General features: G+C 41.0%; 1 protein-coding gene and 1 long non-coding RNA gene across 10 annotated transcripts; one reads left to right on the forward strand and one right to left on the reverse strand.

The window, feature by feature from the left end:
• Positions 1-82,022: 82,022 nt before the first annotated feature.
• LOC127685833 (uncharacterized) lies at positions 82,023-340,485 on the reverse strand. Its single transcript, XR_007977931.1, has 3 exons — positions 340,053-340,485; positions 100,685-100,775; positions 82,023-82,719 (listed from the first exon to the last, which is right to left on the reverse strand). It is a non-coding gene; the product is annotated as an uncharacterized LOC127685833 (long non-coding RNA).
• Positions 340,486-424,361: 83,876 nt separating this feature from the next.
• Positions 424,362-480,899, forward strand: Sema6d (semaphorin 6D). Of its 9 annotated transcripts, none has more exons than XM_052183451.1 (19): positions 424,362-424,397; positions 468,646-468,808; positions 469,212-469,323; positions 469,859-469,919; positions 470,074-470,136; positions 470,261-470,362; positions 470,595-470,685; positions 471,123-471,242; positions 471,925-472,013; positions 472,737-472,954; positions 473,069-473,200; positions 473,514-473,669; positions 473,750-473,923; positions 474,661-474,801; positions 474,903-474,980; positions 475,373-475,434; positions 475,794-475,850; positions 477,299-477,466; positions 479,094-480,899. In XM_052183451.1, the coding sequence occupies exons 2-19, from the start codon at positions 468,700-468,702 to the stop codon at positions 480,380-480,382; spliced, it is 3,222 nt and encodes a 1,073-aa protein (XP_052039411.1). In that variant the 5' UTR covers positions 424,362-424,397; positions 468,646-468,699; the 3' UTR covers positions 480,383-480,899. The 9 variants fall into 9 exon arrangements, with proteins under 9 accessions (XP_052039411.1, XP_052039413.1, XP_052039410.1 ...); XM_052183453.1 differs by lacking the exon at positions 424,362-424,397 and adding an exon at positions 424,451-424,497; XM_052183450.1 differs by lacking the exon at positions 424,362-424,397 and adding an exon at positions 424,672-424,786.
• Positions 480,900-576,716: the final 95,817 nt, after the last annotated feature.

Here is a 576,716-nt window from a genome sequence, read left to right on the forward strand (position 1 = left end):
CTCAGTTGGAGAGTACTTCCGGATTAGGGAGGGGCATGTGTGCACTTCTTTCCCCTGTAGGATTCCATCTGGTACAGACATCTATAAGCTCTGTGTATGCTGCCTCAGTCGCTACAGTTCATGTTTGCATCAGTCCTGTTGACTTAGAGGACCTTGTTTTCTTGAAGTCCATGCTGAACTCTGGCTCTTAGCCTCTCTCTGCCTCATCTTCTGCAGGATTACTGAGAAGATGGATTTAATGAAGACATCCCATTTAGGGCCGAGTGTCCCAAGGTCCCTAGATATCTGCACATTGTCTGGCTTTGAGTCTTTGTATTTTATTTGTTCCCACCTGCCTCAGGAGGAAACTTTTCTGAGGATAGCTGAGCGAGGCACTGATCGATGGGAATAGCAGAATGTCATTAGGAGTTATTTTGATGCTACTTTTAAAAAATACTATTTGGTTTTGTCTTAGATTTCTAGGCTATGCGGTTGCACATTCTTTGCTACCCAAGCACTGTGGGTTGGGCCTCTGTATGGTGAAGTAGGCCTTAAGTCAAAGAAGATATTGGCTGGCTTCTCCCACACTCTTTGTGCCACCACCGCACTAGCATATCTTGTAGGCAGGGCATCATTGTAGATACAATGTTTTGTGGCTAGGTTGGTGTTTGTGTTTTGCCTCTGGCAGTAGAGTGGCTTTTTGTACCAAAGAAACTAGAACATAGGAGTAAAGGCTCTGTGAAGGCACCAGTTCAATGTCTCCAAGTTCAATGACTTTTTTATGTGTTGTCTTCAGCAATAGGGTCTTGCAAGCGACCTGTAGCCTTGGCAACAGACTTGATTTTGTTGTTGTTTTTGTTGTTGGAGGTTTTCTATGAGAACCCTTTTGCCAACAAAATTAAATTAAAGACCAGTGATAAGTAAGTGTCTCTGATGTAGGACGAAGCATCCTTTGGGTAAATGCCAAAGAGGGGTGGAGCTGGATCTTAAGCTAGAGGATTCCCATCTTCCTGAACATCCACAACACTGATGTCCATAAAGCTGCATGAATTTGCCCTCCCACCAGCAATGGATGAGTGTTCCTCTTATTTCACATCCTCACCAGCATGAGCTGTCACTTGTTTCATTGATCTTAGTCATTCTGACGGGTGTAAGATGAAATCTCAATGTAGTTGTGATTAGCATTTCCCTGATGGCTAAGGTTGTTGAACATTTCTTTAAAGGTTTCTCAGCCATTTGAGTTTCCTCTTGAGAACTCTCTATTTAGATTTGTACACCATTTTTAAACTTGCATATTTGTTTTCTTGGTATTTAATTCTTTATATGATTGGAATATTAGTCTCTATCATATGTCAAGTTGATAAAGTTCTTTTTATTCAATAGTCTACATTTTTGTCATTCAGAAGCTTCTCAGCTTCATGAGATCACATTTATTAATTGTTGATCTTAGTGCCTGTGATAACAGCATTCTGTTTAGAAAGTCTTCCTGTGCCAGTGGGTTCAAGGCTATCTTCCAATTTCTCTTCTATCAGCTTTAGTGTACCTAAAACTGGCTTCATGTTGAGGTCTTTGATCCATTTGGAACTGAGTTTTCTGCAGGTGCTAAAGATGGATCTTTTTGGATTTTTCTATTTGTAGACATAAAGTTTGACCAGCATCATTTGTTGAAGATGCTATAATTTTTTTCATTAAAAACAGGTGCATGGATTTATGTCTGGTTCTTTAATTTCATTCAATTGATTAATGTGTCCGTTTCTATGCCAATACAATGTCGGCTTCATTACTATAGCTCTTTAGTACAACTTGAAATCAGGGATGGTGGTATAGGAGTTCTTAATTTTTCTTCATATTTACGTTTTAGTGTGCATTTTAACTTATGTATGCAGATACTTAGCCATATTTGTACCTGCCAGAAGAAGCTTTCAAGTACTCTTAACTCCTGAAATATCTCTTCAGCCCAATCCAACATTTTATTATTCTTCAGGATTATTTTAGCTATTATGTGTGGTATGTGTGTCTGTGTGTCTCTGTGTGTACTGTGTATGTTTATTTGCTTGTTTTTTTTGTTTGTTTGTTTTGTCTCCTGAATGTAGCTAAGGCATTTCTCTCAGGCTTTTTGGCACTCACCTATCTGTTTCATTGTTAGCTGAAAGATTCACCAATCAAAGTGCCTAATACTCTTCCCACAGGGAAGCCAGTTCCCTCCTACTGGTTCAAATGAGTCAGAATTTAGTCATGCTTTCTCTAGGGCAAATCTCTTGAATCATCCAGATGTCAATTTTCTGATTTAATCAACTGTTTGTGCTAATCTGTTAGAGGTGAAAGTCACACATCTGCTTTTCAGTTTAATTAAGAACTCAGGTTTCAGATCCAACATCTATCCTGCATCTCCCCACCCACCCTTCCTTCCTTGCTGGATTGTTTCCCTGAAGTGTGCTGAGGATGCCACACCAGCTACAGGCAATGCAGAGCTGCACACATGGTCACAAGCTCATATAGCAGGAGCGTCGAACTTGGTAAGGCACGGCAACTTTTAGAAATAGCATTGTTGTGCTATCACCTGCTTTTAATCCATGTTTGCTTTATGCCAGCCTAGCACACTGAAAATTAAAATCACAAAAACCTGTGGCTATGAATACAACAGTCCCTGTCCAGAGGACCACCTTGTCTTTATGCATTTTATTATTCCTTGGAACCTGTGTGGGCAAGTCAAAAAAATAAAACAAAAGGGATAACACCTGGAAAACAATTTATGTGCCCGAACATATTTTAAACCAGTGTGAAAATGAAAAAAGCGAGTCTATTGTTTTAACAGGGATTTCTTCGGAGATGTAGACTGTAACATAGGGAGTGTTATCAGGTAAGAGACATGCACTGGAAACACACTTTCCTCTGAGGATATGCTTGCTCTGCCATAAATACCCACACAATTCAGGGCTTCAGTACAGGAGCGTTTTCCATATGAATATGTTTTAACACCTGCATCCCTTTAAGGCTCCCTGTTCAGAAAGGAGAATTGGCAGGCACATAGCCGGGTGGGAAAGGAGAGAGGCAAGTGGAATTCTGAAAGTCATCTTTACATTTTTGTCTATGAAAAGAAAATGGCTGCAATTATAACGCAGCTCTTCCATCCTTCCCCCAAACAGTTCTCAAGCCCATTTTGAGAGTTCCTTTCCACTTTTAAAATGAATCATCAGAAAGGAGGTATTTTGTGTTTTTGGATTTTTTGTTTTTGTTTTTTTGCTTTTTTTCAAGGACACACACCAATCAGGGACTTCCTGTTGCCAGCCAGTTTGCTGAATAGATAGATCACCACTGCTGATAGACAGGAGAATGCCCAGTCAGCTGCTCCAAAAAGAATGAATAATATACTTAAAATTATATGTTTATGTTGGAAATATTTAGACTCTAAAGGTACAAGATGTGCTTGTCACTTCTCAATTGTTTTATAGAGCAGACACTTCAACTATAACTACCTCCTATTCTTCATATGTATATGAATCTGGAAACTCTCTTTCATTCCACTGTCCTCCCGTGAATGATAAGGATATAATCAATGCTTTTTTTGTATATGATATATTACTTTGCCCCCTTCAGAGTGGTTTGTGACATCCAATTCATGTCCCCCAAACTTATTTCTAAAGGGATCAAAGTGTAGTTATAAAATGTCACGCTGTTTTGGATAAAATGGCAAAGTCTCAAAGATTTAATCTATTTAGACATTAAATACTGAATCCACATCTACTTTATTTGAGGCATTGGCCTGAGTGCTGAGGATTTAATGGTGATTTGTAGGTCACCTCCTCACAGGCAACTGTGGGCATTTCTGACAAGTGAAGGTGTATGAGCATCCATTGTGAACAGTGTGTGAGAGGTTTAAATATTGGTGAGACACGGTGCTAAGGCTGTTTGCAAAGTCTCCGTAGGAGTGTGGGTCGGGTGATGTTTGCAATAAATGCAAGATTTCTCGAGATGAAGTGAAGACAGTTCCATGCTCAGAGGAAACCTGGCAGGAATGTGAAGTGCAAGAGGCTCCGAGCTTCTAGAAAAGAAGGTAAGGGGGCTTGAGGGGCTGAAGCCAAAGTTAGTGAATGTGCCTAGGATGAATTCACTGAGTTTCAAGGTACAAAGAAGTGTCAAGGTGTGTTGGCTGTGATGGTGAGAACTTAGAGTTTTGTATGGGTGAAGCAACATGATCTGATTTACAGTCGAACGGAATCACTTTTTAAGACAGAACAGTTAACAAGTACAGCAGTGTTGGAAGGAATGAGAAGTGAGAAATGAGCCAAGCCTTCTGGGGGGGTGGGAACATGGGGAGGAGCCTTCAGATCCTAGCCAGGCTCCTAGCCTCCTGAGTCCTCTGGTGTGTCTTCCTCTAAGCTATTTATGACTTTTAAAGCTTAGTTTAATGTACGAAGGAGGAGAAAGGATTTTTTTTTGTTGTTTTGCTTGTTTGGTCGGTTGGTTTTTCTTCTCCCTGGGAATGTATACCTTTATTCTAAACATCAATAAAGAGGAAGTTAAAAATACCAGAAGCATTTAGGACAGCATGCAGTGTGAGTTCTACCTGCAGGAAAGAACTGTTTGATACAGAATTAGAAGAGGTTCTGAAGTTCCCACTGGTGCCACTAAAGAACTGGATTGGAGCCACTGGGTGTAACATCCAGCCTGAGCCCCTCCCAGGGTTTGTGTTGCTCTGGGCACAATGGCTGGGGATGGTGGAGGACTGCTCTTTCTGCTTTGCTTTCACAATGCTCCCCAGCAGACTGAAGATCTGCCTAGAGTTAGGGGGTGTCTGCAGTATTCAGTCTGGGTTTCTTCCCCAGCACAGGGTTTTCTTGTGCTTTCTTCCCTTGCCGAGTCTCAGGGCTCTACTCTGCCTTTACGGCTCTCTGCCGTCTTCTATCATACTGTCTTTTCTTCTCCTCCTCCTTGTGAAGAGACTAAAGTGGACAACATGAACATCAGTTAGTACTGTTTTCTGTGCTGCAGACACTGCGCTGGCTGCATTCCTGTATTATCTCAGTTGCATCTCAGAATGGCAGCAGAGGTGTCCTGCATTATCATTTCTAGCTTTAGCTTTAAAATGACCAACCAGACCATGACATGCTTAAAGCTGTGTTGGAGCAGTAGAAAAGGTAACGGAAACGAAGAGGGACCAAAAGTGTTGGCGAAGATGGTAGAGGTGGAGGCTGGGGTGTCAGGTAAGCTAGGGCATCGGGCTAGCTGCAGTGACAGTAAAGTGTCTTCTGGTCCTTATAGAACACACAGGCCAGACACATTATGATGTTCTACCTGGTTGTTCCATTTCCTCATGCAGGTCCGCTTCAAATAACCAGGTTGGAATATAACTCTAGTAGCTTGGAAGAACTTCAATTATTTGCCAGCTTTCAGCCTACTTAATAAGCCAAATCTCCCTCACAGCATATAACCTTTGAAGACTGTTTTTACTCAAATTAAAGCACTAATGTTTTCATCCAACATATTTTTGGATCCCTTTGGGGTATTTACCTTTTTCAAGGGGAGGAAGCCTATCTATGCTGGCCAGTAAACAACAGTTGGTTCAATCAGGATTCCAGGAGGGCTTTCAGTTGCGCGAAAAAGGAAAATTAAAAATAAACAAACAAACAAACAAATGTAGCACACATGGAGTTTCTCCAGATTAGGCGCTGGTGAGGAAATAATTAATGCATTCAACATAAATCAAAATATTTGTATTGTTGTTGGGGATGATAAACTACCCAGGATGTGATATGTTAAATACACTAGAGTAAACTGCCTCCATCAACCCTGTCCCCTTGAAGTGACTGTCTATTAGAAGATAGCTAGCAATAATAAAGCTGTAGACTTTTCATAGAAAATTACAGGCACATATGTGTCAGTGTTACAAACAACTCGGACTGAGTATGGAGAATTATTAATGCCAATTCCATCATTTTTCTTTGAAGAAGCCCTTAGCAGTCCTGCAGAGGAGCCAATCTCCTCAACTAATGGCTGCAGATGTGACATGAACAGATTAGCAAGTGTTTATTCTTGATGTAGCTATTAAATGGGCGTTAGGGAGCCTCAGAAGGTTTGGAAATTCTGATTAATCTGAGCAAACTTGGGGATTAATTGGATCAGCCGATCACACAGCTTGGCTCTCTCCCATCCATGCCCCACCCTCTTGGTGGCTCAGAAGCAATGCTATCCTGCTGCTAACTCAGAGGTCGCCCCCTCAGCAAGCGATTCTGATGCCTGCTTTCCAGTCTTTAGGGCATTTCATTCCGGCTGATCGCCCTTGCAAAGTCTGTACTGCTAAGTGAACCGGGTGCACTTGAAAGTAAGGAGAAAGGGAAGCTGGGAGATTTTTACTTTTTATTATTTTCGGTGAGTACAGAAGAGTGTAGTCAATTTAAAATGCTCATAGAGTGCTGTGTGCAATGCAGGGGAGAGTCCTGGGGGCTGTGCAGAAGGGGGTGGTGACATCTAGAAACAACAACAAAAACAGAAACAAAACCAGATAACCCAGGTCACTGATGTGTACATGGATTTATATCCTGCAACTGTTCTTCCTTTCCTTCCACAGTACAGGTAGATCTTGCATGGTAGATCTTTTCCTTTTCAGCCCCCATTCTAGCACCAGTAAATTTGGTTTGGGGTGAGAGACATTCTTGAGCCATGTTTAGGCAGGCTCAAAGTGTAGGCTTACTTATGCCCCAACTGTAATCACTGCCTTCTGCAAGGTCCTCAAAGTCTAGGCTTAGCCTAACATAGCTTTTTAGATAATGTTGGGGCAAGCTCAATGCATGGATATGGAGAAACTAAGGCTCAGAGTGAATAATTAATTTGTTCCAATTTATACATTATTAAAACACACTAAGGAGACGGTGGTTGACTTCTTTATTCTTTGTGTTGCTTTTATTATCCTGTAATCCTGTGTTGCACTTTTAGGGTAATACTGGTTGAGAAAATAGCTTCTGTTGCAATATCCCCCCTATGTACAGAGCCTTTGTCTTCCTTACTGGATTTATGTGACTAAAGCAGACTTTTCTTATCAAGTTTTGATCATATCCTAAAAAATGGAAAACTGGGAAAAAGAAGGCCATGCCCATTGTAGTAATGGCCCCACTCTGCCCCAACCATATCCATATCAATCTATGGAAACTGTAAGCCCATTGTCTTCATGTCAAAAATGACGAGGCAAATGTGATTAAATTAGGACTTAAGGGATTAGTGGTTATATCCAATGTAATCAGAAAGGTCCTTAAAAGACAAATTGAAGACAGAGGGGAGGGTCAAGGGCCATCAAAGATGTGACTACAGAGCAAGGGGGTGGGGGGGGGAGGACTATAGTGAGAAAGACTTGGCTCCGCCTCCCTTAGCTGTGGAGATGGAAGGCAAGGACCATTAATGAAGGACTACTGTCTGACCTCCAGACTGCAACATCCAGAGGCATTGTGTCCAGAGCACGCAGGAAGAAAAGTGGCCATTCTAATATGGTAGGGTGTTTAGAAAGGGGACGTGCCAGACTTCTGACCAAAGAAGTATTTGAGATACTTGTGCTATTTAAAGTCACCAAATACCTGGTTGCTTGTATCCTAGCCATAGAGAATTATAGCATAATGAGTTATCGTTGACCAGAAGCATTCATGGTGAGGACACAGCACCAACTCCAAAAATTAAGTTGGTCCTAAGTCTAAACTATTTTATAAGTACAGGTCTCAAACTGTCTTTCAGCGTATTTATTCAGGTACACAGTTATTTATTTGATGTCATTGTTAGAAAGCCACAGCTCTTCTTTAGAGGCAAGTTTACCCATTGTCTAAACCATAGTCCACGGTGTGGCATTTTATGGACATAAGTTTCTGTTAGAATTGGCTGACTGATGTTTATATTCATCTTTTATTTGAATATCGCATATCTAGCTTATTCTACTCAGTCAAAAAGCACATAGTCCTTCATAAGAATAACATACACACAGAGACACAGAGAGAGACAGACAGACAGAGAGAGAAACAGACAGACAGACAAACAGACACACACACACACACACACACACACACACACACACAGTTACAAGCAAAAAGGTCACTAGAATGCTGGTTTAGGCACAAATACCCCAAGGTTTATATAGATTATTCACTCTCCTACTACATTTTAGATTTCCCATTCAACTATTTCTACACAATTCAATATTTCCTACTCACCCATTTTGTATGAACCTTAAATTGTTGTGCATTTTCTTGATCTGGGGGTGAGTGTATATTTCCTTTCCTTAGTTGTATTTAGTTGACAATTGTGAACAGGATCCTTAGCTGAACAAACACCCCACACTCATCACCCTTGGGCACATGAGCAGTATTTACAGTGCCAATGGCTCAGGTTGGCCTAATAATGTAAAATGTGGCAGAAAAATTATCTGTAAGTCCTGCCAAATTATCAATCACCCAAATATATTTAACATTGATATTCAGTCCTGATGAATTATTAATGAGTCAGGGTGAAAAGATCCTGGCAGTATCTATTCACACTTAGATGATAATTTGTAGCAAAATGAAAACATACTGAGTCTGTTTACTATAGTACCAGTTTTTCATTTATGTCTGTGACTAACGCTAAAATGAATCACCTGGAATTTTTATCCCAAATATTAATCCAAAGACCACCCTCTTTCAAGATCAGTGGTTCCCAGCCTGTGGGTCATGGCCCCTTTGGGAATTATACATCGATATCCTGCATATCAGACATTTTACACTACAATTTACCAACATAATCACAGTTATGAAGTAGCAACAGAAGAATTGTGTGATTGTGGATCAATACAACATGAGGAGCTGTATTAAAGAAAGGTTCAGGTCCACTGCTCTAGACAAACAGAACCTAATTCTCTCACAGTGGAACCTAGAGACAATTTCTAGTACTATAAAACATGGCCACATAGCTTAGACTGTCAGCTAAGCCTCCTCAGTGCTCACCCTCTTTGAGCTGGTAACCAGCCAGGAGAAGGATTTTTGTGGCGTTGCTAGGTAATTGCCATTTGTGTGGCCCATCACACAACCTGGTGGACACAAGACCATGTGTCTTAGTTACTTTTCTGTCACTGTTACAAAATATCACGACCAAGGCAACTTATAAAAGGAAAGTGTTTAATTTGGCTTATAGTTTCAGAGGTTAGAATCCATGATGGCAAAGAAAAAAAGACATGGCAGCAGGATCTTCTGATGGCTCACAGTTCACAAGCAGGAGGCAGAGAACCCTCCCCAGTGGCATAGCTCCTAAGCTGCCACAGCTCTCAATCCTTCCCAAACAGGTCTGACTGGGGACCAAGTACTCAACCATCACCCAGTCAGCTCCACTCTCATTCAAACTGCCACAGCAAGAAAAATCTGGGGAATAATGTGACATCAGCTGGTTAGTGGCCAGTCCTTAGTGTGATCCGGTGCTGCCTTCAGAGGAGCCCTGATATTGCTGTATGGTCATTGCCCAGTAGAACAACATCTGATAGAAGAAAGGCCATTCCTCTCTTGACTATGAGCTTCTGCTGTGAGTGAAGCTTCCTTGCTTTTGAGAATAGTTTAGTCCAGCTACTTGCTTTGCCTTTCTCAGCTGCTTTTTCTGTTTTCTATTTAAATTTTTCTTTAAAATATTTTTATCAATTTTGAAAATGCCATTCATTGTATTTAATCATATTTGCATTCTTTCCCCATAAAATCAAAGGTAAATTACATACTTGCAGACAACACAGTGGCACAGATTATGCATTACCATTCATCTCTAAGAGGAGGAATTGGAGCATAGAGAAGAAACACTGAAATCAATGAAAGACACCAGCAGTTTGGCATACATAGGAGAGATTCTGTGATTAAATCACTTGAAGTGAGAGCACTCACCCTAAATCTCTTCTTCCTTCTTCCACGTTCTTTTATGTGATCTGGTACCATAAAGTATGACCCATAATTAAGATGGGTCTTCCCATTCCAAATTATTTATTCAACTAGATCTCTCATAGGAATGCCCAACTGTTTGGGCTTTAGTTGATTATAGATGTAGTCTAGTTGACATAAATACTAGCCATCACAATAACCAAGAACAATGGCAGTATCCTGTAATATTTTGGGTCTATTGGACCTCACTGGCGAACAACTCCAAAAGAACTAACCCACTTCCAACACTGGTGGTATTTGTTATTTGGCTTGTGGTGTCCAGTTGGAAAATTGTTTCCCTGCTGTAGGATAACTTCTTTTAAACTCTTGTTATACATGCATATGTTTATTTAAAAAAAAATCTGAGTTCCTTTCTTTAAATCTCATACTAGAGTCAGCTAAATAGAATTCAATTAAGGCCTTTAAAATCTCTATAAAGAGCATGCTAGTGAAGAATGTTCCAGGCTTTCTAATTCTGCTGTCATCAGCATAGGAATTACCCTTCAGCTCTGAGGAAGCACTCCATCTTCTCTGTATTTCCCAGACACATGGAATCTCTAAAGTGTAAGCAGCGGGAGGCTGTCATGAAGGCTGTGAGACCAGTGACACTGACATCAGGACTTGTCCCCATACAGACCACAGATTCTATCCAGGATTTTCATCTGTGCCTAATGTCCATGTTGTGAGCATTTACTATCAGTTTCCTCTTTTGCTAGTGTTACATTGCATAATAATTTAACTGTGTGCTGATAGAAAAATGCAAGGTGCTTCAGTCTACAAGGTGCTATGCAAATGAAATAAGTGTGTGCTATTTCATTTAGAAGAGTCCAGGTTTCACAGTAGTTCATCTCCTAGCTGGCTCTGCTATTAGAGGTTTCTGCCACCAATTCTTTTCTATTTCCTGCTTTAATTATACTAGTGACATATTTACTGTGAAGAAACAGAAAATATAGCTAAAATAACATATGTAATGGGAACACACAGAAATAGAAATTAATTATAATTCCACTGTTAAGAGGTATCACTGACATTTCCTTTTCTAACATCAATTTCAGTAACTCTTCAACTAAATATAAGGACATAGAGCATCTCTTTCACCAGCAGATATAGGCTTTTTTTTGATAAAACTATTTATACATGAGCAAAATCCACTTGTTAGTAGCAAGGTATTATTGTCTTTAGAACATGGGTCTTTGCACTTAACTGCTTCAGTAGGCTTTTCACCCACACACGAACATGCATTCACTGTACTTACATTCTATCCACTCTATAATGGGGCATCACTGCATGCCTTATTGATCTGTTGTGACAAACCATGAGATGATCATATGTTAAATCTGAGATAGTGGTATACACATAGAGAACATTCAACAATGCTAACTTGCTATGAACTAAGTCTTTTTGCACACTAAAAATTAAATTCGCTTAGCCACAAATATATAATATCATTTTTGGCAAAAATTAGTTAGTTAGTTAGTTAGTTAGTTAGTTAGTTAGTTAGTTTGTATATTTCTAGAAGCTAATGCCCATCATATAAACAGGACTTGAAAACAAAGAGGTGGGCCTCAGTGGAACTATCAATGTTTTCTTTGGGACTTTTTCTGGAAAGGCCTTCTTAAGCCAAGGACTAAGAAAATTGCTATACAGTTCCTCAGTCCAATCAGGAGAAGACAGTTTCGTAGGTTGTGTAGAAAACTGGCAGGTATACCAACTGAAAAAGGAATGTAAATGGTGATAATTCAGAGTATAATACATAAATTTAGTGACCATGAACACCATTCCCTTGAGACCATCTGTTCCCCTTACAATGAAAAGAAGCAAAGAGAATGGGTGAGAAGCAGGGAACTATGTTAATTGTGTCAGAACCTTGCTTTTATCTCCAAAATATCGTTTTGTTCCCTCCTGAGGAAGATTACTATAACTTCTGTTACTTGCAAAATAACAGTTGTAGAAATTACATGTCCCCATTTAAAGCTGCCTTCTCCAAAATGGTTTACAACTATGCATGAGGCATTCTGCTTGTGTGGACATACTGGTGTAGTGGAAGCTCATTTTGTTTACCAGATTAATCAAGAACCTTATGGTATAGAGAATGTTTCCTCTGTCTTTTTGCATGTTTATTCTCTATAAAGACATGTCTGAGTCTGATCGGGTTATTTTTAAAAGAACATGAAGTTTACATATTACCACAATATGCATATTTCAAGGACCCTTTGTGATAACCTAAGAATCCAGAAGATTCACCTTTGAGTCTTTAAGAATTGGTCTTTCTCTACTCTTCTCTCCCTGCTCTATGCTTACTATAAAAGTCCTGTGCTCAAAGCCCAGCTCTGCCGCATAGTTCCAAAAGACTATTGAATAAATTACCATTCTTTCTAGGCACCAGCTACCTCACATATCAAACTGGAATAATGTTGACATGGTTGGCATAATTTCTGGCATATGGCAGATAAGCCCCGTTAAGATATTGTTCTTCCTCCTTGCATAAAGAGTATTAAATTAATATCCTTTACCTATATAATTTTTAAAATAAGGAAAGATTTTGACATACTCATTTTCATAAGCAACTCTAAACAAAGCTTTTGAAAAAAAGAGAGAAACTAAACAACTCTAAAACACTGAGGTAGGTCCTGATGTTCCTTGCTGTGAGTTTCTCAATCATTTTTAGAGTAGTTTCAGGCCAGATGACTCAGGACTTCAACAGAGAAGTTTGACCATAGCCCGGGAACATGGTTTGGGCTTCTTACAAATTGCTACAGAAGACAGCAGTGTTTTCCTACTGAAAGTGAATGTTGCTAGTCCTTATTTCCTCTGGGAAGAAGACTTATAGAGAAGTTCTCATACGCAAAACTATGCTGGATAGGAACTGGAATCATGCAATTACATTTTTTCTCATCACTTAAAAGTTTTCTAACAAACATATCAAAATACCTCTGTGTTCTTTGCTGTCATTTGTTGGCTTGGCATGGTATGGAGTGGCTGTAGATAAAACACATTGCTGTCATATCCTCCAGCACCTTTCAAACATATGACCTAGGCATCCCAGCATGGCTTTACCATGGATCTGCTTTTAGAGATGCACTTAAAAAAAATGACAAAGCTACTCAATACATCCATGCATTGTTAAATGACTCAGAGATAGAAGGATTGCAAGATTGACTTACTTTTCAAAACAGACATCATGTAGATTACGAACTACATAGATAGGAGAGATGGCATCCATTGCAATGAGAAGTGGGAAAGGACAAAGCTGTGATGAGATGTGGGGAGAAATGGAGGTGTATAGAGGAATGAGGTATGGGGGTGAGCTGTGGCTCTGGGAGTGAGCAGTAATGGGGTTTGGGGAAGGAAAGGGTCATAGGGAGAGATAGGGAGAGATGGGTCTATGGTCAGGAATATGGAAGGATAGAGGTATGTGGACAGATGGGGTGGAGATTTGGTATGGGAGTGTGTGCTGAGATGGGACTGAAGAAGGGGGTTGACTGTAGATACTTACGATAAGAGAGGTCTTAAATTTCTGGTGTAGACTTTTATTAGGTCTGTGCTTGGTTAAACAGATTTGACTTATTTTAATTTAATGATTATTTATTTCAAATGGTTCAATTGTTCCTTCAAACGTTTCTCCATGTTCACTCATAAATTATTTCACAGGAGGTTCCAGGAAGGAAGCCCAAAAAGAATTCCATTGGAGGCAAAATAATCTTTTAAACTCATGTAAGTGTTGCTCGTGATCTGTAACATAATGTATGTACTCTCTAGATAGTGATAGTGAGTACATGTGTGTGCACTTGGGAGCTCAAAGGGACCAACACTTGCTATCAGACTCTCTTCTTTAGTATCTCCCCATCTGTCTTAGTCAAGGTTTCTATTCCTGCACAAACATCATGATCAAGGAGCATGTTGAGGAGGAAAGGGTTTATTCACCTTACATTTCTACACTGCTGTTAATCACCAAAGGAAGTCAGGACTGGAGCTCAAGCTGGTCTGGAAGCAGGAGCTGATGCAGAGATCATGGAGGGATGTTGCTTATTGGCTTGCTTCCCCTGGCTTGCTCAACGTGCTTTCTTATAGAACCCAAGACTACCAGCCCAGGGATGGCACCACCCACAAGGGGCCCTCCCTTCTTTGAACACTAATTGAGAAATTGCCTTACAGCTAGATCTTATGGAGGGATTTCCTCAACTGAAGCTCTTTTCTCTGTGATAACTTGAGAAAAGTTATCTTGTGTCAAGTTGACACGTAAAACCAGCCAGTACACCATCTTATTTTCTGAGATAGGTCTTTTCCTAACCTTGGCTCTGGTTTAGCTAGACTAGCTGGAGAGCAAACCCCAGAGATCCTCTGCTCTCTGTATCTCCCATGCTGAGGCTATGGTTACATAAAGTCCACCTTGCTTTTCACTGGTGCTGGAGCTTAAACTGCAGTCCTCATACTTGTGTAAGGGAGACACCAGTGAGTCTACTCCCCAGTCCCAGTCATGAAAGTAATTCTTATGAAGATCTACTGTCTACTAAAATGCTTTGTCTCACTTATCCTTCAGCCTAGTCTTTTGGGGTGTAAAATTGTCTGAATATGAAGATCCAAAAGCCCACACACATCATAATAAATCATGTCACTTGTCTGTAGAGCTCAAAATAAGGATGTAGGTATTTAATCTGCAGAACTTGAAAACAGACTAGTAATTGCTAGTTCCTCTGTTGGCACCTTTTATTTCAGAACATCACAGAAGTGTCTCTCCTGGTTGTCATGGGCACCGTTAAACACATGACTTCTTACTTGATCAGTGTTGGTTGTTTCACTTGCTCCTTAATTCCTTGGCTCAGACTCTGAGAAAAGTAATAACAGTTCAGTTCAAGCTTGGAAAGCTGCAAAGTGGCCCCATTCCTTGATTGGAGTTTCAGGGGTGTTTGCCAAATCATTAGGAAGACCCTGTCCTGCTACATCCTATTCAAGGTTCCTACCAGCAAAGTACTGGAAGAAGTGACTCCTAGAACTTGACTTTGTATATTCTAAATTATTTCCTGGTCATGTTGTGATATGCCCTCTTGTTTAGGAAGTGACAAGGATGTCCATTGTGTTCTCTTCTATTCTGACAGTTTATGTAGGAAGTAAGAATTATTTTTACCTGCACTCAATCTGATAGCCTATGTGAAGGCTAACATGTTTTTAAGGATTTGGGAGAAATTACTCAATTACTGCCCAAGACACAGAGCAATCATTTTAATACCCTTATCCTGTCAGTGTCCACCTCCTTATTCTCCAATTTAATCCACTTGGATCCAACAGGGTCCAAGTCTCCATGGGAGAGCTTTGAATGCAAATCTGACAAGAGGAACTTGTGAAATTTTTGCATATATTTTGATTTGTTCTGCTCCAGAATCATGTCATTTTGTAAATCAGCATGACAATATTTACACTAAAGTGAAAAAAATAAATTTCCATGACTTTACAAATAAACATTATTTTTTTGATTTGAACATTTAAATCTTTATACTTTGAATTTGGGTATCATTAAACTTACCAAGATAGGAGTGAAAGACTCTATATATAGCCTTTTCTTTCACACAGCAGTCAACAAAAACCAAGAAGTACCCCAGGCTGTTCACATTTCTCCCTTGCCTATAGGAGAGCTCTTCCATAAGTTTTATCCTCCGCATGAAGCAAACCAAATGCTTCTAGCTGCTGAAGCCACAGGAGATGGCTCCTGCCAATGGCCCTTAATTATGGAGCTACTGTCAACAATTCTGCCATTTCCCAGAGCTCTCTGCGAGGAGATAGTCCATTTTGCCACAGTACAGAAGGCTTTTATCCAAAAAGGCACCTTACTGGGTGCTGCTAATCAAGAGGCTAGTACCACCTCTCTTCTGTACTCTCACAGTTCTAAGTACAATGCTAACCTAACCATCCAGTGTTGGGATAAAAGTACAATTGTAAATGCAGCTGACAACATTTATTATTACTGAGGCATCTCTACTAGGTTTCAATCCCCAAACACTCTGACAAATTGTATCATTTTACAGGTAAACAACAGCTTTTGTCGCTGTGACTTTTTGTCTTTAGTTCTAGGTATGTATGTATGTGGAGGCCAGAGATCAACTTTGTATGTTGCTGCACTGATACTGATACTATGTTTTTGAGAGAGGGCATCTCACTTGGCCTAGACCTTGCCAACTAGTATATGCTGCTCTAAATACCTGTGTTGAGTGGTTGCATGTAAAAGTGCTTACCTGTAAACCTGATGTCCTGAATTGTCCCCAGGATTTATACAGTAGAGGGAAAGAAAGAACTGACTCCCAAATGATATCTTCTGAATTCTCTACCCACATATCATGGTACACATACAAACACACACACACACACACACACACACACACACACACACACATATATATATATATATATATATATATACATGTAAAATAAATTCTTTGTTCTTTATCTAGTCATCTTTCTCAACACCCAGAAATATTTTTTTCTGTCTGCATAATTTTGTTTTTGCAATAATGTCGCCCATTATTGATTGACATATGAGTTATGCAATAGGAAGCTTTTTGGATTGTCTATTCTAACCTAGTAATATGCACTTAAATTTCTCTTGCATTTTTTCATATCTTCATTGTTTTCTAGGAGTTTCATATTTTTGTCGTCTACATCTGGTGCTATGATCCATTTTTAGTTAATTTTATGGAAAGCATAAGACATCTAACTAGATTCATTTATTTTGTGTGTGAGTCTCTAATTATTCCAGGGCCATTTATTGAAAAGGCATTGCTCCTTGACAGCACCAAGTTGACTGACTAGCATTACATGGGTTTGGCTCCGAGTTTTCTATTCTGATCCACTGACTGAATTGTCTGTTCTTTCACTATGACCACATTGGTGTTCATTACTGAACACATCTATTGTTTTGACCTTGATTAGTGTAAGTACTCCAAGTTCCACACATTGTCTATAGTATGCTGCTTGTGCTGAGCCTTTTCACTCTCCATAGACACTATACAATCAGCTCCTCAGTGTTCACAGAATGTCTTGATGAACTTTCAATAGGTATAATATATTAAATGCACAGACAAAGTATATTAGAAATCATATTTTGACTATACTGGTTTCCTATCTGTGTTTATGAATTCTCTTTCTTCATTGATGTTCATCAGAGTTTTGTAGGATATCTAATAAAGCATCTTATTATTATTTTATTAGACTTTTATTTTAATTCAATTCTTGGAGTATTAGAAAATAAAAGATATTTTCTCATTGCTAATATGTAGGAGAGTTTGATTTTATTACCTCTTGAATCCTATAACCTAACTATAATCACTTATTTGATTCAAGTGGTTTTGTTTACTATCAGTTCCTTTAAATTTTTTTACATAATGAAACCCATCATCTGTAAATAGTGGTGGCTTTACTCTGTCCTTAGGAAGCACTATATTAATGGTTTCCTTTTTGATTATTGTATATGTTAGTACAAGCTACAGTGGTAAGAAGATCCCTTGACTTATTCCTAGTCTTGATAGAGAAGCCTATATAGTTGTTTATTACCATAAATCATGTTTTTGTAAGGATTCGATAGATAATTATTAAGCTACAGGAGGTGTCTTCCTTTCCAAATTTACTCAGAACTTTTTATTCTTGAATGGTTATTAGATGTCTATCAAGTATTTTTTTCTGCATTTACTGATATGGTCATAAACTTTTTTCCTTTTAACCTGTTGATATATAGAATTAGTATAATAGAGATAGAATATAATATTCTATACTACATACTATACTATAATAGAATAGAAAATTGATGAATTTTCAAATGTTGAAGCAGCCTTACATGCTTACAATACATTCCCCCTTGTTAGTTGTGTACAACTCTTTTTGTAACAATGCTGGACTTGACTTGCTAATTTATCACTGAAAACCTTTTATATTTATGTCTATGCATGGTACCGGTCTCTGTTTTCCTCATGACATCTCTATTTGTTATGGCGTTCAAATATGCTGGTATTTCAGTGTGGCAGGAAGAGGTTTCTATCCTTTGTTTACTGATACAGGAGAATAAGTAGTATATTTTCTTTCCTTAACTACGTGGTATAATCGTTCATCAACAAACTCATTTGGTTCTGGTGCTTTCCACAGTTTATTATTGTTGATCTGATTTTTTAAATAGCTACCAGGCTCCTAAAATCTGCTTCTTCATAACAGTTTTAGCAGGTCATGTTTGGGAGGATTTGTTCTATTTCATTTAGGTTATCAAATCTGTGAGTGCACACTTGTGCACAACATTCAGTTACTGCATTTGGTATATTCATGGATTTTGAAGTTTATTCTGGGTTTTATTTAAAAAAAAAAGTTGTAACAGGTCTTTTCCTTTCTCTTAATTCAACTGGCTAGAACTTTATCAATATTATTGATCTTTTCAAAGATCTAACTTCTGCTTTTATTCTCAGACCTGTTAGATCAATTAAGAACAAGAAAAATGAAAGATTATATTTCACCTTTAGTTATACCTTTGCTGATGCCTTCCCTTCCTTCAGTGAATTCTGGTTTGGGCCTACATAATTTTCTCCCTCCAAAGAACTTACTATAAGGCATGGCCCTTTTTAATAAAGTCAGTATCTGCGTGGGAAAGATTTAATTTAGAATAATGCATACCGTAGAATTTTAAGCTGGCCAAGTGTTTACTGTTTGGGGAAGGTTTTAAATACATTCATTATTCCATCCTTGCTTTCATGATTTCAGAAGCAAAGGTGATGTAATAGTTTATCCTATAGGCAGGATCATACTGTGGGGAAATATGACTAATAAACATAGTCTCTGAATAAAAATTAAAGGTATGTGTGTTTTTGGACTGTTTTACTTTGGATAAAAGTTGTGTGTGCCATTTTCCAACCATTATATTGATGATCTAAGAATAGGGATATTCTGCACAGGAAAGGCTTCACGATATAATAAAACCACACTAGAAGAAATGTAAATTCTATATGAAGAAAGCATTTTTACCTGTGAGTATAAGGAGCTAAAAGAAAAGAATTGTTTCATGTTCTTTATATATCAGTCAACTCACTAGTGTGTTGAGCATGTGATTAAGTAAGGGCCATTTTGGTTGTCCTTGACTGTTATGAAGGATAACTAGAATGCCTAAACTTATTCTGGGTGACTATTTCTTTAATGCTTAATTAAAGAACCTCTGTCCTGTTCTGATCAGAAAAGCTGCTTCTTGACTGAAGGTATCTGTAAAAGAGCAGGACGTACTAGTTTATCAATATAACCTTACTGATTAAGAAGCCTGTGACTGTGTACAACAGAAACTCCATGGAGAGACTTCAGAATGCCTTTGACATCTACAGAGTAAGATCAAAACCAGAAGGTAGGCAGGAGACAATTTCCTGCTAATTAGAAAAAAAAAGGACTTTATTTTATAATTACTGGAAAGTTGCAAAACTACTACAGAGCTACTACTCCTAACTATACCCTTCATTTGTCTCTCCCTACTTCTAGGAAATTAGCATTTTCAAAATACAATAGTATTTGAAAATACCTTATTACCAAGAGGGTAAATTTCAGGTCATACTAAAATACAACAGTGTTTGCCTCTTCTACTATGTAATTTTTTTTCTGTTCTAGGATTCCATACAACACCTCAGATTGGGTTTAGTTTTCATGTCCCATTAGTTTGTTCCAATTTAAGACAGTCCCTGATTTTTTTCCCCTTATCTTTTGTAATTTGGGCAATTTTTAATAGCAAATATACATTTGTTATACAAAATATCATTCAGGTTAAGTTTTTTAGATGTATCCTGGTAAGAGGACTGAAGACATACATTTGTGAAGAATAGCAGAGAAATACTTCTGCTGTTCCCTGGGAATCATATGAAGAGTGCATGAGTACCTCACTGCTGGGGCTATTAGCTTCCAACACCCCTTTAAGAGGATGGCTAAAGGGCCTATTCTTCTTGTTCAAAGGGTGTGTCTGGAGACACCTATTTGGAGTTAATCTTATACCACATTTCATATCTAACATTTGCACAGTGGCTTTAGAGCACAGTGGTGGATATCTCCTGCATTGGTGGCATTTATCTAATGGTAGGTTTGTATTGTCCTAAGGTGACAATTATTCTCCCCTTATGGAAAATACCATTTAACTATTAGATGAGAAGGAGTAAAATTGTATTTAATAGCATTTAATGACTTAGTCAAAGGCAAGAAATTTCATTAGCATATGGCATATGCATATGTATTTAGAGGGTGTGTTTATATGTAAATTTTATACTATATACAGATTATGATATTAATACTTATGTCATATGTTTAGTATACATCTATAAAATAAATAAAAAGCATCTGAGCATATATGTTCATGGATATAAGATACAGACATACTGTGTGTATGATATACCATTGTGGAATCTGTTTGTTTAGAAAGATATTATCCTTCAACACAGGTGAATGTGCTTCCTCTCATCCTAAAGGCTGGCATCGCTCCTTTGTAATGAGAGTCATTAATTTCATTGACTCTCTTCATTGGCATTTTACTTTAGCTTTTGTATTTGTGATTGCAGACATTCTTTATGCATCTTTATGTAGCTCTCCGGCTAAAGATACGTTCATTTTTATGCAGATTTCCTGTCCTATAAGGTTGGTACCAATTTATTCTCTTGCCAGCTGCATATGTGCATGCAAGATGCAGTATGTCTTTCCCTAATACTGGCTACCATCACTCTTATGAATCCCTTTTTATCATCTTTTTTCTGGTATATTAGAGTATTTTCCTGTATCCCTGTCATCTTTCTATATACATCGCTCACTTCCTTTGCCCGACTTATTGGCATGATGGCATTGTTTATTTTTTATATCCATCTGTATCATAACTCCTTCTCACCCAGAGGAGACTGTGATACTTAATACTGCAGCAGTCCCCGCCCCCAACACCATCAACTGTTTTACTTGGAACAGGTGACACTCAATTAAGTATCTTCCTTAACTCTTAGGTGTTGAGTCTTAGGATAAAGGACTTTAGATTCAGGATCTGTCAGGGTCACCTCCGCTTACATATTCTAATTACCTGTGACAGTTGTCTACCTTTTAAAACCAGTTACCAAGCTGTGTCTTGATGCCAAAGGTGAAAACATCCTTACATCCCTCCTTGCCATTTAAATCACCTCCAGCTTCTCCCTGCTCTGTTCCTGGGGCTTCTACCAACTGGAATCTGTATTCCATGCCAGTTTATTTTCCTGTGTCTCCATCGTGCCTAGGGTTGCCAAGTCATTAGTAAAAATGCTGATTTACATATCAATGTTTCATCTGCATTTATGATCGTTTCTTTGGGGTTTCTTCAAAATAAAACCCCAAATTTGTTCATTAAAAAACATGAATTTTCTGCCTCCGTCAGTTGCTCAGATACCAGGGGGGGGGGGGAGAATAAAACGAAAAAAGAAAAAAAAATAGTCTTTGTCAGTTATTAGAGACTCCACAGGTAATTGGGTTTAGTTTGTAGGGAATTCAGAAGGCTGCCCAGAAAAGTAGCTGTGATTAAATTACCCTGAACACTAGGGGTCCAAACCAAGGCATCTGTCCACTCTTGCTGGTGAAAATCTGCCCCAGCGCTACTGCACTGGAGAATAACCACATGAAGACCATTATGGAATCAGACTCTCTAATGCAGTTTCCTCTAATTCCTTTGCTGCTGGGCATGAAATAACAGGAAGTGGGTTCTTTCACAATCATGCCTAAAATCTCAAATCAGAGCAATTGTAAGGGACTTACAAATGTGATAATAAACGTTACTTCATTTGACTTTATAGCAGGCGTGGCTGAGCTTTTACCCAGTGCAACACTCATACTAATCTCTATGAGAAAGAAATGGGACCCTTTCATTCCACATGGCCTGCCCTGCTAAAAGCATTTGCTATGCACATTCTCCTTCAAAGGTGTAGCTTCTCTAATGTATTCGCTCACTGGGTGTGAAGAGCAGAATTGCAAACAGGCCAAATAGAAAGTCTATCTTTCTCTGCCCTCCTTCTCAGAACTAGCTTCCTAGCTTCAATCAAGCTGCAGCCTGGTTTGCATTTTGGTTAGTAAGAGCCACGCTGTTTACAATCACTGTTACTATATAAACCTTAAAACCAAATCTGACAGGACATTTTGAAAGGGCGGAGCAGAAAGTCAGGTGTGGGAGTGAGGTTTGAAACATAGTCTTAAGTACAATTAGTGAAGGAACATAGCTGCCTTCCTCTGTCTGTGCTTAGGTAAGGGAAACGTTTTATTTGTCAAAGGACAAAGAGATCTTCTTTGATGCCATGTTATTTGTGGGTTGTTGTTGTTGTCAGTTGTTGTTGTTGTCATTGTTGTTGTTTCATTCTCTTTGCTCCTCTCCTGTCAAAGTAATCCAAGATTGGTTACTTACATGCGGCAGTGCATAGGCCATGGATGTTTAAACACCTATCCCAGTTTCCAGACCTATACACCAGATGCTCAGAAGGGCCATTCCTAGGAGACAGGCTTACCAGTCTGAATTCTGTGCATACTCATTTTCTGACAGATAGCAGCTTTCGGTCTTTTGGACAAACAATTGGTATAGTTAGCAGTGCTTGTAGGAGGCAGAAGCTGTGTGCCTACTGAGTGCATGTTTTGGTTTGCATTGGAACAACATCATTGAGAAGGCTTAAAAGGAGGAGGATGGGGGCGGTTAAGGGAGTGTGGCACAGCATGGGGAAGGGGATGCCCAGGCAGGCACCTCTGCCCCCTGAGGGACCACACACACACAGGCATGGTATAGAATAGAGTTTATTCAGAGTAGGGGATAGGAGTTAGTGGTAGAGAAAGGCAGAGAGAGAGAGAGAGAGAGAGAGAGAGAGAGAGAGAGAGAGAGAGAGAGAGAGAGAGAGAGAGAATAGAGAAGTGGACTGGAGGCCGGCCATGACCACGTGGAGTGGGGGAGAGCCCAAGGGGCAGAGAGGTAAGAGTATGTGGGAAAGCAGAGAGCAAAGAGAGAGAGGAGGGGCAAGTAGCCCCTCTTATAGTGGGCCAGATCTCTGGGGCTGGGCAGACCTGGCTATTGCCAGGTAGGTGTGGGGTGGAGCTTAGACAGAACACCAACAAGTATGGCTTTCTACTTACTGGTCAGGTGGCCTCACATACAGTGTGATCCTCTTTGAAGTTTTCTATTTGGTTAAATACTAATAACTGTGTCTAATGAAAGGGTTGTGATTAAATCAGATACTACATATAAACCTCTCTCCATGTTTTCAACATTAGATATACATGATAATGTATAGTTAGTTACTCTCATTTTATTTATTTCATTTTTTGGTTAAAATTTATAAATGACTGCTGCACTAGCCATATTTGTGAGTAAACACAAATTGTTTGAACTGATGATTGTGGTAAAATACTTTATATTTTTATATTTAATAATTTTCTAAAAGATATATTACTAGAAAATTTCTCTTTGTATTTACATACATGCCTTTAAAATACTACTTTTAATTCCTCAGCTTTTTTGTTTGTTTGTTTGTTTTTTGTTTTTCAAGATAGGGTTTCTCTGTGTAGCCCTGTCTGTCCTGGAACTCACTCTGTAGACCAGGCTGGCCTCGAACTCAGAAATCCACCTGCCTCTGCCTCCCAATGCTGGGATTAAAGGCGTTAATCCACTGCCCAGCAATTCCTCAGCTTTTAATGGAGAAATAGAAAATATCTATTCCAAATAAATATTAGATAGTATATAAACAACAACAACCTGCCCCGCCCTGACCACTTATGTAGGAACATTTTCTTTTCTAGAGGGGAAAGAGGCCATGAGGTGACACCGCTGCCTGTGAGAGGGTGGCCAAATGGTTGGTTGAGAGACTAAGACATTTGCTATGAAACAAATGGGAGGAAGAAAACAATATTTATTAAATATATGCTAAATACCAGGCTCAAGATATATTTCAACTTGAATTAATTGTCTCTGCATCATATCTGTTATACTTGAAGCCTTTTCTTCTGTTTTACAGATGCCGAAAATGGGCTCATTCATTCATTCATATAAATAGACATTACTACTAAGATTTGAATCCAGTTATGTTAGCTTTTGGTCTATGAGCATTTGAGAGTCAAACTCTTGGCTCATGGATATGAAAAAAGCTACAGAATATTCAGCCAAAAAGACAAAAACTAATTTTGAATCTTGATCCAAATACACTTACTGGGATTTTGGGGGTCCTTGCTAATCACCAGATCGAGTTGGGACTCCTTCTTGGGGTTCTTAATCTTATTAATAATATGATTAAAGAACAGACTGAAGTGGAAGTTCAACAACCATTTTATTGGTGTTTAAAAGAAAACCCTTAAGGCAAACTGTACATTTTAGCAGATATCCAAAGCAGAACAGTGAAGACGGGAAAGAAAAAACGCCACGTCATTTAAGCCACAGTGGAGGCAGACACCAGGCCAAACACAGGCAGGAAGACATCAAGATAAAACAAGAGGATAGAACTATGTGGTGTGTCAGAGTGGGAGGACTCTTCTTGGATCCCAATCTGAAACCAAGTCCAAACACGTAGCCAAGAATGTAAAGCACATGGGGAAAATTTCCAGAATACTAAAGTTTGAACTCTGATCCTGAAAACATATATTTTTACCAATCAGAAGACAATGCCTTTAGCAGTGAACAGATTACCTGGAACAGTGGTTCTCAACCCTCCTCATGCGGCAACCCTCTAATACAGTTCTTCATATTGTGATGATTCACAGCCATAACATTATTTTGTTGCTAATTCATAACTGCACTTTTGCTACTTTATGAATTACAATGTAAATATTTGATACCCAAGATATCTAATATATGACTCCAAGGGGGTCATGACACACAGGTTGAAAACCATTGACTTAGGTGTAAGTGGATACTGAGGGAGGACTTGATGGAGTTTGTGGTAAATGCTATGGATACAGGCAACATGTGTCCATCCTCACAGTGTCGCCTTCATGATCACACTATGCCCTACACATTGTGGCATGACTTCTGGCTCAGTTCTGCTGTGGGAGGGCTAACCTTGGCTCTGTTGGCTAGCCTCTGCTCCCGCCATCATGTACTCTGCTCCAACACCTGGAAAGCTTTTGACCCTCTTGCCAGCACACTGCTGGGAAAGTATTTCAAAAGTAGATAATGGTGGATTCTAGATTAGGAAAATCGGTGTTATATATGTTATATCATCTCCATCTTTTTCAACTTATCATTTAATTATTCTCTCTTCAGTACGATCATTGAAGCAGATGAAATCAGTAAAGCTCAAACTATTCTTACAATAAATCTTACATTTACCTCCTCCCTATTATCCTTTTTGCTAATCACTTAAAGCATACTTTCAGTAATAAAGAGAAAGGTGGACCATTCTTTTAACACAAATGTTTGAAAACCTAAATTCTGCCAAGCATAATTTTTTGTTGTTAGGTCTACTACTGTTGAACAAGGCAAGACCCTTTCCTATGGACCTCGGACAATAGTGACCAAACAATGGGAACTTATTTCACACTGCAAAATGGGAAGGAAAACTATGGGTACTTCATGGGCATGACATAATGAGGGGAGGGTGGGTAAGCTCAGTGGGAGATGTGTTGGAAATTAGTGGAAAACCTATCTCCTCATAGTCTTAACTTCTTTACAAATGTGTCATCCATCTCATACTCTGAATTTGTAAGAAAGGCATCATGGTTCTTGTGGTGGTGATCCACCCCGACTGTAATTGGTCAATAGATGAAGATGGAATGCATGTACAAATTGACAGATTTATCAATTTCTGGCCTCATTATCTCAAACCAACTAAGGAATACTAATGACTTTAGCTAAATAAGAAAATCACTGTGATTTACTTTGATATTTGTAGCTTGCCAAATGTATATTATTTGAGCAACTTTATATAATTCAGTTCATTGCTTCTTCCCTGCCTTGGTATTTCTTCATTTCCTTTGGAATTGATGTTTCTTTGAAAAAAGAACCACAGAATCTATTTGTGTCTGTCTCTCTCTCTGTGTGTGTGTGTGTGTGTGTGTCTTAAAAATGTATAATCTTGGCCTCTATATCACACTTACCAATGGCAACATAGATTTAGGATCTCAGTATCTTCATTTTGATGGTATGCCAAGGCACATCTCCTGGTCAGTATAATTTGGACAGCAATGCTTTGTGCTCATGTCCTTATACTGCTGTATCAACATTATCGTCCTCACCTGAAGTAGCCCACAGGGATGCTAGCTCCACACACACTGCCTTTGTGATTGGACTCCTGACTCTATGCATTTTGTAAGGTGACATCAGCGTAGTACCAAGCTGCTCATTCCTGCTACCTTTCTTTACAGTTTCCTTCTGGTGGCTCACTTCTGATCATAGATTGGCTCCCCTCTCAGTTACCCTGGAATCATCTCTTACACACAGTACATGAATGTTAGTTTTGCTCTTATCATCTTAGTCCTTTTCCTTTTCTCAATTTCAGTCTTGCCTACTATTTTATGTGTATGTTTGAATGAGAATGCTGAATACAGTGGCATGCCTGTATGTGTGTTAGTGTGTGTGTGTGTGTGTGTGTGTGTGTGTACAGAATAGGTGAATCAGAGGATAACAGAACCCTTCTCTTTTTTTCACCTAGAGTATTCTTGGGAGATGTTGTCTAATGAAAGAGAAGTAGGTCATAACTTCTATTAGGTTGGTCAGAGTTCCTGATAGATGAGTGGCCTGTTATGAACCAGAAGTCAGGCAGTAAACTGACAACTCAGTTCTAAAATGATGGAGTATCCTATCATGGTGTATGGGTGAGTGAACCAAACTCTTGATATTGGTCCCAGTGACTATTTATTGACCCAGCCAACATTTCCTGATTCCCTATGAACTATGGACATCCCTACATAAAGACACAATCTCCATTCTCCATTTGTACTTTTTGCAGGTAACTTGCACACACTGATAATGATTTCTTAGACCAAAGGTTTTGGGACTTTGGAAGAAATATCAGTAAAAGCTTCTGAAAGGAAATGACTTCCATGCTTAGTTTCAGCGGATATATTATAAAACCCCAGGCAGATAAGAGAGTCAGAGATTCAAATGATCAGACTTGGGATGTGGGCATGATTCAGAATCAGAGCATCCCTTAAAGGTACCATCATTTACAGATGCAAGAGCTGTATGCCATACCATGTGACCACATCATCTTGCACAATGCTGGCTCTGAACATTGTTTCATTTCTCAGCTGTGGCAACAGTTCCAGTTACAATGGCCCAAGCCATGGATTTAATTGCTAATCCTATCCCAAACTCCCTGTAAAAATCTACTTCCCTTTATTCTACCACATGCCAGGTCACAGTGAAAAAGATTCAATACAGCAAAATCTGGATAGATGTTTCTGATAGCAGTTCAACACTTAGAGATTCCATTTTAAACATAATTTTCTTGACCTGATATATGTATGTATGTATATACATCTTTATACATAAAGATGTTAAGTATGCTATTATTTATAAGTCTGAAAACCATGTGTGTGTGTATATATATATATGTGTATATATATATATATATATATATATATATATATATATATCCCAAACAGTTTAGTAGGGTGAATAATATGCAATATGATAAAGTATGTTTCAACAGTTAATGATGTTCTAATTTACATTATATGGAAATTTTTACCTGTATACCTTGAAAAAAGAAAGCTAGAAAACTAAATAATCTTCATCATTTTTTGGAACAGCATAAAGTGATTGGGCACACTTATAAGCATGAGTTTGACAGCCAAAAGAACATAAGGTAGTGCAACAAAACAAAAAAATGGCACTCCAATCTCTATTATTTTCATTATATTATCTGTATTTTTTTACTATGTCAAAGATTATCTAATAGAAATACTATATAGAAATGAAATGAAGCCAGAGCAGGAAATGAAAACAGAAACCAAAAATAGATGTGTGGTAAATGTCCCTGTCCTCAGCCATTATGAGTGGAGACAGGGAAGGAAGACAAGCAGACGTAATAGCCCTTGCTTTCAGTCACTTAGTGCAATTACAGTGCTCCCACTGCACTGCAGCAGCCTGGGGTAGTGAGGACCAAGTCAGCTACATGTTTCCAAATGAAGAGTTCAAAACAACGTTGCTCAACTCTGGCAGAAAAGTCACTTTCTTTACCCCTTACCATTCTTCCAGTAGCTTGAATAAGTGCTAAGTCTGTCTCCAATTAGCTTACTCTCTGAAGAATGAGTGTTAATGGCATTACTGCACATTAAAATACATCCTTGAAATCACACCCCCATCCCTATTATTCCCCAGCAACACTACAAGCTGTAATAACAGTAACAACAAACAAGGCCCCCTGGTTTGCATAATATCTGAGCTTTAATTGGTTTGTACATATTTATGGGACCAGAGTGGAGATTAAAAAAAAAATGCTTGCAAGTTTGAAGACTTGAGTATCCCCATCCTTGGACGTGCCTGTGAAAGACTGCTGCTGAAATAAACGAGTTTGAATAGAAAGTCCATGAAGGAAATTGGTCTTGTCCCTGACAGCTTATCTTTAAGCCCACGGCTTTCCTCTAATTGTCTGTTGTTGATGCTGCTGTTGTGGTTAAATATAACCCGAAGGAACTTGTGAGGACATGCCCTTGGGTGGTATGGCAAGAGGCTGGTGGCAGCTTTCCACTTACCATCCAGCCTGTTTGCCTTCCCTGGAAAGCAGCTATAAATGATTTTCTAAGTCCACTTAAGCTTTAAATCAAGAACTACACTCTCCCTCTAGAGCCTAGCTGAGCCTGTGAGGTCCTTCATTCTTAAGGAATAATATAGGTGAAAGAGATGCCTGGTCACAATTTGAAAAGCGTTGGTCTGTCAAGTTAGGCCCCAACGGAGTCAACAAAATCATCATATGAATAAAGTACTGTGAAATTAGATTAGGAGAAATGGTCCCCACACCACAGAAGTGATCTGCTCATGTGCACAGCACTCAGTACCATTCTCTGAGCATATAGGTGCTATTCAGCCTATACACAGCTCTGTCTACGTTGGCACAGCTCCAGCACTCAATGTCCATCTACTTAGCTGTGTCACCAGGACGGCTATAATCAGAGCTACACACCGGCAATCAAATATTAATTGCAAACTAAGATAATTAGTAGTAAGATAAGAGCTCAGTACATGGATGTTGCCATATTGTAACTACTGACTATTATTTGGTGGTGGGAGGGCGGGGGGAGCTCTGGGTTAGATAACCTTTCATTACTCCTCCACTTCTAAGAGGTCTTTCAGCATAAATGCTATCCAAGCCTACTAATAGGTCATAATCAATTAAATAGGATTTAATTAATACATATTTATGAAATGCATATTATAATGGGAAGTAAAATCAAGCTTACAGACAGACTGACAAGAATTGTTGGGGGAGAGGGAGGTTTGAAAGCCACGGGAGGACATCAAGTGCCCTGCTTTATCACACTTTACCCTACTGCCTTGAGAGAGGACTTCTAGTGAGACTGGAGAAGGGTTTGCTGCTAGCAAGCCTCAGCAATCTTTCTGTGGTCCACAGTGATCCACAGTACTGGGGCGTCAGATGATGTGCAGCCACCCCCCAAGTTCTTACTTACATGATGGCAAACATTATTTCCCACTGTTGCATCTCTCCAGACTTCCAGACTTCCAGTGAGAACATTTAAGAAACACACACACACACACACACACACACACACACACACACACACATATACATATGCAAGCTGGACTTGGTAGCACAGGCCTATAATCCCAGCTACCATGAGGGCCAGAGGTAGGAGAGTCAGAAGTTCAAGGGCTGTCTAGGCAATTTAGTGAAAGTTTGTATTAAAACAATAAATTACAAAATATGCAGGAACACTTGCCTGTCATGGATGGGGCTTTAGATAGAATTTAAAAGTCAAAGAGTAATGGCCATGGGGCCGGGCACTGCTGGGAGATGGTTGTGGTATACTCACTCATCTTAAGAAGCATGTCATATTTTGTTGTGAAAGCTACTTTTTTTCTAGAAAATACCCCTTTTCGTAGGTCATCTATGGGAGCTATCAGCTGAGTCCTGCTGTTATTTGTACCTGATAGGGAAACGGATACCTGAATCCTATTGGTAGGACCACGGTCCTGGGCAAAAATGACTGATGTTAGCAAAAGAGAAATGAAGCAATTGGAAAACACTGGTTTGAGTGGGACTGGAAATAGTAGCCTGGCTTCTCATAGGCGCCTGATGTCTGCTAAGAGAATCACCAACATCCAAGCCAAGTCATCAGAATGAGAGGAACTGTTGACTTGGCAGCATCAGTTCAGCCATGTATACTCCAGCCTAAGTCACCACCTCAAAACTCTCCAGAGTAAAAATTCTCCCCACACAAAAGAATTGTAGGAGACTCCAACAGTGCCCAGGCTCACAGTGGAGTTAAATATATTCTTAACCTTACCAGTAGATCAAACAATGGAGGAAGGAGGTAGGGGTGTGTGAAGGCCCAGAAGTTAAAAGCACATGTTGCTCTTGCAGAGGACCCAGATTCAGTTCCCATCACCTACATGGTGGTTTACAACCCTCCATAGCTCCAGTGCAAGGGAATCTGATGCTCTCATCTGACATCCATGGGTAACAGGCACACATCACACAAGGTGCACAGATGTAGGCAAAACACATATGCATAAAATAAATGAAAACCTAATTTTATCATAGAAAAATGAGACCCAGCTTCTTTCTGAGTGTGGGAAATATTACCTATGAGAGCTAGGTCGGGTTTTGTTTCTAAATTTTACTGCTTAACAAATGATACGGGGCAAAACAATCTCCTCAAACCATATATAATATAGCTACGGCTTTCTTTAATTTTTATTATGAAAGTCACTTGCCTATAATGACCTCACAAATAAAAGCATCAAGAAGCTACATTAAGATTGGTTAGTCAAATGCTCACCTACTTTCAATGTACTAAAGTTGAGTTAAGATGCAATCAAGTGCTTTAAAACCTGTAAAAGTTATAAACAAATAACTTGCATAATTAACCAGCTCTGCAGGACTGAAAATCTCTCTCTAGAGACAGTCTCAGACACAGTCGATGGTGGCATTTCTTATTTCCGAAAATGTGACACAAATGCAGTCTTTAACAGGAGGTCTGAGGCTGTTTAGGCAGTAGGCTCATGCTATTCTCTGTGGAAGGGAGGAGCTCAGCATCTGCCTTGGGGAACCCCTGTTTGCTTCCCTTCTCCATCCCTTCCACATGCAGATCTGTTAGATAACATGCTGTGAACTACTCCAGCCATGAGCCTTGAGGTGCAATGAGTTTGCTTTGTATCATCTCTAACAACATCAGACGTTTCCATGGCCTTAGGTTCCTATGTAAGTGTATTGAAGCCCAGCAGGAGCAGAATAGGAAACTAGAGACTTCACCAACGAGAACCCACCAGCTGACCCCAGACTTTTTCTTACCTCTCCACACAGATGCATTTTCTTTATGTACATTTTCACACACTCTTGTGATTATAGGAACAACTAGGGTTAGAAATTATTTGCTCAAATACGTTATTAAATTCATTTTCAAACTTGTTCTTTTAACTCCCTTAATCATCCCAAAAGTAATAAACACAACTTCCTCTTCTTTCTTTTTCAGGAACACTATTAAGTTGTTGACAGTGAACACATTCTGTGAATCTCTAAGTATTTTTCTCCCTAAGCATGACAGTTGAACAAATGTTTATTGTTAATAAAATGGCTTATGATCATTCACTACAGCATAGGGCTCTGAACATGGTTTAATAAAATAATTAATGTTCAAAATTTAGTGGAACTATGAAAGTATAAGTCCAGCTTACCAAAACCCTCAAAGCAACACTAAAGGAAAATTCAAAGGACCAACAGAATCCAACATTTATGTCAAAAATACACATCATAGAGCATGAAGATGACCCTGAAGAAATCAGTGTATAGGACTAATGTTACCAGGCTAGGAAACTTTCCTGGTATGTGATGAAGACAGTGCGGCACTGCAGTGAAGATGTGTAAGAGCATCAGCACCATAGCATGAGGGCTCGGGAATGGAGCCCTGAGAGCGACCACCTCGTTCCCATCCCGATACACATACTCTTTGAAGGAAAGGTGGACCTTTGCAAGGGTGCTCAGACTCATGTCTCATGTCATATGAGATCGTTAACTCAAAACTTTACTTCAATAGACGATATGACGAGAAAATGAGGTCAAGACATAGATGAAGTTCCTATTTGTCAACAACACATATCCAGGACTGAGGAAATAACCAATGAAAACCATAGCAAATAATTTAAATAGACAATTCATCAAGCTAGATATGTAAGGTGACAAATAGACACACAAAAATGCTTGATAGCGTTAATCACTAGAGGGACATCAGTGAAAATTACAAGAAGCCATGACACCTGGGAAGATGTCTAAAGTTCAAAGAATAGCAATGCCAAATACGGACAAGTACTGGAGAACTGAAATCTCCACACTCTCCTGTGATGGGGTCTGTTGGGTTGGGGAATGTGAAACACCATCACCACTTGAGAAACAATTCATCATTTTAAGAAAAATTAATTGAACAGCCATTACATTAATAGATACTCACACAAGATAAAGATAGCAGGTATTGCTATGAAATAATTCCTCTAAGAGTATTCTTGGTTATAATTTCAAACAGAAGTGACTCAAGTGCTCATCTACAAAGGAGTGTCTAAGTAAACTGTTATCTGTCCACACAGCAGATTACTACTTGGCAACTTAAAAGCAAGCAGTTAGCCTGTGGTTATAGCGCTTGGCTATGCTCCTACTCACAGGAGAATAAGGTAAAGGGTTGTGGGTTCAAGGCCAGCTTGACCTATATTGACTCCTAAAATAAAGTTTTAAATTAATTTAAAAGCACCAACTTCATAGAAGTATCACAAAACTGAAAGAAATATGTCAAATTGAACACAAACCATACTCTTTGATATGTATTTGTTAAAAATTCTAAGGTGCTATATAGTCTTTACCTGTGGTAGGCAGAAAGCAAATCAGTCATGCCTAACAATGGATAGGCTGAAGAACAATACGGATGTACAAGGGACACTTTGGGAATGGTATCTGAGGGCTTTCTTATCCAAACCATGGTCTTTTAAAACTATATATACCCATGACTGGACTCAATTGGCTGCATATTTTAACTCTCATGTAATAATGTCAGTTATATTACAGGACAATGATTGAAGCATTCATAAATAGATATTAAAAAACACTGTTGAACCATCACCTGTATAATATCATAAAAAACCCTGTTGCTACTAGTTGCAGAATACAAGGCTCCCAGAGCATAAGTCCAATTCTTGGTTTAATGATTCTCATCCTGCCAAGTACATGACATCACTGTGTTTGGGCTGCAGGCCTACCTGTCCTAAGGATTCTCCAGTACTGGATTTTTATTTTGCTCAAGGATCTTCCCCAAAAATAAGAGATTTAGAAGGCAGGGAACAGAATCATGAGATTCTGTTTTTTACCGTAACTGGACATGGTTTTTGCCTCCATTTCTTCAGTGTCTGAAGGTCACTTAGCATTATCTCTGGGCAAAATGAAAAATAAGGAATTTTTCTTAATTTCTAAAGTTCTTCCTGACTCCTTTTTGAGGTATAGTGTGATCTAAGAGAGTAGATGGAGCTAGGAATCAGCTTGCAGACACTAGCACAGTAATGGGAGAAGAACCACATAGGTTTAAATAAAAGTCAAATAAAGCCAATTCAAATTTAGAAACAGAATAATTACCATGATATTCTATGGTGGCACAGGGAGAGCTGAACACAGATTTGCTAAGCTTGTCTTCAGTTTTAAATTGTAGTTTAAAAAAGCACAGCTTCAGCCTCAGCTTCTCATGTAGGTATAGGGCTAGGTTTCTGCCTTAAGTGAATTTTCATTTTTCCCCCTTAAAACACTTTTCAAAAGTCGACGCTTTCAGACCCTCCTCCCTGCAAGTCTGGCAGAAGTGACGCATGGAGAACTGATGACAACCCGTAATCGCTCCTCAGCCTTTGTGATTCCACTGAAATCTATTTCTTAGCACAGAGCCAATTTGCCTTACAATATCAAGAACAGCTTCAGAGCAATTGGTAAAAATTAAAGCTTAAATTAAAGCCCAAATCCAACAGATCTGATAACATTTCTCCCAGTAAAGGAGACCTCTTTGCAGCCAGTCGGGGAAATTAAATGAAGTTGTCTCTTGTAATACAGCATTGTCTTACCAGTCCAAACAATGGTTGAAATTATTGATCAGTCTTTCTGGTCTTTCAAACTATGTCACTCGACTTCGTAAGCATCTGGGCATTTGTAATCACTGGGCCTGCTCCTGATAGCATGAACTGGCTTGGCCATAGTTACAAATTCATGGGTTAGAATAGTGTCCAATTAACAGTGCTCTCCTTTCTGCTTTTATTCCCTGTAAATCTAATGAGCCTGTCTCTCTTTTTCCTCCTGGAAAGCTGAATGCAAGCCAACTCTTAGGAGCCCCATAGGAGATGAGGATTCTCCTGCCATGCCCATCACAGTATTCTCTGCCCTTTACTAAATTTGTCCTTGGAAAAAGATGGGTCACACACACACACACACACACACACACACACTTCCTTGGACTAGGAAGCTAAAGGTATCTGCCCTACCTAGTAAAACTTTAATATCACTAATGTGGACAAACCTGGTGTGGTATCTCCAGGCACCAGCTCTGCTTCTTTGCTGGGACAATGTGATCTCAGCATTTCACAAAACGACTATAAAATATCAAAAAGAGACCAGAATTTTTGACTTTGAATTGGCCTTTGAAAAATATTCAAAGCATGGCCTGCTTGACCCAACTCATACGCACACGTACACCACACACACACACACACACACACACACACACACACACACACACACAGGACGATATAGGGCAAAAGAGATGATGTCCAGACTTTGTCTTAAAGAAAGAGAGCAAAAAGAGAGGTAGTAAAGGAGGTGGAGGAACTGGAAAAAAACAAGATTTCCTAAAGCAGATACTGGATGCCAGCCTTGATTTTGGGTAATGAGGCACAGCAATTTTTGCCTTCTATAACTAACTGGTCCTTACGGGAGGGCTATGACAAAGGGCCAGGCTTTGTAATGGCCACACTGAGCTCCTTTTGCCCTACATCTGCCAGAGCAAATGTCCATGAAGCTCTGTCTGTTTTCTCTCCATGGTATCAACAGTGAGGCTCATCCACTGCCCTCCATCTGAGCCTGCTTCTCCCACACAGATGGGAATCATGTTCATTAGGAGCAGACCGGCTAGGCATATTGAGAGCAATGTTCTTCTAAATGCAGGAAGCACTTCTGTGGGTTTGATTTTACTTCACCAGCAGTGTTGTTTGCGCTTCTGCAGGTGCAGCCTCATGTCTCTGTGAGGCACAGTGCTTTTGTTTGGTTTGTTCACCCTTCATGACTCTACGGGGTCTGTTAGTGCATCTGGTGAAGCCCAGAGAAGAGGCATTCTCTGAATCAGACCTACCACCATGTCAGTGTGCAAAGATGTTTTGAATATAAAGATAGTGAAACATTATCTAGGGGTTCCACTCTTTGAAAGGGCTTTGTCTGAGTGTCTTTTAATGTGAATGCTATTTTTACAGACAATATTGTGTGAGGATGTAGTATGAAAAAAATTGCTACAATGAATTCTAGCTGCATTTAAGCAGGCATCGCTGCTACCAAAAGATGAAGGAAAGAAAGTGGAATTGAAATCATTATAAAAAAATATGAATCTGGAGATAAGGCCTAATATAAAAACAGAGTTTGGTAACTGCCTGGAGTAAATTGAATTTTGGTTTCAGTGATAATGTTGCTGACTATATTTAAGAGAAAAAAAATACTGGTTTAATCTTAGTTATTGCTACATGCCATCTCTTCATCTGCGGAAGATGAAATAGCCTTTGAAGTGCCCCAGAGTTCCTGAATAATACCCAACAGTAGCAGAAACAGCACAACAAATTAAAACATGCCATTGACGGATAAAACTCAGAGACATTTGTCAATTCAGTGTAATCCAAGCCTATTTTCCAGTATCCCAAGGAAAATTACTCTGTGTCTATGTCTGTGTACTCATATGCATACACATGTGTGTGTTCTCATTATAACCCAGTCATATCCTTGAATCACAGGCACATATGTATGATTTCATTGTAGCACAAATATGTCTCTTTAACCTAAATCATGTTTCTAATTAAAAAGCTAAATCATGCAGTCTTATTGGCCAAGTGTTAAAGATAATATCTGGAGATTAGTAGACTCTTGATTTTAGAAATCTTCTTCTACAAAATCTACTCCGTCTGAATTGCAGGGACACTGGGGTAGGACTGAGCAGATAACATGGCCTTGTTCCATCTCCTCATCCCCACTCCTCCAGGACTCCACATTTGCAGCAGCTCTGGAGCTGTACATTTTTGTCTGCTATGTGTCACTAATGGTCTGTGTCCTCTTCTCATGCCCTTACCAACAAACAGACTTAGCAGCCTCATATGCACATCAAATTTGATGACATATGCTCCTGTCTCTTCATGTGCATCTCTTCCTTCTGATGAAAGCATTCTCTCTTACATATGCACTTACTGGGGTTTATATCCTATCTGTCATTAAAGGTATGATCTGAATATCTAGTTTCTTTGCTGAACTGCCTGCCTCTTAGATATGGCTTGAATATTTTGCCATTTCTATAGACAGATGTTACTATGTCTAGAAATTATATCCACTGTGCTCTAAAGACCATTTGATCATGGGGAAAACTCCAGAGCACAACCTATTTTTTGAGTCTTTTTGATTTTTGATTTTGATTCTTTTCTTTACTGACACAGTTATGTCGCTGTTCTATGAAATGATCTTCATGTGCATGATCCCATTTAATCTTCTAAACAACTTGTACGTCAGGTGATGTGGCTCTTCCTAACTCACCTATGACTATATCCTTTCAGAGGCCATGATACTCATCCAAGGCCAGGCTGCTACTTTTAGACTTTTTCCTTAGCCAGCAAAAGAGAGAGTCCCTCAGAGTCACAACTGCCTTTCTGTGTCACTTACCACTTTGTACTTTTTTTGTGGAATTACCAATGACCAAATTACTGTACTTGATGCTTCTTAAAGCTGAATTTTATGCTTATTTCTTTTTGGTATTCTAGCCCAACACCTCTCATAAGTAAAGGTTAAAAATCTGAAACAATTAGAATCTTTTACACTTTCCTCTTTAATTTTTTCATTTAATTACTTTCATATAATATATTTTGATCATCCTTTCCTTCCCTCAACTACTCTAAGATCTGCCTCCTTCACCCCATAGTTTCCAAACTATCAAGAAAAACAGCAACAAACATTAAAACAGACAAACTTAAGAAAAGAAAAAGAAAGGAGAGAGAGAGAGAGAGAGAGAGAGAGAGATTTTTAAAAAATGTTTGACTATCATGTCATCTGCAAATAGTGATAATTTGACTTCTTCCTTTCCAATTTGTATCCCCTTGACCTCCTTATGTTGTCTAATTGCTCTAGCGAGAACTTCAAGTACTATATTGAAAAGATATGGAGAGAGAGGACAGCCTTGTCTAGTCCCTGATTTTAGTGGGATTGCTTCAAGTTTCTCTTCGTTTAGTTTGATGTTGGCAACCGGTTTGCTGTATATTGCTTTAACAATGTTTACGTATGGGCCTTGAATTCCTGTTTTTTCCAAGACTTTTAGCATGAAAGGATGCTGGATTTTGTCAAATGCTTTTTCTGCATCTAATGAGATGATCATATGGTTTTTTTTTCTTTGAGTTTGTTTATGTAGTGGATAGCATTGATGGATTTCCTTATATTGAACCATCCCTGCATCCCTGGGATGAAGCCTACTTGATCATGGTGGATGATTGTTTTGATGTGTTCTTGGATTCGGTTGGTAAGAATTTTATTAAGTATTTTTGCATCAATATTCATAAGGGAAATTGGCCTGAAGTTCTCTTTCTTTGTTGGATCTTTGTATGGTTTTGGTATCAGCATAATTGTGGCTTCATAGCCAAAAACCTTCACCAGAGAACTCCTAAAGCTGATAAACAACTTCAGCAAAGTGACTGGTTATAAAATCAACTCAAGCAAATAAGTTGCCTTCCTATACTCAAAGGATAAGCAGGCTGAGAAAGAAGTTAGGGAAATGACACCCTTCACAATAGCCACAAACAATATAAAGTATCTTGGTGTGACTCTAACCAAATGAGTGAAAGATATATATGACAAGAACTTCAGGTCTCTGAAGAAGGAAATAGAAGACCTCAGAAAATAGAAAAATCTGCCATGCTCGTGGATCGGTAGGATTAATATAGTTAAAATGGCCATCTTGCCAAAAGTGATCTACAGATTCAATGCAATCCCCATCAAAATCCCAACTCAGTTCTTCACAGAGTTAGAATTCTCAAATTCATCTGGAATAACAAAAAACCCAGGATAGCTAAAACTATTCTCAACAACAAAAGAAATTCTGGGGGAATCAGTATCCCTGGCTTCAAGCAATACTACAGAGCAATAGTGTTAAAAACTGCATGGTATTGGCACAGTGACAGACAAGTGGACCAATGGAATAGAATTGAAAATCCAGAAATGAATCCATACACCTATGGTCACTTCTTTGACAAAGGAGCTGAAAACATCCAGTGGAAAAAAGATAGCCTTTTCAACAAATGGTGCTGGTTCAATTGGAGGTCAGCATGCAGATGAATGCGAATTGATCCACTCTTATCTCCATGTACTAAACTTCACTCCAAGTGGATCAAGGACCTCCATGTAAAACCAGACACACTGAAACTAATAGAAAAGAAACGGGGGAAGACCCTTGATGACATGGGCACAGGGGAAAAGTTCCTGAACAGATCACCAATAGCTTATGCTCTAAGATCAAGAATTGACAAATGGGACCTCATAAAATTACAAAGTTTCTGTAAGGCAAAGGACACTGTTAAAAGGACAAAACGGCAACCATCAAATTGGGAAAGGATATTCACCAACCCTACATCTGATAGAGAGCTAATATCCAATATATACAAAGAACTGAAGAAGTTAGACCTCAGGGAACCAAATAACCCTATTTAAAAATGGGGTACAGATCTAAACAAAGAATTTTCACCTGAAGAAATTCGGACGGCTGAGAGGCACCTTAAGAAGTGCTCAACATCATTAGTCATTAGGGAAACGCAGATCAAAACAACCCTGAGATTTCACTTTACACCAGTCAGAATGGCTAAGGTCAAAAACTCAGGAGACAGCAGGTGTTGGCGAGGATGTGGAGAAAGAGGAACACTCCTCCACTATTGGTGGGGCTGTAAGATGGTACAACCACTTTGGAAATCAGTCTGGCGGTTCCTCAGAAAACTGGACATGAGACTTCCAGAGGACCCTGCTATACTTCTCCTGGGCATATACCCAAAGAATTCCCCAGCATGCAATAAAGACACATGCTCCATTATGTTCATAGCAGCCTTATTTATAATAGCCAGAAGCTGGAAAGAACCCAGATGCCCCTCAAAGGAGGAATGGATACAGAAATTGTGGTATATTTATACAATGGAATAGTACTTAGCAATTAGAAACAATGAATTCACAATATTTTTAGGCAAATGGTTTGATCTGGAAAATATCATCCTAAGTGAGGTAACCCAATCACAAAAGAATACACTTGGAATGCAATCTCTGATAAGTGGATATTAATTAGCCCAGAAGCCCTGAATACACAAGGCACAAATCGTATAACAAATGACTCCCATGAAGAAGTATGGAGAGGGTCCTGATCCTGGAAAGGATTGATCTAGCAATGGAGGGGAATATAAGGACAGAGAAAAAGGAGGGAGGTGATTGGAGAATGGATGGAGAGAAGAAGGTTTATGGGACATATGGGGAGGGGGGATCCGGGAAAGGGGAAATCATTTGGAATGTAAACAAAGAATATAGGAAAAAAGAAAGAGAAAAAATTAAAAAAAATGTTGGGACATAGAAAAACATGGAGTCTACTTTGTTGGTCAACTGCTCCTTAGCATGAAGTCTTCCCTGGAGTGTGACATTCTACTTGAGAAAGCTAATTTTGCCTTTCCCAGCATACATCAATTTCAGACTGCTTCTTGGTTAGAGCTGGAACTTTGCGTCTACTCCCCATTCTCAATGCTGGGCTTTTATCTGCTTGGACTTAAAGATGTCTTGTGAGTGCTGCCACAGACTCTGGGAGTTCATAGGTGCACCAGTTCTGTTGTGCCCAGTTGATGTGATTTCCTTGATGTTATCCATCACTTCTTGCTCTTAGAATATTTCTGCCTCTTCATTCTCATAGATCACTGAGACTTGAGGGTAAGGTTTTGATAAAGATAACCCATTTATAGCCCTGACTGAAGTCAGGAAAGGACTATGTTTAACTGGTGTCCAAGTAAAATGGAAAATGCATCATTGACCAAAAGAAGTGATTTACTTAAAGAATAAATTAAAACAACATCTTAGACTCTCTTATCCAGTGCACCTGAAAATAAGTATCGACCGTCTTATGACTGAAAGAGCAAAAGCCTTTGAGTTTCCAAGTTTTTTTTTTTTTTTTTTTTAGTATATAGAAAGCTAGAGTCAGGAAGTCCATTCTTAATGAAATAGATTGTCTATGACTTAAAAATAGTATGGATGATGCAGTGGTCTGTGCTAACAGTATTTTAATATTTACACAAAGAAAATAATTGGACTTTCTTTTCATTTATATTCCCTTTGTTTCTCTCTATAAAGCAGCAGGCAGATTTGTAACTGACTAATTTCCACCAACATGCTAATCTTTGGATTGAAGGGCATCATTATTGAAGAGAAGGTACTGAAGATAAGATGCCTTATCAGGAGACTAATAAGTTTTTTATCTTTAACAAGCCACCTTATCTTTACCACTCTGCCTTAGAAACCATGAAAGGGACTGTTTTGAGTTCACACACTGAACTCTCCACAGCTCATGTCTTGAGGTGGAACTGAGAGGCCTATGGCCTTTCAGAAGAACACACAGTGGTTCATATATGAGGTAGATGGACCTGGAAGAAGCTCACTATAAAATGGAGAGATCTTCTGTCCTGGGTAATTCATCTCACTCACCCTAGTTCTATCCCAACATGTATGTTAGATGCTGAAAAGAGTTAAAAATTATTCCAACATGGGATACAAACAATGGGAAGAAAACTTTAGTAGACTAACAGTTTTTGATTATATTCTCTCAAACCTGTTTGAATATTTTTCCCTTCATAGCCTCGTGATCACTAAGTAAATTCTCACTATCTCAAAGACTGTCCAAAACTCAGTCGCTCATGAAGGTTCATTGAGACTATTTTAAACACACATGTAGTTAGTGTCAAATGACTACAACCAGCCTGAGAGAATTCCATACTGGTTATTGGTTATGTTTTAATTAGTGATATGCTGCATAAATATTTACTTAATTCAATACAAATGTCATGATAAGTATTGTTACAATCTTCATTTGTTGCTTGTATGACTGCTGTTGGGGGGTGCGCACACACGCACGTGCGTGCCCACACGCGCGCACACACACACACACATGCAAACTATGTTTGCTACAACAAACTACTTCTGTAAAGCAACTTAAGTGATAGAAGGTTTGTACTGAATGCTGCTTCACAAGTTCAAGCCCATGCATGGATGATTCCATGTTCTTGGGTCTGTTATGTGGTTCAAGAGCACAGCGAGAAGCATATGTCTGTCAGTTCACCTGGAGAAGCAGTTCACGTGGAGGTGACCAAGAGAAAGCGAGGGAAGACAATAAATAGACACAGCCAAAATGTGACTTTCAATTATGCACCCTTAATAACTTATTCTTCTGAAAATGGTTCCATCTAGTAATAGCTCATTGTATATGATCACCTTGGTGGATTAACTTACTGATTAGATTTGCCCCTTCATAATTCAGTCATCTTACTGATTGGATGCACCAACTGGGGAACAAGGCTTCAACACCTGAGCTTTTGGGGGGATACTTCATATTTATAACATAACAGTACCATTTCCATTCAAGTTATACTCATAATGAGATCTTCGTGATTAACCTTTATAAGCTACCCCAAGGGCCCCACAAAAGACACCAAGTTTTATACTGGTGAATTACTCTGACATTTCCTAAGAGTTATGTGTCCTATCTTGTAATGGGTGCCTTAGATTTCTATAGACCTCATTTAAGAGTCTCCTAACTGTAATTAGAGAGTTCAAGTGTTTCCTAGAGCCAACAAAATGAACATCAAATTCCTTTTCCCTACATTAATAGTAGATCCTGAATTTTCTTTCCACGTCTCCCAGCATTAAGAAGGTACATATCAGGTTATTCTACCTTCAAACCTTCATACAACTGTTCTCAATGGGAATGTGTCATACCAGAGTCACAACTTACCTTCTCTATGATATTCCCCTGATATGGCTTGGCAGAATTGATTTATGTGCTTCAAATGCCAATACTATGCATTCATAAAACCTTTATCAATTTATTTTTAATTTTGCTACACAACTGATCTTGAGGGTGAAGTAGTTAAGGCTGGACCATACCTTATCCTTGAGTTTAGTGGGTATCCTAGGGAAAAGTCTAACTATAGCTAAGAATAAAGAGTCATTGAATTGCCCATTTCTTAAATTCAGCAAATCTGTGCATACCATTCGTTTTGTGTAAATATTGGGTAAGATTATCAGGATTTTTCCTCTATTTTGTTGAGGGCATTAAGTTAGAGGTGTGATTCACATCCAATGATGAATCATATGTGCTAGGATAAATGGTTAAAAGAATGCTCAAAGAATGTACTTGAAAACTATATTTCATCAGAACTCAGAATTCAAAATGTTTCGTTCTATTTCTACAGAATTAACATGCTGCCTGTCTCAACTCCACTATACTCACTCTCCAATGTGACACTTACTAACTGGCATCATTGGTGTGCTAGCACTTTTTCAGCAGCTATTTGAAGAATGCACCTTTTGATGAGCTAAGATTGGAAGACGATCTAAACAAGTTTGCCATCTCACTGAATGCCACAGTGTCTTTCAGTAAGCAGGCTGCATGATCACAACTCCTGTGACTGCAATCCTCTTTTCCCCCATAAATTATAGGATCACATACTTTTCTGTAAATTTAACCATACCAGCTTATCAGTCTTTCTACTCTTGCCATAATGGCATCTAATGAAATCTTTTCTAAATGATCAGATACAGGTGTGAGGTAGGAAAGGAATTTGTTGAGAGTTCAGGAAGGAGTGTAGAACAACAATTGAGATTCTTACTGTGGCGGCAGGGCACTTGGCCGTACTCAATGTTATGCTTTCTTGCAACTGAGGGAAAATATACTACTACGCTTCACTGAATACTTGACTTACATCCCACAAAAGCCTAGAATACCCTGAATCTTTTTTATAGGTCTCTATTTTATTTTGAATAACATAGAATACACCATCAGTAAAACTAGTTGACTTTGGTCTTAGTTGTCTCTAAAACACCGTTTCTTTTCTTCCTGCACAGATTCAGCTGTACCACATTCAGGAAACAGGATGGGAAAGGGGGAACATGATCAGGTACTGGGGGGTGGGAGAATCAGGAGTGAAGCCCTGAGGGCCAGCAGAAAGAATGGAAACAGGCAACCTCGGGAGGTAGGACATGAGGGGACCCTCTAGAATGTACCAGAGACTTGGGAGGTAAGAGACTCTTGGGACTCAAAGGGAGGGACCTTAAATGAAATTAAGAATTCAGGGGAGAGGGAACTTGTATAATCCACCTCCAGTAGAAAGACAAGGCATTAAGTGGAGGGATGGAGTTGTCATCCCACAGTCAAAAACTCTGACCCAGAATTGTCCCTGTCTAAAAGAACTTCAGGTACAAAACTGGAGAAGAGACTTGGGAAAGAAGGTCCAGTGACTGGCCCAAATTAGGATCCAGTTCAAGGGGAGTTTCCAAGGCCTGGCACTATTATTGATGCTGTGGTGTGCTTATAGACAGAAGCCTAGCATGGTGACCTCTGAGAGATCCAACAAGCAACTGGAAGAGCCAGATGCAGATACTTATAACCAACCAATGGATAGAATCCTAGGACTCTGGTGGTTGAATTAGGGAAAGGCTATAAGAAGCTGAGGTGGAAGGCAACCCATAGGAAGACCAGCAGTCTCAACTAGCCTGGTCCTCTGAGATCTCTCAGACACTGAGCCACCAACCAGGCAGCATACACTAGTTGATATGAGACCCCCAACACATATACAACAGAGGGCCTCAGTGAGAGAAGCACCTAAGCCTCGAAGGACCTGAGGCCCCAGGGAGGGGGAAGGTTTGGTGGGGCGGGAGGGTAAGGACATCCTTTTGGTGACAGGGGAGGAGAAATGGGATGAGGAACTGTTGGTGTGTGGACATAGAGGGGCATAATGACTGGGCTGTGAAAAAGATTAATGATGATGATGATGATGATGATGATGATGATGATGATAAATCCCTCACATGTGGATAGAAGTGGCATTTTCACTACAAGGTATGTTGCTGTTCTATGGCACTTTAATCAATGAATTAAAATTTGAAAAATGTTTATGAAAATGCTATGTCTGAATTGTCTCTATAGGATACCTTACTATCTCATCCATTCAAGAACAACTAATAGAAAAAACAAAGAAATAATAGTGTATGAGAATGAGAGGGACTACAGGGGATAAGCTTACCCACATCTCTCTATTTCAAAATTAGAAAACTGAAGTTCAAATAGGCTAATTTATTTTCTTAATGCCATATAGTCACTGGATTGCAAAACAGGACTCCGAATTTCTAAGCCATGTTCCTCTAGTTACGTTTAGGTCTGTATAAGGAAATAGAAGAAGCTTCGATAAAGAGCTCCCTGGCTCTCGTTCAGTGCATGCTGAATAAGCATACAGGTTTCAACTACATCAAAATAGTTTCTCCTCCTCCTGCTCCTCCTCCTCCTACCTATTTTCTTCCTCCTCTTCCTTTTCATCTTCACCTTCCTTCTCTTCTTCTTCCTCCTCTTCCTCCCCCTCCTCCTCCTCCTCTTCCTCCTCCCCCGGTGGAGCAGGAGCTGTGGCTGCTGCTTCTTTTCCTCTTCCTTTTTTCTACTTTCTTGTACTTCATCTCTCCTCTTGATTTTTCTTTTCCCCCGAATAATCATTTTCCATTTCCTTGGTTCTTTGTGTAATTGTGAAGAAAAGTGCAAAATTTAGTGCCATTACTTTTTTTAGTTTTTTTCTATGTTAAATTTTACAAGTCCTGACTAATAATTTTAATGTATGAAATACATCTCCCCTTTATTCCCTCTGATTATTTCGAAGTTGAAATAGAAGATTAAAGGACTTGTCTGTTGTTTTAGAGAAGAAAGGTTGCATAGGATTTGACATTGAAACAGAATTCACCCTTCCCTTGAGTGTTCCCATCAGCACATTTCCCTTTTCAGTGGGTGAGGGAGCGTACCCCAGTGGAAGCCTGCTCCACTGACACAAGCATGCAGTGCTTCTGGTTAAAAGTGGTTGCTTGCTATTCTGCATAAAGGACACTTGCTGAGGGCCTTGCGGTGAGTATTATGTTTTGGTTGTTCTAGCATAAGTACAAGAATAAAAGAATGTGATACACTAAGTTTGCTTAACAGCATTAAGTTCCCTAGATGTGACTCTCGAATCTTAAGGGACAAACCATCCCAAAGGCTTGAGAACTGTACCAGTGGATTTATGAAATATTTGGCTGATTGTTTGAAGGGAGCTTCAGAGGAGATCAGAGAGTCAGAAAAGAGTATTTTCATGTGCAGGTCAAGTTGACAAAACTTTGGTATTTAAGTCGGGACCACTAGGCTTCATTTTGTGTACCCAAGTTTTATATTCTTAGACTTTATCCTCTTCAGGGGTCAAGGTACAAGAAGGGAGAATGGGAGCTGAGGCACTAAAAGGAAAGAGGGAGCAAAACAAACAGACCAAGTCTCCAGAAGATGCCTGCCTACCAGTGAAACGGAGCACTAAGATCTGATTTTGGAGCAAAAGGTAAAGGGACAAAGCGGAAGTTGAGGCCATCCCTTCCTCCTCTCACACCTCCGAGGATGGCTACTAGTTCCCCCTGGTTTATACAGATAAAGACCAAGCTTTGCTTTATTTGCAAATGGTGTTGCCCAAGAAAGCTTTTCTGGAACCAGGGAGAGAAGGTGGGAAGAGCAAGTCAGATGAATTAACTGGAGGAATAAAAACTGACTATGTGCTCAGCAGCTCTTAGAAAGTTCTTTGCTGCCACAGGTTCTGGAGAGACTACCTTCTGCTCCAACACCATCCTCCCTCTCCATTCAGTGAGCCTCCTTCCCATTTGCTGTTCCTCTCAGAACAATGCAGGTGCATCAACAGCTTCCTCTGAGGAAGATAGAAAGAACCAGATGCACTAGACTGTCATCAGGATCTGACTTCTCTGACTAGCTAGGATACTTTCCTGTGATTTACATCACAGATTGGAGTGATCAGACCTTCACACTAGGAGGGCATGTAAATTAGAAGGCCATGTTTTCTTCATGCAGAGACTGTAATTACCAAAACAGTTTCAGAGGCATTTAGCTGTTTAAAATTGCTCTTCCAAGTCTGTTTACAGTGTTTCTGAGTATCGCCTTTAACACCAGCTACATGGAAAGCTAAGCAACATATAATGCAGGCTCCCCAAGCAGGCTGGTCAGCCAGAGATTCTGAGCAGCCTGGTCCCGTGTTTCCCATTTCCTCATACTTAGTCCTGTCCACACTCAAGTCTTTCTGTCTCACTATATTTTCCCTTTTCTCCTCTCTCTCTTTGTTTCTGTCTCTCTCCTTGTAAAGGTGTGCATTTGGGAAAGATGAGCAAATAACAAGGTAGTGGTAAGAAGGAGAATCATCTGAAAATCAGAGGACATTTCAAAAGTCAGTAAGCATCTACTTGGTCTCCACCGCAATTCAAAATAAGTAGACAAGGGACTGACCGGTGTTGAAGACCATGACCATCTGGAAGTGTCTCACAAAATTACTGGAGCACAAAGGAAGCAGAGGATCATGCTGTACAAATTAGAAGGGCTCTGAGCCTGAGTCTGAAGGACTCTATGCTGTGGGAAGATGTAGGAGGAAACAGAAAGAGGAAAACAAAACTCAGCAATGTAGACTGAGAAGGGGAGAGGAAGTGTTGTTGTTATTGTTTTAATTGAAAAATGTATATGATAGGCTATAAAAACTGAATCTTCATGTCATTTCACTCCAAGCCAGAACTGCCTATCAAAATTCAGGCAGAAGTCTGGTATGGTGGCACAGACCTATAAATATAGTAGCCAGAAGGCTGAGGCAGGAAGCTCTTACACTCAAGGGCATGTTAGTCTGATATCCTATACATATTAATAACAATAATAATAAACTCAATTTACAGATATGTTGGTTAGGTGTCTGTTTTTCAGGGCATTCTTTTGTCTGGTATATCTGTCTGTTACAATCGGATAGTAGAGTTTGGTGAGTGGTGTCCACCAGAATTTTCAAGTCCTTGTATTGGCACAAAACTTTAGACAGACAAATAGCAGAAACAGGCAGTTTGTTAAGAAACAGACTTCCAGAGGAGGAAGCAGACAGATGTGGGAGGAAGTTCAGGAGCTCACTGGTGCCTCTGCTCGGCAACCTTCAGAGGTGCTTCATGAGGAGGAGCTGTTGGTGTGCATGCACCCGCCATTGCATGCACCTCTTAGGGGGAGGAGTTTCAGCTATTTTCTCTGTTGCTCTCTTTCCTTTCTTTCATTTTGAGCTCCCTCTCACTTTGCTGCCCCACCTCATATCCCATATCCATATTTCACCCACTCTCTCTGCATCAACCCTCTTATTCAATGCTCTAATGCTCTCAGGGTGGTGTGTTAACGGGGAACATTCTTAGGCCAAGACTCATTTTTAAATCACCCCAAGACAATTTATTGTTAGGTATTAATGAGAATAAGATCAGAATTTTAATTGTTTATGGTCTTAAGGGAAGTAAAAATATTAACTATCACAAGTGAACAAACATATTACCTTTCAGTCAGTTCATGAACAGTCATTATTAAAGAGTCATTGCCTAATATGGGAATGTGCATATTTTGGTAGAAAATCCAAAATAAACCAAAACGTGCCCCAAGAGATCTGTCCAGTAAACATTGTTTCTACAGAAGACATGCTTGACTATGAATATGAATATGACAATCTAGTGTTTTCTACAGAACTAGCAACAACTGAATGTTCCTACCAAGAGGGACACTATGAGCTCACCCTGCAGCAGGCTAGGTGGTTTTGATGGGGAGACTACTTCACGGCCTTAAAAGAAAGGCATTGTATGTCAAAGGTTATTGTCATATTACAAATGCCCATTGAATTTGTAATGTATTCATTGAATATATTCAAAACCGGGTTAGGACATTGTACATATTTCCATTGATCAGAAAGTCCAGAGGGCATTTTCCCAGGACCACACAGTTAGTTCCAGGTTAGGGCTCCGAGTTTTCCCTGAAGTAGTAGATGATACTCTTTAACACTCCTGTTGTCCACTCAGAGAGTGTGTGGCTGCTACCTATGAATGGGAGATATCAAGGAGATTGGGTAAAATGTTGTTGGGACTGAGATGACGAAGTGGTCACTATCCCATGGCCAAGTGAGCACCATGGCCCAGAGAAGGTCAGCGATGGACACCACCACAGACACAAATCAAGAAAGTGCTTGATTATTTGTGTTTCTGAGTTGCCCTCTTCACAGTTCCTTTGGTAGCTGCTCCCCAAGTTTATTTACAGAGAATATTTTTAGAAATCATAACACAACTAACAGGTATAAACTAAGCTTCTGTGATAATTGCTCCTTTCCAGTGATGATCGGTTCTAAGCATGAAGTTTCTCATGAACTATAAAAGACATGGTAACAGAAAATCAGACCCCTGCCCCTTTATTATTCAAAACTGATTGGGTCATCTGTTGAGGGGATCATCTCTATGTGTTCTGTTTGTATTTTCCTGGCTTCTGGACAGAGAAACCACCTGCCTACAATTTGCTTCCTGGGCTAAAGTGGCAATGGGTTACTGGAGCTCTCTCAGCCCCCACACACCAGAATCTGGATCTCATCACTCTCAGAAGGAAGCTCTCTCCTTCACTCCGTGAAGCAAATCTCTGAGTTAGGCATTATAGCCACAGACTAGGCCATTCAGATATTTTCACTTACTAACCATAAGTTTTAGGTATCCTTATCTGGGGACAAAGTTTATAACTTTTGGTGTCTACTAGTAATGAGCTGAGTAGTATCAGAGAGTCTTAAGTTCAGGAGGAAAGGGGGAGATAGCATTTCTCCTGCGTTTTGACTGCACAGGGTCTGTGTGGGCTTTTTTCCAGCATCTACCATGCCACCACTTTGTGTCTGTTAGGTCCATATGTAGGTCTGCTTCTCTTCCTGGGATGGGAATATCTTGAATTACACACACATGCCAGCAACATCTGATGGGGATTCATTGAGTAACCCAGTTCCTCTGTCAGTTTCTAAATCTGTGATGCTTTATAACTTGAAAGTTAAGAAAATTTTGCACACTGAAAACTCTTAGAGGAACACCTGATACATGGTAGGTACTTGTTGGCCACCTAGAGTTTGAAGGCTTGGACATTCAGTAAAGAAAAGCCCATTTCCTCTGCTTCCAGAAGTCAAACATTTATTGTATTTAAGTCACTGACAGATACATAAAAATATTGACTTCATATCAACTGGAATAATCTCATCAAGGACTAGTATCTATTAATCTTATTGATAGTTTTTCAAAAGAGAAAGAGAGAAATGGTATTGACATTTCATCTGTGTTCTGTTCCCTCTTCTCAGAGACTCCATCAGGGTTGTTAGTCTTATGACAGAGTTGCCCAAAAGCCTATGAAGCAGATGGTTTTGAGGGGTTACATACTTCTAGGGGGAAGATTGAAATGTATTTTAATAAAAAGCTCCAGAGCAATGCTGATCTGCATTGCCACTAGCAGCTTGCTGCATGTCTGGCCACAGTGATTGCGAAGAACCCTGTTTCTCATACGGTCCTCCATGTTGAAAGGCTTCTTTTCCCTCTTTTTCTAGCCATCTAAACAAGGACATCAGTTTTCCAGAGTGTTCATCTTGCCTGTGAAATAATGCGACACAGACATACCAGACAAACATATACTAACTGTTAGCAAAGAGAGTCTAACACTTCAGTCCACTAATGGTGTCTGGATGCTACTAGCACTATTACTCCAGATTGATTCTAACATTTGGGTCTTCATATCACACTTTTGGCATTCTTGGCTACCCTTTCTTTGCTCATGTGGTGGATGTTTCGCAGATATGTGGAGGCTACTCAGAGGAACTTTTGGGCGCAGGTCCTTTCAGACATGAGGTATCTAATAATCTAGTGATTAGACAGAGTAAGAATTTTAACTGAAGTTAAAAAAAATTACTTCTTGGTTGCTTTAGCCATAGTTAATGTGTTCTGATGCCATGAGTGATCAGAGAACACTCAATTGGATGTGACAGGTTTGAAACCACCTGTATTAGTAAGAGTTCTCTAAAGGAACAGAATAAATATACATATATATATATATGTACATATATATGTATATTCATTCATGCATATACATTCATTCTAAGTGCATGCATATGTATTCATTCATATATGTTCATATGTGAACATTCATATATATTCATAGATTCATAGGGAATATTGGATAGATGAATACACACACACACACACACACACACACACACATATATATATATATATATATATATATGATTTATTAATGACTTGTAGGCTGTGGTCCAGCTAGTCCAACAATGACAATGATGGTCTACTAAGAGCAAGTCCAAGATTCTAGTAGTTGTTCAATCCATGAGGCTAGATATCTCAGTATACACTGGAATCTCAAAGAATTATGATCTAATGCCACTAAAGGAGTGAACTTGCCATCCAGGAGGAGGGCAAGCAGCCAAAGAGCAAAAGTATATTTCCTTTATATCCTTATGTAGGCTTCCAGCAGAAGCTGTGCCCAAATTAAAGGTATATATTTGTCATCTCAAAAGATCTAGATTAATGGTGGTCCTTCTCACTTCAAATGATTTAATTAAGAGAACATTCTTACTGGTGTACCCGTCTGCTTCAGCTTTAGCTAATTTCAGATATAGTTGAGGTGACAACCAAGAATAGCAGCACAGCACTGCTGTCAAAAATACAGTGGTGTGTCCATGGGATTGAAGTGAGAAAAATGATCCATCAGAGCAGTGGATTCTGCTTTTGAGGATCTTAACTTGTGAAAACACACGTCTACAGAATGGAAAATGTACGAGAGCTTTGTTCTCTTCATGTGACAGCCCAAAAGATTTCGATTTACTATTTTCTGCATCTAAAAAATATTTAAAGCATTTATGGAAACAATAATATTTAAGTAGCAATTACAAATAAATATATGAATAAAATGCATGGTTAAAATCAAATATAAAGTCATGGAAAACATACTACTTGAGAATTTTAGTAGCAGCACAGTGGCTATTTGAAATGCTTACTTTCTTTCTATGTCCATGTATAGTCTATCTGTCTATCTATCTATCTATCTATCTATCTATCTATCTATCTATCTATCTATTTTTATCTATGTATCATTAATTTATCTTCATCTCTGTATCTGTCATCTATCTAGCATCTATTTGTCATCTATTATCTATGTATCATTAATTTATCTATCTCTATCATCTATGTATTATCTAGACAATATATATATATATATATATATATATATTGTCTAGATACCTATGTATCCACCCATCTATCTAACAGAACCCATACTGGACTTGGAACAACTTTTATTGTCTGTTATCTAACAGTAGCTCTGTAAACAAAAGTGGCTAAAATACCCCATGGCAGGATTGCCGTGAGGACCCAGTGTGAAAACGTAAGGCAAATTAGCCTCCCTGCCAGCCAGTCAGGTCTAACAACGTCCCGAGACACTTATCACTGTATTATCTCCCAGTGCTCCAGCTTAGTGTTAGACATTTGGTCCATGCCCAGGGTGCTAGTAGAGACCAGCCCCCTTGCCTATGTTTGGATGCTGGTCCTGTCCCTCCACTGCTGCTCTCACTTTGTGCCCCACTGTGTAACTCACTATTTGCTATATCGGTGTTCTGGCTCCTTTTTTCTTTAGAGTCTGGGCAGTTTCACAGCTTGTTCTACCATTCCAGATTTCTCTGTGAAGCTGGGACTGGAAAACAAACTGCCCCATGTAATTATCCTTGCAACACTCTCCTCTAAGAATTCCAATTTAATAGAATTGCCAAGATTTAAAAACATTAAAACAAAAATGAGCTTGTTAGAGTAGATTAGGCTTCATAAATGTGTTCCCATTTTATTATAAAACATTGATTTCTGTGGTCACCTCCTCTAAATTATTGAAAGCTGGGTGGACTGCCTTAATCAGCATGAAGAAATGTCATCAGCAAGCAGCTATAGAAGTTGGTGTGGAAGGGTGCATGGAGAGCAAGAGAGGGTAGACCCCAGCTGAGTAGTCAGTGGAGAGTATCAGCAGAGATTCATGTTCCTGCCCTGGTGCAGTTCTGACAATAGCCAGCCCAGTCTATCATAGCAGGGGAAGTCTCCAGTGCTACATGGTATGAACAAACACTGAACTACAAGATTACAAAGCTGGCATAGTAATACTTATTTCCAGGCAAGGAGATCCATAGTACCTTCATCCTCAAGTCTCTTAGAATCCCCAACAGATAGTGAAGCATGCATGCTGACCTCTTTCCTAGATTCTTACATGGATTACCCATCCCAAAGGAATCTGCACTTGTCTTTGGGCTCTTTAGAAATCACAGTAGTCAGTGGTGAGAAAGAAGAGTGTTCTTGAAGCTTCTTAACCATGTCTTTTGAGAGTTGATCTGTGGTTGGAGCCAGCCACAGTGATACCTACAGCTATTTGTCAGAGGAAGACCAAAGAATAGGAAGTTGCACATCTCATCTCCATGTTGGTCACTCCTTGGTCGTGGTGTTCGTGTTCCTAGAGCACTAGTAGACTGTGACGCTAAGTTCCTTGAGGTAGGTCCAGTGAGCCAATGAACTTCTACAGGCAACAGCTTCATACTTTTCATTTACTTGAAGAAAATGGTGACTGCCCAACCTCAAACCAGATTCCAGCATCTACTGAAGCAGCCTGGCTCCGTTGACACACACACAGCTCCTGAACTTCTGGCTTCCTCAGTATACTTTCTGATTGTTATGGCTCTCTCTGCCCAAATTGTGTTCATTAGAAAAGACCTCCCAGTGATCACAAGAAACAACAAGAGCAGCCAGCCACAAAAATGGCTGTAGGAAGAAATTAATTATAAAAATGAAAATGTTTATGATAAAACTTGTAAGACATCAAAGAAGTAAATTGAAGAAGACATAAAATGTGGGAAGTCACCAAGCATTCAAAGATCACAAGAGTCAGTGCTGTCAAAGTAGATACATTCTTCTCCAGATTCAACACAATCATCTCAAAATGCCTATGAAATTCTTCACAAAACTACTAAAAGCAAGCATAGAATTTTTATGGGACCATACAAGTACCAATAAAAAATAATTAATTAATTAGCTAATTAATTAATAGCTAATTAATTCTCAGTGGCCAAGCTAACTTCAACAACAAACTATGAGACATTATAACTTCCTGATTTCAGGAGTATACTATGAGGTAAGCATAAAATCAGACAACACAGGCAAATTGAACAGAATAGAATCAAGAAGAAACCCACACACTTATGGCCAACTCTATTTTGAGAAAGGTGTTCAGAGCATTCATTGGGAATAAACCAGTCTTTTTAGTAACTAAAAGCTACCTGTCAATAACTAAAGCAAGAGTACTCTCTGTAACACACTGCTAAGTGATGTAGACTAGATTAAATATTCAAATGTGATAATTGAAAGTATAAACTTTTTAAAAGGAAACATACAAGAGATATTTTAGAACCTGAGAATAGGCAAATTCTTTGGACAAGACTCCCTAATCATTGAAAACAAGACACAAACAGGTTAACTGGGAAGTGGGACTCCATGGAAATAAAAAAGCTTCAGAACTGAAATGCAAACAGTAGAAGGAATAGACTGCATGCAAAATGGGGGAAATATTTACAAAGAACAAATGTGTCAAAGGGTTGAAATCTGGAGCACAACAAAGACCTGAAAAATACTCATCAGCACAAAAACAAACAGCCAGTTATAAAATAGAAAAGAGACCTAAACAGACTTCTCAAAGGAAAATATGCAAATTGCTAGTAAGTGTATGAAAATAGAGAAAGCCCAATGTCACTCATTATCAGGGAAACATGAGTCAAAAAGAACAATGACTCTCCATCAAAAAAAAAAAAAAAAAAAAAAACCAAAACACTGAAGATAGCAAGTGCCAGTAAGGATGCAGGAAGATCAAGTAGTACAGCCATTATATAAAATGCTAGAAAATGCTTCAAAACTAAAATAAAAAAATAGAAACAATATATGTTCCAGCATTTCCACTAGTAGAGATATAACCAAAGGAAATAAAATCAGTACGTCCAAAAGACAACTACACTCCTATTCTCCTTACAGCTCAGTTTGCAGTATCCTGGATGGGAGCATCCTAGATGCCCATCGTCTGAGGAAAGGATAAAGAAGAGGTGATAGAAGATGTACAGGACAGAAAAAACTAAGTCCTGCCATTTACTGACGCAGAGACTGCCATATTACATGAAAATAAACAAGCATAGAATGGCACAAAACACCCATTTCCTCTTGTGTGGAATATTATTAAATACAATTTGATGTTGAGAGGGAACTGGTAATTATCAAAGATCTGAAGGAGTTTAGGGAAAGGGTAGGGAGTAGCCAATCAAAAGTAACTAAGCTATACTTACATAGCAAGTCTGTTTGGAGTGCTGTTGCATAGTAAAGTGTCTAGGCAGAATAAAGAACTATAACTCACAATATGACAAGAAAGGATTTTGAAAGCTTTAATATAAAGAAGCAATACATGTTTGAAGTGGTAGCTGTCCTTAAATTGATATGTAATATACACATATGATTATACATTATATAGTTCCTCTTTAATAGAAATATTACATTATATTTACTATATTATAAATATTATATTATAAAATATTATATTTTATGCATCCATCAAAATTAATTTAATACTCAAAGCAGATAAAGCACCAAAATGGACCCTGAACTTTATATGTGGTAACTTAGTTTTATCCTCATAAAAACTTTAGGAGATACAGGTTAATATTCTGCTTTACAGAAAAACATTAGGCACAGAAGTAACTGATGCAAAGTTACAGAACTAGGGAGTGCTAGATGTTTAACTTTGAAGCCATGTGATTTGATTTCAGAATCTGGTCTCCAAACAAATTGAACTGTTTAGTTTCGTCAACTTGACAAAGACTAGAGTAACCTGGAAGAGAGAACCTCAGTTGAGGAGCTGCCTCTGTCAGACTAGTTATGCTTGCTGAATAATTGATGTGGAGGGCCCAATCTCCTGAGGTGATGTTACCCTGCACAGGTGGTTCTGGAATGTGTAACAAAGCAGGTGGACAAGGTGTAGAAAGGAAGCCCATAAAGCCCAGAAGGAATGTTCCTTATGTTTCAAGCTGTTGCCTTGAGTTCCTGTATTTGCTTTTCAGATAGACTCTAACCATTAAGCTAAAACAACTCTTTCCTCCCCATATTGGTTTTGCCAGTGTTTTATAACAGCAACAAAAAGCAGATTGGGATACCACTGTATGAAGTTACTCTTCTACAGTGGAGAACTCATTATAATCCTAAAAGCCCAGCAAAAAGTACTCTGTGAGGGGGAGGTGTTGTTGGGGGAATGTTCTAGTTTCATCCTGTGGCTGTTTCAAAATTTCTTAATCACAGGTGAGGCAAAAGTGTAGTCTAATAGTTGTAGATCATAGTGTATTGTTGAGGGAAATCCAGGCAGGAACTTAGAGGCATGCCTGTACACCATTACATTTGACCAAAGAATTCACTTCATAGTCAAATAACTACAGCAGGAACCATTAAGAACAATATATATAGCTGGATCATGGCTATATTTCTTATATAGTGGAGGACCACCTGCCTAGGGATGGTGCTGCCCACAGTAGGCTGTGTCTTCCAGGATCAGTTAGCAGTCAAAAAATATCTCCCACAGACATGTTCACAGGCCAGTTTCTTCTAGGTAATTCTTCAACTGAGGCTCTCTTCTAAGATGACTTTAAACTTTGTTGAGAGTTATAGCTAACCAGGACAAGGGGTCTCTGAATGTGAGATTACCTTCCATATTACCCACACCAAGGACTAGGTAAATAATTACATGTAGGATGCTTTTATTTATTTATTTATTTATTTATTTATTTATTTATTTATTTATTTATTTTTAAATTACAAAGATAGTGATCTCCAGATCATGATGTTAAACCACAGGGCATAAAAGAAGCTATGGTCCCTTTTGAGCACTGGTATGAAGCCCACAAGTGAGGCCATGTCTCCACTTCTCAGAAATAAAAGCCTGGCATCCATAGTAGTAGTGGAACATTTATAAAAAGGAAGTTGAAAAGATATCACACAGACATATGTCAAGTGCACACCCACCACAGAAAGGAATCAGACAACATTAAGACATGTCCTTTTGGGTCTAGGTCATATCCAACTGGATAAGCTCCTTGGAGGTCATGTCTTAAGACTGGGCTTATTGTATTACTCTACATCGCTCTTGATTACACTTGGTCTAAAACCAAACATTTCCTAAGGAATCTTGGTCACTGGTCATGGAACTGTTTTCAGCTCAGAACGAGGCCAGCTATGGCCAGTTCTGTGAGTAGTGTAAGCCTCACTGTACTGTGTGGTCACAGTTTCAAAATGAGCACAGCATACAGAACGGTTTGACTCATCCAATACTGGAGAGATGGCTGAGAAGGAAGAGCTGATGTGCTTCCTCCCAGGGGCTGCTCAGGATCGACACTTAGGATACCACAAATGGCGCAGTGCTGTCTCCATTCTTTATCATGTGGCTCTGAAAATGTGCGATTTTTTTTTATGGACTCTGGATTTGTTTTCCCTGTGACCAACACAAGATGTATGCCAGTTCTCTAAAATGTTCCAAACAGGGCAGGCATGCTGTCATGTCTCCTTGCCAGGAGCTGACTCCATGAGTATCCCAATCCAAATGCTTTCTATGCCTTAAGCCTCACAGCTACTTCCTGTATCCACCCCCTCCCCAGGTCTCCACTCCTCTCATTTGCTCTTTTCCCTGGATCTAGGGTACAAAAGATCTCAGCCATCTCAGAACATTGTAGCTGAGGTCTGTGTGCTTTGGGCTGCATCTCAATAGGATTCAGACACATCTGTCTGCACAGTAGGAGGACCGCACTCCAAAGTGCAAAAATAAAACCACAAAAGATCAAAAGAAAAGCATCGTAGGCAAGAAATTACCCTTATCTTTATCTCCACAGAATCCATCAAGCACAAGCATCTGAGAGATGGCAGGCAGCAAGATAACAAAAGAAGAGGCCAGGAGAAAATTAAAAGCAACCTCCCATCATTTGCCCTTCAGCAGGCAAGGTAGGGCCTGAAAGGCTCTAAGAGGGTACCCCACGGTCAGAGCCTTCACTGGGAATGGACCGGAGGAAAATAGATGACCCGCTGGTCATCAAGCCTTAGGATGACAGCCTTGCAGGCAAGGCTAAAACAGGGAAGCAGTTTCACTTCTGTTTAGCAGGCAGGTTGGTTGTTTCTTCCCTTGCTTAGCATATGCACACTCGCCTGTTCCTGGGGTTTAAAGTTCTGCCCGGTAAAGTGTAAATAATCTTCATCTCCTTGTCTTGTAACTGTGCCTTCAGACTCCTGCAGTGGGCAAGGCTTAGACCTTCATGCTGACTTAAAAGCAATGCATCTCTCTCTCTCTCTCTCTCTCTCTCTCTCTCTCTCTTCTCTCTCTCTCTCTCTCTCTCTCTCTCTCTGTCTCTCTCTCTCTGACAGCAATTTGTTCCTAAATCATCATCCAGACACTTGACTGAGTCAAATATTTATTCCTATTTGTAATGGCATTGCTTTGTCAATACCTGAGTAATATTAAATGTAGGATTAGAAAGAGAATCTACCAACCTTTTTTAGAATGTTTTAGATGATAGATCATGATCTGGGTCACTTCGGACCTGAAGTCTCTATAGCATCCAAGTTTTGTTTGAATTGAGATAAAAAGGATCACAGATGATAAAGAAGTTTTAGGTTGAAGGTCAAAACCATGTCTTGATGATTCTTAAAATACTTTATAAATATTAAAATGCCCAGGGTCCTGAATCTTCTCGTCAGCTGTATGCTGGCTAGACTGTCTGCTGCACTCACACACTCCACATTTCTAGGGATCGCTTTGGCATCAGCAGAGCCCAAAAGCATCTGTCTTCTCGCATCAATCACTTTTAAAGCATTCTATTTCCTGGAATACTCACTCAACTTTGCAGCATATGAACTGATTACTGGGTACTGTTTTATCATGATTTGATTTTTTTCTAAACTATAACAAAAAGGGAGCATAAACTTTTTTTAATAACAATTGCTTGAAAGGAAGAGTGTTTTTGTCATTGTGACAATTCACTAATCCTTTCTTTAACATGTGGAATCAGAGAGAGATGGGAAGAAGGAAATGGAGGATATCAGCTTCTCCATTAAATGATCCAGCAATCCCTGAGTTTAAGCTGGCATGAGCATCTCTTTAACGTTCTAATTAAAGAATGTTGGAGCAGGCCTTTTGCCTTTCTGATGGCGAGCCTTGGCTCATCGTCAAAAGTCTGAAAAGAAGAGGGCACTTCAAGACTCCAAGACCCCCATAGAGCGGTCCTTCCTTTTTAAGCCTCAGACTGCATTTGGTCTGTGACTTGAACATAATGTTTTAGGCTCATTATAAACAGTAGAAGGATGAGCATTTTAACAACCTTTCTAATCTATTTCCAAAGATTCACTCTGCATTTTATCTTTTTGCTTAGATACTAGTGTTTATAACCCCAAAGCCACAGCAGGAGTCAACTAGAGGACGAGATGTCAGTAGCACCATGCCAAGCTCCCCGCTTCAAGCCCCAAGCAGCTGCCCTTGAGTAGCCCTTGTGCAGTGATCCTGGTACACAGCCACAAAGGGAGGCAGGCAGCTCTATCATCTGGTGACTCTTCCATCCACAAAGGCATGCTGTAAGCCTCACTCTCTAAAAGCACAAATGACAACGGTAGACCAGCCGGATCACCTTTATTGTACCCTTGCCTTGCTATTCTTCATTCCTGAACATTCATTTGGTATCATCTATAGTTTAACAGAGCACAGAAAAGCCAGCAACAGCAGGAGCTGGAGACAAGATTCATCTAGTTAATTGAAAGGGTTTTACCCTCTTTCACATCTCTGCATTTAGCATTTTCGTATTAACCCAGGGAGAGATCCAAAGAAAAATCCTTACAGATGCCTCTTTTGACCTGGAGGGTCCCAGTAAACATCCCGTTTAACCTGTGAGCAGTTAGCTAGAAAACATAGTGTGGCTTTAATCTGTGAGTGCCTTGGAGGAAAACAGTCATAAACACTATGGAATAAAATAATTTAGGTGATTAATGTCAATAATGGACAGAGACACCTGTAATGTCAGAAATGAACTTGGTTCTTTCCAGAGAATAGAAAATGAAAAGACATCCAAGGAAACCCTGCTATGTTCCTCTTGATTTGGACCTGACACCAGGGGAGTGTCCCACTGGCGTGTCTGTGAGCTATGTACTCCATATGTCATACCATACATTTAGAGAAAACACTCAAAGTCGAAACTCTTCAAATTACACTAACACCTTTACAATGCATTGAGATTACCAGGGAGAAAAGAAATAACAGGGCTTTTGTTCATTTCATTTTGTGATTTTTGTCTTAAAACAACTTAGAAAATTTCCCCATATCTCTTCACTTTTGCTGATATTTCTTTACTAAGCTTAGTGTGAACATTGAATCTTAGTCTGCCATCCAGGATTCCAGTCCTCCCAATTGAATTCTAAAGTAGTAATTCTCCTTTTGCCCTCAACTTTAAGATACTGATTTTAGGAAATACAGGTTGTTTGTTTTAATTTACTGGTCACTGCAATCATTGTGGGTGCATTTTACTGTCCGCATGACAACCAGCATATTGGAGTTCTGTTGAATTACTGCTCCTCTACTAAGGTACATGGCATTGCCACAAGAATAAAGGAAATTTTTTTCTATGAAGAAGGTGTTCTAGTACTGAAATCCACTGATTCTCACTTGTTTACATAAAAGCATCCAGCAGTCATCTCTTTCAATTGACGTGTTTGCTACAAAGTAGGTATAAAAACACCCGAACAAACTGAGCACTTTCTACAGCAGACACAATGGTAAGCAGGAAGTATTGACTCAGCCCTGTGAGAGATGCTTTTTCCCTGATTTACAGATGAAGTTAAGACATGTGCCTGTTGTAGAAATGCCCTTGATTATGCAACCAGTAAGATGTCTTGTTGGGGCAGGAGCCTGCTCGGCATGGATCTGCTTTTTTGGCAGGGGTGATCTGTCCACTACTTAAAAGTGTTTTCATGCAGAATATCAGTGGAGAAATGACAATGGCAGGTGAGATAGGTAACATGGGTGATAGTGGGGAACCTTGGTGCAGTGTAGTCATTAGTATAGGGTGATGGAACTGTATCCATTTGATGTAAAGGAAAGAGTTGGGGCAGTGAGTGTGAGTGGTTGAAGGTGTGATGTGGCTTGCAGTTGCTTTGTAAAGGACTTGGCCTTGGAAGCTGAGGCTTTGTCGTGGTTTGCTCTAAGGCAAAGCTAGACACTGTGCAGGATTTGTTCAATAAGTCTGGTGCCCACAAAACCAACTCATATATCATGAGGGTCCAGAGTTCCTTAATCAATGTGGGCTTTCATTTACTTCTCCTCTAGGGTCATAGGTCATGAAAAGCCTAGATCCAACTGTTTCATTACAAAGAGTTGTGAACATCAGGGATAAAATTCTGGAGGTACTTTTCAGTCTACCCAATCTTGTTTCAATTATAACTGTGTCCTTGAAGTCCAGCTTTCTGTGAGGCAGTGAAACACACTCAACTCCCACCTATATCTTAATAAACTATTATGTAGTAGACCAATTAAGAATATGAATCAAGCCAATGTTCCTCCTAGCCATCACTCATGAAAACTCTTACATGGGTAGACACATTTTCCCCACTACTAGAATACTATTCCCAGCCAAATAGACTCACATAGCTTATTGATAACATCCCTCTACAGTGACACAAACACAAGAATCTCCAGGATAGCAGAAAGAACATGAGCCTTGTGCAGGAGGGCTCTCTGAGTTACTCTTGATCTCTCTACTGTGTGCTAAAAAAAACAACTTGCTGGATCCCATGTTTCATTGCTTTTGCAATGAGCACATCACCATGTAACTTATGAAAACCCTTAGATTATCTGGTATACTTATAAAGCCCTGTTTGGAGAATCTTGCACCAAGCTTGCTTTTATGATTTCTGATCTTATTTTGTATTTGACAATGAGTGCAGATGAGGTTTATCAAGTACCTGATTGTCAGGTGTTGTGTGGAAGCCTCCCAAACTCTCTCCAATGGAGACAGCCTGGCTGTGGACTCATTAGTAGATGTGCTTTCTTTCACTTATAAGCAGGGAAATCAAAGATTGCTGAGGGTTCAGCAATGTACTCAAGGGCACAGCTTATTAAGTGTTAAAAAGCCACATTCAAGCCCAGGGTGTCCCAGTTCCCACCATTGCTCTGATGACCTCTGGTGTAGCGACTCTGCCTGTGGCACCCCTGCCTTTGTTTGTTTCATCTCTAAGCACTCTCCCCATTCCTTAGGCCCTACATAAGCTTCAGTGGTTTTTGACCATAAAACCATTGCTCAGTTGGCATTCAGCCCCTGGTATCCATTGTGTTCATGGTTGTCTCTGGTAACCATACTCCCTGCCCAAAATCAAGCCTGGGACAAATCCCAAGACTCCCCAGATCCTCCAGCAAGGATAGCATCAAAATTTACAGAGGTAGAGCTAGGCCTGACAAAATAAATGCAAAGTAGAAGTTATCTCCATATTTATTTAGCCTCAAAATACACATGACCTGAGAGCTCCCTATTTTATTCAACTTTCTGCTTCTGTAGGAAATGTTTGCTGAAGTTATAGCTTACACAGCACAAATCCACAGGGACCCTTGGAGGCCCTTTGGTACACTCTTTTCCAGGATTAGGTAAATGTCATTGGAAAATCATCATGTATTTAGTGTTTTAATAAAACCACAATATTGTTTGTTTGGGGGCCTCTGGTTCCAAAAAGCAAAGAAACAGCCACATTAAACTTTGCACCTAAAACTCCAGAAACTCTCTCCAGGATATTTATAAATGTTATCCGCCTACCGCCCAGGATCCACTTCCACTAGACCGTCCTCTATTGCTAATTCCAGTCGATAATCATAGTTCCAGCCAGGGTCATTTTCTGGCTTCAGGAGCGAAATAGAATCCAGATTGTGTGTCACTAGAAACATAACTTTAATTCCTAACTTCCAGTTCCTTGATGACAAGGTCGCCAAATGCCAAATTTAGATCACAGTAATTCTACCAGGAACATACAGGCATAAAATCTACCTCAGCTTTCATTTCTCAGCCGAGCTCTCAAAGGACTGCTTGATACTCCTAACCTCGTTGTTAAGCACTTGTTTGTGAAAGAAAGACACAGCAGGAAGGAGTGACTTCACAGTGTCTACAGGGTGGCCCTAAGACACCATCTCAAGTGCCATTGATATGACACTCATATCTACAGCAGTTACCATATAGATAGCGGGACACCAATGGACAAGTAGGCTCTTCTTGACATATATGCTCAATGTGCTTTTTAATATATGAATAAAAATTACAGATAGCTGAAAATTATGGCATACCTCTTATCTGATACAACATAGTGACAGACATGAACATCATGTGTAAGAATGAGCAGCATCTTTACACTGAGTGGTTTTTCTTTTTTGCTTTGAGACAGGGTCTTGACAAAATAGGCCAGAGTGGCCACCAGTTCATGCAGGTAGTAGTGAACTTGCACTGGTTACCCTAATAGTAGAATTACACACTTGTGCCTCCATGCCTGGGTCTGAGTTCCCATTTTGAGAAGGAAGAAGGAAAGTAATGTTGTTAGGTGATGGGTACCTGCGATAGAGGATGGGCTCATCGGGTAGGCTGGGAAGGCTAGAAGTGGATAAAACACTATCATCTTACTGCGGTGGCTTGAATAAGTACAGCCCCACAAACTCATGGGTTTGAATGCCTGACCATGTGCAGTGACACTATTAATTGTGCCCTTGTTGGAGGAAGGGTGTCACTGTAGGGCAGACTTTGAAGTCTCCTATGCTCAAGCTATGTCTAGTGTGGCACAGTCTCCTTCTACTGCCTTCAGATTAAGATAAAAAACTCTGTGCTCCTCCTCCAGTACAAGTCTGCATGGATGCTGCCATGCTTCCTGCCATGATGATAATGAACTAAACCTTTGAAACTGTAAGCCAGCTGCAATTAGATGTTTTCCTTTATAAGAGTTGGTATGGTCATGTGGTCTCTTCATGACAGTGAAACACAAACTAAGCCATCACATTAACTGAAAAGTTCATCCACATACAAATTGAATTTAACTTTATGAAACATGAAGAGTTAGGTGGGTTCATCTCTGCCTCATAGGTAAATATTAGTAATTATCATATAATCATTGAACTATTGAATTATTATCTTGAGGCTTCTTATTAAATCTCAAACCCTATTTCATACAATGTAACATTGTTTGTTTGGTTGGTTGGTTGGTTTTTCAAGGCATGTCTGACTGTTTAGCCTTGACTGTCATGAAACTCACTCTATAAATCAGACTGGCCTTGAACTCAGAGATCTGATTGTCTCTGCCTCCCAAAGGCTGGAACTAAAGGCACATACCACTACTCAGCACGATGTGGCGTTTTTGTCTTCTCAAACCTGTGTTTCATCTGTTATAAATGTTCTCTTAGCTAATTGTGAACAAAACTTTTCACGGAAGAACTCACCTTTCAGTTATGTAAATCCAACACAACCAAACAAAATAACCCCAAACAGAAACAACATAAATGTCCCATTGCACAGAAGTTTTTATGCGTGGAACAGAGAGAGGTCAAAGCATGACTCACGTGTGTGTATATTCTATTAATGAATACTGATGACTGACTCACAACAGATATCTACAGTAGCCTGAAAACATTTCTATTTGGGTTACCCTGCCACAAAGACTGCTAAATTCTGTGAAAATAAACAAACACAAAATCCTTTATAGTGGTTCTGAATGTACTCATTGTTGACAGTAAGAACATGTAGCTGGTGCCCTGGTACCAGGAGATACAAATGGAGTTAATCTAAGGGAGTAAAACATCAGCTGAGAAATGAAGATTGTAATCAGGAGACTTGGAGAAGAGAAGAAATTTTGTCAAAGTGGTATGGACAAAAAGAGGGTCCCTTCCTTGAGACTTGAAGAGGGAAGGGTTGGGGTGAGGGTTGGGAGGAAACCAAGTTAGGGTGAGGCCTGGATCTTTGTCCTTCTTTTGGAGGAGCCTCTCAGGAAGAATGGCTATGGTGTTGGTTGAATCCTTCACCCTATAAACTTACTCCATCTCTTCCTCCATCTTAGTCTCCATGTCTTCTCAGTCTTAGAGTATCTCCACAGACAAGCCACCATGGGTGTTAAAGATTGCTTTCATCTGCTTAGGACTTTGACACTCAGCTGCCATCCTGAGACCTTGGATCATTGCACAAAGAGGAAAGAACAAACAAGGTCTCCATTTTTTTTTAGTTAAACACCTTAGTCACCTTACCATCAGAACCCTCCAGGCACCTACATGCGAGCATATTTTGTGAACCCGGTACTTGAAGTTGAGTGAGGCAAGTCAAACAGTATCATCTGATCACAGCCCAGACTGGCTTCTGCTTTCTTCTTTGCCATAGAGAAGTGCGTATCTTTTCACCTCTGCACTCACAGCTTGTATTCTGTGCCATCCTTCTTATTTTTAAGCTATGTTTCATTGGTCTTGCCCTGTGAGATGAAAAGCAGATGGACCACAGTAAGAGTCCAACGTTTAAAGACCTCAAGTCGCCAAGTGGTTCAAATACTCAGAGAGCCCAAACTGCCTGGACCCCTCAAAGTGCTTCAAAGCAGAATCTGGGAAGAGGCATGAATGTCAATGAAAGTTCAGGAAACTGGGTAAAGAAGTCCCTGCTGACTTGTTCTCGGGTAGAAGGCTCTTGAGTGCACACCAGTTGTCTGTGGATCCTCAAGCTCATGCCCTGGACCTGCTCCTCTCCCCTTCCTTCACTTTCTTCCTCTCCATCCTTCTGTTTCCTTCCAAAGTCTTTCAGCTTCTATTGCACTGACTCCTCTCTTATTATCTCCAAGGATAGCCACTTGATCTATTTCTTCTCTTCAGTGTGTCTGCTAGACTGTGATGTTGGTGGATATTTTGTATATTTTAGTCACTTTATCTTGGGTGTGAGCCAAGAGGATGACCTCATTTCAGACCATGGAAGACTGAAAGAGGAGTCAAATTCAGTTTCTCCACATTTCAGAAAAGAACTGGTCTATTGACCTAGTTACAGACCTAATTCTTAGAAGACAAAGAGAGGGATGTGGATTTACTTGCATATGTCTGTTGAAAATTAAATGACCATGGACGCATGGCAAATATAATTTTATTCTACTAATAAGTTGTGTGGATGAGAATTTATAATGCATTAGAAATCATTTAAAAGACAATAGTCATTATATATTTATGCCCTATTGCATTAATAGGTGTAAAAATGGAGAAGGGGAATGCTGATTTGCTGTCAGTGGTGTGTGTGTGTGTGTGTGTGTGTGTGTGTGTGTGTATGTGTGTGTGTGTGTGTGTGTGTGTGTGTGTGTATGTGTGTGTCAGCCCAAGCTCATACCACATTGAGTCTGAATCATTTAGATTACCTGTTCTAGCCATGCAGTTCTCCATGGTTTACATGAACAAATACAGATGTAGCCCAATTAAAGAAGGCATCTTCATTAAAATAGGCTTAGCACTGTGTCTTCAAGCAGAACACACCATTAACAAGCACTTGCAAAATGTACCAGTATTTTAGAAGCACCTGAACAGTTTTGTTGTTTTGTGTTGTTTTCAGAGACACAGGCTTAGTAGACAATGGAATGCATATTACATTCCTAGATTTGTACACTCTACTCAGTTCCCTCGTTCAGATCTCTTCTGCCCTTCCTTTGATGCCACCTATTAATAACTTCCCCTAACTTCCTTTTATTATCCTAACCTGCATCTGAATATAGCTAAGTCATCTGGCTACCTGGTGCTAGTCTACTGAGCCCAGCCAGAAGTCCACATCAGCACCCCCACTGCCCACCCGACACTGAGTCTGCCTTCTCCTTTTACAAACCAAATGCCAAACTGGTTTCACAATGGAGATGTTGCACATAATTTGGCTCCATCACAATGTCCACCCAGTGGTTATATGAATGGTTGTTTATAACTTGTGTTCGGCTTTCTGGCCAAGCACTGGTGTCGCCTAAAATTGCTACTGTGAGAAAACCAAAATGCTACTTCGTAAGCCCAAATTGTTCATCTGAGTTTTGGAAAACTGCTCTTCTTTCTGCAGAGCTTGCTAAAGAAAGATAAACAACTCTCCACAGACAATGGAATCTGGGGACAGTGGCTCTTTATTAGGTTACTTGTTGCTGTGGAGATGGACAGAAATGTGTACTTAAAAGGTGCCTGCCTTGCTGTGAGGTAAAATATGTTAACTAACAGCAGTCCCCACAGATCCCTCTGTTGACCCCTTGTGGATATGTTACTCAGAAATTACACAGCCTCTGGTTTCTCCCATGATGGAATCAGAAACATGATTAGATATGAAGTCATCTATTGTTTCTCGATTACAATGATAATTTAAACAAACACCCGGTCTTCAAATAGTAATTGGTTCCTGATTCCTGATGACTGGTGACCTTAGTATCTACTATATTTCTTTTGCCTTCTGAATTTCAACTTCTAAAGTATCAATATATGAAGAGAAATTGAAAGCCTAGGGATATGCAGGATTTGTATCTTGGGGTAAAATACAATCGTAAATAATTTATTCGACTTGCCTGGAATTATTAAATTTCAAAAGAACAAATTAATAATAAAATCTTTGCAGGAAGATAGTAATAATCTAATTTTCCATTTAGCCTGAACTTTGAATCAAATATATAACTTATTCAGTGATAATAAATTTATTTCTTAATAACATGAAATGATTTCAGGGGCTGGCTGTCAGATTGAAGCCATCAGGAAATGGGCCCAAGTGGCCTCATGGGGGAAATTCAGTAATTCCCAGTAATGCAACTGGATGGAAATAATAAGCGATGGTTGTCATACTGCTGAGTGTTCCTGGTACAAGGAAGGAAGCAGAGTTTGGGGTGGGGAGCTGCACTGGGACTTCAGAATCAGAGCTCAGGAGTCCTGGGTAGGCAGGAATGATGAGGCCATGTGGTAGGATAAGCAATCTCCCCAAATGGGGAAGCCTTGCTCAATCTTTTGAGGGAAAGACAGACACACAGACACCCCTGTATAGAATCAGTGTCTCCAACAAAGAATGGCCATCCAAGGAACTGCTTAAAACAAAAGCTGTTTTTCTTTCACCTGCTTTATAAACATCAGACCTCAGACCATCTCCATCAGTGTCAGAGATAAGTGGGATTTTCTGAACATGTCCATTATCTGCCTGTCTGCCTGCCTGTCTGTCTGTCTGTCAGGCTATTTGGTGAATTGTCCCAAGAACTGTGCTCTTTAGCAGCATTCAAAACTGTGGCAATGCAGTTTTTCTTCTCAATCTCAGAACTTTCATGATAATCTGAAAATCTTCTGAGGAATCCCAGCATATCGGCTTGAAAGCTGCTCCCAGTACTCTGGTTACCGTTTGCTCATTTCAGGTGGGACTGTGCACTCCATAGGATTAAATATAGATCCATGATCCTATCACCTGCTATGATGTACTCTTCAATAGGGTATGATTTGGAAAGATACATCTGTTCAATACTTCCAGACCTGATTAAATGTTATATTTTATATCACACAACTATATGAATAACAGAAGACCCTGTCAGCAGGAAACTCTGCTCTGACACCATAGAATTTAATGAGCTATTCATATCCCCGTCAGCAGGTCTGGCCTACCTCCTGGTGTGCTGGCCATTAATACCAAGCCATAATACCAAGTGACTATCAAGGTAAGTTGTTTAGTACAGATGCTACAAGAAAACATGCTGCTCATTTATATATATACATATAGATATAGATATAGATAATAAATATAAATAGATAGATGTTATATATAAGAATATACTATATTTGATATATACATATATAATATATAAATATATAGTGATAAAATACATGTGAAATTAATCAAATAAACCCTCCTATAAGACACAGATTTTGACTATGATTTTTGAAAACAAAATGTTAGTGTGCAGAGAAATTTTAAATATCAGTAGCACTCACAACCAGAGACATGAAATGAAAAGATTTCCACTTAGTGGATAAAGGCACATAGAGATAGATACGTCAAATGAATGTTGAGTTGGTTGGTCAACCAGAAGTGAATATTAGAGAAGAGACTCAAAACACATGACTCATGTGAAGCATTTTGTCCTAAGTCAAAAATCTTACAAGTGTGTATTAATTACAACTTTTGGATGGCATTGCAGAGCGCTGGTCTCAGATGGAGGCTCCCTCCTTCTAATGACTGTTGGGCCATTCTTAACATTCAGGTTCACCTGCCTGGAAATAAAACCAAAAATCCAAGATGCTTGCAGAACCATATGATTTGTGTCCTACTCTGATCCTGGACTTTTTGTAGCTATTTACCTACACAAAATTTGACACTGTAATCCTTCAGAAGAAAGTTTTCCCATCACTAAACTTTTCCTAGTGTGTATGAATTACTTTTATTACCGCTGAGAGAAAATGTCCAACGAAAGTAATTTAGAGTAGGTAAGGTTTCTTTAGGCTGACAGAGTTCATGATTGCAGACCATAATGGTGGGGAAATCAAGGCAGCAGGATCTTGAGATGGCTTGTCACACTGCTTCAGTCAGATAACAGAGAGCATTGAATGCTTTTTCTCAGCTGGCTTCCCTTTGTTAACTCATCTGTGACTAAAGCCTGAGGAACATAACTAAGCACATTTAGGGTGGAGCTTCCCACTTCAACTAAGCTAATCTAGATAATCCCTTACAAGAATGGCCAGAGGTTTGTTTCCAATGCTATTTAAACCCCATCAAGTTGACAGGTGAGATTAACCATCATGCCTATAACACCAAATTTCTTCATGCTTTCAATTAATATTGTTGATTATTTCATTTGAAATAAATTTTATAAATTCCATAACAAGAACTTCATAAATAGATTAAGAAATGTACACAAGTTAGAAAGCAGATACCTTGTGTTTTGAGAGCAGAAGTCTGTGGTTACAAATGAAAATCAGCACTGTCAGACAGTTCTTTGTGTAGAAGGCCTGACTTTGTGTCATTTAGAGATGAGTGATGCGTTAAGGTAGTAAGTAAGGCTCAGTAAACATTCTACATCTCGTCACAATAGCTATTGTAATATTAAGAATACAGCTCAAGGGTGCTGTCAGATGGAGGAGTCAATCGAAAGCCATTCCCAGTCAGGAGAGCTGGAGGTCATAGTAAACTACTCACAGCGTCAGACAATGACAACTCAAATTCCACAAACAGAATGAAACAAGCTATAATTAAAGGAAACATTATTGTGGCCAATACACATATTAGAAGTTTATAATTATGAATTAAACAAGGCTGAAGTTACTAGACTAGAATCCTCAGGGTCAGGGGGTACTGCTTGTTTGCTTGCTTGCTTTTGGTAGATGTTGCAGTTGAACAGTTGGTTCAACATTGATGCAGCAGAGTGACTACATCTACAAGGTCAAGATTGTAGATTGCTATAGACCATTTCTGGGGAGACCCATTGTAGATCATTTGTGGGTCTACTAGAGACTTGAATAATTCACTTAGTTGTATCATATGTACAAATATGCAGCTAGAAATAGCCACTAGGTGTTATTTTTATTTAGGATGATAGAAAAGGCAGAGATCTTTTTCTATAGGAAACTTCTCACCTTCTTCAGTCCCTACAGAGATGCTGTGAGATCAACTCTTAAACCAACGTAATTCATAGCTTGGTCTTGGGAACTAACTATAGGAATCTCTCTGGGATACCCCAAAGAAGGTGGGCTTTCTATAAGGAGTGGTTTTCAAAGGAGCATCCTTGAGTTTAGGTGGGAAAAAATAGCAGAAGAAACAAAGTTACATGTAACCACAATCTAAAAGAAAGAGCAAATAACTGTATGTGAATGCAAAGGAATAGCATATTGATGTAAAGTTTGAGGAAAATTAGTTATAAATTTAGCATTTTTCCGTGGAGTTGCATGTAACTGCAGTGAACAAGTCTTCAGAGAAGCGACTGGTAAGACAGCTAGGTGAAGACCACTAACTCTTCAACGGGACCACAAAATTGTGCCTTTCCCTTCTTGCCATCTGTTCACTCCTCAAAGATGAACTCGTTGTTGACTCTGGACCACAATCTGCATTGTGTTAGGAGAGCCTCAAAGCCTTGTAAATGATGTGGAGGTGTTCCATGTGATCCTCCTTGTTGGTAATATAAATAAAAGAGAAAGCCTTGAGTCATGCCTGCCTCTTGTCATCAGTAGACTCTAGTAGCACTAGATCAGCATAGCAGAGACACAGGAACAGAGGCAGATGAACTATTTTGCAAATACACACATGGTGAAAGAAGCTTTCTAAGGAGCAGGGATATTTGGGGCATCTTAAGCTGAGACAGATTTCTGTGAAAGTGTTACAGAACATGTCAACAAGCATTCTCAGAACTATATGCGAAAAGTGTGTTGCATGAAGGGACAGACAGATTTGTGGCATGGCTAAGGCATGACTTCTGTCCTCCAGCATCTCACAGAAGTGGGGTGAGTGATAAAATAAATCAAAGGAAAATGTGACCATGTTAACTATTGCTCCAAGTACCAGCCAGTGAAGACAAGTGACTTAGACTGGTCCTAATATTTACCCGAGGTTCATCTCTCTTCGGTGGCTGTCCTGAAGGAAGAAATGGATTTCCTCAGTGTTCTCTGATGTTTACAGTTCCAGTGCAATAGAGTGGTCCTGCTTAGATATGCTGTTTAGGGAAAACATGGTTCCTGATTCTTTAGAATCAAAGGCACAGATCTTATAGATCCCACCTTGCTCTTCTACTATGCTCATTTTGGGAAGAGTTGGTAGTCAAAGCTTGCCTGAAAGTCTCATATACATCTTGGTGATTCATTAGCACAGATCAGACACTTGGAAACCATGGCAGGAATTTAGAGACTAGTACCACCTGGGCAAAGAGAAAACAGATGCACTCACCAGTCTCCAGCTCCTCTTGTCCTCTGGCTATCAGCTGATGTCTAGGTTGTGGGCCATGGTGGACCTCAAGGAGCATATATATACTTCAGTTTTTTGCCAGTGGTGCTGTCAAAGGGCTGGTATTCACAGAATAGTAATAAATAATAATGATGCCTGTGCCTATTTGCCTAGTGCTTGTTAAGGGCCAATGAGATAAATCCCTTTTCCAGAATTATGTACCAAAGACATGATGAGTTAAGTAGCATAGTCATTCCCATATGGCAAAGTAACAAAAACTGAAACCCAGGAAGGTTACCTAATGGCACAGGCTTACATATGTAGAGATATGTCTTGTGGCCAAACTCTGACTCCGAGAGCGATGAGTGGTCTTCACAATGTTACCTCTGTTCTCAGGATCACTTCGAGGCCTCTCAAGAGCCAGCTTCAAGCTTCTGTTCCCCCAGAGCACACTCCCACTCCCACACCTAACAGCTGGTCTCATAAAGTCTATTTCTACTTTCTCATTTGCAATAGATGCAAATCTTGGCCAAGTCCCTTTAAACACCTAGAATGTCAGAGACCCTTTACAAAGACTAGCAAGATTTATGGTTTTGTTTCTCACAAATTTGAATAGACAATAGCCAGCTTTCAAATGAGGAGGTCCCGAGTGAGAATAAGAGAAATCATATTAAAGAAACAGGAGCCCTTAATCTCTGCATACACATTTAGCAAAGCATTTTCATTCTCTTACTCAGATTAGAAAGGGAAGAAATCCACGCTTTCTGCTATGCTTCTGGGTCAAAGTCATCAAATGTCTACTTGTCCTGAGCCCAGAGGCTTGGCTCTTTTCTCCATCACCCTCCTCAGTTCCCCCTGAAACATCTTTATCGACTTGGGGCTCTTTCTGTCTGTCAGAAGTTCCTGTGTTCCTTTGAATAGCTTTCTCAGCAAGCTGACCTCAGTGGGTTCCATCAAGCCCACTTGCTTGCACACGCTGTGACTCATTTTCACTAATTTGTGCAATGAGCAGTGAGCAGGGGCCAGTGGGGAATCCTGCTGCCTGCAAAGGACTAATCAGCTACCAGCTGTGGCATGTGAGGACTTCTGCCTGGACAGCTCCAGATGTTTCAGTGCTTCAAGCCAGGAAGTTCCTCCTCTGATTCCCACCTGAGGTTTTGCTTTTGAGTAAGCACTGTGAAAGCTGACCTCTCCCGCCCTGAGTCAGGCTTTTATTGCCCAAGACACACACAGGAGTGTGTAACTTTACCATTTGATTAGCTCCAAATTAACTATAAATTACCAGCCTTTGGGAAGTGAAGAAAAAGAACTATGATTCCTCTCGTCTTGGCAGGTCATTTGTTGTTTGTTTGGTTGTTTGTTTGTTTTCTCTGTTTCATCCCTTCTGCTTCTCTCGGGTGTATTTGCAAAACACGTGAAGGCTGATTCCTAGCAGGAGACATTTCATGGCTCAGTGTCTCATGAGGATGATAAATCAGACTGGGTGCCTGAATAATTACATTCGTGGAGCTGGACTGTAATTTTTTACTGCAGAATTCACGAGGCAGTGTTCCGACTCATTATATACAGCAGTTTTCATAACTCATGCAAATGCTACATCCAACTTTTGGATAGATAGAGGGGTATTTTTAGGGATTTTCATCAATACTTAATAAAGCAATTTGTACTACAAACAGAACATTGTGATAAAGAATTCAAGAGCAAGGAAGTGCCATTAAGTCAGCCTGGGGCTCCACAGACCTGGCTTTTGATTACAACACCTCAAGACCCAGGGATGCACATTTTGGCATCTCTTAATAGGTGTTATGCTGAGCCGTTCTGCTGTGAAGGCAATGGTGGTCTTTACTCTGGGAATTGGGAATAAAGAGTTCCATTCTAATTCCAATAACCAAATTGCTATGTGAATTTGTAGAAATTCATATCCTTTTGTTTCAGTCGAGAAAAGGAAGTAGTACCTGACCTCCACTTTCCTGAGATAATTTCTTACCGTATCTGTTGGCTTTGACAGAGAAATGCATCTTACATTTATTCGCATCTGACACCAAGCTTGCAAACCCAGAGGTCATTGCTATTGATGTCTGTTTGCACCTCTGCAGTAGAAAAAGACTTACATCTGTTAGAACCTCATCAACAAGAACCAAAAAGGAATAAAACAGTGACCTAGACAATGAAAATAGGATGGGAAATAATACTATAAATGAACCCAAAGCAATGGTTGTTTGCTTCTACCAGGCACAGAATTAGCCCCTTGACTTATAGTAATTAAGATATAAAATGGGTAAACCATATAGCACTCCCTATATGAGCAAACTCTTACTTAGGTCAGTGTAGGAAATATTTCAGCAAAAAGGCTTATATTTACATTAAGGTAAACTACAAACCAGTCATGTGGCACCAGGCCAGTCATTTAATTTCTCAGAGCTTCAGGTTTTCGTCCCTGAAAAAAAAATGGATATGATAGTGTATATCTCAGTGACTGTTTATGAGGGTTAAATGAATGCACAGCATATGTGAAGCCTGTAGTACAAGGCCTGACATATGGTGATATAATGTGTCAGTAAGTTTTGATGCCATTGACTTCAAGGGGCTCGACATCTGGTAGAGGAGTTCAGACATATACATAGATCACCATAATTTAAGATTAAATAGCTTCTATAGCATAAAAAGAAAGATTAGACAATAGGAAAGCCTTCTGATTAAGAACAGGGACTGGGAGAGTCAATCATCACTCCACGGGAAAGGTCTAAAGGGTAACATTAAGAGGAACTAGGCAGAGAGAAACATCACAAGTGTCTTACTTCAGAACTGTCTAGGAGCAAACACCAGTTTGGGATTAAATGAGGATTCTTAATTAGGGGGCCTCCCTGCCAACAATAATGAGCAGGAGAGAGAGAGAGCGAGAGAGAGAGGGGGGGGGAGGGAGAGGGAGACAAAATATCACAACTCAAACCAGGCTATCCTCAGTGATAGAGAACAGGACAGATGGTCTATCCTAGACCAATAACAGTTTAGAAACTCTGGGCAGAATCTTTTGTACTGCATTGGCATTAGGGGAGTCCACATCTCTCAGTCATGCATCTCCTAGTATCCCTGCCTGTCCAGACATCAGCTGGCTGTTGCTTGAGGAAAGCAGACATCTGGGAAGACCTAATTGTGAAATGCAACAGCTGGGATCCTTTGATCACTATCATTTCTAGGTCAGCCAGTCACCGTAGTTTCACATTATCAGGAGACCCACGGATCCTCAAAATTATGTGGTGATTTAGTCACAAGGAATGGTTTGTACAATGGCCAATTGGACTTGTGTTCACGAGTAAAAACTTTGGTTTCCTTACAATTTTCACTAGCAACAAGGTCACAGTGGTGGCCACTAGGGGAACAGTGGAGATAGAATCACCCTGGGACATGTCATTATGAGTATGATTCACTTCCAGGCTGGTCACTAGAGAAGCAGGGGTCATGAACTTTCTGGACATCTGCTCCTGTGTTACCTATGGCCCTGTCCTCTGTATAGCTTCATTAATTTTCCTCGATTGATGATTGCTATGGGAGGGCCTTGTCCTTCAAAATGGGCGGTGCTGCAGCTGGGCAGGTGATTCTAGGAGGTAGAAGAAAGGTAACTAAACAAGAGACTGGAGAGAAATCCAGTAAACAGCATTGCCCCCTGGTTTCTCCCTCAGTTCCAGATTCCAGGTTCTTGTCTTGAGTTCCAAAGCTGACTTCCCTCAGTCATGGGCAGTCACCTGGCGCATGTAATAAGCCCTTTCCTCCTCAAGTATCTTTTGGACATGTTGTTTGTCACAACACAGCAGTAGAGCACAAACTTGGACACACAACAGGTAGTCTTTCTTAATACTAAGCCAGGAAGAAAAAATGGGACTTAATAACCAAAATACCATTTCTGGATTTATTTTTCATTTATTTATGTGTATGTGCCTGAGTGTATATCTCTATACCATATATGTACAGGAGCCTGTGAAAGACAGAAAAAGTATTGGGTCTCCTGGAACTGGAGTTACAGATGGTTGTTAGCTGCTTGTGGTTTCTTGGTGGTCTCTCCACTGAGCCATCTTTTCAGCTCTCGATTTCTGCTTGTTATATGTGATGAAGTTCAGCACATAACTTACCACTGAGTAAAAGACACTTAATGCAAACTCTGCTTCTTTACACCAGGGCTAATTTTGAAGGCTATTAGGGCTGCAATTGTCTTTTGTGTGTGTGTGTGTGTGTTTGTGTGTGTGTGTTCATGTGTACACACACACACATACACACACACACACACACACACACACACACACACATGCCATGGGGTAGAAATGAGGTCAAAGGCCAACTTTCAGGAGTTGGTTTTTCCTTCTGCCATGTGCATCTGGATCAGACTCAGATGAGCAGGTGCCTTTACTCCCAAATCAATCTTACTAGCCCTAGAATGGCAATTAGCTTAAAGTTAGATGTATATTCTACTAGGGGAAAATCATAGCAAAACAGTTATATTCAATCTTCATTTTGCCTCAAATTAGTTTTGTAATTTTGAATTATCAAGATGTACCTTTTGAGACCCAATTATGTTCAAGTTAAAAATAGCAGCAGTAAAGGCTGAGGAGATGGCTCCATATATAAAGTGCCTGCAGCACATACATGAGGACCCAAGTTCAAATCCCCAGGACCCATTGGAAAGTCTGATATAATGCCATACATTGGTCACTTCAGCTATAACCAAGCCATGGGAAGATTCCTGGAGCTCCAAGTTCTGCGAACAGCCCTGTCTCAAAACCAATGTGACAGGGAACTTCATCATCTGACATTAACATCTTGTCTCCACACACACATAAACATGAATACACATATGTCCACACACATGCAAGTAAACCGAAGCCAAAAGTTAAAAACAAAATGATGAATATGTATTAAAGGGCTTTAGGGTATGGGAGATTCAGATATGCATTTAGTTGTTTTTACATTCATGTTCTTTCTTCTAAGGCTTGCCTGAGACTGCTTACTGACTTATTTATAACTCTCTGTGTTTTAGAAAAGATTTAGGAAAGCTTTAAAGGATACATAAAATCCTTCACTGTATAAATTAAAACTAAACACAGAGGAGAAAAGAAGATATGGAAGAGGATATTGGGGATTTGGGAGTGAGTACAAACATGCACAGTAGAAAGAGCTAGACACTCGCTGCCGTGGGCTAGACACTTGGCTACAGATTTTCTAGTGGTGTGAATTAATCATACATAATATCTGTCTAACAGAAATCTGTCATTTGCATGGAAGAAGCTTTCTTTTCTCCGGCTTGAGAGAAGGAAGTAACACATTACTTACTTTGAAGAAGCATAGAATTATTTGGTGCTAAGGAAAAGAATCTATATTGTCTAGATCCAAATGTGGTTCAGGAGGCCAACTAATTTGAGCATCATCTTTCCACAGACTACAGAAATCTATGCAACTCTTCCCTGTGTGTTTGAAGGCACGTAAGCTACCACCTCTCCCTAAGCTGTAAGATGGAATAATATCAGTCATTGTCTGCTCCAGGGAGCTGCTGTGAGGTGAGGGTGTGCACCTAACATGCTCAAGTCGTGTCTGACAGTGGTCCACAGGCTGGCCGCCGGGGTTATCGGGAGCCTTGTGTAGGCTAGGAATCTGTGCTAGAGTCTCATGCATTGTTCTTTATGAATGTGTTTCTGCTTCCTGCCTTTGGAGGAATGGGAAATCAGCACAGAAGGGACATATGACTGAAAAAATCGATCCAAGCATCCTTGATCTAGGGACACTACATCCTCCCAAATTTAAATTGTTCAAAAAATTAAATGTACGTAGAGGTTAACTGTTGAATTTCCAACAAAAGAATACAGCAGAAACCAAAACCAACAGACAGCATGAAGTAATGAATAAGTAAATCTCTCTGCATCTAAATTTTTGTTACTGTGGGAAAAAGTAATAATGTGGAAAAGCCACAGTGTTTTAGTTCTCACCTAGATGTTCACCTGAAACGTTGCCCTTTGATTCTTTGCTTTCCTCTCTCCCTCTCTATATGTAATTCCATGGCAAGTATGATTTCTGCCTCTAGTATATATATCAAACATATATATCTCTTTATCACTCTGTACTGCCAGCCTTTCCAGAAGTGTTCTCCTGAACTTGCTGACCTCCAACAGCAGTGTGCTCCTACAAACCTAATTCATGCATTATTTGTTCTTTATAACTCTTTACTTGTTTTTCAGATAACTTATTTGATGACAAACAGTACATTCCATGATAAGGCAGAAAATAAATCACCCAAGAATCTGTGGCTTAACACAGTCACTCTTTCAATTTAGAGCCTGCTGATTAATTGGAGTTGGGCTGATAGAGGTGAGTCTTAGCTGAGCTTGGGTTCTAGGCTCTACGGTGAGCCCATGTGTATCCATGTCTGATACATACCCCATCCTCCTCTTGACAATGAACTATCCAGAGTCAGAAAACCAACATGGGAAATCCAAGTGTGTCCTCTTCTAAACCTCTTCTTACTAAACCCCTGGCTGCTAGAGTCACCTTGACTGAAGCAACAATGCTAGGCAGAAGGTTGTTTGAAAGCCACCCAACAACCATGTAGCCAAAACAAGTCACGTGACAAATAGAACAGCATTGAATGGCCATAACCATTTGCTGAATTGGGTGAGGGAGAGGGAAGTGAAAGAGTTTATCTCAATGAAATCCACCTTGTATACAGATTTGACTTAATCTCTTTGCTCATCTTTTTAGGTTTTCAGTTCTTCAAATAAGACAAACTCTTTCCTGCCTCAAGACATTTGCAAATGTAATCTTTAACTGCTCCTTTCTTTGCAAGACTCTATATCCTAATTTTAGCTTAAATAGCAATTCCTCAAGAAAGCCTTTCCCGAGGATATTGGTAGAAAATAACCTGACTCACATCACATTGTAGTTTACCTTCCCTATGTTCATACTAGCTTGGGAATCCTCCCCATCTAGGCTGAAGCTTGTCTTTCCATTTTCGGTACAGTCTGAATTTCTCTCTTTCACTCATAATTGATATTCAAGATGTGAAAGGATATAGTTCAGAAAGAGGATGCAGGACTTCAGACATCCACCTTCAGGTCAGCTTCTTCTGTAGTCTGATTCTTTCTCTTCTCAAGAGGGTTCTTGTTGGCCAGAGGAGCCTTTTCTTCCTGAGCTGAACCCTTGCACCCTGAGTGAACCACACTCTCAGCAGTTAGCCCTTGTTACTCTGCTTTCTCTCTGGATAATATTCTCTTTTAAATTGTGTGAGTCTGTTCTCCAAGTTTTTACTTAGAAAAGCTTCCCCCAAATGAGCTCTGGTAACCCCACCCAGCCTGCCTGCTCTCTTCTCTTCCGAACTGTTCTTTGGTTACAGGCACACCAGACACCTGAAGAACAAAGAACAAAGCCAGGCCTCCAATGTGCCACTACAGAAGTCAAGGCAGAGTGTGTTCCATGTATTATACTGGCCTCCTAAAGTTCCTAGTAGAGCTTCACTCAGCTTGAGATAAGTGATGACTGCCAGGCATCCCCCCTCCTCCTACCAAAGGATATAGTGGTCCTCAGGGTCACTCCATCAGACAGTGGCCCTCATTACTACTTAAAAGGCTAGGTCAAGCAGGCTGGTGAGAGGTGACTCTGTCTGATTGTACTTTGAACTTCCAGTTGGCTGGAAATTAATACTGAATTGTGGTAAGCTGGCCCTGACTGTAATGATCTATCAACTCTAAATAAAACTGCACATTTTCAAAAGAGGCTCAAGATGAGATCTGGGGACAGTAACAACTATTGATTTTTTTTTCTTTTTGGAAGGAGAGTGAAATAGCTACTGTGTGGTTTTTAGACAAATACTATTATTTCTCCCCTGAATATTTCTTGTGGGAGTGCCCAGTGAAATATACCAGCATCATTAGAATAAAGCCTAGATTCTTAAGAAGAAAGACAGACAACTTTGCTGGCTGGTATACTTCTGGATAAAAAAAAAAGAGTGGAATTTGAGAGCACCAATTCTTTACATTCTCTCACTACTATTAGCCTCTCTTCCTCTTCTCTTATATATGTTTAATCCCCAAATTGAGCCCATAATCCCTTGAGTTTACAATTAATTTTCAGTCCTACCTCCCATGTCATCTTCTCTATGGATTTCTTTTATAATTGCAAGACTCTCGTTGCCCATTGTCACTGTTCTTTCACATGAATCTCCTTGTGTGAGACACAGGGCACAGAAATGATTTGAATGTCACCTTTCTCAATGCTTCTGAAGATTTTATATAACTAGTACCATCCCAGTTGTACAAGACAGGTTGTCTGAATAACACTTACCTCCCCTCCATGGCAAACTCCTGATCGGTGTGCTGTGGTGGCATAACTGAACATGAGAGCGCTAAGAAATTTGACAACAAAGATTTCTGATAAACAATCAAAGCATAATTCAGAATGAAGAGAATAATGCATCTACAGTCCTGGTAACCCTAACCCATGTTGTGCCACACAATTCCACTGCAGCCTTCAGTCTGCTGTGATCACCCAATATGTACACTTTCCATTTACCATGCTATCATACCACAGACTAGCAACGGCTGCTGTCATATCTCTCTTCTTGGATTAGAGAACATTGTATGCTATGTGTATGCTATGAACAGGGTGTTAATTATACATACGACATTTTCTTTTTTTATAGAAGCATGGTGCTTTAACTATGGAAAAGCAAATCTTTTTATTAAATTAATTAGACTATTATATATACAAATATATTATATATGCATGTATGCATACAAGTATGTATGTGCCTATGTATGTATGTATGTATGTATGTATGTATGCATGTATTATGGAATTCTAGTTACTTTTTGCCCTCTTTATTTTTATCTCCTTCCTCTCCCTACCCTCTTTCTCTCTACATATCCCTTTCCCAGATTCATGACATTTATCTTGGTTTTGTGCCTCATTTAGGTTAACCAGGGCCATCTGTGTGACCATTTCATTGGAAGTATCCATTGTAGTCTGGTGGGGTCACCAGCGGATACACCACTAAAGGCAATAACTCCCTTTTGTCCTGGATTTATCAGTAGGGATTCAGCAGTAAGAGGGATAGAACCATCTGATTCTTCCATCCATGCACAGCTGTTGATGGGCCTATTCTTGTGCATACGCAAAGCAGCTATCAACAAATGGTGACAGAGAGTATAGTAACTCTGTAGCGCCTAAAAATGCATTTCCTATGCTTCTCCATATCTTCCAGCACTTCCATTCTTTCTGCTCCTTCAGCAATGTTCCTTGAGCCTTGGAGGGAATAGTATAAATTATTTGTTGGGGCTGATATAACTGTCACTTATTCTCAACAGCTTGTATAGCCAGGCATAAGTCTCTATATTCACTTCAATTCACTAGAAAAAGAAGCTACTGTGATAAAGGCTGAGAGCAGTAATTGTCTGGGTAAAACTACACATAGAAGGTAGCTCAACACTATATCAACATGACTAAACAGCAAAATTAAGTTCTCCTCTAGGTCCTATTGGCCTCCCCTCCCATGAGTGTTTAAGCAGGTTTTTGACTGGGCTTATACTGAATCTTTAAATTGATTTTTGGAAGGATGGCCATTCTTACAATATTAATTCTGTCAAGCAACTTCTAGGGGATAAAAAGCATACTTGGTCTTGCTCCTTTGTGAAACCCACAAATTATGATACTAACCTGCTAGGTAAGATGTGTAATAGTGGCAGAACTGTTATAGAGTAAGCAGATGCTTTCTGATTGGAGTTAAGACATATTCCAAAGGAAAGAGCCCATGCCTGGCACTATAAGCCTACAATGGACTTGGTGTTTTGAATGAGTCTCAGCATCTCGTACCAGAGCTCTGTACACATAGAGTCCCAAGTAAGGATAGAGGAATAGAAGGTTTAAGCAAATTTCCCAAGTAGCAGAGCTGAGAGGTAATGGTTGATTCAGAGGATACTCATGATAAGGGAATCGTGGAGTGGGCCTGTGACTGAACACCTAGAACACAGTTTCTTTCTTAGACTGCATAGGCCAAGTAGGGTAGGCTGGGTATCCCACTGTGTACTTGAAGAAATGTGGACCAGGCACCTGAGGGGAGACTCTTGAGTCAGAGTAGACAGAGAATGAAAAAATTTAATGTCTTTCTACCATTATTCAGCATGTAAATATCTAATTAAAATATCATTAGATTGTACTCCATCAGAATATTTGAGGTTTAAAAATTGAGCTGCTAATTTCAACTTTATTTTTTAAAATGTTAAATGTATTTTGGTTTGACATTAAGACATTAATTGCTGCTTTTCTACAATTTCTAAAGTGATCCTAAACATAATCCTGTGATTTGGACTATAAATTTAAACAAAGCATCATCAATTATGAAATCAACATATTAATTGGTGTGAAAAATTGAAGATACTCTGTCCTTCATTATCAAATATTAACCAAACACTTCTATTCCATTAGTACACAAATTTACTTTCATTTTATAAATGTAAAAATGTATATTAAAATTGCTTAAAATAAATATAATTCTTTTATATTTTTTTATTTTAAATAAAATAAATTTAAGATTTTTTTATCTGTAAATGTGTTGGTTTACATATCTGTTTTATATCCGTGTATTACTGGGTTCACATAAAAATTTCTTAGGCCTTTAAAAAGGATCCCTGTTATAAATTACCTAGGCAGGTTCAGCCTGAATATGAAGATCCTGAATGCAAAGAATGAAGTGAGAGGTCAAGGTTAGACATGGAAATGAGTATTGCTTTCCTCAGATCTCAAAGATGGAGAAAGGTGAAAGATGACCATGATCCTTGGGAGGATGGAAGTGTCTAGAAGCATGACAAGAAGGAAGTGAGTTTTCCTCATAGATAATACAATCCCACTGACACTTTGAATTTTACTGGTGGAAATTTGAGGACAAATCATCTTCTTTGGTCTTTTGGTTTCCATGGATTTACTTATACCAAAATAAAGCTACATCCTTTTCAGCCACACCTCTTTGGTGGGTTACAGCAGCAACAGAACATTAATGCAGATGGTATATAGCAGAAGCCCCAGCTTAGAAAGGTTGTGGACAGGAAACCAAAGGCATTCTGAAACGTGAGGGCCAGTCTTGAGGACATCAGTCATTCTGACAGCCATAGAATGTATCTCTGCAGAGACTTCCCTCCTGAGGAGCTGTGATGTACTTCTATTTGGTCACCAGCATATGGTGCATTGAGAAAACTGCATTTATAAATAGAAGCTAGTCCAGAAGTCCTTGGCTCCTACAAGTGGCTTCAGAAGTCCCTAGAGTCAATAGCAGAAAATATCCTCCTGAAAGTAGAAAAATATCGAAAGTCACTGGAAAATTCTAACATTTTATGTAATGAGATCCAAAACACACATTGTTCTAATAACAGCAGATTCTTAAGCTTGTATATTTATGATTGGGAAGATAAGTTGAAATACATATATATTTATGTATATACATGTAAATACATACAATATGTATATAAATACATATATATATATCTGTGTATAAACATATGTGCATGTACATATTTACACACAGAGAGAGAAACAGAGACAGACAGACTGAAAGACAGAGATCGCTAGAGCAACATGTCCCGACCTAACTGGGTCAATGGTGAAAGAAGAAATGATAGAAACACATACAGAAAATCTAGGATTGAGTGGGTGGTGAGCTTTGATGGAGTTGCAAGAACCTCCTAGAAATAGCGTGTTTGTTATATTTGGCACAGAGGCAGGTGTAGGCTAGGAAACCTCTTAGGGGATCACTGTAGGGGAGCTGTCTGAAGTCGTGGGGGTGGGAGGGCTGCAGTTAATAGTTTCTGCACACACTGGTCTTAGGTAAAGGTTAACCTTTCCTCAACAACCATACTTAGACCATTGCAAGCCTTTGCTTTTCTTCTGAGCCTGACCTGAGAAAGCTTTGAGGCCTTATAAGGCACATTCATTCAGGACATCAGAGCCCAAAAGTTTTCTTGGGTTCAGCCCAATATTCAGACCCTGAAGATTGCAATAGAAGATGTTCAATCTAATATTCATTTAGAATCACTTATTTCAGAAACCTAACGTGCCATCTTTATAGACTTAAGTGTTTCTTTTTCTGTGGAAGACTTACCGAGTTCTGAGCAGTGCAAGCCTGCTACAAGAGAAGATCAAAAGGACAGGGATTTAAGAGGCTGGTGTCTGTAAGTGTCAATACTTTCTATGGTAAAAGCAGCATAGCATGATTTCCAGGGTGTCCATGAAGGTCATGCCAGCCATAAAGTCAACAACACAGGCAGAAAAGCCCAAGGTAACTAACCAGGTCTTTGTGGTCCAGCTCTGTGCCTCCCAATTCAGATGTAGTTTATGTTTTCTTATTTGTTATTATTTGAGACAGAGTCTTGCTGGGTAGCCTCTCATCCTGCCTCAACACTCTGACTTCTGGGATATCAGGTATGCACCACTATGCACTCTCTGCTCACATCTTACCATAAACAGAATCTATAAGCAGCATAGCAAATCTTATTACCTTTAACACATTAACCTTTTGGAGGAGCCAAATGAAGGTCCTGTGCCCACAGAAGGGGAAAGGTTATATCTTAAGTTTAGACCTTGGATATATTGGAAATTATCTATTCTTGTGCAAAACATTGAATTAACCCATCCTGTTGTCATCCATGATTGCTATGTTTGGAAGTGGACACTTATGTAGAGCTTTGTGCTTTGAAAATGCTGACTTGTTCCCTTACAATCTGAGCCTTGTGGGGAAGGGACCACTGATGATATCTTTGTAAGGACCCAGAGATTTTTCCTTTTTTATTTTTTTGTCTTACACCAAGAAAGAGGCAAGCAGATATTTGGCTTCGCCTCTGTCTATTTTTTCTCATTAATTAATTTATTTATTCACTTTACATCTCCCTAGCCTCCAACCCCCTCTCACACACAGCTCCTTTCCCAACTGTCTCCTTCTCTTCTCCTCTGAGAAATCCCCCACCCCCGTATCACTACATCCTGGTACATCAAGTCACTGTAGAACTGGTTCCCTCTTCTCCCACCGAGGCCAGAGAAGGTGGCCCAGTTTGGGCACTGGGTTGACAGATAGGCAACAGATTCAGAGACAGCCCTCACTCCAGTTGTTAGGGGACCCACATGAAGAACAAGCTGCACATCTGCTACATATGTGTGGAGGGTGGGGCCTAAGTCTAGTTCATGCCTGGTCTTAGATGTTTCAGTTTCTGGGATCCCACAAGGGTCTGGATTAGTTGAATCTTGGTTTTCTTGTGGAGTGCCTATCTTCTTTAGATCCTTCAATCCTTCCCCCACACTCTTCAATAAGATTCTATGAGCTCCATCTAATGATTGGTTGTGGGTCTTTGTTTCCATTGGCTCCTAGGTTGAGCCTCTGAGAGGACAGACATGCTACGATCCTGTCTGCAAGCAAAACAGAGTATTATTAACAGTGTCAGGGATTGGTTCTTGCCCATGGGATGGTCTCAATTTGGGCCAGTCATTGCTTGGCCATTTCTTCTGTCTCTGGTCCATCTTTGTCCCTGCACTTCTTGTAGTCAGGACATATTTTAGGTCTAAGGTTTTGTGAGTGGATTGTTGTCCTTATCCCTACACTGGTGTCCCGCTTGCCTGCAGGAGATACCACTTCAGGCTCTATATCCCCCACTGCTAAGAGTCTTAGCTAGAGTCACCCCCATAGACTCCCTTGGGCTCCCCCTGTCCCAGGTCTCTGGCATGTCACCTACTCTGCCCACCACATATTTTCATTCTCTCTCCTCTGCTCTTCTTACACCTGATCCTCTTGTCCCACTATTTGCTCCAACCCTTTCCCACCCAGTTCCCTGCCTCCTCCTCTGATATCTATTCTACTTCCCCTGCTAGGAAAGAGTCAAGTATCTTCCCTTGGGGTATCCTTATTATTTGCCTTCTTTTGGTCTGTGGATTGTAGTGTGGTTTTATTGTTTTTTTTTTATGGCTAATATCCACTTATCAGTGAATACATACCATGCATGTCCTTTTAGATCTGGGTTACCTCACTGAGGATGATATGTTCTAGTACCATCCATTTACCTGCAAAATTTATAGTGTCATTTTTAATAGCTGAATAGTATTCATTGTGCAAATGAACCACATTTTCTTTATGCATTATTCAGGTGAGGGACATCTGGGTTGGTTCCAGTTTCTGGCTTTTATGAATAAAGTTCTATGGACATATTTGAGCAAGTGCCCTTATGCATCCTTCGGTCAAGCATCTTTCGGGTATATGCCCAGGAATGGTATAGCTGGGTCCCAGTTTTTCTGAGAAACTGCCAGACTGATTTACAGAGTGGTTGTACAAGATTGCATTTCCACCAGCAATGGAGGAGTGTCCTTCTTGTGCCACATCCTTTCCACCATGTGTTGTCCATTGAATTTTTTATCTTAGCCATACTGATGGGTATAGTAGAAATCAAAACAAGAATGTTTTGATTTGCATTTCCTTGATGACTGAGAACTTTAGACATTTCTTTAAGTGCTTCTCATCTATCCAAGGTTTTTCTGTGGGGAATTCTCTGTTTAGATATGTATTTTTAATTGGGTCACTTGGGTTGTTGGTGTCTAACTTCTTGAGTTCTTTATACATTTTGGATATTAGCCCTCTGTCAGATGTAGAGTTGGGAAAGATCTTTTTCAAGTCTGTAGGGTGTCATTTTGTACTATTGATGGTGTCCTTTGCGTTGCAGAAGATTTTCAGTTTCATGAGGTTTCATTTATTAATTGTTAATCTTAGTGCCTGAGCTGTTGATGTTCTGTTCAGGAAGTTGTCTCCTGTACCAGTAAGTTCAAGACTATTACCTACTGTCTTTCCTAGTAGATTTAGTGTATCGGGTTCTACACTGAAGTATTTGATCCACCACGACTTGAGTTTTGTGCAGTGTGATAGATATGGATCTCTTTGTATTCTTCATGAAACATGAAAACATCATGTTAGACCAACACCATTTGTTGAAGATGCTCTCCCATTTCCATTGCATTGTTTGGCTTCTTTGTTGAAAATCAAGTGTCTGGAAGTGTGTGGATTTATTTCATGGATCAACTTGACCATTTTTATATCAATACAATGCAGTTTTTTTCTTTTTTTTTCTTTTTTCTTTTCTACATTCCTTGTTTACATTCCAAATGATTTCCCCTTTTCTGGTTCCCTCCTCCCCATAAGTCCCATAAGACCTCTTCCCTCCACCCATTCCCAGATCAACCCCCTCCCACTTCTCTGTCCTGGTACTCCCCTGCATTGCTGCATCAAGCTTTTCCTGGACCAGGGCCCTCTCCTTCCTTCTTCTTGGGAATCATTTGATATATGAATTGTGCCTTAACCATTTGTGTCTAAGAATTTCATGAATTCATTGTTTTTAATTGCTGAGTAGTATTCCATTGTGTAAATATACCACATTTTCTGTATCCATTCCTACATTGAGGGACGTCTGGGTTCTTTCCAACTTCTGGCTATTATAAATAAGACTGCTATGAACATAGTGGAGCATGTGTCCTTATTGCATTCCGGGGAATCCTCTGGGTATATGCCCAGGAGTGGTATAACAGGGTCCTCCGGAAGTGTCATGCACAGTTTTCTGAGGAACTGCCAGACAGATTTCCAGAGTGGTTGTACCAGCTTGCAATCCCACCAGCAGTGGAGGAGTGTTCCTCTTTCTCCACATCCTTGCCAACACTTGCTGTCTCCTGAGTTTTTAGTCTTAGCCATTCTGACTGGTGTGAGGTGAAATCTCAGGGTTGTTCTGATTTGCATTTCCCTAATAACTAATGATGTTGAACATTTCTTAAGGTGCTTCTCAGCCATTCAAAATTCTTCATGTGAAAATTCTTTGTTTAGCTCTGTACCCCATTTTTAATAGGATTATTTGGCTCTCTGGAGTCTAACTTCTTGAGTTCTTTGTATATATTGAATATTAGCCCTCTGTCAGATGTAGGGTTGGTGAAGATCTTTTCCCAATCTTTTAGTTGCCGTTTTGTCCAATTGACAGTGTCCTTTGCCTTACAGAAACTTTGTAAACTACCATGCAGTTTTTATTACTACCGCCCTATAGTACAGCTTGAAGTCGGGGATGGTGATCCTTCTAAAAGTTCTTTTATTGTTCAGGATTATTTTAGCTATCCTGTTTTTTGTTTTTGTTTTTAATACGACATTGAGAATGAATAATCCTTTCAAGGTCTATAAAGAATTGTGTTGGAATTTTTATGAGATTTGCATTGAATCTGTTAGATTGCTTTTGGTAAGGTGGCCATTTCAATATATTAATCTTATCAATCCATAAACATGGGAGTTCTTTACATCTTCTGATATCTTCTTCAGTTTCTGTTTACAGAGACTTGAAGGTCTGGTCATACAGGTCTTGTACTTGCTTTGTAGAGTTATACCAAGATATTTTATACTGATGTGGCTTTTAAGAAGGGAGTTGTCTCCCTAACTTCTTCCTCATCTGGTTTATTGTTTGTATAAAGGAAGACTACTGATTTTTTTTTTTGAGTTAATGTTCTATCCAGCCACTTTGCTGAAGGTGTTTATCAACTATAAGAGGACTCTGATAGAATTTTTGGAGTCACATATGTATACTATCAGATCATCTGCAAATAGCAATAATTTGACTTCTTCCTCTCCAATTTGTTTCCCCTTGATCTCCTTTAGTTTTCTTAATGCTCAAGCTAGAATTTCAAGTACTATATTGAGAAGATAAGGAGAGAGTTGTCAGCTTTGACTTGTCCCTGATTTTAGTAGAATAACTTCAAGTTTCTTTCCATATAATTTGATGCTGACTGTTTGTTTGCTGTATGTTGCCTTTATTACATTTAGGTATGTATCTTGATGCCTGAGCTCTCTAAGACTTTTAACATGATGAGTTGTTAAGAGTTTGTCAAAGGTTTTTTTCAGCATTTAATGAGATGATCATGTGGATTTTATATTTCAGTTTGTTTGTATGGTAGATTATGTTGATAGATTTCATATATTGAACCACCCCTGCATCCTTGGAATGAAGCCTACTTGATCATAGTGGATGATATCACTGATATGTTCTTGGAATCATTTTTAATTAGAATTTATTAGTATTTTGTTGAGTATTTTTTGCATCAATGTTCATAAAGGAAATTGATTTGAAATTCTCTCTTATTTGTTGTTGAGTCTTCTTGTGGTCTAGCTACCCTAGTGACTGTGGCCTCATAGAATATTTTTGACAATGTCCTTTTTGTTTCTATTTTGAGGATTCGTTTGACAAGTATTGATATTAGCTTTTCTCTGATAGTCTGGTAAAATTCTGTTGTAAAACCATCTGGCCCTTGGCTACTTTTTCAGTTGAGAGACTTTTAATGACTACTTCTATTTCCTTAGGAGTTAGAGGACTATTTACATAGTTTATTGATCTTAATTAAATTTGGTAAATTATATCTGTCTACAAAGTATTCATTTTATTTAGATTTTCCAGTTTTGTGGAGTATAGGCTTTTGATGTAAGATTCTTTGAGTTTCAACAGCATCTGTTGTTTTATTTCTGATTTTAATTATTTGCATCTCTCTCTCTCTCTCTCTCTCTCTCTCTCTCTCTCTCTCTCTCTCTCTCTCTCTCTCTCTTGATGATATTGGCTAAGGGTCTGTCTATATTCTTGATTTTCTCAAAGAAACAGCTTTTTGTATTTATTGATTTTTGTTATTTTCTCTTAGTTTCTAATTTATTGATTTCAGCACTGAGTTTGATTACTTCCCACTGTATACTCCTCTTGGGTGTGTTTGTTGCTGCTGCTGCTGCTGTTCCTCCTCCTGTTCCTCCTCTTCCTCTTCCTCCTTCTTTATCTCCTCCTCCTCCTTCTTCCTTCTTTCTTCTTCTTCCTTCTTTCTTCTTTCTTCTTTGTCCTCTTCTTTCTAAGCCTTCAGGAATACTTTTAAATTGTTAGTATGAAAACTTTCCAATTTATTAATGAAGATACTTAGTGCTATGAACTTTCCTTTTAGCACTGCTTTCATTGTGTCCAAAAGTTTAGGTGTGTTGTGTCTTCATTTTAATTAAATTCTAGAAAGTATTTGATTTTCTTTTTATTCCTTCCCTAATCCAGTTATCACTGAGTGGAAAGTTGATCAGTCTCCATGAATGTATAGGTTTTCTGTTTCTGTTGTTTTTGTTATGGTTGTTGAAGTCCAGCTTTAATACATGATGGTCTGTTAGTATACAATAAGTTATTTTAATTTTCTTGTATGTTCAATTTTGGAGAAGGTTCCTTGAGCTACTAAGAAGAAGGTATAATCTCTTGTGTTTTGGTGAAATGTTCTGTAGATATCCCTTAGATGCAATGATTCATAACCTCTGTTAGTTTCAATATTTCTGTTTGGTTTCTATCTCAATGATCTGGAAATTGGGGAAAGTAGGGTTTTGAAGTCTCACTATTAATGTAGGGAGTTAGATGTGATTTAAATTTTAGTAATTTTTTTATGAATGATGTGCTTCTCCCTTTGTGGCATAAATATTTAGAATTGAGATGTCATTTTGGTGATTTTTGCTTTGATAAATATGAAGTATCCTTCTACATCTCTTTTGATTTACTTTTGGTTGAAAGTCACTTTACCAGGAAAACAGACAGCATTTGAAATGTAAATGAAGAATATATCTAATAAAAAAGAAAATCTATTTTATATATTAGAATGGCTACTCCAGCTTGTTTCTTGGGTCCATTTGCTTAGAAAACATTTACTCTGAGTTAATGTCAACCTTTGTTCCTAAAGTGTGTTTTTTGTATGCAGTAGAATGATGGATTATGTTTAAGCATTCACTCTGTTTATTTTTAAAGGTGAATTGAGACCATTGATGTTGAGAGATATTAATGACCAATAATTGTTATTTCCTGTTATTTTGATGTTAGTGGTGGTAGTGTGTGTGTGTGTGTGTGTGTGTGTGTGTGTGTATGTGTTTGCATGCAATTCTCTTCTTTTGGTTTTGCTGGTGTGGGATTATCTATTTCTTGTGTTTTCTTGAGAGTAGTTACCCTTCTTGTGTTGGAGTTTTCCTTCTAGTATCCTCTGTAGGGTTGGATTAGTGAAAAGATATTTTTTAAATTTAATTTTGTCATTGAATATTTTGTTTTCTTTGTCTATGATAATTGAAAATTTTTGCTGGATATAGTAGTTTGCACTGGTATCTCTGTTTTCTTAGAGATTGTAAGATATTTACCTAGGCCCTTCTAGGTTTTAAATTCTGTATTGAGAAGGCTGGTATAATTCTAATAGGTCTGCCTTTATATGTTACTTAGCCTTTATCCCTTATGGCTTTTAATAGTCTTTCTTTGTTCTGTACATTTAGTGCTTTGATTATTATGTGGTAGGAGGATTCCCATTTTTGCTCTACCCTATTAGGTGTTCTATATCCTTCTTGTAAGTTTATAGACATTTCTTTATTTAGGTTAGGGAAATTTTCTTTTATGTCTGTGAACTTAGGTATAATCTCTGCCTTAGTTTGCTATGCTCACATTCTCTGTATTGGCAAAGCTAAGCTGTGGTCCGTGTTGTGCCTGAAACAAAGTGGACCTGGTGCCCTCAATCCTAGTATGCTTCTCATGGTCTATTTAAGTCCACAGGGTCAGTATCATTAACTAAAGAGGGAATTCATTGTGTGACAAATGTGCCCATAAAACAAAGAATAGATTTGGTTATGCTTAGTTTCTCAAACTGAAATAGACCATCATTAATGCTTTCCCTACATTTAATTGAAAGAAAAAAAAAAAAGAAGAGACTTGGGACACATGAACTCTTCAGTGCTTTACAATAGTTATTTCTCAGTTACATTCAGCATTTGGTATGGCTGTGAAACAAAAATGTGGGCAGATCCTGAATGCGGCTGAATGTTCATCAAAAAGGGCGTGAATGCTGCGTTGGGGAGAGTGGCTGCCACTCTATTTGAAAGGGCTGAATGTGGAGGTAGAAAGGGTCAAGGGTATTCACTAATCACTTTGCCCATAAAGGCAGCTGCTTCAGCTCCTGCTGACATCAATAGAAATCCCAAATCCCACCATAGCATCTCAGCTGATGCCTTTCACAGTGGGATCACTACAGCCTTACCTCACATTTGAAATCCTGCAGTCTTTGCTAGCCTATTGGTGGAGTTATAAATGATTGTCTGTCTGAATCAACAAGTGGTAAATCTCCCTTAGTTATAATTTGATTTAAATTAGCCTACCTTGGGAAGCAGACCTCCACAAGTGAAAATTACCATAAACAGCAGTCTTCTTTGACAATTTACATAATTAAATGAGGGAATATTAAGACATCACTGTGAAGTGGCAACCCAGGAATTCTGTTTTTTTTTTTTTTTAAGTGAAGAAAAGGATAATCCTTCATGTCTTCTTCATCATGTTTTATACCAGACTTCATTAACCATCACTGTTGTTTTTAAGAATGTTGTTCTGTGATGCCATACCACAAATCTGCATTGTATTTCTTGGCATTAAAAAATAAAGTTGAGAAATAATGACAGACCCAAGTACAGAAAGGTTTGATATTGCAGTGTATCTCATTTGTAAAATTACATATCTAATAGGTACTTTGAAATGCAGGAAACGAGAAAGATGAAATGCTTCAATTAGTTGTACCTTAGGAAATATACATCATTGTTTCTCTAAGCACTGTGAGGGGGAAGAGCTGACTCCTGGGATTTCTAAAATATTTCTGCTCCTGGGGAGTGAGCTTAAAAATGTCATTGGGAAGTTGTCATCAGTGGAGAAGCTAAATGAAGCAGTCACATCCTTCAATGCAGAACTTTGCCATGCACCATCTCTTAAACTGGCTCTATACAGAAGACAAAACCTGTTTCGTTCTGCCAAGCCTGAGAAGGCCCTGGACATAATCTCCAGTACCACAAAGGCTGGAAGGAGGCCTGGAGATGTGGCTCAGTGTTTGGCAGTGCTTGCTGCTTTTGCAGAGTACCTCTGCTTGGTTCTAAGCATCCATGTTTTGTGGCTGACCTCTGTTGAGTATCCACAGACACATATGAATACACAGCTTCACATATAAAGAAAGGCAAATACAGTTCTTTTAAAAGAAAATGATGCTCCATTAATTATGCATTCATTATTGTACAGCTTAAAGAAAATTGAATATTTTGAAAGCATACATTCTAGAGAATATAGACAAGTCTGCAAAGGCCTGTGCAGTTCTTAAAGGCCAACTTGTCAAAGATTCATGGATGGAACGGTTACTACCAAGTTTAGGCAGCTAGACAAGAGGACTTGATCAGGATGATTAAATGTATGGTTTTATCTATTAGAAATGCGGAAGAAAGTTTGGAAAAGAAATGGGGTTCATTGTCGAATACTGTGGGGTACAGAGCAAGCATGGGTTATGCTCCACACTGCCTAAATCTTATTTGCAAAATGCTTGTATATAAGATGAGCTACTCTGTGAGGCTGTGGAGAATTGAATGTTGGCATCACCACAGGAACCACACACCATCAAGCCTAGGTGGAAACTTGAGACACTAAGGAGGTTGACATAAAATGATTAGGATAAAAGTCCCATCTGGGGACTAGTTCCTTTATGAGGGGGTATCTGTGACCTCCTGACTGGAAAGAAGGCAGTTGGGCTCAACACAGTTCAGTAGCCACTGTTATTTCAAATGCTGGAGTTTGACTCCAAGTGATTTATTTTAAGCATATTTAAGCATAGCAAAAACTCTTCTAGTGGCAGTTAACTTAATTCTGTATTTACAAAGCACAAATGAATCTCCTTGGGGGAAAAAAAGTAAGCTAAAATCAGGTCAGACATTTCTACATTAAAATTCTTTGTAAAGTCCATAAAGATGGATTCTATAGATTGATTGAAAAAACAAACAAGACAAACAAACAAACACCAACCAAACAATAAAACAAATTCATGATAAGAATCTGGGGGACGATCCAGTTCATGAAATGTGTCTGCTACACAATAGTGCAAAGGTCACCCGGCTACTAAGCTTGTCTGCTCCCAACCTCTGGGTGGAGAACAGGCATTGGGTTCCTTCCTTTGAAGGAGTGACCCTTGTGCTGCACATTCCAGGAGTCCCTGGTGCTTATCTATGAACACAAAGGCATCTGCGCCTCCTACATCTTTATGCGAAACATAGGTAAAAATAATCCAGACACTAGAGCTTTCTGTACACCTGGAGGAAGACCCTTGCCAAACATCAATGTAGTTGCCACTTGGCTACACCTCAACTTACACAACTATGGGAAGGGCATTTCTGTTGTTTCTATCGCCTGATTTGTATGATTTTGCTACACCAACATGATGCTCAGTTTATTTTTTATTATTTCTTTTATTTTTGAGATTATACTATAATTACATTACTCCCCTTCCCTTTCATCCCTCCAACCCCCCCACCTTTCTTGCTTACTCTTTCAAATTCACGATTTTTCCATTGATTTCTATCACATGCATATCTGTCTGTGTATATACATACATATTCCTAAATATAACTTTCTTGCCCTATAAAATATTATTTGTAAGTATTTTTCAGGGCTGACTGTTGATATTAGATAACCAATTGGTGTTCTCTTTCCAGGAAAGACTATTTCCCCAATTCTCAGCATTCCTTACTTGCCGTAGTTCTTTGTACGGCATCAGGGCCTCATAGTCTTCCCCCAGCTACTTTTCGCTTGCTCTCCTTTTGAAGAAGAGGAGGTGAAAACATTGTAAGAGCCAGAGAATCAGGGAGTTTACTGCGAGATGGTGTCTCCTAGTAACATCAGAATCTATACTCGTGAAGTCTCACCAACCTGGCTGCCTAAACATAAGCTATCAAGCTAACAAGGGATTCTCAATGAGGAATTGTTTAGATCACATCGGCCTGCAGGCATGACTGGTGGATGGGTACCTTGATTATGTTAAGTGATAAGGAGAGAGCCAGCCTGCTTGGTGGCACCAGCCTTTGAGATGGACTCCAAGACTAAGCAAGGAGTAAGTGAGCTGAGCGTAAGCATGTCTGAATTCATTCTCATTGTGCTGTTGACCATGGATGTCCTTGCCACATGGACTCCTTCACAGAGAGGAACTAAGACAGGGGCCGAATGCAAAGGGAAACTCTGGAGTCTATCATAGTCTGAGTGTTTGCACCAAGACTTTAAATTGTCCCTGTGACCACATCAGAAGTGGGACCATCTTAATTTTTCATTACAGTGTGTGTGTGTGTGTGTGTGTGTGTGTGTGTGTGCACTTGTGCCGTCAAGTATGTGAAACTCAGAGGACAAGTTTTGGCAGTCGGTTCTCAGTTTCCACCATGTGGGGGTCAAAGGATTAAGTTCAGATTCTCTAAATGTCAGCAATCATCCTTATCTGCTGAGCCATCTCTCTGGCTAAGGAGTCGGACTTTTAAGAGGTTTAGGTCAAAGATCTCCTGACTTTGTGAATGGATTGATCTTGTTATCTTGAGTTTGTTAGACCTTGCAGGGCAGGCTGGAGGGGACGATGACACAGTAGGCCCCCAGCAGATGGTGGTGTGGTATTCTTACACTTCCTCCCCACGACGATTTCTTCTCTTCTATAAATCATTCCATCTACAATGTTCTGTTATAGAATCAAGACAGAGCCTCTTGTTCAAAAGAAAAAAATGCTGCTAACAGTACTAAATATCCATGATTTTAGTCGTGGCACTTTTCTTTTGCACTTTCCTGAAACTCCACCCAGTTAGAAAAGGATTTGCTGTGTTCCTTTCTTAGTACTTTTTTGTACATGAGCACACCATGCGTGGAGGCGTCTCTAGAGGTGATTTTATTTATGTTTACTTTGTATTAGTAATTTGCCTCTCTTTATGCCTTCTATGACACTGATTAAGAATACTTAGTGGAACAACTTACTACAGAAACTTTCATATGTCCTCATGCTCTGCTGTTTGTCATTGAAATGTTACCCTGTCACTTTGAGACCATGTATTCATTATCTTTAGCAGCTTCAAAAGCAATTCTCGCTGTCTGTTTGTTGAGATTTTGTTCCCCTGAAAATGTTTCCCTTGCTATTTTTTAGGGGAGAAAAATGCAAAAAATAGATGCAAGAGAAAAAAAACACTATCTTTCAAACTGTGCTTTATGAATGCATACAGTCATGGATCTGTGTCCTTTAGACATTTCACAAATTAAAAGGATGACAGCACCAGGCCCATCTCCCCAAACACCAGCATTTCCCCTCTTAGAACTCTGTAAAAGATCCTGCCTTATGAAAGATCTTTTAATCCCAGCTGTGACATTTGTGGCTTGGCTAATTATGAAGTACAATTAAAGAATGATTAGGAAATCTTCCCTTCTTTGCCGGAACTTCGGAAGTGTCCTTTGTGCACTCTGTAATCACCTTTGCAGTCAGTTCCAATCTAGTTTTCCTCCTTTTGACATATCCCAAAATAGCCCTTTTAATTCTGTCCAGAGATGTTCTTTCTCTTTATCTGATCGGGTGCTGGCTCCCGATCTACTGGCTGCTGTTGAGTAAGCTGCCCTTTCAGACCATCTAAAGTTGGAAGGCCACTAGATGCTGCCAATCCCCAACTTCTGTTCATCTTCTATGAATCTTTAGAGCAGGACCTAGAGTTCGATAAAATGAATAAATGGATTTTGGTTTTACTTCTTTATTCCTTTTCTCTTAATATCCTTGAAATGTTCTCTGTGATAGTTAATCTTGACTGTCTCTCTCTCTCTCTCTCTCTCTCTCTCTCTCTCTCTCTCTCTCTCTCTCACACACACACACACACACACACACACACAAACACACACACACACACACACACACAGAGAGAGAGAGAGAGAGAGAGAGAGAGAGAATTCCATTTGCTCTTCCCTGAACCCCTAAGATTCAGCCAAGAATTGTAATGGAATTGGGTTGTGTGAGTTAGTAGAAAAAAGATCAGATACTAGGAGTCTCGTGTAGGCAGTCATGTGTGAGGATTCCACTTGGAAGGAAGGAGGGTACTGGAAGGTACCCTGGTAGCATGGGCTAGTTCTGAGTAGCTGTTAGTAACCTTAATGACCAACCCCACTCCCATACCATTTCTTTTTCTTTTTCTTTTTCTTTTCTTTTCTTTTTTTTTTTTTGATGAATTGCATGGCTCTTTTATTAGAAAAAAGAATTCTTTTTATTCGATATATTCTTTATTTACATTTCAAATGATTTCCCCTTTCCTGGCTCCCCACTCCCTGAAAGTCCCATTAACCCTCTTCCCTCCCCCTGTTACCCCATCCACTCCTTCCCACTTCCCTGTTTTGGTATTGCCCTATACTGCTGCACTGAGCCTTTCCAGAACCAGGGGCCACTCCTTCCTTCTTCTTGGTCATCATTTGCTATGTGGATTATGTCTTGGATATTCCAAGTTTCTAGGCTAATATCTGATTATCACTGAGTGCATACCATCATTGGTCTTTTGAGACTGAGTTACCTCACTTAGGATGATGTTCTCCAGCTCCATACATTTGCCTAAGAATTTCATGAATTCATTGTTTCTAATGGCTGAATAGTACTCCGCTGTGTAGATATACCACATTTTTTGCATCCATTCTTCTGTTGAAGGATACCTGGGTTCTTTCCAGCTTCAGGCTATTATAAATAGGGCTGCTGTGAACATAGTGGAGCTTGTGTCCTTATTAAATGCTGGAGAATCCTCTGGGTATATGCCCAGGAGTGGTATAGCAGGGTCCTCCAGAAGTGTTGTGCAGTTTTCTGAGGAACCGCCAGACTGATTTTCAGAGTGGTTGTACCAGTTTACAACTCCACCAGTAGTGGAGGAGTGTTCCTCTTTCTCCACATCCTTGCCAACACCTGCTGTCTCCTGAGTTTTTAATCTTAGACATTTTGACTGGTGTGAGGTGAAATCTCAGGGTTATTTTAATTTACATTTTCCTAATGACTAATGATGTTGAAGATTTTTTAAGGTGCTTCTCAGCCATCTGAAGTTCTTCAGGTGAAAATTGTTTAGCTCTGTACCCCATTTTCAATAGGGTTATTTGGTGTTCTGGGGTCTAACTTCTTGAGTTCTTTGTATATATTGGATATTAGCCCTCTGTTAAATGTAGGGTTGGTGAAGATCTTTTCCCAGTTTGTTGGCTGCCAATTTGTCCTTTTGATGGTATCCTTTGCCTTACAGAAACTTTGTAATTTTATGAGGTACCATTTGTCAATTCTTGATCTTAGAGCATAAGCTATTGGTATTCTGTTTAGGAACTTTCCCCCTATACCGATGTCCTCAAGGGTCTTCCCCAGTTTCTTTCCTTTAGGCTGAGATAAGCTGCTATAGTTTGAGGAAAGGTGCACTGCGGTAGTGTGGGGGAGCCAATGGCTCTGAAACCGGAGTGTCCAGAGAAACTTCTTAGCAGAAACACCTTGTCCAGTGTCATTGGGCCCTGCGATCTAAAGTCACTGCCAGAACACTAGAGCCATTTCCTTTCAGAAATTTGTCATAAAGAATAATTTGTAAATTCAAGGGCACTTTATATTTTAATATTTTATTTTTATTTTATAAACACTGACTGGTATTTTGCTCATATATATGTGAGAGTGTCAGATCCCCTGGAACTGTAGTTACAGACAGATGTGAGCTGCCATGTGAGTGCTAAGAATTGAACTCTGGTCCTCTGAAAGTACAGCCAGTGTTCTTAACCACAAAGCCATCTCTCCAGCCCCATCAAAGGGACTTTAAAAATAAAGCTGCAATATATTTTGTTACCTAAAAAAGCCTTTTTGTAGTTTCTATTTTTTATTGATTATCTACATTTTCATGGTGAAAATACAGCAGGGAATAAAGGTAGTTAAATGAGATACTGAAGGTCACCGAGGTGGCCATTCTGGGCCTCAGCCTCCCAGTGACCTTTCTAGCTCATAAACATTCCCATGACAACTCCACTCAAATGATCTGCTTTTAATCAGAAACCAAGGCACCTGCCTCCCTGCAAAATCTCAAGGCTTGGGAGCTTTAAAGAAGCCAACTGAACCTTTGCTTTCCTTAATCTGGACCCCTAGACCTTTTTGTTGTCTGGCTGATGCCACTGATATGACTTTGAGCCTGTTAAATTGGTGAGACCAGCAAGAAATACTTGCCCTTGGTGGTTTGGGTGTGTATTCTCCTGCAATTATTCCATCCCATTGTTAGTAGGGAAAAAATAAAAAAGGCTTCTGTCACAAGTGCTGAACCAGGCTAGGGTGCTACCTTGGGAATGCAGGACCTATAAGGAGAGGCTGGACTCTGAAGGACTGAAATGAACGTTTAGGATAATTGAATTAATTTCTCACCGAAGGGGAAGATTGAAGAGGAATGACAATAAAAGACAAACATCAGGAGCAGAGAAGTTTAGAAGAGCACAGAAGGAGACTGCCTGTGAGTCAGACAATGAAAGCACCATGTAACACAGCAGCATTAAAGCATGTGTGACAGAAATGGATCAGAGGTCTTTGAAAAGGGCATGGGGGGTTGCAAAAGTCATCAACTGGGTTTTGTTGATTTGGAAGCATATGATCCCCCTCTCTCTTCCTACACCATCTAAGAGAGGTCCAGTAAGTCTTATGGAATGTTTCATGACTTGAGAGATCTTGTTCTAGACCAGTGACTTTTAACCTTTTTAATGCGGTGACCACCCCCTTAATGTAGTTCCTCTTGTTCTAGGGACCCCTAGCCGTAAGATTATTTTTATCGCTACTTCATAATTGTAATTTTGCTGCTTTCGTTAATGGAAATGTAAACATCTGTGTTTTCCAGTGGTCTTAGGTGACCCCTGTGAAAAGATCATTCAACAGCTTCTACTTGTATGTAGTTCATGGTGACAGCCTTTCTGATTCTCCCCTGACATTTCATGCAAAGCTAAAGAAGGGCACTGGGAGTTTTCCCTTGGTAAGCTACTTCGACAGAGTCATTATAATTCAAAAGGGTAATATAGGCTTGCCATTGTTAACAGCATTGTGGAAATATACGCATGTCTTCAGTATTTAAGAATTCTGAGCCTGACTTTCTATTGATATAATCTATCCCCATCTTGGGCATTTCCATCTAGATAGCCTCCTACAGACTATTTCATGCACAAACATGTGGCATGGTAGTGTTGATTTGGAGAGATGTAATTAAAATTATCCTGAAGGCATGCTTCTTTCAGGGACACACAATATCTGGAGCTGTGGGTACATACAGATTTGGAAGCCAAGCACCTGGGCTCAGACCCTCCTTCTGTCACATATGACATGTATGTTAGATTATTGAATTTACTATGTCTTTCTCACATCAATGGCAGCCTACCTTGTAGGACTGGTGAACGAATTAAATTAAAAAGCTTAAAGCTCTTGGCATCATGTCTAATATACACTAAGTTGTCAGCATTAGTGGTCCTTGTTATGGTTAATTGTTAATTATCTCCTGTCTTCTGTCTCTATACCATATGGTGACTTTATTTTGATGTCCAAGTCTTTTATTACCCTACATTTCTTATAGTATAAATGATTGTACATGCTTCTTTTGAGTGTTTGACACTTGCCATGCATTGCATCAAGTCTGGATTCATTTAATTCACACCAAAATTATCAAAATTTGCCCATGTTGCTAGTATTTACATTGTGGGGACTTAAAGATAGCAAAGCTGTCAGGGAAATTTTTGAGCATAAACCCAGTTTCTGTGTTCTTGATCCTAAACTTTATTTCTCCCTACATCTTCTTACCCAATTCCCATAGCATATTGTGTCTCTGTTGAAGCGGGAATCTCTGATAAGCATCACCTGTCAATAAAAAGCCTATGGCCAATGACCTGAGGCAGGAAATAGGAGGTAAGACACTGGCAGGAAGAGAGAGGATTCTGGGAAACAGTCAGAGGCAAGAGATTCACACAGGGATGCTGAGGACACAGATGTAAACCAGCAGATAGCTGAACTCAGGACAAAATAAAGGAGAGATCTGAGCGGGACATTGAGAGAAGCTCAGGAAAATGCTGGGCAAGAAGCAGGTTCTGACTGAATAGGTAGCTACAGGTAACTAACACTGTGGAAGGGAATGGTTTGAATGGGTTAAATAAGTTATGAGCTAGTCAGCAAATGGACCACAGCTTATGGCCAAGGCATATACTAATAATAATTACTCTCAGAGTCATTATTGTTGGGAACTAAGTAGGATACTTAGTACTGGATTGATTGATTGATTGATTGATTGATTGATTGATTGATTTTACACTCTGTAACCTGTCTTCACACTGTTTATTAGCTGCTTTTTTCACTGCATCTAAACACCTAACAAAAGCATCTTAAAGAAGAGTTTATTGTAGCTTACCATTCTAGAAGACGCTGTCCAGAATGACTGGGAGAGATTGAAGGAAAAGCAAGAGGCCGCTGGTCATAGCGCATCCACAGTAGTTAAGAACCTGAGAGAAATAAATGCTGGTATTCAGTTGCATTCTCCTTTTTATTCTCTTCAGAACCCCAGACCACATGAATGGTGCTGAATTTGGGGTGGGTTTTTCCATCTCTACCTCAATTATTCTAATCTATATGGTCCCTCACAGACATGCCAACATAGTAGTTCTGAATCACATCAACTTTATAATGAATATGAACCATCATACCCAAATTCTAAAAGTTTGTATTTCATTCCAATAACACTAAATCCCTTTGGTTCTCTATGTATACTAAGATTTTCCTTGCCCTGTACGACTTCACATACAATACTTCTCCTATCCAATGTCCTTTCCACTTTTGATGTCAAGAATATTGCTACTGCTCTGGGCCTGAAGTCATTGCTCAGGGGTTAAGAGTACTTTCTCTTCTTACAAAAGACCTAGGTTCAGTTCTGAGAACCTACATGGGGACTTAGAACTGTCTGTAACTCCAATTCCAGGAAATATAATACCTTGTTCTTAACTCCAAGGGCACTGCACACATACACTTGCAAGCAAATACACATAAATTATAATAAATAAATCTTTATCACAATAAAAGGAAAGAAAGACAGAGAGACTGACAGAAAGGAAGGAAGAAGAAACAAAGAAAGAGAGAGAAAGAAAGAAAGAAAGAAAGAAAGAAAGAAAGAAAGAAAGAAAGAAAGAAAGAAAGAAAGAAAAGAAAAGAAAGAAAGAAAAGAAGGAAGGAAGGAAGGAAGGAAGGAAGGAAGGAAGGAAGGAAGGAAGGAAGGAAGGAAGGAAGAAAGAAAGAAACAAAAAGAAAGAAACAAAGAAAAAGAAAAGAAGCTAACAACTACTCATCCTATAGGAATCACATCAAATTATTTCTTCTTTCAGGTTATTTCTTATCTTTTAGGCAAAATTAGATGTTTGTGTATCTGTGTACTGAAAACCCACAGTTTAGTGGTCCTTCATTTCTATTGCTAATAGTCTATCTTTCCCACTAGAGTACAGGCCCTTCAGCATAAATAACTTCTATTTCTTGTCCTTGTTTCTCTGATCCCAGAATATAAACAACCCATAAATTAATAATGATAAATGAATTGATGAGTAAAAGTTCTGATCATTCTCTAGAGCAATGTCCTTTGGTTCTTATCACATTAATGCACGGTAGCTACAGACTCATTTGCTAACAGCTATGGATGTGACTTTTGTGATCAAGAATGGGATGTCCTCTATATGTAGCCTGGAGTAATTTGGATCTAAACAGCCACATGAGCATGTCATTAATGTACAGCACAAAGTGGCACCATTCTTTCTGAGGTTCTTCTAGGATGTGTGTTACCCTGTTCCCTTTCCAGTTACACACTATATCATAAGGTCTATGTCAGAGAGTTGGTCATGTTGGGTGCAACTGGGAAACCACAGTGTATTCTCATGATGAGAGTGGTCCCTGCTCACATAACTGCAATAGTGAATTCTTAGAGGCTGTTAGATACCTGACTAAGATGGATATGGTGAGGTACTTTTTAGTTCTCCACACACCATGGAAGTATAAAATAGTATAGGTCACCCCTTATCTGCACTCACCCACATACTCTAGCATTCTACATCCATATGCATATAAAATTTCAATTTGTTATTTCATGTTTTATTCATGTTCATGTTCATGTTCCATCTTTTCCCTTTCCGATGAGATTTCCTTAAGCTTCAAAGTTTTTTTTTTTCTTCCTATACATGAGGTTGTATTGTTTAACATAAGGCAAAGGGCCAATAAATGTCCAATAATTGCACAAATAATCAAATCAAGGCATAAACCTCAATTCCTGTTACTGCAACAGCCTGCTCTTCCTCGGCAGGAATGACTGTGTGATAGTAATGCCAGCCTGCATCAGTGTGCCCCAGCAAGGAGGCAGGCATGCAGGAACAAGGGCATGTGATTATTATGATATCTCGAGAAACACAGTTATGCATTGTAGACTAGTCCAGGCTAGTCTTCGACCAAGTAGTTTTAGTGAACTGGACACTACCTTCTTGTAGATCACTTAAAGAAGTTTAGATATCATGAATAGAAATAAACAAAACATTTTAACAAAAGGCTTGTTTTCATATCTCAGTGGTAGCTGGAGAATTTGCTCAGCCTTTCTAGCTTTTGTACTAACTTGACCTCTAACTGTGAAAAATCTGTCATTGTATAATCTCTGATTTAAAAGAAGGAGTCCAGAGGAGAAGTATAAAAAGCACAATTACTGCATAAACCCAGCCTACACACATCCTAGATTGGCAACAACAAGGTAATAACATGGAATGTGAATGGGAGTTCATGTCTAGTCAATCTAATTTAACTCAGTTTAAACAAAAAAGAATTGTCAATATCTACTTCGTGGGGAGGAACACAATTCATTGGGAAATGTTATCTTTAGAGAATTCACACCCTGATACATCAGAAAGATGCATAAAATAACAACTTGTGATAAAATATGATGAACTTGATTTTGGAGCTAAGCATGGCCCACTGGTGGTGCAGGTGAGGACAAGGGGTTCTGAATGTTTTGGAGAGTGTATCCAAATTCATCTGCATGGGTTGGGAGGGTGGGAGTGGAGAGAGAAGACACCTCCCTGTCCTCCCATGGTTAAAAGCATAGAGAAAGGGACATGGTATCATGATGCTCCTGGGAAGTGGAGACATATGTGGTTGGCAGGCTCTCTGAGGATAGTTGGCTACTGGTTTTATCACACGGTCACCTTGCATTTCTGAAGTCTGTGAGATGATTGTTGACTTTGCAAACAGAATATAGTGATATGAAGAATCCACTAAATAGGAAGGCCATCTATGAAGGCTGAACCAACCTCACTTAGGCTTGGAAATTTAAGGCCCGAGTTAGAATCATGGCTGTGAGAATAAGAGCAATGTTTTCAGCATGGATCCAAGAAGTGGCTCTAAGTTCCAGTCTTAGTTACTCTTGTGCTGCTGTGAAGAGAAACCATAACCAAGGCAGCTTATACAAGAATGCATTTAACTTGGCAGCAGGCAGGAAGGCATGGTGATGGAGTTGGTGCTGAGAGCCAATAAGGAAGTAGAAAGGACAGCGAAGCTGGGCCTAGGGTGGGCTGCGTGGTGTGACCACCCCCAGTGTCACACCTCCTCCAACAAGGCCACACGTTCTAATCCTTCCTATAGAGTGCCACCAACTAGGAAACAGCCACTCAAGTATATGAGCCTATAGGGTCCATTCTCATTCAAACCACCATAACTTCTTTGTGCCACACAACTCTGGAGAAAGAAAACACACTTCTAATAATAACAGCAATGCTTCACAAAAGAAACACTTCTTTAGGAGAATGTGGAGAATCTCCCCCAAATGATGCTGGCAGGAAAACCCTATCCATTGTGAGGGATCTCTAATCTGAAGGCCTAGAATTGGGAGGAAATGAGGGTTAAGTACAAAATTTAGTATTGCACTTCCAGGAGAACCTTGAGTGATCCTCACAGCCACAATCAGCTTGTTCTTCAGGACAGGTGTGTTGGACATGTGTGTTTGTTCTGTTCCTTTTACCCAGGAAGGACTTAAATTTCAGCTTGATTCTCAACTTTTACCAACTAAGGTTATAACAGGAGACTACTCAAAATTTCAGTCCAGGGCAGTGGGATCAGAAATCAGAGACCCTTAACACAGTGACCTAGGGAAACTCGAGCAATCCAGAGCAGTGCCATTAATAATTAAAAAAGAAAGAAAGCAATTGCCAAAGATGAATGGTTGTTGGTTAAAGATGGCAAATCAGTGCTCTTGAGTTGCTACCTTCTAGGGAGGCTTCCCCAGTATCATCAAGGAGGAAGGCCCTCAGCTGCTTTGCTAAAATGCTGTGAAATGGAAATTAACCATCTGCTCTTTGTTCCGAGGCCTATGTATTTATAAAGCCAGTATAAGCCAGGCACTTTGCTCGGTGTTCTGGATTAAAAGGTGCTTTTATAGGCATTGCTCTTACTGTCTAGACATTTGTATTTTGTATGAGTCGAAATGAGTAGAACAGAGTTCCAGAGCAGGGTGTTGTGGGTCAGGTCGAGGCAAGTGTAAGGTATCATGAGAATGACTTCACCCTGTTGGTGAAACAGCAGCTGTTTCTGCAAAGGTCATGTCGAAAACCTGCCACAGGGAAGAGAGAAGCTTTTCTAGAAGAAGGGAAGACAGGGTCAAAACATGGGAAAAGGAAAGTACTGTGGGGTGAAAGAGTTCCTGTGGCCAGGGCTAACAGGGACAGAATAATTGTGAAAAGCTGGGCCTTCTTCTAAGAAGCATGCATGGCACCACACACTATTAGGAGCCTCAGGGGAGGAGGAGAAACTGCTGTGATCTTGGTATTATGAAACCAAAAATTTGAGAATTGATTGTAAAGGATTTGATTAGAGAATCAAGTACAGACTGCCTTAGGAGAGCCAGGCTCACATCTTCAGTTACCTTGCCCTTGTTTGTACATATACTGTCCATATTCTACCACCTTGAATGGTTAAGTAAATATGTAGAGGTCAAGTATGCAAAATAGCTGCATTGTGGCCCAGCTCTCCCTAGCGTGGAGAGTCCAGGATAGGGTTATATATCCACCTACCCGTAAAGCAAGTAAATGCCTAGGGTCTTCTTGATAGTAACAGAATTAATCCTTGAGACCAGGACAGTTCTTGCCTCTTTGGTCTTTGCCTGCCCCTGCTCTTCCTTTGCCTAGAGCCATCCCCTCATCTAGCTGGAGGCCTCCTCTCAGCTGCTCTCCTTCTGGCAGCGCATTGTCATTTTTTGGTCCCAATCCATGGTTCTCTCAATCATTCTTTAGAGCAAGCAATGTCATCTAGAGGGGTGTGACGCTTGCATAAATGAGTTATGAATCCTCACGAATTTGAGTGGATTACCAAACACCTTCCAAGCAGAAGCAGCATCTGCTGGCTCCAAAGTGTGAAAAGGATATTATGCATATGTATGCAGAGACGCATGCCCTGCAGCAACCGATTCAGAAGTGCGGGCTCAGTCAGCCTGTGCAAGGAGCCTTGAGAGAAGACGCTCTTTGAAAAGAAAGTGCTTTGACATTCCTTTCCGCCCTCTGCTAGCTGCAACCCTTAATTCACTGTTTTATGACCCCATGGATAGAATTAGAAAAAGGTTTGAATTAGTATCCATGTTATTGATATGTAACATACAACATTTCACATCTATAGGCAAGTAGCCCTCATCAACCATTAGAGAAACTGAGGAAAGAAAACAGTTTATACAGAAACAAAGATGGTGACAAATTGAGGCAGCCAGATTATTGACACAGCCATTTCCATCTGAGCTATCCTGATGATAAGTATATTAAGAGTGCATATATGCTATTTTTATTTTCACACATTACATATAAATATTATTTAGCCCTAAAACTAAGGAAATTTGCTCATTTGTAACTTCATGGATGAACCTTTACATATATCAAGTGGAAAGTGTCATAAAGTGTAAAATATGGCACGTGTGCAATTACATGAACTATCTAAACATTTCAAACAGCTACAGAGAGCAGAGTGCTAGGGAGTGAGGTCAGGAAGGTCAGGGGAGGGCAATGTTAATCAGAGGAAGAAATGCTGGACACCTTATATACAACATGGCCAAAGTGGTTAATTTTCATATATTGCATGTTTGGCACTTGCTGAAAGGGCAGCTCAAATGTTCTTAGTCACAAAAGCATATAAAAGGTGACTCTCAGTGAGGAGATAGATGCGCTGATTGTCTTCTTTCTGCTAACTGTTAACCGTATACAGTCGTCTCTCCATATCCATGGGTTCTAACAAAGAACATGGGTTCTTGGCTCATTCCAACCACCTGAAAATATGGGGGAAAACACGCCTCTCTACTGTACATGTAGACTATGGTATTTACTCTCCAAACAATGCAATTAAATAAGTTATGCACAGAATGCACTGTTTTATGCACAGTTTTAAACCTATACATGGTTTACAGTACACTGAAGGTTATTATATATTAGTTCTAATCAAAGCTGAGAGACCTGAGATGCACAGAGTTGGATATCCTGTAGGTGCTGCTGGAATCAATCCACAGTGGATACTGAGGAAAAATTTCCTATCTGTATTAGGTTATGCTGTCTACTCTGAATATAACCATACTTCTGTTGGCCATTCCTTTAAAAAGACTACCAAAAAATAAAGTAAACTTCAACATACCTACCATTTTCCAAAGTATAGTCGCATCCTATTTAGTGGTACTTGAAAATAATACAGGTAAAGATACCCGCTAAGGTTAAAAAAAGTTACCACAGACTATGAGGATTATTGTTATTTCAGATAGACTTAGGTCAGTGGTTCTGACCTTCCCAATGCTGTGACCCTTTAATATCATTTCTCATATTACAGTGACCTTACTAGTTACTTATCCTTTCCGAGAATTAATTAATATGTCAATAATTTAGGGACATTAATTTATCTACTAAGTAAGATTTTCTGAGAACTAGAGGTAATAATATAGTATATTATTGTATATGTATATATACATTGTATATATTATATACACATATATTGTGTATGCATATAAATTTTTTAACAGTGGCTTGAAAAGAGCAGCAGACTCAACAATCTAATATTTCTGTCCACCATGGCTTCCCTTTGATTTGCAACTTTTTTTTTTAACCAAACACTCATTGGTTTCTTTTTGGATAAATTTCTTCTTGCCTATAAAATGAAGCTGAGCTAATTGATTTGTACCATCCAGCATCAATAGATATGTAAATGTATTCTACTTTCAGCACTATGAGATGAACAAAAGGTTTGTTTTGTACATCCTTAGGGTCTGTAGGAGAGCAGGTGTGGGGAGCATGATGCAGTTGTTAGCGGGCAGTAACTGTTTGAAAAGAAAGAAAGGTATGGGAGAAAAAAGGAAAGACGGCAAACGTGATTGGGATAAACTGATTAATGCCAAGAGAAGAGGTAGACTTCTAACCTGTTTGAAAACTCCAAGGAGGACAACTCAGGAAGCATGGGCCTGTCTCTCAGGCTGCCTTTCACTCCCAGTATACACGCCTGGGTTCCCATAAGGCTGTACTCTGCAGGAAAGCAAGGGGAGTCTGTTGTTCTTGCAAGGTGTACTCGCCAAGTGTTGAACTTTGGACAAGTAAATGAGGATCTGTGATGAACTTAAAACATTAATATCTGAGTCCAAGGTAGGAGCCAGAAAAAAAAAAACTAGTAATATTTTGGTGATAGAAATGTCCCCGGAACACATCCGAAGGTAGCCAAGAGTAGTTTCATAATCACTGAGTATGTTTTAAGCTTGTCTATAGCTTTTCCTTGTGTGCTGTACAGCTGTGCGTGTGGGAGTACAAACCTCTAGGGACCTGTGCATATGTTCTAACCCTGAGAAAATCTGTGAGAGAACCCCAAAGGACACACTGTATTCCTCTGTCAGCCAAAAAAAGAAAATCCTGCCAGGAACACTTCTTGGTCAGTGAGCAAGTCTATGCTGGGAATAGAGCTGTTAAACCTTGTTGGTTAGATGGAAGTGCGCATTGATATATGAGTTGAAATTCTGAGTTCAACCTTTGATCTTGCAGTAACTACACCATCATGACTCTCTGGACTTCACTTCCTGTCACATAACATTAGCCAAGAGCACATGCCAAGATACAGTTACTGGCCAGCTCCATATATCCCCACTGTGTCAGCATTTCCTAGGATGCTGGAGCTGAATGTATGCTCAGAATTTTCTAGATCTGTGTGCTTATCTCATAGAAGGGAAGGACGGGTGTGGACATAGATTGACGGCATGTGTCTAAGGCTGCTGTGTAGTGCAAGCAGAAACAAGGTTGCAGCTAGTGCACCAAGGTCGGCCACAGATTGATAACACTTGTGAAGGAGAATCCACTTAAAAGTCTGGTGAGAAGTTGCATGTTCTGGTGTGGGGATGAGATAGAATGGCACATTCATCAAAGGAATAAACACATAGGCTTTACCTCCTCTTTGAGGAAGAGAAGATTAAAGACCCTTGTGCAAAACACTGTTACTCAAGGTTTTGGCTAAATAATGACAGTATGTGTATGTGCTGGAGTCTGCTTCCTGGATTTTATAATATCATTTATTCAATACACAACTGAAACAAGCATGAAGCAATCCCGTCACCCACACAGACTCTCCCTATCTTGTTGATGGCAGAGGTTTAAGTCAGTTTCCCTTTGAAGTGCCACAGTTGATGCCTTCTAACCAGCTCTCCTACTAAATTTAGAGCTCAGCTTGTGCTAGCAGAACCAGCAAACACAAGGTGGCAGCTTCACTGAAAAGGACTTTCTCACGAACTGCATCTCAACGTGACCTCACTGCTTAGTCATGAACTGGCTCTGAGTGAGACACAACAGGATGGCCTCTTCCTGTAGCCATCCCACATCCCTGATTAAGGATCTTTTGGAAGGAAGGCTCTAGAACTCTTCCAAATTTTTAAGTAAAAACTTTCATTCTTAATATTGGTCCATATTTTTTTTACTTTAAAAAATCAAGTATATGTATTTATTTAAAAAAATCAACAGATGGTAAATATAAGGCTGATGTCTTCTTTTTCCATCAAAAATCTATCATGTCATATGCTTCTAAAACACAAACCTATATCAGAGGGGCTAAGCACTATATGTTCTAATTTTAAAATATCTCAGATGGTATATGAATATATATGTATGTATTATGTACTTATGTCATCTGTGAAAAATAAGGGAACTCATATCTGTTACCTCAGAGCAAATATATAGATAACTTGGATTCAATCCAGTTCTGTGCCCTCTAATCAGGAAATGACTTGAAACACCAGAGAAGAGCTGAGAGACCCCAGAGTCTCTCAAGTATGATCCAATGAATTGTGTGTGTGTGTGTGTGTGTGTGTGTAGACCATCATGGTCTCCTCACTGGACCTAATGCTCACATATTGGCTAGGATGTTGGATACGTCTTTCTGTTCCTTTCTCCTTCACCAATGTTGCAGACTTATGCCATGCACAGCCTTTCTGTGGGGCCTCGGGATTGAACACATTGGCCCTTCCTCCCCCCTCCCCCCACCCCACCCCCCCACCCCCGCTTCTCTAGAAGGCACTTTACCCCCTGAGCTATATCTCCAGGCTCTGAGCCATCCTTTTTGGATTTAAGGTATCTCTGGTTAGATGAGCTGATTAAATATTAATTTAATTAGTTATCACCATGTTATCTTAAAGTTTTTTGCACTTTGTCCAAAAGATTCACCTTCCTTTCATTTCAGTGTGTACATTTCTGTGTTCATATTTGTCTATCCCAATAGTGTGGTTAGAGAAAGGTGGTCTACCCTAGCCTCCAAAGCTCATGCCAAGGGAAGAGACAAAATTTGGAGACTGTTGTTTACTCTGACTGTTGAATATATTTGGGACCCTATGCCTCTTACAAAATATTCAGCAAAAGCCTTCTTGCCCTCATTAAAATTAGATTGGCCACTATTTTCTTTATAGAAATTATGCCCCTATTTATTAAAGCTAATTATGCAGTGTGCCATTTTTCTCTTCTGTTTGTATTCATGAATGCCTGATCTCAATGGGAACATCTAGGTGAAGATCAATAATCAGTCTCTTATTAGAGCAGGGGGAAGCATCCATTGGTGCATTGCATTCAGCTGGGTGTAAGAGGGCTTATTATTAAAGTAGCAGCAGGCATTCAAAACCCACGCTTTCTGGCAGTGCTGGACACACAGGATTAAATAATCAGCCATCAAGCTCTGTCTCATAAATGTTTTTCTTTGACTTTTGGCAGGATCTCCAACCTGAGCAGATGCCAGTTGACATGGGAACTCGGAGGCCAGCAATTTAAGGATTTTCACATTTGCTTGCAGCGGTAAGATTTAAAGATATAATAACAAAACACAGAAAATGTTACAGAGCTCTAAATTTTTGTACCAGATGCAAAATGAAATTGTTTAGGTAAATGTGTTTCGATCTATATGTTTTCCAGTAAATTATCTTACCCAAACTAAAGAAAATGCAAGAGAAACCCATAATTAATCCTTAAACATCAAACCATAGTATGGTTATACTGAATTAAAAGAGAGAACTTAAGTCATATCTGTAGTTCCTTAAGTAGTACAGCTGGACCAAGAAGGAGACATGGTTTTCACCTCCTACAGTGAGCTGTTTCTACTGAGATGAAATATTAGTCATCAGAGCTCAAAGTGTGTTAGTGGGAGAAAAAAGGGAGTGGCTATTTTAAGTTCTGTAGGGGGCAGTAACAGCTTTAGCATGAGTCTTGAGATTGGGTTGTGAGGGAATGAAATCTGTAGTTAATTAAGTGATCGCATAGTAAAAAGACTATCTGGCGCTGGTGGCGTGGCCTCCATGCTGGACACGTGCTGCCAGGAGAGGCCCATCTGTGTGCTGTGACTTCAAAACATTGTTATAACATCGAAGATACCAGCAGATTAGCACACATCATGTTATTGAACATGGTTTTAAAAATAGAAATTTTTTGCTCCTATGTCTGTGTGTTTACATGTATGTGAATACACATACATATACACTCTTAGATCTGATGCCAAGGAATAAATGCTGAAACCATCAGCAACTAAATATTTACAACTTTTGTAGAAGGAGTCACAGTATCTGTATACATTCTAATATAAAGTAGGCATTGCACCAGGGAGTGGTCAACACACTTCAAGTACAATCACATCATCAAGACATTAGTGAATTTGTGGGGTTTTGAGTTGTTGAAGTTAATAGGTTAAATTTAGAAATAATGCCTGCTTCTCATTCACTTCGAGTTGAGACTGATCTATCTCCACGGTGTGTGGCTATCCTCAGCACATCTGGTTCTCTGAAGAGTACTGTCTTAAAATAGGTCCCGTGTTCTTCTAAGTCCTCATTTTACTGAAGCCTAACAGTGTGTCCATGGTACATTGACCAGATTGTGACTCTCTGCAATTTCATTGGATATTCTTTATATAACAGGAGTGATTTTGTATTTGTGAATTTAGAAATGATGAATTTGATGTATTTAGCTTCTAACTATGTTCTTTTCAAATTGTCTGCTACTTTACTTGGTTATATTGTTACATTAACTTTGCTTTAATACTTGTGTTCTTAAAAAGTGCTTGTGAATAATGAAAGAAATTGACATTGAAAATGCTGGAAGCTAGAAGATGTGTTATTTAAACTGAAACCAGGACTGGCCAAAGTGTCACATAACATTTTTTATAGTTACTTAGTTAGTTGGTTAGTCAGTCAGTCAGTCACTGTAGGTATGTATGTATTTATGTGTCAGCCCTTATGAGAAAAGAAAGTGAACCATTTCTTGGAGTCAGTTCTTCCTTCCATCATGGGGGATCCGGGGGCAGAATTCAGTTACACCGTGTTTGATGGCACAGGCCCTGGGGTATCTCGCCTGCTTCCATTATGATGACTTGCATCTGATTGTCATGGGGTCCTTTTGAATTTTCTTTTTTAAAAATTGCCTTTCCAGATTTCTGAGTTAGAGGCCAGCCTGGTCTACAGAGTGAGTTCCAGGACAGCCAGGGCTACACAGAGAAACTCTGTCTCAAAAAAAAAAATGCCTTTCATATTTTATTCAATGCATTAGCTGTGCTTCCTAGAAGCTATAGCCAAACCTTTGTTTTTCCAATGCATGAGTCAGGATTTCCTTATCTAGATGTAGAACTTATGTAAACTTTTTCATTGCAGTGCCATTAAACTGCAGATATGTTTTAATATATTCTTGTACACTTATCTTCCACCAAACATATTCCCACAGTAGATGTAAAGTCTAACTTGAAGCTCTGAAGCTTCACAATAGCTGTTCTTACCTAATAGTGCTTCACTTGAGAGGGATGGACTTTGGGTCTGGTTGATTCCAGTCCATGATGTTTTTTATTCACAAATTCCTTATAATAAAGTTTTAACTAAACACACATATACCCAAACAATTTCTTAGATACTGGAAAAGCCAGAAATTAACCAGAACAGATTTTCTAGAATTTGAAAGGGCAAGCAGTACAATGAGGGTGGAGTGGAGGAACATACACACACACACACACACACACACACACACTTACACACTCATACATAGAGACAGACACAGAGACTCACACACACACACAGAGACACAGAGACACACTCACTTACATACACAGAGAGACACAGAGACACACTCACTTACATACACACAGAGAGAGAGAGAGAGAGAGAGAGAGAGACAGAGACAGAGACAGAGACAGAGATAGAGACAGAGACAGAGACAGACAGACAGACAGACACATACAGACAGAATATATTGGCCTCAATGGAACCATAAGCCTCACCTGAGCTCTGGGCTGTTTTTTCCTTATTAAGAAAGAGGACCTTTAAAGGATGTTCCAAATATTATACTAAAGATTTGTATAAGGATGTGGGGAAGTTTCTCTGAATGTAACCTAGAGCTTCTATCTTTCCGGAAAATCAAGGGCAACACCTTCCTGTTGCTTATCTGTGATTTAAGGACACTGTTAACAAGACAGATTTGTTTGAGAAAGGCTGTCTATATGCTGAGGACAGGAGGAGAAACATGACCTTGGAATCTGCAGGCCTCTACCCAAATCCTGAAAAGTTGTATGACTTAGCTGAAGAGATATTTTTACTTCCTTGCTTCTGGATTTTATATATTCTTTAAATGTTGAGATTTAGATATTAATTTATAAAACTATGATTAATATTAATTTTGCTTTGAAATTTGAAGAATTTCCTGAAAATATAAACAAAAGAGTTTGTGGAGATTAAAATTACCACTTGGAATTTAGCCATGGAAACTTGACTGTCATTAAAGACACTTGGTAAGACTGAGCTGTGGTAGAAGTGCACCTTCATCAGGCTGGCTGTAGCTTAGCATTCAACAAATGCTTGCAGTTGCTCTGAGATCAAAACTCCTGACTTCCCTCATTGACTTATGATAGTGACAAAAGCCAATCACTCTATCTATCCCTCAATTATTTGTGAACTGTCCCTTGTGTTCAATGCACTGATTCCAATTTTAGAGTTCTAGAATTACAGCTAAGAAGAGAACGTGGGAGACTTTGAGGAAAATAATTTCTGTGCAGTCCCTGTCAGGAACTGGAGAGACAGGGGTCTCAAGGGTTGATGTTCCACAAGAACTGGCCTCTCTCAGACCCACATCCCTAATTCCTTTCAGATGTGGACCATTTTCCAAAGCCAATCTTCAGTTGTCTTCCTGCTTCCCATCGTCCCCACCCCATCAGTCTCCTTTCTTGTCTCCTTCACAGCTCAAAAAGTACTCTGTCTGTTTACATTTAAGGGCTTTTTTTTTTTTAAAGCTATTGACCCACAGCCCTCTGCTTCCATAAATTCTCCTTCAAGTGTTTGCTCCGTAAGACAAACAACACCCCCACCAAGCCCAGAGTTTACTCTCGGACTCCATTTCATTACTGATGCTGAAGATAATCAATATGAATTGGGGGCTGATGTTGGGTCAAAAAACACAATTTGCCTAAGCACACTTTACTGTTTGTCTCTGCAAAGAATTGTTGAGCATATATCCTTAAGCAATAAAGTTGCAATTGTTAGAAAACGTACCTAAATGATAAACAGGAAATCTCAATAATTACACAAGGCATGGAATATCTTCTAGACCTCCTCATTCATATACTAATGTCAGAAGCAATCAAGGTCTATGAATAATGGATGAAGTTAAGCACAAATGGTCCAGATTTTAATCCAGTGTGCTAGAAAAGAACGTTAACATAATGGATATGGGTCAGAAAAATTGGCTGACATAGGAAATACCAGCCAGTAATATCATCCATTTCCATTTGAAGGAATTAAACTTGTACATTTTCCCAGGGTCTCCATTGTAAATATGTTTACCTACGTGTAGTACCATCCTACAGAATGGTACCCTTCCCCATCTGAAACCCCTAAACACATGAAAGCCTCCCTTTGCTTTTATAAATATTCAAATCTACCTTCATTTATAAGACTTTTTCTAATTAAAGCAAGCTACTAATCTTTTCTTAAATTCTGGCTATAGCCCATTCTTCCCCATAGCAATAATTACTTTGGCTCACACAACTCTGAAGCTAATCTATAGGAACAACCAGTGAAAATTGTATGAATGATGTGCAAGGAAATGTTGTCCTGTGATACAGTACCCAAATTTCCATGTGACTGTAACTAACCAGATTAGCCAGAAAATTGATGCCATGATTATCATCATCATGGCCAATCATAGTACTAAAAACTCAGTGAGTCAAGTTTCTTGGAATTTGGCTGATGTGGTACTTTTATTTATAGTGTTTCCAACTCAACTAACATTTTTTTCTTCCCAGTAATTGGTTTTTATTCTGTACACTCAAAGTAGAGGTGAGAGGTCAGGGAGGACGCGATGGGAAGGTTTCTGGCATCCTCAAGGGCCCTTCCCAAGTCCAGGCTCTAGAGTAAAGGAAGACAACGTAGGAGAAGCACAGTTTATCTCTAAAGCCTCAGCTATTTTCATTGACATTTCAAAGAAGGTCCAGAAAACAGTTAATTTTTCTGTTCCAGTAGCCCATATTTAATTTGCGGCTGATCAGAATGGCTAGAGAAAGAACAAGAAAGCAACCATTTCTTCAAAAGCCCCAGATATTACTTGGATTCTTTTTACTGGTCTAATAAAGTCAAGAATGAAGCAGCTTCTTCTTCTTCTTCTTCTTCTCCTTCTCCTTCTCCTTCTCCTTCTCCTTCTCCTTCTCCTTCTCCGTCTCCGTCTCCGTCTCCTTCTCCTTCTCCTTCTCCTTCTCCTTCTCCTTCTCCTCCTCCTCCTCCTCCTCCTCCTCCTCCTCCTCCTCCTCCTCCTCCTTCTCCTTCCCCTTCCCCTTCCCCTTCCCCTTCCCCTTCCCCTTCCCCCTCCTCCTCCTCCTCCTCCTCACATTTTGTATCTGGAAAGATGACATAAAACCAAAGTGACTGATGGAAAATTCTTCAGATTGAGACCCTCTGATCAAAAGCAATCTCTGTATTGTGAAGTATGCTACTAAATTAAAAGAAGAGGGAAGAAAGGCTTTTAAATAATATCTCTTGTCTTATCCACCATCTGAAAGATTTCTAATTAAATTTCTAAAACTACATTATAAAAATATGTTACTGGAAAACATTTTATATGAGCTTTACACTATAATATTTATTTGTTTGGAAATGCAATGGTCAAGGTAAGCTCAGAAACATGCACTATTTAACCAAACTGTAACAGCCAGAAAGACTTGCTTAGACTCCTTACAAGGTGGTATGAACTTTCCTTTTAGACTCTACATATTTGTGCATGTATATGAAAGAGGGAGAGGACAAGAGAGAATATGCTTTAGAAAGGAATAAAAAGATCATATTAAAAGTGAAGCTTTTAGAGATTACCAAAAAATGTCAGCTATATCCAATATGTAATTTCTGCCAAGATAAAGCAGTAACTTTAAAGTTGTTCACAGGTTGGTTTTGATTTGTAGTGCTATTCTTTTCTTTTTTAAATTATCTTCTTCATTTACATTGGCAATGGTAAAACCTTTCCCAATTTCCCCCCTCCCAAAAGCCCCCCTCCCTAAAGATTCCCAACCCCTCCTCCCACCCCCTGCCTCCATGTATATGCCCCTTCCCCCAACACACTCCCACCTCCCCCCTACCCCACCCCCCATTCGTTTCCCTTTGTTGGGGCCTCTATTGAGCCTTTACCTGACCAAAGACCACTCCTCCCACTGATGCCCAACAAGGCATTCCTCTGCCACATTTTTGGCTGGAACCATGTGTACCCCTTGGTTGATGGTTCGGTCCCTGGGAGTCTTGGGGTGTCTGGGTCTCTGAAGTCATGGTTCTTCCCATGGGGCTGTAAACTCCTTCAGTTCCTCCAGACCACCCTCCAGCTCCTCTATTGGGGACCCCACACCCAGTCCAATAGTAGGTTGCTAGTTTCTGCCTCTGTGTTTGTAAGGCTCTGGCAGGACCCCTCTGGAGACAGCCATGCCATGCTCCTTTTGGTACACGCTTCTTATTGTAGTGTGGGGGGTTGGTGACTGTTTATATGACGAATCCCCAGGTAGGGCAGTCGCTGGGTGGCCTTTACTTCAGACTCTGCTCTACACATTGCCTCCTTTATTGCTCCTGTGTGTATTATGTTCCCTTTCTCAAAAGAACCAAAGCGCCCTCACTTAAGTCCTCCTCCTTCTTGAGCTGAGTGAATTGTAACTTGTTTATTTTGAACTTTTGGACTAGCATCCGCTTATTAGTGAGTGCATACCATGTGCATTCTTTTGTGACTGGGTTACCTCACTCAGGATGACACTTTCTAGTTCCATCCATTGAGCTATGTTAGCACACTATCAAGAAATTACTGGGGAAGCTATCATAACTTTAAACTCTTCTCAAACCCTTAAACTCTTCTTAAAACCCTATTTTACCAAAAGGAGGTCTCAGAGTAAAACAACATGTTAGGCCACATGAAAGGCATATTTAGCTAATTGTTATATCTTTCTACATTTTCCATAGATCTAGTTTTTATTGTCTTGTTTACTGAACAAATGTGTTTTGGTCATCAACTGGATTTTGCAAGCTATTGTTTTATACACGGGGAAGGCTGAATAAACCATTCAGGTAAAAGTCTTATAGGGAAAAAGGTTAAATAAATCTAAAACCTATAAGACATATCATTATTAGTTTCCTATATGTCAGATATATGTGTATAAATAAGTGGGAAGGACAAAAGATGGAGAAGGAGGTAGTGATGTCTTAGGAAGGGAGTTGACCTTTCCACAGAGCGGCCTAGTAAAGCCGGTCTACATAGCTGTCTCCTAAAAGAGGAAGGAAGGACTTGTAGGACAAGAAGATCCAGAGCAGTCAGATATCCAGCAAAGCCTGTATCAAGCAAGGATAACAGAAAGCCCAATGGCTCTGAGGAGGAAAGCTGAGCATATTTAAATACAGAACAAAACAGCAACTACAAAATCAACAACTTGGGGCCGTTCAGGTTAGATCAGTGTAAGAAGGAAAATCCTCAGATATGATTTAATCACCCCTAAATGACTCATTGGCCAAAGCGCTCATCTTGGGGGTTGGGCTGTCAACATATGAACTGGAAGAACAGATACAAAGTATTCAGACTTTAGCAGAGAAAGCATGGTTTAGGCAGAGATGATAACTGTTGGGTAAATCACCATGGGGGCTACTTCTGCAGCTTTGGTAAGAAGTCATGGGTAGAAATCTGTGTCTAGGTAGAGAACCTGGCTTTGAAAAGGATAGTGAAGGACTTTTTAGAAACAGGGCATGTAAGAGTAGGTGGGCACTCAGGTAATGATAGTACAAGTTCTATCTTGCTTTTCTGTCATGGATCTGACATATTAGGCTTCCCCAGCCCAGGTAGAGTGTGGCCTCCTGTATGACTTGTTAGGGGTCAGGGAGCTACAATGACATCAGAAGGAGGATGGAAGACTGTCATGGAAGAATGATATGGTAATGATACAGAAATGATGAAGTCTAAGTTCTAAATGAAAACTACAGTTAAAGGGCTTAGGTGATTGTGATCAGAATAAAAGGAATATTGATTATAAAATGAAGTTTTGTTAAGTTGAGATTTTTTAGGGTTTTAGTTACTGATAATCTTGAAATGCAAATGTGACTATGAAAGTGAATGGCCAAAGAAAGAGGACAGTAAACCACACTCAAAAAGAAGTCCAGAAACTAAAATGTCAGAACATCATAAGGAGTGGACATTACATAGGAAAATGAGCAAAATTTGAATAGAATCTGCATCACAGAGAATGCAGGGGAGCCTGAACTAGGATTTTCAATGAGTAAGGACTAGAATAGTAGAAGCGGTGCCAAGAGACCTTTGGGGTAGCCTGACAATATGAGACCTATGGGGTAGTGTAGCCTGACGATATGAGACCTATGGGGTAGTGTAGCCTGACGATATGAGAGTAACTGCTGGTGTTGTAGAAGAGAAAAATGTCAGGGTCCAGTCGTAACTGACCAAGAGGAAATGTAGAGTGCAGTTAGGCTACTTGATAAGAGAGGTCCAGGGGAGCTAACATTTTCTCCTGTAAGAGTTTCAGTGGAATTGATCCTCATTGTAACAATTGGGTTTCAGCTAGTGCAGAGAGGTCAAAATGAAGTATCTAGAGTGTGAGAGTGAACAGATTTGGGGTTAACTGCTCTGAACCCCAGAGGGTTCTACCAAAGGCTTTCAGGTCTGGGGGCTAGGACAGAACCAAGAGTGAATGAAGCTGTGATACAGAGAAAAGAGAAGAGAGAAGGCCTAGGCTAACACGATGGATGACTTACCTGTAGAAGATCATGAAAGACTTCCAGCCCAGAACAGAGTAGTGGCGAACCTCAGGGTAAAGAGGAGGAATGAGGTCACCTATTCCATTCAGGAGTGGTGACATAAAAGGTCTTAAGAACATGAAGAATTTTGAGGCGAGCACTTGCTTATTGAGGAGACACTTGTCCTACTGAAGAGCAGTTTGACTTGAATACACAAATGCTCTCTTGACTTGTAACCAACCAGGGTCTTCTGCTCTGAGGTCTCCCACTGAGCAAGCACTTCTATGTTGTGCTTCCTTATAAAGGCCAGTGATTTCTTTCTCACTACAGGTCCCTTTAGTCTCCTACATCAGTAGAAACATTGTCATGATGGTCACATCTGGCTCATCACTAATAGATAAAACTGCATAACTTCTTGCTGCACCTCTTCACTTCTAGCTTGAAGTAGTACCCTGCCTTGTTCTGTGCATTTCCTTATCTTAGATATCCCAAGGCTTTACTCACCCTTGGTATGGTTCCAACACAAGTGGAGAGATGTGCTTGTCAGCTGCAGTGAAGACTCTTCTATCTGATGGTCTCTACTTGCACACCTGAGCTGAAAATTGCAACCTTGCCATCAATAACTTGTATGTGTTCTACCTTCCCCTTGAGACAAAAACAACATTGTTTTAGAAGAGATGGTCATTCTTCCTTCATAGGTGTTGGGGGCACTACCTTCAGACAGTCAGTTTATAGGACTGAAATATGAGTTCAAATTCAATGTATAGTCTCAAACCCACTGCATATAGAAAGCAAAATGGTTTTCTCTTTTGCCTTTAAGCCAGTTATTGAGTTCTCTAAAGCTAAAACAAAACAAAATAAAACAAAAAAAGCAATAAAATAAAAAAATAAAAAGAATGAGTATCACGATTAGTGACTTTGGCAATTGGGGTTGGTGTAAAACCTTAGATAGCTGTCTGCCCTCTTCTTTTACGGTGCAGAGGCTCTTCAGGGATCTTGAAGTGTAGCACTTCTGGGGGATAAACACCATGAGTCAATAAAGAGTTCATGGTGTCGATCAATGAGCTAACAGTTGAGTTTACTCACTATACCTGCTCTCCTGGTTTATTTTCTGACCCCAGTCCAAGGCAGGATTCAACCTTGTTACATTTCTGAATGTCTCTCAGTATGGTTGTCCATCCCTGATATGTCAGAGATAATGTTCCATAGAGGAAAGGGTGTGGGTGTGGCATCTAGATATTTTGACTTTGTTGCTGACCACCTAAACAGTGCTGTGCAAGCTACAGAGTGCTGTGTGACTCTCTGTTTCTTATATGGTTGCTGAGTTTTACTGCCCTGACCTGAGGATGTGGAGCCCTTGTAAGCAGTGAGCTTTCATTAAATGAAATTTAGTGCTTTTCATCATCCATTCCTAAGTCTTTGCTTCAATTTATAACATGACTTCACATCTTTGTGTTTCTTTCTGGCCACCTTGTCTGCTTGTACCATCTTCTTATAGAAGCATTTGCTGCCTTAATTTCTTTCATCCTTCTTTGTACACTGTGTTTGTGTCCTGGCTGGGATGCAGAGGTGGTCAGGCCCTTCGTGGATGTTGAGGATCTGAAGGAAAGGTGGCAATGACATGGATGGCAAATCTAAATAAATTTGTATGGGCTTGATGTGAAAGATGAGATAGCGGGAGCCTGTGTAGTTGGTGGCCTGTAGCTTTCATAACTCAAATGCTTACCAATGTCTAGGTACATAAGACTGACAAGGGACAAAGTTGGCACCTAATTTTGTGTGCATTCCAGAATCTGTTGATCACCTAAAATTTAACACAATGAAACTCTTTTTTGTGTGTATAATTATGAACATGTCATTCCTTGCTGTATGATTTTATTAATCTGCCTTCCATAGCACAGAGGCAGAAATGTGTTTCAGACAATTGAAAATTGGAAAAAAAGAACATGGCTGATAAACAATAACTCTAAAAAGAGGCCGTTTGTTTGTTTGTTTGTTTTTGCTTCTTTCCTTTGAGACTGAAAACCAGAAGACAAGGGAATTGACACCTCCCTCCTTTCTCCTCTCCTCTCCCTTCCTGTCCTACATTCCTTTCTCCCTCCCCCATCCTCCCCCTCCCTCCCCTGCCTCCCTCCTCACATTGTATATTGATATTTTCCTCAGCTACCATTACATGAAAAGTCAGATTTACTAATTGCCATCTTTAAGTGACGAAATGTGTACAATTGAATGCCAAGTAGTGGAAACAATTGACACAGATTTGCTTCCAAGTTCAGTTTCCTGGCTGGCCCTGTCTTTTTAAAACAACTGTGTATTCGGTGTTACTAGAGAAGCAGAGAGAGAAGAGAGCACACACTGTGTGGCTGTGGCTGTGTGGTCATTCTTTCACACTTCATCAGAGGCTTGTCTAGCTTCAGCGCACAGGGCACATTGTTCCTCTGCAGCTGGAAGAAACTGGACTGAGGATGTGATGAATTAAATCCCATATTAAATTGGGTGCGCCTCCTCCTTTTAATTAAGTTCATTTAAATCTAATTTCATATCTTTCCTTGAGTCAACCATCTGAGTCCAGCTGTTGGATGCACTTTCTGTATTTTTGTTCTCACATAATCATACCTGTAAAAGATTTATAGCTACAAGAGACATTCTGGAGCCTTTCAGAGCATTTTCGGCATATGTTTCATGGATGGGTGGTAACGTGAGCAATTAACATCCTGCAATGTTGTTCTTGTCTCTGGAATATTTTTAATGGGATAAGTTATTTTTATTAGCTTGAACTTTAAACAAATAATCATCTTAAAGGAAACATTATCATCAAAATAACTCAAATGAGATGGAAGGTCAATCCTCAAAGGAAATTGGTGGGAGGGAGAGGAAAAGACCAGTAAACAAACAGAGCTTTATAAGCAAAAGGTGAGGACTGGCCTTATGTAAAATTAAGGAAAGCAAGCATAGTTCATGTGCCTTCTGTCGACTCTAAGTCACAATAATGTGTGTGTAGTCCATGAGTTGATGCTGAGTCACAGGTAATGTGTGTGTACAATGATAAGAGTTAATTAATACTAAGTCGAAGAAGGTTAATGAGAGTGCTGTGTTTGGGCTTGACTTTTAGTCATGGTAGTGTTTTTGCCGTGCTTAAGGTTGACTTGAGTCATGAGTCATGTGTATATAGTATATGTAGTGCTTAGAGCTAATGCTCAGTCATGCTTAGTGTGTATTCAGGGCTGCAGTGAGATAAGGCCAATGTGTGTGTAGTGTTACTCTTGGTCAAGGGGTTACAAGGGGTTTACTCTTTGGCAATGTATTTGGAATACCTGGGATTGACTCTGAGCCCTGGGCAATGTGGGTGCAGTACTGAGGGTTGACTCTAAGTTAACGTTAATGTGTAAACAGGCATTGGTGTTGATGTGAATCATTGAAAATGTATACATGGGGCCTAGGGTTGATGCTGAGTCATAAGCAATATATGTGCAGTGTTTGTGACTGACTTTGAGTCAATGGTAGTGTGTATGCAGTGTTTAGTATTGGCTCTGAGTCCAGGGCAGTGGGTATACAAGGCCTGGGGTTGACACTGAATCAGGGCAGTGTGTGCAGTCTTTGGGATTGATAGAGTAAAGGGTGCTATGTGTGAGCACTGTTTGGGATAGATTCTGAGTCAAGAACAAAGTATGTGCAGGACCTAGGGTTGAGGCCAGGTCAAGGGAAGTATATGTACAGTGCTGCTTCAACGGCATAGGATGCTGGTGGGCCCCTCTCCTACTTAGGGAACAGTTCAAAGCAATGCTCAGTAATAGAACACTGCAAGGACAGAAGGTCTTAGCACAGCCTCCTTACAAACCCAAAATGGAAGTTCTCACAGGTGTGTATATTTTAACCATTTTATGGCTTTAAACTTAGAACTCAGATTTTCACCATTGATAAATGGCTCCTTTCAGGCATTCTTAACCAAGAAAAGGACTGCTAGTAAATAGCTTTTCTTGTTAGAACTCCGTGAACACTTACAATTGTTCTCTACCTGCCTCCTTGCCTCCTTAGTCAAAGCATAGCTAATAACACACTTGACAACCCACCTGGGATCTTGTCTAATGAAATCCCAAGTCCTCATCAAAGAAACATATACTACAATTAGACCTTTCAATGACATCCTAAAGAAAAACAGCAAGTACAAATTCACAGAATAAAAGAATCAATTTTTTTCCTCAAGTGAAAAATTGTACTTCATGTTTTAGATATCCTATAGTCTGTCCTGATACGTAGGAAATATTCACCATTGCAGTAACAAATTAAAGTATGGATTTTTCCTCAGACTTAGGGGGAGCAGTAAGCAAACTTTAATTTTATTCTTTTGCAGTCTTGTTTTTCCAGGACAAATGTGTGTGTGTGTGTGTGTACGCGCGCGCGCGCGCGCGCACGTGCGCGCGGATAAATGGCATCTAAAAACTACTAGAGTTTGCTGTTTCTGTTTCCAAGTGTTCCTGCTGTGAGCAGTAAATAAAGTTAAAATAACTTAAAAATAAGACTAGACTTCGAAATTATGCAAATACTGTCTATCCCTAATTCATAAATAAATAATACATTTCTCTGTTTCCAATACACCAAACAATCTCAAAAGGTAATTGTATATGTCAAGGAATTTTGCAACTTTACAAAATTTTGAACAACAACAACAAAAACAACAGGACAGTAAAAGGCTAGAGAAGAAACACCTGACATGGGATAATCACAATAAATCATTTGTTTGTTCAGTTTATCTGCTTGGCCATACAGTTGACTAGCAAAGTTCACTCAAAACATCCCATGTGTAGAAGAAAATTCAGTGATCCTTTATTTGCCAATGCATCTCACTTCTATTGAAAATTAAGAAATCACTATCTACCTTGAATATGTAAAAAAAATATTATAATATAAACAACAATACCAAATAATCTGTACATTCTAAGTGAAGAAAAAAGCTTATTCTGATAAAGAAGAAACATGTGACACAGAGTGTTTTCTATTGCTTCGACAGATGTAAAGATCAAGATACAATGGATTTTATTTGAATAAGGCTTTGATATCTCAAACCTTAGTCAAATTACAGTATATGCATTGATGATTCATTGAAACATACATAGAGAATAAATACCCACTGGTTTATGTATTGGCTGATTTATTCATCTGTTCTAAATAGTTGAAGTGTGAGTACTCAGTGCAGACCAAGCAACAGAACAGGGGAACCCTGAAGGTAAAATCAGCCCCCCAATGCCTACTGACAGGAGAAGACACCAATACCTGAACAGAAGTGCAAATCCAGTCTTGAGCATCCATGTTTGGCTACTGAGATAGTGGACTTATTAGGGCTTCCTATGAAAGCAGAGTTTGTTGTTTGTTGTGGTTTAGCATCATCTGACCCCTTAGTGTGGCTCTTTTGTGGTTACATGATGTTCTTCATCTTCTGCAATTGAGAAGGTCACTGGGCTTGAATAGAAAGGACTTTACCTTGCAAGTTTTCACAGAGTATGAGGACAGTCTAGGGTTAAGAAAGGATTATTTTCTTCAGTGCATGATCTGGTCTCTGTTCTGTTTCCAGCCAAATAAACATCTGTTCTTACTTCTAATCTGTCCTTGCTGAGAATTTTCTGGGTTTATTAGGTATCAGCAGGTATTTTATAGTAATCAGGAGGTAAAAGCCTATGAGAGGGTTCTTAGAGACACTGTAGGAGTTAATAAATTCATGTTTTATACATTTGTACCATCTTCTGAAAGTCACTTTTACATTTTTTGGTTCCAAAACATATAAACTCAGATTTTGTTTTTGTTCTTTAGCATTACTAGAAAGTGTGGTCCCTGAATGCAAGAGTTAAAACAATCATTTTGTTCCATTTTATGGGATATTGCTATCAAAAAGTATCCATTTGATAAGAACCTGCCAGATTATTTACACAGAGAAAACTACCATAGGGTCAGATATACTAATCAGTATCCGGTATGAAGATATTTGGATTAACTAAATGAAAAAAATGTGGGTTATGTGAGGATATTAAATAATAATATTTAAATGGGGAGGGATAAGACATAAAGACCATTGGTGGTAAAAAAAAATTCTTAGAATTGCTAGTTAAAACTATGGAAACAGAAGAAAATCTTTGAAGATAGACTTTGATCTTTTACTAAAAAAGCATTTACTTTGTTATATAAAATACATCCCTGATGTGTACTTCCCAAAGAGAACAGAAACTCAAACTATGTCTTTCTACAAAAGCACAATGTCAAATATTTCCCCCAAGAGGGTCTCAATGATGGCAAGGACTAGCTTTGAATGTGGCCTCTAATCTTAAGAATAACAGTGATGCTGCTTCTCCTCCCCTTTGTGGCAAGAACTCTAAATGTGTATAGTTTCTCCATGCCAGTTTCAAGTCATAAATCTAAAAAGATTTTCTCTTAAAAGATATAATCACCATTTTTATAATAGCATATAAATGGTAGAAATCACACTCTTCTTTATATGTGTTAAACTATTGTAAAAGGGAATTAATAAGTCAGGTATCAAACACAATTTCAAATAGCAGCAGGGTGTAATAATACCTATTTGCATTTTCTTTGTGAAAGTGTGGAGAGATGATTCATTTTCCATGACAGCATTGCTCACTGAGCCACTGATGTGAGGAGAAAAGAGAAGGCTGAGGAGAGCAGTATTGTCCAATATTTGTGTTTCAAGTTTCAAACCTCAGGGGGTATTGGTTGATATAATAAGTAATTGTTGAGAACCACACTATATTCATGTGTGTAGTATGCACCATATTGTCTATGGGGTCTGGAGACCTCTGTACACATATAGAACAGCAGCTTAAGGGACGGTGCATTTGGACCTGTTCTGACCTAGCATTTCTTAGGCTTCTTATACTCGTTACATATTCTATACATCCTATGGAACTGTGATCATGAAAAACACTCTAACATCCAAGAATCTTTACATTCTGAATAAATGTATTTCAAAGACTGAGAGAAAGTAGCTCATAAACAAGGAAAAAAGATATGACATGAAGACATCTGTCCAGTCCCGCCTGGATTCTGCTAAATATACAACCTTAGAGATAACCTTGTGAGCTGGCTAGAAGGTAGTAATACTGTTACCTTCCCTAATTTAGAGTTGGCAGCTGAGGCAAAAATTCTAGAATATTTGGTGCTTTATAGGTCTGTTGTATACCACAGAGTACTTTCATTCAGAGGATGTATCACTATTATCATTACTAACCCCAGATGTGTGACCCAGAAACAGTGAAGAAATTTCTTACCGCCCAAGGCTCTAATAAATAATTAGGGTCTCATGTATGTAATCATCATCTGAAGATAAAGTAATTTCTTCCTTCCTCATATATCTCCTTTGTATTTCCCTCTCTTGGTATGATTCTCTTTAAGTCTCACTATTGACTGTATTGAATGAATAGAGAAAATGGATTATGATTTTACTGGGAGTGCTTTCAACTTTGTGTATTAATATATATTGTTTGTTATAGATTTGTCATATGTAGCCTTTATTATGTTAAGAAATAGTCTCTCTACTCCTAGTATCTTTAAGGATTTTTATCATTAAGGGATGTTGGATTTTGCCAATAGCTTTTTCATCATGTGCTGAGATGAACATTTTACATAAATGTATTACATATATTGATTTATATGTATTGATCTACCCCTATATCTCTGAAATGAAGCCAACTTTGTCATAGTGGATGGTCTTTTTGATTAATTTTTAATTCAGTTTTCACCTATTTTAATGATTTTTTTTCATCTATGTCCATTACGGGAGATTTTTCTGTAATTATTATGATCTCTTTATATGGTTTTGGTATCAGGGCAATACTTTTTTTTTAAGTCATGTAGTTGTGATCATTTGATTTCTATTGCTGTGGTAAGGATTATGATAAAAAAATAAACAACTGGGAGGAAAGGGTCTATTTGGTATCCCAATCAAAGTCCATTAACGAAGAAAGCCAAGTCAGGAACTCAAGGTATAGGGCAGGGACATGGAGGCAGGAACTGAAGCAGATACTGTAGGAATGCTGCTTAATGGCTGGTTCCCCAGGTAGCACATTCAGCTACTTTTTAAAATTTATGTTCTTATGTTTTTTTATTAGATATTTTATTTACATTTCAAATGTTATCCCCTTTCCTTGTTTCCCCTCCGAAAACCCCCATCCCATACCCCCTCCCACTGCTCTCCAACTGGCTTCTGCCTCACTGCCCTGGCATTCCCCTACACTGGGGCATCAAGCCTTCTCAGGACCAAGGGCCTCTCCCCCTTTTGATGTCCAACAAGGCCATCCTCTGCTACATATGTAGCTGGAGCCGTGGGTCTCTCCATGTGTACTTTTTTGGTTGGTGGTTTAGTCCCTGGGAGCCCTTGGGTTACTTTTTGGTTCATGGTGTTGTTCCTCCTATGGGGCTGCAATCTCCTTCAGCTTCTTCAGTCCTTTCTCTAGTTCCTTCACTGGGGATCTTGTGCTTAGTCCCATGGTTGACTGAGAGCATCCACCTCTGTATTTGTTAGGTACTGACAGAGCCTCTCAGGAGACAGCTATATCAGGATCCTTCCTATCAGCAAGCACTTGGCATCCAGAATAGTGTCTGGCTTTGGTGGCTGTATATGGGATGGATCCTATTTTCTTATACAAACCATGACTACCTGTCCAGGAATTATGTCGCTGCCCACATCAATCACTAATCAATAAAATGTCACACAGATGTGCCCATGGGCCAATCTGATAGAGACATTTTTTTAATTGAAGTTCCCTCTTCCAGGATGACAATGAATTTATCCTAATCAGCAAAGTGATGCCCCTTTCTGTTTATGGTATGGCTTCAAAAGCATCAGTGTCTGTTCTTAAAAGATCTGCTATGATCCCATCTCATCTTGCTCTAGATTTTTTTTAAATTAGAAGTAAAATAAATGCCACCTTCACCTTATTACTTGTTAAAGATATAATTAAATTGTTTATCTCATCTTGATTTAATTTTTGGTAGGTAATATATATTTAGAAATTGGTCTGATTCTTTGATTTTTTAATTTAGTGAGATATACTAATAATATATTGAATTTGAAGGTATGTTCTAAAGATTTTATGAATTTCATTGGTATATATTATAATGACTCCATTTTGCCTCTAACTTTATTAATTTGCCTCTTCTCTTTCTTTAGATGAGGTTAGCTGGGGGAATTGCTGACTTTGTCTTTTCAAAGAATCAATTTTGTTTCATTCATTCTTTGTGTGGTCCTATTTTCATTTCTTTAATTCTGTCTTTATTTTTAACTGTTCATTTCCTTCTACATATTTTAAGTTTGCTTATTCATTCTTGTCTGAGAAAGCCTTCCCCATGTGTCATTCCTTATTCGAGATGCCTCTGACTTTTCAATGTAATTGGTCACAGCTGTGTTTCCCTCTGAGGACTGCTCTCATAACAGTTCCATGGTCTTGTGTTTTCATTTTTATTAGACTCTATGCTTTAAAAATGTTTTCTAGGTGTTTTAGATGCCATTAATCACCCAACAGTGTGCTACTTATTCCTCCTGAGTTGGTGTATGTTCGTTAGTTTCTCTTGCTAGATTTCTCATTTTATCTCATTGCGATCAGAAAAGATGTAAGTGGTCATTCACCAAGTCTCTATTTATCAAAACTTTCTCTGTGTATTAGTACGTGATCTATGTATTTAAAATCCCATGAGTTATGAAAACTATGTATTCTTGGTGTTTGAGAGGGTTCTTTTGCTGCTTCTTAAGTCCATTTGGTCTATAATGTCTCTTTGATATTCTCTGTTTTTTGCCTGTTTGTTGATCAAAGTTTTATAATTATTGCTGAAAATAAAATACGTTTCACATTATTATGGTCTTGGCCTTGACCTGTATATTTGTATATGATTGGTTTTGCTTCTTAAAAGTGAATCCCTGTAATAAAATATGAATGTAATCATATTCAGTGAGATTGTTAAATACTGCAATGTTCTCTTGGTCAGCTATATCCTTAATCAGTATGAGGCGACCTTTGTGTCTTCTGTATAATTTTTGTTTGAACCATTTTGTCATGTATTACAATAGTGATGCCTCCCTGCTTCTTCTTCTTTCGATTTACTTGGATACCCTTTTTCCTATCACATAACCATAAGGCTGCCACTATAGTTGATAGTGTTGTGTTTCTTGGATACAACAAATAGATAGATCTTGTTTTGTAATCCAATCTGCTACATTGTGTCTTTTTATAAGGAAATTGAAAACATTAATATTCAGGTTTGTTATTTAAACAGTATGTTAATCATTGTTATTTTGTTGACTTTATTGTGTTTGGTATTTTCCTGTTTCCCATTTGCTTAACTACTATTATAGCATAGTTTTTTTAATTTGCTATAGCCTTGTAGATGTGTTTATTTTTCTCTTCAGGCCAAAGGATTATTTAAAGTATATTCTGTATATCCAACTTCATGCTCATGAGTTCCTTTAGCCTCTTTTTATCATTGAAAGTGTTATTTTTTTCTCTAAATTATCGTGGATAGTTTTGCTAGGTATAGTATTATAGATTCCATTTGCCCTTCAGAATTTGAAATGTACCATTTCGAATCATCCCAAATTTTAAAGTTTCTATTAGAATATTATTATTTTCAAGGTAAAAATCTTTTTTATTAAGTTCATAAAAAAGGACTATCTTTTTTATATGACATGGTGTTTCTCTTTCAGTGTTCAATATATGTTCTGCATTTTTAGTGTTTTAACTGTACTATGACATGTAAGATTCTTTCCTTGTCTTTTCTCTTGATGTTTTGAATGCCTCCTATGCACAGATGAGCGTCACATTTCTAGATCTGGAACATTTTCTGCTACATTTTTACTTAAAAGTCTTTAATGTGAAATTATCCTCTTTTTCTATGCAGATACATAGATTTAATATTTTATAGGGTCATATACACAGTAAATATTGTTTTCCTACATTCCTATAAATATCTTCTTATCTGTGTCTGAATACTTTCATTCCTCTACCATAACTTGAAACCTTGATATTCTGTTTTCCTTTTCAACAACTCTATTTGTGAGGCTTCCAATAAGTTTTTTATTTCATTCATCAAAATATTAATTTCTAGTATTTTGGATGTTTTTTCAATATTTCCATTTGTTTATTGCATTAAACTTGTATATTCTGTTTTACTCTCATTTTCACTCTGAGCATTTTGTGGTCTCTCAGCAATTATTCTAGAGTTTGTGTCATCTGGGATGTATTTGAGCATATTTATGATCAATCCCTTAAAGTCTTCATCTGAGATTTCATCCAGTTCATTCTCACTTAAGCATTATTGTTGGATTAATCATCATTAGAGAAATAACGTTGCCTTGATTTTCCTGTTTTCTTCATTTGTTAGTGTTGGGATTTGAATTGTCTGGTTAGTTCAGACAATTGGGCTGAATTGGTTGGGCTCTTTAAAATTACTTTTAATCTTTCAGGGAAAGTTTTTGGATTGTTCAGAATAATAGGGGTACAGTATTGATTTGTTCTTCTAGGGTTTAAGGCACCCAGCTCACTCTCTGTTGCCCTTCTAAGAGTATAATGTTTACATGATGACCATTAGTAATACACAGGCCTACTATGAAGATACAGTAATAGTCAAATACAAAACCCTTTGCCCCTTAAATACTCATTATTGTAGGAAACAAATGAATGCTAATAACACTGTGAACACTAATATATTAGTTACAGTGGGTATGAGTGGGAAGAAAAACACCAGAGTAAAACTAACATTTAACAATGGGTCAATGGAGGAAAAAGTAGAAAAGAAAAGCAAACAGAAGGTAGAAACTGTGGGACCAGGTGAAGTAGATGAGGTATTTTGGGATAGATATTGGACAAAAAGGAGAGGTAAAGAAATATATTCATATAATCTAAAAGTGCCTCAGATCTCAGGAGCCTGAGACATAGAGGCTGCATAGAAGAGAACGGACTCTATACTTTTCTCATGCTCCATTTTCAAAAGCTTCCTATAGATATTTTTGCCAGACACCATCTTTTCTTATAGCTCTTTTCCAACACCCCCCCCCCAGTTATTTTTCCTCTGGAATTTTATAAGATTTTGTATATTCCTCATATTCATCTGAAGTTCAGTTTTATTCATTTTCATTGTATGCTGTAAGTACTCAGATAGTCAGCACAAATGTTTCACATGAATGTATGAATAGACAAGAGAATGGGAGGGAAATGGGATAGTTCCAGATAAACATGGCATTTTCCTTTCTAAGAACAAAGAGAGTACTAATGAATGAAACTTCCCATAGAAAGTGTGTAATTCTAGGACACTTCTTACTTTTGGTTTCCATTGCTATGATAAAACACCATGACCAAAATGCAACTTGTGGAGGAAAGGACATATTTAACATTATAGTGTTTAGTTTGTTCTCTTAGGGTTTCTATTGCTGTGAAAAGATACCAGGACCATGGCAACTCTCATAAGAAACCATTTAATTGGTTCTGGCTTACAGCTCAGAGGTTTCGTTATTAACATCATGGTGCAGAACATGGCACACACAGCCTGTCATGGTATTAGAGAAAAAGAACTGAGAGTTCTACATTTGGATTAACAGGCGGCAGGAAGAAAGTGAGATGCTGGGCCTGGCTTGAGCATCAGAGACCTCACAGCCTAACCTCCAGTGACATACTTCTTCCAAAAGCCACATCTACTCCTAAAAGGCTACACCTCCTAATAGTACCATTCCCTATGGGCCTATGGGAATGCATTTTCATTCAAACCACCACATTCAGTCAGAGCAAGAACTCTAAGCAAGAATACAGAATTAAGAACTGATGCACAGACATGGAGGAATACAACTTACTGGCTCACTCCTTACGGCTTGCTTGGCTGCTTCCTCATAGCACTAAGAACCATAGGGCTGGGCCCTCCCACACCAATCATGAATCAAGAAAACACTCTACAGACTTTCTTACAGATCAAACTTACAGAGCAATTTTCTAAATTAATATTCTTTCTTCTCAAATGACCCTAACTCATGACAAGTTTATATAAAAGTAACCAGAACCCTAAACCTCTGAAATAAAGTAGGATATAGGTAGCAATGATATAGTGCAGATATAGTTCCAGTGTTATCACCAGAATTCATACTGGCTAGTGCCTGGGTCTGCTACTTCCTCTCTTTGTGACTTTTTTGAGTTTTCTTATATAGTGAGAGTCCCTCTATTTTACATTCTTATGAAAGTCTGGGTTTTGGAAATTAGCAAAGTGTTATATATTGAAATAGTGCTGTTACTGCATATGGAGGTGGAATAGAACTCCAAGATATTGTAAAATGAATATGCAATCTAGCCAGTACTTCAAAAGCATGTTATGAATTGCTAGCAGAGCTTCTATTTGACTTCACTTGAAACATCTTGAGCATATGGTATTATGAATCTACTGCATATCTGCTGGTAAGGCAATAGAATACTAATAAAGTCGTGCATTGGCCATAAGCACATGGCTGTTCAGGAAACAGCTGTCTGGGAAAGAACGTACTGGCACACAAAATGGATATTCTGCTGAATTGACTTCTGGTGTCCTGTGTGGCCAATACCTGACCTGACAAAGTCCTCATAAGTAAACAAGTTCAACGTTGTTGTATTTTAAGATTTTAAAAAGTTGTGTCTATTTTTGTCTTATGGGTTCAGAAGTTTTCAGAATTTGTTACCAATTCCATTGACCTTCCCAAGTGACTAGAAAGTACAGTCTGAGAACTCAGAGGTAGTTGTGGGGTTAGGAGTGCTGTTTTTCTACTTTTTACATATTAAATGATGTAGACAGTGTCTTCCATGTTGATCTGGAGCTCTTTTGCAACATTGAAACCATAGAGTATGTATCTAAAAGTATGAGGTTCCTGGGTGTGTTCTAACCTGATTTAGCCATTTGCTTGGATGTCCAGAGTTCCAATCTTTTCCCAGAGTGAGAGAGGGGAAGAAGACTGTGCTAGCCACTATTAGTTTTAGACATTAAATATTTACCCCTCCTTCCTTCTCATTTTACCCTGTCCTCCAAAGAATAGGATCATCCTTAAGCTACACTATTTTCTCTCTTAAAAAGAAGAAACACTTGATATTTTTTAGCAAAGGGGAGGGAACTCACATGCTGCCTGGATGGCCATCTTTACTTGCCTAGTAACTGCCAAACCTTATACTTCTTGGTATGTTTTGCTTGTTGTCGGTAATCATCTAAAAGAACTCTCAGTTCTTTGACATCTCATTAAGATCAGTCCTTGTCTAGAAAAATAGGTGTGTCATTGCAGAATGGAATATGTATTTTGTTTATTAAAGTAGGTATAAGGGTAGAAGCATAGAGTCACAGAAGGGCTCCTGTGAGGTGAGTTCCTACTTTGAGAAGGTAGATGACTGAGCGTCATGCAAATGCTAAGGCAGAGCACAGAGGTGGGAAAGGTAGACTGCTCACTGAGAAAGTGCATATGCATCTTCTCAATATCATGATGGGCTCTCGTGGCCTCATTACTAACTAGCACCTTTCAGGCTCTTGGAAAGATCTCTCGAAGTTGTGTAAACAAATGGTAAGGTATGAAGACAGCTAAAGAGGGCTAAAAGCTTATATAGTATATGTTCTGCTTGTTTGCCCTCTGTCGAAGTACAGCAGTAATTAAAGCACAGAAAAGCCAAGGATGCCATCTTACACAGAGCTTATCAAGATTATTAGTTCAAAGGTTCCTGTCCCCTCAACCTCGCAACAACCCTGTCATGTCATCAGTGAGTGCTCTGGGACATTGAGATTTAAGGATGCCTTATAGGAGCAGGCAGGTTTCTGGGGAAGCCAATGTTTCAGGCCAACAAAGCTCTACTGAACAAGGGTCCACCATTGAGTCCACAATAGCCAATCAGTCTCCTATGGTGGCAACTTCTACAGGCATTAAAGAGTCAATGACTTTAGACTGATTATACTCTCTCTGTAACTTACAATTTGACTTTTTCATCACCTTGGCTGAGAGAACAGAGTAATACCTGTTGTGTTTATGGCCTCTAATTTGAGATGTGACTATGTCTGAGTATATTATAGTTCAATTCTTTTGTTACATTTTGTTACATTTTGTCCTTTGTGGGTCCACAGTATTGAATTCAGGTCATCAGGCATGGAGGTAGAAATCTCTGACAATTTAAAGCATATCATTTTCCCTGTAGTGTAATCCATAAGATCCTTCATTAAAATATTTGATTGTTCAGTCAGATTTTTACCATACAGTTGAATTTTATTATAATTATATTTATTATATTAGCTCAAGTGCAATAAAATAATTAGCATAGTAAGATACACACAATATATTTCAAAAAAAAACCACCCTTCAAAATAGCATTTCTAAGTATAAAACTTGCGCATCATACCACAGTCTGCTTCCCTTCAAACATTTATCCTACCCTAAGTGGTTTTTAAATCAAGTCTCTGTCCCTTGGATAGAATACAGTTTTCTCTCTGTCTTTCATTCCAACATTCATCAGACTTACATCTTCCCACCATGATCTCAAAGTTCCCTTAACCACATTATTCTAGTTGGCAAGGAAGGAAGTGTGATGAGAGGTAGAACTGACGGTACCAGGAACCCTGTGCTATTATTGCCCTGTGATGTCCAGCATGTGTGTGGAAGCGAGTCATGCTGGTCCCAATTTCAAGACCTCCCCACATACAAAAGGAGGTTTTTCTGTGTGATATGGTTGACTCCCCTGTTTATTTTAATGCATGAGAGAAACATATTAACTATAGATGCAGTTCAGCTGAAGACACCTCTGTCTGCCATTCAAGGCAGGTTGCAAGCAATCAAACATATGAGCGTTTCTGTTGAAACAAGGCTAATAATTAGAACTAAGCCTTTATTTGCTTATCTTCTATGTATGCACAGACTTTAACACATTTTAAGATTTCTTCAGTGTATGTAAAGTCTCACTGGCTCATTTTTACCCCCAGAAATAACCATCCCAACCACCAGCAGCAATCTACATACCCAGCAATATATGAGTTGTTTTCTCCTTTAAAATGAAGGTTTCAAGTTCATAAAATCACTCATGAACACAAAAGATCCAGGGGCACGTTCAGACCCAGTGATAACCTTGCTGTAAACAACTTAGAGGAGAGCCACCGTCTGCTCCATGGACTACATGGGCCAAAACTCATAGATCCAGTCCTGACCAACACAGAAAGGAAAGAAGGATACTTTTCCCATTTATAAATGTGGTTTATAAGTGTGAACCAATAGAAATAACTGAAGAGCAATTTAAGTCTAGACTAGCAAAATAAAAAGTATTAGAAAAGTATGTTGTTCATTTTCTTTCTTTCTTCTTTCTCCTTTCTCCTTCTGTCTCTCCTTCTCCTCCTTCTCATTCTCATTCTTCTTCATATTTTTCACGATATGGTTTCAATGGGTAACCTTGGGTGTCCTAGAACTCACTCTGAAGACCAAGCTGAGCTTGAACTCACAGAAATGAACTTGTCTTTGCCTCCAGAGTGCTAAGATTAAAGGGGTGCATGGCCACCACGCGGCTATGTCTCCTTATTAAATGCTAACCGTATTTTTGATCCATTGTTCTTGTTTCTCCAGTTAAATATATTCTCCCTCTCCCTGTCCCTCCTTCTCACTCTCTCTTTCTCCCTCTCTCCCACTCTCTCTTTCCCTTTTAACTCCAGCCTCCTTTTTCCCTTCCTTTCCATACACACTTGGTTTTGCTTCTATACACAATCACACAATAAGTGAGTGAATTTCCAAAGGGGGGGGGGAAGAAAAACATGGGGAGATGAAGTGCCTTACTTTACAGTCTGTGAGGGAGTATCAAAGGTCAACACACTGCAGTCACATAACCACACTAGATGAACAAACATTTGTAACACTAACCATTCCAAATTATCCCTTGGTTTGGCTATTCTTGGGGAAAACTGCTGTACTTCCCAAAATAAGATGATAGCGCCCAGAAGAGCTGAAAATCTGAATGGCCAAATGTAAGTAAGTTATCTGTTTTGATGAAAAGTAGAAATTGTCAGAGTGTAGTTTTAAAATCAAGAAATCAACTAAACCGGTGATTCATCATAACTGTATTTTCATATCTTGAATGAGTAAAATGAGTCATCTCTCATTTCTGAGAGGATTGGCCCGATGATTGTAAAACACACACACAAAAAAATAGACTGATTACACAAAAATATATGCTTTGTGCTGCACACTCCACAAAGTGCTATGGAACATTAGTATATTGCCATATATAAGCTGTGAATAGGCTACAGCTATAATTAACAATATAATAAATGCTACTTTTCCCTTAGATACTCACACTTCCTTCTAAATTACACTCAATCTCTCTTGCTAAGCTTCCTGGATGGATAGTGCATTCCTGAGCTGAGTCTAGTGGCCATGGCTCAAACCACTGGCATGCTGATAAGGGGCTTTATCTATCACATGAGACCACTGTCCAAGGACTCATCCATTAAACATGTGCCATTATAAAACACAGCTAATCACCATAGATCATTGTGTGCGATAACAGCAATGAAATTCTCAAGGGACACTTTAGTAACTTTTTGTTGTTGTTTTTATACTTCATAGGCTGTTAGACACAGTTTCTGTTCTTTTCTCTTTGTAGTATGTCCTTGGCAGAACAGGGAGCTATCATGTCACAATGCACATCTGCAGGTCAGAGGACAACGTCAAGTGTCAGTTCTCACCTTCCGCTTTGAGGCTGGGTCTTCCCATCTTCCCCTGCATACAGCAAGCTTCTGAGCTTCCAGACCTCCATCTGATGCCAATGTACCTAGAAGTATGCTGGGATTTCAGACACTCACAGCAGTCCCCAGCTTTGATGTGGGTTCTAGGGAACCTTCTTCTTGCTTATGTGGCACCTGCCGCTGAGCCATGACCCTGTCCCTTTATTAACCTTTTATTAACCAGTCAGCATCCCTAGATAAAATAGTGACTTTTTTTCTGAAAATAATAGTAGACTTTAGATGCTTAAACAATGCAGTTCTTTTTATTGGCACCATTGTTTTTGTTTTTAAATACTATCGTTTGCTTTGTTTTATAGAAACATTTATCTATCTGATATTACAGTTTGTTATTTTATAGATGACACATTCTTGGTTGGATTTTAGTTGAAATTAGTGATTTAGAAAGTTCATCTCACTGAAAGCTCTGAAGAGCGAAAGGTGCCTGGTGTACAGACTTGAAAGCACATTATCAAATCCTGAAACACCAGCGTACTTCATTTTATCTTTGTAAAGCATAGCAAGGTAAACACAGTATGGTTGTGCATTCAGAATCAATTTAACTATGTGGAAGAGATGAAGAAAAAGTAGTCCTTATTATTGTGAGTGTCATGCTGCATATTAAGTTACTACTCAATTTGGTCCATTCCAACTCTAGCAGAGTCAGCTGATATGGATGTGGTGATAGAAGTGTAGGGATGAAAGACATAACTGAGATATGAGAACAATGCAGATATAAAACAATACGTTCTAAGTTAAGGGGGAAGCAGTGGGGCTGGAGAGATGGCTCAGTGCTTAAGAGCACTGACTGCTCTTCTAGAGGTCACAAGTTCAATTCCCAGCAACTATATGATGGCTCACAACCATCTGTAATGTGATCTGATGCCCTCTTCTGGTACATCTGAAGACAGCTATAGTATACTCATAACATTTAAAAAGAAAAAAGGAAAAAGAAAAGAAAAAAAAGAGGGCAGTGATGTTAATTTAAGAGGGGATGGGAGGGGGCAAAATAAAATCAAGCAGATGATTAGGTTTTGAGGGCAGGATCCAGAAAGAGAAATAGAACAAAACAGTTCTGTGTTTTGAATGGTAGTGAAAGATATATGGGACAGGCACTGAAGAAAGTTTGAAGCAGTTTGGGGATGCATACGGTTTCAGTCTTGTCAAAACGAGTTTGGAATGCCCCACAGGCTGCTGGAGACAGGAGCCTGATAAAGCTATCTTGAGAGGTTCTGACAGAGCCTGACATATAAAGGTGGATGCTCAGAGCCAACCATTGGACTGATCACAGGGCCCACAATGGAGGAGTTAGAGAAAGGACTGAAGGAGCCGAAGAGGTTTACAGCCCCATGGGGAGAACAACAATATCAATCAACCAGAGATTCCAGGGTTTAAACCACCAACCAAGGAGTATACATGGAGGAACACATGGCTCCAGACATATATGTAGCAGAGGATGGCCCTGTCTGTAGAGCATCAATGGGAGAAGAGGTCCTTGGTCTCGTGACGGCTTGATGCCCCAGTGTAGGGGAATGAGAGGGCAGGGAGGCAGGAGTGGGTAGGTGGGTGCACACTCTCATAGAAGCAGGAGGAGGGGGATGAGAAAGGGGATAACATTTGAAATGTAAATGAATAAAATATCCAATAATTAAAAAAAAAAAGACTGCATAGGAAGCACTGGTTGGGCTAAGAGCAGTCCATGTGATTCAGATGAAACCTTTCTTCTCCTCCCCCTGCATCTATCTGTTGCTGTATGCCATCCTGGCACATTCACTCTATTTTTCTTGTTATATCCCAGTTGATGTTATATACATAAACAAGACAATTTTTTCTTCTCCATCTTCAGAAAGTTGTACTGTAGGCAGATCATATACTGTCAAACTAGAGCAGCTGCATGAGTCAAGCCTGTGTTTGATCCAACTTTGTACCCTGCACACCATATAAATAATGTCTGGACCATAGAATCTGCTTCATAAAAGGTTGGTGTGTTGTCCCACAAGGCAGAGCCCCCTCAGAATCCTGCAAGAGCCCAATGACTCAGCCAAAACCAGTCCACAGATGAGACTTCGTCTACAAGAAGTGTGTTTATGTCTGTGTGTTCTTTGCAAGAAACAGAAAAGATAGGAAGAAAGGGGTTTCCTGTGACCTTTCAGAGAGACTAAGGAACCACACTTATACTCTCTCTCTCTCTCTCTCTCTCTCTCTCTCTCTCTCTCTCTCTCTCTCTCTCTCTCCTTCGCTCTCGCTCTCTCCCTCCCTCCCTCCCTCTCTCTCCTCTCTCTCTCTTCTCTCTCTCTCTCTCTCTCTCTCTCTCTCTCTCTCTCTCTCTCTCTCTCACACACACACACACACACACAGAGAGAGAGAGAGACACATACACACACCTTTATTTTCTTCCTAAAGGAAAATAACAAATATTAAAAATCACTGAATTGCAAATTCATAGATTCAGCCAGATTTGAAACTTAATTATGTTGGAAACATTAGTTCCTTTTTATGTTTTGACTTATGCAATAGACTTCCTGGTTGGTAGTGGCTGGTGGGGAAGCTGGGCTTCTCTTGGAAGACCATTTTCCTGAAAGAAGAAAATATAAACAACAGTCCATAATTTCTACAGGATGGCAAGTGTAGGAGGAGCTCGATGTGTGAACTATGCATCCTTATCATTATTCCTCACTGCTTCACTCAACTATTTGCAGCAAAATATGCTGTCTGGTCACCCTTTACCATTCTCTATGGCCATGCTGGCTTTACAGAGAAGCTGGTACCTCACTCCCCTATCTCTGGTACTATATAGTCTTAAATCACCTTGGAAGACACTCTGAGCTGCATATGTAAGGCTGGCCATGTATAGTTTCTGTCAGGTCTAGGCTCCTTTCCTCCTGAGTTTTGGCTAAGGGAAGGCCAAAGCGGCTTTATGCTGGAAGCTCAGAACACTAAATCTGTTGGGATTCACTCTAATCTGTTATTTGATAGATGCAAGATTTATTCCAAGCTCTTTCTGAGCAGAGGCACTACTGACTGGACCAAGCAGATCTGACAGTCATTGATAACTGAGAGGAGGCTTTAAAGTAGTGATCAATGGACTTCGGTGTGCTTTTTAATGAAAAGTCATGTTTTACATCACTAAGGCCTTAATTTCTTGTGTGTTTCATTTTAATTTTTCTTTCTTTAAAAGTAGCAGGATCTAGAGAGGTGGTTTAGTATTTGGTAGGGCCTGTTGTCTTTCCAGATAGCTCAGGTTTAAGTCCTAGCACCCATGTCAGATGGGACAAAATGGCCTATAACTCCCATTACTATTCATCCTCTCTTCTCCACTCTCCTTCTCTCTCTTCTCCCCACCTCCCCTCTCCTTCTCTCTCTTCCTGTTTCTTCCCCTCTCCTCTCCTCTTCTCTGCCCTTCTCCCTCCCCTTCCCCTTCTGTCTCCTGCCCGCTCTTTCTGCTTTGTGCTTGCATTTCAAGGCATGGGCTTTCAGCATTCAGTTCCTGCCACACCGCCATGCTTCCTTCTTGTTTTTAATTCTTATCCATCTGGAACTATACACACAAATAAACTCTCCAATAAATTGCTTTGGTCATGGTGTTTTATCCCAGTAAGAGAAAAGTAAGTAGTATTCTGGCTTCTTCTTCTGGCCTCCATTGGTACCCACATTTCAGCACACACACACACACACACACACACACACACACACACACACACACACAGAAATTGTAAAATAATAACAACAACAAACTGAGAAAGACACATGCTTGTGATACATGTCTCAGCTTCCCATTAGCTTTCCATCTTTATAGAGGTAATAGGATAAGTTCTTACCTATGATTTTAAAAAAAGTGGCATGATCCACTTGGAGGCTGAGGAAGGAAGTCACACTCCTTCTACCAGGCTCTAATCTACAGATTGCCCAGCACAGAAGGCACACCAAGTGACTCAAAGATGGACACTTCCCAAGAGAAAGAGAAATAGAATGGAGACTTGACCGATGTGGATCTTTGTGGCTGGTTACCTTGTCACTGTTAGCCCTGTCTGACTAATACAGATATCATTTGTAAAGCTTTAATGGACTGTGAGTGACTAGTGATTAATGTGCACTTGAAATGTTTATCTAAAATGGAAATTAATCATTTTGAATCTTATGAGGTAAACGATGGCTGTGGAAAGAATGATCACCTTGTCCCCATTACTGAGAGTTTGGCTGTGTGTCCCCCTCTAGCAAACTGACAAAAAGATTCCATTGGTCACCCCAAAGATAGAGTGCCAGTGTTGATGAATATCAGTAGTTAGTAGCCATCTACAGTGTGTCAACATCTTTGCCAAATGCTTAGTCTCAGTGTGACTTGGGATATGTTATGTAAATTTCTCTCTGAACACTTGTTAGAATACTATCAATCCCATTTCTTCATCCTGAATCATTTTCTACCCAGAGCAATCTGAAAGCAGCAAAACAACCAAGCACTGTCTATCTCATTCAACCTGAAAAACTTCTATTAGATACCGAGGTCAGATAAAGGCTGGCTCCTAACGTTGTCATTCCCTCTTAAGGTGTAGCCGCCAGCAGCTACATGTAAACTGGGTTACCTGTTGAGAGAATTTTGGGGTCATAGGGAAGAGCGGCGAAAAGTACGGCTAAGTCAATGTTCACTGATCAAAGCCGTAAACTTTAATGGCGCCGGACCTTTTAACAGTTTGGGCAAACCCTCCCCCCAGACTCCAGGCTGAGTTCCGGTGGAAGTTGTCTAGCTTCTCTTGGAGGTCTTCGTCTTGACTGCTCCGGCAGCTGGGTGGGTCACCTGTTTAATTCAGGAATCCCTATACCAGGAAGAACAATGAACTTAACCTTTACTACGTGCGCTCCACCCTAAGTGGAGCAGAATCCTGGCTAACTGGGAGAAGTTAACCTTGACCAAAGTCAAACTCTGACCAAGTGCAAGACTGCCCCAATATGGCTCTGTACATGTCCTCCCTTTTTTTATTAATTTGAACACGAGGAGGTAGAAAACAAGTGGATAAATATCCTTCATAAGAAGGCGGGCCTTAACCAGGAGGGGAAGCATTGACCGTAATTCCTCTTAAATATTGTATAACGTCTTTTTCAGAGGAGGGGTAATAGGCTCCCTTATTATTTTAAGGACAGCCTCTCGACGTTAACCCCTATGCAATTAGGTGTACTTCCTGGGGACTCAGAAGCAGAAATTCACCTCCCCATGCAGTGCTTTGCCTCGCACGTCTCGCTGGTACCCATGTTTGTTCAAAAACAAACACACATAGATCTGAGTTCTATGTGGCTCCCTCTTTGGAGATCCACTTGTGTAAGTTTTGAAGCCAGGGGGGTCTGCAAGTGTCTTTAACAGACATGTAATCTCTCCATCCAGGTGAGCCTGGGTGGAGACAGCCAGTCTGCTTAACAGACAAGGTCAAGAGTTAAAGGTGGAATAGGATTAACTTGTCCCAGAAGTATCCAATTCAGTTGTAAATTAACAACTTTAAGGACCCAAGGCTTGGCCTCTGAGGTGGGAGAGGTAGCCTTGTGAATCAAGAATTAAGCTGTTACTTCTCAGGAAAAGTGGAGACTATATGTTAAATTAACACAGCTGGCTGAAGATTGTTAGCCATCTTCAAAATTGGAATCTTCAATATTGGAATTATTTCTAGACCAGTCTATGGTTGAGTCAGCTGAGCACAATAAGGAGAAGTCATTTTAACTCTTCTTAATTAATTTTTCCTAAGCTAGCATAACAGTCTCCATGTTCTGTCCCACAAAGTCTAAAAGCTTGAAGCTAGGCAATTTATCTAACCTGGGACATTTAACAATTGAGGTAAGTCAAGAACATATACCCAATATAGCTCTTATGTTACCATGGTCTGGGCATTCAGCAAGCACACAGTCAGCATATCTTCTGCAGCATTCTGTGGAAAAAACAGAGGACATGCCTTCTCCCCCAATATTAAATCAGGATCATGGCATATGTTAGTAAGTGAATTCCTTCATTTCACCTAGACATCACTATGCCTAATTACAAGATGTCATATACATTTAGCAAGGAGTTTCTTGGCATCCAATTTTAAAATTTTAAAATTTTCTTAAAAACATGTAAGCATAATTTAAATTATATGCACAGGGACACAATTTCCCCTCTCTTCTTTCTTCCAAGAAGATATTGTTTTATTAATTTAAGTTGGAACACAAAGTATAAACCATAACATAGGCAATAACTATGTAATTATATAAAATATAGTTGCTTTTTCTGTTAGAGCAGTTGCAACTAGACAGCCTAAAAATGAATCATTAGTCACATGTACATATTTTTTAATCTTCTAAATTAGAAATATGAATATCATTTATCTGTAATAACTAAGTCCTCTAGGATTAACACCATTACGTGGTAGAGGTAGAAATTGAGGACATCAAGAACAAATCTTTATAATTTGATGTGCACAAAATATAAAATTATTTCAAATACCTAAAGGACAGTCATTTAGAGAATATATCCTTTGTTCTTAGAAATTTGAATCACATTTGTACAAACTGTAGAAATTAAGAATTAGCAGTATTAAAAATGGACCAATTTTAAGCAATTATAAACCATGAGCTATGTATATCTACTATTATTAAAAGCTTGACCTTTAACATCTTAAAAATAGCTGCTATAGCACCCAATTCAGGTATCTGTGTTGAAGCAGGGAGAAACTTAAAGGAATAAACATGTGATCTGATAGTACAAATTATCTTTTGGATAACAGTTATTAATTTTGCCTAAAAATGCTTGCCATGTAATAGATCAACCATTAATAATAAATTTGATTGTTGCTTGAAGCAAGGAACAAACGTTTCCTACCTTGAAAACAGAGGTTTAAGACCTTCTGTGGCAAGCTTAAAATGAGGTAAATAAGATAAAGCCAATTAATATATCTTAACAACCTTTGAAAGCCATTTACCTAAAAATTCTAAAAGTCTATAGGAGCAAGGGCCTGTAACAAACATTCTATGAACATTATACACTGAAATTTTTAAGATCTTAACTTCTGTATTGAAAGAGAGACAAACATTTTTTCCTCACAGGACGTAAGGCTGTTAGCCATTCCTTGAGGCAAAAACTTTCTAATGACATTGTTTTGTTGTTTCTTTAAAATTAGAAGCAAATGCTTTTATAATTATCAGAATGTAAAGCAAAAAACCAACCCTTTAAATTTACAATAATTTTATAGGGAGTAGACAGGCCAAATGTTAATGCTTTTATAGCCTCCTTGACCTTTCATAGATTTGAACTGCATTTTAACCCACACCTGGATAAGTCAAAAACCTTTTTTTTTTTTTTTTTTTTTTTTAAAGCCAAACACTCCCTAGGTGGGGCCTGTAAGGCAGAAACAATTTCTCAAAACTTCCTCACTAGCTTCCCCTGAGGCAGTTCTAAGCTTTGCATTAACTCAAATGTAAATTTTTTTATCTGCCCTAGGATCCACCTTGAGTCCTTGGCAAGGACATTGTATGAGATTCCTGGAAAGTAAATATCTTCTAATCTGAGCCTTTTATCTAAGACCAGACCCAAACTATCTGTCCTGCAAGGACATTTTAAGGATTAAACAAAAGAAACCTGTAATTTCATGGTCAAAGGAACCTACTTGATATCAAATACATTTCCACTGAGATCTCCTTTTTAATCTTGGAGACAGCAGTATCACTCTTAAAATTATCTTAATTACAAAATGTTAACAATTACGAGCCTGCAAACTGAAAACTGTAGCCAATGACACACTGATTTTTATTGTAACTCAATGTTTTCTTGCAATATTAGAGCACAATTGTAATTTTGGAAGCAAATCTCAATTTTAAACAATCTATTTTCTTTAAAATCAATGGCAAACACATATTTACAGCACAAGGTTTGTCTGCCAGTTCTTATGTTCAAGTGTATAACAGTGTAACTTATTAAAGAGACAATATTTTAAATCTTAATCTTCATTAAGTCTAATCTCCAGGCCAAGATTCACATGAAACACCATGCCAATTTAGGAGCGTCCCAAAGGCCTGTATTTCCTGGATTGCGTCATGCCACGTGGTGTTCTTCAAAATGGCGACTACCCTAAACTAAAAGCCTTAACCATCATGCCACGTGTTCAAAATGGCGACTACCCTAAACTACCAGCCTTAACCATCATGCCACGTGTTCAAAATGGCGACTACCCTAAACTACCAGCCTTAACCTAACTTTTGTTAATAACATTATACCTTTTAAATCATGTGCAGTGACTTAAGCCAATACTCTATAGTCAAGACATGCAAAATATACCTTTAAATCCAATTATAAACAAGAACAAAGCATGAGTGGCGTTAGGCCACGTGTAGTTAGTTAAGATAGCTCTAACACTGAATCACCAGTTTTAAACTAACCTTTTCTTAATAACACTATACCTTTTACATAATAACCAATTAATTTATAACTCTTTAGTCAAGAAATGTAAAGCCTTATATCATTAAAACCAATTAAAAACAAGTATAAAGCGACTACATGAATTTCACAAGCCAAACCAAGGTCTTCCCAAATCTCGAGGTTTCTGGGCTTTTAAGAGCGGCTTTTTCCCCAGCCATGTTTCTGTCTCTTGAGTGAGCTGCGCTGTCGCGGCGTGGCTTTGAATCAATCCCCACACAAACTGTGGCTAGCTCAAGAGGTTACCAGCAGATGTAATCTTTACCAATTTTTCCTTTTTAACATGAAACAGTCATTCACACAAAGACACAGAGAGGACATAAACATACACATAGACAGTCGGTGCACCGGGACAAACACGGAAAGATACACAGAAAGTTAAGCGTGCTTGTTAAGCAATTGCATCCATTTTCCTCTTTAAACAGCTCTTAGAAGCTGTGGACATATGCCTATTTTTAAAAACCCCTTTCTTTTCGCCGAAATCAGCTCTTACGAGCTTTGGGCAAATGCCTACCAAATTCCTTCCCCATATTTCCCTATCTTATCAACCCAAGCAGTCCTGCGCTGGGTCCACGCAGTATGCTTGAAAAACTGTATCCATTCCTGCACTCACAACCATAGACACGAATTCACTAGCGCTAGTTTTGCCCTCTATGTTGCTTACCGTGCGGACACCATTAATTTTCACCTTTTCCACGAAGCTTCGCTGGATAGGGCTACCTCAAGAAATTCTCTCGTGCCAGGTCTTCCCACGTTCAGGCGCCACTATGTAGCCGCCAGCAGCTACATGTAAACTGGGTTACCTGTTGAGAGAATTTTGGGGTCATAGGGAAGAGCGGCGAAAAGTACGGCTAAGTCAATGTTCACTGATCAAAGCCGTAAACTTTAATGGCGCCGGACCTTTTAACAGTTTGGGCAAACCCTCCCCCCAGACTCCAGGCTGAGTTCCGGTGGAAGTTGTCTAGCTTCTCTTGGAGGTCTTCGTCTTGACTGCTCCGGCAGCTGGGTGGGTCACCTGTTTAATTCAGGAATCCCTATACCAGGAAGAACAATGAACTTAACCTTTACTACGTGCGCTCCACCCTAAGTGGAGCAGAATCCTGGCTAACTGGGAGAAGTTAACCTTGACCAAAGTCAAACTCTGACCAAGTGCAAGACTGCCCCAATATGGCTCTGTACATTAAGGGACCCAACGTCATCCTTGACAACCTGGATTTGCCTGAGTCAGAGTCTGTGCAATAAGACTCTGCTAATTTACTATAATTACACATTTATTTTTTTCCCAGAAGTGAGATGGAAGTCAAAACGTTAGCCTAGTTTTTCTTCTAAGAAATACTCCTTATCTATCCCTTCTTCCTTTCCTCCTGTCATTTAAAATATCATAAACAATCCTCCATAAATTTCATGTCCTTTGGCCCTTTCACAGAAAGGCTCCTCCCTTGGTTGCCTCCTTGTACTTACAGTTCTATTTCGGATAAATGAGATGGGCAGGTGCCTAGAAGAGTCTTCCTCTCCCAGGACTCCTGTATATGACTGTAACTTTTGATTGTGTGAAATGAATTCTTTGCCTTCACTTACTCAAAGTGATCATCCACATACTCAGATATAAACATTTGGAATTCCCCATTCATCTTTCTTTTGTCACATCTCATCTACTGGAAGCCTCAATCTACTCTACATCATGGAAAACCCAGAAAGGATGTGCATTTGGATGGGAGGGGAGGATGGGGAAGAGTTGGGGGAAAGGAAACCATAATCAGAATATATTGTATGGAAATAATTATTTTCAATTTAAAAAGAATATATCCTGAACCCTAATTATCCACTTGTTCATGCCTTCTTTTCTTTTTTTCCTTTTAAATCACTTTTAAGCCACTGGGATCTCCTAAATTATCTGTGTTCTCCATGATCCCCTAGGGTCTGTCCACTCAGAAACCAGGGTGATTTTCTAAAATCTAAGTCAGATTATGTCATCCCTTTAAACATTTTACAGTAGGATATCATCTCACACACAGTAAATGTCCAAATCCTGGTAACAGGTACTTAGTGTATTCCACATTGTACTGTGTGTTACTACTGTACCTTGAGAGATTACAATCTTAAAAACTTACCCTCTACCTAAAATCTCCCACCCACTTTATTACTGCATTTATACTGACCTTGCTTTTTTTCACACCTACAAAACATATACCTGGGCCAAGTCCTTCGCACTTACAGTTCTGCAGCCTCTGTCTTGACACATGGATATTTTCCTCATTCCCTTCAAGTATATTAAAAAAACAAAACCAAACAAAGAGCCTAGCTCTGGAGGTCTGCCATGACCTTTGTCTTTGCCCCCACTCTGGATAGCCCTAGTTCTCTGTATCCAGTCAATTCACGTATTGTTAGCTTAACCTTCTAAAATGTAAACGCCATTCAGGAGAAGATTCTTGCTAATCTGGCACATTGTTCCTCTAACACACAGAATTGTATCCATTAAACTTCAGGCATACCATAGATAGTTTTTGATAAAGAAGCTCAGAGAATACCTTGAAAACAATAAATTGAGTTTCAAGGTGACATTTCAATGAGAAACAGAGAGGAATAAAATGAAATTACTTAGATACCAAATTAAAGACAGAAACTGAACTTTCATCTTGAGACTCAAGCTTTAGTAAGATTTTAACTTCTGTGACATGAAAAGGGTGGCTCACCTTTTATTCTCTACGCGTCATAATTAAAGTCTTGTGCTGGTTAATGTAGGCAAATGCTCAGAAAGTTACTTCATTGGTGATGTTTTAATTTGTAATCAAACAATAGCTACGAATCTAAAAGTGAATAGATTTTTGTATATACTTAAATGTTGATGAGATAGATCAAACCTACGATACTTTAAAACTATATAAAATTTATGTTCTCTGTATTACTACAAATCAGGTCTCTAAAAGTCTTTAATGGCAAGCTACCCAAGCATCTGTTTGCATAGGCACTGGAAACAAATGCAGTAGTTCTGCCTAAGCTGTTCTACTAGAATTGTGGATGTGTGGACTCTTCTTTACAGAAAGAATGCACCATGAATCCTTGGTGCTGATATAATCTGTACAATATCCTCTTTGCCATTGTATGTCTGCATCACTGGCTTTTCTAAGTGGGATTTTTCATCCCTTTTGAAAAGACAGAGCTGAGTAGATACTACCCATACTGTGATGGTATTGTATTCTAGGGACCAGATTCCTTCTATGTAATTTATTTCCTATCAGGTTAGAGGCCAACTTAAGCAGACAGTAAAGATCAGTGGTAGGTTTAAGTCTACATACATTTAAACCAACCAGTCTCTCACCAGAATACTCCTAAAATTCTTGCCAGAGGATCACCATTGCCAAGAGAAATTCGAATACAAAGGAGATAGTAGTTTCATCCAAGAAAGGATTCAGTCAATAATAAAACAAGGGAAAAATAAAAGACATCCAAGATAGAGCCTCAAGCGACAGGAAATTTAGTCTCCAGCATGTTGGAGCAAGTCTTTATGATGCATCTGGGGAGGTGCAAAAAGGCAAGTGGCTCGCACAGGGGGGCCGAACTTGGAAAAACAAAAGGATATAGAAAGCAAGAAGGCCGAGAACACATTGTGAGAGTTGTATGTCTTTAAGAAATTGGAGGAAGACAGTGGCTTTAGAAACAAGGGAAGGAATGTATGGAAGACATACAGAAGAGGAATGTAATGGCTTGGCAGAATAAAGAAACCAGTTAATACAGCCTTCCCAGGAGTAAGGTCAGAGAGCCCACGGAGTATAGTTATCAGCAATAAAGCCAAACAAAAAACCGACAGGAAAGTGGCTGTTTGTAGCAAGTTGAACATCAGGAGTTTGTAATGATCTTGGTGCTGGCTGTATTTCACTTACTATTGGCAAGAAATCAGTGTGACAACAGGCCAGAGTCGGTGAGAAATATTGACCTGAGGATTGTTCTGGGATGTATACATGCAAGTATGTATTGAGTGGGATCTTGAGAGAGTTGGCTGGAAAGAAATAGCTCTGAAGAAAATACCATACAACCTTTGGAAGAGAATGATCTCTTATGCCTGAGGAATGGCCATTTTGTAAGAGTAACTTCAGCTGACATCAACCTAGAAAGTAGGGTATAATAGTTCTGAAGACAAAACCCTGGGAGTATTGTTTGACCAATACTGCATATAGAGTCTTCAGGATGGTAAGCCCAGGAGGCGGCGACATCAGAATGATTTAGAATATTTGGATTCAGATGCTTTAGCTCACAAAAAGAAGGCTGGAGATAAAATTAGAATTGTCATTACTGTTCAAAGAACCTGCTGGGGTGCTCCACAGCTAGCAGCCATAGTTTTAATTCCTTCCTGACCTTTAGGAGACCAAGCACTTCAACTGCGCCTGCTTGTCATTGCTTTGTGTGCTGTTTGCTCCTTCTCTTTGCCTTTGGAATGCCACCACCCCCCTGACACTCTGCCTGATACCTTTTCATAGCGGCCTTGGGAGATTAATCTTAAATACTGTCCTTTCGATCAGCTACTTTACATAATTTTATTTTTATCCTTTTACCATCTTCAGTTCTTCTTTTATGTGTATGAATCGTGCCACCTCTGTAGATCACATGTCCTTCCAGAAGATATGTCTAGGTGCTGAGAAGTAATTTGTAACCCATACACACAACAGTTTTCATCTTATGTCTGGCATTTAATAAAAGAAGCATATGGAAAAGCAAGAGACAGAAGAGCAAATAACATTGAAAAGAAACTAAAGTGAGCAAACGTCAGAAGCAAGAAGTGTATGGTTTACATTGGGACGGTGAAAACAAACAAGGTGCACTGAGAAGTGACCAGATGAAATGTTTCTGTCACAGCATGCACCACGAACGATGTGTTAACTGCTCTAGAGGAATGTAGACACAATGTCATTTATATAATAGCTCAATATACCATTTGTCTTTTAAATGTTTATGGGCAGAAGTTTCAAAGCACACAGCTGTCTGTTCAACCATAGATAGCGCATGATTTTTGGCAACAGCAGATCCCCACTGACTCAGAAAAACTGGCCTTAGAAGATTCTATATACCTAAGTGTTTTAGGAATCAGAGCCAATAGGTTTTATTTTTTAATGAGGTTTATTTGAATATGTTCCAAACCACAATATATTTGAATAGCTGTTCACAGGAAACATTTCAATCCAGAAAGTAAAATGGAGAAAGCACTTGTAGCCTGCCCAGTGCTGACTCCCATATGGTTCTTTAGGTTGGGATGGATGGAGGATGCGTGGGACGTCTATCTCCACACTGCAAGGTCACTTGGAACACAGCATTCCTAAATGTATTATTGATATTATTATAACTCTGATCATTATCTATGTTTTAAACTCACAAATTATGAATACTTTCCCCATACAAGCACAATTTCTCACATAAAAGCAACTAAAAGCCACCCTAACTTCACTCAGTGTATTTTAATTAAAGTAGATACTGCAGGAGTTTCTAGTGAGTGTTATACTGTGTCATTATACACTGACGACATTTCTATTAAGACTTTTTTTGAAATTTTTTATTAGATATTTTCTTTATTTACATATCAAATATAAGACTCTTGAAATCTATCATTCAGATGATGTGCATTAACTTCTCTAAGTAATTGTTTCCAAGGTTGTGACCTATATGTTGATCTTGGAAACATTTTAAGTCCAATATTTCTTCTTTACCAGGCTGCTGTATAGCTTTTCCTGGGAAAACATGACATAACATCTATTTGTCTCAGAGGGGACACTAATGGCAGACCCAAAGCGAGCTTAATGAAGCAGCGAGTTTACAGTTTATTGTAAAAGTGTGGTAAGGAATTACTTACAAGAACATGGATGACTCAGAAGTCTTGAGTCACTAAAAAGCTGACTGGAGCCTAAGTCATGACATCCAAAGACTGCATTCCCAAACTACTGCACCAAATTGAAGCAACTAGGCAGGTAGGTGAATATTACCATCTATATAGATTTTAGGTAGGGACCCTATAAATCTTATATGTTTCAGGAACTTCCTGACCCTTCTAAATTTTATTTTCCAAGTCTTTGCTGTCTCTTGAGAAAGAGATGCTTCAAATTCAAAGAAAATAGATACACAATAAGTCTCCTGCATAAGAGAGGCCTAGGCCTCTAGATAACTTCCCATGAGTGGCATAGACATGGACAGCCTCTTTTGTCTGCAGGTAGAAAAGGCTTTAACCCTATTTCCTCTGCCTGGAAGAAAGAAGAGGCTGGAGATCCTGGGTCCTGACCCCTGCTTTCTGTCAGCAGCTGGCCATATACCTGTGTCATTCCGTCTCCACATGTCTTTATACTTAGATTTCTTTATGTATTGAATGTAAGTAACTAGATGTGTCACCAATTATGTCAAATGAGGTTGGGGCTAGCTAGCCCTCCATCACTGTAACTTTAAAAATTAACAGCTGTGGAAATGCTTCTCCTAGCTTATATCGGCATTGTTTGAGCCTGTAGTCAGCTTTGCATGTCCCAGCAGCAGCAGCCAGGTTAGGAATGCCAGGAAGAGAGGTGACTTTGCCTCAAACATTCTGGGTTAGCTTTCTCTTCAGCAGCACCATGACATCACCATTTCTTGGTTTTGATTGTCTGCACAGAAAAGGCTTTGCTGTGACATAGAGGAAATCCTGCCGCTGTGCTCTAAACCCCTTAAATCTCTATGAATCCAAACAGACTAGAGTTATTATTTGTTGTCCCCATCCCTCTAAGCTGTAGGTGTGGGTACCAAATAGCATTTTCCAGAAGGGAAAAAAAAGGTATGCTAATCCTTCTTCAACCAGGAGCAGACTCAGATTATTACAAGAGAGTACACTGACTAGAAAATTAGCCTTCATCACCAGAGATGACAGGAAACATTTCTAACTCAGCCAGTGAAAGTGATTGCTGATCACATGGAGTGTGAGAATAGACGTGCCACCTTGTGACAGATGGCATTTTCCAAAGATAGCAGCACAGCATCTCCCATTCTGACACTGCTCTCCTGCACTCCCATCCCTATGTCCCTCCCCTTAGAACTTGGTGTGTTATTGTAGAGACTGTTAGCCAACAGAGAATGCTAAAATGGACTTTTGAGGCTAGGTTTTAAAATATAATATAGCTTCTACTTGCTTGTTCAGAGTTCATCTTGGGAAATCTTTGGCCTCCCTGTAAGGACTCTGACTGCTCGGAAGCTTCCAGGGCGCAAGGAAGCCAAACCCAGCCCATGTGGAGTGAATAGAGGCACCAAACTGCAAGTCCACAATGCAGTGCCCAGGTGTATAGCACCTGCCGTCACCACCTGTCTGCAGCCAGAGCCACCTGCTGAACTCCTCTCAGATCTCTGACTTTCAGGTAGCAGACAGATAATCAAATGATTATATTGAAGTCACAGGTTTGGTTGTGGCTTTTTATATAGTCGTGGCTTAGTATCCACATAAATTCTTATATAATACATTTAGCAAGATGTTTCAGCATGATATGATCCCAAGACATTAGCAATTTTGCAAGTTCTTCAACTTTCTGGTAATAAGGAGCTGCGTTCTCATGGTGGGGAGTTTTGGGAAATTGGTCATTTATGGGCACCAGCCATGAGACATTGTCTTCGTAGGGTGCTTGTTACTAATATCTCACCACTTTTCAGTAAATTAGAGACAGGTGTTATTAAAAGGGTGGAAAATGACTCTGGAAGACAGCAGTGATGTCTCTGGGATATGAGATGTAGCTTATGGGCTATGGACACGAGCATTCATCAAGATTCTTTGGCTCTTCTGCCTGTTAGCATCAGCCACAGCCCATGTAGTGAGCTGCACCCATCGTAATGGTACTGAATGTGTCATTGTCTTTCTCCACAGCAGCATATCCCTGTTTCATTCATTCATGAGAAGCACAACAGAGCTTCTTCCAGGGGGTAGCAATGAATTCACGGTTCTGATGTTCCTGGGAGATAGTGGCGTAGAGCACCAAGGTGTATGCTGGGAACAAAGAAGTGAATATGAAAAATAACTCAGGAGTTTTGGGTCAGCTGGTTTTCTTCAACTAGGCCTAGGCAATGCCTTTGAATACGGGATGAACATCCTCAGACAAAAGCCTGGCTGCATCCTCAATCTTTTGAGTCCTGCCATTAGAAGTATTCATTTCCCACCCGATGTGGGAAGTACCACCTAAATGACCTGGTCTATTTGATTTATTTAGAAAAAAGTCCCAAGTTACTAAAGGTCAGATTAAATTCCAATACCTATTTTATTTTAAAATGTCATTTAAATGCTTACGTTGTTGTTATATTGTCCTTGTATAAAGATGGCTTTGTTAAGATACCTGGTGGATGTGCAGCTTGGTCTCCATGTGGTTCCCCTAACAGCTAGAGTGGGGATGTCTCTAACTCTGTTGCCTGCCATTGAATCCTCCTCCTCAACCAGGACTGCCTAGTTGGGCCTCAGTAGGAGAGGAGGTGCTTATTCCTGCTGGGCCTAGATGTCCCAGGATGGGGTGGTACTCTAGGGTGATTTCCTTTCTCCTCAGAGAAAGGGAGGAGATAATTGGGTGAGGAATTTGTAAGGTCTGGACTGGTAAGGAGAAGAGGGAATGTAATGTGAATTTAAAAATAAATTCTGTAGGACTGGAGAGATGACTCCACAGTTAAGAGCACTGACTACTCTTCCGAAGGTCCTGAGTTCAATTCCCAGCAAGCACATGGTGCCTCACAACCATCTGAAATGGGATCCAATGCCCTCTTCTTGTGTCTCTGAAGACAGCTACAGTGTACTCATAAAATTAAGGAAAGAGGGGAGGGGAGGGGAGAGGAGGAGAGGAAAAGAGAAGAGAGAAGGGGAGAGGGGAGGAGAGGAGAGGAGAGGAGAGGAGAGGAGAGGAGAGGAGAGGAGAGGAGAGGAGAGGAGAGGAGAGGAAAGGAAAGGAAAGGAAAGGAAAGGAAAGGAAAGGAAAGGAAAGGAAAAAACCACACCGGTACCCGGTGGAAAATTATGAAGTAAACAAGTAGAGCATGGGTGTTTGCTCATAGTGGCAAGACAATGGCTTTATGTCAAACCTGTCTGTGAGGTTCTAACTGGGAGTGTGTTCACACGCTGGTGACTAGGGTATATAAACAGATATACACAGTTCATACTCTACACTTACTGGTTGGTGTAGCATTCTCTTGTTCCTAATTTTAGCTGCCACTGGATTATTCTGCTTGTTACCTGTTACAGGGCCCTTCTCTTTCTGTCAGGTGTCTCTACTCCCTTCTATTTGATATGAGGCACTCTTTTTGGCTTTTTAATTTTTACTGATCTGGTTCAGTTTTCAACTTTGAAAGAAAAAAAAACAGCATAAAACAACCAGATGGCATTTCAGAAGTCAAGGCATGCCCTCCTCCCCCTCATCGTATGCTCAGGCACTCCACTTAAGCTCTATATATGTGACAAATATCACCACTTTCAAAGGTCACATTCACAGGGTGAGATGACCAGCCTCTGACAGCTAAACCAACCCCATGCTGCTACACAGAACAGGCATGGGGAGGTGGGTTAAACTTGAAGGTCCTTCGGGTTCACAAAAACATGGCACAGTGACCACCTCCCTCCCTACTGGGGAAAATGCGGGATCTTATACAGAAGAGGAGAAACAGCTGTGGTGGGCAGGAGAGCTTGCATGCTAATTTCTTTCTGTTCTTGCCCCTGGATGACCAGGGGCACTGCTCTGCTTCTCACTGGCAGTGTGTCCACAGCTCTCCTCTCTGCATGTTGAACTGGGTGGCATTGGTCACTAACCAGAAAGGAAGTGACTTGTCTATGCAGAAAAGGGCCACTAGCCTTTGGGGTGCCAGTCTGTCCACAGTGGCTTCCAGTAGAATTATCTGTTCCTCGCAAGTCCCAGAAACGCCGCAAAAATATTTGCCAGAGTGTTCACGTTCCGTTCTGGGATTGCTTTAGGTTAACAGTGTATGTATGCACTTCAGCTCCTAAGTTAAAAAGGCAGATGATGCAAAGGGTGGTGACTCATCTGTGTTCAAGCTCCAGGCCTTAGGTTGCACATAGCAATTATCAGTAAGCGCAAGGTGCTTTGCCTTTCTCTTCAATGTTATCTTTATAACAAGTCTGCTCCCCTTAGCTTGAAATCACAGGTGTTTCCTTCAGAAAGAAAACAGGTAGCACAGGATGACACCTCCCTCCCTCGTTCCCTTCCTCCCTGCCTCATTCCCTCCCTCCCTCCCCATCACATTATAAGCAGCATCCTGCATGTGTGCACAGCAGATAGCAGCATGCGGCCAGGAATTTTTGAGCTTTGGTCAGCACAGTGATAGGAATTCAACAAGACAAATCCATTCTACAATACACTTCCGCCTTAAATCTCCTGTCACCCCTATTTAGAAACAGAATATAGTCCAGGAATCTCAGCATGGCACAAGTTCTTTCCTGCTTCATACCTGGTCTTGTTCCTCAGTGCAATCTCCAGATAAACACAACACAACAGCCATGCTGAACCACACAAACTTCCCATTTGGCCCCATCATTTGGAATGTTCTCTCTTCACCCTCTTACATGCTAGCACTGTCAGTGGTTCCCTTGAAAGCCATGAAATATAATTGATTCTTCACAGCCTCTATTAAACATGACACACAACTAGCAGTATATGTGTCTATTTTTCTGAATTGATACTTTTAGCACCTGTAAATGACTGTGAAAAAACTTGTGTGTGGGGGGGCACCTATTCTTTCTTCACTGCTGAAATGATCCGTGATAAAGCCCTCTTGACCAGTTGATGAGTTAGTGACCTGGGGACTTAGCTAAGCAGGTCACCTCATACCCATGTTTTTCAAGCTATGAGGAATACTTCCTCTTCCAAAACAAAGTGACACCCAGTGTTGTCTTGTCAGAGTGAGGGTGGATTGCCAAGGAAGTGCGCCTGAAGAAACCAGGAATCCTCCTGCTCCATCACTGCTAGGCTGATCTGCCTTCAGCACATCTACCTTCTGCTGAGCTGTGTGTCTCTTATCATGCCTCTCAAGCATGGCCCTCACTCACTGTGTTGCCAGCCCTGGGCTTTGTTCATGCCAGCATGTTATTCTTAATCTCTGTATGACCTGGGCTCAGCCACTCTGGAACAGGCCACAGACAGCATATCGGCTGTGGGACCCATGTGGTCTCTTCAGCACAACCTCACTAGATTTGGGGAACTGTTTCACTCCTGAGCACTGTAGATGGACAATGCTTTGAGCAGGTAGCCCTCAGAGGAGGAATGCCTAATCCATGACTGGTTTTCCAGCCTGGCAGGGAGATGGTACTATTTAAAAATTACTGGAGAAATGGATGATTTTGTTAAGAGGTCTTGCTGTTCTTGGGCCTGATTGCTGTGAGCATGAACTGAAGACCCTGGATACTGAATCTTGCACAGAGAGGAAACCATACAAAGAGAAGCAGAGGTGGGCTAAGGTAAGCATCCTGCTTCAGAGTTTGCAAATTTACACAAGCATCCTTGCTGAGAAGGGCTCTGTCTGCTGTGCAGAAGTGTCCCAAACTGAGCATCATCTTTCCATAAGGACCAGCCGAGCTGTCTGCGTTCCCATGGAGCTTCTCCTGTCAGAGCAGCATGCCCAGGGCTGTGGAGACCTACTTCATCCTTCCCTGGGGTCAGGGCACACACTCCCATCCAGAATATAATTCTAACAAATGACAAAGGAACTTACTCTGTCACTTATCACAGCCACTATGTCATTGTCAAAGAAAATTCCCAACATGCACTACTATGGCTGCAAGCTTTGATGCACTCTGTGAACATTTTAAAAGAATTCTCTGGAGTAAAATGTATCCTAGTCAGGACCTAAGAGGTATGTGTTCTTCTCCAATTTGGCTCATTTCTTCAGATCTAGAAAGAATTCTAATCCATAGAGGTATGGCGAAAATATTAGCACCTTTATCCATGCCATATTTAAAACTAAAGCTTAGGTTAAATTTTCCAATATTCTCAATATGTCACTTATAGTTAAAATATAAATATAAAGTGATGGAGGTGACTTACTCCTGGTGGTATGCATCTATAATAACAAATATTGGTGTTGTTGGATGATGTGGGTACACATGTAAATCTAGCACTTGAGAAACTGAGGTAGAAAGAATGAATTCCAGGCTAGCATGTGCAACATAACAAAACAAAAAATGCTGTGGGTACACGTGCTCTGAGACACAATGATGTGACCAGAAAGGGATTGTGGGAACCGGTGTAATGGCTGTATTCAGCAGCCAGCATCTAAAATCAGGGCCTGTGTTCTACGCAGAATTGTGGGAAGGTTTCTTTTCACAGATTGCTTTGAACCCGACTGACCCAGTTCTGGCGATTATGTTGCCATTTATGGGCTGACATGTGAGCAACTGTACTGCATTATTTATGAGAATAAACAAAGTATCCCACGCCACCTCCCACACACCTTGTGTGTATAAAGAATGAGGGCTTGCATCCTATGTGGAATCTAAGCATCTCTACCCATTGCTGACAGTGTCTTGTTACCACCCCTTATTAGATACTCTGGACTCTCAGGAGAATGGCATGAATTTTTTAGTAGACTGCACACACGCAATGTAACAGGGCATGCTCTTTCCAAAGGAGTTATTACAAGACTCTTTATTTGGTGTAAGAAAATCCCTGAATACATATTTATAGTATGTATTAGAAGTCTATAAATGCATATTTAGAGGACAAGTTGTGGGCTTAGCTGTCCCAGGGTACTTATTTTTAAATGTTACTAAGAATTAGAAAAATTCCAAGACATATCAGGGTCTTCACGAGTACATAGCCAGTGAGAATCATTTTAAGAAGCAGCTGATCTTTACTGCACTGGGAGTGATTTAGCACCTTTTAAATTGTCCCTTAAAACATAGGATTAGAAATGAAGCAAATAGAACGAGTTGGAGGCTCATTGCACAGGCCGGCATGTTCTCACTTTAAAAGCATTATAGTAAACTAGATAATCCAAGCCAAAATAATCCAAAATATCCCATTATTAATTCCTGTGCTCCTTTCTCTGTGCAGATAATTGAAGAGAAATTGCTTCTGTCCTTGTGCTGGTTCAAGACAAATTTATTTTGCTTACTGGTTTATGGTAAATGATATTGAGTATAGTGTTTTTTCAGCATAATGGCACCTGCTATGCTTCTGAATGATTCTGCGGCCTTAGCAAATTGGTGGAAGTGTTTGCTGGTGTGGTCACTAAAGCACAGAAATGCTTCCTGAGCACCATGGGAGAGTAGACTAGACTATGAGGGGGGCAGTCTTGAAGAAGGTAGCCTCTCTCAGACAGCAGCACCGTCTGTCATCTTACATTGTGGGTCACTTCTCAGTTTGTTGGTTTTTACATATGGGATATTCCAATTATGTATCCTAGGAATGGGTGACCTCAAGTGCACAGCATGGTGAATTTTAATCATAAAAGAAACTGAATAGTGTGAGACAGAAGATTGTAGAATCTTCTCATTTGTAAGACAAACATACTGGAGATCGCCACAGAAAGAGGTTTGTGACTTTCTCTAGATCATAGCTATGGCCATGGGGGATATTAAGATCCAAGAAGTCCCTGGCCACTTTGCTTCTTCTCTAAAATCTGTCATTGCTTCAAAATTGTCACATCTCACTCAACCCTGTCCAAAATTTCCTCAGAACCTATATCAATCTGCAAAAAGTTGAAAACCTCAACCTCCAAAAACAAGGAAAGGACAATGTGCTTAAGGGAACAATGAGTCCACTGTTGGAGAAATGCTAATATCAGGCTGAAAGCAGCCACTAAAGGCTTCCTGGGTCTATCACACAGTGTGTGTCATCCCTGCCTTGTCAGTAAAGTGTATGTCAGGCATAGAAAAATGTACAAATTATGTCAACAATTTCACCCTTAATTCCTGGGACCATCTAGGGACCCTTGGAACAGTTTCCACAGTTCCCTTTAGCTCCTCACATTGGATACACAGTTATGTGTTGATATGTGTGCAAGAGATAATTATAGACTGTTCCAGACTCTAGCTTCTCAAGAACAGAGAGTGGAGTGTCATGTTCACCCTACACATATGAGAAATGGATGGGTCCCTGAGAATTGTGAAGTGGGGAGGGAGAGGGAAGTCACAAAAGTCAGTCCATGTTTTCCTTTCTCACACACCTGGCTCATATTTCCTCCTTTATCTAACATTGTGTTGGGAAATACCACCTGGAATTCTAACAACTGCAGACTTGAAGACCTCACCTTAGGTGCCTTTGTCTTAACTGCACTAAGTCTATTTTATTGATTTCCATTCTGAGGCATATTTTAGAGATATTTACATTTTGTTTTTACTGTTAATAAAAGTTTTAATCCAATCTACTGTAGAACACATCTGTTTGAGTCTCTGCTCCTTTGTGTTTGTCAACAATAAAAGATGGCATTTATTGGGTAGGAACATAAGCATTTGACATCACTAACAGTGTTTTTTAAACAGTTGTAATGACCAGCTTGCTTGTTTTAGCTGACTTTTAATGCTCTCACTGTATTTTTAGTTTATCACCATGCTTTCTTTCATAATTCATTTTTAAAAAGAAAGAAAAACAGGCAAGGTGGTTCATTAGATAATCGTACTTGCAGCTCATTCTGATGGCCTAAATTTAATCTCTTGAGTCCATGGTGGAAGGTGAAATTTAAGTCCCAAAGTTGTCTTCTTTCAACCTGTGTAGAGAAACATGAGCCACACACCCACTTGTTCACACACACACACACACTCACACACACACATAGAATTTTGTGTATGTGTGTGTGGGGGGGGGTTATATTTAAAAATGATAAGCAAGTTTCCCAGCACAAAATTTCCTGAAATATTGTCTTTCCCTGTTTTGAGGTTGATGTGATTTTTAAAAGAAGTCTGTGCTTCTTCACCTTTGTTCAGAAATCTAAAATAGCATCAATGTTTGCCAAGCAGGAAAGTAAAATATTAGGAGAAAATTTAATTTCCAAGTTCCCAAAAGGTCATGTAGTGCCAAATGAGGAAGATAAATTTAATTAATTTATTTTAAATAAAAATGACTTGCATGCCCTTTTTTTGGAAAAAAAAAAACAACAAAAAGGAGGATGTGTTTTAAATAAAAGTGACAATTTCTTTCACATGAGAACAGATAATGAAAAAGTAAATCGAAGAGGCCAGGCTCCGTGTTGTAACCCACAGTGAGTCTGTAGATGTTATGATAATAGTGGGCCAAAAGGTACAAATCAGCTATTAAAATATCTGTATTCGTTATGTCCACAAAGCTCTATATCCTACTGAGAGGAAAGATCTGGGAATCTTAGTTAGGATCCATCAACGTTTCATGTTCAGGAAAGAGTTCAATTTTAAGTAACAACACATCTACAAGTTCCATGTTTTAGTCCGTGAACTAAAACAAAAAGGCTCAGTCCTCAGAGATGCCGAATCAAATGTCACTGGTTTGATCTGTTTCAAAACATCTTGCTTTTCCACTGTGAAGCACTTCTAACAGTTCTTTTCAAAAAAGATGACAGAGAAGGGGAAACAAGAGTTCACAGAGCTCTCATCCTGCAGCCAGCACCTCTGAGGTGCCAGAGATGGGTATGAAATTACTGCAGATGAAGTAGAAGGTAGAATGACAAGCAGCCGCCATTCACACAAAGGCCCTCCTCAGATGGAAGCCCTATATTGATAAGGCTTGACCTCTAATAATGCCCCTCAATAGTCATGAGGTCTGACCTATCAGTGATTGCAGCTGCAAGACGTCATGGTGCTAAGGATTGAGCTGGCTACTGCCCTCATGTTCCAACATGTGATTCAGTTGCAGAAGACTGGGTTAAAAAGTATGGTATGTTAGGTTCTCAGGAAGCATTCATGGGGACTGGGATATATACCCCGGGCTGAGGCTGGTAAGATCCCAATAGGAATCATAGAACTCTGAGAGTCTAGAGTGCACCTAAACTAATGGCCTCTATTTGGTATGAGTTCTGAGCCATTACTGACTCTCCAAAACATTTTCCTCACCTCTTAAGGTGTGCTTTACTTTCCAAGTTAATTTCAAGCTTGTTATTTTGATGTTACTTCATTTCATTCTTCTGATATAAGAATCTGTTGTTTTTCTATAACTATATATTTAAAACCTTTTGCTGAGTACATTTATAAAATGACAGATTTCTCTCCTTGAGGACTGCTGAAGATTGGCATAATGTCATCTTGGTAACAAGAAAGAAATGACCTCTCTTGAGATGGGGGTCTTGAGTTAGAAGCACTTAAACCACTGGGACAGAAGAAGCCTCACAGAGTCTTACACACACGCATGTACACGCTATCTTTTATAAAACTTGCATTGGTCATGGTGTCTGCTCACAGCAGTAAAACCCTAACTAAAACACCCAGGTAGCTTCTAAGGCCCAGGTAGAGAACCTGGTAATTGATGTTCAGAGACAAGAGTTTTCATGAAATTTTCCAATGAGAGGACCTTTGTGTTGTGTGAATTAGAATATCCCAAATGACTTTCCTATTGCATTCTGACGATGTTGATGATTAGAGGCTAATGCTGTTGTCTTTTGGGGGTACTGGTGGAAGCTTTGTACAGTAGTGTGTTCTCTGATACTTCGCTTGTTCCTCATATTCTTTAGGACATTACTAACAGTGAACATCCATAGATAGTAGCTAGTACTGTAAAACAAGGTATTAGGAAGCAACGAATCCTATGAATTTGACTTAAGCTGCAAGTGAGGACAAGGGGCATCTGAAACCGTGTTTCCTTCTTTCCTATCATAATATTTGTATTGATTATATATTATTTATTATTTATCAATATATTTATTGATTGTTTTATTGGAATTTTCCATAATATACCCAATCATACTCACTTCCCAGTCCTCCTGGATCTGCCACCCACCACCATGCTTGTGACCACTCCTCCAAAGCAAAACAAAAGCAAAAGTCCAGTTTGTATTACCCACATATGCACTGGAGCATAGTCAAGCTCCCAGTGGCCAGCCCCTTAAAAAAACTGAGAACTTCTCTAGCCCTGCACACCTAGATACTCTGTATTGTGAAGAGCTATACTTTAGCATTATTATCACAACTTTTTGCATGTTTTTTCTTCCAACAATTCAAATGTTTTTATTCCTTTTACATCCTGATCATAGACCCCACCTCCTCTCTTCTTAGTCCCCACTCTCACAAACCCCTCCCTTTCTCAGAGGAGAGTCCCCTTGGTGCCACTCTAGCCTGGGACATCTAGTCCCAGCAGGACTAGGCATATCCTTGCTCACTGAGACCCAACCAGGCAGTCAAGGCAGGGAACAGAGACTGAGACAACACCTGCTCCCACCTTCTCAGGGGACCCAAATGAAAACCAAGTTGCATGCCAAAATATGTAGGGGCTTAGGTCTAACTCCTACATGTTTCCTGGTTGATGACTCTGTGGGTCCCAGGTTAGTTGACTGTGTAGGGCTTCCTGTGGTGTCCTTGACCCCTCCAGTTTGCTCTCTTCTATCACCCACTCTTCCACAATACTCCCAGAGCTCTGCCTGATGTTTGACTGTGGGTTTCTGCATTATCACAATTTTCAAGAATTCTCTTAGATGGCTTCCTGTCTATCCTGTTACTTCAGTGTGATAGGAGTTATCACAGGAACCTTCTATGTCCCGCTTTCTCAACTGAGTCTGCAGTCATCAATATCACTGAAAAAGTAGCTTCCTTGCCCTTTACATCCAGTGGGAGCATAGATCATGAACTTCCACAGGGTTTCTAGCAACAGCAAGGACCACAGACATCCATGTTTTCTTAACATGAAGTCTACCTGCCTGCTTTACAGACTGGTGAGTTGGGAACTTAGCTAGAAATCAAATTTATCTTTACTGTCAGTAAATTCTAATTGAAATTTAATATTCTTTCAACTGTGAATAAAGATTCCAATCTCAACAACATTAGTAATTCTTGTGATTTTTGTCACTAAGAAAAGTTGCAAATATTTTCATATCACATAAAGTTGTTGGTGAATACCTGTAAATGTAATTTATGCTCAGTGCTGCTTTAAAGCTTGGTAATTATAACACTAGAACTTTTGCATTTAAGAAAAGAATCACATATTATTTTAATGTGATGACTTTTTAAATATTTTGGGTTTTCTGTATGTTATATATATCCTTTTTAGCCTATGCATTCACTACATGGATTTAATAGCAATATTCTGTGAAGAGTCTATAGAAGTACCAAACTGCCAATAATGACCAAGACAAAAGAAAAAAAAATACTTGTTTGTTTCCACTTTACAGAGAAAGGGCCAGAGATTCTGTACCTATTCTCCCTTCACATGGCCAACAAATGCCAGAAAAGCATACACAAAACAACAATTTAAGATATTAGATAAAGAGAATGCAAGACAATCTGAGCTTCCAGAAAGAAAACAAGAAACAGATGCGCTGAGCCTGTGATTGTCTCAGCTTTTCATCCCATGAGTAGAAAAGCAATCGATTCTCATGGCAACATTTCCTGGCAGTTGGGAAATGGATCTTAGAAGTCAAGGATCCCCAAATAGCTAGAGTTTGTGAAGCAGTGAAAAAGAGAGAGAAAAAAGGAAGGAAAGGGAGAGGAGAGGGAGAGAGCTATTTGGTGTTTCAAGTAGTCATCATAAATGTAAAGAAATCACTTATATCTTGAGGAAGAACCAGGAACTGGAAAAACAATCACAAGACTTCACAGGGGGCTCTGGTAATTAGTTGTTTTAGGCAAAAGTAGAAAATATTTGTAAAACAGGAGGCATTGAATAAAAATGGAGAACTATATTGTCTAGGAAGCAGACAAAAATGTGTCTTGAAAACTGCTCCAGTCCCCCAAAACAAAGCATACAGGTAAATGTTGAAAACCTTTCCTAATAATTTATTTCCATTTCAGAATATAACTTAAATATATTAAAAAGGATACAAACATTCCCAATATATGAATTTCACATATTAAACATATAATAAAAATCCACATATGCAAAGTAGCATGAAAATCCAAACATTTTCAGAAGTAAAAAGATGTCAATGTAGAGGAAACGTACCTCAATACACTTAAAACTGTTATAAGTGAGGAATGACAACACATACTTTTGATGCCAGAACTCAGAAGACAGAGGCAAACAGATCTCTGAGCTTGAGACCAACTTGTTTACATAACAAGTTATAGGCCAGCCAGTTCTACAAAGTAAGACTCTGTCTTACACATAAGAAAAAAAAGGAGAAGGAAGAGGAGGAGGAGGAGGAGGAGGAGGAGGAGGAGGAGGAGGAGGAGGAGGAGGAGGAGGAGGAGAAAAGGGATAATGAAGAGAAAAGGAACATTCATGCAAGCTCCTTGCATGAAACTGTCACCAACATTATACTAAATGAGTAAACATTTTCAATAAAATTTGCAATGCAACAGAGTATTCAAAATCAGTAGAGCAAACAGATTAGAAAAAGTAAACATGTTATGAATAGGAAAAACAGATGAGACTCTACTTAAAAGAACCTACTGAGTCCACCAGAAGACTCTTAGATAAGTAGTTTTGACAAAATAGCAGACTATGAAATCAATATACAGAAATCAGTACTTTTTCCATGCTCCAATAACAAACCAGAAAAAAAGAATCTCCCAGTCATTTTATCTTTAAAAAATTTACCCAGAAATAAGCCTAACTAAAGAGTTGAAAGACTTCTATAATACAAAGTATAAGATGCTGAAAAGTAAGAGAGATTGAAGAAGGCACTTGAGGAAGGAAAGAATTCTCATGTTCCTGAGTTGACAGAATTGATACTCTGGAAAAGGTCATATTCCCAAACATAATCTATAAACTCAACATAAACACTGTCAAAATTTCAATGACATTCTTCATAAAATCAGAAAAAGCAGTCCTAAAATTCTAATGGAAACATGAAAGATACCAAATAGAGCAACCCCGGGCATAAAGAAACTGCTGAAGACATCACAGTACCTGACTTCAAACTGTAATACAGAGCCATAGTGACACAGCAGCACAGTGTGAGTACAAAAGCAGAAGACCCAGAAATAAACATCCACGGCCAAGCCAAATCCTTATAAAGCCATCAGAAACAAGCACTTGGGAAAAAAATAGCCAGTAATTCAAAATAAGAAACAAAAATAGGCAATAGATACTTTTAAAGGTCTTCAACATTCTTAGTCATTGGTGGAAAGGAAAGGAAATTAGACAAAACTCTCAGAAAAAATAATGGGTAAAAACATGATAAAAATTATAATCCAAATGATTCAAGAAGTTTAGCCAAAGAACATAAAGGAACAAAGAATATGGAGGCAGAGCCTCCCAACTTTAAAATCAGCAATACTAGCGTGGCAATGCCCGCTCATGAGCTCTGCTAATTTGAGAAGTACTGGATCTTTTCATGAAATTTCCTTTGGGGGATTCAATTGCTTTCTACCCTTGTGTGACTCACTCCCTTCAGAATCCCAGCTTAAGAAGGATGTGCTAAGGCCAATTCAAACAATCAAATAGTCCCAAAGGAATACCTTTCTAAGATTTGAACTAGCGGTTAAAGGTTAAAGGTTACACTGATAAGGAGGAGTTTGCCTTTGCTCGTTGTCTGCACTCATGTTCATCTGTTAGGAAAAAAGAAGAGCACTAAAGGTATGTATCCTTCAGCTCAGTGACCTGCTTCTGCCATTGGAGCCAAGCCTGGTGCGCCAGCAAGACTCACTGGAAGATTCCAAACGTGCTGTCAGACTGGTCTAGATAGGATTCTCCCCACTATTTCATCCTTCTAGTGTGCTTAGCTCCACATCTTGCCAGCATAATAGAGATGCCCACCACCACCACCACTCAGTGTAATGCACTCTCTCCACTTCTTTGGCATCTGATAATGGAATCCATCACACTTTGCGCTATTTTTATTGTCTTGATGTGCTTACTTGAGATTCCCAGTGTTCTCATTGTTACTAAACATTGAAGATGCTTTGTTTCAGCTTGCCAGCTGAAGTTTTAAGGCAAAAATAATGTGTCTCTGCCAGGCCCCCAACGTTGTGCCTTACATGGCAGCAGAGCAGGATGGATGAGCCCTTCTGGAGGACACATTGCATGCAGCAGGGCTCCAGTGCAGTCCCATGCACATAGATGCTTGAAGGAACCTGAGCCTCTTGCTTGCAGTCCTTGTGAATATTGATCTGGAGTAGTGCCACTGCTACCCTGATCATAAATATATTTCTTCCCTCTCTGCTACCTGAGATTCAATGGTTGCCTCTAATGAACTAGAATCAGAACCACCAGTTTTGAGTTCTCAAATAATATGCAAACTACATCTGCTGTTCTGCTCTGTGTTTATTTATTTTGTTCTGTTCTGGAGCCTTTGCAAATTGTGGTTACTCTGTTTTCATGGTGAAGAGTTAAAAAAGTCTTTCTCTTCCTCATTATCAAGGTTAGGGTGGGTAATTCTTTTTCTTTTGTAATGATTATTTAGTCAACTTGTATGAGAATGGAAAAGACTGGGGTATGTTAAAACCTGCTAAAAGAGAGCAGAACCTGGCTAGTAATTCACTAAATCCCTTTGTGAAACAGATTGGCGGTGGGTGAAGAGGCATGCATACAGACTGAAATGCTGGTGACAAACAGAGGCTACAGCAGCAAGGCAGTGGTGACTTGGCTGAGGGAAGGAATTTTATTTAAGGAAAGGATCCTCGCTACGTAAACAGGAGCCTTGGGGAAGAGGGAATAGTAAGAATCCATAACAGAAATAACAGAATAAAATGGGCCCTAAATTCATCATTTATTTTGAATAATGATGCAAGACTTTTGTTACCAGGTAGGTCACACAATTTACTCTGCATGGGACTTGTAATTTCCAAGTTTGAAATGTTGACAAAATCATCGGAGACCCTAAAATGTTCTACCCATTTCTCCCAACTTCCAAATATGAACATATTATTCTTCATAATTTGCAGCCTTTCTCAATAATCAGTTTTTAGATCACTTCAGCCCATAACACTATTTCTACTCCCAGCTCCCTTCATCCTGGCTAAACATCAGACTCCTTTAGTTCTTAAGATGTTGCTATAGTTTTTACTTTACAAAGGAAAACAGTCTGGAAAGCCAAAAGTCCTCGGTGCATTTCCAGACAAGATGAGGTGGCTACTGACCAGGGTGGGGGGCATGGTGCCAAGCCTGAGAATGACTGTGGCTGCCACTCATTCCAAACTCTGGGTAATGGTGCTTTGGGATTCCACAGAACAGGTTTCAAGGATAGATGAGCTTCCATCTGAAAGAGGCTTCTTCTTCCTGAGAAACGTGTGTCTGCTTAGTGGCCTTCCGGTGGATGCAGTAATGAATTAACTCATTGTTGGTACTTGGAAATAGAAACTGAGTGTCGCTCAGTTCCAGAGACCAGAAATTTGAATTCAAGAGCACATCAGTGGTGCCTGAAGGCCTTGGGGGAGAACCTGTGTCTTGCCTCCTCTTGCTTCCAGAGTTTCCGGTCTCACCCTGCCTTGTTCTGCATCACCCCATTCTTCACCTGTGGTGTCACGTCAGTCACATTGTCTCCTCTTCTATGTTTTTCCCCAGGATGCATCTCCACATTCCATTGACTCTCAGGAAGAAATTTGTGATTGATTTTATACCTTAGCAGTGTATTCTGGAACTGGGTTATCCCAGCCTGTATCCCTGCTCTCCTGTGCCCTCCCTTAACTTAGGCTAGCCTTTGGCCCAGACTCTAAGGTTATGAGAATTTGGTCTGGTCATATCTTGGGTAAAGGACCATCATTCAGAGCATGCAGTTTTCATCCTGTTTGAATTAGAGAGGCTTTTCTCTAAGATGAAAATTATAAATGTTTACAGTATTTGAAAAGGAAAAGTACATTTCCCACTAAAATGTTTTGCAAAATAACATGCATGTTTTTCCAAGTGTTTTGCTGGTTGCTGTTGTAATAGATTCAGTCTCCATGGCACATTGTCCCCTAGAGGTTTCTCCTATGTGCTCAAAAATTTACTGGTTGTCATGGGAAATCTGGCACCCCACATTCTCCCCAAGTGCCCTCGCTTGCTGTCTTTCCTTCACACCAAGGCCTGGGCTGCTCATACCCAGTGTCCTGCTTGCTGCTGATGCTCCCAGATTTGCATTCCATGGCAAGTTCTACCATTCCCTTCTCAACCAAGACAGTTTTCTGGAAGAACTGTAGGCGAGTTGTCCCAGAGAGGATGTGTCACCACCACTGTGCTGTGGGGAGTTACAGAAGCCCTGGAGGTACTGAAGGGCACTGTGTGTGTCTTCCCTCATGAGCACAAATAGTCATGAACCCGACAAGATACAAAGATGTGCTCTTTGACTGACAAATGGTAAGTATGAGACTTATACATTCTTCTAAAAGTAGGTCCAATCACAAATCCTGGTGGTGGCACTTTGATGAACACATGAGGTACTATATGAATCAGAGATGCATGAAACCCTGTGATGAGTTAAACTGAACCTCAAGCTGGGATCCTCCTCTCCTCTTCTATACCCCTACCACTCAAACACAAAGATGTATGTCCCTTATATGTCTCCTAGAATGTACAGTAGTCACTTAGTAAACATAGGATTTGCACAGCATAGGTTGCCAATAAATATACTTTACCCAATGAATATATGGATATTGACGATTTATTACAAGAGAAAATGGTGATATCATTCATAAGATTATAATCATTCAAACATGGCCTCTAAGGCTAAGCTCTCCTGCTGTGAATTGGCCATTAAGCATAAGACTCTAAATGTAGCCGGTTGTGGGTTCACCTGCATGCAGATGGCCATATACATGTCGGATAAAACTATCTTGCTTGGACATTTGCTTTACAGGATTAATGGTTTTGTTAAATTCTTTCAAAAGTCTATGAAGGAGAAAGGCCTTGACTCTCTTTAGTAAGTCTTGGAAAGAATTTTCTCCCAATTCTGCAATAATGCTTATGTGTGTGAAAAATTAATAGTACTACCTAAAGACCCATCGATACCACTCCTGAGCATATACCCAAAAGATGCTCCTACATGTTATAAGGACACATGCTCCACTATGTTCATAGCTTATTTATAATAGCCAGAAGCTGGAAAGAACCCAGATGCGCTTCAACAGAGGAATGGATACAGAAACTGTGGTATACTTTTTGTATGCTGAGATTTCTTTAAAGACTCATTTTTTTTTTTGCTTTTTCCCTTTAGTTTTTCCCACTATTTTAAAATTAATTTTTACAATACTATATGCGATGTATTTCATAGTTTCATCCTGTGATGGTTTGGATGAGAATGATTCCAGTAGGCTCAAGTGTTTGAATATTTTGTCCCCACTTGGTGGAAACTGTTGGGAGTGATTAGGAGGTGTGACCCTTTGGAGGAGGTGTGTCATAGGGGTGGGATTTGAGACTTAGAAAGCATCACACCATTCCTAGTGTGTGTTCTCTGCCTCCTGGTTGTAGAGATGGGATCTCTGAGCTGCTGATACAGGTCCAAGACACCATGCCTTTGCTCTGCCATAAAAAACGAAACAAACAAATAAACAAAAAGAACCAAAAAAACCCATAAAACAAAATTCTATACCTTTGGAAACCTCAGCACAAATAAACTCTTTCTTTTAAAACTAAAAAAAAGAAAGAAAGAAAGAAAAAGAAACTGTGGTATATATACACAATGGAGTACTATTCAGCAATTAAAAACAATGAATTCATGAAATTCTTAGGCAAAGGGATGGAACTAGAAAGTGTCATCCTGAGCAAGATAACCTAATCACAAAAGAACACACATGGAATGTACTCACTAATAAGTGGATGTTAGCCCAAAAGCTCAAAATAAACAAGTTACAATTCACACAACACAGGAAACTCAAGAAGAAGGAGGACTTAAGTGAGGGTGCTTTAGTTCCTCTGAGAAAGGTGACAATAACAGGAGCAATAAAGGAGACAATGTGTGGAGCAGAGTCTGAAGTAAAGGCTACCCAGAGACTGCCCTACCTGGGGAATTCATCCTATAAACAGTTACCAAACTTTGACACTACTATGGACAACAAGAAGTGTATACCAAAAGGAGCATGCCATGGTTGTCTCTGGAGGGGCCCTGCCAGAACCTTACAATTACAGAGGCAGATGCTAGCAGCCAACCATTGGACGGGGTGTGGGGTACCCAATGGAGAAGCTGGAGGGTGGTCTGGAGGAGTTGAAGGGGTTTACAGCCCCACGGGAAGAACAATGATTTCAGCTACGCAAACGCCCCAGGACTCCCAGATACTAAACCATCAACCAAGGGGCACACATGGTTCCAGCCAAAAATGTGGCAGAGGAATGACTTGTTGGGCATCAGTGGGAGGAGTGGTCCTTGGTCAGGTAAAGGCTCAATAGATGTCCCAACAAAGGGAAATCGAGGAGGGGGAAGTGGGAGTGAGTTGGATAGAGGGGCATATACATGCAAGCAGGGGGTGGGAAGAGGGGGGTTGAGGGTCTTTGCGGGGGTTATTCGGGAAAGGTTTTACCATTGGCAATGTAAATGAAAATGATATTCAATAAAAATTAAAAAAATAAACTACATGCTAAGATATTCATTAAACTTCACAGTAAAAAATAATGTAAGGATTTATTTTATCTTCCAAATTTTAGGGGAAAATAACCAAGAAATTATATATATATGTGTATATATATATATATATATATACTATTAAGTTATATAATATACAATAATATTATGCAGAGTGAGGTTCTGTTTAGCATACATGCTTTGAAATTATTGTTGCAACCACATTAATTAACATATTCATCACCTTATGTGGTCACCATTTTTGTATCAGGTTAGAGAATCAAGAGTACCTATTATGTGGACATAGTATACTGTCGTCAACTATAGTTATGGTGTGGAAATCTAGGATATATTCATCTTGTAACTGAAAGTTTATACCTTTGACTCAAATCTCCCCATTTCTCCTCTCTGAAGCCTTGGCATCATCTTCTCCTCTCAGGTTCTAAATTTAATCTGTTCAGATTGCTTATGTAAGCGAGATGATGCAGACTTTGTTTTTCTATGTCTGGCTTATTTCACAAGGTCCAGTGTCCTCAGGATCCCACCCATCTTGTCTCAAGTGCTAAGATTCCTTTCCTTTTAGGCTGAATTGTGTTCTACTATAAACATGATCCTATTACCTTCGTTCAGAAATCAGAAGATACCCCCATTTTCTTTGTTTCATCTCTACTGTAAATAATGAGGCAAGTGAACATGTGAGTGCAAGACCTTCTTAAAATAATCACGTTAAGCCTTTCAGGTATGTGCCCAGAAACAGAATTGTTGAAGCATAGGGGAGTTCTATTTTTCAGGTTTTCTAGGGACTTCCAAACTGCATTTTTCTAATGTCCACGCTAATTTACAGCCTCCCCAGTTCTGTTCCCATTTCCTCAGGTGATATATGTTTTAGTTGTTGTTTTAGAAATGAGAACCTAGAGACCTAGAAAACTTGTGACTTGCTCTCATGAATATAAAGGCCTGTAGCTTCCCAATGCAAATTGTTTCCAAAGCAGTATACCAAGCATGTGAGTGTTATAGTAATTTATGTTCCATGGGCCAGTAACCATCTCCAACCCCGGAAATCACCATAGACTGACACATTCTGCATCTGGTTGGAGCCAAGGGAATTAAAGTAATTACAATGAAAACATGTTGGTATTTATAGCAACATCTAGAAGAAAAAAAATACAACTTTAAGAAGTGAGCTGGGCATATAGAGGATTCCCCACCATGTAATAAGGATACATGCTCTACTATGTTCATAGCAGCTCTATTTATAATTGCCAGATGCTGGAAAGAACCCAGGTATCCCTCAACAGAAGAGTGGATGCAAAAAATGTGGTATATATACACAATGGAGTACAATTCAGCCATTAGAAACAATGAATTCATGAAATTCTTAGGCAAATGGATGGAGCTAGAGAACATCATACTAAGTGAGGTAACCCAGACTCAAAAGGTGAATCATGGTATGCACTCACTAATAAGTGGATATTAACCTAGCAAACTGGAATACCCAAAACACAATCCACACATCAAATGAGGTACAAGAAGAAAGGAGGAGTGGCCCCTGGTTCTGGAAAAACTCAGTGAAACAGTATTCGGCAAAACCAGAACGGGGAAGTGGGAAGGGGGTGGGTGGGAGGACAGGGGAAGAGAAGGGGGCTTATGAGACTTTCGGGGAGTGGGGGGGCTAGAAAAGGGGAAATCACTTGAAATGTAAATAAATTATATCGAATAAAAAAAATTAAAAATAAAAAGAAAATACTTGCAAAAAAATTTTCATAAAAAAAAAAAAAAAAGAAGTGAGCTATCATAATGCTGCATATCCTGTGGGTTCTCACCCAACCTTTGGAGGCTAAAAATCAAGAAAGTTGGCAAATGTGTAGGAGAAAGGATGGGAAACTACTAGGCAAAGGTTGAGTTTAAATGCAAAAGAAGGGAACAGAGAAATGCAACCGCTACTGCATTCATGTAAGCTTGCAGAAATGGATGGAAATGTGGGAAATGCTAAGGCTGGCATCTCCCTGCCTCTGTCACACCCTCTTATATTCATCCATATGGCCTTCTGTGTCAGATTAGCCTGTCAGTCCTTTCTTTCTCAACAAGGATGATAAGAGGAAATTGGTAGAGTTCCCACTGTATACTGCTGTAAGACCATTTAGTAGGTGTGCCTGCTGTGTACAGAAAAGAGGCAGGATCAGTTCCCTTCCCGGTAGCTGGGAAGTCTGGGCACTTTTCTTTGCCTCAATGGACCTTAGTGCTTTTCTTCATGTGCATCAGTGATGCAATAACTCAGGTGACAGCCTCGGTGTGATTTCAGATAGATGATCTGTGTAAGAGTGCTCACTGAAGCATAGGCTTGCTAATAAAGGGCGTGCTTGGGAATTCCTTGCCTCCCTACAAGCTATGGCCAGCATCTGACTAGGCACCTCAGTTGAATAGTTGCCTCCATTAGAGTGGTCTGTGGACAAGTATGTTGTGGGCCATTTTCTTGACTAATGATTGGTGTGGCTCACTATGAATAGTGCTATCCCTGAGCAGGTGGCTCTGGGTGCAGGAAGAAGGTGGGGTGAATGAGCTATGAAGATCAAGCCAGTAAGCAGCATTCTCCCATAGCCTCTGCCTCAATTCCTGCCTCCAGGTTCCTATCTTGACTTGCACCTTGGCAGACTATGATAGGGATGTGTAGGCTAGATTCCCTTTCTTCTATGAGTTTGTCTGGTCATGATTTTAACAGTAACAGAAAGCAAACTAGAAAAACACATTTGTGAAACTGTTTCTTACTGGCTGCTCTAGAGATGACTGCCATACAGAGTAGACAAGAGACTCAGCTTCAGAATCCTAACTTAAGTCATATGGAAAATTGTATGAGTATAAATACATATGATTCCTCATAGAAAGAATGGGTGCATCTGAAAGTGATTTCTAGCAATACGATTTTTTGCAATAGTGGAGTTATCCCTCAGTTAACAATAATGGAATACAAGAATTAAAGCAGAAATACTCTTTGCTTAGCTTCTGCAGCAAAGATATCAAGAAAGCAGAGATTATTTACCAACCTCCAGTATCTTGGTTTGAACAATCCAGACAAAACTGCCCATAGCTGGTAGACACACAGGCCAGGCCGGAGGAACCAGTCCTTCCCAGGACAACTTGTCCTCACTGGCTCACACAGACAGCATGCAGGACGATGTCCATGGAGCTTCTTCCTACTACTTTAGGGGAATTTTCAATGAATGAAGTCCCAGAGTTTCTTGACCATAAATTCTTGAGATTGTTGGGCATAGAAGGTGCCCAATTCCTTACTGACATAATTTCTTACCTGGCTTAGAGAAATCAGTCACCATTTACAACAGAGTGGCCCTGCTAAGTAGCACACAGTGGGAGCTACCTGCTGGCAGGGAGGAGGACCTCAGCCCAGAGAGGCCTGGGAACTCTCAGTGCTTGGTAGAGATAAGAAACAGATTAATTTTTTTCTTTTTGCTTAGACTTATTACTATTTTACTTGTCCCCACAGGTGATGTGTCCTTTCTTGGTTACATATCAGGCAACTGGAATTGCCACTGTCTGAGCCCAAACTTTTATTTATTTATTCATTCTTCATTCATTCATTCATTCATTCATTTACATTCCAAATTCTTCCCCCTTCCAGATTTCCCTTGCAGTGTTCCTCCCTCTATCCCCTCACCCTTTTTCCTCTCAGAGGTAGCCACATCTGCCCTGGTATCCCCTACCCTGGGGCATCAAGGCTCTGCAAGATTAGACACATCTTCTCCCACTGAGGCCAGACCAGGAGCCCTCTGATACATACGTGCCAGGGCTTCAAACCAGCCTCCCATGACAATTTTGATTCCCCTTCTAAGTGAGATTCAAGCATCCTCACTTGGAACTTCCTTCTTGTTTAACTGCTTTGAGTATGTGGGGTGAGTCATGTGTATTCCGAACTTTTCGGCTAACATCCACTTATCAATGAGTACATATTATGGATATCCTTTTGTGTCTGGGATACCTTACTCAGGATGATCTTTTCTAGTTCCATCCAAATGCCTGTGAAATTCATGATGTCCTTTTCTTTTTTTTTTAATAGCTGAATAGTATTCTATCATGTGGATGTACCACATTTTCTGTATTTTCCAGTTGTGAGACTGGTGCTTCTAGTTTCTAGCTATTATGAATAAAGTTGCTATGAACATACTGGAGCATCTTTTGGGTATATGAGCAGGAGTAGGATATGAGCAGGAGTAGGATATGAGCAGAAGTAGGATATGAGCAGGAGTAGGATATGAGCAGGAGGAAGATATGAGCAGGAGGAGGATATGAGCAGGAGGAGGATATGAGCAGGAGGAGGATATGAGCAGGAGGAGGATATGAGCAGGAGGAGGATATGAGCAGGAGGAGGATATGAGCAGGAGGAGGATATGAGCAGGAGGAGGATATGAGCAGGAGGAAGATATGAGCAGGAGGAGGATATGAGCAGGAGGAGGATATGAGCAGGAGGAGGATATGAGCAGGAGGAGGATATGAGCAGGAGTAGTATAGTTGGATCTTCAGGTAGAACTATTTCTAATTTTCTGATAAACTGCCAGATTGATTTCCAGAGTGGTTTTACAAGTTTTCAATCCCACCAGCAGTGGAGGAGTGTTCCCCTTTCTCCACATCTTCACCAGCATGCGCTGTTGCTTGAGTTTTTGATCTTAGCTATTCCCATTGGTGTAAGGGTGGTTTTGATTTGCTTTCCCTGACGACTAAGGATGTGGGACATTTCGTTAAGTGCTTCTCAGCTATCCAAGATTCTTCTGTTGAGGATTCTCTATTTAGTTCAGTGCCCTATTTTTTGATCAATTTTTCTGAGACATCTTTAATAGGTCAGGGTAGGGGCTGGAGTATCGAAAAATCATACTTGTTTTTCTCTGTAGAATTTTGTTAAGTCAAGACAAAGAGGCTTGCTCAGGTTTACATTTGACAGACCTTCACAGAGTGCCATCAGATTAAAGACCCATGCTGGATATTAGGATCACAGTGACAGATACTGTTTCACATCTGCCCACACCCCACACATCTAAGCATTTAGCTTCCCCATAGACTGCTCCCTCATTTTCATTATTCTTAATATATTTATGAACTACTATTCTCTATTCGCTGTGGTAAGGGTTAGAGATAAGCTAACAAGGCTGTGGCTTCCAATCATCCATTCATTTCTTCTTATTTATATATTGTACTTTTCAAACTCAATCTCTTCACATTTCTATATAAGTTTTTCCTAAATTGACATACCAAACATTGCAAGATTCGATGTATACTTGAGATTTTCTTTTCATTCATTCTTACACTTAAAATTATTTATAAGAAAATATTTTCTACAACAAATAGATAATTGAAACCTCCTGAGCTGTGGGGCCTTAAGCCATGTGCATACAAATAGGATGGAAATCAGCCTGGGTTTATTTTAAGTGAACCTTGTTATCAGCTGAGATGTTGGTACACAGGAAGATTAACTAAAGTTAAAGGCGCACTCAGGACAGTAGGACTGTTCATAAACTAATCAGAACCCCTGAAAGGAAATCATTTGTCTGGGTGTCTCTATCCAACCTGCTGTAGCCTTTTGAATTCGAGTAAGCATGTTTTGTACATTGTTGAGTCCTCTTCTAAGGCTTTCAGTCACAAACAGGCTTTGTATGGAGAAAATTTGGGGATGAAGGCCTGAAATTGCTTTGATAAACTAGAGTTGTAAACTAAATTCCAATGCACTTTTTTTCTTTAGTAATCTGCAGAGGGCATATTTTCACTGCATGTATAGATATCCAGTATCTTTATTTCATTTTTTCCATTTGCTATAGAATACATGATCCTGGATCTAATACTCCTCTACCAGCAACCTAAAACCCTAGAGTCTGGGCTCCTGACAATATGCATAGATTCCAACAGTGTATGTCTCCCACAATCAGTAGTGTTAGCACTGGGTTCGAGTTTGAACAGATCTCTTCTTTTTTAAAGATACTTCATCTAATCTAGAATAACTGGCATTAGAATTCCTTGAAGAAACAGTTCTGCTGAATTAATCTTACTAACTGGGTTCTTGATTAAGCATAGATCAAAATTTAAGCTTTAAACTCTCTTGTCAGTTTAGAGAAATACAACAGGGTGAAATGAAGATAAACAATCAGAACACTGCTTAAAGCACACTAGATACTCAGATTTTCCAGTGCTTTGTACTGAGGTTTATTAACAGGTGACAGCAATTTTAGTCCTGTGTTAACTGTACTCTTTCAATAACTGAATACGTCTAGAGTCACGGCTGTGTTCAGCAGGCAATACACAACGGCAGGACAGTTGGGCATCATCTACTTAGGGAAATGATGCTGATTTTGACTAAATAGCAAGAGAAGCACTTCAATGAAAGAAAGGCTGTTAGTAACTGGTGTGAGTGTCATGGTCACTGGGTGCGGAGTGCTGAAAGTGGCCCAGTAGTGCAGCAGGACCCTGCAGTGCTCTCCTGACCTCCCTGATACTGAGAATCACTGTGGTCATCAATGTTTTGCTGAGTATGAGAGTTCACAGAAGCTTGTCTCCTCCAAGCTTCAATTATTTGAAAAAAGTGCCTCTTCCCCTCCAAAGGATGGGGCTTTCTGATTCACAAATCATCTTTACATTGCGCATTTTTCTTGTTAACCCTTGAAATCAGCTTTTGATAGACAGTGTATCTGAAGTTACAGCTCACTGGATAATTAATTATCTCTTTGGCTTTCATGTTCTATTGACATGATGTGTCCCCAGCTCTAGCACCCATGCCCACCCATGCCTATTTCCAGTCCTGCTCTCAGGAAAAGCTGGCTTAGCAGGAGATGGCAGCAGAGAACAACCTGGCATGAGGCAAGCAGGGGGCGGGGCCAGCTGTGTGTGTGTGTGTGTGTGTGTGTGTGTGTGTGTGTGTATGTGTGTGTGTGTGTGTGTGTTTGTGTGTGTGTGTTTGTGTGTGTGTTTGTGTGTGTGTGTGTGTGTGTATGTGTGTGTGTGTTAAGCAACTAGCAGGTAGCCTGACCAATGTGGGTACTTTTCAAGACAGCAGAGCTTTTGAGATATTTCCTTGCTCTGGCTCCTCCAACTGTAAAGAATACCGCTGGAACAAGGATGGGCTCTAACATCTCCATTACTTGGGAAAACCAGAATGTGTTTAAATGCTGCCACCATAATATAGCATATATGTCTATCAATTTCTTACTTAATTGTTGGCAGTATTAAGAGTAGAAATAAGTTTGTGTCCCTGATTATAAGTTAGACCATCCTTTCCAAATCAGAAAAGTGGAGGAGATTTGATATCTTTTTTCCAAACATTTTTACAATCAGAAGTTCATTTATTCTCATATTTCTCAATTAATACTTTTGGACACTTAGACAAATTTGGGGCCACAGGAGAGCATGGTGTTTCATCTCTGACTTTCTGCTAAGTTAATATGATAATCTTGACAAGTAACACAGGAGCACTGAGTAACTTGATCCTAGGAAGACACCTTGGCAGCCGTACGCTCTTCCCTCAGATCTTATTCTTTACAAAGTAGGACATCTGCACTGGGAGGCCAGATGTGTGCTATGGCTTAACTTCCTATGTCTTAAAGGAAAGGCTTTTATGAAAATCAATTATGCAAAAGGGTAAATTGACCCTGGAGGAGTGTTCGTATTGGACCCTCACACGCGTCCACACTGTGTTATTAGCTTTGATTAGCTGCAGTGTCCCAGGATGGCAGGAGCTGAATCTCTGTAGCCAGAGACATGAAGTCAACTTTTGCTCATCCTTAAGAATCTGTGCGACACCAGTCTTGGTTGTGTCTTGATTTCTTACTAGTTTTGCATTTTTCACACCCTACCCCAAAAAAGCGATAGCAGTGATGTAAGAAAGGGGTTTGAGCAGTAATTGGGGCATCTGGAGGACAGGAGCTAGGTGGAAAATTGGATGCTAAAATTGTCAAAAGGTGACAAAAATTGGAGCAAGAACTGAAGTTCTGCAGGCTGAGGTAAAGCCCTGTCATGTTTACTGCTTCACGGTGCTTTCTTCCCATAAGGGTAACTTGTCTGGATGCCCATGGATCTGTTGATATACAGAAAATACAAACCCATGTTCCCGGGAGAAAAAGCTTCCAAGTGCATCTTTGCTTTCTCTGGCAAATATCTGGTATTTGAAGGTGAGTGTGGATGAAGGATCCTCTGTTTCTCAGAGTGATGGAAGCTCACAGAAAGGGACAGACTGGGGTCATCCTGAGAGAAAATAAAATACTTTGTTTATCCTTAATGGTGATGACAGAGTGGAAGAAGAGGTAGCCAGTCATTGGTGAGGAACAATAGTGGCCTTGCCTGCCCAGCGCTCCGGAGACCTGTTCTCACTGGGCCTTTCTTCTCCGCTGCTTAGATAGGGATCTGGTTCCAGTCCAAAACAGTACTGGATAAAGCAGGCATTTCCCAGGGGACCTCTGGTAATGCCAGGCCCAGTGAAGTCAGCATAACTTGATTCTGTGACTTGGCCAAGGAGGACCCTGGCCAATCACCAAGGCCAACCCAAGCATGGAAAGCTGTGCATCCCTGATGTCCATAAAATAAGCATTCTGAAGAAAAGAGCATCTCTAACTGCTTTCTCACAGTACCCTAGGACATCTATATGTAAAGCAGAGATCTGACCAACTATGCTTCTTTGTCAAGTATCAGCTTGAATATTTCATGCATTAGAGAATTGGGGTTAATGCTCAAAAAATGATTCTTATAAAATAAAACTATTGAAATATGCCTCTGAATGCATTTCAGAAGCATCTCTCCCAGGCTTCCTGGAGTCGCCTGGAAGGAAAAGGGTTGCTCTGATCATATGCAAATTATGGAAGGAAAAAAAAACTGCCTACACTGTTAAAAAACTTACCATAGTCTTTCTTTCCTTTGACCCAGAAACTCCCTCTCTTTTAGTCTCTTAAACATCTATTAGTACCCAGATTATGACAGTGGCTTTGCCATCTTCCAGTTCTGCCTGTCTCTAGGGAAACGCTGCTGCAAGCCCATGGGGTCTGCGAAGCATGCTCCTCCCAGCTGGTCCAGAGAGCCGGAAACCTGGAGGCCAGCCCCAGACAGTCTGGCAAGAACATAAGGGAAGGAGAAGCTTAACTCCTGACTGGCTGGACCCAGGAAGTGGGGGCTTTCCTTTCTCTTTGCCTCATGGAGCAGAACCAGATGCCACTGATTCTTAAACTTTGCCCATGCATACATTTGTACCTACCTACCTACATACATACATACAACATACCTACATACATACATACTTGCATGCATACAACATACATACTTACATACATACATAAAATGTTACATGACTCCAAAAGCCACCTTAAAATCTGAATATTCGTAACCCCAGGCAAGTGCGTCAGCAGGTAAGATTCCTTGCTGTACAAGCCTAAAGACCTCAGTTTGAGCCTCCAGCATCCATACAACAAGTTGAGCATGGCTGTGCAGGCTGTAGCCTCAGTTTTGCAGGGAAGAGAAGGGCAGATCCTGGGCGCTTGCTGATGACCCAGCCCAGCCCCAAGTGGCTAGCTTCTGGTTCAGGGAGAGACCCTATCTCAAGGGGCTAAAGCAGGAGCAATAGAAAAAGTTACCTGATGTTCTCTCCTAGCATCCATTTGATGCACGCATCCATACATGCACACACACTCATAAACAAATGAATCTTCTTAGGAATCTCACATATGCAGGTTCTCTGTAGCAGGTCCAACTTTATTAAAGCATTTAATGCATGTGCCTACTGCTATATGCAGAGAAATAAAAAATCTTAATCATTTTTGTCATCACTCACAAATGGCCTATATGCTTTTCTGATTCAGGACCCCTTTGTAATTATGTAGGGCACAATAGTGAATTATGGGAAATGATCTTTGAATAGAAATGACCCGTGAGTCCCTTTCTTTCTAGTGTGGTTTCTGGCATGTGTCTAGTAGGCATATGTTCTGGGTGACACAGGTCCAGGACAGGGGAACCCCTATCGCTATGGATCTATATGAAGCAGAATCTTTTAGTTGGATGTGAATCACAATCAAGAAACCCAATAGCTAACCACAGGCACATTGTACAGTGGCCCTGGAAAGCATTATTCTCACTTTTCTAGTGAGGAAGTATAAATCCCAGAGTAGCTAAACCTGTCACAGAACATTCTAAGGACTGTTCAAATGCTAGCACTCTGGCCAGAGAGTCCTGATAGCATATCTTACTTGTATGTTTATCTGCCCTGTATCCCTCCATCACTTCCTTTGCTGGCTGCTTACATGTTTATGTAGACAACTTCAACACCAGCCAGTTTCCAGAACTCAGTCCTTATTCCTGAATTCAGCAAGTGTGCATGATTTAAGTCACTGTAAGAAAGACTGTGACTCCTGGTAAGGAGGAATACAGGACAGATAGAGTTCAGTACTGATCAGAGGTTGGAAAACAGGAAGTTGAGTGTGTTCCAGGTCATGATAAGTTGGCTCATGTTTTTAAATCAGTTTCTGTCAATGAATTAAAAAAGTATTTCTACTGTCAGAGTTTGGGATTACATATTAGGTTACTCCTGCTTCAGTTTCCTCTCTTCTAAACGTGATACTGATACTTCTAACTCATTATTCCTCCAACATGGCATGCGGCCCCATTCTTTCACTCATTGCTTATTTATGAAGTAGCCTTGGCAGATCTTAGACAGAACCCCTTTTAGAAATACTCCCCTCCACCCTAGTTGTTCATGGCAATGCAGGTAGAGGGTTTCAACAGAATTCATTCCCCTGGCCATGCTGGAAAACATGTGGCCCACACAAGGTGACCTCTCTCAGACCTTGAAGGAAACATGGGTCTGTCTCAGAAAGGCATGAGAGAGTCTGAAGACAGACAGGCAGTCCGCAGGTGACTGTACTGGGCATGGTGGTATTTGGTTCATGAATCCATGCTTTCACTAATTAACCCTACTCTTGGTGGTGGTAATTTATTGAAGCATAGGTTTTATGGGAAAAGTTGACAGGGAAATAAACAGAAAAAGTTATTTTTCTAGTCAGGAGAGGCTTTGGTTAATTTCAAGGCCTGACTTAAGAAGAAATTCAAACAGCTTCCAGAGTCACAGGAAATAAGCCTTTGCTTGAGGAAGGAAGATAGAAGACCTTACTGTGTTTTGAATTTTATATACATTGTTTTTCAATGTATATTGTTATTTCATCTCATGCTCTGCCTTGGTTTCCAAACTCCCTTATGTTTCTGTCTCCATGAGTAAAACTCCAAAATTGTTTTAGAAACAAACACTAGTAATAGAGGCAAGGGGAGACTGCCTTTCGATTGCAGCTATTAGACCCAAAGCATGATATCAGGTCGAATTCACAGTGTCCTCTTCTCATGGCCCTCCTGCTTGCCAAAGCCTTTCCTTCTGTTTCTTAGAAGGACTTAGATTTTTGTTTATATGACTTAGATCTATTCACCTCATCAACCCTCATTTTCTCAGGGGGCTTGACGTTGTTCCGATCTGTAAGTACAGATTTATCTTTTATCCAAAAATATATTGACACTTGAAAGAAATGGGTTACCAATACTTGGTCTTGAAAATGGATGCCACAGAGTGGTTGAAGGCTAACAGGATGAAAACAACACTGGTGAACAGTGACATGTCACACTGTCACATAAACATCCATTGACTCAGCCAAAATTGGCTGGCTCAACTAACAGACTCCAAACTATCAGACATATATATCCTTGCATGGGTAAAATTAGATAGGATTTGCTTTTGTTTTTCCTCAGAAAATTATGTTTTTGAATCACACATGCATTTGTACCAGAAGCTGAATTTAAATTACATTATGGATTCAGTGGTGACATCCTACATATAGCAGGCAAGGAGGCACACAGGCACTGTTGATTCTGGGTTCTAAGCTGCATCTGGATGGATCCATTCATTTTAGAGACCTAAGAACAACCCTCTTCCATAATGACACAGGACCTGCGTACCCAACTGTGGCCAGCTGCCTGTTGAGTGGTGTGTTGTGAGTGTGCAAGAAGGAATGGAATAACCCAGGTTCACCTCAGGGGTGTGGGGGAAGACACAGAATTCCATGCATTAGGGATTAATTCATCATTGTATATTTAGAAGAAAGCATATATCTATAGTTAGAAATAAGCTTAAATATGTTTGATGATTTTTAAATATATTTTTCTTTATTCTTTAAAAACGCCATACATGTATACACTATGTTGTACTGCTCATATGTTTACAAGTATAAGGCAATCCGCTGATCAGCAGTCTACCAGGGCTGCACTTCTGTATTTAATAATGTTTGAATACATAACAATATCACATCCAAGGTGCCCAAAGAATTATCAGACTTAGAATTTGTGTTTTGCCAATGCATTTTTGTTCCTGTGTGGTTTTGTCTGAGTGACACAGTGACAAACCATTATTATGTATTTCATTTTCTCCAGCTTACAGGTGATTCCATTAGTAAAGCTTAGCAAAAGGCAATACTGTATAGACGGTCCTGTAGCAGATATTTCAATATGATCTAGGGAACTATGCCACGAAGATGGCTTAGTCTCCTCATACCTCAGCCCTTTCCATGTAAATGCTCAGTCATGCACCCATAAAATCTGAAGTTATGACCTTCATTTTCTGTGACTTGAAGTTAGAGTAAAAGTGTTCCATCAATAAAATCTTCAATGGTTTTTCGATCCTCATAATATCACCCAGCAATTCTCCTTTTGAGTTGCGATAATAGCAGCAATTAGGCAGCCTTTATTCCTCAACCCCTTTTAACTTTTGCTGTCATATAAATGAGCACACAGCATATACATGTAGCTGCTATGGAGAGAGTACTGGTCAGCATCAGAAGCAAAGAAACAATTACCCCATTCATAAATTATCTTCCCCTCTCCCTTTAGCCTCAGAGGTTAAATGTGAATGCGTTTGTTTGCCTTGTCTTCTATTTTGACCACATGTGAAGGCCTTGACAGAGCCCTGCAGATGGGTTACGGGCATAAGGCTTATGAGAATCAAGCATACTTGCATTTATTAGTGGCCACTAATGGCATGCAATTAAAGTAATTACAGGAAGGCAAACAGACAATTAACTTCTTGGAAGTGTCAAGAAAGGGCACTCACAGAGTTTAAAGTTCTTGGGCATATGGTTTATCTTTATGTTCCTGAAATATTAAGACTGGCGATGCCTCCAGAATGGAAGAGTTATATTGGGCTTCCATGAAAAAACTGTAGACTATGCATGGTGAAAGTCAAGAGCTGTAAGCATCATGTTTGTCACATGGGGGAGGAAGAAGGGGGTGAGACCATAACCAGCCTGCAAGAATTATGGCAAAAGATTAGAGCAACAGATAGCAAAGAGGATGACGAATGTATCCACTTTTCTGCATATTTCAAAGCATGAACCAGCCCTGGTTGGGCTTGCTCAAACATTATGAGTATCTTCCCCACTTTTTGCTAAGCCAATTAGAATCCTGTTCCCCAGTCTGCAGGCCAATCAATGGCAGGCAGGTAGACTGCCCCATACTTTGGTTATCAGGATTAAGTGTTCCATGCAAAACTGGAGGCACCAGCATTAATCTGTTCTCACATCACTATGTTCCTATGACCTGGCCAGTTTCTATGAGGCATCACCTCCTAAATCTATAGGACCTAAAGATTCTATCACCTCAACACTGATTCCATGGGGACTGGACTCCTCACTCGTGGGCTTTCAGATGATATCCTCCTCCAAAATCCAGAGCACAGAACCAATGTATACAACTGTGGCTGACTCAAGCGTGTGAGATCACATTGAACTTCTGTTGGTAACTGAATCATCACAGTGTGGTACATGAAGGGACAGCTTCAGCAATAAAACAAGTCCCTTCCCTCAAATTAAAATGAAACCAAAAATAGACATAAGCTCTCTGCAATCCAGATATGAAAGCATTAATTCATGTCTTCTATTCACTGTTTTCATGTCCAGCTGTGCTCTTTGTTATTCTCATCCATAATGCCCAACAACTTTTCATCTCCACCCCTCTCAATAGCATATGCCTCTTGGTGTTGGCATGAGAAAGTTCAATCTCCCCTTTTCAGACCGTCAAAAGACCAGCCCAATCAATGAAATGTTATTTTTTATGATTCTGGGTATACTTAACATTTCAATCTCTTTGTTTAACTTTATTCATTTCAGTTGTTCATAACGAAGGTTATATGTGCTTGTCGATGCCACAGTCAACCTCTAACATCTTTTCTTAGAAATCATCTCCCTTGATTTTGAGGCAGGTTTCCTTTGACTTGGAGATGGCTTATTGGGCTAGGCCAAGTGGCCACTGAATCCCAGGGATCTGACAGTCTCTGCCTCCTCAGGACTGGTATTATAAATATGAGGCACCACATTTGGCTCTTTACATGATGCTAAGGATTAAATTCCAATTGTCATGCTAACATAACAAACCCTTGACAAAGAAAGTTCTCCCTCCAGACCCCTACATTTCAAATTTCGATGCTGCTTTGAGATTTCTCAGCTCTACTCCTGGCTTCGTATTATCCTACAATTTCTTTTCCAGAAACAAATTCTTTTGTTTCAAACTTACTTGTCATAGCAGTAGTGACATCCTTGCTTAATTTCTACCTTCCTGCTTCTTCCTCTGAACACCTAAAGTTTTATCTCAATCATTTTTACCCAATATATTCCTTCTCAGGGACACTTTATTTCAACAGTAAGATTTGGAAAGAAATTTTGTTCCTTATTCTCATTGCCTTTTGCTAAGGAAAACATAATTGCAAGCCTCTGTTTGCCTTCATCCTGCTATAGTCTTTCATCCAGTCAGCCCCGACTTAAATGTGAAGTCTCAGTTTCAATATCACCTCTAGCAGAAAGTCCCTCTTAAATTCTTCAGACTACATCTCTGAGCTCTTTACATCATCCTTCATTCATGCCATCATATTGTACCTGTATCAATGATGTGAAATTATCTGCGATTGGGGCTCTTTCCACTGTTAAACTCGGCATCTCTCTAGGAACTTTTTACTATATACAATTCCTGAACCCTGAATCATGGCTGTGCTATTTTAGGTTATTTGACCATCTTGAATGACTCCTGAAGGACTCGGATCTGTAACAGCTATTTTGATAGGGTTGGGAAGGGTGTCTCCAGTAAACGAAGACAGTTCAGAAAAGATTTAGAGAGCCCCTTTGGAAGGAAACAGTCACAAAGCACTACCAGTTTTCAGATTCTAAAATTATGGTCAGCCTAGTCTTTGTCATCTTGAACTCCACAGCTGCCCCCATTTACAGCTACGAGGTAGTGAATGGAGAGGATAAGTACCTTTGTCAGATTTGAAAAGGGTTTGGATGGAATCTGAGAAAGTAGCAAATGTTTCAAACGCTTAGACACCTGAGCTCCAATTATTTGCAGTGGGATATTTTCCATGATTCTTCCAAATCAGCCTTCATTGAGTGTTTCTGAAAACAGGATATTGATAGATACAAGCTTGTTTTAACTGATAATCATCACAGAGTCCAGGCACCTATCCTGAAATTGGGCCACTGCCAGCCCTGTTACATACTCACTGAGGAACTGAGCTCCATCCTGGGGTGTGTTGACAATGCTCAAAGCATTCTTTCTCAGTCTATCTTTAGGGCGGGCTGTTTTTTTGTTTGTTTGTTTGTTTTTTATAGTCTAAACCTAGATTCTGCTGCTAGAAAGAAAAGAACATTCGACACATGGTATGTATTAATCTATACCAACTCATATAATCTAGCTCTGTTTTTATGATACAGACTTGCAAAAACAGTAAAGATAGAACATAGGAGTCTAAGAAAGAAGAGAGTAGAAGTGTGATCTTTCCAGTCTGCTTCAGTGTAGAAAGCTTCTTTGGTTTTTCCAAAAGATTAAAGAAGCCTTTGGCAGAGGAAAGGAGAACAGACATTTCCAATAGAGACTCCAACACATGGAAGGAATCTTGGGCTGAGTACAGCAAGGCATGCAGGGAAAACAAGAAAAATCACTGGCTGGAGATTGGATTCTGGGTAATGAGAGCAGTAATGTTTAAATTGCTGAGATCATGAGATCTAGGAAGTGGTCAGTATAGAATTTAGATTAAATTTGTGTATTTATAAGATGATAAGAAGGAGTCATGAGTCACTGAGTGGAAAGGGGGAAGCCCAACAAAAATATTTTAAGGGGATTGATAGAAAGCTTTTATACTAATAAAGGTATTAAAGAGATACAATGTATTAAATGTATGAGCTTCTGAAGGTGAGACCAGGGATAATATAGCATCCTCAGCTAACCCAGGGCAGCCATTTCTATCAAGTAGACAATGGCACCAGAACTCTTCTTAGAAGAATATTTGAAAACCTCCACTAACCAACTTGAACTCACAACATGGATGATGCCTACATGCTGCCACCAGTGTAGACAATATTGTAACATGCATAGATAATATAGTAGAAGCTATTGTGTGAGGTTACACGTGGGATAGGCTAAATCGATTACATAATACATGGGTGTGAAAAGAGTGGTAATAGAAAATTATTGAATACAAAACTGTAAGTTTATAGAATTCTTATAAGAATGAACTAAAGAAATAAAGAATGGAAAATTAAAGTTAGTGTAAGTACACTCACTAGGAATGTAGCTAACTATATGTATAATGGTAGAGAGGATGTAAATATTGGGATTCACAACTGTACAAAACTTTTTATAGGTATTCAGAGAGAAGTTTTTCTTTATGAGACATTTTGGGATACATCAATCAATAAAATAAATCTAGTTGTTTATTTTAGTATAAGTGTAAATTCCATATCTGAAAGAAAGCTAAAGATTGTAGTAAGAATTTTAGTTTCTTTAAAACCCCAGTGATGTTAGATGAATATGTTTTTGTTTTAATTCCAAGTGTGGGACATGGGGTTTCTTCCATATCCACTAACCACAGCCACTAACTATGATTGTTCTGTGCTTTAGAAGGGGTGGGAATTTTGCCAGCTACAGAGAGTTTATGTGTGGAATCCCAGGGACTCTTGGGAGGGTATAAATTTGAAAGCACCCACAGGGGCTGTGGTGGCTGCTGCTCCCCCTGTTGCTTTCCTTCTGCTGCTGGTCCTTGCTACTCTGTTTGCCATTTCTGGATTGCTGTTTGGAGATGGCCCCAAGGTACTTGTCACCCTAATCAGCAATAAGTAGTCTAAAAAGAGTTCTATACCCCATTTTCCCTCTAACCTACTTTCTACCCTACCTAGTGTGGGGATTGGAAGGCATTGGGATGGAATAAGAGTTAGAAGGGTGGTAGATAATAGAACACTAAAAAGTAGCCAAAAATATACCAACAAAAGTAGATATGATCTTTACATGGTTTATTAGATGAAAAGTAGAGAGAGAGAGAGAGAGAGAGAGAGAGAGAGAGAGAGAGAGGAGAGGAGAGGAGAGGAGAGGAGAGGAGAGGAGAGGAGAGGAGAGGAGAGGAGAGGAGAGGAGAGGAGACAGAGACAGACAAAGAGACACAAAGAGGATCTATAGTAAAAAAGAGTTATTAGAGTTTTTTGAGTTTTGAACTTGGAGAGAGTTTGTATTCATTCATTTGTGCACCCTTAACATTGGACCAATCATCAGAATTCTTGGTAGGAAAATTGTGAGCCACTTGGAAAATACTGATGCCTGCAGCTGCACCCTCCAGCTGCTGGAGCATATGCAAAAATGTACTAGGAGACCAACAACGGGTCATCTGGACCCTTAACTGATTTTGTCACCTTCAGGAAAGGGAAGAAAAATCTAGACACCCTCCAAGGTCTGAGTAGGATGGCACATTTGAACCATTGTGTTTTCTGTGTTTCTTCCATAGAATAGAAAACATCATACTAAGTGAGGTAACCCAGACTCAAAAGATGAATCATGGTATGCACTCACTAATAAGTGGATATTAACCTAGAAAACTGGAATACCCAAAACATAATCCACACATCAAATGAGGTACAAGAAGAATGGAGGAGTGGCCCCTTGTTCTGGAAAGTCTCAGTGAAGCAGTATAGGACAAAATCAGAACAGGGAAGTGGGAAGGGTTGGGTGGGAAAGCAGGGGGAGGGAAGGGGACTGATGGGACTTTCGGGGAGTGGGGTTCCAGAAAAGGGGAAATCATTTGAAATGTAAATAAATATATTAATAAATTTTAAAAACGAAAATAAAACAAAACAACAACAACAACAACAAAAAAGAATAGAAATGGCAGTCCACTTGGATTCTGACTACTCAAAGACAAGTGTTAAGTGTAATTATCAGAAGGATTAACTGTAATAATTAAGTAGATAGCCTAGTCAAATTTCTATGAATACTTACATGAGATATTTTGACTTGGAACTTATTAAAGACCATAGAAGATGTTTCAGGGACAGTGAAATTACTTTGAGTTTAGCAACTACAGCACATGTTTGTGGTTAGAGACAAGTGGACTATGCTCCCTGCACAATGTCCACAAATGTCACAGTGTTCACCTTCCCATCACCCTACCTTTCACAGCAAGTTTATGAGCATGTCTCTACACTCAAGCAGAAGAATGTGAGTTTGCTGCTCAGTTGTTTGCCACTCTGTTTGGACTACAGAAAATGCTCTTCATATCACACTTTGATTCTGATTTCAAGGCCACTACTCTTATACTCTTGGGCTTCATGTGTGCTTAAAGTCCATTTCACATTGGATTTACATGGCAAGTTTTATTTAGTTCACCAAATTTCTGGCTCCCTACTTTACTAGTCAGGCTCAGACATGGATAGTTCCTGCACCTCTTCTCTCACGGAAGCCCACCTCTCTCCGTGTTTTTGGCACCACGAGCACTCTGGCTGCAATTGGAATCATCCTAAGCACACTTTGGCAGCAGAAGGAACATTTTCAGTCCCTTCTTGGCAGTAGAGTTATCTTCTGCCTGGTACCAACCTGAAAACATTCCCCATTGTGCAATACTTTGGCATTATCTTAGCAGTAATCACACAGAGGTACTTCCTGTGTAGTGCTATCAAACATCCCTGTTCCACCAACAGGCATTCAGGGATACTTCCTGTGTAGCACTATTAAAATTCCTGCTCCAACAGCGACAACAGGCGGGTAATGCTCTGTTCTATAGGAATGCTTCCCTTGACACATCATCAGAAATTCTTTTACCAAGATGAGTACAGGATGCTTCGGAGAAGTATTTTCTTGAAAAGACAAAAAGCACACAAAGCAATTTTAGGTCTTAGGTATTTTGTTTCCAGTGCTGTTGGAATTCTTCAAAAGCATCTAAATACTGACACCAGTTAGCTGATGAATTTAATATTCCATTCCTTTGTTAGACTCACTTGAGCCATAGAAACCTAGGCATGAAAATGACAGAACCCATTATTGTTTAAATTTTCCAATGATCTCTAAACTGAATTGCATTCAAAAAGGAAGCAGGGCTTGTGAGGTGCGGCAGTGGGTCAAGGTGCTTATTGCACAAGGAAAAGTAGAGAGAGAGACCGACTTCACCGAGTTGTCTTCTGACTTCCACAGGCATGATAAGGCATACATACCCCACACATATCATAGAAAATATGCACATAGGCAATAAAATAATTATAATTTGTAAAGGAAGCAAAACATGTATTATGTGTATCCTTTGTGTTTTCATTTTTCAACAGTTAAAAACAAAGAAAGCCACAATCTAAACTCTATCAGTCTCAGGAAAGCAATGAATTCAAAGAGTAATTTAAAAGGGCATGTGGAGCAAGTAAAGCTTTGTCAGGGCTGTGTCTGTGTGTGTGTGTGTGTGTGTGTGTGTGTGTGTTTATTGTGCTTTGTCTTTCTTTGCCTTTTTCATGTTTGTTTATTTGTTTTGTACTATTTCAGTTTGTTTTATTTTTTAATTTATTTATTTTACGTACATATGAGAACACTGTAGCTGTCTTCAAATACACCAGATGAGGGTATCAGATCGCATCACAGATGGTTGTGTGCCACCCTGTGGTTGCTGGGAATTGAACTCAGGACCTTTGGAAGGGCTCTTAATTGCTGAGCCATCTCCCCAGCCCTGTTTCTTCTGTTTTATCTTCTCTTATTGCATTATTATTCCATAGATGCCTGCTCGTTTTCTAGCAAGAGACATAAAGGGTAGGTAGGAAGCTATGGAGGGGATCTGGGAGGAACAGAAGAGCAGAAATTGTAATCAGAATACAGTATATTTAAAAGCGCATTTTCAATAAAAATAGAATAAATAATAAAATTATATAGTTGTGATGAAAGGAGAAAAGAATGAATGTCGCATGACGTCTAGTGGGATGCATCCCAAGACTCATTTGTTGACTCATGGTTGTTAAGTTTGCTCCATTTATTCATTGAAGGTTGCCCTAGATGGCTATAGCATGTATATCATACAGTATACATACATCTTAGGATAATGCACCTGGTTTTAAATGTTTATAAATATTTATTTTAGAGAATATACCTATTAAAATACATGTGACTATAGCTCTTATGCCACAGAAAATACGGATTCATCAATTTCATATTGCTATAAATGACATATCTGTATTAATATGAGGGAAATAAATCTATATCCACATTAAAATAGTAGCCTCCATTGAATGAAATATTTTTTTATCACTTCCATCACTTTTAAGAATTCTAGACATAGTCAGTTTTTGGAGATGTAGCTGTTTTTTTTTTTGAAATAATGAATAAGTACAAGTTGATGATGATTAATTCGAGTTCCAACATTCCTCCTGGCACACAAAAATACAGGTCACCTAAGTAGGTATATAATCAAACATTTTGTAGAGCATGAAATAACGTGGCTTACTCACACTGAAATCTATACTAGAAAGAATCAGAGAAAACATAAACCAAACAGAATAATGTTAGGCTCAACTATGATACATATCTAGCTTTCATCAACTATAATACACATCCAGCTTTCCCGAACAAGGTCAATAACTGGATTATCTTGCTCAGAATTGATGACATGTTGGGAACAGTAAAATTAGAAAGACCTAAGTAACTGAGTCCGTACCTCATCCATGGGCAGAAGAGATAGACGCAGATGCACAGGACCACCCTGTAAGATGCCACATTTCATAAAGCCAAGGCATGTGGTACAACTCCCCACAGGACAGCAGCTCTGTAGGCTATTTCATCTTCCACAGTTAATATAATAGAAGAAGACAATATTACTTCCCAAAAGGAACTAGGAAGATTCTGTCCATAGGGCCAACAGCCTTGCTTATTGCAAGTGTGTGTTATTGAACTGTGTTTTATAGATAATGAAAGGATAGGACAACCAGAAAACTTCTTTGAAGTGAACTTAATGAGGGAAATTGGGCCAGGTAAGAGGGTATGACTAGAAGAAGCATCCAAAGTACTTAATAAAGCCCAAGTCTGCTGATGTCCCATGTCAAGTCTATGCAGAAAAATGGAATGTTTATGCTTTGTGACCAGGCATAAGAACTCGTTTTTAGTTAACTATGAAGAAGTATACAAGGCAGAAATTCACAGCTGCACTCAATGTTCCCACTAATACTTTCCATCCATGTACCAAGAGACTTTGTAATGTGTAACTAATGTCAAGAAAATAAACAGATGTGTCCCACAGGCAGGAAAAACAGTGAGAGAGCTTAACAGATTTTATGATGATAGAACTTTTGATGTTGGTTTTGTTGGTAGGAGGGTACTGTAGGCCTTACATTTATAAATTGACCTCTATTGGATAAACTGAAGAGGCTGGAAGTCCCCCAACAGTATGCTTTGAGCATTGTCTTGTAGATCTGGGACAACTCTGAAACACCCTCTCCCACATTCTCATCATGAGCTCAAATACAAGGTTGCCAGACAGCTGGATATGCATGAAAACGAAGAAAATGGGCCTCTCTGAGAATCTCATCTGTCATTTTGGCCTCACATGCTCCCTGCTCAAACTAGATTCTTTAGCTGAGCAGAGACAGGGAAGTAAGCAGCTGTACTTAAATGCATCTTTGACCTTTGAAAAGTCTCCATAACTAAACATGCCCACTTACAGGACAGAGCGCTTAGTCTAGCAAGCTGTTCGATGGCATAGACACTGCATCTATACTACAGTTGACAACAGACCTTTGACATGGCTTTAAAAAATTCTTCATTGCTTCTCCCTCACAGGCACTGTGGTTCCCACACCCAAGGCACATATAGGATTTAACACACTACCAGTTTTAAATAAACATTTATTGAGCAAACAGTTTGCAGAAAGCACCTTTTTATTAGTTCTCTGAGAACTTTAAAACATGAGTTTTAATCAAAATCAGCCCCTCCTCCAATTCCTCCGAGGACAACACTGCTCTCCATACATATATGACGTTGTCTTTTTATTTATTTATTTTTTAACACATCAAGTTCAATTGATGTGGCCATTTGCTGGCTCATGGCCCACCGACCAGGGACCACTCCCTTAAATAGAACTGACTGGTCCTCTCCCATCAGCTATTAATCAACAGTAGCTCCTCAGTTAGGGATGCAACTTTAAGCCCACCTCCTCTCTCCATGTTTGGATTTGGTTTCAGTCTGCACTGATCTTATATGTGCTGTCACAAATACCCTGATATGAGCAGAAAAATTTCCCTATAGTCATCCATTGCCTCTGATTGTTAAAATCTTTCCACCAATTTCTGTGAAATAGTCCCTGAGTCTTGAGAGGAGTGGTAGGATATAAATGTCCTACTTCAGGCTAAATATGCCATTATATATTATTTTCTATATTGATGGCTTTGGAACTCCATGTTAATTGTCATCTACTACAAAATAAGCTTCTTAGATGAGAGTTGAGAGAGGCAGTAATCTATGCATTAGGGGTCATTGTTTTAACCTGTTATCAGGTTAGCAGAAAAATAGTAATCCATTCTCCCCTGAAGACCTGCTAAGCTACACATCCTTATTACTGACTAGAGCTAGATGCCATTGTTACTAACAGTGTCCGTAGCTTAATACAATTGATTACTTGTGTCCTCTAGCAGGGTCCCTTTCATCTTTCAGTATTTTGAAAGCTAAGCAGTAAGGATGAAATTTTCAGGTCAACACAAGCTTGATGTCTACAAGTTCTATGACAAAAGTATGTGACTATCCTCAGCAATAGCATTATAATATCAAGTTATGAAAAGTAACCAATATTGCTATCAATAGCCTGTAATGTTTGAGACTACACAGAACCCCTTTAGCCAATAGCTCCTGAAGAGGTTACCCAATCCTTGTACTGGAGCTTTTATTGCTTGTCCTGTGGTGTCTCTTATGGGCATTGGTGCCCCTTTCTAGAGAACTCTATTTAAGCTATATATATGAATGTGTATATATATATATATATATATATATATATATATATATATATATATATATATCTTCTACAGTAGTGTGTCTCCATATAATTTATGGAAATGTTTTTTACCTTTGTGAAGTGTTAATTATCCTCTCCTTATTCTCGCCTCTGCCCCACCTTTCCATATACCACCCATTTAACTCTTCATGTTCCATTATTCCTATTATCCCTTTATAACATTCTCTCTCTCTCCTCCATTGAAAATAATCCCACAGGCCTTTGCTGACTTGCTAACTTCTGTGGGCAGAACAAATGAAGCACATGTAGCTAAAGATTAAGAGCTCCCTTAGGACCCAGCTCTATCACTCTACACTCTGGGCATACACCCAAAGGACTCTGTTCCCTACTATAGAGATACCTGATCTCCATGTTCATTTCTGGTCTAGTCACAATAACTATGGAATGGAAATAGCTTAGATGTCCATCAACTGATGAATGCATAATGAAAACGTGGTATGTTTACACCAACGTATATTATCCAGCTGTTAAGAAAAATGAAATGATGGATTTCACCTGTGAATGGGTAGAGATGGAAACCATCATTCTGAGTGATGTAGCCCAGACCTAGAAAGACGATGGGCACATGTTTTCTCTTATTTGCTGATATTATCATACTCCATTGGAGACATGGATCTTTTCCTCCAAATCTAGTATAACAAAACCACACTTAAGAACTTCAAAGTGTGACATGTATGCAGGTATCACCTTTCTGCGTACCACATGTCTGTGGTTGTGAAGCACAAATACACAGTCCAATGGAATGTACTAAAGTTCACCATGCACTGGGGCATGGACAACCTTCCAAAAGCCACTTCTCCAAAGAACAATGACTGCCCCTCCTTCATTAGCCATCCACTGTGGGAGGATCTTAGGGAATCGTTAATGTCACATTGATGATAGCTTAAAATTCTTTAGTGAGTGTCATTACTCAGGCCTCTAGGCACACAACAAGCATTTTTCTAGTATTATCTAACAGTACTGATCTAGTCCATGCTCCTGATGAAGGTCACTTCCATTCCCTGTTACAAAATGCATCACCTTCCATAGTCTCTTCATACTTGTCCTAGTTTTCCTTCAATATTAAGCCCACCTGGAGGTGGTGTGCCATCGCATACACAGGAATGTTTTATTTGCTTTCTTTCAGCACCAATTGCCAGTCACTTGTTTCAACACCATTTATTGGAGAGTCTTGCTTCCTTGGCTTTCTTGAAAGGCAATCTCTATAGTGCCTGTCTGATACACATGCCCTTGCTTCTAGCCATTCTCTCTGTTCTACGGGTCAGTTTGTAGATTCCTATGTCAGTCATAACTGCCTCTGCTTCTCCTTTATTTCTATCATTACTATTTCTGTTGCACAAGCAACAGACAATATTTTCTTTGCACATGGTTGAAAGAGTACAGAAATATCCAGAGAAAACATGAAAGGCCCTTTCTTCCCCTCATTACTTCCCTGCCTCTCTCCCAACTGTCAATAGTTGGAAGATGTTATTCTAGTTTCCCTTTTATGTGTTTCCATATATACATGAGGCTTTGTAACATGTGTGGTTTGGGTCCTTTATTAATATAAATGGAGTGCTAGTGTACATATGATTTTCAACTTGATTTGTTACTTAACACTCCAAGACATCTTTTTAAGTCAATGCATGTAGCCTTGTCACTTGTTCTTTTAAACAACTTCATAGAATTTCATCTTGTATATGTACGTGTTTGTGTCTTAAAAAAAACAAACTTTTATTTTCTCTAAGACATCTTTAAAAAACAAAAGGATGATCCATAAGCTGCTAAAGTAAGATTTGTAGAGCATCCATCTAACAAAGGATTAAAATTCTGAATATACAACATACTCAAGCCTATAAAAAATGCAAATGTCACAATAAGCATTGATTACTCAATCAACAGTGGAAAAAATCAAATGTATTTGCTCAAATGGCACATAAAATGATATTTCATCCATCTATATTTGTAGTGCCATTTTATAACCTTTCAGCTAGAAAAAAATATCTGAGAAATGTAATAAAATCAAGTTCTAGCCAAGATGCACTTCAGTGAGGTCTCTCTGAAATTGCAAATGGCAGTGCATTCTGAAACAATGTGTTAGAATAACTTGACATTATCTCATAGTCGTGTGCATCCACGTCTCTCAACCCTACCAATGATGCTTGCTAATAAAGGGGGAGAAACCAGTACTTTCATATACCATCAGGAGACATGGGCAATCTTTTCAGCAGTATAGCAACAAAATATTTTAATCTTTCTACCCTCCTACCAACCCTACACTGAGAAACAAGCCAAGTGTCTTTTGATAAGAGAACTGACTAAAGCTTTCTTGACATATTCTATATTGAGGTCTAGTAGATCATGCCTGTGAATACATTTGTCTTACAGCACAGATGGCCCTTAGAAACACAATGTGGAATGAACAAGTGCTCAGAGACAGAGAGTGTGAACCTTTCCTCCAAATTTCACCAATAGGGAAAACTAAGTAATGGGTTCCCAATGGTTTGTTATTTTTGAACCGAATAAGATAAAGGAGGATTGTGTATAAATAATGAATAGTAGCTTATAATGAGGACTTGATCAAAGTCAGTTTGTATATATTTGTACATATATTATGCATATAATATATATACATATAGGAACTTAGTTACAAAATTCTGCAGAAGTAATTTCATGCTATGTGACTCATCTCTTTGGCTAATGCTATAATAAATAGCATTATTCATTTGCATAACTGGGGTTTGTCTCTCCTTAAGGCTTAAAACAGCTGAAGAGAGAGCCCCTGGTTAGTTCACAGGCTGGTGCACTTGGCTTTTTCACTTACCTGTGTTCTTTATTAGCATTGTAAAAACGTGGGTCTTGATCATAGAACTGGGATGAGATTGCAACATTTAGAATCTGAGATGTAAAAAGTCAAGAAAATGTTAGGTTCACTATGAGCATGTGTGGCTGCAGAATGCAGAGCATCTTCAGGAAGGAAATATGTAACTCCATTAGAGAAGAGTGAGAGTCCTCATTAAAAACAAAAAACAAAAAACAAAAAACAAAAAACAGGGGCTGGAGAAGCAGTTCAGCTGTTACAAACACTCACTGGCTCTCTTTGCAGAGGATCCAGGTTCAATCCCCAGTACTCACAGTATAGCTTAGAGTCATCTGTAACTCCAGTCCCAGGAAACCCAGTGCCCTCCTCTTGTCTCCACGGGTACCAGGCATAACATGCTGCATAGCCATACATGTAGAGAAAGCATCCATCCATGTACAGTAAATACAAATCTTTAAAAAAAGAATGCTAACCATATGGAGATACCTCCAAATGACACTGAAAATCAGATTAGTCTAAATTAGACTGAAATTGGGATGTAGGGAAACCCAGATGTTTTCTGTAAGTTACCACAGAAGCCACATTATTGAACAGAATTGTTTCTCCAATTCCTGGCTAAGGGAATAAAAATTTGAAGCATGATTAACACTTCAAGTTCTCTCCCACTTCCAGTCCAGTGGGAAAGGGAATGCACATCTCTGAGGCAAACATGCAAATGGTGTGTCCCAGCTCTCTAACTATTTGTTCTTTAGCCAGGAACATAAAATGTATAATTGTAATACACTCCCCTGAGTTTTGATACCTATCAAACCAAACTAGAGTCCTCTGGAAGAGTAGTCAGGTTATGAACCAGAATAGATTTTTGTTTCTTTTAAGGTTTTTCAAGCTCCAGAAACAGTTTAACCATCTTTCAATTCTGGTCTCAGAAATCTAGATTTGTGTGTCACACTTCCTGTCCAAAGTTCCTGGTGAAGTAATTTATAAAGCCTGGCCCCTAGAGGCGCTATTGCAGAAGCACTGTTGTAACATCTGCTGGTCCTGAAATGGGAATAACAGCTTGTTACACAATCTGCACATAAGGAACCCTTCAAAGAAAGGATTCTACATATGCAACTGAGACTCAAAATTCATCCTTGCACCCACCATGAAACAGATAAAAATCCAAAGCCTTTTATTATATTTGTGACTGAGGAATTCAGTTGTTACTTAAATTTCCATGAGCCAACCCAAGCCCAAAATGCCACAGAATGAACATAAAAAATCTTTTTCATTAAAAGAGTATTATTTTTATTTTATGGGCTTGCATGTATGTCTGTGTGCAATGTCTATGGAAGCCAAAAGAGAGCACTAGATCTGCCGGAACTGAGGCTACAAATGGTTGTGAGATACCATGCAGGTGATGGGAACTGAACTAGAGTCCTCTGGAAGAGTAGTCAGTATTGTTAACTGCTGAGCCAACCCTCCAGTCTCCAAACAGGCAGTATCTTTATTTTTCTCATATTCTCCACAAACGTGACGAAAATTTAGATTAAGATTCATTTTAGAGCAACTCTCTAGTAAGAGTACTATTTTGTATCTAAAGACATCTTTGTAAGTATGTGTCTTTAATTGACAAAAGTCTTAGAATATTTCATGCTTTGGATGATATGTTTTGTAGCATATACTTAGTATTTAAAAGCAAATCTCACTTTTCTCATTTGTTTTAGATAGATCAGATTAGATAGAATTGTATTTTCTATGCATTCACACTTTCCTACAATAGATCATTTAGTGATTAGCTGTGACCCTTTAGACAGAAGGCTGATTAGTGATGTCAAAGGGGCATGATGAGCTGAGACTAATATCTTGATTATTGTGGTAGCTGCATTTGTAAGGATCTTCCCTAACAGGGCCAATTTTGTCACATGTGAATTCATAGTTCTACAAACATGACAAAACACCAAAAAAAGAGACAGAGTCAGCATTTTGAACAAATTTTTGACATTTGTTTAGCCTCAATCTTCATTTGAGTATTGCCAACTCTTGTCTGGAACCACAAATTAAAACACATTGAATCTCATATCACCAAAGTTGGCTCATTCCAGGACTGAAGCTGTTAGAATCAATGTCACACCAGAATCATGGGCAGGGGCTAAGGAGCCTCATCTCTTACTAAGGGACTGGGAGGCTGTTCGTGAGTGCTGGGTACAGGATGCTAGTTCCTTCAGCTGGGTGCCCTCTAGCATGTTGCTCATATTCCAATAATAACCCACTGCTCAAGCTCATGCTAGCAATCCTAACTACAGTCAGTGGGTCTAACACCACATCAGAGCAGCACAGAGATTATTAAGAAGGATGACTTCAGCAAGAGAGAATGCAAGTTTAAGGCAGAGGGTGATAGGCGATGAAATACCCAAAATTTTGTATATATACCTGTGAAGTTATAGAAAAATAAAGAAGCAAAAACAATCTTTTAAGCAAAAACTTAAAAGATTGAAAAATACATCCTCAATAAAACTCAGAAGGCCATTTCCCATTACACACACACACATACGCACACACACGGCAGTAGCAACAGAGATGCCGTACACTTCAGAGGAGGCCTCAGGAGCTCAGTGGGTGACAGAGGATGCTTCCATGTGGGAGATCTGTAACATTTATAGATGTGCTATCAGAAAGGGAGACTCATTTGTAAACCTGCAAATTCTTCAACTCCTGTGACGGAAAGTATTCATGAGACTAAGGAAGGCAGCTAGGGTGATAGCTCACCTGTTTCCCTAGCAAATATTTCAAAGTCAAATCAAAGATGTTACTCACTTGAAAGTGCATGGAGTGCCCACATGCTCGCTGACTAGGCCCCTCTACATTTATTCCTGAGCATAGGCTACCATCTGTCACAGTAGCTTCACCATCAGGACCATCCCATTATTCATTGATACCCATCAAAGAGTAAATAGCAGGAATTACATAGACAGAAGTGGGGCAGCCCTGATGGCTCTCACTGTCTAAATGCCATCTAACACTCTACCTTAAAATTTGATATGGGGCATGAACTCCTCCAGCCATGCAGAAAGTAGAACTATGCATTATAGAGATCACTGCTGTCTATAAAACAGCTGAAGAAGACTCACAGTACAAGCTGCAAATGCCCTAAAAATGTTTCTAAGAAGCATTAAAGCCTCCATGAGGAATGTGTCAAAATTCTTGGGTTCTGCAAATCAATCTTCAAAGATTTTGCTGGGTTTTTTTTTTGGGGGGGGCGGCTCATAAGCATCATTTGTCAATATATAACTGAAAGAATTGGCAACTATAATTGACTTAACATGATAAACAAACTGTTAAAGGATCAGACAATATTTACTATAATTCAAAATATACAAATTCTTATGTTTTAGCTCTGCCTTGCGCATCAGATATCTGGAACTATATATAAAATCATTATTATATATAATCATATATATTCACGTGGATACATATACTTATTCCTGGATCATTCTGTACACAATAGCAGACCATTGCTCTCACTGCAGCCCTTGTAGTTACATTTAATCATAAATGCCGTTGTGGGAAGAATAATGTAGTTGCTTGTGGAAAAAGCATTTGACATTAGGGTTTCATAATAATGTTTGACTATTCCCAAACTTTGATTACCATTCCAATATCTCAGGGAAAGAAAATACTGTGGACAATCAATAAAAATACTGAATCTTAAAAAGGTCAACTACATAAAGGGCTGTTTCTGATGTCTTTCCATTTTCATTTTTAAAATCTGTTCCAAGTGGGAAAAGGCAACCCTGAAAGCTAGTCTCATGGCTGAGCATGGCTAAAGGAATTTTACAAATAATAGCTATTTTTGCAGAGCATACATTCAGGGCAATGAAGATTCCCTCCCTATACTTTCTTTGGAAGTGTCAAATCATCAATTTTCTACTTATTGGTTTTGTTCTATCTTCCCTCGAAGCTCACGATTTACCTTGAGTATCTCAAGGGCTCAAAGTTGACTGCTTTGTCCTGCTGCTGAAGAAGAACCCACTTCCCTCACTGAGGGACTGGGGAAGCCCTTACATTTCAGAGATAAATTTAGTCCTCTCTCCTGGCAGTTCTGTTCCGACATGTTAGGACCCTTCTTAGGTCTTGATCGTAAGTCCATAAACTGTAACTGAATGCTGCAGATTTTAGAAAAGACAAGTGAAGAAGGAAGGTTTCTTCTGGGGACTTTCGGTTTGAGTGTGTAGTTAGGAGGGTGGATTCCTGTGTGGGGATTAGGGTGGGGGAGGCTTCTAAATCTTGCTATATTCTATTGTCCTTTCTTCAAACATGGTTTAGTTTATAATTCTCTTCCTAAACAGTATAAATGAAACAATTGTTGAGTTATTTGTAAACACTGAGCAAATGGAAGGAAAGCTAAGTGAAGAATGATAAACACTTGAAAATTTGGGATGATAACTTTTGCTTTTCTAAGAGCCCAAGTCTCATAAATTTGTCAGCTATTTAAAAGGTACCCAGGGCACCCAGGTATTGTTAAGTTTTGTATAGCTTAAATCTCCACCTAATGCTCTTAAAAGGTTAATCAAATTTAATGAGATTGTTAAGCTAATCAATACTTCTTTTATAGACCCATTTTTCACTTGGGCTCCAAAAGGAAATTCTCCAAGGGAGAGAGAAAGGGAGCTCACTGGGGAACGGAGTGTAATAAGAACACATGGGGCTCACCTCCTTTTCTCCATTAAACTTCATTTTCGGATTCCTGATTACTAATGCTAATGCAGCCTAATGGAACACTGGATACGATTTATTATGCTCACAGATTTAATATGGTCTCCAGCTGAGCAAAACCTAAGCAGTCCAGTGATTTCTGTGATTCCTATCATTAGTCTTGTGCCATGTTTAGCACTGTAAAATACTGATTCAATGTACACAGATAACACCCAATCACTGGTCCAACAGGTGGAAATTATATTTTTAACACGTCTACCAGTTTTATGCCCCTAAAATCCTCTTTAGCTGCCAAAAGACCTACCAACATTATCTCATGTCCGCAGAGACTTCACAGCCAAACTATAGACTGTAGAATGGATTCACTCTCCTTTCTAAGCTCAGTGCTGACATCTTCTTGGTGTTTACCTCTAAGAAGGGCACTTCTGTCTCCTCCAATCACATCTCTCCTGCAGTGGTCTTCATTCACCTCCAAGAGCACTATTTTACTCTTCAACCAATCTGGACTCCTTACCTTTCTGGTTTTATTGTACTGGGCTCCCACCTTCCTATTCTCTTACTTTCTGGACTCCTTGCCAAGAGCATCCTAATCAGCATAAAAATTTTTTACTGACCCACTCACTCTACCCTTCCATCTACCTGTTCTCTGAAACAGCTTTGGGTGCTATGGCTTCTTACACTTGGCCCAACATAACAATATCGTAGGCCCTCCATTCACCACTAGTAGGCAATAGCCAAACTCTCATTAATGACTTGAGATACTCCGTTGTCTTGCCATGCTAGCAATACAGATGGTAGTTCCCTAACTACTTCCTTCCTTCATGAGGGAAAAGTATTGCTACTTGTTGTCATCACACATTCAGATTTTTTGTTTGTTCTGTCCACTCCATTTCCTGCCTTCTCTTAATCTCTAGATCCATAAAGCATACCTTACCTTTGCATTTTCAATAAAATGTCTATGCTCTTCACACATGGTGGAAAGTGGGGAAGAAGGCAGGGAAGGGGAGCAACTCCTTTGGTCATCTGTCAATCATTGTTTTATAATCATTTGTGTTTCCTATTGACATTAATACTTAGTTAATTTTGAAATTCCTATTTTCTATTTTCTGAATAATTCCCTTTTTGACTATGTTTCCTAACACAAATTTCTCACTAATCAGTTCTGTTTGTGTCAAATTTCTCTCCATGGATATTCCTTGAGTATTTATATACAGCCTCAGTTTCTTTACATGGCTCTAGGATTCCATCCCCAGCACATCCTGGCAGGATCTGTGATGGTCTTTCCAGCATTACCCACCAATGATTCTGAAGGCAAATCTATCTTCCAGTCTAGCTTCCACTCTTGCTGTGGTCTTTTCCTCCTGTTACTTACCACACCATGCACTCAATTAACCATTGATGAAGACTTGGAATTACCTAGTTTGTTATCTCTGTTTAGATAGATCATGCTTTGGTCCTTTTTATCTTCTGGTTAGTTTCTATTAGGTTCATTTTCTGTAGTTTTTTTCTTCCTCCCTCTAATGCAAATGATGTATCAAGACTCGTAGATATCCCATAGTAATCACCTCACAATGTATCTCCCCATGGTTTTCTATCTCTCTGTGCACATCATCAGTTTGATGTTTAAAGCATAGTTTTAATATGATTAAAACCACCAATGATTCCCTGACCAGCTGACAACCTAAACCCAATGCTAAAACATGGCAAACATTGTCGGTGATTGGACCCATCATGTTTTAACAACCTTCCTCTCAACACTTGCATAGTAAGAGCACGTTGCCAAGGAAACAAAATGAGCAATCTAATGGTTATTTAGAGTCATTTTTTCAGGGTCCTAATACTAGCAATGGGAAAGGTAGGACATATAGCCTGAAGTAAGAAATGCATCTGTTTTACTCTAATGTATAAAAAACTCTAACACATAAGAGATCAGTCTAGAACCAAACTATAAATTAGATAAGTATACTTTAAGTTCATATCTTCTTTGTATCTCTTTTCAATATTGATAAATACATCAGATTATAAAATCCTTGTCAGAAGGTTGCCAGGAAGGGAAGAACTTCTAAGGAACATATTGGAAGGAAATACGGCAGGAGGCCAACTCTCATTGATTTAATAGTTACCCGGAATTATTTAGAAAATCATTTTGTCAGTTAATGCTAATAAGACTAACTCTGCCTCTGTTACCACAAATTGTGAAAACAAAGCAGTTTTCACAAGTTCTGAAAGATAGATTTATCAAGGATTAATTCAAAGTATATGCTATAAATTATGGGAATGATTTTCTTTAGGTGCCCTGATGGTTACTACAGAAAGTTCAATATTCTTCTTCTTGAGAGTTATTGAAATGCAAGAGGCTTTCATGACTCCCAGGAGAGTGACATAGAAGAGAGTCACCTCAAGTCTAAACCAGAAACTCCAGGTAAATTTGTAGTCACTCTGCCGGTGACATTGGCAACCGTTGGACCATTGTGTAGCATTTTGTTAACAATGAGCTTTTATTTTATGGTAGTTAATGATGCTTGGTTGAGGAAAATATTAATAATCATGTCGATTTCCATAGTTGTAAGTTTCTACATACATGACGTGCATTCTGCTCCTCACATTTTTTGTATTATTTTAAATCTAGGCACTAAAATAATAACATGAGATTTTATGTATTACTTGTACTTCCAAATAAGATGAGAGGTCATATTGTGAAATTTGGTCAGGTTTAAACAAGACACAAACACTCACACATACACACACACCAAATCAACCTATCAATGAAAATATGCAAAATAATTTTAATATGTATTTTATGAGGCCAGTATTTAAAATATAAAATATTATATCAGTAAAATCTTTTATTTTTTTGCTAGGAATTATAGTTTGTTATAATAAACTAATTATTTTAAAGGAAAAGATTTTATTTAAATTTAATGCTAGAAGCTAATGTAGCAATCTGATGTTCATGACAATATATATTAACCTTATTTATAGATCAGAAAATATAAACACATGATGCAATTAATATTTGTATGAGATCAATTTGTGTGTTTTTGTCACTGCTTAGCTTGTCTGTCCCTTTCCAAGACCCATCTGCCCAGCCACTGGTTCCCTCTTCCAGACTCATGGTTCCTACCACTCATCTGAAAGGCCATCCTAAAATTAGTGACAAAATGAAGCATCCAAATCATTTATATAAAAAAATTCTCAATGTGCTGTTTATACAAGTGCTCCCCACCTCAGTTAAAATCACACATGGCTTTCTCTCTCTCTAACACTGACTTTAACTTCCCTAAAATTGTTATTCTCTAAGTTGATGTTTATAAGTAAGGTCTGGGTCTATAAGTAAGGTTAATATATATTGGAATTGACATCAGCATGATACATGAACTCCTAACATTAAATTTAAATAAAAATATTTTTTGTCAAAAAATAACTAGCTTATTATCAAAACAAATTTGAACTCATAGCAATTAAAATGTTTTATTAATATTATATTTTAAATTTTTATTGCTGCCTTTATGAAATACAGCTTAAGATAATTTTGCATTGATGCATTGATTAATTTGGAGTGTTGTGTGCATGTGCGTGTGTGTGTGTGTGTGTGTGTGTGTGTGTGTGTGTGCCCGCATGCACATGAGATCAGAGGGTAACTTGCAGCAGTCAATTCTCTCCTTCAACCTTGTGGGTTCTTGAGATCAAACTCAGGTCATCAGATTTGGTGGCACACACGTTTTCTAGCTAATCCATCTCCCCAGCCCTGTATTAAGATTATTTAATATTTTCAATTGCATCATTTTAAGTAATGTATTTCTCATGATTATATACTTTTGGAATTAGTACTCATCTAGAGCTATAAAATATGTGTATAAACTATATATATAATTAAATGTATAATCTCATGATTATACCCTTGTGGAACTCAGTGTTCATCTAGCTCTATAAATTACTTACAGCACCTGTGATGAATGTCTATTTAAATAAAAGTTGGAGCCATGTCCAGAAGACATATGTTGTAGTTCTAATGCTTTTGTGGATAAATCGTGTTTTGTAGCCTGTTATTTACCCCCATAAAGCATCAGGCTCACAGATGGTAATATGCAAGTGATTATCCCCATATTTTGTTTCAGTCTCCAGTGAATAAAGTTAATATGAATAGTCCTACCCATAGAAGTTCTTTGGGTCAGAGGGGTCATTTAAAGATAGTAACTAATCAATGATAGTCTCTCTCTCTCTCTTCTCTCTCTCTCTCTCTCTCTCTCTCTCTCTCTCTCTCTCTCTCTCACACACACACACACACACACACACATACACGTGAGATTCTTGGTACAACCGTGCTGAACATCCAGGTTACTGGGACATCTCTTTCATTGTCAGGTTCAGAGGAAGCCAGTGGAGACTTGCGCAGAATGACCCTCTGATGAACACAAGATAGTCTTTTCCGTTTCGAAGCCACTCTGCTCTTGCAAAAGTTCTCCTTGCTGAACATATACTTTGTACTTGGTGAATCACACAAAGCCTGATTCCACCCATGGCAGTGATAATTCTGTCTGTAGATATTCAACAAATGCCACCAAATGTAATCGGGCAGCTAAATTATAAATGGGGAGATATAAAGATACCAACATCTGCTGGCAATTCCTAAATTGCATGTTTCTGTGTCCAGTGATTGAGACTTTACTGCATGTATTTATATAATTTACAATAATTTAGTCTATGTTGTAATAACTATGTATCAATTTATTCTATACTGATATCAATGATAAAATTGAAACTATTTTATACACATTTATTAAAATAGACAGCATCATAGTCTCATCTTCATTGCTTTCAAATACTCTGTATTCTATGATTCGAGCTATTAAAGCTTGTCCCATGCTGTCACCACAGTATTACTGAGCAGAATTCTAACATGGTCATTATGACATGGATTTACAGGCTTGGTAGCTTGTCAGGTCTGTTCTCTTCCTACACCTACTTTAAAAGTTTCCCTTTGCCAAGTCTAACCTAAAGGTAATTCCTTCTAGAGTCAGGGAGTTCAGGTTTACACGTAGAAAGGTGAGTTTACTGACACTCCCTTATGGATGTCCTATAGGACTGAGAGACTTGACCATTGCTAAGTACTCCTTTGATGCTGTAAAGCACTTCTTATACCTCAGTTCCTCTCTTGTGAAATCATTTCATAAAAGTAACTGTGGTTCACTCGTGACATCAAATTGCCACTAAGCTGTATGAATATCTGGTGGTCTGAGTATCATTGGACAAGACACTGCAGAGTATTGAAATAAGATCAGCACCTAGGGAAACAGAGTCATAGGACCCTGGAGAGGGGGAAGGCAGACTCGCAAAGGAAAGTCACAAGAAGGGGAGAGAAAACAGAGTCACAAGTAGGGGAGGGAAACAGTCACAAGAAAGGTGGGAAGAGTCACAAATGTATGGGGGGGGGGAGTCTCTTCCTCTACTCAATCTCAACAGTTGGGGCTCTTAGGATTCCAGGCTTGTGGTAGCACAGCACCACAAAGAAACTTTCCAGCTATGAGGCTTGGTTTGAAAGGAGAAATTTACCTTCCCATTCAATCTGTTTTTAGAGTTTTGCCATATGAAACCAAAGACAGTTTTCTTCAATATCTTGGGAAAGACATTCTCCATGTTTAAGTACGGCATATAGTGTCTAGGTCAGAAACTAGATCTGTACCATCACTTGGTTAATACATACTATCAAACATCTCCCTTTGCCTGTTAGGCAAGTTTGCAGAAGATGCTGGGAAATTATCAGTATTAACAGCTATCCTTGGTCATCCAAGTTCAAGGGGCTCAACCTGAGTTATTTAATAAACTTATCACTTATATTAATGGATGGGGCAATCAGCAAGCTGTCCATAAAACCCCAAATTACCAAGCCTTAAAAAATGTTAGTACCGCCTACTGGTTGGAGGCCTCTTCCTGTTGCTTTACCATAAGTTGTGTTTGCATACTTTTTCTCCAGCAGCAATTAGGCATCTGGCCTCTAGACCTTTTCATTATTGCATTGCCTTCCTGGTTATCAATTATTTTTGCTTCAGAAACCAGAAGGTAATTTTGTCTTTAGCTAGCTGAACACAGAAAAGAATAAAGAAAACATCTCCTTGCATTTCTTCAGTATTTACATCCACACGAAAAACAATCTCAACATTTAGCCCAAGAGACAGATGAAATAATGAACCTAGCAAGTCTGTGCTGTGCACAGATTCCAGCAGTGACCATAAAAAGACATAGCACTTATCGTATTCCGCTCCATTCCCAATACAATTTTTGACAGGAGACAAATTAGATCATCACATTGTATAGTGATGGGAGCCATCTCTCTACAAGGGTTTGATTAAATGCCTTTGACCCGTGTCATTGACCACAGGCAGGAAACAGAGAGTACATAAACCTAGTGTTTTCAAAGTACTCTGTGGCAAGTGGGCTTCTCTGGGAATCTAGAATTTAGATACCAGTTCTCTGAGTCTTCATTTTAGTTGACTGCCAGGAAGAGAGCTTCCAGAGGTAAGGCACCAAGAAAGATGCTGCCCTTTCACTTCTGGCCTGGAGTGGAAATGAAAAGAATCCTGTGGAACAAAAATATGAAAAGATGTGCAGTAATTGGTAAGGCCTGGGACCTGTCCTATGTAGCCGTGACAGGGACAGATCACACCATCTTTGAAAAGTTAGTCTCTTCTACCTCAGTAAATGAAAACAAATCCTCAGACTATTTCCTGTCATATAAATGTTCACTGGGATGTGAAATGTATCTTGACGCTACCTTCATGTACCAACACTGTTCTGTCTGCTCCCATCCCTGCCTCCTGTGGCCCTCACCATTAACTCCACAATGGCCTAAACATGAGAAGTATTTGTCTCAGACTGAAATCAATCTCACTGTGATTTCCTTAGACTAACCAATGAGACTGGGAAAGATTATGACACTGTGGTCTTCTTCACCCACCCAGTTTCATCTTTCTTTCAAGCCTAGAGTACTTTGCATTTTTGTCATAACACTTGATACAAAATATCAGTAATTATATTTGTCTATGTTTTGATAGACATGAGATGTCAAACACATTTTCCTGCCTTGAGTAGTATCTATTTAATGGACATGACTATTTATTTTGAGTAATATAATACAAAACTCTGCATCGGTCAGACTTTTAAAAACTCAAATTGCATTTTGGACATCTTGGGGAAAGGTGGATTTCATAATGAACAAAGATGGAATTCTAATATTCTCTGCTATTACATCTATTATGAGGGAAATGGTTTTCTCTGTGTTGATTTTCCTTGAAGTAAACTCTCGCACCTTGATCACTATTCATCATGCTGACTTTTAATTCCAAATCTAAGCTGCACTTTGCCAGGTAGAAAAGGAAAATGATTTGGGCTCCAGCAGATCACTGGACATCTGCTGCTCCTGGAGAGAGGCCAAGGTCACCTGGATGAGCTCAAGGGAGAAGGAAGGGTGTCATGGTAACCAGCTGCCCTGTGCTAGAGCACCATAAATGACCAAGCTGCCGGTCCTGGGTCTCTAACGTGGGGATTGTAATCTATACAGAATTTCCATGAGGATAAGTTTGCCCTGTAAAATTTCTACCAGCTAGTAAATGCTTAATGAACATTAGCAAGTAGTTTATAGATGAGGATGAATACAAGATTTTCTTACTGTCCCTAGGGCAACATATGCCAAAGTCAGAGTACCAAGCATGGGTCTGAGAATGCAGATTCTGGAAGGTCCATCATGTATTCAGACCAGGAGCTAGATGTTAGAAACTGGCGACATGGGCCCAGGTTTGGAAAGTCATACCTTCTGAAGTCTGAATGTTTGCATTAGAAACATCTCCTCTCTATCTTTTAAATGTGTAGACAGAGCACAGTTGGAAAGGTGGGCCTTCTGCCGAGAAGCTGTCTCAGAGAAGGAACCTCCTTAGTAGATGCCCTACCTACCCTAGCACTTGGGAGTACTGACTTGTGCCTTTGTCATGATCCATGATGCTGAAATGCATGAGGACCATAAGAATTCTCTTACTCTTTCCACACTTTACAACTTTTATAGAACTAGCATCATAGGGGAACAATGGTGGGCCTAGAGAGATGGGGCAATTTGCCCATCGTCAGCTAGAGCATGGGTCTCCTGAATCTCAGTATTTGACTTCTCCAACACATTGCCCAGCTGTTCTCAGGACAATAGAGAAATGCAAGGGTTTGGCCCAGTTGTATAATTCAGAATAAGAGCATGCTGTTAAGGTTTCATTGGTAGTAGAAGGCTTCAAGGATATCTGTCAAATGTTCATGCGTCAAATTATGTTCTTTCTAGCACTGATATTTTTATATATTGAGCACAGGAGATGTCTAAATCTGAACTAATGCAGACACTGTGTGAAATGAGAAATGATTGTTGAAAAGCTTCCTGAACTGTCAGAGCTTCAGAAGTCTCCTCTGAAGGCTTTGAAAGCCACCCCTGTTCTTGGCATTACCATGAGTACTCATCTAAAATGATGTCAGCTGCTGATCCACTGAGAGTCACTTCTGTCCCTGTAAGGACTCTTCTTAGTGTAAAGATTTGTTAATAAAGCACTAACTTCAGTGCTGGCCTGAACTGAGTCTTTAACCCTATGATTTGGCCATATTGTATACTTCTCCAACAACAGCACAAGATGGCCCTCGTTGTTATCTCAGCCTTATAGTCAAGGAGAAAGAGACTTAGGGAGGTCCAGTAACCTAACCAGTCATCAAATTAATAGACTGAACTATGTCTTGCCCTCAGGCTGTTAACCTCTCCTCCCTGGTGCTTCACACTCAGAATGAAAGACATACATGTCTGACCCTCTTATTAAACACTTAAGTTGTGCCATGTACTGTGATGAATTCCATGGATACAGCTCTCAGAATGGAACAGAAGCCCAACCCTTACATTCAGTCCTGCCCAGATGGAAAGGCTGGTAGCAATTCCAGTGGTGTGGAGGGGGTAGAGCAAGGCCATTTTGTTCACACTGTGTGTGGCGGTAAGCTGCTCTTTTCAGACTATGGACCTGGCAAGATGGCTTGAACACTACTGCTTGCCTTAGGAGACGGCATCAGTATCTCTGCTCATGTCTGCATACAAGATTACATATGTGCGCGGGCACACACACACACACACACACACACACATACACACACACACACACAAACACAACCTGTGCACATATCCCATTGCATCAAACAGGAGAGATCCAGGCCTCATTTTTCCTCTGGAATAATACTTCTTTTCTCTCTCTTTCCCCCTCATTCAGAAAGGAACCAACGGTCACTTGAAGTCACTTAACATCCTTATGATGGCTTGAGCAAAAGGGCAGGGGATTCCAATCCTCGTGTTTTCTGTTGCTTGAACTTTAGCCTGCCACTCAGTCTCTCCTAACCACAGGCCAATATTCTGTGTCTGAGGGAGAGACTTTGTTGTAGAAAGCAGATCTCCAGTGCCTGCTGGTAAGACATGTGAGCATCTCCAGAGGCCCTGTGGGGTTCAGTTTCTATGGCAAATGCAGGAGCCCTTGGCAGCTCAAGAAGAAGCCCTCTCTCCCTCAGTGGCAGGCCAGCAATGGCTAGCTGGGAGACCAGAGCCACTGCCAGTATGTGGCGCAGCAGAAAAGGGCCAGGCTTTCCCCTTTCTGTAAAGAGTTTCGAAAAGGGGTTCTGACACGTTCTTTGCACCTGAATTCAAGAGTCATGGTCCTTCCCAATTTCTGAATTCTTCATGGAGTCTCCAGGCAGGCTTGATGGTCAGGACACAGCAGAAGCTGGCTGCCTGCCTCTGGCCTTGCCTCCCCAAGCCTGCCTAAGGAGTCCTGAGTTGTCCCACAGCCTAGGCAACCAACTCCTCCTCTCTGTTCCCTCTTCCCAGTGGGAGAATTTCAGAGCCAGCAAATAACTCATGCCACCCTGTGAGGGAGAGAGAAAACCTGAATTTCTCTATTCTGGTTAAGACTGTTAGAAAATACAGGGAGAGGCAGGGGAAAGGCAAATAAAGTATCTTGCCCCTCACCCCACCCCAACACAGAAAGCAATTGGCAACTATAGACATCAGACAGATGAGCATTCAAATCATAACTTTAGTTTTTATAAAGCTAATTAGAGAATGTCACGTAGCCTTGATATACCACCAAATAGACCAAAGAATTGCCTTAATATAGCCTCTAAACTAAGCCAGTCCCCTCTGTCACCACAACCAGAGAGATGATGTCTATATAACTGTCTCATCAGACAGGTCTCCCCAGTATGTAACAAAGGAGGAAAGGCTACTTGAGGCATGCTCAGACTTAATTTCACGAGCTGCTTCCGTTTGACTGATTTTCCTCTTGAGCAAAGGACTGGGCATTTCCTTCCTGTGAGCTGGGGCAGGCCTGGAACAGGAAAGGATTTTTTCCTCAGAGGAGAATGTGTCTCTTTGCTGTAATCTCAGCCAGGACACACTGAAGTCACCAGGCAGAAGCATGAATGGAGGAGAGACTTCGGTGGTCAAGCATGCTGGTGGCAAGGAAAATGACCAGTTAGTTCAGAGTGAGGAAAAGGATCTGGGCACGTTTACCTATGAGCATGAGAGCACTAAGACACCGTGGAGGAAAAGACATGAGAGGTCCCATGCTGGGTATCCAGATAAATGAATGCACTGCAAGGCAATCAGCTGTATGTCACACTGTAGGGTGCGCAGCATGTTCAGTATATGTGTGAGGTAAGAATAGGATCTTAAGCCTATACCACAGCCAATGGCCTGTGAGACAGGAGCCAACACAAATCAACATGGGAGTCAACACAAATGTTAAGGAGGCAATGGGCACATTTAATAAAATAGTTGGCCAAGATCTTCCATAGAAATCAATATCCAGATACAAAACCAACAAAAGGCACTATAAGACAATGTGAACATGTCCTATGTAATAACCTGTAAGTACAACAGCACCCATGTCTGTATATGTAATGATGATCCATTTATTACATAGACAACATTAATGTTCTCACCATAAGCATACAAAAAAAATACAAGGAAAAGTTCAGAGTATCTAGTTTATTCCCAGAAAGCTTAGCAAACAGCCCAAAATCATGGCATTCACACATAAGAAGAAAATAAATACATATAGCAAGTTGCTAATAATCTGTGGCTGGAGGTCAAGGTTATATATATCCACATTATTTATTAGATTTTCTTGAAGCTCTTTTGTGATTTTGAAAGTCTTATAAATAAAACCTGTGGGGAGAGAGAGAACAGAGAAGAAGGTAGTGGGACTGATCAGGAGGAGCAGCTGATGAGTTGGGCAATCATCACTGGACAACATCGTTCCCTGGAGATTCTGGAGGCAGGATGGAGATGCCCCTGGGATTTGGATCTTCGGACACGAGACCAGAGAGAAGGACTCAGAATCACAGAGCCGTGGGAATCAAAAGAGAGCAGGAAGCATGAGAAAGAATCTCACATCTTTCCTCATTCTATCCCCAGCCAGGCATCTCTGAGAACGTGACCCTAGACGGCTGCACTGCACACTCTGGATCTCAAGGGAGACCCGCATCCGAATTTAAATATCTTCAATGCCCGGCATTATCCCTTTGCCTCAAAATCACTAAGCATCTCAAACAACCTTCTCTCCAGAGGGGTGCCATCAGAATGCTTTTCTCTTTTCCTAGATCCACCAAATCACATGCCTTCTTGCTAGATTTTTGGAATCCTTCTGTGACTACAGTGGCACCAGAGAGACCTTGCTAAATTTAGCCCTGTTGCTAATTAGGAACAGAGGACATGTGAGGCTTAAAGACAAGCCTTGGCAGTGTGCCAAGACGTGGAATCAAGTCGTCATTTGAACTAGAAGAAAATCCAAGGATGGATTATTACCTTGGTGACTGACCTAGTCATAATGTAACGCTCATTCCCAGGTCTCCTAAAGTGTGTGAGTGTGTGCACATTGTTAACTATCCTGCTTTCCTTCCAGAAGCACCCCCCACCCCCACCCCACGCCATCTCCCTTGTAAAACGAAACGGCACTGAGCACGAGCAAAGGAGGAGCAGAGTTGAGAAACTGTGCATGTTGACTCTGACAGGAAGCTGTTATTGTATGGAGGGCTGCATATAATGAATGACAGGCTATCCCCATTGAGAAGAGGCATGGACTCGGCCTGAGTCACATTACCCACGTTGCCATATTTACATCGCTGTAGAGCCCGTCAGCGGCTGCAACCACAATAGCTACACTCATCCTCTAATCCAACAGAAAGTAAGTCTTTCAAGTCCGACTTGTGGCATCCATACAGCTGTGTCCAATGCTACAGAGCTGCTAGTATTTAAACCAAGAAGAGCGCAGTGCCTGAGACATTTGTCATTCCAAGGTCACAATCATTTAACCAAAATAACTTGAAAAGGGTATTGTTCTCTCTTGGAGCCATGTGCACTATCCAGGGGCACTAGTGGGACTCAGGAAGGAATCTGCCAGGCTCTATCATCTCTCCCTTCTGTATGCAGATACTGCCATGTTGTGATGATGAAGAACTTATTAGGGAAATAAAACAGGGCAGGGATGACAAAGAAACGCTCAGGAAATAGAAGGACTAGTTGAGACAGGAGCTGCTGCTGTTACTGACTGTCTAAGAAGTACTTCAAGGCCACAGCCCAGCTGAACCCGTACCTGGAACCCTCCATATACTCCCCAGCCCAAGACTAGCTGCTGGTCTCCACTGTAGCACTGCCCTCCTGCCTTGGTAGCTAAGGGATGCAGCAGAGAGGAAAGAAAGTGCTTCATTGGAGCCCAGCTTGCTGTTTCAGTCCTGCTTGTGGGCCTGCCTGAGGAGGCGTATTTATCACAAAATAAGAAAACAGTAATAGCCCAGGACTGGCTGTTTGTTCAACTCCAACTTGAATGATACCAAAGATTAAATCTTCATTTCCAATTCTTTCATGCCAAGGCGGTTATATTTAAGGTCCAAATATGTGCACCATATGTCATACTGTAGCTTGACAATTACCTCAACAGGCAGTGTCAGACAGATGGTGAACATTACTACTAGGCATACATACATTCAGAATTAAACATTTAAATAAATTCAGGCCTGTCTCAAGCTTATTAAAGGGATTTTTTTTTTTGTCTATAAAGCCATTTGGAGCATCTGCATATGCTAAAGTGTTTTGGGTTTTTTTTTTTTTTTGTATCTTGAGTAGACTTGGGTTGACTCTAGTTCTTTCCGGCTACAGATGGCAAGTGCTTTTGCCTGCTCTTGGAGTCCTGTCCCTGCAATTAGGTTACTGGTGGCACTGAAACCACCTGTAGAGATTTCTTGTCAATGGTTAATATCACAGCCATGCATTCCTGACTATGAAATGATAAAGTTGTCTATAGGGAATATGAGATATCGTTCTTAAGTGCCTGGAACTTTACAGTTAGAGATGAGAAGCTACACAAGAACCTGCCCAAAAAACAATTCAGAGTCTCTTGACTTAAACTTTAGGCAGACTCCAGCATACTTTGGATATGCAAATATCCAAATTGCAAATAAAGGTCAGCATTTCATGGGGTATTGAGGGGGACCTTGGATGAGATGCTTTCAGACCTTCCAAACAACTGTGTCAAGACTGGTGTCCACTACCTTCTACCAGGAATTTTGGATCCTACATGGCATTGAGAAAAAGTCCAGTATGGTTTATGATGTCCAAATGAGTGAATTTACAAATGAAGTTATCAAACTTTATTAAGTTACAAGGGCTGCCAAAGCTACCCTTAAAGGAAGTGGCCCTCTGAGTGCTCTATCTGAAGAAGACCTATAGAGTGCTCTCATAAATAATTCCATGTCTAGAATTATTTCCCATATTAGAGTGACATTTCTTAAGATTTTTTTAAGGCAACTCCCACATATGTGCCTAGTGCTTAACCAATAAGAGAAATTCACAAATTTGAAAAGAAGAGAAAATGAAGCTAATGGGCAAGGTAGTGGCCACAAATCAAAACTTTATTTTTCAAATGTGTGTTTAACTACCACATATTTTCCTGAGAGTACAAACCTCCTCTAGTAGTAAAGTGCATATAAAGTGCTAGTTCTTGGTTTTTCTGAGTTCAAATCCTAGCTCTGTGTTAGTAGCCGTATGGTCTTGTATTATTTCTCAACTTCTCTCTATCCTGCTTCTTTCATATAGAAAATAGGAATGATAACTATTCCATTATAGGGTTACATAATACATTTGTTATATGGACAGTAGTGCCTGTTGCTGTATGAATGCTGTGCCTTTTATTTTGGAAGCCAGAGCCAAAAACATAATAATTTTCTTCCTTCAAAAAGGCTCCAGTGCTAGTGCGATTCATTTTGATCTCTTCACCTCTGTTTGGTAGATCGGGTTTCCATTCTGCATTTGGTAACACCTCCACCCTCAGACACTTAGCACTGGTCTAGGTCTAATCTTCAGTGCTACACATTCTTTCAAGTGGGCGTATGTGGAGGCAAGTGCTAAATTCTGATGTGTACCTGTGTCCCTAAAAGTAGAACCTAGGTCCAGCACGGAGGCCTTTCTCCTGCCTGCTCGATGAGGCCTTGGAATACATGGAGGGACTGTTGGAAGAACATGGCTTGGTTCTATTTTGATTCCCCTTAATAGAACAGCTTGGTCTAGTGGCTTAATTATCCAGCCCTTGTCCATTGTGCTTTTGCTTTCTGTTGTCAGCCTCTTCTTGGAATATGTGCACAGCATTCCGACATGTTCTCTGTTGCCTAATAAGTAACCTAGGTTCCCGGGCATAGTGCTGAGGCCTCCAAATCAATGGCCCTGAGTCCTGGCAGCCTCATCTCCTCGTGCCCAAGTTTGTGGGTGCCCTGCCTTTATACCTGTAATCTGTCTCTTTGCCCAGCATTGCCTGCCCTCCACACCCCCGACTCCTCTAAGATAAGAAGGTTAGTGTTTAACCTTTAAACCTTGAGATGTTGTTCAGCACCTTAGACTTCTCTGTTAGCCTACAAATTCTCAAAAATTGCCCCTTAACTTGTGGCATCAACTATGCCTGCAAACAAGTAAGGAATGGAAATACCTAGGCCATTACCGAATTGAATTAAGTTATGGAAGTGGGACCATAAGAGAAGAGTCTTCCTAGTGATTCTAATGCATGCTGATTTGAGCATCAGAGGCTTGGATTGTCAGTTAAAATGTGTTATTCTCTTCTTTGGCTGTGATTTATTTTCTTTATTTGTACCTTCATGAAGGCGATCCCTGTCTTCCTTTCTTAACCTTTCTGCTTTGAAGACAGAGGCTCTATAAGATACATGTTTTGTTTCTTTCAACCTGATCTATAGGGGATTCTCATGAGTCTGTTAAGAAGTGTTTATTGAGCTATAAATAAACACCAGTTCAGTTACAGTTTCTTCATATATAAACTAGAAATACACATGGTGACACCTAATCTAATGGAGTTCCCCATTCAGATGGAATGGCAAGTCACGTGCGTAGAAAATAATCAGCAAAAGCAAAGAAGGGCAACGTGAGGCCCAGTGACTGTCACGGAGCATCAGGAGGAGCCAGTCTGCAGGCAGGTTTCTAGACTGCTTGTAGAGAGCTGAGCCTGAAATTAGGCTGGGAGTCAGAGGCTGCCATGGACCGGATGAAGATATGCCTCCTTGAATGGGAGCAGAGAGACTTATCCACAGACCTCACTCCTCCTCCAGTATCACCAGCCATATGGCACGTAAGTATTGGAGGACTGAATAGAGCCCATAAATACTTTATTTTTATGACTCAGATTAATTTGGTGTTAATAACTTGTAAGAATTAACCGTTCATTATAACCTAATTTACGAGAAGAAAATCTGAGTATATAACAAATATCCACAGGTACCCCTTTCTAAATGAATGTTAAGGTATAAAGCTTCCAATGTCCTTACAGTGTAAATGATGCCCATGAAACTGGCATTTTAAATCATGCATGCTGTTGTGTAAGCTGTGATTGGCAACTTAGCCCTCTCCTACTTTCAGAGCTGTCTTGGGGGAAGTAGGGTAATTGGCTGTATTTCCACACCCCTTGCTAAGCAATACTCAGGTGTAGAGGACAGTGATCCTTGGGCTGCCTGAAGATCACCACTGTAGCACACTCTACTTCCACTTCCAGGAACAGTTTGTAGTTGTGGAGGTAGTAAGTGTCTTAGAAATTCATCTCTTGACCAGGACCTTCTAGTGGACAGTGACTGCATCTACTGGATCCCACATTTTCAGCTTCTCATATTGGTTTCCACCACCACCTGCCAAATGGTCATGAGCCTGCCATTGCCATTCTGCTTTCCTCCATCCATACATCTGGCCTGTGAAATAGCCCTTAGTAATAGCAAGTTATCAAAGAGGCATATATATATATATATATATATATATATATATATATATATAATCATCAAAGAGGCATATGTGTGTGTGACTATAATAGATATCCATAGGAGGTATCTATTATAAGGGGGAAGTAGAAGGGAAATAAAAGAGTTGAATACTAGCCTTAAACCTTGGTTTTAATTGGTAAGAAACTGTGTTCCATGGAGACTGAAGACAAGAATGGCTTTGGCCAATTTTATTCCACACCCATGTGAGGGCCATTTGGGAGAGCTGTTTCCTCTATTATTGAGTATTAAGCTGCCTGTTCTGAATAAGCACTTTGACTGGCCTTGAATTTGTTTCTGTTGGAAAGAAAAACATTTTTTGACATAATCATGCATATTTATAGATACAATATGATACTTTGATGCATGTATACAATGGGTAGTAATGAAATCTGGTATAATTAGCATATCTTTCATCTCAAACATTTATCATCTCTTTCTTTTAGAAAGATTCAAAGTTTTTGTAGCTATTTTAAAATATACAATAAATTATTTTAAACTATAGGGAAGCAAGATTTTTGTCTGTTAAATTATTAAAGTTCTTTAACAGAAATATGTGGCATAGGCACATTCCCTTTGAATATGATCTTAGTTTTAGACTATAAAGATCACAAAGCTTCAGATCACATCCAGACACCAGTACCGTAAACCAATGTTGTATTTGCTGCTAATCACTTAACGTAGCTGCAAGCAGTGTTTTGGTTGTGTGGTGAGGATGCCAGGGTTATTGTCCCACATGCCTCAAGGAGTGGGGATCACACAGTAATATGGTATGCCTTCCCTGTAGCGTATATGTCACTGTATTTGATTGTAGGATTGTAACCCATAGAGCAATAAGCTAGTAGTACTACCCAAGTAGGACTCTCTGGTATCCACACAGATAAGCTCCCAAGAACCACTAGATCCATTAGGGATGAATAATGAGGGTAAGATGGCAAGTGTCAATGCAGGCCTGATGGGAGGAGGGCTCACCACAGAAATGTAGGATTAGAAGCTCAGACACCTAGAGATGAGCTGCTGAGACAGGCACTATCAATTCTCTGATTCTGAGAAAGGACTTGAGATTATGGTGTTGGTATTAACATAGGAATGAAGACAATTGCCTGAGAAAGACTGCAAAAACTCTTGCCTAACTGAACTTAATCTAATGAATAGAACTTGTTTGAAAACCCTCCTATATGCAAATGTGGGAGAGGTCAGTGCTTTGTAATTGTCCCATAAGAGATCATGTGCCTCATGGTCCAGTTACTTTACTTTCCTTCAATCATGAGAAACCAGGGTACAACTGAGTTCAAGGAACTCAATTGAGGTGACTCTTTTGAGAAACCTATCCATTCCTTCCCCCAAAGGAATTAAAACAAGCTGGCATCTCCCTAAATGAGGATCCTGAGAGGGTATCTGGGGCCATGTGTCTCCAGCTTGTGGAAAGATCAAGCATGCATAGTACAACTTAACACTGCGTCTGCTTATGTCATTTTTATATATTTTGACTTTGTGGGCCAAATTTGGAGCAGAACCAACAAACAAGGCAATTACCTTTCCAAAAAACACCTTTACCACAATGCAGCCATTCTTTTGAACCTTTTTGACAGCCAGGGCTATAATTTGGGTGGGTCTGAAAAAGAAGGTAGAGATAGAAAGCTGGTTTTGGAAACCAGAGAACCACACTCTAAAATATGCTTGGCTAAAGAACTGAGTCCAGGGCCAGTAAGCAGCTTGATTCCACTCCTGCAGTCACCCCAGTGAGCCTATGTGACCGGATGAGTGTGTCAGGAGGAATATCACCATGGTTTACAGGAACTCTAGAGACCGTGATTCCTAGAATCCTTTCTAAGAGAAGGAAAGTCATACTGGTGTTGTTACTCCGCCTTTGCTTAGCTCATTAGCATACAGATCCATCTGGTACTTCAGTTCAAGTCTGTGAAATGAGTTCCAACGTCTTACATGTCCCATGGATGGAGCTATAAAAGACTCTTCTACAATGAGATGGTATGCACTGTGCAATTGTACCCAGCTGTCCACAGCATCCACAGATCCATCCCAGTGGGCATTTCTTCTTGGTTTTCAATGCAGTCCATCTAGTCAATGAACTTAACCGTTATTGACAAACTGAATAGACTTTTCTATCACCTCAATTTTGTTGTAATTCCCCAGGAAACAGGAAGAATCATAGAATACCAACTGCTTGGAGTCTTGCCCCACTGTTGTGCTTGTGGGTACACAGCTAAGAGATGTCAAGTCTCATGTAGCTAGTGTGGAAATTGTGAATCAGCCTGTGCCATAGAACTCTGCCCTTGGCCACCAGATGATGAGTAAGGCTGTTTCATATGGAAACAGAAGTTAGTTCAGAGAGGACACCATTAAAGTGATGAGTATTGATGAATTATAAGACCTCAGACTTACTCACGCAAACTAATTACCAAGTGCCAAAATACTCTCCCAGTGGCTGAATGCAATGCCCACTGTGTCAAGGAACCCACACTCCACTCGGAGGCAGCTGTTTGAATAATGCATTTTTCTTATCTCTTGTGTTAAAGAGAATGAAGGTGGTCATGGGCTATGGTGGGCCCTTTGCAGAGTTCTGCTTCCTGGGAATCCAGTACTATCCTCCAGTTCTCCAGAAAGAGCCACACCATGCATTGTAGGTTTCATGTGTGCAGCTGGGCACCACCTGAAGAATGGACTATCTGCTGCTATCTTTACTGCCCAGGAACTCAAACAAACAAAAACAAAAACAAAAACAAAAAAACAAAAAAACCCACCACTCTCGTGTAGTCAGTTCCAGGGCTGTCCCTGAACCTGCAGCTTCCTGGTTTTCTCATTATCATTGCACAGCCGGAGGTGGGTGCATTGAGAATTGGATCATGGACTCTGAGACAGACAGCCTGACTGAAGGTTAGACAGCCCGACTCTGAAATCCACCTTACTCCAAGGACTCTGTTGCAACAGCTGAGTTTTTTTGTTGTTGTTTGGGTTTTTTTTTTTTTTGTTTTGTTTTGTTTTTGTTTTTTGGTCTTTTGGGTTTTTTTTTTTTTTTTTTTTAAAGAAATGCCTACTTGCTCCCCTGCAGGCATTCATTATACACCTATATTGTGGTCCAAGGACTTCTATTTCAAGGTTTCCTTTTTCTTTTTTGGTCATACCTCAAGTCACCCAGACTGGAGGAAAATATATCTCATCCACCCGCTGGATGAGACTGGAGGACTGGAGGAAATATATCTCACCCACTCCCCAAAAAAGTCACATAAGATGGAAGCTTTGGGAAGCACTGTGCTTTGTTTTTCTTGCTGCTATTTCTTCTACCTTTCTTTCTTCCCCAAGCACTGAATTATCACTGGGAAGAAGGAGTCTTATCTCCTGACCTTGGAATGACCCTCAGCTTTTACATTCCCAACACACTACTTTTATTTTTAAAGAACAGCCAGCTACATCCCATGCTTCCCGGTCTGTCCCATGTGCCTCTACCTTTCTTATCCCCAAATGTATTTATCTCACTCCTCAGCAACGAACAAAACTGCATTATTCGGAATTGGCATGTGTGGACACCCTCAGTATTTCAGAAATGCCTGAGGCCACTCCTCAGCAGGAAAATATTTTGTCAGCGCATGGATGTCTTAGCCACCCCCATCCACTCACATTGTTACTGTGTTCTTCCCAGTGGGCCACACTCACAACATATCACGCCCAGCAAAGATTATGGTGCTTTGGACTTCTATGACCAGTTCCTACGTCCCGAGTTTCTCCAGACCCAGTTAAAGCCAGATGACAGTGACTGAGGTGAGATTAGGATAATGGTCCCCACAGCCTGGGACAATGCCGCTTTGTTTCCATCTTTCTAATTTGGATCTCAGAGTTCAGTTTGTGGGTATGATTTAGGGCCTGAGACAGTAGTTTAAATTTTCATGGTAAATGGAAAGGGAAGGAGTAGAAGAATGTAAGGAGATGCAGAAGAGAAGAGCATTTGGGGCAAAAGAAAACCTGAAAGGAACCTCAGAATGGAAAGAGGGGAGGAGCTTTGACATGCTGACTACTTACTGTGTAAACTATAAGCATGGGGAGCTCTTTGGTTAGTTCCCTTTTAGACAGAGAGTGGAAGGACAAAAAGAATCAGACAGTAATGTCTGTGGTTGTTTACGTAAGAGGACAAACAGAAGGTTAAGAGTAAATCCAGAAATCACTAGTTTCTGGAAACCAGGTTTTATCCAATAAGCATCAAGACAGCAAAAATCATTTGTAAAATATGAGAGCTGATAGACTTTAAGCAGTGATAAATGGTATTTTAAAGTACCTCTTGTTAAAAAAAAAAAAAGCATGACTCCAAATATCTCCGAGGAGATGCAGCTATGCAGCTTCTGGCCTGAGTGAGCCTCGTGCCCCCGCCCCCACCCCCACCCCCCACCCCCAACCCTCCCCACCCCCCCCAACTGGCTGCTGATGGCCAATGTAGTTGAGGTTTGGTTACAAGAAGCAACGCACAATTTATAAGGCTCCAGTTGACTGTGATGCCTGTTTCTGCCGCTGTCATTGATACATCAGTGCCTACTCTTCCAAGTGGCAAAGATGAGCGAGGGGCCCAGGCAATGCTCGGAGCTTCACCGGGCTGTGTGTGAGTGGACACTCGTACTCACACGCCACGCCTCTGGCTGGGACACACCCTCTTGTTCCGTTGTCTCCATCTGTGTTAATCTTGCCTCATGTGTGCTGACCCTCCACGAACTTGGGAGAAAGAGAAGGAAGTTTCTACTTATGTAAGACCTTTGCTGAACCTTTGCCTTCATAGGCCTGTCCACATGGAATTCTGTCCATGGTACAGGGGCTACTCTTACCTCTCAGTGTGGTAGAGGGACCTGTGGGGTGATACACAGTCAATTTCACTTTGGTTTTAAAATATAGTTTAAAACTTGCTGTAAAGAATTATATCCTGGGGACTTATTTCACACTTAATAAGTCAAAAGGAAAAAAAGAGTGTTCTGAGAAAATTCAGATACAAGGAAGTGAGGTCCCTGGATCCTCAGCTCGCAGAGTGAGGAGGAAGACTCGGCCTCCCGTGACACACACTCCTGCTCATTTTCGCCTCAATGTAACACCTTCTCACAGAACAGACATACTGTAGACACCAGATGCTTTAACACCTTTAACTTCACATCCGAAGTATGACCTACAGTGAGGTAATCAAGCTATGAGAAAGCTGTATCTGAAATTTTAGCTGTCATTCGATCTGTCAGAATACGGTTTATGTGTGGGCATGGGGTAGGGTAAACACCTGGAGATACTGCCACTGCGCCTGGATGGTTAAGAGAGTCTGGGAAGCTAGTTACGTCTAAGAGGCATCCTGTGAACATCTGTATTCTAGCCACAGATGGCACACCTTGCTGCAGGAGCGTGCAATGTAAGTTTCAGGCAAGGGGTGAATGTCAAATAATGGCAGATGGCACCAGGCGCGTGCAACCCAGGGATGTCATGGGAGCACAGGGTGCCTGCTAGATGCCTATGCTGCTCATGCCTTAAAGACAAGGAGTCTAAGCAGTCACGGAAAAGTGCTAAGCCTGGATGTTGTGTACTTTACCAATAATTGTCCTGCTTCAAGCAGGAAAAATAAGGTAAAAGTGGGTTAGAAATCTCTCTCTCTCTCTCTCTCTCTCTCTCTCTCTCTCTCTCTCTCTGTGTGTGTGTGTGTGTGTGTGTGTGTCTGTCTGTTTATGTATGGGGGTGTTACTATAACAAGAGTGGAACTACTTCTAGTTACTCAGCATCAAAGAGCCCAGATGCAAAATCAGTCTTGCACTATTCACAATTCAGTAGTAAAGATTCATGGCTCCATTTAGGCCTCTTCACCTGTTCATTCATTCATTGTTCATTCATTCATTGTTCATTCATTCATTCATTCTTATGTTCTTCGACAGTAGCCTTTAGGGAAGAGATGTCATATGTAAGTAGCTGAAGGAGTGGTGATCTAGGGAGGACTCTGGATGCCATGACAGCTTCAAGTATTCATAAAACTTTTGAGGACTTTACTAAAGTCCCTGGGAATTGTCTTTCTGAGGACTGTCTCTGCTCCTGCTTTGAAGTTCTGGACAATCTCATTAACTACAATATAAACTCCACCAAGATCTCTCTGCCTCTACCTACCTCTGCATCTCTATGTCCGTGATTAAGATGACACATGGCCAGCATCTAATAAGAGAGGGGGGAGGGAGGAAGGGAGGAAGGGAAGGAGAGGGAGAGGGAGAGGGAGAGGGAGAGGGAGAGGGAGAGGGAGAGGGAGAGAAAGTTTCAAATAGGGGGCATGAAATTGAAAGGGAGCAGGAGATAAGACATATGAGAGAGGTTGAAAGGAAGAAAGGAAGATTGATATAATATAGTACATATATATGAAATTAAAAAAAAAACAAATTTAATCTAGTAAAAAAAAATACCCAGTTAATGAGACCATTATCTTCCTATGGAACTCATTTTCTTTGGATTTTGTTTTTGTTTTTTTTCTGTTTATAACAGTCTCAGCTTGTAGGCCAGGCTGGACCTCAAACTTGATATATAACTCCAGGTGACCTGGAACTTACTATATAGGCCAAGGTGACTTCTTTCCATCTCAGCCTCCCCACTTAAGGTGATGCCTATACTTAAACCAGAAGCCCTGATGTGTCTGTTTTTGGCTCCATAAAGCCCGCTCCCAACTTTGCTATTAGAAGGTAGATAAAGGAAGCATGGCCATACATTTAGCAAGGCTGACTTTTGTGAGCATCACCCCAATGGATGGAGCAGATCACACTCCCAGCCACCCCTCTATGACACCTGTCATCTCCCCTAAGTGGAAAAGGAGCCAGGATCCCTGCCTATTATTTGCAGATTGCTTCCTCTGCAGGAAATTGTGTCAATTCATTTGGACGTCTGTGGCTTCTCCAAGCCATTACATCATTATGTGGTAACTCAGAATACCAGTGGCACATTATCAGACCCCTGGATTTCTGGAAGCCATGAGAACACAAGCCTGCTAAATACCCTGGGCAGGGGAGAGCAGAATATAAACACACCTTCCTCCTGTTTGTCAAGGAGAGACAAGGGATGTGGGAGAGATATAAACCATGACCCTGCTTCAGGTCGGGCTTTATCATAAAAATCTATGATAAAAAAATCTATGTTTGCCATTGATACAAACCGGCTTTAGTGTGTAATGTAATGACAGCTTTGTGTGCTGTGTCTCCTCTGACTGTAGGAGATGGTATGTCTGCTGTGTCTGGAAACAGGTGGAAGTGCCTCAAGATTTAAGCCGCTTTGTTCCATCCTGAATTAATGTGCCCCACCTAACTCTCCTCTCCCCAGGAGGCAGAATTGTGCAGGATGAGCAGGGGCTTTTCAAGCAGGTGGTGGGGCCTGTGTCTCCACTTGCCTGTCTGCCATCCCCACATCCCCATGTGAGGCTGCTGATTGTGACTAACTCTGAGATTACCTCGGTAATAATTTTAGTCTTATCAGGGAAAAAATGCAACAAATTAATGAGGTTTTTTGCTGATAAAAGGACTATAAAGGGCTTACTTTCCTAAAGATGCCTGATACCATGGATAAATCATAGACAAATAGAAAGCTTGCTGTAGTTTATGCCTAATTATGAACGACTTAATATAGAGTCAGACCCCCAAAGATTCAGGGGTGTGATCATTCTGAAACCTAATTAGTCAGAAGGAGAAAGTTCTACAGTCTCAAGATTTCCATTAGTACAGAGAAGTCTTTTCTCTACCGACTCATAGTATCTTGCTGCAAATAAGGAAATTTACCTTCTTCAGTAGATGAATTGGACTCAGCCTTTAGAAATATATTGCTAATAATTGCTTTCCAGGATTACTCAAAGGCACTAAATATTAGGGCCTTTCCGGAGACCAGCAGACACAAGGGGTCTTATTGTCTTGTTAACCCAGTGAAGCAGGCAAGGGTGTGTTAATGAAATGACAAATGATTTGCTTCCCCCCAAAATGTTAATGGATCACATCCTTGGCTTTCTGAATGTCCCCATAGGTTGCTCTTTTGCTAAAGAGAGACTATCTGGGTAGGAATGGCCTTCATCTCTGCTTCTGATCTCTTTAGTCAATCCCATGTCTCCTCTTCCAATCCACTTGAGGTCTTCAATTGGCATCTTCCCATGTGACCTTGCCTCCTCAAGAGGCATGCATTCTCTCCCTCTCTTCTCTCATTCCTTCCCTGGCTGATTGAAACAGGTGGAAAAGATGATATTTACATTATAATTCACAACAGTTGCAAAATTACAGCAACAAGATAATTTTTTGGTTGGGAGTCACCAAGCTATGAGGAACTAACTATATGAAAGTGTCACAGCATTAGGAGGGTGGAGAACCTCTGCTGTGGATACACTCCTAAGAGCAACTATCTACTGAAAAAGCTGGTTATGATGTAAGCAGTGACTTGAGATGCCTTCCTGGGGCCTGAATGTTATCACTGGTCCCAAAGGACATGGCTTACACAACCTGATTGTCTAGTCAGAGGTCAGAGCATTAGTGAGCAAGGCTCAGACATAACATTTAGAATGTGGTGGATCCTTACTTTGTGTCTGTAACAGGAATGACAGATAAGTATAGCCATTGTGGTGGTGGGCAACCAGATGCCCTGGCCTGCCAGGAATGGGGCATGCTTTCTTCCCCAGTTTTGTTTGGTGGTGGTGGTGGTGGTTGGCAGCATATGCAACCAGTAATTCCAAATGAGTTGTCCTTTTTTTTCCCCATTGTCTCAGGCTTTATTCAACTGACCCCTGACAGGAATTACCCCAAGAAAGGAGTGTGTGACAAACATTTTCAGCTGAGTGGGTGTGAGGTGGGCCTGAACCATAAAGACTGTGCTTTTCTCTTAAGAATGAAAAACCAGATGGAACAGCCCTTCTGAGCCCCCCCCCACACACACACACCAAAATGTTCCTTCAGTTGACACACTAAGTCTACACGTCTGCTCCGAAGTCACTTGGGGAGCAACACTTTGCTTATTTCATACAAGCATTTTCCAAATGTATGAGTATCTTGGATGTTTTGTTTTGGGAAATTGACACTTTGATCCAAATTTGTATGTAAATACCCCTTAACCAAAAACTAAAACCTTGCGTTACCACAGGTTGAGGGATTGTAGGAGCTTGCTAAAGATCTAATTCCAAAGGAGAACAAGACACCAGCATCTCAGAGATTTTTCTATGAAAACAATCAATGAAAGATACACTTGTTGAGATGTAGGCTTCTGCGCTTGGGTTTCTTTTCTTGCCAAAAGAAAAAAAAAGATGTTTGATTGGATTCACAGCACAAAATATGGAAAGCAATTTTATATGCCAATCTCATAAAGCCCATACCTTTAACTTTACTCTCTCACTCCATTTGTTCCCTTCAGGCCATTTTGAGCACTGGTGTGAGAGGAAAGAAAACTACATTTATATTCCATCTTAGATGCCTCCAGAAGTAAAGGAAAAATAAATAAATACTGGAAATGCGTGTGATTTTTTTCATGAATTTTTTGTAAAATAATCTACTATTGAAACTGCTAACAGCTGTTTTTCCACAGTCTATAACCCCCAGCAGGTAGGGAAATCCCCTGCAGATTGCAAGATATCACATGTCAGAGTAGAAGAGAGGAATTCTTTGTTATTATTATTTTAAGACCAGCTTCCCAGTATTACTTCAATGATAAAAGTTCCTGTGCTGTATAAGTAACCATTTCCTGGCTGGCAGAAGACAGCATTAGTTCATTGCCTGCCAGATATGGGGTCTGTGACTTCCATTCAGCTCCTCATATCTGACTACACTGGGAGGAAAACTGAAGCGTGTGGTGCCTGCACAGTAAGCCTGTGACTCTGCTTTAATCTAAGGTGAATATTACATTTATTGTCACCTGGGGGAGATCAGTGTCTCAGCTTCTTCCATTGCTCCTGTGTTCAGAGACATGCCAAGAGCTTGTCCTTCAGTTGACACACTAAGTCTGCACATGTGCTCTGAAGTCACTTGATGAGCAAGGAGAGTGTTCCCAGAGGCGACCCCAGGTCTGAGTCATTCTCAACATCCCATGTCTTTGCAGGGTACATAATTCTGAGAAGATGATTTTAGTAAAAGGGATTCAGTATAAGGAAGTTAGACAGCTGGCAAGTTTGTCTTTGAGCCACTTAACAGACTATTGATTTATTGTTTCATCTTTCTGTATCTCAGGGCAGTCTGGATTTTAATCTTCATCTGTAGCTCTGAAATTAAAAGAAAAAAATTACTTCTTGTTGTCCTTATACATCTGATTCCAAAATACACATTACCATATACAAGGATGAAGGAGGGAAAGAGCTTTGCCTTTTGGTTGCTACCCAGATGTTTGACACACCACTTCCTCTTGTTTTTTTTTTTTTAATTTCTTATTTTTAATTGGATATTTTCTTTATCCAATAAAAAGGTGAAATCACATTTCAAAGGATTTCACCTTTCCAGGTCTCCTCTTTGGAAACCCCCTATCCTATTCCCCCTCCCCCTGCCTCTATGAGGGCGTCCCCCCACTCCTGTCTTCCCACCCTGGCATTCTCCTACACTAGAGCATCAAGCACCCTCAGGCCCAAGGTCTTCTCCTCCTACCAATGTCCAACAAGACCATCCTCTGCTACATTTGTGGCTGGAGCCATGGATCCCTCCATGTAGACTCTTTAGTTGGTGGTCCAGTCCCCGGGAGCTCCAGGGGGTCTGGCCTGTTGACACTGTTGCTCCCTCCATGGAGCTGAAACCCCCCTCAGATCTTTCAGTCCCTTCTACAGCTCCTCCATCAGGGACCCCATGCTCAGTGCAATGGTTGGCTGTAAGTATCCACATCTGTATTTGTCAGACTCTGGCAGAGTCTCTCAGGAGACAGCCATATCTGGCTCCTGTTAACAAGCATTTCCCTGCATCCACAATAGCTTCCAGGTTTGGTGACTAATGTGGGATGGATCTGGATGCAGTCTATGGATGGCCTTTCATTCAGACTCTGCTCCACACTTTGTCTCAATGTTTCCTCCTGTGAGTATGTTGTTCTTCCTCCTAAGAAGCACTAAATCATTCACACTTTGGTCTCCCTTCTTGGGCTTCATATGGTCCGTGATTTAATCTTAGGTATTCCAAACTTTTGGGTTAATATCCATTTATCAGTGAGTACATACTATGCGTTTTCTTTTGTGTCTGAGTTACCTCACTCAGGATGATATTTTCAAGTTCCATCCATTTGTCTGTAAATTTCATGAATTCATTGTTTTTAATAGCTGAGTAGTATTCCATTATGTAAATGTACCACATTTTCTGTATCCTTTCCTTTGTTGAGAGATATCTGGATTGTTTTCAACTTCGGGCTATTAAAAATATGGCAGGTATGAACATAGTAGAGCATGTGTCCTTATTATATGTTGGAGCATCTTCTGGGTATATGCCCAGGAGTGGTAGAGCTGGGTCTCCATGGAGTACTACGTCCAGTTTTCTGAGGAAACACCTGACTGATTTCCAGAGTGATTATGCCAGCTTGCAATCCCACCAACAATGGAGGAGTGTTCCTCTTTCTCTACATCCTTTGCCAGCATCTGCTGTCACTTGAGTTTTTAATCTTAGTCATTATGACTGGTATGAACTTCAACAAAGTGACCTGATATAAAGTTAAGAGAAACAAATCAGTAGCTTTCCTTTACTCAAAGGATAAATGGGCTGAGAAAGAAATTTGGGTAATGACATCCTTCACAATAATCACAAACAATATAAAATATCTTGGTGTCATTAACCAAACAAGTGAAAGATCTGTATAACAAGAATGTCAAGACTCTGAAGAAAGAAATCGAAGAAAAGCTCAGAAGATGGAAAGATCTCCCATGCTCATGGATTGGCAGGATTAATATAGTAAAAATAGCCATCTTGCTGAAAGCAATCTACAGATTCAATGCATTCCCCATCAAAATTACAACACAATTATTTATAGAGTTAGAAAGAGCAATTTGGAAATTCATTTGGAATAACAATAATCCGAGGATAGTCTCAACAATAAAAGAATTTCTGGGAGAATTACCATCCCTGACTTCAAGCAGTACTACAGAGCAATAGTGATAAAAACTGCATGGTATTGGTACAATGACAGGCAGGTAGATCAAAGGAAAAGAACTGCAAACCCAGAAATGAACCTGCACACCTCTGGTCACTTGATCTTTGACAAAGGAGCTAAAATCATCCAGTGGAAAAAAAGACAGCATTTTCAACAAATGGTTTAACTGGCAGTCAACATGTAGAAGAATGCAAATTGATCCATTCTTATCTCCCTGTAGAAAGCTCAAGTCCAAGTGGATCAAGGACCTCCACAAGCAAACCAGACACACTGAATGTAATAGAAGAAAAAGTGGGGCACAGGCGAAAAGTTCCTGAACAGAACGCCAATGGCTTCTGCTCTAAGATCAAGAATCGACAAATCTGATCTCATAATATTGCAAAGCTTCTGTAAGGCAAAGGACAGTGTCACTAGGACAAAACAGCAACCAACAGATTGGGAAAAGATCTGTACCAATTCTACATCGGATAGAAGGCTAATTTCCAATATATACACAGAACTCAAGAAGTTAGACTACAGAGAACCAAATAACACTATTAAAAGATGGGGAGCAGAGCTAAACAGAGAATTCTCAACTGAAGAAACTCGAATGGCTGAGAAACACCTAAAGAAATGTTCAACATCCTTAGTCATCAGGGAAATGCAAATGAAAACAACCCTGAGATTCCTCTTGTTTCTTATTGGCTAGAACCAGACCATTAAGTGACCAAGGAGGCTGGACAATGTATTCTCTGTGCTGATCCACACTATGTCACCAACATTCAGAACTCAACAGGTGTCCATTGCTACTGATCTTATCATTTATCATTTGATTTATAAATAAGATATTTGCAAAAATTATAAAACAAGGAAAAAGTGAATTGCAGTACTCTGTCCAACTTGCCTCTATACAATCACAGCTATGCCTAAGAGAGAATTTAAAGGGGGTAAAGATGGTATTATCAATAAATGTGAGGAAATTTCCTGTGAAATTAGACTCCTGGAAAAGAAACTATATTCAGTTTGCTATAAATAGACATTTTTTTTTTTTAAAAATAGATGCTCTAAAATTACAAGTGCAGGATATCAGCCTGACATTCAAATTGTGAGAAAACTCAGACCCAAACAGGAAATCTTCACCGTAAACCTCACTTCTGCCCTTTGGCCTCCAAATGCACAGATAAATCATGTTTGGTTTTTCATTACATGGCCACACACGCTGGATCCTGTAACATAATTTTGACCAAAATTACCAGGTAGTCAAAAGGAACTGCACATTTGGCAGATGCTATTTTAAGGAGAGCTTTGAGTCCTTGCATATATTTGCAGGCAAATGCATTTGTAGTTAGCAGCGCTCTGATAAATGAATGTGACTCTGTAGTCCTGCTTCCCCTGCAACTGTTTATGAAATGCTGAATGGAGGGTATACTCCTAATCTTTAGACTTATCCCCAATGTCAGGTCAATGACAAGACACACAGTGTCAGAAAAAAGAAGAAAATACTATAGCTTTGGCCTGCCTTCCTAGCTTCAGCCTGCCTTCCTTCCTTTAGAACCTCCTGGCAGTCATTTGTGAATTACTCCCTCACAAAGCACCAACTGGAAGACAAGCTGAAGCACAGTGATCTCTGTGTGGAGGGCATCGTGTCCTATAGTGGTCTTCCCGTCTTTGTGGTGTTAAGACATCATGCTCTTCTCTCCAAACTATGTGAATCAGAACTTAATCCCCTTGGCATCTTTATAATATTCAACACCTTTATCCACGGCAAGATCCCAAATAACCTAATGAGTATTCTTAACCACAGCCCAGGATATATGCTTATCTATGCAGGCATGTAGTAATCCTCCAATGAATAGCTTGTTGTAATTGACTATTGTCTTTTTTAAAGGCTAGTCTAGTTTTGAAGAATTCTTCCCAACCATAATCATTATAAAAACAAGTTAAAAATCTACCCTTGATGAATATTAATTAAAATCTCAGAAATCCAATTTTCTGAAATATATCTAATGTTGCTGGAAATTCTGTCTCCCCTCCCTGTCCTTCTAGGTTTTTCCCATCACCCATCTCTGCTGTAATGTGTTCTATTCTTGCTATACCGTGAGTTTTCACTAAAACCTATTGGTCCCAGCTCATCATTGCCTTTACTTATGCAGACCTCTAAAGATATTATGGTCCTTATATTGGCTTCAAACGTTCATCAAATGTCAGGGTTGAACCGTGCCTTGCTTTAACAAGTTTCTCAGTTCAAATCTTTAGAAGAGTCTATTTAGCTGGCTGATGAGTATGTGGATTGATTCTTGCTGGGTCTCTTATCTCTATTTTGGACTCAATCCATATTACCTGGTAGTGAACCTGCATATAGACATGTGCTTCAAGGCTATTATCTGTGACAGAAGAAATGAGAAGGAAACTTGACAAATTGACTACCTCAGTGTGACAGAAATCTTTTGGTAGGCTGTATTTTGTGAATGGTTGAATTCCAAATACAAAGGCAGGTCAATACCATAAATATTATCATAAATACACTTTAATGTTCTCATTGTCCATCGGGTCATTGGAGATACAGAGAAAACAAAGCATTGCTCACACAATTGCATCCTGATTTCATCATGTGCTAACAGTCCTTGATGAAGATTTAAACACTGAGGAAGGATATTGGTGAGAATGCTTCACCTACAGATCAACTGGCTTAGAGATCACATTTGCAAGTAAAAATTTTTAAATGTCCTCATATGCTATTAATATTTTAAGTACTGCTGAGGATAACCCATATAATGGCTATAATAAAATTGAGACTTCCTTGGTGTCTAAATTTTTTATCCTTGAAATAATGTTTCCCTTTTCTATCTGCTTGTGCGTCTGTAGATAATAAGACATTAAAGTGATGAGTTGCCTGAAAATATTCAAAAGGAGAACTTGAATCTAGGCGTAAAGGCTAGGATGGTGGTATATGCCAGTAATCCAGCATTTGAAAGGCACAGATAAGAAGATTAAGAATTCAAGGTCATCCTCAGATAGATAATGTGAGGTTAGCCTGCGCAGCATGAGACTGCTTCAAAAACAAACAAACATTAAAACAAGCAACAACCAAACCAAACTCCTTCCCTGTAGGTATAAATCAGTACCCATATCAAAACTATATATATATATACATATATATATGTATAACAGACAAGGTAACAGAAAAGCAGCCTCAGTTCTCTTTTGAAAATTATTATTTTATAACAATTCAAAGGCTTCAAGAATAGTCATGGCAATAATGAATCAAATGTATAGCATTTATCTGTATAACATGTTAAGACATGTTAAACAGTTCTCATGCCTATTTGATGTTTCCAAGTGTGTAGACTCGACTACAGTGACAGCTGCTCTCACATGTCTGTTTTCAGTAAGTTTCTGTAGATTGGGCTTGGAATGGAGAGTAAAGGAAGTGAAGACTCGAGGTCACTGAGTGGGATGGGTTCTGAGGGGTGAAAGGCTGATTGGGGGCTGGAGGGTGTGACATCTGCCATGGCTTCAGGCTTTGACTTTACCCAGTGGTGGAACATTGTGTCTACTATTTGGGGGGCGGGGGTAATTGGGCAAGAAATAGAGGGAAGCTTTTCGGCTGCTTAAGTGGCTGTGGGATGTCCATGTGTCCTTTACAAAGCTTAACAGGGAAGCTGAGACTGGTCCACAGAAACTCAGCTATCCAACTGAATGTGCATCACTGCTCCAACTGGATGGTCTCAAAATGACACGATGTTGTCCCATTTACAACTAAAGTAAGTTCTTTAAAGGTTTAACAGAAAAATCTTCAACAGTATGTTAACCGTAAATAATTACTTTAAGTAATTTATTTTTAAGTCTTTAATTTTACTAAAGACACAGAGATCTGCATTTAATATTGCCATAGAGAAAATCAGCTCCTGCTTGCTGAAGTACCAATTGCTCGGGAAGGAGAGATGCAGCCAAGAAAATTTGGAGATATGTATGCCCATAATTTTTTTTAACAAGTGTGCTTAACCAAAAGTACCTATTACCTAAAGGTAGATGATAACATGCCTTAGTAAGGCAATTTTCATTAAAATTAAGTAGGAGAATTATTGGTGTTGATACAAGATTAAGCACAGAGTTAATGTGCTGACTTCCACAAACAAATTCTTCTGTGGCTAGGTTATCTCAGCAGGCAGCAGCCCCATTTTTGCCATGGTGGAAGTTGAACCTAGGCCTCAAAAGAGTGTGAAGCAAGTGTTCTCCTGGTGAGATGCATCCAGCCCACACTCTTCTACTGTTGTATGCTTTGGGTGTGCTTCTTTTTTCTTTTTTTTTTTTTTCCCAAAGACAGGGTTTCTCTGTATAGTCCTGGCTGTCCTGGAACTCACTCTGTAGACCAGGCTGGCCTCGAACTCAGAAATCTGCCTGCCTCTGCCTCCCAAGTTCTGGGATTAAAGGCATGTGCCACCACTGCCTGGCCTTTGGGTGTGTTTCTGATTATGGAAAAGTTTCCTATAAGAAACAATCCAGTTTTTACCCAGTACAAATTTTTGCTTTTTCTCGCTCTTGTTTTCCTGCACATGTAAATTTCTTTTGTACTAGTAACATATTAGTATATCTTTTTCACCTATTTGCCCCACTGATGGAAAATCCATTCATTGTTTGTACACATTTCTGCCACTTTGTTCTATGTATGAGAACTTCACCTGGTGAATGGGAAATGCAAATGCAGTTACTTATAATTTTAAGATTAAAAAGAAAAGTAGAAAGGGGTTTTGCAGGAAGTAGAACAGCTTTGAGAGACTCACGACAAGATAATTTAAGATCAAGAATGAGGAGAAAGAATCCAGCAAATACCAGTAAGATGACAGGAAAAGACCCATCAGAAGGCACCAATAGAGCAGAAGGAAACTGTTGTGGGGGTTTCATCATGCATGGATATATATACATTACATATATATATCTTTATTGGATATATATTCATATGAGGGTTTCGTGGTAGTCATGGGAATATATAAATTAATTCTTACCCTTAACTTCAAGGAAGTACATGCAGGGGTTCTAATATTGGGTAGGGCTGTTAAGGGCTTGAGGAAGAGGCTGTTTGATATGACTCTGAAAGACTATTAAGGAATCCACCTTCTTCTTTAGCCAAAGCAAGTCCAACCTTAGCTTGTCAGATTATAAACTGACTTCCAGACTTAAACCAAATGTCTTTTATTACCAAGAGATGAAATGCCTAGTTAAGGCTTTCCGTGTTTCCACATGTATCTCATTGTTGGCTCTAAAGTGTCTTTTTCTGTGATAAGTGTTGATTATGAATATGGATTATTCACATATGTTGATTATGAATAATATAATGGATATATATATACATTACATATGTATATCATTATACACACACACATATATATATCATATTACATATATATATGTGTGTATAATATTTATATATATGTTGTATATATATAAACATATATATTAAATGCTACTGCTTTATATGTTTTGCTCAATAAATTCTACACATTTCTAGGTATGAGTATCACTGCATTCCATGGGTAAGACTATGGAGATAGATAGATGTGAGGCAAAGATAGAATATAGGTGGTGTCTGTTTGATTCAAAGTCCTTGCCACCACAAGTATAGGTCTTGTCCCTAAAATGAAATAGTGTCTCTAAATATTAAATTTAGAAAACTATTCTCATAGCAGTTAGCTGCATACTTTTAATGCACTTACTATATAAATGATGGCTTGATTGCTAAGAAAAGTTAAGCAAGGCAGACAGATCCCCACCCTAAAAGGATCTCAGTCAACTGCCAGCACCAGCATATTCCACAGACTGTGATGTAAATGGGAAGAAGAGACCATCTTCTTCCATCAATTCATCTCCATTGAGCAAAGAAGGAAGATGGTGGTGTTAGGAAAGGAAGCCAGAGAGGGTGTTAGGAAAAGCTTCATGCCAGAAGCACCGACCAGTGAGTTAGACTAACACATGAAAATGTGGAAATAATATGCCAGAAAAGGCAAACAACATGCTGTGAGGTCCAGTCATTTCGCCATGAACAACAAATAATTTGTCAGATTATATTGGCTACCTGGGGAGCAGTTGGCCATGAGGCAGGGAAAACTGGTTTCTTTTGAGGTCATTGGAAGCTTTGAAGGGCATATATCTGGATTTGATTTGGCTGGAAATTATGAAAATATTCTGAGCCGTACTTTTAAGAGTGATCCATAAATCAAAATAACATGATTACTTGAAACTCTGTTGTCCAAAGTGGCTAAAGCTGTTCATTATGATTCAATACAGCAACCACTCATCTAGAACTTTCCAGGAACAGGGTTTCGTGGTAGTCATGGAAATATATAAATTAATTCTTACCCTTAACTTCAAGGAAGTACATGCAGAGGTTCTAATATTGGGTAGGGCTGTTAAGGGTTTGAGGAAGAGGCTGTTTGATATGACTCTGAAAGACTATTAAGGAATCCACCTTCTTCTTTAGCCAAAGCAAGTCCAACCTTAGCTTGTCAGATTATAAACTGACTTTCAGACTTAAACCAAATGACTTTTATTACCAAGAGATGAAATGCCTAGTTAAGGCTTTCCGTGTTTCCACATGTTATCTCATTGTTGGCTGTAAAGTGTCTTTTTCTGTGATAAGTGTTGATTATGAATATGGAGAAAACAAATGTACCCACTAAGACCTGGCCAGTCAGCACATATATAAGTCAATTAACAGTAAGTTCAAAATTTCCAATGATGATGTTGATCTAAAAAAGAGAAGTCATGGAGAAACCTGGCAAGACCTAAAAAACAAAATACTTCCCTGTCCAGACAAGTCACCAAGGGGTTCTTAGAGAATGAGTAACTTTTTTTTTTTACATAGACTACCTCAAGTTACTTGCTTCAGTGAGATTTCATGACACATTTAGACATCAATACACAGCAGTATTTTATTGAGAAACTATCAGTAGCTTGCATCTATGATGGAAATGCATAGACCAGACAGGACCAGGAAGGCGCAGAATTCCAAGAAGAGCAGAGCAAGTGACTCTCAACGGAGCAGGAGGAACCAGGAGCTGGGGCTGCCACACTGTCTTGGAGGCCATGCATAATTTAGAAAACCACAATGAAATGCTTTTATATTCAGAAAAAAAAGAAAAAATCTTACTTCCATCATATAAATAATATGAAACAAACTTGACAAATGTATCCATTATCTAAAAGAGGCTCTCAATAAAGGATTGACTCTGTAACAGAGAAGACACTGAGTCTGTGCATGGTTTTGACCAATACATAATACATAAATAAGTGAATGAACATTTTTAAAAAAGGGTTAAAGAACTTGAAGAATTATACATCAGGCTTAAAAGCACTGTCTGGCCCTCACTCTCCTCAGAGACTCACGTCCCATATACAGCAAACTGAGGCTTAGAAGAGATACACATAACTTGCAGATATTTGGGTTGAAGTTCAAATTAAGTCCAATAGAAAATTTGGGGACAACCAATTTCAGAGAAGAAAGCCAACAGCTTAGCAAGAATGCTTCTCCACTTTCTGCCAATGACAAAACTCCAAAGAACAGCAATCAAAATGAGGAAGGGTGTGTTCCAGGTCCTGGTTCTAGTTTAGTTCCATTACATAGGAGGTATCTGCCTCCATTGCCTATAGGTACACGTGTAGAAAGGCAGTGCACTGCAGCAAAAGGGTATGGCAACTAGAGAGCAAAAAGAGAAGAGGCTTCTCCTTGCACTCCTCCATCCCACCCACAGCTTACTTCCTCCAGTTAGAGCCTATCTTCTAAAGCCATCTGCCAACAGCAACCACTAGGAGCTTACTTCCCTAGTCCATGGCCACTGGAGAGCAGTTAAGATTGAAACCATGACAACAAAAGGGATTTTTGTAAAGTCAGATGGATTATGAGTGCCAACATGCACTGGTCCATGGAGTGATGCAAGGGAAAGCACAGTAGCTTCTCATGCTCACTTATCCAATACTCTGGAAACAGCAGCCCGGGCTCAACTTGAATATCCCCATCCAGACACTCTTCTTTACTGAGCTAAATGGCACAGTTTTCCAACCGCCATACAATCTTCTTTATCACGTTATTATCTTGTGCATGTCAGCACATTGATCAGGGGAATGGTAGAAACAATGAAGTTTAATGAAGAAAACTTAATTACGTAAGAAGGATATAAAGTATAGACTTTCAGCTACCATGCAGAGGATATAAACCCAGAAAAGAGACAGGAAAGAAATCATCCCCTCTTATTATCCAGAATGACCATCTAGAGCCTGTAGGAGAAGACCAAGATAAGGGACATTAAGCTAAGAACCTTGAAATGCCCTCTTCTCACCGACAGTTATCAAGTTGCGGCTTACTCTTCAGGGAAATTGATCACCATGCTTTTCCTGGACGAAGGGTTAGGAGGCATATTGCAAGAAGGATTCTGCTTTGCTGGATTTTATGATGGATTCAGGCAATTTAAACATAAATGTTTCCTCCTAAGGTATATTGTGATTCACTTGTCATCACCTGGTGCTGTCACTGAAATCCCCCTCGCATCTGCTTACAACTCTGTCACCAGCTACCACATACCCTAGTGACAATTAAAACACTGTAAATTTATTCTCAAGAGAAATGGGCTCACATCAAAGGCTTATAATATTAAAGCCATGCTATTTATTTTAATGCCTCTGATGTAAGGTACAGGCTTGCCATATAGCCCCCAACTTGATCTTATAGGTGTAAATAAATATCTGACAAGGGGGGAAGGGAAGAAATACATCTCTTGGTGCTGTGTGCTTTTGTGCTCTTGGAAACAAATACAATTAAAACAAAAGGACAAAGGATCTGGGAGTCCATTTGCTTCAGGAGATGGTGGGTTTGGCTCTCAGTTCTAGCAGAGTTGTAGGATCACTGCTCTTCCAGTGTTTGTCTCCTCTCTGTAAAAGAAAACTGCATCAGCTTCCCGATTCTGGAAAACAATGCACATGAAGACACTGTGAATGCTCTAAAGGTCTCCACTCATTCAGGATGACTAAGGCCATGATGTGAAAGGCCTTTATATTTAGCTCTGTAATGTGTGTGGTTTCTTTTATTTTTGCACTTTTGCATTTGAATATGGATGTGTCTGGTGTTCTGGGAATTCAAAACACTTCAAACCCTGTAATGAAGCCATACTGTGAACACTTAATTAATTTAGAGTAGGTGCTAATTCTTAATAAGAACTTTAAAACATGGTTTTGAGAATAAATCATAATTCAGAGAATCCACCCACATATAAATGAGCCTCGCCTGTAGCTTAAAAAGATCGAGCTTAACAGCATCTGAACAAAATGTCAAGGCTTCATTTCCAAGTTTCTATGGTGAGTAGTAACCTCTCAATGTGAGATAATCTATCAAAGATAGCGAGTCATTTCTTTCCTCCAGGAGGAGACCTTGTTGCTCTATGAACTCAGACTGAGAAAATGGCTGCATAGTTCCTGTCCCTTCTCCTGTCAGCTGGCTCTTCGAATGTTTAGCAAATGGAGAGTGAGTATGTGTTTGGAGAGCAGTATAAGTAGATGACACTCAGTCAGACAGAGGAACTGGACCCAAATCATCAATGTCTATTTATCACTTCTGGAAGAAGAAGGAGAAGAAGAAGGCTCCAGACACTGGGAACATTCTATCTCATTGGAACATAGTATGATCAATCTTGCACTAGACTGATTCGCACTGTCTTTAAAAAGATCTGGAAAATATATTGCTAAGGCTATCTTGAAAACATTGAGTAAAGCTTCAAAATGAAGATCACAATCAGCAGGAAGGAAAATAGACACAGAAATAGCACCCCGGCATCTATGTAGAGCATCATATAGAATCAAGGAAACATTTGTGTGAACAAATGAGCAATGAACAAGTGTGAACACAGTTTAAATACCCTAAGAACAAAACATGTACTGTCAATAAAGAAGGTAGCTGGAACTGAAGCAACGGAGAGGATGGGATAGGAAGTAACAAGCAACTTCAAGTTAGGTCATTTGTGGGGATGGGAAATGGGCAATCATAGGAGAATTTTCAAGCCACGATCAAATTTTCAGCAAACACTATACACTGGCTCTGAGTGTGCAAGAAGTAGACACTGACCCTACTGAAGTTTCTGGGGGACTCTAATATGACAAAACATTCAGTCAGAGCATAGTAAAGTAAAATCATGAATAAAAACAATCTGGTGTTTGGTTCTGAAAATGTGTTGGGTGAGCTGGAGATGAGCTGAAAGATTTTTCAGGAAAATATTTTAGTTCCAGTGCACACACAAACAGAAGGCAGTATGTAATATGACTCCTGTAATGTCTCAGTGTTCTTACAAATATCATGTGAGTATAGAAAGTAATACCCTAAAGACTCTGTAGTAAAATATTTTTTAAAATCTTTTAATGCTCAGAATCATTAGATTCCCTAATAATTTGAGCCTCCAAAATCCACTTACTCCTACATGGTCTTGAACAAAACTTAAGTTTGTAAGAACAGTTTCTATGGAATTTGGTAAAACTTTGGAGGTGTGTGTGCATGTGTGTGTGTAAAGGTGACTTTTGGCAATTCTATCTTATTTCCACAGAGAGTCAAGGTCTTTTCCCTTTACAAAATGCCATTGAAAGATCCCACTGGCATCTACGGCTGACTTAGGAGAGCAACACAGCTGTGCTTTACATATATGGACCTAACTTATTTCAAGGGTGTTTCTGTTTTATTTTTACAGCTGCAAAGTGTTAGCAATCCAAAAAGAGCTGCCAAGAGTACAATGAGCTGAATTAGCTCAGGGCTGGTGTTCATGGTATACTCAGAGCCGTTCTAAATAAGTTCCCTGTGCATTTTGTCAATACCCCGAGTGATCAGAGCTGTTTCCCAAACAGAGTCAGAATGGTGATTTCTCCATTTGCAGCTGCTTATTTGATTCGTGAAAAGACCCTTCGAAACATTTTCCCATTCCCTCAAAGAACTGTTATATATGCATGGATACAGAGTAGGCTGCCGTTTCATGAAAAATGAAGGCATTGACAGTCAGTGAAATTCTTGGGAAGACTAATCACAGACCTGAACTGCAGGTGCTCCTCGATTTATGGATTTGCTATAATGATCAGCCAATAATAAACTCCTATAATATTATAGTCTATTTCTCCTGACTTCCAGTATAATATTCAAGAAATGTTTCTCTCAAAAGAAAAATAACCCAGTGGCTTGAATGAATACCTTATACAAAGGACTTATTAGAACAAAATCCAAGCCTGTGTCCTTCAGAAACATAAGCCTTGGGGAACTTGCATGGTTTTCTAGGCTAAACATGGCACTAGGTTGCCGCCCTTAGGGTCCCCTTTCTGCTCAACTGCCACTCTACATGGGCAGACCACAGAAACACACTCTAGTCCTGCAGTGTCCCTGGGAAGGGGCTTGCTATGCCTGCGAAGAGAGGCGGAGGACCTAGCTTGTGTGAGACTCTCAGGTAGAGAAACCATTGCACACTACTTTGGTTCAACATTTTCCTAAGCCAGAGAGTTTTTTATTTTATTTTCCCCATCATTCATTCAAAAAAAGAATGTTGTTTGCTTAAAGAAGTGTTCTTCTTTTTTCCTAAGACATTGGGTTCTCCTTCGGGTAGTCATCTTGTAAGCTGGCTAGTACCAACCAGAGTAGTGTATAATACTGTAACCTCACAGAGGTGCTGGTGAGACATGGGAGAAGCATGGTCTGCAAGTTAGATGTGTGTCTCCGCTGTGGCTCCAAGTGTCTCTGAAAGCAAGCCCTGAGCACAGAAGAGCATAGATTCATTATTTTAAAAATGTTCTTTTCCCACTAAAGGGTGGGGACTAGATCACCAGCATACAGTGTTTCCTTCTATCTCTGTAATTCCATAACTAACCAACAGTTATTTCAGTTCTGCGATTATGTGATAAAAAATTGCAACTTACGAAGTTTGGTCCTGGTACCACCACACATCACTTCTTGTCCTTTTGGTTAAGATCAAGTGTGGTATGTGAGTGCCTTCGCAGTGCCCGAGGAGAGCACATATTGCCTCCCAAACAAGTAAAAACAAAACTAAGAAGATAAGTAATGAAAGTGAGAGACAGAAGAGGTGATATTCTAGATAAATCCCTAGTCTACAGAATAGCTCACCTTAGGTTTAAAAGTCTTGGAGTAGAAGCAACTCCATTCTGAGATCTAGAATGTAGGTGGATAACAAAGTTTTGCTGATCACCAGAGCAAATCACAGGCAATATGTTCAAGCTTAAATATTCAAATATACTACTAGACTAATTTAATCCTGGGTGAATAGAGATATCAGGAATTATCTAAAACTTTAATTCTACAAAATCAGTTTGCTAGCCTTACCTGTGGTAGAACAAATAGCCAATGATACAAGGCTTTAATCGGATCTCGGGAGCATCTCAGGCCTCCAATGTTCCCTCAATACATGCTATAAAGTTTAATATTATCATCATCAAAGCCCTTGGGTGACACTAACTCACCATCACCATATAAACACCTGTCCATAACATCTAGTCAGAGCTTAACTACTGAGTATGTGTGACTGCTCAAAATTAAATATTTACAATCTGTCACACACTAGATTGGGAAGTCAGATCTCAAAAGCAAGTTTTGAGAAACACCATGATTTATTCTCTCATAGAGCTAGTATGCTAAATTAATTAACCTCAGGCCATTGTAGCTCATTGGCTTGTAAGATTAAGCAATTCAGATTAGTGCTTGTCCTACAAGGGTTGAAGGAAAGTAGAATTTAGGGTAGAAGCCCTGTGATAGAAGCAGAAGGCCTTCTAGAACACAGAGGACTTCAGAAATACAAAGTGAGGTCATTTGTTCCCATATGCATCACTGTCAATGACAAACCGTAGATCTAAGGGAATCAAAAGGATCAAAGAGAGGGCATGCTTGTGGGTAGGGTGACCTGTATTCCTATTCCTAGCCCTCAATATAACAATAGTCTAAAGCAAATCTTTCTGGAGATGTGCAGTATATTAAGTGTTCTGGCTGCCCGTGTTGATCAGTAAATGAGCCATTGTTTCATGTACACAAGTATACAAAATGGAGAAGGGCAAGTTCACATTAAAATGCAAGATTTATTGGTAGTTACCATAAAAGGACATTGTGCACTGATTGGTATCTTTGCAATATGGCACAGGTGAGGGGAGAGGAAGTAGATATTCAGTGGTACAGTGGGCCAATAACTAACAAAGCCATAGTGTGGAACTTTCCAGGAAAATGCAGACATATTCTGAGGCATTCAGTTTTATTTTGAGAATGAATAATGCTTTAAGATTCTGAAGGGGCTCATGGTAGCACTTCAACCTTGTTTGATTGAAAATTGATTAACACTTTGGGAAAAACTATATAGCCAATTGAATTGCAAATTAAGGTAAATTAAAGTAGGCTCATAAGTTATCCATCACTGAGAAATGGTGGACACATATTGATTTACATTCTATCAATACCTATTGTGGATCACATGATCAATAGTAACTGAGGCTGTTAGTGGTTTGTCCTGAAAGGCATATCCCTTAAGCTATCATACTTAATCATGGTAGATTTACCATGAGCTATATCATGCTTACCACAGGACAATAGTTGGAATAATATACTTTTTTATATTAATTCCTATTAACTCAGAATATTGATGTGCATTTCCAATTTTCTAGTTTCAGAATTGAGTAGCATACATTTTTTTTTATGCTTTGCCCACCCATGAATAGATTACTGAACATCCAGCTTCCGAGGTTTCAGCAAACATGGTCAGTTTTTAATTTGGAAGCGTGGGATCTGTCATGTATTTTATTTTACGAAAGAGCTAAGAGATGAGAAATAATGGCCCCCATCATTCGAAAGGCAGAATGAATGGAAGGAGCCCTGGAGTGGATTTCTGAAGACAGCTTGTCTTTTTCCAGTTCAGATTTTGTCTTGTCAGTGACTTGTGATCATAAGCTCTCCTTGTCCCTCTCCCTCCTGTCCCAGCTTCCCTGTTTCCAACAAGGAAACAGTTCCAGGTCACATGAAAGCCTTGCTATGTATGGAAAGCAAAGAGGGATACAAAACTCAAGGTCAACAAGTGTGACCCTGAGTGAAACACGGCTAAGGCCCTCATCCCTGACATCTGCAACGCCATTCATGGAGAAGTTGGAGGAGAGCCTCCTCAGGCAGAGGGATTCTTCAAAGTTATTAGTGGGTGTAGGCCATTTTTATTTCATGAAACATAAAACTACAAAATGATAAGACTGACAAGAGCCTAGCAAGAATGAAGAAAAAGGGAAGGAGAAATTCACAACTCTGCTGAAGTCATATGGAAAAACACTGCTATCAAGTACATTTCTATACTAAGAAAGAAAGAAAGAAAGAAAGAAAGAAAGAAAGAAAGAAAGAAAGAAAGAAAGAAAGAAAGAAAGAAAGAAGGAAAGAAAGAAAGAAAGAAAAGAGAAGAGAAGAGAAAAGAAAAGAAAAGAAAAGAAAAAAGAAAAAGAAAGCTCAATAAATCATTCAGCTTTTGTGAGGGAATACATGTAGAAACCCGCAAGGCATTGACATCTAATATATGTGTTCATGACTCCAAGTTTACTTTCTTTTTTATTACACTGTCTGATCTACTTGACTGAAATCTAGCAGGTTAGCCCATATTGGACAGCTATAGGTGAGTGAGTACTTGTACACTTGTACATGGTACACTGTGCCTTGAGGTAAATCTTGAAAGAAAGTTCTCTCTCAGTACAAATTTGAGGATTATAATCTAACCTCTATTTTACAGTTCCAATCTGGGCTGGGAGATTGCTCAGTAGGTAAGGTACTTTCTATTTAAGCACAAGGACCACATTGAAATCACAAAAACCTGGGAAAACTTTAAAGTGTTTGCAATCTCAGTGTACCTACAACAAGATGTCACATAAAGACAGGAGAATACTCCCAGACGTGTACAGGCCTGGTACTGTGCCATAAAAAGTGTCAAGCAGCAAAGAAATTCTGTCCCAAACATGATGGGAATCAAGAACTCACATCCAAAGTGTCCTGTGACCGCCACATACACACTGTGGCAAGCACATGCCCTCATCAACATACACACATACAGACAAATAAACAAATTCTAATAAGATTAACCCTGAAAATTAAAACATGGGATGAAAAGACACCCTCCCCCCATGAGTCTATCCATTTAATTTTAGGATGCTTTTTGGCTATGAAGGAGCAACTCCTTGTGAAGGAGGATGTCCCGTTGGTGTGTATCTCTGTGAAGATGACTGAGCATACTGGACCATCCCACTCCTATTTCCCTGGAGAACAGCATACCCAGCTTCCAATCAGCAGAACGGCCATCTGTGCCCCCAGTGACTCACATATGTCTCAAGTGCAAAGCTAATTGGTACCCAGGCTATAACCTTGGCGCTATCACAAGAGTTCAGCCTAGTCTTGTTTAGTGCTTGTGCATCAAGAGGAAGACATGCAAGCTGCTGGAAATAGTCTCTCTGTAGCTCAGCCTGCCCCAGAAGAATCAGTGATCACACCGAGGAAACATGCCTACACTAGTTCCTCTCACTTTACATGAACTTATTAAAAGAAAGACAACTATATTAAGTTATGCAATGTACATGCTACTTAGCAATGCTAATATTTTTGAGGCGGCTCTGCTGGTATGCTTGGGACATTAAGACAATACTAAAACTCAGGAGCAAAGTGCAGAAGTACACTGCCCATATCAGAATCTGCTAGCCTCCAAGATCCTTCTAGAACCATTGGCAACATTAGGAGCATTAACCACATAATAACCACTGTAGGGCTATTGCCCTGCCCGATGGTGATGATGCTTGGAGCTGTAGAGAAACTGTTACAGACAAGTCTCTGGCTTTCGAATTCTGCTTGTAATTTTTGGAGATATGATTTTCCTAAGGTTTTGGGTTGAAACAATTATTCCTACCATTGCTCCTGTTACTGGGCTTCATTGGCTTCTGGCTACTTTTTGAAAAAAAAAAAAATCGGTACTTGGCAAGTTCCAATAAAGTGGAAGGAAATGCATTCATCCATCTTTCTTCTTCTCTAATAGAGATTTGTTTCAATCATGTGCTTACCTACAGTTGAACATAGCACGCTTGTAGACTCTAACAGTGAAGCTCAAAAACTGTGCACATAGCATAAAGGAAATCTCAGAGAGCCAGCTACAATGGCCTAAGGCTTTGAAAACCCTTGTAAAAATGTACATCTGAAACATTTATTAATGTCCACTGCCTGCCTACTAGGAAGCAATGAAAACGAGTCAGGACTCGGCTCACTGCAGCTCCTGAGCGTTACCCCGCAAGGTGATGAAATGGCTCCAGTTTCTCCCCTGCCCTCATTCCAAGTTTAGTTCAGAAGTGGAAGAATCCAGAATTTCCCACCTCTGAAGTGAAAAGTTGTTTCCTCCCCAGATCTGCAACCGCTGACACATTTGATTCCACTTTTTCTATGTGCCATTTATTCGCCTCCGCTATTTGAGGAAAATGGTGTGCTTCGGTTGAAACAGCTTGTGCTGCCTGCCACCCTTGAAGGGACCCAGTGTGAAATGAAGAGCTTTCAAACTTTCCAGATTTAGTAGTTGGGAATCCCCAGTGATGGGTAAGTGGTAAAAAGATCAAACGGCTGGAAACACAGACGTGAGTCCCCATAGTTTCCGCAGCCAAGGCTTCCAAAGCAGGCTTGAGCAGGCAGCCTTGACAGGCAGCTGGTGCTCAGCTGAGAGGACTGCTGGTTGCTACATGCTTTTATTTTCTTCAAACCTGCACACCTGCCAGAAACACCTCCCTTTGGACCAAGTTCAGCTCTTCCTTGGCCCTCTCCTTTCTAGAAGCAAACACAGAAATGGGAAAGTACACAAAGTGGAGGCAAGGGAATTCACACATGTTTAAAAATATGCAGCAAGCCCTTGCCCCTGTGGACATGGCTTTCACAGGAGTCTCTTGAGTGCTCCCCTTTACCATTGAGACATTCTTCAGAACAGCATGTTCTTCAGATAGCACACCGTGCTCCCACACCACAGACTGAAAGGGTCCTCAGTATGCCCAAGAAACTAGCAGCTTGGTTTATGGGATATTGAATTTACACACACACACACACACACACACACACACACACACACACACACAGAGAGAGAGAGAGAGAGAGAGAGAGAGAGAGAGAGAGAGAGAGGCTTGCACATACACATGGACACACACTCATTCTCAAACATGCACGCACAACGTTGAAACTAAAAAAACATTAGTGTAAAGCACCTAAAAATATGTATAATATATAAGCTCATGATACTATAATATACTTTTCTGGAAAGCAGTCCTGTCTATAACTATTGCTGTTTATTATAAATATCATCTGCATTACCCTCAGTATTAACAAGCGGGACCATGAAGTCACGAGGACCTGGTGCTGATGGCTTTTCTTCTGTGATCTGAATCCGTTCACCTAGCTCTATGAGCTGAAAAACCCCTCAGCTGCTTTCCAGGGGACCATTCATCCCTGTAAAGCCAGCCATATACTTTCCCCTATAACATATGGTAATGAAAACATGGCAAGGAACCCTGCTTGGGTGCAGGGGCCTCTTGAGCTCTCTGGCTTGAAGAAACCTGAGACATTTGTCAGCTGTGTGTATAAGTAGCTTCCTAGTCTTTTGATAGAAGCCAGAAGTGAAGGTGTGACTCCCAGGGGTGCTAAAAGCACCTGTTTTCACAGAGTGGTTACCTAAAGGGCTGTGGTTGTTCACACTACCTCAAGGATCTTTATGTTTCCCCAGCACAATCTGCTTCCCTCCCTGAACACTACATCAGGCAGAAGAATACTGCACACCCCCACAGTCCATTCCACAGCATGGAAGTTTGGGAGAAGCAGCCACTTAACTTCATCTTCGATGAAATAAAAGAAATGAATGGAATATGACCTGTGAGGGAGGAGAGCAAGAATGGTTCCATTTCTCACTGTGGGGTTTGTGTATGACGACAAAAGGAATTCATTCGTGTGCTATCAAAGAGCACAGCCCATCACATCTTCCTAATCACTCGCAAGCAGCAAACTGGCTTTTAGACGTATACATCCTTGGGTATTGATTTTATTAACCCTTTCTCCTCTTGTCCAAATTCTTTAAACCTTTTTGAAAGGAGAAAAAAAAAAAAGCTCTAGAAGTGGAGAGACCCAAATTTCATGACTGAGAACCCAGGAAGATATGACCTTCACTTTATTCAAGTCCTGTCTAAATTTGTACAGTACATAGTGTCAAGGTCGTAGGAACCTGCCCCACCCCAGGAGCAGCCTCATGTGCCCAGTGCTGACTCCTGACTCACTTGGTAGGATATAGAATGTTTTATGGCGTGTCATAACATTTTAAGACTTTTTATTTTTATTATGCTATGAAAACCTAAGATTGAAAGAGAATGGGCACAAATAATAAGGCAAAAATAAAATCCAGGGCTTGATATCCCTTTTTCTCCAAGGTGCTTCATGGTTTGCTTTTCTGTGGTTTAGTTTTGGTTTTGGAGACAAGGTTTCTCTATGTTCCTATGTTCTATGTATATCTGAGAGAAAAGGACTTTTTAATGGACAAAAAGGGGAAATGCTGTGGATTTGATTTATTGCTCGTATTATGTTCTCAAAATTACACATCTGCAGGTAAGACACTGAGGGTCTCTACTTCCAGTTGATAGGTTAATAAAGTTGCTGGTAGCCAATGGTTGGGAAGGAAGACAGAGGCAGGACTTTTAGGATTTCTGGGAAGGAAATGCAGGAAAGGGAGAAAACAGAACCACCATGCCTGGGAAACAGAAGTATTATACCTGAGAAGTGCAAGACAGAGAGACAGCCAACATGTAAGAGTTTTAGTAAGTAATAATTCAAGATAATTGGAGGGGAGAGTATGCTAGCCACATGGAGGTTTAGGAGTGGCCCTGCCATTGAGCTACTTAGGACAAATTAAATATAAGGTTGCATTTGTGAGTCTTCCATTTGAGAATCCACAACGTTGGGACAGTAGCATGGGACTCTCACCTCCACTGCCTCCACTGCTGCCAGCAGGGGTAGTCGAGTGGATTAATCAACTAGAGTTACATAGAACCAGCTCCGAACTTTCCCGTCTACCTTCCATGTGTGCACTCCCTTACCTGGCTCCCCTCACACTCTGATGTTCATCTAATTTCTATCAAGTGAGAATAAACTTATTTTCTCTAGTCCCATGTTTTTAATATGAGTGGTGTGTAATCAAATAAGCATCACCCTTTTCTAACATGGGGAAGGTGAGATGGGCAGAATGAAAAGGGAGATGGGAGCTTCCTCGCTAGCTGTTCTGCCCAGACTGTCCAGCAAACAGCGAATAATACTGTGTCACCTGTTCTGGCTTTAGTTATTTTGGGGCACAGTCTTGACAGGAAACAATGCTTTTCTCTAGGATGTGAAATGTGCTCCTAATGTCAGGACAAACCATTGCCAAAGCATCTGATTATGTGCTCAAGAAAACCTGCAGGACCATGACCATTCACATAGCCTACCAGCTGGGCTGAAAGCCCCCCTTCCTTCACTTTCCTGGGCTCAATTCTGATGCAGTAGACCATCAAAGCTCCCCACATTAGAGATCTGTTCCACAGAAGCCTCCAAGATCATTTTCAAGAAACTTTCATAAGTGCATAGTGCCTGTGTTATTTTTCTCAATTTGTTTCCAAAACCACTATGCTGTAACCCCAAAGGAACTAACACACATATCAAACAAAAACTCACCAAGGTAGACACCAAAGAGAGAAAACAGAGAAATATGTCATTATCACTTTCAAAAGTTTTACTTTCCCTATAAAATGATCATCCATTCCATGTAAGATCACAATGAAAGTTAGAGCAGAGCCATCATATACAACAGGCTAAAGTTCAGATGTGTTTATGTGAGCTAGCCCAACTGGGATCCTGCTAAGCTGCAGACCTGGCACCGCCGTGATAGGAAGGTTTTCTCCTTTTGATTACATTGATTCAGATATATTTCGGTATGGGGCTCCTGGATGACCTGTGCGAAATGAGTTTCTGGTTCTGATCCATTCCCTTGTGATTAGATGACCACAGTTCTTGAACTGTATTGGTGGAAGCTTATTGGTTGACCACTGGGATGACGCATATCTCCTTTGTTTGTCTCCATTCCAGTGTCTTGACTCAAATAAGGTGCCATGGTTGGTTGTGTATTAAAAAGTTGTAAGGTCAGAGTAAACAATGGAATGAATATATATGCATTTTCTCCTGTGACTTTCAGAGGCAGTCAGCCAATGACAACTATTAGGGAGAAACATGAATGCATAAGAGCTGGTATCCAACCCTAGATAAAAAAAAGAAGGTCCCCCAGCAAGAAATCTGAAATCTTGAATGGACATAGTGAATTGGTTGGGAAAGAGGAGAGACTGGGGTGAAAGAGATGATAGATGCTGTACTGCATGTGAATTTTGTGTTCCCCATGTTTGCTTTTGCTTTTGGACCTTCATGCTTGTAATGCAAAAAAACAAAAAAACAAAAAAAACCAAAACAACAACAACAACAACAAAACAAATGTTTGAGTGTGTGAGATTGCCACTTTGCTACTTACCACCAATTCTCCCATCTGAGACTGTGTGTGTATATGTGTGTGTGTGTGTGTGTGTGTGTGTGTGTGTGCTGTCCTCTGCATGTATTTGTGGAGGCCATCATAACAGCATATATTAAAGCTGGAGGAACAAAAAAATTCTTCAAGCAATGCCAAAGATCAAGAGCCATAGCAAACACCTGATATCATCAACACCACTTAATCCTATTGCTATAAAACTGAAAGACACAGAGAGGCAGGGGATCTTACATATGAGGAAAAGTCATGAGGGTTTGAGAAACAATTTGACCCTATGTATCAAAAGCTAAATGAAAAAGTACACCCATTCTCATTTGGTAATCACTTGTGGGATCCTAGCTGAGAAAAATAGAATAGAGAGAGAATAACAAAGAAAAATTATTCTCACATGGCATCGAAGTGCCTGTCACAGCATTATGTTTCATCATGAAATATTGGATGCCACTGAAATGCCAGAGCAGAACAGATACTCAACTGAGGTGTAGCCATCCGAAAGAGTTTTCAAACTATTAAAATGACGATGATCAGGTGTAGGCAGTCATGTAAGAGGCACTTCATGGATGTAGCTTCTGACATTTCTAGGAGACCCAATCTCACTAAAAATTCCATGTTCCTCTGGCTCTTGTGATCATTCTGACCACCATGATCCCTGACCTGTAGGTGTGACATGTGTCTCAGATGTCTCAGTTGGAACTGTTCTTCACAGCTGCACTCTTGATTAGCGGTGCTTTTCTATAATTGTCTCTGTTTGAAAGAGACATTTCCTTGTTTCAGGGTGTGATCTACATTTATCTGTAGGTAGATGACAAATATTGAGAATGCAGTTAGGGACTGCAGTAAGGTAGAAGTTTTAGATTCTCCTCCAAGGTTCATGACTTCACTAGCTCTGGGTAGATGGGTAGGTTTCCAGTACTCCAGCACCAGGCATGGATGATACCAGTGAATACACTAATATAGAAGGGGCAAGAGTCTTCAACCCTAAAAAAGAGCTACAGATAACTAAGGTCTGCTGAGTGTGGGAGACAGGGTCTTCCCCAGAGAAGTAATAGCACACCAATTGACTATACAAAACTCAACTATTAACTCAGAAAGCATACACATACAAGTAACATTATACAGACTGAGAGATTGTATTTATATATATAAGAACACACACACACACACACACACACACACACTTGACAACAGTATATGAATAAAAGGCCATAAGCTTGAAAGATAAAGGTGTGGGGGTGATAAATACATGGTCTGGTTTTGAGGTAGGAAAGTTAAGGGAGAAATAGAAGATATAATTATAACCTAAAAAAATAAAATAAAAACAGCAATAAAAACAAATGATGGACAAGGAGTCTATTGGGCCATAGCAGCACCCAATAGATACCAGAGAACGCTTAGAAAAACTCAGCATGTGCATAGAGTTGTATAGGAATGGCAGTAGACATTGGTAGAAACAAAACTAGTAAGGGACAATGACAAATTGGCTTCACAGAAGATGTGAGAGCAACTGATCTTTCTCTTATGGCTCATGGTATTTGGTGCAGCTTTCAACAGTAAAAATTAGGACAAAGTGAACTTATGCTTAGCAAGAATATTGCACATATGCATGAACATACATGTGCAAATGTACACACACACACACACATCACATAGCATAACACAGAACCAAGCAGTGTGATATGCATCCCTGTCTGTCCTCCTGTGCATACTTAGCATTTATCAGAGGCGATAACATGCTTCAGTCTTAAATTCAAAGTTGTGATTATTTAGAAAACAAAGCTTCTGAGCTTATGAAGTATGACGAGGAGGCATTGTATGAGCTCAGAATTCTGGCAGAATTACAACGTGGAAACTGACTTGACTTTCTTTCACACCGGCAACCTGTTTCGATTTTATGCCCTCAGCCACAGAGTCTTCCAAAAGTCGCAGGTGAAATTATTTAAAAATTTGTCACACTTCAAATGACAGTTTTGGAGCTCTAAAGAGCAAATATTTTTACTTTATCACATAATTGCTTCTAAGTACCAGTTAATTTAACTATATGGCTGTAAAATTGTTTTCTAAAGTGATGATTTCCCAGTGGGCTACATAAAACACCTTCGGTCCACACCCACGCCCATCAGCCTATCGCCCTTTTCCTTTTTGCTGGCATGTTATAGCCCTGCAAATAGCTCACATTCCCTGCCTGAAAGAGCCCTTTTAAAGCCACTGATGGATCGTACCAGTGAATATTGAACTTGAAAGGGAGAACACCAAGGGTGGTAAAAAAGGCTTTAAAGTCGTGATTAGCAATGAATTTGAAATTGTGTTTGGGGTACAGATCAGGGTTCAGTTATTGCAAGGCTAAAGAATTTCTTCTCCTATATGATTTCCATCCTGTTTGATGAAAATGAAAAAAAAAAAATTGTGAATTCCATCTTGTTCCATAAGAACAAGGAAAACAATAAAAGTGTTTGTGAACAAACTGACCATCCTCAAGGGTCTTTTCCAAACCTTGTTATAAAAAGTAGGTTACATTTAAACATGTAGTTAATGGACACGCACAATTGCCAGCAGAGGAGACTGCCTCAGGGTAGGGCATTACAAGTGTACTGTGCTTTTAGCAACCTAGTTTAGAGAAACAGAAGTAACCTACAGAAGGAGCAGAAGAGAAAGATGAAGATGAGCCCAAGTACAGAAAGATGTAGAAAAGGCAGCCAAATCCTACCTAAGTCCTGTGTGCTGTCTCTGTCCTTCTGGTTATATCACGTATGTCTGCGATCAAGAAAGCTGGCCAACACAGGGTGTGGTGGAGGCAGTGTTTGAACTCCAGTGCTCCCTTAACTTGAAATCAATCTTCCTAACTTCTATGCATAGTTACGAGACAAGAGGCAGGCAACTCTGTGGAAAGGGTAGTGAAATTTGGATTCAGGTTATAAGAAGTTCCAGTAAGCTACTATAGGCGGTAAATTTGATGGTTAGCACTCTCAGAAAAGTATTCCAAGAGTGGGGTCAGAGGGAGGCTCAGATAGGACCAAACCTATGCAGCATAGATTGTGTAGAGTTGTCCAGGCTTTAATTGTGTAGATTGTGTAGGGTTGTCCAGATCAACATTACAAACCAATGACTGGAACACTAGTTTTCCTTTCCCAAGAAAACTTGTTTTTCATCATCTTGTCACAGTATAGTTCATCTTAGCAAGACACATAGCCAAACCTGAGGTGACACTCGGATAATGAGCAGTGACATGACACAGCCAAAGCACAGACCTTTAAGTCCGCCACTGGATACTGCTGTAGCTGGCATCAATGACAGGTCACAGGTAGGTTCAACTTTGCTTGTGACATGTCTGTATGTTTTCTCTAATAAGCCATCAGTGAGAAAGAGCTGCAGCAGGGTACCTTGCACTCAAGGGGATTATGGTGAGTCTGGAGTGAAATCATGCCCAGTGGGGCTCTGTTCAGTATAAATACTTTGTGATTATTCATGAAGACTAGAGTACCACATTACTTTTGCTCTGTTTGAAAACAATTTTATATACCATAAGTTTGCAGCAGGGTTTTTTGTGGGGTGTGCAGGGGGACTTATAAAAGCTCATGCTTTAACAGAACCATTTTAAATACCAAGCCTTAATCTATTTGTGGATAATGGATACATCCATGTTTGCATACAAGGCAACCATGAGCCGCTTCCTAGGCAGTATGCTGAGGGACTGTGGATGAGATCTTGATTGGGCACTCACATCCCTGGCTCTCGACCGTTATGCTGGCAGTTCATCTCAAGCTCTGAGCTTCAGTAAAAGCCTTTGCCTCCCAGGCACCCTGCTTCACCCTCTCAAATCTGTTCTCACTCACTGCTGAATTCTCACCTCTAAACCTCAAAGCATCCAATTGTCCAAGACAAACCAATACATTATCTTCCTCTAACACATTAATGACAGGTCTCCTTAAACACTACTCCTTTCAGGTAACACATTCTATTTTGATAACCCGTCATTGTTTTGACCTGGAACAGTAAAATGAACTAAGTGACCATTTTTTTGGAAAATACAAGAATTTTATGTTAGCGATAGCATGAGTTACAGTCTTTGTCAAAATACCCAGTAAAAGCAACTAAAAAGAGGAAAGCTTTATTTCTTCTCATGATTTGAGGACATGCTGGCAGGAAGGCATGGTGGTGGCTGGTCACATTGGATTTGCAGCCAGGATGCAGAGAGAGATACACTGGTGTGTGTTGAATAGCTCCTTCCCCTTTTGATTGAGCTTGGGGTGCCTGTCCACTGTGTACTACTACCCACACTCAGGCAGGGTTTTCCCTGCTCACTTAAACCTCTCTGGAACCACCCTAAAGGCACACCCAAAGGTGTTTCTACTGATAAAATAGGTATTTCTTAGTCCATCAGGTTAACACTGAAAATGACCATCACAGGGTAGCTCTCAGATGCATTATGCATTAGAATCATGTGGCAAAATTACTAAAACTCGGGTTTCTGAGTTTATAATTCAGAAATATCCAAGGGTTGAGAATATTTGTTCTCCTAGCAAATTCCCAAATTTGGGAGTTCTTACATAGAAAGCCAACAGCTTAGACGTTGAAGTCAGTGATGGCTGTAATCTGGGTGAAGTTCTATCATGGAATCTAATATAGAGATTTTTTTCATTGTAGTCATTACAAATTGTTTACTTTAGTCAGATCCCCAGGCCCCAAAAATAACAGGAAAAATTCCAGTTCAGTAGTTGGTGGTACCCTCTGGTCCCTTATCACCTGCATGCCGGGATGGCCCTCATCAGCCCACATCCTTCCTGTAACACAGAGCGGCTGTGCATTGTGTCCGTGAGACTGAAGACCTCGTTAGGAGCCAGATTTCCTGCAGAAATAGAAGTGCTACATTTATGCTTCCCATTGGTGTTGGCACATACCTTACATGTTTTATTTTTAATTGGTATTCACTGTTCTGCTTTTAAATTTTATTTATTGCACAAACAACACAATAATAGCTTTAACAGGAATCAAAAGGGAAGAGGGAAATTACCACACAATCCCACCACACCAACAAATTTCCATTTCCACATTTGTACTCTCTTCCAAATAGTCTCCATATGCAGACATAATTCTTCCTATTTGTAATCATAGTGTGGATAAAATTGTATTCTCTGCCTTTTCAACTTAATGTTATAATGGTGTATAATGAATAGCAAAGATAATCATATGAAATAAACTAAGAAATGAATTTCATGAGCATTTCATATTAAAATGCGAATTTGTTTGTTTCTTATCTACATGTGAAATACCCAGTATGCACTACTCATGTAATAGAGAAGAAAGCTATTTCTTGGCTTTACTCTGCTTTTGCTCATTACCTATAAGCTATGTTATAGAAGTGTCAACATGGATGACTTTGCGGGGGTATTAGAGTCACCCAAACCTAAGTAAGAAGTCTGAGGCAAAATCCCTGTGATATATTGGTTTTATGTCAACTTGACACAAGCTATAGTCATCTGAGAGGAGGGAACCTCAGTTGAGAAAATGCTTCATAAGATATGGCTGCAGGCAGGCCTGTAGAGCATTTTCTCAATCAGTGATTAATATGGGAGGGCTTACCCTGAGATGGTGGTCCTGAGCTCCCTAAGAAAGCAGGCTGAGCAAGTCATGAAGAACAAACCAGAGAAGCAGCAGCCCTCCATGGCCTCTTCATCTGCTCCAGCTTCCAGGTTCCTGCCCAGTATGAGTTCCTGCCCTAGTTTCCTTCAGTGGACTGTGATTTAGGATATGTAAACAAATAAGCCCTTTCCTCCTGAGGTTGTGCTTGGTCATGATGTTTCTTCACAGCAATAGTAACCCTAAATAAGACAGTCCCTTCTCTAACAGATAACACCTGCCAAGTAGTTTCCCTTTACAACAGAGGAACTATTACAGGGTAGGACTACATGCTGACTCTCTGTATGATATGAAACGAGAAGGAGATGATAGTGAAAGGAATGTCTTTATCACATCCAAAGTCAAAATCAAGATTAGGAGAATTCACCTGGGATGGTAAATGCAACAGCCATCAAATCCCAAAACCTGTCATAACCTATTATCAGTTATGCAACTGGTATGTCATTCAGCCTCGAGGACCTCTTTCCTAAAATGTGTCGAAATGCTTAGCTTATATAAGACTATCATGATTGCATGAGACATGAGGGACATCTGGAAGAAGCAGCCACATAATGTGCTATCAACAAGTGAAAGTCACAGTACTCTCAACAGTCGAGGAGTTGATACAGCAGAGAGAGAGAATGGGTGAAGGACAAGATGCCCAGGAGAAATGCTATGTAGTGTTCTATGCAACAGAAAGATGAGTTTGCATCTATCTCTGACAATGTTCACCTGGCATCAGGTATTCTGTTAGCTTTGTTTTGCAAAGCACCCTTACCCTATAAAACTGAAAATGTAGATTTGATAGTTTAATACTTAATTTGGAAACCCTATAATTCTGATTTTACCTTTTTTTTAAATTTGAAGCACACTCAGAAACATCAACAGCCTTGCAAACACAGAGCCCTGCTGTTATGCTTGAAGCAAAAAAAAAAAAAAAAAATGTAGATAAGCCTTTGCTTGAAGTCAACGTCTTGGGCACTGCCTTCATTAATACAGCTTGAATATGGCCTGCATTAACTGGCTAATGCTCGGCCACCTGCCAAGTGCAGCAAGGTCAGCTTGAATTCCAATCTCTATAATAGATGAACTAAGGACTCACTACTGCCCTCATCAAGCAGAACTGATACTATCATTAAAGTTTAGTAGCGACACACTTCACAGAGAATGGGGTTTATTTGTTCCCTGTTTGGGTTAGGGAACTCACATCAGGTTTGCATTTTCTTGTTGGTTTTAAATTTACTCCCTTGTTAAGGCCAGTCAATACATTGGGGTCATCAAAAAAAAGAGCTTTGGTTGTTAGCCCTGGTAGCTCTGCTATTAGAGCTGCTCCGTTAATTTGTTATTCAACAGTGAATGCACGGTCAGCTGTTCTGTTGGTAAGGAAAGGATATGAATATAACGAACTTGGTGTAAAGAAAAGGACTAAAGGAAACTTAGAATTCCAATAAAACACATGATTTTTGGAACTATGTTTGAAGCCACTGTGACTCTAAATCCTTAAAGGAAAAAGTGGTATAGACATGATGCCGCCATGGTCCAACATCCAGATCCTTCTGTTCCTCTACCACAGACTTCAGGGAACCGATAAGGAAAGGAACAAGAGGTTGAGTTTCCTTACAGTACTGACTCCTGGATGCATATGGCATTCTCTCAGTTTCAACCATTACATTTTATAGACTGAGTCAAATGTATGGAGCCAAGAATGAGCGCAAGCATTCATTCATTCATTCATTCATTCTTGAGTAGCAAGTCAATTATATACCCTTGTATCCAACCCTTGAGTTAAATTTCTGCCCCAAAATGATGCTTATATCAGATAAGAAAAACAATGTACATAAGACTCATTAGTATAGGACAGAAAGGGGAAATAGCACAGGCAGCGGGTACCATTTGCTGAAAGTCAAGGAAGAAAAAGTGCAGAAAAAATCCTTGAAAAAAGTTGTCAATATAGACTTGAAAAATAAGGTGAACTAGTCAAAGGTTCACAGTGTGAAGAGGAAGCTGATACATCGTTTTATGTTGCCAGCCTTTCTAAAACATAGGTCACTGTTGCCCATCAGGCAACCATTCACCTGGAACGACTCAATTCTGCCTATTGATATTAAATAGGGTCCTCTCCCCCTCTCTCCATATAAATAAAATCTATGGGACATGGCAAATAGCACTGTTGTTTCTGCCTTCAGCAAGTATCATCTCTGTTTCCGGTCCACACCTCCACATATAATCAAGGATCTGCACACTGCACTCCACTCCACAGTTCCACCTGCCTCCCAGGAGGCCTACTCCAACTCAGGACACCCAGACAGGAGCCTAACTGTCCTCTGAGAGGCTCTACCCAGCAGCTGACTAAAACAGATGCAGAGACCTTCAACCAAACATCAAATAGAACTTAGGGACTCTAGGAAGAGCTGGGGAAAGGACTGAAGGCCCTGAAAGAGATAGGAACAACACAGAAAGAGCAAGCAACATAGTCAACTAACCTGGACCCCTGGGAGCTATCAGAGACTGAGCCACCAACCAAAGAGCATACACCGGCTAGACAGAGTCCTCCAGCACACATGCAGCAAATGTGCAGCTCAGCCTCCATGTGGGTCCCCCAACAACTGGAGTGAGGAATCTGTTTCCCAATTGGCCTAGCTGCCTTGTCTGGCCACTGTGGGAAAGGAAGTGCCTAATCCTGCAGAGACTAGATGCATCAGAGTGGAGGGATACCCAGGAAGGTCTCCAACCTCTCAGAGGAGAAGGGGGAGGGCATTGGGGGAGAGGATCTGTGAGTGGTGACTGGGAGGGGAGGCAGTATTTAAGATGCAAATTAATTAATTAATTAAGTAATAAGTATCACTTCCCTGTGGGAAGACAGAATAATGTCCAAAAGAATAGAAAGAATAGTTAGGAGATGAATATGATTGCACCAGTATAATTTTTAAAAGTAATGCAGAAGTTAGAACCCAAGGAAAAGCCAGAAAATCAGAGCAGGGTAAGTAATTAGGAAGCCATTGTAAAGGACAATGATCTAGAGCAGTTTGCAGTAGCAAATGGTTTGCAGAGGAGAAGTTATGACACTCAATAATTGCCAGAGAAGTTGTTGTTTTCTGTGACTAAGCTAAGAGTTTGATATTTAAAGTTTCTATTTGTTTTGTTTGGCTAAGCCATCCCCAGAATTAATCTAGCCTGTCTGCCAAGCTGCTGGAACCAAGGGTTTCTGGAAAAAATCATTGTCTTAAGGACACCATACAACCAGTACACAGTAATGAAGAAATCACAGATAAGGTTTAGAAAGAGTTGAAGGAAAAGACTTCTCTTCAATTGTAACAAAATAGAGATATAAATAAGAATCCTTCAACCAAAACAACTATAAAACTGAAAAATCTTCAGAAATAACCATTCAGTACTTGAGATCAGTCAAAGGCAGGCTAATAATAATAATAATAATGATGATGATGATGATTCAGAACTCTTTGGTCAAAAAGAACACATCAAGAAAGTGCAGACTGTAGAGTCCTCAAAAGTGGCCATTCCCATTTCCCAATGCTCCCATTAGTCCATGAGAGGCAGCAGACTTTCCATTCGTGATGGAAAAGGTATGTGTTGGAACACTGGCAACTAATATAATCAGTATATATGCAAACTCAGTAGCTCTGAGGCTCTGCTTTTCTAATGTTGAAGTCCTATTTGAAAGAAGCTGTAAATTAGACTACACATGGATCAAAACTTTTGCAGGGAGTTCTGGGAGGTGAAGTAAATATTAAGAGGTCATTATGTATTCTGCAAATGCACAGAATTAACAGGAAAGTTCTTCCAGTGTTTAGGAGTTCAAGGTGCACAGAAGTGCCTGATCAATTGAACACTCGTGCATTCCTTCTTTCCCGTAAGAAACAGAAAGCAGCACAGAAAGAAGCCAAAGCTAGAATAACCTGAAAATAGTTGAAAATTTGAGTATGTTTCCAAGTCTGTGCCAAGGTTCACTAGCAAAGTGTAAGCCTTAGAGACTCAGGGGACTTCAGAATAACTTTTGACTAACCTTTTGCTGAACACTAGCTTATATAAATACAGGGATGATTCCTAGGGAGTTGCCTGGGCCTGGACCATGAGGTCCACTGACAAGGGATGGTAGCTGTCGCCTGCGGAGAACAGAGACCTTAAATATATAATTAATTTAAATTACTAGGCAAACAAAATAAGAACTAAATATACATTTTCAAGCATGAATATCAGAATCCAGTATTTCTCCAGTGCCTTATCTAAAGTGCTTTCATCCAAATATCTCACAGTCTAACTGCTGGAGACTGTGGCTGTTAGTCAGAGGAGAAAACATTATTCATAAAATGAATTTCTGATTGTTACAAGATTTTTGGATTCAGCAGAAAAATAATTCAACACCCCTTTTAAAGAGAAGTGTAATGGACCTGGGAGGACTGGTTAAGAGCACTGGCTGCTCTTCCAGAGGACCTGGGTTCAAGTCCCAGCCCTTAGATGGAAGTTCACAACTGTATGTAACTCCAAGGCCAGAAGATCAAAGACCCTCTTGTATATTCCACAGGCAGCATATACACATACAATATGCACATAATTACATGCAGGTAAAACCCCCATATATGAAATTAAATAAAATAAAATTTAATAAATAAATAAATTTGATAAAGTAAATGAAGTTGTTTAAATATTCTTTGGTTAAACAAAAAAGCTTGACGACCATTGCTCAACAAATAATTTTTAAAAGTAGAAAGATTCTAGAAAAGAACAAGGAATTCTAGAGTTAAAACAAAGTATCTGAAGTTAAAGCATTTGAAAAGAGAAAAAGAGCAGATTTGAGAGGGAAAGGGAAATGATGACCAGTGAGGGCAAGTCAGCAGAGACCCACAGTCTAGAGGGGGTAAAACAAACCGTCAAAGAAAACTGAACAGCCCTGAAACACCAGGAACAGCATCAAGCACAGGGCCCAGGAGTCCTGGGGGGGGGCGGGGAGGAAATGAATGGAGCATAGATTGGACCATGAGCATCCACAGTATGTCAAGAAGGCTATCGCTGGGCCTGCAAATGTGATTTTATTAAAAAACCAGCATCTTTGATAGCAAGTTAAGATGAGATTGCTGCTATTATTAGTCCATGTCCTGTGTGGTTAATGCTCTTCTTTCGGGGGGGGGGGGGGGTGGATCTTGGACACAGAGAAAGGCATATGAAGGGTAACAGGGATTGGATCCACAGAAAACAGGGAATACCTAGACTAGGAGAAGGCATGAATAGATTCTCCCCACATCCTTTTCAAGTAACCCTGTGAAGAACTCAATTTCATTATTCTATACTTTAGCACTGTGAGGTACCACATGTGTGCTGCTGATACTACCCACTGTATGCCATGTTGTTACAGAGTCACAGAAAATTACTATAGGGTAGAAAAGAAAGAAAAGAAATCACTATTTTTAAATAGGCTTCCATTAAGTCCACAATGGCATCAAACTCCTGTTTGGCCCAAGGTGACTCCACCTTGACCTTTAGATCCTTCTGCCCTCAACCTTGTAGTCTCCATTTATAGAGTACTGACAAAAAACCCTTGGGCATGCATTCGTATAGTACCAGGACTTAAAGATTGAGGTAGGAAGATGACAATTTTGATGTAAATATGAGTTATATACTGAAATCTGCTTCAAAGGCCAAGCTAATTAAAAAATGAATAATAATCAAAATAATTTCAATATTTATTCACTAAAAACTACAAATTTGTTAGAAAACATTTGAAAGATATAACCAAATGGAGAAATTTTTATTAAATATATATTTTATTGATTTTTGAGAATTTTGTACAATGTATTTTGATTATATTCACCTTCTACTCTTCCCTCTACCTTCTCCCAGATCCATTCCAAGCCACTCCCATCTCTCTCTCTCTCTCTCTCTCTCTCTCTCTCTCTGTATGTGTGTGTGTATATAAAAGAGTTTCATTGGGGTCACCCTAACAGGGGATAATACTTCTTCCAGAAGCTAAAGGCTGCCAAAAAAGAAATCAAGGGTTGGTTGTAGGGTACCCCTTCCAGTTGCTGGTTGGGGTGTGACAGAGATACTCAGAACAATACAGGCAATAGACATTGTTCTTGGTTGACCAACAGAACTTGATGGTCAGACACTGACTGAAGAGACCACATAGTTTAGACAGAAGACTTAAACAAAAAAAAAAAAAAACTCAAGCTGGACTTATTTGGAAGCTTCCTTGCCTGCTGACTAGTTATTGTAGTAATATAAGGTGCTATGCAGGTTACTGGTGAACAGAAATCATTAAGAGTCTTAACCCAGACATGTGAACTACTAACTAGTGTGGCCAGATTCACCTATGGGTGCTATAGTGGTGTGGATATTATGGGGTAACCAACTGCTTTCTGATTGAATCCATAGGAGCAAATACATAATAGATATAAATCTTGCTAGGATCCAGTGGCTGAGGAACTCACAGGTCCCAGAAATAAACTTACTGGTATTATGTTGATGAAAGATATAGAATCAAACTGCTTTCTATGTTCCTATCTCTCGACCAATAGATTAGTGCAGCTCATCAAAGGTCTGTACAGTGAATGGTAGTTAATACAGACTCACAAAAGAATTCTTCATTTTATAGATCTGAACAATCAATATTTTATGGTCATTTATCACCAAATTGATCTACACATTCAATGCAGTTTCTCAGATGTCATTAGGATAATTTGAAAAATCAAAATTGAAAAACTTAGCCCAAAATATAATAGAATACTTTTTGAGGACCAACTCTTCCTAGTGCGAAGAAGATGTCAAAGAACACACTAATTACAATAGCTGGAGTTGAAATGGAGACTTTCGAGCCATGAGCGGAAGTGGAGAGTCCAGAAATGGGCATGTATGTGACAATTGGTTAAAAGCAAAGCAAAACTAGGAAGTTCCCCAGTCTTTTCAATGGCCTGGAACAACTCGACATGCTTTTGTAGAAATAAGGACTAAATAAAAGGTAGAATCTATCTGAAATATAAGAACGATGGAACACCCAGAAGAAAATCTTGGTGAGCTGAGGCAAATCCGTAAATTCTCAGAACTGCACTAAAAACAAAAGCCATAAGCAAAAAAATATTATAAGTGAGATTTATTAAAAAGTACTTTGTGTTTATGACTGCAAAGGTGGCTTATTATATAAAACCATTTCTTCAAGCCCCCAAACCTGAGTTTGAATCCTCACACCTGTGTTTTGAAGAAATAGCTGGACATATTTCCCATATGCCCATAACCTCAAGTATTGGGGATGGAGAGAGGTAGGTTCAGAAAGCTTCCTAGCCATTCAAGGTAGCTGAAACTGGGAGCTTCTAGCTCAGTGAGAGATCTTGTCTCATCTGAGGCAAAAGAAGCAGAGAGCAATAGGGAAAGATACTACTGCTCTGGCCTTCCCCATGCACACACATATGGGCACACACATACCTGCACACTTACGCTCATACAGTACATACCACAAACCACACATACATACATACACACACACACACACACACACACACACACACACACACACACACGTGCATTTAAATAACTATTTTTAAAATCCATCTAAAGGAAAGTACAAAGCTCAGCTAGAAACTACAGGAAAATAGTAGAAATTTGCATATTTGTTATGCTGGCTAGTTTTGTGTCAGCTTGATGTAAGCCAAACTTATTTAGGAAGAGGAGAACTCAACTGAGAAAATGGCCCTAGCGTATTGGCCTGTGGGCAAGCCTGTGGTGTTTTTCCTTGATTGATGGTTGTTTTGGGAGAGCCCCATCCATTGGACTAGTGGTCCCTGGAGATAAAATAGTCTGAGAGAGCCGTGAGGAGCAAGCCAGTAATCAAGACTCCTCCATGGCCGCTGCATGGCTCCAGCCTCCAGGTCCCCTCACTGCTTGAGTTCCTGCCCTGATTTCCCTCAGTCTTGTAATGTGACCTGGAAGTGAAAATAAAATAAACCCTTTCCTCCCCAAGTTGCTTTTAGTCATGGTACTCGGTCACAGCAATAGCCACCATAATTAATATATCTATTAAGTACTTAATAAGCAATACAATGAAAACAATATCCAGATATGGCCAGTAAGAAGCACATGAGAATGTACTTAATATCATTAGCCATCCTGGAAATACAAACTGAAGTTACTAAGAGATACACACAAGAGTAGTTTTGATAAAAATAACCAATAATGACAAGTGTTTGAATCTGGGGATCATTGAGTTTATACAACTGTTTTGCAAACAATTTAATTTCTCTAAAGTTTCACAAAATTTTCTAATCTACAAGAGAAATTAAAACTTATGGCCAGTAACGACTTGATTCAGAACATTATAGCTTTAGCCACAGTAGCCAAAGATTAGAAGCTATTCCAAAATCTTATCAGCTACTGAGAGCTGCCCAGCTTCATAAGTTTATCAAAGTCATTAAATTGTGTAGCAGAAGTCTTTGAAATCCATGAAAGAAAATGTTTTAAAAAGAAAACAACTCAGATTTAGGAAATAATCTACAGCATCATATATCACTCTTCTAAACAAGATATTTATTTGTTTGTTTATTATTTAGTGTTTGGGGGTATTTTGCCTACACGTTTGTCAAACCCCTGGAACTGGAGTTACAGACAGTTGTGAGCTACCATGTAAGTGCTGGGAATCAAACGGGATTCTTTAGAACAGCCTGTAGTCTGAACACAGCGAGCCATCTGTGTCGACAATGATTGATTTCCAATATCTTGTAATCAAGATGTTTTTACCTGTCAAATACCAGTCAGCCCTCATTGGCTATGTCTCTTCTAGAAGGAATGCCTGCTTTCACTCTCTTCCAGCAACTCCCTGTCTGTCTTCACACATCGTCTCCAAAGCCCTTCCAGAACTTTCTGGTTAGATGATCCTACATTTAGTTCCCTCTACATTTAGTTTGCAGTTTTCTTCTGCCTTTCCCCAACTCTCTCGGTGTGTGTTTGTGTGTGTCCCTCTCTTCTCTTGGCTTCTCCTGAGGACATCACTGGAACACACAATCCTCCTCACTCACACTAATGTTCAGTATCCTCTGGCACACAGCTGCCAGGCAGGCGCTAACCAACACTTACAAGGTTACATAGATTACTTCTTATCACAGAAGTCCATACATCCAGCGGTTTCCTCTGAAATGGCTCTGGCTGATATCATGTGGCATAAAATAATGAGACACCTCTCACTGTTCTTCACTCTCCCACAAAAGGCTGGTGCTGACACATGGAATCATTTCCTATTTGGCAAGTATAAAACTGTGGTTAAATTTGACATACCTCCTTTGAGAGTTTTCCGACCATTTTATTATCTGTTCTTCAGTCTGACACAGCCTCCAACGTATCCACAAAGACTATCCTAAATGCTCACTTATAATATATCCATTCTTGAGGCTTTAGTCTATATGCATGTATTTACATCGCAGTGAGGTAGTCTGGTGTCTTTGAGAAGAAAAAGTTGTCCCCAGAGGCAACCACAAGGACAGTGGGTGGGGCTCTGGCTTTTGCTGTGGGTTCCTTTGCTGGCTTTCAACTGTGGGAACTTAGATAATTAGTTAGACTCTAAACCTCTGTTTCTTTGCACATGATATGATAAGAATTCCGGATATTAATTTGGATCTCCAATCCTTTATCAGCTACCATTTTCAAATTCCAGAAATCTCTCAAAACAGAACTTGGTTTTAAAATAACTCATTTAATGTCAAAACCTGCCCTGCCCTGAACTTGGTTATCTGCAAGGACCTTGCTTGAACTGATGTACACTTTTTATAGTCTTTATCTAATCCCTTTAATGAGAAAAATGCATATTTGGGGATGAAAAAGCACCAATGTATTTGACTATAGGATGTATGCCAGGTACTATAGGGGTATTTTCTAATTTATGACACAGACTCTGTTGGTTTTCTGAAATGTAAACCACATGAAACTTGGCGCTTGAGGGGGAAGGATTAGGAAACTGTTAGTTTTATGCTTCTTAGTTTTCTTCAAAGGGGAATCAAGTTAAATAATAAATATTGTATATATAATATATTATTTTCTCCCCCACATTCATTATTACAAAATTCTAGAAAAAGACCACTCAAAATATAAAATATTATTTTTATAATTTATTCTGTACAAAATCAGCAAACTTTACCCTCTTTGTCCTTCCACTTTCCATGGCTAGCCCCTCTTGCCTCGGTTTCCCTTTTAACTCTCAACCCCGGCGCTGTACCACTTTTTTTTTTAGTTTACAACCAAATTTGAAAATTCCAAGTATTTGCCTAAATATCACAAAAGAAAAGCTAATTGCCTAATGAAAGGAGTGGTTTATTTTGCCTGGCTCTGGGCCACCATTAGCACATGACCTTGGGTTGATCACATCACCTTCCAAAGCCCCAGTTACCTCATCGTCAACATTGAGATAACGTCTGACAGCTGACAAAGGCAGATGACTGGATGAGGTCATCCTTGAGGTCACTTCCAGCTTTATAATCTGTACATTTCTCAGTCTTCAAAGGTCTGAGGACAGTCACAAAGTCCAGATCACAGTGTTAGGGTTGTGACCTGTTCTGTTCTTCATAAGAGGCCCACTTGGTTGAATATAGGGAAGTTCACCTCCCAGAGACCTGAGAGGGTATGAGACAGGTAGCGGAGAGGCAGGAAGTCTGTAATGTGTTCATATGAACTGAATCAAGAACCAACTACATGTCACTGAACCACAAAATGTTCATAGATTAAAGTTTAAGAGCCCAAGACAAGCTCCTACATATGTCAGAACAAGAAGGGTGTCCCTGGGCTTCCCAGTGCAAAGAACAACGCAGAGGAGTTTTTAGGCACATTATATTGAGAATTTCACTTTATGGTAAGTGGGAGTCTATCTGAGTGAGAAACCTATTACAAACAGGAACTGTGAGTGTGCATGCCCTGAAGCTCTGCCAATCTGGAGTTCCCACACAGGTAAAAGGTGACCAAGACTAGGTTTTCCCTGAAGTTGTTGTGAGAATTACAAACAGCTCTGCCTGGAGGGAACTGGGTCAGTCCCTGTCATGTGATTATTCCCAGTAGGGATCAGCTACTTAATAGTGACAATGCTGAAGATTTCTAAAGGAAGTAAGAAAGCAAGGTGTTGCTGAGAGAAGAGGGAAGACACTCCCCTCCCCTTTGGCTCTTTCATACAGCCTCTGTGCTCTTAATGGTGAGGTCATGGTTAGAAGCTAAAAGAAATGCTTGAAGTGATTCTCTCACTAGAATGAGGAATGACCATGGAATGGCTTGGCAGGAGTTAAAGCTTCTAGAAAGGGCTCAAAAGTTGTTCAGAGAATCCCACTCCCAAGTCTTTTGTTTAGTTATAATTATCTACATACTTTTATTTTTCCCAAATCTTACATTGTTTTTGGAGTAAGACAGCATGATTTAAAAAAAAAAAAAACAAACAGACAAACAAAAAGAAGAATGCAAGGATTTTCACTAGAAACACCCTCTTCAAACTCGGGCCTCTACAATAGGTGTTATCAGATAGACTATTGTGATGGTCTAATCTCCATTGACAACTTGAGAGGATTTAGAATCACAGAGGAGACAAGCCTCTGGACACCCTATGAGGGATGGTCTAGAGATCAGGTTAGCCTCTGAGCATACTTGTGATGGACAGTCTAGATTTGATTAACTGAGGTGGGAAGACTTGCTGAATGTGGGTACCATTCCATGGTCTTGGCACCCAGACTGCATAAAGGGGAGGAAACCAGATGAGCACTGACCATTTCCAGTTCCTTGACTATGGATGCAAGGTGACAGCTACCTCAAGCTCCAGATAGCATGGCTTCTCCGTGGTGGACCTTACCCTGAACTGTGAACCAAAATAAACCCTTACTTACCATCTTAAGCTGCTTTTTGTCAACATGTTTTCATAGCAACAGGAGATGAATACAGGATTTAGCTTCATAAATTGAAACTAAGTAAATAAAAATAAACCTCAAAATAGTAAACAATGTTGAAAGGTGTTGTAAACAATTTGAAAGAATAGTTGTATCCGTTCAATGTCCTCAGACTGAAACCCTTCTCTGAGTTCACAATCCTAAAATTCTATTCCTCTAAGATGCAAACATCCTCCATAGATTTCTGCTCCAATCTATGTTGTGTTCTCTTTGAGAGTCGACTCCTGACTACTACTTCATTGTGCTACATACACACTTTCTTGTCTTTCTGATTTTTCCTCTTATTTGTCTTTCTTCCTAGCTGGCCTTGCTATTTGGCACTATTCCATAGGCTTGTTTTGATTGGTCCTCATTAGCATGCAAGTTCATGAAGTCTAAGAGTCACCAGACTTTTTGAATCAGGCCTAGCAGAGAGTGTGTCCTCAATAAGATGTTATGAAGAAATAAATTAAACAAAATGACTAAGTTAAATAATGAATGAATGAGGACCACAAAGCTAGCTTGGTGGATAAAGGACATGCTATACGGTCATAACTGAAGTTCTTATGAAATTCTAATCCCTTGACTGTATGTAAAGGTTGGGCAAGGGTGGAAGCTACCTGCTAACTCAGGGGTCTGTGACTCTGCCTCCCAAGTGCAGACATCACAGGTAGGGAGAGAATCGCAGTAAACAAAATGAAAAGTGATCAAGATAGACACTCAGCATTAATTTGTGGTCTCCATATGAATAGGCATACACATGCATTATGTGTAAACATGCATACAAACATGTATATATACACACATACACACAAGTACAGCAAGAATATGCACAAGCAGGCATGCACACACAAACAAAAACCAAACATCAAAAGCCAATAACCCAACCCAAAAAATATGAAAGAAATTAACTCACTTGGTCCATAGATAAGAAAAGCCATATGACCAATAAACATGAAAAATACTCAATTTCAGTTGTAACAGAGAAATATTAATTGAAACAAGGTGACATAATTTAATTTGCAATATTTTTTAAATAAAAAACTGCTTTATTGGAAATTGGGGGCGATGTAGATATATCAAAGTATTCACATGCTGTCAGTAAAAGTGAAAGTTGGTGACTTGAATATTGCCAGCTAATGAGACTAACTTTGCTGTAGACTCAGCCTGTGTCCCATGCATGTGTTTCACATATGTCCATGCTCACCTCTGGGACAGTAGTTAAAATGTGGGCGGTCAGAAAGACCCAAATGCCCACTGGAAAAAGAAAAAGATGAGTTTTCCGGTAATCATCTGATTCTGCTCTTACTTCATAGAACCTAGTAATAGAAGTTACTCACACTTGCATGGACTATGTGGCTCAAAAGTAAAACTTACAGAATAGTTCTCTCTGCCATATATGAATAAATATCTTCTGCATATTACACTAATTATAAAGGTTGCTACGACAGGTGTGTCAAAGCCATGCCTACCAGGCTTCATGCTCCCAAGGAGAGCTGTGATGAGACCCACCCAAAGTCACAAATGTATTCAAAATACTATGAGATTATTTTATAGTTGATTTTTTTCTTTTAATGTGAGAATTTGGATTGTGTCACAGTGTCAAAGGCAGGACACGCCTGGAGGTGAAAACTTTGATAGGCCTGGGAGGAAGCCATGGAGAAATATTTATCCATGAATTTATATTTCCTGCACACCTGCATTTCAAACATGTACATGCATTCCGGATGATGAGAATATGAGCACTTGTGTAGCCTCTGCATGTACTGTTAATATTTTGTTTCCTCAAAATAAAATAAAAAGTCATATATGCAATGCTTCTGGAGCTGTGCTGAGGCAAGAGGCTTCACATGAGGACTTAGGTGTCGGCTTCACCCAGCTCAGTCACAGTTAGTACAGATTCCAAAAGTTTTCGTTTGTGAAAACTTTTTTATGCTGGATGGTGATATAGCAGCCTCATTCTTTATGGCCACCATCAATTCTGCACAAATGAGTGCCGAGTAGAACAGTGGTCTGAGAACATTGCTCTGTGGGATTCAGGGGACCTTCATGAGCTCTAAGGCCTTTGTGAAGACTCTTGGGCACTCTGAGAAAACCAAAAGAGAGGAAGGATTTCCCAATTCAAAGGCCTTTTCTGAATGAAAAGCTACAGATTGTATCTGTTTCTCTTTGGTCTTGCTAATAAGGTTTCCTTTAAAGGAAAGGTGTCTGTCTTTCCATAACTGCCTCTTCAGTCATTACATAGATGTGAGAAATCTACCTGATTGTAAAGTTGCATCCTGGTTCTGCTTCTCTGTCCCACTTTGCTGGTGAGAAACCCAGCATCCGTTACCACTGGCTATCCTTTCGTGCCCTGTAGTATTCAGCTCATATCAGGTGACTTTCTAAGGGACTTCTGCAAAGTAGAGCATGGATGAAGAGTCCTCCAGCCTACAGTGCCTGTGTCACACTGATGTACTTTGCACGTGAGTAGATTTTAGCTCTGTAGTGGTTCTGGGGTTAGGGGCCGCTTAACATAGGATGTTCATGGCAACTCTAGAAACCATGTACTTGTGTCTAGCTAGCACAAGAGACTACATAGAAGGTCCCCTTAAGAGACTAGACACCAGTCTAGGGCACCTACTAGATGCCAAGCATAGGTACCGACCTGGTTCTCAAGGGTCCTAAACACATTCTCATTCTAGTACTGGAAGGGCCGTCCCTCAGGATTGACTGTATCTGCCCTTAAAGGAGCACAAGATCTGCCCACACCACATGTGCATGAATACTTTAATAAAATATCTTTCTGTAGACTCTTCAGTGACATTAAAATGCTAACCAAAGAAATCTCTCTGTATCTTAAGCTCTTTGTGTTTCCTTTTTGTTAAACATCAAACCTTCAGCATCCTGTGTGGCCTCATCCCAATCCTACCCTTGTCTGGTCCCCATTGTGTTATTTGCTCATGTTATTTGGAGGAACGCAGGCATCTCTGTGTCCCCTGGCTCTCATGCTGGCTCTGAGTGCCTTGACCCAAAGCAGGTAGTCCACTGAACCATGACTCACCTAGATCAGGCCTTTGATGTTATCTTCAAGAGAGGTGATACGCACAATTAGGGGTACACCAGTGGCATTTGAAAAAGTAGTTCAGGCTGCAACTCAAATTGAAACCCATTACCAGCCTATGCCACTTAGACTGAACCACACAGTGCACCGCTTGCTGCAAATCCCATAATTATCTTGTGAACAGAACAATTATATGGATTTGGGGTGTGTTTTGTTTTGTTTAAAGGTAAATATTTTAAAATGCCCAGATCCAGATGGGTGAAATTCTCTTTTGGCTTTTCACTCTTTTCACCGTGTCTTGTGTCTTTGACTGAGAAGAGAAGCTACTCGACTTGAGATCGTCCGGTCTGCAGCAGATGAAACTGGAGTTTCTGGTCTTGTTTTGCCCTGCCTTTAGCTGAGCTGGCCAGACTGTGCTTTGCCCCTGAAGTTACAGGCCTGGTCCTCATCTGGTCTCCATGATGTTCCCTCCACTAAAAAAGCCACAGCTGCTTTTGTGCCCAAGACAGTGACCCGTGATAGAATACAGACTGGGTGCTTTACAACAGTCCTCAGAGTGTGCTGTCCCAAGTGATAAGTTATTGCCAAAAGACACAGCACAGCCCAATCTAATGATTCAGCTAATCGGAAGAGGCATGGAAGTCTGATAGTGTAACCCAACATTTAGCCAATCTAAAGAGAGTTATTAAGGTGCAGACAGTTTTGTGCTCTCCCAAATATTCATCTGGGATATGAATCAAAGTGTTCAAATCATAAATGCAGAGCCAACGCTGACATAAATGTTAGTGTGTGTGTGCAGACTGGACTGGCACAAAATAGCAAACATGAACTGAGACCCCTCCCTTGCACTTCTGCAAGTTGGGGCTTCCATCTTATCTCACACACTTGCTCGCACTGTTTTAAACTGACAAGAGTCATGAGAGCATTTCTGGTGGAAAGCCTTGCTTCACCCCACTGACTGGAAGCACATTTGAGGCCAGGGCTAAGCTCAGCATAGCTGTGTCCACTCTGTAACTGGGTGGGAAAATCCTGGAAGCCAGTTCAGGAGAAAGCATTTGAAAAGAAGGCAAATGATATTTTCAGAAGCAAATGTTTCTGGAATGCATTCAAGTGGCCACCATGGCCATTGGCCAGGAGAGCGCCAATTGCAGATTCTCTGCTCTCTGATTAGAGAATTCCTGAGTTCAGAGCAAGCAGTACACTAAGTCAAAGGGCAAGTCTGAATTCTGCAGTGAATTTGATTAACTATTTACAATTACAGAGTGACTTAAAAACATCCCAGAGCCATTACCAGCCTAATGTGGATTTGAGAAAGTTGAATATCAGATGCTTGAAACTGTTTTGTGGCTGAGAAGGATTCTTGAAAAACCACTGAAGTACAATTTTTCTTAGCCGCCATGGTTTAGGCATATTTAGACTTCCATGAGTCTCACTGGAAATGATTGTAGCAACCACAAACACTGAAGTTCTGTAAAAGCATTGTTTGGTAAGAAATAGAAAATTGTAATATTGATTAAATTATGAAAGTGTAAGGTTTCAGAATTGGGTGTCAGATGTAAAACAAATGTGTGCACCTGTGTGTACATGGGTGTGTGGGTGCATGTTTGTGTGTGTATACATGTGTGTATGTGTGTGTACGTCTGTGTGTGTGTGTGTGTGTGTGTGTGTATGCATTCAACATATACATCCCTGATCTTTACCTGGAACTAACAAAACAAAATGATGCTTTGTTCTAACAAAGTGTCCTTGAAAAACAAACCCCATCTCTTTTCTGATTGGAATGAGCTACTTTCTGATACTTAGCTAGTTATACAGAAGCAGAAGTAATCAGAAATCAGATCAGGCATTGGTTGTGGGTCATACCAACATTACTGTTGGCTCTGTAAGGGGTTAAAATTGTCACGGGTTCTGTCTCTCTGAATACAAGGCCACACAGGGTGTCATCTTCAAGGGGTGACTATACAATTACTTTTAGAGTGGCTGATTCCTTATGAACAAAAGTGTCTTCAGTACAGATAAGAGATAATTTTAATTATATAAACTACTTTTAGAAATAATGTGTGCATTACTATATTATTTTAAATATTGTGGCATAATACACATACAGAAAAGTACCTACTGCTTTCCTTCCTGTTTTGCTACAAGGTGAGATCAGCCTTCAGGAAAAGGCCTTTGTCTAATGTTTCACTAAGAGAGAGACCGAAACAGAGAGACAGAGACAGAGGTACAGAGACAGCAAGACAGAGAGACTGAGACAAAGAGACAGAGACAGAGACAGAGGGAGAGGGAGAAGGAGAGGGAGAGGGAGTGCCATTCACATACAAGCAACGGGGCTTTCCAATACACACATACACAAACACACACATCAAAAAATACATATACAAAAAATGTGCCGTGGCTTTTCTAGGAAATCCTAACATGCAAAAACAATATGACCACTAAATTTAAAAACACAATATAGATCCAAGCAAATCAACCATGGTTTAGTTCATGTTTTCTGAGTCCATACTGGACACAGCTCAGTTTTATGAGAGAAGCCACATCTCATATGACAGACTCTGTCCTTAGGGAATTATATCCTAAAAATGAACCAGCCTTGCTTGACTCCAAAAAACATAAAAACCTTATGCTGAAATCTCAGGAAGCATCAAGTAGCAGTATTCTACTTTCTCAGTGAACTGAGAGGCATCAGTTGCGAGTGATCAAAAGAATTCTAAGCTCAAGGCATAGGCTTCGAAAACCCAGAAAGAAACAAACAGGAAAAACATCAAGGCTGGAAAACAACCACCGAAAGGGTTTTCCTGTAACATAAAAGTCAGCCAGTGAATCTGAATGAATATTTAATTGAAAACAAAGAACAATTATTTAATGAAAATGAGTGGTTTTTAAAGATACCTCACTGCATACTTATTATACAATTTGAAAATTTGAAAACAAGCTAAAACAGCAAAAAGAAACTATCAGGCAGGCAAAAATTAATCATGCAGAGTGAGCCCAATGCATTACTCCAGAGCTCCAGAACATGCAAAGTACTTAATGTGATCATTTTGTTTGACCAAATACTACCTGTTTTTTTTAACTGACTCTCACATCATTCAGTTATGCTCTGTTGTCTCTCCCTTCAGAGACTTACACACTCCTCCATCTTGTTCACTGCCTCCACTACCACCCATGTGAGGGTCACTGGGGTGCCTGTGGTATGCCACTGCAAATTTTTCTGTCCCTTCAAGCTTGCATGGCACTGTGACTTGTTAAGTTGAGATTGCAGAAACAACTTCATTGGTCATCAACTGGTCCCTAGGTCACAAATCAAGTACGGATATGGTCTGACTTTAAATTTCTTCAGGAATAGTCTCTTCCTGGAAAACTGTGTTGTGTTGTGTTGTGTTGTGTTGTATTGTGTTGTATTGTTTTACCACCCCAGAACTATAGCTCTCTACCTTTAAGATTCCCATCTAAGTGGCATCCAGGTCACTGTATCTATCTCTTCACCTCATGTTTCTGGTTTCTCTACTTCTATTGCCATTGCTACTGCTACCTACTCTTACTGTGCTGCCCAGCACAGGTCCCTTGAGTCTCACCTGATAAAGCCAGTCTGTACCAAGTTCTCCTCTCATTCAGTTTAGTTTCCAGAGTGCATACCATTAACATTTCATGGCTCTCAAAGTTCTAAACACCTAGAACTTGACGACTGGGTACTTGCAAACTATCATTGGATTCTGGTTCTACAGTGACTTATTTTGTGAGCCCAAAAGTTATTATATATAAACATGGGAATAGTGATAGTCCTCATCTGGTGGGATGGCATGGAATCAGCAGGCTCTGTGTAGTGGTTGTCTGTCCCTGTCACTAAGCAGGGATCTGTGGCCTTTGTGGAAATATTGAGAATGCAGGTTGACACTCCCCATTCCTTTAGGACCTGGCTCTTCCAGAACTGGAAGGGAAGCCCCAGATGATTGCTCCAGTGCATCTGTCCCATTGCTCTCTTGGGTCATAAATCATTTCTCTTATGTGATTGAAAACAATTTGAAACACTGAAACAACAAAAATCCCATATGTATATATATATATATATATATATATATATATATATATATATATATATATATATCACTCAAAACCATCTATCATCCCATCCAGATGGAAGCTATGTTCTTCCCATCTCAAAAATCATGACAAATTTAAATGAAAAGGTTGTCTGAAGAGATCTCAGTTCTTTGGGGCAGAGAGGTAGGTATCCTTTACGGATCATCCCCAGCTTCCCTACATGATTATTAGTAGATGCCGGTAAAGGCTTTTGACTTTATTTTGTCTTGCTGGACCTGGTTCAAATTGTAAAATCATAAGAATGCTTAGCTTTTTTATTGCAAAGTCATACATGAAAAACACAGCGCTGCAGTACGTACAGACGAGAGGACTTTGGACTAGTGTTGGAAGGCCACGCCTACCCAGGGAGTGAAAGCAGACCTGATGCTCACATCACCGAGCTGCTAGAAACACGTTTGTCATTTCACTCATCCAGACAAATTAATCACATCAATTATGCAGTAATCTGCCCACTCTCGATGCTTTTGAGGATGCTGAAAGAGGATCAGACTGTGCGTGGCTTCCTTTCACCACACAGTCTGTCTAAAACAAAGACCAATACAAAGCTCTTGGGTGGGACGAAGGTGGAAACCAGGTCAACATGCTATCGAATGTTGCCTTAATGAATTCAGCAGTGAAGCACCTAGTGGGGGTATCTGGGGACCAAGGAGCAAAAGGCAGCAGGGCAGGCAACCTGAGTGCAGGCAGGCTAGGAGAAGCAGTGCTGTCAGGATGGACTTTGAGGTAGCACCCAGGCAGGCATTCTTGTAAAGAAATCAGTGAAGCACAGTATCTCACCTGTGCAGACGTAGAAGCTGGAGGAGGGTCACACAACTGTCAGGGCTGAGCAGGGCGAGCATGCTAGGCACTCCCGGCTCTTCTCAGCCTGGTGTGATAAGGAACTATGATAAGGAAGATTCTATGTATATTTGTGTGAAACATTTACATGACCTTTCCCTCTATGATAAGATGTTTCATGGTGGTAGTCTTTTCATTACTGAGTTCCTGATAGGTTTATCATTTAATCAGAATGGTTTTACAGAAGTTTCCTTTCAGGAATGTTTCCTTGCCGATACTCATTGTTGTACCAAAATTCACTCTTATAGTGTATACAATCTAGGATTTATCTCTTAAAAACACAGATATCAACAGTACGTTGACATAAGGAAAACCAGAAATAATGTAATACAATCCAAGTGCACCTGGCCTCAGCACACCAGCCCGTCACATTCCAGGGTGGTGATGAGACAACACATTCCTAGAACTGATAATAATGTAAGACCAGGTACCTGACAAGCCTCAGAACCTTTGGAGGTCCATCTATGACCAAGGAAAAAAGGGAAATAGGGTGATTATTCCTACCAGTACCCCGCCAGTGGCAAATTCATCCCCAAACTAGACTTTCTGACATCCTGACCAGCCCCAGGAAAGAACTGCCTTTCCCTGAGCCTAGCCCAGGAGAAGCAACTTTTTAGCTCAAGAACACCAAGATCACTGGCAAGCCATTGCAAGGGATTTATTTTGCTGGAATATCTAGGATTGAACTGGGAGGTTATTAAGATATAAGACAGACACCAGGTCATTCTGAGATTGCTGCTATTCAATGGCTCCTAAACTATGATGCTTTTAATACAGTACATCATGTTCTGGTGACCCCAAACTATAAAATTGCTTTTGTTGTTACATCATTACTGTAATTTTGCTAATGTTATGAATATATATATATATATATTTCCCCCATATATGTTCTTAGGTGAACATGGTGAAGGGTCATTCAACCTCCAAAGGGGTCTCAACCCACAGTTTGAGATCCACTGTTTTTATTCAAATGCTTCTTGGACCAGGACTATGCACTATTTTCTCTGGTTTGCTTAATCCTCACTCAAAGTTTGCATTTAGACTATGCCATCTCTTTCTTCCATCACAATATCAATGCAGAACAAAATAAGTCCTATGTGGTCTTCAGACCTGAGCATATAGCTGTTTCCTTTTGCTCTTCAGTCCTTACTATATATATGTTTCTCATGTTGTGGGTTGCTGTGCCCACAAACATATGTCTTGCTATTTGTGCATATATGGAGTCTTACTATCGCCTACCGAAGAAACCCTCTGTAAGCAAAAGTATTAACTGTGTTTCTGTTTTTGCTTCTCTTCCCTAAGCTAGGGTTTTTGTTAGAGTATGAATCTGTGCCTTTATTATAAATATTAGTAAGCGAAAATATTTGAATTTTGCGAATGTATTTTCTTTTTTATAATCTCTATAACAGAAAACTTAGGCTCATAAAATACAATCTTTGCATAATTTTCATTCCTTTTGCCCTAATACTTTGGCTTCAGCAGCAAGGGGGAAGAAAGTTCTGAAAGTTTATGAGTTCATCCTAGCAATCACCATTAATCTTGGCTTTCCTTGTTTGCAAGAAGACCAAGTTGACATGTGTCTGGGCTTCCTCACCATTTTCTCCAGCCACAATTCACAGTTCTCTAAAAGTCCCTTTCAGCAAAAAATGGCAGGAGAGGCACGGGGCTTCATGAGTGTTTGCAAGAAAAGAGAAAGGGTAATTTACAAGGGATAGAAGCTGGTATTTGGGGTGGGGGCATAGAATATGTTGAAGTTAAAACATAGCATCTTTAATTCAAGGGTTGCTTCAGAGTTATTTCATTCCATCTTGGGATTGAAGTCCCCTGGGGAAAGAGTCTTAACCCTCACAGTCCAGGGTAGATGGGGGTGCGGTGGGCGTGGAGGAGTGCTTAAGAACTGGACAATGACTGAGGAATGGTGGCTAAAATTAGCTTTTCTTCCCCTCCCTTGTCATGAGCAGACAGCCTGCCTGCCTCTCCAGCTGGCTTTGCTTGAAGTCAGAAGTTAACCTTTTCACTGCCTTGGCAAGGACAAAGCTTGCTCTACTCTTGCCTAGTTAGATTTGTTTAAAATATGAAAGGAAAGAAATCTACAATATCCCATTGTATTTTTTTTCCAATATGAGTATAAATATGGTATCTGGTGTTTAATACATCAATAATAGCTGCATCTGTGGAGAATTTTATGCACAGTAGTGGTGCTATCAGCAGTTTGCATGTGTGACATTATTTCTCTATCCAAATAGCCCTTGGAGAGTCTTTACGGGTATTGCTGTTGTGGAGATGAAGAAAGTGGGTCATGGAAGAAATTTACCCTGATTTTCTAATGAATGAATAGTGAGATGCAGAGATCCTCTGATCTCAGGTCCTGAGGCACTGTCTGTCTTACCAAGCTATCCGCAATAAGGGAATGAGCCTGGCATCAAGTAGGCTTTCTGAGTAGTCTATATAGACAAGTCAAATTGTGATGTCTGTATACATGCTTGGTAAGTAACTATTGAGACATTTACCTTTGTTCTCACCAAGAGCCAGATAACTATTTAGTCTCTGATTCACCTCCTATTGCCATCCTTCAGGTATGTGCCTGTGTGTGTCTTTGTGGGAATGCACATATTCACTAAACTTTGAAGCATGTAGGAAAGTTGAGTGTAGATGGCATGTGTGCCACAGGGAGTAGCCAACAGATAATTACATTGCAGTGTAATTACAATACTTGTGTTTTCACAGGCAGCAGTAGAGGAATGAGTCTACTTCTCAAAGTGCAGTCTGGAAAGAATAACAGACAATTCAGCCACAAACAAAAACATGTATTCTGTCTAGGAACGTATGTTCTTCTTTCAGAAATATCTGTCTCTTATGCTTTGGGAGAAAATCTTTCTGGAAGGAACAGTTTATGATACTGAGGAGGTATGGTCACAGAGGTTGGGGATGACATGATATGAGTATCTGAGATACTTGTTTAGATACAGAGATCAGACTTCACAAGACCAAGTTAAGATTAGGTTGGGGATCCCTAAATATGCATTTTTGAATATTACAAGCCTTTGAGAATAATTGGTGTTGTTAAATTAGGAAATACCCCCTTGATCAGAAAAATGGCCTCTTTTGCAAAGTAGAGAAGACAGGCAGTGGTGAGTTCTTAAAACCATGTGCATCAAATTGATCATGTTAAATAAAATGTTCATTTTGCTTGGGAAGTGGCATGTGACTATGCCACATAGTAATTATACATGCCTGAAGATGACTTGGTAATTTGCTCTTAATAAGACCAAAAATAATTACCCTGTACTCCAATCTAGAAAACATAAATAGTCGTAAATATATGGTACTCACCATGCAATTACTTTGCCACTCCACTCAACTCTCCATAAGACAAGCAGTTACTGAGGACGTAAAGAATCATTGCAAAATATTCTGTTTTGCTTGATAGGCTGAGGCAGCTCAACCACAGCATTTGCATTCCCAGACACCTTCTTAGGATAAGACTTGGAATTTAAAGGGAGAAAGTAGTCCTTAGCTCTTTGGGGGCTTTCTTATGTGACCTTTTACTTAGTTCTTCTAGAAAATGTCCCCCAAATTTAAACAATTTTCAAAGCCTTTAGGAATGTGGCATGATCCACCTATCTGGGATGACCTTTCCAAGTCATTTCTATTCTGTTATCTGACTTAGCAGACTGATTACATTCTAAGTCTGAGGTATAATTACATGGAGAGGAGAGAAAGCAGCTAGAGGCCCACACAGGCCAGACTGCTCTCCTGTCTAAAGGATGAGTTCTTCTGTCACTGAGCTCTGGAGGGCTCCTAGTTCCTGCCCACATCTGGAGCTAGTCCTTTCCAAGACTAGCAAAGCAAGGGACCTAGGTGGGTGTCCAATCTCCTTTCCTCTTGTCTGTCATTTACTCTGTGCAATTTCATGGAATACAGTGACGTTTATGAATATATATGTCTGAGGTGGAGAGAGAGGAAATACATATGTCATCTCAGGAAAACCATTTGACATTCATACACAGACAGATGGACAGACAGACAGACAACCAGAGATCATTTGGGGTAATTAGGAAATTAACTCATGGGATGTGGTTGAGAAGACATGCCTGAACCAGGACATTTTTCCTCTGCCTTGAGTGGGCACTGAAGCAGGTTTGAGAAAGCCCATATGAACCAAACTGATAAAGGAGCGGGCCATGCAGAAATCCATGAGAGGACTCTGAAGGAGAGGGAGGGTCAATGTGGGGATAATCTTGGTTTGAACAGGAATAGAGTGTAGGCACAGTAGCTGGACACCAATAATAGATGGACATGGAGTCAGATGGACATAGACAGTAACTAGGATTTTGTGTTTTGTGTTAGGAGAAGTTGTCAAAGGATTTTTTTTTCCTGTAGAAGAAACTACTTAATTTACAGATTCGCACCTGTGGTCTGAGGAGTTCACATTTCTTCTGTGGCAACCCAGCTGTCTCTGGGTTCTATATATGGAAGCATATAGAGAGGGCAGCAGGCCCTAGAGGAGCCCTTCATCTGAACTCTGCAGAAGAGGGGATTGCTGGGAGGTTTGTTTCCTTGATTGTCCCCAAACAGATCTCAGATCCATTCATGGCTTCCTCAAGCAGGATGGCAGTGAGCCCAAGTCTGACTTAACTAGTCTGTGTCTAGTTTCATTCCACAGGCAAAGACAAAAAGAGAGACCAAACATAATGCGGAGTAAGCCATCACAAACTGGCAAGTTTATAAGCAGCCAGTCATGCTTAGAGCAACTGCCGGCCCCTGAGTAGGGCTTTGTAGAAGCCTAACAACCAGGCAATGAATGTCGACGTTGCTCTGTGCTTCCATGCTAACTGACATGAGACACAAGGCGTGAGAGATTTTTTGACAGTGGATTACAAGGCCTAGCAAAGAACCTCTGAAAACTGTAGTGGGATTTCTCTTTTGAGATGGATTGACACTTTTTTTTTTTATCAAAGCCAGTCAGAAGACGAAAGAATAAATTTAAACTGACAATGGGCTAAATGCCACAGGGTAAATGCTGTGCACAAAGCAGCCGGTTTGGAGCTCAGCTCTCCGCTAAGCAGAAGAGGCAGCTGCCTCTCGGGTGAGGGACACGCAGCGCTGTTGGACATGGAGCAGGTAGCTTCCGTGTGTCCTGCTCTGAAGCAATGGCTCCCTTACTGCCTGTCCATCAGTACTGGATCCTGATGCCTTCAGCCTAACTCTTCGGTTGAGTAACTTCACTGCAGTCTGGGAAGGAGGAGGAGAGTCCTGAGGTAGTGCAGTTCTGAGGCCAACATCAAAGTGTTTCCTTCCTGTCTCCCGGCCACACCCACCCACCCTCAAGCCCCCTCAACTTAAACATAAGAACAAGCTTCTACGTCCTTCCTCAGTGCACACTGCTACTCTCTCATCTCTTCTCATGCCTATATAACCCAAAGCCCTTCGTGTGGGACCCTGGGGTACATTTATTTAAAAATCTGACATTTTCTAGATGACAAATTTAGCCCCTCTCTGCCAGAGTAAGCAATAAGAACAGAGAGTTTCTCTCAGAAACGCTAAGGCAACTTTGCAGATCAGGCTGAGCAGAAGCCAGCCAAGCTGCCCAGACAGGTTTGAACCAGCAGAGGCACCTGGAAAGGACACTCTCTCCAAGGTTTTGAGCTGCCTGTAGGCTGTGTAGTATGTTCCAGGTCCCCAGCTTTGTGAACTGTCACCCATGCTGAGGTAGTCTTCGGTGATATAGCTGTCTGTGAGTTATTTCTGCTCCAGTAATAGTAACCCCTTACCCATATTTCTGTAAGTAACCCCAATAAAACTCATTGGTTAACTAAGTAGGACTTGGGTGGTATCTATATGTTGGCAGGCCCTGGGTTCCTAATCTGGGGTGAATAGATACATGTGTTACATCCCCCAGGAAAAAGTTTGTTATGCTACATGTTTCAGCTGGCTTCACCTTAGGCCTCATGGTGGACAGATGCAGTTGCACTTGTCCTCTCTCTACTGCTTGTTTTACGTGACTGGATCCTTTCCACGCGGCATCAGGGGATTAATAGCTATTACTAATCCACATCACGGCACTACCCTGGAGGCTGCCCTTGTGCCCCCTGCACCCCTCAATGCTAATCTCTAAACTTTTTGAGGCTAAGGCAGGTTTGTATACAACTCATTTCTGCTCCTTCCACAGTTCCTGAGAGCCATGCATGTGGAATGTGCAAATAAATATTTGTCAAAAGAATGAATGAATGCAAACTGAACCGATGGAAATTTATGGAGGTCGGAGCCTGGCTCTGCCTGATTTATTCAGCCCCTGGCATAGCATCCCATGCAAATAGCCATTTAATACTCGTGTTTGATGATCACGGATCAGATAATGAAACCCTGCAAGGAATGGCGGAGGATAAGGCCCTTTAGTGTTGGTATCTTTTGTTGTAAGCTGTCTCAAGTCTTTTTTAGAAGTAGGTAAAGTCTAAATAATAAATGAGTGATTGGATTGGATAAGGCTTTAAACCCCTAGGGCCCTTCCAGACTCTGCCGCCCCTTTCACACCCAGAGGGCAAAGCAGCCTTCTGGGAATGGGAGGGAAAGAGAATTTTTCATTCATTTATTCATTCAACAAATAAGTTTTGAAAGGCAGAACATGCTTTTCTTAAGCAGTCACCTTGCTCCAGGGTTTCTAGATAGAGCACTTCTCCCAGTCTCTTTTAAGGCTACAAATTCTTGATTCTGCCCAGAGATTTTAGGGGATATTGATGAAGGACTATTGATATAGCCCTAAAAGCATCTGAGCTGAAGTGAATACAATATGCAGACAGTGGTCTCCCTCCATCTCTCTTAATGCACCAGCACCTGGTGCAAATGCCTTAATCCTTTGTCATCTGTTTATGTCAACTCATATCTTCTCCCAACACTCAAATGAAACCTGATGTGACCTCATGAAACACAGCAGAGGTGTCACCTTGCAGCAAATCCTGAACAACAGTCTCCCTTGATTTCAAAATGCATCAGAATTGGAATTATTTATGATCAGGTTTATCTTTCTGAAGCTTTTTGCTTCTGGTTGTAGCTAAATTATACCAGTTGATTAGCACAAGCAATCAAGGTCTGCCTGTCGGAGGTGTCTTAACTTGCTATATATACTTTTGGTAAATATCACAACAGTGTTTTAATCTGTAAATCGGATTTGTCAGGGCTGATTCATTTAAATTGTTCACACGCCCCAAATTCTCTCTGACAGCCTCTATGTGGGAGCCTGTCTTCTGAAAAAGATAACATTACCTGAGGCTTTGCTGGCTTAATAGGGGTAAAAATACTGCACTGCAAGAAATAAAGGAGAGGCCACCTCATATATACCAGGCTTCTTCACAAACACAGCACCAAGCAGAGAACATGGAATGGGGTCAGGGAGAGGTCAAAAACATAAAAAATGCCAATAGTGCTACTGATACCTGTGACCAAAAATAAAATCCATCAATAACTATGTGCTATGCCCTATGGTAAGAATATTTTATTTGTTTGGGGTTGTTGTTGTTGTTGTTGTTGTTGTTGTTGTTTTTGTATTACCCAGGATGGAGAGGTGGCTCAATTGCTAAGTTGCCCTCCAAGCAGATTCAATTCCCAGCACCCACACAACAGTTCAAAGCTGCTTGTAACTTTAATTCCAAGATATCTTTCTTCTGGCCTCTGTGGATACAAGGAACACATGCAGTACCCAGATGTACATGCAGACAAACTGCATAGTTTTTAATGTATGCAGACAAACATACATATTTTATACGTATGAAAGATATATATTCATTCCTATAAAATAAATAACAATGTTTTAAATTATATATATCAACATATTCAATCCCAGAAGCAACTACACTAAGAAAACTTGACAGTACAAAAGCAGAGCATCTACCTGGAAAGTAGCTGGATGTTTGCTAAGGCTCTGCCTGACTGCAACTCTGAGCACCAGGTTAAGGTACTCAGAATAGAGCATTCTGACTGACTGGGTTTTGAAGAAAGGGCGGAATGACTGGGGTCAGGATTCTATCTATACCTAGCCAAAGTCCCTAATGGCTTCCCCAAGGGAGGCACCATCCCTTCACCGTGTTAGTAGTATTTTGTCATTCTTGAACAAAAGTAGGCCTTCCTAAAATTAAAAATATTAACAGTAGACATTTACTTTCAATATTTCCTAAGTACAAAAATGCTATATGCACCTTTTTAAAATGTCCTATGTCATTTATCGTATGTAAATATTTTGTGATGCATTCCTTCTTTATCCGACAGGCAGGCTTAGCAGGAAGAGAAACTCAGGGAATCACACAAGAAGTGGCTCCGGTCCATTAAGGGGCAAGACTCTGCACATTAATTTACCAGATACAGTGAGGATACTAGAGGAATCACAGAGGCTTAGGAAACAGAACCTACATTCCTAGCTATTGATACTCCGGGGAGGGTGCTTGTGTCAAGCAAGGGGACTAACCTGTTTGAGCCTTTATTTACTGATTTTACACACACACACACACACACACACACACACACACACACACACACACACGCCACCCACAGGAAAAAGTGACCACTCAGAAGGACTGGGAAGACCAAATATGATCATCCCTGGCTATGTGCTTTGTGTGGTATGAAGGCATATGTAGATGCAAATATATAAATGGTGACCATATTACCCAGATGTGTCCCACAAGATTTTATTTTGGGGACAGTGGAACCACGTTTAAGTCAACACTCTTTCAAAACTGAGTTATGGGAACTTAGCTTCAGGATACCAGCAGCTGGCTCCCTGTAACAGTACTCCAAATAATTAAATGAACTTTCTTCAAAAACAACAAAAAAATTCCTGTAGACGGATGCTTTCGCACGCTCCCAGCGCCTTGGCCCCATAACCCTAGGGAAAACTGTTTTGCTATGTTTTTAAACCAGAAATGAATTTCTAAGCTGGGTGAGACTTTTAAAATGAAATTTGACAGTTTTTTTTCTTTCTTTCTTCCCTCTCCCCACCCCATATCTGTTTGTTTGTATTCTCTCTCTTCTCCCCAGGGTGTGTCTGGCTGCCAGGGAGGCCGCCAGCAGCCCAAGCTGGAAGCTGTAGTAACCTTGGGAGGGGGGGATTGGGGGGGTCTTGGTTTGAGTAGAAAGGAGAAAAAGCTAAGGCATTTCTGGATGGGGGCTGCGCCTCTAGGAAGGAGCTTCCTTTCAATGAAGCCCCCACATCACTACATCACCTTCGTTTTACACACACACGCTCATGTATACACATAATATCTCTTCCCTTTTCTGCCTCCAGTGCCTCTCATGTACCCTTCTTTCAAACCCATGGCTTCTTTTTTGTCTTGTTATTGCATGCACATACGAATATACAAAAATATTCCTAAATATAACCTGCTCCATCTGTATAAACCTGTGTATGGGAGTTCTCAGAGCTGACCACTTGGTATTGGGAAACCAATTGGTTTGTTCTTCCCTGGGGAAGACTGTGTCTCCCACTCCTCAGTTGCCTGTAATTCTTTGTGTAGGGTTGAGGCCTCATGGGCTTCTTCCCTGTCCACTTTGACATGTCTATTGTTGTGGTTCTTGCTTTACTTATGTCTGGGCAGTTGTGTTGGAGAGAATTTATGGATATAGCTTCTGATACTTCTAGAAGACACTGAAAATTCCTCTGACTTACAATCTTTCCACCCCCTCTTCAAAATGTCCTCTGAGCCTTTCAGTGTGTTAAGTATTTTGTAGCGGTACTACTTGAAACCGGGCTCTGCAACTGCATATCGTTTGGTTGTAGTTTTCTGTAGTGGTCTCCATCTATTGCAAGGAGAAGTTTCTTTGATGAAGGATCAGGCCTACTACATTCACCTGTGGGTATAAGAGCAAATATTTAGAATGTAGTTAGGTCTTAAGCTAGTTAAGTAAAGTGTTGGTTGAAGGCTCTCCTCCAAGATCTATGGCTTTACTAGCACTGAGTAGTTTGCTAGGTTTCCAGTTCTGGGCATGAGTTCCTTCTTGTTGAATAGGTCTTGAGGTCAATTGGAGAGTAATACATTGATTAGCACCAATGTAATTGTGCTGCTACTGTCCCTGTGACTTTATCCCTCTGTGCTGGTCATTGCAGATTGTAGTCATCATAGCCGGGTAGGACGTCCATTGGAAGCTTGCATAGTGCCGTTGGTGACCTGAGAGTTGGCCCTAAGGAAGGGACACTCAAGTCACTTCCAGCTCAGGACCTCTGTGCTTTGCTTCTGAAGTATGTGGTATCTTTGGCAATGGAAACTTACCTTTTACCTCTGGGGACAACCAAGAGCAATAGCAGTAGGAGACATATTTTAAAAGTATCTTGAAGAGAGAGACCCAACAACTCAAAGAGGCCTTCTCTTGTCTGGTATTAGGGTTTTGTTTTGTTTATTTTGTTGGTCTTTGATGCTTAGAGGAGCCTTGTTAGTACAGATGAGAAAAATTCATTAAAATTGTATGTGTATATTTATGAGGAATATATATGTTTTCACAGAATTATGTGTCATAGGTTTAAGACAACCTTATGGTTATTTTTATATTCTTCCCTCCTTCTTCTGTATTTATCTCCTTTCTCCTTTCCCATTTCCCTGATCATATCATTAAATCACCTACTATTGCCCATTCTTGTCGTCTCCAATGTCCTATCCTGGTAAAAGTTCCATTTTACATCATTTTGAATAAAGTAACCTAGACCCAGAAAGACAAATGTCACATGTTCTCTCATTAGAGGCCCCTATCTCCAGATAATTAGATATGAGTCCCTAGTACCTCCACTTCCATCAGCTCCAAGTCCCAACTGCTCTCACTCTATTGTCCCTGCCTGATGGATTCACCAAAGGAGTCCCTGACTGGCAGCCTTTCCAACCTCTCTAAACAGCACCCTCAGCCAAAACTCAGAGAACCTCAAACCTAAGCATACATTGCATAGAAGCTAACAGTCTTCAACTTAAAATTGGCATTATGTCTTGGTATACAAAGCTATAGCTCAACGAAGAAAATAGCTGTTGAAAAGAATGTTGTATTCTATGCTCTGGGATATGGGGTTGAAAACCTTTTATGCAGGCCAAGTTAATAAATATTCCAGCTGTTGTGGCCACTCAGGTCCTTATAAAGAACCATCCACAATGTGAATGTGGATGCATCCCAATAAAATTTTATTTACAAAATCAAAATTAATTGGGTGGCAAGTTTTATAGAATACTGCTGGAGCAGTAAATATTGCTTTTGAAAAATAAGGTATCACCATACTTAATGGTACCTAATTTTAATCCCAGCACTCAGAAGGCAGAGGCATAGTTCTAGAACAACATAGTTCCGGGCTACCCAAGGCTAATAGTGAGGCCTTTTCTCAGAAACAGCAACACAATAAACAAACAAAAAAAAAACAAAAAACAAAAAACAAAACCAAGGTTCTACCTTGACATGGTTGTAAATTACAAAACACTAAAATTCTCTGTCACTTGACAGGTGTTCTTACCCATGTGGCTAGACACCAGTTAGGTTGGCTTGCTGGCAAACCCTCTAAAAAGAGCAAATGGACGGCATTTGTATGCATCCCCAGCTATAAGAAAGCCTGACCCCGGTGAAGATGGGCTGCCCCAATCTCATTCACTCTGAGTTCCTGTAGTGGGAGTTGGTCTGCCCAGAAGACTCCTCTCAGTACCTCAGCCTTCACAGCTCACTACCAAAGCTATACCATGAAGCCTGCCATCTCACTATCTGTCAAGTCCTCTCCCTGACCTTTGTTGGCCGATGTGCCTGGAATCCAAGTCTTTTCCCTTTTCCAGGGCCTCTTTCCTTCTCAGAGGTGTGGGGTTGTGCTTGTTAGTTTTATGTCAACTTGTCATAAGCTGTCATCATTTTGGAGTTGGGAATCTCAATTGAAAAACAGTCACCATAAGATCAAGCTGTAGGCAAGCCTATAGAAGATTGTCTTAAACTAGTGGCTGATGTGGGAGAGTCCAGCCCATTGATGGTGGTGCAGTCCCTGGGCTGGTGGTCCTGGGTTCTATAAGAGAGCAGACTGAGCAAGCCTTGAGGAGTAAACCAATAAACAGCCCTCCTCCATGACCTCTGTATCAGTTCCTGCCTTCACGTTCCTGCCCTGTTTGGGTTCTTGTCCTGAGTCATATGGAAGTATAAGCCAAATAAACCCTTTCCTCCCCCAAGTTGCTTTGGGGTCATGGTGTTGTAATAGTAAGATTGACTAGAACAGAGATTAGGGTGCAAACTTATACCAGACCCATTCCTTCAGAGAACTGCAGCAGACTGGCATCCACATCCAAGGTATCAGCCTACTCCCACCTCTTCTTTGTGAAAGCTTCATTCCTCTTCCTTGGGTTTAATATTGCCGTTATTGGGACATGGCTTGGATACCACAAAACTCATGCTCTATCTCAGTCCACAGTTCCCAAATCTAGCTGGTGAGAACCTCCCTAGAAGGCATTTGCATTGCAGCCTGAAGACGAGCTATGTGATCCTGAAAGAAATTGGAGCATAGCGGTCAGAGTAAGATTTGAATGACTAATATTTCCTAGGGAGAATGGTGCTCTATGGTCTACACATAATAATACTCAGAGAGGAGTGGTCAGTCAAGAGTTCAGAGTGGTAGGAGCTGGAGAGAGGGATCAGTTAGTAAGCTGATGGTGAAGTAAGTGTGAAGTCTTATGTCCCATCCCCAGTGTCATGTTAAAAAGCCAGGCACAGTGGTACCAGCTCATAATCCCAGCAGTGCATAGGAGATGAAGACATCCAGACTCTTGGGACTTGCTGATCACCCAGGCTAGCCTAATCAATGAGAGACCCTGCCTGAAAAGACAAGGCAGATGGCTCCTGAGAAGGAATAACACCTAAGGTTGTCCTCTGGCCATCACATGTGTGGCTATCCTTACACATATGTAGATATACACACACACACAAACATCTCGACTAAGGGCAGCTTCTTCCCCAGGGGATATATAGCAAAGTTCAGAGGCACTTTTGGATGTCATGACTGAGGCAACATCTACTAGGTGAGAGGCTAAGGATATTGTTATTTTCCCATGCACAGGCCATGTCCCCTCAATAAAGAAACTCTTGGCTTTAACTGTCAACAGTGCTGAAGCTGGAATTCGAAGAATGTCCTTGTTCAGCAGTTTTCACACTGTGAGTTGTTAAGTCACGGGTAGGCAGACCGTACACTAAAGTGCTTAGCGGCCTGGCTCCCTCAAATGGAGTGTATGGTTAAACATCAGTGGAGATTGGCCCTGTGATGTGGTGGCAGGAAAGAGCAAGCACACAGCAAATACTCTGTCCTGGTGCTGTAGCTTTTTCCTCACAGATGCAGGTGAGAGTGGACCTCTTCAGGAGATGCTATCCCAAAGGTACTTCAGGTTGAGGGATGGAATGGAAGGGACCTACTGACACTGACAATGCCTCTCAGTCCTCCTCCAGCCCTGCTGACTTGATGTGGGCCTTGTGTGGTCTCTATACAGAAGGCAGGCCACACACCATTTAGCAGTTCTCACTGAGTTTTGATTTCACTTTCTAATATAATTCTATTTCCTTTGCACTTTTAATCAATTCTTCAGTTTTTGTCTGTTCATGCCCCTTGCCCTTTTCTTTCTACTGAGAACTTTTGATGAATTTCTTCTTTGGTCATTTCAATGTATACCAGTGGGCATAGAAATGGACATAGTGCCTAAGGCACCTTCTCAAACAGTGACCATGTCCGTTGCATTAAATATCAAGCATATGTGAATAGGATGGCATTGGCCTATAATTCTAACACTCCGAGACAGAGGCAGGAGGATGGACCCAGGGTTGAGACCATCCTGGTCTAGCTACCAAGTTTCTGATAAAATATATCTTGTCTTTAAAACAAACCTCAAAAACAAGCAAGGGAAAATATCAAAATGGCCCAAGTAATTTTGCTAGAAAAACTGTCTGGACCAATGCCAGAATGCCAGGAGAGGACAAGTAGACATATCACAAATGTGTGGCTGGAAAGTGATGTGGACAGATGGGTGCAGAAGTTTGGGACTATCACAGGTAATCCTGTGGATTATATCTCATACCCCTGTGTCTGGGGATTATCTGATGACACTGGAGAGAAATGTTCCAGGTGTGGCTTGGAGAGAATAATACGTGGACAGAGCCACAGGGAGAAAGGCAAAGAGCTGACTCTAGCAACATACATTCAAGGCACCAGCATCTGTAGGTACTAAATGGTGCCCTCAGTGATAGTGATGGGAGTGGAATCCAGGCCAAGCTGTTGGTTCTTGCTGTCAGAGGCATTCTGGATGACATTTTCTCTTTTACAGTCTGGCTCTAGTCTCCAGTAGTTACCAAACTAGACATCATTTCTGAAATTAAGGTAATAGAAGCTATGGCAGGAGGAAGGAATAACCAGTTTTCTAAGCATACACTACAAATGAGTATTTTTCAGAGAGGAGTTTGGTAGAAAGGAAAAATGTAAAAAGACAAGGTTCACCTGGCTCTTCACATGCTCTTAGGGATGAATACACATGTTCATTTTCTCAGTTGGTTCATCTGCAATTCCCCTTCCTGGCATCCAACTGGACTTGAAGCAAGATAATAAGTCTAAGCCTCACGCTTTCTCTGACTCAGATAACACAGATTAATTGTCTCTTATCCCACACTGTAGCTGTGGCCGGATGGCTTGGCTTTGGTTGATTGGCTAGGCATGTGTGAGAGGCAGCCCCATTTTCCTTGGTGTTAATTTCATCTGTGTTAAGTGTGGCCATTTTTGTCAATGATCATGAAGTGAATCTCTGTGATTAGTCATTTAACTGTATGGTAATTACAAACTAAATAGTGTTTACAACAAACCCCTCGGTTAGGAGACAGAGTCTGTGTCAAATTATAGCCTGTGAAAATTACATAAGTAAAAATTTGCATCTAGAAGGGCCCTTCATGAAAATTATAAAAAGATTGTGTAATTTTTTTGTTTGCATTGCATAGTAGCTCTATAATTGTCAAACCAATGAAAACTGGGTCCATAATACTTTCTTTCCAAATTATTTTTTTCATAACTGCATTAACCGCATATATATTATGAAAAGCAATACTGGCAAACACATTGTTTTTCTTCAGATTAGTAGGAAGTACCATAATGAACGTAGATCCCTCAGAATGTACTCAGTGAGGGCATGGGCAGAGAAACTGCTGGTTGGGCAGGGAGTGTAATGATGGCGCTGCCTCTGTGAGTCTCCCTGAGCCCTGGAAGATCCACTCACCTCTGAGAAGCATCCTGACTTCTAACTCTGTCTGAATTTTCAAAAGCTTTCATTACTCTTTGTCCTATGATTAGTCAAGAAAAGAGCTGTCCCCTCAATCCAAATGGAGAATTGCATGAAATTTTCTAAAATGGGGATTTTTAGCTTAAGCTCTTGAATTTGGACAATTGCCTAGAAAGACTTTAATTTTTTTTCTTTTTTTGTAAATAACCAGAAGAAAAGCTTTAAACATCAAGATCTTTTCTTTTCTTTAAAAAAAAAAATCAGAGGCAAAGAACTCAGGGTGAAACAGCCCCATGGTTGGCTCTGCCTGGGGGAACTTAATCCATCAACAGAAACAACATAATCCACACTACCCACTTTGTAGCAAAGCTGTCATTGAGGCTTACACACACCGGGGGACGCCACTCATTTGTCTTGACCGTCTTAGCTTTAAGAGTGTGAACTTACTCTTTTCCTTGGCTCCCAGTTCCCCCTCATTTTTCCATAAAGGCCAGTGCTCATTCTGGAAATCATTTCCCCTTTCTAAAGTTAGCAGACCCAACATCCTGGCAACTAAGTGCCTAATGTTTCCCACAGCTGAAGAGTGAGTAGGTTGTTAATGGCAACTGGAGCATCCTTTAGAGACCTCACAAAAAGCACTCGTTCACTGATGCCCTAACGTGGAATTTATTGGTTGCCCATCAAATAGTCTCATTATTCTTCATCCTGAATTTCAGAATATAAAATCCCCAGCACAAAGTAGACATTTGATATTCATTGCAAAGGTAGTAAGGCTGGCTTCCAAGGACCCCCTTGTCTAAGCAGGGAGGCAGGTTTATACACAGGTCTTGCTAATACGTTTTGATTAGTATTCTGGAATGGGGAGGAAGAGCTGGCATTGAAGCGCAAATAAGGAAGTAACTATGTCTGAGAAAGTTAAGAACCACAGAAAAGGTGTGGCATGTGGTTTTAAAGAATGATCAGGTATGTATCAGCGGCAAGAAGACTGGAAGAAATATATCCAAGGTCGTGTGTGGGCTTGCATGTAAGGGATTTAGACATCACAAGCAAAGTGGGGGCCTGGGCAAAGGCCTGAAGACCTGTGCTTCTGGGAGCTGTTCACTCTGGCTGTGATCCAGAGGATGTCCAATTGAAAGCCATTATTTGACACCTGAGAAGATCAAGGATTGCTAGGTATGAACAGATAAGGAAGAGAGAAAAATAGACGGCATAGTTGATCTGGTACAGTTGGGGGCTGGGAGACAAGGACTCCCTGCCAAAGGCCATGTCCACCATGGAAAACATCTCTTGAGAAAAGACTTATAGAGGTGTCCAAAAGATTGATGTAGACAAGACTGGTGCTCTGGGCCTGAGATAGGTAATCTGTCAGTTTGACTGGTCTGAGAAAGGTCGAGGAAAGTAGATCTCTCAGTGAGCTTCCAGGGCTTTTCAAAAGTCATGAAGGTCTGGAGGCCTCTGTCCTCCTGAGTGGGCCCACTGATGGATTCAGAATTTAGATAGATTCGTGGGAGGTGCTAGAACTTCAAATTAGGGTCTGGATGGTAGATGGTGGCTTAGTTGCTGAAGCACATCTTTAGAGAGGGCTGTGTGCTGCCCTGCTTCCTTTTTCTTAACGCTGCTCACTGCCCAGCATGGAGTGTGTGAGGTTGCCACACCCTCCCCACAACTGAGGCTGGTTGTTTGAGAATGTTCCTGGCTTTTCTGACTAGGGGTCTGGATAAACAACAGCCACCCAAGTCAAAGGCGGCCGGTGGCCTCCCAATTCACTGTCACACATTCCAGAACAGTAAGCAAAGGCTGGCAATGACTGTGCAGAGCAAATGCAGTTATTTGTGGGGCTGGTGGACCATGCTGCCAGACAGAACTGTTAAAGCAGAGTGATCTCAGACCCTGTGACTCTCAGAATTGAGTATGGTAGAAGTGGGGCTACTCCCTGCCTGCCTCTACCTGCTCTATAGAAACGTAACCACAACACTCCACTTAAAGGACCATGGCATTCAGTCAAATGGCATAAAAACCTGAAGTTCTCTGTGTTAATGAGGTATCTAGAGAGGCCCCAAGTGTCCATCCAATGAGCTTCCCTTCCTGGGCATTCCTTCCTGAGAGAGGTATTTAATCCCTGGTTCACCCTGAGTAAGGCGTATGCATCCATATCCACCATCTTTAGGTCTTTGTCCTAAAGAGCTTCGCCTACGTCTCCCAGAGAAGGCTTTCTCTCTTCCATCCTCTCTGTACTCTTGGCACCCAGTTATCCTGGGAGAAGCAAGGACTGGGGACCCCTTTTCCCAACTCCCAGAGGTATGACAGTGGTGCCTGGGTACACAAGAGACTGGGAACCACAGCAGTGATCCCAGATGCCTGTGTTTCCCACTTGGGGCAAACACATATTGAGGAGCAGCATTATGCACTGTCTTTTGCCTTCCCTGAAATGCCTCAGTGCTCTGGGCACCCCAAGGTCTAGGCAGGACACAACCCTGCATTTATTAGGAAAAAGTAAAAAAAGAATCGCCAATTGCAGAGGGTCTTCAAGGAGGAAAACCTATGCTGCACCCTGCCGACAGACTTACACATCTCAGAGTGGAAAGTAGGTGAGGACGGAAGTCATCTTTAGTAGGGTTGTCCCTTTTTGAGCTCCTCTCAGGTGGAACTAGTGAGCAGGCCACACATTCTATGCATGCTTCCGCAGCCCAATAAGAGAGCTGGTCATCCATTCAGGGGAAAGGTGTCATGCTCTACATGACAGGCTTATAATCGACCAAGGCTCTTGCCCTCACTGCCTAAGGGACTTAACTCCTTTCACCACAAAGTAATGAGACTTCTGAGACAGCCAAGCAAACCCTTGCGCCCCTAGGTTGCTTATTACATTTATTCACAGCAAGAGAGAAGTAATTACCACTTTGACCATGCCACTCTGACCTCACAACAATATTGAAAACATAAGGACAGTGCCTTGTTTAAATTAGTTACTTCCTATGTCTTACTGTTAAAATTTTCCATTTCAGGAAAATAATGGTGGCAAGAGCATAATTTTTTTTTATATATTTTTATGTATGTGTTTCATTAAAGGTTGGCATCTGTATACAGCCCCTTATTTTAGCTTGATGGTGTTCTTCAGGTAACTTAGGTGATAAGTCCAAAGTTAGCATTTACAAATGAAGAAGGGGAGACCCTGAGGCTGGTGCATGGGAAGTGATGAAGTGTTCATTATCATTTGGGCAAACTGCATGTGTGTTGGAAAAGGATGTTTCATATACAAAGATTGGAGGCACGTATTTGGACATTTCGTTGATTTTTTTTATCTTATAATATAAATTATAATTGGAGGTAGGAAAACTTGTCCTGAGCCGAACAACACAATACTTTGTAAATTGGTTGAGAATTAGAAACAGCAGAAGGGCGCTGTGTGTCCATTTCAGAATTTTGGTTCTAGGCAATTTCAGACAGTGCATGATTAATTATGATTAATTGTATTTACTCGGTAGCTCTTTGTGGATATTTCTATCTGAAAGCAGACACCTGGGAATTATTCAAGTTTGTGGCTAGCATTTTTCATTAATCTTTTAGATTCCCCCCTACCCAGCCCCTACCCCAACCCAGCCCCAGTCACTTTCATCTCTTTATTTGAAAACACCTTCATTTGAAAACATGGGGAAGGTAGACTACCTTTTCTACGGTCTTCTTGTTTTTCTAAGGATTCTGTGAATTATTTAGAATTAAATTGTAAATGGGTACCACATTAAATAGCTGTATCATCACCTAAGCTTTCTTCCTTTTAGTGCTTAGTAGGTCAGATAACTGTTTGGCAATCTCAAAGGTGCGGACCAGGGACCTTTAAGTAATAAAGAGATTGTATTAGTTGAAAACAGTTTTGTCTAAGTGTATTTACTGAGTGCAACTTGCTAGGTAGGGAGACTGGCTTCAGATTAGCAGTCCTGTTTTCTCAGCTTGCACACACTGGGGTGGCTGGCTTGCACTGCTGCTCCACCTTGAATAGCCACTTAAAACATCTGACTCAACCCTTGACTCTCAGCTTACATGACTTGATACATTTCACATCCAGCCGTCAGGTCTTCTCAAATGGTGATCTCTGGACTCCAGTTCCCTCCAACACTTAAAATGCTCAAACCTGGTTTAAATCAGAGCTGGACCCAGGATCTATGTTTTCACAAGCATGGCAATAGGTGTTCACACATATTCAAATGTAAATGTCACTTTCTCTAAACCCTTCCTCTCTGTGTGAGGAGCATAGTATTGTAGATACCAAAGACTGAACAGCAAAGATGGTGAGAGGCAAGATCAGAGTGGTTGGCCTTCAATAAGTTCTTTTCTCTTGATTCTAGCCGGAGGCAGGGGATTAACTGCTGCTTTCTTTTACCTCTTGTATTTTCTAAAAGGCAAACTTTATACTTAGACAAATTTCATTCTGAAAGTAGTTTCAAAGCCAATGTATGTAATGTTGGCAGAGTTGTGGGGGAAGAAGGGAAGGAGGTGGCTATTAGCAGATACATTTACCATAAAATTTTAAAATTAAATAGTACATGAAGTTTGGAAAAGTTCTGTGTAAACTGAGTTTGGAGATTGTAGTCTGGATGCATTCCCAGCTAAGACAGAGCCCATAGACAGGATAACAATATAATTTATTACAAGGCTATTTGATTGGAAATAAATGAAAGAATTTTAATATAGTTTCAGACTGTGTTTTTCCTGTTTTCCTCTGCTTTTGAAGTCCATTGAATTTTTAATGTTGGTTTTCTGCTCTTTTTTTTTTCTGTTAAAATCCAGTCCACTAAGGTCTACAAAGCTGTTTCCCCTAAGGCTAAGTCTGTTCTAGGTGAGCTAATCAATCAATTTCAACCCATTAGGAAAGAGCACTCAAATAAAAAGAATCCTAACCTTTTGATGGATTTTCTAGCTGTTTGTTCAACACAATTTTTTTTCTAATTGGCAAAATACCAAAACGAGAAGCAATCTTACATTTTAGGAGAAGGTAGGAGTGCAGGTCCCTGAGAACCATGCAGCATTCAGGGGAAAATGTTTCTCAGATCCAGAACTATCGATCAAGTATGGCCTCCTTTGGTGGTGATGGAGTTACTTTTAGTTAAATCTTTCTAGCCTAAGTTGAAATGCACGCATATTCAGGATATAAAAGAAATGCTTCTGAAAACCAAACTGGGGAGAAGATGTGATGTTTGGCTGAACTAAACATCAAACTCCAGAAGAGGCTTTGCACTGAGCTATTCAGAAACTTTTCTTCAGACTCAGGTCTACAGAATGGTTCGGGTCATGGGATATGACCTATCAGAGTCTGTTCTGCTGTCATGTGACCTAGTCTTACTGCTAAACTAGACTACTGTACAGAGACTGATTTGTGATGCTACATTTGGTGAACAGGGTCTTAACATGGAGGATTTTTTTTCCTTTGACTTGTGATGAGTGATAGGATACAGAAGACTCAGTTGACAGGCGACCTTCAAGCTGTCAACAGTTTTTGTTTTGCCTCAAAATGGTGTTTCACAACTCCAGAGCCTAGACTGACATGGGATTTACTCTTTGTGCATGAGTCCTCTCACATTGCCCTCAAAGTTTCCCCCTCACTCCCAATGGTTCCCTAATAAGTGTATTAAGTGGAGAAACTAGCTGTTTGATTAAATTACTAGAAAAACTATATTTCTTCAGTTCAGTTCTGTGATTTCAAAAATCAGGAGTAATAAAACACTAATGCATGCATTTGTCTTTCTCCTTCCTAGGTTCTACCAAGACAGAATAATCTCCAAGGTAGGAGACACAATACTATTCCCCAATTTGTTGACTAAACTCAGAATGGCATTTTTTCTGTTTGTGGTGAGTGTGACACTCAAATTGTAGTCAGAAGTGGGTATTGGTTCTGCTGGTGGTGCTGGTAAATGGAGAAACTACAAATATAATATGGCCGGATCTGACCAGAAGGGAGCAGGGGCAAAGGAAGGGAGGAAGAGGAAGAGGGGGAGGCTTTCTTGCTTGATTAGCCCTTTTATGAGACAGCAGACTTTTTGTCTCTAAGTTTCAAAGACAGAAGACAGCTTCTTAGTGAGCCCAAGTGACAGGGCCCCACACCTCCACTGAGGCCTCTTTTGGAAGAATTAAAAGCAGAAGCCCCTCCTCACAGCTCTGACTCCTCAGCTGTGTGAGGCCTCCTATCCAACTCCGCAGGACCACATTAACCAAGTTGTCTAACTTCCAGAAGTCTCCGTAAGAACAAGCTATTGCGGATGTACTAATCATATTATGGAACACAATAGGAACCCCCTTTTGACTCCCTTAGAGGACTGGGTGTAGACAATGTGCACCATCTGGTTGGTGAAGGCAGGAATCGGTTTTTTCAAGAGGGCACACATCCAAGTTCTGCTTCATGTGCATCAGAAGGAGGAAGGAGAAGCAAGTCTGTTTATAATGAGAGCAATGCTGAAGCTAATAAGACGGGGTGTGTTTCCAGTGCAACGTCTCTCTGAAGCTACGTGTGTTTGCAGTACATTTGGCCGCCTTGCTTGTTCGGAGGCTGGGCTTCCGATTGAAAAATGTAAAGCTCTCCATGTGTTAATTGGAAAATAGCGGCATCTTTGCCGTAGAGCATCTGGCTTCCTAGGTATTAATTACGGTTCTGTCTACACAGAGAGACTAGTATTTTTAACATCTTCTCTTATTCACCATGGTACTTTTAGAAACTGTTAAGTTTTTCAGATCACAGAGGAAAAAAAGTAAGATAAACTCTACTAGATACTGAGTGCTTTTTAAAAATATCTTTTATGCTAGGTGTGGCAGCACCTGCTTGTACTCAAAATTGCTTTTTTTTTTATCTTTACCACATTTTTATTCTTTGAAATTTCATACAGTATAATTTTAGCATATTCTTTTCCATCCCCCAACTGCTCTCAAGCCCTCCCTACCCACCCAACTCTGTGTTCTTTCTCTCCCTTTCAAAACAATGCAAAAAGGAAAAACGAATAAAGACACACACACACACACACAGAGAGAGAGAGGGGGGGAGAAAGAGAGAGAGAGAGAGAGAGAGAGAGAGAGAGAGAGAGAGAGAGAGAGAGAGGAACAAAGGAAACCATGAAGCCAAATCTGTTCTGACCAACTACTCCTGAACATGAGGCCTGCCCCTGGAGTGGGGTGGATGTACCCAGTGTCACACCACAGAAGAAAACCAATCTTTAATTTCCTAGCAGCTATTGTTTGTGAATAGCTTCTTTGGTGGGGGTGGGACTTTGTACCCACATCCCCTCCCCCACACTGCGATTTGGCATGCCTTGAGCTTGTCCAGGTCATGTATATGGTGCCACGGTCTATAATTTCACATATGTATCAGCCTTGCTCTGTCTAGAAGATATTGTTTCTTTAAAATTGTATATCACCTCTGGCTGTTTCCATCCTGTCATTTGCGTAGATCCTGAAAACTGAAAGATAGGCCTTACTCTCCACTGCACTAAGGAAGTAAAGACAGAAATATGGCAAGTCCAAGGACAGCCCAGGCTACAGAGCAAGGCCTTATGGGGGAAAAATCAAGATACAGAAAAATAGTGAAGACATATTTTCAAGGCTGTCGCAGTTTACAACAATAAATAGTAATGAAAAAGGAAGACAGTGTGAGACTTCCTATTGCTAATCTTCATTAAATCCTTTAAAATGTTTTTAGTTAAATAATAATAGAGACCTAGATCATAACCATTTCAGTGTAGTACACATCTAGGGTGGGGGTGGAGGTCAAAACCTGCTTCCAAAGAATACTTCCTTGGGCTTCCTGTAGACATTTTAAAATCTTCTACTCTAGCAAACATAACTTGGCAAGCTATGGTGCCCCTCAATAACTAGAAGTTTCTTTGTATGTATTCCACACGTCCAGCTAGCCCTGATACAAAAAGCATAGTCACTTGGCACACACATCTCATTGAAGGCAATTATAGCCATCACCATCAATCCAATTAAACCGGGTAATCAACTCTGGGAGCCAGAAGCAGCATAGGCCTCTCTGACTAAATCCAGGATTTGAGATAAGGGTGTGAGTGTGGATTTTAAGCATTTTCATGTTTTGAAATACTTTTGCTTATAAAAATAGATAATATTGGGAATGTTGGTGAGTGGGAAGATATCAAATAATAATCCCAGACTTATAAATGTTGCATTTAATGGTCAACAACTCATTTGTAAACAGTGAGCTTGTCTGCTGCTGTTAAGCACACCAGCTCTGGTCTCCTCTTCAACTTCAGTGGTGTTTCCAATAACACCTTCCATTCTGTGCATTGTAACCATTGCTTCTCTGAATGCTTCAGCAGTGACTAAGATTTCTGAAGGCTATACTACTGTCCTCATTAGACCCTCTGTTGCTATAGCAACTACCTAAGAGAGACAACCTAAGGGGAAAAGGTTCATTTCTGTCTTGTGGCTTTAGATCATTAGGGCATGACAGTTCACTTAAGGTGCCCAGGGAAAGAGATAGATAGATAGATAGATAGATAGATAGATAGATAGATAGATAGATAGATAGATTAAATAGATAGATGATAGATAGATGCATGCATACATATATACATACATAGATGATAGATACATAGACACACTAGACACATAGCTAAATAAATAGAAAGATATATTACTCAACCTGGGCTCTCATGATGTCTTCTTAGTCCTCACTGGAAACCCCTGTAGATTTACAAAGAATTGTGCTTTAAATGATCTCCTAGATGTGTCTCAGTCTCATCAAGGTGACAAATGGAGTTAACCCTTGTTGCCCAGATACGGATTAAAAGATATTTTGGTACATCAGTATGATTTAATAGATCACTAATCAGCAGTGAGTGATTTAACCCCCAGCTGTTCACTCTCCCTGAAGGTTGAAAGTGAGGCTAAAAGTCCCAAGCTCTTGATCACTGTTTGCTTGTTGGATGCTAATTTTCGTCATAAGCATATCTGGGGCCTGCTAAAACTTATTTGTTATTCTGGAGGAAGTTTTATTCCATGTAGTAAATTCTTGGACCCAGTTTGGCTAGGAAAGTGATAATCTATGACCACAGAGGACAAACTTGGGGAGGAGGGTAGGATCCCTCTATGGGCTGAGCAGATGGCTATCCAAGTGAAAGAAAGGAACCTGAAAATAAAGCTAGGCCCATGTCAGGAGACATCTGTTTCCTGGCTCCCTGAGAAGCCAGGAGCTTCCAAGAGTTTCCAAGTACCTGCTTCAGTTCCTGGGGGGGAGGAGGGAACAAGATATCACTCTTCATACTTTATAATCCCATAATATGTTTTGTGGAATACTACCATCACTTCTGCTTTATTCTATTGATCACAGAACCCAAGCCTGGTGTGACACGGGAGGGAGCTAAAAGGACATGAATACCAAGAGGCAGAATTCCAAAAGCCTAGAAAACTGGCTGTACACCTTCCATGAATTCTTATTTTTAAATGTTTCAAGAAAATTTGGTGTCTTCCTGAGTAAGGTTTAATAACAATAAAAAAAAATGTGAATTCGTGGTTATAGGATAGCATGCTATTCAATTAAGTTACTGTCCTCTTGAAATGACACTTGAACGTGTGAGTTATGGGAAGAAAAGCTTCCTCAGGAGCCCTCCCTGGAATTCTCTGGCCTAACTGTATCCCACTCAAACTCCTCAAGTCATTCCTGCCATTGAGAGAATCAGGAGGCACAAGACTACACGCTTCTGCCAAGTTGTGCCGGGACCTACTTTGTCCTCAAGGACAAAGACATAATATGTAGGCTGTTGGTGCTAAGATAGCCAGAATTCGAAAGAAAGAAAGAAAGAAAGAAAGAAAGAAAGAAAGAAAGAAAGAAAGAAAGAAAGAAAGAAAGAAAGAAAGAAAGAAAGAAAGAAAGAAAGGGAAAGGAAAGGGAAAGGAAAGGAAAGGAAAGGAAAGGAAAGGAAAGAAAGAAAGAAAGAAAGAAAGAAAGAAAGAAAGAAAGAAAGAAAGAAAGAAAGAAAGAAAGAGAAGGGGAGGGGAGGGGAGGGGAGGGGAGGGGAGGAAGGGAAGGGAAGGGAAGGGAAGGGAAGGGAAGGGAAGGGAAGGGAAGGGAAAGGAAAAGAAAAGAAAAGAAAAGAAAAGAAAAGAAAAGAAAAGAAAAGAAAAGTGTATCGATGATACTTTTAAAAGGTCTTGACCTGGGAAGATGACTCAGTGAATAAAATGTTTTCTATGCAAGCATGAGGACCTGAGTTCAGATTCCCAGCTCCCTTGTAAAGCCACATGCATCTTTACGTACTGCTCCGAAGGACAAAGAAGGCCCGATGCTGGGGTCCTCTTTGGCCAGCAAATCTAGTCAATCATTGAGGTTCGGTTTCAGTAAGAAGTCCTGAGTCAAAACAGGTGATAAGAAAAGGGTTGAGGGAAGAGGCCTCAATGCCTCTCAGTGTCCCAAATGCCATCCTCTGACTTTTTAGCTTCCTGCTCAAGCATGCCTGCACACACAGAAGAGAGGAGTGGGACGGGGCAGAGAGGTAGGAAGGGAGTCTCGTGGTACCACTAATGTCAAGAGCCTGAGAAAAGTTAATTCATGGAGTGAAAAGCAGATATATGCTTTAAGGACAGTAGTTACAGTCCCTTTCCCTGACATATCCTTTTTTGCTGTAATTCCACATATCGATAGTTAATCAAGGTCTAAAATTATTGAATAGAAAATCCCAGGAATGAGTCAGCCAGAACATTAAACTGCTCTGTTTCAAATAACATAATGACCTTGTCTGCTGTCTTGCTGCGATTCCACCAAGATGCGCATTGCTTCTTTGCCCAGAGTATCTGTGGTGTATGCACTACCCTCATGTTAATTAGTTAGCAGCCTCCTGAGCTTTTACATAGACTGTCAATTTACTGACGTGCTTGTCTTCAAGTAATTCTCATTTACTTAATAATAACACAAAAGCTCAAGAGCAGAGGCTGCTGGGAATTTGGGGACCTCACAAAAGGATCTGTGAAGTGCTTCTTTAAGCAAAAATGAGGGGTAGTCTCAATTTTACAAGGAAACCAAAGCAATTGTATGATGAAGTATATAAAATTTAATATATTGTGGTTGATCTCCGTTGGTGCCTAATTTATCAATTAAAGTTTGTCAAAAGTTTACATGAATAGGGTATATTGGTATTATTTATAATGTCACATGCCTCTAGGATCCTGGAATATTTCCTCTGAGGACAATCACTTACCACATACTCTAATGGATATGCATAATGTTTTCTATTGCATAGTGCTTTAGAACTGACCATACAGGGAGACCACATACAGGTCATGCAACTAACAAGCAATCTTAGACATTTCCTTCTCTTGAGATTAGCCAGCAAAGGCCTCTTAGGGTAAGTAACTATACCAAAATTACATGTAAAGCTAGCAGCATCACCAACTAACTCAAGTTGGATCATTGTCTCTTTCTACCTGCCAATCCCATTATGATGTTGGTACAATATTCCTGTATTGTTATAAGTAAACATCTGTTTATCTTTTATTTAAGACAAACATGTAGTTTGTTTGGAGTGGACTATTTCTGATTTAAAGAGAATTTGCTAAGGTTCCCAGGAAAATATTTTCATGGAGGAGAGCATGCGTAGTGGGACGTCATTTCCGTGCAGTGTGTCTTGCAGATGAGCCATGCAGAGCTTGTCAACAGCTGCCTTGGAGATGCAGGACATGGGGAGAGGAACACACTGACATCACACTTTCTGATCTGCTACATATTGATGAAGATCTGGAAGAGGGTCACACGTGTTTGAATAGAGACACCAGTGCCTAGGTGATCATTCTGCGGACAGGTAGACGTCTAGGTCAATGCCAAGCATATGCAGGGCTTTGCCAAACATTTCTCTGACTGCTGTTTTTCTGTCTCTTTTCTCCATTTTATTCCTTTTCAGGGTGCCTTGAGCTGTTATAATTTGGCCTCAGAGAATGTAGTTTGTTCTCTACCCTCAAGATTATTTAGAACTCCTCCAGTTTACATGTAAACAAATCCTGGAAAAGGCTTGTCTGTGTGCCAAGTGGGAAAAGACTTGGATTCTCTGCCATTTCCCTAAAGGACTATCACAGTAATCTTACTCAGTTAGCTCAGTCTATAGTCCACAAGTTACTGATCCATGAACCAGCCTTCTCATGCCTTTCTAATGCCTGCTATTGTCTTTCTTAGATAATCGGTGACCCTTTAGAAATGAAGAACTAGACTCATTTCTGTGCTGGGGGAGTGGTTTTCCCTGTAGAAAGGGATGTGAGCAAAAGAATGTCTGTGTTCCCTCTTCTGGTGAAGAGGGAAGAGTTCTAAAACACCAGATGTATGGGATTTCCAATCAAATTGCAACACCATCAGCTATGATCAGCAAAGAGGATGGGATGGCATCTGTGTTATTTTTCGATGGCATCTGTGTTACTTTTCCTCATTATTTCTTTCATTTCAAAATAGCTGGTTGTGAAAAACTCAAATGCACCAAACAGACTTCTCATGTTTGGATGTGAACATATATGTTATTATTTCCAATAAGTGGATATTGCTTACAAATAATAGAAGCCCTTTAATATAAAGTCTCTCTGTGTCTACCTTCAAGAAGACTTTGATTCCAATGCTCTACCTGATCACATTTCAGCACCCTTGTGCTTCCGGGACAACTGAATAAACTGTGCACATAGTCTGAGGCTTTTCTCCTGAGTTCCATGATAATCTCTAAGAGTCTCCTCCAAGAGAAAACTGTGTGTCATGTGAAAGTCACCACTTACTGTTTGTGTTACTAAGAAACACTATATTTCTGTGTGTCTGTTTCATATGTATCTTATTTGGTTTTATAGTCTTATAAAAAAGAATGAATGGATAGTTGAGGATTTGATCCGTTCATATATGGTACTATGTAAAGTACATTTTAAAATGGTACTATGAATTATCATGGGCTGTCAGACATGGGATATTTACATAGCTACTCTAATCATGCTCTCTGGAATCATGCAACACATAGATTGGAGTAGCCACAATGTTTGTGACCATACCTCTATGTCTAGTGTACTTTCACAGTCCATCTCCCATAGCTATAAAAGTGGAGGTGCTTTGAAAAATGAAATAAGAAAATTGGTAAGTTGGGAAACAGGCATGTGAATCTACACCACGAGTGTACTCCACATTTCAGCACTACAAAAACAAACACCTTGGGTCTGGGGAGATCACTCCATGGGTAAGATCTCTTCCTGCTAAAGTAAATGGATTATTCTGAGCTCCAATCTCTAGCACCCACACAACAGCTAGGCAAAGCCAAGTGATTGTATAACCCCAGTAATGGGACAGGAGAAAGGCAGGTGGATCCCAAGACCTCACTGGTCAGAAATGCTAACTGGACCAGTGGGCTTCAGGCTCAGTGAGAAACCCTGCCACAAGGAACAAAGGCAAAAGCAATAATAGAGGAAAGTCATCCGAGTCCTTCTCTGGCATCTGCATGCATGCATGCAAATGGGTAAACATGCACACACACACGACAAAACAGACACACAAAAGAGAGTTCATCAGTGACCAGTGACGCTTGCCATCATGCTCCTGTGCCTTGAGAACTAAGCATGGGTAAACATTCAAGTCACAGATTCACCAGTTAAAAGAAAGAAAGCAGAACTGCTTGGGAGCCATTTCCCAGCTCCTTCTAACTGTGTTACTTAAGCTGCCTCCCAGTGGAGCATCCCCTTAGACATTTGAAGGAACTTTTGCAGGTCTTAATTGACACCAAAGGAGTTCTTTGAACTTCAGTGCTTCTAAAATTTATTTAAAATGTAAGTCTTTCGTACTAAAGCAGCCAATATATGTGATATGCAAATCATAGGACTTACTAAATCTGAACACCTATAACCCAATTAACCCAGTGCCACACCCTGCTTCCTTCCTTAGCCTGGAAACATGGCTACGTCCTGGGGGAAGAGTGACTCCAACACCCATTGACTTAAGAGGTGCCTGGGACACACAGGGTCGCTCCCTTGTTCCTGGAAGAGGTCATGAAGCGGGGCTGTGGGAGCAACTGGGAGTTTGCCTTTCTGCTTTTGAAGCTAAAGGGCCAAATGCTGGTACCTTGATCTTGAGAAACTAAATTTATGTTCTTTATAAGATGCTCAGTCTCGGATATTGTTTTTAACTAGGGCAGCAGACAGACAGCTGGCTACTCCCTGTGCGTGCAGGGACCCAGTGTTCCACAGCTAGCTCCCCCTTCCTCAGAAAATTCCCAGATGATGTCATTTGCTCTGAATCAGTTTCATGTCACTGGCACATCTTTTTGCATGGTTCTCAAGGAATAACACTCAGTCTCACTGCCTGTATTGTTGTACCAACCCCACTGTCTCTCTGTATCTACCAGACACTACTCATAAGCTATTCTGCCCAACCCAGCTAGGGTCAATATTTGACATCATACGTATGCGAACTCGTAGTGGCTACTCTGAAGAAATTGAAGTTTAAGTAGCCTGCAATAGAGTAAAGACAGTTCCATTTTGAAGAAGAATCCTAAAGAAGTGCTTCTTATCTGGGAATGTGGTTCAGTTGGCAGACTGCTTGCCTAGCCTAAAGTCCTGAGTTCCATCCCCAACATCAAAACAAAGAAGCCATGGGGATTGGGCGTGGTGGTACATGCCTTTACTTCCAGCATTCAGGAGGTAGAGACTTGATCTCAATCTCTCTGAGTTCAAGTCAACCTTAGTCTGTACAGTGAGCTACAGGCCAACAAAATCTTCATATCTGAGAGCTTGACTCAAAACAAACAAGGTGTAAACCCCAAAGCTCAACATGTTGTGTTGGGTGTGCCTGTAATGGCAGCTTTTAGAAGTAGGGTCAGGAGGATCTGGTGTTAAGGTCATTCCCCTCAGCTACATAACAAGTTCTAGGCCAGTCTAGATGAATTTTCTTGACTTCCAATGAGTTCGTTAGCTTAATATAAAGGTTCTTTTCAATCTTTTTTTCCCCAGTGTTTGCTTCCCTTGGGACCTAGCCATGTTTCCCAGACACCTAAGGCCTAAACCTGACTGAAGTCCTAATCATCACAGCATAGGCTAATTAATCCCTTCTTCCTCACAGCACCTGTCCTAGCCACCCAACAGGAGGCTGCTTCTCTACTCCTCACAACACAACTCTTAAACAACTCACTAGATGACCTCATGGGAGCCTTCTCTCTACCCTAGCCCTAATCCTAAAGGCTCCCCTACCCCTCCCACCATATCATTGCCACACAAAGGGCTTTATTTGGAGCCCCACAGTAGATTTGCTTTTCCCTACACCTCATTCCTCAAGAAAGGGGGATTTCATAAGAAGAAATGTTTCTTTATATCCCTATTGTGACAGTGCTAAAAGTTTACAGAGCTGTCTGAGCTTGGTGGTAATAGTATCAAGCTGAGGCATAGGTAAACCCTTGACCACAGATGTATAGGTGGAGCTTTCCACTCTTCAAAAGGAATCCTGCTTCAATTCTATATGTGTTGTCTTATTATAGCATAATAATTTATTTTGTCATCATTTTATAATGCAGTATGATATGTAATAAGTGGCAGTAATTCTATGCTAAAATATTAAAGAAGATATCGACTTTCCTTATTTACTAATGATGAAGAACAGAGTTGGTAAAAACCCAGGAATGCCCAGCATGACTCTTTCTAGAGTAGCAAGCACAGGATAGAAGGAAGGACAGCGAAGAGAAATGAAACCCCGTAAGACTGCTGAGCGGACTGGGCAGTGGTGGTAGCCACTGGTTGCCAATCTGGTAGGCTTGGGCAATGCCTAGTTAAAGGAACAGCTTAGTGTGCTGTCAAAGTCAGAGCACAGAGGTTGTGACCTAACTCAGGATTGAGCCCATAAGTGAATATTTAGTATGATGGCATGTTTGGGAGCTGATGAGAGGTAAGAGTTGGAACTAAATGGGGGAGGGGGAGGGGAGGGGGTCCCATGGAGCCTGCTCTTGGAGAATGTCTCTTTCCTCAGCCCCTTTCCTGAGTGTCCCTCTCTCTGCTTGCTGTCAGAAAGGAAATAGACAGGAAAAAAAAAGCATTTCTTTTTTTTTTAAATTTTTTTTATTCGATATAATTTATTTACATTTCAAATGATTTCCCCTTTTCTAGCCCCCCCACTCCCCGAAAGTCCCGTAAGCCCCCTTCTCTTCCCCTGTCCTCCCACCCACCCCTTCCCACTTCCCCGTCATAATGTTTCACTGAGTCTTTCCAGAACCAGGGGCCACTCCTCCTTTCTTCTTGTACCTCATTTGATGTGTGGATTATATTTTGGGTATTTCAGTTTTCTAGGTTAATATCCACTTATTAGTGAGTGCATACCATGAGTCACCTTTTGAGTCTGGGTTACCTCACTTAGTATGATGTTCTCTAGCTCCATCCATTTGCCTAAGAATTTCATGAATTCATTGTTTCTAATGGCTGAATAGTACTCCATTGTGTAGATATACCACATTTTTTGCATCCACTCTTCTGTTGAGGGATACCTGGGTTCTTTCCAGCATCTGGCAATTATAAATAGGGCTGCTATGAACATAGTAGAGCATGTATCCTTATTACATGGTGGGGAATCCTCTGGGTATATGCCCAGGAGTGGTATAGCAGGATCTTCCGGAAGTGAGGTGCCCAGTTTTCGGAGGAACCGCCAGACTGATTTCCAGAGTGGTTGTACCAATTTGCAACCCCACCAGCAGTGGAGGAGTGTTCCTCTTTCTCCACACCCTCTCCAACACTTGCTGTCTCCTGAATTTTTAATCTTAGCCATTCTGACTGGTGTAAGATGAAATCTTAGGGTTGTTTTGATTTGCATTTCTCTAATGACTAATGAAGTTGAGCATTTTTTAAGATGCTTCTCCGCCATCCGAAGTTCTTCAGGTGAGAATTCTTTGTTTAACTCTGTACCCTATTTTTTAATAGGGTTGTTCGGATTTCTGGAGTCTAACTAAAGAAGCATTTCTTTACCACATTGGGATTCAAAGAAATAGTGCTCTTCCACTATATTGGGATGTTCTGCCCAAATGTACACACGCAGTGCATACACCCATATGCATATTATCTGTGTGTGTGTGTGTGTGTGTGTGTGTGTGTCATGGGCACACACCACAAACATACCACATATGCGCATGCGCATGCACACACACATGCACACACATTCATATACCCCCACACATTCATAAACCCATACACATTCATATATATTATACATACATATCCATAGACATAAACATACCCACATACATTCTTGCACACTATACACCCATATTCATACATAAAAACTCATACTTATATACTCACTCATTCATACACACTACACACACACACACACACACACACACACACACAGACATAATGGAGATGTAGAACTTTGTTTCAGAACCAATAAGCTATCAAATCATTATCAGTCTTTTAGCTGTGTGGTAACTTTTATATCACAAATCTCTAATGATCAAGGAATGGTTTGATAATGAAAAAATAATTTTATTAAAAATATCATATGCTAAAAGGCCCCTTAATAAATTATTGAAACAAAAAATATTCAAGCTTAAACTGCAGTGTGTGATATAGACAGACCTTACTTAAAATGATTCTGGGAGAAGCAAGCTAGTGGAAACCTTGAGATCCCATTCATATGTATGTATATATATACGCATGCATGTATGTATGTATGCCATATGCATATATATTTACATATCCATAATTTCTACTAAGTCACTGGATCTCTGCTACAGTGTCTGGTTATCCCCAAGTCCTTCAGTCTGTCCCTTGCATCATGTCTGCCTTTGGAAGTGTTTGCTAGCCTTGTGTCTGAGAGCAATAGCCCAAGGAACTTTCTTGCTAAGTGAAGGGTGTTTACTTTTAACACAATTTCTCATTAAAACTATTCAGACAACTCAATGGCCCTTGTGGTAATTTGAATAAGAGTGGTCCCTTATAAGCTCATATATGTGAATGTAAGGCATCAGAGAATGCAACTTTTTGAAAGGATTACAAAGATTAGGAAGTATGACCTTGGAGGAAGTGTGTCACTGGCAGAAAGGGCTTTGAGGTTTCCAAAGCCTACACCAGGCCCAAGCTCTCTCTCTGCCTGTGAATATGGACATAGAACTCTATGCTATTGTTCCAGTGCCTCCCTGTATGCTGCCATGCCCCTTACCATGATGATAATGGACTAAATCTCTGAAAGTGTAAGCAAGCCCATAATTAACTGCTTTCTCTTATGCTAGTTGTCTCAGTCATGACATCTCTTCACAGCAATAGAACAGTATCTAAGACAAGCCCCTTGGTTTTGTGTTTGCTTGGTTTTTGTTTTGTTTTGTTTTGTTTTTTCCTCCTTGTCTTATTCTAGAACATTAATACTGACAAATAAGTTCTCGTAGATGCGCTGATACCAAACCATTACTCTCTGGGCAACTTCAGGGTGTGTAAGCACAGGGTCTGTAGACACGGTGTTTAAGATGTGTGTTAGAAGTCCCCCAAGCTCTGTTTTCTTTTTTTTTTTCTTTTTTTTTTTTTGGTTTAGCTTTGTGTTGGTTGTTTAGTTTGATACTAGACAGGGTCTTACTATTTAACCTTGGATAACCATGAACTTACTATGTTGACCAAGCTTACTTCCAACTCACAGACTTGTCTCTGCCTCTTGAGGACTAAGATTAAAGAAATGTACTACTATATCCGAGTTTTGTTCTATATTGTGGGAAATTCACACATTTGCTACCTCTTTAGAAGTCAGTAAAAACGTCTAGTATTTTCCAAAGCTGCTATTGACAAATTATTATGAGTTTTAAATACAACACTATAACAGAGATGGTTTGAAGAACAGATTAAAATGGAGTTTTAACTCTTGCTATGATCTGGTTTCCATTTATACTTATATTTATGTCTACATCTATGTCTATATTGTCGATATATAGACAACATACACATAGACTCAGACAAAAATATAGATATAGGTGGATATAAAGAGAGATATGGACATAGGCATAAACACAGATGATACAGATATAAAATAGATATAGAAGTAGAGGTAGAGATATAGTTAGATGTATACATAAGTTTTTCCCTCTGAATAAAGAAGGAAACTGTTTCCTCTACTGAGGATCATTTAAACTGGTTCCTAAATGTAACCTGCAGAAATATAGTTTACTGGGTTTCCATTCCAGGTCTCTTAACCATTTGTTAAAAGTTAGAAAGACTTGGGTTTTCATTTGAAAAGTGGGAGGATATTTTCCTCTGAAGGTTGAGCTGGAGACTGACTCAGTTCATGTAATAAACTGGAGCACTGGCCTGCATGAGGGAGGACCATCTGTTGGTGCTCTCAATCTCTCCTCCTTGAATTCTTTTCTGTCTCACAAAAATTCACAACACATCCATTTGGTACTGCAAAGCATGTTTGTACTAATCCCTGTCTATTCTTCCTTAATTGAGTTGATTCTTAAGGTTAATGCATCTTCATTGCTGTATCCTCATGAAGACAATAAACTCAGAGAGACTATTGTGACCCCAGTATAGCCTTTTGGGTGACCTGAGCCTCCCTGGATGTTAATCCTGCCTTTCTACAATGGGAATATTATCATGGGCCCTCCTCCTGTGCTTGGACTGTTAACAAAAGGGACATAGATACTAATTTGTAAATGTAAAGAGTCAAGAGGTACTTAGTAATTGAAATAAGGCTGTCCAGGAAGACAAGTCATTTGTTTGAAAAGCCATCAGATCCAAAAATGGAACTCAGCTAGTGACCTAGGCAAGCAGACCTCTGACCAAGGAGGTTCTGCCAGGCTTGTCCTAGCAAGCAGGGGGAGTCAAAGGGAGTAGACCCATTGGCTGGTGTCATGGCAACCCTTTCAGAAGAGACTTGCCTGCAGCTATGTCTATACAAGCCTCTGAAAAGTAAATCACTCAATCAATGAGCTGCATTGTCCTCTCCACACTTCAGCCGATCAATGCAGCTGATCTCCTCACTGAATTAATTGGGTCACTCTTCTGGGATGTGGCTGTAGGGATTTTTGTGTGTTTTTCCTATTATAGAAATAGTCGAGTTAATCTCCAGGCTGTATTTAGCTTCACGTTTGACCTCGGCCACCTCTCTGTTAGAAAGGGCAGGAAGAGGAACCTGGAAGAGTGAGAATAACCTCTAGGTTTTTTTGGTGCATTGCTGCTGTTCACCCTGGCTTCTGGGGAAGCATTAGGCAAGCTGGTGGTGCATGAATATCAATTTCTTCATCTACAAAGTAAGGCTAATAAATACTTCATATCAGGGTCACTTTGAAATAAAAAGGGCATAATATAGTCTAATACACAGTAAGTAACCAATTCCTGTTTAAGTCACCTTCCGGGGGGGAAGAGAAAGGCTGTATTTCTGAAGTTGGAACCAGAATGCCTTTGTGACAATAATGGACATTGGAAACTTGGGAGATGCTGTAGGCAGTTGCCCAGGGCAGGTAGTTTCCAAGACAGTGATACCCTGGCAGGAAAGCCAAGCTACCAAGCTTCCTACATGTTAGCTACCTATTAAACTAGACAACTGTATCCTTGTCCTGAACCTTCCCTAATGGTGTGGTCTTCTCCCTTTTCTTCGGGCAACTAGGCAATTAGCTTGTCTTGTCTGTTAGTGGGATGATAGAAGAGACTGTTATGACCATCCTCAAAATTTTACTTGCAACTCTGCAGCAGGGTGGCATTGTGCAATCCTTGGTTGCCATATGTTTTGGAATCACCAAATAAGATTGTTATATACCAGATGACCAGTGGTCTGAAGACCAGAGACCAGCTATGAGGAAGAGTGACCTAGTCCAAGATAAAACACAGATGACATTGTGTTAACTAACTTGATTTCCTTCTCTTCAATAGTGTGCCTTGGAATGTGATCTACTGACCAACACTAGGAACACCAAGGAAGTTGATAGAGCAGCAGTTCTCAATCTTTGCATTGTGACCCCTCTCATAGGGATTGCATATCAGATATCCTGCATGTCAAATATTTATGTTATGACTCATAACAGTAGCAAAATTATAGTTATGAAGCAGCAGTAAACACATTTTATAATTAGGGTTCACCACAAGATGAGGAACTGTGTGTAAAAAGAGTCACAGGATCAGGAAGCTTGAGAGCTACTGTATTAGAGGTAGGATTCAGGACATCCAGCCTCTCTTAATCAGAATCTTAGGGTAAAGAACAGAAGTCTATTGTTACTGTTACTCCTGTCCGGGTGATTTAACTGCTTGCTGAGTCTAAGACGCACAGAGTTAACTGTTCTTTACTCTAATTATGAACCTTTCAAACAAAAAAGGAATATGAAATTAGATGGGGCTAGAATATTTATAACATTCTTATTGGAAAATAAAAATGACAAAGGTTAGCAACCCTTCCTTTATTATTGCCCTGGAAAATCCAAAGGTCACAGACCTTTCTCCTTTGCAGACATTCCAAAGCTTAGATTTTATTCTTTGCGTATGCTGTGTCTCCCAGTTCTTACTAGAGCAGCTGATCCACGCAGGCTCTGAGTGTGGCGGACCTTAGGACAGGGCTGGTTGTTAACAACCCTGATCACTATGCAACACTCAACTGACCCCAGCACTTGAGGTACAGTTCCAGCAAGTGACAGTTGTGACCCCCTCTATTAATGTCATCACTGTGTGCACTAACTCCCTCAAAAACAACCTCATAAGGTCAAGGCCATGTGCTTACCCACCCAGTAGAAGTGCTATAAATCTGTTGGGATTGCTCTAGTGGGTACATCAGTTTGCATGCTTCTAACCCCTGAACATGCTTGGTAAGAAACATCCTTCAGTAAAGGGGTTGTAACAGGACTGTTTCACATCTTTGGAGGCAGAGAAATGGGTATCTCCTCTTCAGGTCGTCTGCATTCAGATTGCTCTATTCTCAGTATCAAGAGAATGGAGGCTTCTTATAGTTTTGGATAGAGGGAAAAATAACTAATATTTAAGGTTTAGAGATTAAAATGAACATGCAGCCTCTAGTTACTTATTGATCTTGGTCCTGGGTTATTTTTCAAGAAGCAAATCAGCCAGCCGTGCTGACACTTTATCATCGTATCAGTGCACTGCGCTCTGATGAGCACCACAAGCAATAAATCAGAGGTGGGTTGAGTGGCTGTGCACTTCCCCTTTAGTTATTCTTTATTTCTCCCAAAATTAATTCAGCTACCATGTTTGTGTGTTGGTTTAACCTTGGGATTCGGGCAGTTTAGAAGAATGTATCTTGACTCCCCTCACCTGCAAGGGAAAACCGAGACAGGTCAAATTTTAGTATGTCTTCAGGCTAAATCGTTGGACATCCACTCTGATGTCTTAGTTCATTTTCTGTTTCTATTCCAAAATATCTATTACTGGATACTTTATAAAGACAATGGGGTTATTTAGTCTACAGTTCTGGAGGGTGATTGAAAGAACATGGTTAGGTGGTCACACCTCTTTGACCATTAATGATAAGCCCCTTTGTGCAATTAGAACACACTGGAGAAACAGACTTAAACCTGATGGTTTTTAAAAGGGATAAAACATGGTAGGATAGAAAGCCAAAGGACCTTGGAGGTCAGGTCACCCTTTATAATAACCCATTCTTCAGGGACCAACCAGGGTGCTTTGAGAACTTTGTTAATCTTTCCTAAGGGCCTTCCCCACCCCGAAGGACCAGATTACTGCCCATTAAGGCCACCTCTTAATGTGTTCCTTACCTCTAAATATTACCTCACCAGGGGCCAAGCATTTAACAAATGAATTCTTGGGAGTCACTCTTAAACCATATCCACAACCACAGCATGAGGAGTCCTGGTTCATCCCACCCTTTGAGTGACCAAGGAGGAGTATTCATGTATGATTCTATGAAACATCCTCAAGGTTCACACAAGAGGCCAATAAAGTCCTAGAAGTAGCACCTCATGCTTTTAAGTTTGCAACCAATGGTAAAAAAGATATTCTAGAACTAACTTAGCCCATCTCAGTTCTAGCATGCATGCATGCATGCTCATTTACCAACTACAAAAGCAGGTGAGAACCTCACCTGCTAAATCCCAAATGCTCATCTGTATCGGAGATAGTGGCTCCCACTTTTGCCAAGTAGAACAAAAGGATTGCCAACTCTAAACCACAGTCAGGATCAGAAATGGAAACGTGGGAGTTACAAGCTCTACTAGTCCAAACTCTTCCCCCAGGACGTGTTTTTCACATTTTGGCTGAATTAGCTAAATCCACAAGCCCGGTGAATCTGCAAAGGTGATTCACTTTCAGTCTGCCTTGGCAAGGAACGCTGAACCTGTGCAGAGTGCAGCTGCGCCTCGGGGAGACACATTGGGACTCTGGGCAATTTCTGAGAGTCCTGGAGTGTGACATCTCCCTGCCACAGCTCATCTCCCTTTCACTGCTTCAGAAGCTCCTGGATGTCCCTATGGCTCAGGGAATGAGAAGAGTTAGGGTCTCACACCATGTTCCCTGCCCCTGCAGCTCTCTGCCGCACAGTCAGCAGATCCTCATTAGGACCTCAGCTCCACAGCTTCCCTTGTATGGATACAATCCAGTCTACACAGTCTTCACAACCCAGAGCCTCTGCAGCTTTACTTCCCAATATCTTCATACCCATGGAGAGTGCTATGGCAGCAAAGAAACCAGTCCTTGCTGGTTTCCAGAAACTGTGAAAGCTAGTGGCTGCTCTCCACTAGGTAGAGGAGTCACAACCCAGAAGGTTCTGGCAGAGAGGAACCTTTTAAGGGAATCACTGAGAAGGATGATTTAGTCAAACCAAACATCTAGTAAGTGTGCAAGCAGATTGCTGGTGGGTGAAGATCTAAGCAACTCCTCAGCAACACCTTTCACAGCAACATTTAGCTAGAAAAGATACAAGTCAAGTCCACTCATTGAAAATGTGGGTGAGGTTGATGATGGCCACCTTCATTCACAGCGATCCTCTAAATAGAGTGAGGACAACCAGAATGCAACTTCTCTGCCTCCCAGGGAAGCTGGGGTCCTTTTAGATTTCCATGAAGCTCCCTGGCATACTGCCTCTGTCTTCAACACAAAGCAATAAGTAGCACAGTATGAAATTCTGTCCATCTACACCAGTCAGCATGGAAGTCACAGGAGAGTCAGCCTCAAATTGTAGGAGTCGACTGAATTTGTCATTAGCACCCTTGGTCTGTTGATGCTATCCTCCCATTTTCCATCTCTTGACTCAAGCACCTGTCACAGGAGCTCTTTGGATCCAGACTCTAACACAAGAATTTGGGTGTCTGTGACTTGCTAAAGAAGTCCTAGCATACAGCAGTGGAGTTGGTCACCAGGGAAGGAGAGGGAAAGAAAGCCTATCGTGATCCCAAAGGCCTGGGCCTACAGTCACCCCACGTGGAAACTCTGGAGCTTGAGTCATTGCTCCAGGTCTGTTCTCTGTGGATACAGGGGCTGGCTTTTGTAGGTCTCAAGCTCTCACTTACTGTAAGGCCTCCTGGAATTTTATAAGTTTTAGGAAGACTCTGGGCATTCTGCAGTTGCCATCCTCAGAGAGTCCTCCAAGAAAGTTCAGGTGTGATGATTCTGGCACTGAGGGAAAGGGCACTTAGAATCTTTATGCAGGGTCACGTGGTGTTTGGACGGAGCTTCATTCTTCATTCATTGGCTGACGAAGCCAGCCTTCATGCTTCAAACCACCCTTCGCCTCTCTCCTCCCTCCTGGAATAACCACATCACAGACTCAAAATAAAAAGTCCTGGTCCCTTCTGCCTAGGTGGCACCATTTACCCAGGGCCCATACAGTGTGCATGAACACATTCATAATCCTGCAGCCCCATCTCAACCCCTGTGCTCACTGAATCTGTTCTCCTCTTGCTGGCTGTACACAATATCACAACACAATAACCCACAGTTACTAAGTGCTCATTCACATACAAGTTGATGCATTTTACCTATTTTAGCTCACTTAATGTTAAAACAAACTCATCATTTGGTTAAAATTATCCTGCTTATTTCACCGACAGGACAACAGGCACCACACAATGTTGCTTATTCCTCTGAGAGCCAAATAGTCCCTGCTATGTCAGCCAGTAGATTCATCATTCCTTGGCATATAGTAGGGCCTATCAAGTAAGTAATTAGCATAAGAAAGAGAAGCTGTTGGTAGTTCCAGCAGTAGTGTGGAAGAAGGGGGAAAGACAAATCAGTCTGATTTAACCCCTCTGATAAACAAGGGAATAGGCACAGGTGTGTAGAGTTCTCCTGCAGACACTGAAGAAAATGCTTTCCAGGGCTCATGCTAGCAAATGGAAAAATTAAGGAGACCTGTGCCCTACTGCAGAGTACTTGGAACACAGAAGGGTAAATAAGACATACACATACATATAAATACAGATGATGCAGATGTACATCTGCTTCCAATCTTGCTACCTCTATAATCCATTTGTTACATGGAAGGGAGAATGCTCTTTAAGTTTTCTGCAGAACAACATGGGGTTATCAGGATCCTGCTTTGAAAACTTTTTAGTTTCTCAAAAAATGCCATTATAGTGGATGTTGAGAGCCCGAGGCAGTGTCCCTGGCCTTCTTCCCCAGCTCCTCTCTCCCCAGGACCCTGGTCTATGACCTCTCATGCAGACCTGCTTTCAGTGCCTGCCTCTGTATGTTCAGCTCTTTGTACCTGTCCTCTGGAGTATTCCTGTGATCCATCTCACCGCTATGTCACCCGATCCTGAGTATCTCGCTACCTGTTTCTCATGACTCATTCCACATATCCTGTCTTGTTGGAAGACATAGTGACATTGAGTCACACATGCATGCTTCTCCAACTCCAAGCTCATAGGTCTCCATGGTGGCCTTGATTCCAGAACTCCCCACAGACACCAAAATCTGCAGACCTTCAAGCCTTTTCTGTAAAATAGTAGAGGATTTGCATGTCATCTATATGCTTTCTTCCATATATTTTATATCATCTCGAAATTACTAACATCTAAAATTATATAAATGCTGCGTGTAAATAGTTGTTAGTCTGTATTTCTTAGGAACATCAGCAAAAAAAAAAAAGTTGTATATATTCAGGATAGGCACAGTCTTTTTTAAAGAATTGATTTCAGCATATGTTTGGTTAAAGCAGTGGGTGCAGAATCTGTGAATCTGAAAGACTGACTGCATTTACCCATGCTGTTGCATTTATTTTACCTCCTTGTACAGTTTTAGCCTAAAGGGATAAGACAGAAAGAGTTATTAATGACACTGACCTGGAAAGCTGTATCAAACACTTTTCTGCAAAGACTGTGTCATTTTTTATCAATGCTATGAAGAAAAACAAGGGCATATGATCATCAAATTGGTATATAATATTTAATCATATGGGGTTATGAGAATCCTAACTGTGGAAGGAAAATAGAATGCACTTTTCAAACATTAGGGAATGATTTCATCAAAAAGCTGCAATGTAATATGGCAAATGCCAGGTCATTCTCCAAAGAACACTAATCTAGTAACCAAAACAGGATGCCGAGCAGAAATACAGTGCAGAGATGCTTTGGATGCATAACTGGCCAGGAGACAAATGTGAATCAGCACCAAAACACCATTACATAAAGAAATCACAGGCGAAATCATGTTTCCCAGATGCATTAAATGAGGTCTGATGTATTCAGCTGGGAAGGGAATTTTCCCTTCACTGTGACCCGAGCATCTACTTTCCGTCACCCAGTTGTGAGCTAATGAAATATGTTTGAAGGGAAATACTGAAGCAAATGAGACAGTCTAGCACCGGCTACAGGAAAGGGCTATGGGGGCCCAAACAAGGAAGTCACATTTAACCTGCGTTCCAATTAACAACTGCGGCATTAATGAGCACTGTCTAGCTCAGATTTTAGTACTTACAGGTTAAATATTATTGTCACCAGCATATGATTTTTGGTAAAATGAGAATGTAGAATTGCCCTTTAATCTTTGGAAAAGGCCAAGAAGAGCTTAAAATTCTAGTTAACAAATCACTTTCCTCCTAAGATTTTTTTTGGGGGGGAAAGTCTTACTCATAGAGAGGGAAAAATAATTCCTGGCCCAAGCCTAGGGTATAGCTTATGGCCTAATTGTCATGTGCTGTAACAGTTAAGTGGCTGAGGTGAGTGGATATATAAATTCAGGCAGCAATAAAGTATTTCCATGAGCTATTGCTAAGGCTGTAAAAAATCTCTCTCCCTAAGAAGAAATTGAGCTATCATCTACTATGCACAGCCGAGAGAGTCAGCCCTGCAGTTTTGACATTTAAATCCCTATCAGTAAAGTATCTATTGATAATATGCACAAATGAGGAATATTTCTTTATTTAAAATTACATGTATGGTTACATACAGTTAAAGGTTATACAATATTTGCAAAAGTAATCTGAAAATATGCACCAAGTGTAGTCAAATATGATATCAGGATTTCTCCCCCTCTATCCCAATAGACAGCTGTCAAGGTGGCCATGCCTTATTTTAAAGACGAACAATTAAGACATCTCTTAGTGAAGACTTCTCAGGGCTTGAAGAAGCAGGAGATTATAAATGATGGGAGGGAAAGGGAGACAGAGGCTGGGCATTAGTAAACTTTAAGGTTTATAATGTATGCCCAATTCATCAGCTCTCTCAGCGGACTGAATTCAGAGGCCCAGTGAACTCTCCAGTCAGTCAGGATTAAGGCTGCCGGGAGCACACATGTGTGGCTAACATACAGAGTGTGAGGGAAGAGTGAGTCACCCAGCTGGTTCTATATGGAGTCAAGACTCTGCATGAAACAAACTCCCTAACAAGGTCCTGGGAAAGAAGACACGGAGTGTCCTGGGGTTGTTGATGTGTGGTATGTGACAGAAATGAATGTGATTTCTCTAGTATACAGATGCTCTTCAATGCACATGCCACCGACACTCCAGCTCACAAGTGGCCCTTAAAGGAAAGTGACTGGCAGGATATTTGCTGAACGCATATATAGTGTTTTGTTTGTTGTTTGTTAGGCGGGTTTTTTGGGGGGGGGTTGTTTATTTTGTGGTTGTTTGTTTGGAGGTTTTGTTTGTTTGTTTTTAGCAGAGGAAGGGGGGATATCCTCAAGGATTTTTGTGTGTTTTTGTTTGTTTTGGTTTTGGTTTGTTTTTTTTTTTCTTTCTTTCTTCAAGTCTTTGAGAAGCTGCTGGCATTCCATTCATAAGTTTCCTTGCTGGGAAGTAAGTAACAACAGGACAGACTCCTTGGGTGGTGACGCTGACACACTTATCAGCATCTATATCTGTCACTCTGGTGATGGTTCTCGGGTTTAGGGGAAGGGGAGGAAGAATAATAAAATGAAAACTTTTCATCTCTTTGATAGAATCATTCTCAGCTCCACTTTTAGCAGGTGCCACCCTAAGGACTATCTACATTTGAGGGAAAGCCCCTTAGAGTATGGAAATGTGCCCAATAAGCAAACACCATACTGGTGCAGTGCGGTAAACTAGTCAGCCAGCTGACCGCACTGCCCTGTGTTCCCGCATTTTTTCCAGTTTGATCAGTGTTAGGAGCCCAGCTCTGTGTGCCTCCACTAAGCTAGGTCCGCCTTGCTTTCATTTCAACACTTGCTGTTCCCAGGACAGCCATGTGCTTGTGACATTGTGTTTGATAATATACTACAGAAGTAGAACCTGTGGAATTACAATGAAGCTGAAAAATCCTATTGTTGAGTGATGTTTTCGACAAGAGAACATCTTAGTGCCATGTACTTAGTATAAATAAGCCCACTTGCTACTACTTGTATGAAAGTATAGTGTATGGTAGACAATACTCAACATAATAACTACTATGCTAGTCTGTGCATTTATCATAGTACTTATAGTTATTTTATATAATACTCCTTCTATGTATGTGTCTTTTACTGTAAAACAGTATGTCATGTTCTACTCACAGCAACCACACCACTGATTACGGCATTACTTGATGTATCATTTTCCCTTGGCTTATTTCAGTTGCATGTTGTTTGGTTCATCTATGCTTTGGGAGAAGGAGGTTTGATTGTGAATGCCCTTCATCGGTGCTGCCTGTATTTGAATACTTCATCTCCAGTTGCTGCCACTGTTTGAGGATGGGTGGTCTTCCTGGAGGAAGAATATCACTGAAGGTGGGCTTTCAGAGCTAATGTCTAGTTCACCTTCTCTGCTTATGGATCAAGATGTGAGCTCTCAGCTTCTGTTCTTGTTGTCATGTCTGCCGTGTGCTGCCATGATCAATGCCTATTGGTCAATGTAACCTTTATCCGTGTAGATGATTGTCAACTCAAGGACTTGCTGCATCAGTCTGCTAACCTAGACCTAGTCCTGCAAGCTTCTAGCCTCTGTACAATGTAATTTAGGCCTAGAACGTTTTCAGTCTCTGAACTTACCCTTTCTAATTCTTTCTGACCTCTGGCTAGCTTATTCAACTCAGCTATTCTGACACAAACTCCTTTCCACACGGACTGATTCAACCTGGATTCTCTCTCTCAGCCTCTCCTGAATTGCTCTGCTTGGCCTCACTAACTTTGGCAATCTGTCCAAATCCTCTGGCTCCTACTCATTCCCCGGCTCATTCTGTCTTCACCCATGACTAGCTTGTTTTTCCTTCACCTTGTCTCTGTAAAACTTTCCTAGTAAAACTGCCTCCTTTCTCTTCTCTCTGCAATGCCCCTCAAGTAGCTTCCTTTTCCTCTCCTCAGGAGAATTTGGTATATCCTACTCTGTCAAATCTTTCTCTGATATATCACTTATCATCCACTCAATTAGACATCACTTTAAAACATGGGTGCTTCCTTCTACAAAATAACTCTACTTTCACTGTTTGGACTTAAAGGTATGTAACAGGCGCCTGTCTGTATTCCAGCCAGAGGAATCAAAGGTTCATGCTAAGGGTGAGCCACACCACAGCTAAAAATGTTATGTTTTTTGGGGGTTGTTTTTTTCAGTAAATAGCACAATCTTGGGGTTCACAGTATGATCAAATGTCCTGCAACACACTGGAACATAAGCCCAAATAAAACCTTCCTTTTGTGTGTTACCTTGTCACAATGTTGACATTATTGCAGCAAATACAGATAAATTTCTTAACATACTTTTCTGTCATTAATTGGTATGTAACCACTGTCTCATTATGATGTTTAAGAATATATGCTATGATATCTAGCCAAATGCCAAATAATATAGTAAGTGCTCAATAAATGCTAACTCTCATCTTAACTCCATTGAAGTAATTAAACTTCTTATTTTGAGAATGTTTTGGCTCCCCACACAGATGTAAAGAATAAGACAAGATTCCTGTATAAACCAGACAGGAATGATATTGAATCAATGGGCCACCATGGAGAGATCTAAAATTTTCATTTCCCTGACTTTCAGTTCCTGAACCCAATGGTGTCTCTTGTTTTGTTCAGGTTTTGTCTTCCTTTCATGATACCTTTTTATTTTGGCACGAAGATTTTATGTAGATTCTATTAAATTCATCCATTTCAGGTCTCAATTGTAAATATACATTTTTATTCCTAGATTTCATGTATTTGGTTATTAACTATGTAGAAATAAGATTGCTTTTGTGTAATGATTATGATCATGTGACTTTATTAAACTCATTATTCTACAAACTTTGTAGGTAGTTGGAGACTATCTCTAGACACTTATCTCCTCTGCAAGCGGGCCAGCCTCATCTACTTGGCATGTTTTTATTTCTTTTTCTTGGCTGTGGAAGTGACTGAGATTCCCTTTCTACATGAGTAAAACTTCTAAGAGCAGTGTATTTTCTCACTCTCATAGTAACCTTTTATATTATGCATATTAACTGTTAGAGTTTTGTGGACATCCATACCAAACTAATGAAGTTCCTCTTTATTCCTACTATATGGAGAACATTTGAGACCATAAATTGGTGCTAGACTTTGTCAAATGATTCTTCTATATTTATTGATACCATTGTGTGATTTTTTTCTTTAGCCTTATGGTATAGTATATTACACTGATTTATTTTTGAATATGTAACAAGATTTGCATACTTAGAATAAATTCCACATGGTCATGGTGCATAATTCACATATATTTCTGGCTTTGATTTACTAAACTTTTGTGGATTTTGTATCTTCTGTCTATGCAAAATATTGGTATGCAGTTTTGTTTTTGTTGTTTTTTAATGTATGCTTTCTTGGTCTGATTGTGACAATTTAGCAATGTCAATCTTATCACTTGATAGTAGTGAGTACCCCTGTATGTCTGTCTAGAAGCCATTTTTAGAAAACTGGTGTTAACTTTTCTCTAAAAGTTGGTATAACTCCTTACTGGTGATTTTTTAGTCTGGAATTCTCTTTCAGAAACTCTTTCATTAAGCATCCCATCTCATTAAATCATAAAATATTAAAATAGCAAGACTATACCATCTTTGATGACATTTAAGCAGCTTGTAGTTTTGAATTCCACTCACTCTCAATTGTCATATTTATAAATATAAAGTTTTCAGATTATTCTATAGTACCTGGGTAATGCACCCCAGAGTAACCCATGTCCTAACTTCAGGAAGCAGGAAATGGAAATACCTTATGTGCAATGAGCTGCCTTACCGAAGTGCTGAATTTAAAGTGTTTGAAATAGAACCATTATCCTTGAGGACAGTACATGCAACCACAGAAAACTTAAAGGGGAGAGTTTGCGGACAGTTTGGCCAAGCTCCTGAGCAGAAGACAGTGTGCCAACCTACGTGAAATGCTCAGCTTCTAAGAGAAGAAGGGGCCATGAGACAAGGAACACAGAGAGCAAAGACAGAGAAACGGGAAAATGCAAGGGGCCGAATCTTTCCCTCCAGAGAGAAAGGTGGTGAACCCAGCTAAGGTTTGGCTCTCCAGAACTGTCAGATAATAATCGTGTCCTTCTTGATAAGTGCTCAAAATTCATGGCATGTTAATAGCAGTGACCATTGGCAAGCAATACACTCTCATTGAAATGTGTTTGGCATGGAATCATTTCAGTGTCAATGGGATTTTAGCGATGTAGTCATGACATTGATTATTGGTATCTCTTGTCCTTGTATGTTTGCCAGGCTCGCTAAAGTCTTATTAAGATCCTTGATGTTTGTAGAAGATGGTTTTGTTTTGTTTTGTTTTACTGAATTTATTTTATATATATCATTTTCCTATTTCAATTTCTTTGATTTTTTTTTCCTTCTTTACGCTGTTTTGTGTTTGGGATTTGTTTTGTTTCTCTTTTCCTATTTCTTGAGTTAGGGAGAGAATCTGTTTTAGACATTCCTTCATTTACTTTGTGAATGTTTGTTTCTGTAATATCTCCTTTTCTCACTGGATTCCATCATATCCCACGCAATCTGATGTGTTTGTTTTTAGTCACTTTTGTGTCTTCATTTTTTTTCCTCAAGGCTTATTATTTGAGTGTGGCTTATTAGGAGGTTTGTTGTTTAAGTTCCAATTACTTGGAGGTTTTTATCTTGTCTGTCATTTATTGGCTTCTGGTTTCTTCTCACCTTTGTCAGAGAAACCATCAATGATTTCAATCCCTCCATGTTTGTAGGGACTTGGGTTATAGGAAAAATGCGGTCTTTGTTGAGGTGGCTCCCAGCAACACAACTTCAAAAGTGCAGCATGTGATTCCCAGGTAGGGTGCTATAATCTCTTGGCTTCTGAAGGTTGACTCTGCCTCAGATTTTATAGAACTTTGCTGATACTCAGTGTTCTGTCAGTCACCAAGCAGAGGCATTGATGTCTTCAGCTCTAACCCTGCTTTGTTTCTCTCCAGCTTGAGTCTGAGCTTGCAGGTTGCCCTCTAGGGCCACACTTATCATTATATCATCCTGGTGACATCTTCCTGGTGACTAATCCCTTCTTATCTCTAGAAAAACCTCAGGGTACCCAGCTGGACATCCCTGCAGCTCACTCTGAAGAATGTGGTAGACAACAAGAAAAATAAGGAGCTTGCCAGCTAGTGAGTCCTGAGTTCTAGTGTCCCCATGCTCTCTGCTGTCTTTGTAGCCCCACCAGGGCCCCTTTGGAAAAACACCTGGAGGATGGAGCAACAAAGGGCAAGAATGAGGACACAGCATTGGTCAGGTCCCCAAGAAAAATGAAGGTGCATTGACAATCTAGAATTGGCCTCAGGGTTGGTTTCCTGGTGTGTGGTCCCTGAACCTAAAATGGCTAAATCAGAAGAATGTCATGTCTCCTAGGCATGAGGACAAGAGTATAGGGAAGTGTCTTGAGATGTTGTAGTTTGCCTCTCAAAGAAATGCTCCTTACTGGGCCTTATAACGTCTCTACAACCTGACTGGACCTAGAAGGGTAACCTCTCCCAAGTCAGAAAGGGTTTATAAAGTACTCAATTGCCATAACACACATAACATATAAATAATTAGAATATTTCACTTCTTAGAAGCACCTTGTGACAAGAGCTTGTGACGGACAACTAACATCTGCAGCAGGGGAACTGAACCTGTAACTTGGGGAAATCTGTTGAATTGTAAACACATCTGTGATGAAGAGCATCAGAGAAGTGGATAACCTCAACAATACGACATCAAAAATGAGTAGTGAAAGTTGAGTGGGTAAGCTTAAGCACCAGTCAACCATGTCAGTAGGGACAGTACAGGTCTTAGACATGTTTTAGCTAACTTAGGGGTTGAGTAAGAATCAGGAAGTCAGCCAGGCTTGCCACTGTGAATAAAGATTGCATCTTGACCAAAGGTTAAAAGTTTTGACTAAGCATGATATGCATGGGCCTATTGGCCTACCTACTCAGTGGGCTGAGAAAACAAAAATCACAAATTTGAATCCTACACAAGCAGCTTACAGAGACCCTATTTTAATGTGAAAAGGTTTGGAATAAATCTTGGTGTGAGAACTCTTGCCTAGCATGAACCAGGACCTAGTTTCCCTCATAATTTGCTTTGCTCTTCACAGGAATGCACCTGACAGACAGGTTTGATATAGCCACAGAACACTTAGGAGACACAGAGATGTTAGCCTTCAGTGATGATGAGTTTCAAAATTTACTAAAACATCACTAAACGATAACGGTAAAAATAAAATCACAGAAGGAAAAATTAAGACCATTACAATAAAAATCGACTACTCCATTATGGTTTAAGGGATTTCAGATTTTAACTCTACCCTTAAAATATTCCTTTGATCACATATGGATCAAGATAAAACCACAAGGGTGTGAGAATACCCCTCTCTGTCCCTGGTGGAATTCCACCTCCTTCAAGCATGGATTCTGGTCATCTACAAAGCTTTCTTCTAATTCCTCAGTAAGTTGACCCTAACCCCGGGGCTAAGACATTCTCGGCGCTCCACCCCCTGTGGGTACCCAGCACCCTGAGAATAGCATATGGCAGTTGTCACTGCTACTTTCTCTGCTGATTTCACATGGACTGACATCAAGAGCATCTCATGGTCAAAGCCAAGACTCTCTTGACCTCAATGGTCAAAAAAAGAAACCATTCTTTTACCCCTCTGTGGTCTTATCATTTCATTATGTCTCAGGACTACAGAGCAGAACCTGGTATTCTCCGTTCTGTCCCACTCTGTCACTACAGATACAAGCTGATGGCTCCTATGATATGAAAAAGGCCTTGAACCCTCTCCCCACCATGTATTACAAGAACAAATCTCCTATGGATGTTTCTGGCTGGTCTTTCCTTGTTAAAAAGTTCCCAATTATTATTATTATTTTTCACTTCACAGCCTTGGCTGTGAGCTATGTAGACATCCTCATAGCTGACGACACAGTGCTCTTTAAATGGTACCAGGACAGAGAAAAAGGAGGGAGGTGATTGGAGAATGGGTGGAGAGAAGAAGGTTTATGGGACAGATGAGGAGGGGGAAACCCGGAAAAGGGAAATCATTTGGAATGTAAACAAAGATACATGTTCTACTGTGTTCATAGCAGCCCTATTTATAATTGCCAGAAGTTGGAAAGAACCCAGGTATCCCTCAACAGAAGAGTGGATGCAAAAAATGTGGTATATATACACAATGGAGTACTATTCAGCCATTAGAAACAATGAATTCATGAAATTCTTAGGCAAATGGATGGAGCTGGAGAACATCATACTAAGTAAGGTAACCCAGACTCAAAAGATCAATCATGGTATGCACTCACTAATAAGTGGATATTAACCTAGAAAACTGGAATACCCAAAACATAATCCACACATCAAATGAGGTACAAGAAGAATGGAGGAGTGGCCCCTTATTCTGGAAAGACTCAGTGAAGCAGTATAAAACAAAATCAGAACAGGGAAGTGGGAAGGGTTGGGTGGTAAATCAGGGGGAGGGAAGGGGACTGATGGGACTTTCGAGGAGTGGGGGTCCAGAAAAGGGGAAATCATTTGAAATGTAAATAAATATATCAATAAATTTTAAAAAAAGAAAAAAAAAGAAAAGAAAAAAAGAAAAAATAAATAAAAGAAAAAATAAAAGAAATAAATGGTAGTTGAGCATTGGTGAAAACATAAGTGGAGACGGTACTGAGTGAAGGGCTTTAGGCAGATAGGCTTCAGAGTTCGTTTTCGGTTCTGAACAACTTAGCTTGTGTTCTGGAACATGAGGACATGGTTTGATGAACCCTTTCCAAGGCAAGCAGCCAGCAGCCACCTTGCTAGAGTTTGCCCAAGGCTGCTCACATACTGTTGTTGAATAGTATAATATTCCTTCCACTCCACACAGTGTCTGTCCCAAGAGCAGCTCTGACAGGCCTGCAGCTCTGACTCTTCAGGCTTTCTGCTCCTCCTCACCACCCCCTTTGGTTGAGAATCACAGACAGGTGTTTGGCTGAGCCAACCACTGACCTGACAACAGGCTTAAAGCCAGGTTTATGTTTCCATGGTAAGTCACTTAGTGGGTACAGGACTCAACATTTCCCCAAGAGCATTGCATGGCAGGAGCCCTCCCTGGTGTTCGGGGAAACAGGAGTATTTCACCCTGATCTCATCACCAGCATCTTACAGCTCTCCAATGGGAATGACGTTCACCCTGGGAATTGTAGAGCAGGCAGCAAGCCAGTGTGACGCTGTAATAAGCCTTTGAGAGTAGACGCTTCCAGAAAGTTTTTCTTTTTAGGCTCTTTCAAAGCAAGTGAATAAAAGCAGGCGTGACTTAATATAAACTGCCTCTTCTGTGCCCTTTTCTTAAGAAGAGATTTATTTTATTTATTTAATTAAAATATAATTATATGATTTCTTCCCTCCCTCTGACTCCTCCCACATCTGACCACCCTCCAAAATATAAAAGAAGATTCTGTCCATATACACATAAATGATTCAATATATAAATACTACCTGTGAATCTGCTCAGTTTCTAGAGCTATGAGCGCTCAATATTGGATGACCAATCAGGGAGTTTATCCATGGGTAAGGTTAGTTAATCCTCTCTCTGTGCAGTTGTTAATTTCCTATAGCTCTTCATCTAAGAGTGTGGCCCCATGAGCTTTCCTCATCTATGTTGGGATGTCAACTCTTATTGGAACTGTTCAAGTCTTGTTTAGGCAGCTCTGTTGCTGAGATTTCACAGGTATAGTTTCCTTCCCTGCCGTAGCTAGAAGACAGAATACACAGGAGCCTCCCTGGTCCTTTCACTCCTATGACCCTTCTACTGCCTTTTCCTCAGTGTTCCCATTGCCTAGAATATCACTTTTGATAGACTCCATCAGTGACACCCACTTCAACCCAGAAACCAACCAGTGTCTCACAAAAGCCCCAGAGAATATACGAATCACAGGGCGTCGTTACAATATCTAAGAAGTGTGCAGTGTTCAGCAAGTCCTCTCGGAGATGCTGCCTGAGCAGAATGGCTGTGTTGCCAACACAAGCAGATTATCCACCAAGTATGCACTGGATAAGCAGATTCGACAGAATATGAGTAAGGGTGGAAATGATACCTTAAATTTCATTGTATGGTTGTCTGTCCTGCCCAGTTCTTAGTTTCTTTTTGCTGGAATAAGACAAAAAAAAAGGAGAAAAATAAAAAGATTCCATTTCCCAGGAGCAAAAGTACCATGTTCATTCTGGCATCTCTCTGGACACCTCCAAGAAATGTCTTTGCAGTGTTTGCTGAGCCTCTCTGACTTGTGCTACATTGTGGTCTCTGTATTAAGGTAGGTAAGATGAACCATGATATGAAGATGAGTTCTGCTAAATAGCAAGTACAGTTAAACTGAGAATAGCTGTGCAGCATTCTGCCCATTGATTAAACCTAAGGATTTTAAAATAGTATCAGAAGACTCAAGTCATTCCATTAATAAAACAGCCCCCTTTTAACATCACAACAAACATGTATGAATCATTTATACTTTTTTCTGTCAAACGATGTTTGACAATAATCAGATGATAATGAAATGTATAATTAATAATAAAAATGCCAACATCTGTTAGCTTGGTATTACAAACTGATTTTTTTTCAGTGTACTATTTCAAATGTGTCACCATTAACCTAATTTATATTAAAAATCTGCTAAATACAATCTGTTATCATTAGTTGCTAATTTGAGTTGGCACATGACACCACAGAGATGATTCCTGTCTACTCTTCTCCTGACTTATCACTCTGTTCTAACCTAAAAGTCCCCGAATGTGTCTACAACCGGCTGTCTCATAAGTCCTGTCAGCAGATGGACCCGGCTGGCTGGCTGTTGCTATCAGCTGTGAATGAGCAGTGCTTGAGAGTGAAGCAGCAGCATTTGGTCTCAGAAGATGCCTGGCTCATGGTTGCAACCCCTTCTGGCCGTTCTTCTGTCCAGCCATCTGTCTGTCTTCGGTATCTTCTTCCTACTTGTATATAGTGCCACCTGAGACCATAGCCACTCTTCCAGCAGTGAGGACATGGGCCTTTCTCACTGTAAGCGTGATCTCATTTTCAGTTTCAACTTGTATAGAAGATAAGGTTCACTGAAAGGTTGAGTGCAGAGGCTTTCAAATAGATGTCCACTGGTGACCATTTCCCACAAGTGGAAAACCTGTCTGCAGCATAAATCAGGTGTGTTTTACAAAGTCAGAAAACGAGGAAATAGTCACAGAAACATTGAACTGTGGTGTACTAAAGGAATACCAGGCCTGACTAGAAAAGGCCCAAGTGGCCAAAGCTGGATCCACTTAAGAAAGAAAATAGAGGTCTTTCCTTCAGTCTCTGCTCCACACTTTGTCTCTGTATCTCCTCCCATGGGTATTTTGTTCCACCTTCTAAGAAGGGCCAAAGTATCCATACTTAGTTTTTTTCTTTTTCTTGAGCTTTGTTTGATCTGTGAATTTTGTATCTTAGGTATTCCAAGCTTCTGGGCTAATATCCACTTATCAGTGAGTGCATAGTGTGTATGTCCTTTTGTGTTTGGGTTTCCTCAATCAGGATGATATTTTCTAGTTCCATCCATTTGCCTAGGAATTTCATGAATTCATTGTTTTTAATAGCTGAGTAGTACTCCATTGTATAAATGTACCATATTTTCTGTATCCATTCCTCTGTTGAGGGACATCTGGGTTCTTTCCAGCTTCTGGCTGTTATTCTGCCCTACCTGGGGTTCCGTCCCATATACAGTCACCAAACTAAGACACTATTGTGGATGCCAACAAGTACTTGCTAAGAGGAGCCTGATATAGCTGTCTCCTGAGGGGCTCTGCAGGTACCTGACAAATACAGAGGTAGGTGCTCTCAGTCAACCATTGGACTGAGCACAAGGTCCCCCATGGAAGAGCTAGAGAAAGGACCCAAGGAGCGCTTGCAGCCCCATAGGAGGAATAACAAGATGAACCAACCAGTACCCCCGGAGCTCCCAGAGACTAAACTACCAACCAAAGAGGACCCATGGATCCAGCTTCATATGTGGCAGAGGATGGCTTTGTTGGACATCAAAGGGAGGAGAGGCCTTTGGTCCTGAGAAGGCTCAATATCCCAGGATAGGGGAATGCCAGCAAAGGGAAGCGGGAGTGGGTGGGTTGGTGAGCAGGGCGAGAGGGAGATGGGATAGGGTGTTTTCAGAGGGGAACCCAGGAAAGGGAATAATTTTTGAAATATAACTAAAGAAAATATCCAATAAAGGAAAAGAAAGAAAATAGAAGTGCCTATGAATCTATAATGGTAGAGACAAATGATTGATAATGCTAATGAATGAGACACAAAAGCCAAACAACTCATTCAGAGGATCTGAAATAATTTGTGCTGGTTCTCCACTTCAGAGGAGTATGCAGAACTCCCTTTTCCTTCCCTAGGCAAAGCAGAGTAGCTTCCTTCCAGAGAGCAATATGGAAATGGGGAGAGAGTAACACAGTAGGACAGAAACCTCATGAGTGCTTCCTCCACCAGGCAATCAAGACCAGCATTCACAGCAGCACATTGTGTTGGCAGTGTGTACCTGATAGGCAATCAAGGCCAACATTAGCAGCAGTATGTGTTGTATTGTTGGTATACCTGACAGGACATAGTGAACTTGTATCGTAAATATGCAGGTGGTCTTTCTCCCAAAAGCTCATGGTCTCTGTCTTTTTGTTTGTTTGTTTGTTTTTCATGACCTTAATAGAGAAGGCTTTTTTCTTAAAGGAGCAGAGATGCTTGTTATCAAATAAAGTATTAATGAACTTGACTTTTTATTGTTCAGTCAGCCCTAGTCTTACAATGAAAAGAAACATATAAATTCTAAAAGATGGAATTTTTATTTTAAAAAGTTATTGGATTTATTCAGTGTGTGTGTGTGTGTGTGTGTATTTGTGTGCATTTGTGTGCATGCCGTGCATTCCCATACATGCTTGCCATAGTTCTTACGTGGAGACTAGAGGACAACTCATGGACGCCAGTTCTTTCCCTATTACTCTGAGTTCTGAATATCAAACACAAGTCATGAGTCTTAGCAAAAAAACATCTTTACCCACTGTCTTAATTAGGGTTTTACTGCTGTGAACAGACACCATGACCAAGACAACTCTTATAAGGACATTTAATTAGGGCTGGCTTACATGTGCTCAGTCCATTATCATCATGATGGGAGCATGACAGTGTCCAGGCAGGCATGGTGTAGGAGGAGTTCTACATCTTATTCCAAAGTCAAACAGGCAGCTACAATGAGGGTCTTAAAGCCCACATTAACAATGAATACACCTACTCCAGCAAGGCCACACCTACCCAACAAGGCCACACCTCCTGATAGTGCCACTCCCAGGGCCAATCATATACAAACCATCACACCCACTGAGTCATCTCACTGGCCTAAGGGGTACATTAAAACAAAAATGTCTGTCAGAAGAATCCTTCAAAAACATTCAAGGTCATCAAAATTAGGAAAACTTAAGAGAACAGCACAGAGCAGAACACAAACACAAAATGACTTCATGTACACAATGTCCATGATGAGATCTTAGAGCAGAAAAAGATTAGGAAAAATCTGTAGATACCTCGGCTGCAGATGTTGGCTAGTAGCTGATTCTTAGAGTCACTTATTTATAGTAGTGAATGCACTATGCTGACATAAGTTGTTACTTCTGGGAAGGGCAGGTATAGGAAAGGAAGTGTCTGTAACTGTCTTCTAACTCCTTCCATATAGAACACTGCTCCCCAAAATGTCTATACTGTTAGAAGAACATGCTTTTTTTATTTTAAGAAATAGTTGATATCACAGATAATTCACTGTCCTCTAACTAGAGCTGAGATTTTCATGTAAGAATCCCCACACAACTATCAGGAAAGCCCTACATTTGGGCTGGGCACAGGTAGTTCAAAAAGACAATAGATGGACTTATGGACATAATGTACATAAGGACATTAGCCTATTAACCTTCAGCATCTTGGGATAGCTATGGATACCCTTGGGACCATGCCGGTCTTCCTCCAGAGTGAGACCTGTTGTCTCACACAGTTGTCTAGAGCTCTGTGTGCTCGCTGAATCTCTTACATGGAAGCATCTAGCTGTCTGATCCATTTCAGAGGTTGTTCTAACATGAAGATCCTCATTAACAAAATTAAATTTCTACATGTATGTGGTTCAATTGGTGTTTTAGAGATTTTTTTCCCTGCCTTATGAACTCAGGGTCATCGTCAGCTCTCTGACTCCTGGCTGCTTTGTGCCCGAGCAAAGTGTGGTTCCACAACAAACTGAAGTGAGGGATAACTAGTCACAAAACACCATAATTATGTGCACCCAAAGGACTGTAACATTCATGGTAAATATGCCCATAAGCCAGTCTGGAAGGAAGACTGGAAATTACTTACCTTTCTTTTTATAGAAATTATTTCTGGAACAGAAAGTAATAACATTATTATTCACCTCCTCGTTCCTTTATAATCAAGAAACCTCAGAGCCATTCACCAATTGTTCTTCATATCTACAGGGCTCACATTTCTTAGTAAAGGAAGCCACTAGTGATAAAAAAAAAAAAGCCCAGTTCTTAGTGGTTATCCTTTCAAAGCCAAGTTACATGAAGTAGAGTGGGAAGAGGGCCTCTGGGATAACTCAGAAGCCACCCTGCTCCTTTGTGCCCTTCCCACAGGTCCAGCTGGCAGGGACTCAGGAGAAATAATGAATGGTCATGAAAAGCATTAGGGATGGTGGGAAAAAGAGGCCTTCCAGAAATATGAGGACTGGGGCAGTCACTCACAATTCCCAGAAAATCTTCAAGAGGCCAGGCTGAGGACTGGAAATGGGCTTGTTGGCAGAACTGAAGTATGAAGCCTGGGATGCAGATTTGTTGTGCTTTTGTGCAGTCTTAGGACTCCCTTCCTTTCCCTGTACATTGTCCGTCTGTCCGTCTACATTCATTTGCATCACTCTTTCTCTCTGCTATTTTTCTCTACTGTGGAGCATTCACCGGAAACGTCACCCTTCCAATAATCCCCAAACCATACTAGGCACTCCCTCTAGGCTGGTTAGTGTTTAGGGACATGCTGTGTTACAGAACAAATCACTGTGTCCTAGAATGGCTGGTTTCCCTGTCCATCTCCCCGTCTAGTCTTGAGTGGTAGGTAGCTCACTGAGGCACAACACCATGGCTCGAGCAAGGTAGCTACTTGGCAAATATTTGTTGAATGAGTCATGATCTCTTTGCCTAGTCTGCTTAGTGGAGCTAACCCACCTAACAGTGATAATGCCAGTCAGCTCTTTCTAAAATTTAGAAATAATCTGATGACCTCATTGTTCACGTATAGGATATGCCATGCTCTGGTTAAAGTGGGCTCTGAAACAGTCAGTCCTGTCAAAAGCACTAGCTGCCAGATATCAACAGAAATAGAGCTTCTGGGAGAAAAACAGAGGACACTGGCTCTAGCCCAGTGCTTCTCAGCCTTCTTCATATTGCTGCAACCCTTTTATACACTTTGTGATGTTACAATGACCCCCAGACATAAAATAATTTTGTAATTTTACTATTGTTATGGATTGCAATGTGAATATCTGTGTGTTCCAATGGTTTTAGGTGAACCCTACAAAGAGGTCATGACCTACAGGTTGAGAACCACTATTTTAATTTTTTTTTAAAATAGATGATTAGATGATTAACATTAGACATAGAGCTTAAGTACGCTGTTGATGGTCATTCAGAGTCCAGCATTCTTTTTTCCCTCTTTCATCGTGTAAGAGGAATGAAGAAAGCCACACACACATTCATATCATGGCTGAGTACATGCTATGGATGTAGCTCGTGCAGGTTATGCTCTTGAATGCTTCTCTGACTAGTTACTAAAGAAGTATGACTCGCTTCCATTGCAGTTATGCAACAATCCAAAGAGAGGCTAAGGGATGGAGTTATCCAATCATGGGTCTATGAAAAGACCTCAAGGGAAAAGTTTCAATGGAATAAAGGGGGGTCGGACTGAGCAGAAAAAGAAAAAGACTGCCTAGAAGAAACTGCATTCTAGAGGAGAAAGAGCAGGGTGCAAAGGTAAGAGTGTGGGGACAGCATATGGTACTAACCTATTAGTACATTGTAAAACACTTCAGACAATGTCGGGAAGTGGAGCTGTATCGAGGTGTGTCAAGAGAGACAGGTGAAAGGCAGAGTGGAAAAGAAGGGACAATCAGACCAGGCTAGCAGTCAGAGATGCAAAGAAGAAATGGACCCAGGGAGAACAAGAAGCAGAAATAAAGACAGAGACAAGGTTCCTTCCATAATCCAACTCCCAGAAAGGATTCCCCAGGAGCCAAGGGAAAGGAGACTAGAACTGTGTAAGACTCTAACTGGAGGCAGATGGCTTTCTACGGTTGTCATACTTGGCATGGACAAGTAGCCCAAACACACACAGTACATGTAGAGTCTTAGATCTCACTTCTCTTCTATGATGGAGAATATATTTTTACCTAATTATTACGAATTAAGTTGATTCTCTCAATTATGCAACTCATCAAGAGCCCGTATTTGCACAACTCTGGAAGATATGACACATGGAAGAAAATGTGTGTATCCACTGAGCAGGCTCCTAGTGTCTCTGGCAAAGCTTCTGAGTCATAGTGGAAAGAGAACAGGTGAGGCTTAGCCTTGGGCTTCAAATGCAGAACCAAGCTGTGGAGGGCAGCATGAAGAGCGGGTCTCCTCAAAAATGTATGCCCTTCAGGAAGATCCCAGTGTCTCAGGAAAATGCAGATTCTAGTTCAGTTGGTTCAGCATGAGGTCCTAAGTTCTGCATCATCACAGACTTGGAAGGGATGTTGACACAGCCCTAAGCAAGATCATAAAGTTTGGCTTTGAGGGCAGCCAATTAATCCTTCTTCGTCTAGACTAGGGAGTGCATCACTATTCACCTGGGAAGCTTTGAAAAAACACCCATGTCAAATCTCACCCCAGTGTTCCTTTTTATATGCTATGAAATCATAAGACAACAAGAAGTTCAAAGATTAGAATTCTTATTCTTATACTTTATATTTATGCCTTTAAATCTCTTAGACTTTTAAGATAATTTACAGGCCCCAAATTGTATGGTTGATAAAGGAGTTGGGAAAGGGCATGTGAGTGTGAATTACATACATGATTCAGTCAGCACAAAATTCATATGCCAAAGATAATGCCATATTTATTAGGTAAATCTGCTTGTGATGAAGTCAGGTTGTCTGACCTGTGCATTTTGACAGAATTAATTCCATATTTCTGCTCATTTGCCATAAGAAAGAAGCAATGGGTTGACTATGATCTCTCTACAATCCAGGTGCACTTAATGGGAGAGTACCAAAAGTCAGGCTCTTTAAGAGGTGTGGTGGGCACAGGGACCTCTTTCATGTTAGTAGAATGTGGTGCCCTTATCAAACACCTTGATAGAAATGGTAGCTTGCTCTCTTGTCTGCTGGTTTCTTCCATGTGTTGATGTAAGAAGGAGGCCCTCACTGTACACCAATGCCAGAACTCTGTTCTTGAATACCTCAGCTTCCAAAACTGCAAGAAAACAGAGTTCTCTTCTTTATAAATTACCAGTCTCAGGAGTTCTGTTATAGCATCACAAAATTGACTGCCAAAAAGGGCCTTCCACAGTAAATGGTTTATAGTAGCATCTCAGAAGGATGACTGAAGTAGGTTTAAGCTTGCCCCTACTGTCTCTAACTGTAAGTGTTTGCTTTGGAGAACTAGGTCTCACAAGACCAAAGAAGCTTAATACCTTCAGCACAGCAACTAAAATTAGCAAAATGGAGATTTTATTTTTCAGGCGCACAGCCTTTCTGCTTGTCTCTAAAAGGGCAAACACAACTGTTTCCAAGACAACAAAGCAACATCCAGCTCTGGAGATGTCTGAGCCTGTTTGCAGAATAACAGGCATGGGGGTAATGAGACTTACTCTGAACTGATTAGGTCCAAATCCTGATTCACTGCAGGCAGCTTTAAGAATCCAAAGAACAGAGATAGAGAATGGGGCCAAATCCCATGATGCTCTGCCCCTACCCCACTGGAAACATCTTTGAAAAGAACAGTGACAGTGTAGAAAGTGAGCATCATACCATTCCTTTATTTTCTTCCTCCCATTTACCATACTCTTGATGCTGTCATACTATCAACTGCTGTTGTAACTGCACCAACTGGAAGGATAACCTCTCCTCCTAGTGTAAGAGCAACGAGTGTGCTTTCTATAGCACCCACGAAGTGGTAACCCCTTCTACTGTGGTTCCTTGTCTAACATTTCCCAGCCTCTGCTCCGAGGTTACTCTTTACTTATATAAACTATTTTACTGTTCTTCAGACTAGCAATATTTTGAAGTCCTTTCCCCCCATTTAAATTCACAATAATGAGCACAATAGTACTTCTGACAGTGTGTTCATGGTAGTATATCTTCCTCCCAACCAATTCCCACATGGACATCAGCTCAATGGCCTCTATTTCATTCCACAGTCTACTTTGTGACAGTGTCAGGACCACACGTAAATCATGCAGTCCCACAAGACTGGCATTGCTCATTGCAGATGCTTATCTCAGTCTCTGGCTGCTCCAATGCTTCTGATCAGTTAGCCGTAAATTTAGGGACCCCCACACAACCTACTCTTTGGGCTCAATAAAATTGCCAAGGCAGCTGAAATAGCTCAGGGAAATGCTTTATATATGTTGGCTGATTTATTGTAAGGCATTTTATAAATGATGGTGATGAAGATCCAGATGCAAAAGACAGACAGTGCAAGGTACATGGCAAAAAAGAGACTCCCATCGTGCAGGGAACACCCTGTGTCCAACCAGCAGGCAACTCTCCGAAACAAGTCAGTTTATTATATAGGCAATGATCAATTACATCATTGTTTCTGTGAGTTCAGATTTACCTTCAGACCCCCAGAGGTAGGGATGAGTCTAAGATTCTAATCCTACCTTGACATTTCTGGTAGCCAGCCCTGTCCTGGATCTACCTCTGGACTTTTCACCTTAGTCATCCCATTAACATACAAAGCCACAGCTTCACTACAGTGAACACAGTAAGTGCCTTTAGGAACTGTAAGCCAGGAAATAGGTGCAGAGAAAATGCACTTATTCCACATTATTTTTCTGTCAGCCTGTCTAAATCGTTGGAGGTCATAGGACCTACTAGACATGAGTACCAACTGAACACATTTGGGAAGATCTACATTTTAACCTAAGAGGAAGGCACTTCTAGAGAAGGACAGGTTAATAGAAGCATTTGGGAGCAGAGGACTTTTCTGGGTGTTATTGCATTTACAAATGGAGGAGGCCAGGAAGGATGCAACCATGGAATGACTCCCAGTTATTTCACAGCCCAGGTTCTTAGTACACACAGAGTCATATTCACAGGGCCACGTGTTCATGTTCTGGGCACATGATGGCAGAAACAGCCTGAGTTCAACCTCAGAAGAAAGAGGGGCAGAAATGCTTAAGTGGGGAGGGACTGTGTGATCACATTAACTCTGTCCCTTTCGGTCAAGTTTGTCTCTAGCTAGAAAGTGTGAGTTTCCCAGCATCCTCTCTGAGGTGAAGCTACATTAAACAAATTTCACAGAAGAACAGAGTTCCCACAGATTAAAAGCAGTTGTCATTTGGGTTTCAGACAGTCTTCAGCTCTGACAGTAATCAACTAAACCATGGCTAATTGTTAGGCAGCCTCCACCCTGCACAGCCGGCTAAATCCCCAGGTGATTTTCTTCTCTGTCATCACTGCTGACTCAGAGACAGGTACAATTTTACCTCAATATGGGTTTTCCAAAGATAAGGCACAGCAAGACAACTTGGCTATGCAGTTTAACTCTTGTTATTCCAAGTCTCCCACGAGAGCACTATGTTGGGTATAAAGTATACTTCACGGCATAGCTTTAGTTGTAAGGATGTATATGCCTTTGCAGGGAGTGCCTATCCAAGCATCTTAATAGCATGCCATCAGGCACCAGTGTATCCATGAAAACAGAACTCTAGGGTTTGGGATGGTGCAGTGGGCTGGTCTTCCTAAGGCTAGCCCCGTGTTACTGAAGCTTAGTGTGGACTAACAGCATTGCATGATGGCAGTTGTAGTCATCAAAAGGCCTTATTCTTTAAGCTGGTGGATGGAAGGCCTGGTAAGCACTGGAGCTGCACTTAGAAGACAGTGAATATCTGTGTGCATGTGCAACTACATACCCACACTTTATAAAACATATTGATAGCTTAATGACAAAGCTTGCATGTTTAAGAGAAAGAGAGCAGAGATAGAAACATGTTCTCTCTTAAATCAGTCAGAAGCCTAATTCCCATGGTTTTTGATTGTAGGAGTTCTACTGAATGAACCAGAGCTCACAGTGAGTGTGCTCAGAGTTTACAGTGAGCATGCCCAGTTCACTGCCAGCTTTCACAGAGCCTGATCCAAACTGCCTGCATTATTGCACAGATTGTAAGGTGTCAGCTGCTGTGACACAGTGCAGCTTTCTCCCAGTCAAGAAGAGAAGCATTCACCAAGTGAGGGCCGAGGGTTGGTGGCTAAAATATTCTTTTCCACACATGTGTTATAGACAAGTGGGGATATATATTCACATTCCAGACACTTAGAATAAATAAAACTGCTAAGTATAAAATAGAAAGTTGTACTGTTTTATGAAATCTATAAATTTTACCTCTAATATGCTCACTTAGGTGTCTATTTATAAACAAAGCTATATCTTTTAGATGCATACTCAAACATTAATGTAATATTGATAATACAAAGCATATATGTAAATAATCCACATATGGTATTTCTGTATGTAGATATAGATATAGATATATGAATGTGTTTGTACTTCCAATAGCCTGTTTTAATGTGTAACACTGATGCCAAAATCAAAAGAATCCATCTAATACTGAGAAAAATCATCTCTGTACCTTCATGTGACCATTCTAGTAGTATAAGAAAGACAAAAGCTACAGAGGGCTCAGGTACAACACTTTGTATGTCACTTACACAGAAGCATTGATCAGAGACAAAAAGAGAAAAACATCCTGGAGACATGTGTGTGGGGCGAAATGTACTAAAAATAACTGCCTGACACAGATGTCAGTGAGTCACTGACTCCTGAAGCACACCACACACACACACACACACACACACACACTATTGGAACATCATCAGCTAACAGAACAACCCAGCACCAGTCTGTGCAGCCTGCACAGCAGTGAGCTTTCCTGGATCACAAAACAGAGGAAAGAAAAATCACCAGCCCCAAGTCATCAAAAGGAAGGGCTACAAGGCTTCCCTGTGCAAAGGCACCCAAAGCCAACAGATGCCTGCTCACTTTTGTAGCCCAGCCAAATATTTCCAACTTCCCAAATATATTGCTCCATAACAGCTCCTGGAGGTAGTTTCTATGAGGAAAAAGTGAGAGCTGAGAGTATGCTTTAAAACTTCTGCAACCAATTCAGTCTTGGTAGAAGAAATGTCATGTGGAGAAATACAGGTCACACTGAGGTATTTCTTGAGAATGTATTTGCCTGGTAGGCAGAGTCAATAGAGTTTGGGAGCAGACTTCTAGGCCTTAAGTGTTCTTTCTTTACCACCACCACCATCACCACCACCACCGCCACCACCACCACCACCACCACCACCACCACCACTAACAACAGCACGAGCAGACTCACCACTGATAATATTTACCAAGCACCTGAATGTGCCAGCAGCGTTCTGACCATTTTCTCTTCCCAACAATCCTCAGGAAAAAGTTCTAGTACTTGGTTAATCCACTTGTACTGTATTAGTCAGAGTTCTCTAGAGTAACAGAATTTATAGAGTGAATCTCTGTCTCTATATAGAGAAAGGAGATTTATTACAAAGCCTCACAGGCTATGGGCTCTGTAGAAATGAAAATTAAGTTAAATCCTTTCTTCATGAGGGAGGAATCAGGGCACAGTCACAATCTGAACAAAGCAAAACCAAATGTAAATAATGTAAATAACTCAGTGCCCAATTGTCTACGATTCACTCACAGACTTCTGGGCTCCTCCAAGGAGTTTGGGTCTCTTCTCCAGCTCAGCCCTCTGCAGCACACACAGCTTGTCTTCTAGGCTGGCTCCATGCCACTGCTGCTGCTGTCCTTGGTGATCATCCCATGGTACTGGCATCTCCAAACCTGCTGGGGACTTCTGCTGCCTTGGAGCTGCACTTTGACCAATAGTCACTCCTGAGCTCTCTTCAGAAACTCCACCCTGCCTATACTGCCACAATCAGCCACTCACCATGCTCCCTTTATACCTTCAAAACCAGTACTACCTGGGTAAATTTTACACCATCAAGTTCAGCTTCCAGGCCTGGTACAGTTCCTCTGTGCTGATTCCCAGGAAACGCTTTTCAGAAGATTTCACCTCAGTAATGCTGATCTCTTCTTAATCACCACTAATTTCTCAGTTCCATCTGACTAGCATAAAGTATCTCAGCAAAGCAAAAGTTTCACTTCAGTAGTCTGATCTTGTCAATCACAGCTAATTCTTCAGCCCCAGCTAACCACAACTACAAATTTCTTACACAAAAGGCCCAATAGAGTCTTTGCTTCCCCCTGAAACTTCACAATCCAGGCCTCCATCATCTGCCCTGCTCTCAAAATTCTTATTTTTCAAGTTCCTACAGAGCAACTCACTGAGCTCTCAATACTTATGGATTTTCTAGCCCGTAGTTCCAAAGTCTTTCCACAATCCTTCCCAAAATAGCACATGGTCAGGTCTGTAACAGCAATATCCGACTACCTTTTTATCAACTTGTCTCAGTTGATGTTACTATTGCTATGACAAAACACCATTACCAAAAGTAATTTGGGGAAGAAAGGGTTTGTTTCACTCACAGTTCCATGTAACAGTTCATCATCAAAGGAAGTGAGTAAGGGCAGGATCTCATGCAGGGCAGGAACTTGTGGTCAGGAAAGGCCATGGAGGGGCGCTGTTTACCGGCTTGCTCCCCGTGGCATGCTCAGCCTGCTTTCTTTTTTTTTTTTTTTTTTTTTTTTTGTCTTTTTTTTTATTTGATATAATTTATTTACATTTCAAATGATTTCCCCTTTTCTAGCCCCCCCCCCCACTCCCCGAAAGTCCCGTAAGCCCCCTTCTCTTCCCCTGTCCTCCCTCCCACCCCTTCCCAGTTCCCCGTTCTGGTTTTGCCAAATACTGTTTCACTGAGTCTTTCCAGAACCAGGGACCACTCCTGCTTTCTTCTTGTATCTCATTTGATGTGTGGATTATGTTTTGGGTATTCCAGTTTTCTAGGTTAATAACCACTTATTAGTGAGTGCATACCATGATTCACCTTTTGAGTCTGGGTTACCTCACTTAGTATGATGTTCTCTAGCTCCATCCATTTGCCTAAGAATTTCATGAATTCATTGTTTCTAATGGCTGAATAGTACTCCATTGTGTAGATATACCACATTTTTTGTATCCACTCTTCTGTTGAGGGATACCTGGGTTCTTTCCAGCATCTGGCAATTATAAATAGGGCTGCTATGAACATAGTAGAGCATGTATCCTTATTACATGGTGGGGAATCCTCTGGGTATATGCCCAGGAGTGGTATAGCAGGATCTTCTGGAAGTGAGGTGCCCAGTTTTCGGAGGAACCGCCAGACTGCTTTCCAGAGTGGTTGTACCAATTTGCAACCCCACCAGCAGTGGAGGAGTGTTCCTCTTTCTCCGCACCCTCTCCAACACCTGCTGTCTCCTGAATTTTTAATCTTAGCCATTCTGACTGTAGTGTTAAAAACTGCATGGTATTGGTACAGTGACAGGCAGGAGGATCAATGGAACAGGATTGAAGATCCAGAAATGAACCCACACACCTATGGCCACTTGATCCTCGACAAAGAGGCTGAAAACATCCAATGGAAAAAAGATAGCCTTTTCAACAAATGGTGCTGGTTCAACTGGAGGTCAGCATGCAGAAGAATGCGAATTGATCCATCCTTGTCTCCTTGTACTAAGCTCAAATCCAAATGGATCAAGGACCTCCACATAAAGCCAGACACTCTGAAGCTAATAGAAAAGAAACTGGGGAAGACCCTTGAGGACATCGGTACAGGGAGAAAGTTTCTGAACAGAACACCAATAGCGTATGCTCTAAGAGCAAGAATTGACAAATGGGACCTCATAAGGTTACAGAGTTTCTGTAAGGCAAAGGACACCATCAAGAGGACAGATCGGCAACCAACAAATTGGGAAAAGATCTTCACCAATCCTACATCAGATAGAGGGCTAATATCCAATATATATAAAGAACTCAAGAAGTTAGACTCCAGAAAACCGAACAACCCTATTAAAAATGGGGTACAGAGTTAAACAAAGAATTCTCACCTGAAGAACTTCGGATGGCGGAGAAGCATCTTAAAAAATGCTCCACTTCATTAGTCATTAGGGAAATGCAAATCAGCCTGCTTTCTTATAGAACCCAAGAGCACCATCCCAGGGACGGTACCACCCATAAACGGACTTGCCTCTCCCCATCAACTACTAATTTAAAAAATGCCTTATAAAAGGATCTTATAGAAACATTTTCTCATATTGATATTCTGTCTGCTCTGATGATTGTAGCTTGTATCAAGTTGACATAAAACTAGCAAGTTTTGGTAGTTAAGTGAAGGATTGAGAAGTAGATCTAACTGGCCATTTTCTTGAGAGAGACTTAGCTCAAGAGATGAACTGCACTACCTTCTGTAGCCTGCCCATTTACAAAGCCATGGATAGAGATGCCAACACCAACCAGAGAGGAATTTGTGGAGCAAAATCTCAAATTCTCTCTGTATGAAATTGTGTGTGTGTGTGTGTGTGTGTGTACGTTATTGTTTTATATTACATACAGGTTATATAATTTTATATTAAATATATAATTTATGTATACAATTTATATATGTATATAATTTTCATATATGAATAGCTATCACTGGCAATACAATAATTAATAGTTGACTTCATTGTGGACAGATGTGGACAGATGAGGACATTATACATTTAGGACTGTAACATAGACACCTTGCATTTCCAACCTCATATTGAACTATTCCTATGTTCAAAGCCACACTTTAAAATAAGGAAATAATTGTTATATTCATATTGTTAGTTTTGTTTTTTTTAAACAGGGTCTAACTTAGGCTGATCTGAAACTTGCTATATAGTCTAGGCTAGCCTAAAGCTTGTGACGGTCCTGACATTTCCTGAATGCTAGGATTACTGGCTTACACAGACAGCCATACCCAACCTAGAATAGTTATTTTAGTTCCTACACAAATGAGGAAAATAAGACACATTGGAACTATTCCATTTGCTAAAACCGTAATGGTACCTCATGGGCCTGAGTCAACCATCTCAGCTAGGATTTCTAACTATGCTGCATCTCAAGTTTGTTCTTGGTCATAGGAAAATTGCTTGAATTGTCTGCCATAAGAGGGAGCCTTGTAATTACCTGGAAGTAAACACTGATCACACACATCATTCGTCCTCTAAGCTAGTCCTTATTGACATCTGCCTTCTTTCCTGATTATTTGTTAGTATGTTGATGATTGTCTGTATGTCCTGTCCTGTCCTTGTGTCCAGTCCATATGTCACATTTATCTTTCTGACAATTTGGTTCAACACAACAATCCCTATTTCATACATTTCCTTGTAAATACCATATGTAATTTTTTTCTTTATGACTAAATCTCCACTGTGTATATATACATTTTCCAAGTCATTCTTCAGTTGATGGGTATCTAGGCTGGATCCATGTTTTGACTACTAACAATGGTATATTAGTAAAGCATGATTATGTAGGTATCTCTGTAATACACTGGCTTAGAGTCCTTCAGATACATATCCAGGATTGGGATGACTAGGTCCTGTGGTAATTACATGTTTAGTTTTCTTGGACCCTCCAAGCTTATTTGCATAGAAGCTGGTCTATTTTACTGATAAGCCGTGGAGTATCCTTTCTAGCAGGTTTTATCTTAGGAACCCCTGTCCTGCTACCTGGTTTAGAAACCCAGTACTCTGCCCCATCAAGCTTTAGAGTTCCAGAGTCCTGTCTCGTTACCATTTAAAGGGACTTCATGCCAGCACACAGGACATACCTATCTTTCAGAAATCACCTATTAAAGATTATGAAATGAATAAATGACTATAATCCAATGTATATTGCAACATACGCCTTCTACAACAGAAAATGATAACTTTAGCTCTCATTTCCTCTGGGAAAGAATGAACATCAATTTATTTAGAACTTGAAAATTGCAGTATACTAGCAGTTTCCCAACCCACCTTTGTTAATCAGTATTATGACTCTGTATGCTCCTCCCACTCACAATGTTCACGAAATGCTAATGTTCACAGAAGTTATATTCCAGTCACAGGACAAAGCGTTATTAATAACCCTATGTATATATTGCCAGTAAACAAAGTAATGAAAATAAGCAAAGAAGTGCTTCAAGCACTCACAGACTTAAAGGTAAAAAAGGAACACTTCAGAATTACATAGCACATGCATTAGTAAAGCATATAATCGTGATGGTGTTCTTTGAGCAGTGTGTCCTAGTATGGAAAGGGAAGGCTCGACAAAACCTTCACTGAGTCAAGCCATGTTTAGGGTAGATTCTTCTGTCCCACAGCGATGCCCTGCCCATCACTCAAGGCAAAGGGGCCTTCCATCTTCTTTCTGGCCCCTCCATCCTTCCTTTACTCATGGCTGCCACCTCTATATACACACATGAGCTCCTAAGAGAACATCTGGGACTGTAATAAACTGGTGCAAATCCCTGAAGATTGATGTTAATTCACAAGAATAGTGGTTGGGTTCTTGTTTAACCAAGAAAGTCTTAGCAGTCGTTGGGCCCCAGTTTTTCCCCACTTGCTGTATTAAATGAAATAAATATGAAAGTGCTTTGTAAAACAATGAAGCGCTATTCAGCCCCCAGCCGTCCTGCTCAGCCCTGGGAGCTATTCCACCCCATGTGCCCCTCCCTCTCTTCAGTCTGACAGTACTAGCCAGACCCTGGTGCTTTGTAATCAATCCACTTCTCTTCCTGGGGTACCTTGAAAGTTTAAAGTGTGTGCCCTTCAAGAATGCCCTTCCTAGATAAAGAACACGCCTCCCATTTCTTAACTTGGCACTGATCTAATTCTATTATTGATATACATGACTTTATTTTCTGAACATGTTTTTTTGCTGCTGCTGCATAATACACAGTTATGCCCTCACTGAGAAATTACAGCTTGTAAGTTGTTAGGAAATATTTCTCATAGTAGTTAGAATTGCTTGCTCTTTGCATGGTCCTTTTCAGGTGGAGGTATCACTCAAGACTAAAACTTCTAAGACATAAAATGATAAGAAAATGGGAGAAATTCACTGTTTTCAAGAGACACTCCCATTTGTGATTTTTGGTTGGTTGGATTTGTTGTTGTTGTTGTTGTTGTTGTTGTTGTTTTGCTTTGGTTTTGGTTTTAATGCAGTTTCTGAGCTGGCTGGGAACTAGCATATAAAGGGTTAAGCTAGATTTCACTAGCAACAGCAGCTGTTTGCGGAGGAGTTCAAGGACATTATAAGATTAGCAGAGGAGGTCTTTGAAGTCTATACTGGTCTGGAAATTCCCCAGTCCCCCTCCTTCTCTTCTTTAGCACCCGCCCCTTGCTTTCCAGAATTAAAAATACAGTTGCAGAATTAGGTAACTAGATGATGAGGCTTGGGCACTTTGGAATCATATATGACCAGAGGTTCTTACTGAGCATGCTGTGCTCCACCTCAAAGGCTATGCTCTCTGTGCCATGAACCCTAAAGACTCCATGTGTCCCTGTGGCCAACATCTAAAAGCAATGTGGAGGCAAACAGAGAGCCACAGGCTAACTTGGTTCTACAGTTGTCTCTGGGCATCAGTTATTAAAGACATGTTTTTTTCTCATGTCTAGTTTGTAAGGTAGCTAGATGAATGTTGACCAAGCTGCTGTCTGCACAGAAGTACCTTTGAGAGGTTCCTGGTGCAACTGCAATTAAGCTTGGTTTAAATTAGATCATTGTTTAGGGACATAATCCATGATAACTTAAACACAAAGGAAGAAAAGAGCCAAATACTCCTTCATGGACTTAATGGTGCCCTGAACTTCAGAACATTGAAAGACATATTTACTGTGCATACTTATCCCAATTCTCCTTAGTTAGGAAAGGGAGTGATAAAAAATACCTCTGTCTTCTTAGTAGATAAACATGCCTGCACACCTGGCAAGGTATAATTGAGGAGGATCAGTTTACAAGGAAAATGCCTGAAAATGAGAAATTTTCTTAAATCAAGACAGAATCTCTCTTTACATAGAAAAACTTCAAATGGAACTGTAACCTGAAGCTATTCTCATGCAAGCATGCTTTATGGGTGGTGGAATCTGTACATTAAAAAAAACTTGACTCCACGGGATATAATAGAGGTTCTTCAAATACTCGATAGAAATTAAAAAGAAAAAAGAAAAAGGAAAGAAAAGAAACAAGAACATTGACTAAAGCTGCTCATTCCCTAGTGCCCATACCTCCTTCCCAAACCTCGAGAACATGCCAATTCTTTCATAGAGAGGCCTGTAGAGAGCCTATACCACTGGTGTTTCATTTGTTGAAGGTTTCTTTGATTGCCTTCTCCCTAGACACAACATAATGGATCTCCAGGAGCCAGTTTGGGACTCAACACCTTTGAAAGCTTTGCCTAAACACTTAACTAACAGTACTTTTTATTATCTTTGTGATTCAGCGAGGCTCTATTACAGTAATTATTTAGTACGAATTGTTAATATTTTTTGTGCTTATGTATACAGCAATACTGTGTACTTCCTGTCTTCTACTCCTCTCCTATGCTACATAGAAAGCATGCTTATCACATCCACGAGCATTAGAGGATTAACTAAGGGTAAGGGGTCCTTGCCATGCTCTATTCCAGAATGTATGCAATGTCTCCTAAATATGTCCAGCACCAATTTAATGAGCTGTATCTTCCATGCACTATCCTGGGCTTTGGCAATTCATTCAAGAGCAAAATAGGAGACACAACCTAATAGCAAACTTTGTGATCCTCTGGCACATACTGTCTGTCCATGTCTTCTTCCATAGTGATCAGCAAGCCCCAGGTGCAGGAGTTGTTGTGTAGATGTAGCCATTGGGCCAGGGCTCCACAAGTCTGCACTCTGATTGATTGTGGTTTTCTATAATGGTCTCAAATGGTTGGAAAGAGAAGGATGACGACTATACATATCTGTGGGTGTGAACACATGTATATACATGCATATATACATACACAAATAATCATATAACAGTAATTAATGAAAAATTGGCTATAAATTTTAGAGCAAGGAGGGTGATGTGAAAACATTTTGAGGAAAGGAAGGTAAGGGAAAATAATGTGATATTATCTCAAGAGATAAAATAAATAATTTTTTAATAAAGGCAAAGTAGAAGCCACCTTTGCCCTCGGGGATTTAGGGTAATATGGACTCTCACCTAGCATGTTGATATAATTACAAGTCTTCAAGTATCTATAGGTTTATGATGAAGGAAGAGAACATAGTGATGAGTTTCCACCCCAAAATTCAAGGTTCTTTTTTCCTATTTCAGCTTAATTACAGGGCCCTAGATAATTATTGACATGACTTACCAACCAGTTTTGCACATGCATGATCATCTTTATCACGCAAAGGAAACCATAGTTTTCTTGATTTCTTATAGAAAACTGAATGTGTGTCATGAATGGCTTCCTCGACATGCAGCTCAATTGATTTGAACCTTGCTGCACAATCAAATAACCTGGGCTTAGATAAAGACTGTGACAGAAATCTTGACCTTGACCACAGAGTTTCTGATTTGTTAGCCAAAGTGAGAGTCTGGGTGTTCTATCTTCTATTGTAACCGGCAAGATTATCCTATTGTGAGAGATAGAGTTAAGAATTCCCACCTCTTTGCATTTTCATTATTCTTTTTGAACAGAGACTCATGAACCTGAAAGAAAGTAAAATGTGAATGCATGTTGTTGCCATAAATACTTAATAAACGTCTTAAATAAGACTGAAAAAAGTCCGAGAAAATCGATTCCACCAATCGATATTCTGTTTTAATGTGAGCATGCCTGTCTTTTAAATATTGCATTTATATTCAGCTCCTTTAAAAAAGACAACTTATATGTTCATTATTAATATTTGAGACACTTATGGGAAGGGCATAAGTTAAACTCAAACTGCAAATTATTCATGTATTCCTGAAGCTCACAATTTAAAGCTCTATTATGCGTAGCTTTTCCTGTGCAACATGGGATGTGAAATTGAAAATTCAAATCAGCAGATCCTCATTATTCACACACGTTAATTGTGAATTTACTCACCTGGCAGAATTTGTGACATCAAAGTCAATACTGCTGACACTCAAGCAGTCATTTGTAAATATGTCGAATGGTAGAGCATTCGAATTATCTTGTGCCATCATACAAGCAAGCCAATGTTGTCCCCTTGTATGGTGAATATTAGAGTTCGGGAATAGTTTCACAAACCACACAAACTCCAATCTCAGTCAGACAGGGATAGTTTATTGGGCATATGCCCCAGGACTGGTGGACAAGAGCCATGGTCCAGATTCCAGAATTGAACCTGAATTAAGATCCTACAGAGTTTTTAAGCCCCAAATCCATAAACATCTGTACCAAGTTATTTCACCAATCAAGATTTAGGAATGGGGATGTCCTTGGGAACTTGTCTTTGTTGTACATTTATCCTGCTTCCATTGGTTATGGTATTCAACTGTAGCAGGGGACTTGCCTTGTTTAATATTTATGTCCTGACTTGTGCTCCCGAATGGGACTTATCTAACATTCATGTCTTAACTTTCCAACCAGGATATCAGTTACCAATGTAACATGTCTTTCTGCCAAGTAGGATGTCAGTTTTCAGGAAGGTTTTAGGAACTTAAACTTACTCAACCACTACTCAAGAAAGAAGTCTTATTCCAAATTGTTTCTCATATTGGTGCAGACATCTTTCTTATATTGGAGTTCATCCCACGGGCATCCCACCCTAAAAACTGATGCATAGGTTCAAGAAGTACTGCTGGGTGGTTGGTTCAGGTCCAAGCTTATTGTGTGTAACTATAGAAAACAGTTCTACTGACTTGTATCATGATCGGTTTCCAAGAGCACAGAATGTGTAATCAATCTTGGCATTAGAAAGTTTTCTAGTAATTGCAGAAACATATGAGAAAATTTCCTTATAATGACAGGCTATCCAGGTAGCAGGTAAAAGTTACCTGGACCTTAACATTCCATCTAGGCCTTAATATTTTACCTAGGTCCTAACAGTGAACACATCATTTATTGGTAGTTTTAGAGTTCTGAATTGCTCAATACATATGGCATGTCTTGGAAAAAAGGCAGTATTAGATAAGTTTCATTCATTCAGAGGGAACTCGCTGTGTTAGTCCATGCAATGTTAATTAAGTGAAAATATACATTAAATAACATACATTTAAAGACAAACATGTACACAGAGCAAAATTAAGTATTGACTTGCTGACCAAAATGTGGCCAGTGGCTCACAAGAACCTAGCTTTGTGTTTCCCTTACAAGCAATAGTTCAGTATTTGGTGGCTCAGTTTTTGTGATGGTTTTATAAAAATAAAAACTGCCAAAAGCAGTGGGAGTCAGCTACATAGAGTAACTTACTTGTCTGGCCTATAATTTTTACTAATAGATACCTTCCTTGAGCATCATTAGGATTTGTGTCTTAGTCAATGTTCTATTGCTATGAAGAGATGTTATGACCAAGGTAACATTTATAAAAGAAAGCATTTATGTATTATACATTATATGTAATATAATACATATCATATGTAATATATTACATATATTGCCTATTATATATTGCACATCATATATCGCACATCATATATCGCATAATCATATATTGCATACCATATATTGCACATCATATATTGCATATAATATATCACATAGCACATAGCACATATTATATATCACATATCATATATCGCATACCATATATCACATGTCATATATCACATATCATATATCACATATCATATTATATAAAAAATAAAGCATGGGGGCTTGCTTACAGTTTCAGAAGGATAGCCCATTATCATGGTGGGGACTATAGCAACATACACAGTCCTGGAGCAGTAGCTAAGAGATTTATTCTGATCCACAAGCAGAGAGAGAGAGTCAGACAGAGACAGACAGAGGCAGACAGAGAGACAGAGAGAATGAGAGAGACTGGTCCTACCTCTGGCTTTTTAAATTCCACCCCCAGTGAGACTTATCAAAGCTACATCAACTCCAACAAGTCCAACAAGGTCACACCACATAATCTTTCCAAGAAGTGTACTGACTGAAGACTCCATGCAGATAAGCCATGGAGACCACTCTCTCTTAAACCACCACATATTGTTTTGGAAATAATCTCAGACACCAGTGAAAACATCAATTCTATGTGTGTTGAAGCTTTCACTCTTCTATTATTTCTTGATTGAATCTCTGCTTTTCAGGAATAAGCCTTCTGGAATGACCAAGTCTCCATAATGCCTGCAAACTTCTATATAGCATTAAAATAGCTAGTACCTCCTCAGAAGTGAAGAGACAGCTAAACACCAAAGATCATGCGGTTGCTGATTGTTGCCTGTGACACCCCAGAATGTAATAGGTTGCTGTGTTAGTTACTTTCCTGTCACTGTGATAAAACACCATGGCCAAAGTAACTTCTAGAAAAAAAAAGTTTATAGTTCCAGAGGAGTTATTGTGTCCATCATGACAGAAAAGAACAGTAGCAGGTAGCAGTCATGACTACTGAACAGGCAGCTGGGAACTCACATGCTTTACCACAAGCTAAAGCAGAAAGGGCAAATTGGACTCTCAAAAGCCCACCTCCAGGGACATACTTCTTCCAACAAGACTGTCCCATCTAACTCTGCTCTCTAAACCGCTCTACCAATAGGGAGCCAAGTGTTCCAATACCTGAACCTATGGGGACCATTTCTCATTCAAACCACCACAGTTGCCATGTTCGAATGGCAGTACTATTCTAAATATGCTCCTATGCACAGTTAGACACATGACACCTCTGCAATGGATCAAAGCAGGGGGAGGTCAGGATTTTATTTGCCTTCCCATCATAAGTGGCCAAAAGTGGAATTGCAAGTGATGCTAACATTCGGAGAAAAAAATGAGCACAGGCAGACAACAGTGTCGAGCCAACTGAGAAGCTAATTTTTAAGCCCTAATATGAAGATTTTAAAAGTGGAGCTGTTAAATCTCTCTCTGTTCTAAGTGCCTTGGTAATTAGGATTTCTGTAGAAAGAAGCAATAAGATCCCCCACGTGTCTGTAATTGTATGTACTTTAGCAGACTTTTATGATGTTCTTAAATTCATTCCCATTCTTTCTTATTTTTTGCAAGGGTGTTAAATATTATTAGTGTTTTCATGAACACAGTTCCTCCCACTTTAATTTTGAACTAGGGATTACAGTTATATGAGCAAGTTAATTTTTGCAGCTCCTGATTTTTCCTACTGTGTTCGTCTACAATCTAACTTAAAGAGAACACATGTAAAGCATCAGTGACTAGTCTGTTCCTTTTCAACATTTATGCCTTTGATTGACCCCAGTTAACTTAGTGTATTGTTTAGTCCTTCTATTGCTGTGATGAAACACCATGACCAAAAACAACTTGAGGAGGTAAGGGTTGATTTGGCTTATACTTCCATATCACAGTCTGGGAGAAGCCAGGGCAGGATTCAAACAGGCCAGGAACCTGGAAGCAGGAGCTAATGCAAAGGCCCTGGAGGCTGGATTGCTTTCTAATAACTCACAAAGTAGTAGGGACACCACTAGCTATAGTGGTGATCTGGGTATTCCCAGATCACCAGTCTAGTGGGCACATTTCCTCAATTGAAATTCCTTCTTCCCAAATGACTCTGGTTTGTGTCAAATTGATACAAAACTAGGTGAGAACACTCAGACTAAATTTTTCAAAGAAAATATATAGTGGAAAAGAGGCTTCATTATAATTTTACTGCAGCTTCTGTAACCATATTGTAAGAATGACATTGGTAGCCGAATTTGGAAACTTCCATGATTTAAATAGAGTGCTACTCTTTGCCTAATATGTTAAACACTTTTGAAAAATCAAAGATGTTAAATGTCACTCATATTTTAATCACCTTATCATCTATATTCATCATCTGCCATGAATTCTAAGTATGAGTAATAAATGTATTAAAGTAAACTTTTCTCAGATAGAACATGAGACTCTGCATGGTTATAACACACAAACATTTTTTTTATTCTTAGATGCAGTAAATTTTTATGGTAAATAATATTTCAGCAAGGAAGAAAACACTTTTTACAAAATATGTGTGCATAAATTATAAGATTTTTTTCTACCTTCAAAATGTGAACTAAAAAAAATGTGCATAGCTTAGAAAGAGAGAAATAAAATTAAAGACTCTAGAACTTAAATTTCAAGCCTTTATGTTGAATCATATCAATGGTCTTCATGGGCGACTCTGAACAAGGCCATTTTTCCCAGCTACATGTTGGATTACAAGAACCGTCTCCTACCCCCAGCACACACATCTGAAGGTGTGCTTTATCCTTTTCTAGCATCTGTCATGATGCCTCCTACCATAGTTTACAGCATTAAGTACATTCAGTCTATAAAACAGTAGCAACTTGTATAAAAAGTTCATATTTAGCAAATTTTGTTTAAGAAGGAAAACATCCAAAATCTATAGATGCAAAGCACACAAAGGTTTAAAAAATACAGTGGAAGAACAGACACCTTTTTAAATAACAGAGCACACAGATAAGATTAGTAGTAGTAGTACTAGCAATAGTAGTAGTAGGTGTGTGTGAGTGTGTGTGTGTGTGTTTGTGTTTATGTGTGTGTGTGTGTATGTGTTTATGTGTGTGTGCTACATGATATGTGAATACACATGCCACAGCATGCATGTGGAAGATCAGAAGGAAACTCTGTGGAGTAGCTTCTCCCCTTCTATCTTCTCGGAGCTTCCAGGAAACAAACTCAGGTCTAAGGCTCGTACAAAAAAACCACCTTTACCCACAAAAGCAGACTACTGGTCCCAGTCTACACAATTTTTAAAAAGAAACTCTAAGCCATTGTCAAAGGATTTTATAAAAGTTGTTTATATGATTTTTGAGCAAAAATATTATTATTATAGATTGGTTATGACCCATCCCACAACAACATTTTGTAAAATTGGGAGTATGTATTTGTGGGAAGTAAACAGCTATATTCATGTGGACATTAAGGACAGCTTTCAGAACTTGATTTGTTTCTTCCACTTTGTCTTTGAGAAAAGGTCCACTATCTCCCTTTCTCTCCATCCACCCCCTGTGTGTGTGTGTGTGTGTGCACGTTAATGTGTGTTCTGCAGATCAAATTTAGGTTATTAGAATTGCCTAGGAAATGCTTTTACCTGCTGAACCATCTCCTTACCCCCTCCCTGGGAGGTTTTACTTTCATTTTACAATTTTATCATTTTGCCTTTAAAATGCTAATAGACTATCTTAATTTAGAGAAAAACAGTCTAATGGTGCATTGGAAAGATTAAAAACAAAGGAACAGTAAGAAAGGTCTGAAAAATAGTAATAACCAACTCAATCAACATAAAAATGTATTTCAACATTAAATAGATTTTATTAGCATATTTTATACAAATGAATTACTTAAATATGATAAAGAATCTTAAAGAGCCAAATCTATTTACAAAAGTTGTACATGAAAGTGTTATGCTAAAATCAATGAAGAAATAGTAATTGCTAAATTAAGTTGAATCAGGAAATGGGCCAGTCACATACAAAATATTAAAATTATGTATGTTAAAGATAGTTTTGTAATCAGTAAAAAACCTTAAAAGTACAACCAAAGAATTTGTGGTGTTGATTATATTTTTGTTGTTTCCAAATGGGGCAGATGAGATCTTACAAGAAGAAACTACTGAGTTTTTGAGAATGGTTACCAATACCACAAGTTTCCATGTTTTCTGAGCCATGGAGAAGTTAGTTGCTATGTGTGTCCTATTTCAGGCTGCACTTGTAATAGTCAATTATTCTCAGCACTTGGACCACTTAAGTGTGTGTATTAACTGCCTCCCACTGAAATAGAAGCTTCTCTGACCAAAGAAGATGGCAGCATTCCTCTACAGGAATAGAGCACATACATTTAGAAGGCAGTTTTACAGGCACATTTGGTGGAACAAAAGTAGTATCTTCCACATTAGGGCTGATGCCTTCCCCAGCCATAGGCTTTTGACCCAGATTATAGTACCAGGCATGAATTTTCTCCCATGGATAAGGACTTAATCCAATCAGAAAGCAGCCGGTTATCCACATAACGTCTATGCTACTCTTGCACCAATGGTCAAGCCTTCCTTGGCATGGCAGTGGTGTGGCATGCAGGGTCCACAGGTGTGAGACTGCTTATGATTTTCTCTTGCAGCAGCCTGCACTGTAAAGGCCAGCCAATAAGAAGGAAGCTTCCAGTTCAGGTCTAGCTTATCTTGTATCTGTCTAACAACCAAAGCATGTGGCATCTTCAACAATAGTGTCTTAACATTTAGTCTTCATGGACAACCCAAAACATCAACTGTTTTAATCTTAAAGAATGAGAACAGGTATTCAATGCATTTGAACATGTATGTTTACAAAGTCAAAGGAAAAACTTTAAAACTTAAAAGGAGGGCATAGTTGCTAGGTAGCCAATTAAAAATATTTGCCATAGGTAAAAGATTCTAAATGAGTTTAGCCTATAATAGAAAGATAATGCCACAACTGCTATATCATATGCTATCAAATAAAAGCCTGATACCAAGAATGGGTTACATGGTTTTGCATTGTTGGCCAATGGGACCCCATTAAGCCTCTTAACATTCCAGGCTGTTGCCAGTGCTGTTGGCTCCTCTCCACAGCTTGACAGTGAGATTCCATGTACTTACACCAGAGACTATGGAAAAATCTAGCACTCAACTGGCAGCTTCATCCTTAGTAGCTAGAAAATTCTAAATACAGTAACAGAGGAGAAAATCCTTAATCTCACCCTAATAGGGTCCTTGTGAGAACAATAACAACCTGCCTCGAAAAGTGTATGTGCACTAGGCCAACAGAGACATGACTGTGAGAGGAGTAACCAACTGCCTTTTGATTGGCTTTAAGGCCCACTGCATGAAAGGAAACCCTTATCTGACTGTCAATGATCCCAAGAACGTGAGTCTTCGATAAATCATGAGCCTTTCAGAAAAATCCAATTATTCTGCTAGATGGACACAGCAATAGAGATGATTCCTGTGCCCATAGACAAGTGCACTGCTAAACTCTTATCATAGAAGCTTCTTGTAGATGATGACAACTGATGAGGGAAGGAAGGAAAGAAGGAAGGAAGGAAGGAAGGAAGGAAGGAAGGAAGGAAGGAAGAGAGAGAGAGAGAGAGAGAGAGAGAGAGAGAAAGAAAGAAAGAAAGAAAGAAAGAAAGAAAGAAAGAAAGAAAGAAAGAAAGAAAGAAAGAAAGAAAGAAAGAGAAAGGAAGGAGGGATGGAGAGAGAGAGAGAGAGAGAGAGAGAGAGAGAGAGAGAGAGAGAGAGAACCCACAACTGGTCAATGAGCAGAGACAAAGGTACTTCGGAATGCTCAGGCCTCAGTGGGATGTCTATATCATACCTCTTCCCTCAAGGCTCATAGATCTGCACAGAAGATGAAACGGTAAGAGTGTAAAAGCCAGATATTATAGATAAATTCAAAGAAACAGCACTTTCTGGATACAAGAGGACAGTTGTACTTATGAACTCACAGAAACCATGTGTCTTCGGATCTCTATTGCTGTTATAAAACACCGTAACTAAAGCATCCTAGAGAGGAAAAGGTTTATTTGTCCAATGTATAACAGTTCATTGAGGAAAGCCAAAGCAGGGACTCAAATAGGTCATGGACACAGAGGTGGCAAGAGCTGATGCCGACACCATGGCGGATTGCTGCCTTGCTGCCTTGCTTCTTTTGACTCGTTCAACCTGATTTCTTATACAAACCAAGATCACCAGCCCAGGAATTGCACCACCCACAGTGGGTTGGGCCCACCACCATCAGTCACTAACTAATAAAATATTCCACAGACTTGCCTGTAGCCTGATCTTAAGGAGGCATTTTCTCAGTTGGGGTTCCCTCCTCTCAGATGACTCTAGACTGTGTCAAGTTGGCACAAAACTAGCCAGCACATTATGATAGCATTCATGAGTCAGGCAAAATCTCAACTGGAGAAGGGAAGGTAGGCAGGAAGTCCCACCCTAAGGAAGTTCTACCCTCAGCTAAAGAGTTATTGGTATTTGATTGCTGCTGGGTGAGGGAAAGTCCGCTTTCTCCAATAGAGTAACATTGAGAATATCAACCACAAGACAGGCCCCGTGCCAAAAGTAGTCGGCCAACATAAACTGAACTCCATGTTCTTCATGTTGTGCTTATTATTTTGATAAAGAATCTGTTTTGGGGTAGGTAGTGAGATAAAGAAAGATCTGGAAAAAGTTTGGGGAGAGGGAAAATAAAATCAAAACATATTTACATGAAATTATCAAAGAATAAATAAAAACCTTACTTTTTGAAAAAAATAAACACTTGGCCCAGATAAGCAGAATTGCTGTCTTCAATTAACAACTAAGGAAAAAGAAACAGGTTAAATAATGTGCCTGTGGCTATTCTTTAAAAGAATACATTTCTTGGAAAGTTCTAGTAAATGCCTGGAAAAAAATCTAAATGTGCATAAACAGAAGAAAGCCCAATAAATAAATTATTGGCACTGAAATAACGTTACAGTGCAGAAAGAAGCAGAGAAGGTAAGGGTAGGAAAGAGAAGTTTGGGGTTTACCCAAACTCAGGTTCTTGGTGGAAGGATCACCTGCTTCTCTCTAGAAGGACAAATGACAAATTAGTGGCAGCCTCTGTTTGGATGATGTTAAGGACAGTCTTCTTTTGGTGGGTAGCCTTTTATGATATATGAAACTTTGCCAGATGGATATTCTTTACCAATTGGACATTCAGTTTACCTAGAAGCTGGGCTTGGCACAGTACATGCTGCTTGTTTGTGTGCAGAGTCATAACACCACCCCAAGGATCCTGAAGACCGGGTGTCACTCTATTTCTCTATGGTTATTTAGACAGTTTGAGAACATAACTTCAGTGCAAACCTGGGTCATTTGAAAAGTGAATGCAACTGCTTTCACTTCTTAAGTTAATCTTGGAGTATAAAAAACTGACCCTTGACAAGAACCATCTTAGAACAAATGAGCTATTCCTGCTTGATCACTTGGGCACAGGAACAGGTCCTTTTCCACCAATTTGCTTGGAAGTAAGCCAGGTCCCCCTAATAACCTTTAGGTGCAGCTTTCACCCTTGGACATCCCTCTAAGGACCTGGTAGCCCTCCATCCTGGTCCCTCCGGCAATCCTTAGTATGCAGTTGGTTGGGGAAATGGCTGCATACAGTTCACAAACACTGAACTTGCCTTTTTTGTTTTGTTTTGTTTTGTTTTGTTTTGTTTTGTTTTGTTTTTTTGAGCAAATGGCTTCTTCTCACTGTTTAAGTTTCTCTCTCTTTTCTACTTGAACAGAAAGAGGAAATTAAAATTTATTTTGATGAAAGCCCTGGTGACGTAATCTGTGCTTAGCAAGCTGAGTTACACTATTTTAGACTCTATTTTGGCAATGACCCTTTGGCACTGCCCTGCTAAATCTACAGTCCTGAGGATTTTCTGGCTGAGGAGTGAAGCTATGGAAACTGCATGAAGGGCTGGCTTCACACATTCTCTCCTGAAGGGAGGAACTCTGAAAGAAAAGGCAGTAACAGTGCAAAGCCCATTCCAGGAAGTGGACAGAGGGGCCTTGGCTGTGGGAAAAAGGACACTCTGAAGGTAGCAATGCATTTTGTCTTTGGAGAATAATGATCAGTTTGTGTCCCCAGAAGGTGACACTGGAGTCCTTTTGTACAAAGCAAACCCACACTGCCTGGTTACAGAGCCTTTCCTCTAAATGTCAAAGGGACAAGCAGAAGTCAAATTATAAGCCACATCCCTTAAAACAGGTACTCACACCCAACTTTCTCTTACTCTTCTCCCAGTTGGAGAATCAACCTGGGCATCTTACACAGATTATGTGTAAAATGAAATTGCTCAGTGGCTTCAGGTATTCCTAAAAGCATCAGTAAATTGAAACTCCTTCCAAGCCAAACCCTATAAATTTCAGACATGACAGGTAAACTCTGGGTGCATATCCGATGCCTCAATGGAAGCAGAAAGAGAGCTGGTGTGATGTATGTTAGAGTGTGTCCATGTTCGACCCCTGTGCTTCTGGCATCTTTGAAGAGCAATGGATTACAGTGTTGCCTGGTGTGTTTAAAAGAGACAGTGGGCACCATCTCCACAACATTTGGAGCTGTGTGGTGTTGGTATAGTCATCCTTAGGAGTTACCTACTTACAGAAAAACACCAATGACACATCATTTTTCAAATCTGCTAATTTTTTTATTGCATCACTGAAACCTAAAATTATCCAGATTTTCATGGACTGGTGTTCCTCTGTTTCATCCACTAATACCAGTGGAAGGCTAGGATATTTTGTTTTTAGTTCCCATTCTTTGTGTACCTTTCTTAGAATTTCTTACCTCTTTCTTTATAATGAGTCCCAAATGGTCCAAATGCATTGCTACAAGAACCTTCACACTAGACAATTCTCCACAATACATGCATATACCAAGCTTCTGAAATACCAGTTTCTCTTAAAAACCTATATTTTAGATATGAGATAAATTCAGTATGTATGTTTTGTGTACCAGTATATACCAAGTTTGAGTAAAGCTCAAACAACTCCATAAAGATCCTTCCATTTTACCCAGATTGAAGCAATAAGCTAAGAAGAAAAGGTCAGCGTTAGACTTATTGCTCACAGAACAAACGAATCCTTTGGAATGAACAAAGTTAGTAACAGGAAATCAAGAATCTGTATTTGGGCATAGTGAATGCTTGAGACAACCCTGCACTATGTGATGGTCAGATATAGAATTCAAGTTCATATTGCTACCACATTTCAGAAGACCCTGCGGATCAAAATATTCAATTTATTTTAAAGGAATTGTAGTAAAAAAGAGGTACCACTATAAGATGTTCTACAGTGTCTGCTATGGTGTAGGTTCCTAACAAACATCAGATCCCTTAATTGGGTGAGTAGTAGGAGCCCCTAAAAGTTACACAGAGCCACTTCTCACAAGTGGGGCTCACTGTGCAGTTTAGTCACATTAAGTAATGGATGTAAAATGACTAGAGCAGAGTAAAGGGTTTGAGGTGGTTGACTCCTTCTGGCCAGCAGGTCTTTATTCTGCATCATTTCAGTCACTGGAACCAACTTACTTCATTTCCTGATGCTGAACTGGCCTCAGATGGATATCAGAAGTAACAGATTTAAGATTCTGTTTTGTTTCTTCTCTGTAGTAGTAATATCCTTAGGAGCTTTGCTGATATTTATTCACTAACAGACACCAGACCTAATGGTATCCAGAAACAAAACCCAAAACAAAATTTAAGCTCTTGAATCATTAGGACCCAGAGAACAGGGCAGTCTGGAAACAAAAATCAGTCCAAAGACTTCAGCACTTTGTTGAATTCAGTTGAAAAACAACCACAGGAATTGCCAAGATATTATACGGGTCCGGAAAGGAGAAGACAAATTTTAAAAACACCGATCTTATTCAGAAAATCAGACACATGGTACAGTCCTTAACCTTATTTGACCCAGCTCTCTCGTTGTGCAATGAAAAGTGGTAGCCCGTAGACACCCAGACTATTAAACCCCCCCAAGGCTCTGTGTGTCTGTTCTCTCCCTCTCTTTCTCTCTCTCTCTCTCTCTCTCTCTCTCTCTCTCTCTCTCTCTCTCTCTCTCTCTCTCTCCTTCCCTCCCTCCCTCTCCCTCTCCCTCTCCCTTTCTCTCTCCCTCTCCCTCTCTCTCTTTTGCTGAATTATATTTCTTTATCTTGACAATATTTTCTTACGAATAAAAAGTCAGAACTGAGTGTGGGAGCCAATCTGAAGATGAATGACCCTGGATATGTTAAGAGAGTTTCAAAGTTAAATGATTCTTACCCCTGACATTCTGTCACTGCACATAGCATGAAGTCCTTATGTTAGTTCTTACTCACTTTCCATATTTATTCATATGCATATGAAACTATGCCACTCGACCTAAGCACATATGTGGTTCGTCTGCCAGCCTGCCGGTCCTGGGGCCTGTGTCCTGCTTGGAGAGCAGCAGAGGGAGAGACTCCCCGCGGCCATATTTGCTGCCTGCCAGGGCAGAAAAACATCACTAGCTTAAGATCTCTGGAGGTACAAACCACCAGGGATCTGCCTGCACCCAGGACCTGAGCACATAGGCAGTTCGTCTACCAGCCGGCCAGTCGTGGGGCCTGTGTCCTGCGTGGAGATCAGCAGAGGGAGAGACTCTCTGCAGCTATCTTGGCTGCCTGCCAGGACAGAAAAGCATCACTAGGTACTGTATTATCCTGAGTTTAAGATATCTAGGGGTGCAAACCGCCAGGGGGTGCCTGTGCCCGGGACCTGAGAACATTGGCGGTTCATCTGCCAGCCAGTCGGTCATGGGGCCTGTGTCCTACGGGAGAATCAACAGAGGAAGTGACCCCCCACCACCATCTTCGATCCATGACAGAGCAGTCCGGGAACAACTGGTTCACTTTGACAACCCTAGTATAACATTGCTTGAGGCAAGACTGAGCAGGGCTCAAAAGGCACAAAAAAGGAAGGCAGCATATCAGCAATCTGTGCCAGAGGAAATCCAGTCATCCAGTGTCGCGGAAATAGTCTTAAAGGTCCACAGGAGGTTGAAGCACCAGCCAATGACAATAAGACCATCTAACACCAGTGAGAACTAGATGGCTAAAGGCAAATGTAGGACGGTTACTAACAGAAACCAAGGCATTATGGCAGCATCTGAAGCCAATTCTCCAACAACAGCAAGTACTGGATACTCCAACACACCATAAAAACAAGAATTGGATTTAAAATCACTGGTAAGGATGCTGTTAGAGGAACACATGAAGGACATAAATAAATCTCTTACAGAAATTAAGGAGAAAAACAATCAAAAGCTAGAAGCCCTTACAAGGGAAACACAAAAATCACTTAAAGAAATTCAGGAAAATATGGGTCAGAAGTTAGTCGCCAATAAGGAGGAAATGCAAAAATCACTTAAAGAAATACAGGAGAACTTTGATCAACAGGCAGAAGTCATGAAAACACAAAAATCTCTCAAAGAATCACAGGAAAACACAAACAAGCAAGTGAAGGAACTGAGCAAAAACTTCCAGAATCTAAAAACAGAAGTAGAAACAACTAAGAAATCACAAACGAAGACAACTTTGGAGATAGAAAACCTTGGGAAGAAATCAGGGGCCATAGATGCAAATATCAACAACAGAATACAAGAGATAGAAGAAAGAATCTCAGATGCCGAAGATGCCATAGAAACCATGGACTCAACAGTCAAAGAAAATGCAAAATGCAAAAAGCTTATAACTCAAAACATCCAGGAAATCCAGGACACAATGAGAAAGCCCAACCTAAGGATTATAGGCATTGAAAAGAGTGAAGATTTACAACTTAAAGGGCCAGCAAGTATCTTCAACAAAATTATGGAAGAAAACTTCCCTATCCTAAAGAGAGAGATGCCTATGAATATACAAGAAGCCTACAGAACTCCAAACAGACTGGACCAGTCACATAATAATCCAAACCCCAAATGTACTAAACAAAGAAAACTTAGGGCAGTAAGAGAAAAAGGGCAAGTAACATATAATGGAAGACCTATCAAAATTACATCAGACTTCTCACCAGAGACCATGAAAGCTAGAAGATCCTGGGCAGAGCTCATGCAGACTCTAAGAGAACACAAATGCCAGCCAAGACTACTATACCCAGTGAAACTCTCAATCACTATAGATGGAGAAACCAAGATTTTCCATGACAAAACCAAATTTACACAATATCTTTCCACAAATCCAGCCCTACAAAGGATAACAGGGGGAAAACATCATTACAACGAGGGAAACTATACCCTGGAAAAAGCAGGATATTAAAATTCTTTCATCAAACCCAAAAGAAGATAACCACACAAGTATAAATTTAACATCAAAAATCATAGGAAGCAATAACCACTACTCCTTAATATCTCTTAACATCAGTGGACTCAATTCCCCAATAAAAAGACATAGACTAACAGACTGGTTACGTAAACAGAAACCTACATTTTGCTGCATACAAGAAACACACTTCAGTGTCAAAGACAAAAACTACCTTAGAGTAAAAGGCTGGAAGACAGTTCTACAAGCAAATGGTCTCAGGAAACAAGCCAGAGTTTCCATTCTAATATCAGATAAAATTGACTTACAACCTAATGTTGTCAAAAAGAGACATGGAAGGACACTTCTTGCTGGTCAAAGGAAAAATCCAAGAAGAACTCACAATCCTGAACATCTATGCTCCAAATACAAGGGTGCCCTCATTCATAAAAGAAACTTTGCTAAAGCTCAAAGCACACATTGCACCTAACACAATAATTGTGGGGGACTTCAACACTCCACTCTCATCAATGGACCGATCAGGAAAACAGAAACTAAACAGGGACACAATGAAACTAATTGAAGCTTTGGACCAATTGGATTTAACAGATATATATATAGAACTTTTCAGCCCAAAGCAAAAGAATATACCTTTTTCTCAGCACCTAATGGTACCTTCTCCAAAATTGACCATATAGTTGGTCACAAGACAGAACTCAACAAATATAAGAAGATTGAAATAATCCCATGCCTCCTATCAGATCACTATGGAGTAAAAGTGGTCTTTAATAACAATAAAACCAACAGAAAGTCCACATACACATGGAAACTAAACAATACTCTACTCAATTATTCCTTATTCAAGGAAGAAATAAAGAAAGAAATCAAAGATTTTTTAGAATTTAACCAAAATGAAGGCACATCATACCCAAATCTATGGGACACAATGAAAGCAGTGCTAACAGGAAAACTCATAGCTTTGAATGCCTCCAAAAAGAAATTGGAGAGAGCATACACTAGAAGATTAACGGGACAACTGAAAGCCATGGAACAAAAAGAAGCTAATTCACCCAGGAGGAGAAGAAGACAGGAAATCATCAAACTCGGGGCTGAAATCAATCAAGTAGAAACCAAGAGAACCATACAAAGAATCAACAAAACCAGGAGCTGGTTCTTTGAGAAAATCAACAAGATAGATAAACCCTTAGCCAGACTAACCAAAGGGCACAGAGACAGTATCCAAATTAACAAAATTAGAAATGAAAACGGAGATATTACAACAGAAACTGAGGAAATTCAAAAAAATCATCAGATCCTACTACAAAAGCCTGTACTCAACACAGCTGGAGAATCTGGAGGAAATGGACAATTTCTTAAACAGATATCAAATACCAAAATTAAATCAGGATAAAATAGATCATCTAAACAGACCCATAACCCCTAAAGAAATAGAAGGGGTCATAGATAGCCTTCCGACCAAAAAGAGCACAGGACCAGATGGGTTTAGTGCAGAATTCTATTAGACCTTTAAAGAAGATTTAACACCAATACTCTTCAAACTATTCCACCAAATAGAAGCAGAAGGAACATTACCCAACTCCTTCTATGAAGCCACAATTACGTTGATACCAAAACCACACAAAGAACCAACTAAGAAAGAGAATTTCATGCCAATTTCTCTTATAAATATCGATGCAAAAATACTCAATAAAATTCTTGCCAACCGAATCCAAGAACACATGAAAATGAACATCTACCATGACCAAGTAGGCTTCATCCCAGGGATGCAGGGCTGGTTCAATATACAGAAATCCATCAATGCTATCCACTACATAAACAAACTCAAAAAAAAAACCCACGTGATCATTTCATTAGATGCTGAAAAAGCATTTGACAATATTCAGCATCCTTTCATCCTAAAAGTCTTGGAAAGGACAGGAATTCAAGGCCCATCTCTAAACATAGTAAAAGTAATATACAGCAAACCGGTAGCCAGCATCAAACTAAATGGAGAGAAACTTGAAGCAATCCCACTAAAATCAGGGACTAGACAAGGCTGCCTCCTCTCCCCATATCTGTTCAATATAGTTCTTGAAGTCCTAGCTAGCACAATTAGACAACATAAGGAGGTCAAAGGGATACAAATTGGAAAGGGAGAATTCAAATGATCACTACTTGCAGATGATATGATAGTATACATAAGTGACCCAAAAAAAACTCTTCGAGAGAACTCCTATAGCTGATAAACAACTTCAGCAAAGTGGCTGGCTACAAAATCAACTCAAGCAAATCAGTAGCCTTTATATACTCAAAGGATAAGCAGTCTGAGAAAGAAATTAGGGAAATGACACCCTTCACAATAGCCACAAACAGCATAAAGTATCTTGGTGTGACTCTAACCAAACAAGTGAAAGACCTATATGACAAGAACTTCAGATCTCTGAAGAAGGAAATCAAAGAAGATCTCAGAAAATGGAAAAATCTGCCATGCTCGTGGATTGGGAGGATTAATATAGTTAAAATGGCCATCTTGCCAAAGGCAATCTACAGATTCAATGCAATCCCCATCAAAATCCCAACTCAGTTCTTCACAGAGCTAGAAAGAGCAATTCTCAAATTCATCTGGAATAACAAAAAACCCAGGATAGCTAAAACTATTCTCAACAGTAAAAGAACTTCTGGAGCATTCAGTATTCCAGACCTCAAACTACTACAGAGCAATAGTGATAAAAACTGCATGCTATTGGTACAATCTCAGACAAGCAGATCAATGGAATAGGATTGAAGACCCAGAAATGAACCCATACACCTATGGTCACTTGATCTTCGACGAAGGAGCTGAAAGCATCCAGTGGAAAAAAAGATAGCCTTTTCAACAAATGGTGCTTGTTCAATTGGAGGTCAGCATGCAGAAGAATGCGAATTGATCCATTCTTATCTCCTTGTACTAAGCTCAACTCAAATGGATCAAGGACCTCCACATAAAACCTGACACGCTGAAACTAATAGAAAAGAAACTAGGGAAGATCTTGAGGACATGGGCACAGGGGAACAGTTTCTGAATAGAACACCAATAGCTTATGCTCTAAGATCAAGAATAGACAAATGGGACCTCATAAAACTACAAAGTTTCTGTAAGGCAAAAGACACTTTCAAAAGGACAAAATGTCAACCAACAGATTGGGAAAGGATCTTCACCAACCCTAAATCCAACAGAGGGCTAATATCTAATATATACAAAAAACTCAAGAAGGTAGAACCAAGAGAAACAAATAACCCCATTAAAAAGTGAGGTACAGAGCTAAACAAAGAATTTTCACATGAGGAACTTTGGAGGGCTGAGAAGCACCTTAAGAAATGTTCAACATCATTAATCATTAGGGAAATGCAAATCAAAACAACCCTGAGATTTCACCTCACACCAGTCAGAATGGTTAAGGTCAAAAACTCAGGAGACAGCAGGTATTGGTGAGGATGTGGAGAAAGAGGAACACTCCTCCACTGCTGGTGGTATTGCAAGATGGTGCAACCAATTTGGAAGTCAGTCTGGCGGTTCCTCAGAAATCTGGGCATGACCCTTCTGGAGGACCCTGCTATTCCACTCCTGGGCATATACCCAGAGGATTCCCCGGCATGCAATAAGGACACATGCTCCACTATGTTCATAGCAGCCCTATTTGTAGTAGCCAGAAGCTGGAAAGAACCTAGGTGTCCCTCAACGGAGGAATGGATACAAAAAAATGTGGTATATTTACACAATGGAGTACTATTCAGCCATTAGAAACAATGAATTCATGAAATTCTTGGACAAATGGATGGAGCTGGAGAACATCATACTAAGTGAGGTAACATAGTCTGAAATGATCAATCATGGTATGCACTCACTGATAAGTGGATATTAGCCTAGAAACTTTGAATAGCCAAGACATAATCCACATATTAAATGATGTCCAAGAAGAACGGAGGAGTGGTCCCTGGTTCTGGAAAGATTCGGTGCAGCAGTATAGGGGAATACCTGAACAGGGAAGTAGCAAAGAGTAGATAGGGGAACAAGGGGAGGGAAGAGGGCTTATGGGACTTTTAGGGAGTGGGGAGCCAGAAAAGGGGAAATCATTTGAAATGTAAATAAAGAATATACCGAATTAAAAACAATTCTAAAAAAATAAGATAAAACTTGGCAAAAGAAAAGAAAAACTATGCCACTCATGTCAAAGTAGTAAGGTGGCAATGATGTGTTCAGACCTACAGCAACAGCCAGCCTGTTGCTACTCTCAAGAATGAGTCAGAAGGATCTCAAGTTCAAGACCAATCTGGCCTGTACCTAGTCCTCTGGGCTAGGTGTGTAGCTCAGTAGTAGATTACCTCTCTAACATGTTCAAGGCCCTGGGTTCTATCACCAAGAAACTAACACATGCACAGAGAGGAAAATTCTATTATACAGATTTATTTTTTTTAATAAAGATTCTTTACCTAAGTAAGTTCTGAGCTCTGGAACAGTAATGCATGCATTTAAAAAATGTTTTGCAGGCTCCAATTACATATGTCAGGAAATAGTCAAGATAACAATGCTTTTTCCTAACAATGATTTTCTTTTCTAAAGACTTTTAAAGCTATTTTAAAATATGTGTATGTGCATGTATCTGTGAGTGGGCATGTGCATTTGAGAGCAGGTGCCCACACATACCAGAAGCATCACATCTCCCTGAAGCTGGGGTTACAGGGGGCTGTGACATGGGTACTGGGTACTGAACTTGGGTCTTCTTCCACCAGGGCAGTAAGCACTCTTAACTGCTGAGCTCTCTCTCAAGCCCAGAGGGATTTCCCAATTTTAAAAGCTAGAAAAACTGGCATGTGGTATAGGGTAAATTATTTGCCATGGTTGACACATCCCCTTGATCCTGACTTCTGCCTCCCTTCTACGCACCCTGTGAAACTCTTCCATCCTTCTCACTTGAGCCCCACCAGACTGAAATGATTATCTGTTTCCCAGGCCTGAACCAACCAACCTGCTCCTGAGCTCCCAGGCTCTCTATATCATCTTCTGAGTTGAACCCATCTATCAATTCTGTGTGTTGTTTCTTAGATATTTCTCTTAATTGGACAGACATTGGAAAGGTTGCGCAGGCTTCATGAGTGACCTCAACAAGCATGGATGCTGCACAATTCCTGCTGCAATTGCCATAAAGGGTTTTCTTTATTTCCCTTTATTTGAAGGTGGCTAGAAGAGCAGGCAGCTATCGGCTGGTGTGACTTGGGAGCCCTTCTGTGTCATCTTTCAGAAACACTACGTACATCCTGACAGTGTCTTCCTTTGCCAGACATACCTGATGCAACACCATGAACGTTCCTGTCGGCTGGGGGAGGCTTCTCATTTCATGTTTCTCTGCAAGTGGAGATAGCTCTCTGAGGGGGAAGGGGAAAAACTATTGTCTGTTCCTGCAGCATTAGAGCTCTCCTGGGCTCTTAGGGCCTCAAAGTTGCTGTTCCCACCCTTTCTACCCAGCTGGCCACTTCCTTTCTTCCCTTTCCTCTCTTTAGTTGTGAGTTTGTTTTCTTTTCTGTAGTTCCTTTGAACTCCTTAGGAAGCCAAAACTGCTGTCAGACAGAAGAACAGGAATAGCTAGCCCATGAGCAGACTTGGGCTGGGAAATTCCTTTTGTCTCTTTTCCCTTAGAGACATATTCTTATTTTATGAGCACAAGTGTCTTGTGTCTGTATGCACGTGTACCATCCATCTACTTGCCTTATCCTCGTGCAGGACAGAAGATGGCATTGGATCCCCTGGAGTGGAGTAATAGGTGGTTGTAAGCCACTAGGTAAGTTCTGGGAACCAAATTTTATTCCTCTGCAAGAGCAACAAGTTCTTTCGTTCTCTCAACCGCTATCTCCATCTATCTGGGTTCATGTTCCTTTAAAAAAGAGACTTGAGCACATTAACCTAGAAAAGCTGAACAGGGGCTCAACAATACAGCCCAGTATATCCAGAACCAGCCCAGACTACACAATGGCACAATGATCCAGCCCCATGTGTCTGGAACCAACCCAGAGGGCCAGATTTCTTTCTATCCTTAGACACCACCCCTGTCTCAATTCTTAGACCACAAATAATGCTATCCAAAAAGGTGCGTTAGGGAATGAGTGCTTATCCATACTGAATGTTCCCATAGCATTAGAGGTCAGACATCCTGTATGCATCTGTTGAAATGGTCAGCCAGCTGTTAGAGGAAATTTATAAGACACCTTTTCCTTAAATCGACAAAAAAATGCTTTTGTCAACAAATTCCTGCTCAGACTTCCTGCTCCAGTGGTGTTTGCTTCCTCGCTGCTGTGAGAGGAAACAAAAAATAGAACAGCCTTCCTGCTTCAGGAAGTTGGGCCCAGACAAGTCTGTGTGCCATGGTGAGGCCAGCATCCTAGGAAGGCCTCTGGGAAGTATCCACTGGGGTAGTATATTTAGGAACAGCCTGGCTGAGAGCATCCCTGTGGGTTAGCTTGTGCTCAGTTACCTCGTCCTTAATTTCTATTTAGGAGAATCGGGAGGGCTGCAGAGTACAGAATGCTTCTGAATGAGCCAAGTCCTGTAGGCTTCCTGGCATCTCTTCCTAGGGAGAACTGTGTAGGAAGTGCAGGAATATGCATTGGCTGTACACACATGAGCCACGGAGTGTGCAGACAAGCGCTGGATTAAGCTCAGTTACTCCTACCATTCAGCTTCCTCCTTCCAGGACTGGTGTGAGAATTTCCTATACCTCTTCTTTTCCCTCCATATTTCTTTATATCCGGGCTTTGTGTTCATCACATAAACAGCAAGTGAGGCATCTACATATGAATACTCTCTAAGTGTTTGAAAGAAAAATGCTCTCTAAAGTTGTTACCATTTTCATATCTCTTCTATGGTTTTATGTAGTCCTAAACAGACTACAGCAGAGACAAACTCAATCACCCTGAGGGACGGTCTACTCTGCCATTCTGGGAGCTAGCCTAAGCCACCTGAATGAGATCCAATCAGAAGCCTAATCTAAGTTGAGCCATCGAATCCTCTGAGCTCCTATGTCAAAGAAGGGGATAAAGAGACAGTCAGAGTATTCTTGTCATTCCAGGCTTTGTGTCTTTCCAGTTGAAGCACTTGGAATTATGGAACACAAAAACTACTGGTGTCATGGCCTATTCAAATGCCGGAGCCACAGAATATGTGAGCATATGAAAATGCCACCAGACTGTAGGCTGGTCCGTTATAAGGCAAGGACAACTGAGACAGTGACTTGAATTTCTGGAACAGCAAGTGATCACGTGGAACACTTTGCACATGGTTTCTAGTTTATCAGGCCTCACATCCCTACAGCTTTTGCACAGAGGCCTCAGCCCACTTGGGCTGCAATAGCAAAGCTCTGTACACTGGAGGACTTATCAACAATGTCAATGTCACAACAGTATCCCAGATCTGGAGTGTACAATTCTAGAATTCAGAGCTGGGTTGTTGGGGACTAGTGAAGGGGCAGTTCCTGGATCATAGATGGCCGTGTTCTTGGTGTTTCTCAGAAGGTCTAAGGGGCTTCTCTGGGGACCTTTGATGGGTACACTAATCCTTTCCAACTTGGGTGTCACTACCATAACTCAATGTCTTCTAAAGGCCCCACTTCCACATTCTACCCTGTGTGTATTACACTTCGATAAGCCAATTTGAGAGATGAAGACTTGCAGTTGGTAGCATTTAGGAGGCTTCCTGTGAATGTTTGAGATGTTTATAAGCTGTGCAGGAAGGGAATATCCAAGATGCTAGGCTACATCTAGGTTGGCTCCAAAATCAGCTACTTCTCTCCCCAGATGCTCATTCTTTGTAGTAATCCTTCCCTTAAACAATAAAATGATAATACTAATGATGATGATGATATCCATTTCTGTAAGATATTTCTCAACACAATAAAATTGTCTTTAAAATTGCCTTGAAAAATGATTACTCTGGCATTATAACCATAGGGTATCTCCTAATCTCAAGAATGAACCCCCACTGGCTTTATTTCCTTCTTCATGTGCCTTGTGGCTGGAGCGAACTGTTGCAACGACAATCTAAAGTTCTACATCGTGTTAAGAGCTTTCAGATAACTTGGGTCAGTTTGCACTTTCTTGTACTGTGAACAGCAAGTAGATATAACAGTGAAAAATGTTAAGCCACACAAAATGTCTGGTCTGTTCCAACCTGGACTTGCCAGCTAATTTCCAGCCGGCAGTTTATAATGTACACAGAATTGTAAGGGCTAAAGTATAAAGAGCTGGGTAATAGATGGGCTGTAGTCTGCTCCTTGCTGCCTGCTCTGGCTTCATACACCACAGAAATTACAAAATCAATGAGATAAAAGCCACATGTCATCCCGTTCTTTCTGTGCTCTACTTACAGCCCAGGAGGCTGAAGGGTCACTTTAACCCCCTCAAGATGCTCTGGCAGTAGGAAAGTGTTTCTTCCCACACTTTAAAGTCATAGCTCCTTGGCCTTCTAAATGGGTCCTCTTCTGACCCCACTCGGCTTCGTCTGTAGCCATCACCACTGCATCCGAGGCTCTCCCTACTGTGGTTGCTGTTCTTGCAGGGCTGACTTCAACTGCTCTTTGTACCATCATGATCGCTGTCCCCATCGCCTCCCCAGATCCACACACCATGCTCAGCCCTGGCACTGCTGGCAGAAAGAAATGGTTGTTGGATTCTCACCTTATATTTCTCCTTTTGTTTTCCATAATTCTTTTTTTTTAAACAATCCAACATAGAAAAGCTCGGAAGTGTTGGGAATATCCCCCAAAGATCCCCTAATGGTTATTACTTTGGTGCTACTATTGAACTCCTACCCTGGTCTGACAAGTAAGCTTATCTTTGCAATTCAGCTCAGACACTTCAGATGAACCACTTTTTGGAAACCTTCTTGGCACTCTTTCCCTCCAGGCAGTGAAATCCTCATCTCATCTTCAACACCTCTAACATTTTTCACACCCACGCCTTTGTCTTCCTATCTGTAGCACTTTCATGGAGCTGCTTGCAAGTTTCTATCTTCATAGCCCGCCACAAGCTCCTGGGGCAAGACTGTGTCTATTTTCCTCTGGGTCCCAAGTTCGTGACACAGTGCCTAGCATAGGACACATGCTGGGGAGCTGTTCACTGACATAAGTGAATGTCGAAGACATGGACAGTCCTTCCTGCTTCTCCTGCCAGCTGTCAAGTGTCCCTTGACAACCAGTAGTCATCCACTGCCATCTGCCATGACTACTAGTCAGGACTCCTGGCACCCTCATCCTTCCCTAGGAAGGGACTCTTCCACCTGACTCTTCGCACACATAGGTAAATTCCTTAGCCAGTTCCTTCTCTTCCACATCTGTACCCATCCTGTGGACTTGGTTCTTCTCCATAAGGAAATACCATCTTCTCCACTGAGTAACATGTGGGCCATGTATAATAAACTGCCTAAGAGTCAGACCTAGACTGACACCTCCTGCAGCTCCTATTAGCCCCACTTCTTGCAAAGAACCTGGATTATATTGATTTAGGAAACTACGCCTTTGCTCAGGTTTATGAAACAGATCCAGGCATATTGTAGCCCAGTTAGTTTACCTATGCTCCCTTCCTGTCCAGTCTGAAGAGCATGTCACATGCTTTTCATTATTCTTGACCTTCGGTCATGTCACCTCCTAAGCACTTACAACTACAGAAATAGGCCTTTAAGACCTAGCTTACATGGCCACTGCTTAGGAAACACCCCAGAAAACACTCCACTCTGGGCCACCCCCAGAGGAAAGAGAGTTAGCTTAGCCCTTGCTTATGCCTTCTTCCCTTTCCATAAGTAACACTGGAAAATGTCCATCATTCTGTTACATTGTGAATTCCTGCAGGGTCTATCACCAGGTTTTCTTCATTCAAACTCACACACAGGGTTGATTCATGACTGAGAACATAGTAAAAGATCTGAGAAATAATTACCCTTTTAAAAAAAAAGCCTTGAGGACCAGCAAGATAGCTCTGTGTATAAGTATACTTAATACCACGCCTAATGGCCTAAGTTTGATTCCCACAGTCTGCGTGGTAGGAGAGAACCTATTCTCACATTCATCCTCCGACCTCTGCATCCATCTTGGTACACATGCACACCATACACACACACACACACACACACACACACACACACACACAGTCTTGAGTTCTAGTTCATAGTTTTAGGGTATCTATCCTTTCCTGTTGAGTCATGTGTCTAATGGCAGAACTGAGGTGAAGGCTGCTGAGACTCCTTACCAGTACATGGCACATAAAAAGAAGGGGTGAACAGAGTGTGGATAGGAAGAATGCGGCTCCCTTGTTTGCTTCCTAGAAATACAGCTTAGCAAGTTTTGAATGACTATGATGACACGTTGGCTTCCCATCCCTAGTTAAGGACTAGAAGAACCAAGGGACTCTGGGTCCTCTTTTTCACTCCCTCCCATCAGTGTGTGAAGGAGCTTCTCCCTCCTTCTAACGCCACTCCCCAGTCTGAAAGAGCAGCAATTGCATTCCCAAGTCAAGGGACTCGGGGCGAGAGATCTGCAATTTCCATCCATTCTCTTAGTTACTCAGCATTAGCCGATCCTATATGTGGTAGCAAGAAATATTATGCAGTAGTGTATGAAGAGTCTTATTTCCATTTAATTACTTTTGATAAATACATTTCCTAAACCAAATTCACAATCTTGAGAAAACAATGGCATTGTTGGTATGATTGCTTTGAATTTAGATTATATTTTGATAATAGAATATAGGGAAAAATTCTTTGTGTTTTTATTCCATTTTCAAAGAAATCGATGGTGGGGTTTCTCTTTCTAATTTAAACATTCCCCTGCAGTGTTGATAACTCAAAGCAAATCTCATTATACACAGTGCATAAGAACCAGAAAATGATGCTGAATTGAGTTGAAAAATGAAACCTTCATTTCAGTCAGATAGGAGAGTTACACTAAGAATATCTGAAGCACTATCTCACTTGTCTCTATGCAACCTTACAAAGGGCAACATGACACACTCAAGAAAACTGTCAAAAGTGGCCTTTGTCCCCAAAGTATGTGCAAAACATAGACACAAATTAAATTATAAAATAATGCATTCCACTATCTAGTCCTGTTGCCAAATATAGAAGATGTGCAGGAACTCACAAGCACGACTGGAAACATCCAGGAGCTATAGCAAGAAACAGAAAGGAAAACAAGCCATATTTGAAGAAAGGGGTGGGTGGACCCACAAAGGAAAGCAACCGTGGCCACAGCTTTCAGGGATCATGGAAGATGCAGCAGTGACTGGAATACTGGATAAAGCAATGTACTTGGGGGAGGGGGGACACTTGTAGAAAGCTTGGTTTGACAAGGCAAGGAACCTAGAAAGTAGGGTCCAAGAGAGCAAAAGCAGGCCTTTGAGACTGTAAGATCGGAAGAACAAGGGGAGGGGCTACAAGGGCGAATAGCAGTTCTGAGGCTGCAATGATTTAAGTTTCCAAAGCCAAGGTTGGGGACAATAAATTGGACAGGAGAGATGTGAGAGAGGCTTGTATTAGGCTTGCATACAGGCTGCACATAAAGGCTAGGAGCCAGAATGAACTTGTTTGACGGAGGAATCAAGTACCCACTCTTCAGTAGACTAGGAAATAAGGACATTCTGCTTTGTGGACACCCGAGGGAGTGTAAAAATAACTGCTACTTCTCCTTGAGAGTTTGCGCTGTGCCAAATAACATGATGACAGTAATACTACCAGGCAACTGCATCATGAGGACTCTGCGCCAAACGCTGCTTGAAACGGTACTGATGGAGATGCATAAAGGATGACTAAGACCCCTTGGTGATGTCACACATAAGTCTTCCAGCAGCCCTGCAGCATGCACACGCACACACAATGCACACGTATGCACACACACAAGGAAATCAGTGCATAGAGAGATGAAGCAACTTGCCAGTGATTTCTAGAAAGTCATGGTTTGAAACCAGGGAGACGGGCTTCCAAGTGCCAGCTCATAGTCAGCATTCACGGTAAAGAGCATTGTACCTGCCTGGTCATTGTGCCACAAGTGAGCCCAGCATCATGGAACAGTAGGCTTCCTGGCCATCTAACTATATACCAGATTGTGACTCTCAGTGAAGTTTGCTGGAGGTGTCTAAGGCTCTCTCCCCTGTGGCTGACCTCAGAAACTGCTAAATGAAGGCAGTACTGATGCTCTTTGCAGAAGTCATTCAGAGGGAGCCAGAGCCGGAAGCCTGAAAGTGAGGAAATCAGAGAGGAACATGGGGTGTTTCCTCGTGAAATGCAGATCACAGTAATATTTTAATTAACTTGAAATAATTATATTACACATGTAATTTATTCTATCACCAGGTTTCACTGAAATTTTTATTGGCGATTCTGAGTACATGTATTAAAGATGTTAATAAAAACATTTGGGCTGTGTTTTATTTTCTTAATTGCTTTTTTTTTCTGGTTCAATAAGGATAATGATGTAACATCAATGGGAAAATTTCACTTAGTTTGAGATTCTGCTCTTTATTTTCCCCTCTAGTCAGTGTGTCAATAAAGAGCATACTAATTCAGTGCAGCACAATAAATATAATAGAATAATATTTGATCGCATTAATAATGTAAACACCAAAATTAAATGACATTCAGAAACATTCCTAAATTTTTTAAAAACTGCATATCAGAAAGACAGGGAAGTTTTTCAAATATGATTTTTATCACAAACCAAATCCCGTTAACTTCTGGTGCCAGAGGCAGGCGGCAGAGAGATTCATCATCTCCCAGGCTGCCGTCTAGAACACAGGAGGGCCACTTCTGTGTGTCATCCGGTCCTAAATGATATATGCTCTCTTAGCCTGGCAGCCCTTCTTCTAGCCTCTGAAAGTATCCCCAATGGCTGGCTCCCCGCGAGAGCCACATCCCTACAATTACTCTTTGCAAAGGGAGGGGGTGGAAAAAGAATGAAATTATTTGTGAGAGTAAAATCTGTCCCCAATCACAAGAACCCTGAGGCTAAAAATCTGCTATATCTTTTCCTCTTTCTGAAATAATATTAAGCTTGGGCGTGTATAATTATACAGGAACCACCAGGCTGTGAAGGATGAGAAAATATAACACAATTATCTCTTCACAAACCTCAGCTGAAGTCTGACAGAAATCAACATGAGCTGAGAGTGCTCTTCTCCGCCCCTGTCCCTCTCCAACTTAACCCCTGCCTGCAAATGGCTGTCGCACTGAGGATGCTGCCTTCATGCCTGTCACTGAACACCTGGGGTGGCCTGGCAAGCCTTCCGTGGAGGATGTCCCATTCTGAGGAGGGAGGCTGCAGGAGTCATTTGCTTGTTTTGATGCATCAGGAACGCTGACCTCAAAATCATTTGAAAAGCAGCCCAGAGTAGGAGGCAATAGCATCTCTCCTCTGGAGCTGGCAGCAAGAGGGAGAAAGAAGCAGGGTAAGAAAAAAAAAAGCTGTTAAATGTCAAGAAGGAGTTAGCAGCAGGTCACTTAGAAGAAAGAAAAAACCCAATACACCAGAGTTGTGTTCCCAGTTGGCAAGATGCTTGCAGAAGTGCCCTCTGTCCGCCAGAAACCACACAGGTGTGCATTCTTTCCATGGAAAGGATGGAGATGTGCTTTCATTCCCAAAAGAGGCCTTGGGTCCACAGCTGCTCTGCTAGGTCTGTGCTGTCTCCAGCCAGTTCTTCTGTCTTCACCTCTCTGGTTCTTACTTTGGAGTTTTGTGTCTGGCTCATTCTTGCATCTTTGGTTTTGGTTTGTTTGTTTGGTTGGTTGGCTGGTTGGTTTGGTTTTTGGCACCTTATCTACTGTTACCTGTGAACACACTCTAGATCCCTCTTCAATCTGTACAGCCTAGGAGATCCCCCCAACTGCAATACAGTTGACCCTGAACCTCCATCCTGAGCCAAGCGCCCCAGATCCCCACCAAACAGAGCTCACAGAAATCTAAATGAGAGGATATGATATAAATGGCAAGTCCATTTCTAAGGTTATGTTTTGAACAAAAATAATTACCTTGGAGTGATTTTCAAGTCACTGTCCTGTTGTAAAGCCAGGCTCTGTCAAAACAGGGAGGTAAGGCAGGGGAGAAGGAATGGGGCTGACTATGAGGAATGTGTGACCATCCTGTGGTGGGAACCAGGTATTTAGCAGTACTCATTTAGTTAGAAATGGAACACAGTAAATACAAACATAGAGACCTAAACTCAAATGTACAGTCTATGAAATACATGCAATAAAGAAACATTTATAGAAAAAAAAGAACCAAAAACAAAAACAAAACCAAAACCAAAAACAGCAGTTTCTTTGGATACATCACTCTTGACATCACAAGTCTCTTGGGTCATGCTAACCCTCATTAACCCAATGAATATAAAACACGGTCCTAAGAAAACTTGAGCCAGGTCAAAAGCATTGTGAACAGAGCTTTCAAGATGGCTGAACAGAAGTGCCTAGCACTCCCCTGCTCCTCCACAAAGAAGAAAGAATCGTGTGCCTATAGAGAGAATCTCTTGTACAGTGTATGAAAGCATCACCTGTCAATAAAAAGCTGATGGCCTATTAGCTGAGGCAGGAAGTAGGAGGTGGGAGTTCTATCAGGGAGAGAGGAACTCTGGGATAGAATCAGGCATAGGAAGAGATTTGCCCCAAACTCTGAGGAGACAGCCACATGAAACAGAAGAGATATCCAGCCATGTGTCAATTATAGACTAGAATAAATTGGTTAATTAAGTTACAAGCTAATTGGAGAGCATGCCCTAGCTTATGGCCTAGGCATTTATTCATGTGTAATAAATCTCAGAGTCATTATTTCGGGAGCAGAGGCACAGGTAGAAAAGCCTTCCGTTACAAGCATCAAGTGTAGAGCTGTGTTTGTTGTGAGGGGAGTCGCTGAGAATTCAGTAGGAGAAAAACTGAAATCTTTTTTTGTTTTTGTTTTCGTTTTTTGTGTTTTGTTTTTTTCAAGACAGGGTTTCTCTGTGTAGCCCTGGTACTCACTTTGTAGACCAGGCTGGCCTCGAACTCAGAAATCTGCCTGCCTCTGCCTCCCAAGTGCTGGGATTAAAGGGTTGCACCACCACCGCCCAGCTAAACTGAAATCTTGTAAGACCCAGGGACATGGGACAGCAGCACAGTGGTTAGAGTAAACAGGATACCCACTTCCCTCTTCCAGCCCCATGACAGTAAGGAGTCTCCCTTCTGCAGAATGAGAGTGACTGAGAAGCTGGCTACGCCATCATCCATGAGGATTGCTGAAATCCTGGCTAGTGCAAGCCTCAGCAGCTCTCTCAGCTGGAGATGGACAGGACTGCCGGGCTTTGGGAAAGAAATGACATCACTTTCTGTTGGCACTGTCTTGGCCCCCAGCTTCTGACCATTACATTTTCCTGCCATGGAGTCTGACTTCAGTTTGATGCTTTAAGTTCGATTGCTGTTAAGTACAAAACGTGTTTTCCTTTTTCCTGGTTAGATTTCCCTCTGATGTAACTTCTGCCCTCAATATCCCCTAATTGTCCAAGCCACCAGCTGCAGCTCTCCTCATGACATTCAGATCTTTGGTCTAGAAGACGAAGTGGAATGTAAAGGTTTTATATCTTGGCTAATTCTGCAACTTTTGACACAGCCCTACTTAGGTCTATTCAGACCTCATTGGTCCACACTGAGGGCATCAACAAAGGATGCACATTTCCTGAACCAGTGAGAAATGAAAAATTACAACCTGTAAAATTTGAGAAATTCTGGCATCAAGTTGATCTTCTGGTTAAACTCAAATTAGTAGCTGTCACTTTCACATCTGCCCAACGACTGAAATGAATATGTTTGTTAGCCTATCTCCCCAGAAGGGGAGAGTGATACCCAGGCTACCTCCTGCTGCAGAGTAAACCAGCAGAGCACATCAGAAAATACCTGTTTAGCTCCTTTCATTGCTCTGTGGGTGGTTGGGCTCAATTGGTGTTCTAACTTAGGGTACTCAAGTGTCATAAGTAATACCTGGGCCTTCGGTCTTCTGAAGGAGCAGTTGAGCTGGATATTCATTAAACTCTTGGGTCAAGACTAGATGTTGGCTATGGAACAGAGGCTGACAGAGACATGTGACTTCATTGCCTCCCCGTATGTTCTGGGCTCCTCACAGCATCAGCATTAAGGCTGACTCTAAGATGATCACACTTCAAGAGACCCAAGCAGAAGCTTCAAGTCTCTCATAGCTCCGACTTGACATTTTCCAATGTTGCACTCTTAGTCAAACAGATTCAAGAGTAGAGAGGAGTTAGTTCAGTCTCCCAATGATGAACTTGAAAGTGTGCGACACACATGTGAAAAATGCATGGGTCACAGTCCATTCCTGTGTAACCCTGGCTTATAAGCCTCCCCTTTCCAAGTCCAAGCATCTCCAACGGTAGCACCAGAGAATGAAGAGATTGCTTGTACAGCCCACACCTGCTGAAAGCACTCAGTTCCTGGCTCGCTGTGAACAACGACATCTGTATCTATCTAGCTATAGGTCCTGAAAACCAAATCAAATGAAAAGGAGAGCTTAAATTGCTAGCAATTCTTATGGGGTTGCTTTTAGACAGAGAATGTAAGAAATTAGATGATTAAAGAATTTTCAAAAAGTCCACCCGTGTTTGACAGCTGTTGCGCAGCCAAAAAGCAATATAATTCTACTAAATTAAAAGCCTCTATAGAAAAAGGAGTGTGAAAATGGGGACTCTCCTTTCGCAACAAGCATGCCCTGTGAACATTAATTTTCCACCGCACACCTCAGAGCATGTGCCGCCTTCTCTAGCCTAAGGTTTTGCTATTTTCGTTTTATTGCAGAGGCACTGCCAGCACAGAGAACATAATTTTATCATAGAAAATTAGAGCCAAAGGGGCCTCAAGGCCATCTCATCCAGAGCAGTGACAAGGGACAGACAAGTAGAGACTATATACACCCACAGTAACAGTCATCCCCAGACTGAATGATTTCCCAGCATCAAACAAGGAGCTCGTGAGTGAGCTGTGGAGCCAGCATAGGGAAGGTCCTGACCTTCAGCACAGCCTAGGAGAGAGAGACCTCAAGTCCTGACACTCAAAAGTGCTTGTAAAGGCCACTTGCTTCCATCGACACCCTCCACCCCTGCGAACCTCTTCCCCTATCTCCAGATCTCTTCCCACTTCCCTTCTTAGCTTCCCTCCTTTCCTTCTGACTTTCTCTTATTATATGTTTCAGATAAACACTCCACACTGCTGTATATGACCTTCCCATTGACCCCGTGCTCCCTCCGAGTCAGTCCAATTGTTCACATACCATCATGGAGGTGAACTGAAGGATTGCAAGTGAAAGATGGGATGACCACCAAGCTATAGCAAAGTGTCGCAAATGTCAGTGGCAGAGTGGCTTCTAACCTTAGCCCATTCCTCAAGAGCCCTCCTTTTATCTTTAGCCATCACTGTTTTTAATGACTAAGAGTTTCAAGTTCTTTCTTTGTAGGGTTCAGTCTTTTTATTTAAATTATTTGTACACATACACAAAGTTTTGGGTAACTGCAGTATACACAGGTGCATGTATGGAGGTATAAAGCCAGAGATAATGTCTAGTATCCTGGTCATCACTTTCTGGCCTATTCCTTTGAGATAGGATAGCAAACCCTGTATATTCTCTGGTCTCTACCACCCACAGCTCTGGGATTACAAGGACATCCAGCCATACCCTAAATTTTAATTAGAAGGTATTAGGACATGAACTCAGATACGAAAGCTTGGGCAGCAAATTCATTTTACCATCTGAGCTGTCTCCCCAGCCTTTGTGTACATATTATCGAATATTCATATTCTATATGGATACCTTATTTTACTCAGACATGTGACTAACAAGGCTGGATATTTCGGTAGCCTATTTCAGGTGACTAAACTTAAATACAGACAGGTAAAATGACAGTTTCAGGAACGTAAAGTCAGTCAGTATTAGGAAATGAAAAACTCCCGAGATATGTAACTCAAAATTTGAGTATCATAAATTTTTAATTGTTATGAATTCCAGTCACCTGAGAAGGTCATACCCTATATTGACATATCCTGATTCCTAAAAATTGAGAATATGTTAAAATATATATATATGTGTGTGTTCTAAACTGCGTATTCATACTCAGCAACAACAGGCACCTGGTGCTGTTGCAGTGTTTGCATTGCCTTCTGTACTGTATGCATGGGTGTTTGCTTAATTTGACTGACAGGAAATGAAGGCAGTAGCTTGATAAAGTAGAAGACCAAGATCTGAAGCTGAGCTCTGCCACTTATGGCTGAGTAACTGCGATGTGCCCAATTGTCCTCTTTGGGTAACTGGTTAATGCTGTGCATGTGTATATGTGTATGTACATATAATATATGTATATAAACTATAATATATTTATATTCATTTATATATCTTATATATTATATAATTGTATATAATTTATAATATATAAACTAAAATATCATATATAGAGAAGTACATAGGTACATATAAACACAGATTTCAAGTAAATAGTAATAAAGATGATCCTGAGGCCTGGAAATATGATAGTCTTTCTATCTGTATTTTCTGGCTAAGAAGAAAAAAATTCTTCTTTGACTTGGCTTCTTTTCTTCTTCAAGGGGGTCCCTCACATAGTCCCTGGAAGAAAAGAAGAAAAGGCCTGGTTTCCCAGGATCCCCTTGAGCTGCTCGGCAGCCTTGGCCTCTTCTCCTGTTGATTCTTGGCCCCAGCAGAGAAACAACATCTGCCTGTGTTTGAGTTTCACAACTCCATTGTCTGTGTCCAAAGTTCTTCATAACATGTATCTTGTAAAATGATAAAACTTTAAGTTTCCCCCTGAGCAATTTCACAATATTGAACTGGCTGAGGAAAAATAATTAAGATAATTACAGATAGCGTGTCCATTGCATCTCTTTCACCTGCTCTTTGGTCCACGTGGCTATCTTGGTTTTCATAAAGGAGAATAGAGGTTTCATAAAGGAGAATAGTTGGTTTTCATAAAGGAGAATTCAAGTGCCTGGATTTGCCTCCTCTCTCCAAGGCACTCAATGACAAAGAAAGTCATAAAGCAGCATAGAACTTACCCTATTGTCTCTATGATAAGGGTCAAAGGCCTTGGGGGCACCACACATTTCTAATTCACAAAATGGTCAGCTCACTTGTTCATGGGTGTTGGTGATATGGCCAAATCATGAAGTAGCTGGATGAACATCTGATCTCCTCAGACTCCATTTAAAGTGGCATCTCTACTGCCCAGGTTTGATTACAAGAACCAACTTGTTTCCCTACACAATTAAACCCTCCTAATCCTATCTCAACAGCTATACCTCACACTCTTACCTGGCAACACTCTGATCACTAGAGCCCATGTCTGGTGTCACTTCATACTTAATTCTTGCTCAGAACCAAAGAATGTGATAGCAATTTGATTAATAAAAACATGGGTTTATGGCTGATTTTGGATTTTCCTGATGACATATGTGAACTTAAAGTCCCATTGCCCTCAAAGAAATGAGGCTGATGTCATAAATGTGGAGATTTGAATGCATTAGAAAGTCTGATGTTTATTGACAAGGTAAAGGCTTTCCCCAAAGACTCCATGTAAACAGCACATAGTAGAACAGAAAGAGAAAATTCTCACAATGGGGAAACTATTTAAAATGTACGAGCCATTCCTATAACTCAAAAGCAAGAATTGAAGTTACCTGCTCCAGAAATGGTCAAAGGATATGGATAGATGTCTCTTCAAAGAGTATATACAAATGAGAGATGTCTGACATTTCTAATCCTCTGAGAAATGCTAAGAAATATATGCAGAGACTACTTCTCACCCCAGTGAGGACAGCCATTATCACAACAGCAAATGGAAAATGTTCTTCTATCTTGGACAAACTGAAGCTTTCCTTCACTGCTGGGAACATAAAATGGAACCACTACTGTGGGGAGTAGTTAAGAATGTCTCAAAAATCAGAAGTAGCACGCAGCCGAGCAATACTGCTATAGGACCTTCAACCAAGGAACGGAAGTCAATATGCCAGAAACATCCCCATGTTTGCCACAAAATGATTCACAACCACCATAGATAGAAGCACCTTAAATATTGCAGGTATACAGATGAGGATGTATATGCATACAGAGGAATATTATTCATCCATGAAAAGAGACATCCTGTCATAGCCTACAACAGAGAGGAACTCTAGGGATAAACCTTGAGCTAATTGAAAGAATGGATACTGTGATCCCACTTCCACAAGATCTCTAAAGTAGCTCAGTTGAGCTGGAAACATAGCCTGGTACTAGTGTGCCTGCATATTGTATGCCAGGTTCTGGCTTTGAAAGAACAAACAAACTCATAGCAGCAGAAAGTAGAACACCATTTGCTGGTGAGGGGATGATTGAGGAGTTGTTATTAATGGCTATAGAGTTCCAGTCATACAAGAAGAAAGTGTTCTGGAAAAGCAAATTTTTGAAGTGCTAAAAAAACAAATTTGCAAGCTCAGGGATCATCACAGAATGAGCAGAATGATTGTAAGGCCACTGGACATACATGCAGTGATATGATGTGACAGTGGGTTGTGCACATGCATAAGCACTATACGGAGACTAAGCCGTCTGGAGATCCCAGCAGGAGCCGGGAGGGGCATATGGAGTTCCACTACTGGCTGAGAAACCATAGGCAATTGATGGGTGCTAAGGGAGAAAGAGTCAGTTTTCTTCAAAGATGCAGGCCTTGTGGGGTTATCTCTGCTCCAATGGATGGTTCCACACCCACACCCATGTACATACAGGTAGTGCTAGTGCATGGTGAGTATTAAAATCAGTGAAAGTGGGGGGAGAGAGGGGGGAGAAAGGGAAGGGAGGGAAAGGGAGAGAACAGGAAATTGAGAAAGCAATGTATTAGGAGGTATAGGAAAGGAATCAGAGTGAGTGGAGGTAGATTTGATAAAAAAAAATCACATACATCTATAACCATTAAGTAAAGATATTTTAAAGGTATTTACTTAGAGGTTGAAGAAATGACTTATCAGTTAACTTAGTGTTCCTGAAGAATATCCAGGTTTGATTCACAGCATTCACATGGCATCTAACACCCATTTGCGACTCAAGTTCCAGGGGATTCAATGCCCTCTTCCAGACACCATGGGCGCCAGATATACAAGTGGTAGACAGAGATATATGGAGGCAAATCTCCCATGCACATTACGTGAAAATAAGGGAAATCTTTTTAAGTGTGTTAAGAGGGTAGATCCCCAAATAAGTGGCTAAAGTAAAACAAGAGAATGAATTAATTCAATAAATAAATGGATGAGTGGGTGTCGGCTTCATACCAACAGGTGCCACTTGGCACTGTATAACTTTAACCTCAGCAGCTCCCAATAGTAATCCATCCTATAGAGTGATTGGCTCTGTGGGAAAGGAGATAAAAATTAATTGGAAACATTACTAGATGAAAAAGCATTTATTACCCAAACTCATACCAGTGTTTCTCCATCCAGTGAGATGGGCATTATAATAGGTATAGTTGATGATACATTTCTCAAATATAATGAGAAATAAATATAATTCATCATAAAAATTATTCTCAAAGCTGATTCTTTCTAACAATGTCCAGCTTTCCTAAAAGCCAGGTTTCAGAAGTGTAACATCCATCCTACTGAATGTCACCAAAGAAGGAGTGGAGGATGGGCCGTGCATAGAGCCTTCAAGCATAACTCTGGCTCTCTCCTCTATTACTGGCCACTGACTATGCCGAGAAAATACCCTGACTCAATGGCACCACTTTCCTGTCAGTTGTATTTTCTGTACACTCAAAGGTCTAAGTCACAACATTAAATGACAAAATTAAACACCTCAAAGACCAGGTTTTACGTTCAGTAGTTTACCCCTCCTGAGTATCAGCAAGCCCAGGATCGTTTTCTGTACCAGGCTGGCTTTATCAAAGCACACAGTGGGGCAATAATCAGGTTATAAGTCTACAAGAACACCGTGGCCTTGCTGAATGAATGTCTCAGCTGATCTGAACACTTGTTCATTTCTTGATGTTACTTCATTTGACCTGAGCAGTACACAAAACCCTGCCCACACAGACTGCTGATAAGAAGAAGGATTCTTCACAGAGGAGTTCTATTTGTGAGGAGGAAGATAGGCTTTCTTCAGTAAGGAACAATTCAATGAGTATTGTTGGTTTCCTTGTTAAGAGCACACTGTCAGAAACAGTAGAAACTTGTGCCTTTTATTCATGTCAGAATTTACTGAATAATAGTAAATTCATAAGCTATGTCAGATTTGGGAGCAGCAGTTTGCCAAGTGGTCCCAATTCCTGTGGGAACCAACTAAGACAAACACAGGTTCTTTCACTCCAAACTCACCTCACAGTACTAACACTCAGAAGCTCAATGAGTTCCAAAGAGCTCGCCATGAGAGATAGATGTCAGAAGCAGGATGGGTCAGGTGGTGTCCCTGGGGCCTTCACCATGGCGCTGTTAGGTATCTTTACAGGATCCAGGTGAAGGCATTGTATCCTTCACCTTGACTTACAAACCTTCTGGCCTGACTTTTCTGGTGTGATTATAATATATCCACATACTCACATGGCCCAAATTTAATTTATAGACTTAGGAATAAGTTGCTTATCAATCTGTGCCTCCTGGGAGCTGTTGGACAGAAGGAGCTCTTCATGTGTCCATCACAGGGAAGGGGTCATCCTTTGTCCTTAGTATGGGGTCAAATGCCACTCAGAAAATGCAAAAAAAAAGTTTACACAGTATAGAAATAACAGGGTAACAGGATAGAACACATCCTGATCTCAATATTCCTGAAGGCAATGAGCATGCTCTGACTTAATTTCTTTCCATGACAGTCTTGGGAAAGCAAAGGAATAAAGAGAGATAATTTGTCTGTGTCCATATTTTTATCCTAAGATTGACATCTTGAAGTGGTGATTTCAAGGTTATGGAGACAGAAAAAAGTAAGTCCATAAAATTCTCACAATCTTTAAATATGGGTCTATTATAAAGTCTTCAAATGGAAAACATAGCACTGTTTATATTTTAATTGACTATTTTACATGAACACATATCAAAGTTTAGTTCTATATTTTCTATATATTCTTCAAAGGAAGAATAAGCTTTGTTCATTTATTTAATATAACATATAGTAATGTTGTTCATTCCTATAAACAGGCTCCCTGCATCATATACACAAAATAGTTGTTTAATTCCATAGCTGTACAGGCACTTCTTCCTTGGGAGTTCAGGTAGTAAGGCCATGGATGAATAAACTATTGGCTGTACAAAGGAAATGTACTGTGTCTTAACCCAGTTCTGACCTCGCAATCTGTAACTAATGTTATTTCATTTTATTAACATGTACTTATTGGCCTTCCAAAGTTAAATAACCATAAGAGAAAATTCCACTAACTACTGAGGATAGGCAACAAGAAGGTTGGACTCTGTACAGGGTAGAGTTTGGTTTTTATCTTTATATAGAATCAACATCAGAATAACAGACTCAAAGGTCCTCACACCTAAGAAGTTTGGGGAAAAGGGAAAGCAACCTGACCCATTCCTCCCCTCCTGTAAAATGCTGATGCCTCCTAAGACCACAGCAAGCCCTGCCTGCACTAGAAGGGTGATCCTGTGTGCATGCTTCCAATGTTCTCATGTGCACTATGTTTTTTTCAGGTGGTATTCCCAGACCTGTTTTGCCATTGATAACAATAATTTTAAAATGATAACCATAATTTGAAAACCAATAATGACAGGAATAGCTTCTAACATTTAATCAATTCAGACTACATGTTTGGTACCATTTTAAGACTATGAAAGTTTTACATCCATGTGTTTATTTGATATCACGTCTTAGCTACGTGTCCCCTCACTGTTGTAAAAGACAACAGCAAACTGAGGAGGGAAAGATTTATTCTGGCTCACAGCAACAGAGGTTAAGTGGCAGTAATAAATGCACGTTAAACTGGAACATAGGTGATACAAAAGAAGAATGAGGAACAGTGTGCGAGAAGCATCGGTGGGGCAGGAGGTGGCATATGGCAGAGGAGAGGAGGGAGTCTGAAGAGGGGCTGTGAGAAAGTCATATGTAAGCCTACTGCTATGCAAGTGTGTGTGTGTGTGTGTGTGTGTGTGTGTGTGTGTGTCCCTGTATAAAAGAGTTTAAGTGGAGTCGCCCTATAATTAGGAAAGAGCGTTCTTCTTAGACACCGTAGGCTATCAAATAAAAACCCAGAACCAGGAAGAAGAAAAAAAAAAAGGTTGCCATCCATCATGGCCCGGAAGTCACACTGCCTGAAGTGTGAAGCAGCTGACCAGATTGTATCCACAGTGGAGAAGCAGAGAGTAACGAATACATGTGCTCAGCTCCAGAATCACAGTGTAGGGAATGGTGCCAACCACAGTGGGCGGATCCTCCCACTTCTGCAAACCTAGTTAAGACAACGCCCCTCAGATATACCCAGAGGCTCTTCTCCCAGGTAAGTCTAGACTCTTCAAGTAGACAGTAGACATTTACCACCATACTATAAAATCATTTGTACTAAAAAGTGGGTTCTGTTGAGCATTGAAATACAGAGACGTGCCATGAAGCACGATTCCCTGAAAGCACGCAGGTTTGGCTATTCAGTTCACTGCAATGTTCCTGTTGGGGCTCTAAGATTACATTCACATTCCAGGAGCTTAATAATAATTTGCTAAATGCATAAATGAACATTGCTTGTCTAAGCTTTTGATGTTGGCAGTTATACAACAATAATTGAGAGTTAAATGTTTAGCAAACTGTAAGACATTTTAGAATGGAAATTCCCTTTAAAATTTTGCGTGGCTTGGCAGGTTTACCGCAACCATTCTCACATTTAATTATTCAATATCTATTAATTTTGATAGAAAAAATGTTAGGCACTACATTCATTCATTTATTCACTCGTGAATTGATTTTTAAAAATACCCACCGTATGGTGTCTAGAGTCTAGATGCCACATATCAGAAACATGACTCCGATGATAAAGACTGAGTAAAGAACATTACTGATAATGTAAATGTTGTGTTGTAAAATGTTGTGTTGTAAAACATACACTTCAGTCTTTAGACTTCCACAGAGGGATCCCTAAGTGTGGAGGAGTGTGGCTTTTCACTTCAGGGGTTAAGCTTGTGTGTCTCTAAGAGGCCACTGTAAGCATTTGACACTCTTAAGAAGTGGCGGTTCCTCCGAAAACTGGGCACCTCACTTCCAGAAGATCCTGCTATACCACTCCTGGGCATATACTCAGAGGATTCCCCAGCATGTAATAAGGATACATGCTCTACTATGTTCATAGCAGCCCTATTTATAATAGCCAGATGCTGGAAAGAACCCAGGTATCCCTCAACAGAAGAGTGGATGCAAAAAATGTGGCATATCTACACAATGGAGTACTATTCAGCCATTAGAAACAATGAATTCATGAAATTCTTAGGCAAATGGATGGAGCTGGAGAACATCATACTAAGTGAGGTAACCCAGACTCAAAAGGTGAATCATGGTATGCACTCACTAATAAGTGGATATTAACCTAGAAAACTGGAATACCCAAAACATAATCCACACATCAAATGAGGTACAAGAAGAAAGGAGGAGTGGCCCCTTGTTCTGGAAAGACTCAGTGAAGCAGTATTCAGAAAAACCAGAACGGGGAAGTGGGAAGGGGTGGGTGGGAGGACAGGGGGAGAGAAGGGGGCTTATGGGACTTTCGGGGAGTGGGGGGCTAGAAAAGGGGAAATCATTTGAAATGTAAATAAAAAATTATATCGAATAATAAAAAAAAGTGACATTTTATACAACCTTCATGGAAACTGAGTTTCTGAGAATCAGAAGCTGAGGCAATCACTCTCAAGCTAACAGAGTGCAGAGTGGTGGGAGGAGTCTGAGGGAGAGCAGAAGAGGTCAGAGGATGCTGCACCTATGGGATGCACCCACCCCCCAGGCAGAGTGGACTCTGCAGGTCAGAGCCAGTTGCCTAGGTGAGCAGGAAGCCTTTTAAAAGGCCTGTTAGTGATGTTATGCTGTGGAATGGGTGAGTAGGAGAGATTGATCTGAAGACATTTTCCTCCAAACTTATCAAAGTTTGCCCTACATGGAAATGCTTTTACAATCTAGGAGGACAATGTGGAAGGCACAAATCAAAGTTACCAGAAAAGGTAAGGTATGAATTTGTGTCTAGAGTGGTGGAAGGACCTTGAGACCGTCAAAGGATCTGGACACAGGTGCCACTCAGTGGCTCTGGGACTAGCCACCAGTTATCTGATACAACCAGACAAGAAAGCTAACCCCAGTAAGTGGAATATTCCATGTCCCGCCATGGCTTTGCATCTCCAGGAGAGTCCACTCTACCCCTGGGGGATCTGAAGACCAGAGGGAAACTCAACTTGATTAAAAGCATATTTGAGGTATCCTTCGGGTAAGTTGGACCAGTAAAGAAGCTCTACTGGAGGACAATGAGACTGGATTTGCAGAACAGATGAGAAATGAAAATATCATGAACTCCTAATGATAGTTCAATTGGAAAGCAGGTGGTAAGATATTCCTGCAGGGTGTTAAGATATGTGAGTAACGGGTCTTTAGGTCATTTAGTCAATTATTTATACATCTGCCTGGCTCTCACAAAGAGTCATATTATAAGTTATTTTTAATACTTCACAAGTAAAATTATGTAAGTGATTGAATTCACTGAAAGAGAAAATGCATTAAGTATTTAGATATTTTAGAAGGGTCCACTCAAAACTTCTGAAAGTTCCACAATGGCTTCAGTGGATGGTAGTTTCATTCCTAGACAGGAAATATAAGGCATCTAATCATGGTCAGATCAACATCAATTCCTATAAAAGGAAAACCCGATACTACACAGTATGAAATTCTCTAAGAAAAGCCATTTTTTAAAGGTATAACATGTGCATACCACACACACACACATTCAATGTTTGTGCATCTACCTAAGCCACTAGCATCATAGATGAAGAAAAGGCATCATTTGAATTCACTCATAGTGAGGCTAGAGGCTAAGCCCAGGGCTTAGTTCTCTCTTCTCACTTGCCACTCCCCCAGTGTCACTAGTTCTTTAGTCACAAATCAAATCCTTTTGGATATGACCTCACCATTACCTTAACATCTGTGTCCATCCCTTAAATGAACAACCAAATGACAGTCTTATTAAAATTGTTGGTGAGCCAGGCATACTTGGGCAGCTGAGCCTTCTATGGGAAAACTCTGAACACATGTTCTACCTGCCACCATACTAGGCACTGTCTCTATGGGGATGCCTGCCTGTGTCACAGTACATGGAAGCCACTAATGAAGCAGTCCAATAAAGTAGCAGATTTAAGTATCAAGCCAGGTGCTGTGATAGGAGAAACAGTGCTAGGTGCAGAACTGACTGAAGATGCCTTCCACACCTCTAAGCAATGACATTTACACTGCTGTCTTAAAAGAAAAAATGACTTGGAAGTAGGAGAAAGGGGCACTGTAGAATGTTCCAGATAAAGTGGTATATAGCATGACTTACTGAAAAAAAGTTTTACTGCAAGCCACATATGGGATGTCTCTAAAACCATGTTAAGTGATTAGTTTTTATTGTAAAAATAAGGGGAGCTTACTGAGCAGTTTTTAAAAGGAAGTAATATGTTAAGAGCCTGAGAAAGAAGAACCTGGCTACTGTAGGAAAGTAGAAGAGAAACCCAGGCAACACAGGCTGACAGCTGGTGACAGACCTCAACATGGAAGTCAGAACTTCTAGGGAAAAACAAGTGAATTTTGCAAGTCGTGTGGGAACAGGGAAGACCCGCAGCTGAATGGCGGGGGTTTCTAATTTACATCGCCTGTTATATGATAGTCATATGACTCATTGTCACAGTCAAGGCAATCAGATTATTTATAGAGCAGATGATAGAGGAGAGCAAGCAATGATCAAAATTTAAGATGTGCCAAATTTGAGAGTCCCTTAGTTTTTCAAGTATAGGTGACCAAGAAAAGGCTGGCCTAACAGTCTTGATATCAATGGAGAGAGATCTAAACTCATTGAATGATCTACATATGTAAGATGTAAGATGTATATATATATAATCTTGTAGTCAAACCAAAGAATATGAATGAGGCCAGAGAATAGGGTTTGAAGCCATAGTGAGTTAATAGAGTCAGCAATATAATGGTTCAGTTGGGGGGAAAAGTGCAGTGGTGTCAGGTGAAATACCTAGTCCTAAAAGAGTTATGCTCAAGTTGTTCTCCTTAGAGCTGGTCAGACAAGCATAGCATCAGACAATCTATTGGACAGAAGGAGCCTCACAAATGGGACCCGAAGTGAAGAGCCCAAAGACCAAGGGAAATCTAAGGGCTCTCGAATCAAATGTGAGTGTTCAGCTATTAGAAAAGTGATCACATAAAGCTGAATTTAAAAGACAATATATTTATGTATGCAACAGGCAGTACTAAGGTCATGGAGGTCAGTATGTTCCTCACCACACAGGGGTTTTTCTGGGGTTGCAGAAGAGCTTGAGAGATTTTGTAGAGATGATGACAAGTTCGGACAGAGAGAAAAGAGAGCAAACCTTTAAGGTACTTTCCAGACTTACATCTGTGATTCAGTGTGATATGCATGAGAAACATCAGCAAGGCCAAGTTACTTCAGTGGACTCCCTGGAAGACGGCAGGGCACTTCTGAGTTCTTAGTGTGTGGACCATTTAGAGATGTAACTAACAACCCGCTCAACTGAGTATTTGTGAGGTGCCTAAAGCTAACAGCCCATACACTCATTAAATATCCTCGAGTTGGGTTTGTAATCACAAAATAGCCATATATCTTAGTTCAGCAAATGTATTGGATGCATATTTGGTGGATTGAAAGGACTTTTCAAAATGAAGTGAAGACTTCAGAGGAAGACAAAGAAACTGAGTCCTGCCTGGCTGTGGGAGTTGGCAAAGCCAAAGCAACACAATTCTGAGTCACAGAGAAGCCATATTGAATCACTGCATGCGTAATGGACTTTCTAGTTCTTAAATGCTCACACGGGATAATGAGCATCTAGAAGGAAGGGGTGTGGACACAATGTCCTCCCTGTGCCTCAAAACAAAAACTAAGTTGGTTGTACACTGTTGAGCTTGTCTGTGATGTCTGCTCAAATGTCCCTTGTTCAACAGTACATTTGTATGTGGAATTTTAGGCGTCGTCCTTTGTGGGTTTTTGTTTTTTGTTTGTTTGTTTGGTTGGTTTTTTTTGTTTGTTTGGTTTTGGTTTTTTTGTCACCTTGCTTTTTGGTGATCTGTTCAGGGGAAGCTGAATTCCTAGATGATGGTTTAGTCCCTTCAAGATGATGGTTTAGTTTGTGATGGTTTAGTTTGTGATTGAACACTCATAAAATTAAGCCAACCAGGTGCTGAGTCCTGAGGAGCTGCACTTGCTCCGTTGGCTATCTTTTAAGGTAAGAACCTGACCTTATCACTCAAAGAGGTAGGCAGCATTAGGGAACACTTCCACTAAGATTGCAGTGCCAGGGATTTCCTGCGTCACTGGCTAGGTGAGGAATAATCTTCTTAATCAGGTTTTAATAAACAACCCAACTCACCTGAAGGTTCTTAATGTATAAGGAAAGGTCTAGGGTCTAAGAACTATACTTTGGAGCCTAAGAGTATAACTCAATAGTACAATGTAAGTGTAGCATACACACAGCTATAGGTTTGATTCTTAACACAATTACTAAAAACTACTTGAGTAATATCTTCTAGCCCTGCTCCCACCCTCAGTTGCTCTGACTGCTCTTTGACAAATGGGATAAACTTCTTGTTTCTGAGCAGTGCCTCATACCGTCTGTGCTTCTTCTCCCTTGCAGGCCTTTCCTGAGCACTGGATTGCCTAGGGCAGTGGCGGCGTTAGCATATGCATGAATTTGGCCACCACTGTATTTTTCTGCTCTCAGTTCTTTAAGTGCTTCATGGACAATTGGAAATGTACTATAGGGTAGAGGAAGCAGGGATTTGGGATGGAATGATTCCCTACCCTGCAAAGTGTGGCAGACTGGCTCTTCTTTTCAAATCACCATTCCCTTCCATTCCCTTATTAACACAGCTGGAGGCTTGGACGCCATTATCCATACCACCCTCTGCTGCCTGTGACCTGGCATCCTCACCACTTGTGAAGTTCTAGGCCAGGTGAAATAGGAAACCAGTGTATCTATAGGAAAACTCAACATGAAGCCTATGGGGTTGTTGTTTGTTTGTTTGTTTGTTTGTTTTTTCTGACCAGGTTTCACTGTCATGTTACTGGTCTTTAACTCATGGACTCAAGAAATCCTCCTGCATCGGTCTCCCAAGTATCTGGTACTATAAGCATGTATCTCAGGATCCATTCCTTTTTCGCTTTGCATCTAAAGGCTGCATCATAATCAAATTATTCAAAAACGTTTCATGGCCAATTTCAGGAATATGATAAATACAGGGGAGGAATATTATACATTAGTCTTGTATGACAGAGAAAAAGCTGCAGCGAATCTTTGACGCTAAAGGGTGAAACAGGCAGTCAGTATAGTGTACAGTAGTTTCTCCTCTGTGCTAGGCTCCAGTGAGCTCCCCAGTGGATGCTTTGAAACTGTGGTCAATACTGCCTTCACATATATGCTCTCTCCAACACATACATACTGTGATAAAATTTAATTTATGAATTAGATGCAATAAAAGCTTTAAAATAACACATAATAAAATGAAACAATTAAAAGAACCACAATAAATTTACATGACTGTGACCTTTTTCTCTCCGTGGATATGACTGCTCCAGACTCACCCTTATTCTTGTTGATTATAGCAACTGAAACAGCAGGAAGCAAAATGGTGAAGGAGACTACTGTACCCATTCCTGTCTTCATTTTAGAGTTTGTTCACTTTTCCCCAGAAATAATTCCTCATTCTCCAAAGACTGTGTTTAGAAATGGTGGTGGTGAGGGCGCCCGAAGCAGCTTGTTTCACTGTACAGAGATGTGCTATAGAGCTCACAAGTGCTTTTCCTTCTAGAAGGAACGAACCAACTCGTAGCAAAGCATTACCACATGTGTATTCAGAATCTAGTAAATAACCTGGGGTACCACCCAAAGACTCACAGTGATAGCCATAACTTAGAGTTATCAATTTACAAGTAAGCTTTGTTCTCAATTCACCTTACTAGGATTTTGTTTGAATTTTAGTTTCTAGAAATTGAATAATTTTGGTAAAACTCATGCTATTCTTTATTATTATATTTTGTAATAATTTAAAAGCCAAGACGAAAAAGAATACAAGGAAATTCATGGTATTCTATTCAACCTCACCCTCATTTTAAAAATCCCATTTGGCCACAGAATATAATTATCAAAATCTTAAATATTAGCAGCTCAGGACCCTGTCTGCATGCCGCATTTAAATTGACTCACTGTCTGCCATGTCCTACTGTTTCAGAACTTAATCTGAGATGCATCTTGCATTTGATTACCAGGTGTCCATTAGCTCCTCTAACTTTAAACTCTTCCCCAGAAACACCATGCTTGTGAAGAATACTGGCTCCTTATCTTTTAGAACATCTCTCAATCTGGAATTTCTGTCTCATGATTGAGTGACAATATATATTTTGTTCAAAGTACCAAAGACAACATTGAGCCATCAAGGAGCACCAGATCACAAGGTATCAGGATGTGTTCTTAGCTATGTTAACTACAGTCAGCATCTTAAGTGCTATCTTCAGATCTGTCTATTAAAAGTTATTATGCTTTTCTTTGGAAATCAGGGTTCAAGAATTCTCAAGTTGCAGCCTGATAGCTCCAGATCTGTGTATTTCTTGTAAAGAAGGGAGGCCATAGCACATGCTTTATTCCCTAGAGCTACATTTACCAAAGGTGGTGGGCAGTGCACATGCTGCCCTCTTTGCCATAGTCATTGGCACAGAGAAAACAGTGACTCGTAGAAAATGATTAATCTAATAATAAGACTTGCAGGTCTTTATTTACTCTTGAACAAGTCATTAACTTCCTCTTCAGCGAACAGTTCTGAGAGCATCTATATTACAAGATGGATTTCAGTCTTCTGTTGTAAATTGGAAGTTCTCAGGTAGAACTAAGCACACAGTGGGTGCTTAATGAAAGATCCACCATTCCAGGTGGGCAACGAAATATACCCTAACCCTAGCCCTAACCCTAACCCTAACCCTAACCCTAACCCTAACCCTAACCCTAACCCTTACCCTAACCCTAACCCTAACCCTAACCTTAACCCTAACCCTAACCCTAACCCTAACCCTTACCATAACCCTAACCCTAACCCTTACCGTAACCCTAACCCTAACCCTAACCCTAACCTTAACCCTAACCCTTACCCTAACCCAAATCCTAACTCTAACCTTAACCCTAACCCTAACACTAACCCTAACCCTTACCCTAACCCTAACCCTAATCCTAACCCTAACCTTAACCCTAACCCTAACCCTAACCCTAACCCTTACCCTAACCCTAACCCTAACCCTAACTCTTACCCTAACCCTAATCCTAACATTAAACTTAACCCTAACCCAACCCTAACACTTACCCTAACCCTAACCCTAACCCTTACCATAACCCTAACCCTGACCCTGACCCTGACCCTGACCCTGACCCTGACCCTGACCCTGACCCTGACCCTAACCCTAACCCTTACCCTAACCCTATACACACACACACACACACACACACACACACACACACACACACATACATATACATATATATCTGCTTGATGTAACGCTGGTCAACTATGTATTCATGCCACATTTTTAGTCTGAATCAGTAATTCATTCTTCAGAAGTCTGAGTGTTCCCCATGTGCACAGTGCTCATTACACAGTCACTGTTTTCATGGGAACTCTGATCAAGGGGAAATAAAAGCCAAGAAACCAATGGAGAACACAATGTGTGAACTGCTTTTATAAAGTAAAAAATGGCAAAGGGAGCTGTGTACATGAAACAATAGAAGAAAATCATCATTCTCTCTCTCTTTCTCTCTCTCTCTCTCTCTGTCTGTCTGTCTGTCTATCTCTCTGTCTCTCTCTGTCTCTCTGTCTCTCTCTGTCTCTCTCTCTCTCTCTGTCTCTGTCTTTCTGTCTCTCTCTGTCTCTCTTTGTCTCTCTCTCTCTCTCTCTCTCTCTCTCTCTCTCTCTCTCTCTCTCTCTCTCTGTCTCTCTCTCTCTCTCACACACACACACATGATCTCCAGGTTGGCAAAATTTCTCTAGAGCAGAGTAGCTAGCAGGTACAACAGTAAAGGCAAAATCTAAGACCTGAAGGCACCTGGGTTTCTGCAGAGGCTGAGGTGGAAGAATCACTTGAGTTCATGAGTTTGAGGCCACCGTAGACAATACAGTGATACCTTGTTTTTAAATAGAGAAGGAGGAGGTGGAACAGAGTCAGAGTGGCTAGAACTCATGGAAATCCACTGTACATAATAGTCAAAACTAGTCAGAAGATCCATTTGTCTCTTAATCTGGGCTTTGGCTCAGTTTTCCATATTTAAATGTTATTGATGCAGCTTCAGACATGCATGTATGCACACAAATGCATGCACATGCTCACACTCACGCTCACACTCATGCTCACACTTACGCCTGTACTCTCCCAAACCTGCCTTTACCTTTACGCATCTCGTGGGTGGAAACATCATTTATTTCAGTTTTCCTTCCCCACTGTGGACACTCCAGGATTCTATGCCAGTTATGTTCTGACAACACAGAGATAATCATGCTAAGGTCCACTTGCTGATTATACAGTTTTTTCCCCTCTGCCTAAAATAATCCCCAAGTATGTAGTTAACAGTGCTACTTCAACATAAAGAATTAAGTTGTGGAAATGACTTCATCCCGCAGCTTAAATATTGTTGCATTACATTAAAATACATTATACTTAGAAAAAAACAAAAATACATGAGGCCTGACTCTCCAGGGCATAGGCAAGCTCTCTCAGAGCATAGCAAAGGCGTGTAAACATCCTGGAGACTCCTTTGTCATCTAAACTGGAAAGGATATGCAGGTTGTCTGAGGTTACGTGTGCAGAAAGAACTCCTGGTGTCCCTTGATGGGCTCATGGCAGTGTGTGCCAGCAACTAGTCCTACGCTGGACAGAAATGAGCAGAGTGTTTATTCTGGTGTACTGCAACCTTTGCTTCAGAATCACTGAGGAAGTTGAGAGCCTGTGCCATAGGATGAAAACGGACCTTACAGAAGACTGTGACTAGAAAGAGCATTGGAGATGGGTGTGGTTGAGCACGCCTTTGATCGCAGCACTTGGGATGTAGGCAGGTTTCTGAGTTCAAGGCCAGCCTAGTCCACAAGTGAGTTCCAGGACATCCAGGGCTACACAGAGGAACCTGTCTTGAAAAAACCAAACCAAACAAACAAACAAATAAAGCAAGCTATTCGTTTGCTATGGGAATGGAATACATTCTCCCATACCCAGTCTCAATTTTAGAAAGAATGTCAGTGATAGAGGTGTAGATATCCCTCTGCTCTCTTTCCCCAATAGAAACAAAATTCATTTATTGAAGTCATAACTCCAGCTTCTCAGACTATAACTTTATTTGGAATTAAAGTTTTTGATGACAGATAATCAAGTTAAGCTAAGAATATCACAGTGGGCTCCAATTTGATATGGCTGTTGTGTACTCCATGGAAAGAAATTTAAAGACAGGGATCTCTTATCCCCACCCCCAAATAGAGCAGACCATGTGGAGAAAGAGAGAGAACAGCATTCACAAACTAAGGGAAGAAGCCTACTGTAGACTGTTTCCTCAGAGGCCACAGAAAGAACCCACCTTCCGGGTATTTGGGCCCTGGGCTTCTGGCCTCTCTCATTATGAGATAGTATTCCTGTTTTGTAAGACACCTCTTTGCTATGACAGCTCTATCAAATAAACAATATTTATAAGTTGTGATAGAAGGAAATATTCACTATCTAAACAATTAAAAGGGAATGGAGTCTCAGTCCCAATCCAACCCCTTCGTACCTTAAGCTCACCCTGAAATTCTGTGACTTCTAAAGTGGTGGTTCTCAATTGTGTGTGTGTGTGTGTGTGTGTGTGTGTGTTTATGTATCCTTAGAATCACCTAGAATTTAAAAACATAGAAGTAATTAGAGACATCAACATGTGATATGGTATTTTTCAAAGCTATCCAAATAATTCCAGTGTGTAGCTGGGGTGGATTTGGAAACTCTTGCATCCATTTATAGCTATGATACTGGATTCAGGGCCCCAAGTGTGGCTGTAGGACAGTCTCCTGGAATCTTGTTAGAAAAAGCACATCCTTGAGCTCTATACAACAACTGCCTAGTCAGTCTTAGAGAGGAATCCCGGAAGTAGTATGCAAACAGGCATGTGATATGTGCCGCATTTGAGAAGTTCGTGAGAGGTGCTGATACTTTACACATGATAGTCTCAATAGAACCAAAAATGCTATTGTCACTTTCCACCAGAAAGTGTGCCTCCAAAAATTGTGTATCTAACCATAGAAAGTTCAGAGTCTACCTCATTCTGGCCCGTGGGTGTAAGAAAATTCAAAACTCAATAGCTAAATAAATAAATATCAGAAGCAAAATCAGACCAACAAAGTTCCCACAATTACAAACGATGATAAACTCAGACATTCTCAAGAGAATATGCTCAAATGGCTAAGAAGCATAGGAGAAAATGCTGACCATCAGGAATCATCAGAGAGATGTAACTGAAAACCCAAGAACAAGCAGCTATCAGGAAGACAAGATAACAGGTGCTGGCAGAGCTCTGAAGAGGGAGGAGCCTCTGCACACAGCTGGTAGGAATGTGAAGCAATGTGGGAAACAGCATGGAAATCCCTCTGAAAGTTAAAAATAGAATTCGAGCCCGATCTGGCAATCTCTCTACGGAGTGTGTGTCCAAAGGAAATGAAATCAGTGTGTGGAAGACACATCTGCACTTCCATATTCACTGTAGCACTATGCACAGTGGCCACACTATGGAGGCAGCAAGGCATTCATCAGCTGACCAGATAAGTAACGGGCACAGATTGGGGAAGAATGGGCCCCATAAAAGGGATGAAGCCCTGCAATTCGTGGCGTCGTGGCTGGACCTGGAGATGGGGATGCTGTGTGAACTAGGTCAGGCACAGAAAGGCAAGTGTCACATGATCTCACTCCTGTGTAGAATATTGAAAAGTCAGTCCGGTGGAATAATAGAATGGTGGTTTCCAGAGACTGAGCGAGCAATGGGGAGAGAGGAAGGGAGGGAGGGAGGGCAGAGGCTGACCAAAGGCTACTAAGCGACATGCACACAAGGGGAAGAGTTCCGGAGTGCTATGGTACTGCAGAGTATGTCTCTCAAATGCTAGGAGAAATGATATCGGACATTTCCACCATAAGAAAATGATATATGCTTGTATATATAGATGCATTTGTCCTGTTTTGAACATTTTACAAATACATATACATTCACATATCATAGACTATGTCTATAAACATGGGCCTTATGCATCACTAAAATAGATATTTTTTTTTTACATTTTAAATGGAACTTGAAATCCAGTTGTGGTAGATTGTTCCTGTCACCCAATACTGGGGAGGCTGAGGCAGGAGAATCATGGTAAGTTCGGAGACAGCCTGGAGTACATAGTGAGTTCTAGAGCTGCAAAATGAGACAATGTTGAGAAAGGCTAAAACAAAAACAAAAGAAACCTTCCTATTCCAACTTACATGTCCCAAACTTCATTTTAAAAAAAAAAAAAAAAAATCGTACCTCTCCTTGACTATGCAGGAAACTCCCATACCTGCCCCTTTCTGGCCAGTGCAGGGCAGTCTGAGTGGAGCCAGTACCTTCTGCCCGTAGCCATCAGGTTCACAGAACTGTGTTCACTCACCTGAGAGATATGGCAATATTTTTCCTATGCTCTCATGAATACAAACAGTCTAGCAGTGAAAAGATCAATGTATGTGTGTCTGTTTTGGCCAGTCAAGTGCAAGGTTTGTTGTTGTTTTGTGTTTTGTTTTGTTTTTAATTTGCAGCAGGGTACAGGATGAAAATGGCAGCTTCTCTCAAATAGGAGGCATCTCTATTTGAAAGTGACAAAGGAGAGAAGCAGGAAAGGTTTGTAATTAAAACACATCTGCATCAATTAGAGTGCCTGTTGTTCTTATTAAGTTAGAAGCAATGTATGCCAACTGCAGGGTCAGAATCTGAGCTCCCCAAACGGCCGGCTTCTGAGTAGGCATTGCTCTAAGCAAAACTAAAGAGAATATTGATAGAGATGATTTATTCATTGACTGACAGCTTCATATCTAGCATGTGTCTCCTGGGCTTAAGACCTAAGGTCCACCGACAGGCAGAGGCACTAGGAGGTCAGAGTTTAGTGGGCACCCTCCATGAAGTTCCTTGGCTGTGCCTGCTGTGACTCAAAGTTCTGTGGACACAGGCTGGTTTGGAATATCAATGCCAAGCCTGAATTTTGCATTTTCAAATGCAAGTAGGAACTAGAAAAGGATAGTATGATTTTATTTGCCTTTAAGATTTTTGCTAGAATAGTAATATACTGTATTCTGTAAAGTTCCATCTCAGGCTCTAACAGGATATGAAATAAACAGTGGCGTGAAAATCTGGACGTCTTCAAATCCTTCACAATGCACCAAAAATGGTCTTAGCTAAAACCAGTTGGGAGAGGTTTTTTGTTGACTGAGCTATGATATACCATCTTACTAGAACCTCTGATGACGTCTACCTACAAGGTGGGCAGACCGCACAAACCTGCACATGTGCATACACAGAGAAATGCTTTACGAAAGTCTCAAGACCATCAATTGATATTTTTCCCTTTTTCAAAACTGCCAAATGATATACAAACAAAAAATCCTATTTCTAAGAAATGCACAGTATATTCAATTTCCAATGCTAGTCTAGGCAAGAGAAGTCACATGACTGAAAAGTCTATATTGGTATGAGATTTGAATACTTAGATGTGACATGAACCTGATTCATATTGGATTTTTGTATATTCTGAGCGTATAATGAGTTATTGATCGATGATAAATTGAGCTGACATTTGTAACTAATATGCCATCAGTGTATCTAGGAAGAAGAACAAGATTCTGGTGACGTCCTGTTGTCAAAAGGCCATAGGTAGCTCTTATGCACATTTGCGAACAGCTGTTTCAAAGAGAACATACATGCATCTACAAGCATGCACGTTCATTTACACCACTGAATTGGCACAGATGATGTTTCTTCATTCATCTCAATATTCCTTGATTTAAGTTATCCAAATCCTCTTTCTCTGGTACTTTGGAGTAGGGAAATGATTTCAAACTTTGTTTTAAACCTTGCATTTCTTTCAGTGTCCTAGGCTTCCAGCACACAAGGTTGTATTATTTGATGTAAGCAATAGTTTTAATTTCTGCCGCCTCTGCCCATTCCAAAGTTATCTACACTGAAACTCCATAGGACTCATGAGCAGGCTGTGTTGCTCAGTCCTTCTGGGATGTGAGACCTCGGGGTTTTCCTGAGGTAGAATATGGCTAAGCAGCATGCTATGGGATTTTCTCTCAATGACTGCAAGTCTCACAAATGTTTCATAAATAAAATATTAGAACAATGGTGGAGGAGCAGTTCTCAGGCATGGCGTCTCTACTTGACAAAAAATGCCAGGTGCTGGCTCTTGTGTCCGCAGGGAAGAGAAAGAATTGGGCACATGGTGAGACTATGACATCTATCTGCTGTGAATGTATTGGAAGCCAAGCACTGTGAAAGACCCTTCGTTAACAGTACTACCATGTGGCTCATTCCCATTGTGGAGACTAGGTACTAAGGCTGCTGGAGTTCAGGCTGTCTTGCTGTGTCACATAGGTAGGGACAGAGCTACCATTTGAGCCTCTGTTCTGTGGCCTGGATGCACATGTCACAGATGCAGTGCTGGTGACCACGCCTGCTTCAGAGGTTGAATAGTAACTATGGAACAAAGGGTTAGAGTCAATGGGAGCACGATGCTTGGGAGTGGCTTTGTCCATCACCAGAGCCATTGTTCTCATCGTCATCACAGTTATCAGCATCTCCTTCTTCTTGCATGGCCTACCCATGTAATGGAATTCCTGGCATTTTTTTTAGTGAGCGATTGTAGAATGATTGAATAGGAAAACGATATAGTCCCTTCTCAGTGTCTCTTGAGGCTGGTGCCAAGTTTTAAAGACCATTTTACGATGTGTCAACTGTATTTCTTGTCCAGGAAGTGCAAAAGCAATGAAGATCTTTGAACTCGTAAGTACCAAGGGACCGGGGCACAGGGATGTGAGTCTCTTTCCCTATTACCAGAGCATAGAACCACAAGAATGTTGCTTCTGTCCCCAGCATGATCCTGCACCATGCTCTGACATCATCCAACTCTTCTAAAAACCCCAAGCCCTGCCTTGATTCCTCTTTGAACCCCCACAGAAACTTCTGGGCGCACCTAGGAGACTTCTACACTGGCCGTGCCTCTTCCTTGGCTCTCACTTCCTTTATTTTCCCACCAGCAAAGATTATGGCAATATTTTCCTAATTGGTTTATTATTCATTGACTGTCAGTTTTGCCTTATTTTTAATTTATCTCTATTTCCATATGCTAATCCAAGGAACTGTATTTGACAGAATTTGTGTTCCCGAACCTCCTCAATCCCAACTGTTTGATTTTCCAGCTCTCCTTTCATCTGCTCCAAGCTCTCTCTTGCTGTAACAAAGAGACTCTGGTTATTTGAAGTTAATTCTAATTAATCTAAGTTCTTCACTGATCAGACCTTCTGAATGTTTCATCTCAACCTTTCCTTTTCAAGTTAGGTAAACCTTACAGAGCATTCAGCATATTGCCTTAGTTACTTCTGTATTGCTGTGATTAAAATACTGTAACAAAAAGCAATTTAAGAGAGATAGAGCACGATAGAAGTGGAACATGCCTTTAATCCTAGCGCTTGAGAGGCAGAGACAGGCAGATCTCCAAGTTCAAGGCCAGCCTCATCTGCAGAATGAATTCCAGGACAGCGTTGACTGTCCTGGAATTCATAGAAACCCTGTCTCTAAATAAATAAATAAATAAATAAATAAATAAATAAATAAATAAATAAATAAGAGAGGAGAGAGAGAGAGAGAGAGAGAGAGAGAGAGAGAGAGAGAGAGAGAGAGAGAGAGAGAGAGAGAGAGAGAGAGACTTGGCTCAAGGGTACAGTTCATCATGCCAGAGAGCAGAGATGTTAAGGTGATAGGTATCTTGGAGCACCTGGTCATCCATCCGTAGTCAGAAAAAGGAAAACAGTGAATTCTGGTTCTTAGCTAGCTTTCTCGCTTTTATGAAGTCCAAGATGCACCCCAAAGAATGGTGCCACCCACAGTGGGTGGGCTTTCCTTCCTCTGATAATGTAATCCCTTATAGGCCTGTCTCAAAGCTAACCCCTTGAAGTATGCTTAGGAGCTTGTCACCTAGGGGATACCAGGTCTCATCAAGCTAACAATTGAAATTACCAATCACAACATAAAGCTCCATCCCATTTATGGCCCAGGCTAGGCATAGTCATGTGTCTAGAGACTATTCTTATGCCAAAAGTCTTGAATCCCATTCTCATAAAGCACTTCCCTAATTCACTAAGCCCAGAGGATCATTAACTCTCTACATGTCAGTGGTTACATCAGTAAAACAGATCTGTCCATGGACGATCTTAGAATCCTTCAATATTGTCTGTTCCCTCAAAAACTATTGGGTATTTAACACAGGCTTATTGGAAACCATTCCATGTTTTCATTTTTCCTCACAGTGACTGTTGCTCATTACTATAATATTGATGTATTAAGATCCCATTAGGATTATATTTTTATATATCTGTAAAACTTAAATTTGATCACTGGTCCTTGTGACCAGGGGGAATGGTCAGAAAACAATATGAGGTAAGCAGTTTTAGAAATTCTTCTGCTCTAGAAGAGGTCAGAAAATGAGAGGCAGCCAGTGTGGGCTTAGCTGTTAGCGAGAGACAAAATGAGCAAATTCTCCAGCACGAGAACAAAATCTTATTAATGCTCTTTACTACGGCTGCAAAACCTCTAGCAATAAAAATAAAATTCCCTTAAGACTTCTCCAAGGCATGTCTACTAAAATCTCTCAACCAGGGATACTTCTTGGGAGGGGAATGAACAGTTGTCTTATATAAATGGGCCCTAAGAATTGTGAGTCCACTAAATTATAAATCTGTATTAACTTCTATTAACTGTCTGAATTTCACCTGCTGTTTTTCCCCTTTGTTACATTTCTTTTCCTTTGGTATGGCTAACCCACATATATGAAATAGAAGGCATAGCACACAGGCATCTCTCTCTCTCTCTCTCTTGCTGGACCTACAGCTGACGTAAATAGTCAAGCACGCTGCTCTTCCCAATAAGCCATCCTGTGGCCACAGTCATTCTGTCGATGCAGTATGTCATACGGAGTATCAGAGCTTGCACAATACATGCTTATTTGGCTCCCATGAAGTAGAAATGCACCAGATCCCTAGATGGTATAGTCTTCTAGACACTATCAAAACTGCCACCCTCTGATAGTAGCTGCAAAACTTTCTTTTGTATGACTTACATGTAAAATGCCTCGAAGAGGAGAGCTGGTGTAAAGGATGTCAAAGGGCAAAAAAAGATGGAACCTGAAGTAGAGCAATCACTAGCTTGCTTTTTAAAATCCTAATTATCTATCCAAATTATTGAGCACTGGGGGCCTGGCCCAGGGACTGTGAGAAGAGAATACCTTTATTGGTTTTTAAAAGTATTTTTATTCAACTTCTTCTGGTTCAGCCTTGTTCAATGAGTACCAATATTTCATTTCAGAAAGTAGTCCTCTTTTAATAATAGGATTTAGGAGAAAGACTTATAGCTATTGCATCCCTACTATGTGCCAAATCCTACGCCATGTGTTTGCCTTATGCTATCTCATGTAAGGCTTTAACAACCTTTAAAGCCTAATATTGTCTCCATTCCCTGCATGAGGAAAACAAAGCTCATCCTCTGTCTAGACATCATCCACTATTGTCTTCTTTGCTGCAGTGTTTTCTAGTTGATGTAGCAAGTGCAGAAAAAAATGACCCAGAGATGTGTAGTGCATGGGCACACCCGCTGATGACTGGATCTGGTGTTCTTCCCATTAGACCTCTTTTAAGCTGTCTCTAGGTTATGTCAAGTTAAGAGAAAAAAATCATCAAAGTGCCATTTTTTTTAGAAAACTAACCACGCTCTTACCACATCATGCAGTACTTAAACTCCTTGGTATCCATCCAAAATTGAAAACTTACATGCATACAACAACTGGACATAAAAGTTTTTACACCTTTGTTGCCAATTGCCAGTACTTGGATCCAACTAGAATTTTCCCTAGTAAGTAAATGGAAAACCATGGAAGAAACTTAAATGTATAAAATTAGTGGAGCATCTGGTCCGAAAGGCCACACATTATGATTCCACCTATAAACATTTGTAAAAGGAAAAACTATAAAGACAGAAAAAAATCCCTGGTTTTTTTTTTCAGTGCCTAAATTGGAGAATGAGTAACAGGGACACATGGAGTATTGAGGTATTTAGGGCTTTGAGACCATTTTGTATAATACTCCGATGGTGGATACACATCCCCACAAATTTGTCCAAACCATAGAATGGAGAATACCAGCAAGTCACATCCACATAATTGCAACTGAAACAGAGAGAGTGAGAGCTAACTTATTATGAAGGACAAAATATTTCTAAATTTAAATAATTTTAACTTATATTTGCAATGAAGTCATCATTATTAATATTAGGTGAAGTAGAAACTTAAGGGCTCTTTGCAGAGTCAGTTGCGTTAGATGGTGTTTTGCTGAAGCAAACACATAAAGGAGTATTTTCCTGAAGTGGACATAGGTAAAAGGCTCAGGCAGACTCGGAAAGGAATGTTTCACTGAAGCAGACACAGGAGAAAGGATGTTCTGCCAAAGCAAGCATGTGAAAGGAGACACGATAAAGGATTCTTTGCTAACAGTACACATGTATCGACCCCCCTTACATTGCACCATTGAGCTATATTTGTCAGGACTCTATAGAGAGAAATGCACCACAAAACTTCTCGTGGTGGGCCACAGGGCTTTTTTGCCTCTTCCATGGACTGACTGACAGAGTGATGTCCACTGAAACAGATGCAGGTGCTAAGGCAAGACATGTACTGAGACAAAACCCGTGAGGGACACATGATAGCTGGTGGGATGTAAATAGAACTCAACGGACCGCGATGGAGGCTGAGCTTGGCTTGTTTATAGATCTAACTGTACATTCCTTGCTGGTCTTGCCTCTTCCCTGATCTTTGCCTCCACTGAGTGAGGCACTGCCGAGAACTTTTCCTGGCGTTCCTGCTGGCCCTGGTCCCTCCTACTGACTTGTGCGGAGGCCGAGGCCTGGCTGTCTAAGCTGGGTCATGCCACCACTGCAGATTTGGGTTTGCTCTCCTGACTATACTGAACTAGACTGCTAGTGTATCCATAAAATGTTTACAAATGGATACAGCTGCTGCTACTGCTGACTCCTGTAAACTAAACTACCAATCTCCTGGCAACACAGAGGAGAGTTGCTCCAGAAAACCATTTCTAAACAGGTCTGCTTGCCTCATAGCCTTTCTTTTCTATTACCTGATGGATGATGAACTAAAAGAAAGATTAAAATGTTTAAATGTTTAAAAACCATCATTAAAAATAAACGTTAAAAACTTAAAAATTATAATTAGGAGCACAAAGAATATTTATTTTTCTTTCAAGTTTTCATGTGCTTTAAAAAGATACATTCTATTGAAGTAATCCAAAAGAATTTTGAAGTTATATGTGCATGGTGGGTGGGGGTGGGTGCTGTGTGTGTGTGTGTGTGTGTGTGTTAGTGTATAGGAGTGTACTGTAGTTTGAGTGTGTACTGTAATGTGAATCTGTGTGAGTATGCTATATTGTGTGTATGTGTCATATGTGCGTATGCTATAATATTTATGTACGTGGTGTATGTGACAGTGGTGTAATGTAGGTGTGTGGGTATGCTGCAGTATTTAGACAGAAGTGTAAATATGGTAGAGTATTTGACTTTGCTGTAGTCCATTTGTGGTATATGTTGGTGGCATATGAGTCTGTGAGTGTGAGCATGCTGTGGGTATGTCTGATGTGTTTTCTGGTGTGTGTGTGTACATGCACGCATGCGCGTGTGCATGTGCATGTGAGTGTGAGTCCATGGGATCGCAGAGGCCAGAGGAGGACATGGAATGTCTGCTCTACCACTCTCTACCTTATTTCTTTGAGGCAGGGTCTCTCACTGACCCTGGAACTAGGTGAGTACCCATCCAGCTCCCATGACTCCCATTTCCCTGTCTCCCGATAGCACTGGAGTACAGGTGTGCAAGTGGCCTTTCCTGACTATTTACTTGAGTGCTGAGCATTTGAATTCAGGTCGTCAGGCAGAGGCAGATCAATCGCTGTAACCAAATGAGTCATCTCCCCAGCCGGAGCATTTCTACATTCTAAAGCAAATGATTAACCCAGTGTTTAAGTTTACTGTAGCTAGCTCATTAACTGCAGATAACTGTAATTTATGAGATGGTGGAACTGCATCTTTGTAGGCTATACATTCATTTTATAATACTTTGGGGGAATTTTGTATAATCAATAAAAATATTTATAGGACATTCAATATAATTTTGCTATTTAAATACAACAGATTACATTTATTTATTTGACTTTATGACAGACTATAACTATTATGCATGTCATATACCAGTAACAGAACACATTTTGGTCAGATATACGAACTTCTGTGTATGTCAGTATTCTGGGAGGAAATGAAAAAAGATACCATTGTGCAGCAATCCATTTTGTGACAGTTTCCAGAAAGTCCTGCAGAGAAAAATAATGCATGTGAGAGATGGTTTCTTCCCTTTGAATTTGCACTGACATAAAGGAAAGTAGAAAATCAATAGAATTACTGAGATAATTTTTACCAAAGAATCTACAGATGAATACTGACATACACATGCCTGCACAAGCACACCACACTCAACTCCCTGAGACAGTCACGTCAATAATGGAGATTAAAATAATATTCTAAATGATGGTCTATCTCTTTATCTTTATAAGGCAAGGATAAGTGTGAAGTCTGTATGTATGTGTGTTTATATACACATACACACACACACACACACACATATATATATATATATATATATACACATACATACATGTGAGTATATATGTATATATCTGTATTTGAAACAAATGTGGGGATTATGTTAGAAAACTTTAGAAAGTTTCATACATTTTTCTGACAATAGAGTGAATTGTTGCTCAATGAAAGACAAAATCCAGTAGAGAGGCCTGTGTGCAGCCATGACATGCAGCAGGGGCAGGGGAAGCCACCCAGAGGCCCACCAGCCAAGTGACCCAGCCACAGCAGGAACCACTGAGATGTGCGAATGTACAGTGGAGGGATGGGAGAGAAAGAGAAGCACAACAGTTTGAGCATCATGAAGACAGGTGCAACTGGAGACTGGAGGGTAGCGAGGAGCAGCCTGATGTGAGTAGCCCACCCTGTCACCGGAGGTTGTGCTGAAGTCCCAGCATGCACTGCTGCTCCATGGTCATGAAGCAGCAGGGGTCTGTGCTTCTATAGGTATCTCATATTACCACTAATGACCATGTGGATGTCCTTGGTCCGGGCTGCCACCTGGGATCATGGTGATATCCAAGGGCTGTGCAGAGCTACCCCACACATCATGATTTTCATGTTTTTATTTTTTTTATTTATGTTTTTATTTTCTTTTATGGGAATATTGAAAGGACAGAAGGCAGATATGAAAGGATGGGGAAGATAAGTATAAGTGGGATTGGGGTATATAATGTGAAACTCACAAAGAATCAATAAAAAGATTTTAAAATATCAGAGTGCACGAGAAAGCACAAAGAAAAGACTTGACTCCTGACACATTATGCACACATATATGCATATACATGCATACACATTATATACACATATGTGCCTATACATGCATACACATTATACACACACATGTGCATATACATGCATACACATTATACACACATATGTGCCTATACATGTTTACACATTATACACACATATGTGCGTACATATGTACATGTACATCACACACATGAACACATGCATCATACATATATGCATACACATTTACACATGAATGCAACACATGCATACATGCACCCCAAGTTGACTGTGGATAGGATAATATCACCTCTCTATAGTTTATCTTTATTTCAGTATAGAGTGTACATTTTTCCATACACACAAAATTAACATTCAACATTACTTCAAAAGTCTAAAAATACATGTCATCACTGTAAATGGTGATTTTTTTCTGTTAACTTCATTGAATGTAAATGATAATTGATTATTTTAATTTGCATCTTGATTATTACTATACTTAATATATCTTCACAGGTCAGTTAGTCAGAATTGCCTATTCAACACCGTTTGTCCATTTTATTATTGGCATGCTGTACTTTTTAAATAAAGTGTTCTGAATATATTAAGGGTCTCAATCATTTTACAGGCAAGACTGTAAGCATAAGCCACTGCCTCATATAACACTTAACTCAGAATGGAGTGCAGACCAAGGCGTAAGAGCCATGTGCTCACATTAGAAACACAGAAGTAAAGCTTTAAGACCTTGAGTCAGGTGACTGCTTCTTAGATATGACATTGAAAGTACGGCTAACAATCCAGGGGCATGGTGCTACACTCTGAGGCCAGCCTAAGGAATATGAGATCCTGTCTAAAAAATACAGTAACAACAAAGTGCAGACAACAGTCTACAAACTAGATAAACAACTTCAAATGAAGAGCCTGTAGCTTCAAAGGCATCATCAATAAAGTCCACAGAATTGCTTCCATTGTTGAGAGATCTGGACTGAGATCAAATAGAGGATGCAGTCTTCAGATCCTGGTTTGCCCACATCCTGGCCATTGTGTTGCAGGGTACTTCTTTACCCTCTCCTGGTAATGAGGTAAAGCCCTAATTAAGGCTGTAAGAAATCAAATGGAACAGATGATTCTGTAGCAGGGAAACAGTTTGGTTTTACTTATAAAGGGATACTCATTTCATTAAATAAATTCAATTTTTAAAATTATAGATATATAATTTTATAAATATATATAAATATAAATAAAATATATAGATTTTTAAATTTATGAACATTTTTTTAAAAATAATTATAGACATATGGTTCAAAATTTCAAGATACTGCAGAGACAGGGAGAGAAAGAGAGAGAGAGAGAGACAGAGACAGAGACAGAGACAGAGAGACAGAGAGATCATAAGACTCAACAACAAAACACAAATACCCTAATCATAAAACAGGTAATAAAATAGGCATGTTGTCAACGAAGATATCCAAAATGTCAATAGCATGTAAAGATGGAAAATGCAATATCATTTTAACATAATTTGATCTTCTAGTCAGACAAGAGCATATGTTGGTGAGGTTCTGACATAATTAGCACATTCATGTAGTTGACAAGTTCTTCAAAAAGCTAAACATAAATATTCTTATAGGATCACACTAGTGTGGGCTGAGGAGATGGTGAAGGGCTTCCTTCCCAAGCGTGAGGCCCTGAGTTCAGATCCCCAGCAAGCACATAATAACCAGAGAGGGAGCGCATACCCATCACTTCAGTGCTGGGGCTGAGGTGAAACACGTGAATCCTGGGGCTGGTTGGCCAGCTGGCCTAGCCAAAACATCAGACTCCAAGTTCAGGTAACGATCCCTTGTCAAAAAAAAAAAAATTAAGGTGGTAGAAATAGAGGAAGATGACCCCCCAACACACACTCACATTCCAGTCATAATTATATATCCAAGAAAACATAAAATATCTATCTCTGCAAAAACTTGCATACGAACATTTATAATAACATTATTTATAATAACATTATAAATATTTATTATTTATAATGCACATTATAAATAATATTTATAAAACATTATAATATTATATAATATGTTAACATTGTTATGTATCAAATAGCAAAAAAGGGGGAAATTACCCAAATGCTTACTACCTTGTGAAAGGGTAGATTAAATATGGTGTGTCCATTCAAAGCAATATTATTTAGCTATTAAAAATTAAATGCTGTTGCATGCTACAGCATAGATGAACTTTGCAAACACTATGCTCGGTGAAAGGAGCCAGTCATAGAGGCCACATATTATATGGTTCAATGTCCTTGAAATGTTCCAACAAGACAAAGCCATAGAGACAGAGATTAGATTGGCTGTTGTCAGGAAGTAGCAGAGGGGACCTTGAGTGACTTCTGATCTGATCGCCAATGCGCCAGGACTTTCAGTTTGTGATGAGAAACACCTTGTGAAGTCAGGTTGCTATGACAGACACCCTGCTCTGTAGGAGAACATTGACTTGAAGGGTTTCAAAGTGAGAGTGTAAGGCTGGAGGTAGTATTCCTTCTGGCGTGCTTCAGAACAAATCCACTCTGGCCTCCTTTGAGTGATGCCCTGGGTTGATCTTCAGCACTGGAAAATAAAGAAGCACAAACTTTTTGCTAAGTGAATTGTGGCTCAGTAGAGCCGCTGAGGTAACCCAAGCACTGGATTTTTCATTCTCACTGTGAGTGGTTTCTAGTTGCCATGTTAACCTTTTTTTTTGTTGTTTTTGTTTTGGTTTTATTTACTTCATACATTTTTATTTAGCGGGCATGGTTAAGACAGGGTTTCTCTGAATAGCCCTGGCTGTCCTGGAACTTTCTTTGTAGATCAGGCTAGCCTCAACCTCAGAGATCTGCCTGCCTCTGCCTCCTGAGTGCTGGGATTAAAGGTGTGTGCCGCTGTGCCTGACTAAATTTTTATATTTTTATACTAAGTAATACTTGTCTTTTTCATTGTGGATTTTGCTTTTATGTCACATTTAGAGGAGCCTTTGCTAGTCTAGGCATGTGGAAATATTCACTTTCATTTTCTTACAGCATCTCTCTAAATTTTAGCTAGTTGGGTCATTAGGATTATTTTTTTGAATAATGAAGTGTGAAATAGGATATTAACATTCATGCCACCCCACCCCCAGCAGAGATAAACAGTTTGTCAACATGGTTATTCAATAATTATTTTTTCTTTGTTGCTTGAAATGCTAGCGTAATCATAGTTTTAATTCATATCATATGTTACGTAAGAGCACACGTGTATCTACCTGGGCATTCTGTTCTCCCTGCTTTTGATGTCCCTCCCTACACCCTGTCTTAGCACCATTTTTAATTGTGGTAGCTTTAAAACATATATAATTACATGACTGGACAAGAATTCTTTTTTTCCCTAGAATTTTTCAAACTAGTGCTGTAGGGCAGCTTGAAATTTTCCACAGCAGCCGTTTATATCCTCACAACAGGGCATCGTAACATAATTACACTGACATTGAACTTAGAGACTTGGAGGTTATGAAAGGCTTTATTGCACCGATGCTTTATACACAGGTAAAATCAGGCTCTCCATGTAGGGTCTTCTTTTTGTTCTTCTGAAGAGTACCACCCTAGTCTTCATATATACCATCACAGTTCTTTAAGGTTACCCTTACATACCTTATGCTTGGTTTACTCTTAAAAGGGGGTTATTTTGTCCAACATAAATTGCTACAATACTTGTGTGCTTATTATATGTATAGAAAATAGCAGTTTGGGGGGGCTGGCGAGATGGCTCAGTGTTTGAGAGCGCAGACTGCTGTTGCACAGGACCCAAGAGCCACAGCATCTACACCTGGCAGCTCACACCTGCCTAGAGCCCCGGTTCCAGGGGACCTGACCTTCTCTGCCGGCCTCCTCAGGCACCTGTATTCACTCACACTGTTACACAGAGAGAGACGTACATATTTAATGAAAAAATATTTAAAAGAAAGACCACAATTTTCATATTATTTTATGAACTGCTAACACTGCTAGCCCCACTTGTCCTTTCAAAGACATTACAATGTTTGCCAACTTTCATAATTCTATTTTGCTTTCTTTGCTTATCACATTAGCTAGCAGCTCAAAATCATTTAAATAATAATACCACTTGATTATTAATTTCTAAGTTTGTTTTCTATTTAAAAAGGAGCTGTTCTGTTCAATTTTGAAGTGAAAAAGTTAGATGTGGCAAGTCATCCTACACTAATTTTCTTTTGTAGAAAGAACCAAGATGCATTTAAAGGCACTGTGTTGATAGAGGTATGTTCACAGTCTTAGTAATCTCTGCATTATCCCATAAACTGCCCCCTCAGTAGGAGTGCACTTGGACAAGGTTCTGAGAGCAGTGATAGGAACCAGGCCCCTGTTGACCAGCACTCATTACTGAAGACTGAGGAACATATGGTAGACAGTGTAAGCAGTCTTTGGGTCACAAAGCAGGAATAGTCAAAAAAGACAACTGAAGACTGTAGGTGCTTAGCACGTGGAGAAGGAGCGTGGCTATCCTGTTTTAGACAGTTTCCCAAAACACCCCAAGGCCTCTGATGTGGATACAGATTGAACATCAGTTTACTAATTCATCATCTGAATATAAGGTTTTAGAGTTTCCTCCCCCGATACTTAGATATATTTTCTTTGTTCCTACATCACAATAACCAGGTGATGTGGTCCTGACAAGCTGAAATATGTTGTTATTAGATCCCAAAGACCCAACAAATGAACATTTAAAGCCCATACTATTGATACTTACTCTGATTTTTTTTTTAAAAAAAAAAGGAATTAAATAACATAGAAATGGTTTTTTAAGATTTCATGACCTACTTGGCAGGGGAGTCTAAAATTCATACCCTCCTGAGTATGTTGTACAATACTTCCCATTTCCCACATGCACAGTAGCATCCTGTCTGTGCTGCCTTTACAATACAGTCTTACCTTGGACCAGCCTGCCTGCAAGTCCTGGTATTGCTTCCCACAAGACTTGAGCTGATCAAAAGAGACATAAGGAAAATTTTGAGCCAGGACCAGTCTGTACTGCCCTTACAAAAATGACTTTCCACCCAGGTTTCCCAGCAGCTTTGTGGCTGCCACTGGGCATCAGAACCCATTGCTGATCAGTTGCATGCTGCAGACTAAGGCCAAAGCAACCGCTGTTCCCCAGTGGAGTCCTAGCGTTCTCTCCCTAATCTTCAATTCCTGAGCACCTGGGCAGGATTTTCAGAGTGAAGTCTTCTGTGGGGTTCTGCCTGCCTCTTAGCAACTTAAGGTGTATCAAAGAAAAGTGGAGAAAGAACTCAGGAGGCCAGATGCCAACTCACTTCCTGCTGCAATCACCCCCTCTCACTGCAAGCCTTGAGTCCTGAGAGCTCCCCAGCACATTAAATATTCATTAAAAGCCAAACACCAGCTCTCCAACATTTGACTAAATAATGAAAGTATAGATTTGTCCCATCTCTGCTTTTGAATTGCTCGGTTATACATTGCACTAAATTATAGTTCTAATGAAATCAGTTTAAAAGCACAAGGAAAGGATCTCTGTAGTTTATCCCTGCCTCGAACTTCCTCCTAATTTAACCATAAACTAAACGGATTCATAAAATGTTTATGGGAGGACAGTAAAGTGAATTTTTTGATGCAAAGGTTGCTTATATAATTAAGCATATGCTCTATGACATTCTGTATAATCTGAAGTGGTTTCTATGACTTAACCAAATACTTTTATCTATTTTATTTCTCTGCTCATTAATGCCAAAATGTAAAGCAAAAGGAAGAGGGAAAGTCTAACTTCCTGCCAGTGTCAGCATCTAAAATTTAGAAATTGAAACTACAGATGTTGCTAAAAACTTATCTTCTTTTTTTCTTGGAAATAAGCCATTGCGTCTGATTAGCCTTCTCATTTGCCCTCCTTTCCACTTGCTTCTCTGCCTCCACACCCCACAGTAGGACAACCCTGGGTACCTTGTTTAGAAATGGCCCCTAGGACTTTTAAAGTTATTTAGATCCTGAGGATGAATAAGAAAGTAAGGGTTTGAGGCTTAATAGTGATGTGTTTGTGTGCCAAGTTGACGAGGGGTCAGTTGTACTGGTTTTGTGTGTCAACTTGACACAAGCTGAAGATATCACAGAGAAAGCAGCCTCCCTTCAGGAAATGCTGCCATGAAATCCAGTTGTAAGGCATTTTCTCAATTAATGAGCAATTAATTGGGTGGGAAGGTCCATTGTGGGTGGTGCTATCCATGGGCTGATAGTCCTGGGTTATATAAGAAAGGAAGCTGGGCAAGCCAAGGGAAGCAAGACAGTAAGCAACATCCCTATAGGGCCTCTGCATCAGCTCCTGCTTCCAGGTTTCTACCTTGTTTGAGTTCCAGCCCTGACTTCCTTTGGTAATGAACAGCACTGTGAAACTGTAAGCTGAATAAACTCTCGTTCCCAAAAAAAAAAAAAAAAAAAAAAAAAAAAGAAAAGAAAAGAAAGAAATGGCCCCTAGATGTAGAAGAGGAAGTCAGGCCCAGTGACATACCTGGAGTCTCAGCCACTCAGAAGGCTGAGGCAGGAGAGTATCTGAGAACAAGTCTGGGCAGTGTCAAATGGCCCTGTCTCAAAAATGATAAAAAATAACTTAGGCTGACATTTGGATGATTCTCTTAGCCACCGTGTCATAGATGGCTTTGTATGCGACTTCCAAGTTCAAGCTGGCCATTAAGTAATACCCCAGGCTCCGTGGTACCTGCCGTCCCTTCCTTTTATCGTCCTGAAGGGAGGCAGTCTCAGTCTCCACTGCTCCATCTTAACCTTCCAATCAAATGAAATAAAGAGCTACAAAGTCCCAAGAAAAGTCAGAGAAGGCACTGAGCTCTATTTTTTTTTCCAGATTCCCCGAGGCCTTCGAAGCAAGTGCTAACGATCACGGCCTAAGGTTTCTTAATTCCACATGAGTGATGATGGTTAAGCAAATTAATTGTAGCCACATTTTCCACAATTGCACCATATTAGGGGACCAGAGTCCCTGAAGCCTTTCTAGACTAATGGATTTGGACAGTTTCACAAAAAGTTTTAGAAGTTTCTAACAGCATTCCCCGTGTCAGGCTGAAAGCACGTCACTGAACTGTCTGTCAGTTCCAAAGGATCTTAGAGAAAATGCAGTGAGTCTGCTTTTCCTGTGTGCAAGCTGGGAGTGAGAGTGGAAACTGAGGCAGGCTATGGCTCTCCTCGGTGGGTTTCCATGTGTGTAAAGGAGAACAAGTTGTCCTCTGACCACTGTAAGCCCCTGAGACCCAGAAGACAGATTATCTTACCTGCATGATTGCAGGAAAACTCTGTCTTTACTTCCTGTCGGTATTTAGCCTATTGAGATTTTATTATTCCCCTGGATCAAAGACATTTCCCTGATCTACTAGCTATAATGAATATTATTCAAAATAACTTTTATGTAATAATTATATTGATTATCATTATTACTACTTGCAGGTCTTGCTGGCTGTCTACTCATGAGCACTATATGCTTGCACTTTAAGATCTACTTCCAACAAAACTTAGTTACACTCTCCTCTGCAACTTTGCCTAAGTCAAGCCCAACTAGGAAGTTTGGGGAAAGCTGTCCCTGATGTCCAACCAAACACCAGATGCCTGGGTGTGGCTTCTGGTGGGTGTGGCTTCTGGCTAGCATTCCAACTTTGCTCAGGTTCCACGTTCACTGAAGGTGCTGTCCAGGAATGGATAGATAACCAACGTCCTTCCAAATGGTACTCTCGCCTCTCAAAGCTCTTCCCTCTGTCTTGAGTTCTATCAGAAACATTTGGATAACGCTTTCTTCAAACCTCTAACATCCCAAGATTACTCTTATCCTTTATGCCCTCAAAAATATGTCTGTCTTCTCAATAGTCAAGAAAACATTCACAGCCCAGCACATAGCAGTGGAACCCCTCATGCAGTGATGTGTCTCTTGTTTTCTCAGTCACATCTTGCACTCCCTGCCTCCAGGATCATGCACAAGCCCAGGTCTGCAATGTGGCTTGTCTACCCCATTGTCCCCTCCAGTAATGCATTTGTTTTTAACTTTATCCTTGATGTCTGTCTTCACTGGACTTCAATCACTCAGTCGTTGAAGCCCTCCCCCATTATGAAATCCTTTATAACTTGCTCCATTATTCTTTGTATACGTCCACTATGCTTCTCCTATTCCATTGGACTGAGTGTTCATAGCCTCGCGCATGCGCTTCACCCTTCCATGCATTATCATTACTCCTCCAGGGTTCCTGTCCCAGACAGTATTCTAGATAGTTATTTAAAAAAAAAAAAAGGACTTAGTTCCTTCTCTCACAATGGTGGGTGATAAAATATGTTTAAAAGGTTGTGTGGTGATGTAAGTGTAATAAGGAAGTTCAAAGGGCAGAGGCTAGAGAAACCCTGCTAAGCTGGGAATTGCACCCAGCAGTCTAGATTTCCAGGTTTTGCTGCATGCACACAAACTGTTCCCGGTAAGCACCTCCCAGCCGAGGCTTCCTCTGTCTTTGCAAAGTTTTCTATAAAGACTGAAATAAAATCATTTTCTACTTGCTCCACTAGATCCACTCGGATCCCTTTCCCCTGACTTGCTTCTTGGGAGGAGGCAGGGATTGAGTCTAAGGAAGGTACCCGTGACTTCCTGGCCTTCTGGCACCAGTGAGGTTGAACCAATGAAAAGCCCAGTGTGGAACCAGAGAGGGTGAACCGCATTTCCTTCCCCCAAGCACAGGTTACCTGAGGCTGGCAGAGTCCTATGGCTGAAGGTCAGTGCTTCCTGCAGGGGTTCAGGTCATCTCTATGGCTGCAGGTTCTGCTCACTGCTTCCTTCTCTGGCTCCTTAGAAATTGAGGCTAGAACAGCCCCAGGGTGACTGTCCCCGCGTTTCTCCCTGCACCCCACTCTCACCTTCACAAACAGCTCCTCAAATTACCCAAGTCAAGTATGCCATCTGTTCCCTGCCAGGATTCTGAATGATAAAACTGCTTTTCAAATTTTCAGTTGCTGTCTGAATGCGAGCTAGTTCTCATTTATCTCGGCACAGTGCTTTACACAAAGCAGACTGCTGCTATTAATAACAAAGTGGAATGAACGCATGCAAGAATGAATGAGTGATCCTCTCCTCTTCTAGAGATCCTGCCCTCCTCACCTTGACTAGATTTTGCAAAGACTGTGGGGTTTCGTCTGGGAGGGTCCCTGTTCCCCTAGTATTGGGTTACAGTGGCTTCCTACAAGATTGAAATATTCCATCCTGCACAGAAGCTCTTTAAACAGGAGGGTAAACAACCCAAAATAGCTTCCGGAGGTTCCTGAAACCCACCAGATCCACTAGGTCCCTCCCTACCAGAGTAAGCAATACTCTGTAATACTCCCTACCAGTATTGGTTACTCCTTACCAGAGTAAGCAATATAAGATGCAACAAAACCAAACAAAAACAAAAAAACAAAAACAAAAAAGACTCTCGGACTAGACTAACTCTGAAGGAAGCACAGAGCAGCTGAGCTGGGCTGCCGGAGGAGGTTTAGACCAACGGAGGCAGCTGGGAAGGCCACTATCCCACAGGCTGAGCTGCCCGCCAGCTGTGCAGTGTGCTCCAGGCCCCAGCTCTGTGAGCTGCCGCGTGCAGGGGTGGGCCTTGGCGGTGCAGCTGTCTTTCAGTCATTTCTGCTCCTGTAAGTGACCCTTCATCCGTATTCCTGAAAGTAACCCCAATCACACTCATTCATTCACCCAGTTGGACTTTGGGTGTACTTGTACTTTGGTCTATTGTGGGCCCCTATCTGCCTATCTGGGGTCGAGAGATGCATTACCTCCACAGGAGGACTGCTGACGCTGGGCATTTTTGTGTCCCCAGTGGTTTCATATGAATGGGTTGATTTGACTAATCAGCAGTTTCTAAAGACACATCTTTCTTCCACAGGATGGTCTTTTACCTGTGGATGAAAATATAGATGACTTCCTTATTCATAATGTTTTTCTCTTTAGCATAAATGCTGGCACATAAATCAAAACCAAGCTGATTGTTTCCTCACTAGATTGGAAAGCAGATATCTTTTAAGGACCAGGAGCCCAGACTGGGGCCGTGCTTTCAAACAAGCTACCCTGTGGGCATTTTACACAAGTAAAGGCCCAGCTAATACTTGATTAAAGAATAGCCTAGACCAATGGTCTAACCAAAACTGAAAAAAAAGAAGTCCCCAGCTCGATAGTTACAACGAGCTGAAATCATGACCAATCAGCACTTCCTGCCAAATAAATCTTTTCCCAGCAATCGTAAACTACCCTCCTAATGAATCATGAATCTCCACCTAAATGATATAGAAAATAAGGCTTCTCCTTTTGTTTTAATATGACAGCTACCAAGGTTGATGGCTTACAAATGAGAAACAGACCCACGGGAACTGTCTTTAGAAAATATACTTTTGAGTCAACATGTTTAATAGTGTGCCTTGGCTTGGTACTAAGTAGGTATTATTCATTAGAAAATAATCGTGTAACTGGAATTCTTAATTAAAACTTGTGATGAGAAATGAATCTGCTTATTTTGTAATTATGACCCAGAAATGCAGAGCATATTGGAGTAGTTTATGAGCACAATTCCAAAGACTTTAATATAGTTAAAGAACTCATAAGGTTTTTTTTTTTTAAATCAGAAATACAGAGGAAAATACACAAATGTGCACACTCGCAGGAGACCCACCCATACAAGATAAGACTGGAAAAGTGAACTGTCTGTGTTAAGTGTAACAGGTCAGCAGTCAAATGGTTAAGATCTTCCTGGCCATCCCTCTGGACCTTTCCAGAAAAGCTCTCAGCCAGCATTTTTCTCTGTTTGTTTGTTTGTTTGTTTGTTTGTTTTTTAGCTTTATAACAGAAAAGCAAAATGTCCATGGGGTTTTCTTTAAGTTCTCCCTTTCAGGCTTCTCTCAAAAACATAAGTTCCAACAGATGCCAACACATAGTGAAATTAATCAATAATGTTTAATAAATCAATAATGTTTAAACGGAACTTGATAGTTGGGATCAACCTGACGAGAAAGTTTGTGATACAAAAAAACTTCAGGTCTGAAGTGGTTTTACTGTTGACTAGTATCCAGCTGTGGGTTCAAAGACCACAGGTATCTTGGGGTAAGGGAAACTGGGGAGACTGCTCTATGGTACCAAGGTTTAGACAAGTGGTGTGTCTTCTGAGACTCTTTAGGGCCATACTTGAAAGCCCTGTAACTGACCAGTGGGAGAGGGCAAGCCTGTCCAGTCACTGACTAGTGGAGGTAGTGAAGGCTGGCCCCTCATCTGTATCCCCTCCAATCAGCAAGGCAGATACCCACGGCACAGGTTTACATGCCTGTTAGCAAGTGAGCCGATCGTCCTTGCTGCGGCATCAGCATTTAACTGGGCTTTGGGATTTTTGGACAAGCCTATTATTACAGCTGAACACTAATAAGGCTTACTATTGATTTTTATAGCAGAGTATCAATTTCTTCCTGTCCCCCATTCGGAATGCCTTCCCTCCCTCACATTTTAACAGTGTAATTTGTAATAACTCCATATATCTGATGTTAGGAAGCTGTCTATTTCTCACCCTGACTGGAAAACAAACAGAAAAAGCAAAGCATGCATTTGGAGAGTCTTTATTTGGAAAGATATAAATTACCCAGAATCCTATTCTGTTTTGTTTATTTGTTTTGTTTTGTATTTTTAGCCAGTAGGTGGCTCTAGTGGCTTCTGGCAATGAACCACATTTTGTACCTCTAATGGCTAGACATTTCTATAGAGAGAGAATTTGGTGATGTTGAAATGGTCCGGAGAAACACAATCCTGTGACCCTAACCATTAGCACAGACACTCACAGCTTAAACAGCAGGGTTTGTTTTACTGTAGATTTGCATGGGTTTAAATAACCCTTTTCCTTATAGCTTACAAGTGACTCAGACAGGTGTAGGGATGATAGGAAGTGTATAATGTACAGATACAGTGATGCTTAATGCTCATCTTTTGTCAGTCTTCAAAAGGACCTGGCAATATTAAAAGCTGAGGGCTATGCATCTGTCTAGTGGGGGAAAACAGTGTTTGAAACCCTCCAGTGTCCATGCAGTGACTCCTGTGAAAGCATTAGTACAAGTAAAGAAGTAATTGATGATTGTTTCCAAAAATTCATAGTGTATTTTCTTTACACAGAGCGAGTGGCTGAAATTATTCATGCTAAGGTAGAGTAGTAATCAAAATAAGGTTTTTTTTTAAAGTACATTTTTATCATCCCAAATATGGGCATGGCTATGTGCTACACTAGCGTAAAACAGCAATAGAAATGAATTATGTCAGTAAGGTCTTGAGGCTTAAGATTTACCATGATAAATATTTTTCATTAAAATGAAATATCTTGGAAGAGTCACTTTCATATGCAAACTCTTGACACAAGGAGGCCAGCTGTGTCTATGCAGATGCAGAGACGTGGGTCTGTATTATTAATGATTTATCATGTCATGGAGAGCTTAGATTAGTTTTGAAAGCAATCCCTTGCCACAAAAGCACTTTCTATAACATTCGCGTGTAAGGAGCAGGGTGCGTGCATTCCAAACTGAAGTCATCAGAGAAACTGCCTCGCTCTTTGAAATTCCAATACCTTCATCTTTATATTTTAAACCATGAAAATCTCCATCCTACATTGTTATTCATGGAAATTCATGCAAAATGTTGTTCCCATCAGTTTGAATCATAGGATGTATTAAATTAAAGAATTAAAAGACATACCCCCAAGGACATAGGAGTAGAGATAGATTTAAACAAAAAAATCTATAACACACCCATTGAGTCCTGAGCCTCACATTTCCTGTGAGTTTGAATTGAGTTTCTGATCCAACTCTGTAGCATCCCAAAATCATATTGCTTTTGTGATATCTAGAAAAATATTGCCTAGTGTTTACTCCGTGCCTGCTGTACTCCTGACAAGAGGTTAAATATGTCACCTGTATTATAACTTCCAGTTGGACACAGAAGCCATGTAAATTTTTTTTAGCATGCTTGTTTTACAAATAAGGAGACTGAAGCCCACTCTGGTTAAAAAAATTATCCAAATCACAAATCTACTTGGAAGTGGTTGGATTTGAGTGAAAACTGTATAAACCCCAAACACTTCATTCTCAGCCATTCAGACCTCTCTAGTAAGAGGAAGCACACAAATCCTAGTTACAGCTGTGACATTAACCAAATCACTGAAATTTCTTTCTTCTTTTTAGTTTTTTTTGTTGTTGTTGTTGTTATTTTAGGTTTCCACGCCTTTAATACGATGTTAATAATAGTATTTCCCTCATAGAATTGCTGCACACTAATATTTTTGAAATGCTTAGAGTAGATGTTAAGAATGATATTTGTTTAATAGCTTTAAGTTCAATGGTTTAATACTAATCGCTTTATGGTTAAGAAACTGCACTATTTGATAATTGATACATTTTACTGAGACTCATACGCAGAGATTTTTCTATAGATTTTAGATACCTTTAATACTTACAATTCAATTGGAAAGGAGTTCTTACTTATCCTGATGGGAAAACCACACAGAGAATGCCGAAGTGTATTTGCTTCAGAGCGAAATAGACAGGTAGAGTCGCTCTTTGGGGGAGGGGGATGAAAAGAACCCAGAGCATCTATCCAGTTACTGACTCATCCCACTTAGCAAACCTCCTCAGTGGGACTTTAAGAGTTTCGGGCACAAAGTTAGTGCCTACGGGGCAGTACTAAGGAGGGGTATCGAATATAGCACTAACGACCCTTTCTTACCTGGCCCAGAAGAGAGTATGATACTTGCAGGCTCCAGTGTCATACCTGTTCTACAAGTATTTACTGAGTGTGCATCCCAGACCTGGGCACCAGGTCTATCCAGGAAAGGAAGAGAAGAACTCTGGCCCATTGACAAGTGTCCAGTTGGGAGACATTCAAAACAAAATAAAGTAAATAACATTTCAGGACAGAGAAGACAGTCATTCAGACCCATACAAAGGATTTGTGGGCTGAGGGGACTCTTGACACCCAAATGATTTGTTATTCAATCAATAAACCAGAAATGAAGCTGAACCACTTTCTAGGGTACCAGAGAAAGCAGGACCATCAGGAGAATGTGCCCCAATGGGAGACAGTGAGAGGGAGCCAACTTTAGTGCCTGGAGTGCAGGGTGGGCGTGGGCGGGGTGAGCTGGAATTGGCAGGAGTTAACAGGATTACAGAGCAAGCCTGACAGAAATGATGGGAATCACAACCACAGCAATGGCCACTGCCTGAGCCTTTCCTTGGATGTCTTTCTACTGAAGGGTGTCATTTTCCTCTCAACACCACCCCCACTTCCACCCCCAACCCCCACCCCACACACAACACAGACACGGTAAATCCTCAAGGGTAGTCTTTGACCTTTCTTCCCATGTCATTCTCTGGCCTCTCCGCCGCCAATGAAGCAAACAGAAGGATGACTCTGAGGTCCAGACTGATATTTAGAGTGAAAACATGGAATTCATGGTTTCAAAGGACCCATCAGCATCGTCTCCAGCAACTCACCAGACCATCATTCCTTGTTAGTCCCGGATTTAAGACTCGGTCTGAGGTAAAATCGTAATCTCCTGGTATCTTTCCCTCGAAAATTGCCCACACGTTCCGGAACCCAATTTATTAAGGATGTTGTAACTCACTCTTAGTAATTCCAACACTCCAGAGGCTGAAGCAGAAGGACTGCCTCAAAGTTTGAGGCTAGCCTGAGCTAAACCACAAGCTCCAGGCTAGCCTGAGCTACAACATGAGATGTTGTCTCTGGGTGTTTGTGTGGGGGGGGGGGGGAGAGGTGGATTCAGGAATCTGAAATGAACCTTTGATGCTACTGCAGACATAGGACAACTTGGAAACCTGTCCAGGTGGCCTGTGACTTGTTTCCTCACCAACTAAGTAGCTCCTGTCCTCAGGTTGCTTCTTCACAGGGTAGCCAGTACCCTCTGCCTGCAGTGCAGAAAACAAGAAAGGACTGGCTGGCCAGGAAACAGCCACAGCTTTCTGGGTCAGAAGTTAGCTAGGGGAGGACCCTGACTGCCAAGTAACTTGCAATGATGTCAGAGCCCCCACACAACCAGAAAACACCAGCCAACCAGGAACAAAAGACTTAAAGCAGAAAAACACTGAGCTAGCCTCAGAAGCTGCTCTTTCTGCGCCCCCCCCCCCCCTTCTAGTAACAGGAGGAACAGCGGGAAAAGCTTGCATCTTAAAAAGCTGCCCTTTCTCTCCTAGCTTGCTTTTGGCTACAAGTGTTAACTGGGGGTGTCTTTTTGGAGTTCCTTTTCAAATCCAGGGCAGTGTTCTTCCTAAATGTAAACATATATCTGTGTGCGAGAGAGAAAAAAAAAAAACAGGAAGAATCATAGACAAGAATGTTTCCATGCCCTGTCCCTCTTTCCGCGGTAATTAACCACACTCAAAGGAAAACCAAAAGTTTGGTGGAAATGCTCTCTTCTTCCTCTCCCTTTAAGAGAGGGCATCAGGGTTGATTCCAGCCACTTAGAACCCTTAAGTGATTCATGATTAGATTGGAAACTAATAAACATAGCCCGTTCTTGGAAATGAACTTTGAATTAAGATCCTCTTGTTTGGGAATATATGATTCTTTTATTTCATTTATGACAGTCCGTACATCTTAAATGATGTCGCTTCAAGGACACTTTCATTTCTCCCACAACGTATTAAACGAAACACTTGCCTGTAAAACCGGCTCATTAGCCTGCAAAATTACACTGTACTGAATGGCTTTCATTCAAAGTGGAAATAAGATTTTTAGTAGGCAATTTCTGTATTTTCTAAAGCTACAGCTATGTTTGATTGCCTCTTCCCAGCTGTTTTACTTAGTGGTTATAAAGATAAATGGGGGAGGGGGCTTGTAAAAATGAGCTCAAAAATAAATCCTAGACTAGAAAACTAAGTCAAAACTTCGGGGTACAACTGCGCCCACGGCACCACTGGGCTGCAGCGATTTGTCCTCGGGACGTCTATGGGAGGCTGGGAGAGTAGAGAGGGCGCCTGGAGGAAGGGAGAGGGAGGGAAGGGAGAGGCGGCTTTGCAGGCTACAGAGGCGGCGCCAGCTGGGCGACCCGGCTCCGGGAGGCGCGGGAGGAGCGGCTCCACTAAGGTGGGAGAGCCTGGGCGCGCGGCCGAGCGCGATCAGGGACGCGGCGGCCCCCGGGGTCGAGGCCGTGGCGCGCGTGGAGCTCTGGGCGGCACTGGCCGAGGTGGGAGCTGCAGAGAGGCAGCAGGAGCGGGGATCTAGGGGAGCGCCTCGGAGATGGATCGAATTACACCATTTGCCGAGCAGCGGTTTGTTTTGCTTGCGCTGGGTCCGCCGCCGCCGCCGCCGCCGCCGCAGCCGCCAGGGCTGGAGCGGGGCGAGTTCAGGATAGATCGCAAGGCAAGACCCGAGACCGTGGATTGCTCTTTCTGCACCCTGTCTTGATTGGCTTTTCCGTCTGGTCGTGACAAGCTTTATTTGTCTGTGTTTTAAAGCAGGCTTCCTCATGAGAGGTAAGGACAGTCTCTCCCAAGCTCCGCTGACGCTCTGGGTGCGTGATGGGGGTGGGACCCCGAGCCCCGAGCCCGCAGCGCAGCTGTGTGCGGGCGCGCGTGTTTGCGTGGGCGTAGCGTCGTATCTCCCCGGAGTTCATTGCTCTCCCCAGTCGCACGCTCTCCAGCGGTGCCCGAGGCGCCTGCGGAGGTCTGGCTGACCGGTCCCCAGCTGGCCGGTGGGCGGCCTGGGGGGCGGGGCGGGGCGGCTCGGCCCTCCTCCTAGACGCACCCCTCCTCCGGGGCGCACCCCTAAGGGAAGAAAAGACACCCCGGGCAGCGAGGAAAAGTTTCTTCCTGGCAGGGCCGGCTCGGCGCTGTTCCGCAAGCCGTCTGGGTGAGCCCGCCTTCCTCGCTGCGGAGCTTGGAGCCTCCAGCCCGACCGCAGCGCAGCCCAGGCCGCTCCGCCAGCTTCGGCGGGGAGAAAGCAGGGACAGCCTGGGAGCGCGGAGCCACTAGCTGTCCACGCGGGGACCGTGGGCACCCACCCGCGGGCCTCCCAGCCACTCTCCCCCGCAACTTTGCGTGCTTTGTTCTCTGGCTGAAAAATGCTCCACCGAAGCTCCGTAGAGGAGGTCTTCTCCAGGCGGCAAGGGCTCGGCCGGGAGACGTGTTATGCTCTCAGCTCCCCATCAATTATGGATGGAAACAAATAGGAAAAGTCAATTTTGTATGAGCCGCGTCTTTCTCAGCCAGAGGCGTCTGAGACGTAGCCGGGAGCAGAGGCAGGCAAGCCGAGCCCAACAACCAGGTAGGGAAACTTCCAGATTCTGCTGCAATGACCCTCTGTAGAAATTGAGGCAGTAGCCGCCCTGGAGAAATTTGGAAGCGCTTTCAGCTCTCAGTCGGATGTCTAACTCTTGGGTTCTAAGAACTTGAAGGTGTGGATGCAAACTGAGTTGGAATTTTTTCTCATTATTCAGCTACCAGGACCATTGCTTGCAGAATACTATTTAAATCTAATACTTGTTTGTTTGTTTTTTTTAAATGCCGTGGAGCGCGCTAGGGAGGGGGTGGGGGAAGTATAGCAGTAGGGTATGAGTTAGAGCACTAGGGGAATTGGACTGGTCAGTAGTCAATTCCAGCATCCTCAGAGAGGGACTGCACATCGTTATTATAGTTCTATGCCCCTGCCCCGCGACTTTGTGTACAGTAACTGGACCCCGTGTCAGCCACTAAGGTTTCTTTTCCTTAAATACAATGCTGCTTCTGGTTATGGGAAATGTCGAGGGCTACTTCCTCACAAAACTTCTAGGTACTACAAATTTTAAGTCTGCAGTACCAAAACATAAGTGTTTCCTCAGTCCCTCTGCTTGATATTTGATGCAATAAAGTAGAATCTTTTGTTTATTCCAATGCTGAATTCTCAGGGAAAGAGATAACATTTTTATTCAGTTGCTTTTGTCTCTGCCCCTTGAAAAGGAGAAATACTCCCTTTGGAGAAAAATCTCCAAGGCTTTTCTTCCCTGTATTGTGAAAGCTTAGACTGCTGGGGGTGGGGAGTGTTTTACTGTCTTTTTGATGGCATAAAACAATAGATTCTGGTGCTGTGTTTATTCATGATGTTAAGTATCTCCCTAGGAAATTAACTTCTCTTTAGTAGCAGTTAATGTAGTGAGTGACAGACTCTTTCTCTCAAGCTAACATGTGTTACACACAAGCATCTATCCTGGCTTAGATACCTAAAAATTACAGATAAGCTCTGAGATTGGGCCTATATCACTAGGAACCTAAATAGCTGAAGATAAACTAGAGCTCACTCATAGCTGAGATGAGCTTTTTGGATGGCCAGGGCTTTTGTTGAGGGCTCTAAGATAGGCTCTGAGAAGACAGTTAAATACAAGATCCTAAGATTTCTCTGCTGCCATGCTTAGGAAGAGCAACAATTGCTAGCATTTTTTACTGGAGTCTGCAGAATATTGGTGCCCATCTAAGAATGCCACAAAGGGACCCTTTCTGCGGAGCCTTTCTGTGATACAGGAGAATGTGGCAGGAATACTGTGATGTCTCCATCACCAGGCATCTGGTTAACTTGAGTTTGATTTAGATCTGTGGGCATTCTGCCACCCCTACCCCCTCTTCTGATGCCCTCTAATAGTACCGGCACCATCTGGTCATGCCTCCCTTGGTTTGATGGATTTGAAAGATGGATGTGACGTCAGCCTTAGTCCTTAGAGTGAGGGCAACTTAAAAATCCAGAAGACTTCAGTTTACTGGCTTGCTGCACAGGAAGGCTCTGTTCAGTAACTAATGTGGGTAAGTGGGCCTCTGTATCCTGTCTGGTGGTTTCCGTTCCTTGAAAGGCCATGAACAAGTAGCTTGGATTCAGAACTTTGATTCCAAAAGATCTTCTTGATTGTTGGGGACTTGTCTGAGGGAGCTCTTCCCGCTGTTCCGTCATAATGAACTGTGGTAATTAGCTTAGTGATTGTTCTTGCATGTGAGTCTCACTGACATACAAAGGGTGAAAAATGCATGTGAAATAGCGTCATTTTTCACTCTTCGGATGCATTTCATGCAGGACTGAGAGCCTGGCTAGGTGCCTGGCCGGTGCTAGTGCGACCCCAGGAGACAAACTCCTACCCTCACACGCTGCAGGACAAAGTGTTATCTTTCATCTCAGTTAAGAGTCTGTGAGTTTGCATAGACTAGATTTACTTCCAGAAGAAGCAAGAGGCAGTTGAGGTAGGCTAGCCCATCTGTGATCATTGAGTACCTGTCATTTGCAAGGAGCTATAACCCTGCTGCCAGATATATTTTTGTATATTTACCTTGAGCAACACTGCTGACTAGAAAACCAGATCTGGGGGACTAGAGATATAAATATATGTCTCTTTTTTGTGTGTGCAAATTGCTCTGTGACCAAACTTTAAAGCAAGGCAGTCTGCAAAGAATGTTCCTGATACAGGCCTCTCTGCCCTCAGCATTAATCAATGGGTGTCAGTATAGTTTGTGTACTGGGTCTGTCACAGCAGTAGAATATGGAATTCCCTGAGGCTTATGTGAATGGAGATTTAGCAGCAAAAATCTAGCCAGTCCATCGTCTTAGGACATGGTAGAAGACATGTCCCAATTGGGAGAAAATTGACAACCCCAGTTGGGAGGAAAAGTGATGTGATTTATTCCTGTGCCACATGCAAACAGTAGACTCTGTGACTCCATTAAGCATGCCAGGTCACTTCTCAGTTGAGGTGGCTCAAGCGGGCTCTCTTCCTATCAGACCTTGATAATAGGGGTGACGTAGCTGACCGCTGAGGTGGTTTTCATTTCTCCCCAACAGGAAAGTTGTTATAAGTTCTTTAATAATAATAATAAAAACAATAATAATAATCATAGCAGGTTGCAGCTAAGGGCCTTCAGATCTGTGAGTGGAGAACCCACATGAGTATTAGTGCTTCTCAAACTTTTCTTTTCTATCAGGGCTTTGTTAACTCACCCAGATTAGCATTTTAACAACCCTGAAGTGAACTTCTGCCATCCTCTCCACTTGGACACAGGATGTAGATCATCCATCATACTGTCCTTGCTTACAACAGGCTGCTGGCTCTGTCACCATTTGGAGGTACACAGAATCCATCCAACTGTGAATAGCACAGCTGGCTACAGCAATTTTTTCCTTCCACACCACTGGCAACATTGTCTGGCTGTGGTAACTAAAGCTAACACCCAGAACAGGAAGTCTCCATCATTTTACAACCTGCGCCCCCCCCCCCCATTCAGGGTTGGAAGTCCACCTGCCACAAGGGCTGCTGGCGTGCAAGGTGTCTTTCACTTACAGGGGCACTTGTTCCAGCCTTAAGCGGCATGTGGCCACAGCAGTGTGATACAGTTTAGTCACAGAATCACAGAGTGAGGGAGCTTATTCACACGCCGCTCAGCCCACCCTTCAAGAACTCATTCCGTCCGAAAGGTGAAGAAAGAAATAAGAACAGCATTTGGCCTGTGACCCAGAGCCAGAGACAGAAAAAGACCTGTCCAGCTCTTCAGTGACCCACACATGCCCTGGCTTCATCCCTTTCGTAGACTGCGAGATGGGCCTACACACGGGCTTGTAGTCCACAGTACACACAATTTTGATCACATCTTGCTGTTACCCTGTTCTTTATGTCTGTAATGGTAACTATTGCTTGTTAGAGAAAGAATAAAATGTATTAGGCAGGTGAGTTTTCTTAGGAGACATTGCCAAGCTTTTCAATGGCTTGGTTTAAACTTTTCTAATTGAGAATACTTCTTTGGGGACTTGATGTGCATAAGGAGTGGGGTCATTCAACACTTTGGTGTGAGTGACCTCAGCCACAGAGTAGCAGGGACCAGGAGGGTAGTGGTGATAGAAGAGGAAGATGGAAAAGAGAGGGACCAGAAGCCATAATGCCCAACAATGGACCGAGTCTGCTGATTAAATTCCAGACATCGCCATCTTGATTATGTGTAAGACTCAGATACCTACAAGGAGGTGAACTTCATCATCACTATTTGATATGAGGAAACTGAGTCACCCAGTAGGGAGTTCAAACCTCTGAACATCCCAGCCCACATTACCTCATCGCAGTACCAGATCGCTCTGATGTTTTTGACTCTTCTTAATGAAGTTACATTCAGGGAGAAAGTGTTTATTGAAGACTTACTGATGTGGATGTGCTCCTGAACCGCGTCTTCCTGTTGGCCGGATAGCCGTGACATCTTCAGCGGTCTCAGGGTCTCAGATAGCACCTCTCCCAACGCTCCTCTCCATGTAAGGTTTTCTTCTCTTGGTTGGCAGCATGGAAAGACATACGGCAATGTTCACCCTTGAAAAGGGACTGTCTGGGTGCACTTAGGATTCAGTCCCTGATTGTGTCAGGTGACAATCTATTACATACTTCTGTCCCAGTTCCCAGAGCTGTTCATGGGCCACCGCTCTGGGGTTGAAAATGCATGCCTGAACCCTGACCATAGATTCCAGCATGACACACACTGTTCTTCATATTGCTTCAACAGCTCTTTGACCAGTGATCAGACATGCTGCTGAGACGTTCCTTCTCCCATGCAGGAACTTCGTGTTATTGTGCTTTTCCTTCAGGATTCCTATGGGAGGGAAAAAAACATCTTAAAACCAGATATTCATCGCCATTACACATGATGCAGAAATTTAGGGTTTTCAACTTGTATTTAAGGGGAGGGAAATATAGGTTTCAAGAGTAAGCGTTCAGTGTGTCAGTACATGTATAATAAGACCTCAGGAGGATCTGCAACCACTTAGCTGGTTACTGGAGTCTGCATTAGCAGTAGAGACAATGGTTTGCACTGGCACAGAAGAACTGGAGTGGAGGAAGCACGTCAAGAAAACACTTCTGTTCCTCAGTGGACCATCAGTTCACCAGGAAGCTAGACTCACTACCTTTGTCAGTACCTCACTAGTAACTACAGGAGTGCTTGGAAGATCTCAGACTTCCCTTGGGTAATTGGCAGATGGAAGAAAGATAGTTCTGAAAGCAGTAGACAAAGAGAGACCACAGAAGCATTGATCGGATTGCACTGTTTCTGTTCTTGTCATGGTCGCGCACGTGTCCATTCAGCTTTGATGAAGGCTTTGCTCTGCTTGAGCTTATAGAGGAGCAAGACACAATTCCAGATCGCTAAGCGAACAGCGACAGTAGAATGGGGTGTGTTTTAAGCACCAGAGAAGATACACCCAGTCCCATGGAAGCTGAGAAAAGGGAGGTTATTTCTGGTGAGGGTGGTCAGGGAGGGCCCTATGGACCTATGGAACCACTGACATTTGAGCTGGCCCTTGAACTAGGTAGGCCTTGAACAGGTGGACAGTGAGAGGCGGTGGGGGAGGTGTTGAAAGAACAGGCATTCCAGGCATAGAGAACAGCTTAAGCAAAGGGCCTGGGGTGGGGTGGGCTTGGGGTCAAGGTCAGTTGTCTGCATTTGAGTCCTTACCTCCTGCACAGTTGTATTTCAGGTGCACAGTGGCAGTTGGCTGTGCAACCCACAAAGATGTATTGGGTGTCCCTGAGCTGCTGGCCTTAGAGAGTAAGCCATCAGAATGCACGGGATCAATCCGGGACAACTCAGACTGCACCGTGATGAGTGGCGAAAACCCCACGTCAGCTGCAGGTGGCTCCTACACACAGGAACTCGCCGTGTAGCGAACACAGGGTGAGCCCTCTGCTCACGGAGATATTGAACAGAAGCAGCCTAGGTTGTTGATGGGTCTCCTTTATCTTTTCTTTTTAACATGAAAACACTTTAAACATAGACGCTTCAATTTTTTTTTTAAATGCATGTTCATGTAAGTGTTCTGGAAGGGAAAGAAGATGATGTGGAGACAGGAAATAGAGATGAGAAAACATTGAAGCCATGATAATGAGTCAGACTGGAGGGTAAGGCCCATTTAGATGGCTGCTCCCTAAGGCTGTGGCCTGGTTCAGGTCAGCAGAGGGAGACGCACACCTGATCAGCAAATGTCACAAATGTATGGGTTGGTTTTATCATACAGCAGATACAGTTTCCCCTGGCGGGCAGCCTGTGTAGAGTGGTTTGAGGCCGGGGCAACTTGTTCCTCATAGAGGGAAAGGACTTGGAAAATTATGACCGCATCCTTTAGGAAGTGAACATTTCCTTTGCGGTTCTGAGCTCCCAGCACAAAGGTTCTGATACCAGTGCTGGCTCTCTGTGTCATTTCCTCCCTAGCACTGTGACTCCCCCTTCCCCATTCCAAACTTTCCTCCAAGCTACATAGGAGCATGAATGGTCCCCAGCCATTGTTAACCCAGAGGTTAACTTAAATTAGAATCAACACACAGTTAAGTTTAATGGCAAATGTAATAATTTTCGGGGGAGGAAAGACAGAAGTTCTGTAGTGTAAGTATGCTTATTAGAATACATATCGAAGGAAGAATAAGATGAAAATGGGGGCATTGGGAATGGTCAAGTCAGCTGCTTTTCCAAGCCTGGTACCCACCCCTGGCTCAGTATTCCAAGGTATATACAAGTCTCTCACAAGTTAATGTTTTGCATGATAGCCTTAGTGAAGAATTGCTGCCAATTAAACATCAATCAGAAATTACAAAATAGGTCAGTAGGGAGAAGTCTAACTGAGCAAATCCAATATGGGGAACAAACTTTTTAGGAATATTTCAGTGACTTAAAACAGAAAGCCTGTTAAGTCTAGTCATTGATCTGCCGCCTGCACAGTAGCGTGAAGCTAAAGGCACACAACTCCCCTGTGCCCAGCACAGTTGCCTCTAAACCCAATCTAAAATAAGCTGGCCTGGCTCAGCGGGGCTAATAATAACAGTGTATGCTATGTGTTTGCCCTGCACTGTGGCATCGTGCCTAGCACTTTAAATATGTTGTCCCGTTTTATCCTCTCACTGTCCCGGAGAATGTAAGGCCGAGAGCAAGGGGCTGGCATATGGGAATCCTCACCATGGGCCTGACACACAAGCAAATATGCCAAGTCATTTGATCGGCATTCTTTACAATGGCTCCTATGAATAACATACTCATTGTACAGATGAAGAAACTGAGGCATAGGAGAGTAAGTATGTTCTAAGTTAAACCACTACTCCTTAGTGAAGGGGGGGAAGCTAGGATCTGTGAGAGGGAGTGTAATTCAATAGATAAACTGTGTGATCATGAACAAGTTACTTAACCTCTCTGAGGCTTATAAATGGGAGACTGTTCTAGCAGTACCTGTGTCAGAAGATGGTTGTGAGACATTAATGAATTAATATTTGAAGAGCACTTATAATAGTGCTTGGCATGCAGCAGTGTTTTAAATATACCAGTGTCTGTTAGTAAAAATAAATAGTCTGGCTCCAGAGCCTCTTCCTTCTGCACGTCTTGCGGTGTGTGACTCTGGTACTGCTCTTTGGCTAGTGTGTGGCTCCTGACTTCAGCTCCACAGCACCTCCATACACTGGGTCAGTCAGGCTGGGAAAGGGATTGTTGCAGGCGGCCTGGAGACTGGCCTCAGAGCCTCCATGCTTCTGTTGAAGACCTGCAACCCACATAGATGTCTGCTGTTTGAGAGACATGACGTCAGAACCTGGAGTCCACTGCTGCTGCTGTCAAAGGACAGTTGCGATAATTGGTGTGTGTTCTGTGCTGGTGGCTCCTGTCTTGGTGAGACTTGCCATAAACACTCAGGCACGCCCCTGAGCTAGTCCAAGTTTCCGACCTGTAATCATGGGCATTCCCCCCCCCCCCCCGACTTTTAAATTCATCAGCATTACATAGATTAAAATGCAGATTTCCAGAACCCTAACCCTCCCTCAGGCTTACTAGGTAACTAACACCTTCTGTCTGTTGACCTCTCTTTGAGAAAAGAGCCTCCAGTGTAGCCCAAGTATCCCTGATAACCTCGTGTCTCAGGGCGGGAAGAAGGAGTGGGGGTGGGAATGAGGTGGGGGTGGGGAGGTGGGGGTGCTGATGCAGGTTCCTGTGTCAACACAGTAGTGGGCAGCAAGATGGGTGTGAACAGGCTGCTAGCTGGGCATGGCCTCTCCCTGCCAGCCCAGGGCATCTCAGTTAGCTTATGAAAGAGAAGAGAAAGCAATAAAACACACTGCAAGCTAAAGAGGCTTATTTTTAAAAATTCTAGTTTGTAAAAGATTTCCACCGTGAGGAAAAATCAGGAAAGAAGAAAAAAAAACCGAGCATGGCTTATTTCTGCTGACTGGCCTGTATCATTTCATAAGCAGGGCCCTGGGCCAGTATTCCTATCAACAGCTCTTGATTCAGTGATAAACAGAGATAAGGGTAATCAAACTTCATGCTCCAGGGCATCAGGTGATTGCCTGCTGTGGTCAGGATGGAATTCTTCCGACTAGTCCTTTGCACAATTGACTAGACACATTAGACAGAGGTGTGTGTGTGTGTGTGTGTGTGTGTGTGTGTGTGTGTGTGTGTGTGTGTGTTTTCCATGCTTGGGAGAGTGGGGGCCGAGGCTTGGCTGGAAATTCCCCTGGCTCAGCCCACAGGGAAGGAGTGTGTCTGGAGCGTGTGGTCACTTATTACTACTCTCTATCTATTGATACAGTGCACATGCTGAGGTCGGGAGCACACTGCACTCAGAAGCAGGTGCCTCGATTTCCACCCATGGTCAGCCAATCAGGTTTCCTCATCTGTTGATGCTCTGCTGCCCCATGAAATTATAGTTCGTGTCAGATACAACAATACATGGAAATGAAAGTGCAGTTAAAGTGGAAGGTGCCATTACAACATAATGAAATCACTGCTCATTGTAAACAGCCACCGATACATTTATGCTGGAACAGAGTCGTGGGCATAATGACTGAGCATTGCGTTCTTAATCTGTGTGGAGCACTGAAAGGTTTTATTTACACTCTCAAGGTCCTGCGTTAGTATGTTGGGAAACCTACTTTTTATTCCCGTTTTGTAGGGAATTTCACAGGTTCTTGAGGAAATCCTGAAGGAATGTCATCTTCTCATAGATGACTACAAACCAGTAACCCACAACGATTGGGATTTATAACTTTATAGTGAGAAGGAGCGGAAGTCAGAGGGGTGTCAGTGGCTGGGGTAAACTCTTCTTGCTTTCTGTAATCTCCGTGGTTATGTTCAGTCCTTGCTTGTTACTTCTTCCCCCACGTTTGCAGCTTCTGCATCCCTCACTTCCCGGCCTCCCTCTTCCTCATGTTAAGGACCATCATAACAACGTTGGCCTCAGAGATGACCCATGATTAGTTCCCAGTTTTAAAGTCCTCAGCCAATTGCCTTTTTGCCGTGAAAGGTAGCATATTTTAAGGGTATCAGGAACTCAGGTGTTGACGCTTCTCAAGGGTGGGTTGTTATTCTGCCTAGGATAGCTCAGGACCTTATGAGGACCATGAAATCACAGTCAGAATTTCTGCCCAGTTCTGACTTTGGAGCCTGTATCGCCACCACTCGCCGTAAATCTCCTCAATTTAATTGATGGAGAAAACAATAAAACCGTAGACCTAAGTAGTGAAAAAAGCTACGTTGCTCTTAGAATAATCAATGGGGGAGCTTTTAAATATAGTCACATCAGTTTGTAACAACCCAGACCTGACCTATACTGATCTTGATATCATGCTCTCTACTGAGAATGCTACACAGTGGGTTTTGTTGTTGTTATTTTGTTTTGTTTTCTCAGGATAGGTATTTAGTAAATGAATGGAAAGCAGTCCAAGAATCTACTTGTTTTTCTCTGACAAAGCTGGCTGAATGCTGTTTGGGAACCTGAGCCATTTTGAACCTGTGGGGAAGTGTTTCAAAGCAACTGTCTACTCAGTAGGGGCGGATGGAGAGGCGTGACAGACGCAACTGTCTTGTCACTTGCTGATTTTGGCACAGCCTCTTGGCCAACTTGATGGAGTTTCTCAAGCAAGACTATTGTGCTCCTTCCCTGATGATCATGACTGTCTCTGGTTTGTGAAGCTCGAAGCCGCCAAAGGCCAGTCATTCAATTAGTGTCCTGTGTTCAGCTAGAACTCAAAGAGCAGCAGAAGGTTCTCAAGGCCTCTTCTATCTGATGTGTAAAGTCAGTTCTAATTTTGAAAATCACACTGTATACCTGTCAACAGAAGAGATTTCAGAACAGTGGATTAAGAACGCAGAGCTAGGGGCCTGGAAGCTAGCCGTGCTTGACCATCAGCCTGAGGCTTGAGACAGACCCTGGCCTACAGGCCACTCACTGTTTTCTTCTTAGAACAAAATTTGGGGACAACTAGTACCTCACACCTCCAAGGTTCTAGTAACAGGGTTCTGTAATGCTACAACTATCTCCATATTGTATCTTCCTCCATTGTAAGAGCGGAATACCGTGGTGACTTAAAAATCATGAGCCCCAACTTGAGTGTGATATACTTGTGTGCACACACTGTCCCCAACATGAGTGTGATACACTTGTGTGCACACACTGTCCCCAACATGAGTGTGATACACTTGTGTGTGCACACTGTCCCTAACATGATTGTGATACTCTTGTGTGCACACACTGTCCCCAACATGAGTGTGATACACTTGTGTGCACACACTACCCCCAACTTGAGTGTGATACACATGTGTGCACACAAAGTCAGGCAACAGACAGCCCAACTTTTCAAATGTATTGCCGTCATTTACATTTTACAGCACTCTGCCCTTTCCTTTGGGGATCACTTACACTTCATTGCTGTTAATATGGTTTTTAGACTCAATTTTCAGAAATACATAGATAATATTTTCAGTTAGCAATAACTGTACCTCATTCAGCTCTCGGGAGTTGGTGCATTTCTGCAACACAGCCTCTCCGTAATTTTCACTTGAGTCCCTGAAGAGCCATCCCCTCATCTTAAACATGTTGCACTGAGAGGGCACATGAGCTTCAAAGGACAGAGATGGGCCTGGCTCATGGGCTGTGGCTGGTTTAGCTTGTACTTTAGAAAGCTGTAGGCTGATGTCCAAAGTCAGGGAGAAAAGGAATGTCCTTATTGATTAGCAAAATCTTTTCAAGAAAGACGAAGGTGGTCCTCCAAAACAAATGTCTCATTTTGATTAAATACAATAATCTCCATCATCTATGGGGAATTAATTTCCAGAACCTTTTCCAGTGGGTGCCCAAGCCCTGTATGTACCATGCCTTTCCTCATACAGAAATAAATACCTGTAATAAACTTTAATGTGTATATTAGGTACAGTAATAGATTAATAGCAATAGCTAATAACAAAATGGAAGCATTACAGTAGTACACATTGATAAATGCTGTGCTAATCTGGTATCTTTCAAAATAGTGACTTGTATTTTTGCTTTTCTGCTAAAAGTGGGAACTTAATGGCTCTCAGGCATATAGGTTCACTGACTACATCACTGTGAGACTTTGAAACCATTTCTACATCTGAGAAAGGGTTGCTTTGGACTCAAGCACAGTGGAAACACTGCAGCTGTCCAGCTGATCCATGTGACAGATGCTAAGTGGCTGGTATGGTAGGCAGGTAACTGACACAGTATAGTGTCTCTGCATAGACGGGTGCTTCCCATACCAGCTGGGATGGTGCCCTGCTTTCCTAGTGCTGTGATAAAATACCCTGAAGAAAGCGAGTTAAGAGATAAAAAGGGGTTGGTTCACAATCCCAGCTTACAGAGGAGTCAAGAAAGCAGGAACCCAATGCAGCTAGTTACATTACATCAAGAGTTAAGAGCAGAAAGTAGTGAGTAAATGCATGCGTGCCAGGGCTCAGAGTGTATGCATGCTCACAGTACCTGCCAGGACTCAGCATGCATGCCAGTGCACATAGTCCTGAGCATGCATGCTCAGAATGCATCCCAGTGCTCAGAATGCATGCATCCCCAGCATGCTTTCTCTGCTCTTACACAGCCTGGGGTCTCATTTCCAGGAAATGATGCTTGGGAATTTCCTGCCTCAGCTAACACAATCAAGATAATCTCCCACAATGTGCCCAAAGGCCAACCTAGTGTTCCTTATAGAACTCCCTTCCTAGGCAGGTATACATTGTCATCACAGACAGAGAAAGACTGAATGGAATGGCTGAGATTTCTTCACCTTATTCAAGGGTGCTTAACATAAAACTGATGGGTCATGTGTTTCTGGAATTTTTGGGTCAGTATTTCCAGACCCTACTAGGTCATAGGTGCTTGAAACCACAGAATAACAACACTGTATATAAGAGAGGATTGTAATAGTTCCTTTATAAATAACAAATATATATATATATATATAAACATATATATATATATATACATATATATATATGTTATATAAATGCTAGACTTAATACAAATGTCTCTGGCAGTCTCTGTTCCCTGAATTGTCCAGCTAACAGACAGGACGATGAGCAGCTCCAGACAGGAGGCGTCTGCTGCCCATGTGCAGGCGTGCAGTGGCCACTGCTTAGTTCCTCCCACAGGAACCTGAAGCTTGGTTTCATTTCCCCTCAACTATCGTCACGATTATCATAATTTTGTCAGGCTCAAAATTATGAAAATTAACTACACTACTATAGACACATCCACTACACTGGTTTTTGCCAATCTGGATTCGTAAAGTGACCCGGCACTATCACACATTCACACTCTATTCTCCATCCAGTGTACTTTCTTTATACAGAGCTTTTGAATAAGAGGCCCTGAAGTTAGGATAGGCAGAGCTCGAAATCCTGGCCTGGGTTCAGTGCATTGAGTCTATCAGTAGTCTCCCTGACCCTTGGCTTCCCATCCTATAAAATGGAGAAAGTATCCTTAAAGAGAGGTAGAACCAGAGAGCATTCTGCATCGGAGCCAGCCCGGCCATCGGAACCCCAGCCTGCTTCAGCTTGCTGGGTTCCTACAATGAGAATGTTTTGCCCTGAAAACAGAAATCCCAGTTCAGACGTGTTAAATGCTCAGGACCTCCCTCGGGCTCCCAGGACTCCTAAGATGTGCTTTGAGGCTGATTCCTTCTTTAGCTAAACAAGCTACAAAGGGTTGAACGTTTGCCATGGCCTTTCCTGGGGCGGGCAGCTGTTTTCATGTTCCTGCAAGCATTTGTGTGTCAGGTGAGAATCCAGCAGATGAGGAGGCCAGGTCTTCCCGGAATGCCATAATGAGTGACAGATTTCTGGTTTTCATTGGACAGGATTGTATACCCACCCAAATCTGGAGTCTAAACCGCTTTGGGACAGGGAAGGGGACCGCTGTCCGTGTAACAGGTTGAAGAAGTTGGTATGCCTCTGGCAGCATTCGTAAAAGCAGCATTTGGGGTTGGTTTTGTTTTTTTTTAATTTGATTTTTTTCGAGACAGGGTTTCTCTGTATAGCCCTGGCTGTAGACCAGGCTGGCCTTGAACTCAGAAATCTGCCTGCCTCTGCCTCCCAGAGTGCTGCGATTACAGGCGTGCGCCACCACCTCCTGGCACAGCATTGGGTTTTACAGAGCACTTAGATACCTTGTCACATATGTATGCTGTTTCTACTGTGCACATTACAACAGCATGACTGTGGGTGCATACAATCTTTAAAAGTTACATGGTTGACAAGGAATATTTTTCTCCATTATTTAACAGAAATCCAGCTAAAAATATAGAAGGTGCTTGACATTGGAGGGAAATGCTACCAAATGTGGGACTAGATGGATGAGCATAAGCTCTCTTTCTTCCTGCTTCCTTCTCTTCCCCGTAGCTTGCGTATGATGATAAACAAGGACCCCCTGCCAGATCAACTTGGAAACATCACAGTAAATACAGTCATCATTAGAAAGGCGCGTCCATCTGTTGAGAGTCAGAAATGCTAACTCCACTTTCTGAAACGCAGAGATATTTTATGATCATAAATTCACAGTTTTCTCATGCTCCAACCTAAAAAAAAACAAAAAAAGAAAGAAAGAAAAAAAGAAAGAAAGGGGAAAAAAAAAGCTCTTAACTCTTGAAACTCCAAAGTTCAACTTTGATGTGTTTCCATTACGTGTGATAAGTCCTGTATCCACCAAAGGAAGTTACTGCTCTTCTATTGTCACATAATAGTCTGTCACAGGGTACCTGAACGCAGTCCGCCTGGCTGAGCTGTCTTCCCCTGTGTACATTTTTAGCCTCTTTTCCTGGTTCAGTTAAACAGTAAATCAGGTCTAAGACACCATAAAACCCGGGTGAGGAGGCCCCTCCTCTACTTGTCTTTGTCCAACTGCTCTGCCTTTGGATGGAGCTATAAAAATTAACTACCTAGATTTTCAATATCTGTGATTTCTACTTTTGGTGTTTTATAGTTGCATTTTTGCCCGCCAAGGTGAGCCATCACACAGACTTTTATCAAGTGAATCTGGCTTCCTAGAGGAAGGTGGCCGCTGACTCTGCTCCTTCGCCTGGACAGTCTTCACAGTTTCCTTCCCAGCCCTTGCCACCCATGAGCCCTGATGCTCCTAAGCTCAGAGTCGGACTCTGATCCTGACCCTCTCGGGAGCCTCAGATCAATTAGAATAGTCTTTCTACCTAAGAGGAACTCCACAAACTGTTCCCCGGTGTAACGGATGGAAAGCAGTTGGCACGGAGTTCAACACGTTGTAACTTTACCAGCATTACTGCTGTTTTCTAACCAAAGATGAGTGGCAGTATATGGAGCATTCACACGGCAGAGGCTTCTGTTCATTACAAGGAAACCTTATTTGGATGACTGTTTAAAAATGCATAAAGAAGAAAAGATGGGAACTGTTCTGACCAGAACATGATGTTACTGAGACACATTAAGGCCAGTCAGCTCTACTACACATACACAGCCACTAGACTCCATTCTGGTCATGCAAGGCATTTGCTATGCTACACATTATTGAGTGATTATGACACAGCTAATGGATCAGGTTCTCATAATGAGTTACTGTATCAGCTCAACCTGTCCTTGGATCTTAGTCATTTTCTAGAGGCTTATAAAACTCTTCACGTTCTTGCTTAATCATTTGTTTATTCATGCGTTAAGATTTTAAAATTCACATTTTTGTTGAAATTGCCTGTCTTTCTTTTTTTTTTTTCCTCAAAAGAACCAAAGTGTAGCATATGCTGGAATATTCGTTAACAGGGCCAGTTCTATGGGCATGTGGCCCCTGCTTGGCCCCTGGTCCTTGCTAAGAATACTTGGCTGTCACCTTCTTGGCATTCCTACCAGACCCCCTTATCCATTGTGCCTGGGCCCTGCACCAGATGACTGGTTATGAGGCTCAGTATTGGTCAGAGGAGGCTTAGGCTAGGGCTCACTAACTGGGTCTGAGGTCCTGCTGTCAAACAGCCAGGAAGTCCCCTAATTTTCCCAGGCCTTTGGATTTGTTGTAAATGAAGAAATGATTTTCACACCTTCAAAGGGTAAGCTACAAGTGATATGCTGTCAGCTGGAGTCTGGGTTTTGTCTGTAGCATCCATGCTTTTGGAACTAGAGAGCAGGACATGGGAAGTATGGGGTCAAAAGAATAATTGCAATCGGGACTTCTCTTGAGAATGTTGAGCTATGAGGTGACACCTTTGATTTCCAGCAGAGACCTCCATGCTGCAGGTGGCTTTACAACCTGCCGTCTGACTGATGGGCACTGGCCTCATTCCGCTCGTTGCATGTAGATCTGTCCCTTCCTCTATAGATTTTATGCTAATTTCCCCAAGGAGACTTAACTCACTCCTGCACTTTGGCCATACTTTAAAAAATAATCTATAGCTAAGTCTTTAAAACTCTCATACACAAGTATTGGCATCCCTGAGAACTGTCTAGCTTCAGTCAGGACTCTGGCATGAGTGCTAACCAATCAAAACAGTGCACATCACGTGGTACCTCGGGAAGGCCAGCTATGGGTATGTTCCCTCTGGTCTTACAACTCCCTGTTAATTACACGTGCAGCAGCACGTGGGCCAAATAAGTTCTTCGGAATCCATGTTTATTGGGCAAGAGGGAGGCGCTACCATTGATGTGAGATACCAAGGTCTGACTGGCTCATTCTACTTCTAACAGCTCACCAGATTTCGCATTTGGTTGAGGTCCCTAGGAAACTAAAGGGATAAAAGCCCAAAGGAAACCTCCTAACTTACCTGGGGTTCCTAAAGCACCTTTAGCTACATCATCAATGTTACCTGCCAGCACCTATGTGAGTACATCTTATTTTAATATACTTTTACATTAAGGGTTTGTATTTATTTGCATGGCTGTGTGAATGTAAGTGTATGCCGTGAGTGTGCAGGCATTCACTGACACTGGAGGATGACATCAGATCCCCTAGAGTTGGAATTAAGGGCAGTTGTGAGCTGCCAGATATGGGGTTGGGAATCGAACTTGGGTTCTTCAGTGCTCTTAGGTGCTACATCATCTCTTCAGCCTCTTGAGCGAATTTTAGACTGGAAAAAAATTCGGTATTCCAAGTGTCTCTGATCAGCTATCTGAACCCTAACATCTAAAGCTGGCCTTTCCACTGAGCAAACAGATGACCGGCATGGTGCAGCAGGTAGATGGGCAGCCTTCTGCCGTGTACGACAAAAGCCACGCATCGCTTGGTCACAGTGTCAGGACCCTGAGGTCCTGTGATATCATCTAGTATTATGAGGTTTTATTAAGTAGGTTTTATTTTGACACCAGTTCATATGTTTTAGCATTGATTATTTTAAGCAACTCAAAAATCCAGACTGAGGCAGAGAGGCAGACTATGTGCTGTCTGTAGAAAGTTATCTATTTAGACACTGCTTCATTGTATAGCCCAGGCTAGCTTGCAGCCTCAACCCTCCTGCTTTAGCCTCAAGCGCGTGGCTTACTAATTTCTTAATTCAACCACACTTACTTTAACTTCACATTAGTAGGGGATGTCTTGACACCTGTCTATTTTGGCATGCAGGAGGGAGATGCTTAGCTTGAAGCCTTAGAACAAAATGAAAATGTACATTTCCTTTCCCAAGATACCTCATCAGTCTTTAATGGACTGCGTTTTGTTTGGTTGTTCTTTGCTATGGGTCTGGGGGGGGGGGTCTTGATTTAACTATTTACTTTCTTATTTCTCTTTGCTTATGTATGTGTGTGTGGCATATGTGTAGTATGCATGGTTAAATGTGTGTGAATGTGTTTCCACCTGTAATCATATGTAGCCCTGAGGCTGAAGTGGGAACTATTGTCTATCACTTCCGTCTTATTCATTAAGGCATGGCTTTTTAGTAGAAGCCAAAGTTCGCCGATATGGCCAGTTTACCTAGCCACTTGCTGGGGCGGGGGTCCCCTATCTGCTTTTCTCAAAGTGCTAGAATTACAGGCAGGTTTTCATGCTCATCTGTCTTGCATAAGTGCTAAGGATCTGATGTCTGGTCCCAATCCAGTCCTCTTGCTTGGCCTGGTAAGTGTTTTAATCAGTTTCCTAGCCCCAGCTCTTTTGGTATTTTGAACATGTTCTTGCTGCATAGCCTTGGCTTATGCCCTGGTTTTCACTCTGTAGATCAGGCTGGCCTTGAGTTTGCGCTGAACCTCTTGTCTCTGCCTTACAAGTTCTAGGATGACAGCTCTGAGCCACCATATCCAGTTTAACCCTTAATGGTTTTCTGAGACAGCTTTTAAAAATTAGGTTCCATTCACAATCCCCTTTTTCTGAGAAGCTTTTACTTGCCCCTGGGTGTATGAGTGTGTGCCCTGGGTATACAGCTTTATACAATAGATATACAAATTAAACATTTATTCATAATAAGTCATAAAGAAGTTTACTTAAAATGATTTTTGGTTCACGTATCATTTCATAATTTATTAAAGATGAAAGAAAGCCTTCAGACTATTGGGACAGGCTTGTTTATTCTTACATATAGAATTCTTATCTGAATATTTGGCATGGAGAGCCTTCAACATTTTTTAGAGCTGTTTAGTACTTTGATTTTATAGTAGTTAATGTTGAGAACAGTGCTTTGCATAAATGCGTAGTCCAAAATGGGAAATGTATTTTCAGGGCCATTTCAGAAACTGTTGCAAATTCTCTCCAAATCTCAAGTCAAAATTCATGTAAGAATTTTTTAAAGTGAAACTCAAGTTAACAACTCAAATGGCAGTTTTTAAAGTCAATAAAGTCTAGTGCAATACAGCCTAAAGTTATGTCACTGTGTTATGTAAATGCTGCAGAATTGGAGTGGGGAATACTAAAAGTCTCTGCTTTCTGTAAACTGTTATAGTCCTATAGGAACAGAAAACCGTGTAAGTGCTGTATCTGCACTGTGTAGCATACAGTGGTCTGAAATCTGAGCCAGCATGCTTCAGACAGCCTTAGGCAGTGCTAGGTGCCTGATGTCACGCACAGCAGAAAGAGCCAATATGATGCATTAAGAACAAAGGCTGTGGTGAGGTCACATGACACAGCATAGCGAATGCTACCAGAAATACCTCAGACTCACGGCACACTGGGCTGGCTCTGGCTCTCAGTTAATTATTGCACATTCAGAGGCCTTTTTTTTTTTTTTTGAAACTGCCGCATGAGTTACCATGGCCCCAAATGGGCTCAGGAGTCACAGTTTGAAGAGTTGTGATCAAAGCGATGAATTTACCTATGTCAGCAATGAGACAGGTGATTGGACATTCCTACAGAGATGGCTGAAGTATGACTTGTTGTTCTAACAAATAAAGACAGGAACCCAAATCAGCCTTCTCTGTTCTAATCCTTATCATATGATTGGGAAAAGAGGCGTATAGTGACCAAGCTCTGAAGTAGAGTCAGAGTTCCAACAGGCAGCATTGTCTTCAGAGTGCACTGAGACAGTCCAGCCATATAAATTGGGTCTGAACACAGGCTGTTAATGATTAGTCACACATTCTAATAGAAGTCACATCCTGCAGAGACCCAGGTCACTTATCTGGGTTGGGATGGTGTGGGATGATAGTTTGGTGAAGAGCAAGGAGCTAGCAAAACCGATGTCCTGTGTGCAGTCATCATAGTCAGAACTTCACCAGGAGGCTTGGGATTCCAGCGTGCCACACTTTCCAGGACACTTAACACAGCAGCAGTAAATACTAGAAGCGGGAGAGAAGCAAGGGGACATCTTGCTTACAATATGCCAGCTCAGATGAAGCCTCAGGCCTCCCTTTCTTTATTGCTACCCTCAATGTAAATATGACACAAATACAATGGACATCCTCTTCTCTAGTGCATTAACATCTGCAATGAGTTGCATGTTCTGGGAAGAAAATCATGTAGGATTTAAGTACCTATTCTTGTCATTCAGCAGACTGATGATAACTATCCTCATGAGGAAATACTCGGCTTGTGTGACTGCATGGAGACCCGGGTGTGTTGCCTCTGCACCTTTGTTTCATAGAGACTTAGATTGGTTCTTTGGAAACCTCACTTTGTAATTCAGGCTTTTCTGGAACTCACTGTGTAGTCCAGATTAAACCTGACCCTGCAGCAATCCTCCTGCTTCAGCCTTTGAATGCTAGAATTGCAGTTGTAAACCCCTTGTAAATCCATTGTAAGTTAAAATTTACAAAGCATTACTTTAAAGGGAAATAGCTCAAAAACATCCTTTTATGGTTTTCTATTCCATTGTATGTTTTTCTGTATAGCTGTGATCAGAAAATGTAAACATATAATTTTATGTTTTGATGTTGTTCTCGCTTAGCATTACATCATAAATTGAGGATTTTTTTAATCATTATTATTTTTCACTGAGAGAGCAATGAAATAGACTTTTAACTTTCTATGTTTAGATATGCTTTATCTATTTTCCTGCCAATAACTATCTTACTATAATGCTTTTTCTTTCTACCTTAGATTATTTGCTTGAGATAAATTGTCAGAAGTAAAATTGAATTAAAGATTGGCAATATTGATATACACACATGTAGAAATAGGAGGGGTAGATTATACCTCAACAAATTATTTTGTTTGTTGATTTTTCTTCGTATTTTTATTGAAAACATTTTTCCTCACATAGTATATCCTCATTACTGTTTTTTTTTTTCATTTCCTACTCAGTTTCCCCCACCTCCCCTCCCATCCAGATCCACTCCCTTTCTACCTCTCATTAGGGAGCAAACAGGCTCCTAAGCAACAATAATAAAATATAAGAAGCTAAAACAAAAACTAGTATTTCTGAGTTGGACCATGCAGGCAGAAGGAAAAGAGCCCAAGAATCAGAGACCCGTTCGTTCATATATGCAGGAATCCCATGAAAGCGCTAAACCGGAAGCCAAAATATATATGCAGAGGGCCTGGTGCAGACCCGTGCAGGCCCGTGAAGACCCATGCAGACCCATGCAGGCTTGTTCAGACTCGTGCAGGCCCGTGCAGACCCATGCAGGCCCGTGCAGAAGCCGAGCACGCCCGTGCAGGCTCGTGCAGACCCGTGCAGGCCCGTGCAGGCCCGTGCAGGCTCGTGCAGACCCGTGCAGGCCCGTGCAGGCTCGTGCAGGCTCGTGCAGACCCGTGCAGGCCCGTGCAGGCCTGTGCAGACCCATGCAGGGCCATGCGGGTGCTGCGCATGCTGCCTCATCTCCTTGAGTTCATACCCTCTTAGATCATGTTGATTCAGAAGGCCTTGTTTTCTTGGTGCCCTCTGTCTCCTCTGGCTCTGAACTTCTTTCTGCTTCCTTTTCCTTGGGATTCCCTGAGCTTGAAGGGGGAATTTGACATCTCATTTAGAGCTTAGTGTTTCAATGTCTCTCACTCTCTGCATAATGTCTGGCTGTGGGTCTCTATATTTGTTCTCTTCTGCTGCAGGAGGAAGTTTCTCTGAGCAAGGCACTCATCTGTGAGTATAGCAGAATGTCATTAAGAATTACCTTACTGCACCACCCCCCCTTTTTCTTTTTCTTTTTCTTTTTTTAGAACAGCAGTATTTGGTTTTACTGTAAATCCATCTGGTTCTTGATCACATAAGCAGTGTTGGGTGTGGGTTGCATCTTCTATAAGTAGACCTTAAGTCAAATCAGACATTGGTTGGCTGCTCTTAACAAACTTTGTGTCACCATTGCCCTAGCATATCTTTCAGGCAGGACACCATTGTCCTTCACGGGGTTTGTGTCTGGCTTGGTGCTTACATTTCTGTTTTGGTAGCATACAGTGTACCTTCCTATACCAAAGATGCTAGGACATAGTGGTGAAGGCTCTATGTAGGCACCAGCTAGACCTGTCCATGCTCAGGAAGTTCTGTAGGTGTTGCCTTCAGCAATTGAACCTTGCTGTCAGTTTGTGGAGAGCAACCCTTAGTGTTGGCAACAGCCTGGGTTGTTTGGGTGTTGCCATGGGAACCTTGTAGCCAACTACTCAATTAAATGTAGCCCAGTCATAGTACTGGAAGCTTCATTTGGTGACAAGAACAAGAGATGGCCTGTTGGGACACTGCCTCTCCATTATCTGGCAATTACATTTAGATTGCTTCAAATATACACATATTTATATTTATATGGAAGCTTCTGCTTTAATATCTTTCCATACTCCTCCTCACATGGCCCTTACTTTTAGCTTTCTCTATATTCACTCCCTCATCCACTTCTCCAGTAGATCTTCCTGTTTTAACTATTCATCCATCCACCCATCCATCCATCCATCCATCCATCCATCCATCCATCCATCCATAACTATCACATTTGCTTTTCTTAATGTAATTTATCTGTGACCTGAAAGTCATGTACTCTATACCTAATCTTTGTGGTTCTATAAGTTATAGCTTGATTATCATTGGCTTTAAAGCTATTACCCACATATAAGTGAGTACATACCATGTTTGTCTTTCAGAATGTGGGACACCTCACTCAGGATGACTTTTTTCTAGTCCATCTATTTGTCTGTGGATTTTTATGATTTCAGTTTTTGAAATGGCTGAGTAATATCCCATTGTGTAGATGAACCACATCTTCTTTATCCATTCTTCAGTTGATGCACATCTGAGTTGCTTTTAATTTCTCGCTGTCATGAATAGAGCAGCAGTGAGTATGGCTAAGCAGATGTTTCTGTGGTAGGATGAAGTGTCTTTTGGGTACACTCCCAAGAGTGGTATCTTAGGGTAGTAGGATCCCGGGATAGATTGCTTCCCATGTTCATAAGGAATCACTATATTGGTTTCCTTTTGTAGTGACCATACAAGTTTGCCCTCCTACCAGCAATAGATGAACATTCATCCCCTTAGTCCACAGACTTGCCAGCATGAACTGTCACTTATTTTATTGATCGTAGCCATTCTGACAGTTATAAGCTGAATTCTCAAAGCAGTTTTGATTTGTATTTTCCTAATAGCTATGAGTGTTGAACATTTTTGAAGTGTTTCTCAGCCAATTGAGTTTCCTCTATTAAGAACTCCCTGTTTAGGCCCCATTATTTATTGGTTTGATTTCTTGAGATTTGGTTTCTTGAGTTCTTTATATATTTTGGATACTAGACCTCCATCAGATGTGTAATAGGCAAAAAAAATCTTTCCCCATTCTGTAGGCTGCCACTTTGTCTGAATGATGGTGCCCTTTGCTGTCCAGAAGCTTCTCAGCTCCATGAGGTCCATTGATTAACTGTTGATCTTAGTGCCTGCGCTGTCCATGTTCTGTTCGGAAAGCCGGCTTCTGTGCCAGTCAGGTCAAGGTTTTCCTCACTTTCTTTTCTATCGGGCTCAGTGTGTCTGGCTTTGTATTGAGGTGGTTCTTCAGTCTGTTTGTGGTTGAGTTCTGTGCGGTGGGACGAGTGTGCCTCTGCCTACATTCTTCTTCCTGCAGCCTTTCCCTTTGACCGGAAACATCGCTCGAAGACGGTACTGACTTTTTCCCACTGTGTTACATCTTCAAACATAATTCCTGAAGTGTTTGTGCTAAGTAACTTTGCCATGTGCAATGTTTTGATTTCATCCATAGTTCCTTTAAAAACTAATAGCTAGTAGGGTGCTGGGTACATGTCACATTGCATCACGTTGAGCTTACTGCCTGTCATGCATAGAGAAAGTCAGATGTGGTAAAGGCAGACATGTAATTATAGTAGTGAGAGGCAGAAAGGAGGAAAGCTTGCTAGCTATCTAGTCCAGCAAGTCAGTGAACTCCAGTTTTTTTGAGGGCCTCTCTCAAAAAATAATGTGCAGAGTGATAAAAGCATTCAATGTAAAACTGGAGTTCCACATATCCACACACTACAGAGGACACCCATGCGTGTACAGGTGAAAACATACCCACTCTTCCCCAAACAAAAATCACACTTCCTCACATCAGTATTTACTCCTATGGTTGTTAACAGGAGCCTGATGTTTTTTAAGAGACAGGAGCATGACATTTTAAGGACAAACTCCATCCGTCTGAAGGCTGTTGCTGGATAATTGTCAGAGCATCTGTGCTCTGTCCAAAGTCAGTGTGTCCGCTGCATGCTCAGGTCTGACAGCTAATTTCACTATACTGCTGAACTGAGAGGAGAGAACAAAGGGAGTGGTACTTCAAGACAGAGATAATACTGAGGTGCTCTAGGAAAGGATTTCCACACAAGCACTATTCCACATCCCAATGTTTGAAAGTCTCATGCTTGCCTGCTTAATTCTGAAACCTGAATTCAGACAGAGTTCAGCAGAGACTCAGCTTAGTTCCTAAGGTAGCTGGAGGCTGGAAGATCCAGTTTTGAGATGATGATTGGGTACCACCCATCATGAAGATGTTTCATTACGGCTGAGAGCCACAGCTTGTAGATCCTCTACACAGAGATCTAGCCATGCAGGTTTCTCCACAGCAGTTTGGGCTTCCTTATACTACAGTGAGTGACTAGGTTCCCATGACATACACCAGAAGATATAAGAAGTGGATACTACCCCATTATTAAGTCTTGAACAGGAACAGGTACCAGCATCTCTTCAGCCATATTCTGTTTCTCAGTCAGCAGATTCACAGAGAGGGCTCACCCACTTTCAAATGTGAAGAGTTTGAAAACATTTGGTGATCATATGCCAACGCTGCCATACTGTGTTTCTAACCCTTTGAGAAGCTGAAAATCTGGGCAGTGGAATGCCCGCCCGTGGCTAGGAGGAATTGCGTACTTGCCTCTGCACCGCTATCTCGCAAAGGTTCAGGGAGAATTTCTTTGTACCTAAACTACTTTTTCCACTGCAAAGAATCCATCCCAGGCTCTCCTGAACTGACTGGTGACCTGTAGAGAATGTAGATGCTTTACCACCCAACTCGTAACCCACTGTAAAGAACTAGACTGTGAAGCTTCCGGCAGCCTGCCCTTTTCTGTTATGACTGGCTGTGAGGGTGGCACCAAGTATGTGGTGTACTTCAAAAAAGAGCAAAGCTGTCAGGTGTGTGCGTTGTGCTTATCCTGGTGAAAGTCTTAACTTCTGATTGCTGACAATGCATTTAGAGAACCTTACCCAATTGCTGAATGGGTGATTTCAAGGTGCCTGTTACTAGTTATACAGGCTAGTTTTTATGTCACCCTGATAGAAGCTAGAGTCATCTGAGAGGAGGGAACTTCAATTGAGAGAAAACGCTCCATAAGATTAGCATGTAGGCAGGCCTGTGGGGTATTTTCTTAAGTACTGATTGATGGGGGAGGGCTTAGTCCCTTGTAGGTGGGACCACAGAGGCCTGCACCACCACAGCTCCACTAAACATTTTTGTTGTTGCTGCTTTAATGTCTTGATTTGATGGCTTGTTTCGTCTGTTGAGGAGCTGGGGACAGAACCCAGAGCCTTGTGTGCCCCGGGTAGGCACTCTACCACTGAGCTATGTCGCCAGTCCTAAATTATTTGAACTGGGAAGCATGGTTCTTCTCTGTGTTTCATGACTGACAGGGCTAGAAGCTGGGCTGTCATCCAAAAGATTCTTACATGTTTATACTTTTTAAAACTCCGCTGACTGGGAATGGGGATGAAAGTGCCTATCTCACTGTGCTTCATTGTTGGAAATTGAAAGTCCCAAGAGTAGACAAGTTTTGCTAACCCGGGGAAGACATACTATGTGCTTCCTGGCGTCCCCCTTCTGCCAAAGCAGCCAAGCATTTAAAAGAAGACGTTGCTAAGGAAACCACCCTTTCATTTGAAGGGCCTGGGAGGAGGGGAACCTAATCTTTTGACACTCAATTTGTCTCCAAGGAGGCTGGAGCAGCTGAGCTGAGAGGGCTCAGAACACTGTCTCCCCCAAGCTGAAGGCTGGCTCCGGCCTTCTCAATCCTGGAAACAGCCTAAAGGCGTTGGTCAGTGGTGGCCAGGGAGAGTCTTCTGCTCAGGCCTGACCCTTGGCTTCGAATGGAGAGGGCAGGAGAAGCAGGTGAACCTGGAGCTCTCAGGGCTTTGAAGGCGAACATCTGGGCTGGCGTCTGGCAGGAGCCTTCCCTTATTTTTTCATGGGAGCTTTGATTTATTTACTTTTCTGGGAGCTACCTGTCAGATCATCTGACTAGAGGAAGAAATTCGGGCAATGTTCTTGTCTTAAAAATAATAAAATCACGCTAAAAATAGGAGAAATATTTCTTTAAAAACTTAAAATGCCTTTCTCCTGTCATGTCCCTTTAATCAGTATTAACTTTTTCTGGCATACTAACCAAGTCTTCAGACAATGGAGTCTAAAAGACATGCAGCCTGCTATTTCATGTTGTGACAGAAGACAAGTTACTACTTCATTTCCTTATTGGTAAATTTGAGAACTAGCCCCCAGTGAGTGCTTATGTGGGCCAGGGCCCAGAGAGCCTTGTTCAAAGCCAGCCTTGGTGTATGGCAGTCAGTCTTTATCCCCAGGGAGCAGCATCTGCATATGACACCAAGCTCCAGGGTGTGCCACACAGAAACAAACTCAGAACATCTGGAGAATTTTCTCTTTTTAGTGGCCAGCTAGAGGGAATATGCCAGGTCTTGCGGCCCCCCCCCCCCCCGCCCCCAACTTGATTCTCTTATGTGTAGTAGATTCTGGACATTCACCGTGCAGTCAAAAAGTCAGGCAAGTAAGTAGCCAAAGAGAATGGAATCCATCACAACAAATCCACTGTAGGCGTGCAGTGAGCGCGCGCAGTGGAGATCAGAAGGAGACATTGCCAAGCTGTGGATGGATCTTAAGGGATGAGTAAAATGCTGAGGAAACTTCCTGGTCCAAAGAACTGTGGAGAAGAATGCTGGGAGATCCAGCCAGGCGGGAGACTTGGAAAATAATAGTTCCCTTGGAAAGGAGCCTCTTCTGAGCATGAGCAGAAGTCATGCCACTCTCTTGGGCTGTGCAAAGCTGTGGCTAAATAAAGTGTTGGTAATGACACAGCCTCTTCCTGCTGGGGTAGCACCTTCACAACTTAAAAGGTATTTTTACTCATATTTTCTCACTTGTCCTTCTGAAATCCTAGTGAGATAGTCAGCAGAGCTGCACTCTTTTGCTACCTCAGAGAAGGGAAGACTGGGAGCTGGGGGCCTGGAAATCCCTACAGGTCCAGAAGTTCCTTGCTGCCTGGGGTTGTTTTCCTCCACCTCTGTTCCTTTCTGGGGCAGCCATGAATGCTGTAGAAGGGCACTGCACACCGAGAGGCATAGCACACCACAGATGCCTGAGGTAGTATCATGGGTGCGAGAGTTACGGTTAGAACACCTACCTGTGTGGCACATGGCCTCTGTGTTACACAGTGCCCACTCACCTGAGGACTAGCTGGGGCATTCAGCCTGTTCAACAGGAGAGAGGAGCCCTGCTCCCCCTCCCATCCTAGCAAGGCCACAGGAAGCCTCTCAGTGCCCTCTTAGCTCCCGTCCCCTCCTCAGGCAGGACCTGCTGGAACTCTGCCTGCTCTGACTGTAGCTACACTCTGTCCCTGTGAACACTTCTTAGATAAAGGGTCACACACTCTTGCCTACCCTGGCTTCATAATCCTTTCTTTTCATCAAAGAGATGCAAGGGTTGGAGGAATAAAGGAAAGCAATCCACTTTACCCTACTAAGGTAATTAGGCTAATTTCCTCCCAAGGATTTTACTGTTCGTGCTCTTTGCATGTCTATAGCTGTATTGTATTCTAGCACAGCCCACTACCCACCCACTCCTGGGACATTTCCAGTGACTAGGTTAGAATTTGAAGCCCCAGATCACAGGCATCACAGGGACTAAGCCAGAGCCTGCCTCTGGAACATCTTAAGCATCTGTGTCTACACCCGGAATTTCAGAATCAGGGGCAGCCCAAGCCACACTGTGATCAGACCCAAACCATGAGAAAGACTGGCTCTTACATGATGGAACGTCATTTAACGTGTTGCTGTGTGCCTGTTCTCAGCAGGTAACCATTGGTGATGTTATCACCTAATTGTCTATGCTCTAGGACAGACCTGCTAGAATGACTACGAATCGGAAGGAGACTTGATAGATTGGCATACATGATAGGATCTATTGGATAATGTCTATCTTCAGACTGGAGAGAGTAGGAACCCAATAGTACTTGTATCCATGCCACCCTGGAAGGTGGGGCTGGCATTTAGCATGGGTCTTACCACTTCGAGGCTCCTGATCAAGAACATTCTTTACAACTGTGCAGAACAGCTTAGCTCTCTGCTGCTTTGAGGTCTGGTCAGGTTGACAAGCAAGAATAACTATCTTACCATCACAGGGTAAGAAGTGCTCTTTGAAAGTTTCTCGACTTTCTCTTTTCTTGATAAGGCACAGAGTTGGCCACAACTCATTTAACCAACTACCAAATCCTGTGTGCCAAGCATTCTTTCAGGAATTTGTGTATAGGCAAAGGAGACAGCCCACAACACTCAACTCACAAGAAGGTGTGTGGTTAGAGAGACACTGAGAAAACAAGGAGTTATCATGCTTCGACATGATGGAGGAAAAGAAGCCTGGTGCGAGGTGTTTTAACGTTTAGGGATTCTCCGTGAGAAGGGAAGGGCCTAGGAAAGTTCTCCAGGTGGTGAGAACTTAAAGGCAGAAAGGTTGAAGGCTATGTGTGTTATCAGAATTAAGTCTTCCCTTGTCCAGAAGAGAGGCTGTTGAGAGAAGCCTCATCCATTGCTCCTCTCTGATCCTTCTTGGACATCATAATTGCAAGGGTTTTGTTGATGACATTGTGGGAACTATTCGTTTTTGTCTATGCAAATCCCTTCGGAGGTTCCCTAAGATTGGCTGTTGAGGTGAGAGGGAGAACAAGGGGCCCGAGGACATGAGGTCCAAACCCCCTTATTAGGTATATGCCCTCAAGTAGTTCTTTAATCCCTAGTCTGTAACATGAAGACTCATTCCTAATTCAGCAAGCAACCATAGAAACAGATGCTGGGTACCAGGCATAGTTGCAGGCTCTAAAGATAAGCAAAGAATAGCCCAGGCAAGACTTCTGTCCTCATGCTGTGGACATGAAGTTTGCTAGAGTTACTGTGTGTGCCCAAACCTTTAAGGGGTCTAAAGAGCCAGAGTAGATAAGAAATATTTCCTTTAGGTGTAAAATGCTATGAAAGTGAAATATTGCTCATTCCTTGGGCTAGGCTGAATACCACCGGAGAGTTGGGTCTGCTGCTCTGTCCTTCCAGCCTGGAATAACTTGTCAACTCTCTCAGTTGGGTACAGGAAAGGGCTAAGAAGCCTGGCTGGAGCTCTGTGTGTGAACTGAGCTTCCCACCAAGCATTATCCTTAATTACAAAAGAAAGCTGTGCCCTGTGGGAGGCCCTCTGCATCTCACCCCTGGGGCCAGGGAAGCTTGAGGTGATTGCTAAAGTCCATGTGTTCATTGGCCACTTGGTTGTAGGGGACCAAATGTGTCCTTTGCTGCCCATCTGGGACCCCATCAGAGTGTCAGGCCCACATTCTTAAGTCCCAGTGGAGACTCATTTGCCCTGCAAATCCCATTTGTGGTTTGGCTTAGAAGATCATGGGCAGAGATTGCAGAGCAGAGCCCTGCTGTCTCCGGGTTGAGAGCAGGCGCATGCACTTTGTATCCTAGGCAACGCGGATGCTATGGCAGAAATTTAGAAGTATGAATTGGAAATCATTTGGTTAAAGAGCCCTTTCAACCCAGGCACCAAATCCACAAACATAAAATCTGATGATTTAGAAACGGTCCTGGAGATCATCTGTGTGCTCCCTCCAGCTCTGGTGGATGATGAAACTAAAGCCGGAAGCCGGAAGAGGGGCTTCGCTTCTGATGGCCTGTTGACTCCTTCAAGCCTTCAAGGGGTTAAAAGGAAAAGCCAGATTTTTTTTTCTAGCCTCCTCTTACCTCCAGGTGTGTTTGACAATGAAGGTAAGATTAGCACCCCCTGGGGTGATTCATAAAGGGGAGGAAGAATAAGTATAGATAAGGGTGGTTCAGTGTTTGAAGCATGATTATCTCCAGCCTTGGAGCCCCATACCCTTTCTCAAGGTTGTGGCTTTAGCCTTGAGCGGGCTTCCTGAGACTCACCCTGAATAATAACAATTACAGTGTTCCCCTGTGCCAGGAACTTCGATAAGCTCTTTAGAGGGCTGGACCTATCCTCCTGGTAATCCTATGAGGCAGCCTACTCCCATCTTCCCCCATTTACTGGGTAGCAGAAGTGCAAAGGGGTTAATTAGCTTGTCCAAGGTCCAATAGCTTAGGAAATAGTAGAGCTAGACTCCTACTCAGCAGCCCAGCTAGAACCTGTAGTCGGAAGGACCCGTGTTCATTGGCTTATAGAATCCATGTTCATTAGCCTAAAGAACCCAAGTCCAGCCAGGCAATGGTGGTGCACGCCTTTAAGCCCAGCACTTGGGAGGCAGAGGCAGGTGGATTTCTGAGTTTGAGGCAAGCCTGGTCAACAGAGTGAGTTCTAGGACAGCCAGGGCTATACAGAAAAACCCTGTCTTGAGAACAAACAAGAAAACAAAAACAAACAAAAATACCATAACATGTCCATTAACCTATAGAATCCGTGTTCGTTAGCCTATAGAATCCGTGTTCGTTAGCCTATAGAATCCGTGTTCGTTAGCCTATAGGAACCCTTGTTCATTAGCCTACATTCCACTGTTCAGCAGTGGGTGGAGTAAGCGGATAACAACCGAAGAGTCAAACTCTGCTAACACCTTTGTCCTGCACTTACTTAGTAAAAATTAACAGCTGAGATCCTGAGAATTTGCCTGGATTTACCTAGACTCCAGTTCTGCCTCTGTGGCTTTTGAGGTCCCCAAAGTACATCATCTGAGAGCTGTGGCCTATACCTTTGTGGGCCCCCCAGAAGTTCTGCCAGCCTTGCAATCCACCTGGTCCCCAGTCTCTTCTTTTTCGGTGCTGGACTGGTGAGCTGAGCCTAACTCTTCAGGAATTTCCATCCATACAACAAAAAAATTGTCTATCAAAATAAGTAACTGTTTGGGGGTGGGGGGAAGAAAAACAAAAGCAAGCAAAACTAGTAACTCACTGGAAGTTACAACAGTAGTACAGAGGTCAGCTCCCTATCTGTCTACTTGAAAATCAAGTCAGAACTGCGTATGGACTGTTGATGAATCATGCTGATGATCCCTTAGGTCTGTCGGGGTAGACATCCTCTTCTGTCCTAGGAGCTTGCTATTACACATATGTGCATGTCTGTGTGTGTGCATACAGAAGGCAGATACAAAGTAGCTGAACACTGGATGACTGGCACCTACTGTTCTGGGCTTCACATGCTTTTTCGCTTGAGTTTTAAATTCCGCTTTTCTTTCTCTGGGTTGTTGGAATTTTAACCCTTCTGTAAACCTGTCAACAACTTCGAAACAGGACAGCATCTGAAGCTCTCTGTAAATGGTTTGCTAGACCCTGTGCATGAAGCCTTGAGCTCCCCCCCACACCCTGCCCCCCACACCCCCTACCCCTTCCCACCCACCCCCCAATCCCGGCAGGATGAGGTGCTATTGCTTTCCACGTGCTAAGCAGAGATCACTGCAGCCATTTTGCAACACGGCTGCTGTGCACCAGCTTCACCTGTCTGATTCCTAAGTCCCTTCACTTTCCCTTGCCAGGCAGAAATAACAGTAGTCCTCCTTAGTTTCTTAGTAGCCATGCCTGTATAATATTCATGCTCTCTGAAAAGGCACCTTGAATACTATTAAAGGCTACAGAGGGATTGCCGATTGCATCTGACAACTTGGTAGAATAGGAACACACATTCTTTACTTCTGTCATCCAGACCCTGTGGGCAGGACCAGGCACACACCCAGACCCCATTATCCCTAGCAGAATGTCACACACGGGCCATATGGCAGCCACAGCAGGTCATCTGGTGGAGTAAGCTGGTGTTCCAAAGACAAGCTGAGGCCTTTGGCATCCTGTCATCCCAGGAGCCTGGGTTCTGCTTTTGTCTAGAGCAGTTACTTTTTCTAGAGGCCAAAGAAGAGGGAGCAGCCTGGCTGACACCTGGTGTGGAGAACAGATAATGATGGATGGGTGGCCTGCCTGTTAATGTCCCTCCTAACTAGCTAGCCTTGAAAACCATTGTGTCCTCTTAGTAAAAATGACAACCAAAAAGGCACTGTTACCCAGTTATTCATTCCTGCCACCAAAGTTCCCTGCTATGCAATTTTTCACTTCTTTCTTTCATTTCTTTCTTCCTTTTCATTGTTTTCTTTTCTTTTCTTTTCTTTCTTCTTTCTTTCCTTCTTTCTTTCCTTCTTTCTTTGTTTCATTATTATTGCAAAGGTTCTTGTTTATATTCTCAAAGATCTGGTTCTCATCTTGATCTCTCAGGACAGTTTGTCATTTGCTCTGGGTAGCAGCACATCCTTTCTGCTGTGATCTGGGCCTCATCTTCCTGTCAGTTGCTTGTGTTATTTTTTTTTTTTTACCTTCAATGAGGATCGTTGCTAGAACAGTTTAGCTTTTAAAAAGTTGTTATCCTATCTGAGTTGAGGTTGACTGGCAAAAGCTAGTAGGCAAGTTTTGACTGGAAGTATCTGCCCCAGAGCAGTGGTTCTGATTATAGGACACATTGTGCAATCCCTATTCCGTTTGCTTAGAATTCGGCCAAGACAGGTTATATCCTGTTTTCTGTCCCTTCCTGCTCAATTTGTTTTCACTTCAGTTCCTCTTCAAATTATTAATAGAATTACTGGGGCATTACCAATTCTGATAGTAGTAATCATTGATATAAGAACATCCAGACACTTAATAAAAACCTGTTGCTTTTCACCAAACTTCAACTTCCAGCTTTTCCCACGCACATGAAATAACCTGACAATAAGCAGAACTGGCTCAAGTTTTAGGAAGCATGGAATTTTAAAGCAAGCTGTTAATAATGGACCCTACAGGCTCTGCACCTCAGCTCCTGCCTTCTGTCCCTGTGTGGCACCCACTGCCACCTTTTTCTAGTCTGTCAGAATCTAGCCGCAAGAAAAGAAATTATGAATGCATTCATGCTGATTTAACCTACACTGTGCTTTAGCACAGCTTAACTTTAGAAGGAAAATGGCCACCTACCAAAGAAGCAAAGAGCTTCCCTGTGCAACGTTTCAGGCCTAAACCAGCCGCCAGGAGGCAAGCTGGTTTGCTATGATGTTTGCTTGCTGGGTAGCAGAATCAAATCAAGTAGGATTCTTGGACTGACTTCTGCACCCGAAGCATCTCTCTCAAGAACCCACTCTGCTCTCATCTGTGTCAGGGAAGCTACGAAGTGAGTGGAAACGGTATGAGGGGATGGGATGATCAGGAAACAATCTCTTGGTTCTTTGTCTTGGCTTCCTCCAGTAGGAAGGTCTAGGTTTTAGTAATGGGCAGATGTGAAAATAAGCATCTGTTGTGTTTGTGGAGAACATTTTGGCTTCACAGCCTGAGGCTCATGGCCTGGGGGCTCCTGTAGGTGGCATACAGAAGCTATGGGAGAATACACGCCCACCATAGCATCAGCACTCACCCTAGCATGTAAGCCAGGCATGTGCTACCAGTTCCAGGGGCACATTTCTTCTTGTGACTACCACGTATTTACAAGCACCCTCCTAGACGCCAGGCTCATTGCCCCATGCTGCATTGAGAGAGAATGAGATGACATTCAACCATTCCAGTCTCTCTTGGTGACACTGGATGCAAATATCTGCTAATGAAATATTCCGTAGAGACAGGTGAAGTGATGAATTTGGCAGAGAATGGTTTTACAAGGTGTCATGGTTAAGGGACTGTCTAGAGTCACTTGACTGTGAGCAGTGAGCCTGAGCCTGCAGGGCTTGTTCAGAAGAGGAAGTCAAGGTGAGGAGTCTGGTTCAGTGTCAGGCCTGTAGGAAACTGGATCTCACTTAGCAGAGACTTGTGGCATCTGGATCTGAGTTAAGAACATGGTCTCTGCTGAACATGAGAATCTGAGATTCAAGGAGCTGGTAGCAGAGAAGGCAGGTATGAGGTAAGTGACTCTCCGGAGACTCTGGCTGAGACCTGAAGAGCCTTGTCTTAAGGACTGGATACGCTGAGATGATCAGGGGTAGCCTGCTGCTCTCTGGCAGCTACAGAGTTCTGGATCAGCTCACCATCAGAGAAGGAGTATCAAGAACCAAAGGAAGAGCCAGCAGGACTGCTCAGCAGGACTAAATGTCTTGGTAAAGTGGGGCTGAAAATGAGGACTGCCTTGGGCTTTATTGATGGACAGGAGCTAAGTTAGACTGCAGTAGGTTAAAGGTGAGAGCCGGGAGTCGGTGGGTTCAGGTTGCCATCAAAGAAGCCCGGCTGGGCAAGGGACAGAGGGAGATGCTTCAAACAGCCTCTGAGCCAGGGAGAGCCTGTTTGTGATTGGACCCACTTGGGATGCTTTCTTTTATAATGAGTGAGAGGAGTCCAGTGGGCGGTGACATTAGAGTAGGCTAATACTGCTCCGAGAAAGGAGCTGAAGTGAATTCAGAACCTGACCTCTGACCCTCAGAGGGAGAACATGGATCCTCAAACAGGAAAGGTTCCTGTGCTTTTGCTTTGCTGTGACACATGAAGAAATTCAGGCCAGAGGAGTGCTACACAGCTTGCGTGTGACACACAGCGCTTTATGGACAAGGTCTCTTTCTTCTGTTAATGTCACTGGCGGTCAGAGGTTTCCTGAGTCGTTCGTGGTACTGAGCAGGCACATCCTCCCAGATTCCCTTGCCCTGAAAGGCTGCACCGAGTAGAAGTTGAATGAGACAGCTACATTGTCATATCCTCCGTGTATCACACAGCAGAGCGCCTGAGGGTTGATTGTAGCCTGTCATTAGCACAATCATGATGGACACCTCTTCCTCCTAACCGGCTACATTTCCAGAAGGATGAAGGGTCTCGGAGTTCAGGCCTTTCAGCCACCCTTTTCTTGCTTCGTAAGATAAGAACATGCATTCATTCCTGTCTGCAAACTGGTTCTAAAGCCTGTGTGCAGAACCAACTCACAGGACAGGTTTCTTCAATGAAAGAACAGCTCTTCTCCAAGTCACCTTATCAGGCAGGATCCTGGGGAGCCTGGATGTGAGGAGACACCCATACTGTGTAGGACCCAGGTGACCCTCCCCTAACACTGCTTAAGGGGATCTTTTAGAAGCCCATACACATGTACTGGTAGCCTATGTCACCACACATGGTAGTGGGCTTACTACTTGCTTATGAGCCAGAAGTCATGCCATCCACCATTCTGATTGCATGCTAATGTTAATTACCAATTAAAGCCCAAAGTCCTTCTTCTTTATAGAATGGGGACATGCTGAATAAATCTAGATCCCCTTCCATAACTGACCTTCAGTTACAGTCCTGTATCTTGGTAGACACCAAGGAATGGCAGTTAAGTTGCTTCTTGCTTTCTTTCAATCATCCCAAGCCCGTGGTTACTGTTGTGTCTTCACCTGCGATGTGAGGCTGTTAGGCGGTAGACTTGTAATTTCTGGAACTCTGGGGGCCACCATTCTCACCAAGGCTAGACTCCAGAGTGTATGACATCTTTTAGTTCCACACCTACTCTGTCCCTTCAATCCTCAACAGTCTTAGTGATCTCAATGCTGCTTAAGAGTGGAGCCTCAGATGCCTGTCTTTCTGGAGTTGGCTACCTTCTGTTGCTCTTTAATAGTTTTATAAGAATCTAAACTAATTCAGAGTCCAAAAAGCTCCCATTGCCCTAAGCAAATCAGCAGGGCTGTGGTGATCCAGGACTCACGGTTAGCCCTTTGGTTCACTCCTTTCTTCACAGTTCACTGAAAATTGCCTCTGGCATTGATGACCTAGCCACACATCACTCCAAGGTAGGAGGAAAAGATTTTGGGGGGCTCTGACATCTTATTATTAAGGAGGCTAATAATAGAAGTCAATAACCTCTTGACCCGTGTTCAGGTTGGTCAAAATGACATGTATGTTTAATCCCAGTACTCAGGAGGCATAAACAAAAGGAATGATGAATATTAGTAGCCTGGGCTCCATAGTGGGTTCTAGGCCAGACAGGGCTACAGAGCAAGATCCTCTCAAAACAAACAAACAAACAAAAAACAGCCCACAAACTACAACAAACTGAGCAGGATGAGGAGGAAAGGGGGAAATGGGACAAAGAGGAAGAGGAAAAGGTCCCAATACAGAGGATAAGCTGAGGAGTGGCTTGTCTGTGCCAAGGGCATAGACCAACACCATGCCAAGGTAGCAGAAAGCCAGGTAACAGGGATAGAAGCTCACAATGAAGCTCAAAAGAAGAGAACTCAGGATGAGAACAGTCCAGAAGGCCACACTCAAAGTACTAGGGTTTTATAAAACTATGAAGTTATTGGAGGGCTATGCAGTCACATGGCAAGATTTGTATCCAAGAAAGATGATTCTGTTGCAACCAGGAAATGAATGGGAGAGAAAGCATGGTGACCCATGGCTGTGATGCTAGGGCTACAGAGGATGACACAGGAGGACTTCCAGTTTGAGGCCAGTTCAGCGAGACTCTGGCTGAAGAGTAAACAATTAAGAAGGAGACAAACACGCAGGTCAGTAAATGGTTAGAAGAATGTACTAGAGGGAGCACGGGAAGGCGGTGGGAAGAGCCAAGTGTGGTGTTTCATGTCTGAAATCCCAGCAACAGGAGGCTGTTCAAGAAGAAGTTGAAAGTGGAAGGCCAGCCTGAGCTTGACTTTGCAGGACAATGGGCTATAGTGCAAGACCGTCTCAGCTGGCGAGGGGACGTCTATGAATAGACATTGACTAAAGCACCTTGGAGAGATTGTGACCAGGGCTGTAAATGCCCAGAGATAACCAGCGTCTTCACAGCGTGGCCCCATTTAGAAGGCGTAAGAACTCAGGATGTAGACAACTGAGGAGGAGGTGAGGGAGCCACGATGGAGAAGAAATAGCTTAAACCTCTGAATGGAAGGGAAGAAAGCAGGCAGCTGCAGGATGTGGGGTCCTGTGAGCTCTCGTTCCTTTAATGGGGTGGGGTTTGAGACAGATGTGAACCTATTGTTCAGTCAGTTAAAAAGTTAACCATGGCATAGGAAAGAGAAAAGAGAGGGCATGGGAACCGGTGTCTTTCTATTCAACCAAAGAGTGAAGGGGAAGAATCTGCAGAGAATATGCTTACCACACAGACAGGGAACCTGAGTTCTGGTCCCTAGCACCCATGTACAAAGCTAGGCAGGACAACATGTCTCTAGCCTCAGTGCTGAGGTGAGGGGCTAAGGGGGGAGGGGTATGGGGGCGGCTTAGCTCTGCTCCTTGGCCAGCAGACCTAGCCAGATGAGCTCCAGGTTCATTGAGAGACAATGGAGGTCAGGGAAAACACAGAATGCTAACCTCTGGCTCCTGCATATCCACACATTCCACTCACATGCCTACAAGCCCACATGAACTCATATGTACACTAATTGTGTGTGCACACATAAGCCCATATACACACATGCTCACACATATGGAAAAAAGACAGCAGGACTTGGTTAAAGAACCAGGGAAAGGGTCAGTGTACTTGGAATGAAGCAAGGCACTTAAGAGGCTCCATTGTCGGGCTTGAGTATGTCACTGAGACGAGAAATGAGTAGTATGTGGGCTGTCTCTGGTGACTAGAAAGCACACCACGTCCTTGAGGCAAAGTAGAAAGTTTAAGTTTATTAGAGAGTACTCAAGTCTAGAAAACAATCCAGGATCTCTGTGGAGTCTCAAACGGCAGTCTGTAGTTGGTGGTCAAGTGCCCTTTTCCTTGCAGCCGAATCCAAACAAACTCCTTCCCAGAGTTCCGTGCCTACTGTAGGGTAGATATGGGGATTAATGGCTGACTGCTTGTCCAGGTTAGGGCCTTTGAAAGAAGTTTATTGCAGGCCGAGAAGAGTGAAACATCTATAGACATATTCAAGAAGTCCATGACCTTTAATTAAAGCGTCTGAGAGGAATGTTGAGACTGGAGAAGAAAGGGCAGTTAGCAGGCTAAAGGTTCTGATGGGAAGAATGAGTTGAGAGTTAGCTAAGCAAGCAAGCCTGCAGAGCAGGGGATTGGCCACCTGGGCCCTGATTGACTTGTAACTTGATAATTTCTGAGGAGGAGTTACAGGGTGGACTTGTCAGCAAAGGAACCAGTAAAATCTTTGGAAAGCTCTAGAAACGAAGATGTTATCAGGCAACACAGTAAAGAAGTAGGAGGCAAACCTTGGTAAGCAAAGACAGTGCTGGAGGGCCAGAAGAGTCACGGGAAGCCATAAGAAAGAAGTTCCTCTTCTGATTCCTGGGTGGGAAAACTGCACGGAGCGGAAGTGCTCCCCCATGAGACCTGGTGATTGTGGGACACAGGTAGGGAGCACTCGGAACTAATGTGGAAGGGCTGGATTCTCAGCTTGCTTTCCTTCTTGGAAGTCAAGGGGCTTTCAGAAAGCCAGAGACTACTGGCCCGCTTCTATATATGAGAATCACGGTATTCTGTGTACTGTATACTATAAATATAAAAGGAGCTTGTTTGACTCCGGTGAATCCACTTGACCAAAACTTCCATTTTAGTTTGGACCTGCTAACATTAATGTTTGTTTCTATAAAACTCTCTCTCTCCCTCTCTCCCTCTCTCCCTCTCTCCCTCTCTCCCTCTCTCCCTCTCCCTCTCCCCCCCCTCTTTCTCTCTCTCTCTCTCTCTCTCATCTCTCTCTCTCTCTTCTCTCTCCTCTCTCTCTCTCTCTCTCTGTGTGTGTGTGTGTGTGTTTTAAATACTGCCCTCACTGCTCACAGAATTCTATGCTGGAAATTTATTTTCTTTCAACACTTTTAAAAATCTCATTCTATGGTCTGCTGCCTTCCATCTTTTCTGTTGGTAAGTCAGCTGTCAGGCCATTCTTGTTCTTTTGAAAGTAATACATCTTTTTAACTTTTAACCATTTTTTAAAATTGTCTTTCTTCAGGACCTAAAGTATAATATGTCTAAGTATGATTTTTCTTTATGTTTAGAAATTCTTAGAGTAGCTTAATTTTTGTCAATTTTGAAAAAATACTATTAAATATGTCTTCTGGATATATACATAGATAGATAGATAGATAGACAGACAGACAGACAGACAGACAGACAGACAGACAGATAGATAGATAGATAGATAGATATGTGTATATATACATATTTATATATGTGTGTGTGTATATATATATATATATATATATATATATATATATATATATATATATATATATGTTCTGATTTGCTTTTTCCAGTCTTTTAGCTCTCTACATTTCTGTCTTATAACTTCTTTTTAGCTTATTTTCCAGTTCATTAATCTTCTCTTCAATGACTACCAGTCCTTTATTGGACACAGTTATTAAGAATTTTTAGTTACATGTAAGTTTTACTATAAGACTTCCACTTAGTTCTACTTTATGGATTATGTTTCTTTGGTGAAATTCTTCTTGCCATTCTTAGATATCCTTAGATAAAATCAGCCCAGTTTCGTTTATTTTGAGACAGGCTCCCAATCTTTCCCTGGCTACCTTGTAACTCTAAGTAGACCAGACTGGTCTCAAATCTGTCTCTGCCTCTCAAGTGGTGGGACTAAAGAGGTGTGCCACCACACCCCACCTACAATTTTGTTTTCTTTAACGTATGCTTGATAACTCTAATATATAGTTTATCTGTTTTATTTTGTCTCCGAATTGGGTTGGATTGTCTTATAATGTGTGTTTGGCACTGAATATTGTATAAGAAAATATTTTTGGGTGACAAGGTGATATTACTTTTCTCACAGGTGAAATTACTTTGGGTTACAAAATTTTTCCTGGGGCAATGAAACATACTTCCCATCTCACCCTAGATAGGAACCCATAGTAGACCAAAGTGTGGTTACCACCAAAGTCCAGCTCGGTGGGACCAGTAGATTTTATAATGAGTAGGTTGCTTTCAGGAGCAGACATGACTCAAAGACAGCATCACCAAAGCCCACCCTAGCATGGACCCGATAAAAGCCAAGAACCTGGAACTCACTGCACAGCCTGTAGACAGCTCAACAGGTTAGAAAGTGGCCTTCCCGGGTACTTTAGTTGAACTAAATCTTTTCCAGTGGGTCTTCTTGCCTGAGAGTCTTCTATGTAGCTTTTTTCCTCGTCATCTTTCTTGCTGCTGGGGCTGTGTTTCCTCACAGGAAATGGAGGGAGGGAGGCAGGAGAGAACTACTGAATCTAGTTAATTTCAGGGAGTTCTGGAAGCTATTTGTTGTTGCTATTGTTGCTGTTGTTGCTGTTGTTGTTGTTGTATTTGGTGGTGGTGGTGGTGGTGGTGGTGGTGGTGGTGAGGAGGAGGTGGTGGTGGAGGTGGCAGAGGTTACCTCCGTGCTTGAGGAGTTCCCCTGCAGGATATAAGGCTTTAATCTCAGAGGAGACTATCACAGCATCATCTTATCTTTCCTTGAATAGGTAGGGTGGAAGAACTCCGGCTATCAGTGTGGAGGTTAGATTGCCGAAAGTTGTTTTGGATTCTTTGGTTCCCTTCCTCTACGATGCAGCTTTCTGGGGCTATAAATGATGGGCTTCTGATCTTTACTTATGATGTTTCATATATATTACTCTTCCAGAATGCCACCAATAGTGTTTCTTTCTACTTGCACTCTCATTTGTATAGACCTTAAGAATTGGCCAGTTCTGTCAGGTAAAATCAGGCCTGACTGTGGAGCTCAGTCTTTGATCTGTCGCCTGTGGAAACTGTCACTCAGGCACTGGGGTCCTGGGAGTTCCTTCTAAGAGCTCTTTTTTTTTTTTGACTCAGTGGTAATGCAATAACCAAAATGTAATAAAATATGCTAATTCCTGTATCACCATTCTTTTTGACTAGACAGAGATGCCCTTTCATTGGGGGAGCTGCTCCTCCTGCTGAGTGGAGGGTGGGCATTTATGAAACTGGACCTTGCCCCGGAGAAAACCCCCGTCATGATAGTGAAGGCAGAGCAGTTTTGCAGGCAGTTCTGCCTAACGGGCTGGGGATGGGGCAGCCTTCACATCTTTGTTGCCTAATAAGGTGAAACAGTAAAAGTGCAATATTTACTGAAAAGCTACTTGAATTCTGCTCTCAATCAGGTTGTGTTAGACGACGTCTACGACTCATTTTATTTAATCCCCAGAGGGGCCAGTGAGACAGTAAAGACAATTGCTGCTATTTTACAGTTGATAAACTGAGTCAACTTGAAGTCCAAATTCAGGGAGTAAATGTCCCAGGCAAATTTTAGCTTTTTCTGTCCCTCAGTTGGCACCTTTTCCCATGGTTGTCTGACTCTTATCTTGCCCACATCACCTGACTCAATGTGCTGACTCCATTGAGCCCTAGCATCCTTCGTCTCTTCCCAAAGGAAGCCAGACATGGTGTGACACATCTCTAATCCCAGCATTTAGGAGGCTGAAATGTCAAGTCAGCCTGGGTGACACAAAGTCTCAAAAATCTTAATAAACTGAAGGATTTCTATGTAGCTCAGCCCTTTATTTGGTGCATTTCTCTAATGGATTTTCAGATTCTTTTTGCGTTCTCTCTCTCTCTCTCTCTCTCTCTCTCTCTCTCTCTCTCTCTCCCTGCTTTGCTATATGTAAAACAACAAATGCTTTCTATGCATAGCATTAACAGCAAAATGGTATCTTTTTAAAATAAAGCTTTCTTGGTAGACCAAAAGCAAGTTGGTGTTGGGCTTATTTATGAAGGATTAGGTTGGCTGTAGACAGGATATGGGGAGAGGTGACCTATGTATCAGAGGTGCTACAGGAAGTCACAGCTCAGCCATAGCTAGGGGCTAGCTGAGAGTCAGCATGAGCTGACTTCACACAGATGAGGGCCACTTCCGGTGCTGTGACAAACAGATGCTGCCTGGCTGCTGTGAGCCGTGGAGGAAAGCCTCGCAGAACTTCTGTTTCTGTGCACGTACTTCCACATTTTCTTTAGGAGCAATGAGTGTTTGCGATCCTTTTTCACGATTCTGGGCAGAAAGAGCCAAGTGACTTTCCATCCGGAAGATGCAGTTTGGGACCGGCGCCACAGGCAGGCTTGGTGCTTCCAGCATGTTTGTCTTTTTAGGCTGCTGGAACAAACAGAAAGCATTAGGAGCAAGACAGGGAGAGGCTGCATTGGAAGACGTGGCAAAGGGATTAAGGGTGCATTGTTACAACTGAAAACAGGAGGTAGAAATACTAGGACAAATTAATACGCCCTACCGTGGAGTTGGGTTGGTAAAATTCTTCAGGGAAGGTTTGATAAGTAGGTATCGGCTATAAAATTTATTCAATATGTAGTCCTTGCGCATTTTTAAATAGTGTTTTATTTGCAAGAGATGTTGGACAAATTGCCATCTGTTTTTAGCTCACCTTTTCACCAGACCTTGCTCAGACTCTTGAGGTCAACCTGGCCGTCCACGGCGCTAACTTTGCTCAGAATCTACTGTGCATTTAGTTCATTTTTATCTTCGTGAGAAGTGTTTTTACCATATTTTATAAATAAGGAATCTGATTCTCTTAGAGATTGAAGCCCATTCCCGGGGTCCATTAGCCAGCAATGAGAGAGTTCCGCTGTCCAGCCATAAGCTGAGTGCAGAACGGCGCTCCACCATTGCTGCCCATCAGACTTCGAGAAGCACTTTTGTTTATTGACTTAACTGCTGTTACCTGTCAACAGAGATTTTATCAAAACATTATTCTCTAATGTAGGCCTGTTTTTTAAAAGTAGTTTTACTCATGCATATTTGGTTTACACTTCAGTTCAAAAGAAAATAGTGTGTGCGCTGGGTATTCACATTTTTTTAAATTTATTGAATGCTTGTATTCTCCAGAATATGAGATGGCTGTTTATAACTTGCCCCCAGGGTTCTTAGGTGTACTGACGGAAGGTATTACATGAAGCGCTGACAGCTTTGGTTGTGTAAAGACGGCGTCACTGAAGAGTAACACCCTTGGAATCTCACAACATTGCCTCTCCCATTGGCCCAGAAAACCCAATTTAGTTTTTTCAATGAGTTGCTAACATTTATACATCTTTTAACTCTGTTCTCATAATTTTATTGGGTTATTGATCTACAGTAACTGTACATATTTAATATGTGATTTAATATCTGTGAAACATAACTTCAATAAAAATGATGAATATAGCCATTTCTCTCAAAAAGTCTCCTTGTAATACCATCTGTTTAAAAGAAAACTGCCCATTCTTTCCTCAGTGTAGTTTGTAGCGAGTTTGGTCAGGGACTCAGGTCACTGCTCTGGACTCTAGCCTTACCCTAAAGGCGCCATGAAAGTCAGAGTGAAGTCTTTCTTTTTGCTAACCCTTAGTTTTCCCATTTAACAAAGGAAGGTGTTAAGCTTGAGGGTCCCCAAGGCCCCCTACAGCTCAGTAAAAAAAAAAAAAGACACACAGTAAAGCTAAGAGGGCATTGTGCTTAGGGCATTGGTTTGGGTCTGAATGGTTTTATGTTAGAATCTAGGTGTCCCTAGAGACTGGGTACCAGCTGGCCTGCTCTGCCACTTCCTGCTTTACTGATTGGTTTTCACAGAATCATTTTATTTCTTTTCAATCCCTTTCACCCTAATACAAGGTCACTGACCTCTTTTTCCATTGGTCCAACACCTAATTCAGAATAGAGAACTGTGACTTGGGCGATGCTAGAGCAGCAGCAGCTAGATCTAGACTCTAGATCCTCTACAGTAACAGTGGCTGAGGACAAGGCCATCAGCTCTGGCTTCTCAAGGCAGTTTGGGCCCAGTCCTGAAACAGATAGATACAACACTTTTTTTCTCCCTCTCACAAAAGGCCCAAACTGCAGATTGGAGTTTAATTAAAATTCTGATCCCTCCTTTGCCCACTTCCTTGCCAAGTGAGCAGCCAACACTTCTGTTTGGAGTTCTGGTGATTTTGCTGTGATGACACAGAGTTGCCGCCATAATTCTGGCAAATGTACCTAAAGCATCAATATGCTCACCAGGTGCTTCAGCACAGCCTGGCTCTGTGCTGCCTTTTGTCTGTTCTTGCAGATACCTGTCTACCACTGCCGGGTCTCTTGATAAATCGGGAGCTATAGAAAGAGATGGGCAAAAATTTGAGCCAGCTACAAAGGAGAAGCCAGTTTCACCACAGCATAAAGGTCTTTCCATAATGCTTTTGTCTTCTAGGTAGCTAAGTGGGACTTCTGAGAAGGGGGAGCGCAGATCTCTTCTTGGCCAACCATGAGGTTCTTTCTGCTTTGGTTCTGCATGCTGTTCCTCCTGGTCTCCAGGTTACGGGCAGTCAGCTTCCCAGAAGACGATGAGCCCCTGAACACTGTTGACTATCACTGTAAGTCACCTAAAGCCATTTCCTTGTTTACAAAGGACGCCTTTTGTTTGTCTTTTTCTCTGTCTATTCATTTTCAGCATCAGAGACAAATTTTAATATGTCTTTACCATGTTTTGCACATTAAATCATCTGCAGTCTTTTCCTCGGCTGTGCAGAAACTGAGCCAGTTCTATTGGGTGCCATCCTGCAGCAGCCCAGACATAGAGATTATATATTTTCAGTAAAAAAGAAAAAGACCATTTGCTGACAATTCTCCATCTTTTACTAATTTATATTCAAGACCTTAAGAGAGGAATTTAGTTAAAACCCTTCCTACAAGTACTATATACAGCTAATCAATGCTGGCTATTGATTCTTCAGCTCTGTAATCCTGACTGATGGTTTAGCCCATTTTTACTTGCAGATTCAAGGCAATATCCGGTTTTTAGAGGACGCCCTTCAGGCAACGAATCGCAGCATAGGCTGGACTTTCAGCTGATGTTGAAAATTCGAGACACACTTTATATTGCTGGCAGGTAATTTTCCTTTCGTTGGTTTATTAGATTAAAATTCTTTTCTCTTGTGGTGCTTGCATTAATGTGTCTGGTTCATGAAAAACTAATATGTGATTGTGATCAAAAACTGCAAGTAGCCAAAAATACTCTCACGAAGAGCATGCAGGGTACCGGGACAGAAAGCAGAGTTAAAGCCTTCAGTGGCTTATGCAGAAATCGCACTTCATTATTTTATCCCAAAGCAGCAGGGGAGAGGGGATCATTCTTGATTCATTCCTAACTTAGAATTTCTCAGGCAAATATCAGAAATATATCAGTGCTTATACCCAGTCAGTTTGCCCCAAGCATGGAGAGAAAGGCTGTGCTGGCCCTGACTGTGGCGATGCACAGAAGTATCTTGCTAATGAGAAAGTGCCCTGTTGACTTTGTTGAAGTCACAGAGAAGCCAGATGATCTTCCAAACACAGTAATGGCAGATCTGTAAAGATGAAATAAGAAACAGCATATAGCATTGATGCATTCACAGGATATGACTGAACTGCCTTGTTTCCAACAGGGATCAAGTCTATACAGTGAATTTAAATGAAATCCCCCAAACAGAGGTGATACCAAGCAAGGTGGGTGAGCAGCTAGCTACAGAGGGCGAGTATATCCACCCCGGGCTTCAGAAAACCCCACCCCCACCCCCACCCCCACCCCCACCCCCACCCCCACCCCCACTCAGAGTGCATCTATTTGACACTGAGCTTTGATTCTATTCAATTGATCTAGAAGCTGACGTGGCGGTCCAGACAGCAGGATCGAGAAAACTGTGCTATGAAGGGCAAGCACAAAGTGAGTGTGGGGGTGGGGGGGGGGTGGGGGGGGGTGGGCGCCGCCACAGCCCCTCTTGGTGGCTTTGCCACCATGACATCACCATATGAGATGTCTGACCGGCATGTAATTATTTTTCCTTTAGGATGAATGCCACAACTTCATCAAAGTCTTTGTCCCAAGAAATGATGAGATGGTTTTTGTCTGTGGCACCAATGCTTTCAACCCGATGTGCAGGTACTATAGGGTAAGTATGGTTTATATGATGATTTTTTTTCTCCTCAACTATAATTTCCTTCACTGATATGCTATTAGAGCTGAACCTTCTCTGCTGTAACCCAGAGATTTGTCTTATCTCCATTATAAGAGAATATAAAACAGCATCCCTCAAATAGAATTTCAATATAAATAAAGCAATATTACCTTCAAACAAGTACATTGAACAGATGTGGCACAAGCTATTTTTTTTTCTCTTTCAGTTGAGTACCTTAGAGTATGATGGGGAAGAAATTAGTGGCCTGGCACGATGCCCATTTGATGCCCGACAAACCAATGTTGCCCTCTTTGCTGGTAAGAAGCTACAGTGTATTGAATATCACTGATTGATGTCATTGAAGGCGTGAGAGAATTTGAAGGAAGACAAACATTCATACCTTGGATATATACCTTAACACAAGTATTTCAAAGGCAAAGCCTATGAACAAATTATTAAGCATATGTGACAAAAACAACAGGTGCATCTCAGTGACGGGTGTACATATTCTTATACTTGGCTCTCTTATTAACTAAGCCGCTGACCCTGAATACATTGCTTAATTCGGGGTGCTTAGATCCCTCACCTGTAAAATTAGGTAATATCGTAGGACAGCCAGTTAGAGGTTGAGGGTGAACACCGGTGTAGTTTATTGCCTAGATAATGGTGCCAGGTGAAACACTGCAGAGAGTAGCTGTGCTAACATACCATAAGTATTCATGGTTATTTTACCAGATTGTGACTTTGGTTTCAGATGGGAAGCTCTATTCCGCCACAGTGGCCGATTTCCTGGCCAGTGATGCCGTCATTTACAGAAGCATGGGCGACGGATCCGCCCTTCGCACAATAAAATACGATTCCAAATGGATCAAAGGTGCCTAAAGGAACATTGCCTTGGGGTTGGGGGGGGTAGTTAGAAGGCTTAAGCGGGAGCAGCCGCCAAGGCCGACAGGAAGTTCAGAGCATGGCTTTGCTCATCTAGAAAAAGCACGTGGTATTTTGCTTATTAAATACGACATTGGCAGGAAATGAACAGATTAGTAGACGTGTCAGGGAATGAGTTCGTCCAGGCAGTTATGCCAGTGGCCAACGCAAAAGCAAACATTTAGACACCGTGTCGAACTCCAGATGCTTACAGCACTGTCCTCCCATACCACAATGCTACCTTCCTACACACGGCTACCCATTTTGGAACTTTATTAGTGAGAGTTGATGACTTCATATTTATAGAGTCATCTTGTTCGTTAAATTCTGAAAATCAAGGGTTTTAAAAAATTCTCAATATGAGATTTTCTTCCCTAGTTAAATAGGTTAATGAATAAATCTGTTGAAACAAAGACCTTTGCTGTAGCTCAGTTCCCTGCAGGCCTTTTTCTTTTTTACAGTCCATTAGCTGACTTTAAAGACACAGGCTCTTGAAGCTTGGCCACACCCATACTGGGACTCCTTAAAATCATTGCTCCAAGTGTGCTTATGCAAGAGAGCTGGCAGTTGGCGTCTTATACTAATTAATTAAATCATCCTTTAAGAATGGTTTGTTTCCAATCTTCTTTCAGAACCACACTTCCTTCATGCCATAGAATATGGAAACTATGTCTATTTCTTCTTCAGAGAAATCGCCGTAGAACATAATAACTTAGGCAAGGCAAGTACATGTGTTTGGTGTGCACTGTGGACTTAAACTGGATGAAATCCCACCCACTTGGGAAGAGTGACGGGCGCTCTCCTGTGTTGTTTCAAAGCACTTACTTCAGTGCATTTAAGGGCGAGGAAGGGAACCAGGTTGCTGATGGTAACAGCTAACTGCGGGGAAACACCTCACAATGCCCAGAGTGGGAACAGCTGCCTCCTTCTCGGGCTTTCAAAAGCTTTCATATTTTTATTTCTATCACCATAGAAAGTGGAGGCCTCTTTTACTCTTTAGAAAGCCATTGATGGTCTCACCCTTTCCAGTGTCAGAGGCAGAATGGAGAATGGGAACCTCTGTTCACTTTGGAGTGTTTCTGTAAAAGCCCATGGGCTCCTTAAGTATTGCAGACTCTTCTGCGACCACATTCAAGGACTGCGCACTTTATTAATAATATGAGCAGCAATAGATGAAGTTAGAGGCAGGAGCAGGGCATGGTTTCACTTAGCCAGCAAGATAGGTAGCTCAGGTCTCGGGGAGCATGTTTGGCAGAGTGAGAAAAACTCTCATGCATTCTTACCTCGTGGCAGTACAGGGAGGAGGAGGCGGCTTGTTCTGAGCCAGACATCTATTCTCTGCTGTTTCCTTTGGATTCTGTTTGTGTCCCTCCCTTGAGCGGCAGCATCTTGTGCACCTCCTCTGTGTTCACAGTCTCATGGCTTGATTCTCATCTCTGGGCAGGCTGTGTATTCCCGCGTGGCCCGCATTTGTAAAAACGACATGGGTGGCTCACAGCGGGTCCTGGAGAAGCACTGGACTTCCTTCCTAAAGGCTCGGCTTAACTGCTCGGTTCCCGGAGACTCCTTTTTCTACTTCGATGTTCTGCAGTCCATAACGGACATTATCCAAATCAATGGCATCCCCACCGTGGTTGGGGTCTTCACCACACAGCTCAACAGGTGGGAACAAGCAGAACCCTGGTCCCCCCCACACACAGGGGCTCTGTGCTCCCTGTGGGAACTGGGCGTGGCCCCCACCGCCAACCTCGTCCTCATGATTGTATCATTTTTCAGCATTCCTGGTTCTGCAGTCTGTGCCTTTAGCATGGATGACATTGAGAAAGTGTTCAGAGGGCGCTTCAAAGAACAGAAAACCCCAGACTCTGTGTGGACAGCGGTTCCTGAAGACAAAGTACCAAAACCAAGGTAAAGAAAAGAGGCAAAGGCTTCTGTATTGAACAGCCTCCCTCCCCACTCCCTCCCCCCATGAACATTGGAACCATCTACTATCTGTCTGTCCTCCAACCTCCCACACCAGCAGGGCATCTCTCTGAGGCATCCCTACAAAGCCAATAAATGTTATCCTGTGATGCCCTGTGCATGTGGCTGTGCAAAAGCCCATGGAATTCTGGGAAATGACATTACTGCTCTAGTTTTTCAGTACCTGCTTTCTTTCTTCCAGAATGTGTGCTTAAATCCAGTATGAGAGAATGATTGAAGGTTGCTGTTTTCATTTCAGGCCTGGCTGTTGTGCCAAACATGGCCTCGCGGAAGCTTACAAAACCTCCATCGACTTTCCAGATGATACCCTGTCTTTCATCAAGTCCCATCCGCTGATGGACTCTGCTGTCCCACCCATTGCTGATGAACCCTGGTTCACAAAGACTCGGGTCAGGTGAGACCGTAAGCTGTTGACTCCCAGCCTTTTCTCCTGTCACGGGCCTCCTGACCTGACCCGCCTCTTTCTTCTGCTAGGTACAGACTGACAGCCATCGAAGTGGACCGTTCAGCAGGGCCATACCAAAACTACACAGTCATCTTCGTTGGCTCTGAAGCTGGTGTGGTTCTTAAAGTCTTGGCAAAGACCAGTCCTTTCTCTTTGAATGACAGTGTATTACTCGAAGAGATTGAAGCTTACAACCCAGCCAAGTAAGTATGTTTTGGGAGAACTCTCTTTAGCCCTGCTCAAAAAAAAAAAAAAAATGACTGGTGTTTATCTCATCTGGCCATTTTTCTTTCAGACTTCTGCATTAGTGATGCTTTTCACAGGTTCCTTTTGGGTTTTATTTCTTCTTTATTACTTACCTCCCCCCTTGAAATGCTCTTCAGGTTTGTTTGTTTTTGTAAGCCCACTGGGGCCAGGAGGGTGAACAGCTGATGAGTTTAAAAATAAGGCATCCCTCCTTCCTCACCTGGGAAGAATGAGAACATTTTAGCACTGTCTTACCTTGCAGATCTATTTTGGGAAGCTGCATGTGGCACAGTTGGTCGTAAGCATGCGCACAGAGAATATACTTAGAGTTCAGCGAGATAGCTTGGACATTTAAAACACATACAGAGTAAGCGAGGGAAATTGAATACATGAGGCGCCCAGAGGCCTCTAGCGTGGGAGGATTTAAACGCATTAGAATATCATCCTTTCTCATTTTCTAGAGTCTAACAAGTCCTTCACAGCTGCAACCCCATTCAGCCAGGGAAGCAATTTTAAAGACCCTTTGTCCAGCTCGAAATGTAACCCATCTACACAAAAACATAGAGCTATGTATCCCATAATTATTATTTCTCAAATTAGGCCCTTGGTTTGGTTGGCTGCCAAATCACGCCTCTTGTATAGTTGATGGAGGCCTGACTTCAGTGTATGTCTTCAAAATGTAATCGCCAAATAGGTGCAGCGCCGAGAGTGAGGAGGACAGGAAGGTCGTCTCCTTACAGCTGGACAAGGATCACCATGCTTTGTACGTGGCCTTCTCCAGCTGCGTGGTCCGCATCCCCCTCAGCCGCTGTGAACGCTACGGATCCTGTAAAAAGTAAGCCTCCGCCGTGCCCTCGTTCCTTCCTGTTCTCCTCGGTGGCGTAGCCTGTGCTGGTGAGAAAAATCCGCATCACGGTTTGTTTGGCTTTTCCACAGGTCTTGTATCGCATCCCGTGACCCGTACTGTGGTTGGTTAAGCCAGGGAGTTTGTGAGAGGGTGACCCTGGGGATGCTGTAAGTATGCCAGACCACCTAGCCGCTTTCTCTCAGGGTGCCAACAGCTCCAAGACAAAATACTAAACCCCAGTTGTACTGCTTTTCCTTTCCTTCCTTTCTTATTCTGGGATGTGGGAAGTTTTAACAAAGAAGATCTAAAATTTGAGAGGGAAATGAGATTTAGAAACAACAGCCCTTGAGGGCAATAGATTGTGAAGAGGGAACATTTTACTCTCTTAAGCACCCTAAATAAACTAACGAGTAATTCCCCTTGGCAAGTGTGTTGAATGGTTAGTGCGCTCTGTCTGCTTACTCTCACTAACCAGTGTGTGTTCTCGGCTCTGTCCTGGTTGTCCCTTGTCCCTATGAAGGCTGTTAACCGAAGACTTCTTTGCTTTCCATAACCACAGCCCTGGAGGATATGAGCAGGACACGGAGTACGGCAACACGGCCCACCTAGGGGACTGCCACGGTAAGACAGACGCCTCTCTGCCCTCCACCGCTCCTCTGGCCCGCATCTGCACGCAAACATTATTTTATGACCAGCCTTTATAATGACTAGGGACACGTGCCACCTAGCATTTAATGTAAACTTTCAGCAAAAGCTGAGCTCCTCGGTCGTGGGGGTCCGTTAGAAAAGATTCAGAGTTTTTCTTTCCCTTCGTCCTATGCGCTTTTGTAAACAAACAATCTAGAGAAAGGTAGTGTAACCAGTAGATTTTTAGTTTGTAGTCTTTCCTTTGGACTTTTCTCTATTACTTGGAATTCGTGAACTTTTTTGCTTTCTTTCCGTTATTCTTCACTGATGACTTGTTCCTTTGATCCCTTTAGAAAGTTTGCCTACTTCAACTACACCAGATTACAAAATATTTGGCGGGCCAACATCTGGTTAGTTTTTTTTAATTTTTTTGAATTAACAGTCTTCTCTTTCCTTCAGTTCAGCATTTTCTGCCCCTCCCCCCTCCTTTTGCGCAGTTTGGCAGCCCTCATTTTTCTGCTTTGACTCATAACCCTCTGAAGGTCCTGAGAGATGGTTTCTTCCTCAGCCCTCCATCCGTGTGTAGCATGGAATGGTTCATCATTGACCAAGGCACATCCTTAAGGAGAGTCCAATGGGTTGACATATTCTGCATTTCAATTGCACGCCAGCCGCCCGGCTTCCTTCTCTCGACCCTTTGCATTGTGAATGCTTCCTCTGGCCATCTATACCCCATGGATGACAGAATTGCATAATTTTCCCCTTCTCTCCCCACCTTTCATACAAACAAGGAATGAACAATACACATTTTCACAAATGTGTATTTTTAAGTTCTAAAGACCTTTTTTGAATGTTTTGTGGCAGTCCCAGGAATCTCTGAATGTTGTGTTCTCAGTGGTGTGAAAGAAGCCAGCTTCAGTTGAATGAAGCTGGATTTTGATGTGCAAAGATGTACAGTGGGGTCTCCGTGCACATCTGTCTGTGTTTGTTTAGAAGTCTCTTCCTGTAACTGTTGGATCAGTCCATACTGTGTCTAAAAGCATATGCTTTTGTATTCATGAAAATCTACTAGGCGTAAGCTCGTAATAGACACGGAAAGGTTCAGTTGTTCTGATTACGCTGCATCTAGGGTTCACATCAGTTTCATCCCTCAGGGGGGAGAAAAGGATGACCTATCTCATGTATCCCAACATCCTTATTCAGTGTATAAATGCCATTGCTTGTGCATGAGTTACTGCTAACTCTTTGGAAGAAACTCCCCAGGCATTTCGGAGAATACAGCAAGGTTTGTGCTGCACTGTGGATGGAGTCTCTCAGTGCATGGGGGAAACCTACAAATGGACAGAGGCCTTGGGGAAGCAGAGTGGCAGCCTCTTAGGCAGAACAGGTTTATCAGGCCCAAGATCAAGTGTTTACTTGGACCAGACGAGGTATTTTCTAAATGCAATTCCATTATAGCTTCTCCAGGGAAGGAAAGGGTACAAAGACCCCAACCATTCACAGAGGTCCTCTGTACATTACACATTACAAATAAATTAAACAATCCCAAGAGCTAGCCGGAGACAGCCAGAGTCAGCCCAAGTTGGGGCCTGTATTACACTTCCACGAGGAGGCTTCAGTAGAAATGCTCATGTGTCTTTTACTTTAGAAATCTGCATACTGTATCTTCATTGTCAACGTTTAGTTTTTACTCTTCTCTTGCAAGAAAAAGATTTGGTCTCATTCCCTCAAGGGGGCTTTTACAAAACTCTAGGTCAGGATTTCTGAGAACATGTACTTGACTTTCAAATGCAAGGAAGCAATCAGAAAAGTCTTCTTGACGCTAGCCATGTTAATGGACATCTGTTTGCCACCACAGACATGGAGGTATCCTCATCTTCTGTTACCACTGTGGCAAGTAGCCCAGAAATTACATCTAAAGTGATTGATACCTGGAGACCTAAACTGACGAGCTCCCGGAAATTTGTAGTTCAAGATGACCCAAACACTTCTGATTTTACTGATACTATATCAGGTATCCCAAAGGGTAAGGCCTGGCCAGGCACTTCATCTCTGACTGCATGGAAACCTGATCCCTAGCCTGGCTCTCAGAGCTGAAACTAAGTAGCGCTGCAGTCCCCCTGGCCACAGTGACTTTGCTCTCCTGTGGTTTAAGTCTGAGTGCATTCCTGCCCAAGACATGGTTCCCAAGACAGCCACTCAGACAATCTAATCTGTGTTGGGTTCTGCCTGCAGATGCTGGGAGCCTGCTGAATATCAGGGGATTTTGAGGGTCACCCTCTCAATATCAAAGGACAAAAGCTTGCAGATGACAAATACCTGTTACCAAATATTCTGTCTAGGAGGCTGTCTCAGCCCCTTCTTAGCTTCATCTGCAGATGTAAAGGATATGCAGGGTGACAAGGTGTCCAAATACCAGAAGTGGCAAAGTACAGCACAGTACTTGTCTGTAATTACTACCTTCAGCCCATAATAGGTGAAGTTTAAAAGCTGTATGATCAATTTTCTTATAAGATTTAATACTCTAGGAAAATAAAGTGTCTGTCCCTTTGCATATAAGCTATGGTATCAGGTTTCCAGCCAGTTCTTGTGGCACTGCCTTGTCATTTATGATTTACTTCTGTTTGATTTTGTTTTGTTTTGTTTTGTTTATATTTTCATTGCAAACAATTTTATAATCATTATTTCTGTTTTGATCTCTTCAATAATACCATTTCTTTGTTCTTTTCTCTCCTGATCTTTCACAACACCATCAAATTCCACAGCTTTGACAACTGATTGAAAGCAACTAATATTCAAGGGCCTTATTACTAACTTAACATCAGAGAGCCTTCCCAATCCCTCTGACTCAGTTATTCTGGATTAGCTGTATGTATAACAGACTTGAATACCTCTTAACCTAACATTTCTCTAATCGATTGCTAAGATGTCTGTGGTTGCATTAAAATTTCCAATAGTTACAAACTAACTCACTCTTCACTTTCTAGGTCTAATTTAAGTATTTCTCAAATGCCTCCAGATAATTTAAGGATATTCTTAAACTAATATATAGATAATTATCTTCTTGCACTGTCCAGTTTTCTTACATAGTAGATACTTTATGAATATTTCATCCCAAGATGAAATTTCAAAACAGAACGTGAAAACAAATGCAGAGGTGTACATCTGTCCTTTAACACTGACCAAGTACTTGCTTTTAGTTTGTGACCAGCTACATTTCTGTCCTAGTTAACACAGCTATATTAGCATAGCTATTTGAGTGTGATGTGTGTTTTTGTTAATTCAGACATAACCCCAGCAGCAACTCGTTAATCCTGGTTTAAGAATTAGGTGAGCATCATGAGGTACATGTTTTCTGAACTGTTCTAACTCTGCTTTTTAGATTGAAACTCTTAAATTTTCTAACAACTGCTAAGAGACGGGGTGAAAGGAGAGAGACGTATATACTAAGAACTTGTGCAGCAAGCATACATGTTACTGGAAATCCTATAGTGACTTCAGGGGGGTGGATTACTGTGAAAGTTTGGTATCTACTTGTTCTTGTAAGCTAGGCATATGGTGAGTTCGAAGGTAGTATTGATTCAGTATAAGCTATTTTATATCTAATATGTTTTAAAAGCACTTCGTTCAAAGTCTTCACATGTCTGTTGCAGGTGTGCGGTGGGAAGTCCAGTCTGGAGATTCCAACCAGATGGTCCACATGAATGTCCTCATCACCTGTGTGTTTGCAGCTTTTGTCTTGGGTGCATTCATTGCAGGAGTCGCTGTCTACTGCTACCGTGACATGTTTGTTCGGAAGAACAGGAAGATTCATAAAGATGCAGAGTCAGCCCAGTCATGCACAGACTCCAGTGGGAGCTTTGCCAAGCTCAATGGTCTCTTTGACAGTCCCGTCAAGGAATACCAGCAGAACATTGATTCTCCTAAACTCTACAGCAACCTGCTGACCAGTCGGAAGGAACTACCACCTAACACAGATACAAAATCCATGGTCATGGACCATCGAGGCCAGCCTCCGGAGCTGGCTGCTCTCCCCACACCAGAATCTACACCCGTACTCCACCAGAAGACCCTGCAGGCCATGAAGAGCCACTCTGAGAAGGCCCACAGCCATGGTGCTTCAAGGAAAGAACACCCCCAGTTTTTTCCCTCTAGTCCTCCACCCCATTCCCCATTAAGTCATGGGCATATCCCCAGTGCTATTGTTCTTCCAAACGCCACTCACGACTACAATACATCCTTCTCAAACTCTAATGCTCACAAGGCCGACAAGAAGCTTCAGAACATTGATCACCCTCTTACAAAGTCATCCAGTAAGAGGGAACACCGGCGTTCTGTGGATTCCAGAAACACCCTCAATGATCTCTTGAAGCATCTAAATGACCCAAACAGTAACCCCAAAGCCATCATGGGAGAAATCCATATGGCCCATCAAACCCTCATGCTGGACCCCGTGGGACCAATGTCTGAGGTTCCACCCAAGGTCCCTAACCGGGAGGCGTCCCTATACTCCCCTCCCTCAACACTCCCCAGAAATAGTCCAACCAAGAGAGTAGATGTCCCCACCACTCCTGGGGTCCCAATGACTTCTCTGGAAAGACAAAAGGGTTATCACAAAAACTCCTCCCAGAGGCACTCTATATCTGCTGTGCCTAAAAACTTAAACTCACCAAACGGTGTTTTGTTGTCTAGACAGCCGAGTATGAACCGTGGAGGATATATGCCCACCCCAACAGGGGCTAAGGTGGACTATATTCAGGGGACATCGGTGAGTGTTCATCTGCAGCCCTCCCTCTCCAGACAGAGCAGCTACACCAGTAATGGCACCCTACCCAGGACGGGACTAAAGAGGACACCATCCTTAAAACCTGATGTGCCACCAAAGCCTTCCTTTGTTCCTCAAACCACATCTGTCAGACCACTGAACAAATACACTTACTAGGCCTCAAGTGTGCTATTCCTGTGTGGCTTTATCCTGTCCCTGCTGTTGCGAGGAAGCTGTGAGGGTACCTTAAGATGAGATACCTGCCTGTATTTTAAGAGAAACAAGTAGCCAAAGAAACTCTGTCACTTTGGTAACACCAGAACTTGCCACATGTAGCTATTACAGCAAGGCTTCTGTGTACTTGCCGGAAACAAAGGGAGGTCCTGCTCATTCCATTTCTTTTGTTTGAAGCCGAAGGGATATGTCGCCTGGAAGGGCCCCCTTCACCAGTGTAAAGAGCTGATACAGTACTCAGAAGACTGAACAAATACTTGAAAATGGGTTCAATGTAGACTGCCATTCTGTGTGGTCTTCCCATTAAATGTGAACATTTTAATATGTATGCATTCACCTTGCCTCTTGCACAAATGTCAAAATGGAAAGATGGGAATGTCTCAAAACAAAATGAGCTTGGAGATTACCAAGCAGTTTGCTGAAAATTCTATCTTTGACCCAAACTGTAGCTTTTTTTTTTCCAAGCGTGGCACTGTTTTTTTTTTTTCAACGCCACCAACAAGCTGTGTTAAGAGAGGGGGCGTGTGTGTGTGTGTCAACGCCACCAACAAACTGTGTTAAGAGAGGGGGCATGTGTGTGTGTGTTTGTGTGTGTGTGTGTGTGTGTGAGAGAGAGAGAGAGAGAGAGAGAGAGAGAGAGAGAGAGAGAGAGAGAGAGGGATCTACCCATTAGGATTGATTTGGGTGCCCATTGCATCTTTTGTACTATGGGGTTGTTTACAGTAAGCATGACTGAACAAGAACTAACATCATCCTACACCATCGTGTTCGGCTCCGATAAGGAATACTCAAGGCTTCTTTGACTGTCAAGTGATTAACATAACCTATGTGGTACCCAGTGTCAGAACATTTAAGCGTTCTAAGTAATTTTGTGCTGCTATCCATCAGAACGTCTATTCCATCCTTGCCAGCTTAAGAAGTTAGAGAAATTAAGAGGTATCCTTGATGTACCTACCAGTATTCAGTAGTAACATTAACCTGTCCACTGTGAATCAAAGCTTGAGGCACGCTACTCAACCTTGGACACAAAAGCGTTTATTTCGACTGTGTTATTTTATTTTCCATGCAGTAAAAATTTTCCTCTCTTAACTCCTCCTACCCCCACCCCCCAAGGAGAAAGAAAAAGTGAAAGTAGAACAAAAGAAAGAGACAGACAGACAATAACAGACAGGAAAGGACAGACAGAAGAGGAATTGCAGTTGGCTTAGCAGGGAGGGTCTGTAAAGCTCTCAGTGGTCCTCCCTCTGTGTTGTGCTCTCTGAGGATTTTTCTTCTGAGTCATGCAGGCAATGACAGTGAACTGTAGATACCACATGTGAGTTTACCTGGATCTGTGCATTTTGTGCCTTATTCACTCGAGTGGTAGAAGTTACGCAGTATGTTGAGTGTTTCCACTACAGAGCATCATTTCCCATGTGCCACTTGTAAATGTTTTGCAGCCAGCACCTGAAGACTCCTTACAGTCATAAAGCAACCTAGAGCAATTTGTTGTTGAACAACGCCTCCCCTCTCCCTCCGGGATCAGAAGCAGCACCCACCCTTGCCACGATAAACATTCCACCCCTGCTGTTCTGATGATGTGAAGTCAGATGAGGGTTCCCAGGGAACTGGCACATGTGGAAACCATGTCTAGAGTCATCTCTATGTAGCTTGGCAGAGCCCACTGATGGCTGAAGGTGTGTAGCCTACAGACAGCTTTGGTTAACCCACTGCACATCATCCAGTCATTTTCCCAACCTAATCTAGAAATTTCCACAGCCGAGGAAGGCTCCTAAGCCAGTCAGCAAAGTTCAAGTGATATCTTGGGACAGTGACAATGGTATGCATTACTTAGGGGAGGATGGGGTACAAAACACCAGATCATTTTTATACAGGATGTAGAATACTGACGCGGTTGATCTTTTCCTTCAAGAACATTCTTTTCTATAGAAAAAAATGACTCCCTATGATCTCTTGGAAGCTCCAAAGCTGAAACACTTCAGCTTTGCAACTAAAAATATTAGTTTAATAATCAATTAAACCACCAACAATAAGCACTACACATCTGCCACCAACAACGTTGTTTGCATTTACCTTACCAATATTAATCCCAGTGTGGTAACTCTGTGTGACCCCCGATAACATTTTGTAACATTGTGCTGCCTTAGAGTTTGTACTGTGAGTTCTATCAGTATTTATGTTGAGATTTCTAACATGGATTCTAGTCTCTATTCTGTTAATTTAATTTTAAATGCTTTATCCATTTGTGCAAAGGTAAACACAGATTGTATCTTTTTTAATGGTACGGCATAAAAAAATAACCCTAAAGTGAAGTGGCTCTATACTGTTTTATAGAGTACTTTAACGTGTATAGATATCTTGTAAACTTGTATTGTGGATGTGTAAATAATATGTACTTTGGGTTTTTAACACCGCATGTAAAGTCAAAATAAAATATCCAAGTCATTACACCCTGCCTTTTGGCATTAAGAGGTTCACACTGCATCATGAGTTTATGCGAGTCATCCCATATTTCTTTCAAAGAACATACTATTACCTTGATATATTTGTTACCTGGTCACATTATGCTCCAGTCTCTCCATGGAAGACTAGTGTTGAAGGCTGGAGCCAGGAATGAGGCAGGTAGTTCAGAAAGGCCCGTGAACTAAAGTCCTGCATCCACAGCCACATGCTTATCTTGGGCCTTGATAGATTTTAAGGGAAATTTGGAGTTTCCAGCTTATGGGGTAAGGAGATGGGGAGAATGCTTGATATGCAGTCATGAGGACCAGGGTCTGAATCCCAGCACTTTAAACTTAGCACAGTAGCACTTCATAAGACCAAAGCTCCCAACTGATGGGGAGACAGGAAAACCCCTAACAGACCAGCTCATCTCGTGTAGACCGGTGAACGAAAGACCCTATCTCAAGCCTAAGTGGAAGATGGATCACCTCTAGCCCTGGACGTCCTCTGAACTCCACACATGCACTGTGACATGCATGAATCTACACTCATGTATACACATACATACAGCATGGAAAGATACCACACAAAGAATTCATGCTTTATATTATCACATAAAATATAAATGTACTTTTAGTTCAGCATTATAACTGGAAAACCCTTATTGCTCTTAGGTATGTGGAAGGGCTCCTCCCCATTGTGCAATAGGAAATAAATTCCCTAAATATTCATGTAGAAGGTGAAAGTATGATTCTGTGGCATTTCCCTTAGCATGTAACTAGCTGTGGGACAGCCAACATTGGCCTTATGGTTGGGTACAGAGCCCTCTCTGATACAGTGGTCATATCGCCTCTGCCTATTTGGTTTTAACAGCTTCTCCTGGCCAAAGCTTACATGCAGCAATTCTTAGACCCTCAGTAGTATCCTAAGCAGAACAGTAGACACTGGCATATCTCATCAAGGGTCTCACCCTTTTCACGGTGTCCTTTAACCTAGGGTTAGAGACACCTGTACCTGAGCATTAGTTCACTGGTAGGAACACCCTTCATTCCCTTTATATATGCAACAGTCCAGAGAGATGAGGAACCGAAGGAATTTGCTGTAGCTTAGTCAACTACTTGCCTAGTATGCTGGTAGTCTAGTTTCCATTCCCATGGATGCATAAATGGAGTGTGTCTCCATGCCTGCAGCCTTAGTCCTTGGGAGGTTTAAGCAAGATGATCAGAAACTCAAGACAATCCTTGTCTGCATAGTATGTTAAGGCTAGCTTACAAAAAAACATTTCAGGAATTCTTTCAAAATAAGCTGGTGAAAGCGTATTGTTCATTTCTGTAGCTAGCAGCTCTGCGCAGCATTTGGCATTCTGAAGGCCCCTATCAAGCACGAGAACAGTGAATCAGGGAGTCATTGTGTCTCAGAAAAGGCTGAGCAGGAGTCAGTTGGTAACTCCATTTGGGCAGTTGATGGGAAGATATAAGAGAAATGTGTCATTGGCCTAATCTTGACACCACGTTACCTCCTCCCACTGTGAACATTTCTGTGATATTGCTGCCGCTCATATTATGAACAGTCCTTTCTCCAGGTCTATCAGACTTTCCTTTCTGAAAGTGTGTTCTCTGCCCACACCCTTTTCATAGGTGTTCCTAGCTGTTCCCATCATAAACCTTGATGGTTTAATGCAGGCTGTGGACTGATAAGTAAAATTTGCTTTCCTAATTAGTGGATTCATAGTTCCCTAAAAAGCCATCTATGAATCCTCGAGGTGTGTGTATGCTCAGATCCCATTGGAGAATGATATAGCAAGGGAACATGAAGATTTTTCAGAGAGCACATTGTTAATCTACAAAGTAAAGGCACAAACACAAGTACCCAAGCTAGAACACCCATGCGCCTGTCCCAGCATTGCATTAACTTGGATTGCTCTGGGAAATTAATGCAATTTGTAAATTGCAGCACTGAAGCCTAATGGACACAGAATGCAGAGAGTGAAGAGGCAGAGAGAGACAGAGAGACAGAGACAGAGAGATTAATTGGGCATCTTTCAAGTCAGACAGTGGCATGGTAGCTTAAATATTTCTTGGGAGCCAGAGGGATTTAACTTCCTGACATCACCTTTCCATTTTCTTCTTTTGCCTTCTCTTCCCTCATCCCCCTTAGATTGTGGCAAAGAACACTATTTCCAGAAAGCCCTCCCTCCATCCATGGCTGGAGAAAGATGGCTCTGACTGACTCTAGCGCTTAAGCAACTAGGCTACTTAAGCTATCTCATTTTTGAACAAGGACAGTTTGGCATTTATTTCTCTGACAGTTCTATGGTCTCTGTCAACTCTGTAATTCTATTTCTTGTTTTATGAGAGCTGGGTTTAAATATTCCTCATTCGGCAGCTTGCTTTGTAGGCCATTTATGAATGTGTGAGGCCTGTTCTCTCTTAGATGAGCAATATATGTAAGATTACCAATAAAGTAAGGCATGATAAACAGTGCACTTTAAGCTATTTAACTCGCATCTGTATTTGCTGTTTACTCTTTTGCATATATAACATGTTAACCACCTAAATCTCTGTCAGTGTTTCGATCTTTATCAAATAGCTTTAATACCATAAACAACAAGGAATGAACCTATAATAATATCAATCTGACTCATAGAAGATTCATGCAGGGGATGAAAGAAGAGGGTGAGGTGAGTAATGTCTTGGACATTCAGACCATGAATCAGCTGGAATTCACATACAAAGGAAAACGGCATATTTCTACACTTTGTCTTATGATATAATTCTTTTTAAAATTAGGTATTGATTATATAGTGATTAATCTCTGGAATACTTTCAGACTATGCTGGGTTTGTATAGTGAATAGAAACATAAAATGCAGTGCTATCATGTGTATGCATTATTTCATGGGGCTTTTGGGCCACATTCAGTTAATCCTTAACAATTTTTAATTTTTTTGTTTTTATTCTTTATATCCATTGTATCCTGACCACAGTTTCCCCTACCTCCACTCCTCCCAGTTACCTTCCTCCTCTCTTCTCCAAATCTATGCCCCCTCCATTTCCCTTCAGGAAAAAAAAAATAGAGCAGCACTCCCAGAGCTATCAACCAAACATGGCATATCAAATTACAATAAAGTGAGGCACAAACCCTAATATAAAGACTGGATGAGATGACCCAGTAAGAGGAAAAGGGTTCCAAACACACTCAAAGTATCTGAGATATCTCTCACTCCTATCTCACTCCTATTGTTACGAGTCCCACAAGAATAGCAAACCATACAACCATAAGTTATATGCAGAAGACCAAGCTCAGACCCGTATAGGGTCTGTAATTGTCACTTCAGTCTCTATGAGCCCCGCTTAGTAGATTCTGTGGGTCATGTTCTCCTGGTGTGCTTGACCTCTCTAGTTTCTAGAATCTTTCCTCCCCTCTTCTGCGAGGTTTTCCTGGCATCCCTAGTCTTAGGCTGTGGGTCTCTGCATCTGCTCCCATCAGTTGTTGGATGACATCTCTCTGATGACAATATAAATATAGCAGAATATCGTTAGGAATCATTCCATTGACTTTGTTTATTTACATCTGTTTGTTTATTTACTTATTTATTTATTTATTCATGTATTTATCAGGCCAGTTATATTTAGTTCTATCCTGGGTCTCTGGGCTGCCCAGCCTCTGGTTCCTAGCCATTTAGTAGTAGGCACTGGCTCTTACGGTGTGGGCCTCAAGTTGGACCAGTCATTACTAGGCCATTCTCACAAGTTCTATGCCACCATAACCTCAGCACTTCTTGCAGGAAGAACATATTGTAAGTCAAAGGCTGGGTTGATGTCCCAGTCTCACTGCTGGCATCCTTGCCTGGGGCTCTGTGTTTATTACTCGGAGACTTCACAAGAGTCACTCCTGTAAAGATTCCAGGAAGTTTGCACTGCCCTGAGTTTCTGTATTACCTCTCAAATGTTCCCCAATTCCAGTTGTCTCTCCCAGTACTCGATCCCTCCATTCCCCACCACCTGCCTGGAACCCCCGTGCCCATCCCCACCCACCTCCAAGCTACCAGCAAAATCTATTCTCTTTCCCCTTCCCAGGGAGATCTGCTCATTTCCCACTAAGCCTTCCTTCTTACTTAGCCTCTCTGGCTCTGTAGATCCATTTGCCTACAAATTTCATGATTTTTTTTAACAGCTGAGTAGTACTCTATTGTATAAATGTACCACATTTTCTTTATATATTATTCAGTTGGGGGACATCTAGGTTGTTTCCAATTTCTGACTATTGTGAATAAAGCAGTTATGAACATAGTTGAGCAAGTGTCCTTGTGGTAGGGTAGGGCATCTTTTGGGCATATGCCCTAGAGTGGTACACCTGATTCTTGAGGTAGATCAATTCCCAATTTTCTGAGGAACCTCCATATTGGTTTCCATAGTAGTTGTACAAGCCTATACTCTCACCAGCAATGGAGAAGTGCTCATCTTCCCCCACAGCCTCACCCGCATGAGCTGTCACGTATCATTTTTGACTGAAGCCATTCTAACAGCTATCTCGATGTCATTCTGATTTGCATTTTCCTGATGGCTAAGGATGTTAAACATTTCTTTAAATGTTTCTCAGCCATCATCTGTCGACGGTTCTCTGTTTAGAGCCATACCTCATTTTTAATTGATTATTATTGATTTGATGATGTCTAGTTTCCTCGGCTCTTTAAATGTTTTGGGTATTAGCCCTCTTTCAGATGTGGAGTTGGTGAAAATCTTTTCCCATTCTGTAGGCTGCCATTTTGTCCCACTGACTATGTCCTTTGCCTTACAGAAGCTTTTCAGTTTTATGAGGTTTCATTTATTAATTGTTGATCTTAGTGCCTGTGCTACTGGTGCTCCATTTAGGATGTGCTTCTTGTGCCCGTGTATTCAAGGCTATTCCCACTTTCTCTTCCATTGGTTTAGTGTATCTGGCTTAATGTTTAGGTCTTTGATCTACTTGGACTTGAATTTTGTGCAGGGTGGTAGATATGGATCTATTTGCATTCTTCTACATTCTGCCATCCAATTAGAACAGCACCATTTATTAAAGATGCTTTCTTTTTTTCCATTGTGTATTTTTGGCTTCTTTATCAAAAATCAGGTGTCCATAGGTGTGTAACTTTTTTTTTTAGTAATATTTAGCATTCTTGTTTTCAAAATATATGAATTAAATTCAGTGGGGTTCCTGACAGCTATGGAAGTATAAAGGATAGCCAATTTGCAAATCAAGACACATTCGCATATACTCATATTCATGCCCAGCCCACAAACTCACAAGTTCTGTATAAGTTTGATAAAGGACTATGACCTCTTTCCAACACTCTATTACAGACAGGAGGAACCACAAACACAGAATAGCCATAGTGTTCAGGGTCACAGGCCAGCCTACCTCTGAACAAATGAATGTTCCCTGAACCCAGTCACATGCTTGGTCATGGTATTGTACATTTCGCATCAATCACAATAAGAGAAAAGCCATAGATGGAGTTCTCTTTGGGTAGGTGGAAGACAACCAAGAGGATAGAAAGAGTAATGCTGCAGGGCCCTAAGCTGTTGTGTCAAATTGCTCCCACCTCAGGTCTGCCAGCATGCCAAGTTATCGCCTTTAACTTACAGAGGGACCCTAGGAGTGGACATGAGCGCCTTGACTTCTCATTTAGAAAATTTTTGTTTTGTTTTTTCCTAGTGTGCTGAGGTTGTGTATTGGTAGTTAAATACATTGTTTCCTGACAATTTGGACCAGCTTTCTGGTAAGCAGGAAACAGATATGGTGACTGCCCAAGAGTCGTATCTTCATTTAGGTGGCAAGGCCTGGCCACAGCTGTACCTTCTAAGGCTGATAAGCATTGTTGAAGCATGCGACCCAGAGTGGAAGAAGAAAAACAAAAGCATAACAGCTTCTTAGCATTTGCAAAGGCTTCCCAAATAAGAGGGTTCAAGCAGTCTTCAACCTCTCTCAGAGGAGCATTCCACAGGTGTCTCCACTTGAGGGAGCTGGAAGGAGAATGCAGAACTCCTGAGATAGTCTTGCAAATTCACAATTCTTGAGTATTACCTAGCATTTAGGTACAGTGAATTCTGAAGTCCATGACATCTCGAATTGAGAGACATGTCACTCGCTGGGTCCAGCAATCTGGATTTTGGTTGGTCAGTATGTACTTGGAAGGTCCATAAAATGAAGCAGATGTCAACCTCTTCCAGCCACAAGGTTAAAGTTACCTGTGAATTAGTTAGTCTGTAAGATTTCTAGGATTTAGTAAATGATTATTTCTGATACCTATGGAGCTCACCTCCAAAGAGATCACAAAGTTTGCTTAACTTTTTTTTTCTAATGCAAAAGTAAGAGAATCCACTTTCAAATAGTCCCTCAAGAGGAGCGACAGGAAGGCGACCCCGAATGGCTACTATGGCAGTTTTCATTCTTCTTAGGGGCACAGGTTATATCAGCAAGGTTACAGTGCAAACTTATTGGCTAAGCATATTAACCTTTAAATGTATTGGCTAGCAAGCACATTTGAACTCTACCTGGGACCTTCAGTTTGCTTACCTTAGATTAGTAACTAGGACAAATGAAAGAAAATGTAAAACTACTAAAACCAAGACTATACTATGTTGGGATTCAGACAAATAGTGGAGGTGCATATTTAATGTATCAAAGTAGGCCTTGCTTCTAGGTTCTCCCAGCATCCCTCAGTCCTTTCCTAGCAATACCTGGCCCTTTACCCTGAACTTTCCAGCCTAGGGGCTGGGCTTCAGCTCCTCCAGAAGTTCTTTCCTAATATAATCCAGATATAATCCAGACATTTTGGTCTCTCCTCTCCTCTCCTCTCCTCTCCTCTCCTCTCCTCTCCTCTCCTCTCCTCTCCTCTCCTCTCCTCTCCTCTCCTCTCCTCTCCTCTCCTCTCCTCTCCTCTCCTCTCCTCTCCTCTCCTCTTCTCTTCTCTCTCTCTCTCTCTCTCTCTCTCTCTCTCTCTCTCTCTCTCTCTTTCTCCTTGTCTGCATTTCTCTCTCCCTGTGTGAATACACTCTTTCTCTTTCTCCCTTTGCCCTCCCTTCTGTCTCCCTCCCAATGGTTGCTTTCTTGTCCTTGTTCCTTGGGACCAGTGAACCTACCCAAGAGAGACTTTCCAATAAACCTGACTTTGTATACTCTAATCTGGCTAAATTGGCTCATTTCACTGGTAGAGAATAATTTATCACAATAGAATTAAAATTTATTTATTCATATATATGCATGTGTATATATATATGTATGTGTGTCTAGAAACAAAAAATACTAAACTGCTTATAATTATTAAAATGGAAATACTTTTTAAACATACTTCTTTCAAATATGTATTTTTAATTTTGTAGTTCTTATTCTGTTTGCTTTATAAAAGGAAAACAGACATTCTTGAGAATTCTGATTTTGCTTAGTTAATTGGTCTCAAGAAACAATGAACTCTGTCCACTGAAAACCAGTGTGTGAAGCTCGGTGCCACCTGATTGCTAAAGCATCTAAACAGGGCGTGCCCATCAGCTGGAGATGCAGGACTCTGAAGTACATGAAGATACCAAAGAACTTTATAAGAAACTTTGTGAGCTGGGCACTGTAACCTGTATTTGTAACCCTGGGGAGGCAGAGGCAGGAGGATGACTACAATTCAACACTGGTCTATAAAACAAGTCCCTGGATGGCCAAACTCTTTGTTTCAAAATTAAAAAGAGTTGTGGGAACCCTGAAGATCTGAGAAGTCTCTTCACAAAGTGGAAGATTCTGTACAGCCCTCATCCATCTCCCTGTCAGGAAGGGCAATGATTCAGAGACCTGTTTTCTCCTTTGTCTTCTATTCCCAGATTCAAAGCAGCTGAAAAATAGACAGCAGGTAGCTTTGAAGACAATGAGGTGATTATGGTAATAAGAACTTCAGAAAATACACAGTAATTAGCAGCTAAATCCTCTCAGCATGCCAGTTGAAGATGCCAGTTGAAGAACTCCGCCCCTTTACCGAATTCTCTAGGGCTTCTCCCCACTATACACAAACTTTGTTTTTTTTATTGAGTATCTTCTTCATTTACATTGCCAATGGTAAAACCTTTCCCAATTTCACCCCTCCCAAAAGCCCCCCTCCCCAAAGATTCCCTACCCCTCCTCCCACCCCCTGCCTCCATGTATATGCCCCTCTACCAGACACATTCCCACCTCCACCCCAACCCCCCCCAGTCTGGTTCCCTTTGTTGGGACCTCTATTGAGCCTTTACCTGACCAAAGACCAACTCCTCCAACTGATGCCCAACAAGGCATTCCTCTTCCACATTTTAGGCTGGAGCCATGTGTACCCCTTGGTTGATGGTTCAGTCCCTGGGAGTCTTGGGGTGTCTGGGTGTCCGAAGTTACTGTTCTTCCCATCAGGCTATAAACCTCTTCAGTTCCTCTGGACCACCCTCCAGATCCTCCATTGGGGACCCCAAACCCAGTCCAATAGTTGGTTGCTAGTTTCTGCCTCTGTATTTGTAAGGCTCTGGCAGGACCCCTCTGGAGACAGCCATGGCATGCTCCTTTTGGTACACGCTTCTTGTCTTAGTGTCAGGATTTGGTGACTGTTTATAGGATGAATCCCCAGGTAGGGGAGTCGCTGGGTGGCCTTTACCTCAGACTCTGCTCCACACATTGCCTCCCTTATTGTTCCTGTGAGTATTATGATCCCTTTCTCAGAGGAACCATAGCACCCTCACTTAAGACCTCCTTCTTCTTGAGCTTCCTGTGATGGATGAATTGTAAATTTTTTATTTTGAGCTTTTGGACTAGCATCCACTTAATAGCGAGTGCATACCATGTGCGTTCTTTTGTGACTTGGTTACCTTACTCAGGATGACACTTTCTAGTTCCATCCATTTGCCTAAGAATTTCATGAATTCATTGTTTTTCATAGCTGAATAGTACTCCATTGTGTATATATTCCACAGTTTCTGTATCCATTCCTGTATTGAGAGACATCTGGGTTCTTTCCAGCTTCTAGCTATTATAAATAAGGCAGCTATGAACATAGTGGAGCATGTGTCCTTATTACATATTGGAGCACCTTTTGGGTCTATGCCCAGGAGTGGTATAGCTGGATCCACAGGTAGTGCTATATCTAATTTTCTGAGGAATTGCCAAACTGATTTTCAGAGTGGTTTTACCAGCTTGCAATCCCACCAACAATGGAGAAGTGTTCCTCTTTCCCCACATCCTCTCCAGTGTCTGCTGTCCCCTGAGTTTTCCATCTTAGCCATTCTGACTCAGTGAATCTCAGTGTTGTTTTGAGTTGCATTTCTCTGATAACTAAGGATGCTGAACATTTCTTTAGGTGCTTTAGAGCCATTTGAGTTTCCTCAATTGAGAATTCCCTGTTTAGCTCTGTACCCCATTTTTAATAGGGTTATTTGATTCTCTGGAGAGAACTTCTTGAGTTCTTTGTATACGTTGGATATTAGCCCTCTATCGGATGTAGGGTTAATAAAGATCTTTTCCCAATTTGTTGGTTGCTGTTTTGTCTTATTGACTATGTTCTTTGTCTTACAGAAGTTTTGCAGTTTTATGAGGTCCCATTTGTTAGTTCTTGTTCTTAGAGCATTAACCATTGGTGTTCTGTTCAGAAACTTTTCCCCTGTGCCCATGTGTTCAAGGCTTGTCCCCACTTTCTCCTCTATAAGCTTCAGTGTTTCTCATTATATGTGTAGATCTTCAATCCACTTGAACTTGAGCTTTGTACAAGGAGATAAGAATGGGTTGATTTGCATTTTTCTGCATGCAGACCTCCACTTGATCCAGCATCATTTGTGAAATGCTGTCTTTTTTCCACTGGATGTTTTTAGCACTTTTGTCAAATATCAAGTCATCGTAGTGTGTGGGTTCTTTTCTGGGTCTTCAGTTCTATTCCATTGATCTTCCTGCCTGTCTGCATACCAATACCAAACAGTTTTTATCACTATCGCTCTGTAGTAGAGCTTGAGGTCAGGGATGGTGATTCCCCCAGAAGATCTTTTGTTGTGGAGAATAGTTTTTGCTATTCTGTTTTTTTTTTTTTTAATTCCAGATGAATTTGAGAATTGCTCTCTCTAGATCTATGAAGAATTGATTTGGAATTTTGATGGGGATTGCATTGAATCTTTAGATTGCTTTTGGCAAGATGGCCATTTTTACTATATTGATCCTGCCAATCCATGAACATGGGAGCTCTTTCCATCTTCTGAGACTTTCTTCGATTTCTTTCTTCAGAGGCTTTAAGTTCTGGTCATATAGACCCTTCACTTGCTTCATCAGGGTCACACCTAGGTATGAAATATTATTTGGGACTATTGTGAAGGGTGTCATTTCCCTAATTTCTTTCTCATCTTGTTTATCCTTTGAGTAGAGAAAGGCTACTGATTTGCTTGAGTTAATTTCATATCCAGCCACTTTGCTGAAGTTGTTTATCAGCTTTAGGAGTTTGTCTGGTGGCACTTTTAAAATGGAAATTTCCTCTACTTAACAAGTCATCCATAGAAAGAAAAGGTCCTTATAGTCTCTGCTTCCTCCTCCTTCTCCTTCTCTTTGTCCTCCTCCTCCTCCTTCTCTTCCTCCTCTTCCTCCTTTCCTTCATTTTCCTCTCCAGAAACATTTCTGTGAAATCTTAGCTTATATAGTCAGTAAGAAATTGAAATTTTAGAGGCTAACTATAATAGACAAGTTCTCAATGTTTTAATAAGTATCTTTGCAATTAAGGTATCCTTCCTTTCTAAACACATCCACATTCCCTCTCTCTCTCCCTCTCTCTCTCTCTCTCTTCCTCCTTTCTTCCTCTTCCTTCTCTTCTTCCCTCCATCTCTGTCTGTCTGCCCCCTTCCCCTCCCTCTCTCTGTCCATCTGTTACCTTGCCCCAGTTGTGTGATATGTACCTATGCTCATGCTTCACGTGTACACTTAGGAGTACAAGCATCAAGAAGCCAGAGGATGACGTGTGGTGTCTTCTCAATCTCTTCTCCATTTTACTTTTGAGACTAGGTCTCTCATTGAACCTAGAGCTTATATCTTTGTTCAGGCTAGCTGACTCCCTATTCTAAGGCCACTGGGGTTACAGAGGCATACAATTTTTTAGGCTTTTTCTTTTAAGGGATAGAGATGCATGAAAGACCCTTTACTAACAAAGCCATCTAAGAGTAATTAAGGCAGACTATTCTGCCTTAAAACACAAGCAAAGAAATGCAAAGCCATCCATACCTTGACAGCTTTGTGCTGTTGCTAAATTCACTTGGAAGACCCCTATGTCTAGAGTTTCTATGAAGGAAAAGGATAATCTCTTTCCTATTCCATCGTTTATCAAAACTTTTCCTCCAGCTGAAAACACCCTAAGAAACAGAGTGCTGACAGTGGATGAAATAATAGGAACAGACGGGGTGGAAATCCCCTGTCTCTGTCAGTTATCTGCCTTACTAAATATTAATTTGTTTTATATTAGTGCTTTTTAAAAACCTAGTTAGATATTAAAATCACTTGGGGAACTCTTAAAAATGCCAGTGTCTGGGACAGATCCCAGAACAATTAAATAAAATAAATCATTATCTCTACGATGGATGAAGAGATTACTCATTTAAAGTGCTCTTCACTAGTTTCTGATAAACAAATACTTCTGATGTAAATAATTCAAACTGCTCAGCCAAAGGGTACATAAAGATGTGAACATGGCACCCAATACTCACAGGGTGGATGGAAACCCACAGTCTTCTCTAAGGTGAGCTTTTCAAATCTTATTCTGCAATAGAATCAAACAATTTTCATGTCGTGTTTAAAGAGTGAAGACTGGAGAATTCTGTCTCTCAGAGGATGATAAAAGAGAAGTGAGAGCATCACCTTTGCCTCCTCTGAGGACAGTGTTGTTTACCATTAAGGATCAGAATGTTCCTTGTGAGTTTGTTCTCAAGTGAAATAGTAAACAATAGAGCATGCTGGCTGGTGTCTACTGGTCCCAAGGGGACACTCTGCCTTTAGAAACTATAGTTTGCATTATCCAATGGACAATGGAGGTATATTTAGTAGACAGTAGAATTAAGATGGCTGTACCTGAGCTTGAGTTCTAGAACCCTTTATTTGGTAAAAGTTTCCATTGTCAATTTTGTAAATAACAAAGGCTCAGACATGCTTCAAATTTATTACCACAGCAATCCGTCTTCTATAAAACCATCGAACTGAGCCTTCTAAAGCAGCCTTGATCACTAAACCACCCCTGATTGCTTAAAAACTTTCAGTTCTTTCCTTAGCAAAACCAGCACAAAACCCCAGCCTCCTGGGTCTTGCATAATATGTTCTTCCCAATCTGGCCCTGGCCTCAGTGATGAGACCTCATGTCTCTCACAGATGTCTATAAACCATGCTTACAGGACAGAATTGTTTGCTTAATGAAAACCTTCATTTTGTCAAGCAAGAGTATACCAGAGACCTTTTATGGACCATATATAGTAGACTAGCAACTGGAGATTTAAAAATGATCAACACAGGTCTCTCACTACACGAGCTGAAGTGGGCTCATCTATGACCTAAGGTGTACAGCACAATGGCACAAATTATTTTGAAAAAATATCAGGCAAGTTAAACATGAAGAAAATCTCCAGCCTCCATAGGGTCCAGTTGAAACTAATAGAGAAGCAGGTGTGTCCAGCTGATCAAAGAGACTGAAGATCAGGAAATCTGGCAAGAAGTGTCCTAAAAGTCTAGAGGACACACACACACACACACACACACACACACACACACACTGCCATGACTGCACTCCAAGCTGTAATGTATAGGAAGAGCCTCTTGCCACATGGACACAATGTACAACTGCACAGTAAACTGGATATCCAGCACCAGCATCCCAGCCTATAGCTCTCTCAAGGGCCCCAATCTAAGGACCAAGTTCTCTACTTTGTTGTAGTTATGAATAAAGATTGTTTTCATGGTTAATGAAAATATAATATGGAGGAAAATGAGCAAAGTATTGTTTCTTCTTGTAGTGGTATTAGACCAGTGGGAAAGAAGAAAGCACACTACCTGGGGACTGGGGTACAATTAGTACAAATACTCTTGCCAACCATATGATTCATTCATCACATGGGCCTACACTGAGCGTGGAATGCTGAGACCATGAGAAAAACTGTAAGAGCCAGTGAGAGTGCACTGAGCTTAAGTTATCCACTTTAGCTGAGATTCCATGGTGAGCAAAGAACCAAAATCAAAAACCCAGCTGGGTACACAACTCACTGTAAAGCACTTGCCTAACATGAGTGCAGTCAGGATCCCAGCCCAGGAATTTGAAAAAAAAAACAAAAAAACAAAAAACAAAAAACAAAACAAATGATGAAAACTTGCAGCAAAAAATGGAGCAATTTATAGCCTTTCCTAAGAAGGCTCATCTTCTAACAGGGAGCTCAGGGGCAAAAGCAGGGCTCTGGGAACTCTAAGAAGCTAAGCTCTGGCCCGGAGTACCAATGAAAGAAACCAGAGACAGTGAAGAATAGAGAACAGTGATGCATTCAATACGACCACACTGGGAAGAAAAACAGAGAAGGGGTCCAGTAATGTCATGGTTACTTTCCAGGATACTAACATGAGACTGACGCTGAGAGGTGGCTTATCCGTTAAAGGCTAGACTAACAAAGGTCAAGAGGTTGAGGTTTGAATAGAGGATGAAGTAGGGTTGGGTATGGGCAAGAGGTTGTAACTTAGCTATCTCAGTCAAGATATGCTCTGGTTGCTCACTGACTCCATTTTGGCCCTGCAAGGTGGTTCAAGATGTCTTTACTATTGTTACAATTTAAGGGGTTCAGTATGGTTCTCAAAAGACAGTAATGATGCTCCAGGGTGGGGTGTTTCCATCATGTATAGTAAATACTCTTGTAGGAGGAAAGGAGGTCTGTCCTATAAGATCCTGCTTCTGTATAGTTCCAAGGTGACTGAAGGAAAGAATAAGGATAATGATTTATGCTTGTGCCTTCAATTGAAGTCAAGGAGACAGACAGAATGAATGAATGCAGAGAAGGTTGGGTTCTCACTTTGCTTTTAGTTAACTTGTGGGCTTAAGTGAGGAGTCAATACTTTTTTGAAAAAGCAGTTTCTAAGTGTCTACTTCCTTATCTTATAGAGGAAGGGCCTCTGGGCTGGGTGACTATATGATATCTAAATAGCACTTCATCCTACTGACAATGAGAAGATATCTGCCTTGGGTGTAAACAAGCTGTACACAATAGTCACTAGGAAGATGAGTCAGTTGGTCACACACACCAATAATGGTCGACACATTCTCTGTTCTTTTAATGACAAAAACCAGAGTCATGCTCTCTAAAAATCTGTATGTTGAGAACATGTAAGTAAAGTGAACAAAAAGACTGGATGGTGTGACAAGCAGATCTCTCGTGACAGGAAGTCCCTGCTCTGTGTGCACAACACAGCAAGATTAGTCTTCTGCTACGTCATGCTTTCTGCTGCTGGTTCATCGGTATGGAGAGGCAGAAGCAAGAGAACTGAGTTGCAGAATAAAAGGAAGAGCTTTTGCTTCATTTTTTTTTCAGTTGTTTTCTAACTTATCAAATGAACCCCTGGCTAGGGCTGAGAAAAGATTGGGAAGTATAGGTTGAGCATGGTGTCCTCCAGAAGATCAGCCTTTCCATGTGTTCTTTCTTCCAAATGTTCTTCTAAAAGAACATAAAGTAAGCAATACAGAAAGGACGAGAAAGCTACTGAAAGATGGAGAGGCAACGCTTAGAATAGACAGAGGAGGTCTGGAGAGATGGCTCAGAGGTTAAGAGCACTGTCTGCTCTTTTGAGAGGACCTGGGTTCAATTCCAATCACCCACATGGCAGAACACAGGTGTCTGTAACTCCAAGATTTGACACCCTCACACAGACATACATGCGAGCAAAACACCAATTTACATAAAATAAAATAATTTTTTTTAAAAAAAAAGGAGAGATGAAGGAGACTGTCTGATGGGTGCATACTGGGCAGATAATCAGAAAGAACAGTGTTTCAATTTTGTCTGGGAGTCAGGGACCCAGGGCTGTGTTGTGCACATCCAGCAGAGCCTTCCCATCATAAGAGCTCTGCTTGTCACTCTGTCCAGTTCCTTGTCACCATGTTCCTTCATTCTTAAGATCCAAGACAAATAGCATCTTTCTGTAGCAGTTACCTTCATCCACTGTGAGAGGAAGCTTCCATGTTATCTCCCTCTGTTCTGATCACTTTAGTTAGTCAATAAAGTGAACTGGCAATAGGCAGACAGAAGAATGATTTACCTGTGTATTCATGGACAGCCACTTACAAAGCATAGGACTCAGGGGAAGAGGCAGAAGATTGAAGTTTGTGTGATAACTTGCTGGTGATTGAAAGCAATAGCTTCTTGAGACTCCCAGAGCCGAGAGATGAGTAACAGAAGCCAAGGAAGGCTCAGGTAGAGATCAGCTTGTGATCAAATGCAGCCTTATGATGCAAAAGGCCTTCCTCACAAGATGACCTGCAAGAGAAGGAGCCTATGTTTGGCTGGATCAGATAAAAGATCCCAAATATCCCTCCCGGAGAGAAGAGTTGATTTCTAGGCATGTAGTGACTCAGAGGGAGAGAGTATCTGCAGTCCTCAGTGCTCACCTGTATTGTGGATGGGTTTGATGCTGTTTATGTGACTCAATCTCCTAATGAATAAAGGAGTCAATCACTGGGTGAGTAGCTGGGACTTCCAGGTTGGTAGAGTTCTTTGGAACAGGACCAACAGAGGGGTATGATGTAGCTGCTAGAATTTCCTGGTATCATGGCAGATCTACCACAAGGATTCACCACTGGAGGAATCAGATTTTAATACAGCTTACAAGATTAGGTTTTAGTTGTTGCACCCAGAGACTGAGTTACCATTGTTTCTGAACTAAGTTTGTGGGGCATTTTTCTTCACGCAGCAGCTCATCTGGGTTCAAGAGAGAAAGGCGTGGCATCAAAGCATGAATTTGCCTGATGTGCACCACAAAGGCCGTGGGGAATTAAAGCATGGGGTTGGCGTGGTAGTGACCCACTAGTGGGAACCTAGAGAGTTGGGTGGAGAGATTGTGGAGTTCAGATTCAGAATCTCCACGAGATAAAAAAAAGGTCGGCCATTGCCCTCCAGTGCATGACAGGCTGTCGGAGCAGAGGCACCAGTGTGGGAACATGCCTTTAAAAAAAAAATTCCCTCAACACACCCGGATAATGCATATAGTGGTAAACTTCTTTTTGCAAAGGAGAGTCATACCCATGTCTGCCTAGAAAGTAACTCTCTCTCTCTCTTTCTCTCTCTCTCTCTCTCTCTCTCTCTCTGAATAATGAACTCGAAACATGTCAAAGGAATATCTTTGTGTAGGGCAGATTGCTCCCACAACAGTTGACTGGAACCAATCCTACAGTCCCTGCAGGATTCTTTGGTTTTTATCTGAATGCTTCATAGCTTCATATACTTCTTGCTGTTTTCTGGGTACTCTCCAAATCTTGTGTGTCTATACTGGCTCCCACCCTTGGTGGCAAACCTGTTGGCAACAGACCCCACATCCAGTGGAGCATTTCCACCTCCTCCTGTGCCAGCCTGTCTTGAAGTTAGTAGGCCATCAGCACGTTGAGGTTGAGACTGGAGGCATTGTGTCAGCAAGCTGCCTCCTCTGCACAGCTTTCTCCATTCTTCTCCCTTGGTGTCTAATACTGGCCATTGTTCTATGCTCCTACAAGGCCACAGCTTGGGAAAGCCCTATTTTGTTGCTCTATACCTTGCCAATGTTGTATAAACTCTCTATTACACTTGACTTGGACTACTATGATGACAGTATGCTCTCAATTTCTTGTACCTATCCCAACTAACACACTGTTTAGTCAGCAACACTAATACCTACACGAATTGTATTAGTGTATATTAGCGGTACAAACTAATGGCTTCATTACAATGTCTCCCTATGAACATGTACTTTGATCATAACCATCCATCTATTACCCTTTCTTATTCTTTTTTATCATTCCCCTTTCACTCTCTTCATCCTTAAAAGCCCCCTCGGACATTCATGTGCTTTTATTCTTCCCTAAATTAAATATGTGACAGAAAACATGGAAGACTCTTTTTTCAAGACTTGCTTGTTCTGCTTATCACCGTGACGTCTATTCTCATCCATTTCCCTCAGATGACATAATTTCATTTTTTCTGTATGGCTGGATAAAACTCCATCATTTATATATGTCACATGTTACCTACTTGCTGATACACATCTTGGTTGATTCCCTAATTTGGCTATTGAAATAGCATTAAGATAAACAGATACACTGATAATTCTGCAGCAAGCTGATTTTGATTTTGCATGTTACATTCTAGGGGTGGTATAAAAACAACTACATTTCTTTAGTATTTTATGTTTTCCTTTCTTTCATCCTTGAAATAACCTAAAAGTTAGGTACTTTTAAAAGTAAAGTGATGCATTTAAAGTGTAAATTGTAAAGTATCAATATAAACAGGACCACCTCACAGGAGGCTGTCTCCACTAAGGGAACTTCACACCCAAGCCTTAAAGTCCAGTCCCATTTCAGCCAGTTTCTTTATTTTTATTTTATTTTGTTTTTTTAATTTTTTTCTCAGCCACTTTCTTTTTTTATTCAATATATTTTTTGTTTACATTTGAAATGATTTCCCCTTTTCTAGCCCCCCACTCCCCGAAAGTCCCATAAGCCCCCTTCTCTCCCCCTGTCCTCCCTCCCACCCCTTCCCACTTCCCCATTCTGGTTTTGTCAAATACTGCTTCACTGAGTCTTTCCAGAACAAGGGCCCACTCCTCCTTTCTTCTTGTACCTCATTTGATGTGTGGATTATGTTTTGAGTATTCCAATTTTCTAGGTTAATATTCACTTATTAGTGAGTGCATACCATGATTCACATTTTGAGTCTGGATTACCTCACTTAGTATGATGTTCTCCAGCTCCATCCATTTGCCTAAGAATTTCATGAATTCATTGTTTCTAATGGCTGAATAGTACTCCATTGTGTAGATATACCACATTTTTTTGCATCCACTCTTCTGTTGAGGGATACCTGGGTTGTTTCCAGCATCTGGCAATTATAAATAGGGCTGCTATGAGCATAGTAGAGCATGTATCCTTATTACATGGTGGGGAATCCTCTGGGTATATGCCCAGGAGTGGTATAGCAGGATCTTCTGGAAGTGAGGTGCCCAGTTTTCGGAGGAACCGCCAGACTGATTTCCAGAGTGGTTGTACCAATTTGCAACCCCACCAGCAGTGGAGAAGTGTTCCTCTTTCTCCACATCCTCGCCAACACCTGCTGTCTCCTGAATTTTTAATCTTAGCCATTCTGACTGCTGTAAGGTGAAATCTCAGGGTTGTTTTGATTTGCATTTCCCTAATGACTAATGAAGTTGAGCATTTTTTTAGATGCTTCTCCGCCATCCGAAGTTCTTCAGGTGAGAATTCTTTGTTTAACTCTGTACCCCATTTTTAATGGGGTTGTTTGGTTTTCTGGAGTCTAACTTCTTGAGTTCATTATATATATTGGATATTATCCCGCTCTCTGATGTAGGATTGGTGAAGATCTTTTCCCAATTTGTTGGTTGCCGATTTGTCCTTTTGATGGTGTCCTTTGCCTTACAGAAACTTTGTAATTTTATGAGGCCCAATTTATCAATTTTTAATCTTAGAGCATACGCTATTGGTGTTCTGTTCAGAAACTTTCTCCCTGTACCGATGTCCTCAAAGGGTCTTCCACAGTTTCTTTTGTATTAGCTTCAGAGTGTCTGGCTTTATATGGAGGTCCTTGATCCATTTGGATTTGAGCTTAGTATAAGGAGACAAGGATGGATCAATTCACATTCTTCTGCATGCTGAACTCCAGTTGAACCAGCACCATTTGTTGAAAAGGCTATCTTTTTTCCATTGGATGTTTTCAGGCCCTTTGTCAAGGATTGAGTGGCCATAGGTGTTTGGGTTCATTTCTGGATCTTCAATCCTGTTCCATTGATCTGCCTGCCTGTCACTGTACCAATACCATGCAGTTTTTAACACTATTGCTCTGTAGTATTGCTTGAGGTCAGGGATACTGATTCCCCCAGAATTTCTTTTGTTGCTGAGAATAGTTTTAGCTATCCTGGGTTTTTTGTTATTCCAGATGAATTTGAGAATTGCTCTTTCTAACTCTGTGAAAAATTGAGTTGGGATTTTGATGGGTATTGCATTGAATCTGTATATTGCTTTTGGCAAAATGGCCATTTTAACTATATTGATTCTACAGATTAATGAGCATGGGAGGTTTTCCCATTTTTTGAGGTCTTCTTCCATTTCCTTCTTCAGAGTCTTGAAGTTCTTGTCATACAGATTTTTCACATGTTTGGTACTTTATACTGTTTGTGGCTATTGTGAAGGGGGTCATTTCCTTAATTTCTTTCTCAGCCTGCTTATCCTTTGAGTATAGGAAGGCCACTGATTTGCTTGAGTTGATTTTATAACCTGCCACTTTGCTGAAGTTGTTTATCAGCTGTAGGAGTTCTCTAGTGGAGTTTATTGGGTCAGTGGAGTTTATTAGGTAGACTATCATGTCATCTGCAAATAATGATAGTTTGACTTCTTCCTTTCCAATTTGTATCCCTTTGACCTCCTTATGTTGTCAAATTGCCCGAGCTAGTACCTCAAGTACAATATTGAAAAGATAACGAGAAAGGGGGCAGCCCTGTCTAGTCCCTGATTTTAGTGGGATTGCTTCAAGTTTCTCTCCATTTAGTTTGATGTTGGCTACCGGTTTGCTGTATATTGCTTTTTACTATGTTTAGGTATGGGACTTGAATTCCTGTTCTTTCCAAGACTTTAAGCATAAAAGGATGCTGAATTTTGTCAAATGCTTTTTCAGCATCCAATGAAATGACCATATGGTTTTTTTCTTTGAGTTTGTTTATGTAGTGGATTGCATTGATGGATTTTCGTATATTGAACCAACCCTGCATTCCTTGGATAAAGCCTACTTGATCATGGTGGATGATCATTTTGATGTGTTCTTGGATTCGGTTGGCAAGAATTTTATTGAGTATTTTTTTGCATCGATGTTCATAAGGGAAATTGGCCTGAAGTTCTCTTTCTTTGTTGGATCTTTGTGTGGTTTTGGTATCAGTGTAATTGTGGCTTCATAGAAGGAATTGGGTGGTATTTCTTCTGTTTCTATTTTGTGGAATAGTTTGTAGACTATTGGTGTTAGGTCTTCTTTGAAGGTCTGATAGAATTCTGCACTGAAACCATCTGGTCCTGTGCTTTTTATGGTTGGAAGACTTTCTATGACTCCTTCTATTTCATTAGGCGTTATGGGACTGTTTAGATGATCTATTTGGTCCTGTTTTAATTTTGGTATTTGGTATCTGTCAAGGAAATTGTCCATTTCCTCCAGATTCTCCAGTTGTGTTGACTATAGGCTCTTGTAGTAAGATCTGATGATTTTTTGGATTTCCTCGGTTTCTGTTGTTATATCCCCCTTTTCATTTCTAATTTTGTTAATTTGGATACTTTCTCTGTGCCCTTTGGTCAGTCTGGCTAAGGGTTTATCTATCTTGTTGATTTTCTCAAAGAACCAGCTCCTGGATTCGTTGATTCTTTGTACGGTTCTCTTTGTTTCCAATTGATTGATTTCAGCCCTGAGTTTGATGATTTCCTGTCTTCTACTCCTCCTGGGTGAATTGGCTTCTTTTTGTTCCAGGACTTTCAGGTGTGTTGTTAAGCTGCTAGTGTATGCTCTCTCCATTTTCTTTTTGGAGGCACTCAGGGCTCTGAGTTTTCCCCTTAGCACTGCTTTCATTGTGTCCCAAAGATTTGGGTATGTTGTGCCTTCATTTTCATTAAATTCTAAAAAGTCTCTGATTTCTTTCCTTATTTCTTCTTTGGCCAAGGTGTCATTGAATAGAGTATTGTTCAGCCTCCATGTGTATGTGGGCTTTCTGTTGTTTTTGTTGCTATTGAAAACCACTACATAGTGATCTGATAAGAGGCATGGGATTAGTTCGATCTTCTTATATTTGTTGAGGTCTGTCTTGTGACCAATTATATGGTCGATTTTGGAGAAGGAACCATGAGGTGCTGAGAAAAAGGTCTATTCTTTTGCTTTAGGGTGAAATGTTCTATAAATATCAGTCAAATCCAATTGGTCCAAAGCTTCAATTAGTTTTACTGTGTCCCTGTTTAGTTTCTGTTTTCCCGATCGGTCCATTGAGGAGAGTGGAGTGTTGAAGTCCCCCACAATTATTTTGTTAGGTTCAATGTGTGCTTTGAGCTTTAGTAAAGTTTCTTTAACGAATGAGGGTGCCCTTGCATTTGGCGCATAGATGTTCAAAATTGAAAGTTCTTCTTGGTGGATTTTTCCTTTGACCAGCAAGAAGTGTCCTTCTTTGTCTCTTTTGATGACTTTAGGTTGAAAGTCAATTTTATTTGATATTAGAATGGCTACTCCTGCTCGTTTCCTGTGACCATTGGCTTGTAAGATTGTCTTCCAGCCTTTTACTCTAAGGTATTTTTTATCTTTGACACTGAGGTGTGTCTCCTGTATGCAGCAAATTGTAGGGTCCTGTTTCCTTATCCAGTCTGTTAGTCTATGTCTTTTTATTGGGGAATTGAGTCCATTGATGTTAAGGGATATTAAGGAATAGTGATTATTACTTCCTGTCATTTTTGATGTTGTTTTTATATTTGAGTGGTTATTTTCTTTTGGGTTTGATGAAGGAAGGTAACTATCTTGCTTTTTCCAGGATGTAGTTTCCCTCCTTGTATTGGAGTTTTCCTCCTATTATTCTTTGCAGAGCTGGGTTTATGGAAAGATATTGTGTAAATTTGGTTTTGTCATGAAATATCTTGGTTTCTCCATCTATGGTTATTGGGAGTTTTGCTGGGTATAGTAGTCTTGGCTGACATTTGTGTTCTCTTAGAGTCTGCATGAGATCTGCCCAGGATCTTCTAGTTTTCATGGTCTCTGGTGAGAAGTCTGGTGTGATTCTGATAGGTCTTCCTTTATATGTTACTTGGCCTTTTTCTCTTACTGCCTTTAATATTCTTTTTTTGTTTAGTGCATTGTGTACAGAGCCATATTGGGGCAGTCTTGCACTTGGTCAGAGTTTGACTTTGGTCAAGGTTAACTTCTCCCAGTTAGCCAGGATTCTGCTCCACCTAGGGTGGAGTGCACGTAGTAAAGGTTAAGTTCATTGTTCCTCCAGGTATAGGGAGTCCTGAATTAAACAGGTGACCCACCCAGCTGCCGGAGCAGTCAAGACGAAGACCTCCAAGAGAAGCTAGACAACTTCCACCGGAACTCAGCCTGGAGTCTGGGGGGAAGGGTTTGCCCGAACTGTTATAAGGTCTGGCGCCATTAAAGTTTACGGCTTTGATCAGTGAACATTGACTTAGCCGTACTTTCTTTTCGCCGCTCTTCCCTATGACCCCAAAATTCTCTCAACAGGTAACCCAGTTTACATGTAGCTGCTGGCGGCTACATAGTGGCGCCTGAACGTGGGAAGACCTGGCACGAGAGAATTTCTTGAGGTAGCCCTATCCAGCGAAGCTTCGTGGAAAAGGTGAAAATTAATGGTGTCCGCACGGTAAGCAACATAGAGGGCAAAACTAGCGCTAGTGAATTCGTGTCTATGGTTGTGAGTGCAGGAATGGATACAGTTTTTCAAGCATACTGCGTGGACCCAGCGCAGGACTGCTTGGGTTGATAAGATAGGGAAATATGGGGAAGGAATTTGGTAGGCATTTGCCCAAAGCTCGTAAGAGCTGATTTCGGCGAAAAGAAAGGGGTTTTTAAAAATAGGCATATGTCCACAGCTTCTAAGAGCTGTTTAAAGAGGAAAATGGATGCAATTGCTTAACAAGCACGCTTAACTTTCTGTGTATCTTTCCGTGTTTGTCCCGGTGCACCGACTGTCTATGTGTATGTTTATGTCCTCTCTGTGTCTTTGTGTGAATGACTGTTTCATGTTAAAAAGAAAAAATTGGTAAAGATTACATCTGCTGGTAACCTTTTGAGCTAGCCACAGTTTGTGTGGGGATTGATTCAAAGCCACGCTGCAGCAGCGTAGCTCACTCACCCAAGACAGAAACATGGCTGGGGAAAAAGCCGCTCTTAAAAGCCCAGAAACCTCGAGATTTGGGAAGACTTTGGTTTGGCTTGTGAAATTCATGTAGTCGCTTTATACATGTTTCTAATTGGTTTTAATGATATAAGGCTTTACATTTCTTGACTAAAGAGTTATAAATTAATTGGTTATTATGTAAAAGGTATAGTGTTATTAAGAAAAGGTTAGTTTAAAAACTGGTGATTCAGTGTTAGAGCTATCTTAACTAACTACACGTGGCCTAACGCCACTCATGCTTTGTTCTTGTTTATAATTGGATTTAAAGGTATATTTTGCATGTCTTGACTATAGAGTATTGGCTTAAGTCACTGCACATGATTTAAAAGGTATAATGTTATTAACAAAAGTTAGGTTAAGGCTGGTAGTTTAGGGTAGTCGCCATTTTGAACACGTGGCATGATGGTTAAGGCTGGTAGTTTAGGGTAGTCGCCATTTTGAACACGTGGCATGATGGTTAAGGCTGGTAGTTTAGGGTAGTCGCCATTTTGAACACCACATGGCATGACGCAATCCAGGAAATACAGGCCTTTGGGACGCTCCTAAATTGGCATGGTGTTTCATGTGAATCTTGGCCTGGAGATTAGACTTAATGAAGATTAAGATTTAAAATATTGTCTCTTTAATAAGTTACACTGTTATACACTTGAACATAAGAACTGGCATACAAACCTTGTGCTGTAAATATGTGTTTGCCATTAATTTTAAAGAAAATAGATTGTTTAAAATTGAGATTTGCTTCCAAAATTACAATTGTGCTCTAATATTGCAAGAAAACATTGAGTTACAATAAAAATCAGTGTGTCATTGGCTACAGTTTTCAGTTTGCAGGCTCGTAATTGTTAACATTTTGTAATTAAGATAATTTTAAGAGTGATACTGCTGTCTCCAAAATTAAAAAGGAGATCTCAGTGAAAATGTATTTGATATCAAGCAGGTTCCTTTGACCGTGGAATTACAGGTTTCTTTTGTTTAATCCTCAACTTCCTTGTAGGTTTGGTTCTGGTCTTAGATAAAAGGCTCAGATTAGAAGATATTTACATTTGAGGAATCTCATACAAAGTCCTTGCCAAGGACTCAAGGTGGATCCTAGGGCAGATAAAAAAATTTACATTTGAGTTAATGCAAAGCTTAGAGCTGCCTCAGGGGAAGCTAGTGAGGAAGTTTTGAGAAATTGTTTCCGCCTTACAGGCCCCACCTAGGGAGTGTTTGGCTTTAAAAAAAAAAAAAAAAAAAAAAAAAAAAAAAGGTTTTTGACTTATCCAGGTGTGGGTTAAAATGCAGTTCAAATCTATGAAAGGTCAAGGAGGCTATAAAAGCATTAACATTTGGCCTGTCTACTCCCTATAAAATTATTGTAAATTTAAAGGGTTGGTTTTTTGCTTTACATTCTGATAGTTATAAAAGCATTTGCTTCTAATTTTAAAGAAACAACAAAACAATGTCATTAGAAAGTTTTTGCCTCAAGGAATGGCTAACAGCCTTACGTCCTGTGAGGAAAAAGTGTTTTGTCTCTGTTTCAATACTAGAAGTTAAGATCTTAAAATTTTCAGTGTATAATGTTCATAGAATGTTTGTTACAGGCCCTTGCTCCTATAGACTTTTAGAATTTTTAGGTAAATGGCTTTCAAAAGTTGTTAGGATATATTAATTGGCTTTATCTTATATTTACCTCATTTTAAGCTTGCCACAGAAGGTCTTAAACCTCTGTTTTCAAGGTAGGAAACGTTTGTTCCTTGCTTCAAGCAACAATCAAATTTATTATTAATGGTTGGTCTATTACATGGCAAGCATTTTTAGGCAAAATTAATAATTGTTATCCAAAAGATAATTTGTACTATCAGATCACATGTTTATTCCTTTAAGTTTCTCCCTGCTTCAACACAGATACCTGAATTGGGTGCTATAGCAGCTATTTTTAAGATGTTAAAGGTCAAGCTTTTAATAATAGTAGATATACATAGCTCATGGTCTATAATTGCTTAAAATTGGTCCATTTTTAATACTGCTAATTCTTAATTTCTACAGTTTATACAAATGTGATTCAAATTTCTAAGAACAAAGGATATATTCTCTAAATGACTGTCCTTTAGGTATTTGAAATAATTTTATATTTTGTGCACATCAAATTGTAAAGATTTGTTCTTGATGTCCTCAATTTCTACCTCTACCACGTAATGGTGTTAATCCTAGAGGACTTAGTTATTACAGATAAATGATATTCATATTTCTAATTTAAAAGATAAAAAAAAATATGTACATGTGACTAATGATTCATTTTTAGGCTGTCTAGTTGCAACTGCTCTAACAGAAAAAGCAACTATATTTTATATAATTACATAGTTATTGCCTATGTTATGGTTTATACTTTGTGTTCCAACTTAAATTAATAAAACAATATCTTGGAAGAAAGAAGAGAGGGGAAATCGTGTCCCTGTGCATATAATTTAAATTATGCTTACATGTTTTTAAGAAAATTTTAAAATTTTAAAATTGGATGCCAAGAAACTCCTTGCTAAATGTATATGACATCTTGTAATTAGACATATTGATGTCTAGGTGAAATGAAGGAATTCACTTACTAACATATGCCATGATCCTGATTTAATATTGGGGGAGAAGGCATGTCCTCTGTTTTTTCCACAGAATGCTGCAGAAGATATGCTGACTGTGCTTGCTGAATGCCCAGACCATGGTAACATAAGAGCTATATTGGATATATGTTCTTGACTTACCTCAATTGTTAAATGTCCCAGGTTAGATAAATTGCCTAGCTTCAAGCTTTTAGACTTTGTGGGACAGAAAATAGAGACTGTTAAGCTAGCTTAGGAAAAATTAATCTAAAGAAGAGTTAAAATGACTCTTCTCCTTATTGTGTTCAGCTGACTTAACCATAGACTAGTCTAGAAATAATCCCAATATTGAAGATTCCAATTTTGAAGATGGCTAACAATCTTCAGCCAGCTGTGTTAATTTAACATATAGTCTCCACTTTTCCTGAGAAGTAACAGCTTAATTCTTGATTCACAAGGCTACCTCTCCCACCTCAGAGGCCAAGCCTTGGGTCCTTAAAGTTGTTAATTTACAACTGAATTGGATACTTCTGGGACAAGTTAATCCTATTCCACCTTTAACTCTTGACCTTGTCTGTTAAGCAGACTGGCTGTCTCCACCCAGGCTCACCTGGATGGAGAGATTACATGTCTGTTAAAGACACTTGCAGACCCCCCTGGCTTCAAAACTTACACAAGTGGATCTCCAAAGAGGGAGCCACATAGAACTCAGATCTATGTGTGTTTGTTTTTGAACAAACATGGGTACCAGCGAGACGTGCGAGGCAAAGCACTGCATGGGGAGGTGAATTTCTGCTTCTGAGTCCCCAGGAAGTACACCTAATTGCATAGGGGTTAACGTCGAGAGGCTGTCCTTAAAATAATAAGGGAGCCTATTACCCCTCCTCTGAAAAAGACGTTATACAATATTTAAGAGGAATTACGGTCAATGCTTCCCCTCCTGGTTAAGGCCCGCCTTCTTATGAAGGATATTTATCCACTTGTTTTCTACCTCCTCGTGTTCAAATTAATAAAAAAAGGGAGGACATGTACAGAGCCATATTGGGGCAGTCTTGCACTTGGTCAGAGTTTGACTTTGGTCAAGGTTAACTTCTCCCAGTTAGCCAGGATTCTGCTCCACCTAGGGTGGAGTGCACGTAGTAAAGGTTAAGTTCATTGTTCCTCCAGGTATAGGGAGTCCTGAATTAAACAGGTGACCCACCCAGCTGCCGGAGCAGTCAAGACGAAGACCTCCAAGAGAAGCTAGACAACTTCCACCGGAACTCAGCCTGGAGTCTGGGGGGAAGGGTTTGCCCGAACTGTTATAAGGTCTGGCGCCATTAAAGTTTACGGCTTTGATCAGTGAACATTGACTTAGCCGTACTTTCTTTTCGCCGCTCTTCCCTATGACCCCAAAATTCTCTCAACAGGTAACCCAGTTTACATGTAGCTGCTGGCGGCTACAGCATTGGGGTTTTGATTATTATGTGACGGGAGGTATTTCTGCTCAGGTCCAGTCTGTTTGGAGTTCTGTAGGCTTCTTGTATATTCATAGGCATCTCTCTCTTTAAGTTAGGAAAGTTTTATTCCATAATTTTGTTGAAGATATTTGCTGGCCCTTTCTGTTGTAAGTCTCTCATCTATCCCTATAATCCTTAGGTTTGGTCTTCTCATTGTATCCTGGATTTCCTGGATGTTCTGGGATACAAGCTTTTTGCATTTTGCATTTTCTTTGACTGTTGAGTCAATGGTTTCTATAGTATCTTCAGCATTTGAGATTCTTTCTTCCATCTCTTGTATTCTGTTGTTTATATTTGCATCTATGGCCCCTGTTTTCTTCTCAAGGTTTACTATCTCCAAAGTTGTCTCCCTTTGTGATTTCTTACTTGTTTCTACTTCTGTTTTTAGATCCAGGATGGTTTTGCTCAGTTCCATCATTTGTTTGTTTGTGTTTTCCTGTTATTCTTTAAGAGATTTTTGTGTTTCCTCTTTCATGACTTCTGCCTGTTGACTCAAGTTCTCCTGCATTTCTTTAAGTTTTTTTTTTTTTTTTTTTTTTTTTTTTTTTTGCCTTTCTTCTTTATTGGCTTCTATCTCTTGGGCCTTATTCTCCTGCATTTCTTTAAGAGATTTTTGTGTTTCCATTATACGGGTTTCTAGCTTATTCATGTTCCCCTGTATTTCTTTAAGAGATTCATTCATGTCCTTTTTGTGTTCTTCTAGCAGCTTCATGAACAGTGATTTTAAATCCAAATCTTGTTTCTCTGGTGTGTTGGCATAACCAGGACTTGCTGATGTTGGAGAGTTTGGTTCAGATGCTGCCATGTTGCCTAGATTTCTGTTAGTAGCGTTCCTGTGTTTGCCCTTTGCCATCTTGTTCTCTGGAGCTAGTTGGTCTTGTCTCTGGCTGGTGTTTCAGCCTCCTGAGAGGCTCTAGGGCTATTTCTGCAACACTGGATGGCAGGGTTTCCCCTCTCGCAGATTGCTGATGTGCTGTCCTCCTCTTGGGTGCTTTTTCAGCCCTAGTGTGTTTTGCCCCAGATTGTGACTGTGAACCAGATGGTGCCCATTTGCTCCTTCAGGGAGTGCTGAGGGGTGTATGCTGTGGGGACCTTTTCTGCATGCTGATCACTCTGCTGGCCAGCGAAACTCCCAACCGGGTTGGTGCACACAAGGCTAGCCTTGCTGCTCAGGCCCTGAGTCTAGGCAAATCCTGGCAGGCCAATGTCTGAGCAAAGTTCCCCTCAGCTGCGAGTGTTGTTGGGTCTGTCAGCTGGCCAGGATGGCGGCGTGTGCGAGCTCCCTGAGAGTGCTGGGAGAGTCTGCTGGGCTAACAACCTCCTGGTCGGGTCGGCACACAGATGGCCCACCGAGCAGCCCAGGGCCTGGGGGCAGTCCAGGGCCTGACCATCTTAGACCCCGGATATGTCAGCCTCGGGCTAGCCTGTTAGCTGATTTTGCCTGCTAGGACTCTCTGGCTTCCTGTAGGCAAAATGGCGGCAGCGCTCGCAGGAGCATGTGCCAGCCTGGGCTAACAACCTCCTGGCCGGATCGGCACACAGGTGGCCCACCAAGCAGCCCAGGGCCTGGGGGCAGTCCAGGGCCTGACCGTCTGAGACCCCTGCTATGTCTGCCTCGGGCTATGCCTGTTAGCTGGTTTGGTTTTGCCTGCTAGGACTCTCTGGCTTACTCTAGGCAAAATGGCGGGGGCGTGCATGCGCCTTTCAGCCACTTTCTAATGCCCATCTCCAACGGCATCCTCTTCATTGTTATTTCTTGATGTATTTTGTGTTTATTTATTTGTTTGTTTGCTTGTTTTGTTTGTTTTGTTTCATTTGTTTTTCAAGGCAGGATTTTTCTGTGTAGCCTTGGCTGTCCTGGAGCTAGCTCTGAAGACCAGGCTGGCCTTAAACTCACTGTGATCCAGCTGCCTCTGCTTTGATCCAGCTGCCTCTGCCTCCCAAGTGCTGGGGTTAAGTGTATGTGCTACCACCACCCAGCTCCTGCTGGTTCACCTTTCTTCTGCAACCATGGTATGTACTTTATGGGAAGGTGCTGTTCTCTTATGGCTTTCTTCTGCAACCACAGTGTGTGCTTTACAGGAAGATGCTGTCCCATTTATGACTTTATCTCTGAAACACCTTCATTACCAGGAAACATATGACAAATAAATTAAGAGGTCCTCTATCTTCCATCTCATGTACCTTTTTTTACACTGTGCCCTCTTTCACAATAGCCTGACTGCTACCTCTCCATCCAAGCCAAGACCTTAAGCTTAGCTTGTCGATTCTTTTCTATCTAGATCAACTATTTAGGCCAAGTTTAGAGGCTCTCAACATCGGCCATTCTTAGCCCTTTGGAGGTTAAGTAATCTGGTAGTGAGCTTGAGTCAATCTGGTATACATAGAATTCTCAAAAGAAGAAGGAGAGAAGGAACGAGTGGGACAGGAAGCAAGAGATGGAGGGAGAAGAGGCAAAGAGGGAGGCAGAATGAGTGAGAGGTGTGTGTGTGTGTGTGTGTGTGTGTGTGTGTGTGAGAGAGAGAGAGAGAGAGAGAGAGAGAGGGAGGGAGGAAGAGGTGACAATGAGACTCCTCAGGGTCACAGCTGCAAGAAGAGCCACTTGGCAAGTCCTGGTAAGGGGACTAAGCCCCACCCCCAAACAAAAGCAGCCAGGTTTTAAAACTCGGAAGGCAGCCTCTACAAAATGTGTTCCAGTACAGCTAGTTCTACCTTGTCTCAAAAAAAACCAAAACAAAACAAACAAACAAAACAACAATAACAAAAAGACAAAGCCTAATGAGCAAACTCTAGTTTGATTTAGGACTGGAGTCTCCTGGTAATTCACAAAGTGATGTGAAGATTTCTGAGATCAATCAGTTACAGGCCACACATTAAGCAATAAATAAAAACAGTTGCTGTTCAACAAATAAGTACCTGATAAATATTTAAAAACCAAACAATCGACTGTTTCATTTTAGTAAACAATATTCTACATACTAGGAAACACTATTCTACATACTTGACTAAATCTATTGCTTATAACTACAGTATATACACATAGATTTTATACATATTTCAATTTTAAAATATTTATAATCTTTTTATACAATTCAGTACCACTGTGTATGTGCATGTGTGTTTGACTGCACACATATGTGTATGCAGTAGTACACAGTTGTATAGAATATATATGCTGGAGAAGGACATCAAGTATCATGCTGTACCATTCTGCCTTATTGCATTGAGATAGGGTCTCTTACTGAACCTGGATCTAGGCTGCTGGCTTGCCAAGTTCAGTGATCCTCTTGTCTATTCTCCTGCTCCATGGTGCTTGAGTTACAGTTTTACATGGGATCTTGCCTAGTTTTTCCCAAGTATACTGCAAATGTACACTTGGCTTCTGGTTGTTACATAACAAGCACTTTTGCATGCATAATGTCCTCATGGCCTTCAGCAACTCTCAACGCTCCTTGATGGACTTGACTCTTACTTCTGAATGATCATGTGAACCTTTATGCTGAACATTTCATTTTTTGAAAGGACTCTGTTTTCTCTACTATATGTCCTTCATTTCCCAATTTGAACTTCCTGGCATCATCACTGTGAGAGGTCATTGCTGGGAATTCTCCACAAATAGTGGGCTGCCCATCCTTAGCTGTGAGTTCTTGAGGCAAGGAGCCTAGCAAGGCATTTGGCACACTCATGGATCTGCAATATGGGAGAAACGGGCTGGGAGAACTCGGGCTTTCCTCCCAAGAGGAAATGACTCATTCCTACTACGTGGTTTTTGTTAAATAAAAGTATAATTGTGGAGTAGCATCAACTTGTGCAATTTTTTGGCATTCTGTTAATTGGGAAAAAACAAAAGCTCCTAAAAAACTGAGTGGCTAAGGAAGGATTCTCAGGTCCTTGACTTTACATAGAAAGACACAGATGTGACAGTTAAATGAGAATCAGTACAAAGACAAGAACAGGCCTGAGGATAACCCTTGACTATCCCAAAGAGGGAAACAGCCAGTGTGGAGACAAAAGAGCAGTCAAAAACTGCCCAGCCTCAGGTAACTCTTCACAACATATCAATTGTACCAAGTGCTTGTTTGTTTGTTGGGGTTTTTTTTTGATATATATATATATATATATATATATATATATATATATATATATATATATATAACATTTAGGTCATTTCTTTGTAACTAAAATCCTTATAAATTCTATGGACATGTTCAGAATCCTTAAAATCACAGAAATTTTACCTGGCCTTAAGTCAGTTTCATTTGTGTTGGGGCAATAAAGTTGTCTATTTCTCCAATAAGAGGATTAACCCAGATGTATGGCCCTGTCAAGCCCACTGTAGCTCTAATGAGCCAGTGCCTTCACCCCCACCCCTATAACCCATCCCCTTCCCTAAAAGAGTGGTCATTTCAGTTGAGTTGCTACATGTGCCACAGAGTGGTTCACATTACTGTTCCACAAGCAGTCCAGTCTGTCACTCACCTCTAAGTCGCAGCCCAATGAGCAGAAAACACAGCAAAAGACACAGCCAACAACCTTACTCCAGGTACCCAGATCTCATAGGAAGGCCACAAGCAGAATGAAACACAAAGACACTGCATTCCCACCAAAAAGTTCTAACCCAATCAGGATGACTTAGATGAAATAGAAGACACAGACTTCAAATAGTAATTGCAAACATATTCTAAAAGTTCACTAACACCACAAACACCTGAATGAGCTCAGAGAGACCAGAAGTAAATTGATTGAAGCTTAAGAGAGAAATGATCAGCTGAATGAAATAAGGAAGTCAATTCAGGATATAAACATCAATTCAGTAAAGAAATAGAAATGCTGAAGAAAGCATAGACTGAAATGAAGCTGGAAAAGAAAAAAAATCAATTAGTTAAAAGCAAACGGGCAGCTTCACTAGCAGAATAGGCCAGGTGGAAGGCAGAGTTTCAGGACTAAAGGATGACACAGCGGAAGTGGGTCATACACCCGAAGAAAATGATAATTTTTAAACTTTTAAGGGGAAAAGCAGGATCTTTGAGATTTCATGGGAAACTGCAATCAATAAAGTATGAGCAAAGCTGGGGAAGAAGATACAAAAAGTATAGATATTGTTTTCAATAAAATCATAAGAGAAAACTCCCCAAATCTCAAGAAAGAGAATTCTTTTATAGAATACCAAAGAAACAGGACCAGAAAAGAAATGCATCATGGCACAGAGTTTAAACACAAGAACCACAAAACAAGAAAAGACTGCTGAAGAAAGACCAGAGAAGGTCTAAGTCACACCTAAAGGCAGGCCCGTTAGAATGATGCCTGATTCCGACATAGAAGCTTTCAAAGCTGAGGACTTAGAAAGATGTATTCCAAACTCTGAAAGGTTACAACTGTCAACAAGAATATTATGCTCACTAAAGCTATCTTTTAGAAGTGAAGAGGAAATAAAACATCCCATGATAAAAAACAAATTATACACTCATGAGTTCTGATGTGATCTTCTGGTACCCCCAGATTGGAATCCCTCCTGCCTCCACACTTAGAGCACACACCAAGTATCTGGAAGACTGGACTTCAAGCATTTCCTATCAGATATAAAAATCAGCTGAGATAAGATAAAAGAAAACAAAACAAAACAAACAATAAAACAACACCAGAAAAAAACAACAACAACCAGAACCAAACTTCCATTCAACCCAGGTGGACTCATAACAAAATGCACAACCAACAACCTATGCCCTGATGCCTGGGCCCCTACACAAAAACTGATGCAATATAAGAAACCAAGAAAATATGTTCTCTAAAAAGATAATCAATCCTATAAGAATGCTCCTCAAGGAGACCAGCCCGGATGACTCTCAAGACACAAAGGTTAAAGGAACAGTTACAAACACATTCAAAGAGTACGAGGAAGTGAATAAAGTGCTGAATGAACTTAACGTGGACATTAATAAACAGATGGAGGGTAAGACAACACAAAGGAAAGACTGAAAGAAATAATGGATAGAACTCAGGATATGAAAAGTGTACTGAAGAAAAGCCAACTGAAATGAAAACAGAAATGAAAATTTCAACAACACAATCAAAAAAACTAAGTGAGAATTTCAACAACAGAATGGATCACCTAGAAGACAGAATATCAGGACTTAAACAATTGGACCACTCAATCAAAGCAAAGTGAAAAGTTTATAAAAAAATCATGAATGGAATTGAAGGGAATTTTTGGACACCTTATAAAGACCAAATCTATGAATAATGAGAACAGAAGAAGGGGAAGAATTCCTACTTAAAAGTATACACTAGATCTTCAATAGAATAATAAAAGAAAAAATGTCAAAACTATAGAAGATACTCATTCAGGTAAAAGAACCATAGAGAACACCAAAGAGACAGGGCCAGAAAAGAAATCCCTTACGTTATATTATAATAACACTAAATACTCAGAACATAGAAAGCCTGTTGCAAACTACAAGAGAGAAGTCAATTGTCATACATTAAGACCATGGAAACATTTAAAGCCAGAAGAGCTTGGAATAATAGTCTCGTGACTTAGAAGATTATGGCTGCCAGTCCAAATTAATTTATCCAGCATAAATGTCTGTCATAATTGCAGGAGAAATTAAAAAAAAGAAAGAAAAGTTCTATGTTGTCAGCAAATCAAAGAAATTCATAGCCACTGAGCCAGCCAGCCAGCCGGAGAATACCAAGAAGAATATATAGATGATAGACAGACAGACAGACAGACAGATAGATAGAGATGGATAAATGTGGTTATATACTTTTAAAACTTTTTAAACAATTTAACATATATCATAAATTAATATATACTATTAAATAGTAGATATTAGTGTTTATATATATATATATATATATATATATATATATATGTGTTCAATTTTATTTATTCCACGTGGGGTCTATTTTAAAATTAAATTTATGTATTTATTCACTTTACAACCCAATATCAGCCCTTCCTCTCCTCCCAGTACCTCCTCATATAAGATCTCTTTCCTTAAAAGGGGAAGCCTTCTTTGGGTGTCAATACCCCCTACTCCCCTCTAATCTCCCCCACCCTGTACATCAAGTTGTTGTGGGACTAGGCACATCTTCTCTCACTGAGGCCAGACAAAGATGTCCATTCAGGGGTGCTGGATCCACAGGCAACAGGCTTAGGATAGCCCCAGCTCTAGTTGTTGGTGGACCCACTTGAAGACCAAGCTGCTCATCTGCTACATATATGCAGGAAGCCTAGGTCTAGCCATGCTTGCTCTTTGGTTGGTGATTAAGACTCTAGCAGCTCCCAAGGATCTAAGTTAGTTGACTCTGTTGGTCTTCGTGTGTGGTCCCTTGTCCTGTTCTGGTCCCTCAATCTTTGTCCCAATTCTTTTGTAAGACTCCTAAGTTTGGTGTGAGTCCCTGCATCTCTTTCCATTGGCTGAAGGGTAGAGCCTCTCAGAGTACAGTCATTCTAGGTCCCTGTCTGCAAGCATAATGGAGTGTCATTAATAGTGTTGGGATTGGTTCTTACCCATGGGTTGGGTCTCAATTTGGGGCAGTCACTGGTTGATCATTCCTTCAGACTCTGCTCTATCTTTGCCTTGAATATCTTGAAGGCAGGAGACATTTTGTGTTTGAAGGCTTTGCAGTTGAGTTGCTCTTCCTATCTTTGTACTTGGAATCCTGCCTAGCTACAGAAGTAGCTACCTCAGAATGCATGTCCCCTGCTAGAAATCTCAGCTAGAGTTGCCCCCCTAGACCCTCTGGGACCTCACTCCATCTCACGTCTCTGGAATGTCCTATTGATTGCCTCCACTCCCAGCCAATCTTCCTTCTCTCTCCCCTGCTCTCCCTACAATATGAGCCCCCCACCCCCCTCCCTGCTGCCCCTCTCCTCTCCCCATGCCTTCTTCTACCAAGGCCCCTCCTTCTATCAAACTCCAATATTTATTTTGTTTCCCTGTCTGAGAAAGATTCAACCATTCTCCCTTTTGCTCTCCTTTTTATTTGGCTTCTTTAGGTCTGATGATTTATCTATAGCATGGTTATCCTGTATTTTATGGCTAATATTCACTTATTAGCAAGTACGTACTATGCATGCCCTTTGGGGCCTGGGTTACCTCACTCAGGATATTTTTCTAGCTCCATCCATTTGCCTGTGAAATTCATAATGCGCTTGTTTTTAATGGCTGAATGGTATTCCATTGTGTATGCATACCACATTTTCTGTATCTATTCTTCAGTCAAGACATATCTAGTTTGTTTCCAGTTTCTGGCTATTATGGATAAAGCTGCTCTGAACATAGATGAGCAAGTATACTTGTGGAATGGTAGAGCATCTTTTGCTTATATGCCCAAGAGTGGTATGGATGGGTCTTGAGGTAAAACTATTCCCAATCTTCTGAGAAACCAACAAGTTGATTTTCAGAGTGTTTGTACAAGTCTGCACTCCCACCAGTAGTAGAGGAGTGTTTTCCCTTACTTCACAACCTCACATGTATGTGCTGCCTTTTGGGATTTTGATCTTAGTCATTCTGATTGCTATAAAGTGGAATCTCAAAGTCATTTTGATTTGCATTCCCTGATGACTAAGGACACTGAGCATTTCTTTAAGTGCTTCCTGGTCATTTGCTATTCCTCTGTTGAGAACTCTCAGTTTAGCTCTATTCCCCAATTTTTTAATTGGGTTATTTGGATTGTTGGTGTCTAACTTCTTGAGTTCTTTATACATTTTGAGTATTAGCCCTCTGTTGGATGTAGGGTTCTATATAGAGTCTTAATGTTAGTCTCAGAAACCATAGGTCGGTCAATAGAAGCCCAATCCCAGGCATTGGATACCTCATTTTAAGTTATTATCAGGAGTGGTGTTAGGTGGTTCAAAAGACCCCACCACACAGTACAAACTATGGCCATTTTACTTGGTTGTCCACATGTACTTGGTAAGACCCCATTGATAAAAACACCACGCAGCACAGTCATAGGACTTGGAGAAGTCAAGTTGGCCTTGAACTGGAAACATCCTCACTAATGCATATTGCTCGTATTCTGTAGGGTTTCAGGCAAGCCGACAGAGACATAAAGCACAAATAGTTCTTACTCAGCTGTGAACTACAGTAACAACCTACCTGGTAAGGCATGCTTGTTTGTATAATAGTGGCACAAATGTCTTGGGAGATAACCAATAGCAGTCTGGTTGTCTTTAAGGCTAACTCAATAGGACGGAACTCATGTCTGGCACTGTAAACCAGGCCAGGAATGCATGGCTATCAAGGCCATAGGCCTTAGAAGAGATCCTAGTATTACCAGTTTGCTAATTTGATATATTATCGCTTTTAAATACTTATGCTTATACTCATAGATTAGTTCGTCACACACCCCTCATTAAAGAAACTTCTTTTGGCAGTGAATGGAGAATAACACAGAAAACCATAAATGACCAAAGTACACAGAATAATTGGCAACAGTGTGTTCATCCTCAGATAGGACATCATTATTACTTCCTCTCCCCACAGGGTTCAGGGAACACTGTGAAAGAGGAAGTGGAAAGATTATTAAGAGCCAGACGTCGGAAGAACGGTTGCAAAACAGTATCTTCTGCATACCACAGGCCACTGCACTCATGAACTCTCAACAGCTCTATGTACTACATAAGACCTGCAAAACATCAGTCTAGTCAATGTTCCAGCAGAAATGGTGGTGCTCACACAGCCCAAATCTTCCTTCAGAGACAAAAGGCATCTGATAGCAGCTAGGGGAGAGAATGTCAGTCTTCTTCCAGGATGGGAAACTACGGATTGTTTATGCTATAGTGAACAGCCTTGCAGCCATATGCGTTCAGGTAAGAAACTGGACTCAATACATTATATATGTTTGTATATATATATATATATATATATATATATATATATATGTGTGTGTGTGTGTGTGTGTGTGTGTGTGTGTGTGTATGTATGTATATTTGTGTATATATATATGTATGTATATTTGTATATGTGTATGTATATGGAGAGAGGGAGGAAGGGAAGGAGAGAGAGACAGAGACAGAGAGACACACAGAGAAAGACAGAGAAAGTGAACACAAAGATAGGAGAAGGAGATGAGGTGGTAAACGAAGAGGAGATGGAGGTAGGAATACAGACTGGATTTCATAGGGATAAAGTAAATGTATATATCAAGGGAAAATCTTTAAAAGCCATTTAAACAAAATAAAGGTATGTATGATTGTTAATTCAGTGCTATGGGAGACCCTGGGAGAAACACATCAGCCTAAAGGATAAACATACCAAAGAGGCCGCAGGCCAAAAGAAATGCCACTGAGGCAACTGATCACAAGATGTCTGTCTAAGAGGATACCACATGTCATCAACGTAGCCAGAATTAATATACATCTTTCACATTAACTCGGGATATTAATGATTTCAGTTCCCTAATAGGAAAACACAACTAACAGATTGGAGTAGAACACAGGATCAATCTTTTTGCTGTCCCCCCCCCCCCAAAAAAAATATACTTCATCATCAACCATAGATTAAAGATACAACCTTAGAGTAAAGGGGCAGAAAAAGATACTCTAAACAAATGGAACTAGGAAGCAAGTGGGCATTCTAATAGTTGACAAAAATAGATTTCAAACCAAAAAAAAGAGGAAATAAAGAACCCCACTTCATATACATTAAGGAAATAACCCATAAAGAAAACATCACAATAGTAAAAAGGCATACGCCAACCATATGTATATCTAATTTATAAAACAAATATTACTAGCCATAATACCACAAATTAACTCAAGCACAATAATTGGGGAGGATCCAACATCCCATTTTCACCAATGGGTAGACTATCAAAACAAAAAAGTAAAACAGACAACCATTATAGCTAAATGGCTTCATAAACAATTTGGGTTTAAGTGCATAGAATATTGGAAAAATATTTGAAAACTGAATTCTAGAAGACACCAAAAGGGATTGTTCAACATAGAATAGAGAACCAGATGCAAATACACACACAATCACAGCTAACTGTTTTTGGTTTTGTTTGTTTGTTTGTTTTACAAAGAAGCAAAAATATACATTGGAGGAAAAAAAGAACATCTTTAGCATATGATAGTCAAAAATCTGGATATTAACATATAGAAATAATAAAACTCCATTCTTATTCCTTACCCCACACAGATGTCTACAAAATATTCACCCAAATACTAAGAAATAGAATGTTCTATTTTAGACCACATTTTGGGTCACAAATAAACCCTTAACAAATGTAGGAAAACTGAAGTAAAATCCTGAATTATGTCTGGCCACTATGAAATAAAGTTGGATATCACAACAATAGAAACTACAGAAGTACACAGACCTGTGGAAACTAACAGTATAATCCTCAATAAGAACTAGGTCATTGAAGAAATCAGAAAGGAAATTTTTAAAAATCCCAGAATTGAATGACAATGAAAATACCCAAATCAATCAGCCACAACAAAGGCACTTGTAAGGGGAGATTTGTAGTGCCAAACACCTACATTAAAACCAAACCAAACACAAAAGTGAGAAATCCCCTACAGATAACTTAAGGATGCACCTTAAATCCCTGGGAAATGAAGAATAAACAGAACTCAAGAGTAGCAGATAGGGATTGATCACTAAGGTTAAGGCAGAAATTAATGAAACAATAACAACAACAAAAATATAGAATCAAGGAAAACAAAGAATTTGTTCTTTGTAAAGATAAATAAGATTGGCAAATTCTTGGATAAATTAACCGAAAGAAAGCAAAAGAACCCCCAAATGGATAGTATTAGAGATGAAAAGATGACAATACAGTAAATGCCAATGAAAAATTAAAAGCCTACATCTTATTTGGTTGGAAACATAAAGAAATGGCTGAGTTTACAGAGTACATTTGACCGATTAAAAGCAAACCAAGATGACAGAAGTAATTTAAATGGACCTGTAACCATCAATGAGATTAAAACAGTAATAAAACTGCACCAACCAAAAACATAGCAAAATAAAGCCCCCAAAGGAAAAGCAAAGAAACAATAAAGAACCAAAAAACTCAGAACTAGGTAGAGTCACTGCAGAATTCCACTAGCTCTTCAAAGAAGAAATCATCCGGATAGTCTTTAAATTATTCTACAAAATAGAAAAGGGATTAATAGTGTGAACTCATTTTACAAAGACACTGTTATCTCAAGGACCTCCACCAAGGTAGAGAATGCTGGTGCTATTGGAGTTACAATAGACCCAGTGCCAGGAGAGAGAGCTCCATAGGAAGTATGGGTTAGGAAGGCCCCAGAGGCTCACAGAATACTTAGCTTCCTGCTGTTGCTCTTAGTTACCAGCCAGGACCCAATGATGAAACCCCACTACTGAGGACACCATACACCCTGCATGTATGATATTGAGAGATTGTAGGCTCATATTTTTCAAAACCTACCCACCACCCACCAAAAGTAGTGGGAAGGAAAGGTTACTAGGGCAAAGGAGAATGTGGACCTGTTTAGAAATAGTTCTTTAGAGTGAATCCAATCTGTGTTGTCAAGATAGCAGCAGTCCAGTTCACGTGAATCTGCAGCTATATCTTGATCTACTCACAAATACCATTCATGAGTCAGCAACAGAAATTTGATCGAGAGCCACAAGGCTCTGGCAATAGGCCGAGTCTGTGGAAGTGGCAAGAAGCCACCAGAAGCCCACCATAAGTTCTTTGGTATATTTCTTTATATGAGCTCATGACTAATTATGGCCAGTGAAAGATGGCAAGGTGAATCAATACCATACAGGATCATCAGCGAAGACCCAGCATCAGCAAAGCCCAACAATAACCAGCAAAGAATGGTAAGGTATACCAATACCACATAGCATCCTCCAGTCTGTAGGGTTATATTTATACCTTTTCCAAACATCATGTGTTCTCTCAAGACTCTATTCTAGCAAAACATCATATGCCCCTTTTCCTAGCTGCTTCCAGAAAATAACTACAAGTCTGTCCTCAGAAAAACATCTTCCCACATGTCTGTTTCAGCAAAAACATCCTCTCATGAGACAGTTTCCAGAAAAGTATCACAAGACATAACTGAGTCTCCAAAGATACCAGGTTTTCCAGTTCAAGGAATCAAACCAGAAATGAGGTGGGAACTTCTTTGCTGTTGGCTACAGTTCAAAGCATCAGAGGATGTTACACATGCTACTGTGTCAGGGGAGGGGGACGTGGAGATACAGTATCTATAATCTTACCCAGCTGTGAACTCCAGAACTGTAATACAAACCTGCCAAGTATGATGAACTAATCGGTGCAATGACAGCATGACTATTACAGGAATAAACAACCTTTGCTTGATTGAATTTGAGGCTGTCTCTATAAGAAGTTTTCCATGCTTACTACTGATAACCCCCATCCAAATCCCACAACTGAAAAGGGCTTAAGGCCTAGAAGAGAACCTATTTTCCTAAATGTATTTTGCTTGTTTGTTTTTTAGTGTTTGCATAATGAGTATTTGTATGTGTCTATATACTGGTTCTCAAAGAGGTCAAAAGAAAACATTGGATTCTCTGTAACTGAAATTACAGATTGTTGTGTGCTATCATATGGGTGCTGGGAATCAAACCTGCATCTCCTGGAAGAACAGCGAACTCTCCTAAACTACTGAAGCACCTTTCCAGTTCCTAAATATCTGTTAAATATCTATGGTTACTCCAACAGGCAAACGCTACCCTCAGCTTCAACCAGAGAAACATCCCCAAACCGAGCTGACCACAGAGACTCATGGCTGTTCAAGCTGCTGAGAAGAAGGGAAAGCTGAGGGTTCATCCCCAGAAAGATAAGGACTCCAACCCCTACGGCTCAAGGAACATTAGGAAGAAGGGACAGAAAGAACTTATGAATTGAAAGATGGGGAAAAGGCTGCTGAATGCCATCTTTTAAATACAGAAGGCCATGGCAATGCAGAAAGCCTGACGGGCACGCTCCAGGCAGTGGGCTCATGTAAGCCAGGCATGGTGTTTACTTGTATGCCCACACATTTAGTTGAGAGCCTACTAGACTTCGATGGTTCTAAATCAGGATCACACAGTATGTCCTGTTAAAGTGTGTTAAAGGGATACTAAACAGACAAAAATAATAATATGGGAAATAGGTTTCTGAGGGGAAAGCAGGGCTGGCAGAGGGGAGAAGGAAATAAAGGGTGTTATTGAAAGTAAACAAAACATATTCCATATATGCAAGAAATTGTAAAATATCAAATCCATTAATACAGAGTGGAATTGGCCAAGCGAGAGGGTTCAAGCTGCCTTCTTTTGTATTAAATGATCTCTAGAGTTGGAAGTAAAGAAGTTTTATGACATAATTGTAGATTCAGACAAAGTTACACAAGTGAAGAATGTACAAAATGTACACATTTGTGAGTATTGTATAGCACATTTAACTTAGGCAGTTTCTTTTTGTATGTTTTAATGTAGTCCCATTTAGATCATCATACACAGGTATACCTGACTTCTGAATTTCCAACCTCATGTAGACTAGGTTGGCTTCAGTCTCTTGATGAAACTGATGGGGAAGGATCAAGGCTCTGAGACTAGCCTTGTATATATAAGTTTGAGGCTAGTATAAGTAATACAGCAAGACTGTCTTACAACAAAACAAAATACAATAATGTACTGCAGGTCTGGGCCTCAGAGACTTGCATTAGGCCCCACATTGTTGTGTAGGTTTGAGCCTCACTTCCCGAGGAACCAATAATTCCATCAGATAGGCACTAATCTTCAAATCTTTGCTCTTTTGAAAGACTTTATTACCCCCCCCCCCCCCGTGGTAGATTCAGAGAGGGACAGAAACAGTAACTAATCCTTATCTCTGCCATTTATTAACATATAAATTATTTGAAGATTTTTGTTCCACAAAAAATAAACTATACTTAGTTTCTAAATCTCTTGCATTGGGATAATAACCTATACAGATTTCAGGGAGGTTGTAGAGTTTGAATGGGGAAGTGTATGTGAGGTGGTAGTATTCATGCAGCCTGGAGTCAAGTCAGGGCTGAAGTTTCATGGCATACAAATCCCAGAAACCCAGCCGCCCTTAAAATTCCTCATAGGCTTTTCAGCATGTGATCGTCTGCCATAGGAAGCCACTTCTTCCCGGGTAACAAACCAGACTCAATCAAGGAGAATGGCTCCAAGTGAAGCCTCTTCTTTTGGTGTGATAGGAGTCTGAAATAAGCATTTCAATTAGATTCATTAAGACAGTTATTACTTGATAATTGAATAGCAACAGATTGCAAAGGAACACTTACTGAGGTCTAATAAGTATGTAGGGGAGAGATCTTCTCCTTCTGTAATTCCATCAGCTGTAAACCAGTGTAATTAGAGTCTTACTAACACATTCAAATTGAAGGGAATGTTGAGGCGTATAATTGACACTTAGGAAGAAACCTGCATTTCGTTAAGGTGCTTCCATTTACGTATTTATGAAGTGTCTGTTTAAGCTGTTAAATAATTGAGATGAGTGGACAGTAGTAGGTCAAGTGGGTAAATAAAAACTAAATTCTTGAACAAGTTAATAAACTAGGGAAAGCTACACTTGAAAATATAAAATACTACTTCAATGTATCTATCACTTTGCATCAACACAAGTAATAATTCAAAACTGCCCACGAAATAGCTGGAGTATGAATTAATTCTGTCAACGAGGATGGATTCAATGATTTGACGTTCATAACCATCTCTTGAGCAACTACTGGTATCATAGTCAAACGTGTTGCTGGCCATCATTTGGATGGTGGAGGTGAGAGATAGTCACAGTAGAAAAGCCTGCGGCTGGTTTTAGAATCAAAAGATGCTGGGAGAGCAGACACAGAAAAGCAAGAGTCGTCCCTTAGCCCTTGGCAAGACAGAGTCCTCTGTTAAATTTTAGGTCGAACCAGTGGGATCACTGCACCCTGGCACTGCCTTCTTCTATGCTCACACCCAAAGGTAGGAGAAGATAGCATCTACGTTTGATAGATGCTAATGAGTAAACTTGGACAGGACACGAACATGTTTGTGAATGTTTATATTGTTGTGGCATTTTTCTTTCTGCTTGCTGTTTATCTCCCTGCTTGTGTAGCTGGGGAGAGGGAAGAGAAAATGTCTTCCCTACTATTGTGGCACCATTTTGACTTTACTCTCACAGCCCTGGCCATGCCAAGCTTATATTTATAAATCCAACCATATATCTAGGAGGCCAACCTCTGCCTTCTTCCTCTTTGTCAGAGATACCATAGTCTCCTTCATCTTTCATACTATCACAGGCCTACATCTGACACCCCCTTCTTCTGTCACTGAGAAATAGATGTCCCTAAGCCTCATCTCCTTCCTGCCGAGGCATCTCTAAAGCACCATCTCAGCTCCTGCCTCTAAATCTTTTTGAGATTTTATCCCATGCTTTTATCCCATGTGAAGACACATGGGCTGATGTTTCGACCAGAGGGATTTATCTAGAATCTGAGAGAATCTTTTTACCATGAACCACTGGGAAACCTCTCTAAGCTACTCTGTGGTGAGCTTAAGAATGCCAAATAATCAGTCCTAAAAACATATATACATTATACACATTGAACAAATTATATTGTGGAATATATATATATAATGTATGTGTATTATAAATTATATGTATAAATGTTATAACAATTAGTGAAAACAGGCTATAAATTTGAAGAAGAGTGAGAAGGGCTACACAAGAGGTTTTGGAGGGAAAAAAAGAAGAGAGAAATGATGTAATTATATAGCTTCAATTTTTTTTAAAAGTGTAATGAAGGAAGAAGAGGAGGGGGAGGACTGACTCACCATTGTCAGTGAACAGCTAAAGTTTCCTGACAAGTCATGTGATCTGCCAATCGCTCTCACCCTGTGTATTGCTCTGTAGTTCTCACCAGGGTCCCTGGTTCAACTGACATCTGCCTTTCTTGTTTCACCCCCAACCAAGTAAATGAATTTGTAAGCTTCTGATAGCATCTCTGTCAGGAAAGAAACCAAACTGATTTTTCCTTTGCTCACACACCAACACAAAAGTCTTCCGGGGCCTCAAAAGGAATAAGGACTCCTTCCAGAGAGTAAGCAGCTAGCCAGTAGACACAACCTGGTGTCTTCTGGATGAATTCTGCTGGGTGGAGGCTTTGGTTTCTATAATTGCCTACACATTGGGCCTAAGCACAAGTCTAGCTTTCTGGAACTTCTGAACAATACAGATTAAGATTTCATGGCCCATGTTTGACAAATTTCTTGGGGTGACTCATAGAACTCAAGAGAAACACGAGCCATACAGTTCTTAATTTTCTATAAAGGATATCAATAAAACTGGTGGATGGTGAGGTAGCCACTGAGGAGAGTTTCAGGTTCTGAGCATAGGCACTAAAGCCTTGAGTCTTCAGGGATCTCCAGTTCCCAGGGGTGGATGTGTCCCACCTGGCTTCCTCTAAGAGCCAAATATTGTTTTCTAGAAGATGGAAAACCCTGACTCTCTCCATTTTATGGATGTTTTATTGCATCCACCTGATGTTTATATCAGATGTGACAAAAGGATGCCTAGAAAAGTGGGCAGAGCCTGTTTACCTTGAGCATTATTCTTAGCTTTACTGTGTAGCATTCCTTCCCTCAGGGTATGGACTGGTAGCTTCTGGAATGCCAGGGTCAGAAGATCTACCTTTACAAAAGGGTAGATTAGGGAATGTCTTTATGGCTAGTTCAAAGACAGATTGGATGGAAGATTAGAATTTGGTAGACCTCCCATTTAAAAGGAAAGTTATGTCTTATGTGTCCTGTGGCCTGCCTTGGAAAATAGAGGATGCTCCAGGAACCCAACCCCCTAATACATATGCTTCAACATTCCATTTAAAGTCATCTATGACTATTTCAAAGACATTGCCATTCATTAAGCACATATTACATGGCAGAAGCTGTCATAACCTTGCTCTGTAGTAGTATCTTGATTAATCCCACTGCAGCTGTACAAGGCAGTTACTGCCATTATCCTGGTTCTGGATTGGAGAAATTAGATCTGGTTTAAATATCTTACCCAAGGTCACATGGGAATGAAAGGTGGAAACCTAGGTTTACTCTGGGAACTGGCACCAAAGGCCCTCCTTTTAGTCCTTGCATTTAGAGTTAGAGCCACTTGGTTAAATATAGGTTTGTTTCTATAGAGTGAACACTTTGCTGGTTACCCATTCCATATTCAACCCCTCCCCTTCTTAAAAACACATTGTTTATTCATTCATTCACTCATGTATTTATATGTGTGTATGTGTGTGTGTAGTAGTATGTATATATATACATACTACACACACACACACACACACACACAAGTACAGGAGCATATATGCTAAGGTGTGCACTTGTGTAGGTCAAAGGACAACTCTGAGAAGTTGGTTCTTTTCTGTCACCTTGTGGGATTCAGAGATTGAACTCATGTCACCATGCCTGTGTACAAGGACCTTTGCCCGCTCAGCCATTTTAAAAGCACCAGCCTTTTAAAAACTATTTAAAAACATTATCCAGATTTTATGGAGGAGATTTTTCTAGCTGCCCCTTCACAGCTGGAATTCCTTGTGAATGAAGCTAGCCAAGATGTTCCCGTTCCTTGGCCAGGCAGTGGGCATGTGATCTAAGTACCAGAACCTTGGAATTCTCGCTTGGAATGCTGGGGTAAATTGCTGTTTCTGTTGCTGACTGAGAAAGGAAGCCCAGAACTCCCAAAGCTACTGGTGTTCTTTCAACAACCACAAGATGCAACTACAGGGTAGAAGGCAGAAGGGAGACATTAAAACTCACTGGTAGTAATAAGGACACATGCTCCACTATGTTTATAGCAGATTATTTATAACAGCCAGACGCTGGAAACAACCCAGATGTCCCTCAAAAGAGGAATGGATACAGAAAATGTGGTACATTCACACAATGGAGTACTACTCAGCTGTTAAAAACAATGACTTCATGAAATTCACAGGCAAATGGATAGAACTTGAAAATATCATCCTGAATGGGGTAACTCAGTCACAAAAGAACACACACCACACACAGTAGGTACTCAGTGATAAATGGATATTAGCCCAAAAGTTCGAAACATCCAAGATCCAATTCACAGACCATATGAAGCCCAAGAAGAAGGAAGAGATAAATGTGAATGCGTCAGTGCTTCTTAGAAGGAGTGACACAATACCCACAGGAGCAAATACAGAGACAAAATGTGGAGCAGAGACTGAAGGAAAGGCCATCCAGAGACTGCCTGACCTAAGAATCCAGCTCATATACAGCCACCAAACCCAGACACCTCATGGATCCAGAAAGTACGTACTGAAGGGAGCCTGGAATGGCTGTCTACTGAGAGGCTCCGCCAGAGCCTGACAAATACAGAGGCAGATGCTAGCAGCCAACCTTTGGACTGAGCGTGAGGTCCCTGATGGAGGAGTTGGAGAAGGAACTGAAGAAGCTGAGGGAGTTTGCAGTCCCACAGAAGGAGCCACAGTGTCAGCTGGCCAGACCCCCTGCAGCTCCCCGGGGACTGGACCACCAACCAAAGAATACACTTGGAAGGACCCATGACTCCAGTCACATATGTAGCAGAGGATGGCCTGTTGGGCATCAGTGGGAGGAGAGGCCCTTGAGCCTGAGAGTGTTCGATGCCCCAATGTAGGGGAATGCTAGGAAGGGAAGATGGGAGTGGGTAGGCAGGTCGGGGAGCACCCTCATAGAGGCTGGGGGAGGGGGATGGGATAGGGGATTTCTGAAGTGGACACCTGGAAAGGGAAAAACATTTGAAATGTAAATAAAGAAAATATCCAAAAAATTTTTTGATTAAAACAAAACCCCACTGGTAGAACCAATTAGAAGCTCACCCAACTTCTGGACTGCTGGCCTTTCTGTTGTCTAAATCAATGAACCGCCTTCATTATTTAAGCCCATATGTGGTGTATGTGTGTGTGTGTGTGTGTACGAGCAAGTAAACATTTATGTGTGTCTATGTGCATGTAGTATCAAAGGGAATCCTTGGATGACATTCATCAGGAATTATTTGCCTTATTTTCTAAGACAGGCTTTCTCCCAGGAACCCTTGTACTCACAGTTCGACTAGGCTGGCTCCCAGTAGACCTTCAGCATCCCTCTGGCTTGCCTCCACAGCACTAGGACTACAGGGAAGCAGCATTGCAATTACCTTTCCACAGGGACTCTGGGGATCAAGTGCAAGTCACCATGCTGGGAAGTGCATTACACACACACACACACACACACACACACACACACACACACACCCTGTTGACCTGGGAGATTTGGAACATCCTTGATGCTAGGACTCTCTGAGTGAACGCCTTGGTGTAATTATTATACGTGTCTCATTTCATGCTCAGTATCCTACTTTGGAGAATAAATTATATAGTTATCTTAATTTTTCTGTAACTTAGAACACATCCTAACTAACCCAGTCAATTCTTCCTTAGTTTAACTTGATTCTGCTTGAGCTTTTAGCTAGTATCCCACAACTTGAAATGAGGGAGACAGAAAAGATAAGACCTCCTAATAAATTCGATGCTGTAACTTTGACACATGAAATTTGTAACCGCATCTTCCTTTTGCTCAGCTAAGTAAGGTTCTTTTGGGGTCTGGATCAAATAAAAAAGCCATTTGGGGATGTCAGATTCTCCAGTAAGCATCTGCCTGCTGCAAGCCACATTGAAACACAGCTGATTCCTGCTCGAAACATCAATGCCATGCATCTAGAAGCATCTCACCCACATTTATTTTGTCAGCAGGTGAAGATTACACTGTTTCTTGCTGCTTAATAAACAGCCAAACGTATCCCTTAGAATAGAAACAGCCACACATGGCTGAGCGTCGTATTGATGCTCTCAGCACAGTACATCCATGCACACCCTGGGATCCAGGCTGAAAAGGTGTTCTTGGCATCTCACTCAGAGCTGGAGCTGTGTGCTGGGTTAACTACAGGTCCCGGTTAGCAATGCTAATTTTAGCTGGGCAAAAGAAAGAGAAAACACGGGGGGAAAATGGCTCTGAGGGAGACTAATAATTGGGAGCTGTGAATCTGTGTGGTGAAAGGCAGCGTGGTGTTGAGAACATGAGCATGGGGAAGGGAAGCAGAATGAAGAGGCGACAGAACAAGGAAGGATTAAAGTGCCCCTGGCAGTGTCCTTGAGCTCTCCTTCCTTTCTGACAGGAACAATCATCTCAAAACACTCTGCTTGCTGTCTCCAGTGCACTCCTCACCACCTGATCACATTTTAACTTTAAAATCACCACAGTCACACCTTGAAAAGGTTGCTGTACAACAGTGTGTCCTGGGTGGAAGAAAGGGCTCTATCACTTTGAGTTGATCCCTTTAAGACATGTGTAAGGCTCCTTGTCTTAGTTAGGGTGTCCATTGCTGTGAACAGATACCATGACCCAGGCAACTCTTATAAAGGACGACATTTAATTGGGGCTGGCTTACAGATTCAGCAGCTCAGTCCAGTCTCATCAAGGCAGGACTATGGCAGTGTCTGGACAAATGTGAGGATAGAGGAGCTGATGGCCACTAGAAGAAGACTGGCTCCCACATGGCTGGGGGAGGGTCTCACAGTGACACACTTCCTCCCAACAAGGCCACACCTCCTAATAGTGCCATTTCCTGTAGCAAGCATACTCAAACTACCATATCCTCTAAAGTCCAGATGCTCCCATGGGAGGCACATGCCCAGGGAAGCACCTGCCTGCATCCAAGGGATAGATGCCCACTGAAGCGTATGGATAAGGAACAGGACTGACAAACAGAAAAATCGCTCACTAAAATTAATCAGACCCAAAGTCCACACATCTTAATGAACTTCAGTATATTTAGTACATTCAGTACATTTAGTACAGAACAGAAACTCTGAAACTTTACATTAAATCTGTATGCTTTCAGTATTAAATATATTCTGTGAATTTACCCACCCCCTGAAAACAAGAAAGCCTATGACAGAATTGGAGCTGGAAAAACAATGAGCTTTATTTATTTCTAGTTTATTACTTATTATGACCTAGCTTCAGTTTTATTTATTTGCAAGTTTTTAATAATAAAGTTTACTTAAAAAAAAAAAAAGAATAAGACCAAGGTCTTGAAAAGCCATATAAGATATAGAAGCTCCTATAGATTTTGTCCTTACCCACAGCTCCAAGGGGTGACTTCTCTACAAGAAACACCCGAAAACTTGGCAAGCTAACAACCATTACCTATAGGTCAAGCATTAGTTTCCTTTCTATGGGTCAATAGTCGACTGTGGAGTTGAATGGGGTCTCCTGGTGGTAATTCAGATGGTGGCGGGGCTGAAGGTAACCAGTGACTGGGCCCTGGCAGACTCATTCATTTCCCCATGACAAAATATTTAGTAGAAGTAGCTCGCAGGAGGAAGGGTTTATCTGGGCTCTCAGTTTTATGACAGGAAGGCGGTGGTGTACAGGGCAGTGGGCGAGACTCCTATGTAGGATGGCAGGAGTGCGATTTGGCATTCTCACATCTTAGTGGATCAGGAAACAGAGCTTGTGCCAACAGAGGAAACCGAGTGGAACTGCCCGAAAGCACGGAAGTCCTGCCAGGTAGACACTCTGCCTGCCAGGTAAGTCACATGCGCAAAGGGCTCCCCAAGCTTTAAAACATCAACATTACGTGGAGATGACATTTTAAACCAGAGTAGCAGAGATGGCTGGAAGGCTGGTCTCAGCAAGGGCCTCTTCCACTCTCTGCATTTTTAGCTGGGAAGTAGTAGTTAGGCTTCTTATGCAGCCAGTCCTTCCGAGGGCCAGACACAAAGATGGCAAAGATCACTTCCACACAGTATTTCCCACGCGCTAGCCAACCCAGAGTCACAGCGAGCTTGCCAAAAAAAGCATACCACCATCTCCAATCTGCCACATCCAGGTACCCTAACTGTGGAGAAGGAAGTAAGTGTGCACACATCAAATATCAGATCTTTGATATCTTAAGGGCTGTCCACCCACCAAGCCTTGGGAGTCCCTCTACTGAGGCTGAAGGTAAAATCATTTCCTCCTTCACCTCTCCCCACTGTTGCCCCAAGCTTGTCTGAATCAGTGCTTTAGAGCTTGCTCAGGGGAAGACAATGGCTGCTGATGAAATGGGGTAAGCAGAGAGCCAGCGGGTTCCAGACTCAGGCTCATGCTTAGCATTTGAGGAGGAAAAACAACATCAGTAACTGCAGAGGCCCAAGCTGAGTCTCCTCAGGAAACCCTGCCTTCCACCCCAACCTTCCTGGCTCAGCCCTCCTTCTGCTTCTCCATCTTAAAAAGGGTAATCATAGGATAGATCTTCTAGCTGCCAGGACCAGACAGCTTTCCTTATTTAACAGCTGTTTTTTTCAGTTTATGCAGACTTTAGAGGCTCACATCCTAAAATCAGAGCCCTCTCTCCTTAGAAACGTCAGGTGACTTTGCAACATCTTTATAAAATACAGAGCACAAGACTGAAAGGTGAAAGAGATATGAGACCAATTACTTGTGAAATATGGAGTGGGGTACTCAACTAAATACTAGGCACTGAGATTGGGTATTAAAAATCTCTCTGTGGACCAATGAGATGGCCCAGCAGGGAAAAATTCTTGCCACCAAGCCTGACAACTCTGACTGTGTCTTTGGAAGCTACACAGTAGATAGAGGGAGAGAACTGTCTTTCTGACTTTGCATAGATGCTATGCCATACACTCTTAAACACACACACACACACACACACACACACAGAAGATAATTAACAACAACAACAACAACAACAACAGCAAAATGCAATAAATCTTCCTTCAAAATTTTGTCTTTGCTCATTGGCTAGGGTCTGTGATGAGTGTGTTCTATAGTTATGACTTTTATTTACCGAAGTCCAGGAACAGTTAAAATATCACCTTCTGCAGATGCACCACTTAGCAAAGGAACGGGAGCACAATGGAATTGCCCTGTAAGAGGATCTCCTCTTTTCCTGCTCCTGACTGCTCCTCACGGGGCTGGTTTAGCCCTGGGGTGGAGTGGGAGCACAGAATCCTCCAGTTAGGAGGTTTTTGTAGCAGTCCCTCAGGCATCTCCAAAACAGTTCTGCTTCTTACCATAAATGCTGGAAAGAAACCTTAGAGTTCCTTTCTCCCCTGGGCTCTAAGTTTTTAAATTGTAAGCATGAAACTTGAAAGAAATGGAAATTTGTAGCCATCTCCTGCTAGTGCCCTCTTTTGGCTTTATTGCTCAGAAATATGAATGCTGTGTTTCACTGTGATTGGTCCTGTCGTGAAGGGAGACTCGCTGAAGGAAAGGAAGCTATTTGAAAGTAAAGTTGGTTTTCAGCTTCAGCTAGGACTGGGGCATAATTCACTGTTCCTTCAGGAAGGGAAACATTAATGCTCGCGAATCCCGGGGTACACGGTGATGCTGTGGGTGTTTCCTTACATTCTTTCTGTTTTCCTTTCCTAGGTAGGTCAGGGTACCTGTCAAGTGCTTGTGCTATAGCACATGAAGAGCCAGTACTATGGAGGGAGTGGCCAAGTCAGTAGGATGCCTAAGTTCCTTTGGGTGGAAAAAATGTGGGCAGATGTCAGAGACTGGAGTAGGGTGTTGAAGAATGGCACTGAGGCAGGATACGGAAGAGGAGAGCAGAGAGCAGGAGCCTGAGAGGTTCAGGTTAATTTTCACAATTCTGTGAATGCAATTAGGCTGGAGGCAATGTGGATAGTCTTAGTGTCTGGCAAAGACACAGTGGAGTTGGTAGGTACATGTCTTCTGTACTTGACCTTATCTAAAATGCCACAAAGCAAAGGTACAAAACTTTAGAAACACTGGGCAGTGGTGGCACGCGCCTATAATCCCAGCACTCTGGGAGGCAGAGGCAGTTGGATTTCTGAGTTTGAGGCCAGCCTGATCTACATAGTGAGTTCCAGGACAGACAGGGCTACACAGAGAAACCCTGTCTCAGAAAACAAACAAACAACCCCCTCCAAAAAAACAAAACAAAACAAAACCCATTAGAAACAATTGTATGTTCTTTTCTTTTCTTTAAGTTAGATATTGTACATCTGGGTATTTGTGGATAAGAAATGAAACAACTTCATAGTACTTTTGTTCATAACAGCCACAAACTATAAAGGACATCAGTGATTAACAGCATAAGTCAGCTGTAGTATAACTATCCAACAGAATGCTGTTCGATAATAAAATGAAGTGAGCCTCTGAACCGTCACTCGAATGTGTCATACCAGAGTGATGCTAAGCAAATAAGCCAGGCAACGAAGGACAGACACTGAGTTGCTCCCTTTATGTCAACTGTAGCACATGAAAAATGTCCCATAGCATAAGGAGACCCGTTCTCCTGGGCATAAGAATGATGAGAAGGACAGCAGAGGGGGAACCTTTGCTGAGAAGTGCATTCCTCGATCCCCGTGACAGCTTTCAGCTTTAAGCATCTGTCAGATGTAAGAAATTTTACTCTTCAAATGTGTGAAACTCATCATGTGCTTGTTTTGCCTCAATAAAGCTGTTAATTTTAATATCTGACTGGCAGGTGAGCAAAAATGTCTGAAGCTCCAGAAAGAAACTTTTGTCTAAGACAGAAAGACCAGTATTTCAGATATCCTTGAAATCTTAGATATGAGGAACATAAACATGGGGAAAATTGTGTGATAAACATGGGGAGATTTCTGTGGGAAAAATAGACATTGAGGGAGGCAAAAAAAAAAAAAAAAGAACTCAGGAGACGGAAGGCAAAACAGTGTGTGAAGTAATGAGGTCTGTGTGTTTTACATCAGGTCATTGTTATGTTTCGCCATGCTTTGGTGTTCAGACAACCAGTGGCATAGGCTTGAGGTAAGTTTCCAAGCCAGGAGTCTAGACTCCCTATGTGGCCTGTCTGCTTCTATGCTACAGCGACTAGTCTCCTGGGACAGGATATTAATTCTGGCCCGGGTTGAAACACACTCCATTGAAAGAAGAACCCAAGAAGGAAATGTTTTTCATTCTGGGGAGCCAGAGATTTATCCATTCAACCCCATCCTCTCCTCTTCACAAGGTTCTGTTGCCCTTGGCTCAGTAGGAAGTGCTCTCTGACGTGCAGGCAGGACAGGCCCCGCCCTCCTACAGCAGTTCCCATCAGGCCGAGCCACCTTTGCTCCATGCCTGGCTTAAGTATGGGTCTGTTAATCTGGCATTCCCAACATACACAGGCTGGTTTGCACATTCTCGTTACTAAACAGGGTAATTAACTTAGCAATAAGTGAACACAGAAATAAGGCTAACATTTGTCATATCTCATGTCATAATTTCCTTCGGTTTAGGGGGAAAAAGAATCACTCAATAATTTAAAGTAATTTAAAGTAATTGCTCTCAGAAGTTTATAGTCCAATGGTGTTGTACCAGAAACAGGGGCATGGGCGGGGGTGCAGAATGAAAGAAAAATCTTAGTAAGTGTGGTGGTTTAAATGAGAATGGCCCCCTTCATGGGTTGCTATGTTTGAATACTTGGTCTCTCTTGGCGGAATTGTTTGGGAAGAATTCAAAGACATGACTTTAGGAAATGTGTCACTGGGTGTAGGCTTAGAGGCTTTAAAAACTGATGCCATTGCCGGTTAGTTCTCTCTACCTCATGGCTGCATCTCAGATGTAAGTACTCAGCTACTGCTCCGGAGCCACACCTGCCTGCCTGCCATGCTCCTACCGTCATGGCCATGGACTAAAACTCTCTGAAAGTGTGAACCCCAAGTAAGCTCTTTCTTATGTACGTTGCCTTCATCATGGTGTCTTATCATAGAAGTCAGAAAGGAACTAAGACAGCAAGGTACTTCATAGAGTGACAACCCTAGACGGCCGGCCACACAAGAACATTAGACTAGCATGAGAACTTGCTTCAGACAGGGTGTCAGGGACAGACCTCATTGTGAACAAAAACCTCAGGTGTAAGCTTGAAGAGAACGATTATCATGTTGTTCCTCTGGGAAGAGAACTACAGATGCACAGCCAGAAGAGCCAGTGAGGGAGTATGCAGATGTGGTGAGCCCATGAGAAGAGTGGAGAGAGGAGGACAATGGGAAAAGGAAGAAGAGACGGGGGCAAAGGTGAACAGCCACAATGTCCTTTCTACATGCTCTCTACAGGCCAATGAGTGGTTTGAATGGGGAGGTTTGCAGTCATACTCCAGACGGTGATTTTGAATATCTATCTGGTCTCTGTGTGGGCTTTAAGCTTTTAAGTGGGAAACCAGTTTGGGAACCTGAAGCCTAGAAGGGTGAATAGGTAGACAGGGTAAGAGACTGCTTCCCAGTGGTGTCTTCTCACTGAGGACTGCGGGAGAGCATGTGGAAAAGTGAACCTCCGGTAACTCCAAGTTGGGGTCTCTGCGTGTACAGCCACAGGGTGGGAATGCTGTGCACTTGGCTGGGGAAATTTCACAGGAGAGGAGCAGACGGAGGCATGGGACGCCTAGGAGATTCTGTTGAGCTTTCCAGGAGCTATGTCGCTCTTTGAACATGGGACTTGAAGTGCCTCTAGCTGCATTTTTTTTTCATTTGGGATCAAGGGACCCATCAGAAAACAGGTTTTCTGCCTAGATTAATAGCTAGGCAATGGAGGCTCAGCGGTTCACAACTGAAATGCCAGGAGTAGAAATAGAAGGAAAAGTAGAGTAGCTGGGCAGTGTCACTGGGCAAGCAGATTCCTGGGAAAGGGAGACACAATGATTCCACATGTAAGGAAAAGAAGCAGATGCTTAGTTATCAAAACAGAGAAGCCATTTACAAACAGGCAGACATGCCACATAGCAAAAGACAAGGTGTTCTCTCCCTCTCCCTCTCCCTCTCCCTCTCCCTCTCCCTCTCCCTCTCCCTCTCCCTCTCCCTCTCCCTCTCCCTCTCCCTCTCCCTCTCCCTCTCCCCTCCCCCTCCCTCTCCTTCCTCCCCTCCTTTTCTTTGTCCTCCAGTCCTTGGTCCCTCTTCCCTCCTCCTTCTCCACCCTCATCTCTGCATCTCTGTATGTCGGTTGAGGAGACAGAAACAACATTAGCCCTTGGCTACCAAAACATGTCTATAGATCATTAGTGATGGTATTAATATAAACACCTTAACAGCTATAGATGTATGGAGGAGCCATGGAGACTGCTTAATGCTGGCCTTTTATTTGGGAGGTTAGATATGAGTTTAGAGCCTGCATATCTCCCTGGAAGGGGCATGGGGAGGGAGTTAGCAGTCATTTAAAAGCCCTCTCGGGGATGGAGAGTGAATTCAGCAGGTAAAAGCTCTTCTTGCTCTTGCAGAGAGGACCTAAGTTCGATTCCCAGAAACCAGCTCACAGTCATCAGTAACTCCAGTCTCAGGGGATTTGGTGCTCTCCTGAGGTATCCTCTCTGAGGGTACCAGTCAGGTATGTGGTGCACAAAATTACATTCTGGACCAGGCTGACTGAGGAGGCTTCTCAGGTAGCGAAACCCATTTTAAATAAGAAGCCTGGAGTGAAATGGCTTCATGTTGCTGTGTTACATTTTGTGGTCTCTTTCAAAGAAACTTGGGGACTGTTTAGTTTCTCCAGCTGCTGTAAGTGTTGTCTTTAACTACTTTTTTGCTTTCCAAGCTACAGCCCATAATTCAGATGAAACAATACAAATGCAGCTTAACTGCAGTCTGCAACTCATAAACTAAAAGTAAGCAAACTCGATGATGCTAATGTCATGCGCTGCAGGTGGCAACATCCAAACTTTGTGGTACATTTAAATCAGAACTGTGCAGTGTAGTTTATGCCCAACCCCTAAGCTTTTGTTGCTACACTCTCCTGCTCTTCTACGTGTATATCAAACACTACGGCTTATTAATTTTTAATACGTGAGATACTGATGTGTTTTGCAAAAGGCTCCAATGGGTAAAGTTTAGTTGATTAAAGACCTAGGTCACCAAAACCCCATCAGACCCCATAATTCCACTAGGAATTTTTCTTCTAACTTCAGGAGACATTTAAAAAGCCTTCTCTGGGCTGGGGAGCATTAGTTCAATGGTAAAAAGCACTGGTTGCTCTTGCAGAAAGGATGCAGGTTCAAATCCTAGCACCCACATAGCTGCTCACAACCATTTGTAACTCCAGCCCTAGAGGATCTGACTCTGAAGATATATCCTCTGAGATATCCCTTCTGACTCTGAAGGAATCAAGCATGTTCATGGTTCACAGAAATACAAGCAGGCAGAACACTCATTCAAATAAAATAATGAAATAAATGAATCTTTACAAAAATGTTTAAAAGCATTCTTAACAGCTATAGATCCTTCAGCCTTGTCCTGAACAGTGGCTTTGTTCACTCCCAGAAGTACTGTCCAGTGAAATGCTGACCTTCACAGGTTTGAGGGTGCCCAGATCTGCCCAGGAGCACTTGTTGACTTGGTGTCAGTTATTTCATACTGAAAAGAAGATGAGGTATTAAATGTGAAGAGTTGACAGTGCCTGTGGCAATCTTGCCTCAACAGCATTCTCTAAGGCAGTGGTTCTCAGCCTTCCCGATGCTGGGACCCTTTAATATAGTTCCTTGTGTTGTGGTGCCCCCTCCCCAGTCCAAGCCATAACATTATTTTCAATGCCTCATAACTATAATTTTGCTACTGTGATGAATCATAATGTTTGTGAGTTTTTTTGATGGTCTTTGGTGACCCCTATGAAAGGGTTGTTTGACTGTCCAATGGGGTCTTGACCCATGTGTTGAGAACCACTACTCTATGGGATATATCTGTATTTAAACTTTACTCTGAGTTGTCTTTGCTCATTGATGGCAAAAAAAAAGGAGACTGAGTAGAGTGTAAGGCCGCCGCTGTGTGGACAATGCAAATCTAGTGTGGGTCAGAGCATTAGCTTTTGACACTAAGATTAAAAAAAAAAAATGATTAAAGGTGCAGGCCTTACAGAAAAGTAGATTTGTAACTGTAGTCTTGGTCCTGGGCCTTTACCTTCAGGTTTTGAGGCATGGATAAAATGTTCATGTTTCAGATTATGGTAAAAATTAAGACTGGGTGTCACTAACAAATCCTAAGTAGGTTATAAACAAGTGCATTTAAGGGGACCCATGCTTCTTTCCCAGCATCATTCCAAGTGGTCCTCAAGCTGTTCCCAATGACATGCTCCACAGACATCCTGAGCAGATTAGCAGCAACATTTGGTGGTGGGTACAGGTAATTGCTATTTCCCTAATATGATTATTGTTTTCCCCTAGTTTGGCTTACCTGCTGTGATTGTGGTTATCCTGTCAACAGGAATTATTTCACACTGGGCAAAAAATTCAGTCAGGGTGGCATATGGCGCTATGCAAAGCACACAATGAGGCAGATCACCTCAGGCGGAGTCTAGCAGGTTGACAATGGCTGGTGCCACTGAGCCAGGAACCCCAATTAAGCAAATTACCCAACAATTATTATTTGCAGGTAAACTATTTCTTTTCTGTTTTCTATAAATATCCATATACACATTCACTTCTGTATTTTGGCAAAAGTAATAGCTGCCCATGGGGAAACTACAAGTGACAGAGTATGAAGAAGGAAGCGAATGAAGGATGTGAAGGGCCTTCAGCTAGAGACACCCCCTACGCACTTACTTACGGCTCTGGAGCTATCCCCTCAAGCATGATCAATCTACCAGGGGCCACATTCCTAAAAGAAAAATGATGTTGTCTCTTAAAGAAGACAACTGCCAGCAGTTCCCCAGCTAGGCATAGAGACTCATGAGACCCTCGCCACCTAGAACCAACCATGACTGACTTGATCATGTGCAGGTCTTGCACAGGCAGCCACAGCTGCTGGGAGTTATGAGGACCATGATCCTCTCAGTTCCAGAGGACACTGTTTTTCTCAGGTCCACCTTAAGTCCTAACTCTTAACAACTTCTCTTCCCACATTGGGGAGAATATCCAGTAACAGCAAAGACAAGGGTCCCATGGTCTCACTCCTGTGTGGATCCTTGTATTGAATCTTTAGATCTGAGTATTTAACGGGAAGCACCTGCAGAATGCAGGGAGCTAGAAAGGAAACTTTGGTGGAAGGGAAGATAGATCTTAAGGAGAGGGGTGTGGTGGTTTGAAAATGCTTGGCCCAGGGAGTAGCACTATTAGAAGGTGACCTTGTTGGAGTAGGTGTGGCCTTGCTGAAGGAAGTATGTCACTCTGGGAGTAGGCTTTGAGAGAGCTTCCTTATAATTGCCTAGAAGCTAGTCTTTTCCTATTTGTCTTCAGATTAAGATGTAGAACTCTCAGCTCCTCCTGTACCATGCTTGCCTGGATGCTGCCATGTTCCCATCTTCATGGTAATAGACTAAACCTCTGAACTCGTAGGCCAGTCCCAATTAAATGTTGTCCTTAAAAGTGTTGCCTTGGTTATGGTGTCTCTTCACAGCAGCAAAACCCTAACTAGGACAAGGAGATAAAGAAAGGGAGGATAATAGCGATAGAGGTTTGATAGGAGAGTAGTGCTGAGGAGGGTTTGGGGGAGAAAGATGGGTAGTACAGTGTTTTAAAAAGTCATGTGGAAACCTGTTTTTAAATATCACATATGTAACACACATACACACATGTAACACACATTCTCTCTCTCTCTCTCTCTCTCTCTCTCTCTCTCTCTCACACACACACACACACACACACACACACACACGCACACACACACACACACACACACACACACACTAAAATAGTTGCCTGGGGCATGGAAAGATGGATCAACAGTTACAGCACTAAATGTTTTTCCAGAGAACCTGGGTTCAATTCCAAGTACTTCCAGCAGTTTACAGCTGTAATTTCTTTTTTTTTCTTTTTTTATTCGATATATTTTTTATTTACATTTCAAATGATTTCCCCTTTTCTGGCCCCCCCACTCCCCGAAAGTCCCATAAGCCCCCTTCCATCCCCCTTTTCTCCCATCCACCCCTTCCCACTTCCCTGTTCTGGTTTTGCCCTACACTGAGTCTTTCCAGAACAAGGGGCCACTCCTCCTTTCTTCTTGTACCTCATTTGATGTGTGGATTATGTTTTGGGTATTCCAGTTTTCTGTACCGATGTTCTCAAGGGTCTTCCCCAGTTTCTTTTCTATTAGCTTCAGAGTTCTGGCTTTATGTGGAGGTCCTTGATCCATTTGGAGTTGAGCTTACTACAAGGAGACAAGGATGAATCAATTTGCAGTCTTCTGCATGCTGACCTCCAGTTGAACCAGCACCATTTGTTGAAAAGGCTATCTTTTTTCCATTGGATGTTTTCAGCCCCTTTGTCAAGGATCAAGTAGCCATAGGTTCATTTCTGGATATTCAATCCTGCTCCATTGATCTGCCTACCTGTCACGGTACCAATACCATGCAGTTTTTAACACTATTGCTCTCTAGTATTACTTGAGGTCAGGGATATTGATACCCCCAGAATTTCTTTTCTTGTTGAGAATAGTTTTAGCTATCCTGGGTTTTTTGTCATTCCAGATGAATTTGAGAATTGCTCTCTCTAACTCTATGAAGAATTGAGTTGGGATTTTGATGGATATTGCGTTGAATCTGTATATTGCTTTTGGCAAAATGGCCATTTTAACCATATTAATCCTTCTGATCCATAAGCATGGGAGGTTTTTCCATTTTTGAGGTCTTCTTCCATTTCCTTCTTCAGAGTCTTGAAGTTCTTGTCATACAGATCTTTCACATGTTTGGTAAGAGTCACCCAAAGGTACTTTATACTGTTTGTGGCTATTGTGAAGGGGGTCATTTCCCTAATTTCTTTCTCAGTCTGCTTATCCTTTGAGTATAGGAAAGCTACTGATTTGCTTGAGTTGATTTTATAACCTGCCACTTTGTTGAAGTTGTTTATCAGCTGTAGGAGTTCTCTAGTGGAGTTTTTTGAGTCACTTAGGTAGACTATCATATCATCTGCAAATAATGATAGTTTGACTTCTTCCTTTCCAATTTGTATCCCTTTGACCTCCTTATATTGTCTAATTGCCTGAGCTAGTGCCTCAAGTACAATATTGAAAAGATAAGGAGAAAGGGGGCAGCCCTGTCTAGTCCCTGATTTTAGTGGGATTGCTTCAAGTTTCTCTCCATTTAGTTTGATGCTGGCTACCTGTTTGCTGTATATTGCTTTTACTATGTTTAGTTATGGGCCTTGAATTCCTGTTCTGTGCAAGACTTTAAGCATGAAAGGATGCTGAATTTTGTCAAATGCTTTTTCAGCATCCAATGAAATGACCATGTGGTTTTTTTCTTTGAGTTTGTTTATGTAGTGGATTGCATTGATGGATTTCCATATATTGAACCAATCCTGCATCCCTGGGATGAAGCCTACTTGATTATGGTGGATGATCGTTTTTATGTGTTCTTGGATTCAGTTGGCAGGAATTTTATTAAGTATTTTTGCATCGATATTCATAGGGGAAATTGGTCTGAAGTTCTCTTTCTTTGTTGGATCTTTGTGTGGTTTTGGTATCAGCGTTATTGTGGCTTTGTAGAAGGAATTGGGTAGTGTTCCTTCTGTTTCTATTTTGTGGAAGAGTTTGAAGAGTATTGGTGTTAGGTCTTTTTTGAAGGTCTGATAGGATTCTGCACCGAAACCATCTGGTCCTGTGCTTTTTTTGGTTGCAAGACATTCTATGACCCCTTTTATTTCTTTAAGGGATTATGGGACTGTTTAGATGATCTATTTGGTCCTGATTTAGATTTGGTATTTGGTATGTGTCTAGGAAATTGTCCATTTCCTCCAGATTCTCCAGTTGTGTTGAGTATAGGCTTTTGTAGTAGGATTTGATGATTTTTTGAATTTCCTCAGTTTCTGTTGTTATATCCTTCTTTTCATTTCTAATTTTGTTAATTTGGATACTTTCTCTATGCCCTTTGGTCTGTCTGGCTAAGGGTTTATCTATCTTGTTGATTTTCTCAAAGAACTAACTCCTGGATTCCTTGATTTTTTTGTATGGTTCTCTTTGTTTCCACTTGATTGATTTCAGCCCTGCGTTTGATGATTTCCTGTCTTCTACTCCTCCTGGGTGAATTGACTTCTTTTTGTTCCAGGGCTTTCAGGTATGTCGTTAAGCTGCTTGTGTATGCTCTCTCCATTTTCTTTTTGGAGGCACTCAGGGATATGAGTTTTCCTCTTAGCACTGCTTTCATTGTGTCCCAAAGATTTGGGTATGTTGTGCCTTCATTTTCATTAAATTCTAAAAAGTCTCTGATTTCTTTATTTCTTCTTTGGCCAATGTGTCATTGAGTATTGTTCAGCCTCCATGTGTATGTGGGCTTTCTGTTGTTTTTGTTGCTATTGAAAACCACTCTTACTCCATAGTAATCTGATAGGAGACATGGGATTAGTTTGATCTTCTTATATTTTTTGAGATCTGTCTTGTGACCAATTATATGGTCGATTTTGGAGAAGGTACCATGAGGTGCTGAGAAAAAGATATATTCTTTTGCTTTAGGGTGAAATGTTCTATGAATATCAGTCAAATTGAATTGGTCCGAAGCTTCAGTTAGTTTTACTGTGTCCCTGTTTAGTTTCTGTTTACCTGATCGGTCCATTGAGTAGAGTGGGGTGTTGAAGTCCCCCACAATTATTGTGTTAGGTGCAATGTGTGCTTTGAGCTTTAGTAAAGTTTCTTTTACGAATGAGGGTGCCCTTGCATTTGGCGCATAGATGTTCAGAATTGAAAGTTCTTCTTGGTGGATTTTTCCTTTGACCAGCAAGAAGTGTCCTTCTTTGTCTCTTTTGATGACTTTAGGTTGAAAGTCAATTTTATCTGATATTAGAATGGCTACTCCTGCTCGTTTCCTGTGACCATTGGCTTGTAAGATTGTCTTCCAGCCTTTTACTCTAAGGTAGTTTTTATCTTTGACACTGAGGTGTGTCTCCTGTATGCAGCAAATTGTAGGGTCCTGTTTCCTTATCCAATCTGTTAGTCTATGTCTTTTTATTGGGGAATTGAGTCCATTGATGTTAAGGGATATTAAGGAATAGTGATTATTACTTCCTGTCATTTTTGATGTTGTTTTTATATTTGAGTGGTTATTTTCTTTTGGGTTTGATGAAGGAAGGTAACTATCTTGCTTTTTCCAGGATGTAGTTTCCCTCCTTGTATTGGAGTTTTCCTCCTATTATTCTTTGTAGAGCTGGGTTTGTGGAAAGATATTGTGTAAATTTGGTTTTGTCATGGAATATCTTGGTTTCTCCATCTATGGTTATTGGGAGTTTTGCTGGGTATAGTAGTCTTGGCTGACATTTGTGTTCTCTTACAGTCTGCATGAAATCTGCCCAGGATCTAGCTTTCATGGTCTCTGGTGAGAAGTCTGGTGTGATTCTGATAGGCCTTCCTTTATATATTACTTGACCTTTTTCTCTTACTGCCTTTAATATTCTTTCTTTGTTTAGTGCATTTGGGGTTTTGATTATTATGTGATGAGAGGTATTTCTGCTCAGGTCCAGTCTGTTTGGAGTTCTGTAGGCTTCTTGTATATTCATGGGCATCTCTCTCTTTAAGTTGGGAAAGTTTTCTTCCATAATTTTGTTGAAGATATTTGCTGGCCCTTTCAGTTGTAAATCTTCACTCTCATCTATACCTATAATCCTTAGGTTTGGTCTTCTCATTGTGTCCTGGATTTCCTGGATGTTCTGGAATACAAGGTTTTTGCATTTTGCATTTTCTTTGACTCTTGAGTCAATGGTTTCTATGGTATCTTCAGCATCTGAGATTCTTTATTCCATCTCTTGTATTCTGTTGTTGATATTTGTATCTATGGCCCCTGATTTCTTCTCAAGGTTTTCTATTTCCAAAGTTGTCTCCCTTTGTGATTTCTTAGTTGTTTCTACTTCTGTTTTTAGATCCAGGATGGTTTTTCTCAGTTCCTTCATTTGTTTGTTTGTGTTTTCCTTTCATTCTTTAAGAGATTTTTGTGTTTCCTCTTTCATGACTTCTGCCTGTTGCCTCAAGTTCTCCTACATTTCTTTAATTTTTTTTTTTTGCATTTCTTCTTTATTGGCGTCTATCTCTTGAGCCTTATTCTCCTAAGCGATTTTTGTATTTCCATTATATGGGTTTCTAGCTTATTCATGTTCCCCTGTATTTCTTTAAGAGATTCATTTATGTCCTTTTTATGTTCTTCTAGCAGCATCATGACCAGTGATTTTAAATCCAAATCTTGTTTTTCTGGTGTGTTGGCATAACCAGGACTTGCTGATGTTGGAGGGTTTGGTTCAGACGTTGTCATATTGCCTAGATTTCTGTTAGTAGCGTTCCTGCATTTGCCCCTTGCCATCTTGTTCTCTGGCATTAGTTGGTCTTGTCTCTGGCTGGTGTTTGAGCCTCCTGTGAGGCTCTAGGGCTATTTTTGCAACACTGGGTGGCTGGGTTTCCCCTGTCACAGATTGCTGATGTGCTGTCCTCCTCTTGGGTACCCTTGGAGCCCTAGTATGCCTTGCCCCAGATTGTCTCTGTGAGCCAGGTGGTGCTCATTTGCACCTTCAGTGAGTGCTGATGGTCTATGCTGCTAAGGGACCTTTTCCGAATGATGATCACTCTGCTGGGCAGCCGATCTCCCAACCGGGTTGGTGCACACAAGGCTAGCCTAGCTGCTGAGGCCCTGAGTCTAGGCAAAAGCCTGGCAGGCCAAGGCCCGAGCAAAGTTCCCCTCGGGCTATGACTGTTAATGGTTCTGTCATGTGGCCAGGATGGCGGTGTGGCACACTCCCTGAAAGTGCAGGGAGAGTCTGCTGGGCTTTTAACCTCCTGGCCGGATTGGCACACAGATGGCCCACTGAGCAGCCCAGGTCCTGGGTGCAGTCCAGGGCCTGTCGGGCCTAGACCCCCGCGACCTCAGGCTATGACTGTTAGCTGACTTTGCCTGCTAGCACTCTCTGGCGTCCTGTAGCCAAAATGGTGGCGGGTGCTCTGGGCCGGGCAAACAATCTCCTGACTGGGTTTGCACACCGATGTCCCCCTGAACAGCCCTGGACCTGCTGGGTGCAGGCCAATGCCTGTTGGGCTTAGACACCCCCCCCCCCAATGGGGGCGCAATGTTGGCCTCAGGTTATGTTTGCATAACTCAGGCTGTCTGATCTCTCTGGAGACTGAGAACCAAGATGGAGGCGAGTCTCTCGTAACTGACTGGCAGGAGGCAGATTTCTGATGTGGCTTCTGTGCGGTGAAAGGTGCTGTAAACTTGCAGCCCCGCTGGCCAGTGAAGGTCAGTGGTAGTGGGCACAAAGCCTGCCTGGACCCTGTCACCTTTGTTCCACTGCTGATGGCCCCTCTGCTGGACGAGACGCTGCTGCTGCAGCTGCCACCACCAGCCCACCGCTCTCTACAGCTGTAATTTCAAGGCACATGGAAATCCTCTTTTTGTCTTCGTGGGCACCAGATATTCATATAGTACAAAGACTTACATGTAGACAAAACACACACACATTAAGAAAACATTTAATTTTTAAAAATAGAATGTAATTGAAGTTATTCTACACAGAAGTCAGACACAAGTGTAGTATCAGGTATGAGATTTCTTCTTTCCAGTTTTGCTCAGAGATGTCCCAGAGACCTCCAAACAATACAAGCTTTTGCTATTGCTCTTGTTTTTCTGCAATTACTTGATGGTCAGACTGTATTGCTGAAGGTACCATATACTTTGGTCTCAGGACTTGGAGAAATAAAGTTGTCTCCACCTTACAGGCTTCCTTCAGTCTGGCTAGCTCTCACAGTACTGTGCAGGCTTCTACAGGGACAGGAGATCATCGTTAGTCCTAGCCAGCTGTGAATCTTGTGCTGTATAGTGGTGTCTAGTGTGGCAAGATGTGCTTGTGAGTGTAATAATGCATAAATGCTGCGGGGAAACCAACCACTTTCTGGTTGGACTGTATGAGAAAACATATTCCTGCTTCTATGAATCTGGCCAAGAACCAGATTGGGAACTCAGGCTTCAGGAGTTAACCTATTAATATTGTTTGTCTAATATCAAACTGTCTTCTAAATTTATATCTTTCTACCCATACATTACCGCAACTCTCAGGCCTCATCTGAGATTTTTCTTTGTGCAGTGAATGATGGCTAATGCAGAAATACAACCTTGCTCAAGTGAGAAGAATAAGTGTCTATGAAGTGTCCAGCCACAAATGGGACATCTATACCAGATGTGTCTCTAGGGCATTTAAAAATAAAATCCCCAGTTGCCAGGCACAATGGCTCATACAGAAGAGGGAAAAGGCAGGCCGTGTGTGAGTTCAAGGCCAGACTGGACTAAATAGAGATCTCCTGTGTAGGGGCACATGCCTGTAATCCTGTCATTCCAGAAGTGAAAATAGGAGTTCCACTAGTTTTGGTCCAGCCTGGGTAGAGAAATTTCCAGGGTAGCCTGGGCTACATAACTATATAGTAAAGCCTGTTTCAAAGAACAAAAAAGAAAGAAGAAAGCAAGTAAGAGAGGTAGGGAGAGAGAAAAAGAAAATGAAAGAGAAAAGAGAAAGGAAAAGTGGGTAGAGGGAAAGAAGGGAAAGAAAAAAGAAAGGAAGAGAAGAAGAAGGAAGGAAGGGAAGAAAGAAGGAAGAAAAGAAGGGAAGAAGGAAGGAAGGAGGGAGGGAAGGGAAGAAGGAAAGAAGGAAGAAGACGGAGGAAGAAAGGAAAGGAGAAAGGAAGAGAGGAAGGAAGGAAAGGAAGAAGGAGGGAAGATGGAGGAAGAAGAAAGAAATGGCGGCTTCTGGCTCCCTTGGGCTTTGGCAGTTTTTCTAGATCTTTCCTACGAAGTACAGGCACATGGAGTCCTGTCTGTGTTATTTGTTCCAAGCTGCCCTGTCCAGTCGTACCATTCCTGAGGTCGGCAGAATGAAAAGGCATTTCTCTAAGTCTTAACATGTTAATGCTATAAATGCTATTCGTTAAGTGAAATTATATCGTTTCCTCCCTCCCTAGTAAATATGTCTTCATAAAGCAAAACTGAAAGTTTGCTAGTGCTTTTTTTCTGTTTTTTTGGTGTGTGTGTGTGTGTGTGTGTGTGTGTGATTGTTTTCTTCTTTCCTTCTTCCTTCCTTCCTTCCTTCCTTCCTTCCTTCTTTCTTTCAGAGTTCTCAGGCTCAAACTGACATTCAGTTTTAAAATATGTCTAGTAGTGGTAACCTATCTTGGACATGTGAATGCAATTATTTGTATTGCTACTGATGTGTTTCAGTATATAAATTAACTATTGAAATAAAGGTATGCATAACTTACTGAGTATAATATTTATACTTTGGCAAAATCATGTATTGTGCTTATATAATTGTGTCCTCGTGTGTATCTCACTGTCAGTAAAATGACAATAAATCAGAAGTGTGACAAACTGGTGGCTTTTCTTGTTATTTTCATCACAAGCACACTAGCAATTTGCATGCTTAGTTTCATTTTTAAAATAAATTTTTATTTTGTATTTTGTTCTGAAACACAGTGAAGATCCAGCTGTCGGGTCCCTTGTGCTATTCTTGACATTTGCCAACTCCTAGATAGGTTGGGATGTTCACAGGGACCCAGGAATTCAGCCATCCTAAAAACTGGCTAGGGGCCAGACAGAAGGCTCAGTGGTTAAAAATGCCTGCTACCCTTGCACAGGACCTAAGTTCAGTTCCCATCACCCATGTGACAACTCACAACTGTCTGTAAACTGTAATTTCAGTGGCTCTGATGCCCTCTTTTGGCCTCCTTGGGCACCAGGAATGCATGTGGTACTCAAACATAAGCATACATGCAGGCAAATCTTCCATATACATAAAAATAAATTAATTTAGTTTAATTTAATTTAAAAACTTAATGGCTATCACTGGCAGATAGTATCCAATTGAATATCAGAAAAGGTGGTTGGGTGACTCTCAGACATCTTAAACTCCAGCTCCAGGGAACCAAGCATTTTTTTTTTTTGGCATCTTTGAATATACATGTGTCATATGCTCATACAAATATATTTAACAATTTAAAACAAAAAGAATGGGCAGACAGTATCATTAAAATTTGTTGGTAAACATAATTCATGTCTATAAAAAATTGCACCCGTGTGTGGGACCTCCTGTCTATAAAAGCAGCCTCTTAGCAGAGCCTAAGAATAGCCTAGGTTAGAGTCAACAACATCCAATGTTCCCCCACAGCAGAAGAGCAGAAGACTCTCCTGTGAGCCAGTTTCCTCCTCTCTCCGCTTCCAACAACATGAGGTGGGCATAGAACCTGGACCTGCTCCCCAAGGCTCCTGAGAGGTGATGCTTCCCAGTTGAGTGATAGTGTGCTCCCTTTCAGAGGGTCCAGACACTGAGAGGGATCAGAATATGTTGTCCCTAACGTATTTATTTGACATGTTTCCAATTGTCTATTGTAATTCCAGATCTCAGCAGATGCAGGAAGAACTCTGAAGAGCTGTGCTTTTGTAAACGGAACTCTAAACGTCTCTAGGGCAGTGACAGCTTCTTATCTTAACAAGGACTTTTTTTCCCCCACAGGAAAAAGAATGGTGATCTAACACCTGGCCTGTTAGAAATGACCACAGATGGCTGGCTCGGGGACTTAGCTCTATCACAAGACAACCCGAGAGGCTATCCTCCTCCTCCAGCCAAGCACTCATACCCCTCTCCTACTCCCAGCAGCCCCAAAGAAATCCCTTTGTTTATCTCTCTTTAATGACCAGCTACTGTCCCCTTTGGGTCTCACACTTCTGTGACTCTCATACTTTGACATTTTGGCAACTGTTTTTTCCCCTGTTTATCTATGCATTATAAAATTTCAGAAGGAAAAGGGTAAATCTAAGACTTCCCTGCACCATTGCCTACCAGAGATTCCTTTTGCCTCACTTCTGACCTCTGCACAGCCACCTCAGACACAAATTGTGAGGTTTTCTGTCCAGCATCTTCCCCTGCCTCTTGGTACCCAGCTTCATGCCCCTAGGGCGGGTGCCTCCTGTGTGTTCTTTCTTTGCATTATCTTGTTTTCTGTTAGCTGCCACTCAGCTCTCCACATTTCCTGGGGTTGCTACCCAGGAGATCACACCAGTCTCAAGTAGGGGCCTTGTATTTCAATAGCGCTTACTTCAGATACATTGTCAGCACCCCAAAAGAATACATGGTAAAAGTGAATTTTATCCAGGTGACCCTATCTGATAGGAAATGCCTGATTTTGAAGCCAGCAGAACTTCAGGTGCTCTGGCTTTGTTCCTTCTGATTCCTCCTTACTCACAGCCTGGTTTCCAAATCAAAGCTCACACGCATTTCCCCTCCAGACTCCACCTCAGCTTGCTGCCCTTCTGCTATGGTGCCCCGCCCTCCCGGAACACCTTTTGTGCTCACCTCAGCTTCCTGCAAGTGTGCTTTCCTGACTCATCTTCTCTGACTTCCCTGGGTTTTCCCTAAGTTTGGGGAAGAGTCTCCACGTTTTCTCAGTCTCATGTCCCTTCCACACCCACATCCTTCCCATTCCCAGTGAGACTTCAAAGGTAAGACAGACGTGTGCACTGTGCCTTCTTGGGGTGAGGGTGAGGCACGGTGTGGTCACTGGCTTTGACGCAACAGGGAATGTTTGGTCCTCAGCCCAACCTTTGTACTTTGACATCCAATTGTTTTCTTATTTAAAAAGGATGCACTTTGGGCTAGGAGATGAGTCAGTTGGTAAGGTACTTACTACAAGACCATAAGAACCTGAATTTGCATACCCAGCACTCATGTTAAAAGCCTGGCACAGAGCTACACATCTATAAACAAGAGGCTGGGGAGGTAGAGGCAGGAGTATTCCTAAAGCTTCTTGGCAGGCGATCTAGAAAAGTCAGGGAGCTCCGGATTCATCAAGAATCTGTCTCAAGAAACAAAGTAGATAGAAATAGAATACCTCTAACTTCTGGCATTCAGACACAAGAACGCGCCTGCACACATGTGCTTGTAAACAAACATTAGTGACACTTACCTGCATCTATTAGCTCGGGACTGTAATCCCAGCTAAATGTAAGGCTGAGGTGGAAGATCACAAGTTTTGAGGCCTATCTAGGCTACAGTGAGCTCAGGGACAGCCTGGGGAACTTTAGCCAAACTTTTTGCTTTAAAAAGCATGAAAAGGTTTGGGGATATAGCTATATGGCAAAATACTTGCTTGGTACGCATGAGGCTCAGTCCCCAGTTTTGACAAGAGGGGAGAGAGAGAGAGAGAGAGACAGAGACAGAGACAGAGACAGAGACAGACAGAGACAGAAGACAGAGACAGAGAGAGACAGAAAGACAGATACATACAGAGAGGCAGAGATACACACAGAGAGAAGTAACACTAAGTTCTTGCCATTAACTCTGTGTGCTTGGTCAAGCCACTTAAACTTCTCTGAACCTCTATTTTCTCAAATGGGAGTGTGCTAAGTCCATTCCCAGCAACAGACTGCTATGTGAGCTATGCTGAAGACTGTCAAGAATTAATTTTTCCTTCATGGTATGATAAGAAGAGTGGGTTGTTTTTGAAAGCACTGTTGACATATGTTTGTGCAAATAAATGGACATTCCCATGTCTGCTAGCTCACGCGGCCGAGAGCATGCCAACCTGAGAGGGGGGTGAAAGGCATGCTTTCCAGCACGTCACGGTGGGAACATTATGCCCACTTCTTCTCCACACGGTGGGAACACTATGCCCACTTCTTCTCCATGAGCACTCAGCGCAGCTGGCCACTCCCTCTACAGCCTGAGGCTGTGAGAGATGCAATCTCTGGACAACCTGGGGCTCAGGGATGGTTACCAAGGCAGGGGACAGCGTCAAGCCTGTCTTCCTCTTCACCTTGGTCATTGCAGCTGAATCCTAGGAGAGACCCTAATGGAAATGAGAAGCAGAAAGAGACAAAAAAACAAAACAAAACAAGGCACAAAGCGGTGGCTCCCCAGGCTGCTGTCCTATCCAGCTCTGGCGAGTCCTGGAAAATACCTGTTTCTAAGTCAGTGATCTTAGACATCACCTCTTCTCCCCCACCCAGCCTCCCCCTCCACTGTGCTCACACTCTGCTCCTGAGATACACTCTGTGGCTCAGATCCCTGACCTAGCAATGATCCTAACCACACCTGGCGCTGGAAGAGCACAATGTCTCCCAGCTGCCCCTTTCCCCAGAAAACGGCCTCTGAGGACAAGAATTATCTTGCTTTAAAGGAAAAAAAAAAAAAAAAAAAAAAAAAACCTCCTCTCCAGAAATATGCAGCCAGCAGGTGTGAGAGATAAGACCCAAGTTCCTTGCCTAGAAGGCAGAGCTGTCCTCCTTGGCCTGTGTTCTAGAACCTTCCTTCCATGGATCGAAACGCGGCTCAGCCACATCTTCCCCTGTCCTACCCCGAGTCAGGCTTTGACTAAGAAACACAGCCTGCTTCGTCTCTGCTTTTCTCTGACATCCTCCATATTACCTTTGTAGGAAATCCACTTTAACTATGGCGCAGGCTGCGTGTCTGCTCAGCCACACTTGGGAGGTGGATCACTAATTTCCTGATTGCTGGCCCCAGATACCTGACAAGAAGTGTGGTGTGTGGGGGGCAGGATTTGTTGTGGTCTATAACCCCAAGGGAAGGCATTACAACAGAAGTGCTGGTCATGTTGTATCTAAGGTCAGGAAGTAGAGAGACAGGAACTGGAACTAGGCTGGAAAACCTCAAGCCCAGCCCTCCACGAGGCACTCCCTCTCGGTAGGGCCTCCTAATGGTTCTAGGCACCTCCTAATACCAAGGCCAGGTAGGGGACCAAGTACTCAAGCACATGTGGCATACTTCATATTCTAACCACAGGTGTTGGCGCAATCCTGACATGCTTGTCTGTGCTTGAGTTACATTTGAAGGTTTGCAGATCAAAAGGCAGAAGTGAGGTACCGCCTAACGGAGGGGCACTGGCTTTGATTTACAGGAACTCTACCGAGTTCTTCCAAATCCCCCTTTATCGGGAGGAAGTTGGTTTAGCCCTCTACTCACAGTTTACCGCTCTGCCAAATGGGGGAAGGGGGACAGATAAACCTTAATGTCTCTTTCTCTTCTTTCATTCTAGGATTTTGTGACAGATTCTTCTCTTTCCATTTTGACTTAGGAGGAGAGCACAGGAGCAATGTGTGTGCCCTTCGGCTCAGTGACTCCCTCTCTGTCACCCCAGCAAGGAAACCCTGCGCGCATTGCATTTTGGGTATTTATTCAGCACATAGTGCTTTCAAAGAACCGCTTTTGAATAAAACGGACCAAGCACCTACTTTTTTGGTGGGAAGCTGGCAGCGGGGCTTGTACATTTCACTCTGGCAACCACTCAACATCCGCTCGTCTCGGCTCTCTGCATTCATAAAATGATGTGAGAGTCTGCTGGAAAAGACAAGACCTGCTCAGATCCGTGCAGAACTCATTTGTAAAAAAGGAGAGCGCTTGTTGAATCAATCGTAAGCCACATTGTTCATTTGAGGAGTGAGGAGTTCACTTGCTTTGCTTTTAAACTTCAAAACGTCTTTGCATCCAGTCCTTGATCAGCCTTTCCTGACGCTCTTGTAAGATAGTGGTGTTTTTTTTTTCTACTTGGAAAATGAAGAAACTAAGTCAGAGTGTGGGTGTGTGACTTGATTTTAAAGTGACAGAGAATTGATGTCACAAGCAGGCCTGGAGCACAATGCTTACTTAGTTCTTAGCTGCCAGAATTCAAGCCTGTTACATGTCACTTCAAGAGAGTCTAGAGGTGGCATATCTTCTATGTGAGCAGTGCCTCAGATGGTGGATTATTGCTACATAAAAAGGAATGGTATATAATGAAAAACTTTTGGGAGACGCTGGATTATGTAGACTTCTTTATACTAAGGTACCATGAGAACAAGAGAGATGGCCCAGTGGTGAAGAGTACTTAGTGTGCTTGCAGAAGGCTTATGTTCAGGCAACTCCAAGCACCTGTAACTCCAGGTCAGGGGAATTTGATACCTCTGGCCTCTGTGGACATTGCACAAATATGTGCATACACGTGTATATGCATGCATACACATATACACACTTATATATGAACTTAAAATATTTTAAAAGATAATACACCTTGGAGCCTTGTCCTTAAAGTATATAGTGTCCTAGACCACACAGGCCTGACTTCCAAAGCACATTACATCCTGGTATTTATGATACTCATAGTTCAGCTAATTGAATGACTTCCAGTTCCAGACAGATACAGCCTAACCCAACTATTAGAGCAAATCAGTGCTCTAATGACCACGTTTTCAGGTTGGACTGTGGGGCACACGTGTACTGGAAAACCCTGATTGGCCGCAAGGCTATGTGTGATCTCCTTGCATTTTGGCTTTGCAAAAGGTATTCACAAAGGTTTTACAGTGACTCTGATTTTATCTTGACAATGTTTCCAGTAGGCTGAGTGGGCTTTGTAATAGCCAAGAGTCTGAGAAGTCAAGGTACAGCAGTTCTGATACAGCCTACACTCTTAGTCTGAGACCTCCTCATTCATCCTGCTTCTTCTGAGCAACTCCACGACCCCCCAACCATCTACAATAATAAGTAAGCATTTGGTTCTCCACATATAATGAAATTCCAGTGCTAGCCATCGTCTCCATACAGATGCTGTAACTCTTACAATTAAATACTGAGTACTTAAGCTGGAATCAGTTTATGTACCTTTCCTGATTACTGCTCTAGACCTTGATTTGGCCGAAATTTGGACATCTGATTGGCTCTGCTCACTGGTGGCAGCTCAGGTCCCTCTTTGGAGCGAGCTTCCTGCATCCGTGAAGGCCACGGATCCCTCTCATTTGAAGAAGTGGATGATTCACCCAGAAGGACTGAGTCACCAAGGATGGCAATGAGGTGTGTGTGTGTGGGGGGGGGGGGGGATTAGCATCAGTGAGACATACCTGGTGAGCAGAGGAAGGAACAAAGAGACATCAACAGGCAAACTGCCCCCCCTTTCTCCCTGATTCATTTCCAGGGGAGAGGGCCCCCTGGCACCTAGAGAGCCCTTCAAGTAGCCTCCTGGCTTTCTTTGGGAACCTGGGGCTGCCTCAGAGGCACTGCATTTCACTTGCTTTGCCAGCTCTCTTGACACACTCTTTATACCCCTATGATCTGCCTCAGTGTAACAGCATCATTTAGACACGGCCTTAGGTCTGTTCTAGGGGATCTGGATGATAACTCTATGTGTGTTCAAGGGTTTTGCCCACTATTGAAGAAATCATGGCTTGTAAACACTGAACCTTACTCTGTCAATTCCTCGTATAGCCCTTCTCCTTGGCCAATTGAATATGTGGATGTATTTCTTACTGTTTTTCTTATTTTATGTAGCCTTGCTATGTAGGATAGGCTGGCCTGGAATTTGAGAAACTCCTGCTTTAGCTGAGTACTGGGGTTGAGGCATGCCAGCACACCTGAGCCCACCAGAAGGCAGGAAAATGCTGACAGTTTGCTGTTTATAGCCTTTTGTTTGTTTCTAAGGTCCTAAAATAGATCTGTTCCTACACCTTTTGTATCAGTGACAAATGTAAAAAGAGTTCATTACAAAACTAATTACATTCTAGACAACATATTGCTAGATTTCATCACTGCTGGGGCATGAGCAGATCATGACCTTCTGCCCTAATCTTGTTCAAAGGATGATCTGTATTCTAGCAGAGGGGAAATGAGAAACACATGCATTTTGTAGAAGGATATTACCCACAAGCATAGGGAGAAAGCAAGACTAATAATAGTAAGTTTTAATAGTGTAATCGAAAAAACCAACTAAATCTTTATCCTTTCACTAAAGACTCACATAAAGCCATTTTTAATTTTTTTTTCCTTTCCTGTGGCAGAGATAATATATGGGCCCCTGGATCCAACTTGAGGCATTTTCAAACCTTCATTTAGAAAGACATTTCTGTAAAGATAAATCACTCTTACAGAAAGGACATAGCAATTGTAGGTCCCCTCTTCAGAGGGCGACCATACATCACATTGAACAGGATACGCTTTGCTGCAGTAACAAAGTAGCCAGTTCTCTCAGTAACCTATAACAGCAAAGCCTTTTCATCACTTCTTCTGCATGCCTATCCAAGGTGAGCGGCCGAACACTGTTCTAAATCATTCTCAAGCTATAAGCAGGCATCATCTGGACCATTGCCAGTCACATGTGCTGGGAAGAAGTGTGAGTTTTGTGGTGACTCTTAAGGCTTCAACAAGGAAATAACTCCATTTTTTGCCAGCTACTTTTACTGAGGTTGAGAGTCAGGTACTCGGATCCATCACCGCTTATTCTAAAGGTGACAGGAAAGTTATCTGCTGAAGATGTTAAGGAAGAAGTGTCTTGAAGACCTGCTTCTAGCTCTAATGATCATAGCCCTTACTGTCAAAGAACAACACTGAGTCCTGATAGAGCATTTTTCCCCCATATATAACTTCGTTCCTCTGAGGTCTCAGACTTTGGAAGGTAGGGTTGCCACATGCACACACACACTCTCTGTCTCTGTCTCTCTGTATGCCTGTCTCTTTCTATCTCTCTGTCTCTCTCTCTTTGCTCTGTCTCTTTGTCTCTCTTTCCTCTGTCTCCTGTGATTGTCTCTGTGTCTGTCTCTCTGTGTCTGTCTCTCTGTCTCTCTGTATCTCTGTCTCTCTGTCTCTCTCTCTCTGTCTATGTCTCTCTTTCTCTCTCTGCCCTTTGCAAGACACCTGGCATAAATGCTTTCTGAAACTGCTCCTCCCTGGGTTGAGGAGCCCAGAGGGGAAGATGTATAAACTTTCCAGGATCATTCTGGCAGCAAACATGATCTTCAGACAGCAGCGCTGATGCTGTACACCCTGGTGCTGTGACTCAGTTCTCTGCAGAACCCGAAGCAGCAGAATGAGCTCCCCAACGAGTCGGCATTCAGAGCGAGTGAGCACGTTGCATCCTGATTCACTGGGTCGCTCTGCAAACCTTTCTAAATGCAACCCCCAAGTTCTCTGCAGACAGCCTCCTGTCAACCTGGGAGTTGGCTTGTTTTCTGTGATGCTTTCTTAGCAAGGAAAAAAAGCCATTACCCAGGAGTTTCTTTGACTGGTTCCTATAAATCAGAATTGAAAGACATCATGGCCAGGAGCCTTTTAAAGAAATGTCTGGTCTTTCTTCTCTAGACTTTTAAAAGACCACATCTTCAGAAGCCATTTTCTTTATCTATCTATGGCTAAGTTGAGAGTCCTATACAGCAGAGAGAAGAGAATTTTTTAAAAGGAAAGAAAGAACAAATCATAGGGAGTTTTTAGGTCCAGGAGCCCTGGAGTTTTGATGTTGGGCACATTTTTATCACTCTATAGATGTCTCTGCTTCTTCAACCCCATTAAGTGGGGCAGAGGACAAAAGCACAATTTCTTCCTTCTCCTCTGAGATCATTCCCCCACCATGATGCCCCTGTACCCGGGGGTCAGTGCATTAGCACCACCAAGCCCCCAGAACATCTTAGCTCTCCGTTCAGAGCCTCTCTAGCTACTTGGAAAGCAGGCTACGGCTTAATGAGACAAGTTCTCCTTGGAGACTTCTCTCTCCTCTAGGAATTCTGTAAGTGCTTTATATAAAGCAGTAATAGGCTGATTCAGCCAGACTCTCTGGCTCAGATACACTAAGGGGTGTTCCCTTTGGGAAGGAGAGGCAGGTAGCCGAGTGATAAGGCCATTAGGACTGACTGTGCCCTGTGAGCTGGTAGTCCCAGAAGTCACTAGTGAACACGAAAGGGAGAAAGGCTGATCAGACTTCCTGGTGGGGTATAGTGTTGTCTATGAACAGAGTCTGGATAGTAATGAGCTGAGAGTGATTTACTGCCATGATTACTACTAAGCAGGGGAGAGAAGCCCAGGGGAGCTGCGGAGGTGTGATGGGTGAGATGTCTTGCTGGCCCCACATTGATAAATTACCCACCCTTTTTCAAGAGCCAAGGGAAACCTCTGGGAAGCCATAGCAACAATTCCAGGAACTCAAGGATGCTGCGGATCAGAGGAGAATCCCATGAGTGGAGAGAAAATGCTTCTCCCCTTTCTGTGCTTGCTTCACCTTTGTCCTCTGGATTCATGGGGTTTGGGAGTGGGGGTGTGGGGTGGGGGAGGGGTGGGTGGGGTCAGCAGGGCTTTCAACTCCATGCTTCAGGGTCATCCCAGTCTATCTGTATCAGACTCTTTTTAATTGTAAGTGCTGAGATTTATTAATGGAAGATCAACAATAGTGAGTCAGGATGGGAAGAGGGTAATTGAAGTCACAAGTGAGGTTGAAAGTTGAAGAGGGATGGGCCTGGGGCTATCGGGGAGGGTAAACAAAGGAGGATAAAGAGAGACCTAAGCACACTTAAGAGATTGTGTTTTGCCTTTCTTTTGCTTCTGCACAAACCAGAACTTCTATTGAAGCAGTGGGATGATTGTAAAATGTACTTATAATTTCCCAGTTTAAGCGATGGGGACTGTTGTCTCTCCTTTAACATGGGCCTGACTCAGGGACTTGACTGACAAATGGAATACGGCAAGCACAACAGCTTTACATTGTCCCCACATTCTGGGGGATGCCAGCTGCCACATTTGAGGGCTCTCCACACATAAAGGAAGATACCCAACAAGGAACTGAGGCCTCCTGTCCGTAGCAATATGAGTGTGCCATCTTAAATCTAGTCATCTGCTCACAGCGAGGCCTTCACATGTTCATAGCTCTAATAGACATCTTGATGGCAACTTATAAGTGACCCAGAACCGGGATATCCAGTTAAAGACTCAAATTCATGACCCATGGAAAGTGTTATATATGGTTGTCATGTCCAGCCTTTACGTTCTGAGTTGATTTGGTACCCAACATTAAGTAACTACGGCAACTAGGAAGAGGGTCACTATCGCACAAAGATCCAGAATAAATTCTGTCCTGATGCTCCTCCACCTAACCCTGCAGCTTATTAACACTGTTTTTACATAACTCTCAGAATATCTAAAAGCGAGGAAAAGGAAAACAAGCCCAAAGCTTCCTGATTCTCTGCTTGGTTTTGGGAATGGACTTACTATCTGAACATGTCTCAGAAACGCTCTTTTCCATCCTGGAAACGTCAGCAGCGACAACAATGACACCGACGACGACGACGACGATGACAAAGATGGCAACAACAACAACAACAACAAGGCCTCAAAAAAGTTATAATTAAGATGCATTTGTCTGACTGTCACTCCAAAGTGATTTAGAAGATTTATTTATCTCTTCTAGGATTAAGAATAAATGTAGGCAAATACGGACAACAAATAGGCAGGAGCATGGTGGTGCACACCTGCAATCCCAGAGCTTGGGAGGCAGAGGAGGAGGCTCAGGAGTTCCAAGTGCTGCTCAGCTCCACAGTAAGTTCAAAGCTAGCTGAGGCTACCTGATAGCTCTTCTAAAACCATCAAGGAAGAAGAAGGAGAAGGGGAGAAGGAAGAAATGGTGTCTTCTCTGAGAGGCTTCAAAAGAGTTAAGGAATTTCTCATTCTAGCACCTAGAGAATGGTTTCTTCCTACAGGTCAAGTTTTCATAAATATCATCCCTAAGTTTTTCATACTCACCTAGATTTATTAGCCTTTCATGGCACTATATCTTGTAGACTCGCCAGAGGAACAGAGTGCAATAAAATATTCGGAAAAAATTTCCAGATCCCATTATGAAATATCTTCAGCTTATTGTGAGATATCGCCAGTCTATTACAAAGTATCTTCAGTTTTCAATTCAATGGGAAGTAAACATGTAAGTGATTAGTTTTGCTGCCAGAACATGATGTCTATAGAGAGCCTTGGGAGTCACAGACTAGTGGGTCTGTGAGATCCTGGCTTTAGCTGAGGTTAGGTGGGTAGCTAAGGAAAGTGTCTGGTGCTCCCCCTAGACCGATGCTCTTGTTTTCTCCCTAAGATGGTTATTTTTCTGTTTCCAAGCAATGTTCTTTTGATGCTGTTAAGCGGTCATTGATAAATTGACATTACATCAATAAATTACAGTTGCTTAATTTCGGCAAAAATGCCTCGTTCCATTTCCATTCCAACTTTTCAGTCTCACACGGGTTCTCCACCCCCACCCCACCTCCCAACACAGAAACTCAGGCATGTAGGCACACAACATACTTGCACACACATAGAGAGAGATAAAGAGAGAGAGAGAAACACAAACAGATAGGCATACCACATACATGCACACACATACACACACACACACACATACACACACATAGAGAGAGAAACACAGATAGGCACACCACATACATGCACACACACACACACACACAGAAACACAAACACATAGGCACACCACATACATGCACACACACACACACAGAAACACAAACACATAGGCACATCACATACATGCACACAGACAGACAGACAGACACACACACACACACACACACACACACGCACGCACACATGCACACACATGCGCCACTCTCCACCCCATCCTAGGCTGTAAAAAGACAAAGTACTAATGTGGCCACCTACAGCTGCTTTCTGTATCACTTAACTGCATTCTGAAGTACAAGAATTTATTTTGTGACCGTACACTGTCCTGGACATAAGATGAAAATCTGGGAAATCTTTGTATTCACCAAATAGCAAATAACGCGTGGTGACAGAAAGCTAGACAACTCAGTCGGTTACTAGTTTCAGAGCTTCTCAGTAAAGCGCTTTGTGGATACAATGTGTGGGTTCCAATTAGAGCCCTGACTGACAGGATGCTATGTCTGGACCGTGACTGCAGACAAGCTCATAATGGTTCTGAGTGCAATGAGCATCTGTCAGAAGGCTCTGAATGACTCAGAGCCAGAGGATTCCACAGCAACACAATCAGAGAAACTGAGGTCAAACATGAGGAATAAATTTGGTTACTGTCTCACATAAATGATATAATGTGGTACACACAACTGAGCTGTAGAAAGTAGAAAAGCAGCAAAGGTAAAATGCTAACATAGTCACTGTAGGTTGGCTTATAGAGATTCAGAAATTAGCCAGGTCAGGGTAGTTCAGCTGTGGCTGGCAGCTGAGTCATTTGAATCATCAAGACTTGGTTTGGTACTTGAAAAGAAAGTCCTTTCTTCTTCTTCTTCTTCTTCTTCTTCTTCTTCTTCTTCTTCTTCTTCTTCTTCTTCTTCTTCTTCTTCTTCTTCTTCTTCTTCTTCTTCTTTCTCCTTCTTCTCCTTCTCCTTCTCCTTCTCTTCTCCTTCTCCTTCTCCTTCTCCTTCTCCTTCTCCTTCTCCTTCTCCTCCTCCTCCTCCTCCTCCTCCTCCTCCTCCTTCTCCTTCTTTCTCCTTCTCCTTCTCCTTCTCCTTCTCCTTCTCCTTCACCTTCACCTCCTCCTCCTCCTCCTCCTCCTCCTTCTCCTTCTCCTTTTCTCCTTCTTCTTTTCTTCTCCTCCTCCTCCTTCTACCAAAATGAGTTCTGTGGTTGAAACTTTAAAACAATTTATTTTCCTAGCAGGCACAATGCTGGGCACACGATAGCACTCAATGTTTGCCCAGAGTAACACAAAACGGTTTTCATTTTGTTGGCCTCACCTTCTGCATTAGCTGAGTCTTCCCACTTTTTACTGAAGGAAGACAGAAAGGCCCCCCTCTCTCCCCTAAATCTTTACTGAAACACACTCAGAGCCCACGGGATACCCTAACAGCCCAGCATCTCCATCTCTCCCCTTCAGGATGCTTCTTCATCTTCTTCAGTCTCTCATTTTAATTTCACCTTCATGAACACCAAGTTTCTTACGGTTTCCATGGGGGAGCCAGGCAGGGGAATCAGGGAGGAACGCAGCCTGTATTTTATCCTTCCTTTTCTCCGGGAGCCAAATTATGTAATTTTTGTAAAAGCATCTTTTCTTCTTTCCTACTGTGGGGCCCAGCCATCCCTTTTAGCTGATGGCAGAGTCCCTTAATGTGAAGTCTGCTTATCTTAGTGGGAATCTAGGGGTGGGCTTTTAAAGTTGTCCCAAGCTGTGCCTGTCTGTAATTCTTAGTGCTATTCACTTATGGAGGATGGGGGAGAAGGAGGAAGATGCAGCCTGACTGGCTCCCCTGGTGCACTGATGGAGAAATTGCTGGTGAACGTTTTCATTTTCAGCTCCAGTTTCTTAATCCATCACAGTGGAAGAAACACAGCCAGGCAGTAAACCTCCCAGGCCCTGCATCATTCCTGAAATTTTTCATAAATATTGTAATATGGTGGCAGGACAGTAAGACAAAGGCAAGAGAGACCGTCTAAAGATGGCCCGAGAGTGCTCCAAAAAGTGGATTTTCTGCTGATAAATGGCTGTCCTCTTTATTAAATCTGTTGTAAAAGACTCTTCCGAGCTTGATTCCCCACGGGCTCAGCCTGCAAGCTCCCAGACCAGGTAGTCATACTCATCCCTGCTCCTGTGAAATAGCATCGCCTGTGGGTCAGAAATCTTATGGAAGAGGAGACTGCCACCATAGCAAACTAAGGGCACTGGAGGCTATGGCCAAGAACAAGTGGCCTTGGTGTTTCCTTGTTTGACATGAAAAAGTTGGCAATGGCTATTTGAAAACTGAATTGAGAGATCAAAGGTTAGAGAACCTGGTTTGGAAACATCAGATGAGATTAAACGTAGCAGACTAGAGAACGCTGACCCTGAGAAAGCTGATCCTAGGACCTCACAGACCAGAAAGAAATGAAGAGTCTGAAGGGTGAGAGCAAGGCACACAGAGACTGCACATTCCTAGGAACGCCCAGAAGCCTACCAAAGATGGATTCAGTACGGAAAGGAATGTGTTTACTTTAATCTTAAAGCCATCACTAACACATAAGTCCACAACTTGGGATTCACTGCTGAGTGACCACTGGAATGGCTTCTGTTAGTGGAAAACATGACAGCCATCTTGCCTGGGAACACATTGGTAGCCGGTGTGAAAGACCACACACCTAGTTTTAGAAAGGCTCCATTAGTCCGAGTCTCCAGTCTTCCACAATGACTGGCAAGACTCAACTCAAAGTTGTCCCAAGCTGTGCCTGTCTGTAATTCTCAGTGCTATTCACTCATGGAGGTTGCGGAGAGAAAGAGGAACCTTCTGTTCCCCACAACCTCCATGAGGGAATGGCACTAAGAAACCTAGCTGTTCCTTTAATCATCTCAAATCTTCTTTGCTGTGTGGCCACAAAGCTGGTGATGGTCCTTCAGAGCCTGGTGGCTATTCTGACAGTCATCAGCTCTGCATCAACAAAGAACCATGATGTATTCAATTGATTACTTCCACCAATGAATAAACAGGCCAAACCGGGGACAAAAGTCCCATTCCTGGGTCACCATTAAGTCGCAGTGCAGTGATTGGTAGATGGCATTAAGGTAACATCATGTTAAATGTGTGATGTTGCAAGTTATGCTTCTTTCTGCTGTTTGTTCTTCCGATTTACAACATAACACTATGATTTCATTTGATGGTCTGTATTTATCTGTATCATTAAAGCAGATAAAACATTGTTTTCTCCTTACCTGGAGACATCAAGAAATCACTTCAGTTTGCCTTTGTTCTTTGAGTTGCATTTTTGAGGGGAGGACCTAACTGAATTCTTGTTTATTATGTAGACCTGTATTATTTGCATACAGAGCATGAGCTTTGATAAAGGCATGTATTGGGTTGATACTCTAAGCAGGATGCAGAGAAACCTGTTACCCCAGAAACTTCCCTGCATCTCTTTGTAGTTATCCACAAATACCTTGGCTTTCTGCAAGGTACCTGCTATTTTGATGTCAAAAGTAGTTTTGCCTGTTCTTGAACTTCATATAAATAGAAGCAATATAGACTTTGGCTTCTGATTCTTCTGTGAAACAAATGTTAATAGTCATGTTGATGCCTGCAATAGTGGTCTGCTTGTTTTTATTGCTTAATTGTGCTCCATACTATAAATGCACTACAATGTATATATTCACTCTGGCACTGACAGACTTTTGGGGTGTTTCCAGTTTAAAGCTATTGTGAATAAAGCTGCCATGCAAAGGCCTTTTGCAAATCCTTTGTGGTTAAATTTTATTTCTCTTGGGTAGGAGTAGAATTACAAGATCAAAGCGGCGATGTATGTGTAACATACAAGGGGCTGCCAATGGTTTTCCAATGAAGCTACATTTTACATTTCTGTCAGCAGTATCTGGGAACCCTGGCTGCTCCCTGCTCTTGTCTTCCACTCAGGTGTTGTGGGAGCCATGGAATCCCACCTCACTGTGGGTTGGAATTTCCCTGATGATATGAAGCTTTTTGCCATGTGATTATTGTCTGCTCATATATCTTCTTTTGTGGAGTATCTTTCAAAGCTTTCCCCATTTCATTATGAAAACATCTTATTAGTGGGTGACCTGTAGGCATGTCTATATAGAGACATAAATTCGTTAGTCATGGTTGTGGCTATGTTCTCTAGTGTGAGGTGTGCCTTTTTATTTTTTAAACAGCAGTTAAGAAACTTTTAATTTGATGAAATCCAGTTTTTTTTAACTATTTTTTTTTTACTTGCCTACCTCTTTGAATGGCTTTTTAGCATAAACTTCCAAAAGTCCACCTAAAAGTACTTTTCAATTAAAAAATTATGTTCAATAAAATTTTTCTGATTGGTCATGCTTGGAAAACATTTCTTTCTTCTTATAATTTTATTTTAATCATCCAAACACAGTAGTTTTCTGATAAGCAATTTTCAGGAAGACAGAAAATAGGCCCAGCTTGATATATTTTGAGCTATCAGGAGTTAAAACATTGATTCACAATATTTCTGAATCTTGGACAGTCAGCTTTCCTTAGCATCTTGAGGCCTTCCAGGACATACTGTTTGTGTTTTACCCGGACTGAACACAAGTCTTTGTCTATGAGAGGCACATGCTGTAATAAAATTGCACAGAATCTTGCTAAATTACCAAGACTAACTTTGAATCTGTCACATCTCCATCCCTATCTTCCCTGATAGCTGGGATTGTCCTTCTGTCCAGAAGTCATAACAGACATTTGACCACCCAAAATGTGGTCCTTGACCATGACCAAGTTCAGACCTGATTTGGCTACCAGTTGTGATCAGTATAAGCAGAATTGTAAGCAAAACAGTTAGACATAATGGGTGCTGGTATTTACCATCCTGGTAAATTAGTATAAAAATATCTGTGTCTGAGAACTTATCTAGTTGCTGGGGAGATCTGTTGAAAAAAATAAAAGGAGACAGTGTGGGAGGTTAGAGTACAGTGTAAAGTTAAAAGATGAATAATTTGATCATAGACCAACAGAGCTAGATAGAGACTAAGGAAATGGCTCCTGGAAAGTACCAGGTCCCATGCACACATCTCAGGGTGAGCTCATTTGACCAAAGAATTAAACCACAAAGCCCAGGGAGGAAACAAGAGGACATACATGTGCGTGCAGTGTGTAGCCACTGTGGCCTGGCCATGTGGTTAATTTGATGACAGGGGAAATGACTACGTGTAGGTTGGGGAGATGTCTCAGTTTCTAAAGTGCTTTTTACACAAACTAGAGGACCTTAATCTCATTAACAGAATTCATGGAAAGAGTGAAGCACCAAGCATGGTGGTGCTTGCTTGTAATCTTAGCATAGGGAAGGCAGTGACAAATGTATTCCTGAGGCTTTCTGTCCAGCCAATCTAAACATTTCTGTGGGCTCTAGGTCCTAGTGAAATGCCTTATTTCAATAAATAAGGAAGACAGTCCTGAGAAATGACACCCCAGTTTGATCATTGGTGTACACACACACACACACACACACACACACACACTGTGGGGGCACTGTGGAATACAGGGTTTAAGTGATAGGAGCAGTCTCATGGATTACTTTCTTTTCATCAATAAACTTAGAACATTTATATTCATCTCTTCCTATATATAACTGCAACAGGAAAGTGGTATTTCCTAGTGATCAGTCTACAGAGAATGTACAAAACAGAGTAGACAAATTCTTGAGAGCAATGGTAAAACCAGTTCATGGGAAATTGGCTTAGAAAGCCTTCATTTTGGGGACCTGACTCAGTGAATAAAAATGAGTAGCCTCACATATCTGACCACCTGAGTTCAACTCGTGAAAGCCATATAAAAAGCCAGGTGTGAGGAAGCATATCTGAAATCCCAGGACTCCTACAGGATGACGCAGGGTGTGGAGACAGAAGATGCCCACAGGCCAGCTAGCCTGCAGTCCAACCTACAGCAGCGACGTGACATCAAGGGACCCTGTTCAAGAAGGGGGATGGCAAGATATCGTCCTCTGACCTCAACATATGTGCTGTGGCACTTTACTCTCCCAGTCCCTGTGCCTTTTGTCTGTGTATAAGTGTCTCTCTCATATAAACAAACAAATAAATAAATAGTAAATAAATAAAAACTTGCATTTTTACAAAGATGTTTTAACCAGTTATACACTGAAATTTAAAATTATTTAATCTCTACATATTAAAGTTATTTTACTTTTCATTCACTAAGTTATATATTTAAATATACATGTTTAAATTATTTTGAATAATAAAAGAAAATGAATCTACCTAACAGGATCTCCAATGTGGTGCTTGCTGCTCCTTTCTGGGAGATGTTACTTTCTCTATTCGTGGAGGGAACTTTTCTTCATTTCAGGTTCAGATAGTATTTTGTGTATTTTGTTTCTTGATCAATATATCCCCAATAAAGAAGCTGTGCATAGGAAGTACAGTGGCCCAATGGATCATAATGAAAGCCTATGCAGAAAGACATTTCACTGTGGAGAGGACTTAACACAGCATAGAGAAGCTGAGCATCAACCAGGAGTAGAGAAAGAACGAGGATATGAGAAAAGAAGTCCAGAAATCAGGAACATGGGAACCATGATCACTTCTGGGCAGGATGGGAGAGAAGGGCTATGTGGAAACAAGTAGGTTGTAGTCAGCAGAAGGATCTAGAAGCACTTAAAGCTTTTCTGGTGAGAACTGTAACCAGCTTCTGCCAGAGAACCTAGTAAAGAAAGAAAGGGTGTGGGGATATAACAGGTCTCTATCTTTAACCCTCAATTGCTATGAGGGCCTTCGTCAGATTAACTCAGGCTGTGACTTGACTGGGGAACGATAAACCTGTGTATCCACTCCTATGTACTGAACTCTCCCTTCCATGACATGTTAGATTGTAATAGGCTAGAGTGACAATTGTGGAACTTTAGTTCTTTTTTAAAAAAAACACATAAATATTATATGGTTTTTGTTTTAATCCCAGGTGTGGGTTATGAGGCTGCTTTGATTGTCCACAGCAGCTGACTATGGACTACTGCTTTAGTAGGGGCATGATTTTGCCAGCTGCCGATAGTTTCTGTGATTGTGTGATGTTTGGATTTCTGGGGATTTTTTTAGAGGTTATATAAATGCTGTGGCCTAGAGAGGCGGTGTGGGTTTTTGGTTAGTTGGTGGTGTTTGCAGTTTATTAAGCAGTTGTATGCAAAGAAGTAAGAGGAAATTAGATATCCTGATGGCAACAATCAAACTTGCTCCAAGTAACTCAAGGTTCCTAATCAGCAGGAAGCAGTCTAGTGATACCGTCTCCCTCTTTTCTTTTCCTCTATTTTTTCTTTTTTTTTTTTATTCGATATATTTTTTATTTACATTTCAGGTGATTTCCCCTTTTCTGGCCCCTCACTCCCCGAAAGTCCCATAAGCCCCCTTCTGTCCCCCTGTTCTCCCACCCACCCCCTCTCACTTCCCTGTTCTGGTTTTGCCCTATACTGCTACAGTGAGTCTTTCCAGAACAAGGGGCCACTCCTCCATTCTTCTTGTACCTCATTTGATGTGTGGATTATGTTTTGGGTATTCTAGTTTTCCAGCCTAATATCCACTTATTAGTGAGTACATACCATGATTGATCTTTTGAGACTGGGTTACCTCACTTAGTATGATGTTCTCCAGCTCCATCCATTTGTCTAAGAATTTCATGAATTTATTGTTTCTAATGGCTGAATAGAGTACTCCATTGTGTATATATATCACATTTTTTGCATCCATTCTTCTGTTGAGGGATACCTGGCTTCTTTCCAGCTTCTGGATATTATAAATAGGGCTGCTATGAACATAGTGGAGCATATAAACTTATTACATGCTGGGGAATCCTCTGGGTATATGCCCAGGAGTGGTATAGCAGGATCCTCAGGAAGTTATGTGCCCAGTTTTCTGAGGAACTGCCAGACTGATTTCCAGAGTGGTAAAGTATAGAATAGAGTTTATTAAGGGCATGGGAAGGGGAATTAAGAGGGTAATAGAGGCAGAGAAAGGTAAAGAGAGAGAGAGGGAGGGAGGGAGGGAGGGAGGGAGGGAGGGAGGGAGAGAGAGAGAGAGAGAGAGAGAGAGAGATGAAAAGTAGAGGCCATGATGAGCACATGGAGGGGGGGGGGAGGGAATGGGGAGAGAGGGGGCACAGGAAGGAAGGGCAAGACCAAGAGCAAGGGAGAAGGGCTAGAGCGGCTCCCTCTTTTCGACTACTGATTTTATTCAGGGATCTCTTTCCTTTCCTCTCTATCCTCTTTTTTCTCTTATTTAGTGTTTGGGACTTGAACAGACAGAAGAAAAAGGGCAGAGAAGGAAGGAAGAAAGAAGAACTCACAAAGTAGCAAAGGCAGCTACAGAGGGTAGCTTTTACATTACCATCTTTCAGCACAACTCTCATAGAGTGTATTAAGACCTGTGTCCAGGGATCCTGTCCCCATTCAATGATGCTGATACTGAATATTAGTTTGTAATCCACCACTAAGTTATGTAGGAAGGATGGTGATTCCCAGTGAAGGTTCTGACAGTTCTGGTGCCTCAGTGGGCTGACACACTGAAGTCCAGGGCAGACTGTGCCACTGCTTGAGTTGAAACATCATTGCATGCCAAGTATCTTGTAATAACATCACATACTCCACCATCCATTTCTAGGTATTTAATTAAGAAAACTGAAAATACACTTTCACAGTCTTGTGCAAGTGCTCATTACATGTCTGCATGCAATAACTATAAAATGAAAACAACTAAAATTTTCATTAATTTGGAAGCAGGCAGTGCCATACCCATACAATGGGAGACTAAGCAAACAAAAAGAACTAACTTTTCAATCCTCAAAAATCAACCTGGAAGAGACTCAAGCTACTTAGAACCTGCTCAACAAGAGGGAACTCGCACCTGGTACTGGAAATCTAGCCAATTACCTGGGGCTAGAGTGATCTTGGAGGAGAACTTACAACCACCGCTTTACTAAACCACCAGAATCCCTTACTACATCTTAAATATTTACCTGTATACCCACAGCTAAATGGAGCTCTCAACCCTCAGCAAAAAAAATTTCTCCTTCTAACAGACAGAGACCATTACAGAAAACCACAGTCAATCAAAATGCCAAGACTAAGTATGCACAGGGTGCCAGCCTCAGTTGAGTGATCCACAACGTAACTTCCTCAGCTAAGTTTCACGGAACACCAAGGAATAAGGGGCAGGAGGGATTTTAAGATCCACAGGACTGGGATGTCTACCATGAGGTTGTGTCTCCTAGAACTGTCAGGAAGTTATAATCAATGAAGCCTGAACAACACGACTGACTAAACAACATCTGAACTAATAGACATTTTAACATAGAAGAAACAGAACTCTCACAGGTGTCCCACCCTGGACAAAGAACTATAGGCTATCAAGGGTGCTCAGAGCAAGAGAGGCAGTCTGCTCCCTAGAGGAGTCTCCAAAATTGGTTATCCAATCCCAAGTAGTCAGCTTGAAATTATATACATACAAGTAACATTATACAAGCTGAACAGATTGTGTGAGTATATGAGTTTATCTATGGACAAGGGTGTGTGTGTGTGTGTGCATCTTTGTATGTGTCTGTGTCTGTGTCTGTGTATGTGTGTGTGTGTGTGTTTGTAACAAAAAAGGCCAGAGACCAAGAGTTTGTGAGAAAAGATAGGTGTGTGTGTGTGTGTGTGTGTGTGTGTGTGTGTGTGTGTGTAGTAAATATAAGGAGTTGGAGGGAGAAAAGAAAAAACAGAATAGGATGTAATTATTTTTTATTTTTAAAATTAAAAATTATTTTGAATGAAGCCAACAAAAATTAAAAGGCAGCTTTACTCCATTTACAGAGAAATCTAGAACATACAAACTTAGGAAGCAGATCAGAAGCTAAAGATCAGAGAAGAGGGGACCGCAGAGGGCATGGGGACATTTAGGGGATGATGAATGTGCATTGTCATGACTCTGATGATGACTGTGTTTGTTGATGGTAATTGGATCAAATTTTATGCCTGTAGTTTACGGTAAGATTTTAGGGGGCAGGGTGGGGAGACCGAAGGCTGGCACTTGGTCCACACCTAGAAAAATGGGGAACAAAAGGTGGTGAACCTGAGAGCCTTAGTGGGCAGCTAGAAGGTAGTCAGTGGAGAAAGCTCTACTTCTCCTGTAAGCAGGACAGTGTCCTGGAAGAGAAGCCAGGATAGATCATCTCACAGGAGCTGTCTCCATAACCCTATACAAAGGCTCAGGGCATCCAGCTAACTGACACTGTCTGATGCTGGGTACCACTAGCATGTATCTAAGTACTCTAGCTTATTTGGAGCTCACATTCTGTAGCCTTGACTTCACAAATATGCTTCACAGACACTTTGATATCTAGGTTTGAATTTAGAATTGTCAGGCATCCCCAAATGCTACCCCTGAATGTACTTTGTGGGGAGACCCAACTTCCTGGCTCTGTCTTCTCCTGTCAAAGATACTATCTTCCCCACTGCCCCGACTCCATCCTTCAGTAAGAAGAATTTTAGGCATAGCTTGGATAGCTGAATTGTGTGTGCAATCTCCATCCCTTGCCCATGAATAGCCTTTTGGTGTGAGGGAATAGATTCCAGAAGCATTCTGCCATCAGAAGGTGGGTAGTGACATTTGGGTGGCAGTGAGGCCAGGAGTACCAGAATAGATCTAGCAGTGATAAGGAAGTGCCATATGGCCCCATTTGCACCATCTTCTTGCCTGTAGATGGAGAGCACTTAGGTAAGACTCAGAGCTAAGGGCCCTGCTGTCTATGATTAATAGTGGAGAATGCAAAATGGATTCCTAAAAACGTAAATGTTCAGGAGAAACACCATTTTCTATTCTAGGAAACACATCTAAGAGAACTTCTCACATGGAGCATGGAGCAAACCAGATACTTCCACCACACCCAGGAAATGTCAGCACCAGTCACGTGCTTTCTCCTGTGGTGGTAAGACTCCTCAGGTACAGGCCATCCAGGGACAGAAAGACCAGAGGGAAGCACGCTAGAACTGCTGTGCCCTCTTCCGTGAGACTTCATGTTCTGTTAGAAGGATGGAATCAATAGGTATTTTATTTATTTATTTTTTTAAATGTACACAATTTAAAGAACTTCTATACGGTTAGAATGGGCATTCAGAACAGAAGCTGTGGAGCTTTGTATTAAATTTTATACTCAGTACCAAATATATTTTATGCACTTACCTACCATCAAAACAAACAAACAAACAAAAAAACAAATCCATAATATGCGGTTTCCATGGGATATTACAGAGTATCACTGAAGGTCAAGCTCCAGTTGCTGACACTAGGAATGTATTTCATAAAACAACTATCCTTAGGCTTGCTGTCACTTTTCCAACTTCTATTAGTCCAGAGGTTTTCAACCTGTGGGTGGCAACCCCTTAGGAGATTGAATGACAAGGGTTACATAGCAGATATCCTACATATCAGATATTTATATTACAATTCACAACAGTAGAAAAACTACAGTCATGAAGTAGTAAAGAAAATAATTTTATGGTTGAGAATGACCACAGCATAAGTAACTGTATTAAAGGGTCTCAGCAGTCAGAAAGTTGAGAACTATTGTGCTAGTGCTTGCTTGAACCCCTTTCCAAATACTTATCCTTAAGTTCTGGTTTCAGGGTCTTCTGAGGAAATCTAAAACTCTACTTAAATATATTCTGTGTGCATTTAGGGTATTCATGCATTTAGAGTATCCAGAGTGGGTCTATTTATGTTAAGACTAGGAATAACCTAAGAATGCACCAATAAGAGAATGGTTCGGTTGTGGCATACTGTTTGATGGACTGGCTTTGGAAAGAAGGGGTAACTACCATATGAAATAATACGCAACAGCATAAAAATGCTTCAAAAATAACTTGAACACGTAAAAATATACATCAAGAAAATATAAATGTAAGATTAATGTTAGAGGCTGGAGAGATGACTCAGTGGTTAAGAGCACTGACTGTTCTTCCAGAAGTCCTGAGTTCAATTCCCAGCAACCACATGGTGGCTCATAACCATCTGTAATGGGATCTGATGCCCTCTTTTGGCATGTCTGAAGGCAGCTACAGTGTATTCACATACATAAAGAATTCCTTCAAAAGATTAATGTTAAATCTTGAAAAGCTGAATTATGCTGGCTAGGAGTGATGAGTGTCTTGAAACAAATCAGGAGACAGTATTACTAAGCTGAACTCTTAAGGCTGTTGTTTGTTTTTAAGTATGAGTTTCCCTCCCTTTCCCTCTCCCTCTCCCTTTCCCTCTCCTCCTCCCCCTCCCCTTCCCTCTCCCTCTCCCTCCCCCCACTTGTGTGTTTGGTAGTGGGCTGCACACAATGTGTGCAAGACAGAGGTCCGCATTTGATGTCTTTGTCAATTGGAACTCACTTTAGTTTTTGAGATAGAGTTTCTTGCTGAAGCAGAAGCTCACCAATTTGACAAGATTTCATGAGTTCAGCCCTCAAGGATTATGAGTCTTCCACCTCCAGGGCACTGAGGTTATAAACCTGTGCCACTACACTCTGATCTTATGGGGGTGCCAAAGATCAAACTCAGAACCTCATGCTTTGCCAATGAAACCTTCTCCCCAAAGCCCGAGTATGTTTTTTAAAATATGAAAATAACTACACAATCTCTGAGGAGGGAAGACTATAGAGTAGATTTGCAGGGCAGTGACTGAAAACAGTGAAATAGCTTCCTACTTTGCATTACTACATACACACATACACACACACAGTACACCCATGCATACATACATGAACAGTATACATACATACATACATATAAATATATAATATATATTTATTCACATACATGTATATTATATATGTGCATAAATTATATATGAATTATATGTAATATGTAATATACGTCGTTCTTGTATCTAACTTATACCTGGTTTATATGGATCAATACATTTTGCATTTTGTTCAAGGTACAGAAGACTTTTGGTTTCTATGATCTAAAAGAAACACATAGAGAAACACATTCTGTTTTCCTGAAGCATTTTATAAATTTTCAGATCTAATAACCATTTCTAGACAGTCTTAAGAAAGACCTGACTCATGAATTTTCAAACTGATCCTGATTAAGGAGAAAAAAATCAAAACAAAACTGACTTTAGAGTAAGGGACCTCATTTTGAAAGTATTGTAGACAAAATGCCTTTTCTTTGCTGACAAGAAAGTAAATTTCAAAGGTGACTGGAATTCTGTGAAGAAGGATACCTGGGAGTTACCGGGAGCAGACACCATGAGCCGTAGACAGTTTGGCAGGATCCCAGTCAAGTTAGCTCTGTGGATGGAGAAATGGCAAAGAGAAGAAGGAATGGCCAGGAGGAATGAGCGATCAGATCATCCCAAAGTCACAAAGCTCAGGGTGAGTTCGAAAAGCACTATACTGCTGACAGAGTTAGGGAATATATGAAATCTACAGAGAGAATTGGTCTATGTGTGACTTTCTGGAAAAAAAAAGTTTTCCAGGGAACTAAAGACAGGGTCTTTTTTTCAGCTTTCTGACTGGAGAATTAAACCAAATTAAGAGAACCACGGGTGTGTATCCTGATTATAAATGGCTTTGATACAGAGTTCTGCAAACCAAAAGCTTCAAACATTGCCAGGAAAGGTCATGTTGGGAGTGAGATTCATTACAACCCTGAAGTATGAACTGAACTCCACTCTGCAGAGTGGGACATAGACGTCTGCTGACAGGTCAGTGAATATAGTTGAAGCCATCAGCCACACAGCTGCCCTGGAGAGTGGGCGGGGTGGGGTGGGGGAGGGGTAATGTGTCCTGGAGAGCAGTGCTAAGGCTATGTCACAGTTGTGTGCTGTTGTCTCTGGTTGGTGAGCACCCACGCTGCAGAACAACAACCAGTTCTCATGCTTTCTACAGCAGTACTCTTTCAGCAAACCATGAGGACGAGCAGGACTGGAACCAAGAGCGGGTTTCAGGCCTAAAGAATAACATGGCAGTGACCATGGAGTGAGAAAGCCACGTTCAGAGCAGAGCAATGATACCACTCGACAAAACGGCCCAGATTTACAATTGTAGTCCTTTGAACTGTCCTAGATACTCATCAGCCAGCTCAGGGGCCCCAGTGCATAAGGTTCAGCACCACCCAGGCCCTTGAAATGCAGGGTTACTCGTCCCACGGGGATGTATCCTGATTGTAAGTGGCAGAAATGCAGCCTATGTCCCTTGTGGAGCCTAGATAAGCAAGTACAGATGAAAAATGAAAAGGAGCGGCATCAGGCAGACCACCATTTTAGCTGGGAAATCTCAGCAAGGCATTATGGGAAACACCTCCCTGGGGCTGACGGTGGGACAGAGAACAGGTACTGGGAATACAGCTGCTGTAGGTGAGACGAATTTTCCATTTCACTGAAACGTAGAAGCACTCAAATCGCATTTTCATGTTGGTGCAGCGATTGTGTTTTGCCAAGAAATTAAACTTAGTAACAGGCAGGTGTTTCTGGGGTGCTTTCAAATTGCACTGCCTCGAGAGTCTTAGAGGAAGTACATACCATATGAATACTCAAGAAATAACCAATCCTTCCTAGAGAAACGGGAAGAAAAATAAAAATAGTGCTGCCTTCCTCGTATTGTTTGCCACTGCTCCCCTCCCCACGTCCTGTTATTGGCAGAATGCTAAGTGACCTTTTCTGTGTTTAATTACCCAAAAGAAACAAGAAATGAATGTCAGGGAAAGAGAGGGGCTCCTACCCGGAATAGCTTGTCAAAATAACCACCCCCTGGGTCTTTCCTCTTTCTGGAGGATATGCAATATTAGCTTGAAACAAATGGAGATTAAAATGGGAAAAGGCATATGTCTAAGACACCAGGGAAGTCAGAATGTGCTCAGGGTTGAACACAGTCAAGCAATGCCACGTCTCAGAAAGTAAAGTGTGTTATTCTTTGGAGAGGGCAGTTCTTGTAGGGTACATTGCTGAGAATTTTAAAACCAAGTTAAAGTGAGATATTCCTATTCAGAAAGTTCTTGTGCTGACACCCACTTCCCAGTAATGTAATCATTTCCACTGACTATTGCACCAAGTCCTCATATATAAACAAGCTGCAGAAAATAAGAAAAATGCTTCAGAGATCCTGACATGCAGTCCAGTGTCACACGCCATTCTCTCCAACTAGCCATAGAGAAAATAATGCGACTCTCCCAGCTGCTCATTACATCATTAGCATCTGATGCCTTAGGTCCCTAATGAAATCCACTTTACGGCTCTGAATTATTTCCTGACTCAGTGACTTTTGCATTTCACTCTTATGGGCTTGATAAGAGCTTCGGGGAGTGATACAAGGGAACGTCCATTTGAATTATAAGACTTTTACTTTGCAATTTTGGCACGCCTAGACTCCCTTTTCACTCTTCCAGTCAGTATCTACATAAACAGAGAAGGGGCAAAGTCCTGGAATGGGTGCATACTGGGGGCATCATTTAAGTCTAG

Source organism: Apodemus sylvaticus, chromosome 5 (genome assembly GCF_947179515.1).
Source record: "Apodemus sylvaticus chromosome 5, mApoSyl1.1, whole genome shotgun sequence".
NCBI lineage: Eukaryota > Metazoa > Chordata > Mammalia > Rodentia > Muridae > Apodemus > Apodemus sylvaticus.

Bases quoted from the DNA above. Each gene is read 5' to 3' on its own strand.
- Sema6d (XM_052183451.1), top strand. From the start codon at position 468,700: ATGAGGTTCTTTCTGCTTTGGTTCTGCATGCTGTTCCTCCTGGTCTCC. The intron at 473,924-474,660 runs GTAAGTATGTTT...ATCGCCAAATAG, and splicing joins GAAGCTTACAACCCAGCCAA to GTGCAGCGCCGAGAGTGAGG. The intron at 477,467-479,093 runs GTAAGGCCTGGC...TGTCTGTTGCAG, and splicing joins TATATCAGGTATCCCAAAGG to GTGTGCGGTGGGAAGTCCAG.